General features: G+C 46.1%; 6 protein-coding genes and 2 non-coding genes across 15 annotated transcripts; 1 reads left to right on the forward strand and 7 right to left on the reverse strand.

The window, feature by feature from the left end:
- Positions 1 to 23,073: 23,073 nt before the first annotated feature.
- TEKT3 (tektin 3) lies at positions 23,074 to 277,019 on the reverse strand. Of its 5 annotated transcripts, none has more exons than XM_059732194.1 (10): positions 276,703 to 277,019; positions 274,530 to 274,649; positions 221,732 to 221,822; positions 41,514 to 42,120; positions 40,369 to 40,452; positions 32,863 to 32,933; positions 32,404 to 32,547; positions 29,204 to 29,426; positions 27,834 to 27,988; positions 23,074 to 23,448 (listed from the first exon to the last, which is right to left on the reverse strand). In XM_059732194.1, exons 4-10 carry the CDS (start codon positions 42,090 to 42,092, stop codon positions 23,232 to 23,234), a joined length of 1,473 nt encoding a protein of 490 aa, XP_059588177.1. In that variant the 5' UTR covers positions 42,093 to 42,120; positions 221,732 to 221,822; positions 274,530 to 274,649; positions 276,703 to 277,019; the 3' UTR covers positions 23,074 to 23,231. The 5 variants fall into 5 exon arrangements, with proteins under 5 accessions (XP_059588177.1, XP_014451249.1, XP_059588178.1 ...); XM_014595763.3 differs by lacking the exon at positions 276,703 to 277,019 and adding an exon at positions 276,287 to 276,495; XM_059732195.1 differs by lacking the exon at positions 276,703 to 277,019 and adding an exon at positions 276,432 to 276,488.
- A 14,888-nt stretch (positions 277,020 to 291,907) lies between these two features.
- TVP23C (trans-golgi network vesicle protein 23 homolog C) lies at positions 291,908 to 309,562 on the reverse strand. Its single transcript, XM_006267287.4, has 7 exons — positions 309,469 to 309,562; positions 306,868 to 306,950; positions 304,889 to 305,033; positions 299,542 to 299,631; positions 295,390 to 295,521; positions 295,158 to 295,286; positions 291,908 to 293,703 (listed from the first exon to the last, which is right to left on the reverse strand). Exons 1-7 carry the CDS (start codon positions 309,478 to 309,480, stop codon positions 293,671 to 293,673), a joined length of 624 nt encoding a protein of 207 aa, XP_006267349.1. The 5' UTR covers positions 309,481 to 309,562; the 3' UTR covers positions 291,908 to 293,670.
- Positions 309,563 to 309,685: 123 nt separating this feature from the next.
- Positions 309,686 to 335,246, forward strand: LOC109282742 (cilia- and flagella-associated protein 52-like). Its single transcript, XM_059732196.1, has 14 exons — positions 309,686 to 309,799; positions 310,077 to 310,273; positions 313,329 to 313,465; positions 314,530 to 314,658; positions 316,382 to 316,481; positions 316,940 to 317,056; positions 323,934 to 324,034; positions 325,672 to 325,842; positions 327,991 to 328,139; positions 328,597 to 328,742; positions 329,868 to 330,019; positions 330,470 to 330,572; positions 332,241 to 332,352; positions 334,726 to 335,246. Exons 1-14 carry the CDS (start codon positions 309,715 to 309,717, stop codon positions 334,899 to 334,901), a joined length of 1,875 nt encoding a protein of 624 aa, XP_059588179.1. The 5' UTR covers positions 309,686 to 309,714; the 3' UTR covers positions 334,902 to 335,246.
- Positions 335,247 to 351,715: 16,469 nt separating this feature from the next.
- Positions 351,716 to 384,732, reverse strand: FBXW10B (F-box and WD repeat domain containing 10B). Its single transcript, XM_019485747.2, has 14 exons — positions 383,897 to 384,732; positions 382,975 to 383,151; positions 380,508 to 380,711; positions 380,279 to 380,406; positions 376,545 to 376,667; positions 375,404 to 375,516; positions 371,925 to 372,128; positions 370,771 to 370,892; positions 365,226 to 365,374; positions 364,163 to 364,305; positions 357,314 to 357,472; positions 355,809 to 356,095; positions 354,723 to 354,830; positions 351,716 to 352,953 (listed from the first exon to the last, which is right to left on the reverse strand). The coding sequence occupies exons 1-14, from the start codon at positions 384,411 to 384,413 to the stop codon at positions 352,082 to 352,084; spliced, it is 3,306 nt and encodes a 1,101-aa protein (XP_019341292.2). The 5' UTR covers positions 384,414 to 384,732; the 3' UTR covers positions 351,716 to 352,081.
- On the reverse strand, positions 379,233 to 379,304 carry TRNAQ-CUG (transfer RNA glutamine (anticodon CUG)). The gene has a single exon. It is a non-coding gene; the product is annotated as a tRNA-Gln (tRNA).
- Positions 384,733 to 393,466: 8,734 nt separating the features above from the next.
- On the reverse strand, positions 393,467 to 393,539 carry TRNAQ-UUG (transfer RNA glutamine (anticodon UUG)). Its single transcript has one exon. It is a non-coding gene; the product is annotated as a tRNA-Gln (tRNA).
- Positions 393,540 to 394,399: 860 nt separating this feature from the next.
- Positions 394,400 to 404,810, reverse strand: LOC102572949 (cytochrome P450 2C5). Its single transcript, XM_006267286.4, has 10 exons — positions 404,704 to 404,810; positions 403,698 to 403,887; positions 402,914 to 403,073; positions 401,296 to 401,445; positions 399,928 to 400,088; positions 399,234 to 399,410; positions 398,550 to 398,691; positions 397,894 to 398,081; positions 395,744 to 395,885; positions 394,400 to 394,923 (listed from the first exon to the last, which is right to left on the reverse strand). Exons 2-10 carry the CDS (start codon positions 403,872 to 403,874, stop codon positions 394,730 to 394,732), a joined length of 1,491 nt encoding a protein of 496 aa, XP_006267348.1. The 5' UTR covers positions 403,875 to 403,887; positions 404,704 to 404,810; the 3' UTR covers positions 394,400 to 394,729.
- Positions 404,811 to 409,108: 4,298 nt separating this feature from the next.
- LOC106737838 (aquaporin-8) lies at positions 409,109 to 459,320 on the reverse strand. Of its 4 annotated transcripts, none has more exons than XM_059732198.1 (8): positions 459,173 to 459,320; positions 457,967 to 458,152; positions 455,484 to 455,606; positions 424,371 to 424,681; positions 423,096 to 423,222; positions 419,113 to 419,324; positions 413,103 to 413,237; positions 409,109 to 410,079 (listed from the first exon to the last, which is right to left on the reverse strand). In XM_059732198.1, exons 4-8 carry the CDS (start codon positions 424,649 to 424,651, stop codon positions 410,037 to 410,039), a joined length of 798 nt encoding a protein of 265 aa, XP_059588181.1. In that variant the 5' UTR covers positions 424,652 to 424,681; positions 455,484 to 455,606; positions 457,967 to 458,152; positions 459,173 to 459,320; the 3' UTR covers positions 409,109 to 410,036. The 4 variants fall into 4 exon arrangements, with proteins under 4 accessions (XP_059588181.1, XP_059588182.1, XP_014451134.1 ...); XM_059732199.1 differs by having other exon boundaries at positions 424,533 to 424,684; positions 459,173 to 459,319; XM_014595648.3 differs by having other exon boundaries at positions 424,371 to 424,684; positions 459,173 to 459,319.
- Between the last annotated feature and the right edge of the window lie 23,293 nt (positions 459,321 to 482,613).

Genomic DNA, 482,613 nt, shown 5'->3' on the forward strand with positions numbered 1-482,613 from the left:
AGGGTTTTTGTTAGTATCCACAGGCAGATTCAGGATTTTGAAAAGAGGGGTGCAGGAGCAGTGAGTGGTGCTGCAAGGGTGCCTGCAACCCCAGCTCCCTCCTTCCTCCCCAGCTGGAGCAGGCAGACCATGCCCCAGGAACAGCAGCTAGGTTTCATAGGTTTCATAGGCATTAGGGCTGGAAGGGACCTCGGAAGATCATCGAGTCCAGCCCCCCGCCCAAAGGGCAGGACATCAGCTCGGGTCATAGGATCCCAGCAAGATAAGCATCCAGTTTCATCTTGAAGGTGTTCAATGAAAGCGCTTGAACAACCTCCGGTGGCAGGCTGTTCCAGACCTTGGGGGCTCGGACAGTAAAGAAATTCTTCCTTATGTCCAGCCTGAAACGATCTTGTAGTAGTTTGTGACCATTCGTCCTCGTCATCCCTTGGGGCGCTCTGGTGAACAAACGTTCCCCTAGATACTGGTGGTCACCCCTGATAAACTTGTAGGTGGCCATCAGATCACCCCTGAGCCTGCGCTTTTCCAGGCTAAAGAGCCCCAGGGCTCTCAGCCTGTCATCGTAGGGTCTGCTTCCCTGACCTCTGATCATGCGCGTGGCTCTTCTCTGGACTCTCTCAAGCTTCTCCACATCCTTTTTGAATTGTGGAGCCCAAAACTGGACACAGTACTCCAGCTGCGGCCTCACTAAGGCCGAGTACAGGGGGAGAATGACGTCCCGGGATTTGCTTGAGAAGCATCTATGGATGCAAGCCAGCGTTTTGGTCGCTTTACTAGCCGCAGCATCGCACTGCAGGCTCATGTTCATCTTGTGGTCAATGATGACCCCCAAGTCTCTTTCTTCCATAGTGCTAACCAACATAGCACTGCCGAGCCTATAAGGATGCTGCGGGTTTTTTTTCCCCAAGGTGGAGAACCTTGCATTTATCGGTGTTGAACACCATCAGATTCTCATCCGCCCACTTGCTGAGCCTGTCCAGGTCAGCCTGGATCATCCGCCTGTCTTCTGGTGTGGATGCTTTGCCCCAAAGTTTGGTGTCATCGGCGAACTTGGCCAGTCCGCTTCTGACTCCAGTGTCTACATCATTAATGAAGATGTTGAACAGTATGGGTCCAAGGACAGAGCCCTGGGGGACCCCACTGGTCACAGGACACCACGATGAGTGACTTCCATCAATTACTACCCTCTGGGTCCGACCCCGGAGCCAATTTTCCAGCCAGTGGATCGTGGGGGACCCAAGGCGACAATTGGCCAGTTTCTCCAAGAGACGATCATGAGACACCAGATTGAAGGCTTTTTTGAAGTCAAGATATATGACATCAATCTCATCTCCCTTGTCCAGGTGATAGGTCACCTGGTCGTAGAAGGAAATGAGATTGGTCAAGCAAGACCTACCCGCAACAAACCCGTGCTGGCTATCCCTTAAGATGTTGGCGTCGGCCAGTCCATTAAGGATGGCCTCCTTAATAAACTTTTCTAAGATCTTCCCCGGGATAGAAGTCAGGCTGATGGGCCTATAGTTAGCCGGATCCACTTTCCTCCCTTTCTTGAAGATAGGCACCACGTTGGCCTTCTTCCAGTCTTCGGGCACTACACCAGAGCGCCAAGAGTTTTCAAAGATCCGCGCTAGAGGCTGGGCTATGATGCTCGCCAGCTCCTTGAGTACCCTGGGGTGAAGATTGTCAGGGCCGGCTGACTTGAAGGTATCCAGCTTCTCAAGATGTTCCTTCACAAAGTCAGCATTAATGGAGGGCAGGGGATCACCCTCACCCGGACTTCCCGGCCCTGTAGCGGGCACGGGCGTCCCATGGGGCTGATGAAAGACCGACGCAAAGTACCAATTTAATAGGTTGGCTTTTTCCTGGGCGTCAGTTGTCAGTTGCCCCATCTGGTTCAGCAGGGGTCCAACATTGCCCCTGCTTTTCCTCCGGCTCCCCACATATCTGAAAAAGGACTTTTTATTGTCCTTGATGCTCAAAGCTAGCTGGAGTTCAGTTGCAGCCTTGGCTTTCCTGGTCTGCTCCCTACAGGACTGGACCAGTGCAGAATAATCCTCCTTGGAGGTGACTCCCATCCTCCATCCTTTGTAGGCCTTTTTAAGGCCCTGAAGCAATAAGAATCCCCCACCCCTTGCTCTCAGCATGCGTTCCTTCCCCTCCATGATCAGTGGCACATGCCCTCCCTTCCCATTCCCCACTTCCTGCAAATGCTGCTGCTGCCCCTGCCTGCCCCAGGGGCTGGGATAGCTCTAGAGCCACTCTTGCCCCTCTCCAGCCATGCTCCGTGGAGGCAGCAGCACTGGTAATAGGCAGGTTCCCCCTCTCTGAGTCTGCCCACATCAGCAGGCAACAGCTGTGGGTGGGCTTGGGCAGGCTCACCACTGTTGATGCCAACCTGAGCCAAGCCCCCGCAACACAGCACAGCTGGAGCAGGGCAGGAGCAGAGTGGCTCTAGAGCTGCCCCTGGGGCTGCCAAAGACAGCAGGCAACTGGGGGAGTTGAGTGGAGGGGACATGCCACTGAGCAGAGAGGGAAATAGAGAAAAGGGAGCTCTGACCTGCTTAGGGGACTTCAAACAAAGTCCCTGGCTGCTGCTCCCCTGGCATGCTCCAAGAGAGGGGTGCAGCTGTGCTGCTGCACCCTCTAGAGGCTCCCCTGCTAATATCTAGAGAAGAAAAGCAGTGCCAGAACAAGAAAAAAAAATCAGTGTTGCCAGGATATACTTCATGTACTCCACTGAAACAAATGGAAGAGTATGTAAGTGTGTGAACTATTGTTTCATTTCAAGGTGCCTGAACATTCAGAAAGTGAAAATGTAACTTCTCATTGACATCATAAACACCTCATTAGGTTTGTGAGTATTCACGTAATGTTAAATATATTCAAAGATTTTTAAGGCTATGATCAGGGTGGGCATCTAATCTGTTCTCCTGCCTATATGGATCATAGAATTTTGCTCACCGATTTGTACTCTATGCCCAATAACTGTGATTGAACTATGGCATATCTGCATATCTTCCAGTGCCACCATAAAAGCATTATTTTGTATATTATTGGTGATCATTACAACCCAACTAAAAATAGTAATGATGGTATTAAAAACCAACCAACCAACCAAACGAAAAACAGCATTGTGCCTTAATTGCATCCTGCATTGTCAGAAGCACTGTAATAGTAAAAACAATTATACCACAGAGGTTTTAAAAGGAATGAGTCAAGAGGAAATGCTTCTAATGTTTAACTTACTCTGCAGAATCATGAACATTTTCACAAATATTAGGTTCAGGTCTCATCAGTAAGATGATATGAGCTTTTAAGGAAAAATTTCACATAACTTTAAACAAAAAACAGAGCAGGGTGGTACCTTAGAGAGAGAACCTGTTTACAGAGGCATAAGCTTTCATAGGTATCTCAACCTACTTGATCAGATACTATGAATGCTCGTAGCATCTGGTAAAGTGAGTTGTCACCTACATAAGTATATGCCTCTCTGAACAGGTAAGTCACTAAGATACAACCCAGCCCTGCCCTCTGCCTGATTTCAGACTAACAGCTAACTACTTTTCTCAACTTCTAAAACTTCAGGGGAATAAGACTTCAATCCCGCTATGAAGTTAAACATATCAGCCAAAATGTTTTTCTGGAATGGGCCTAAACCTGCATCTTAATCATATTTTCAGTTAGTCTTTCTAACGTAGATGTATACAACAATATTCCTAGTTTAGCTCCTACGTCAGAAATTAACTTGAGCACTCCATGTGGGAAGACAAGACTTTCACTATGGATAGAAGTCTATTCTCCTTTGTGCACCTAAATGGCAGTTTCCTAGCCACATAAATCTCCTTTTTAACATTTATGCATAGTCTGATTCTGTAACCCCTATGCTGTGGCTGCCTAAGCATGTGTCTACAGACCAAGTATGCGCAGTAGGCCATGCAGGTACACAGCTATGTATATGCATTCCTGAGAAAAAAGATAGAAGAGAGAGAGAGAGGACCCTCCTATGCTTTAATTCCAACAGCTGAGTGAGTAGGACACTTGCTGAAGAGGCAGGAGACCAGGGATTTAGTGCACCCTCACTCAGAGTGAGTATGAATCTGCAGCTCTTCCCCACACAATGCTCCAGCCATCATGCCACAGGTCAAGCATCATCCAGAGCCCTCTTCTATGTTTTTCTTGAAGCTGGGCCCTGGGGCAGCTCAAAGAGGGGGATGTGTGGGGCCAACAGAAAGAGCACAAACTTGAGGCTGTACCGCTCAGTGAGATGGCTGTTGCTCTGAAAGACACTTGGGACATCTATACACATGCTGGGGGGGACAGGGGACGTGCACTTTAATTAAAGTGCCCAGAGTATCTGGTGTATTCATGTCCCTGAGCTTCAAAATGGCAGCAGGAGCACTTAGATAAAGCTCAAACAAGTGTTAGATAGATTGCCCCTACCACCAGTCTGAAACATGGGGACAACAATACACAAGATGTGGAGGCTGGCTGGACTGCAGTAATTATCAGACTCCAACAGACTCAATCAAGTAATTACAGCACATCAAAGCAGCCTCCATGCTCATTTATAGGCACCCCTAGGTTCTAGCTTGGATCCTTGCCTTCAGTGGTGGGACAAGCTTCTCTATTGTACCCCATGAATCTTATCCAGTGACTAGTAACTCTGGGGAGCTCAGCTTCAAAAAGAGTGCTGGAGAGGGCACAGAGTAATATCCAACCTATGGGCTGAGCTCTGTACTTGGACAGTCAGAGAAACAGAGCTAGGTACAGAGATGTAAAAAGCCCACAGCTGAATTGATCTAAATTATGCAGTTATTTAAGTGGTGTAATTTAAATTGGTATCAAACAGAACACAGATTTGCCCCTTTGCTGGGGGGAGGGGGGGAAGATAGGGGAAGGAGAAGGGGCAAATCTTAGACTGCAATCTGCCATTCTTAGACTAGTCTATATGCACCAAACTTCTGTTCTGTTATGGTGTAGCCACACTCAGGCTCTGGGGGTGACTGATGCCCCTGGTGGCCATGCAATCCTTACTTGCCTCCAGCTCTAAGGTGTCCTCTCCTTCTGACTTGCCTGCCACTCATTGATGTAGTTATTTGATTGGAAGGGAGACTGCCTAATGGGTCTGTCCTAGAGTGCACCCTAGTTCCTTCAGGTGCCAGGTAGTTCTCTCAGGGCACCTGTCAGTTAGCCTTAAGGGCTAATCATGGCCTCTGACCTCCCCTACAGCTGTGCCCATGCCTTGCAGGTATTACCAATTAGTGACCTTGGTGGGAAATTGGGGACAACCTAATAGCAGGCTACCTCAGGCCTCTATATGCTTGTCAGGGTCTTGGCCTTCCCAGCCTCAGCCCCTTCTCTCTCACTGGTTCCCATGGCCTACACCCATTGGGCCAGACCTGGCTTCTGGGTTCCAGCCCTCGACTGCCTAATCCAGCTTGGTTTTTGCCGTGTCCCAGGGCAATACACTTGCTGAGCCTGGTTGGGTTCCTGCCTCCTCCCCAGCCCTTGTCCATGTCCTTTTCATGCACAGGACACCCTGGCCATTGCTCTGCCCTTCCTGAGCACTGGCCCTGTGGTTCTTGCCCAAGCTAGCTTTCAGCCTGCCTTCCTTTCTCTCTCTAGGATTTAAACTCTCCCTTGGGCCCAAACCCTGAATAGGAGCCCCTAGCAAGGCTTGAAACATTAGCAAGTACCTGGCACCCTGCTGTGGGTTAGTCCCCCAGGGACCCCCATCATGGCCCCTGTTCACTCTCACACCACTGGTTGACACTGTAACCAAAGAGTAATTCTTCTGGCAAACAAACTAATCCCCCTCCAAGTCCAAACATAAACCATAGCTATCTGCCTGCATAACAAGCCCCACCCCCCATGCCAGGTAACATTGCCCTGTGGGGCATCAGCACTCTGCTCATCTTCCTCAAGACAGCCCCAGTACCAGTTGGCCCTTGCTAGGATCAAACTGATCATTCTGGCTCAGGGTCTGTATTTATATACCTCTCTGGCCCTGCCCCTTGTTGGTCACATTCCTCCCTGAGCTGCCCAGGTGTTCTCTGATTCAGCTTGCCCGCTCAGCCTCCAGGTAACTTACTGCTGCTGGTCTATGCTGTGCTCCTATCTTGTCTCCTATGCAAGGCTCTAGCCTATGGTGTTGCTGCAACACGGCTAGTTCTGTGGTAACCCCCCAGTACCTATTCCCTGGCCGCTCATAATAAGCAACTTTCCCTGCCTGAGATTGTTTCTGCTGCTCCTTCATACTTAAAATAACAGGAGTCTTTGGCTCTTTGTTACATATAGGTATAGACTGGTTTCTGATCACTTATACCACTAATGTCTGTACCTAATGCAGAGGTTCAAACTCCCTCTGGTTAAGAGGGTAGGTCTAGCACCCAGATCTCCTGCTTTCCAGGTAAGTTCCTTAGTCAGTCAGCTCCTGGGACTCAAACGTAGACATACAGTCTCCCTCTTCCCCTGGCATCTAACACCTGGTAGGTGATGCCTAGGTATGTTTTTCTGACTTATGCACATATGCATCCATACTAGGCACATGTACCAGTGACTACCCTACTATACATACTACACAAACATGCTTCGGTGGTCAGTCTAAGCACGAATGTTTGTGCAAGGGTAATAGAAATGCAACTTGTAAGTGGCCAGAACCACTTACACAGCTAGAAAACTGCGATGTAGACTCACAAAGAGAAATACAATTCTGCCCTCTATGTCCTTCTGTAGATGGACCTCTTTAACCCATGGTCTTGCCATGTCATCAGTTTTTTGGCTTTGTTTCCTTTTTCATCTCCTGATGATTAAAACCATACAAAGCAGGAAGGCTTGTTGGGGGTGAAGGGGCAGAAATCTTAGACTGAGATCAGTAAGCACAGACTTCACAAAGCATTTGAAAAAGTGGAGCGGAGGGTAGAGAGAATGGAGAGGGAACGAGAGGGAGCGAGATTTGGAAGCCTAACCTCTATCTTTTTTAAAAATAGCTATATGTGGAGCTATATATACACAGATGTAGTAACACTTTATATAGAGAATTGTTTATTTGTTCTTGGTAAGCTGCCAAGTACACTGCTAATTACATGCATAGAACGATACACACATGCACCTATACACAGAATTAACTATATAAATAAATATCAACCATTTGTACGTGGGTTCTCAAGTCATGGGATCATGATCTCGGTAATGCTGAGAATAAATCTCAAGGTCTTGTAACTGTCCCACCCTTCACATGTTAAAAATGAGCAGGGGGGGATCATGGCTAGACCCTGGCTAGGGCAATCCCAGGCATTGCAGTAAATAAAGATAGCAGTTGTGAATCTGCAGTGTCTAAGTAAGGAAGCACTTTGAGCAGCTTGGTAGTCTAGTGTGCTGCTTAACTGATGTATTGTTTTGCAGGAAGGTCCAAAAAATGATTAAATGAAAAATTCATCTGATTGTCTAGTGCTTTAAGATTTTATAGTAAACGTGACTGAAAAGTGATTTCAAGTAGTACAAAAGTGAAGTGTTTCAGTTACAAAATGTTAAAAATGACATATTTCCGTTTACTTCATTTTTAAAAAATTTAATTGTGCTTGTGTCCTGGAGCTATTCAGCAAAACCAACATGAATTTGCAAAATGCTTTGATATTGCCAAATATGAATTGTTCACTGAAGAAAGTTTTGTCTAAAACTTTTTCCTAGGTCTGATCAGTGCGACATTATTGGGTGAAGTTGTGGTTCTAATTAAGTCAAATGGGAAACTCCCATTGCCTTAAGTGGGTACAGTATTTCAACCATTGTTTCCAAATAGAAAAGCAATATATTTAGAGCATGGTTACATATATACTCAGATTATTCAAGGCATTCTTACATAAGGAAAGATACAGAAGCAGTTGTTTTTGTTCAGGCCTATTCCTATTTATGTAAATTGATCCATAGCTAAGCCTGACAGACTGATCAAGGCATGTTACAGGTCTGTTTAATCCTCCGACGTGAATTTCTTGCAGCTATGACATAAAGAAGAGAGCTTTGTAGCTCCAGCTGTATACATAGTTTTTGATATCGAAGTCCTTGTTCAGTCTCTATGTTGTTTGCCAAATTGCTGGCCATCACACAGCAATCTTAGGATTGTTGCTTTTAAGCAGTAGTATGTTTTGTATTTGCAGGCTTCTAACTTTTCGTTAGCTGTACTGTAAATGAGTTTCTACTATGAGCCCCAAGATAGTGATGGGTTTTCTTCTGGTAGCTTCTGTTTTCAGAAGCGTATCCTGGAGCATAATAAACTAGTTTTGTGCTACAATATGCCAGTATGTCAAAAGTTTTCTGCAAGCTTCCGTTTTACCATAATGCACCACTCAAGAATCCTTACAGACTTTTTCTACGTCGAGCAAACCTCAAAGCCCTTTTTTTTGCAATAACTCCCTTGATAAAGTGGTTCTTATTCTCTGACTAGGTACTGCATAGACATAGTTTATCTTGAAGTGAGAAGCAAGCTGATTTTAGTTATTTGTTTAATGTATTTAAAGAACTCCTTTACTGCACTACACTAACACTTAATTTTTATAAGCCTAACATATCATGAATACAGAGTTTACTGAAATGATGAGGAGAATTCAGCAGTAGGAAGGATGGGAACAAGGCTGTGGGATGTATGGAATTTACACAAACTAATTTGCTGGAATTTACACAAACTCCTGAGAGGTACGGAAGGACCCATCTGTCGCCAGGACCCCTCAGCACGAGAGGTATACTGCCTCCCTGGAGCAAAGATTCAGGATGTGATGGAGGTAATCCAGGCCAGGATCAAGCCCACCGATTACTACCCCATGGTCCTAGTCCATGTGGGTACTAATGATGCGGCCAGGAGAACCCCCGATCACCTGATGGTGGACTACAGTGCTCTGGGCAGCGTCCTGAAGGAGTTCGGTGCACAGGTGGTTTTCTCTTCCATCCTACCAGTGAAAGGACGCGGAAGACGGCAGGAGAACTGCATCCGAGAAACCAACTGGAGGCTTCGGCAGTGGTGTCTCGAGGCAGGCTTCGGCTTCCTAGACAACAACCCGCACAACACAACGAGGGACATGCTCAGCTGGGATGGGCTTCACCTGTCCCCCAAAGGTAAGCGTGTGTTTTCTTCTAGGTTGGCGGATCTCCTCTGGCGGGCTTTAAACTAGGCTCGTCACGGGGAGGGGAGTACGAAGGCGGGGGAAGCTGTGGACCACCAAACCATGTGGCACCCACAAGGACAGGCCAGCCTGAAGAAAGAGAGCATTGGGAACCTGAAAGCCATGGGGAGACCAGCACTATGGCACAGGTAAGAAATGAGAAGGTAAGAAACAATGGGCCCCATGGGACTGGGAGCGGGGGGGCAGCAAAGGCACCAGTCGCAGGGCTCAAGTGCCTATATACTAATGCTAGGAGCATGGGGAACAAGCAGGATAAACTAGCGCTCCTGCTTGCACTAAACACCTATGGCTTAGTGGGGCTAACAGAAACCTGGTAGGATTCATCCCACGACTGGGCAGTACATATTGAGGGCTATAGATTGTACAGAAAGGACAGGTCGGGGAAGAAAGGAGGGGGGGTTGCACTTTATGTCAGTGAGCAATATACATCAACCCTCATCAAGACAGAATCCAAGGTTGAGGAAGTAGAAGGATTGTGGGTTAGGCTACATGGGGGGCAAGGAGAAAGGGATTTGGTGGTAGCGGTCTGCTACAGACCCCCACATCAAGAGGAAGAAAGATATTCGGGGCTCCTGAGGTAACTCTCGGAGACCATAAAAGCTAAAGAGGTGGTAGTCATGGGGGACCTAAACTACCCGGACATCTGCTGGGAGTCGCAGACAGCAAAGTCCCACCACTCACGAAGGTTTCTAACCTGTGTACAGGACCTCCACCTGACACAGGAGGTACATGGTCCCACTAGGGGGAATGCCATACTGGATCTGGTATTGGCAACGGGGGATGACATGGTAGGGGACCTACAGATCGGTAGCCATCTGGGGGACAGTGATCACCTAATAATAGAATTCAACATAAGACGTCGAGTGGGTAAGGTAACTAGTAGGGTGAAAGTGCTAGACTTTAGGAAAGCTGATCTCAATGAACTCAGGCGATTAGTCAGGGACACACTGCAGTGTAGGAGTTTTGAAGGGATGGGAGCCCAAGAAGGGTGGCTGTACCTTAAGGAAACAATCCTTCGGGCACAAAGCAAGACAATCCCCGAGCGAGGCAAAAGAGGGAAAGGGGCCAGAAGGCTTCCCTGGCTGACCAGAGAAATCCAGAGCAGCCTAAGGGACAAAAGGGGAGCACATAAAAAGTGGAAACTGGGAGAGATCACCAAAGACGACTACACTTCCTCTGCTCGTGCTTGTAGGGAGGCAGTTAGACGGGCCAAAGCTACCATGGAGCTGAGGATGGCAACCCAAGTAAAAGACAACAAGAAATTGTATTTTAGATATATAGGGAGTAAAAGGAAGGCCCAGGGAGGAATAGGACCTCTGCTAAATGGGCAGAAACAATTGGTGACGGACAGGGGGGACAAGGCTGAACTCCTCAACGAGTTCTTTGCCTCAGTGTTCCTAAGCGAGGGGCACGACAAGGCTCTCACTGGGGTTGTAGAGAGGCAGCAGCAAGGCACCAGACTTCCATGCGTAGACCCTGAGATGGTGCAGAGTCACTTGGAAGAACTGGATGCCTTTAAGTCGGCAGGCCCGGATGAGCTCCATCCGAGGGTGCTGAAGGCACTGGCCGACATAATTGCAGAGCCACTGGCGGGAATATTCGAACGCTCGTGGTGCACGGACCAAGTCCTGGAGGACTGGAAAAGGGCCAACGTGGTCCCCATTTTCAAAAAGGGGAGGAAGGAGGACCCGGGCAACTATAGACCAGTCAGTCTCACCTCCATCCTTGGCAAAGTCTTTGAAAAAATTATCAAGGCTCACATTTGTGAGAGCCCGGCAGGACAAATTATGCTGAGGGGAAACCAGCAGGGGTTCGTGGCAGGCAGATCATGCCTGACCGATCTAGTCTCTTTTTATGACCAGGTTACGAAATGCCTGGACACAGGAGGAGGGGTGGATGTCGTATACTTAGACTTCAGGAAGGCCTTCGATACGGTATCCTACCCCATGCTGGTGAACAAGTTAAGAGGCTGTGACATGGATGACTACACAGTCTGGTGGGTGGCGAATTGGCTGGAGGGTCACACCCAGAGAGTCGTGGTGGATGGATCGGTTTCGACCTGGAAGGGTGTGGGCAGTGGGGTCCTGCAGGGCTCGGTCCTGGGACCGATACTCTTCGATGTCTTCATCAGTGACTTGGACAAGGGAGTCAAATGTACTCTGTCCAAGTTTGCAGATGACACAAAGCTATGGGGAGAAGTGGACACGCCGGAGGGCAGGGAACAGCTGCAGGCAGACCTGGATAGGTTGCACAAGTGGGCAGAAAACAACAGGATGCAGTTCAACAAGGAGAAATGCAAAGTGCTGCACTTAGGGAGGAAAAATGTCCAGCACACCTACAGCCTAGGGAATGACCTGCTGGGTGGCACAGAGGTGGAAAGGGATCTTGGAGTCCTAGTGGACTCCAAGATGAACATGAGTCGGCAGTGTGACGAAGCCATCAAAAAAGCCAATGGCACTTTATCGTGCATCAGCAGATGCATGACGAATAGGTCCAAGGAGGTGATACTTCCCCTCTATCGGGCGCTGGTCAGACCGCAGTTGGAGTACTGCGTGCAATTCTGGGCGCCGCAATTCAAGAGGGATGCGGATAAGCTGGAGAGGGTCCAGAGAAGGGCAACTCGTATGGTTAAGGGGCTACAGACCAAGCCCTACGAGGAGAGACTAGAGAAACTGGACCTTTTCAGCCTTTGCAAGAGAAGGTTGAGAGGCGACCTTGTGGCTGCCTATAAGTTCATCACGGGGGCACAGAAGGGAATTGGTGAGGCTTTACTCACCAAGGCACCCCCGGGGGTTACAAGAAACAATGGCCACAAGCTAGCAGAGAGCAGATTTAGACTGGACATAAGGAAGAACTTCTTCACAGTTCGAGTGGCCAAGGTCTGGAACGGGCTCCCAAGGGAGGTGGTGCTCTCCCCTACCCTGGGGGTCTTCAAGAGGAGGTTAGATGAGTATCTAGCTGGGGTCATCTAGACCCAGCACTCTTTCCTGCCTATGCAGGGGGTCGGACTCGATGATCTATTGAGGTCCCTTCCGATCCTAACATCTATGAATCTATGAATTATATCAACATCTTAGCCGATACAGAGATTTGTATGTGTTGTATGGTATTCTAATGGTAGTTCTTGGTAGCCAGGTAGTTCTTGACCCAAGAACCATTTGAAAAAGGACTACAGATCAGGAGACATTTACACAGATAATGGAAGTAGATAAGGATGGAAATTCATGTGAAGGGAAACTGGAAGAATTCAGAGGCTAAATGAGTTACTGTGTAAAAATAAGGTATCTGTCAAGTCAGCAAATACAAGGCAGTTATGAAGCATGTTATTTACACCTCAGACAGAGGGAACAGGGGACTTGAATTTATAAAAGAGAAGATTCAGATAAAGAAACCATACCCACGAAGAACTTGTTCTCTAAGGATGAAATGTATCTACGTGTACAACAACCAGCATGAGACCTATGCACCCTTGATATCCATCCACGTATACTCTGAAAATAAGGACGAACCTCAGATTAATAACTCCTGTGGATCCCCTCTGTAGGAGGCTTGTGGCAGAGTAGGCAGCTCCTGCAATAGGGATCCACACAGTATTGAAAAAACAAATGAAGAGTGTCTTAGATTTGGCCATCAGTGTGTTATGGGATTTTTAGAGAATGGGAATTACCAGAGGAAGTGACAGGAGCATTTTTGATTTACAGAAAGCTGTCTTGGAGGGACTGTAAAATGCTCTGAGGAATTTGAAAATGCTATAATGTCTGGGAAATCTGCTGCAGAAAAGTGGAAAGAGTTTCATAGTTTCATAGTTGGTAGGCTTGGAAGGGACCTGAGCAGATCATCAAGTCTGACCCCCTGCAATGGGCAGGAAAGGATGCTGGGGTCAAACGCCCCGGCAAGGTGATTATCTAGCCTCCTTTTGGAGACCCCCAAGGTAGGAGTGAGCACCACTTCCCCTGGAAGTTGGTTCCAGATCCTAGCTGCCCTGACATTATAGACATTATAGATGTTAGGGTCGGAAAGGACCTCAATAGATCATCGAGTCCGACCCCCTGCATAAGCAGGAAAGAGTGCTGGGTCTAGATGACCCCAGCTAGATACTCGTCTAACCTCCTCTTGAAGACCCCCAGGGTAGGGGAGAGCACCACCTCCCTTGGGAGCCCGTTCCAGACCTTGGCCACTCGAACTGTGAAGAAGTTCTTCCTAATGTCCAGTCTAAATCTGCTCTCTGCTAGCTTGTGGCCATTGTTTCTTGTAACCCCCGGGGGCGCCTTGGTGAATAAATCCTCACCAATTCCCTTCTGTGCCCCCGTGATGAACTTATAGGCAGCCACAAGGTCGCCTCTCAACCTTCTCTTGCGGAGGCTGAAAAGGTCCAGTTTCTCTAGTCTCTCCTCGTAGGGCTTGGTCTGCAGGCCCTTGACCATACGAGTTGCCCTTCTCTGTACCCTCTCCAGGTTATCCACATCCTTCTTGAAGTGTGGCGCCCAGAATTGCACGCAGTACTCCAACTGCGGTCTGACCAACGCCCTATAGAGGGGAAGTATCACCTCCCTGGACCTATTCGTCATGCATCTGCTGATGCACGATGAAGTGCCATTGGCTTTTCTGATGGCTTCGTCACACTGCCGGCTCATGTTCATCTTGGAGTCCACTAGGACTCCAAGATCCCTTTCCACCTCTGTGCCACCCAGCAGGTCATTCCCTAGGCTGTAGGTGTGCTGGACATTTTTCCTCCCTAGGTGCAGCACTTTGTACTTCTCCTTGTTGAACTGCATCCTGTTGTTTTCTGCCCACTTGTGCAACCTATCCAGGTCTGCTTGCAGCTGTTCCCTGCCCTCCGGCATGTCCACTTCTCCCCATAGCTTTGTGTCATCTGCAAAATTGGACAGAGTACATTTGACTCCCTCGTCCAAGTCGCTGATGAAGACATTAAAGAGTATTGGTCCAAGGACCGAACCCTGCGGGACCCCACTGCCCACACCTTTCCAGGTCGAGACCGACCCATCCACTACGACTCTCTGGGTGCGACCCTCTAGCCAATTCGCCACCCACCGGACTGTGCAGTCATCCACATCACAGCCTCTTAACTTGTTCACCAGTATGGGGTGGGATACCGTATCGAAGGCCTTCCTGAAGTCTAAGTATACGACATCCACCCCTCCTCCTGTGTCCTGGCGTTTCATAACCTGGTCATAGAAAGAGACTAGGTTGGTCAGGCACGATCTGCCCGCCACAAACCCATACTGGTTTCCCCTCAGCATAATTTGCCCTGCCGGGCTCTCACAAATGTGAGCCTTGATAATTTTTTCAAAGACTTTACCAAGGATGGAGGTGAGACTGACCGGCCTATAGTTGCCCGGGTCATCCTTCCTCCCCCTTTTGAAAATGGGGACCACGTTAGCCCTTTTCCAGTCTTCTGGGACTTGGCCCGTGAGCCACGAGCGTTCGAATATTCCCGCCAGTGGCTCTGCAATGATGTCGGCCAGTGCCTTCAGCACCCTCGGATGGAGCTCATCCGGGCCTGCCGACTTAAAGGCATCCAGTTCTTCCAAGTGACTCTGCACCGTCTCAGGGTCTATGCATGGTAGTCTGGCGCCTTGCTGCTGCCTCTCTACAACCCCAGTGAGAGACTTGTCGTGCCCCTCACTTAGGAACACTGAGGCAAAGAGCTCGTTGAGGAGTTCAGCCTTGTCCCCCCTATCTGTCACCAATTGTTTCTGCCCATTTAGCAGCGGTCCTATTCCTCCCTGGGCCTTCCTTTTACTCCCAATATATCTAAAAAACAATTTCTTGTTTTCCTTTACTTGGGTTGCCATCCTCAGCTCCATGGTAGCTTTGGCACTTGGGTTGCCATCCTCAGCTCCATGGTAGCTTTGGCACTTGGGTTGCCATCCTCAGCTCCATGGTAGCTTTGGCAGTGAAGTAGTGCCTCCTGATGTCTAGTCTGAATCTGCTTTCCATCAACTGATGGCCGTTATTCCTTGTTACTCCCAGTAGTGCTCAGGGGAACAGGGACTCTCCCATTGCCTGCTGGTCTCCCTTGGCCAGTTTATAGATGGCCACCAGATCCCCTCTCAGCCTTCTCTTGTGGAGGCTGAACAGGTTCAGGTCCCATAGCCTCTCCTTGTAGGGCCTGCCCTGCTGCCCCCTGATCATATGGGTGGCCCTCCTCTGGACCCTCTCCATGCTGTCCACATCCCTCCTGAAGTGCGACGTCCAGAACTGGACTCAGTACCTAGACTGTGGCCTGACCAGTGTCACACAGAGGGGGACGATCACCTCCTTGGACCTGCTCGTGATGCATCTGTGGATATTATATTTGAGGAAGAAGTTAGAGAGGCTGAAACTGCAATTCTTTCATTTAAAGAAAAGAACCACAGTCCAAAATGTATAAAGAGGCATGAGAAGAAAAAGACAACAAGAAGATACTTACAGCAGTATGCAAAAAATCTGAAAGATTAGTAAAGTTTCTGGCTGTGTGCCTGCATATACAATAGTAGGGTAGGTTAAAGTCCATTTGACACATCTCAGAGGATATGAAATCTTGGCTTCACTGAAGTCAATGGAAAAACTCCCAGTGATGTTGGAAGAGCCAGGATTTCAGGGATAAAGGAATTCAGGAATAAAGGCCGAGGTTTTGAAAAAGGGATCCTGGGTGCTCCAAGCTCAGAGGCACTGGAGAGGGGCTTGAGTCACAAAAGGGAGAAACACTCAGCACTGAAAATCTGGGCTCAGGTTGATCACAAAGGATTCAGAGTAGCAGATATCACTAAGAGATTTGAGAGCCTTAGACAAGTAAATGCATGGAGAATAACAGATTTTAAAAATAACCATTGAGGACTATATGGCATGGAAGTGACTATTTAGTAAATTAGCAGAAGCCAAAAGTGTGAATGAATTCAAAATCTCCTTAGATTGATTTCTGGATAAAGAAGAAATCTCCTTAGATTGATTTCTGGACAAAGAAGGTGTCCAATGTCTGATGAAGCAGCAAGAAAGTGGGAGTAAGATAAACAGAGAAAGGGCAGGCATGTTGGGCCAGACGGCCTTTTCCGGTTACTAACGTGTCTTAACTTCTGAAAGGGAAGCTCCTGTCTCCAGTATACTTAGCCCTGGAGCTCCAAGATATATGTAAAGGAGAGGAAGCCTATTTTTAGTCTGCATGAGACCAAAGTGCTGGTGCAAAAGGTCAGCAAAGACAATTGCTTCCTGTTTGGAACTGCTGTCATGGAGATCCTGCCAAGAGGCAGAGGTTGTGGGACCAAATCCTGCCACAGGTCAGCGCTCTGGGACAATGCCAGTGGTACACAGGAGGAATTGCAAGCACCAAATTATCTCAATAGACTGAAGAGCCAAGCACAAGCTGGTGGATTTGTCTGTATTTCTGTGCAGCTGCCACTGAGAAGAGAAACATCTGATGATGTTAACAGAGAAAAATCTATTGATGAAAGGCTTGAAGGCCTGCATTTTCCAAGGATCTTTAAGGCACTTAAACATGCAACTCCCACTGGATTTCAGTGGAACGGGGGCTCCTAAATCCTTTCACCTTTTAAAAATTCCAGCCTCTATGTCTTTTATCAATAGTGCTGATCTCACAGTTAGAGCTGCTGGTTCTGTGGGTCAATGTACAGGGAAAACTGTTTTCAAGTGAGTGAGTTAGCAGATATGTGAACAAGCACAGTAAGTGTCTCACTGTATATAATTTGATTAGGATTATTTGATTTCAGTTATATACAGGAAAACACCAGAATATGCCAGCAAAAGCTCTGCAGTTTGTTGTATATTGTGCTGTATTGAAGTATTAGTCTGAGATACTTTGTTAGGCGACTCAGCTATTAAAGCTTTGCAGCAAAGAAAGAGAATGCTGCTTTACCTGTACAAGCTCTAGGGTGTGCAGATTAACAAGGCTCATGCATATTGGCATTTCATTGCATGTAAAGGTGATGTCATTACCGCTCAGGGACAGGTTCTGTTCTATCTATTAGGCATCTAAGTGAGTCTATTCCATCTTTTTCAAGTCCTGAAAGTCCATCAATGCTTTGACTTTTGTAAGACACCATCATCTTATCCTTCATATTGAGTTATGAAAAAGCAGCAAGGCAGAGGAGGAGCCACTCACCTTTCACATGATCTCTTTTGCAGGTTCTCAAGCAGAGTGGAAGAGAATCACACTTAGGCACTCAAGTCCATTTATGCACCTAATAGATGGAATACAATCTATGCTTAAGGCACTTGCAAAAGCCTACTTTATTCTTTGTCTGCTTCCAACTGGCTGTCCCTAGGAAAAGTGTCCCACCCAGTCTGTCTGTCTAGGAAGATCAACCATTAAAGGCACAGTCCCCAATACCTCATGCAGTGGGTGACTACGCCCCTTATGAAATCATGCGCTTTGGATTAATTCCTATTGCATGTGACATACCTAAATCTGTATGTATTTCTTTTCTTCTTTTTTTTTTTATACTTTAAAATGCCCATGAGAATTGGGCTGAAGGCTGGATCCCGTTTCACTTCACATCACACAATGACACATACACGCTGCCTAACAGCAGGTTTTGGCACTCACACTCAGTTTGAAGTTTAGTTCTGAATGCACAAGTGTGTACACACCCACTGCAGATGCTCAGAGAGACTATACTCTAATTGGGCAGGTACACAGCAAAATGGGATTGCCCAGGTATCTGCCTAATCTTCATTAATGATGTGGACATTGGAGTCATAAGCGGACTGGCCAAGTTTGCCAATGATACCAAACTTTGGGGTAAAGAATCCACACCTGAGGACAGGAGGGCGATCCAGGCTGACCTGGACAGGCTCAGGAAATGGGCGGACAAGAACCTGATGCTGTTTAACACTGAAAAATGCAAGGTTCTCCACTTTGGGAGGAAAAACCTGTGGCATCCTTATAGGCCTGGCAGTGCTATGCTGGCTAGCACTATGGATGTAAGGGACTTGAGGGTCATGATTGAGCACAAGTTGAACATGAGCATTCAATGTGATGCTGTGGCTAGTAAAGCGAGAAAATGCTGGCTTGCTTCCATAGATGCTTCTCAAGCAAATCCCAGGACGTCATTCCCCTGTTGTACTCGGCCTTGGTGAGGCCACAGCTGGAGTACTGCATCCAGTTTTGGGTTCCACAATTCAAAAAGGATGTGGAGAAGCTTGAGAGAGTCCAGAGAAGAGCCATGCACATGATCAGGGGTCAGAAAAACAGACCTTATGACGACAGGCTGAGAGCTATGGGACTCTTCAGCCTGGAAAAGCACAGCCTCAGGGGCCATCTGATAGCCACCTACAAGTTTATCAGGGGTGTTCACCAGGATGTGGGGAATGTTTGTTCACCAGAGCACCCCAAGGGATGACAAAGTCGAATGGTTATAAACTCCTGCAAGACCATTTCAGGCTGGACATAAGGAAAAACTTCTTTACTGTCTGAGCCCCCAAGGTCTGGAACAGCCTGCCATTGGAGGTGGTTCAAGCACCTACTTTGAACTCCTTCAAGAGAAATTTGGATGCTTATCTTGCTGGCATCTTATGACCCAGCTGACTTCCTGTCCCTGGGGCAGAGGGCTGGACTCGATGATCTTCCGAGGTCCCTTCCAGCCCTAATGTCTATGAAATCTAATGTAAACCTCAACATTGTACCTGACCAAAACCCATGGTTAGCAGGTATTAGATGGTGGAGGAGGAGAAGAAAGGGGACTTTGCATGTTTAGTGCCTTGGGCATTTGCCCAGAGAGCAGGAGACTTGTATTCTAGGCCCCTCTTCATCCAGAAGGGCATTACCCAGGCCCTTCTCCAGTCTTTCTCTTGAGCTGGCTTCCTGGGCAGACAAGAACGGGAGATATAAGGGGCCCAAGAGAAAGGAAACAGGCCAGAGGATCTGTGACTCTGTACAGGCCCCATCTACAAATGATGCTATGTTGCCATAGTGACATGCCATTGCGACATAGCTCATTGCTATGGCAATGTAATGTCAGTGGGCACAAACTGTGACGCCAATGCTACGTTGCCACAGCAATGAGCTACCTCACTAGAGCATGTCGCTACCATGACATAGGTGCTAAAAATAACTGTGCGCCTCCAGGATGGTGCAGAAATGGCTGTTAGTCTGCCGTCATTCAGTACTTCATAAAGCAAATACTAAATAACAGTGCAGTAACAACTGTGCTGTGGGGGGCACGCATAGATGCCCCCAGTACAATGGATGTGCTACTCTTGTTGCCCTGCCTAAACCTTTGCTCCCAGGGGGGCAGTAACTTTCCCACTGTTCTCTACCAGTTTTATCCAATGAATAGTGAATGCAAGGGCAGAGGATCAGCTTCAAGAGGAAATCTGGAGAGATGATTTGATAAAGCCTAAGCTATGACTTGGTGGTTAGAGTGCCTATGTTGGGAAGCAGGAGGTACAGCTTCAAGCCCCCTCTGGATTGTGGGAGGCCTGCAGCTTGGGTCTCCTGCTCCTTGGCCAAGTGCCCCAATCACTAGGTTCTTGAGCTGAAGCATTGGAGGAGCTGCCCCCCACCCCAGCCATTTTGCTTCAGTAAGTATACACACAGGGTCAAATCTGTGTTACCGCAGAGCAAACTAGAACGTCTCCATGCCATTTAGGTGCATAAAGTGAAACAGGAATCTGCTCTTTAATTTTGTGTGGACAAGAGATGAAGATTAAAAGTTTTTTGTGGTTTAAAAGTGTCATATCCTCCTTTGTGGCTTAGATCAGTCTGTTTCCCCCCTCTTTCTCTAATGTTCTGTATTCCTCTATCACAGGGGTGCTCAAACCCTGGCCCACAGACCAGATCTAACCCCCAGAGTCTGCCTCACAGGGCTGTCCATGGGCCAGAAAATCTGGTGGTGGGGGAGTAGTGTCATCATAACTGCCTGTCCCCTACTACCAAATTTCTGGACCTGTGGGGAGGCCTGTGGGCTGGATAGCATGGCTCTGCCCACTACATTGGGTGGGCAGAGTGGCACAAGGTCTGATCCCAGTGTGGAGGGCTGGGTAGAGGTAGTGTGGGGTTCAAGCCTTGTACATGTGGCCCAATCAGGCCTGCAGATCAGCCTCGTGCCACTCACCAGGCGGCAGGGTCAAAACTTTGAGCACTACTCAATGGAAAGGTGAGATACTCCGCTGCAAACTACAGCTGTGGATGTAGGCCCATCTCACTTAAATCAGTGGAAAGTTTGATAACCAGTAATATGGATCCCAACATGAACAATGTCACACACTAAAGATAAAAGTGGATTTCCTTTATCTGCCAGGAATTAAAAACACTGTTCCAGTTTAAAACTGGAGTGAGTTCAGTCAGAATCAGATCCAAACTCATGTCCCTTTGGAGAGTCTCAGGAATTCATCTGAGTACCTTAAGACCAAATCCAGCCCTCTGCCATCGGAGTGAACACTTGACTGCATCTGAAGGCTTAGGAAGGTACTGTTGTTGTGGTGCTACAGACTTTGTAGCACTACAAAAAATAAAGTGTTATGGGTGGGCACACACAGACAGCCCCCTGGGTCAAGTTGCCACAAGGCAGCTCTTCACCTAAGGAGCAATAGGGGGGCTGCTGCTTAGCACCTGCTGCCCCTAAGCCAGACAGGCCACAGACATCAGCTGGAGGCCCCTAAAGGGGAGAGGCTCCCTGCCTCTGCCCTCCACCCCCCATGCAGGTGAACTGGGGTTGTGCTTGCCACCACTGCTGCTACCTTGGGACCAGTCCTGTCCAGCACAGCCTGCAGCAGGGAATGGCATACTCCCCACCTCCCACCCCTGTTGCCAAGGGGGCTGTGACTACGGGAAAGACTCCTATGGAGTAGGTGGTAAAAGCAACTTTTCCCGGGGCTCCAGGAGGCAGCTCTGGTAGCTGCTGCCTGCCCCACAAGAGCAAGGGCTTTTCCCAGGTCCCGATGGATGAAACTGTGATTCTTGCCAGTGATCTAGCTGTGAGAGTGGGGTTTCTCCCTGTGGCTGTCAGAGTACAAGCAAGAGCTCTGCCTCCTTCTCTCCTGCTTACAGCAGGGGGAATGAAAGCAAGGGACTTTGGGATGCTCCTATACTTGTCCACATGTTGAATTTGTTGCGGAAAACCTTCCCAAGTCAAAGAAGTTGCTGTTTTAAATAGAAAACTTCTTGTTGTTGCAGATCTGGCATTTTGAGACTAGATTGGCCATTTTTTTAGTGGGACAAATGTGGAAGTGTGGCTGCAGGCTTTTTGTCGTGCAGAAACAGCAGATTAAGTGCAACAAAAGTAACGTCTGTCTGTCTAAGGAACTCTGTCTTAAAGAACAGTAACTATGTTGAATTCTACAGAATGACTTATGATTAACATCCGTGTGGGAACTCACTCAGGTCCATTGACTATAAAGCAAGTCTAATTGTAATTTTGCAGATAGGAGCCTAGGGTTAAATTTTCAAAAAAGTGTGTAAATGACCAAGAGTGATTTAGGCATGTAGGACCATATCTGTAGAGGTACTTAGGTACTCCTACTAGGTGCTTTAAAAATCCCATTAAGCCTCTATACTTTTCAAACTATAGCTCTTAGGAGCTTATGGCTTATTGAAAGGGTCTGGCTCATTGAAAGGGAACTGGCTCCTAAGTCACTTAGGAGCTTTTGAAAATTATAGGCCTTGATCCATAAAGTGCATACCACTGTATTTATGCTAGCAGTGTTCACAGATGCAAAGCCTAGTACCATCCTAATTATAGGTTATTGGAGAAGCCAGCTATTTGAGTGGGATTATACAGAGTTTTAAATATGAAAGATAGATTTATAAATGGAAGCTATTGACTTTCAGCTTGTTCTTTCCAGCTTTATAATACAGTTCTGACTTGTGTCTACAAAGCCATTATAGTTGATGTTCACCGTGTTCTGTTGCTTCTCCCAACAAGCTATCTTTGCACTAGGATCTGAATTTATAATAATTAGATTTACCTCCCAGAATAGTCTCCAGTTAACTGAGTAAGAACACATTCTTGTTACCAGACTATATTTTATTTCTGTCATGTCCTAGCACTGACATAACTATAAATTTCAGGCACAGTACATGACATGACAAGCATTCTTCAAAGGCAAGAAGATTATCATATATAGAAACGGGCTTTACAATCTGGTCACTCAAGCGTATGAATAGAACATATTGGAAGGCTTTGTGGGATTCATCATGTTTTGTGTTTATTCTGCTGCAAACCTAAAAATACTTTATGATCAACACCTAATCACTCTAATTGCTGAGTATTTTTAGCTTCACTTCTGCTTTTTCCCATTAGACAGAAACAAATGGAGAAAGACCCTGCAATTTTAGATTTCTAAAATTCTAAGATGAGGTGGCAGAATAATTCCCACTGTGAGTGGATTTTCTCTCAGTGACAAAGTGGAAGAGTCTACACATGCAACTAATGTCCTGAAAGCTTTCCCCAGCAGGGCGTCTACGCATGCTCCCATCTGCAATTTGTTTCCAGTCAGCAGTCTACACATGCACTACTGCACAGTAGTTACTGTGGGGTTAATCTACTAGTATTTACAGGTAGTAACCAACCCTTCAGTAAAACACTGCATATGTGCAGACAGTGACGCTTTACTGGCCATGTCTACATGAGAGGCTGACTGCGCAGTCATTTAGTACTTGCATACCCAAATACTAAGTAGCATCCCTGCATGGCTTCCTGGTGATGCTGACTATGCGGTAGCTCATTACTACTGCACAGTAGTGTCGTGTCACAGTCCATGCCGCACAATGATACTGTGCAGTAAGCATCTCATGTAGATATGGCCATTGTGTGGTAGATTAGTTTACTGCACAGTAAACTGTCTCATGTAGACACATCCACAGAATGTTTTAATCTGATCTCTATACATATTATGAATGAGTGCATCTCACAAGGGCGAAAAAATCTCTCAAGACATGACATAAAAGAGTAAACGATCTTTTAATTACTTTTTAGAGAGTCCATTAGTAAGTGAAAATATAACCACAGATTTTTAAAATATTTTAGTGCAATAGAGAAAACCTCCCCCACAGCAAGTTTTCATGAACCAGTGAAGAAACATCTCCAGAATTGTATCTGTCTATGTGTAACCCACCAACCTGAGAGTATTAGGGAAGGTCTTACGCATCCCCATACATTTCTCCTGATCAATGAAGAGGGAGTTAGCTTTGACAGCCAGGTCATGCTCCAGGTTAGATTTAGTGTGGACCAACATCTGCAACGTATCCTCTGCATCCCGCAACCTCTGCTGAAGGCTCTGGATTGTGTCATCAATTTCATGGACCTCATTAACAAGTCTAGAAAAGAGCAACAAGCCCACAGTTAGCAGATTCTATTCTGTTCCTATTACTCAACGCTTTGCTGGTGCAGCATTATTTTACAGGCTCCTTGCTGACACAAATGTTTCTGACTTAGAGCTGGAACCTGGCTCCTATGCAATTCAGTGGCAAAACTATTGTTGACTTCAATGAGGAGGCAAGCATGCCGCTCTGAAACTACTAATTCATGGAAACAACTGACACAACTGATCACTGCTTAGAAAAATTATGGAAAGTTGTCGTTTCCTGTTCTCATTTTATCTTTCTGGTTTGCTTGTTCTGGGTTTCTTTTTGTGTGTGTGCACGTGCATGCGCGCACACACACACACACACACACACTTACATAAAGGATAAAACCCAGAATATTTGAAAAATTAAGAGAAGAAAACAAATTAAGGCAGAACAAAAACTTTAGGGTGTTCAGAAAATTGTTGCATGTGAAACACTTTTACAGGATATACAATTAATAAACAGAGCTTAAAATTGTTTTTGAAGAACTTTATGTTGACTCTTGAGCAGCCCTCTCAAGAGAGTGGGGTGAGGTACTGGGCTTTGAGGTACAAGCTGGAGAGCGGTACAAAAGATGTCCCTATGGTTAGTGTAAAAGCCTAAGATCTGAGAGGCACAGAGTCAGATCCCTGGCCTACCACAGACACGGTGTGTGATCTTGAGCAAATTACTTGGGCCCTGATCCTCAAAGACCTAACTTTGAAGGTAACTTCTATTGATTTCAAAGGGAGTTAGGATTCTGGGTACCTTTGTCGGTCTTTGCCTTAATTCCCCATCTTCATAATAGATGATATGGATATTTACCTTACTTGACCTCATATACATAAAATATTATGAGGTGTCCAGATACTACCGTGACAAGGTCTGGGTAAGAACCAAAGACACATAGTCAGGAAACGTGTGGCTGAATCCAACTGGCTGCCTACTTGAATATTATGATTATTATAATTGAATATTATAGTATTTCCTAATGAGAAGGAATGGTGCTCTGCTTATGTTAGCAGAGGGAGAGCCAGGACAGCTGTGATGAGAGGAGAAAGGCTGTTGGGGAGAAAGCAGCTCCAATACAATGGTGAGCTGTGCCTATTCTTGGATGCCATCATCTAACTGTCCTCCTTGAGGCTAAAGAGAACTTCAGATAATTACAATTATTTGCAATGTTTTGTCCATTTAATTTCTGCATGTGTACACAGGACTCTGGCATGTCCACATGGGTATAAACTCAAAGAAATAATTATTCCTGCTTTTTGACAATGTAGGTGGGAAGTTACACCACCAGCCACCAAAACGTATCAGGGCATTTTCCTAGCAGTGTATGTAAAGATTTCTTGGTGGGATCAGCAGTCAAACAGCAGTTTTGAAATGGTGCTCCTTTCAAATCAATCCGCATCAGTCAGAACAACTCGTGTGGAATAACAGGAAAACATCTGCCGGGAGAAACACCAGTATCTAGGTGTGCTGTATCTCGAGCAGTCTTTGCTTCTCCCAGATATCATCCCACTTGTGACTTCTCTTAGGAGGAGAATGTGATTAATGCAACATCTGAAGCTTTAACTGCACTCACATTTTATTTTTTTAAAAGGCAAAGACTGAGGCTTTAAAAGGGTTTCCATTGAAACAACTGAAGCTGTTTTTGAGGCTTATGAGAATGGCCGTAGAATTAGCATTGTGGGGGCTCTTAGGAGAAGTATAAGCACAATTATTACATAAAGAGCCACCGATGGAGAAGGGTCTTACAATAGCAGACCTCTGGATAAACTAAGCAGCGTTGTGATGTGGCAGATTCCCTCCTGAGTCGAGAACCATTAGAGAATTCCTGTGGCCACAATCAGACCAGCCCACTGCGCCTCCAAGACTTGTCATACCTGACACGTGACCTTAGAGCAGAGGATCCCAGGCCAGCCAGGAGAAGTGTATTCAAGAACAAGAAGAGCTAGAAACTGCCCCCCCCCCCCCCCAACCCTGCACAAGGATTTGTACAAGGATACTTATATGAGAAGGAGTTGAGCGTTCCACCCCCCGAGCCCTTGGGGGAAGATCAGCCAGCTCTCTTTTCTCTCTTTTGAAACTTGGGACCCAGCCGGGGATACAGTAAGGTGAAAACCAATTTTTAGATGAGGGGCCAAACCGAAAAAAAAAGGAAAATGTTTTATTTGAGACAGGAAATGCTTTGCTATTCCAGAAAAATAAAAAAAAGCTGGAAAAAAAGGAATGTGCTCTGGTTAACTTGAAATATTTTGTTGAAACAGAAATGAAATAACATGCTTCATTTTGTGGTTATTTGAACATTATGTCTTTTTGTCCTTTTTAATTTACATGATCTTTTAAACAAGAAATGCCATGTTGGAATGTTTCAACATTTTCTATGTTTTTTTCCATTCATTTTTCTTACTAAAACTTTCCTAAATTCAATCTGCATATTTCAGTCTCCCTCTCACTCCTCTCCAAATTTCTGTCCACTGTCATGGGAATTTATGTCATTTTTCCTCCTCAGAGAATAGATGCTGAGACTGCCTCCAATAGCTTGAGGGACTGATTCTCTACCCATGTGCAATCCCTGATTGATCCATCTTGCAGGCCACCGAAGTCTTCCTCTGTTTCCCATTCTTTTGGCTGCAGTACTTGATACTCGGGGCTGTGCGAAAGGGCACCGTTCCATTTCGACTTGAGTTTTGAGGTTTTGATAGAACAGCATTTCATTTCAAATTTCACTTCGATTTGAAGCCGCTGTTCCGCTTCGCTTTGTCAAACCAGCGATGCTGTTTCGACGTTTCTCCCATGCGCTATAATGGGGAAGCTTGAAACAGCCCCTCTCATCCGGCAGGCAGATGGGGGCCCACAACCCCGGGAGAGCTGCGGGGGCTGTGCCAGTGCTCCCAGGGCTGCGGGCCTCCGATCTGCCTGCCAGATGAGGGAGGGAAGCCAGGTGATGCCGCCTGGGACCAGGAAGCTGGGGAAGTGAAATGAGCTCAGTTCCCCTCCCCAGCCCTACGATTGGGCTGGGGAAAGGAATTCAGCATGGGCTCAGTTCCCTTCCCCTGCACTGTGATCGGCTTCCCGCAGCCCAGGAGTGGGAGGCAGGGAGAGCCAGGGCTGCACTCCTGGCTGAGCCAGATGGGGCTGTGGGGCCACTGGGAGCACAGCCCTGGTTCTCCCCTGTCTCCCACCACCTGGCTGCTAGCTGCTTCGTAACTCGAATGTTGGGCTGAGTTCCTTTCCCCAGCCCTAGATGGGCTGAGTTTCTGTCCCGAGCCTGATCTAGCGCTACATGGGGGAACTCAGTTCAGCTAGCGGCTGGCTGCTTCAAAACTTGAAACATTTCAAAACTTTTCAAATTTTTCAACTAGCCTCATTTTGTATTGAGGCCGTTTTGAAGCCCTTCACTTCGATTTGATTTCGCTGTTTGAGCTTGAAATTAGTTAAAACAGTGTCGAAACAAAACAGCAGGCAAAATTTCACGCAGCCCTACCACCCAACTCCAAAAGGCTCATTTGAGGAAGAGCAACTCTTTATCTTCTCCCTTGTACAGAGCTGGCTGGGCCCTCTGAATAACTCCAATGGAGACATTTAGTGGACTTCAGTTACATTGAATATAATATAGTCTGGAGAGCTTCAGTTGCCGATGGCATGGGGGGTGTTGCTTCACTGTCCTGGTCAGCTTTATTAGAAAGCAACAGAAATAAGAGCAAGGGTGATAGTCTGCCTGACTGATGCCAGTGGTAAAACTTCCATTGACTTCATTAGGTTCCCCCACTAGGTTTCTATTAGTTGCAGAGCTGTGGGAGCCAAGAAGCTGCTGAATCTTTGGAGCCAGACTGCAAAGATTAGTGAATGTACATAGCCACCTCAGTTCTATTCTAGACATTTGGCACCTTGGTAACTAGTGTTCCTCTCTCAAAACAGAAACACACAAAACATTTGCCAGACTGGGATAGTAAAGTCTTAGTCTTACAAGGCACTGAGTAAGGATTGTTTTTATCTCATAGAAGAAATTCAGCTGCTTTGCAGGATTGAGCTGTAACCGGTTCACACTGTAAAGATAAAAATTATGGCATGACAGTTTTGAACTCTTTTCTGTATCTCTCCTGTAAGAAAGGAAGCCATTCAGGGCCCCCCTTTGTTGGAGAAAATAATTTGTATACAATTATCACAACACTACCTGAAGCCTGGGATGAATCCATGACTGCATTTAAGATTATTATAAATTGATTCTTATTCACCTATGCTTGTCATGTTGCAAAACTACCATTTTCCATTGGCATGAAACAGCCATGGAATGGGTGGTTGCTTCTAACATCAATCATGCTCACTCACATTTCCTTATATCAGATGGCGCCTCTATGTGCTCGTCTTACCGTAATTGGGCAGAGTCCCGGCACAGCTCCACATTAGGTCTCCGTGTGCGCTCATCCAGCCGTGTGTGGGCTACCTTTAGGGGAGGTCCTTTGTCCCTAATGGCTTTTCTAATGGCTTCTATGGTCATCTCAGTCTGGAAGATTTCCTGTAGAGTCTGACATTTAAAAATATGCACAAATGAATTATGCTATTTAAACGACACACACACACACACACACACACACACACACTCTCTCTCTCCATTCCCCCTCAATCCTCTATCAGTCTGCAGGAAATCCTGAATTCAAGAAGCTGCCAATGTTATATGTTGTAGAACCTTTGACTTTTAGGTGATAGCTGGTTGCCAGGGTTGTGTTTTGCTCTAAGCTAACAAAGGAGAAAGAGAAGTAAACAGCTTGTCTGTACAGTTCATTTTCTAAAGGTAGCATTGATATTGGGCCCACTCCAATGCTTAATGATGTCTATGGCTATCCTGCTAAGACGTGAATGGAAGCAGGACTGCACTCAGATAGAAATCCGGAACTCTTGTGAATTCAGGAGCAGAAACCCTGAGTAAGGGTCTTTTCTCAAACTTATTATTAGAGAAGAAAACAGCTTCCAGTTGTTCAGTCTGTCCTCCTTGGTGTAGCTACCAACTGAAACTAGATTTTGCAGTAAAGAATAGATCTATTGGATTGGTGGCTCCCTTGGATACCAGATTCAGGGATGATTTGTCCAGCAAGATAAACCAGCATGGACCAGTAGAAACCATGAAGCTATAAAAGTTTCTAATAGAATATACCAGAATTTTTACTTTGTATGATTAGAGGATCATTCTGGGGATAAGAATAGCCTTGATTAGAAAAGCATAGTATAAAATACACCTGTCAGCATGGCTTATTTCTTTGCACCTCAAGGGGCAATCACAGTGTGGGGAGGCAGGTGATGGTACTGTCAATGGGGGCAATCATGATATCCAGTAGAGTAAATATGATTAGAGTCCTGTCACCAAAGGATGCAAAGTGGATGAGTTGAATACGTGCTAGATCCCCTAGTTATGGCTACCTCTTTGTCAGCAAGAAAAAAGAAATGTACTACATAAACAACCCAACACGCAAACCAAAATATGGTGTCGGGTAAAAATGATATTGTTGGGTGTGTCTTGTTGAAAATTTCCAAATTTTCATTTTTTCAGTGAGTTTTGTTTTTTTTTTTTTTTGTAAATGTTGAGATTCAGTCAGAAAATGATAATAAATAAATAGTTTCTACTTTTTTGGTGAAATGTTTCTATATACTTTGACCTCCTTCTCCTCTGAAGCCAAAGAACCCACAGGGAAGCTCTAATTTCCAAGCAACAACCTTAAGAAAAAAGGCAGAAAGTTCTGCTTACCTTAGCCAGGTGAGCCTGAATCTTATTTTTGGCATCAGCTGTCTCTGCAATGCGATTAGTGAAGGCAACATTCACTTTGTTAAACTGGTTCCACATCTCATTTGCAGTCACAACCAGCAGGTTTTCAATATCATCCCTCAGTTTGGAGGAGGCAGTCCGTTCACTCTGAGAGCGTAAAATATTATCATCTGTAAACTTGGCCCAGGACTCTGGCACAGAGATCCTAGCAAAACAAAACAAGAAGAATACAATAAACACAATGCTGTCAAGGTCACTACAGGAAATTATATATCCCAATAGGGAGGAAGTTGGATTAAAATGATCCTTGCAAGAAATTCATGACCCTAACTCTACTGCGTAAAAGAGAATATGCCCAGAATGCAGTTTATCAACTAATGCTAATCTTTATCATCCAAAAAATATGAAATATTCCATATTTTAAAGACAGTTCTAAAATTGTATGCAGGCTTAAAAACACATCGTCTCACAGTCCAGCCAGCATTTTAGTCATGTTGAAGATTTTAGTGATACCACATATTTATAAATATATTGATTATTTGCATACTCCAGGTGACAAAGTTTCAAGATGAAGGGTAACGTACAATCAAGTTATTCTGTTCAGTAATAGTGAAAACAACTTTATACAAGTGAGGTGGAATATAGTCTGATATTCAGTTCCCTTTCTTCCTGACCCTTCTTTCACATTTGGAGTGACATTCACACCTATTGTAAGGGCCAGAATAAAGTCAATGTGGGACTTTAATCCTATTTAAAACCCATTTTCCAGCCTCAGCACATTTTACCCTCTAAAAGTTTATCAACTTTGAGCTTCATTCCTTTTGTTCATGATTCCCTTTTTCTTCCAAATTCTCCTGAACCTAAAAGGCAGGTGGGGCAGCAATCCCCACTGCCCCACTATGTGTGGTGGGCTCTATCATGACCCCCCATCCCCCACCCACTCTCCCAGACCCAGCTCCTGGCTCTTTAAAAAAAAAAAAGACCCATTCACCGGCTGCTGCCAGGTGGCATGGGGGGGGGGTGCATCCATGCTGCCCCTGCTCCCCCATGCTGTGTTGGGGGCTCTGCCACAAGCCCTGCAACCCAGCCCACTCTCCCAGACCACACATGGCTGCCCTGCCTGGCCCCAGCTCCTGCACTGGCCCCCACTGCCCTGCACTGTGTGTGGGGGCTCTGCCATGAGCCCCCAGAAGCCCTGACAGCTGCTGCAGCAGCTGGTGAGTAGGGGCTTTTTTTTTTTTTAAACAACTGGGAGCTGGGGCAGGCGGGGCAGCCATCGAGGGAGCTGGGAGAATGGGCAGGGGAGGGGGACTCATGGCAGAGCCCCCCACACAGCATGGGGCAGTGGGGATCACCCATCCCCCACCTGGCAGGAGCCAGTGAGTGGGGTTTTGTTGTTGTTGGGGTTTTTTTAATAGAGCCAGGAGCTGGGGCCAGATGGGGCAGCCATGGGAGGGGCTTGGAGGGTGGGCAGGGGTTGGGCAGCACTCTGGGGGGCTGAGGAAGCAGGCAGGGGATGGAGTCTGGCAGGGGTCCCCCCACGGTACCCTCGTCCAGCTCCTACTCCCCTGCCCCCTACTTACCAACATGGAGTCCGGGTGCAGCTCCCTGCGGCAGTGAGCAGGGACAGCCCAAATCTCCAAAGCTCTCCAAATCTTTTCTGAATTGATTCAGAGAGCTTTGAATTGATTCAGACCTTTTTAGTCGTCTCCTGATTCGACACTGGATTTGGAGATTTGGCCACCAAATTGGGCCGAATCTCCTCTGAATCGAATCAGCACCCAAAGCTTCACACGAGCCACCTGCAGTCTTTGCCAAGCTCCAGCCAGGAAGCAGAGGAGAGGGGCCAGCCCTGCTGTGGAGCAGAGAGCCCTGCCCAGCCCAGAGAGCATGCTGGGATGCTGGGGGAGTCTGGTTTAACTTAAACCAGCAAGGGGTCTGGGACAGACATTGCATAAACCAGTTTAACCCAAATCAGTTAAGTCTGATACTACATTCAACCAGGTTTGTCTTAAACTGGTTTTAACCACTTTCAAACTGGTTTATGTGTGCTAAACATCTGTTCTGTTAGTTTCTGATCGCTTAAACTAGTTTATGTGTAATGTCTGTTCCTAGTCACAGGGTTGAAGAGGTTCTGGTCTCTTATGAGCAAGAGAACTGTATGGCAAGACCACTGCTCCTTCTTTCATTTAATTCCTATTTCATTTATGCTCTGTACAGAGGGCTCTTTACCCATAAGTCCAAGGCCTCCAACATTATATAAATAAATTTAGGTCTCATAGATTTCAGATAAACACCAACTGAGCTGAGAGAATGCCATATTGTTCCACTTATAAATTGACTCTGCATATAAATAACCCCATATTTTCAGGTTCAATATAATGAAAAAGAGCTTTTTCTGAATATAAATCAATAATAACAGGTAAAAACCTTGAATTGCTATTCCCCTTACAAAACCCAACAGGAGAATTAATCAACCAAGGAAAAGACTCAAAAGGCTAACTGTACTAAAAATACTGAAATAAAAATACCACTCAAAAGCCAAAAAAAAAGAAGCACACTTGGCATGTTTATTCCAAGCATAAAAATACTACAGGTATAAAAGTCAAGACTCTAATAGGTCTGATTATAGTTTGACCCCACATAAGTCAGGTGTGATTTTCATAGTTCTTTGGAGAAAGAAGTAGAGTTATGGCCAGAATAACACAGTACACGTGAACTTTAACAACAACATTATACATCTAGAACTACTGAACAGGTGTTGAATTCAGTTTTTTTTCACTTTTAAGTTATGGCTGAGAGTTTCAAAGCTGCCAAAAGGATCTGAACACCGAACCCCATTAATTTTGTTAGGAATGAGGTGTTCATATCAATGTAAGCAGTGTCTCAGTTTAGTTATGCTTGATCTTTGCCTGTCCATTTTTTTTCTCCCTCCCTCCTCTTCATGTGTTTCCTGCTGCTCGCAATCCCAGTTCCCAACCTTGTCAGTCAGATGCACTTAAATCCAGATTACACCAGAAGCCTTTCCTAACAGTGGGTTCAGCAGAGCTTTGCAAACATTCGTGTTGCACAGCCCTGACCAGTGAAAACTCACCCTGAAAGAAGCAGGCCTCTGTCAGACTCCTTGGCTCTGAGAAATTTCTGAACAACTCATATAATACATAGGTTAGACTGGTACTTACGTGGCATCCACTCGCTCAACTCCTCTGTAATAACTGATGCCATCAGAAGTGTTCCTTAAATGATGACATTTATCATCGATCCGGTGAGCTGTTTGCTTATCGGCAAGGTCTTTCTCCAGCTCGTGCTGGGCTGCCCTGTCAGATCTGGGAGACGATGAAAACAATTATTAGAGGATGCATAATATCGAGCATAGCAGGCTGCATCTCTCTCTCTATTTCAAATGCACCTACCACTAAGCTCAGCAATCCTTATGAAAAGCATCACATTTTCCAAGGGGCCTACATCAACTTGTTCAACGACTAGACCATATTTAAACAAAATAGCTGAAACAACTTTTCAATGTGGAAGACATTCCTCTCCCCTGAAGCTACATTTGGAAGAGGGGGTAACTGTGGTGTTTACATCAGAAATTAAAATACAATTCAGCTGTGAGAAGTGGAGACAAATTTCTTCCTTACGCAAGCTGCGCTATCGCCTTATCCAGGTGGCGCCTCATCCTCTCCTGACATGATTTGATGACGTCAACTTCCTGGTCAACGACAAAATCAGAATTCCATCAATGTCTGCACTTATTAATTCTGACATCACTCATTACAATGAGAGCATCCTCACACTCCTGCCCAAGTGCTGGGTCTAGGTGAGCACTGAGCAGCAGTAAGTTGGTGCTGGGTACCTGCTACTCTCTACGTCCCAAGCAAGTGTATAGAGAATGGACACAGAGCAGAAAGAGCTTGGCTTTTCCTCTGCAACACTCAGGCCAGTGCAGAGCCAGCACAATGTGTGTGGGGAGGAAGAGGAGGAGTAGCATGTACTTTGTTACTACAAACTGCAGGTCCTATTCCTGACTCTGGCACTGACTTGTTGTGGGAATGCAGGTGAGTCACACGTTGGAGGTAGCAACACACTTCTACATCCCTGGAGCAAGCTGAGAGTAAGAAGGAACAATTCCACTCTTGGGCTACTTCTTGAGGAGGGAAGCTATGTACTAGGGGTGTACAAAGCAGGCCCTATTCAATTCAGATTCAGATTTGGTCCGAAGCAGGGACAGTGATTCGATTAGTTGATTTGGATCACTGTCCCTGATTCGATTCGGCTGAATCTAAATCTGAATATTTGATGCTGATTTGGAGAATCAGCGATTTGGACATAGACACAGCTTTAAATGTTTTTTCTACATACCTCAAGGTACCAGAGTGGCTTGTGAACACTGCGATGCTGGGGTGAATGGAGCATCCCACGGGGGGGGGGGGGGGGCAGGGGGCCTCCATGTGCTTCCGGTCCACTTCCAGGTCCACCAGGGAGCATGCTGGGGAGCTCCCCAGCACCCTCCCAGCTTGGCGATCAGATGCAGGGGGACCCCAGGTGCCCCCCCAGACCCAAGAGGCACCAGTTGCTGAGGCGGGGGGGGGGGGCAGCACACTCCCCAGTGGACCAGGAAGTGGACGGGAAGTGCTTCTGGCCCACTTCTGGGTCTGCTGCTGAGCATACTGGGGAGCCCCCCACGCTTCTGTGGGATGCTCCATGTGCCACACCACTGCAGTGTTGACGAGTCGCCTGCTACCTAGAGCTATGTAGAAAAAACATTTAAAGCTGTGTTTATGTCCAAATTGCCAAATCTTTCTGAATCTCTCCAAATTGATTCAGAGGGCTCTGATTTGATTCAGAGAGATTCAAGGGTCCTCTGATTAGATTCAGATTCAGAGATTCGGCCACCGAGTCAAATCAGGGACCGAAGCTTCGCACAGTCCTACTATGTACTAACTGCTCCCGCTTCTGGTCAGATTATCAGGGCACAATCTTGCCCCATCTGAAAGGCCTTTGTTCATACTTATACAATGATACAAGCACCATACCATACACACGCATGGGTGCTGCCCATTTGAGCAGCCTATAACACTTTGCAAGCTGTCATATCTCTAGGATGTGGCATATGCCAGCTGCCAATACGTTTGTAGGGTTTGAGGTTCCCAATCCTACTACTGGTATATGCCAGCTGAACTCCTCAAAAGGGGTGTCACAATATTCTCTCCATCATGTAGTTTGAATTCAGTGGTAATTCAGTGGAAAAAAAACTTGTTTGCAGCCACCATGCCCTACTCACTACAATTAATCTCATTTTTACTAGACTACTTTTCTTGGATGTGTGCCATTTATGAAGTGCCACACCCACACATGACAAGGATTGCTAGTGCTATGATGACAGAAGAAGCATTCTCCGATGTTTCTAGCTGAACATACCACAGTGTGACAGGGTTATTCATAGACTGATATCACAAAAGTATTTTCTTTGAAGTCACACATCCATCACTACAACAAGCGTAGTGGCATTAGCATCAACTTTCACTGCCTGAACACAGGATTGTCAAATGTGCTGTTCATGCTGACGGCCATGTGAACGCCAATTCTATTGAAAAGTATGTAAGCAGGTAGATTATGATCCAGTGTAAATGTATGTAGGTCCTATGTTGATCAATGGATCTACATAGATTTACACCAATGAGATATATACTGTAGCCATAGGACTAACCTGGATTATTTTTTCGCTTGGATTGAGAGAAATCTTTCCAGATCTATAATGAAGCCTTTAACTCTTGTGAAAGGAGAACAGTACTGCATTATCAGTTCTCAGGGTTTTATTTGGAGTCCTATGGCATTTTGTGGAAGCCCCAGCTCTCCAAGGTATGTGATTAGATTCTCAAATAGAATATATGTTTTGAGCCATCACAGTTGCAGAGAAAAACTGGAAAATATGACTCAAGTGCACACAACACACTAAAAAAAACCCCCAACAAAACAAAGCAAAACAAAAGGCCAATTAAAAAGGAACACAACATAAAATTTTTAAAATAAAATCTCATGACCTTGAAGCCAGTTTCCTAATTTTCATGGGCCTGACTCAAGAGAAGAAAAATCCGTTACATGATCCATTTGCACAGAGTCCTAAGGGATGCAGTTTCCTTTTCAGTTTCACAAGGCCTCATGTGTAGATTTAAACTGGATATCAGGAAAAACTTCTTCACTGTTAAAGCAGTGAGGCAATAGAACAGACCACCTGGTGAAACTGTGGAATTGTTTTCATTAGAGGGTTTCAAAAAGAGGTTGGATAAGTATTGGTCAGGGATGATCTAGGGGTAGCTGTACCTATGCTCTTCTATAGGTATTGTCCATGCTTCTGGGCTTTGCTAGTTGCTACATGGGGCCAGGAAGGATATTTCCCCCTTTCCTGTTACTACACATGCTGGGAGGGGGTTCATTGTCTTCCTCGGAAGCATGGGCGTTTGCCACAGGTAAGGCTGGGGTTTGCCAATACTCCTGCTGGGACTAAAAACCCAGAGGTTCCTGGTTAGATAGTCTTGCTTCTCTACCCAGGGTCAGACTGATAGCCATATTACAGTTAGGAAGGAATTTACCACATGGCCAGATTGGTCCAGACTGTAGGGGGTTTTGCCTTCCTCTGTAGCAGGTGGTGTGGATCCCTTGAGCATATTTTAACAACCATTGCAGCAGCAGGACATTGGCCACCATTGTTCCTCTGCTTTACCTGTGGCAGGTTAGGGTTTTATGCCCTGCAGTTGTATGTCAATGCTGACTGTGTAGTTTTACTAATAGGTTAGATAAGGATTTGTATAGGATGGTTTGGATAGGATAATCCTACCTCTGGCATGGGATTGCACTAGATGACCTCTGGAGGTCCTTCTGAGCTATACTTTTCTATGATTCTAAGTGGTGACTGTACTGCACTGTACCCCCAGTTTAGGATCCCACCTCCATTGCCAATCATTATGTCATTTGTTCTTGACACACAAATATAATATAAAGTAATTGCTGGTACAATGAGTCCAAAGGGCCATGTTTGTTAAACACACACAACCAGGGATCCTGGGATTTTCTGTTTAAAAATCCCAAATTCTCTGATTAAAAAAATCCCCAAATCTGTGATTAAAAATCCAAAATCAATGTTTTTCCACAATTAAAATGAAATGCCACTATCTATCTATCTATCTATCTATCTATCTATCTATCTATCTATCTATTGAACACAATGTTTTATCAATACCATTTTAAAGTAATTTGGAAGCCTACCAGTGCCTCAATCATTATAATAAAATACATTCTAAATACCTATATAGTTTGGCATTTGATTTTGTTTTGTTTTTTAATCATGAAAAATCAGAGCTCCCCTTGCCCACTTTGCTCAGCAGGTGCGTCCAGCTGCCGCTGTCCTGCCCCTGGTACTTTGTGGCACTGAGCAGCTCTTGTATGTTGGTGTCCTGGTTCTGCCCATGCTGTTGCCTCTCACTCCCAACCCACAGACCCACCCCCCAGGTCCCCCAGCTTTCCTGGTGCCCTTCACTCCCAGCCTGCAGCTCCCCAACCCTGCTGGTGCCCCTCACTCTCAACTCACAGCCCCTAGATGCCGCACACCCCAGCCAGCCCTGTATGGACTTACAGAACTTCAGCACAGGAAGGCGACGGAGGTCCTTGGCAGGTCCAGCTGCTGGGGCTACTTCCACTTCCCTGCCTGACTGTATTGCTGGCCACGTGTGTGCACACGCACAAATGCACATGGTGCTCCCTGCCTTCAACCACCCTCTCACTACTCCCCTGAGCCCCAAGTAGCTCCTCGTAGGCTGGAACGCTTTGAGCCTGCAAGGGGAAACCTGCAGTTTCCTGCTTCAAAGGGGAAAATCTGTGTTTTCCTTCTTTAAAAGGAGAAATTTGCATTTTTCCACATGTTGCCACAGGAAACAGAAAACTTGGATCCCTGCACATAGCACAAAAGGCCTGGCTCTGGCAGGGCTCTGAAACTTAGATGAAATAAGTTCTAATAAGGGGTTCACAAAATATTTTAAAAGATGCTACACAATTTCAATATATTACAAGAAGACACATAAGAACATAAGGATTGCCATCTACTGAACTAGACCACAGGTCCATCTTGCCTAGTCTCCTGTGTCATACAGCGGCAGAAAGTGGATGCTGAAAGAGAGACGCAGCAATTCAGTGATTAACTTTTCAGTAAGACTCTCTGTCAGTTAGGTATATATTGTTTCCTTAGGATGAGAGAATTCCTCAGATTCAATACGTCATTCCACTGAGCTGCATGGTATGTGCCTGTACAAGTTGATAAATATTTAGGAACAAATGACCAATTGGCTTGGCCAACATTTCACTACTGCATGCACTACGGGAACATACTTGGCATTTGTGCTCTCAGTGGCTCAGCAGGGGCTGTGAGCAGCATAGAAATAGCTTCTCAGTCACTGGGCCTGGGCCAACTCACACTGATGTCAATGTGAATCTTAACATTTTTAATAACGGAAGTTGGATTCAGTCCCTAGGGCAAAATGCTTTCTCTGTTAAAATCAATGACAAAACACATTGACTTCCCTGCAATGACTTCCCTGAAATGAAAATTTCATCCTTTCAGAGGGATTTTCAAAACAAATACCATTGGCTTCCCTCTGAAGTCAATAGCAAACCTCCCCTATGTGAGTAAAGTCAGGCCAACTCTTTCTGAAAATCCTATACTTGATGGTCTACTGAGCTGCCCTCAAACAACTGACCAGCAGCAATCATGGAGCAGTGGTATATATGTGTTGCCAAAGACAGATTACCCACATTTCCTGTGACAGATAACTTTTCTCTTCGTGTTATACTACCCTCTTGTGCATTTTCTATTAAACTTACATGTTTCCTAGCCAATGTGGGGAAACTAGCACTCAAGTTTTTTTTTTAATTTGACCTTAAGGTAGGGACAAAACCTGGGAAGATTTCAGTCCCAAAGATGAACGTTTCAGACAGTTGTCAAGCACTGGGAAAAGTGGGGAGTAAGAGGAATTAATATGTGACCAAACCTAGAGCAATGATGGTAAGCAAGGCAGAGCAGCATTTTATTAACACCAGTTGGTGGTACCTGACCAAGCCATTTGGAGAGGCATAAACTATGAACTGAGCACATCTGCCCTTTCCATCGAACTGATGGACTGTCATTCCTTATGGTATAATTGAATGATCTGTTCTTGTATTTGAAGGAAATTGTCTTGAACTACTGCCTAAATGCCTTTATTAAAATCTTAGTGATACTATGAGCAGGCAGGGACCTACGTAAAGAAGCTTCATCAAATGATTCCATCAGATTTTTAGTTAAAACTTCTTTTTATCCAACATTTTTCCTTGGTGACTGATTATTTTTGTGAATATGTGTAATACAGGAAGCACTCAGTGCTAGAAAAAGAGAGGGAAAGATGGCCCAATACAGCACTCGCTGAGTGCAGTGGGAGTTGTTTGATTTCAACAAATCAGGGTTTTTCTTAATTTGTAATTCCTGTGTGTGAGTGTGGGGTGGGGATGGGGGGTTGATCCAGTCACAAACTTGACGGCTCTATTCCTCTAGGCTGGCTCTGTGCTCCAGCTTCCCCTACCTGTAACAGAAGTATTATTGCCAGGGACTACTCCTAGAAGTGGCTGCTCCGAAGAGACCTTTTTACAGTAGCTTTCCATCAGGAAATGGACTTCAGGCTAAGTTTTCTTTCTTCAGGAATGTGTATAGAGTTGATTGTTCTCTGGCCTCATCCCCTTTCACTGGGTAAATCCTGACCAAGGAGCCTGAAGAATGGGAGAACGGTTCTGCAAATATAGCTGAGCCTCCCTATTCCACATGGCATGGGTGACTGATGCCTCTTGAGTCGGGGGGGCATATGCCCCCCCAACATCAGTCAGCGGTCGGGGGGAGATCCCCCAGAGGCTGATTGCACTGACAGAGGAGGGAGTCCCCCAGCAGCCAATCTCACTCACCAAAAAGCAGCCATGCCACTTCCAGAAGTGGCATGGCTGCTTTTGCTGGCAGCCCTGCTCCCTAGCCAGTGCTCACAGGGGAGGCACCAGCACTCCCAACTGCCTCCCTGCCCGTCACCTAAACAGGGAGTGTGGCCTGACAGGGGAGGCACCAGCGCTCTCAAGGGGTGCACGTGCACCCCCATACACCTCCTATGCATTGCCACTGCCACATGGAAAAGCTGGTAACTGCATGGAGGGGGTCTCCTCCATGCCTGGGTCTTGTAGGCACAATCTGGACCTTAGTAATTATAGTAGTGGTGTAGTGATGTACATGTGGTGTTCCAGGGAATGTGTAAGGAGCTAGTATATGTTTGGTAATATATTTTCTTGGACCTACTGCATGGTTGGGAGAGATATTAGACAAGCATTTAGGCACCAGATGCCCTTCTTCAGGTTTGGGAAGGAAGTAAATATAGCCTAAGTCACATACCAGGCAGAACAATTACTTCTGTTTAACCCTGCGCTTAAAAAAGGAAGAGTGCAGTAAACCTATAGAGAAAAAAGAAGTTACAGAACCACCCGATCAGACGTAGGCAAAAATTTCACAGAACAACCAATCTCTCTCTGACCTTGCACTCTTTGTACACAAGGGAAACCACATAATGTTTAGAAGATGGGCTTGGGAACAAAATGTCAAGTACTAAAACAATGAACTAAACACAGGCAATGGTTTTATGACTCCTTACAGTTTACCTGCTCCCTCTGCTAACCTTGCAATACTCTACAGAAAATAACAACCCTCTTCCTTTAGGAATGGTGCGAGAGGCAAGGATTTCTTAGGATGATATATTTTATTGGACCAACTATATAGTTGGGATAAAGTTGACAATACTATGAAGTTAAAGACAACTGTTTAACTTAGGCTGTCTTTGTTTCTTTTCCAGACCTGAGGACAGGCATTTTGCATCTAAAATCTTGTTTAATTTTTCTTCTCAACTATATAGTCTGTTCAGTAAAAGATACTATATAGCAAATCTTTCTTCTCTCTTAGTAATTATAATTAAAAATGATAGTGACCTTGGTTATGGTTGAAAGCTACTACACACTGGTGTATAGGTCAGAAGCACTGACCTGTCTTTGTAGCTAAGTGCCTTTTTTCCCAGATAAACTTTAGCAAAACTTACCGTTAACAGCTGTTTTTCCACATCATCGTGCACTAGATCAATCCCCATCCTCTTCTCTCTGTGAAGTAAGCATTCTTCAGCTACCTGTCAGTATATAAATACAGCTGTTGATTATAGTCTATAGGAAGAACAATAAAGTTACACCAGACAATTAGAAATAATTCTAATAGTTTAACATTTGTGTTTTTCAAAAATGGATGTTCAGCACACAGCAAGTCTTTGTAAGAACCCTAGTAAAAATCCCAGCCCCCAGTCCTGGGAACTGTACAGACACGGAAGTAAAAGACAGTCCCTCCTTCAGATTAAGTATAAAAAAAACATACAGCAGAAGAAGACACACAGAGAGCTGGATCAGCATAAAGAAACAGAGAATGCTTTTGAGGAGGCTTTTGATGGAAAATCATTAGTTTTGCAGATGATTTTGGGGAGCTCTTCCCAAGCAGTGGGGACAGAAGCAGGCTGTTTATTTGAAAGTTAAACAAATGGGCAGTGAAGTCTGGCATCATGGAGTGCTCAGAGACAGAAGCGGACATCTCAACAGCAGTAGTCTTTGCACTTAGAATGGAAACTATCACTCGAATTTTGTTAAAATAGGCCACATCCTGAATTTTTCCTTTGTGATGCATAATTTCCCTTGAGTATAGCTAGAAAATGTCATAGGCGGGAAAACAGCCATCTTCTGAAACACATGAACCATAGCAAAACAGAAGCTACAGGCCAATATTTTGCCCACAGGAAATAATTAGTTTATAACGTCAAAGCAATCAAAACATAAAGGAGCACACACAACCTTGGTGTGACACCAAGTGAATTTGGTGAAGCTATACTGGGCATAAATCTGACCTTATGCAAGCCTAGCAAGAAGATATTGGCAATAGTTTCCTTAACTAGGATTTTGGATTAGCACATGAGAAAATATTTAGTTAAGTAAATACTATTCTGGTGTGCTCAACATGTACTGGATAGGAAACGTATCGTATGGCAAAGGCTTGTTTACTTCCAACTCAGCTAGCAGCTTCTTAATAAAAAACTTTTGAGACACAACGGAGTTGTAGTGAAACTTAATTAGATATCTGAACAGCAGCAGATGGGGAACTGACAGGCTGTAGCATACCACAGCATTTATCCATGAAACTGATACTCACCTGGAGAGGACTTTCTGTTTCAGCCAAAGCTCTTTCCAATCGTTTCTTCATGTCTGTAAGAGCATTAGTTTCTCCAATCATCTCATCTATCTCATGGTTGAGTTCTGATTTCCAAAATATTATATCGTTGACCCGTTCTCCCAGATTCTTGGTAATTTCTGATTGGGTTTTCCTGGTTTGCTGCTCTCTGTCTTGGATCATCCGGGAGGTGTCCACTCTGAGCCTCTCAGCACTGTGCCGGGAAGTCTCGGACTCTTTGTAATTGGTCAGGTTGGACTTGTACCAGTCATCTGGGGTATACCTCGTGAAAAGGGCTGTTCTATTGGAAACAAAAGGAAGCATCTTGCTTTGGGTTAACCCTTGGAAACCTTTGGAGAATGGAGCCAAAGTTGGAGTGATGGCTGCTACTTTATAATATGTGCTCGGTCTCCAAGGCAGGCTCAGGCTATGGGTTAAGGAGTAGTGTGGAAAGTGGTTCTTATAGCTTGATGCCATGGTGCTGATAGCTGGTAGGAAGTTAGTAGGTGTTGGTTTTGGATGGGCATAAGTTGCCATTAAAGTAGAACCTACAAGCTCCATGATGAAAAGTATTATTCAGTTATGTGTCCTGCAGAAACAAAGATAAGAAAACTATAAACAGTCTCTTAGCAAGGCTTGCTTAGAAGTAATAACATATCTTCTAAACTGTATGTTGCACACCATACTTATGCATCAAAAATACAGGCTTAAAACTGTAAAAAGCAATCCCTATTTCATACTATTCCAACTATTTTAATGCAGAAAGATTCAAGCTACCTAGTTATAATCTCTTGGCATGCCTTGAACTGTAGCAATGAGAAGGCTGCCAATGAGAATGACACATTTTATATCTGAATTCTGCTCTATTTTGCCCACTCAATGTTACTTTGTGGATTCTGCATCAACATTTTGTTGTTTTTGGCAATAGTGTAACTACGGGGAGTAAGCAGGGCACCAGCCTTGGGTACCAACTTCAAGGGGCACCAGACTGCCACCTTCTCGGAGTCTTTGCTGTGGCATCTCCAAATCAGATTCAGCTGAATCAAATCAGGACAGTGATTCAAATCACCGAATTGGCCGAATCTGAATCCGATCCGGTCACCTGGTCGTAGAAGGAAATGAGATTGGTCAAGCAAGACCTACCCGCAACAAACCCGTGCTGGCTATCCCTTAAGATGTTGCTGTCGGCCAGTCCATTAAGGATGGCCTCCTTAATAAACTTTTCTAAGATCTTCCCCGGGATAGAAGTCAGGCTGATGTCAGGGTGATCCTTTAATTATTAGCTTGTATTTCCATATTTCTTTTATGATTATGACTAAAAAGTGTTTGTATGAGTTGCTCTTTTGGGTTGTACAAATCTATTCAAAACAAGGGGCAGGCTGTATCATGACTGTTTTAGCAAAACTCCTGACTGAACTGCTTAAAATTGAAGGGACTATGACCTTCCAGTGCTTACTATTACCCACATCGCAAAATTAAGAGAAGTGCAGAAGCAAATGCTTCATGTTATCCTCATAATAGAGATGATATCTTTTATTAGACCAACAAGATTTTTGTAAAAAAAATGTCTTTAATTGCAAGCTTTTGAGCACAAACACTCTTCATCAGGCATTGGAGAAAACACTGTACAAGTTCTTCTGGGTAGAAATGAAAGTTCATATTTCATAAGCTTTCACAGAGGAGTCAATAGATGGAAAACTCCTCTGGGCAGTCAGTTCATAGCTGGTATGGAGTCTCTCCCCTCTTGTGAGGGTCTGTGATGATGCAAAGTACCTTGAAACATTTTATTCTGTTTCACCAGCAGTGAGTGAATCCTTGCTACTACTCTTGTTGTTGTTGCTGGAGTTCTTGGTGTTGTTACTACTACTACTTTGTGTTGCAGTAGCGCTTTGAAGCCCAGGTCATGGTCCACAACCTGATTGTGCTAGATGCTGTCCAAACTCAGAGCAACAAGACAATGCTGGCCCCAGTTGCAATTCAAACACAATTCAAGAGATGGTTAGAGGATACAGTCCCATAGACAGTGAACACAAGCATTAAAAACAACACTTAACCCTCCACCTAAGTGTTTAGAAGACTAAAGCCTAAGAGAAAGTTCTGCCAGAAAGAACACAGCTTAATTTTCAGACCCTAAACATGAAGTTGGCAAGGTGGAACAGAACAAACACCCTGCTTTGACTTGTAACTGGGTAAACAGTCGTATAAAAGTGACTGACAGCGTATATATACTTGAGAAATTATCTCTTAGTGTCAGCCCTTCCACAAAAGTATTTGACTATAATAGCACTTCCAAAGTTATTTGTGTAAAGTTATCCTCATCATCACCCGGGAGCAAATGACCACACAGGAAGAGTTTTGCTTCGAGTAACTGCATACTCTTCTGTGTGGGCTATTATTCTTTTCTGCTTTGAGGTCATTAGCTAATTGTGTGTCAGAAATATAATACTCAGGGCAATCAAATGTAAATATTTGGTTGTGCATAATGTGCATAATCCATTAACAAGCACACAGAAGATTATGCTGCATTGATGGTGTGTTCTCTGTTGTGAGGATAAGAAGTTCTCTTATGGTTCCAAAAATAGATTGCTAGTAAAATGAGGAAATTTAATATGCATTAGAGAAATTGTAACTGCCCTTATAGTCAACTATCAAAGGATATGCAATATCATTTACAAAGCCTACGTTCTCATGGGATCAAGATAGGTAATATGTAGGGCTATGCGAAGCTTCGGGTGGTGATTTGATTTGGAGGAGATTCCCCCCACACAGCATGGGGTGAGGGGGGGCAGCGGGGATCGCCCCCTGCCCAGCAGCACCCGCTGAGTCGGGGCTTTTTTTCCCCCAAGTGCTGGGAGCTGGGGCAGGCAGGGCAGCCATTGCCGGGATGAGAGAGCAGGCAGGGGATGGGCCGGGCCTGGCTTGGCTGATTCGGAGATTCGGCTGCTGCTGCATCTCCAAATCAGATTCAGCTGAATCAAATCAGGACAGTGATTCAAATCGCCGAATCTGAATCCAAAGCGAATACTAGCTGCTTTGCACAGGCCTAGTAATATGTTTTCAAATAAGTGTACCTTTTAATTTAAAAGTAAAGCAACTACATATTACATTGATCCAATATTCATATTTTATAAAAACAGCAATACATTGTCATGTATTATTTTTATTGCCAGAGTGCTTCAGAGCACCAACCACATTTTGGCACTCCTTTCTCCTGGCCACCGTACACACACAAAACAAAAAGGCAGCTACTGCCCTCAAAAGCTAACAATATAATAATGGTAATAAAATAATTATGGCCTCAGTTCTGGAAAAGATGCTTAATTGGGAATGGTACTTGATGACTGTGAAAGCTTGGCTGGGCCTATACATGAAAGACCAGATTAAAATAACAGTGCCTCTTGCACAAAAATGCAAGACAGTGACTGGGGCAAGACTGGGTTGTGCTGACAAGTCTGCCACAAAGAAAATCAAACTCTGCTAATGGCTGCAACCCATTAGGTGCAGAGAAAGTGGAGCTTGCAGTACCCAGTACCAGACCTATGACATAAGAGGATAACAGTCATGATAACAGTCCTTAACCTTCTACCACACCTGAATTTAAAAAATAAAAGTGATGGTTAAAATTATTAGCAGAGGCCTAGCACACTCATTACATGTATATAGCACAACTCAGAGAGCAAGCTAGAAAGTCAAATGGCCTAGGGAGAAAACTACAGACTAGAAAACTACAAACTACATATACATCTCAATTGAGCTAAGTGTCACTAACAGAAACAAAAGAATTAAAATATCCACTTCAAAGCAATCAGGACTCATGGTAGCGGTGATGATATCTTTGATTAAACCAACTAGATCAGGGACGAGCAATTATTTTGGGCAGAGGGCTGCTTACTGAGTTTTGACAAGCCATCGAGGGCCGCATGACAGGCAGCCCAGGGCAGATAAATATTAATTTGCTAAATTTTTTAGGGGCCCCACGGGCCAGACAGAATGGCCTGGCAGGCTGCATCCGACCCCTGCGCTGCATTTTGCCCACCCTGAACTAGATGATTGCTTTTTCCTCTAGACCAGAGGTTCTCAAACTGTGGTCTGTGGACCACCACTGGTTCACGAGCTCCATTCAGGCGGTCCACAGAAAGGTTGTGGAACAATTGAGAATATTGTACTTGTAAGGTAAGACTACTGATATTAAAATATGCGTTGTGCCCTTTGATTTGTAGAACAAAAAAAAAGTTTACTAAGGGGTTTGCTGAGACCCTCAGTAATTTTCAAGTGGTCCGCGAAAAAAGAAGTTTGATAACCACTGCTCTAGACCAATACGTCTACAACCTGGATACCTGACACTTCAGAGCAAAGCCTGTAAGAGCCAAGGAGCCAAAGTGCACTGAAAACATGACCGTAAAATACATCCTGGTTAACACATTCCCCCTTTGACTAACACCTATTTTCCAAAGCAAACGTCTGTCTAAAGTTTTACAAATGTCTAAATGTTTATTATGCTACATCAGTGTATTCTCCTGAAACTCCTACCTATTGTATCCAGTGGCCTCTGATCTTCACTATCTCCATTTACACTTTAATAGACCTGCTTTGGTCTAACAAAAGGCATCGCATGTACCCAAAGAACCTTGTAACATCTTCCCTTAATCAAGGCATATCTCTCAAAGCAAGCATTCAATGTCTGTCAGATATCTCCACAAGCTATTTGATACAGCTAATTATTAAGCTCCATTGTTAAAATGACTACCTAAAGATAGTATTTTGTAATTAACTTCCTAAAAGGTACCTTGTTCAATTGATACTCATCCCATTTGATTCCACGCTGATCAAAGCAAAACAAACACACAAACAGGATACAATTTTAATATGTTGATTCCATCCTTGTCTGCTCTGCTTGGACCTTGATTAACCAACTATCAAGAAGAAATGCTTTGAAGTGATATAATTAAAACAGTATAAAAAGCAGGACAGAACTACCAGCAAGGTGTGCAGTCCAGGGAAGAACAAGAAGCCCTCCTGCACCCAGCTCACAAGTGAAGGACCCACAGTCTGTGAAAGCTGTAAAGACAAGAACCATTTCCTGCCTGCTTCGGCAAAAATCTCTTGCAGCTAAAATAATAAAAGGACTGTAATAGCTCATTTATTGAATATTAAGAAAGGGTCTTTTTCCCCCTGTCATTTAGTTTTATAGCTTGTTGGTAGTTGTTAAAGCCTTGCTGCTATTAATCAACCAAATGTTGTGTCAATTCTTAAAGCACTAGGTTTAAAAATCCAGTTTGTAAGTGCAAGGGTGCTTACCTAGAAGGAGGTGATTAAATCCCATTGACTTCAACTCAAGCATGCACTTACGTATTTTCCTGAAGAGGGATGAACCTCAGCACATATTTAAGTGTTTTCCAAATCAGGACTGAAGAAGGGAAAAGCTACACCATGTATTTTCTTAGTCACTAAAATGATATTGCCTATACATAATGTCTATCATCTAGATGGGTCTTACTCATACAAAACTGTACATACTTCTAAAACCTACTGCACAAACTATACTCTTTCACACACATGTTAAAAATGGACCTATCCCCAGATGAAGTAGGATCATCTCTAGGGCCTAAAGAGTAATTGGTTTCAACAGTGTGCCACAAATGAGGACTTGCCTACACAGTGCGATGGACCAGCACAGATATAATGGAATAAATATTCTGCTATAGCTAAACTAGTATAATTGCTCCATGGACACTGTGCTCCAGAAGAAAAGCAGTTTTACCCCAGAGTAATTACACCTGAATAACATCACTTCTATTCCAGAATAGGTGCCCCATTGCAGCAGTACAAGTGTTCTGCTATAGCCATGCTGATTAGTTTCTCTGTGTAGAAATAACCTGAATGAGACTGATTTAAGTTTTAAACCTCTAGGGAAGGAGGGTTTCTTTGTTTTTAATCACCTTGGCAACAAAGGAAGAAAACCTGTCTCTACACAGGGGCAAAAGCAGTACCCTTGATGATTTCTCACTGAAATACCTAAAAGTGAATAGAGGGGAGACATGCAAAGCACCTGGATGCTTCAGAGCAAGGTAAATAACATGCCATAATAAATGTATCATGTACAAATGCAGACCAGAGTAAAGGAGAGAGGAAAGAGGGAGAAAATGCTTTCTCAGGGGATAATAAACATTTGTAAGAAATCTCAGGTCCTCAAATGAGCTTTGCTTTAGCAGAGAAGGTATTATTGTTTACTACCATTGAGTGCTTCACAATGTAAATGCTATGGAATAAAATGTTGAAAATGATTATTCACACCAGAGGAAGTGAGAGAGAGGTGATGGAAAAGGGTATTCCCTCAGCCAAGAAATGAATAAACGTCAGAGCATGGAACTGAGAGAAGAAGCAAGAAGCCACATGCAGAGGCCTGGAAGCTTTTGTGGACCCAAAATTTAATGTTGTACTTGCTTGCCAATGTCTGGAAGGAGGACTATGTGACTTAATGGGTATTTTCTATTTCCAGCATCTGTGAGAATGCTCAGATGAATAGGGCTTGAGAAGTGCAAAGTATTAATAGCAATAATAAACAGGAGGTAGCTTAGCAAATGCTAATGCAAACCACAGGAAAAAATAGAGGAGTAAAAGGGGGAAAAAAACATTCCTTGGATCTGGAAAAATATTTGAGATACATATTTTCTAAACTGTCAGCTAATTTTGGCTGCCTTGGTGTCTGGGTGCCCAACCTGAGACACATAGGTCCTGATCCCCAGAGGTGCTGAGCACATGCATCTCCATCTACAGTAGCTGCAGGTACTCAGTATCTCTGGAGGATCAGGCTCAAGATGACTCACACTGGGCAGCTGGCAAGTGAAGCACCAAAAATTAGTGAACCCTTTTGAAAATGTGGCACATTAAGCTGGCAGTTTTTGCAATTATGGGATAAAATTTCTGTATTGAACCACTACAAATAAATTCCTGTTTGCACCTATTATAGTTCAGCTGCTGCACTCCTTTTTGTCCTTGCCCCAGATACATTACTGGATTTTCCTGTCCCTACTATACACATATCTGGGAAACAGTTTTGAAGACCAGGAAACAATAATCTATGGACATACACACATGGGGGAAGAACGCTGTTGGGGAGAGGGGAGAGGAAGGTGATTATTAGAGACTCATATACCTGGCTATCCAATTACAAATGTTCCCACACCCTTCACAGCACTGAGGGGGGAGGGTCATCTGATCCAGTCCAGGGTCATAAATGTATGGCTCACACCCTGAATGATTACTCCTCTACAAATGAGTGTCTGCACCCCACAGCCCTCCAGCTGCCTTTAAACCTGGGGTTGGGGCAAATTTACCCTGCATCCACTCCCAGCATTAAGCTACTGTATCGTTTTGTCTCCCTCTTGACACACACATCTTTAGTTCTGGGGAAAGAAAGAGCTTGTGGGGCTGAGAGGAGCCTAATTATCCCTCCTACAGGTGAACCCCTTCTGACCCGTTCTGTTGTCATCGTGATGGGCACTGACACTGAAGCCGGGTTTTTGTCCCCCGTGGTGCCCTGGTGCTTGGTGTATTCATTGAAGTTTGTGGGTCCCTGGCAGCCCCTGCTAGGAGCTCCCTCCCCACAGGTCCCTGTGAGGCTGTGTCTCCCTGGCAGCCACTGGCCGTAGGGGCTCCTGCCTGGCTGCAAAGTGCTGGCACTCACCTGTGTGCAGGCTGGTGCTGAGGAGGGACGGAGCCTCCTGCATCCACAGGCTGCTGTTCACTCTGTTCAGGAGCACCAGCAGCAGCATCTCCACTCCCCACCCCGGCTTCTGTCCCCACCTCCCTCATTGTGACACTCTCCGTTCCAACACCACCCATTGGCTAGGCTGAGATGAACGGGGTGGGAGGGAGCGTTGCTAAGGACTCACAAGATGCTTGGTAACTGAATTCCCTTAGCGAGGTTTGCCTGGCCTGGGGTCTCACTGAGCCTGGGGAGTGGTGGCTAGTGGGCAGCCTCGGAGGGGCACTGGGGAAGTGGGGGAGAGGAGCACAGACATCCCTGCGCAGCCCCAGAAGTACACCGTCCACTACAAATAGCCTGACAAAGGGTATTTATATCCAAAAGCTTGCTAAGACGATTTTTTCCAACTATTCGAGTTGGTTTAATAAAAGATATCAGATTTACCTAAAGAACCTTGTCTGCCTGTGTCCTTAGACCAACACAGCTACAACCTACACCCCTGCACCTTCCACTACCACACTTGTACAGTGCCTCTGGCATCGTGACACCCCTTACAATATAAGCAGACCCGGGCACAGGTATGGGCAAACTGGGCGGCTACCCGGGGTTCGGACAGAAATGGGGGCCAAAAATGGTAATTTTTTTTCCTGTTGTCTGATTATTGTTATCATTATTTCTGGCAAAGGGGGACCCGATACTAAAAGTTTGCTGCCGGGAGTCTAGGTATGGTACTGAGTATAAGGTGAGGAGGTTGTGTGCCCTTCCCTGTGGGACCATCATGTGCCCAGCCTACCCAGGGTCTCGCTTTTCACCACGCCTACCGTGGTGCCAGCATAGCATGGTGCTGTAACAGTGGGTGAGTAACACCAACGTGTAGCATTAGGAATGATTTCCAGGAGCAAAATTGTTTCTCAGTTATTTCAGGACCCATAGCCAGAACTTGGCAGTAGCCTGTAACGTCTAAACAAGGTGGAGAATAGCATTCTGGGCTGCACAGAATATGTGACTGGATTCGATGGTGATGGACAGTTTAGCTGTTAAGGGGAGAAAGAGTCTGCTTGTCTGCTCCATTTTATGTAGCATAGATGCAAGTTCTCTGGCACCTGGTAGGATGCCACTTAGGTTCCTTATCATTTTTTGGTCATTTCTATTCTGCAACTAACTTCATATGATGCGAGTCTTATTCATCATTCTTTGTTTGATACCAGCAGCATGCATTAAAGACAGTCTAGAACAGTGATTCTTAACCTTTTTTGTACCAGGACCCACTGGTAAACATTGATGGCCAGTCCCGACCCAGTGCCTCACACTCCTGACCCACTGTGCCCTACCCCAGCCCTCAGCCCCGCCAGTGTGTGGGGCAGGAGGAGGCATGGGGGGGGGGGGCCCAAGTAGCCCCTTGCAGGCTGGAACTCTGCCAGCCTGCAAGGGAAAAGCCACCATTTCCCACGTTGTTCTCCTTTAAAGGAGAATTTATTTTTAAGTTTGTTGATCCATTTTAAAAGTTTGTTCACAATCCTTTCCTATATTCTTATGACCCACTTTTGGGTTGCGACCCATGGGTTGAGAAATACTGGTCTAGTACAGGCGTGTCAGACTCACCATCTGGCTTGGGCCAGAGCCAGACTGAGGGGCTGCTTGCAGGCTGGATCCAGCCCAGGGCACAGGGTGGCTCCAGCAGTGGTGACTCTGGCTCCTGCCTAGTGCACATGGTGGCTCTAGCAGCTCCAGCTCTGGCTCTCACTCAGTGCACACAGCTCTGACACAGGTGGCTGCTGCTCCTGCCACGTGCCCCATACTAGAGCTGGAGCTGCTGCCACATTATGTGTTTTGTGCTAGGGTGGCAGCTCCAGCTCCAGCACCAAACACAGAGCAAGGACGTGGCACACAGCCGTGGTAGCAGAGTCAGCAGACAGGCTTGGGGGTCAAGGTGGTGGCAATGAGTGAAGTAGCCAGAAGGTGAACGGGGCTGTCAGCCCTCGCTCAACGTCCTGCTGCTGATTGGCCCCCACTTCTGGGCCTTGGTGGTAGCCCAGCAGGCTGGATACAGCGGCTTCACTGACGCCTGCTCTAAGGTAAGTGCTGCCCATTGAAATGAATGGGAGATCTGTGTGTCCCGGAAGGAGAAGTAAAATTTACCTCCAGGCATTCATGAGCCACCCACTGACAGTACAGGAGACTACGGGTAACCCTACTTACTTTATGCATGTTAACCAATGGTTATATTCTATTATGGTAACTTTTTGTATTCCTTCCCTGCATACTGTCATTTAGCATGCATGTTCAGAGGTCTGGGGGCTAATCAGGCCTGTTCTTACTGACTGTCAACCTTTCTGTTGATAACATGAGTAATTGTAAAGGGCAGGGGGATTGGATCTTTGTGTCCCCTGGCCTTCCCTTTCCAAATCATGAAATTTGTAAGTTCACAAACGCTGCAAATAAAAATGACACAAAGATCACTGGGGAGTCAGCACTGACCAAGCTGCATGAAAATCTGCACTGGAGTGGTCCTCGGTCCTGGAACAGGTACAGTATGCATGAGAAACAAGGCTGTGGATAGAAGTTTGTCCCTCAGTGACCTTGGGGTCTTGTGCTAGGAAGTTCCACAGCGAAGCCTGTTGTATCTGTTCTCTGTGTATTATACCTCAAAATGGATGTAATATTGTCACTTTCCTGCAGTGCTAGGCATTAGGACTTCAGGTACTGATTCAATTTGGAGGAGATTCAGCCCGATTCGCTGGTCGAATCTCCGAATCTGAATCGAATCAGGGGACCAATTAAAAGGTCTGGATCAATTTGAAGCTCTCCAAATCAATTCAGAAAAGAGTCAGAGAGCTTCAGTGATTTGGGCAGTCCCCACTCGCTGCAGCAGGGAGCTGGACCCAGACTCTGAGCTGGTAAGTAGGGGGCAGGGGAGGGGAGGCTGAAGGAGATGGGAGAGGATCATGGGGGGACCCCCGCCAGGCCCCATCCCCTGCCTGCTCCCCCAGCCCCCCCGACCCCTGCCCACTCCCCCAACCCCCCGCCCCCATGGCTGCCCCACCCGCCCCAGTTCCCAGTGCTTTAAAAAATAGCCCAGACTTACTGGCTGCTGCCCGGCAGGGGGGCAATCGCGCTGCCCCCCCACTATCCCATGCTGCAGGGGGGGTGGCTCTGCCACGAGCCACCCAACTTCCCCCACTCTCCCAGCCCCCACCCCGCATGGCTGCCCCACCCACCCCAGCTCCAGCCCTTTAAGAAAAAAACACAAAAAAACCTGCACTCACCAGCTCCTGCAGTGGCCTTGGGGCTTCTGGGGGCTCATGCAGACCTCCCCACATGGCATGGGGCAGTGGGGGCAGCGTGGATCACCCCCTGCTGGATAGCACCCAGTGAGTGGGGGCTTTTTTTGTTTCTTTAAAGAGCTGGGAGCTGGGGCAGGCGGAGCAGCCAAGAGTGGGGGGGCCTGGGAGAGCAGGGGGGGCCAGGGGGCTCGTGACAGAGCCCCCCTCATGTGGCGTGGGGCAGTGGGGGGCAGTGGGGATCACCCCCCCCACCAGCTGCTGAGTGGGGCTTTTTATTTTTAAAGAGCCGGGAGCTGGGGCGGGTAGGGCAGCCATTGCAAGGGCTGGGAGAGTGGGTGGGGGATAGGGCCTGTGTGATTCAGAGATTTGGTTGATTTAGCAGCAGCCGAATCTCTGAATCAGATTCGGCTGAATTGATTCAGGACAGAGATTCGAATCACCGAATCAAATCACTGTCCCCCGAATCAGCCGAATCCAAAGCAAATACTAGCCACTTCACACAGGACTACTAGGCACCAGTCAGTTTGCTGCCTCAAGGGTGGTTATTGATACATGACCAGCTCTGCACTGAGACAGCTATATTACATCTGTCTGTCGGATGTAGCTTGCAAGGAGCTTCACTGTGGGGCCTCCCAGTATGCTCCTTTGATGGTATAGACATGCCTTTACAGTTCCTGTTCCTGGTTGATACGATTTTTAGATGCAGGAAAAGAGCACTCTATGGACACAACCCATTCAGATTTGTTGTAAATCAGGTCAGATAAGTACCATAAATCAGCTATAAAAACATGGCTGTTCTTGCATTGTGGACAGAGCATTTGGAGTGGAGACCCAACCTGTCATACATGCTGCCAAACAGGCTGGAGTTCATTTCTGTTGTTAATTTTTGTTGCTAAGGTCTTATTAAATCATGCACAGATAGAGGACATGGAAACTGCTACAAGACACTGTACATGACTCTTATATAGGGATTTCCCATTAGTAAGCACAGGAAACATGGCATGAGATGCAGGCAATATTCCTACTGCAAACTTCCAGTTAAGAAATAAGACTGGTTGAGTTCTGTAGACAGCACAGCTCTCCTACCTTCATGCAGCCACAGCAGTGGGATCAGATAAGTGAACGGCAGCAGACAAGCTTCCAGGCATAAATAAAAAGTAACTAACATCAGACTCAACTTTGTGGTTACATCCAATTAATTTATTCCCCTGCCTGGGTTTCCTAACCAGGTACTAAAGAACAACACATCAGCAGGTTACCATTACAGGGTCTAGTTCTTCTCAACCTTAATCTGGTGTCACCAGATTTAACTCGACTGAAGTCAGTGGAACTGCACAAATGTAAAAATGGTGTAAATGATAATTATCCGTTACTTTATAATTTCTATGGAAAATAAACCCAGACATGAACGCATGTTATTGGCTGTCTGACCATGCTATCAGCAGCCCACTGCTGGAAGGGAAGCCCACCTGTGTAGTCTAGTGGTCAAGGTTTAGGTTGTAGCCGTGTTGGTCTAAGGACATAGGCAGACAAGGTTCCTTGGGTGAATTTGATACCTTTTATTAAACCAACCCAAATAGTTGGAGAATAGTTATTAAGCAAGCTTTCAGGTTCAAAAACCCTTCGTCAGGCTAAGGAAGTTTCAGCAGTTGGTGTGTGCTCTTCCTCGATGGAATGAAAAGCTTGCTTGCTTAATAACTATTCTCCAACCATTTGGGTTGGTCTAATAAAAGATATCAAATTCACCCAAAGAACCTTGTCTGTCTAGTGGTCAAGGCACTTTCCTAGGGGAGAAAAGTCCTGGATACCAGCCTCCACTCCAAGCACTGCTTCTGCATTTACATGAGACAGTCACTGATTTAAAAGAACCCAAGCCTGGGAATACTGACTGGAACCCAGGCATTCCCCTTTACAGCTGAAGGCTGTGAACACTGAGCTATACATTCTCCATCTTTTTTATTCTCCTTGACTCTTGGGTGCCCAGTGACTCAGCTTCAACACAAGGAGCGGGGGGGCAGAGGGACAGAGGCCCTACCTAGTCTATTCTAGAGCCCAGCCATCCTCTAGGAAATGAAAGATGTAGGTTCAAATCTCTTTAGGGCAGTAAGGGTCCAGAGCTCAAGTTTACCATATCCTGGATGAGTGCCCTACTTCTAGGCTACAGGGCAAAAGGTGAGCAGCAGCAGCAGCAGCTTTGATCTGGATTCAGTGGTGTTGAAATAAGTTTAACATGCCTTTTTCCACTTCACAGCAGAGGCTTGGGATGCAGGGGGGTGTCACTGAGTCATTGTCACCTTCCCAATGTAGCTAAGTCCACGTCAGTGACACAGCTAGCTGTGACCAAAACAGGGACGGCTCTATTGCATCCCTGCATCCAGATTAGTGTGCTCCTGTCCTCATTCGATCTTGCCTGCCATGACTTTGATAGAAAACTATAGGAGGGGTTATTCTGCCTAGGAGCAGTCCTCATCCACAAATGGAAGAGCAACAAACACCACCAGTCCCTTCTCCAATTAAAGCACTTTAGATCAGTTATGGGGCCTTAGGGGCCTGAAATGGGAGTTCCTCCAGCCCCTACATCCCCACCTCAAACCTTCATTTGGTATACACTCTTCACAATCTCAGACACTTGGAACAGATCTGTACTCCTTTAATGTTGATACACAAAGTCTTATCCATGCCCAGCCTCTTAGCTGAAGGCGACAGGCTTTGCCCCAGGGATACCTATTAGTCCATTTGGGATGAGTACAAAAAAAGGCGAGCAGCTCAGCTGCTCCTCACCCATCTGACACTCCACTTTTTCTGCTTTCTACTCCTCACCCCATGCCTCAGTCCTGGGTGCTTTTTATGGTCTCCTGCTGGCTCTCACTTCCAATTGGGATCCATCTCTGCTGCACAGCTGGGACTTGTTGTCCCTGCCAAGACAATAACTGGCCCCTGAATAGCTGATCAGCTGCTTGGCATCAGGGACAGTGTGGTTTTCCAGCCCTGCCCCCAACCCGACTGCCCTAGTGAGTGTCTCTGCTGCCAGCACCTGTCCTACGCAGCTTCTTCGGCATGGCAGGAAATGGAAGACAGCCTCTGCCCACCTCACTCAGCTCCAGGAGGGAACCACAGTCTGGGTGAATCAAGTGGTGGGTATGAGCAGGGCTCTCCTTCCCTTCTCCCTAGCTGCTCTATTACAGGAGGAATTTAGCTGTCTCACAGCAACACTTTGACAATAGAGTTTAGGAGTGAGTTGGGTGCCATGGAGTGCCTACAGGCTCCTCCTGAATCCCTTCTGACCCCGTTCAGAAGCCCAAGTGCAGCTGCTTAGGGAACTCTGCAGCTCAAAATGAAGGAACCTACTGAGTGTTGTAGCTGCTGGCACAGGACCATTTTGAATCACTTAGTGGATCTTAAACTCAGCCTCCCACCTAAACTCGGTCTACATCCCATTTAGCACCTAAGGAGTTATTTTGATTGTGATCCATCCACTCAGCAGCAACAATGGGACCAAAAGAAGTCTTGCTGCTTATTCAGTTTCTATGATGTAGAGCTCACAAAGCATTCAGTCATGACTGTTTGGCTTGGCTCTATGGCGCCTAGAATCCAGGGTGGTCTCCTGTTCAAGTACTACCCAGGCCCATGACTGCATAGCTGCCAATGTCAGATGCTTTCAGTGTTGCATGACGGCAAGGACACGAGAAGTATTCTTGAAAAATAATTTGTGCAAGCCTTGGTGCTAATTATCTAAGTTATTCTCTTTCTATTCATCTCTGTGTACTTGAAACTTTGTTTTGCCGGAGTGATTGATTTTCCAGAAACCAGGGTTCCTTGCCAAAGTTTTCATTTAAGTGGCTTGCTTTGTGGCCTAGAATATAATCACCTCAAATATACATTTTACTCCCCACTCAGCCATCTGCTTTCCTGCATGGACAGGCATGACTTTCAGCTTTAGCAAAATCCTGTCTGAACCTCAGTAAAGATGGAGGAGTTGCCCTTGCAAAGCCAAATACTGGTATTCTTTTTATTCAGGCAAACTTCACTTTTATTTCAGAGGGGATTTCATGGGATTAAAACTGAAGGGCCAGACTGTACTCTTGTCTTACATCAGGGGTGAGCAAAATGGAAGATCCAGCCAGGGGCTGGACTCCATTTCCCAGCAGTCCCTGCCCACATTGCTGCAGCCAGTTTCCATGGAGACCCGGGAGCAGTGGTCCTGTGACAGCTCAGAGCCAGGGTTTCCATGGAGACCGGCCCCAGCAGGGCTGGCAGGGCACACAGCTGGGCAGAGAGCTGCTCTGAGGCCGGGGGTGGGAACCTTTAATGGTGACAGTGCAGGCCGGAGCTGAGGCGGAGCTGCAATGGATCTCAGCTCTGTCCCAGCTCTGGACCACAATGTCACCGCCACAAGATCCCAGCCCCAGAGCAGCTCCCCACCCAGCCTTGTGCAGCCTTGTGCCCCACCAACGCTGCTGGGGCCAGTCTCCATGGAAACCCTGGCTCTGTGCTGTTATGGTGCCACCACTCCTGGGGTTTCCATGGAAATTGGCCACAGCGACACGGGCTGGGGCTTCTGGGAAATGGAATCTGATTTGGCCTGCAAGCCTGCTTTGCCCACCCCGTCTTACATGGTAGAGCTGTGGAGTACAAGGAAATAACTTCTGTGCTGAGCCTATCCAGACCTAGGGGCCATGTACTTGTTGAACCATGGTTTGTGGGGCATAGGTATAATAGCTTGGGCCCTGACTTATCACTTCAGTCACTGGGACTAAGACAAAGGAGAAGTAGACTGTAACCTTCCCTGCTACAACCTCTTTGGTCTCCAAAACTGCTCCTGGTAGAGCAAGTCCATCTTTTCCCTTGTTTAGCCCTCAGAAGGGTTGGCTCAGCCTGTCTCCATGAGACAGCTGTACCAATTCAATCAAATGCATTAAGAATTAGATGTAGATGGATGGCTGATTTGATCCTAAGAGTTCAGTAGCACATTATTGAGCTTGTTACCACTAAATGTGACATGAATAAATCATTTGAAATCCTGGCAGAGCTTTCACAATTGAACCATCATCCACTAAACTATAGGCTCCCATTTCTGGCACCAAAGGAAACCGTGTTACATTTTTACATGGTTAAGATGCAGTTAAACTTGTGTGACTGCAGCACATATGTTAGCATCTGTAATAATTTTAGTGTCAATGGGGGCATTTTTAGGAGTGCTTATGTGAAATTTAGCAAAAACTCCACTGCAAGTCAAAGGGACTTTTACTTCTAAAACCTTTAGGCACTTTTTGAAACTCTCCTCCAAGAGGTGTTTATTTTAGTAGCCTCCTAATAAATTATTGAGTAAGAAAAATGAAAAAATCCTACCCATTGTGACAAATGTAATCACAGTCTATTACTGAGAAGGTTATGAGAAGATTCTTTAGTTGATGCTTTTCACATATTTCTTTACCATAAGCCAATTTTGGCATCAGTAAGCTATACTTTAGTAGAGAATAAATACATTATTTGAATTAAAGCCTCCTTATAGATTCTTTAAGCCACAGCAGGCTTCAGGCAATGGGTTCTGGCTCCTGTTCTGTAAATTAGTTTCCTAATTGCTGTGTCCAGTGCTACAAGAAAAATATGCTTTAAAATGTGTCAGACAAGGTCACTCACATAAAGCTATTACAATGTAAAGCTGCTATAATTACATAAGTGATACACGAATAATCAGCAAATGGAGTCACATACACTCACTGTTTTACAGCCCTCTAAACATTTAGACATTGGCAAGAAAAGAGACAAGGACAATGGAAGAAGAGGCAACAGTTCTTGTGAGTGATATCTTTTATTGGACCAACTGCATGGTTGGGATACCCAAAAGCTTGCCTATGTTTATCTCAGTGCCCATCCTCAGGCTTCTGGGAGAGACAGCAGAAGTAGAAGAGGGAACAAAATCTTGTGTAAATTCGATATGGTATATCTGGCCTCTTAGGCACCTGACCACTGAAAAGGACCATGACATAATTTATGTTCAGGCTTTATAAAACCTGGAATCATTTCAGGTATCAATTGGCTTATATGCCAGGCCATGAATACTAAACTACATCCTGTTTATGAACTGGTCCAAATCCCATTTAAATTCATAAAAAGTTACTTACTGAATTCACTGGCAACTGCATCATCCCGTAGGGATGTGCCATTTACAAAGGGTGTGCAGATCTAAGGTTTCTAATGTCCTGGAGTGTGCCACATGACTGCGGATTGCACATCAGAGATCATATACCTAGGAACCCTTTTCACATTTAGAGCATTTTAAGAGTTTTTGATAGCGACTTCACATTTAAGTCTACAATTCCCTGTCCCTTGTTAATGCTTTCCCCTTTCTATTAAAAGAGAAATATTCTAATTGTAATGAGTTGGAAGAAGGTGTATGTGTGTGTGGGGGGGGAGATGTAGCTTTCTGTCAAGCAGGGTTTTGGGTGAATTTTTGCTAGTTATATATATTGTTAAGACCTGAGAACCAGAAAAGTAATCAGTTTCCTGGTGTTCTCTTTGAAATATCATACTCAATAATTGATTAAGCACGGGCCTCACTTTAAGAATGTGAGGAGCACCATTTATTCAATGAAACTTACTCATGAACTTGAAGTGAAGCATGTGCTTAAATTTTTGGCTAAATAGAAATGGGATGATTCATCTCTTATGTACTTGCTTGAGTGCCTAACTCAAATAAGGCCTTAGTGGCTGATTTCATGTTGCATGTATTTATCATCCTTTTTTAATCAAATGTGAAAATAATTAGTACACTAGAAAGGCCATCTTTAAACTTGTATGTCTTTTGTTTTCTTGTGAGTCATTGGATTCCTTTTCTTTGAGTGCATGAAGGAACTCTTTTATGACAGGTTATTCTTCATTTTGTACCATCTCAGTAAGGATTTCATTTTTCGAGACAGATGTATATTTTACTCCTCTCACATTCAGGCTGCCTGATGGACAGCAAAGGATTGTTCTTTCTACATTGCCAATAAGAACTGCATCAGTTTTTGTCTCCCTTACATAAAGGAAGAAGTGAGTGGAGTTTTGTCATAGCAAGTACCCACAGACTGCGCCAGAAAATAAATAAACCCTGTGGAAATTGTTTTTAAAAAGAAAAGAAAATATCCCTCTTTGGCTCCTCTCTCACTGAGTAGCACTGTCAAGGTGATCTTTCCATGGCAACATAAACAGTCTTGTCAATGGTATTAAACATTAATGAAAGAGCGATTCATCTCTCCATCCACACATATGCACAAAACCCCACTTGTCTTTTCATTGTTGTCCTGGAAGAATGTGACAGGGCTGGAAAAAGTCCTCCTTCAACTGAGATGTAATGGGAAGACATGTGATGGCTTTGTCTTAGGGCTTGTTCACATAAAGAAATTTACAGACGGAACCATGCTAGTATTGTATCTCACCAGTTGTGTGTTTCCACGAGTGTCCACATACGTTGTTAGAGTAGATCTATAATGATATACTGGCATAGTTAAGTTGGTAATTTTCCCTGTGTAGACATGTCCTTAATCAAACGGACGTGCCAGTTCAGAGTGAAGACATGTTATTGTGAACAAACACCACAGGAAATACACTAAATGTTTTTTTTAAGGTTTTTTGTTTGTTTGTTTTGGTTTTGGTTGTTTTTTGCAAACGTTATTTTCTATTGCAACAGATTTGGAGGAAGTTACATAAATATATTATTGTGAACTGCCAGACATTCAATTTCCTCAGTGCCATTACTACTGCTACTGCTGCTATTACTACTATTAATTCTACAACAGTACCTGGAGGCCTGAATTGTGACTAGGTCCCCATTATGCCAGGCAGGCACTATAGGAACATTTGGCAAGGAACAGCCCACTGCCTAAAAATGCCTTCTAACTCCCCAGCCCAGCCTCTGGCTTCTTTACTTTTCATTCCATGAAAGAAGAGCACACACCAACTGCTGAAACTTCCTTAGCCTGACGAAGGGTTTTTGAACCCGAAAGCTTGCTTAATAACTATTCTCCAACTATTTGGGTTGGTCTAATAAAAGATATCAGATTCACCCAAGGAACCTTGTCTGCCTATGTCCTTAGACTAACACGGCTACAGCCTACACCCCTACAATCTAACTAAACAGACAGACAGAGGGTGGGAGCTGTACCGACTTGCCCATGATCACAGAGTGGGACAGTGGCAGAGCTAGAAACAGAATGCAGCTATCACTTACTTTGAGACTGCTGCCCTATCTACTAAGCCATGCTGTCTCCCCTTGCATACCTCAGTGATCAGTCTTGTGCCTAGTTTTGCTTAATGGTTAGAGACAGACATTATACATAAACCGGTTAAGTGATCAGAAATTGGTTTAAATCTATAACAGAACAGATGTTCAGTGCACATAAACCAGTTTCAAAATGGCGGAAATTGATTTGAGATAAACCTGGTTAAATGTAGTATCAAACTGGTTTATGCAATGTCTGTCCTAGACCCCTCCCTGGTTTAACTTAAACCAGAGACACCCAGCATCCTAGATGCTTTTCAGCCCTGGGTAGGGCTCTCAACTCCACAGCAGAGCTGGCTCCACCCCTCTGCTCCCTGGGTGGAGCTCAGCAGAGACTTTCAGGCACAGCAGCATCTGCCTGGCTTCCCCTGGGCCCAACCCCCACCTCGCCACTCACTGATCAAGCAGAGATCCCTCCCTCCTCTCTCCCACAGTACAGACCATAGCAGTATGTGGTATGCTAGCTAATGCTGAGAGGTGTCTGTGTAAGGTGGACAGGACAGTGTCCATTTAGGGCTTTTTGGAGCTAATCAGCAGGTAGCTGGTAATGTCCCTCTGTTCCTTCCTTGGAAAAAGTTCTTTAAGAAGAGCTTGAACTAATGAGAGAGGCTTTTGTTTTGCTGATGAGCTAATACATGCTGTGTAACTCCCTGCTGTGTAAGTAAATGCTGTGTAACTCCCTGCTGGCTCCATCACTGGTCAGAAGAGCAACAAGTGGGGGGGGGACCCCCCTCCCTAATCACAGTGTCCTGTGGGGGCCTGGCTATGCCCCACCTCAGCTCAGCACAGTGAAAGGGAAGGGAGGGCTGATCTAGTGCCCCCCGGCTTCTAGCCTGAGTCACTGCAGGCATGTGCCTGCATTTCTTCAGTCTAGAGGGGATGCCTGTACACTTGCAAACTGTTTCAGCCTAGCCAGGTTAGTTTAACCTGAAAGACTGAATCAATTCAGGCTCAGGCTTTTTTAATGTCTGTCCCTAACCAATATGCTGAGTAGTAACCTTGGTAAAAGAAGTAAAAGTGTGTGGCTATGATATGCTAATGACACAAAGTTGGGGGCATTGTAAAGTCCTTCTACAAATACATAGCGAGCAAAAGGAAGGTGCAGTGTAACATAGGGGCCCTGCAGGACAAATCAGGACAGTTGGTGGTTGATGGAAGGAAAAAGACAGAGCTCTTCAGTGAGTTCTTTGCTTCAGTATTCCTAAGTACTGACCAAGATAGTTCCCCCACCTTGAACATAGACAGATGTCCAAAAGGCACCAGACTGCCAAAGGTTAGTGCTGACTTAGTTAAGGAGCACTTGGAAGGGCTGGATGGGTACAAGTCAGCTGGCCCGGATGACCTCCATCCACAGGTGCTGAAGGAATTGGCCAGTGTCATAGCTGAGCCACTGGCACAGCTGTTTGAGCACTCATGGTGCTCCAGCCAGGTCCCTGAGGACTGGAAAAGGGCCAATGTGGTGCCCATTTTTAAGAAAGGGAGAAGGGATGAGCCAGGTAACTTTAGGACAGTCAGTCTTACTTCTATCCCTGGGAAAATACTGGAAAAAATCATCAAAGAGCGCATTTTTGAAGGCCCAGCAGGGGAAATGATGCTGAAAGGAAACCAGCATGGATTCATCACAGGTAGATCCTGCCTGACAAACCTGATAGCCTTTTATGGCCAGGTCACACACTGCCTTCACACAGGAGCTGAGGCTGATGTCATCTACCTGGATTATAAGAAGGCCTTCGACACAGTTTCGCAGCCTATTCTCATAGGGAAGCTAGAAGGCTGTGGCATGGATACTTATACAGTCAGGTGGGTGGCCAACTGGCTTAGGGACTGCACCTAGAGAGTGGTGGTGGTCAGGTTGTTCTCAGCCTGGAAGGAGGTGGGCAGTGGGGTCCCGCAGGGTTCAGTCCTTGGACCGGTGTTATTTAATATCTTCATCAGCAATTTGGATGAGGGTGTGGACAGGACCCTCTCCAAGTTCACAGATGATACCAAGTTATGGGACAAAGTTAACACACCGGAGGGCAGGGAGCAGATACAGGCTGATCTGGACAGGTTGGATCAATGGGCAGAACAAAATAGGATGCAATTCAACAAAGATAAATGTAAGGCATTCCACCTAGGGAGGAGGAATCCCCAGCACACCTACAGGTTGGGGGATGACCTCCTCAGCAGCTCAGCGGCTGAGAGGAATCTTGGAGTCATAGCTGACTCCAAGATGAACATGAGATGGCAGTGTAATGAGGCCATCAACAAGGCCAATCGCACCTTGTTGTGTATTAGCAGATGCATGACCAACAGATCAAGGGAGGTGATGCTCCTCCTCTATGCAGCATTGGTCAGGCCGCAGTTCGAGTACTGTGTCCAGTTTTGGGTGCCGCACTTCAAGAGGGACACAGAGGATCTGGAGAGGGTTCAGAGGAGGGCCACCCACATGATTAGTAGCCTCCGTGAAAGACCGTATGAGGAGAGGTTGAGAGATCTGGATCTCTTCAGCCTTCATAAGAGACGTCTGAGGGGAGACCTTGAGGTCTTCAAGAGGAGGCTTGATAGTCTTCTGGCTGGGGTCATCTGACCTCGGTCCTCTTTCCTGCCAGGGGCAGGGGGTTGGACACAATGATCCTTTGTGGTTCCTTCTGACTCTACAATCTATGAATCTATGAATAAATATAGGGCAAGATTGGGATATCGTATAAAAAGAACTGAATGACCAAGAAGGGTGAAATAATAGAAATAGGATGAAAACAACAGGACCAGAATGCTAGTTTATGTACTTCAGGACTAATAACAAAAACTTTCTGCTGTAAGCTGTTGGCTCATTAGTTGGAAAGAACTGAGTAGAAGAACGTGGGAATACTTGCTGATGCCAAGGGGTGATACTCTATTTTCTCCTGGTCACCTAAATAGTAATTTTTGGTTGCTTACAGGGCATTTTTGGCTTTTAAGTGCCTAGAAGAATTCTGTTCCTGGTTGCACAGTCTTGCACACATGGAAAACTACTTGTGACCATATAATAGCACAGACTGGCAAGCAGGAGAGTTATATCTTCCACCCCTCCCCACAACCAACTGGGGTGCTCACCTGAGAAACCAAAGGAACTGGATTCTAGGCCACTCCTCACCCAAACAAAGCCTGAACTTGTATCTCTCAAGTTTGCCAGCACACCAGTAATCCCTGCACTACAGATTAGCCCTTCTCTAATACCTTTTCTGAAAATGGTCACCTAGGTAGCTGTGAGCAAGAGGTATGTCAGAGATATGTGAAGCCAGAAGGATGATCACAAGACCAAGTGTGTGAGGCTCAGTGACATGGATGCTGTTCTGGGATTGAAAGGGTCCTGGTTCCAACTGGGGCCCTTGCTCCAGTGAAGCAGAAGGAGTACTTCTTTTGCACTGCCCTCCATCTATTTTTTCCAATGACAATGACAGTGGCTCAGCTTAAAGGGTGTACTGGAAAAGAGCCTAATTAAAGGCTGACCAGTGATGTGGTGTTTAGAGTACTGTTCTGGGAGGTCAGAGATACCCATGTTCAGACCCTTCTGGCTGAGGAAGGCCTAAAACACAGATCTCTAGATTCCCAAGTGCATACCCTAACCCCTAAGCTCTGGGGCAAAAGAAGAAGAACCACCCCTTTCTGTTCCCCAGTCTGAGTACAGGAGTCATGGGTTTTGGCTGGCTCCAGTATCAGGTGTCTCAGGCCCCTGACAGATATTATTTCCCTCAAACAACAGATACTGTTGCTGGATGGAAACTGTTGCTTTTGTTGCCTGCTTCACGTTCACAGGTCAAGCTATCCAGAAGGGAAAATGGCCTGAGAACTTGCTCTGCCAGAACTTGCCAGCAAGACCATGCTGCTGCACACGCTGCTTCCAAATGAGAAATTGTCCATGGCTAGCCAGCTGTGAGGGGTCAATGGAGCAGTCACAGGTTATTGCTCCACCTCTCTACTGCAGCTGCTGTTTTTTTGCTGCAGGCAAAAGAAAAAAAGTTTTCTGCCTTTTGAAAAAAAAAGTGTGTTTTATGGGGGGAGCAGGGGGAGGAAGAAGAGGGGAGTTGTTGAAATGTCGTATTCCAGTAAATATAGTAGCTAGCCAGGATGGAATAGAATGTCAGCCTGGATGACTATGCAGTAGAGTTGTAAAAAAGCTATATTACACCTTAAATGCATCAAAGTATTTCCAAAACAGCCAAGGAAGTATAATAAACACATCTGCTTATACATGCACTATATGTATGTAGGGGGAGGGGGAGGGTAAACACCATTAAAGAAGAGGAGTTATTAAGTTTAAAGACAATGATGGTACAAGAATAAGTAGGTATAACTCTAGCCAAGTTACGTTCTGATTTTCCTATTAAATCTGCCTATAAATTAGGGGAAACTTTACAGCCACTAATGAGTGTACTCAGGGGGCCGGGAGTGGTTAGGGAGGAATCACTGGGACACAGTCAAGACTCCCAAAGGAAGTATCCACTGCTGATTAAGTTTTGCTATAGTTAGGCACTGCTCCACTCCAAGGGCCTCTGGGTGTAACCAAAACCTTAGGCACTTGGGATCTATTTATCTGAACCTCCTAGAATGTATAAGGTCTTGGATCAATGGTTCCAGTATCAGCCTATCACTAATACACATTCCAAACACAAGTACTGCTTATATCTATGTATTATTTATTTTAAACTATAATCTAGTTTGTGCTTAGCACTGGGTATATGAGAGATATTGTCCCTGGTGAAATAAGATTACTTTTTAAATGGTTATACACATGGAAAAGGAGCCACTATTGCCTGTATTCCTTTGATACTATACCTCAGGTTTTGTCATCTACCTCCAGGTGCCACTTCATGTTATCAAATTTAGGAGCTGTTTGTTCAATGGGGGGTTATCAAGATAAAACATGTATATTTTAAAGCACTGCAGCCTGTAATACTGATGGCAACTCTGCTTATCAAATAAAACCACCATATATATCTTTGTTGACTTTTTGCATTTCATTGAAACTGCATGAAGAAAAAAAAAAGCCAATCTTACATCTTGCTTGTAGCAGAAGTGGGTCACATCTGATATTCTAGTGCTGAACAGTCTTGACCTTTGAGAAAGTTTGGATGTATTCCCCAAATGTCTCAGTAGCCATTTTTGCTATAATCAGCTGAACCAAACTCCCACAGAAGAGCACATCAACAAACCTTGTGGGGAAAGCTGTGTACAGGTCAAGGTCCAATCTGGACAGTCTAGTAAAGTCCCAGTAGGGTTTTGGTGTACCAGTTGTTGGACTCTGAAGATTACAAAGGGATGGTTACAATTTTTTGAAAAGCACAATTATTTTCATTTAAACTTTAAAAATTCAAATAGTTCTAACAGTATTAGCTTTGGTAAAATGTCCTGATTTTATTTTTAAAATTTAAATCGCAAAGCTTAAATGTAGCAGACCAAATCTGCTACTTAAAATCTCTTCAACGACCGTGACCCACCAAACAAAGGTAACATTTCTTTCCAGCATTGCTCTGTAACAGATTGTAGAACCATCGTTAAGATGTCATCACATAAATGTTTTGCTTAGTACTTAATCTCACATTACATGTGATTTTTATCCTCAGCACACTGCGGTCCACTTAGCCAGATGGAGTATGTGATGCGTATTTAAAAAACAACAGAATAGAGGTGACTGTTAGATTTATTCCTCCATATGTGACAAGTATTTCCAAACAGTTTAGATAAAAGGTGTGTCCTGACAGGTTCCTGAACGTTCACCAGAGTAAGGTTTATCATGGCAGGCACTGGAGAGATGAAAGATTCTCAAATTAATTTGGCGGGGTGACCTATTTGAAGATGGTGTTTAGAGCATGCAGCTTTGTAAAGTGGGATCCTTTGCCTTGGAGCCCTGGACACAAAACAAGGTTCTGCTCCAAAAGGGGCCAAAGGGCCAGCTTTTGGCTGGAGTGTGAGGCTATGGTTTTTATTTTCAAACTAGCTTCATCAAGCAGGATGACATTTAAGTTCAATGATGCATGGTGCCTTATTCCCTGAGGCTCCTTGGCACATTCCAGCCTACGGCATGCCAGGAAAGGTATAATTACAATACTTCACTTCAGTTTGGCACAAGGAGAGGTTGCTGTGCTGAGGCCCAAAAAGAGATCAAGAAGTTTGGGCCACGTGCTTTTTAAGATAGGTCACATGCACATTTATCCTACAAAGATGCCTACAGGAGCAACGTGCAGAGGGGAAGAATGGACGGAGGAGACTATGGCTGTTATGAGTTGACAATTAATTCTGCTTTGTCAAGAACCTTATGTCAGAGTCCATGGGCTGAATGCTGGAAGCTCCTCATTAGTACACTTTTCAAATGCTTTCATTTGCCTCCTGTCATGCTGGAGGCCAAATCTAGGGCCTACCTCAGGATTGGGAGACACAGCTGAGGTCCAAAGGGAGCATGCCAAGTCAGAGTGTAGGGAAGCCAGAAGATCGACCTAGGGAACCAAGTCCGAGATCCAGAGGGTCAGACAGAGTGCAGGGTCAGGAAGTGGCCAGATCAGGTATCCAGGAAATCAGACCAAAATAGGGTCAGGTATCCAAAGGGTCAGGCGAAACTCAGGATCCATGGGCAAGCTGGGTCAGATATCCAGAGAGTCTGCCAGCAAGCCAGTAGCAGCACAAGCCAAGGATGCAGCAGTCTAGGAGCAAGGTTGAATCTTGTTGCTCAGACGCTTCCTCTTCCTGGTCAGGAGTTAATATTGGAAGGGATGAGGGGTCAACTGACCCTTGCTGGCCACTTTTGTGGTAGGGAGTGGGCATATAGCTAGGCCCAGCTGGAGGGCTTTGGCCACCTGTGTCCACCCGTATGCTTTGCTGGGGAGGTGGCAGACCAGGATGAGTAGCTATGCCAGGCAAGATGAGGCCACAGCCTGAGATGTCAGCAGTTCTTTCCAGCTAAACTCAGTGGAGGACTGTGCTTTTCCTACCCCTTTCTTTAAACCTGGGGGTGTAGAACAAGCTGGGATATAATACTCTTTGTTCATTCTCTGGGGCAAATGCTCAGGCCTCTGCTTACAGACCTCAGAGAGGCTCAGCATGTCCATGCTATAGTCAAAAGGTGTTGAAGTAGCTCATGGAGACATACCTAACTTTCAACTAATTGGCTCCGACAGTGCAAGGAGTGTGGACAGGCACCGAGCTCGGCATGGGCTGCAGAACCCATCTGAGAAACAGTAAAGACCTGAGTGGGCAACCCATGCTGAGTGCCACGCTGCCACGCCTTCTCTGCTGGATGTACCTGACAGTTTGTTGAAAGCTAGCTCGAGTATGTCCACACAAACTGGAGTGGTGTAGGCACATTTCCCCAGACATCTGAATTTTCTTGGTACGCAAGTAGAATGTGCTGCATTATGACACTGAAGCAGCACAAGTAAAGAGATAAAGCAGGTTCCTCTAGGAGGATATATTGCCAGGAATGTAAATACCACCTTGCACTGACCACACACTCAAGTCTAGATGCTGTATGATGAGTCAGCTGCAACAGCTCATTGTCACAGTGCCAAAGGGTACAGCTTGCCTACCCTGTGAAAGGCTAATTCACAGTACAATTGGTTTATGTCCAGAGCCTCCTGTTCCCTAGCACAGAGCAGGGGCAAGAGAGAGAACACCAGATCCGTCTCTCTATGTCCTTGCTAGCCAATACTACACGCAGTGCAGCTTTGGGTACGCAGAGCCAGGCATGGAGGTCTGCTATTGCTGAGGAAATAACTTCCCCCTTCCTTAAACCTTATAGGGCCACCACCTGCATGCAGCAGTTAGAATTTATATGGTCCCCAAATTTCCCATAGCATGGCTATTCATATTCCTCATGCACACTGATAGGGTAGAGCTCATGGGCCCTGAATAGCACTGAGAAGCTGACAGTTAAATGCCACAAAAGGTATTTTGTTGATGAGCCCTTAATTGCTGAGCTCACTGTTAGTAGGGTGCTCTAATTGTCTGTGTTCCCACTATGACACAAAAGGTCAGCAGTAATCCAGCAACTGAATGCACAGCTCACAAGCTGAGACACATTCCCTCGTCAAAAGTTAACTAACTGTACACAGCAGTGCATGGCTCATGGGGAGAGCTCAGTTCCATGGAACTATATACCTGAGTACACACATGCCAGACAAAAGTAGGAGCCACTACATATGGTTTGATATTAAAAATCCAGTAATGCCCTGCTTGCCTATGTTTGCTACCTGTGAAACCATGTCTAATACCACCAGCCTAAGCAGAAATTCTGTGATCTTGCCCTGCAACTGAAAACTGATTATAAAAATGGCAACATAGGACTTCCTGCTTGTTGCCTCTCTAGCTCTAGGGCAAACATACTCAATTTACCAGTAAAACAGCTGTTGTTTGCTAAACTCCCTCTGGGATTTTAGTCAAAGTAGGTTCTTTCTGTCCATGTGCAACAGTCAGTGATAATAGTACAGAGGAGATAACCTGCTGCCATTTACTCCTGCAAACTGGTATAAATAGGTGTAGACTTTGTCTCTTCAATAGGAAATCAATTAAAAATTCAAGTGATGATGTCCAAGCCAGAACACAACCCAGCTCCCTCTTACTTAGCATGTCAGCAGGAATCCTTGATTTTACATTCATAAAGATAAAGTTAGTAGGTGTTTGTGAATCTGTAGAGATCTCAAGTCTTCTCAATCAATTAAAAGAGTAGAGAAATATGCCAGGAAAAATTTGCTTTTTTCACTGTTTGTTTAGAGATCTGATTCCATTATGTACCGCAAGTGATAGGAAATCATCACTAATAGCTTTATATCCAGCTAAGTGGAGGTGGAGCAGACATTAGAAATACCAAAGCATGAGCACAGTAGACAGGTAACAGGCAGCACCGTACCTAGACTCCTGGCAGCCCCAGGTGAACTTTTAGTATCAGGCCCCCCTTCACCAGAGATAATGATAATAATAATAAAAATAATTACCATTTTCGGTCCCCCTTTCTGTCTGGGCCCCGGGCAGCTGCCCGGTTCGCCCATGCCTGTGTCCAGCCCTCGAAACAGGAAATAAAGCCTTAAACTAGTTTGCAACCTGTCCTGGTCAATAGCAACCAAAAATAGAGGCAAACTCTGTATGTTGATCTACTGCACAGATACCCACCCCACAGTTGGTATCTTTTGAGAAAAACCGAGCACTGAATGTACTGACACATGAGGACAGATGATCTGGGCTCTGCAAAAACTGCATACTTGACAGACAAGGCACAGGATGGGAATGAAGAATTGAGGGGAGAGAAAGTCAAGGAGCAAATCACTGGCACAATCAGAACTAGAACCCAGATCAAGTTGGTCTACTATAGCTCCAAATTCATCTTCTTACCCCTGTGGTTGGGTCCTCCAAAAGATGAGTGGGACCAGTTTGCAAGGCAGACCTAGCAGGCCTGGGCACTGTGGAGTAATGGGTAATGATCATGACCCAGCTCTTACCCCCTCAATTCTCACAGAGATTTTCTGCACACAGATCTTGACTTCCTAAATAAAAGAAGTAGCTAGCTGGGTTAGTCTGAATCAGGCAGAAGGCAGATCAGGGTGACACCTTAGAGTCTAACTTGTTCAGAAAGGAATACGTTTTCACCATAGCATCTGATGAAGTAGGCTCTTGCCTACAAAAACTTAAGCTAGTTTGGACCAGTTAGACTCTAAGGGCACCTATACACATGTACGGCAGATTAATTGAGTCTGCTGGAGTGTGCTAATTAGGTGTTCTAAACCACCCCCTGTTGCTGCAGGAGCCTGGGCTGGGAAGGGATTGGAGACTACAAGAGCCAGGACTGGCACAGGCAACAAAGGATGCACATGATATCCCCTTTGTCCTACAGTCCCCAAGAACTGCGCTGTAAGTTGAGGGCCTGCCAAGAACAGAGCCACAGCTAAAGCATAACCCTGTTTCTGATGACCTTGGGCTTTGTGGATTGCTGTGATCTTCCAGGCTTGGAATCAAAACCCTGTTTCCCTGAGAAGCGCCACTGAAGTTAATGGGTCCCTGCCCATAGGATCTGTGGAGAATTGAACTCAGAAGAGGTTCTCACAAAAGTCACTTGAAACTAGCTGTTATGTTGTGTCAAGAATCTTGCTGCACAGTGCAGACTTGCCCATGCCTGGGTCCTGGTAACAGGAGATAAAGCCTTAAACTAGTTTGCAACCAGTCCTGGTCAGTAGCAACCAAAAATAGAGGCAAACGCTGTATGTTGATCTACTGCACAAATACCCACCCCACAGTTGGTATCTTTGGAGAAAAAATGAATCAGGCCTCTGTCAGACTCCTAGGCTCTGAGTGATTCCTGAACAGCCCAGGACTGTACTTTGCAGCATCAGCACTTCCAACATCCATCCTACAAACCATTACTCACTTATGTATCCTACAACTACTCATGTGAGATAGGGACACTTGCAAGTAAATGCTGGCTGTATCAAGTTCAAAATCCAACACATAGGAGTCACAGGTCTGAAGAATATTACAGCCTTGTATAGTAAAGCCTCAAATGCATATCTTGGCAGCCGTCTCTCAAAGAAAGCCAACATCAATGGGGAGATCCAGTATAGGATCTGATTTGCCAGCTCTGCCTTTGGAAGACTGAATCATCCTGCATTCAATGATCACGATATCAGGGCTTAAACAAAGCTCCTACTATATAAGGCTGTGATAATCCCAACTTTTCTCTATGGCTGTGAAGCCTGAGTGACCTACAAAGACCTTCTGAAAAGTCTGGAATGCCATCACCAGTGCTACCTCTGGAAAATCCTCGGCATTAAGTGGGAGGATCATTGCACAAATGCCAGTGTCCTCATTGATGCTAACACCACTAGTATGGAAACAATGATTATTCAACATCAGTTGCAGTGGACAGGGTAGTGCGTGTGCATGCCTGTTGTATGCTTACTGAAACAACTGCTATATTCCCAACTCAGGCAAGGACAAAGGACACGCAGGGGCCAGAGGAAACCCTTCCAGGACACCATCAAGAAGAACATTATGAAGTGTGGCATTGACACCACAAATTGGGAAAAACTAGCCCAGGACAGTACTACATGGCAACGCCTTATGACAGAAGGTACATCTTACTTTGAGAGAAACTCTCATGCTGGAGGTAGAAAAATGACAGAAACAGAAAGAAAGGGAACAAGACTGAGAAATCCGTGGTCCAACCCTCCCTTTAACCACCACCTGTAGTGTTTGCCAGAAAGTCTGTGGCTCTAGGATTGGCCTTCTTGGCCATCAACGGACTCATCTGCAACCCTTTACTTGACCCGTGGGAGTGATCCTCCTTGACCATGAAGGACTGCTGCCACCACTGCCAACAACGAAAACTCCAAATGCTATTTCAATCTATACTGGCAATGCTCGAACAGTTACAAAAGTGTGCAACGTACGCAGTTGTACTTTTTAAGTAGGTCCATGTAACTTCCTATCTTGCACTCCCACAGAGGAGAGGAACCGAGAAAAATACCATATTTACTAGTGCATGAGATGCATCCCCCAGGCACAAAAAAATCAAAGGAAAAAAAAAGATTTAAACATAAATTTGATTGCATTTTGGTCACCATTTATTACAGTGATTTCTTTTATTCTTTGTTATCTAGCTTCAGTGTAAAAGACCCACTTTCAATTTTTTCAGAAAAAAAAGTTATACACTGGAACACATGCTACATTTCAGAGTTTGTTTGGGGTTTTTTTAGTCCTGCTCATCTCCAATGTTATTTGGTTGATTGGTTTAAACATATAAGGAAAGTATCATTGAAAAAAAAAAAAGTCTTTCAGCAGAGTGCAACCTCTTGTCTGTTTGGCCCGGGAAGGTGAAGTAGGGTATGCAGTCAAGAATCGACCCCTTGCAGACAAGGTTTTTCACTGACATTATTTTAGCAGGAACATCTGTGAGGATATAACAGCTCCCAGCAATCAGCAGCAATTCCTTAAAAAGAGACTTTCAAGCTGGAGCACAGAACATGTTTATTTAAAGCCAAGTGTGTATAAAATTGCTCCACACATTCTTCAGTCATGTGCTAATCCTATTGTTGTGTCACTGGTTTCTTTTAAGTACTTAATGTCACTTTTCAGGAGTCTGAATGCCAACTGAGGCACTGTGAATATTAGTTTATTGTTGTTGTTATTATCTACAGTTCATAATACTCATTAGCAATACAGGATTGACCATCTCAACTCTTTCCACAGACAAAACTGCCTGCTGACTTTAACAGTAGTGAGTCATGCCCTTTCCTATTCTAGACAGGGGCTCAAACCTAAACCACACACCCACACACTGCTAAAATTTGGGTCAGGACTAAGCGGTGTAGCCAGGCTCTTTTGGAGCTTTCCAAAGTGTAACTGGTATTCCTTCTGTTTTCTTAGCACTATGTTTTTTACTTCTCTGCAGTCAGAAGAGAAAAGAGTCATTTTGAGTTCAGTTCAGTGCAATCTGTCAACAAAGGCACATACTACACCTTGTCTCAAAAATACTTAAGTTTTGTTCTTTTTTGTTGTATTATTCTCTTCATCTGAAGAAAAGATTCATTAGTGTCTCTCTGACAACATTTGCTTTTTGTGTATAGGGAAAACACAGGGAGCATATGTAACTGGAACACAAGTAACTATATTATACTCTACTAAGGCAAGAGAATAGACTTGCCAGGATGGCACAGGCATAGGTATCTGTGTACCTTGTGAGACAATAGAATTGCACCAAGTGAGGCATCAACTCATTGAAAATCTAAAAATGGCTGTAAAGCTCAATTCTTGAATGACAGTCCTTTCCACACTTATCACATGTGAAGTTCATATCTAACAATCCTGAAAGTAGTGCAGGGTTCTTCCTGAGGTTTTGTCTTTCTTCTGCATGTTGAGCTCTTCTTTCCTCAAAAAGCTTCATTCCATGCTTATAGGATGGCAGAAGAACATATCAATTATAAAACATTGACTATATAAGTACCTGGCTGTATATCAAAAGGGAGACCCAAGAAAAGATGACAAGATCACATATAAATTCAGATCCTGTAACAGATCCTGATCCATGATAGAGCAGTTCGAAAAAAGTGGTTTAAGCTGCCAGTGACCCTGTATAAGGATAAGGGTGTGGAAGAAGAAGAGACTATACTGGGTGGATTATGTTATAGCACCTTATGCGAGCAGATACGTACTACGTGGGCATGTCCTACACATTCATTAATGAGCCTTAGATACTGTGCATTTAGTTTAGTACTTCCTTAATGAAGTACTAACTGAATGTGCAGTAACTAGAGTTGCTGCATGGTAGTGCCAGCAGTTTTTTAGTGATGCTTACTGCACATTAACTTAATGCACTGCACAGGCTATTAGTATGGTTTTTAATTGCCACGCTACTGCGCAGTATTATTAGGCCAATGTGCAGTAAGCGTCTCATGTAGAAGCACCCAGTAAAATATAGGCATCAGGTCATCAGTGAACAAAAGCCTACATTCAGACCAGGAAGAAAATAAAATGGATTTATTAGTTATCAGGTCAGGCCCTCTGAGTTATCATGTGACATTTCAAGAGTTAGTCTTAGGCAGCCACAACAGTTTCCTCACTGCATTACCCGATTTCTACTCCTGTTTCCTCTGAATGAACACTCTGTATTTGGAGTTTTACTATACCTTCTGGGTGGTCTGAAAGCAAAAAATATATAGGTAAAATTGCCTTATCTCCTGGGGATTACTCCAAGAAAGAAAAAATACACCCTAGTGTTTTCATGTTGTTTTTCTAATGTGTGTTTTGGCAGCTGGCTAGGAATATAATAGAGGGTAAAATTTATGGATGAAAGCCCTCTGGTTCACTGAAGAATTTCCCATGCTGGCTAAAAGCTAGTACAATCTCTTGGCGCTGCCAGTTTCTGGAATGGCAGAAGAATCACTTGTCTTTGTGAAAATTAGACCTTAATGTGCCTGTACCAGAGAAAGCAGAAGCTGCAGCACAAGGTTCTTGGCTTCACTGCTGGTCTTTATCTGTTGATAAAACCAAAGAGAGGTAGCTAGCCATGTTAGCCTGAAGTCAGTCAGAAGGCACCTTTATAGACTAACTAAATAAGATATATATATAAATTCACTTCATTAGATATTCTGTGCAAGGACCTGCAGGAAGCAGAGTTTAAGGAGAAAAGAGAAATTAGAATACAAAAGACAAGGGAGAGGGGAGAAAGAGAGAGATAGGGGGGAGGAAGCAATGGTAGGAGAAAAGGAGCAATAAACCCATAGAAAAAAGGGGGTCACAAAAGCTGATCCAGGTACAGTAAAAGCTGTGTTATCCAGCACTTTACCATCTGGCACGCTCCGTTAACCAGCATGCTGATCAACGCAGCAAAAGTGAAACCGGAAGTCCACCGTGGCACTTCCAGTTTCACTGAGTCCCACTTCGCCGACTTTGCCATGGTCTGAGGCAAAGCAGCTTGCACAAGGTCCCTTTCCTTGTCCCCCGGCACACTGATGCCAGTGAGAGAAAGTCCTGGTGCACCGGACGCAGTGGAAGGGACGGTGACCCAAACAGGCAAAGACGCCTCTCAAATAACTGGTATATTTGATTAACCGGCACTTCCCGTTCCCCACGGATGCTGGATAACACAGCTTTTACTGTAATTATATAGGAATCCATAGTTCCTATTTAAACTATAAAAACAAGTAATTAATTCTTGTGTGAGCATATGAAGCCATGTATCAGAGGAACTGCCTTTTCCCCTGATCCTTCAAAACTGTTTGTTTTTATACAATTGAAAAATAATCTGTGAAAACAATGGACCAGTTCATTGTTTCAGTAGTGTGAACACACCTTAGCAGGGGATAAAGTGTTGGTTCAACTTTTCATCGTTTCTTGCAAACTATCTTTTCTTTTTTGGTTTGTGTGGTTTTGCTACACCCACCCTGAGTTTTGGTTGACTAAATACAAAGTGAAACAAGGCCAAAACCAGCAAGTTTTGCCTGGTTTTAGGCCAGAATTCTGCAAACCCACCCAAACACATAAACTGTCTCACTTGTCAAGTCATACTATAAAAGGAGGAAACAGGTCACTGGCTTTCTTCTCACAAGCATTTAACACTTGCTGTTGCAGCAGGGTGCATAGTTCTGCCCTGTTCAACAGTTGACAGTCCTCTGAAGAGTTTTCACCAGCAGGAAGTTGCCCCCCTGGGGCCTCTTTCTGTAGTCTACTTTGCCTGAAAGGACCCTTACAAATTTACTTCTGAGTTCCAGATTTCAGTATTAATATCTTGCCCAATGCTCATTGAAATCATAGAAAAGTAGGACTGAGTGCCTCCTAGTTTCACAATAAAAAATTCCCTTCAGTTTTACTGTGTAAAGGCTTAACCCACTGACTGTAATGAGAGCCCTGAACTACCGTTAACCTCAAACATCACACTGAAAAGAGCAGCTGCAATCTGTGCTCTTTGCAGAGTTAATGTGCACCAATCACTCATGGTCTGCCTGAGTCTATAATGCCCTTTAGGGTAATAGAGATGAGGTATGTGAACATCCAGTCTAGCATGCTTCATAGTGGATAGGGTGGAAAGGAGTGGAGGTAGTGACCTGTGGCTGGGGATGTTTTCACTTTTCTTCGTTCTCTTCTCTCCTAAACCCGAGTTCAGTAAAGTTCAGTGGCTTACAGTTGATCAAACTCTGCAGTGTGCTTGTCTGACTTCAGGGTGGGGTAGAGGAATGTGTAGGTCCACACTTTAGGTTTCCCAGTGGTTGGGGGGACATGATGAGGGGTTGCATTTGAGTAGGAAGTGAGGACACAGATGGCTGTTATAAAGATAGCTTTTATTGAACAAGCAATGCATGGAAACTCACTGATAAAAAATGCCAATGAAAGAAAAAAAGAGGGCAGTAGAGTTCTGGCCATGCACCAGAGCAGCAGGTTGCAGCAGTGGGTGGCAAGTCATGGGCTTACACAAGAATCTCAGCTTTCTTTGCAAGACATCTGTTTAGACCTCACAGGTCCAGAGAAATATTTGGAAAAATGAGACATCAGAAGGAAGAGTGAGGTCCAAAGAAATATTTCTAAAAATCATGATGTTTAAACTGAGGTCACTATGGGTTCATGTACACACCACAATTTTTGCCCTTTCATGCACTACAATTGTGCGTTTGTTTGCAAGAGCAGGATTTTTCAATGCTTTAAAGGTCTTTCTTGCGCATTAAACTAATACTCCTCAGACGTAGTTTAGTTTGGCTCACCGGGAATTAAAGCATCGCATCCATGGATTCGTTGCATGCAAACACAAAGGCATTCAAAGGTATATAATGAGCCTCTTTGTCCAATGAATGGTGCTGTGATTGTTTTGTAGTTCACCACTTCAAATTTCGTTCACTTTTGAATTGCTTCCACTTTTTTTTTCTCTCTCTTTTTTTTCCTTGTGCGGTTTGCCAGCTCCCTGCTTCCACAGCTGTGTGACAGGGCACAGGCACGGGCACAGGCATGGGGTGGGGGGGGGGGCCCGAGGATGAGGGGGCAGTGTTGGACTGTCCCGCTCTCCTGCAGTGCTGGCTAGAGACCCAGCTTAATTCATTTGAAAACCTAGTGCATGTAAACACAGATGCAATGCTCCAAAATAAACAAGTTAAAATTTTATAAACCTATTTAATGGTTTAATGAAGATGAAAACTTGTTGTTTGTATAGGCACCCTATAAGGTCTGATTCATGATTTTTTAATATCTGATCTAGGCAATATTGTGCAGAGACCCTCAATTCTTAACAAGTCAGCCTAGAGGCTAGCAAAAGGGTAGGGTTCAGGCACTGCCATATGATCCACATTTCCATGAATACCATGATCCTCCTACATCAGGCAAGGGATGCTGAGGGGTTGCAGCCATGAAGGGCTTGTACTGTGGCCAGCACCCTGCCTTCTGTGGGGGGTGTGAAATACTTCTTGCTTAAGTGGTTAGAACAAGAACTGCTATGAATTCAGTCCTGTGATCCAGACACCTGATTAGGATTACCAGAGCTCATTAAACATTAAAAATGTGTGTCCACTTCCTGGCCACCCCCAGTTGTGTTGACAGAAGTTTCTATGGAAACTGAATCAATTGCCTTTGACACAAGTGGTGCTCCCAGACCCTTTCTGGAATACAATGCTACAAACCTTTATCTTTCAATGGCGGAGGAGCTGAATCTGCATTTCTGGTATGGCTTAATGTCCCATTGAATTCCACATGAGTGTGGGGTATTAGAGAAATGTACTTCATAAACAAGAGGAGTAAAGGATAAGACTTGTTCATTGCTACTGGAACAGACACACTCTAGAATCAAACATCTGTACCTAAAATAACAAAACACTATGCATAAAACAACATTCTTTCTAATCGATTAACCACACTTCACTAATACATCTAGCACATGGTATACAGCATCAAATATATAGTGGCTTCTGCCTTGTATGGTGTTTACATTTTTCCAGCTGGTCCCCTTTTTTTATGTCTTAGGACAGGGATACAGGTCAATCTACAGAGGGCTTGGTCTTCAGAAGGGCTGATAAAGTCCTGCAAAGTGCTGAGGTCCCTGTTCAGAAAAGTAATTAAGCACATGCTTATCATTTAAGCACTTGAGTTGTTCCTTGAAAAGCAATAGAATGATGCACATGATGGAAGTTAAGCATGTGCTTTATCATCCACCTGATTGGTGCATGGGCGACCTGATCGCCTACTGAAACCACCCACATACACTCAGGAAGCCTGAGCATCTTAGTTAAAAACCACAAAGGTGTAGCAAAGACTAATTGCAGATGTTAAAAGAAATGTTTGTGGTTCAGAGATGTGATACTACCATGATACTGTGAAATCCAAGAAACTGCAGTCCTTCATCTAGGGCATTGGCCTTTCTTTTGGGTGCAATCCGGCAACTCTGCATCCATTTGGTATGGAACAGGCCTTTTGTGTTTGCTAGTACAAAGGTAAAAACATAAGAACATAACTAAAAATGACTAAAGGGTGCCACATGGAGATGCAGAAGGGGAGAATGCAGGATTGCCCCACCTTTAATTGTGTTCATTCTTGGACAGAGGTGGCCAGGACCTATATTCTCCTTGCACTGCCTGTATATAGCAAAGATGGAATAATTGAAATATGCTATAAATGAAGACCATGCATGCAGCTTATGGGACCCTGACAAGTAACCAGCAAAGGAAATTCTAGGATTCCTAGTAGAAGTGCATTTCTAAGATAGATCCAAATGGACGTGTGTCCTATGGTCCTCCCCTTCTCAGCAAGGGTACATTTATATTTGCGGGCTGGCAGTGCATTGCAGCAGTAGATTAATTTATACAAACACAGTCAGTTTCACACTTAGATGGGCATGGAAATATTGCTCTCATTTGTCCATGTCAATTAATCTTAAGAACAAACAGCAGGAGCCTTATCTGGCAATCACTTCCGTTGCCTACAAAAAGTGTCCAGCCATCAGGTTACAAGCTGGTCGCCTGCAGGGCTAGGGACAGACATTACACATAAACTGGTTAAAGTGATCAGAAACTGGTTTAAACCTGTAACAGAACAGATGTTCAGTGCACATAAACCAGTTTCAAAATGGCTGAAACTGGTTTGAGATAAACCTGGTTGAATATAGTATCAGATTTAACTGACTTGGCTCAAACCAGTTTATGCAATGTCTGTCCCAGACCCCTTGCTGGTTTAAGTTAAACCAGACTCCCCCAGCATCCCAGCATGCTCTCTGGGCTGGGCAGGGCTCTCTGCTCCACTGCAGAGCTGGCCCCGCCCCCTCTGCTCCTTGGCCAGAGCTCTGGCAGAGACTGCAGACACCACAGGGTCTGTCTGGCTTCTCCCTGCCCCACCCCAGTTGCTGCTCACTGCTTAAGCAGGGGTCCCCCCTCCCGCCCTCCCATCTCCCACAGCACAGACCCCAGTTCCACAGACCCTAGGCATGTGGTATGCTAGCTAATGCTAAGAGGTATCTGTGTGTGTGTCTCCAGTTTCACTGGGATAGGCAGACAGGAGTGTCTGATTAGGGCTTTTTGGAGCTAATCAACAGGACAGCTGGTAAGGTTCCTCTTTCCTTCCTTGGAAAAAGCTGTTTAAGAAGAGCTTGAACTAATGAGAGAAGCTGTTGTTTTGATGATGGGATGATAAACACTGTTATCAGCCCCCTGCTGGCTTGCTCATCTGTCAGTTTGCTGCAGACAGTATAAAGAAGCAGGGTAAGGGAGATTGAAAAGCTCCATATCATCAGCAGATGCATGCACTGCATACCCCCACTTGATTCAGAGTGCTAGCTGGGGGCTGGGGGCTGGCAACACTCCCACCCACTGAGCAGCAAGCTGGGAAAAGCCTGGGACCATGCAGGCAGACCTCCCTAACCAGGCATTCTGCCGGGACCTGGTCAGCACTGTGGAAATGAAGGGAGGTCTGCTCTAGCACCCCCTGGTTTCTAGCTTGAGCCAATGCAGGCATATTCCTGCATTTCTTCAGTCCAGAGGGGATGTCTGTTTGGTTACAAACCAGTTCAGCCTAGCCAGGTTATACTAACCTGCAAAGTTTGAATCAATTTAGGCTCAGGCTTTTTTAATGTCTGTCCCTAGCCCAGGAGTTCAGTGTGATGTGTGTTCCAAGATCAGGGAGGGGTCCACACAGCAGTGAACTAGGATGGGACTTGGTTCAGAGAGGAGCTCTGATTCATCCCAGCTTTCCACAGCAAGAAATCCTCTCACTTCCTCGACTAACAAAATTAGTCACAAAACCTGTCAAAGCCACCTCTGTCTGGGTATCTTCCACGTGGCATCTATCCATTTTCTGATGGGCTCACACACCTCTTCCTACTTGGCAGCAAAGACAGTTTCCCTTTGATGTCCACAGATGAATTTCAGGCTGCAGTTCTGAGCAGGATTTATGCTTTTACTTATGTGCTACCCCAACCCCTTTGGATAACTGGATTAAAAAGACGCAAGCCTCAAATAGGAGGTTGAGGGGCTATCTAACATCTTCACAAGGACCTAACAGACTTTTGCAGCTGATTTTAATGAACAACTTTCCAGGTCTTAAAATCCAGGAAGGAGCTCTGGTTATAAGCCAAACTCAGGCAATTTGGCAGCTCTGAGCATGCAAAGGCCTAGATGAAAAAGCAACCACACCCATGGCAGTATAGTACTGTACCAGTGAGAAACTGGAATTGATGATTATGTGCAGGGCAAGGGCAGCTGAGTTCAGAGTTCAAACCCAATTATTAACAATGAAACATGAGCTATTTCTAGAAAACAGTTGTGGTTGTCCCAACTCTTTTTCCTTATGGCAATATGCTGAGCTGGGCCATGGAAGTGCTATGTTTAGGATGTATATTTAGGGATTTGGGATGGAATGCTGGAACCTTTCCTTCTTTTAAAGAAAATATGCCAGAAGATACTTTAAAAACTTCATCTTGGCTGCCCCAGCTTGAAGGGCTTTTATCCTAGTCATTGGTAACCCAAATTAATTTGTTAGCTCAAACTTTATGGATGGCTATGGCATGCCTGGCACATTCTGCGACACAACAGCAAGAACCTAAGAAGGTTATTAAACTCCTCTCCTAGGATTTATTTGAGTCACATGATATTTATTTTAATTTGAGTAGTTTGCACTAGAGTTTATTCATTCCTGCCTTTTGGCAGTGTCTTTTGACTTTGAATCAATTTATTCAACAACATTTCTATCAAAACCTTTTGTAGAGGACAAAAAACTGACAAATTGATTTGGAAGGGCGATGAAAATTTTTGAAAAAAAATCAAGATTTTTTTATATATTTTGTCAAAAGAATTCACTTGAAGAGCAGGTAATTTCTAGGTCAGTCCCAGTTTTGAATTGCTTGTATCTTTCAAGAGCCTCCAAGACATAACTAACAACATACCCTACTTTTCATGCTCCCATTTTTGGTTCCCCTCACTACTGTCCTATTAGGATTAGTCCAGCATTTTCCTTTTGCATTATGATGCCAGAACCTAACAGGCATCTTTTAAAATGTCTTTATCATCACTTTTTGCTTACTATCATAAGCACTACAATTTAGAGCCCCAGAGCTACAAGTAACCAATGGGCTGCAGGTCAGGCTTGCTGATTTCTAAAAACAAAATAATTTGTCACAAATAAAGATGCCTAGTTAATTTTATTCATGGGTCCATGTTAACCAAATCATTTAGACAGGTGTTGGGGATCACAAAAATGATGGTAAAATCTGGTGGGAATAAAAGAAGGGAAAGAGCTTTGAAAGTTCTATTGTTTCACTATTTCCCAATAAAATTTAAAATGTTGATAAAATTTCCTCAAAATTTCAAAATTTCAAAAATGTCAAGAAGTTCCTTTGTGAATCATGAGAATGACACAGCTTTACAATAAAAAACTTATTTTAAAAATTGCAATGGCATCGTCTACTAGTGTCTGCTTTTAAAATGTTTCTGTCATCTAGTCACGGAATAGAAAAATAAACACGTGGGTCATTTAATGGATCACCATGAAATACAGACCCTGAAAAGATGTTAAAATAATGGTGTGGTGGGATTTGATCTCCTGTCCCAACAATCATGTGTCCTGCCATGCCACACACATGTATGGCAGGATGCACAATTTTGGGAACTGGGGACCAATCCTAATCAGACTATTATTTTAACGAGAACCTTGCAGCCAAATTGGGATTAGCAAGGTTCCCATCTTGGGGAGCCTAATGGTTCCCCCTGCTGGGGAATTTAACCCAACCCTGTACCCAGCAGTCCAACAAGGCACAGACAAGCCTGGCTGATTGACTGCCTGGCCCCGCAGCTCCCTTGGGAGCTACAGGACATGGATTTTTAAAGCATCAGGTCACTATGAGCCTCACAAGGCTCACTGATCTGGCTCTTGGCCCAGCTGGTGGGATCCCAGCACCAGCACTTAAAGCCACCAGTATGCAACTGCATGCAGGGCTGCATGAATGGCTGTCAACCAAGCCTGCTGTGCAGCCAGCAGCATTTGTGGCTGGAAACTGGTTTCTTGTTCTGTCACATCATTCACTCCCTAAATATGTGCTGGGGTTACTATTTATTAGGGCTGTGTGAAACAGCACCGTTTTGTTTCGACTTCCATTTTACCATTTCGAAGGAACAGTGTTTTATTTTGTTGTTTCATTTCATTTTGTTTTGAAGCACTGTTCTGTTTCATTTTGTCAAAACTGTTTTGCTATTTCAACGCGTTTCGATGTTTCGCCCATAGGCTATAACAAGGAAATCATGAAAATGCCTATAACTTTGTCATTTCTTGCCTGATTCAGATGAAAATTGCAGAGATGGTAGCCCCCTCTGAGGGCATGAAGTCTGCTAAGTTTCAAGGAGATAGGCACAGGAGTTTCTGGAAAACTGTACCTCAAACTTTTCAAAACAAAACTCATATCATTTGCCAACAGCAGCAGCCTGCTGTCATCCCATGTGCAGATGTGGGGGTCCACACCCCATGGGAGGGCTGTGGGGCTGTGCTAAACTCCTCCCAGGGGGTGTGGGACCCCGGATCTGTGCACGGGATGACAGCAGGCTGCTCCTGTCAGCTGGGACTGGTGCTGGGGGGTATCCCATGCTGAGTGCCGGGAAGCCTGGTGCTGCTGCCAGCCTCAGCCATCAGCAGAAGCCTGCTGTGACCCTGCATACAGATCTGGGGGTCAGCACCCCGCAGGAGGAGCCTGGCACAGCCTGAGAGGAGTCTAGCACAGCCCCCTGGGAAGAGTTGAGGGAAGTGATCAGAGAGCTGGGGAATCCAACCGAAAACTAGATGTCAATACCAGAGCAGTCCTTCCCCGCTCTTCCCCCTCCCTCTCCCTAGTTTCTGTTTAGCTGCAACAAGCCTGGCTTCGAAACTTGAAACGTTTTGAAACTTTCAAAACGTTTCGAGTGTCCTCATTTTGTTTCAAAGCCTTTTGTTTCATTTTGATTTTGCTGTTTTGAGTTCAAAACACATTGCAACAGCTTCAAAATGAAACACATGTCGAAATTTCCCACAGTCCTACTATTTATGGTGTGATTAATAGGTAACTGATATCATAAGTAATATCGAAGAGGGCTGTAGGTCATTAAAGCAAAACACTTTACAGGCACAATATTGCAGACTTCCAATATTAGAAAGTTAATTTTCTTAAAAGTCATATAAAACCAGAAGGGGTTATTTGCTTTTTACTTGCATGTTGGCTATTTTTGTTTGTTTGCTTGTTTGTTTTTGAGTCTTCAGAACATATGTCGATCCTGTTGTCAACCTTTCCTCTACCACCTTAAGAGCACGGAAATGTCATTACTTTTAAATGAAGGCTAAGATTCTCTCACAATCACAAGACTCAAGGACCTGGGACTTTTAGAAAAACATCAAGTATACCAAGATTCATAATACAAATAATAACAATTGATAAACAGCCAATAAGTTTTAAAAAATTACAAAACGTACAGCCGAAACATATGAATAATGAATATATTTAAAGACGACCAAGACTAGTTAATAATAAGACTTCACTAATCCAGAAATGAGGTCTGTTTCCAAAAAGCGTTATTTATTCCAGGAGTTCTATCAGCTCCATCTCTCACCATCACGATCAATGGACTCCCCACTCCACGTGCTGATGTGCACACATCTGGATTTAAAGCCTGGAAGTCCATCAGCACTAAATAACACAGCAGCCGCATATAGTACTCAAGGCAAACTTCTGTCAGTGCACTGTTCCTGAAGGGAACTGGATAGTAAGTAATTATTTTCTCTATTCTTTCCCTCTTTCATCAGTGCTTAACACAGTATTTCTACTGGAACCCCAAAGATAAGATGAGGAGGAGGTATTCACAATGAGGGTTCTTCATACCCTCTGCTTATCCAGTATCAAAAGAAGGTTCAGCAAAGCAGAGTAACCAAAGACGCTCACACACACATACACTGATAGGAGTTTAATTATTTTTATAAACAGCTTAAATAAATTAGCTCACAGGAGTAATTCTTAGAATGGACTCTAAGCTTGGCTCTGGCTTTAGCAGCAGCAGTTTTAAGTCTCTGTAAGAGACAGAGAAAACACTCAATGAATGAATGCTCTTTGCTTTTTCAACCAGGTTAACATGTTAGCTCCTGCATCACCCTGGTTTTAAAATCCACTCAACAGTAGGCCTTTACGAAGGGGCTGGTATTTGCTTCGGATTCAGCCGCTTTGGGGGACAGTGATTCAATTTGTCGATTCAAATCACTGTCCCGAATTGATTCAACCAAATCTGATTCAGAGATTTAGCTGCTCCTGAATCTCCAAATTTCTGAATCAGCCAGGCACATCCCCAACCGCTCCCTCAACCCCAGCAATGGCTGCCCTGCCTGTCCCAGCTCCTGGCACTTTGAAAAAAAACAACCCGAACTCACCAGGTGCTGCTGGGCGGGGGACAATCCCCACTGCTTCCCACTGTCCCATGCTCCATGGGGGGCTCTGCCACGAACCCCTCGACCCCTCATCCCAGCCCCCCCCCCCATGGTTGCCCTGCCTGCCCCAGCTCCGGCTCTTTAAGGAAAATAAACCCCCAAAACCCCAGTCCCACTGGATCCTGCCTAGCAGGGGGGTGACCCCCGCTGCTCCCGTTGCCCCATGCCATGTGGGGGGCTCTGCACGAGCCCCTCGAAGCCCCAAGGCCACTGCAAGAGCAGGTGAGGCCAAGGGTTTTTTTCATTTTTTTTCTTAAAGGGCCGGAGCTGGGGTGGGCGGGGCAGCCATTTGGGGGCTGGGACAACAGGGGCAGAGGCCAGAGGGCTCATGCAGAGCCCCCCATGCAGCATGGGGCACTGGGGATCACCCTTCCACCCAGCCATACCCGGTGAGTATGGCTTTTTTTTAAAGCACCAGGAGCTGGGGCCAGGCAGGTCAGCCATGCGGGAGGTGGGCTGGGGGAGCAGGCAGGGGATAGGGTCTGGCAGGGCCCCCCCCCCATGGTCCTCTCCCCCCTTTTCCAGCTCCCCCACTCCCCCACCCCCTACTTATTAGCTCCAAGTCTGGCTCCAGCTCCCTACTGCAGCCACCGGGGACTGCCCAAATCAGCAAAGCTCTCTGAATCTTTTCTGAAGATTTGGAGAGCTTCAAGTCGATTTGGACCTTTTAATTGGTCCCCTGATTCAATTTGGATTTGGAGATTCGGCCACCAAATTGGGCTAAATCTCCTCCAAATCAAATCAGTACCCGAAGCTTTGCACAGCCCTACTAAACAGTATTTTATCTCTAACCTTAAAGGTCTGAATATTCTAATCGCCCCAGGCATCACTCGGGGATTTCCACAACTTATTTTGTTAGCAATCCAATAAAAGCTTGTGCAAAAAACCATATTACTGCTTCCTCCAGGGCCCTCTGAGTTGTTTTTCTTTCTTGCTTTGCTTCATGCTTCTGGCCAGACTGGTGAAGGGACAGTACTTGTATGTAATGTTCACTCTGAGCTTTTCAGTTTAGGGTTTTACATGTTGCGCTTTAGCAAACAATTCCTGTGAAATTTCTTCCCAGTTGAATGAATCAGGAACTAGAATTTTCCTTTCACTAGAAATTCAGACTGTTTGAGATTTTTTTTTTCAAATTCCAGAATAAAAAGCTGAATTTTTAAGAATTTCATTGAACTCAAAATTCCAATTTGGGATAATCAAAATGTTTGTAACTATAATGTTTCATTTCCCCCCCGCTTCAAAATATTTAATATGTCAATATGTTTTTTTAGAATATATTAAATATAGGTAAATATAATATTAAAATTGCTGGTAGAATCTAAGCCAATTCAGTCTTGCCTTTCCATTCAAGATTAAGCCAATTGCCACATTTGGATCAGGAAAGAATTTTATCCCATGGCCAGACTGGTAAGAACTGAGGAGTTTTTACCTTCTTCTGTAGTGCGTGGCGCAGCCCACTTCCTTGGCTCTCTCGAGTGCATTCAACAGCAGGACACTGATCACATGTGTCCCCCCTAATTGATTTGTGGCAGGTTAGGGTGTTATGCCTTGTATTTATGCAACAGGATTTATTTGTGCAGTTTTAGCAAGAGGTTAGACAAAGGTCTATATGGGATGGTTTGAATAGAGATGCCTCAGGCAGGGGGTTGTACTAGATGACCTCCAGAAGTCCACTCCAGCTCTACTTTCCTAGGATACTATGAACTGAAATGATACTCAAAACACAGCATTTAATCTTTATTGAAATAAAGTGTTCTGGCAATGTCAAAATGAATGTATAAACTGTTTCCTGTTGGAACATTTTGTGGGAATCACTGTGTTCCTGTGAAATGTTTTGATTTCAATGAAACTACATTCCCTGAAGAAAAATGTTCCACTGACCATTTTTCTACCAGCTTGATATCTAAGACTGCCATCTATTCATGTCAAAAAACTCTTCAGGCTCCCGTCTACATTGAGGTGAAAAGGTTCTGCACCAGGTCATACTGTAAATAAGTAACAGAGCTAGAAATTGAACCTGAGTCCTCCTAGTGCCCAAAACACTAGACTACACTGCCACTGCTGCTTGTAAGGCTTAATTAGGTTGTGTTTGCAAATTGTACTGAAAAGCTTGCAAGAAAGATGATTCAAAAAAGTGCAAAAGAATATCATTTTCCATTCAGTTCTATGGACACTACTGTGGCAAGAAAGTTTGGTGCCCAGAGCAAAGCCCGCAACAGCAGCCCACCCTCACCCCACACACAGATATGGGGGGGCACCCTCCCACCATGCTTGCCCAGGAGTGCACACAGCAGTGGGAGCCGCCCTCCCCCTGTCCCCATGCTCCCGAAAACAAGCCACTCATGGCTTTGTCCTGCACCCCTCCCTGGCTGGGCAGTGCTTGTTGGCACCTGGGGTGATTGCCCTGCACCCCCCCCCACCCCCCCTTTACAGCACTAGACACTACTATAGATCAAGTAACTAACCTTTGCTTGGCATAATGGGTACATTTTTCATTTCCTTATGCTGGCAAAACCTGAAATGTTCCTTCTCCCATCTTTTGTTAGATACAAGAATTATGAGATGGTCTCCAACCTGCAATAACCATTTCAAGGAGTTTCTATGCATCAGCATGGCAACTTTGTATACATTAAAGATCCTATGTGGTATATGATGGTGACAAAGAGGGTCTATGACAGGGACAGGGACCAGACTATGAACTCTTTAGTCACAAGGATCCAGGGTGCTCCTGTAAATTTGATCTGTTCTTCGCAAAATAGAGATTAGCCTGTATATGTTCAAAGGTTCTTCACTTGATTGCTTGACTAAAAATACCCCTGAGATAAAAGAGAAGGTTTGAGGATGGCATTTAAGCTTTTTGTGAAAACACCAGGCACTGATGTTGGAAATCTTCCTTGGAGGAGGAGTTTTTCATTGGAATTTGTAGATCTGGCAAATATCTCACTGTAACTTTATGTTCAGTCTGTGGCTTTGCACTGTTTGTTAAAGGGTGGTGGAGTTACTTGCAACTTAACTGCACCAGTGCAAGAGTACCTCTGTAATATGGTTTGTGGTAATGCTGTCCTTAGCATAGCCAGGTATGGGGATGATATGTTATTTGTATTACCATTCTGTGACTACATAGTTTAGACATTCAGGCCAGTTCTGCAGCTGGAGAAAATCAGAGTAGCCATAGAAAGATGAATTGAGCTAGGCAGGCTAACTGACATAAGTTGAGGATACAGTTGGATAAAACTTTTGGATAAAACTTCGGAGCCAATTTGAATGAAACTTCTATTAAGTTACTAAAAAAATGGATGATACTTATTCTCTATCTTTTCTTCAATTTGATCCTGGGTATTACATAGCCTTATAAGCACTTCTCAGACTTTACTGTATTTACCATGACAAAACCCCTGCAAAGTAGGACAGCGCAAAAGCCTTTTTTACATATGGGGGATCTAGATCTAAGGGACTCCTATACACATGCAGGGAGGCTGCTCCAATGCACTATAATTATAGCATGTCAGAGCAGACTTGATTAATCGAGTCTGCTGGAGCAAGGTAATTACTGCACTCCAGCAGACTCCAGCGCTATATACATCAGTGCCCTTGCACTAAAAAATGGTGGTGGGGCACTTTGAACTAAAGATCATCGAACGAGCTTTAGGTTAAAGTGCTCTGCTGCTATTTTTCAGTGCAGGGACACTGATACATGTGATTCTTCAGCTTCTTTTAATTAGCATGGCTCTCCGAGCTGCACTAATTAAAGTGCTCCCCCCACCTGCCTTGCAGAGCATATCTATAAATGCCCACGGAGACTAAATGGCATGTCCATGGGCACACAGAGAAAGTCTGTGGCAGACAAGAGACTTCCACTGATATCTCCAAAATGATAGATAAGTTTCAGAATCACTAGACCATTTTTGCTCTCTTCTGCCTTTGTTCTGTGTTGTCTCTACACATCCAGAAAGAAGTAACAGTGTCCCAAAACAGCCAGGAAATGCTGCATTTGTGATAGTTTCAGCCCTACTTATGACAGGAAGTGCTGGGAATCTCAAGAGAATGCAGGTTCTTAAGGGGTCCCCAGCACAAGGCTGTTACCTCTCAGCTCCATGTTCTTGGGGAACCCTGGCACAGGATGCAGCCTGTCTGGCTCACAAAGAATTCCTCCCCCCCACCCTACACCTGAACAAGAACTGATTATGAAAGACAATGAAGAAGCAGTGGGAGACGCACCTAAAACCCTCCAGATAAGTGTGACAAGAGTGAAACAACTGCCCTAGGTCTCATTTGTAACCAATATGGAACCAGATGACCATTCATTTACATGGGAGACGGAGAACAGAAAGCCTGAAGCAAAGACTGCAGTGAATTCTGGGATCAGAGAAGCAGGGGAACACTGCATGATGGGGAATCTGTGCTCTAAATGCTAATCAGCCAACATTTACACACACCCAGCTCAGCATTTATCAGACCAGTTTTAATCTGGATTTACAAACGACTTTCCCCGCCCCCCCCCCCCCCCCCCCACACACACACCTCTAAGCAGAAGTAAAGTTTAATAGGCATCTCAGGCTGTACATTCCCTGGTCCCACTATGGGAGGCCTATTTAAACCTGATTGACTAAAACTCAGTTGCCTGGTTAGGGAGGGCTAAGGCAAAAAGATCGAGTCAGAGGGGGTATGGGCAACATTTGAACAATGGTAAAGGGTTCATCACAGCGTCCAGCCCATTGAAGCCCTGACCACAAGTGTTGTCATACTTTTCCCAGGACAACTGGTGGAAGTTCTCCCCCACCCCAAAGGTTATGAACACTCCAATAATTGTCTTAAGTTTGTTAAAAGACTATAGTAAGATCTGGAAAAGTCATGCTAAGCTGTGGCTTGTTCACAACGAGTAAAAATCCAAAACCCTGATGCTGCAAGCTATCTATTGTTTCCGAAGAAACCGTAAGATATTCCATCAGTATATCTACTATCCATAGGAATTTCAAGCTGGCTCCTAAGTGTCTGGTTGCTCCTTAACCTTATGTTTTTCCTGATTATCAATCAGTTTCTTGAGATGTTCCAAACCAGATAACCCCTTGCCAATAGAAAAGACAGTTATTTACACTATTAAGATTGCTTGGAAGAAGCTGAACTGAGGGTATAAAAATCTGTAAAAGAAAAGCAGCAAAGTGTGCGTGCGTGCTTCAAGAGAAGTCTCTCTCACACCATCTGTTGTTGTTCTCGAGAAGCTGGAAGAAACAGATTATCTCCCTTCAAGGACTGTGCTAAGAACTTTACCTGTCAGCATTGCAACCCGAGTGCCTTAGACTGGTGAGATCCCAGCGCTCTCTCTCTCTCTCTCTCTCTCTCTCTCTCTAGGCATAGATTTCTGAACCTGAACTGTATTAGTTAAACTTGAGCTAAGTTTCCCCAAATACTTAGTGAAACCAGGGTAATACTGTAATTGTTTGTGTTTGTTTTTCCTTTGCATGTCTATTACTACTAGTACCATTATATATTTCATATACTTAGCAAAAAATAACTTTTATAGTCAAACTGGTAGTAACTGGGTATATTTTTCCTTCTCTACTTCTCCTTCCCCACTTGCTCTGCAGCAACACTTCTTTTACCTAAGCTAAAGATCCCTGTGAACCCCAAAAATACTGTGGGGTCTGCTCATCAAGAGGCTAAAGATTGGGACGTGCTGAGTTTGAAACACATAAGGGGATCAGCTTGTACTGGCTGATTGACCCAGTTTGGCTCAGACGTGTCCTAATGAACTGAATGCTGGCCCATGAGGGTGTCAGCTGGACACCCAGCCGGATTTAGAGGTCTTCTGTTCACCTGTGTGCTTGTGTCTGATTGCAGTGTATTGTTGCTCTGATGAACTGATTCTTGGCATATGAGGGTGTCAGCCTGTCCGTGCTGATCAACCCGGCCGGGTCAGGTGTGTCACGTTAGTGTTTGTGTGTGTGTGTGTGTGTGTATGACTGATTTGGTGACTGGAGGAACCCAGCCCCATTTAAACTAAGTCCTACAGGATAGCTCCATTGGGGGTGAGGACTTGCAGAAGGGAGATATACAGCTCCGTATAGAAACACAAGTAACACAAGCAGCACATTGACAGAATTACAAAAACCCTAGAAATGTATCCCTAATAGATGAGCACACCCCAAGGTGATGGGCAAATCTGGTAACAAGGCTGCAAACCAAATTGGTTTAGAAGGCTTGAAAAAGAAGTAGAGAAGCAGAGATGATGGGCACAGTGCTACCCAAAGGACTGGGCACCTCTTCATTTGAGTGTGGAAAGCTGGGTGATTCCAAGGAACTGCTCTTATCAGTGTCAGTGGGAATTCTCATGACATTAACTGGAAACGCCTGTGCACAGGAAACCAGGCAGAAGAGATAAGTGACAAATTGACCAGAGACAAATAAACTGGCATGTATATAAATATGGTTTTGGTTTGAGTACCAGACAACTGCATGCCCCCTTCCTCCCCCATTTGGATTATTAAGCACTCCTTATACTATTAAGGATCATTACACAGCAGAACAGGCGTGCGTGACCCATTACAGCAAATAAGACGACAATTACTATTGCCTAGAGGCCCCGTGTTAGGTCTTGTTCAAACCCTTAATAAGACAGGCACAGACAGGAAAAGCAATTTGTTGAGGTTCCTTAATCGGTCAGCACCACAGCCAGGACTGGGCTGTTGCTCTTTTGGTTCTCAGAATGGTGCCCCATCCAGTAGACGGCACTTCCTTACTAGCCATGCTTGCCAACAAGGCATATTCTAGATCTATCCCGCAGTGTGCAAGTAATTCCCATTGGCTTCAGGCCCCACCAGGATGGAGGAAGACATAGAGAAAGGAAGATCACTGATGGCAAGAGAATAAAGACAACGGGTGTAGGGAGAAAGCAGTACAGGCTGAGGCTTGAGACGATACACTTTGTTTGATTATTAATAAAGAGGTGCCCAAGCTGTGCAGACATGATCAAACATTCCCAAAGGCAGGAGCTATTTGGAACTAGAATCTAAGTTTACCAGTGGTGAAGCAGGCAGTGATGAAAGGCTGGTGACCTTTGTGGCTTGCATCTTGGAAATCATAAGAACAAAGCAATTAACTCCAAGGGTGTTTCTTATTTAAATGATAGGTGCATGGTGTAAAAGGAAGCCAGGGGCTCCTGTTACTTTAAGAAGAGAAAGGCAGCAGGGCAAAACTTGCAATCAGGGGCAGGCAGCTGAGCAAGGGCCAGCTGCCAACAAGGAAGCAAGGAAAAAAGCATAAAGGCAGCATAAAGAAGTTACAAGTAGCAGCCTATCACGCTGGTGTTAGACAAACTTAGTAAGAGGTAGTGCTTCCAGGCTTACCCATAAAGCAGTTCAAGGAGCTGAGGGGAGTCCCCTGCTGTCTCTGTCTATTTAGTGTGCCTTTTAGAAACAAAGCATAAAACAGTTTTGAATGGTGATTCAATTCGAAGGAGATTTGGCCCAATTCAGTGACCGAATCAAATCAGGGGACCAATTAAAAGGTCTGAATCAATTCAAAGCTCCCCGAATCTTTTCCAAAGATTCGGAGAGCTTCCATGATTCGGACAGTCCCCAGTGGCTGCAGCAGAGAGCTGGAGCCGGACTCAGAGCTGGTAAGTAGGGGGCAGGGGAGGGGACCATGGGAAGACCTCTGCCAGCTGCATCCCCTGCCTGCTCCCTCAGCCCCCCCTGACCCCCATCTGCTTCCCCCCCATGGCTGCCCCACCCGCTCCAGCTCCTGGCGCTTTAAAAAAAAGCCCTGTCTCACCAGGTGCTGTTGGGTGGGGGGGTGATCCCTGCTGCCCCCCACTGCCCCATGCTGCATGGAGGGCTCTTCTACGAGGCACCCAGCCCTTCCACCATGGCTGCCCTGCCCGCCCCAGCTCCAGCCCTTTAAGAAAAAAAAGCTGAAAAAACCCCGGGTCTCACCGACCCTCCAGTGGCCTTGGGGGGCTCGTGCAGAGACCCCCATGCAGCATGGGGCAGTGGGAATCACCCCCCGCTGGCAGGAACAGTGAGTCCAGGGGGGTTTCTCAGTTTCTTTTTCTTAAAGGACCGGAGCAGGGGCGGACAGGCAGCCAAGGGGGGACTGGTGGAGCAGGGGGGTGTTGAGGGGCTCGTGCAGAGCCCCCTGTGCAGTGTAGAGCACTGAGGGGCAGTGGGGATCACCCCCCGCCCAGCAGTACCCGGTGAGTCGGGGCTTTTTTTTTTCCATGTGCCAGGAGCTGTGGCGGGCGGGCAGCCATTGCGGGGCTGGGAGAACAGGCAGGACGGGATGGGCCTGGCTGATCCAGAGATTTGGCAGCAACCGAATCTCTGAATCAGATTTGGCTGAATTGAATCAGGACACTGATTTGAATCACCGAATAGAATCACTGTCCCCCGAATCAGCTGAATCCGAAGCAAATACTAGTCATTTTGCACAGGCCTAGTTCTCAACTATTTTGGACTCAGGCATCCCTCATTAGGATCAAGGAACCTTTACATAACTTCTGTGAATTGAGCAGCACCCCATTTCAAAAGCTAATGAATTTATTACAGGGTTTCCCTACTTGCAGAATGGGGCACAGGAGCTGCCAAACAGGGAAAGTATGAGCCTGCCCTTATTTCTTTCTCTCCTCACAATTTGCTTATCTTTTCATATTTCCAGCTACACCCTTCAGAGGATCTCATAGTACCCTAGGGTACCTTGGCAACCTGGTTGAGTACAAATGCTCCCAGCCAGTACATTTCAAATAGGCTTTGTTTGTCTAGCTGTATTGTCGCTTGCTGAGCTATATTTTCTTTCTAACATGGAGGCAAATGAATAGATCATCTAGTTCCTCCCTCCTCCGATCCTAGGGAACACACATCCTGAACGATGGGGAGCCCCTTTGTAAAATAGTAGCAGTACATCTCTGGAAGACATTATTGTTAAGTATTATTTGTATTGTGCTAGTATTTAGGAGACATACATAGACCAGGACCCCACTGGGCTAAGCTTAGTACAAACACAGGACAAATGGCTGGAATCTGCCCCAGATGGCTTACGATGTAAGGAAGCTATAAGAAAGCAATTTCCTGCCAGTATATGCAAAGGAGTTTTGTTCCTCCACTTCAGGAAAATTTCCAGACCAACACGAACTTCCAGATGCAATTTAAACTCGAGTACAGTTTCTAGGGAGGCTTTTCTTCACCACACTATAGGCATAACATGAACACAGTGAGTTTCCTGTTGTCTTTCCAGGTACCGCTGTATTGTAATGTCCTCATCTGCCCTTCTTCCTACAGAATGCCGCATAAGTAATAGGTAATATATTTTCTACTGAGCATCTGGAATAAGTCTTAGAGAAACTAGTACCCAATGATGAAGTGCTCTGTGGCCTTAGATGCAGCCTTGTCTTCCATGAGTGAAAAGGATACAAAGAGCAACTATAACATGCAGACCTACAATTCCACTGTTTACAAACAGTAAATCAGAAATCAGCAAGCAACATCCAGCAGCACATCACCAATCACTGAAGCAGAGATAGAGATGCAGAGAAAAATGTTTAAGCTTTCAGGGTGGAGAGAGAAAATAACAAAAATAATACTGCCTGTGCTTCCGTGGCACGCAAGCCATGGAAGCACAGGGAGTAATCAACCAGGTTTGATCAAAAAACTCAAGGCAGTTTTGAAAACACTTGATGACACAGGCTTGTTAGATAGATAGCTAGGCACTGTAGCTGCATAATATGGAAATGTAAATAGCTTATTGTTAAAATAGGTAAGATATATCAGGCTAGCAGCAGTTGAAACTGAACCTTGCTTCCCATTGTCTCAGTCCTACTTTCCTATGATCCTCTTAGAAATCCTGGTTTCAGCCCACTTTCTAAATTTTCCCAAAAAGAAATCAGCACACTTGAGATTGCACAAGCCATGCTTCAAGCCAGAAGAGAATGGAATTCCCTTAAAAGGAAAAGGGAAATCCCCACAGGTTCAGATTTTGATAGAATATTGAAAACTAGGGCTGTGCAAAGCTTTGAATGGTGATTCAATTCAGAGGAGATTCAGCCCGATTCGGGGGCTGAATCTCCAAATCCGAATTGAATCAGGGGACCAATTAAAAGGTCCAAATCAATTCAAAGCTCTCCGAATCAATTCGTAAAAGATTCAGAGAGCTTCAGCAATTTGGGCAGTCCCTGCTCGCTGCAGCAGGGAGCTGGACCCGGACTCCATGCTGGTAAGTAAGGGATGAGGGAGGGAACCATGGGGGGACCCCTTTCAGGCCCCATCCCCTGCCTGCTTTCCTAGCACCCCCAGAACTCCGCCTACTCTCCCAGCCCCCCCATGGCTGCCCTGCCCACCCCAGCTCCTGGCCCTTTAAAAAAATTAAGACAAAACCCTGGACTCACTGGCTGCTGCAGTGGCTTCAGGACATCTGGGGGCTCATGGAGCAAGGGGCAGTTGTGGGCACCGGGGATCGCCTCCCCCACTCGGCAGAAGCCGGTGAGTTTGGGGTTTTTTGTTTTTCTGTTTTTTGTTCTTTACAGGGCTGGGAGCTGGGGCAGCCGGGGGCAGACAGGGCAGCCATGGGGGGGCTGGGAGAATGGGCGAGGGTCAGGGGGCTCGTGACAGAGCCCCTGCACATGGCATGGGGCAATGGGAGGCAGCAGGGATCATCCCCCACTGGGCAGGAGCCGGATTTTTTTTTTCTTCAAAGAGCCAAGAGCTGGGGCCTGGTGGGGCAGCCATTGAGAGCGGGCAGGGAATGGGGCCTGTGTGATTTGGAGATTTGGCTGATTCTGCAGCAGCCGAATCTCCTAACCAGACCTGGCCGAATCAATTTGGGGCAGTGATTTGAATCGCTGAATCGAATCACTATTCCCTAAATTGGCTGAAGCGAATACTAGCTGCTTCGCACAGGCCTATGGCAAACCCCCTACAGAAGCAGATCCACCCCAGAGCCTTACTCAAATAAATTGTACTCAACATTTGAAAAATTGTCTATACTCCAAGACAGGAAAATTGCCTCACATGATAGATTCATGGGCATATGAAGAAGATCTCTTTGCATGCCAAAGAATAGGCCTTATAAACAGAACAAGCACAAAAAAGATAAGACTAAATCTTTTGCAAGTACACTACTAGTGTGTGCAGAGCATACGGAGGGAAACACTGGGGTTTTCATACAGGATTCCTTTGAAGGATCAGCACAGAGCCATGTGGTCCGAAAGGAACATAAGTAGCTTTTGTTCCAAGAGCAATTAGTGCATTCCAGCAGAGCCATTGGGCTGAGCTCTGAAGAGAAGAGGCTCCCTTATAATAGCCTCTGTCAAAATGCTCCAGCAGAGAATTCCAACCTAGTGGGAGTTACTATAGACAGAGTCTAGAAAGCAGGCTGCTAGGATGAGATGTTCTGGATATTTTCTCTTCTGGCAAAACTATGCTGAGAATGCATTAAAGACTCAAAGACAGAGCCCTCGCAAAAAAGGGGAAAAAGTTCAAAAATAGACAATGAAAAGAAAGAACTAGGCATATAGAATATTAAAGAGGGAATGTTGCCCAGCAGATACTGTTTAAGCTAGGCACAAATCCACAGACATTTGAAACAATTACTGTGGCCCCTGGTCTCCCAAAACTGCGAGCAGCTGCTACTACAGGCAAGGATCTTACCATAAGCTTGGTCCTGCAGGACTGAATTCTGTTTTCAGTAACAGCTCCTAGGTCACTGTTTAAAACCCTAATCCAGTTAAGCATCTAAACAACTACTAAACTTTAAACATGGCGGGAGCCATGTTGAATTCAGGGGAAAAAAAGATCTGTGCAGGTCTTCTCCAGGCCATACACAGGTAGAATGGGATTAGATGATGTCCTCCCCAAAGAGGGGTGGGATGGGAGAAGGAATGCTTGCAGAGCACTTTTTGATTTTTGGTAGAAAGCACAAGAGAAATGCATGGGGTTATTTACATCAAAGTCAAAGATATGACAAAGCCTGATTGACAGAGATAAGTGAGCTGGCTCTAGTTAGAAGGCATGCATTCAGTTTCCATTGTAGGTGGAACATATTGGAGAAAACACTTTTTCTTTCCCAGTGAATTGCACACACTATCCTCCCATCCATTCTGACACCCCATCTACTCCCATTATAGGAGCTGAGATTTTTAAAAGTGCCCAGGATTGGCCTAAGTCATCTTCCACTGCTATGAATAAATGATGAATTAAAATAGTAATAGCATCTATATCTTAGCTGGAGTCTTACATCAGCAAATCTCAATGTACTTTACAAAAGAGATTAGTAGGATTATTCCCATTTTATACACTGAGAAACTGAGGCAGAGAGGAACAGAGACTTTGTATTCACAACAAAAATGTGTGTTTCACATCAAGATAGCTCAAATGAGACAGCCATCGCTATGGGAAATCCAAGGGGAGACAAGGCCCAGAGAGCTTTATCAAGTTTAAGACTAAGATAAATCATTAGATCATTTACTCTGATCTCCCATATATCACAGGCCATTATACTGCACTCAGTTGCCCCAGTATTGAAACCAGTAACATGAGCTAAACTAAAGCATTTTAGTCCACAGGAAAATAAGCTGTTGTGTGTCAGGGGCCAAAAACAGAAAAAAAAACGATGTTTCACCAATGCCTAAGGTCCTGGCAACGATTAGGTGAAATATGTCCAGATTATCTCCGCAGAAGATACAAGCTCCAGGCTGCAGAGGAAAATTAAAATTCTCCCAGATCTCTGACAATCTGAAGTGAAGGAAAATTATTTCCTGAAATAAATGTGTCCATCAGTTTGGCTCTGAGTATGTGATTCAACCAGACCACCATCCAAGTAAGAAAATTATCCATACCACCTCACAACGCTGGCTCAACAACACTTGACATCTTTTCTCTAGCACTGGCCAATCTCCAATGCCTCAAAGAAAAGGGGAAAAAAATCACAGAATATACTGGGCCAATACTGCATGGGGAAATAAAAAGTCTTTCTGATCCTACAGCAGACTGGCCAGATTCTTGAAGTATGAGACTAAATGGTCACTGTCTTAATCCAGAGATACAAGTAGGTTGTGGGCACTGTAGACCTTCCTTTTTTCTCCATGACAAATGATGGAAGAGAATGTACTAAGAGATCCAAGACCAGAAGAAGCCATCATGGCCCAGCTCTACCCCTTGCACACGCAAAACACAGAATTTATATTCAATATTTAATTAAAGAGTGTCTATGAAAAAGATTTCTAGTTTGGCCTGAAACTTTCTAGGAATGGTGAGTTCATCACTTCTCCAAGTGCTGCTCCAATGCTTATTTAACCTCACTACAAGGAAATCACATCTACGGTTAAATGTTTCAGCAACAGCTATTGGCTAAATTCAACTCAATTTCAGAAAGCTGCAGTTCTTCCAAAACTCCATATTTTGGTGAATTTAGTATTAATATAAACAAATTTCACCAGGCTGTCTCATGGCTCCCCTTGCTAATTTCTGCCTCAGTGCAACTAATCCAGGTAATTCACAAACAGGGGATAGAGAGTTGACCTTGGTTAGTTATAGTGAGGTCATAGTGCATACATACAACTCAAAGCAATGCACTCTGGAGCAGTTTGAGCCAGAGTAAACTACTCCTGGGCACAGCATCTACACATGCACCCAGAACAGCAGCAATTTGAGCTGAGGCGGAGAAGTTTACACCTGGGCCACTTCTGCCCTGCTCTGCCCCAGGTGGTGGTATCAGGTAGTGGAGGCGCTGGCTGGGGCACTGAAAGTGCTAAAAGTGTGGAGCCATGTAGCTAGACGGCAGACAGGATTCTGGCCTCCTGCTGGCTAGACTGACTGGGAGCAATTTGTAGCTGCAGTCGGCGTCTACACATGTGTTTAATCACAGTTAATTACTCTGCTATAAGATAGTACTGTCCCTGACAGTGCTATCTTACTGTGGTGTAAATTAGTTTACTTCAGCCTAATATTACCTCATGTGAAGACAGTGACACTTTACTCTGCAGCTAATTAGTCTACTCCGCAGTAAAGTGCATGTGTAAATGTGGCCAGTTACCCCTATCTTGCTTCCATTAGGGTTTAATTTCAAGATGGTTCATTTTCATTTCATTTTCATGACTTCATACCTCAGCTACATGAAGGCTCCAAAGTAGAGCTATAACTGGACTCTTCCTTTGTCTCTTGATGTTTGTGGGTCAGTGCTTAGCAGCCACTCCACCCCAGTTTATCTTATCTCATCTTTGTTTTCACAGTGCATTTAATGTTTACCTACAATAGCACGAATGTAATTCCTGGGGAAACAGAGGCGATGCCATCATATTTGGATGACCTCTATGTAGTCAAACAAACAATGGAAACTTTGCTGCCAAGACACTTGCGTTTGAGTCTATGTACATATCAGTTAAGGATGATTCGCTTTGATAATCCAGTAATGATGACCAAAATTGTGTATGGAAATAATGAGCTTTTTGTTTCACAGACATTTTATTCTAGGCAATTGGCTAATCTCAGGTTCTGTGTAGTCATACACTTGCCTTCCCCTTGGCCAAATTAAGTTGGGATACTAAAGCACAATTATTTAATACCTTAATTTAATAACACTGTAACCTTACACCTAAATTGGTATCTTCCTTCTAAGAACTGCAAAGCAAGTTACAGGTGTGAGAAATAAATACAGCCTTGTGCACTGGGCCCACTTGGAGCTTATCCTTGGTTTCACACTCATTTAAACCCACAGGTTGAAATCCTAGATCTACTGACTCCCACAGGCTTCAGTTAGGCCTGAATTTGACCCACAAGGCATTAATGGTGCCTAGGCCATTAAATGGTGCTCTGCATGGAGTAAAGATTGCTTAATACTGAACCATAAAGCTTCCAACACCCTGTGAAGCAGGGAAGTGTCAATATCCCAGTTAGCAATTTTAATGTGGAAAAAATTAATATATCATCCACACCCCACATTTGCAGGGCTAGATTAGGTGACTTCTACAAGTAGATAACTTACATGTAGAAATGCAAGTTTGGATAATCAAATATGGAACTACCTCCTAGGGCTGTATGACATTTTGCGAGGTGTTTCGTTTTGATGCTGTTTTGACTCGTTTCGAGCTTGAAACAGCAAAATTGAAATGAAACGAAGGGCTTTGAAACAGCCTCAAAACTACACAAGGGCACTTGAAATGTTTCAAAAGTACATTACATAAATACACATACATACAATTATCTTATCTGCATATATTACACAAATCAGATAGATAACATTACAGAAGAAGAGACAGATTTTCCAGCACACCAAGGCATAGACAAGACACGATGAAACACACCATGAAGCGTGCTGGAAAGGCAGCTGTCAAGCCTTCAGGGAGGGGTGGAAGAGTGGGTAGAGGGAGAGCTGTAAGCCCCCCCCCCCCCAAAAAAAAACCAAACAAACCCGAGACGCAGCCTCTTTGCTACAACAAGCAGGCATAAGGCTTCTACTACTTCTACAGGCAGCAAAGAGTGGGGAGCAGTGCCACTGCCTGTGTCTGAGTCTGCACCCCTCCAAGAGAACCAGCCATAAATCCCACCACCACCACCATGACAACAAGCAGCAGCACCAGCATGACAGTCTCCTTCACCCCCATTTCGCTTCCCATGCTGAGCCTTCCAGTGCCAGAGGAAGAGCTGGAGCTGGAGCTGGATTTGAGTGCCATAGCAAAGGAAATTCTGGGGGAGGAGGGGGAATCAACTGAGTTTGTACTGCACACTTCTCAAGTTTCCCCTAGAGCCCCTAGACTTCTGGGGAAGTCTCCTTCCCCAGGAGGCACTTCGGAGGAGGGTGAGGTAGAAGCTGTGGAGCAAACTGGCTCAGCTGAGTCCACTCCTCCTGTTGCTGTGCCTCTGCCAGCTGAGGAAGGGGAAATTGCAGCATCCACACATGCACCCACACCCCAGAAGCAAGCGGGTAGTATGATCTGGGATCATTTTGAGCTGGCAGATGATTCCACATATGCTATCTGCCTGCACTGCTGGGCCAAAACCAGCTGGGGCAAGGGAACAAAACACATGAACATCACAGGGATGCTGATGCATCTCCACAGGTACCACCCTGCTTGGTGCAGGGGTGGCTTGTTGGGCAGGGTGAGCTCACCCGCAAGTTCATGGTCACCGACAAGGAGGCCAATATGGTCAAGGTGGTCCGTGATGCCAAGTTTGTTGGCATCTGCTGTGTTGCACACAATTTCCACCTCATTGTCAGAGAAACCTTAGAGGGGGACAGGGCTGCTGGTGACAGCACCGGCACCACCAGCAAGCTCATTCTGAAATTCAGGAGGGTGGCGGGCTACTTCCACCGGAGAATCAAGGGGGGCAAGATGCTATGGGACAAACAGGAAGAGCTGAACATCCTGCAGCACAAAATCATGAAGGATGTGAAGACTCAGTGGAACTTCACATACCTGATGCTCAAGAAATTGGTGGAGCAACAGAAGGCCATCCATGAGATAGCCTTGCTTAGGGAGATTGGGATCAGCTGGCCCCTTAACAGAGCTGAGTGGGATACCATCTCCTAGACCTTGGTGGTCCTCAAGCCCTTCGTCGAGGCCACTGAGACCCTCAGCGCTGGCGATGCCCTCCTTATCCAGGTGATCCCTGTAGTGAGGGAACTTCAGAGGCAAAAGGAGATCTTCCAGGGGATCAATGTGTTATTACTAAGTTATTACCTGCTGTTAAAGTGGTGGGCTGTACTGAGGCTGTAGGGAAGCAGAAGACCTCATTGGGGCACACTACCGTGTCATATAGAGGCCCCAGAACCAGTAAGGGCATGCTTTAACACGCACACACAGTCACACGTCACGAGTTTTGCTTGTCAGCAGCTTGAGGTGAAGTTTCCCAGAAACCCCTACACCTATCTCCTTGAAACTTTGCAGACTTGGTGGCCTCAGCAGGAGCTACCATCCTTCCTGTTTTCATCCAAACATGCCAAAAAATGACAAAGTTATAGCAGTTTTGTTCTCCCCCATTATAGCCTATGGGTGAAACGTCAAAACAGCATCAAAACAGCAAAACAGTTTCAACAGAACGAAACGGAACAGTGCTTCAAAACGAAATGAAATGTCAAAACTGTCCCGTTGAAATGGCAAAACAGAAGTCGAAATGAAACGGTGCTGTTTTGCATAGCTCTACTGCCCCCCGCCCCCCTCCTCCGACCACCCTAATTAAGACATTTGAAAACAGAGCTTCCCTGCTTAAAAGTATGGGAGAAATATTAAAATTAAACCATCCTTATAGAAAAGTCCTACAGAATATCATTTTAAAACATCACCCTTCTATAGGTTAGGTAGAAGGCATGACCTTTCACAGGCAACAACCTATTTTGGCACAGCTTCTGATGAAAAACTGGTTGCCCACGAATGCTCATGCTTCTCTGAACCAGTTAGTCTCCATGATTCCACCCTGCCCTCTCTTTTGACTAACTTCAGACTAACACAGCTAACCATCTCCCTTCTATAAGGTTTTTTAATTAATAAAAAGTAATAGAGAAATATGTTCTCTATGGGCTTCTCTAGGATACTTCCAAAAACTTATAGGAAGATGTCAATCTATGAAATTTTGTAGATTTGTACAATAAATTCTCGAGAACACTATTAAAAGTCTGTAGTCTTCTTTTTTCTATGGGCTTTTTCAATATAAATAGAGATCAAGTCCAGAAAAAAAACCATAACTCCAAGTACCAAGTATTCTTAAATGGAGGACATTCACATTTTACCTTAGTGTCTTCAACCTGTCTCTAAAAAGGACCATCTCAATTGTATGGCACAGTATAATACATGGGAAACAAAAAATAATACTACATATCTAATCCAATGATGAGGCAAATCAGTGGGAATATTTCCATTCACATTCATTGGTAGTTTGATCAGTAGTCAACATCCCACATTTATCCATGTATACTCTGTTATTTATGAGCTAGGCCATTCCATAACCACTGCCCCAGGGCTGTAGCTTGTGTCCAAAACAGCATTCATGCAAAGTAGATCTAATTGTACCACCTATTTTATTTAATTATGTGACTACATTTCCTAATTCACTTAAATTTCACTCTGCAATCCATCATGTGCCTGCAACTGCAATGGGCATTGTCCAGGCAAGCAGTAACTTGAGTACAATTAGTGTTTGAACTGATGCTATTTAAGGATAGCTATGGATGAAAGGAAGTGGATTTGGGCATATAGTTAACAGATTTGTATTCACCAAATTGAAAGCTTTTTCCAGCTGCCTCCACCTAAAACACAAGCTGGGACAGAGATAAGTTCAGGAGTCAGAGCATAAGTATTTCATTGATTAACATGAGGCAAGAAACAGTCCTTTTGCTTGATGCCTTCCAGGCATCCCAGATCTGAGAACTGCTTAGCAACTCCACTGTCCCCACAAAGAACAGGGGAGATTGTTTTATAGTCTGATGATGTTTGCACAGTGATCTTGGTGTGTCCAGCACGGGGCACTTCCAAGTCCACCCCATGTACCTGCTCCTGCTCACACATGCTGAGCCTGGAAATAAAGCAGTGAAACTGGTCTGGGGGCATTCCTCACCAGACATTCTCAAGCACACTGGCAACAGAGGTCACAAAAGCAGCCTCAAAGGACACCCCATTAGAATGGCTTCACCGCCATATTTCCAGGTTTGGCTCATGCACAAGCATTTGGGGTGTACTCAGAAGCATCTGTATCTGAGAACACCAGTGGCACTGAATAGACAAACCCACAGACCCTGATCCAAAGACCACTGATGTGAACATGAGCTTTTTCACTGTCTTGAGCCTTTAGATCAAACTGTACAGTCCAAACAATTTCTTGCCACCTTGCATTTTGGCAGTGAAACACCATTCTAAAGGGCACTGCAAGTCAGCAGAACGTTCTCCATCAGGGACCCATTTCCACAGTGACAGATAAAATGTTCCAGAAGAAGGGCCCTTATTCTGGTGAAGATGTGAAGTAGAGGACATGTGGATTATGCAGGTTAAAGCATGTCAAAAAACAAGTAGAGATGGCTGCACGTTGATGTGTATATTATATGTCCTGTTCTGTGCCAAACCACAGAGGACATTAAGGGTGCACGTAAAAAGGCTAAACCTTCAGAAGGCTGATTGAAACTTATCTTTTAGGTGGGGGGTATTTCTAAAAGTAATTGTTTGTAGATAGCGCTGGCTTTCCTCAGCACAAAAGGTTTAAAAACTGAAAACAAAACCATGAATGTAACAGGCAACCCAAACCCTGTTACTCAGACACAATGGCAGGGGAAGAGAGGAGACTGTAACAGAGAGCCAGGGGAGACCTATCACCATAAGAGAGGGCAGCAGGCTAAGCCAGCTGTGTGGAGTGGCAGTGGGGCCAGGGAGGGGGGTTAAACACCCCTTCCCCCACTCAAACTTACTGCTGGAGGCAACTGTGGACTACAAAACCCAGAGGCAACTGGAAACAGGAAGAAGTGATGAGCAACCCTGCTGAGTCCTGCTGCTGTAATTCTGGACTCCAAATCCCAGAGACTTCAGAGGCAACAGGAAAAAGAAGTGAACACACAGCCAGAGAGCCCTGCTCTAGCGCCCTTGGCTTCTGGCCAGAGCCACTGCAGACAAGTAGCTGCATTTCCTGAATCAAAGGCAAATGGCTGTTCACTTCTGTTTCAATTTAATCTGTGCATCTTAGACTAACCTGCAAAGGCTGAATCGATTCAGCCTAGGGCTTTCTGACTATACCTAGCCCAAAGGTATGGCAGGAAAGACATTAAGGGAAGACCCTGAGAGATGGGACCAAAGAGCTGGGCAGAATCAAGGTGGCCCCTAGGGGGCATCATGACAGCCCCAGGTCACTATCCTGTTATAGTGACTGTGGGAAGCAGCTGCAGGAAGCAGATAACAGCACAGGGGTAGGGAACTGAGCCTGGGCTTAGTTCCCCTCCCCAGTGCTGCAGTTGGGCTGGGGAAAAGAACTGAGCCCAATCGCTCAGTTCCCCTCCCCAGCCTTATGATTGAGCTGACTTCCTTTCCCCAGCCCGACGTAGCGAAATGCTGAAACAGCATTGAAACAGCCTCACTGTTTCGACAAAGCAAACCAGAACAGCTGTTTCAAATCGAAATGAAACGGAACTCTGTTCTGTTGAAACCTCGAAACTCAAGGCGAAATGGAACGGTGCCGTTTCACACAGCCCTAGAAGGTACATCTGCCTGGGCCCGCACTTAAGAACGCTCCTAAACTAACTCTCACCAGGTATTACATTTGGTGGTTGTTATTCTGATGGGAACTGGCAACTTGCCTGCTTTGTTGAGTTAAAGATCCAGGCACTGCTGACATTTGGACTGAGGAATTCAGGTTTTAGTACATCTCTAAAAAGTTCTGACTAACAAATGAGAGCTTATGCCCATGTGCTGCTGCCAAACAAATGATCGGGTTAGTTAAAGATTCCCTCCCAGGAGACCCAATTCATGAAAGAAAAGCAAAGCCCAGAAACTTCAGACATGGAACACTAATCCTACAGTAAAAAGGAATTGCATATAGTAGACCTTCAAGAAGGGAAATGAGCACTTTTGGTCATTTTTATTGGTGTGTATATATTTAAAAAGGCAAACACTCCCCAGCAGAAGATTCCTCATGGTTTCCACAAAGAGAACAGGAATTTTATTAGGATATTCATAATAGTTTTGATTTTACAAATGTCTCTAGCACCCACTGTCATATGTGGTGTAGATTAAAATGCATGAAATCTGCCAGCAGACAGTGTTTAATGGAAGATCTTTCACTGACTTTAATGGGAGTTGGATAGGTCATGTCATGCAAGTCATGGATAACGTGTTTTTAAAACAAATTGGTTTGTTGATATATGTGCTGTTGGGTCACATCATGGCCTGTGTGAGAGCAAAGACTCTGTTACGCTACATTATGCTACACAAGTGTGTACCCAGCAAATTTTCAAAGACTGTTTATTGTAGTTGCATGTTTGCTTTATACATATGATTCTTTCTTGAATAACTCTTTACACTGACTTTCTGCACAGGTCATGAAGGAGAGATAAAAACTATGTAATCTTGAGGGAGCATATCATAATTAGGAATCCCAGTGGAGAATCTTGCAGGATACCATGTATTTTCTTGTAATTACCTTCCATGTTTGGTAATATTCCTTGGTTATTTATCTATATAATTTACATTTTCAGGCTGTCACTCTTGATATTGCAACATATAGCCAGCCATTTCCAAACACAGACTGTGATAGGTAAACACCTATTAAGTGTTTGACCTTGGCTTTTGCTAATAATCACTAAAAAATCTGCTCTAATAGGAAGTTGCCTCTTGTGTATCTTAAAAGGTAGAGCTATCTCTAATGAGCATAATGTGACTCTTGGCACACTTTCCAGTAACCTCTCCTGTTATCACCTCTAAATCTATAACGCTGTCCGAAAGTCTTCTTACAGTAAGTCTTGTGCCATTGATTGTGAACTCAAGGATGAGTTCACACTGATGAATACTCTTTGCCTCTATGCTTTGAACTTCAATACTTGAAGTGGAAATTTCAGTTACGTTCAATGGAATTGAAGCCCAACACTGCCCGGCACCTTCCTGTTCTAACTGGGACCGATTAAGGGCAGTGGGAGCAAGACCTCCCTCTGCCGTGTCCTGCTCTTTCCATGGTCTGTCCCCTCCTCACCCTGGCCTGTACCTCAGGGGACAAGGGCAGCTCCTGCTGCTGAGCTTGCTCCTGCTGGAAATACCATGGCCACTAAGGTAGGGATAACCGCTTTTCTGGCAAGGGGTAGTACCCATGGAGGTAATGTATAGTTAACCTCCCACTTGCTGTTCAAGTGGGAAGATTTTGGCTTTTTGCCCACTTTATGGAAATGGGAGACTCCTCCCTAGTGTGCCCCTGCGCCCATACGGCTGAGGGCAAGTGAAACTCAGGGGCATCCAAACCCTAAGCCTCTGGGCTTGGGGATGCCTGCCAAACGATTTGGAAACATCTGAAGCCCCAGGTTGGGGTGGAGGATGTTTGCCAGTAGTAGGGCCACTTATGGTTCTTGACTGACTTACAGATTTGGAATTGATTTGGCTGATTTTGCTTGGAAGATGAAACATTTTCATTAAAAAAAAATGCTCCTGCTGTTTCTCAGACACTGGTGACCAACCGCATGGCACTACCCTCCATCCCCAGCAGCATGGGAGGTGTAGAGGGAACAATCCAGTCTGCAAAACATGGCCTTGTCCATGTGTCCACCTGCCCACCCACTCACAGCAGAGCGTGTTCCTGGGAGCGTGGACAGGGGCTGGCACAGAGGCTACTTGGGAGTGGAGAAGGGTAGAGGAAGGCAGGAGCAGCAGTCCCCAGAGAAGCAGCTGCAAGCATGGCTGGAGTAGATGCGGGAGGAGAGCATTTACCTCCTCACACAGGGGCTGGGTGGCATGGCACCCCTAATGGGATCTCGTGGTACCCAGCTGGGAAACACTGCTCTATAAGCTTTAAAATGATATAGAATATGTGGGCATATAGTAAGCGCAAATACCTTAAAATGTTCTTTGACCATCTGCTCCTTAGTGGATTAATATATAGGTTAGGCAAAATGATAAAGTCAAAATGAAATATTTTGATGAAATCAATGCTTTCCAACAAAATGTTTCAATTCTGTCCAATCAGCATTTGCTTTGAACTTTCAATGAGGCTTTCTACACCTCAAGGTGGGACAAGGTTTCCACATTTGCCACTTTTAAAATGTTTCTCTCTGCTACCCCAGCAAGAAGCTGAAAAAACTTCAGAGACTGCAGCAGGGCCTTACAGTGCAGCCTTACAGTGCCTTATAATTGCAGCCTTTCCAAATCTTCACTACTGATGTATCAAAATATGGAAAACAGCCTTGATTTGGGAAGGAACTGCACAAGTGCTCAGCTTTGCTCCCACTAGCAAAGGGCAATGTTCAAACTCCCATTGACTCCACTGGAACCAGAGTTACATGAGGAGTGAGCGCTTTTGACAAGTCCAGCCTCAGGGGCACAAAGCTATGCCGATGACAAGAAAACTTGGAAATGAAATCTTTATGACCTTTGACTTCTTTCCCATTCACCCCTGCACTGCCATGGATTTTGTGAGCGAATTCCTCAGGATAAAAAAACCTGGCTAATAAGCCCTGCTGCAGTTTTCCCTCAGAAGACCTTGGGTTTTGATCCTTTGCTTTAAACAAATGCTACCTTGGCCCTTAGGAGGAAATTCATGCTGCCCACTTTCCAGTAACACTGGTATGGTACACTGTGTACGTCAGACGCAAACCTCTGCAAGCTGAAACTAGCCTTCTGCAAGGGCTGGATGTCTGGACTGGCTGCAGTTCAAAGGGAACATTAGAGCAGCCAGCTGTAAAGCTCCAGTTAAGACATTTTAATTTTCAACAGCATGAGGAGCTGTCTTTGTTTCCCATTAAATGCTGGTTATTTTATATTTCATACTGACATTTTCTAAACAGTTTGTGTTAATTTTTATCCTCTTGCCCTCTTTTCCTTACAGAGCCTGTTGATGCAGCACAGCATCGAAGGGAAAGGAACAGATTGGACATTTTTAGAGGGAACTACAAATTCACAGAGTGAGGATCGGTGCTGTGCCCTGGACTTCATCCCCCAGTGGCTTAAGGCCACCCATGTGCCATTCTGATCTTGGACACCTCTGGGGCCCAGGACTGACTCCTAGGGAGTTTAGCCTGCACAGGAAGTGCTATCCAAAGCCTCTGACATGTGACATTTAAGACTCTATTAACAGGTTAATTGCATCTTAAATATTAACCCAGTTACCTGTGCAAGTGAATTTAAGGCATGATAATAGATTAAATGTACCACAAAGTTATTCCACATCAGCTCTGTAGCTCATTTGTATTGCACCACCTGTGCCCGGGAACCTGTCAAAACTCTGTGTGCTGCCCAGCTAGGCAGCATATGTGGTTTTATAGGTCCTGGTACATGGGGACTCCAGCACCAGGCTTCTGCAAACCAATACTGGGCTCCACCTGTGCCAGGAGCTGTAAAACTATGTGTGCCATCCAAGTACATGGGACATGGGTTTTCATTCATCCCTGGCACACAGGAACCCTGGGATCAGGTGGCAGCCAGTGCCATAGCAAGGAAGTTTGGCACCCAGGGCAAAGCCTGCAGCAGCAGCCCACCCTCGCCCTGTGTTTAGATCTAGGGGGCACATGCCCTCCTCCCCCATTCTGGCCTGGGAGTGCACGCAGTGACGGAAGCCGCCCTCCCCCTGTCCCCGTGCCCCCCCAAATGAGCTGCTTCTGGCTCCGTCTCATCCCAGCTGGGCAGCGCCTGTTGGTGCCCCTCCACGTCAGCACCTGGGGTGGTTGCCCCACTTGTCCCCCCCTTACTACAGCACTGGCTGCAGCATCCTGATCCTGGGGTCCCTGTGCCCCCCAGATGGGGTTTTGACATTAGTTGATTGTTGGCTGGGGCTGGGGACCAGTTTGATTCCCAACTGACAGTCAGTTGGTTGTAGGCACACCAGTTACATCTTCCTGTTGTAGGTATAGCCCAGGCTCATCATGATTGATGTATATGAAAACTGTGAAAGCTTGGACAGTGTCTATTGCACAAAAATGCAAGACAGTGGCTAGGGCAAGACTGGATTGTGGTAACAAGGCTGCCACAAGAAAATCAATCTCCCCTAATGGCTTGCAACCCATTAGGCGTAAGAGAGTGGAGTGCTTGTGGTACCCAATACCAGACCCAGGCCATAAGATAATAACAGTCATAATAACAGTCCTCAACCTGCTACCACGCCTAAGAAGTGATGGTTAAAAGTATTGGCAGAGACCTAACACACTCATTGCATAAATGTAACAAGACTCAGAGCAAGCTAGAAAGAGAATCCTGTAAACATCATCTACGTATCAGTTGAGCTAAGTGTCACTAAAGAAAACAGAAGAACTAAAATATCTACTTCAATGAAAAGCCTGTAAGGGACAAGAATAAGCCAAGGTGCATTGAAAACATAACTGTAAATATATCCTGGTTAACACCTTCCCCCTTTGATTAAGACCTATTTCCAAAGCAAACCACCCAATATCTCTCTAAAGTTTTATGCACATCAGTCTACTAACTTCATTTAACCCAAAACTAACTCACCCTTATTGTCCCCAATGGCCTTTGATCCTCACCTCACATTTGCAGAATAGGTGAGCAGTCTCTAAATGCTTATTGTGCTAAACCAGTGTGTATTTTCCTGAAACTCACATTTATTGTATCCAATAGTCTCTGATCTTCACTATTTCTGTGAGCCATTTGATGCACCTATTATTAGGCTTCATTGTTAAAATAACTACTGAAAAATAGTATTCTGTGATCAGCATCATAAAGGTATCTCATTCAGTCAATACCCATCCTATTTGATTCCAAACTGATCAAAAGTTTGCAAACTTTACAAACACACAAACAGGGTACAATTGTAATGTTCTGGCCTTGCCTGCTTTTTTCGGACTTCGATTAACCAACTGTTTTGAAGCTATACAATTAAACCAATATAAAACGCAAGACAGAACTGCCAGCAAGGTGTGTGCAGTCCAGGAAAGACCCAAGAAGTCATCCTGCACCACCCAGCCAAAAGTGAAGGATCCACACTGTGAGGCTGTACAAGAACTGCTTCCTGCCTGCATGAGGACAGAGGCTCCTGCAGCTAGTACAAGGACTGAGTGGTAATATAGCTCACTTTATATTGGGAAAGAGTCTTCTTCTGTCATTTAGTTTTTTTAACTTATTAGTAGTTATTAAAGCAAACCTTTCTGCTATTCAACAACTGAGTGTTGTGTCAATTCATAAAGCGCTGGGTTAAAAATTTGGTTTCAAAGTGCAACAATGATCCCAGCCTCCCCCTGCACCAGCAAGTACGGTGCAGTTGGGATCAAATCACCAATCTCAGATTTACACATCCTGCAATGCATGTGTGGCATTGCAGGAAGAAGGATTGTTGGGATCATGGCTTAGATCCCATCATGTCTTAGAGTGAACATCTGACAGGCGCCCAAGGTAGAGCAGTCTGTCCTCACTGTGAGCATTAGTGCTGCAGGGATCTCCAGGGTGGTGGGTGTTGGAGACCCCCCACAGACACACTCCCAGCCATACTTCCTCAGGCACTACTGGGGGAATTCTCTCCCAGCCAGATTTTAGAATCCCTTGAGGTCGCATTGGCCTTTATCCTCACCATAAAAGAGCCAGAGCAGGACAGAGTTTCTCACATTTAGAATATATAGATCCCTATAAATTGTCCACCCTATTTCCATGCATATGTAGACCTGTTATCAATAGTTAATTTTCCACAGTCAGAATCCTTTATCTTAAATGTTCCTAGAGGACCTGAAAGATATTGCAAATTGCATCTATGCACACATCCCTGAAATAAAATGCAGACACCTCTGGGGTGGAATGCAGCATCTGTTTAGCCATGTATAATAACCCTAGTCTGGGCACAAAAGAGAGGAAGAGAGAAAATTCATCAGTACCGGCAAGAAGACAGTTACCCAGATTGGAATGAGGCCAGAAAGCTGAGCTTAACATAACTAATTGTGCAAAACAATTCCTGGAATCTTTAATAGTCACAAAGAGCTGCATTTTTTTCATCTCAGCTGAAAGACAGAACCTCCCTACCTCCATGCTGAGCAACTGGTTCAGTGATGACTCAGAAAAAAATGACATCATCTGAGCTCACATCTCAAGGCCTTTGTTTTTAAATAGCTAAGGGGCACTGTAAAACTTCACTCCACTGACGCAGGCAAAATATGGAAATTAAAAAAAAGTCTAAGTTCAGACAGCCTGGTTAGGAAAATGCCAATGCCGAGTAGCATGAGTATAAAGGTGTATTTGCATTTCTTTTCATAGTTCTTTGGCATTTCTTTTACAAACATGCCATAAAGTATACAAGCCTCTTCATCAGTCACTGTTTAAATGGGGAGTGAGACCTAAAAGGATGGACAGGATAAAAATGCAGAAGACTGGGGGGAAAATGACATGGGGTTTCTTTAGTACTAGGGATGTTTCCAAGTTCTCAAAACTGCAAGTTCTCATTTTGGCTTCATTAACTGGCAGTTATCCAAGTGGCACAATGCTAGGGATTGATTCTCACCCTAGCCCACACCTTAAGTCACCACTTGCATCAATTCAAAGCAAGAGCTCCATGTGCAATATAGCCATACCAGAGACTTCTAGGCTTTCCCCTGGGCAGTAACCACTTTTACATCCACTTTTAACAGGCGTGAGTGGCTAAGCCAGGTGCAAGGCTTTGGAAATGCAGATCTTCTACTGCATAGCACGTAGTCCTACCTTATCAGATATACACAGTAAAGAAACTGACTTTCCAAGGTACAAGGAGTCACTTACCAAAAGGGATACCTGAGACTAATATATTCCAAGGTTTTGGAAAGACTACAATATTTCATACAGCAAATTCTGCAACAAAGGGAAGGAGAACATTTCTCACATTAAGAGTACTGAAGTGTAGATCTTATTTCTTAAACTTACAGTGCATATAAAGCATGTTAACTGAAGCCTTGGTTTCACCTAGTAACCAGTAATTTATCATGTTTTATTTGAATTCTAGGCACTACCATAATTACTAGGGTTTCCAGATGTTATGAGAGTATTTGATACGCTACCAATGTTCTCCAAATGGCCATCATGACAGTCTGTTGCCTTTGTTACCGAGGAATTTAAGTGCTCCCAAAGCATCCAAGATGTTTCCATCATTATAAGAGAATTCCAGTTTTTATGGTTATTACTGAGTTACTCCAGATGTTGCCACTCTTTCCAAGTATATTCCCTGTATAACTAGAAATGTCAAGATATTCCAGATATTACCGCTGCCCCCTGAATATTTCTTCTGCTATCCCAGTGCTCTAGATGTTATCAGTGTCATCAGTGTGTGTTATTTAGGATGTTATTCGGGTGTACCAGCTGTTACCACTGCTTCCAACATATTCCAGATATTGTCACCACTATCGACATAGTCTAAGTTACTGTTGCTGCCATGGTATTTCAGATGCTACCAAGGTACTCAAGGTAATATCACTATTACCATTATCCTCCAGGTGCTACCAGTATTTCCTGATTATAAAAGGTTTTGTCTGTGAAGACTAAACACATTTTAATTGCCTGAATATTACATTCCATCTGTTTTGCAGACCCTCGCTAAACACAGGCAGCTGTGCCGATTCTTTTAGTTGAAAGACAGGAGTCAAATGATGCTGAATTCTTAGGTCAAGGGTTGTTGTGTCACAAGAAACCTGAGTAAATGTGAGTATTTTCACAAGACAGTGAAACCCTTTTGTACTGGCAGTGGGAGATGGAAGGATCTTACAGTAACAAGGGCCAGACCTATGGGTAAATTATGGGGCAAACTATTTACTGGGCATTCTGTACTTTATTACTCTTACCACTGAAAATGTGTGGGAGGGACCACAGAGATACAGTGAGGCTGGAGGAGGGGACTTCTGTTTGTGTCAATAGCCTTTAGAAAAATGTCCAGATACACACTGCCCTGGATTTCCCAGATGACCATTTGTATTGTAACCCTTTGCCCCAATTTGCACATGTCTTACTCATGATAGACAAACAAATGCAAGGACCTAATTAATCATGTAGTTTTGCTCCACGATACTGGGATGATATAAACAGATGCTGCATGCGGAAGGAGTTGCGAGGTGCCGGTAGCCACACTATGCATCAAATGGGCCTTTGTCCCCAGTTGCTCCCTGCTCATTGCTCTCCATCTTTGAGAACTCCCAGACCTCTGCAGAGCTCCTCACCCCATCTCTAAAGCCTTCCTACAGACCGTGGCTCCTGTGTCACAGCAGAGCATGGTTAATTCAAACTGTGCACCGAGCAGGCTGGTCTGATCTAGGGCTCTTGGCTAGCAGGAAACAGTGACAACAGCTCCTAGCAAAGCCCAGTGTGCTCTGGAGAATTGCAGTGATACTGCAAAGCACTGCTACCACCAATAGGTCAGAGAGGGGCAAGAGAAGTAACTGAGAGGGTTTGCAATGGGGAAGTGAGAAAATCTGCCACCACAGCAGTTCCATTTCCTGCCAGCCCAGGAAGAAAAAAAGGGACAGGACCTCGGCATGGTGCCAAAGGTCTCCTTATAGAAGGGCTCTAGCCACAGGGCCACTAGGTAAGGTCAAGTTCAGAAAATCCCTCTCAACTCTAGCTCGGTGGGTAGCTGATTCTTAACCCCTTTTATCAAATGTTCCCAGCTCTCTGCACCAGTGTGCCAGCCTTTCCTGACAGGGAGACTCCATGCCTTGGACTTTGTTTCCTTTATTTGCCACAAGACAACTTTATTTTGCAGTAAAAAGAGAGGGGTAGGAAACGGGTCTGTGCACATGGGTGTGTTAGCAGAAGCCAAGGAAAAGCACTGATTGCAAGGCCTCCTCCTGAACCTGGGGCACAAACTAAATGCTCTTGGAGGGATGTCAGAGTGCCACAGCCCGAGCACTAGATTGGGGCTCAAGAGATTTCGGTTTTACTCCTAGCTCTTTCGCTGACCTGCACCTTGCCCTCTGTGCCTGTTTCCCTTCTGACCCTTGGTCCACTTAACTTCTAAGTTCTTTTGAGGCAGGGGCTGCTTCTCATGATGTGCATGTATAGCATTTAGTACAGAGGGCTCCCACTTAGAACAGGCTGGGAAAGAATAATTCCATGTTAAAAAAAAGAATGAGGTTTCTGAAGCTGTTTATGGCCTGAGACTGGACAAAACAAGGTCTTTTTTTTTACTACAGAAATCACTTGCCCACTGGTTAGGGCATTAGCCCAGGATATGAAAAGCCACAATTCAAGCTGCTGCTCTGCCTTGTTGACAGAGCAGGAATTTGAACCTGTGCTTCTCATATCCCAACTCACTGACACCTTAGCTTCTTTGCTGCAGTACGTGTCTCTGTTTGTCTCTCTCTGATATTCATCCTGGCCTTCAAAAATCTTTCCAATAGATAATTCATCAAACCCTACACTTTTTAACTAAACAGCATTTTCCAATAGAAAAAAAATAGCATCAAAACTGTCTATCCAATCCAAGCCCAGCCTCAGTCTTGGCTGGGGCTGCTAGCTGCTCTCGTAATGATCCAGCAACTCATTACAATCAAGCATGGCTTCTCATTTCACTGATCTTTGGAAGATGAGATTAATGTTTCTATATTCTTCTCTCACAACACAGGTGTGATGCACAGAGAGACCTTCCCCAACATGGTCATTCTTCTCTCTTATGTGCTACCCCGACCTTTGCCTTATAAGTAGCATAGTCCTTCTCCCTAATCACATTCACTCTAAAGACAAGGATTGCTGGTTGCTATCAGAAGCAATGGGTTCCCACAGGCTGAAAACACTGAGGATCTTCACATTGCCTTAGCCACAGCTAGTCTGATGTTTCCTTGCTTTAAATCCACCTTGTATTCCCAAGCTAAGTAAATATCAGCAGATGGAAAGAAACAGAGGCATTAAAGGTTGAAGGGAAGCTTGCAAAGTGTTCCATAAGTGGGAGAAAAAACTCATGTGGGAACCAGCTTATTTTGTATCAGGCCAGGCACCAAACACAGACAGCATGTGGGTACAATGGACTCTGGACCCTCTGACCTATGAGTGAGAAATAACCATGGAAGAAAATGCTTGAGAACTCCTACATACATTGTGCTTGAAATTTAGGGTTTAAACTGTCACAGGCTCACTCCTATATACACACAACTTCACACTCACACCCCTTGCCAGGCACATTCCCTGTGACATCCACACACTCATACACTGGCGTATACCCATACCCCAGACCCATAAGTGCCATGTAGATGTATACACACTCCTACTTCACTTCTATGTATTTATGAATGAAGTGAAACTCCCTTTTGACGAACTCAAAGAACTTGTTTGTGGTTTGAAGTCATTTCAGGCTCTTTATAGTTTCCACTGAAAATGAATCATCGTGTAAGAATACCAGGGTGATGTAACCACAGCATGACTTGTTCAGTTCTGCCTGGGTCAGTAGGACAGAAAAATTCTCTCTCTCTATAAAAATGCAAATCTGCCTCACATAGTGTTTAGGCTAGCACAAAGGTACACCAGCATGACAGAACCCACAACTAACCGCTGTAACTGGGCGTTGTAGTAGAACACTTCATTTTCTGTGTTGTTTTATTTTACGGACATTTGATCCAATCTGCAAATGTTTAATCACACTGAGTGCGTCTACCCATGCAATTAATTTGGAGCAATAAGCTTCAGAGCTGTTTGAGTCAGAGTAAACTACTCCTGAGCACAACATCTACATGCGCACTTGGGACAGCAGCAATTTGAGCTGGGACAGAGCAGTTTACTCCAGCCTGGAGCCGGTCTACAGCCCAGCTTGGACCCATAGATGACCCTCCCACCCATGCTGGATCCAGCTCCTGTGGCACCTGATCCATGGTCTGCAATACGTGCAGCGCCCACCCCAGCTGGTCTGGGATCCACGCCACAAACAGTACCTCCATCTTCCCCCACTGGTCTGGAATCCACACTGCACATGGTGCCTGCTCCAGTGACCTACACTGTGTGGTGCCCGTGCTGCTGGTCTGGGACTGTGCCATACACAGCGCCCACTCCAGCTGATCTGGGACCTATGGGCACCACCTGCAGCATGGGTCACGGATTGGCTGGAGCAGGCACTATATGCAGCATACATTTGGGATGGGTGGAGAGAGGGGTGAGGGAGCACCACATGCATTGTGGACCCCAGGCTGACCCGAGTGGGTGGACCAGCCAGGGCAGGCATCACATGTAGCATGAATCCTGGAGCAGGCACCATGTGACACACATCCTGGGCCCTGCGCATGAGGGTGGTCTGGTACTTCAAATGGGCCAACTTAGACCCAGGGGCAGCACCGGGAGTGAGTAATGGGGCTCCACAGCCCAGATTCAGCCCATGAGCTGTATTTTTGACACCCCTGATTTAAGTTGGCACAAGGTCAAATGGTTACAGATTTGGTTACGACCAAATTTAGGTTGGAAATTAACATACTTCTAACTACTGGAAGAGTAACATTTTGGAATGGTCTTTCTGTCAAAGTGACAGGAGTAAAACCTGAATCACTTCAAGGTGGAGCTAAACAGATTGTACAGAAGCACTAGAAATAAAATAGATGCTTTTGGACCAATAATCAGTGCATGTATTATATGGATTCAAGTATTTGCAGTCACTGTGTTAGTGATGAGAGATAACTCTTCTGAGCTCTTAGCTTTCACTCAGTTTTTCACTATGGAAAAGTAATAGGGCAATTCTTCTGTTGCAAAGAATGCAGAAAGACCACAACAGGGCAGAATGTTTTTGACAATGTGGATTCCTATTTGAAATCCCAGGACTTATCTCATAAATCATATATACGTGTTTGTACATCTAATAGTGCTAATACTGTATAGCATCTTTAAAAGGCTCTTAAAGGTAATACTGGCACAAGATAAATGGCAAAAAAATTGGTTATGAATAAATTTCACTGGGAGAAATGGCTGTCTGTAAACACAGGGGACTAGACCCAGTGGCCCAGGAGACTGCTTCCCTTCTTCCTAATTCTTTCCATTTGCCATGGAAAAACATAGTAAAACCTGGATTGTCTCATTTTAAGGAGAAAAATGTGGGAAACAGTGGTTTCCCCTTGCAGGCTACCAGAGTGAGAATGGGAGGAGGGCGTTCAGGCAGGGGGCACCATCTGCATGTCCACACTCACACATGCACATGGCTGCCAGGCAGCCTGGAGAGCAGCTCCTGCAGTTATGTCTGGGGGGGCGGGGAGGGGCAGATTGAGGCCCCCACAGTGAGGGAGGGAGTTGGGCAGGGCTGGGGCTGATGCCCAGCCTGGGTGGTACATGGGCCTTGGGGGCTGTGGCTGTGCGCACTCCCAGGGAGGGGGGGGGGGCACATTCCCCCCCAGATCTGTGCACGGAGGGGTGAGTGTGGGCTGCCAGCTGCAGCCTCAGGTGTCCCCACCCTGCTGCCCTCTACCTGGGGCCTCTGCAACCCAGTGGGCAGGACCCGACTTGGCAGGGCAGAGTGTGGCATGGAAACTTTGTGCTGCTGCCACAAGCCCCATGCTACCATGACGAGGTGCCCCCTGCCTGCCCAGCAGCAGTGTGGTGGGGGGTGCAGAGTTGTGCTGCCTGCTGATGCTAGGTGGGCATGGGGCACTTTGCCATAGTGACGCAGGGCTTGCAGAGGTGGCACGAGCCTCCCCATCCAGTCCTGCCACAGCAGGTCTCGCCAGCTGGGCCATGGAGTTCCTGGGGGGAGGGCAGCAGGGCAGGGAGCCTGGAGCCCACACCTGCCCTTCCTCATGGGCTCTGCTCCTGCTGTGCTGCCTGTGAGGGAGGAGCTGGACTCCGTGCTCCACTCCAGCCACAGCAGCCATTGCCTCCCATGGGTGGCAGCTGGGATGAGGCGCTGTTATAGGCAGCAGAAGTGGAGGGGCTAATGAGGCTTAGCCCCTCCCCAAATGCGGGGCAGCAGTAGGGCCACAAGGCAGCCTGGCTGTGCGCTTCTGGTGACTGCAGCGGGGATGGGGAGGGGTATGCGCTCAGCAGTGAGGGTGGGAGGGGGGCTGAGGTTGGGGCAGGCACTACACAGCCAGGCAGGGGTCTGGGACTGAGTCGCAATGGGCTCATCCAGGAGGCACAGCTCCTGGTGCTACACACACCCCAGGAGGCATGGGGGGGTGTGCCCCAGGATCTGCTCAGGGCGGGGTGGTGCAGGGTGGGGAAAGGCAGGCTGCCACTGTGGGCTGTGTCCTGGGCTGCGCTGGGCTCTTCCCAGAAGAGGCGGGGAGCTAGGCTGCACTGCACTCTGGGCAGGTGGCAGCAGTGCTGGGAGGGGAGCACTAGGATTGCTCATAAAAGTAATTGCTCACTGGAGTCAGTAAAATCTCACAGCATAGCCCTTCATGATAACATTGGATAGTATTTTAGAGAAGTTATTCATCACTTGCTTCTTTACATCATATTACATAGAGCAAATGTATGCTTGCTAAGTCAATAAGAATTGATTTTTAAGAAAAGGTTAACTCAATCCAGACCATAAGATCCAAATACTGTTCTTCCTATATTTGAGAAACTTTAGATCTGGAACAAAACTTCAGCTTTTGGGGCCATCTTCACTTTACTGCAATTTTCAACAGACGTCTTGGGGACACCCAGTCCAATCCTGCCTGTGTGAAAATGATGTTGGTGTGTCCTTATTTGTGCCTGTCATAAAAACTAGTGCACAGCTGGTACTCTGTGTATGAGCAAAGCAGGACAGAAATATCAGGAGACAGTATAGGTCAGGCCTGCAGTGAGTTGGCAGAGCTGCCATAAAGGACACTTGCATAGCACGTGCTTGCATTATGTCTGTCTTATGCCAGCAGTCTCAGTCTCGTGCTTTCATAACCAGTCCATTCATTCACAAACTTCCCAAACAAAATCACTTAGTTCTTGCGGTGATAGACACTGCAGAGAAAGCCTAAAGCAATTAGGGTAAAATAGTGAAACACTGGATAAGGCAGCATTCAGCAACTATATATTGCAGCTGTCTCTTTTACGGCTGTTAATATGTCCATTTGCTTGTTTATATAAGATCCCATAGTCCTTACACAGTGGACACTTCAGGATTAGAATGTGTCCCACTACCGCTTATGCTATTTCCTGATACTTTCATGTTGTCATGGAACCTTATTAATCATCAGACACGTTGCTGTACATTCTGCAGAGCAAAAACAAGGACTTCCCCAGGTGGGCCCCTTGAGCTAGAAAACTGAGGATTTTGATTTGCCCAAAAGATTAAATTGAGTTTATTTATTTCAGCTAAGATTAGAAGCTTGAGGCCCATGTTCAAAAATAATATAGACTCTGTGGACCCTAAATCCTATTGACTTTCAACAAGACATAGACCTCTAAGTGTCTATGTTAGAAAATAGAACTTTTCACAACAGAAGTTAGTCTCCTAAATCACTGTAGATGAAATGAGGGGCATGTTTGCACAACACTTTAAAGCGGGTTAAATGCTTTTGCACTGCTTTAATGGCGTTGGCGTTTGCACGTGTTGGTGGCATATTGCGCAGTAATTCTAGCTCCTGTAGCAAAATTGGCAGCATAATGTGTCTTATATGACTTGGGGTACAGCAAACTAAAACTCCTCTGAAGAGTTTTAGTTTGCTGCCCTACAGCTGCGGAGCGAAGCACCAGGCTCCGTGCAGCTCAGGGACTCTGTAGGAAGCCCATGCAGGCAGCCTGGCAGCAGCCCGGGAAGGCAAGCTCTGCCCAAGCAGCAAGCCTGATCTTTTTTTTTTCCCCCTGCAGCCTTCCTGCTTGCCTGAGCTGCGTGGGGGCCGGTGCTTCCCCCCATGGCTGTGGTACCCCCTGGGACCACCTGAGCTGGGTGCCTGCAGGCGGGTGCCACCTAAGGGGGGGCCGCTGCTGCTGTGGAGGGAAGCACCAGCCCCTGCCCTGCAGCCCAGGGACCACTCCACCTGCCAGCAGCTCACCCTCCCCTCCCTGCCACTAGAGAGGCAGGTAAATTCAGGTGTGTGCATGACACGGGGTTTTAAAGGGCCTTAAATTGAAACTGTTTTTAAAAACCCACCGCTTCAATTTAGGGGCCCCATTTCATCTACACATGCTCTACGGTGCTATTGCAAGTTGTACTCTTAAACTCCTTCACTTTGCTGTTTTGCATCTTTCTTCTGCCACACTCCCTCAAGTGCTCCCTGGTATGAACAAAAAGTACAGATGGTTATAATCTGAGATTTTCAAAACTACCTAAGTGATTTTGGACACAGTACATCCAGCACTGAGTGAAATGGGACAGACCCATTAATAAAAGTGAGGTGGACACACAAGGCACAGCTTTACACTACACAAGGTGAATTTCCCCATCAAAGAGGGATGTACACCAGGGTAAGTTACCCCGTTGGGCCAGCTGTGTGTCTACTCTCCCATTGAATTTCATTGTGGGGTAGCACTTTGGTCAATACAAATGGGTTCTCATGCCACCTAGTGGTCAGGTTATAATTGCACCCCTGACAGACGGGTACCTTGGGGGAGAGAGCTCCTTGCTCCTTGCTATGAAGTAAATTCACTAGAGTGTAAAATCCAGGGTAAGTTAGTTTGCAGGAATCCTGTTGTAGGGCCACACTCTTGACACCCACCTCTTAGTCATGTACATGGAAACTGAGTATCAAAAGTCTTTAGGTCCTTAGACAGCTATGGAATTAGCATCTCTAATGGAGACAGGGTCATGCTGATTTAACAGAAGCTTTGCCAATGAAATTTAGTAAGAAGTTAAGCACTGGGCCCTCCTCCTCCTTTCTTTGTTATCTGTTCCAAAGTTCAATCATAGCATAAAAAGCCCTGCCATTTGGCAGCAGGGGGGAATCATCTGCCAATAAGCCGTGGCAGAACCCCCACTGTATAAAATACATTCCAAGGAAGGACTGAGTTTCACGGAGAAAGTCTGCAGTATTTGGCTCAGTGACTCAGTAATGAGTGAAGTATGTGGGCTAGTTTTCCCTAGCTGTGAGGCACATCAGAATGGAATATGTCCACTTAAGATGGCCCAGAAATCTCCCATGTTTCTCTGTTGCAAATATGGCAATAGGGAGCTTACAAAGTGAAGAAATTGCCTGCAGCATTGTCCCTGAGTGCTGCATGACTCTGGGACTTAGTCCCCAGCCCTTGGTCCAAAATATCATTTAGCTGTTGTTGAAATTCACTTACTTGATAGGGATCTGGGCAGGGCTTGTCTCTCTAGGAGAGTGAGGAAGTGTTTTTCTCCTGTTGTTGGTCAATTTGCTGCCTAAAGATTGCAGTTATGCTGCTTAGTGGGCAGTCTATTCAATTTAGTTCTTTTAATATTGTGCCCATCACCATGGCTTCTGAGCATCTTCCACTCCTGGCAAAAACTGTGTGTGAATCTTTTAATTACTATTTGCCTAACATTCTGTTCATATAGCTGCAACTTAATTTTTCCATTAGAGCACCTAAAGCTCTGGATGGCCTTTTTCTTGTTCTTAAGTCTGAAGAAAGGTGACTTGAGTTGTTGACATTGTTCCTTATATACTGAAACCAATCCTGACACAAAATCCTGCATATATTAGTCTATTTCAATGGTTATTGTATTATTATAGTATTATCACCATTATTTATTACTTAAATTGTGGTAGTATCTAGTCACTCCAGCCAAAGTTCAGGACCTGACTGTGCAAGGCACTGTACAAATATGGAACAAAGCCATAGTTCTGTCCAAGAATTTATAAAATGAGACAATACAAGGGTAGGAGTAGCTGCAGGTGATTTCAATCCTGTGTTCTCTGTTTTAGGATCCCAACTCATTCTTTTGAATCACTCTGCTTTTGTGGCTAATACCTGGGAATTGTCTAAAAGAAACTAGAGGTTTTCTGACAATGGTGACAGTGGCTTTAGAGTCACCAGTGTGTTCAGATATTAGAATAATAGAAAATTAGGATTGAAAGGAACCTCAGGAGGTCACATCTAGTCCAACCCCCTGCTCAAAGCAGGACCACCTCCAGCTATATCATCCCAGCCAAGGCTTTGTCTAGCCGGGTTTTAAAAACCACCAAGGTTGGAGATTCCACCACGTCTCTGGGTAACCTGACCCAGTGTCTTATTACCCTCCTACTGAGAAAATTCTTCCTAATATCTAACTTAAACTTCTCTTGCTGCAACTTGAGACCATTGCTCCTTGTTCTGTCATTGGCCACCACTGAGAACAGCCTAGCTTCATCCTCTTTTGAAACGCTATTCAGGTAGTTGAAGGCTGCTACTAAATCCCCCTCAGTCTTTTCTTCTCCAGACTAAGTAAACCCCAGTTCCCTCAGCCTCTCCTTATAAATCATGTCCCCCGCTCCCTCCCCCCTCCTCCCCCCCGGACTCTATCGAATTTGTCCACATCCTTTCTGTAGTGAGGAACCCAAAACTGGATGCAATACTCCAAATGTGGCCTCACCAGTGCTGAATACAAAGGAATAATCACTTCTCTCAATCTGTTGGCATCGCTCTTACTAATGCAGCCCAATATGCCATTAGTCTTTGCTATAAGGGTACACTGTTGGCTCATATTCAGCTTATCATCCACTGTAACGCCTAGGTCCTTTTTTGCAGAGCTGCTGCCCAGCCAGTCAGCCTCTAGTCTGTATTAGTGTGTGGGTTTGTTCAGTCCTAAGTGAAGGACTTTGCACTTCTCCTTATTGAACCTAATGAGATTTATTTTTGTCCAATCCTCCAGTTTATCTAATTTCTCTAATTTGTTTAGACAAATTTGGCTTTGAGGCCTTTCTTACTTACGCTGTTCTTGCTCCCTTGAATTCCCACTGACTTTATTGAAGCCACCCGTGATTTACTCTGCTGTGAAAGATGACTCATGATACAGACAATTAGGGGAGTTCAACATTGAGTGTTGGTTTCGTTCTGTGTGCGCTGCATATCGGTGCAGTACAGAGCCTATTGGAGCTAGTAGGAGCTGAGTTAAGCTTTCCTTAGCTGGGAGTTACCCTTTTATACAGTGCAATGACCTCAAGGAAAAAAAGCAGGTTGAGGGTGTGAATATAGAAATTGTAGGGAAAAGCAGATGGAGGAAATAAAACCATACTCCTGAGAAAGCCTGGGGAATATATATCATTTAAAGCCAAACAGCTCCAGGGACAAGCTTTCCATAAGTTAAGCACAACGCCTGCAACAGGGACATAATGGGGTAAGGAGGATGACAGATGAGCCCCTCTGAAATACTCAAGGGCCTGATCCTGCAAGAAGCTGAAAGTATACATCACCTTGTAGGATCAAGCTGTATAATGGCTGTGTCTATGTTTACTGAGCAACAGACAATAGATCTGATTCTGATGTTGCCTAGAAAAGGGAATACCTAAGTGAAAGGAGAACCAAGTGCAACAGCTGCAAGAAAATTTCTTACTCAAGCTAAAAATGTAACTCACATACACTATATGACCTGTTCTTTGCTTTTCTATTGCCAATTCTTGCCTCAGCTTCATCCATGAGGCCACAAAGCTACTTATAAGTGTGACTCCAGGAAGGGAAACATTAAATAAAGCATTTGGCTTTTAGGATAAAGCTTCCTTAGGGCCATTGCAGTCAGTAATCATCCTAAGAATTTTTCCCCAAGTGAGCTATTTCATAAGGAGAGGCTGCTCCCAGCTGGGGTAGATGTCATTGAGTCAAGTCAAGTCAGTCCTGAGGTCATTGCAATGGTTGGGGCACGTTTGATATCATGATCCAAGTTAATAAGGAAGCCAAGGAGAGCAATGAGTTCTGCTGAGTGCAAGACACGTGCAATAAAATTAAAATGGGAGCTGCAGGTGTTCGGCAATTGTCAGCCTGGGAAAAGACAACAAATCCCAAATCCTATCACACATTTCAGTGAATTTAGATTGTTCTTAGACTGAATCTCCATTCTGCCTATACAAATATATACATAAATATAAACAGAGCCATTATACAGCTTGATCTTACAAGATGCTGTGTGTGTCTGTATATATATATATATATATATATGTATCTCTATCAGATAAATAACAACAGTGCACACTGGAAATACGCAAATGCTGGCAGATAAATTAGATAAATGAAAAACAGAGAGAGGTGTACCTAATAAACCTGAATTTGGCCAGAGGAAGGGCCAAATCCAGAGGAGTGACCCTGAGGCAATACCGCCCTCCTCCTGCCCCCACCCCGCTTCAAATCTCAAGCTGGGAAGCATCTGAAGTAAATTTTCCCCATCTGCTCTTTCCCTTGGCCAGCGCTGAGCCAAACCAGGATGGGTGAATCAGAGTTAGGAGGTGAAGAGAATCTGAGAATGGGGTTGTCAGTTAAGACAGGAAGATAAAGTCAAAAAGAGATTAACAACTCCTGCACTTTTCTTCTCTTCAAAGTCTTGCAGCATTAAAAGGCAACATGAATTAATACTTCTCTGGCTTTTGTTGGAAAACATGCTCCTTGTATCATTTCATTCCATTCAAACCTGAGGAAAATAAGAAGGTTTTTTAGGAGAAGCAATGACATTGAGGGAGGGACAGACAACATGGTAACTGAATGAAAATGAAGTTATACACACTGCCTCAGTACTGCGGTGCTGGAGGTCCCATGCAACAATAGATGGACAGACAGACAGAAAGAAAATCCTGTAGAGAACTAACATGAGAGGCAGTCCTCAAAGACACAGCTGACTTCCATCTGCCAACATCTGGATTGCTCATATTGCAACACCTGCCCCAAAAGCTTCCAGTCCCGCTAAAGTCACTGCAGTTCATTCTGTCTCTAATTTCAGTGTTTGTGCATTTCTGTCACAGAAATGCCTGTACCATGAGAGCAGGAAACTTACCCCTTATCTCACGGCTGTCCAACTTATGACCCATGAAGGGTTAATTTGTGGTCTATGGATGCCCACCCACATGCCATTTCACCCATTGCTTCCATTGCTGCTGCTGTCAGAGTCTCTGGGATGCCTCTTCTTCCTCTTGGCTCCTGCTTTCTGCCCCTGTCCCTGGGGGAAGGGTGGGTGGCGCAGCTCATAGGGCCTCTCAGAGAGCCTGTGGCTTGGGAGGGGCTGCCTGCGGCACAGCAGAAGACCCATACAGGCTGTGGCCCCAGTTGCTCTGAAGTTGAACACCCCTGCCTTAACCATGCAATCCTAATCCCATACAGAGGGAATCCAATTCTTCCAGGTCAAGCAAGGGATTGCTGTTGCTGAGCCATCACTCTTTCAAAGCTGTCAAATTCCTTTGGAGTTGCTGTGGGTTGTTAGCAACATTTTCTCTCTAATTTAGGTTTAACCTATATGTTGCCTTTCCATGAGATTTGTCCTTACTCCACCTTATTCAGCAAGGTTAAATCCATCACAATCTGAGAGCAAGCAGCAAATGAGCCACCTTTCTGACAACGGGATGAAAAAAAGGTTAATAACAACTACACTTGCATCTTCTATCATGTCCTTTAACATCACATTACCCCTCCACCGACTCCAGTTCTAGCCCAAATTTCCTGTCCATTTCCTTCTATTCTCATCTTTGTGCATTTAAGATATAGGTGGAGCAGCATGCTATTTTCATTGGCATGGACACTAAGAGTTGTTTCAGTGCTGGTGCCTCAAACAGTCGCAGAGCAGTAAGATGGATGTTGCCAGTGATGGGCTCAGAGATATCCACTGTAATTGAGATGTGGGGACCAATTCTGCAGTTTGGTCCATGGAGCAGATTCCTGCTAAGGCTGCCTGACATCAGTGGCAGTCTATGCAGTCACAAAAATCAGTCTTCAGGATCACGGTCTTAGTTTTCAAATATGCTTCTTAGGACTTATCAGACCACTGAGCTAAGGGGATAGCCAAATGTATACAAATATCACATAGCCCCCCACATACATGCGCACGCATGCACACAGACGCATACAAACACACATATATGGCCACTGTTTTTTTGATGCCAAAGAATTACCCCGGGAACAGTGAGAAAGGATCATGCCCATAATCTTTACATTCTGTTCCAGAATAATTTAATCTCCTGTCTTATTTTGTGCATTGGAAGCAAAGGAAACAGAAGTTTTAAAGTTATGGCTAAGTAATTTCTTCCTAGCTAAGTTTAAATCCTCCTAACAGGCCCTGACTAGAGATATGGCTTCTTGTCTGCTCCAGTGAAGGCTGGTTAATCTATACCATTTATCCAAATAGTCTTTTGCACCCATCTGCTTGCTCTATTCAGCTAATCCAAATGCCCAGTACATTCGAATCAGGCCAAATCTCCTCCGAATGTCTATATCTGGGGCTGGTGGGCTGATACACAAGGAGAACTGGGAAGTCTGACTTCTAAATGGGGGAAAATATTATATAAAGATGGTGAATTGGTGGCAACAGTGGGCAGTGCTGGTACATTTATGTATTAGATTCTGTATGAAAGGAAATGAAATAAGGAGTATAGCTACTGTGTGTGACTATCTAGGCAAAGTCCATGAACGCAGTGCAAAGGATGCTGGCCATGACGGTAACCTAAGAGTAGACCATCAAGGCCCATCTGCATCAGATATCACTTAACTTAGCTTGATCTGTATGTTGAAATGGCCACTAGGCCTGTGCAAAGTGGCTAGTATTCACTTCGGATTCGGATTCAGCCAATTTGGGGGACAGCGATTTGATTTGTTAATTTGAATCACTGTCCCGAATCAATTTGGTCGAATCTGATTCAGAGATTTAGCGGCCGCCGAATCTCTGAATCACCCGGGCCAGACCCATCCCTTGCCCACTCTCCCAGCCCAACAATGGCTGCCCGTCCACCCCAGCTCCTGGCACTTGGGGGAAAAAAGCCCCACTCAGCGGGTGCTGCCAGGCAGGGGGTGATCCCCACTGCCCCCCACTGCCCCACGCTGCATGGGGGGGCTCTGCACAAGCCCCCCAACCCCCTCCCTGCTGTCCCAGCCCCCCCATGGCTGCCCCACCTACCCTTTAAGAAAAAAAAATTAGAAAAACCCCGCACTCACCATTCCTGCCAGGCAGGGGACGATCCCCGCTGCCCCGCGCTGCATGAGGACTCTGTACGAGCCCCTGGAAGCCCCGAGGCCACTGCAGGATCGGTGAGTCCCAGGGTTTTTCTCGTGTTTTTTTCTTAAAGGGATGGAGCTGGGGTGGGCAGGGCAGCCATGGTGGTGTTGGGGGGGGGTTGGGGGACTCATGCAGAGCCCCCCATGTAGTGTGGGGCAATGGGGGGCAGCAGGGATCACCCCCCCTGCCCAGCAGCACCCAGTAAGTGGGGGCTATTTTTTAAAGCACTGCGAGCTGGGGTGGGCAAGGCAGTCATGGGGGGGCTGGGGGAGGGGGCAGAGGTCGGGGGGTGCTCAGGAGGCCTGGGGGAGCAGACAGGGGATGCAGCCTTGCAGGGGTCCCCCCATGGTCCCCTCTCCTCTCCTTCAGCCACCCCCCCACCTCCCCCAGCCCCCTACTTACCAGCTCCGAGTCCAGCTTCAGCTCCCTGCTGCAGCCACTGAGGACTGCCCAAATCATCAACGGTTGCCGAATCTTTTCTGAAGATTCAGGGAGTTTTGAATTGATACAGACCTCTTAATTGGTCCCCTGATTCAATTTGGATTTGGAGATTTGGCCACCGAATAGGGCCAAATCTCCTCCAAATCGAATCACCACCCGAAGCTTTGCACAGCCCTAATGGTCATCACTGTTTTTTTTAACAAAAGAATGTGAGCTACAAATGGGTTATGTTTAAAATGAATATTTTTGTAGGAAAAATCATTTTCAGTGAAAATATTTTGACTCTCTAAAAACCCCAATATTGAAGCATTTTGGTTGCTGCAAACAAAATAAACAAAAAGCCCACTATACAATGAGTTTTGTATTTTCAAAAGAACTTGAGCTATTTTACAGGAAAAAAAATAATTTCTGGACCATTTTAAGTGCACTTTTATGGTTTTCCTGAGGGAGAGAGAGTGAAGGTAAAGGAGTAGAACCAGTAGAGATGGGTCATGTTTCTAATTTTAACTTCTCTGTGGTCATGACCAAGTCAACAAGCATCTCTACACCTATTCCCCTGTGGAATAATGGTACAGTACTTGCCTACTGCATTCGAGGGTACCAAAGACACTTTATAAATATCTGCAAAGGACTCTCAGGTTCTCATCCCTGATAAAGGCAGTAAGAGACTGAAGGGATGAGATACCACTGGGTCAAATTAAATGTGAAGAGTCAGTTCAAATTAGCATATAAGATAAGGGCGGATCCTACAAACATTTATGTGCATGCTTAGCATTATCTAGTCAGGTAATCACCTTGATTTAAGTGGAAGAGCTGATATGCAGAACTAAAGCCATGGGGTGAAGTTGCACATTACACGCAGACCATACTAAAGTTGGCGTGTGCTATGACCAGTCACACGTTAAGGGTAAATACTGTTTCTTGTCTGCACAGCTCTGACTTGTTACTATAGGGCAGGCAAACAGGGGCATGGGTAGGAGCCAGGACACCTAGGCCACATCCAGATGAATGCAGCTGTGTAGTATGTGGTGCAGCAGACCCATCTGCTGCACCACATACCGCGTGTTCAGTTATTCACCGTGCTGCAAGGGAGCAGCACTAGGGGGGGAATTGGCCCCTGGATATCCAGGGGTCAAAAAAACCTATGGAGAAAAAAAGCGGAGTGGCACACACACAAGCAGTGCACGCCACTCGAAGTGGAGCCGGGCTGGCTGCAGCTGTGCTGCAGCTGCTGGCCAGGCTTCCTGTGGCTGAATCGCCATTGCTGCAGCCCCAGGAGGCCCCCAGGACCCTAGGTAAGACTTCTGGGGCCAGCCCAGTGCTGACCCCAGCCTCCCCTACCGCCCCTGGGGTAACTTGCCATGCGCCAGAGGGCACATGGCACAGGCGTTCCCTGGGGCAGAGCAAGGTGCACTGTCACTAGTTGTCTCTGGGGAACCAAATGTCCACACCATGTGTGGATGTGGCCCTAGGGTTTATCCTTGTTCTTGTGGGAGGGAGGCTAGGAGCAGTGCATCCTGAGTTGCTGGAGGACTGAAAATTGCTCATTTATTTGTGTGGAGTAGACTGAAGTTACCCTAACACGAGGTAAGTAGCACAGCCCCGAGTTAATCCTCGCCTGAAGTGGCATAACTTTGAGACAAGTAGAGGGCACTTAGCATGAGGTAACATGTGGATTCTTGCATTTGAAATGTCCTTGGTGAGGTTTAAGTGTAACATGTAACTTCACCTTTAGTTCCTTTTAAAGGAGATTAGTTGCAATGTCGAACCAACTGCAAGCATTAAATTACTGTGAAGGGGATTGTTACAGGCCAGAAACCAAAGGCTCCATTTTTTTTTTTTAAACAAGGGAAATCAAATCAAATTCCTCCTTTTAAGGTTTTCTTAAAACTTCTTTTAAAATGTCTGATGTGGCTGAGTTTCGTAAAAAACCTGCAAGATGATATGGCATGATTTGCCACTGACACTTTCCTACTTTTAAGCAAAAAGACAAAAATAAACACTGTTATTCAGATTTATTTCTGGCTGTACGTTAATTGGTACTGAAAACCTCAGACATTTGAGATTTTTTACCTTTTGGACATGAAAATGGATGTCTAATGAAACACCACATTTTTGCATCCAGGCATTGGCCAGAACAAAGTGATGGTGACTTTTCAAATGAAACATGTGGCACTGGTTTCCAGTCCCATTGCACAGCTCAGCTGCAGTCTTCCTTAGGAGCCAGAACATGGCATGAAGCTGTAGCATTCTTTGCAGGGAGTGTCAGTCACTGATTCCTAAGCTAAAAAAAAAATTGTTTCACTTGTTATTTTTTCCCCCTCTCTGGTAGCACTAATATGGGTAGATCATATGTAATACTTAGATTCTCAAGAAACCTGATTCAGTAATGCACATAAGTACGTGTTCATACCTATGCCCTGCACCCTTTCAGAACTACACACACACCTAATGGAAAACCCACACCCAGGCGCTTTGCTGATTGGGTCCTATGGACAGTTCTAGTCATCAGCAATCTCCGTGCCCATCATACAGTATCTGAGATTAGTGATAAACCTAAACCATAGCCCTCAATCTAGTCTTTCACAAATTCACATCAGGTTCAATATCCAAGCTTTCTGGGTTTGGCCTGATGTTGTAAAGTGCTGCCTGCCCATTGCTTCCTGGGTGTGAAGATCACTCTAACATATCCCAGAAAGTCCTCAACACCACGGGAGGGTCAAACCATTAGCCTGTAGAAAATCCTTTCAAACTACTGCAACCAGAATTGAATAGTGAATAAGAACCTCTGTGGGGGCCGCTGGGGCCACATGTTGCAATTCCATAGATGGGATATATTTTGCTACTTTATAGCATCATTCAAACAACATACAGAAGTCTGGCTATTTTATACCAATCTAAGGACTTTTTCCTTAAGGGCCAGGCATGTTCATAATTCTCCAATCCCAAGGGAGGCTGGAGGACTTTGATCACTAATATCTTTGGGCATCAGTCACTCCAGGGAGGCAAAGCAGTGTTATGATTGTTACTCACAGAGTCAATTTTAAGGCCAGAAATGACAATTATGATCTGCTAGTCTGACCCATTACATTAGCCAATGCATATCGTTCAATGCTTTCTGCATCATGATATAATAAAAACCTCAAGGGAGGAAACATTCTTTTGGACATGCTGAGAAACCTTCACACTGCCTGTGTTTTCAGTGACACCTTTTCCTGCACACTCTCCTCCATCTAGACAGTTGAGTTTGTGGAGACCCTATGTATTTATCCATTAGAGAATGACTCAGCCCTTTATAGCTGTTTTCATTACAGAGTAGCTCTCCAATGGAAATGATAGCTCTCATTATGCTTGTTGTACTTTATCATTAATCCATCCTAAGGAGGTTGGCTGGCAGCCCAGAACAGCTGGTGAGGTCACAGAGAGAGTTTATGTTCTAGGAGAGTATTTCAGCTCAGCCACCCTGCGTTTCCAGTGGCCACTGATAAAAGCATCAGCTATGAAGAAGAGAAACTGCTTCCATCTGTGAGAGATCAATGGCAATTTAATGCACCACGACAGCTAGAGCTTTTGCCAGGAAAAATCCCTACAGAATCCTTTAAAGTTTAGAAGGAAAATAGACAGGAGTGACCTGAAGAAGTTAGCATTAGAGCATGGATGAGGCTCCACAGCTCAATCCCACAGCCCCATCAAAATTACCTCAAGTTCGGGGCATAGAGCTGACCAATGAGAAAGGCTCAGCCTCCAAACTAGCAGTACCCCAAGATTCAGAGGCTTAGGTTTGCAAAGGGCCCATCTGTACGTAAAAAAGTATCCAGCCTTCACCGAGCCAGCCAGGACACAGATCTTCAGGCATTGCAGCCTCTGACTACATGCAACATAACTGACAGCAATCCTGTGCCCAGCCTGTTTTTCACTTTCTAACCCATCTGCACAGTGATGCAGAGAAGCCCCTGTGGAGCTAGGCCCTGCAACGGCCAGGAGCTCTGGAATCACATCTGTGCATAGGGAACTTAGATGGATGAATTCCCCTACACAGTCCTTGTCTTGCTGCAGCTTACTGGAGTAACATAGCTACCCTCTTCTTTTAATTAGTTTATTAAGCTGATGTATGCCATATACTAGGGAGGCCAACACATGTACTGGTGGCCTGGGCAGTCTGTGCATGTGGCCTGTGGCAGATTATGGAGGGAGCAGGGAGAACAATGGTAGATGGGACAGGGAGCAGAAAGCAGGGCAGCAAATGGAGTGGAAGGGGATTGGAGTCACACTTGTGGAAGATGCAGGGCTTAGGCTGTGGTACACCTGCCATAGAGTTTACCCTCCCCTCTCACTTCCACTGCCATACACAACAATGGGAGAAAAGGGGCACAGGTTCAGTGCTATCAGGTGCTCGGTGTCTGCCCCTATCCTTTCTTCAGGCACAGGTTGCCCAGAAGCTACTTTGATATGCAAAGTACCTCTTGGGATTGCATCAGGATCCTCTCAGTATTGTGGTATAGGTTGTAGCCAAGTTGGTCAAAGGACATAGGCAGAAAAGGTTCTTTGGGTAAATCTGATATCTTCTCATTTATTTTGTTATAATAATAGACATTCATTCAATTAATAAACACTCATTTTGGTGTGAGCTGAAAGAGCATGGAATAAGAAGAAAAATAAAACAAGAAAAAGAAAGGAAGAAAGCAAGTAAAGCTTAGCTGCCAGCCTACTTTATTGTGATGAAACAGAGCATCTAACACAAATGTAACGTACCATGATCCTTTTTCTTCTTTGCAGCAGAAAGTGTAGGATGCAGCAGCAGTCAGACACAGAACTTATTTATACACTCCTCAGCCTTCTGGCTGTTTTTAGCTGACGGATTATTCCTGTGGGTGGCTGGTATGCCATCTATCTCCTGAAGTTGCTAAAAACCAGCCTGGGGTGCCAACACAGAGGGTGGAATTCTTTTGACAGCGGCAGAAGCCGCAGCAGGGTGGCATGCCATTGACTCTGCTACAGGGTCAGCGTGTGCCGATGTCAGGTCTGGGTGACAAACCCCCTATGGAGTCAGAACCCTCTGGAACAGGAGAAGTGTGATTGCAAAGCAAAGATTTCTCCCTATAGCTTTTCAGTGTCATCACTGGTCACTAAATACCTGCTTGATGTTTGTGGGTTGCTGATGGATCTGATCCTCTAGCTGTTAGGTATGCGAATAATCCTTCCCCATCTGAATAGGACCACTGACACAGATGATCAGTCTCTTTCTCCTGCCTCTGGTCAGGCCATTCCCTACCCTCAGGTCTTGTCTGTATGGTCTAGGAAGGGTCCCTATGTATAAGGGAACCTAAATGGATTCCCAGAGACTCTCTTACAGAGATACCTGCAGGATCCCAACCAGATGCTAGAAAGCCAGGAAAGCACTAGGGAAAGCAGATTTACATCATGCTGCTGAAGAGTAACACGTCTTCCTTCACTATTAATAAGTGATGGAGAGGTTTGCTGACACATGTCTTCTCTCACCTGATCCTTTATACTCCAAACCCCGTTGGCACTCACAGGAAACAACACCAGCCCTTAATTTTTGATTCCTGGGGAGCATAAGATTTTGTATGCTCTTGGTCACATTCATGCCTCTAGGCGTGTGTAAATGAAATGGGGGCCCTAAATTGAAGTGGTGGGTTTTTAAAAACAGCGCTTCACTTTAGGGCCCTTTAAACCCCCATGTCATGCACACACCTGAACTTACCTGCCTCTCCGGTGGTAGGGAGAGGAGGGCAAGCTGCTGGCAGGTGGAGTGGTCCCTGGTCTACGGGGGGGGGGCACTGCAGCTGTGGAGGAAAGCACCGGGCTGCCGGGATGCTCAGGCAGGCAGGCAGGCTCCAGGGGGAAAAGCAACAAAAAAAAAAATTCAGGCTTGCTGCTTTTCTTGGGCGGAGCCTGCCTTCCTGGGCTGCTGCCAGGCTGCCTGCACAGGCTTCCTGCAGAGCCCCTGAGCTGCATGGAGCCTGGTGCTTTGCTCCATGGCAATAAGACAGCAAACTAAAATTCCTCAGAAGAGATCTGTCATAGCGGGGGTAGATTCTCCTCAGAGGAATTTTAGTTTGCTGTGCCCCAAGTCATTTAAGGCGCATTACACTGCCGAATTTGCTACAGCTGCTGGAATTACTGCACAATACACTGGCAACGCAGGCAAACACCAACACCATTAAAGCGTGCAAAAGCATTTAAACCCGCTTTAAAGTCTCATACATATATGCCCCGCGTTTTGTCTACACACAGCCTCTGATTTCAGTAGGCGCTGGCTGGAGATCTACCCCCCAATGATTGATCTCAGTTCCTTTGCTCAAGCGACAACCTCTCCCAGATTCCAGCCGTGAGGGTTGGGGGAGGGAGCAGAGCCTGGATTCAGAACAGAACAGCACGTGCATCCCCGCTCTACAACCTCCTCTGTTCAGGAGGCCAAAAAATGCTGAGCATCTGACAGACTGTTCCCCTCCGTGCTGCTGTGCCCGCTATAATAGGAACCCTGACATTAGGGCTGTAATCTGTTTCCCTGAAGAATGCCAGTACTAGCTATGGAGATGCAGCTTACTTTATTTGGTTGTACGGGACTGCACATGTTAGTGGTTTGACCTCGCAGTAACACCCTGTGGATATACTTCTTTTTACCAAATCGGTCTCGTCATCCCTAGCTCTGCTACTACAGCAGACTCTCCTTCCCCTCTCGCCAGCAGATCAGATGTTACAACTGTAGTAAACAGAAGGGAACCATGGGCAGGCAAGTCCTTTTTTAGCTCTGCCCTAAAGCAGCATTGTATGTGCTCCTCCGAACAAGGAAAGGCTTGCCTCCCAATCTTCAGTCGGACCTCCTCCTGCATTGCACACTGCTTCCTTAAAATGCTAGTATTCTCTCTACCTTGAGCTTTCCCTCCATGATACAGAGGTTACATCTGTTTTTGCTGTGTGTTGTCATACTGTGTTTTTCAGCTGTGCGAAGAAGTTAGGTTGCAGATTGTGCTAACAGACACGCTGGAGCTGGCTTGGAATTTTCCATCAGAATGATTTGCCAACTGAACATCCACTTTCTGCAAAACTGAAAGGTTCTGCAGGAAAAATCCCATGTGTTAGAGTCTGGATGTCCCACTGGACAGTCATTTGTAGCCCTGTGGGTTGCCTGCTGCTCAGCAGTCTGGCTGGTGGGTTACAAGGGAGCACAGTCCATCCTCAGGAAGACCAAGCACACTTTCCCAGACCTGGGCTCCCAGAGTTTCAAGGCTGCTGGCTCCTCAAAAGTCTGGGGGGAAAGAGTCCTATGTTCCTGGACTCTCTGAGCTGCTCATCTCCTGGATTCCCTGAGCTACTGGTGCCCCACTGGGTGGGCTGCTGGGATTCTGGGCAGCTCAGGAAGCCCTGGAAATTTTTCTGAAAAGGCAAGATGAAGTTTCCAAATCCTTCTGCCATGGACAAACTTGTTATTTGGTTTTGTTCCATTCCACAATTACTCCTCCCACCCCACCACAATTTCACAATTTCCCCGAGGGCAGAAATTTGAAAACTGACCATCTCTAATACTCACCCAGTTCTGCAGAATTCATCTTAGTCCACTAAAATGGAAAAGAAAACACCTTCTCCTAGGTCTACGCAGCTGATCTCCATCTCATATGTGCAAGGGGTAGAAGTGAATGAACAGGTGAAGGACGCTTTTGTACTCCCGCCTGATTCCTCCCTGCCCTGCTCCTTGTACCCTCATTCCCACATGTGCAAACTGGATGTAAAACACAGCATTTCACGTGTACTTTGAACAACACTCACTGATGTGGCAGGGATCCAAACTGAAATGCAGCAGGGAGGCAGGGATAACAGATAGGAGGGAGAAAGAAACACCAGGGAACTGGTCATTGTGGAAAGGTAGTGACAGAAGATGTTATAAAGGATAAGATTCACCTGCCACATTCACTCCCATGCCAGACTACACAGAAGTCCAGAGTCAATTTAATGCAGGTAGGTAAATACCAAAGTACCTGTAAAACAGCTGGCTTCCTTCCTGAAGACAAATGCATCAGGTTGAATGATTTTATGGAGCTGCCCCATTAGCAGTTACACTTTACAAGTAGTGTATATAGCATGCACTTGCAGTTTTCATGCACCCAGCACCTATAGCCCAGTCAGGGCTGAGCCCTGGGCATTTGAGGAAATTCAAGTTGTGTTGGTTTCCTCTGACCCCTTAATGACTTCATTTTTGCATCTGCAGAAAAGGAACTAAAATGCAAAGAATGTGATGGAGGCATGCAGAGGGCAGGATGGTGCTCCAGCCCCCCCAATTCCTGTTTCAGCTGAAGCACTGATTGTTTGAGCAGGAGGAGGAGGATGGAACGCAGAAGGTAGCGCTCACCATGGCAGAGACAAATCTGGAGCCAGCAGCAACCTCCCTACCCAATACAGGAATATAATGAGTCTGCACATAAAATCAAGTTGCATGAGACAAGTCATAGGAATGTAATTTATTGTACCATTAGTACAGGCCAAAGGTCAAACTGAGAACTGATGTCAGTCTGATGGCAAGATCTTTCCTTTGGCTGCCTATATGAGACTCACCCTTGGAACCACATGTTGTGAAAAGCTTCATCTGACATAGCATCCCATGATCTCTGTATGGATGTTCATCAGGTCTGTTTTTCTGAGTGGAGGGACAGTTGGATGAAAGAGGCAGTTCTTTCTATCTATTACAGACTGAGTATAGATTTACACTGGTTGTAGCCACATAAAAGTGAATAGGAATGATCTTGGGACACAGTGCTGCTCAATAGGGGCATCAGAATGTGGCACTCAGAAAGTGTGTGTGTGCATGTGCACATGTACTTATATATGTGTGTGAGTGTGTGCATGATTTATCGGGTAGGACATTCACTCTAGGACCAAGTCCCTCAAGGCAGTATTCTAGGTTCTGATCTATTTTATGTAAGGAAGAGTATTATTAGTGGAAACAGTTGCTGACTTTTTCAGAGAACCACACCCACACACTGCTTAGACACAACAGTTCACCCAGTCTTCAATACCAATACTTAGCCAAGCAGCAGTGGCAATGCGTAGGGGGTGCACTGGAGTGCACGTTCACCCCCTGAAAGTGCTGGTGCTCCCCTGACCGACCATGCTCCCTGCTTAGGCAATGGGCAGGGGGAGCAGGCGGGAGCGCCAGTGCCCCCCCGTGGGTGCCAGCTGGGGTGTGGGAGTGCCAGATGTAGTGCCGTGGCCATTTCTGGGAGTGCCACGGCTGCTTCCTAGTCGGTGAGTTTTACTGTGGGGGAACCCCGCCGGTTGGCAAGATTGGCCATGCAGCTGACTGGCCTCTGGCGGGCACATGCCCCCCTGACTAAGGTGGCACCAGTCACCCATGCCAAGCAGCATAGTACCAGAGATGATTAGGTCAGGCCAGAGTCTGACCAGCTTTAGAAAATGCTACAACTCTTTCCCTTTTGTGAAAGGACACCTACTTACCCCAAAGCCACCACTTACCTCAAAAAGAATTCTGACTGGATCAAGGGAAAAGTACCAGAGGCTGTATTAATTACGCTAAGCAGGGGTGGATCTGGGGACCCTTCCCCCCTTCCCCCTCTTCCCCCCCTCCCCCCACACACATTGATTCCTGCTCTACCCAAAATTTAAAACCAACTGCCTGGAAGTGTCAGCAGCATTTCTATTCATGCAGCAGTGAGGAAATCACTTGACTTCATGGCTCGTTATAATCTACTTGATTCCTTCTAAACTCTACATTTAGAGCAGAGGCAGGCAAAATACAGCCTGCAAGCCAGATCTGGCCCACCAGGCCATTCTATCCAGCCCACAGGGCCCATAAAATATTTAGAAAACTTATATTTATCTTCCCCTGGCTGCCTGTCAAAAATGACAGGAGCTAGGGGCAATAGGACCCAAGGGGAGCCAGTGGCAGAACTAAACAGCCGCAGCAGCGAGTCTAGCCCGAACTCGCTCCTTCTCCTTCAGCCCCCCACCCCCAACCCTGAGCCCCTGCCAGAAGCCTCTGCCTAGCAGCGGCTTCTGGCCTGGGACTGTTCCTGCCTCCCTGCACCGAGGGAAATACGGATAAGAAGGAGGGAAGGAAGGAGGCAGGGGAGGACTGTGGGTGATTGCCCTAGTCCTCAGGGCCAGCTGGGCTGGCTCCTGCAGTCCCAGCACTGCAGCTGGGAACCACGTGATGACTGAGTGCAGTGGGCAGGGGGCGAGCAGGGAAATGGCTGCAGCAGGTAGAGGGAAGGAGCAGCAAGCGGGTGCGCAGAGTGCAGTGACAGCTGGGTGGGAGCATGGGACCCACACTGGTGCACTGGGGCCAGTGCCAATGGGGCCCAGAGTGAGGCAGCAGGAGCATAGGGTCTGAGCTGCCAGGAACTCAATGGAGCCGGGCTGCGCTGCTCAAGCAGGGAGAGGAAGGAGCCAGCCCAGCTCCAAAGAGCCCCTGGTAGCCCAGGCCCCATGCTCCTGCTGCTCCACTCTGGGCCCTGCCAGTGCTCTGGCTTCACATGGTTCCCAGCTGCAGCGCTGGGACCGCAGGAGCAACTGGGACATGGTAACAGTGCAGCCAGGGTTGGCACAGAGAAGGGCAGCAGTGGCAGACAGGGACAAGTGGCAGCAAGCAGAAGCACGGGGCCTGTGCCAGTGCCCTGGGGCCAGGAGTCTCAGGAGCACAGGCCGCAGGCTTGCAACAGCGCTATGGGGACTCTGCCTGTGTTGGGGGAGAGCAGGCTGTGGGCAAACCCTCCCCCTCCATGCAAACCACAACTATCCCCAGCCACTCTTCCCCATGCACTCACAGCCCCCCACAAAACCCATACCCACCCACACACCTACACCCCCACACTATCCACCTGCTCACAAATCCCACACACCCTTCCCCACACCCCACATACCCACAAACCTATATCCCCCACACACACTCACAATATACAAGAATAACACTTCATTTTAAGTTATTGTACTATCACCTCTATGTACACTACACAAACACATGTAAATCAGGACAAAAAAAAATGTTAAATGAAATTATTGAATGTTGTAGTATGTTTGATTTTTAGAATATAATTTGTTATTTTTCTGGTTCAGAGATGGCAAAACCCCTTGCTGAAAGGAATACTTCTGGGGGGCAAGGGGAGGCACTTCTGGTGGCAAAGGTCAGGGGTTAGGGGGCAGGGCTTCCTGGTCACCATCTTGGTACCAGAGGTGGGCCACCTGTCAATGGGTGGGGCTACCCACATGGCCCTTGTTGGCTTGCCAAAACTTGGCAAGTGGCCCTCCACCTGAAATAACTGCCCACCCCTGATTTAGAGTGTTAATAACCTGCTCTCCTTTTTAATAGTCTTGATGTTCCCACTAATCAAGCTATCCTTTCTCGTGCAATTTTGCTGTCTGTTAGCGGCTCCTCTTAATAAAGCTCCTATTTCACAGCTTTGCACACACAGCTAACTCTAGCTAAAAATGTTAACTCAGATGTGGAAACATTAACTCAAGTGAACATCAACTCAGGTGCGGAGATAACTTTCAGTGAAGCACTGGATGCACTGTCAAGATGTTCAAGAAGGATAGATTTTTTTTATAAATCCGAAAGAGATGTACATTTTATCCTAATGACACCAGAACTAAAGAAACAATATTTTGATTATTTTTGCCTAGTTTGTTGCATTTTTATACATAATATATGATATAGTAAGTTAACAGCCATTCCAGTAAAGTTATATTTGTTTTTATTTCAATTTTAAACTGAATAGTATAGCCCTAGGCCCCTAGCATATTAGTTAAGATTCTAGTTTCTTTTTACCTGGAGAAAAATGTGTGTTGTGTTATATGTGTTTGCAAAATTCTAGATTCCCCCATGGCACGAGGTACTTTACTACTGCTATTGATTTGACATGGTAAAACTCTGGATAGATAGACAATTTACAGTACTAGATTACTGTCCCTCACTTACAGTTTAGTATAAAACACTTCACCTTGGATTACACTCTAGTTTCTACCTGATGAGAATCTGGCCCCATATATACATGAAGCATTGCCAGCAGCATAATGGGCCACAATGCAATTGTTTGTGATGCTCAGAGTTAGGACGCTGATTTGATGACAGGAGGAGAAATCTTTCACCACCAAAGTCTCTGCTGTCCCCACTCTGTGGATGCAAAGAGATTTTTAGTCTTTCTAATTACCAATCTATCACATTTCACCAGCACGGCATCATCTTTGATGTTCGCTGTCGCTGTGAGACTAACGCAGCATAGAGCTGCAGCAAGGCTGCTTCTTTAAGGACAGGACAGTCAGCACAGACTCACAAGTAATGTCCTGTGGTTACAACTGAAATGAAATCAAAACCTGAAGTATGTTGTTTTCAGTTGGTTGTTCCTGATCAGGCAGGGCTGCATCTCCCGGTTTAGTACCACATACATGCCCATGTGCTGTAGGGATGTCAAGATTTTCACGAGTGCCTGGTACCTTTGAGCACCTTCACATTTGGGTGCTTAGCTGGAGACGTGTGAAAACGCTGAGCTGTTGTTCAGCATCTCACAGTGTCTGGACCAGACGTGATGAATAACATCTTGTATTTGAAAGCTTGTCTGACTTTTTCCCAACTACATAGTTGCTCCAATGAAAGATATCACTCTAAAAATCCTTGAGACTCGCATAATTTCTTGACCATCCTATGACGGCCCAACATCACTTTTATACTACTGTGATTTTTTTAAAACAAGTTTTGTGAGTGTGCAGAAAAAGAACTGGAAGGCTCTCCCTTAAGAAAATTGTGCTGCCCTGCGTGCTGCACGGAGAGATGGAGATATCTCCCAAGACTTGTGGTGACTGGCTCAGATTAGGCCTCAGAAATAGGAAACAAGTGTACGATGGGCTAACATGCTGTCTGAGCGCTGCATTGGAAAGAAACGCACAACCCCATTGGCAGTGGACTCACAAAGAAGGCTTGTGTTTATGCAGAGGACTATAAATATTCTCTTTCAAAGAGAACTGGAAAAATGTCTAAAAGTCTATTTTTGCCTCCTCTGCTTCACCCACTCGAAACATTGACATCATACCAAGCTCCTACTGCGGCAGAGTCATTCCTGAGAGTGGAATGGCTCAACTGTGCTCTGGCACAGACTCTGGGAAGGGAAAGAAAGCAGCTTTGTAGCCTGCTACAGGCAGAGTGACCATCTCTCTGGCAGGAAGAACCCACATGTGAAAATGGCAATTTCAACACCTATCTTTTGTCCTGGTGAAAAATGCCAGGAAGACCTAGGCATAATTTATTGTAGTGTTTCCCACAATCCCCTAACATCTCTGTCTGATTCTTCACCAGCTTGGCCTGCTCTGAAAGACTTTCTAGGAAGCACCTGGACTTCCTAATTACAACTGAGCAACATTTCACCTTTGATTCCCAGTCTGTATTAAATCAGGCCTGTATTAACCTTTCCCTCCATTTCACGCTGCTCGGGGCCAGCTACAGCTTTGTCCTTAAGGAAAAAAAAACCTAATTCAGCTACAGACTAATTCAAAATCTCATGGTCTGCTGGGCTGGTGGAATTAGTGATTTTTGGCCTTCACTGGGCCCATCATTTTTATAGGAATTCCTCTGCTTTTTTACTCTTCTGGAGATCTCTCATCCTGTTTGGCTCTGTTGAGTATTTCTCTACTTCACCACATGCTGAACTCACCCCTTTGGTGACTCATAATTCTTGGAGCGTATACTGTATGCAGGGACGCACACCGGATACAACAGCACTCGCCTAGCTTTCTCTCTCCTCTTTTATCAATCAATGTGTAGCAGATTCTGAGAGATGAGCCCTGCTTAACCACAACTCATCTGGCTTCACTCCAGATTGCTTAAATGGTTTAGAGTTACACTGCCTGGTTTCAGCTAAGTGGAAGCCCAAGTTCCAGTCTCATCTCTCTTTCTGCACTGGACAGCTCTTATTTCACGTCAGACAGTAAGCGAGCTTCTTACCACTTTTCTGCCTTCTCTAGTGAACCCTGCTTTAAAGCTAAAACCAGGAATGTGACCACACATAGTTAGTTCAACTTCACCTCATTTATCTACATTGTGAATTGTGAAATTTTCCTCCCTTCACTGCACTTCAAGCTGACACCATAGGGCATGCCTACATGGGGATGTTATAGCACAGGGTATGAATTTACAGTGTATCACCTTCTCCACCTCAATTGTGTGTGAACTCCAGAGGCTAAACTGCTCATACATAGCCATGTGAATGCTGTTTTTTGGCACTTGTGCACAGTTTGGGATTCCATTCTGCCTTTTGGCAAAGCAGTATCACCTTGCACATGTGCTTGCTGAAAGTCAAATGGCAGAGGAGAAGAGGGGGAACCTATTCCACATTCGCATCCAACAGCATTGTGGTTAGGGAGCTTGCCCAGGATGCAGGCTACCTGCTCTAACTAGCAGGACAAAGGTTAGGCAATGCCCAAGCACTATTGTAGCCATCCTCTTATAGCTGACAGGCGCTTGTACGTGTGACGCCATTAACATGTACACGTAATGAAAATGTCACTTTGCATGGCTTAATGGTGTCAGAGTGTACATGTGAAAGACTTTGGGGAGTTTTAAATGACTTTGCATCATTGTAACTGCAAATTACAATGATGCTGCTGTCAGCTCACCCACTGGTGATGCACAGGGGGTGCATGCAGGTGCACGTGCGCTGCCTGAGCATGGAGGTGCTCCCCCTGTGAAAAGGCGCTGCTGACACTGCTGGTGGTACCTGCAGGCAGTCGCCGCTTGCCACACTCCCCCCACCCAACCTTGCTGTGAACATCATGGGCGGTGTCTGCAGGTGGTTCGCAATTGCAGGTGGCCACTGCTGATAGTGTCTGCGGGTGGTCACTGACCACTGGTCAGCACTCGCCACCCCCACTACTGACAGTGCCGCGGCTAGCATCACCATGCTTTTGCCAGCAACAGCACCACCACCGCCTGCGGGAGTTCACTGTGCCCCACCAGCCTCCGGGGACACAAGGCGTTCATGAGCTCACCCCCTGGCTGTGAGAGAGGTGGGCAGGCTCTGTGAAAAAAAGATTCAGGCCCTTCAGTGCTTCTGCCTTCAGCAGGCACCTGCTGAAGGCAGACGTGGTGAGGGGCCTGATACTTTTTTTATTTTTTGAGCAGAGACTGCCTGCCTCCCCCACAGCCAGGGGACAAGCTGCCAATAGGCCAAGTGTCCTCTGAGCTTCAGGAGTCCCCAGTCCTTCCCTCCACGGTGCTGGCACCCCAGCTCGGGGTCGGGGTACAGTTAGATCAGGCTGGGTGCTACCTCTGAACTGAGGCAGCACCTGGCCTGCTAGCAACTCACCTGGGTGACCCCGGGGGGTGCTGCCACTGCAGAGGGAGGGACCAGGGCCCCTGGACCTGCTGGTAGCTTACCATCTTGGGACTGGAAGGGGAGGAAGGAGGATCCAGGTAACAATAGGGCAGTTAGTCTCACCTCTATCCTTGGGAAAATCCTTGAAAAGATTATCAAGGATTGCATTTGTAGGAGTCCAGCAGGTAATATTATGCTGAAGGGCAACCAGCATGGGTTCATAGCAGGTCGGTCTTGCCTTACTAACCTTGTTTCTTTCTATGACCAGGTCACTAAAAGCCTAGATGTAGGAGTTGAGGTAGATGTCATCTACTCGGACTTTAAGAAGGCCTTCGACACAGTATCCCATCCAATTCTTATAAACACATTGAACGGCTGTGCCACAGAGAACTACAGAGCCATGTGGGTGGCAAATTGGCTTAAGGGTCACACCCAGAGAGTGGTGGTGGACGGGTCAGTATCGACCTCGAAAGATGTGGCCAGTGGGGTCCCCCAAGGCTCAGTCCTTGGGCCGGTGCTGTTCAATGTCTTTATCAGCGTCCAAATTCACAGATGACACCAAACTATGGGGCAAAGCAAACGCACCAATGGGAAGAAAATGAATCTAAGCGGACCCGGACAGGTTAGAAAAGTGAGCAGAGAACAATAGGATGCAGTGCAAGGTGCTGCACCTGGGGAGAGGGAATCACCAGCACACCTATAGGCTGGGGGATGACCGTCTCAGCAGCACAGTGGCAGAAAGAGATCTCGGAGTCGTTGTCAACTCCAAGATGAACATGAGTCATCAATGTGATGAAGTAATTAGCAGAGCTAACCACACTTTATCATGCATTAGTAGGTGCATCAAGAACAGGTCCAGGGAGGTGATGTTCCCCCTCTACGCGGCACCTGTCAGGCCACAGCTAAAGTACTGCCCAATTCTGGGCACCACAATTCAAAAAGGATGTGGACAAGCTTGAGAGGGTCCAGAGGAGGGCCACTCGTATGGTTGGAGGCCTGCAGGGAAGGCCCTACAAGGAAAGGAGTCTTGTGGCAGTATGCAAATTCATCTGGGGGTTAGGGAGAGACGAAGGGGTGGGGGGCAGCAGGGAATAGGAGATGCTCTGTTTACCAGAGCACCCCCTGGAATAGCCAGAAACAACGGCCGCAAGCTGATGGAGAGCAGATTTAGGCTGGACATCAGAAAGAACCTTTTCACGGTTAGGGTTGCCAGACTCTGGGATGGGCTTCCAGGGGAGATGGTGCTCTCCCCTACCCTGGGGTCTTCAAGAGGAGACTGGACAAGCACCTGGTTGGGGTCACATGACCCCAGCACTTTTTTCTGCCACTGGCAGAGGGTCAGACTCTATGATCCTTTGAGGTCCCTTCTGACCCTAGCAACTATGAAACCAATATGTGAAGTCAGTAAGCATTTCACTTAAACAAGGCGCACAGCACCTGGCATATATCTGGATAATAACTGAGCATCTGATTTCAATATAGCTGGCTGGGAACAGCCACAATACAATATAGGTAATTTAGAGCTGCAATTAACTTTGGGCTTCCAGCTTTATAATACAATAACCTATTGGTGCTGTTGCTTGTGTTGACAGCTTCAGGGATTTTGATTTTAATTCCTCTAAAGAGTCATCTTTCACACATTCATCCATGAAGTGCAGACAGCAAAGACAGCAGTTGGTATGTATCCTGCTTCTCTTCCTTCATGCCAGCTTTCATGTATATTTTTTGATGAGACACCCCTGGTTTTCATGTCTAGTGCATCTTTCATCCATCAGTCTTAAAGGACTTTGCGCACACACCACAATCTGCCCGGGAATCTGGGTAAATAGCCTGGCTAGCTTGCATGGTACTCCAAGATCAATAACTGAACTAGTTCTTTTCACATTAGTTTGTGTGTCTCTTCATAAGCTATAATCACAATTCTGACAGCAATGCAGACATACCCAAGAGGGCTTGTTTGGTAACCATAAAGGCATCTAGCAAGCTTTACGTCCAAAATGTTAGTTCATATTCAGATTAGGATGACTGTAACTGAAAGCTGTTGCTATTTGGTGGCTGTTCAGTGGCCCATGCAAAATAGACTGAATGAATCTCAGCCTCAAGGGAAAAATGTCAACGGCACAATTCACCAACATAATTGGCTAAATTGATAGCCTGGTTAACAGTCACAGCTGTTCTCTATTCCCTGTTCACAGCAGTTCTTCCATTGACTTCAACTTGTTTTAGATCAGGACCTCAAAGTACCTTCCCCAGAAAAATGGACAGAATGGACTGCAACTCGGAGTTTCTATCTGTGAGAAATTCCAACACTACCAAATCTCCTTTCATCCTGAACTAGAATAAAAATCTGAAATTTCCTGAGACATGACATGTCTAAAAAAACTCCTTTAGGAAATATTGAAACAGCCTTATGAAAGCTTTGTTTCAACAAGGCTGAATCATCTTGTTTTAATTTTCACAATTCAGCCTTACATAATATGTCATTACCTATTATAAGCTAAAATGAAATACTTTGTCATTATTAAAAAGAAAATGTTGACAATGCTGCATCTACAATTCTGACAAAACCAATACGTTTCTGTGAAACTTTTCAATGTTATAAAACTCCCTTTATGAAAAAGAAATCTGTTCTGTCTGAAAATTTTCAAGCAGCTTCAGTAATGAGTTAACAGTCCCTGACAGACTATTAAATAACATACCCCCCATTCTACAGGTGGGAAAGCTGAGGCATAGAGGGGTTAATGTCCCACAAATATAACATAGAACCAACAGCAGCGCTGAAAGTAGATCCCATGTCACTCACTAAACCTAATGGTTGTCTTCTAACCATTAGGGATAATTCTGTTCCACTGAGAATGCAGTCACCATGGATGCCTTCTTGTGTCATCTCTCAAGCATGATATAGCATAATATAGTGCAGACACAACCACATACACATGCAAAAGGAAAAGAGAAGTTCTGTTCAGTCATCTTGGTGGCAATTTCTTGTGACGTAGAAAAAAATTTAAGTCTTTTTCTGTAACTTTTCCTGGCACTGAGCTGATTATAAATAGCTCTGGTTTTTCCACCTGCAGGATTAGCAGGCTGTTCCCTGAGGCAGAGGGCTGATAAAGTAATTCAACTTGGTATTTTTCAATGAGAAACATAGTCCTGATGCATCATGTGCAGTGGGAAGAATGAGGAGCTGGACTAATATTAATCTCATTTCCCCCCAAACCTAGAATATGATTCCACAGAAGAGAATTACTAGAATGCCAGAGCATATCAGACAGGAACATGAGGTGTAGTGACACAAAATAAATGTTTAGAGCCTGACGGGCCATTGCTCTGCATAGTCATTTATGGCTGTGCAGTTATAAAACTCTTTCAGCCTGATTCTCATTTATACTGTTCACTTTACACCGCTCTGGTTCTGCAAGGAAGTGTAAACATAATTTGTTTTCAACATGAAGCTTCTTTACATAGCCAGAAGTGAAACAAAGCTCCTGCAAAGACAATGACACTGGCTGTAATGGAGGCTGACTGTGGCCCCAAAAGTATTATAGGCAGATGGAGGAAAATACCCTAACATTCTAGGTCAGGGCTGCCCAAGTTCCAATGATGTAATGTTGCCTTGGTATAAATGAGGAAAAGTACTTTTTATTCACTTCCTTCAGATATAAATGAAACCACAAGCACAAGGTGCCAGAGGATCTGGCTGTTTTGATTATAATATTCGCACAAATGTATAAACAAGCTGCTGCATTCACACCATATCTTGCCATTTGATGCGTTATGTCCTAATGTCAGTCCTTTAAGAGCCATCTTACTACACTATCAAATTAGTTTAAGTACTCATTTATATTAAAATTGGACCTAGGAGCCCTAGTCACATCTAGGTCTAAGATTCCACTGTGCCAGGTGCAGTACAAACACAGCAAAGAGTTCATTCCTGTCCCAAAGAGCTGACACTTTAAGGTAATAGATGGATACAGAAAGGTTGGGGAATGCAACCAAACAATGAGACAGGTTTGATTATGCTGCTACCTATACCAACACTCAAGACTACCCACTAAAACACAAACTATCTGGCCATCAATATTAAAAAATCCTTAGCCTCCCAATCAGCTTCCAAAAGCTCTGCCGAATTTCAGAGCTCAAGGATGGGCCTCGAATTGGCCTACCCAACCCTGGTATATGTTCAGAACTAACCCAGATATGCCAGCCACAAGTACAGGAAATCTGCAGGCCACAATAGCACAACTTTCTGCACCTACTACTGGCTCTTCTGTATCTCCTGATAACGAAAGTTTAAAGGATATAGTTGAAGGAAGATATCAAGTTAGTTTTGCAGATATTCATGAGGGACATCTCCTAACTATGGGCAGCATGGGAGAAAACACAAGCGTGTTTGAAAACATAGCAGGAGGCCAATGGAGATTGGCACCAGGGATGGATTCACTCAGTACTGGATGAGAGCATAACCAGTGGAGGGATGCACAAAGAGAAGTGATGTGAGGAAAGCTGTGGGCTAGGAAATTATTTTTGCGGTAACATTGTGAATGAATATAAAGAGGGAAAGACTGTGCTTCTCAAAGCCAGATATAAGGATGAGGCTGCACGAGAAGTTAAACACCAGGTCTATAAGACATCAGCAGAGAGGTGCTTGTAATAAAGATGGAATTAGTGTTTGTGGAAGAGGCGTACAACAGGAAGAGATGGAGCCCAAGCGCAAAGCCCCCTTAGAACGTGCTAGTGGCAATGAGGAGGATCCTTCAAAGGAGCATTTAAAGGGTTGAAAAAGAACTAGGATAGCACAGATTCATGGAAACCAGAGGAGGACAAGATTTCAAGAGCATCGCCAATGGTGTCAAGAGTAGGCTGAAAGATCAAAGGAGAAAGAAGGCAGAATATGGGTTCAGGGCTTTGGCAAAGAAGAGGTTGCTAGAAATGTTGGCAGAAGAGGTTTCAGGGGAAAGCAAGGAGCAGAAGCTGGATTATAGAGTCTAGGGCTTCAAAAAGATGTCACCGTTGTGCCAGCATCCCATTTTTTATGGCAGCACAAAGTGAAAGCAAACAGATATCTGTGCCCTTTGTCTCACTACAAATGCCCAATTTTGTGGCCAAGACAAAAGGTGATAGTAATTTGTGCTGCCCTTTTGCAGCAGATATGTGTTGTAAGATGAGAGAGCCTTGCAGCCAAGAGCTGCCTGTGCTCTCCAGCCACCCCGAGCAAAGTGTTTCAGGGCTTCAGGAACCTGATCCTGCATAGCCCCAGAATTGCCCTACAGAGGAATTCCCAGAGTATGCAGAATTGAGCCCCTAAAGCCCCAAGAGTGCCTGCCCAGGGTTCCCCACTTGCAGAGGTGCTGGGGGACTCCAACTTCGGGTATGCCCCTGCAAGCAGGGAAACGCAGAATTTCCCCATTTGTAAAGGTGTGCTCTGAGTGTTGTCCTGCAGGATTGGGCCACTGCTGCCCCCGGAAGTGGCAGAGGCCCACCCCTGTGGGACAACAGGCGGCATCTGTTTCACCCAATGAAGCAGATCAGCTCTGCTGAGACATATCCCAGCACAGCTGATCCACTTCATTTGGCAAGGTCTGTTTATAGCCTAGATTGGACTTGAAGGAGAACCCTGGGCAATGGCTGTAAACAGAACGTTGCTACTGATTTCAATGGGAGCAAGTCAAAGGCATGCTTGCGCAGTTGCGATTAAAGTGCTAGGTCCATATTCTTAGTGATACTGAGTCCTTTAAGTCAACAGCAAGTTCAGACGCTCAGCCCCTCGGGATTTGCTAATCCATCACCTAATGATTTATGTTACCATCCCATTCCCATAGGAGAGGGTTGTTAGGTACCCACTGGAATGATGTCACAGACTTTCTTTTCCAAGATCATTGCCACAAAAAACAGAAACGTATGAGGGAAGAAATAGGAACTAAAGTTTATTTAAACTGTCTCGGCTTTGTGGCTCATGACCAGAGCACAGACACTGCCAAATATGAGACATGTGACATGGCTGCATTGCAATAGTGTTGCCTGTGTGCAGTCAAGTGTCTGCCTGTGGTTGTAAGGGAGTGTGAAAATGAGTGGTTTAGAGTTACAATTAGGGCAAGGGAAAGAGAATTATTAATAGTTACAGTTGTTGGCAAGCTGCATATTATCACTCCAGTTTAATTTATTAATACTTTGCATCTTTCATTTGGAGATCTCCAAGTGTTTTCCAGAGTGTTTGGTCAATCATCATTATTAACCCTGTCTTACTGATGGAGAAATTGAGGCAAGTGTAACTGGCAGGAGAAGCCAGGGATATTATTCTGTGTTGGGGTCAGTGGATGGTACCATTATTGGTACTTTCTGTTACAAAATCCTGTTTGACATTACTTGGATCTTTGCCCACTTTAAATAGTTAGGCTAAAATTTCCACATCAGTTGTTTGCCTCAGGCTGATTTTTTTGTCCAGAAAGTTTCACCAGAAATTGTTCTGCCCTTTCCAAAAATGAGGCTAAGGGGAAAATATACAGTGTTACACACATTTAAAAAAAAATCTCATAGCTGCTTCCTTGAGAATGACTGACACCTCAGTGCTTTGGATCAAGGACCTCAGATTAGAGTGTAGGTGGGGGCACCTTGGTGTGACGGATCTAACTTTTGTTTTCCCCCTGACAAGCTGCCCATACTTGGCCAAGATGTTAGCATCTGGGGAAAAGAGGTTTGCACATGCTCAGTAGAGACTTGTTAAGGTTTTGACAGCTAAATTCTCCCAAAAATCCATCTGTGCTGATGCTCCATCCCAGGACGGCACAGGCTGATCAGGGCCTTCTCACCAATTGCTGCTCCTGGGACAAGGAGTCTCTTCACTGCTCTCAGTGCTCCCTTTGCTGGTACCCAGAGGACGCGTCTACACAGGTGCATTTACTGTGCAGTAACCAAAATTACTGCACAATACGGGTGTGTGTCTACATGTGCATGCCTGTACTGCACAGTAAATATGGCGCCTTATGTCAACTTGAGTGTAAATTTGATACCCGCATCATGCAAGTATAAAATCTATGTCCAATTAATTACTGAGCAGTAATGCATATGTAGACACATTACTGTGCAGTAACAGTGTTTGTGTGGACTGACTTGGGACTAACTTTCATCCTAAATCAGTCTACACATAGCATTAATGTGCTGTAACGTCTGCACATGTAGACGCCGGTCTATTCCTGCTTACTGAGCAGTAATTTACTGCGCAGTAAATTTAAGCTGGTGTAAATGTACATGTGGACATGCCCAGAGAGTGCAAAGAAGCCAGCTCTTTTGTGCAGACTCACAAAGATATATTCTTTAATTAAATGGTCACTTGCTATTTTTATTGCAGGATCATGTCACAATCAGTGTACAGAATAGACCTGCTCTGTGCATGAATCAGGGCTATGTAGCAAAGGGAGCTATTGTCCATTGGATCCTTACCTCATTGTTGCAGAAGCTGGAAAATGCATGCAGTGAATGTGGCAGGGGAGTGAAGGAAGAGAAAGTGTGACTGGATGATTAAGGGAGTTGACTTCTGTCCTGAAAAGCTGGATTCTATTCCTATCTCTGTCACAGAGTTTCTGTATGTCGTTGTGTGTGTTCCTACAGCTGAGCAATCACAGCTGTGACTAAAGTTAGTAAGAAGTATGCTTTCAGTATCTGAAATGCTAGCAGATGTTGAGCACTCTGGGAAGCAAGCTTGCAGGTACCTCAAACTGGATATTTAAGACTTGCAGATGCTTCTGACTGTAATTCTTCTGTGCCTCAGTTTCCCATATGCAACTGCTGTGATTTTGAATGGCCATAGAAGATTCCCCTGAAGTAGCTTCACCCCCCCTATTTCTAGGTTTAGTATATGAGAGCAGGATGCTCAGAAGCATTCCCCTGCCCCCAAGAGAGCCAGGGAAGAGGTTGCAGACATACTCTGTGTGTAATTTCCTCTTCCTTAATCATGATCTTCATCTGGTACAGTCATTTACACCCATGCAAACCCAATGCCCAGTGGTTGTAAAACATTACCAAATTAGGAAGACAGCTTCTTGCACTCACTTTGCACCAATAAAAGCCGGGGCACAAGATTCAAGGCACTAAAGAATTAGGCCCTGTGTGAAAATATTTGTGTGTGGGTGTGCGCGCGCAAGCATTTGTATGCTGGACTTCGATACTATATCCCTTTGCAGGGCATTTCCAAGACACTAGTGAACAAATACAGTGGCATTATTTTTGCTCTGTCCATATAGTTCGATCCTCCATGCACTGTTATACACAAGGCAAAGAGTGGCTTTTAAAGAAATGATAAAAAACTAGAAGTTAGTTGCAGAGGAACTTTAATGCACCCTGGAGTGGTGAGGCAGAATACTTGAGATCTACTTTTCTAACTTAGGGCAGTTGACTTTGCCTTGCTGGAAGACATCTGGGAACGATCTGGTAGCACACGGAAGGGGGGTTTTCTGGAGAAAATAACCCTGTTACCTGTAATTGGAAGGTATGAGGAATTACTGTGGAAAAACAAGCCCTCCGTGTTGGCTGTAGATTCCTTAGCAATCCTAAGGGGGCTGTTATCTTCCCTTGGCCTTGACAGCACTTGTGCTGTCCCGGTGAAATCTGCTTCTTGAGATGCATTGCTTGGTGTGCATACCCATCTTTTCTTGCTGCTGCCTGTTCTTTGTCTGCAGTCCTGAGAAGTTCCTTGGGGACCGGCCTTTCTCAACTTGTCTTGCTCAACTAGCATCTTGACCACTGGAGATGTATGAGTGACGTAGGCTGGCCAGTGGCGGCAGCTGGGGATTGAATGGCTGGGGAGGCCTATGTTCACCGAGTATGAACTCTGTTCTGGAATCCAAGAGATAAAGACAAATTTAGAATGTAGCAACCCCACCCAGCTCCATCCTTGCTTCCTCAGGCAGCTTGAGGGGGAGGAAGAAGAGGCATGAACTCTCAACAGCACACACTGAAGTCCACATATCAAACACTGGTTTTCCAATATGGAAAGAGCTAGAACCCACAGCTGCAATGAAACCAATCAGGGCCTGGACAGAGAGAGGTAGACAAACAATCCCATACCCAACTCCTACTGTGCTTCAGGACTGCCATTACTGGTGCTGCTATCAACACCTGCACTGCAGCAGTGTTTATGCTGGCCAGGTCAGCTCTCATAGAAGACTTTTCCTGGTTTGCAGTTTTACTGAGCTAGATTAGGGAACTAGGCTGCCAGGAGGATATGAAGATGGAACAATATCCCATGCAGCTGCACAGCAGGAGAGGAAGTACCCCTACCTGCATCACCAGGTGTAAGCATCATTCTATGGTTGGCAGTTCTGCCAAGGCCTCATCTTCTCCCCACTATCTTTGGCTATTTACTTACTGACGTATACTTATCCCCCATGTCATGTTTCACCCATTATGTTCTATAAGGAAGCTTTCTATTGACTTACCTAAGACCCAGTGGTATCTAAACAATTAGTATGTACCAGCACGGGCTGCATAATTATTCCTAATAGCAGTATGTCACAGGTAGTATGGAACTGAGGTCAAGCTGGGGCCATCACATATAAATTAACAAAAAGGAAAAGGTAAAAAAAAATTGAAATAACAACACCACCTATGTATTCCTGAAGCCTGAGGTCACAGAGAATAATAAGCACCATCTAAACCAAAAGGAAAGTCTTATTTCCCAGCTTTTTGTTCTAATCTCCAGCCAACATTTTCTTCCCTGATATCGCAAGCCAAAAGGCTGGAAGAAAGTGCTATTGGGATTGATTGATTCATTCTCCATCAACATGCACAAGCAAAGGGGAAATTGCATAGGAGAGAAAATCCAAAGAAGATTGCAAATCAATGAAAAGTAATGAAGACAACATTAAACAGCCCTTGAGAAATACCAGGCTTTTGCTTTGCTTTATACTGTTAAATTTAAGCCTGTCAAAAAAATAGCTTGTTTTTGTTCGGAAACAATTATTCACTTAGGAATTACCCACCTCATGAGTACGCAGAGAGTTTCTTGTGTGTATTTAACTTTTTTTTTAAAGAACGTTGCCTAATAAATTACAATAGCTATGTAATTATGACTAAATTAAATACAGGAGTTGAATATGCTCCTGCTAAAAGCACAAGCAAGGCACTTAGGATGGATAGGGAAAAAACTGCCCTGGTTCCCAGGCCTGTACTTGGCTAAAATACTGGGAGTATAATAAAGACAGTCAAAACTTGATTGGATTAAGTATTGATGAACAGACAGATGGCAAAGAAGTGACAGTGGGCAGGAGGATGGAAGAGATGATCTAGAACAGGGCAATCCGACTGGCAGCCCCCAGGCCACATGCAGCCCACTAGGGTTAAGTTGTAGCCCCCAAACTCTTGCTCAACTGCTTTTCCTGTTGCTGGGCTCCTCCTCCCTCCTCTGGCTTAGACTTCCTGCCCCCACCCCAGGGTGGGGCAGTGTGGCACAGTGCACCATCAGGAGTTGAGGCAAAGGCTGGGGCTGCATGAGTGTATGATGCAGCAGTGGAGGGGGGAGCCTCTGTGGCTCCACAAGGAGGTAGGGGGGCACCACATAATGTGGGGAGGAGGACGCCCATGTAGACATGTGGTACAGGAGGGGGGAACCCGGGCAGGTGTACAGTGCAATGGTTAAGGTGGGCACCCATGTGGTGCACAGCTTCTGCTGGTGCAGCCCGCAGGAAGCGTGGCCCCCGCCACTTTGAACTTGGACAGCCCTGACTTAGAGTGGTAGGGGATTTTCTTCCATCTGCCTATAATACTTTTGGGGCCATATTCAGTCTCCATCACAGCTAGTGTCACTGTTTTCACAGGAGATTAGTTTCACTTCCACAAAACGGGCCTGTTTCCCACCTGTGGAATGGACATCATAATATTTCCCCCCTTCCACTCCTTATCTGTGTGGATTGTGAGCTGTAGGAGCTAAGACTTGTGGTTCCACAATGGCGGGGAGGTTAGACTAGCCCAGGAGGCAGAAAGAGAGCCCAATTCAGCCAACATGGGCTGGTACCTTTATTGTTCTGAGCAGGGACACAGCCAAAAAGCAAACATGGTGCCTTACAAGGCACACAAAGTTACAGCTTTTAACAAATCAGTACCACATATAATAGCTAACAAACAATACAGCACACTAAGTGCTTACCACTTAGTTACACAAAGTCTAACACAAAGGGGCCAGTCTGTCAGAGCTTAGAGCTAATAGTGATTTAAATACTACCCAAGTAAAGTATGGAGATATTATGATCCCCATATGAAAGATGGGGAATCAAAGCCAATGTGAATTTCCCAAGTCCATGCAGGAAGTCACTGCCAGAAACAAATGAACCCAAACATACTGAACCTGGTCACCTGTTCTAAGATCTAAACTTCATGCCTGTGAATGCAATGCTTGCTCTGTTCAGCCTTGTCTTCTGCCCACTTTGCTGATAGAACTGAATTGAGCCAGGATAAAAAAAAGCATTTGTTTTCAGCGCCCCCTCTGCACCTACCCACGTTCTGTGCACTCCCGAGCCCGAAAGTGTCAGAGAAGCCTCTACTGTGCTGAGCTGTGCAATATTCCCATAGCCTCTGGACTGCTTGGCTCTTTCGCTGGGCAGTTCCCAGTGACATAGTGTCTCACACAGGGTGCACGCAGTCTGGAATTTGCTCTTACATAAGCTGTACTTCTGCCCTCCCTGCAAGAGTTTGGAAGGCACTGAGATAATTCCCTGCTATTCTCTTTCATTTTCTGCTTCCCCCTTCTCCTTCCTACTGCCTCCCCCCTGCATCATACTTGTCAGCAAACCTACTCTCACTTGGATAATCCTGATGCTCACTTCACCTATCTGGTTAAAAATAAGAAGAGTCTTTCACAGCACTTATTTTTCACTGATACTAACATCTGGTATGGACCTCAGGAGGTCATCTCATCCAAAATCTGGCTCAAGATAGGATATCATTTTGTTGTACCCCAAGGACATGCACTAAAACTTTTCTTCACTCCTCAGCATAACTGGGTTGTCCAGCAACTACTCTTGGCTTTTCCCTAGTGCTTCTGGTCTTGTATTTTCTTCCTGAAGGACTTGGGTCTGTTACATGCATAGGTAGGTCTCATTAGCACCATTAAGGAGATGTGGTAGAACATTTTCTTATGAAAATATTCCCCATCAGAAAATGCGTTCCCGCCAAAATCAAAATCTTCCACAGGAGTATGTCAAACTAGGTGGACATTTTCTGACCTGGTAAACTAAAATGAAAAACACCACTTTGAATTCAGATTTTGAAATGAAACACCCTTTCCTGGGCTGAAATGAAAACATGGCATTTTGACTTGCCGGGTTGCATTTTGAGACTGACCATTTGAAAACTCTCAGATTATTTTTTCATAGGGTTTTTTTTTTTTCCTGACATTTTGACTTTTTGTTCTGATCCATAGCAGACAGTAATTTCAAACCATTAGAACTGCCTAGGAAAAGACAATTCCATCTTTTTTAACAGCTCTATTTTTCTTAATGAGAGCTTTGGTTTGGCAGGTAATCAGGAGACCAATGACAAACAGCTATATCCAGTCTTCCTTCTGCAGATAAAAAAGATCTACAGGTGAGGAGCCAGACTCCTAAACAGTACTTGCATGTGAAACATTTGTAATAAGGAAAATACATTTAAAGTGTGTGTGTGTGTGTGTGTGTGTGTGTGTGTGTGTGTGTGTGTGTACACACATATGTGCAAATTTAGTGCAGACTAAAAGCCACTGGGAAGCAGCAGGGTTGGCACCAAAGGCAATAATGACATTTTCGAATTAGAAGGCACTAGGTTGATACAAAAACCCTTGGAGTCTTTCCACCAGTTTTAATGGGCTGTAGGTCAGGTCTTTAAAAAAAGAAGCATCAAGACACTTAAGGAAAAGCCAGGCACCCAGCCACCCAGGAGATCTGAGTCGTAAATTAAATAACTTCAGTTACAAAGTCCAGGGAAAAGAACGCTCTGCACCCTAAAGGCACGTCCAAACCTCACAATTTGTTCCCAGAGCTCAGACCCCAAACAGCTCTGCTATGAAACAGCTGTGGGATACATTCCAGAACGTCTTGGAGAGTGATGTGCAAATGCTTGTTACTCTGTAGTTTCAAAGCAAATCAAAACTGAACCGTAGATCTTGTGAGGAGATATTTAGCAGGCCTTCCCGTGGAAGATCTTGGTGCAAAAGTGACATATTTTTGTGTGTAGATTATTATGCTGTAAACTTGCTGAATGTTTTGCAAAGCAAAAAAAAAAAGCAAAACAAAAACCAAAAAAACCCAGACATGGAATAGACCCTGCCCCAGAGAAGAATGTATAATGCAAGAAATAAAAGGGGAGGGGACAGAATAAAGAAGGACAAGAATTATAGTTATGAGACTTGGCTGGACATGTGCACATCTTAATTGTAGTCTTACTGCTTTTAATCTCAGTCCTTATCTGGGATGCACTTAGCCCAAGGCTGTATCCAGACAAATTCACTTTTTATATAAAAGGAGACTGACAGCTTTATGACTGGATGTAAAAGAAAGTTAGGAATAGGAGAATATGAAGGCACGCTCTCTTTGCATCTCATACTATTTGTGACTGCACAGAGCTGCTTTGATCACAGAGGAAAAACTGTGATTTGTATAATGTCCCTGTAGTCTGGGGTTTTCAGAAGAAGCTTGTGCTCAACCATATTCTTGAATTGCTAAATTATCTTTTTTGTGGACTATTTATGCTGGGGATAGAGAGCGAAGGCTTTGCACAGCCTTTGTTTGAATAAAGACGAATAATTTTGTACTTGATCAAAGAAGAAATTTAGGTAATAGTGGATAGTATAGGTTTACATTTTTGGAGGGTTGAGGATATTTGGATATAGAGCAAAGATAAGCCAATTTGGTCAGGAAACATTTTCCCATTCATTTGTGTATATTAGGAATTAAGGAGCAATGAACCTGGGCTGAGGCCCAAAGATCTGATTTTTAAGCCTATCTCTGTTCCCAACCCTCCTGCAGGGTTATGAATCTGCCTTAGGGCAGTGATGATCCAAAGTGTTTTTTCCTGACTCTCACCTTCTGTCTCACTACAATGGTGGTAGCCACCCTACAAAATGTATCACAGGCAAGGAGAACAATGAAATGGTTACACCGACTTCTTGGAACTCCATCCAGATTCAAATCTGACCCATTAAATCATCCCAGCAATTGGTCCCTGTAACCTTCCGTGCCTATCCCCCGAGCGTCGCGCATTTGGGTTCTTCTCGAACTTTCCCGTGGCTTCTTGGGCTGCACGACCAGGCTATTAGGAATGACCTCAGGTCAATTCCCCCCAGGGGTCTCGCCTGCCATGTCTTTGATGGTAAATCGTTTCCTATCGGGAAGACGATGTCTGGTCCTGCCTCCCCTGGTACTTTCCCTCAGTTGTCCTCACAGTATTTCTTCTCAGGGTTCCACCTACCCTCCACCCTGCCTATCGCCAACCATGATGTTGTCCGTCAGGGCCAATGTTCTGGCCTTCCCTGGCGCTCAGTCCCTTAGGGTCTGTGGTCGTTGGCCACCCATGGTATTTGTACCGAGCATCTCCCACAGCCCCTCTTTGCTCCCAGCTTACGTGGTGTCTGACTGTGCCAGGGATTCAACCCCCCTTGCTGTGTCATTTCCTCCCTGGGCCCAGTACCTGCTGTCTGTCATCTACGTCAGAGTTTCATTCCCGTTGCTTCTGCCGGTGTCCCAGTCACTGCTGCTGCCATCCTCCATCCACACCAGCCCCATGAGTGACTCCTTGGGCCCTCATTGGCCCAGTGTCCCCATTGTACTCCCTTCCATGGGAGCCACCACGCCCTCTCAGCAGGAACATCTGGGCATCCTGACTCCTCTGGGCCAGTTGGGGACACTGCTTCCAGTACCCCTGGCTTCCTTCCTGCCGGGTCTTTTATCTTGGTGCCGGTCATTCACCCAGCCAATCGCCCCTGGCATGCTTTTATAAAGCACACCCAGGCAGACGCAGGAGCTGTTCCCAGGTCCTTCCGGCTCCACCACAGGTTTTCCCTTTGATCTTCATATGGCAAGGGTGAAGAAGTGCATGATCGTGGCAAGACTGGGGTTGGCATATGGCAGGGGTTATTATACCAAGGCAAAACTTGATGGGGATGTACCTCAGGAAACAAGAGAGGTGGAGTAATGAGCAGCCACTTCTTGTCCTTGCCTACCAGTCTGGATTTTAGCTTGCACCATGGAGGTGGTTCAAGCGCCTACCTTGAATGCCTTCAAGAGACATTTGGATATTTATCTTGCTGGGATCCTATGATCCCTGCTGACTTCCTGCCCCTGGGGCAGGGGGCTGGATTCGGTGAGATCTTCTGAGGTCCCTTCCAGCCCTAGCATCTATGAATCTATGTTTTTTTTCAATGACATATACAGGAGTCAGAATCTGCCACTGAAGATGGAAGGTGTTTAAGAAACCCAATTTTAAATTTATAAACAGCCATCCAAGATAAAACGTTCATTTACAAACTATCCTCCAGGAATCAAGTGCCTAAGAGAGGTGTCTCCCTTTCCAATGCTGGCACAGACTTCCCACTTGCAAAAGCCCCATGTATGTCCTGAAAGAAGTTCATGTTCCCTGCAGACAGTGGATTCAAGCAGAGCACCCCAGCTCAGCACTACACACCCTGCAAATACAACTAGAGCCTGGTTCAGTGCTGGGGAAATCCCAGCAGCTGGTGCCAGAAAGCTCAGCTGGGTCACCCTCAATATCCTTGCTAAGCCTCTCTGCCCACTCAGTTGGGGCAGGCTGCCCAAAGGCTGGGTTTGGCCTGCTATCTGCTGTACCACACAGCTCAAACAAGGCTCATGTTCTCATACTGTGTTGTCAAAAGCATGTAACTCAGCTGTCTAGCGAGAATCAAACCTCTGAAATGCCTGGCTGTTGGGATAAACTGTAACCACTCAGCCTGACCACTCTTCCACAGCTTATAAAAAGGTCCAAATAGCTGTCCCAGTCCCTTCTTTTCCCCCCACTCTCTTCCAAGCTAGCTGTCTGCTGGAGGGACTACTACAGCGTCTGGCCACTAGGTGGTGGGCACATTGGTTTCCATTAAACAAATGACCTCATGAGATGATGCGATGACTGGGGAAACAAACACGTGACCAATACACCAGTGTAACTTATACCAATGTATAATCACTCTTTGCTTTCCAAGGGGCAACTTTATTTCCTAGTGGGGTGATTTACACTACTGTGAGACTATATGTCAAGGGTCTGTTCCACTTTTACCGCAGAATAAAATCAATTGTTTTGGGAATAAATATGTTGCATGCCCCACTTTAAAAATCCTCATATAAAGTGGGAATTTCTAACCCCTCCACGTTGGCCTAAAAATGTTTCTAACAAAGTAAAACTCCCTTGAGTAAAGTGCTCACTGAGCTCATTGGGAGTCCAACATGGAGTGCTCTGAGAAATCCTACCCATAAAAGTAGTAGCTATCAATTTACTTTTATTATTATTATTATCATCATCATTATTATTATTATTATTATTGAGGACATTTTTCCCCAAATTACATTTAAAGAATATAATTTAGGAAACCAACCTAAACATTATGAAAGCAACCTCAGCAAAAGACAACTCTCCAGCAGTGTGACCCAGCCTGACAGTTGGAGAACGTCTATGACTAATCTGTCAAGAAAGAATATGGCAGTGATGATGATTTCCTCTTCACTTTCCAAAGCAAGTTGCTCTAAATCACTCCTGTTAGCAATAAGGCCTGGGAAGCATTGCCATTCAAGGTAAGCAAAGACCTGCTGAGTTTGTAACTGGGGAAAGGAGGCCAAACTTATCCAGGCTGCAACAAAAATTCAACCTTAGATCAAATAGCTAGTTTCATACCACCTGGGGCTCTCAGTAAAGTCAACGGAGGTGTTGTCCTGAAGCAGGACTTGGTTCTAGATTAGATGCAACGATATGCAGTCACTATGTTGTACACGCATTCAGGTTTTAAACCCGGAAAATGAGCCAGAGATGGTCAAGATTTTTTTGTTCCACTTTAAAAAACAGTTTGCTTGAGTGGGATCCTATTGACCCACTGGGTGCATTTTGTGTAGTCACCCAAATCCTAATCTTCTGATTTTTTATTGTTAAAATGAACCCGAGTTTGAATTTTTATTGGGGAATCAGCCCAAACGTCCCCAGAGCCTGAAGGCACTAGGATCAAGGCTCCAGCCCTTCATGAAGCTCCATAGCAAGCGCACCACATGGAAGATAATCCTGCTCCAGCTACCTATTTCTTCTGTTCAATACAGGGACAAGTATGGCTCAGCTTTCTCCAGACCCTTTTTGGGAAGGTGTGCACCCAGTGGCATAACTAGGGCAGAACAATTGGAGCAGCTGCCCTGGCATCAACTTGGGTGTGGGGGGAATCAGGAAAAAACAGCTGCAGCAGCAACTACAGCCACACAACTATGCCAGTAGCAATAAATTTAGAAGTTGTTGCTGTCCCTGTGTGTGGCAGCTGCCCCGGACACCTAGCCCCATTGTCACATCTCTGCTTATACCCAGACCCGGACACAGGCATGGGCAAACAAGGCAGCTGCCCAGGGCCCAGACAGAACGGGGGCCCAAAAAATGAAAAAAAAAATTACAATTGCAAAAATATGTTTTAATATTGTGCATATATGGGACTGGCAATGTTATCAATTGAGAATGAACTTTTTAAAGACATTGATACCACAGATGTGATAAAGACTTTTGCAACAAAAAAATCATTATCTCTGGTAATGTTATCTCTAGCACTGCTTATACCAAAAAGGGTGAGAGTCAAGAGCAACCTTCGAATATGGGGTGGCCCGATTGCCTCTCGCCTTGAAATGTGTAATGTAAGGTGAGGAAGGTTTCTTGTACCTTTCCCTATTTTAACACTAACAATAGGGTTCACCACAGTTTGGCCCTGTATATCCCCCATACACACAGGCAGAGCAGAAAAGCTTGTTAGAAGCACCTCAACTTGGGAAGGATTACCACACCCAGAATCATATTCAGAACTTTTAAATTTCATATTTATGCTTAGAAAAAATGCTCCTGTTTTCCACATAAGATTTGGATTAAGAGATACAGGGATTGCAATTATTAGACTGGATTAATTGGTAAACTCCAGCTGTTTTGTGCTGCTTTGGTGAGGCAATGCACCAATTGATCAAGTCCAACCAGTCTGTTAAATGAGTATGGTAGCTTTTTCGGGTCAACAAAGTGGCAAAAAAATAGCTAATGCCGACCAAAGAAGCTGACCCATTGTTTCTCTCTCCATAAATATCCCCATAAGGCAGTGATTCTATATGAACCAGCAAGAAAATGGATTGCTCAAGAAGTTTCAAGTCAAAGGTATTGAAAAGAAAGAAGAGAAAGCTTTCCAGCTTGGAATGGAAACACCAGACATGAACAGCCAAATCCAGATCAAACACTGCTCGACTTCAGTGTATTCAGCCCCAAAGATTTTGGTTCAGGTCTCTCTCTCATTTTTACAAAGAGGAAGCAATTGGAAGAACACTGAAAACCCAGAAGCTTTTGCAGGCAAACAGGCAGATCCTGTTCATATGCAGATATAAAAGTTACTTGGGGAAACATCACTCAGCAGATGTTGCTTTCCACTCCTTATATAGTGCAGTTTCCATGCTAGCCAAAATATGCTAATACTTGGTCTAAAGTGAAATTTCACTCAATAAAACCCACTGTTTTCCGAGCATTAGTTTCATGTTAATTCACATCACAGCATTTGGCCGTTTACATGCTCTCCACCATGTTATGTCATATAGCTTTTTAACTGATTTTCTTTACAAGAGACCTTGGGAAACGACTGGATGAGAATAAAACCCAAGCAACAAAACTCTGCAGCTAAAAGTTTTGCTCCATAAACATTTCCAATGGGATTTATGATGCTTTGTTGGGTGGCAGTGTGTAGCACTGGTAGCAGGGAATAGTTGAGGAATACCTCCCTATACCATAGTGTACCAAGATAGTCTTTGAAATAAAGGTGAAAAGAGAAAAAAAATCTCCCCCTCTCCCTGCAAAATATGGGAGCTTTGTTTTTTTAGAAAGAAAGCCACTCTTCTACATGCTATAACTGGGGCAGGTTTCAATTCTAAGAGGAGCTGCTGGCAGAGAGACAATTTTCACACACTTATATTTAGAAAGAGCTTGCATGAAAAATAGCCAGAGCTGTCAGTTATAAATCAGGTTGCCCTGACAGTGCCCAGAACAAATAGTAAAAGCAAATGAGGGGAAAATGAAATAGCATGTTGCAAAGGGGAGCTTTGTGAACTATTAAACTTTTGTTTTAAAAGGAAGGAAAGAGAACTGGGGATAATTAATTGGAAGCAGTTTTTCCATCTCACATTTATTTTTTAAGCTCTCGGTTCTTTGTACTCCCTGCTGACAGACCACTGGCCACCAAACTGTGATCTTGTATTTTTTTACATTTGCCATGTTGTTTCCATATTCGTTTGAGGTGGGCTTGCTAATCAGAGGGAGCTAATATCTCTGGAGACTGGAGCAGAGAAGAGAGGGGGAAAAATAGTTGTTTCACTTCAGAATTGGGAACTATCCTAATGCAAAACATTTGCCTCCCATGGTTTGCACTAGGCGCACACACTTACTCTGCAACAGTGTAAGGGTTCCAGGTCAGTGACATGGGTGGGTTTTGGATTGGGCCTTTGGATGTCTTTCATCATTTACATTTTATTTTAAATCCAACTGGAATCTAGAATTCCTGTGAATAAATCCAGACATGGCAATTGCAAGTACCAATGCACAGCTAAGATAGCTTCTCTCATACTTCTAAAATTGCAACACGCACTACAGAAAGTCTGATTTTCCTTGGTAAATACCAGTTCAACCAGCTTATATAAGCACCTACCCCCTAGGGCTAAATACTAGGGCTGTGCAAAGCTTCAGGTGCTGATTTGATATGGAGGAGATATGGTCCGATTTGGTGGCAGAATCTCCGAATCCGAATCAAATCAAGAGACCGATTAAAAGGTCTGAATCAATTTGAAGCTCTCCGAATCAATTTGGAAAAGATTTGGAGAGCTCCGGCAATTCAGGCAGTCCCCGCTAGCTGCAGCAGGGAGCTGGACCCAGACTCCATGCTGGTAAGTAGAGGGTGGGGGCGGGGGGAGGGTATGATGGGGGGACCCCTGCCATCCTCTGCCTGCTCCCTCAGCCCTGCTGAGCACCCCCGACCCCCATCCACTCTCCCAGCCTCCCCATGGCTGCCCAGCACGGCCCAGCTCCCTGCCCTTTAAAAGAAAAAAAAGCCCCCACTCACCAGCCTTGGGACCTCCAGGGACTCATGGCAGAGAAGCCCCCCTACAGCATGGGGCAGCAGGGACTGCCACCCCCCCTACCCCAGTAGCCAGTGAATGGGGGCTTTTTTTTTTTTTTAAACAGCCGGGAGCTGGGAGAGCAAGCAGAGCAGCCGTTGAGAGCGGGTGGCGGTGTGGCCAATTCAGCGATTTGGCCAAATCAGCGGCGGACGAATCTCCGAATCAGATTCAGCCAAATTGATTCGAGACAGTGATTCAAATCACTGAATCAAATCACCGTCCCCCAAATCGGCCAAATCCAAACCTGAAGCAAATACTAGCCGCTTCGCAGGCCTAGCAAATACCACTTGTATCACAGACCAGATCAAACTTTTTGACACTGGTGTTTTTAGTCCCATTCTTTCCCTTGGCCTCCTACTTTCTCTGCTGTTTCCAACCATGCTGTCTTCATTGATGACGCTAGATGCTCCCTTTCTTCTTCCTTTTGCCCTACAGGTGAGAAACTGGACATAACCTTTATAGCAGCATTCACAAAGAAGCAAAAAACCTGTGGTTTTGTGGTGGGAAGTGGAAATACCTTAAATGCCAATGCCTTAGTCATGGAAATTATAGTAATGAGAAAACCAGCAGCCTTCCCTTGTTAGTGAGAGAACTGCAGATTCAACTACTTGGATGAAGAACAAAGACAGATATTGACTCTTAGCTTTGTAACCCTTTTTCCCCACGTTTCCTTGCTCCCTTCAGTGTTCTCCAAAATATAATGAGTTGAGTGATACATTTCTGCCTCTCTACTTCAGTGATGTATAAAGAAAAGCAAATAATATTTTGCAAGTAAAGCCAACTTAAAACTTTGCCAGCAATATCCTATGCACTGGATCCTGGTCCCTGGTCCCATTGAAATCAATGGCAACATGTGGTTGACTTCAATAGGATTTGGATTTGACCCTTAGTTCTACCCCAGATATAGTAACAACTGTTGCTGTAGAATTGCTGGCAACTGAATAAAGCTGATGAAAGGATAAGAACAACAAAACCTGCTTTATTCATTCATCTGACCTTACTACTTGTAATTCTCCTTATGCCAATTCCAACCCAAACTCCTCTTTGAGTGTGAATTGGGAAGCTGTGCAAGCAAGGCAGAAAGAGAGATTTGCAGAGTCCTAGGAGATGGAGGAAGAGATGGGTAAAAGAAATGAAGAGGGGAGAACCTGTCTCTGGATCCCTGTAACCAGGGCCCAGAAAAGGAGGAAATGCTACTAACACAGAAGGGGGTGGTATCTAATATTACACTGAGACTGCTGGCAGACATTAAGGAAGTTCCATTATTGGGGTCTGAGGAATTTTATGCCCCATCCCCCAAATCACATGATCTGCCATGTCACATGTGCATAGCAAGCCATGAAATTTTGGGGATGGATCATAAAATTCCCTAGATTCCAACTGCACTACTCCCACCTACCCGGCTACTCTATGCCAGTCTCAAATGGGTTGAAAGCAGTAGGGGTGTATGAAGGGGGCTGTATTCAATTCAGATTCAACCCGAATCAGGGACAGTGATTCAATTTGTTGATTCAGATCACTGTCCCCGATTCGATTTGGCTGAATCCAAAGATTCTATGCTGATTCGGAGAATCAGTGATTCGGAGTAGACACAGCTTTATATGTTTTGTCTATTGGCCACAGGGAGACCCTGGGTACCCCCCCCAGACCCAGGAGGCACCAGTCACCGAGCCAGGGAGACACGGGGGGGCTGTTGTTGAGCATGTTGGGGAGTCCCCTGCACTGCTGTGAGATGCTCCATGCGCCCCAGCATCACAGCACTCACGAGTTGCCTGCTACCTAGAGATATATAGAAAAAATGTTTAAAGCTCTATGTCTGAATCACTAAATCTCTCTGAATTGATTCAGAGGGTTCTGATTTGATTCAGAGAGATTAAAGGGTCCCCTGATTCAATTCAGATTCAGAGATTCGGCCACCGAATTGGGCCAAATCTCCGCCAAATCAAATAAGGGACTGAAGCTTCACACAGCCCTAGGAAGCAGGTCTGAGACACAGCTGTACTGTGCCCAAATCCTGAGATCAGGCATGGCATCTCACAACCTGACAGGTTTGTAGAGGGCAAGGCTTTTTAAAGTGCCAAGTCACAGGGCGCCTTGGGCCCTGGCAGATATTTAAGATATAGCTAAGTGCATAGGTGCTTAATTTTCATTTATTTCAGTGGAAGTTATGTGACTAATGGTTCTAGCACAAAAGGCTCCCTGTGACCGAGCACTTTAAATAGCTTTACCCTGTATAACATGTCTTGTTTTATATTTAAGGCATATAAATGCCAGGTACCAGAGGATTAAAAAAGGGCCAATGTGGTCCTGATTGCCAACCTGATTGCCTTTTATGATCAGGTCACAAAAGCATTGGATGCAGGTGTCGCCGTGGATGTAGTCTTTCTGGACTTCAGCAAGGCCTTTGACACTGTCTCCCACTCCATCCTCATTAAAAAAACTAGGTGACTGTGGCATCGATGCCTACATGGTCAGATGGATTGTGAATTGGCTGAAGGGTCATACTCAGAGGGTGGTGGTGGACGGGTCATATTTGACCTGGGGGGAAGTGGACAGCGGAGTCCCCCAGTGCTCGGTCCTTGGGCCCGCACTGTTCAATTTCTTTATCAGTGATTTGGACAACGGGGTGAAAAGCAACCTGTTCAAATTTGCTGATGATACCAAAATTTGGGGTGAGGTGGGCACGTTAGCAGGGAGGGAAAGACTGCAGAAAGACCTGGATAGGTTGCAGGGGTGGGCTAACAAAAACAGGATGCGTTTCAATACGGACAAGTGCAGGGTGCTGCACTTGGGCAGTAGTAACCGGCAACACACTTATAAGATGGGAAACTCCCTTCTTGAGAGCACGGAGGCAGAAAGGGATCTTGGAGTCATCACTGACTCCAAGATGAACATGGGCCAACAATGCGAGGTCACGGTCAGCAGGGCTAACCGGACCTTATCGTGCATCCACAGGTGCATCTCAAGTAGGTCCAAGGAAGTGATCCTCCCCCTCTACATGACACTGGTCAGGCCACAGCTGGAGTACTGTGTCCAGTTCTGGGCACCCCACTTCAAGAGGGATGTGGACAACATTGAGAGGGTCCAAAGGAGGGCCACCCGCATGATCCGGGGACAGCAAGGCAGACCCTACAATGAGAGGCTATGGGACCTGAACCTGTTCAGCCTTCACAAGAGAAGGCCGAGGGGGAACCTGGTGACCATCTATAAACTAACTAGGGGGGACCAGAAAGGTTTGGGGGAGACCTTGTTTCCCCTAGCACCCCCCAGGATAACAAGGAATAACGGCCACAAGTTGTTGGAGAGTAGGTTTAGATTAGACATCCGTAAGAACTACTTCACAGTTAGGGCGGCTAGGATCTGGAACCAACTTCCAAGGCAAGTGGTGCTGGCTCCTACCCTGGGGGTCTTTAAGAAGTGGCTCGATGCCTACCTGGCTGGGGTCATTTGAGCCCAGTTTTCTTCCTGCCCAGGAATGGGGTCAGACCTGAAGATCTACAAGGTCCCTTCCAATCCTACTTCTATGATTCTATGGTCCCCATTTACAGGAAGGGGAGAAAGGAGGACCCTGGCAATTATAGGCCAGTCAATCTTACCTCTCAGCCCTTGGGAAAATTGTGGAAAAGGCTTACCTTGTGAAGCCGGGAGGTGGCAGGATGCCGCCTGGAGGAGTGAAGCTGGCAAAAGTGAAACCTCAGTTGGCAGAGCCACTGTGGATACAGCTCAAAGAGAAAAAAAGTGGACAAGCTGGAGGGAGCTGGGAATGGCTCCCGCATCACCTTGGACGCGCTTTGTACAGGCATGCCAGGGCCGATTGGTCAGCCAGATGCCTGGAGCCAGGCTAAAAGGCCCAGCGGAACACCAACCCAGGGGACCGGAAGTGGAGTCCCCAGCACAGCACAGCAGGGAGGGTGAGAGCCCACAAGAAATCTGCAAGGGAAGCTGTGGTGGGCACCCCAGGAAGGGGTTGCCCCAGAACCCCTTCCTGGGGTGCCCACCACAGCTTCCCTTGCAGATTCTTTGTCTGAAGTTCATAGGCAGCCTAGATAGGAGGTGCCACCCATGTAGCCACTGTGGACAGCCTCGACCGCCGACGGAGACTGGAGTCTGGTGGGACCCAGCAGCATGGCAGGTCAGCCACAGCTGACAGACAACCAAATCCAAGTCCAGAAGAGGGGCAGGGCACCAGAGAACAGGGTGGTGCCAAGCACGGACGCTATACAGACAAAGAGAGAGGGCCACCAGAGATGCCCACAAAGAAAGGCGGCATCACTACAGCCATCAGATCTGGTGGACTCAAGCGTGGCGAAAACCCAGAACACCATCCTCGACGACGAATGGTTCCATCACAGTTGGTGGTAGGCGGGGTGTAGGGGAGGCAGAGCCCCACGAAAGACCCACAAAGGGAGCAACCTGGGTGAAGCATCAGGGGAGGCGGCACCAGAACATCGTCCTCCCGATTGAAACAAACTGATTATCAAAGACGTGGCAGGAGAGGCTCCTGCTGCGTCAACCCAAAGTCACCCGGCGACTGACCCATTCGTCCCGAAGAAGCCATGGCAAGTCTTGAGCAGAAGTCACACGCACGATGTCCGGTAGACAGACACGGGAGATTACAAAGACCTTTGATAAAATTATCAAAGAGCACATCTGCAAGGGCCCAGCAGGGGAGATAATACTCGGGGCAACTAGCATGGGTTCATTGAGGGCAGGTCCTGCCTGACTAACCTGGTTTTTTTTTATGATCAGGTCACAAAGTCCCTGGATGAGGGTGTCTGGGTGGATGTCGTCTTCCTGGACTTTAAAAAGGCCTTTGACATGGTTTCCCACCACATTCTCTTAAAAAAACTTGGTGACTGCAGCACTGCTGCCTACACAGTCAGATGGGTGGCAAATTGGCTAGAAGGTCACACCCAGAGAGTAGGACGGACAGGTCGTTTTTGACCCGGATGGATGTGGGCAGTGGAATCCCACAGGGCTCAGTCCTGGGGCCTGTACTGTTCAACATATTTATCAGCGATCTGGATGTGGGTATGGAAAGCACGCTGTCCAAATTTGCTGATGACACCAAGCTGTGGAGCGAGGTGGGCACGCTGGAGGGGAGGGACAGAATCCAGCTGGAGCTAGATAAATTACAGATGTGGCCAGATGAGAATAGGATGAAATTCAATGCAGACAAGTGCAAGGTACTGCATCTAGGGAGAAGGAACCAGCAACACATCTATAGGCTGGGGAACACCCTTCTTGTGAGCACGGTGGCTGAAAGGTACCTTGGAGTCATTGTTGACTCCAGGATGAACATGAGCCACCAATGCGAGGAAGTGATCAGTAAGGCTAACCGCACCTTGTCATGCATCCACAGATGCATCACAAGCAGGTCCAGGGAGGTGATCCTTCCCCTCTATGTGGCATTGGTCAGGCTGCAGTTGGAGTACTGTGTCCAGTTCTGGGTGCCGCACTTCAAGAGGGATGTGGCTAGCATTGAGGGCCACTCGCATGGTCAATGGGCAGCGAGGCAGGCCCTATGAAGAGAGGCTAAAGGGCCTGAACCTATTCAGCCTCCACAAAAGAAGGCTGAGAGGGGATCTGGTGGCCGTTTACAAACTCACCAGGGGGAACCAGTGGAAATCAGGGGAGGCTCTGTTCCCCCGGGGCACCACCTGGGGTTACTAGGAATAATGGCCACAAATTGTTAGAGAAAAGGTTCAGGCTGGATATCAGGAGACACTACTTCACAGGGCTGCCAGGCTCTGGAATGGGCTCCCAAGGGAGGTTGTGCTCTCTCCTACCTTGGGGGTCTTCAAGAGGAGGCTGGACAGATATTTGGCTGGGGTGATATGACCCCAGCACCCATTCCTGAGGGGCAGGGGGTTGGACCTGATGATCTGTTTAGGTCCCTTCCAACCCTAAGCAAAATGATACTATGAAATACACATATAAATGTAATTTATATATAATATAATGTATAAATATGCACATAAATGTAACTTCTGTCAGGGCCCTTAGATTCTATTATAAGACAGAAAGGCCCAGCAAATTCTTTCTATTCCAGTTCCCTTCTACACAAACCTGATCTAACACAAACTACCTGGTTGAAGCTAGTCACAACCTTAATACAAAAGTGACGGGGGCAATATAAAGGTCAAAATAGACCACGCCAGGACAGAACCTTTCCACAATAGTGCCTCTAATTCCAGCAACTTTAGTGAGCACTGCAGTAACCATGTATTTATTATTAAACTACCATCAAATATCCAATGCAAAAAATTCTATATTCAAGTGGCATTATGTGTGCACGATTAACATCAGAGTGCTATTGCAGTTGTGGTGGTCCGGGACATGTATGAGAGGCAAAGATTGTATGTGATATCTTATTGGACCAACTGTATCATTGGGAGATCTCTTGGACGAACTGTTAGATAAGGGTACTTGATGAAAGTTTGTCCAAAAGCTCTTTCAACTGTATACTTGGTCCAATAGGATATCACATAAAATCCTTAGCTTCCCCATGCCTAACATTAAAACACATTGCAAAATGCAAAAGTTAAGATTCCTGTAGCAGTAGTTTGTTGGATGCATGATATAATAGGAGAGAGCACAGATGGGATTCACAGGATAGACTGGCATGCAGACTGAGTGAGTAGAAATACAGTCCTGTGGTACAGAGGAGGAAACTGAGGCAAAGAGTATGAGTGATATGCCAGAAAGTCTGGAAGAGGTGATGAGAGTATAGGAAATCCTGGCTCTCAGTCTGGCAATGAAACCATAGACAACATCAGTCAGAGACAATATGATAAAATACAAAGGAGGGAACAGTTTCAAAAGCATGGTAGTGGCTTGAAGTTTAAGACTCAATTTTTAAGCTAACTACAAATCCCAAGTCCCACTGGCTTTTGATAAAGCTAAGCTCTTAAGCAAAGGGACTTTGGTTCCTGAATCATGTGAGATCTTTTGAAAATCTTACCATAGAAAAGAGCTATCCAACAGGGCTGTGCGAAGCTTTGGGTGCTGGTTCAATTCGGAGCAGATTTGGCCTGAATCAGTGGCCAAATCTCTGAATTGAATCAGGGGACCAATTAAAAGGTCTGAATTGATTTGAAGCTCTCTGAAATGATTCGGATAGCTTCAGTGGTTCAGGCAGTCCCTGCTGGCTGCAGCAGGGAGCTGGACCCAGACTCCAAGCTGGTAAGTAGGGGGCGGGGGAGGAGGGGGCTGGAGAAGAGGAGAGGAGAGGGAACCATGGGGGGACCCCTGCCAGGCCCCATCCTCTGCCTGATCCCCCAGCCCCATGGCTGCCCCACATACCCCAACTCCTGCCCCTTTAAAAAAAACAACCAAAACCCCGCACTCACCGGATGCTGCAGCAGTCTTGGGGCTTCTGGAGACTCATGAAGGAGACCCCCCATGCAGCACAGGGCACTGGGGGGTAGCAGGGATCAACCCTCGCTGGGCAGAAGCCAGTGAGCCTAGGTTTTTGTTGTTTTATTTTTAAGAGGGCCAGAAGCTGGGGTGGCCAGGACAGCCATGGGCAGGGTGGGAAAGGGTGGCGGGGCTGGGAGAGAGGTTGGAGGTTGGTGGCGGGGAGCAGTGGGGGGCAGTAGGGATCACCTCCCCTGCACCGGGCAGGGGCCAGCAATTGGGGGCTTTTTTTTTCTTCAGAGACCTGGGACCTGGGGTGGCCAGGGCAGCCATTGAGACTGGGCGGTGGATGGGGCCTATGTAATTCAGAGATTCAGCTGATTCAGCAGCAGCTGACTCTCCAAATCAGATTCAGCTGAATCGATTCAGGACAGCGATTCGAATCACCAAATCAAATCACTGTCCCCCGAATCGGCCGAATCCGAAGCGATTACTAGCCGCTTTGCACAGGCCTACTATCCAAGTGACAGCCTGCATATGGCCCCTGAAGAGTTAACCTGTGGCCCCAAGTTCCCAGTCTGGGTGCTGTTTCCCGCATTGCCCTGCTCCTGGGGAGCCTGCAGCCGGAGGCCTGAAGGGAACTGGAGACCTCATGTGACATGGAGGCTCTTGAGACACGACAGGATATGGTGCAGTGTATATATATATGGAGGGGGGATGGATGGGAAAGTGGTACAGTGGGAGGGCACCTGAGATGGGGGAGGCCTACATGGCATAGTGCCATGCAACTCAGGAGAGAGGAGGGGTATGCAGTATGGCCTGGGGCATTGAACAGAAGTTGAACAGCCTTGCCATAGAGCTTTAAAAGAGGCCGGTGTGCCCTATACCGTATATGTTGGAACGGGTGGCTGGGACGACTGGAGCTTCCACAAGTAGTAGGCCTCCCGTGCAACCCAGCTTTTAACCTGTCCACTGCCGCACAAGAGCATACAAACCCCCTCCAAGGTCAGGAGCAGGGTTGGCCCCTAAGTGGTTGCCTCCAGAGCATTTTTTCTCTTCTCTAGGTCTTTCCATTAGCTCAGCTAGCATGCCCCTTTGTATGAGACAATCTGGATTTCCAAGTGTACTGTCAGCTGATGCTGCCAGAAAGCCAATAGATCAAGGCTTCAGCGCAATAATGGCTTAGCTAGAAGGTTGGTGGGGGTGGCGGTGGGGGAAGGGAAAGCAGAGAAGAGAGGCGGATATGGAGTCACATGTGAACATCTTGTCCTTTGCTTCCTACTTTGTCTGTCATTTTGGAGTACGGGCCATTGTGTCTCCAGGAGAAAAAATCCACAGAAATTCCACAGACCTTTCCCTGGCCATCAATATGGTTTCTGTTTGTGGCCTGTTATTTTGCATCTCTTGTACAGTGAGATAAAAAAGGTCTCTTTGTGTGAGGGCTGAAAGAAATAGTCCAGTCCCACAGCCTCCCTGAAATCTTAATGTCAACTATTTGTCTCCTTGTGTTTTCAGATAAACAAACACTTTCCCCTGAATTTCTGTACACTGCCGACAGCTCCCCCAAGTTTTTCTCTTTGCTCAGTCCTAGATTGCCTGGGCCTTCATCCCTGGGGACTGGGAAGACTGCCTGGTATTGTTATCCATGGCTGGAAGCAGTGCCATAGCAACAAAGTTTGGCACCCAGGGCAAAGCCCGCAGCAGCAGCCTGCTGTCACTCCACACACCGATCTGGGGGGCACATGCCTCCCCACCCCCATGCTTGCCTGGGAGTGCATGCAGCGGCGGAAGCTGCCCTTCCGTGTCCCCATTCCTGCACCTCCCCAAACAGGCTGCTCACAGCTCTGTCCCGCGCCCCACCCTGGCAGGGCAATGCCTTTTGGTTCCCCTTTGCTTCTGTGCCCAGGGCAGTCATCCCACTTGGCCCCCTCCCCCCTGCCCCACCTTGCTACAGCACTGGCTGGGAGGGTCCTGTTTTGCAGGACCCATCAACAAATGCTTGATGGTGTGCCTTAGAGTCAGTGGAAGATTTGCTATTGGCTGCCCTGGACTTTAGATCAATGCCTCTTGGGGATATTTGGTTGATGTCAGTGGCAAAAGTCTCACAGGCCTCAGCAGAGCCAGGATTTCAGATAGGAAGATACAGGTCCAAACAAGTAACAGAGAACCAAAAAGAATTTGTAGCAAATAGGGAAAATTGAGAATAAAGCTCCTTCTGGAAGCCCGTGAACTGCTGCCCTTCCTGATTCAAGAACTGACAGCGATTTGATACTTGGAAGGTTCAATTCTCAGCTTGCGTGGTTCGGCATAGCTAAAATAGTCAAGGGAGCAGAACTGATTTACATCGGCTGAGAATCTGCTCCTGTATCTCAGTATCCATTAGGCATCAGATAGTGCACAGCCTAGAGTTACATTTCCGGACAACTTTAGGCCAGATCTTCACCTGGTTTAAATTAGCGTATGACATTAACAGGGCTAGACTGATTTGCATCAGTTGAGGACCTACTATTTTCATTGCAGCTCCTGTTTATACTCCTGTTTAACTTTCCAAGCCTTCCTTATTTAAGGCTAATGAGTTCCAGGCTGGATGTAAGCCCCATTTTTTTTCTCTTTTAAAACAAAGATATTAAATACAACAAAGGCCTACGTAAATATTGTGTTGTGGCTGTGCAGCAGAAATCATGTAGGCTATGGAATACAAAAGCCAAGGTTCCTGTACCACTTACTCATTGCACATATGTACTTCTTAAAGTTCCTGTTTGCCACAAACATGTAACTGAATATATCGTTTGGGTGTATTGTAAAATAGGGCCCAGGAAATGCAAAGGTTGCAGGAATCCTGGCTCCTTTGTGTAATCTCATCACCAGGGATCCTGGTTTTCCCTGATAAAAACCCCCACAAATTCTCTGATAAAAAATTGCAAATTCTCTGATAAAACCCCCAAATCTGTGATTAAAATGAAAGCCCCCTCACAGTGCCCCTGGCCCTGCTGGTGCCCCTCACTCCCCCCCAGGCCCCTGGCCCTGCTGGTGCCCCTTACTCCACACCCACAACCCCGCTGGTGCCCCTCACTCCCCACCACAAACCCCCAGGCCTGGTTGTGCCCCTCACCCCCCACCCACAACTCCTGCTCCCCCAGCCCTGCCAGAGGCAGCTCCCAGCTGCCAGGGCTATGGGGCCAGGGACCTGGATCTAGAGCCCCCTGCCCTTGGCAGGAAGCATCAGCTGCTGCAGCGGAGCAGAGCCCAGTTCCCTCCCTTGCTGCCTGCCCACTGCAGGCTCAGGCGGAGGGGGGAAAGGGGCTGCTCCCCACTGTGGCACACACTTCCAGGAGCCAGGGGGACCCATGCCCTCACATCTGTATGTGAGGGGTGGGGGGCAGGGAATGTGCACTGCCTGCTGTGGGCTTCTGCTGTGCTGCCCTCCCTCGGGGCTTCTGCAGCCGACCTGGCGCTGCAGGGCACAATAGAGCCACACAGGAAGCTGCCTGCCACTGCAAGCTCCATGCTGCCCTGGCAAGGTGTCCCCTGCCTCTGAGGCTGCAGCTGGGGCGGCAGGGGCCAAGGCAGTGCGGAGCTCACAGCAGCAGGCAGTCCTGTGCAGCTCCACTGTTCCCTGTAGCGTCGGGTCACACACACGGGGCTGCGCAGGCCCCAGGGGGAGGGCAACAGGGTGGGAAGCAGGAGCCTGAAGCCAGCAGTGTGCAGCCCCCCGCCCTGTGCCCAGATATGGGGGCCTGGGTCCCCTCTGCCCCTCTGGAAGTGTACGCCTTGGCAGGGAGCTGCGCCCCCCTGCAGACGAGCTGCTCATGACCCTGTCCTGCTCCACACCAGGCTCTGCAGCTGCACATTGCAGCCCTGGGCCCCGAGCCACAGGCACTGGCCGGCTGGGCAGCAGCCTCAGCCCTGCCCAACTCCTTGCCTCCCTATGGGGACCTCAATCCCTGCACCTCCCTTCTCTCCTCCCGCCACTTACTGTGGAAGCTGCTCTCCAGGCTGCCTGGCGGCCGTGTGCCTATACATGCACATGGCGCTCCCTGCCTGACCACCCTCCTCCTGCTCCCTGCTAGCTCCCTGCAGGCTGGAACTCTGCCAACCTACAGAGGGCTTGGCACAAAACTGCAAAATCTGCAGGTTTCTCCGGTGAAGTGAGAAATCCATGTTTGCCTCCAGTAAAAGGTAAAATCTGTGGTTTACTCTATTTTTCCATGGGAAACAGAAAACTCGGTTCCCTGCTCATCAGCTCTTCCAGGTCCTCTGGTACATCACTCACACCCTTTTCCTCAGTTTCTTCTTCTGCACCATAGGACTCTGTTTCTACTCACTCCATCCGCATGCCAGTCTATCCTGTCTGTTATGCGTCAGTCCCGTCTGTGCTCTCTCCTATTATATCATGCAATTTAGCACACACCCAAACCATATCAGCTGTACTTCCTATTGTTCAGTCTTTTTTGTCCTGGAACTGCCAAACTGTACAGTGGAGTATATGTGACCCTAGCACATGGCTCTCATAGTATAACATGAGAAATGGCAGTCTCCCCATTGAGTTGGTCCAGCCAGTTCATTAGAGGGTTGCTCATTGGTAGCATTCCAAGGCATTGGCCCCAACTACCTTGTTTGCCAATCCTGATATGGATGAGAATGCTAATAAAGGCTACCATAAACTACACATTAATCAGCATATCCATTGCTGCTGTCCAGTAGCATGTGCACAAGTGGCCTCGGTCCAGCCCATGCATGAAACAGGATAGATATGTTAAGCATATAGCACCTAAACTTCCATGGTCGGGATCTAGGATTTTGAAAAGCGATGCAGGTGTTGTGCATCATCATATAACACAAAACATATCTTTTTCCAGTAAAAAAGAGATGAGAAGGTTTACTAATATGCTAGGGGCCTAGGCCTATATTATTCAGTTTAGGATCCAAGCAAAAATAAATATAATGGTTTGGAGAAAGCTGACTGCCAGCTCTAAAGTGGGGCAGGCACCTGATGCCAGCTCTACCCCTTAATACTTGACTGGCTTTGGACAGGTAGGCAAAAGGAGCTGGCTGGCTGCACCAGGGCCCTGCCTGCCCAGAACCCTGGCAGGAGCTCCTGGCCCTACTTGTCAGCATATGCCTACCCAGAGCACTGGCCATGCTGCTCGAGATGGAGCGCAGGGGAGGGCATGTGTTGCTACTACAGAGACATATTATCAGGTTAAGAATCTGACTTCAGGGCTGGTGACAGGCCCAGAACAGCCTGCATGCAGAGGTCCCTGTGAATCTGCCCTGCAGTAACAATCAGCCTCTGCCTAAAGAGAGGGAATTCCCTTTCAAGCTTTCTGGATATGTGTTGCACAGTCGTTAACTTCTGCTTGCAAAGGCATTGAGGTTCTGTCCATCTTAACCCAGAGGAATTCCCTCCCCCTCACACACACACACACACACACACACACACACACACACGCGCTCTCTCTCTCTCTCTCTCTCTCTCTCTCTTTCTTGAATTCTCTCAGAGCTCCAGCCACCCACTTTGTAAAATGGGTAAGGAAAATCATTTGACTTTACACTAGCAGCCAAACATCATCAATCCTGGAGGAAGAGGACCAGGGAGACCAGCAGTTGAGGGCAGTTGTCTGCAACAGATCACTTAGTGCAAGGAGGCCCTTTCACACATCAGCTCCAGAGTGTTCACAGCAGTATACAAAGTTTTGTTGCAGATGCTTCAGTTGAGAGAATGTAGAAAAAAGCACCACAAAGAGTAACAGTGCAGGGCAAGGGTCCTGAAGGGCAAGAAGGAAACGTACACTGCCAAATCACATACCTTGTAGAAGGTGGAAGGACACCTTAAGAGCCCATTTAGGTGCTTCTGCTGTTCCCATGCTGGGTGCTTATCACAAGAAAAGCCAGCACAACAAGGTCGTTTGAGGATAGCCTGTGTACAATGGGCTGGAGACACATTGAGAAGAAAAACACCATTCTTGGAGCAAGTGCTCATTGTGACCATAGTGCCAGCAAAAAGCAAGTAATTCAGTCTTAGCTTGACACGAACGGGATTTCAGATACCAGGGACAATGAACTGCATTGTGCTTGCAGCTGAGTGACTCACATAGTGCCAGTTGATTGGCAAGTGGCTACATGAGGGCCTGAAGATTCACTCACTGGGTGAAGTCTGGGGAAAGGCAGAAGTGGCTAATGGAAAAATATTCTCCCAATTAGTTGCAAGTCTAGTTCTCTTTCAAAAAAATTGGTGTCAGTTTGCATTTTTACAGCAGCTTCCATCCAAGGACCAAGAAGCATTTTACTAATGGAAGTGAAGCCAGCCACTCGCAAATATGGTCAGTGTGAGTTCTCTCTTCACTGATGGGACACAAAAGGGTGAAGACACTTGCCCAAGTTCACACAACGACACACTATCAGAGCTATGCAAGAAGTCCAAGGTTCTCTAATCCAGTGCTCTGTGCCCCATAACCATCTTACCCCTGGTTCAAACGCCTGCCTGAATCTAGCATAGTTAAGGCAACCAACAGTATACAAGGAAGTGATGGGGCTAGCATCATCTATAGCTGCCTTTGATTCCCTTGCCTGCATGGCCAGGTGCCCATTTATAACCAGGCCAGCTGAGAGCAGATTTCAGCATAAACCCAGAGTAAGACTTGAATACTCACTTCACTTCTAAGAATTCTGCCTCACACAAGCACTACTCGCCCTGTCCGTTAGGCAATGAGGCCACAAAAAATAAGTAACTGTACAACTTCTAATCAGTCTGAAAGAGGAAGTGGTGTTGCAGTCTGAACAACTGGTGCTTTGTAAGCCTGAGGAACTAGCAGGGAAAACACAACAGAGCATTAAAAATTACATGCAAGACTGGCATGATGGTTCAGATAGATCAGCTTTTTCATTCTTCATTCCCTTGAGGCCCCAGTTAGAAATTCTGGCATCGCCGCTGCAGATCAGAACTTAGTCTGAAGAAACTGGGCTCTAAAACTCTGAGAAAACTCTCCTACTGGCTAGAGAAGGTCCTTCCTACTAATTCCCTGTCTGCCTATCCTTAACAAATCTCAGATGTTCAAACTTTTATAATACAGTTCTTTGAATTGAGACTGTGATTAACCCTATTGGATCTGAAGTGATTGGTGAATATTTTCTTTTCTTGTTCTTTATTTCTTCCTTAACTGCATTCTTGACAGTGGATTGCATACTGGTGATAGACTCTGGACATCCAGAGCTTGGTCCTGTGGTCCAGCACCTCAGGGAGCCATTGCTACCAGTACATACCAGGCATGAAATGCAAATGTTGTGCAATAAAGTACTTCACACATGTTACACTCATGACAGTCATCACATAGAACATGGGAAAATGGAAAATCAGGCTGGGAGTTTGGGGCCCAATCTTTTTAAGTACTATGTAAGGCTACACTGTAGCAGACCAGCTGACAAAACTGGACTTCAAATATTGTTGCAAAATGCCTGGGTGGAGCATCAAACTCTTACTCCCCCGGTTTAGGAACCCCTGCTACCAAGTACTGGACTTTCAAAAACAGGACAGCAAAGCCAGGCAGACTTCTCAGGCAACAAAAAGTCCTTGTCAAAAAATGGACATTTTTCAAGGATGAAACTTTTCGCAAAACTTTTTTTTCAAGATTATCAAGGTTTTCCAAGAAAATGTTATCATAGTTTTTTAATCCAGTTATCAAAATATTTCTCTCACCAAGGAATGGATTTGCTTACCAAATATGAGTTTGTTCAGGAAATTAAAAAAAAAAAGGATCAGTTTCTGTGAAAAGACCTGACAGACATGGCTGCAAAAAATACACAGACAGTGTCAGATCTGAACCTTGCAAAGGAGAATCACCTTTGAAATTTCTGGTGTTATCATCCCTTTGATTCCTCAGTTTTCAGCTCTCCATCTTCCAATGCAATCTGCTGCTTCTTGGAGAGCTTCCAGCAGGGTTTCGGTTGTAGGGACCACAGGGCTCTGTCTTGCCATGCCTCCTGTGTTGTGTTTATGTCAAGTCAGTCACTGGGGGAGAGGGCAGAGCAGTATGCACCACAGCAGCCTCAACATGCTAATGACACTCAGCTCCAATTCCTTTTCATCAGGCGGTTTCTTTGCTTTCCACATGTCTGGCAGATACAGGGACCTGGCTGGAATCCAGCTGGTTTGAATTCAGTACACACAGGACAGAGATGAGGCTGACTGGCAAGGGGAAGCAGGACCTAAGGAACAGCCAGTGCTGAGGTCCATCCCATCAGCTGTAGGCACATGATTGCCCTGTGTTAAAGTACATCAGTTTGGGGCACATCTCTGCTCTTGAGTTCTCAGCCATGAACATATTAGAGACCCTCTATAGAAAGGCAGAAAGCTGCATGCTTTCTTTTCTGATTCAGACTACACCATAGCCATCTGCATCCCGTCTATTTACAGGCTGAACTGTTATGACATACTGTACCTAGAAAAAACACCCAGATATTTCAGCCAATGCAGAACATAACTGCCTTCCTCTTGAGCAAGCTAGGCTGCCATGCTCCAGAATCTGCACAAAAGACCAGGAAACTCCAGCATGAATCCTTCAAGGAGCTGGTTATTATTGAGAAATGCCTTAAAAGTTGCCCTGAGCCTTAGCAACACAAAGAGAGAGCAGCACCAGGAGCCAGTGCACAGGCCAGCTAACATGGGAGTCTGACTGTGAACTCCTGCTTGGGAAGGAACAGGAAGTCTTAATTGGTTTGGGAGAGGGTTTGTGAATTATCATAGAAAAGTAAGGCTTGGAAAGGGCCTCTGGAGGTCATGATAATTCACAAACCCTCTCAAAAACTAACCAAGACTTCCTGCTCCTTCCCAAGCAGGAGTTCATAATCAAACAGGATAACCCCTACCCAAACCAACCCATACAAACCCCTTGTCTAACCTATTCTTAATACTACCCAGTTAACCCCATCACAAAGCTACAAGAAATAGCACCCTAACCTGCCACTAGAGTGGCCATCATAGAGGACATTATGGTTTTCTGCTACTCTGTCCTCTATTGATACAAAGCCCGATGTCTTTATGTCCTCTATTTTTCTCTTTAAGACATAAGAATACATACAATAGAAGACATAAAGGCATCCGGTTTTGTATCAATAGAGGACAGAGGACAAATGGACTGTCCTCTAAGATGGCCACCCTACCTGCCACGGGTAAAACAGGGGGACAGTGTTGGTCAGTGGTTAAATTATGTCCAAAAGACCCAAGGAAGTAGGCTTTGCTACAGAGGACAGCAAAAATTTGCATGGTCCATACCAGTCTAACTAGGAGGTAAAATCCCTCCTTGACCCCAAATGTGGCAATCAATCTGACCCTAAGCAGGTGAGCAAGACTGCTAGCCAGTAACCTCCAGGTTTTAGTCCCAGCAGGAGTATGGGCATACTCCCAGCTCTGGCTGCAGCAAACCCCCAATACTTCTGAAGATGGCAAAACAAAAAACCAAAAAGAAACAAAGAACCTCCACTTTCCCCCTCCCACCACCAACCCCTCTTCCCTGACAGGTGTAGCAATGGCGGGGGCGGAGCGGGTATTCTTTTCTGGGCCCATGTGGCAACCAGCAAAGACAGAAGCATGGGAAATACCCATAATATAGCATAGGCATAGCTGCTCCTAGCTCATCCCTGACCAATGCTAACCCAACTTCTTGAATGCCTCCGAGGGTGGAGATTCCACAGCTTCCCTAGGCAGTCTATTCTGTTGCCTCACTGCTCTAACAATGAAGATGTTTTTTTCCCGATATCCGATCTAAACCTACCTTTCTGCAACTTCAAGCCCTTAGTCTGCATCTTGCTCTAGGCAGCAAAGATGTTCTCCCTCTTCTTTATGGCAGCCTTTCAGATACTTGAAGACTGCTATCATATTCTCTCCTATGCACCTTTTCCGCAAGTTAAACATACCTTATTCTCTCAATTTTTCCTCATATGACTTGGCTTTCAAGCCCTTCATCATTTTACTGCCCACCTCTGGACCCTCTCTAATTCTTCCATGTCCTGCGCTCCATGATGGTGAACCAAGGGCCTGACTGGTTTGGGCTTTGTGCTCTAGTTTCACTTTGGTTGCCAGTTTCAGGGTTGTTTGGGGCAGTGAGCAAAGTTAAGAGCTGCTCTCAGCTTCTGAGCCCAGCACTTGATAACAGTGTATGATCCTGTGTGGCCAGTATCTGCATCTCTTGAGAAGGTTATCCCGGCTGTCCCATGGCAGAGGTTCTTAGGACTAGGCTGTAACCAGTGGAATTTGCTGCCATTAGAGATATACCTAACCATGCAGCAGGCCACATCCTGAGATCATAGTGGTAAATCTCGGTTCAACTCTCCTATGAAATATAAACTTTCATTTCTACCCAGGAGAACTTTTACAGTCTTTTCTCCTATGTCTGAAGAAGGGTGTTTGTGCCTGAAAGCTTTCAACTAAAGAATTTTTTTTTTGCAAACATCTAGTTGGTCTAATAAAAGATCTCACCTCTACCATAAGTCCTGATTGCTTTTGCCTCTAGACCCATACAGCTACAACCTGAATACCTGATAAATCTCTCTCCAAGCACTTTCGTTTGCTGATGTTTCTATTTCCTCTTTGTACTAGCCCTCACCTCTCTTTCTGTTTCCCTATCAGGCAGTAGTGGGCTATGTTTTCCACTAGTCCAAACTGTGTTAAATGCTCTCAGATATGTAGATAGTAGCCTCTGATGCAGAGATTGTTCTCTCGGCTATTTAGCAGCATAGCTCCCAGTACAATAGGTCCTTGGTCCTTGACTTCGGGTCCCAGATACTGTGGCAATAAATATAAATAGCACAATGACAACAGAGACCATCTACCTAGGCTATTAGACCATAGCCAGGAATTAATTCAAGAAAGTTTGATTGTCTATGTTACACAGGACATCAGGTCAGGTTATCACTTTGGTCCCTCCTATATATGGACATTCTCATACATAATGAATACAGAAACCCCATGTACCTTAAGACACATATTCTCTGACTCCTACCACACTTTTTTTTTTTTTTAGCTGGCCTGGGCAGGCTTATCTCTGTGCACTTTCTGTTTTAATTACCCCTTGGGATTATCCCACTTGCAAAAGCAGCATGCAACTTTACACACATGAGTAATCCTACTGAAGTCAAAAGGACTTTGCTTCCACGTATAAAGTAAGACATGTTCTAACATTTTTTTAGGAACAGGGCTGTAATTGTATTAGTGTCCAGATTCCTAAATATCAAGCAGCAATGTCCCTGAAATGAGGCCGCTCCTTCCTGCAAATCTGTTGTGACACGCTGACAAAGGAGCATTCCTGTGGTAGGCTGGCTGGAAACCTAGCAGAAAACATCATTCTTTGTTTCCTCTAGGACCCCTGAGGGATTGTGTTCTCATGGTGTCTCAGAAGAAACACCACAAGAATGTCAGCGTGTCCCTGGGTGCTCTGCCGTGTCCCTCCCGAGTGCTGTGCCAACAGTGGTAACACTGCCAGCCCAAACAATCAGGAAATTTAGGAGAACAGAAGAGGCCTCCAAAAACAGGGACCAGCATTATGACCACAAGGAAGAGGACGATGCTTGGTGATCCTCAATCACTGACATCCTAAAGGTTAAGGTAGCCTAAAAAAGAATATTCTCACAATAGTCAGCTGAAAATTTACAACAATTAATTTCCCATCTCTTCCTTTAAATTTTGCCCTTTCATTGAAATGGTATTTGGCTGATAAAAGCTGCAAATTCATTACAAGCTTCTTAACTTACAGAACACCTTTCTCTTCTGTTGGTCTGATATGTTTTTACCATATGTGTCTGACACAGGCTCCCTGGTAACCAATTAGAGCCTCTAAATGCTACCTGGTAATGAATAATAATACAAATAAAAATCAAGGAATTTCAAATCATTCAAAAGAACATTATTTTGTTCAGAACTTGACTCATTTATCCTTTAAGTTAGGTCTATTTTCCGTTGAAACTTGTCCTATTTTAATACAATATTTTCCACCTCCTCTTTCTTTAAGGGCTAGTTAACATGCCGATTCTCTTGACACATTAGATTTAGCCCAGCTTATCCTCAGTGACTCTAACAGAGTTGCTCCTGGTTTACACCAGCATAAGAACAAGGAAAATCAGGGTACATCTACACTGCATGCACTACTCTCATTGCAATGTGTCCAGACACACGTAAGGCAGCTTTACACTAGCTAGCTAGCTTGGGCACCAGCAGCAATGTAACCACCACAGCATAGAACTCTATGCAGATTGTAAAATCCACTCGAGAAGCTCAATAAAGACTTAAGTGATTAGCCCAGGATGAGCTCCATAGGTCTTGGGGCTGTTAACACTATCTGAGCTTATATACTAGCGATTCCCAACACGGTGCCCGTGGGCACCATGGTGCTCCCCAAGGTTTATTCAGGTGTCATGTGTATTTTCATGATCAGTGAAAACCATTATTCCAATAAAAATGCTGTCACTGCTGACTGAACTCAGAAGAGCAACACTTCAAAAAAAATTTTCACAGGCTATATGCAATGGCTGCCAAAATGCGACTGAGTCACTCTGACTGACGCAGTGATGGAGTGGCGCTTACTCCCTCCCCAAATGAAACTATGTACATGCGCACATCCAGATTCCTAAATTCTAAACTTTAATATTCATATTGGTACCTGCTGCTTTTTCTTTTAAATTCAAATGTGCCCTTGGGAAGTGGGTGGATGGTAATAGGATGGGGTTCAATGTAGATAAATGCAGGGTGCTGCACCTGGGGAGAAGGAATCCACAGCATACATACAAGCTGGGGAGCTTCCCCCTTGTGAGCACAAAGGCAGAAAGGGATCTTGGAGTCATTATTGACTCCAAGATGAACATGAGCCGCCAATGCCAGACCGCAGCCAGCAAGGCCAACTGCACCTTGTCGTGCATCCAAAGATGCATCTCAAACCGGTCCAGAGACGTGATACTCCCCCTCTATGCGACATTAGTCAGGCCACAACTGGAGTACTGCGTCCAGTTCTGGGCACCGCACTTTAAGAAGGATGTGGTCTGCTTCGAGAGGGTTCAGAGGAGGGCCACTCGCTTGGTTGGAGGGCAGCAGGGCAGGCCCTATGAGGAGAGGCTGAGGGACCTGAACCTGTTCAGCTTCAGCAAGCGGAGGCTGAGGTGGGATTTGGTGGCTGCCTACAAACTCATTAGGGGAGATCAGCAGCAAATATGAAGGGCCCTATTGCCCCCAGCAACACCAGGGGTGATGAGGAACAATGGGCAGAAGCTGCTGGAGAATAGGTTCAGGTTAGAGATTAGGAGACACTATTTCACTGTTAGGGTGGCCAAAATCTGGAGCCAACTTCCTAGGGAAGTGGTCCTCGCTCCTACCTTGGGCAAATTCAAAAAGAAGTTGGATAAACACCTGTCTGGGGTCATGTGATCCCAGCGTGTGCTCCTGCCAGTGGTGGTGGGTCAGACTAGATGATCTGTTCAGGTCCCTTCTGACCCCAAACTACTATGAAACTATGACACATAAACGTTGGAAATCCCTGTAATATACTATAAGCCTAGCTTGAACATGTCTATGCAAGCTGCTCTGACTGCTGGGTAAATACATCCTTGGAATTCAACTCTGGAATGGAGCTTCTCTGATGAATGAAAGGGACGTACTTTATTCCCACTGGTACAATTACACTTATAGTGTATGGGTGCTTGTACACATGACGCCATTACCATGTACACATGACAAAAATGTCACTGTGTGGCTTAATGGTGTCACACTGTACACATGCAAGAGTTTTGGGGGTTTTAAATAAGTTTACATCACTGCAAACTAAACTACATCCCAGTGAAGTTTAGTTTGCAATGATGCATTGCAGCTATTAGTCAGCTCAGCTATTAGTCACCTCTGTGGGAAAGGCAGGCAGACTCCGCAGAGAAAAAGGATCAGGCCCCTCACCACTTCTGCCTTTGCCAAGGACCTGATCCTTTTTTTTTTTTTCTGGCGAAGCCTGTCTGCTTCTCCCATGGCCAGGGGTGAGCTGCCAGCAAACCAAGCAGCCCCTGAGCTGTGGGAAGCCCTGGTCCTTCCCTTCTCAGTGGTGGTGCCCCCCAGGGCTTCCTGGGCAGGCTGATAGTCAGCTGGTGATGCCCCAGCTCGAGGTCAGGGAAGAGTTGAATCAGGCCGGGTGCTGTCTCTGAGCTGGGGCAGCACCTAGCCTGCTAGCAGCCTGCCCAGGTGGCCCTGGGGGGCACTGCCCCTGTGGAGGGAAGGACTGGGCCCCCCTCCCGCAGTTCAGGGGCCACTTGGCCCACCAGCAGCTTGCCCCCTGGCCATAGGCAGGCTCTGCCAAAAAACAAAAAAAAAGCATTTGGGCCCCTCACCATAACAAAGACAGAAAAATAAAACCTCATGGTTTCAAATAAAACACACTGTTTCAATTTAGGGGGCAGGGAATGCCAGGCAGGGTTGTCCAACTGGTGACCTATGAAGAATTACTTTGCAGTACTCAGGTTGCCACTGAGCCACTGCTCTTCCTTTTGCTGCAGCTGCAGCAGCACACAGGGGCTTCAGGCTCCCCATCCCTCCAGCATCCCCTACTTGTCCCTGCCCCTGCTCCCAGGGATGGAGCAGGGTCGCACGGCATAGCTTAGCATGCAAGGGGAGCCTGCAGCCTAGGGTGCCTGAATGGTACAGTGCGGAGGGAGCTCATGGCTGGGAAGCTAAAGGTGATTGGGGATCCTGGGCACACAGTGCTGTGGGGAGACATGGGGAACAGCAGCAGGGGTGCACCAGGTGCAGTGGAGGGGAGGGGAGGACAGAGAGCAGCAGTGGAGGGTGCCGGGGAGCACAATGCCAGGGCAAGGGGAAAGGAAGCTCCACAGGGGAGCACATTGCACATGGTGCAGCAGCAGGGGTGCCTGGGTGTTGGGGGCAGGCATGCAGTACAGTACAGTGAGGGGAGGCATAGCAGCTCCTGGAGCCCATGGCCCCTGTTACTGTGGCTTGAGGGATGTGCAATCCCCAGCTACTGAGAAGTTGGATGGTCCTGGTCTGTGGTGATGTAGAGATGTAGAAAAACTTCAGCTAGAAAGCTGAGCAGTTTCAAGAGGCTCCAGCAGCAAATGAAGAAGGAGTAGAGCGGGGCCTTTTTGCATTAGGTTCTTAGCAAATACTTGATGAGAAACATTCCCTACCTACGACTGCTCAGGATCTAAACAGCAGAGCTGTTCTGTCCTTTCTGCAGATAGATTCCAAAGCATGAAAAGACCAAATGAATTGCCTGAGCTCACATCTGGAGCTTTTAGGAAAGCCAGGAACTTGCTTCAGATCTTCTTAGTTCTAGTCTAGATATTCAGGCAGACCAATGATGCCACCTGATACAGTGCTCTGTGCTAGCAGAATAGGAAAGCAGAATGTGAACTGCAGGTGTTGCCACCACAGTCCCTAATTGCTACGACTGGTAAAAGGCACACCGCCTCTCCCAGTCACGTACAGTTACCCGTTCCCCTCTCCCATGCTGCAGATTCCCATCCCCAGTTTAAAGAGCCTAGGAGTAGGTGTCAGAGGCAGCATCCCCCTGGCCACCATACTGCCAGGGGGCTGGAGGGAGGGCAAGGGAAAGTACAAGTGAGCAGAGAAGCACAGGGTGTGCGTACAGACAGCTCACAGTCCCCCAAGCACTGTGGGAAGCAGTAGGACTGTGGACAACTTCAGTTGTAGAGAAGGAAGAAGAGCACATCCCTGAGGGAGTGGGCCCTTGCACTCCTAGGAGAGCACTGACCTAGCTAATAAATGAGTTGCAACTAAGGCACTGTTGGAAGCCTGCTGGTTAAACCATCCCAAAATGACAGTGCCACTGTTTGGCGTTTGTTAAGGACTGCACTCACTATGAAATGAGCTCCTGAAAATGACGGAAAAGACAACCCAAGCTGGCAGTTCAGGCCATGAGGGATGATAGTTTGCATATTAGTCAGAATGAGTCAAAAGTTCACTATATTCCCACAGCAGAAAAACGTTGTAAATGCAGCGCCCAAGTTGAAAACTTAAAAGTGAAAGAGATAATAGTCTCCACTAGGGTTTCCCCACCCCAGTTAACCTCTTGCTAGTCAGCAGTACAACTCAGCATGAGGCACATCCCATTGATAGAGACATTTCCAACCAAAACAGATAAACTAGATACACTCTGATTTCTCTTTGAATCAAACCTTGCTCTTTGTCTGTGGTTTGGTTAACTCCTCTTTATCTTTTGGATGCTAGGATCCTTAGGCAATTGCTGCAGCTGAAGCACTTTGCCAGGCTTTTGACATTCAACATTTTCACATGGGGTCAGATTCCGGTCACACTCTACACCGAGTAGTTATGCTGACTTCAGTAAACACATTTCAGATTTACACCTGTGGATGTAAGTCAAAGTCTAAGCCAGAGGGCAAAGGAAAGCCAAATACTGTACATTCTAAGACTGCTGCATTCTGGAGCTGGGCTGAGGGCCACGGAAAATCCTCTGATGGCTCCACGACCATTAAAGAAGACAGAGAACGTATTCCAAAATGATTCCTACAGAAATCCCAGAGAAAGAGGATCCTATGAAGTGTGCAGCTACACAGAGCAACAGGAGGCGTCTATAATAGATGTAGTCCCCTGGAAGTCCCCAAGGACCATGTAATGTGGGAACCTATCATAACCAGGGATGCTACAAATCCATGTGTCCCAAATTTGAATATGATTGAGGATAATGGAGAGAGACAGCAAGGCTGAGAGAGCAGTGACCACGAAATGGGTGTACTTCTCCACCTCTGCTGGGTGCATTATACCTGCTTCTACCTCAAAGGTTTCTCCCTTGACAGCTGGCACTGTGGCAATGCACAACCTCCATCTCTCACTGCAAATTGTGTCTCAATATCCACTGCACGGCTTGTTGTGGGAATCCTCTGAATCTAAGTCATCACAAAACAAACCACTTCCATGTGTACACATCTGTCTTGAGGGATTTGTAATAAAGAAAAGGGCCTGGATCTAAATCCCATATTGGGACAGGCTGAAATACCAAGAAAGTTCAGATCCAGATGCACATCTGAACACATTAACTCGGCCTGTCTGCAATAAGTGTGATGCACAAGTATCAGTTGTGAGATAAGCGCCAGGAAATATAGAAAATGTTCCTCTGCTCTCACAAAGAGGGAAGATAACCACATTCACCTTCTCAGGGCCTCCACAAAGCTGACTTACTGTTTGATTTTCACCAGCCAGTGAATACTTGAGGAGCAGGATTACAACATGTTACCTGAAAACCCTTAGGCAGTGTAAGCAGGTGACACATTAATGAAGCAACTGATTTTTACACTTTACTTATGAAGCCAGTCACTATCAGGCTAAAAGTGTTGTATTTAGATTCCTGTTTGAGGGACAGTTTGGAGCAATATTTACTGTACTCATTATCATCTTAGTCTGTATTTGCAAGAACCTTTACTTGACAGGCAAAAACCTGTCCCCTCATGTCAATGTAAATCAATAGTAATGTTCAATGAGCTCCGCAGGACTTCTGCAAAGCATACACCTGTGAATGAAATGCAGACTTAGCCCTATCTGTCCAATTAAACAACCAGCATCTTGCCTTTGGAAAGGCTCATGGGTGTGGTGCCTGCTACAGCAGCAGCTATTGACAGTCAAGTTATTTAAAAGGCTGTTAAGTAAAAGGGTGGGGTAGTTGATTTCTTGTTGTGTCACATGTTTACAGAACGGGGAAATCTGACTGCGATTAATTAATAGATTCATAGACATTAGGGCTGGAAGGGACCTTGAAGATCACCGAGTCCAGCCCCCTGCCCAAGGGGCAGGAAGTCAACTGGAGTCACAGGATCCCAGCAAGATAAACATCCAAATGAACTGACCAAAGCTGAGGCTCAAATGTAAAATGCTTATAATTTAGGAAAAATGAAGTGTAGCTAAAACATCCAGGGCCAGATCCACAACTGGTGTCAATCCACATTACTCTGCTAGTTTGGATGGTGTAATGCTTATTTACATCAGCTGGGGAAGTGGCCCTGTGTTTTGTGTTTTTCTAACAGCATTGATCGTTTAGCTCCAACTGAGTCAAGGAGCCAAGTTCTGCCCTCAAATTATGTCATGTAAACTACCAAGCTTGCCCTGCTATTATTTTTTAGAGCCTAGTGTTGTTTTACAGATTCCCAGAAGTTTAGGGCTGGAAGGGACCCCATGAGATTATTGAGTCCAGCCCCCCTGCTCTGGGCAGGAAAGACTGCTGGGTCAAATAACCCCAGGTGCTATCTAGCATAGCACCACCAACCCTGCAAGTTTGTTGTGGATTTTTCCTCCCCAGATGGAGCACTTTACACGTCTCAGTGTTGAACAGCATCTGGTTCTGGTCCATCAATCTAACTAATCTGTCCAGGTCTCCCTGGATCATCAGCCTACCCTGAGGCATGGCTGCACTTCCCCACAGCTTAGTGTCATTGGTGAACTTTGCCAGTGTGCTTTTCACCCCCACATCCAGATCATTGATGAAGATGTTGAAAAACACTGGTCCAAGTACCGAACCCTGGGGCGCCCCAGTGGCTGCCTTCTGCCAGGTTGACACAGATCTATCTATACTCTTTGGGTCTGACCCCACAGCCAGTTTCCCACCCGTCTGACCATTGAACTGTTGAGCCCATACTCCCCTAGTTTCACCTTGAGACCCTCATGGGACACAAGGTCAAAGGCCTTCCTAAAGTCCAAGTAAATGATTTCGACCTCATCTCCCCTATCCAGGTGGTAAGTAACCTGGTCATAGAAGGAGATGAGGTTAGTCAGACACGACCTACCCAAGGCAAAACCGTGCAGGCTGTCATTCAAAATTTTGCCTTCTACTGGCCTGTCGCATATAGACACCTTGGCCTGATATAAGTTATTACTCAACAGTTTTCCAGTTGAAGCTCAGATGAAACTGCCCCAAGATCATTGACTATAAAGGGAGAGAAAATGCCATGTGGGGAAGGACAGACCCTGTTCTTTGCCTCCTCCTGTTCTTACAACAGTCCCAGAGGAACCCTTAATTCCCTAATATCATGTATGACTTTTTTAAAGCTTCTACAGATACAAAATCCTTCCTCTTCAGCATCCACTTCCTTTTTGTTCTCCCCACCAGAGTGGTATGTGTACACTCCAGATATTTAAATTCATGGAGTTTCCTGTTTTACCATGGGCTGAAGGAATACCTTTACCTTAATTAAGAATGATATGGAGCATGCTTATGTGCCCACATGGTTACAAGAGATCTTGGATCTATGGATTTGGTTCAAGTGCAACGCTACTTTACAATTAGCAGGTCCGATTCTTCAGTGTACTATTCCAGTTTTAAAACCATTCCAGCAGAAGCCAGTGGAGTTCCACTGGGCTGAAAGTGGCTTAAGAGTGCGGAGAATCAGATCTAAGCTGAATAGAATAATTAGATAATACCATGAAACACTTTTGTTGGGTGCTGAAAAGGTTTAAGTCATATTTGCCTCTAAAGCACAATCACTGGTTTCAAAATTACTCTAATGTCTTTGGCACTCTATTTATTTGGATTGTATAATTGAACAATAGCACTGTTTTTAGTCCTGGCAGCTTTCTGATATGCTGAGATTCTGTGTAAATGTGTTCTCCTCCCTGGAGAAAACCAGATAAATAAATCCTACTCTTTCTCTTTCTTGCCTAGACTCCCCACAAGAACTAGGAGGATGTTTGGGGGTCTCTCTCTCTTTCCCTATTTTGATAGTTCAGATTGCCAGTAATCACACTACAGCTTCCCACCAAGCAAGCATGTTATTCAGGAAAACAACATTTTTTTCAGATGACGGCTAACTATAACCGAGTCCTTCCAGGCACTAACAAAAAAGACATGAGTGGTGCTAGTGATCTGTGAAAGAGCTTCAGAGATGTTGATGTAGAAGTCCCCATGTTAATATATGGTGGCTCAGACCCAGATTCCAAACTTGGCCTGGTAACACCGTTTAAATGCCCATTCTGGCTGACTTAATTCAAACAGAACTTTATTAGAAGTGCTCAAATCTAGATATGTGCAGAATGGGTCAGTGGTAATCAAGCACTGTGCCAACAGATGAGCTAGCTATCCCCAGTTAGCAGCTGGAGAAACACTTTTCTGCATTTGCTTTGACTGACATCTTTTCTAACCTTGAACTTTTTCTTGTTTGTATGCAAGAGATACACTGCTGAGCACATCCATTTTCTCACCCAGCATGTTTGGTCTGATCCAGGACTGGTTGCAATACCGCAGCGATGGTCACATTTACAGAGTGCTGACAGCACCTCTGTCTTTCCTATCCGCAGTTGACAGGGAAGAAAAAATGAACAGCGGATGTGATTTGCAAGAGCTAATAAGCTCCTGCTACTTAGAGCAGAGCCGCAGCCTGCAAAAGTGTGTGCATCTGTTCTTAACTTGCCATCAGCCACTGACTTAAAGGAAACATACTTGCTAATTTTCTCACTCTATTTGGGAACCTTTACATTTTTAGAGCTCCTGACAGTCCACCGTCCAAGGCTAGGAGACCCATCTAGCATCTGAGTCTAACACAAAGTACCTGGAGTACACACAACGAGCACTTCTTGGCTGGAAGATGTACTCAGTCTCATAGTGGGAGCTGGTTAAGGGAGCTCCCTTACTAAGAAGTATCAGCAATCATGTTAGGGTCAGAGATGCTGCATTTGGAGGTAGTGGCTGCTCTGGACCTGTTGTTGGCCAAATAGGAAATGGCATGTAAAGCACTTCAGAGAGGGAGATTCAAGAGGATGCTATGCAATGGGCAGGCGTTCCCAAGCAAGCAGCTGTATACATGCAGTGTTCTGATTTTGAACAATTGTGTCAATGAGCAATGAGGAAGGAGGAAGAAGAGGCCACGTATGTAGTAGGCATAGCAGTTTGTATTCTTTGCCATTCACAAAAGAGCTCTATGTGGCATTCTCCCCTGGGCAGCAGCAGTGCTTGAAATACTTCCACCTACTTGGTGTCCAAGTTGTCTTAGGTGCCCAAATGCAATTCTATTCCAACCTATTCAAGTACCTGGAAATCCATCAATGCATCTACTTTTGTAACACATCATCATCTTACCTTTGAGTTTGAGTTACAATAAGCCATGAGGAAGAAGATAATCCACCCACCACCTTTTACATGATCTGTTTTTCATGGACTCAAGCAGGGGAGAACAGAATCACAATGAGGTGCCTAAATACACTTACACACCTACTAGTTGGAATATAGTCTCTCTCAATCTCTCTGTGCCCTTGTTACCTAGCTCTAAAAATGAGAGTATCAGTACTTTCCAGTCCCAACTTTTATCTACCATCCCGCTGAGATAGGGTCTGTCTGTATAGCATCTAGTACAAGGGGCCTTGATTGCACTGGGATCCTGCTGTAGTACAATTAAAAAGAAATACTACTGTTTCAGAAGCAGCATGACTTTGCAAGTCACAATCTCAAGCCATAGCCCAGAACATTTTTCACCAAGCAAACATGTCTTATTTTATTTAAACTCCTGTCTTATCTAATATTTCATTTTAAGTTGAATTGTTTTCACACAGTAAACCTTAATCTTAAGAAACTTTCACTTGTCATCAAAAAAGGAAGGAAGCACATTAACCCAGTCATGACAAAACAATTTAATTCATTACTCACCCACTCACCAGCATTTAGTCATGTGCTCTTGCTCAAACGGCAACCCCAGCCTCTAGGTTATCACTCACCCTTCCTTGCTTCATGAAAATATGTTTTCCCATATGTCACAAATTGTTCTTCACTGCTTGCACGTACTGCGAATGTCAGGATGCGGGTGTGACAGTATCAAGCATCTCAATTTCCCTTTAACTGAGATGGCTAGTGAAACACACACAACCAGGAGGTCCTGTCTAGTAGGCCTGTGTGAAGTGCTAGTATTCGATTCAGATTCAGCTGATTCAGGGGACAGTGATTTGAATTGGTGATTCGAATCACTGTCCCAAATCAATTCAGCCAAATCTGATTCAGAGATTCGGCTGCTGCCAAATCTCTGAATCTCCGATTCACACAGGCCCATCCCTCACCCGCTCTCCCAGCCCGGCAATGGCTGCCCCACCTGCCCTAGCTCCCAGCAATTTGAAAAAAAAGCCCTGACTCACCAGGTGCTGCTGAGCAGGGGGCAATCCCCGCTGCCTCCCACTGCCCCGTGCCATGTGGGGGGCTCTGCACAAGCCCCCCCGACACCCCCCCATGCAGCGTGGGGCAGTGGGGGGCAGCAGGGAATGCACCCCCACCAGGCAGCACCCACAGAATAGGGGCTTTTTTTAAAGCACTGGGAGCTGGGGCAGGCAGGGCAGCCATGGTGGGGCTGGGTAAGCGGGTGGGGGCCGGGGGGGCTGGGGGAGCAGGCAGGGGATGGGGCTTGGCAGGGATCCCCCCATGGTCCTCTCCCCCCTCCAGCCCACCTCCTCCTCCGCCCCCTACTTACCAGCATGGAGTCCGGGTCCAGCTCCCTGCTGCAGCAGGTGGGGACTGCCCAGATCATCGAAGCTCTCTGAATCTTTTCCGAAGATTCGGAGAGCTTTGAATCAATTCGGACCTTTTTAATGGTCCTCTGATTCGAATTGGATTTGGAGATTCGGCCACCGAATCAGGCTGAATCTCCTCTGAATCGAATCAGCACCTGAAACTTCGCACAGCCCTACTGTCCTATATTTGTAAAGCAGAATCATAGAACCATAGAAAATAAGGGTTGGAGGGGACCTCAGGAGGTCACATTTAGTCCAACTCCATGCTCAAATGAGGACCATTTCTAACTGTATCATCCCAGTCAAGGCTTTGTGTAGCCAGGCCTTAAAAACCTCTAGGGATGGACCTTCCACAACCTCTCTGGGTAACCTGTTCCAGTGCTTTACTACCTGCCTTGTGAGAAAGTTTTTTCCTAATATCTAACATAAACTGCCCTTGCTACAACTTGAGCCCATTGCTCCTTGCTTTGTCATCTGCCCACACTGAGATCAGTCTTGCTCCATCCTCTCTGGAACAGGCCTTCAGGTAGTTGAAGGCTGCTATTAAATCCCATCTGTCTTCCCTTCTCCAGACTAAATAAACCCAGTTCCCTCAGCCTCTCCTCAAAAGTAATGTGTCCCAGCCCCTCAACCATGCTTGTTTCCCTCTGCTGAACTCTCTCCAATTTGTCCCCATCATTTCTGTAATGGGGAGAATAACAGCTCTGAGTGCAAAATGACCATTTAATCAATGCTTTGTATATCAATACTTATTCACTACTTTGTTGAAAGCTGAGCTGTTTCATAGCACCTCATGAAAACAAGTCAAGATTGGGCCATATTTGCCAGGCAGAAATACTGGTGAGTAGGGCTGTGTGGCAGTACACGGTGTGTGCCTGCCACTTGCAACCAGTGGGTTGTGTAGCCCCAGTGTGAGGGGGCGGTAGTGAGAGGCCCCGGTGGGAAGGGGGCCACCGATGAGGAGCCCGAGAGGGGCGGTACATCGAGCCCGGTAAAAGGCCAGCACAATGATAGGCCTCGAGGGGGCTGGGTCCTGCAGTAGCAGCCCGAAGGGGAGAGTACCCTCGACTGGCCCATGCTGGGGCCAGGACCAGGATGGTCAAAAGGGCCGGGGGTCCACCGCGAGGGATGCCCAAGAGCCAGGGGCCTGGGGTCCTGACTGGCCTTGAGGTAGGCCAGGGCTGGTAGCCGAAGGTTCCGGGGGAACCGCACCCGAGAGGGGAACAAGGCTTCGGGGGAGTGAGGTAGCCCAGTTGACGGCGGAGTGGCCGCCTGAGGAGAGAAGACCATAGTGGGGTCTTGCGTAGAAGATTCTGGGGCCCAGTGCGGGGCCGGTGAGGAAGAACACCATGATGCCATCTGCGAGGCTTGGGCTGCGCTATTAGGGGAGGTCGGAGCTGCAGAGCACCCCTGGGCAACGGGGCAGTTGAAGGGCAGCCTCCCGCTTAATTATCATCTTAATTGAACTAATTATCATCAAAGGCGTGGCGGGCGAGATGAGCGGGCGGTTGCCCAGAGACAGGCGGGCGGGCCGCGAAGAGCTCGGCCCTGAGTAGGCCTGCTGTCACGGTGACAGGCGGGCGGGCCACAGATTTCGGCCCCGGGAGGCCCCCTGTCACAGGCTGGCTGAAAAATTTGTCAAAATGGAATGGGGAGGATTTCTGGGGTTTCAACCCAAGAAAATATTCATGCAAAGTGTCTGGTTTCCACAGAAAATGTTGACATTTCTTCAATATCCCCTAAACATGAAGTAGGCCAAGGCCAGCTTCTCCAGGTCCCCCAGCTGGGACCTGCCTTTCGGGTTTGCTTCCCCCCCAAAAGACTACTCCTGTCTCTTGTGACAAAGTCCTTTTAAACCCTGCTTCAGTTCTTTTGTACTTCTGCATCCTTAAGCCTTATTCTGCCCTGGCATTGGCTCTTAACAGTCCTAAATAACTGCTGGGGAAGAGTGTTGGTTTGTCTGGATCTTTTTTCTTCATAGTTCAGTCTTGTTCACCATGACAATATGCTATAAAACTAAATCAACATATAGCAATTATCCTGATAGGAAAGTGTAATCATAAATTACAACAGAGCATCTCTCAATCTTTCATTCTTCCTTTCTCCCATAGTGCCCATTTTCTCTATTTAACGTCAAACTGTGGTGGATCTGAGCAAGAGTAAGGCCACTACTGCCCACGTAACAGTGTGGATGGGAAGCGGGACAAAGGGAAAAGAGAACTGAAAGAGCCTTGGCTGTCTTCCACCTGCATACCAGCCAGCTCAGTTGTCCTGACATACTGTATCAGACAGGTTTGCCATGGGGTGTCCTACAGCACAAGTAGAAACTGGTGCTGCCTCCTACAGGAGGCCCATTATAAAGTCACAACTAGAGGAGAGCAAAACCTCTGTCAAGCATTTTATTTGCTGAAAAATGCAGACTGAGGTCAAACAAGATTACTCAGGAATTCACGGTGAAAGTGCTAAATTGTTTCAGCCAATGGCGCCCCCCCCCCCAACCGTTGGAAATGTTTTGTTTCAAATTGTAACATTTTGACTTTTCATTTTGAAATGTTTGGGATCGACTTTTTACCTAACCTGAATTTGTTTGACTTAAGAGTCATTTTTTTTCATGTTCAGGTTGGTTGAGAAAACTGAAGAATTGTCATTTACAGTCACACAGAAACATTTTTCTCTCTAAGTTTTTCAGTCAACAACCTGAGCAATCAATTATCTGCACAGCATTAGTCAAAATGGACACCTCAGGCTGCAACCAGGCCTAGGTGCAGGCCAGTTTTCTCTTTGGGCACAGTATATATGTAAGATAATGCATAGCACCTTGATCTTGGTTGGAGCTTCACAGTGTTGCAGAAATATTAACATCATTAATGTCTGTCCCTAAATAGGACCATTTTAGCAAAAATCATGAGTGAAATCCTGACCCATTAAAACCAATGAAAAGGCTCCCTCTGTGGAAACCTGGAGAAATAAAATTCCAGGAAAAAATGATAATCTTCAGCCTGAAATCACCAGCAGTCAATGTGCAAAACACATTCTGTGAATATTTCCCCATGGTTTGAAAGTACAGCAGCTGGTAGAAATCGGTGCCCATGAGGACAGCTATCTATAGAGAGCAGTAGAGACTCCTGCTCCTTTGGGGAAATACACTTGTAAGCCACCTAGTTCATCCTCCCTCTGACCGACTTGTGAAGCATCAACTGCTGGTGCTCCCTCTGCTTCCCAGACTCAAAGGAACGTTCACAGTGACCCACGCTGGCCATTGCACAAGACAGATGTGCACTTACTGCTGAACTTCAAGGGCCAGAAATAGTTTAGCACAGGAAATGAAATGTGCACAGTCTGCATTTTTCTGACTTCTTCATATTGTGAAAAAAAAACTCCTTGGCTACCACATAGTTCAGTTTTGTTTGTTTTCATCACCTTATACAATAGAGCTGCTGTTAGTAATTTTAACAGAGCCCGGGAGACTCCTGGCAATATTATACTGGTTGCGTTTCAGACTATGAGTTACCTTCTGTGGAGATCAAACCCCAGACTTGTGGAGCTAAAAGAGTTACTACTGCCTCCTGTGCAAGCAAAAATCATATGACGCTCATCAATCTCTATATGCTGCCCGTATATCAATAAAATGGAGGGTGAGCCAGCAGTCAGTGACTCACCTGGTAATACTGGGACATGAAGAACCTCTCACTGAAACTGGTTATAAAGCTGCAATTTCTGCTTAATCTCTGGGTCAGAATCTCTTGGACCTTGCTCAGAAGCACTGAGTGCAGGTCAGTGCTGAAGATGGGCTACTGAACTAGATGGCCCTTGCATCTGACCCAGCACGGCTTTTCCTGCGTTCCATGATGCCTGCTTCGTAACCTTACAGCTGTGCATGGCCACCACATGTCTGCTAGGTTGTTGCGCTTTCCCTGGTATTTACAAGCACCTTGTATTTGGCATCACTATTCTAGTTTTCAGTCAACTAGTGAAGAAATTTCCTCTTCTCCTGTCCATCATCATATTTTCAAAAGAGCAAATGTTCTTCTGTATTCCAATGCTGTCTGGTGGTCGTGGTTACAGATGGCTCCATATTCTGGTTCTGTGACTCAAACTGAGTAGTACTTTCTACTGTCTAAGAACTCCCATTAAAATTGATTGGAATAAGACCCAGATCTCCAAGGGTATGTAGGCACCTCGTTTGTGCTGGGGACTTCAATGTGCTTTAGGTGTCTGTGTTGTTCCTTAATTCCCAGATCCAATAAAATCAATGGCAGGTTTGCCTTTGGCTTCATTGCAGTCAGAATTTCACCCAATAAGCGTAACTGTATCAGAAACTGGGCCAATATTAGCAACAGAGTGTTCTTTTGGCTCTTTGAAATGACCCATTGATTGGCAGTGACATCATCCCTTAGCTGTCCTGTTTGCCACCTTTAACATGCATCTTAAGAAAGCTCAGCATAGATTCATAGATTGTAGAGTCAGAAGGGACCACAATGAATCATCGTGTCCGACCCCCTGCCCCTGGCAGGAAAGAGGACCGAGGTCAGATGACCCCAGCCAGGTGACTATCTAGCCTCCTCTTGAAGACGTCACTGGCACATTCCTGGTGCTCCCTAGAGATGCCTTTTTTAAAATGTGTGCGTGCGTGCATGTGCACACACACGCATGCCATGCTGCAGAAGATAGTAGCTTGCAATGTGAGCTGCAGGGCTCATTTCATATCTGTTTTTAATATGACAGGGCTGGAATGCCATGACACTGGCCTGCCATGCTAAAAATGTGAAGCAGGAATGTTTGGTATGTAGCCAAATTAGGCCCAAGAACTGCTATAACAACTTTGTACGGTTAATCTGCTCAGGAGAAAGAAATAATCTCCTAACTCTGCTCCCAGGAAACATAGTACAACTTGAGATGGAGCTCTCTTGGGTCCATTGCTCTTCCTTGACAAACAAGAACACAGAGCAAGGAGAACAGCAAAATGGCAAATCATACATGTGTACGCAATCAAATACATGTCAGGAAGAGGTAAGTGCTCTTTGCATTTCATCCATATCAGTAGTGAGACATCTCTTTCTCAGGCTGAAGGATTCTAGTCAGTTTATTCATATGGACCGTCACACTTCCTGACTCAAAGAGCTTTTTCAAGCGGTTTTAGTTACAACAAATTCTTGCATGCGTTTTCATTTTCCCATACATCTCTTTCCAGTCCCCTCCCTTTTTTTTCCATACATTTCTATGTGGTTCATTGCTTCAATCAAAGAATTAATCTCTACAAGAAGGAGAAAGTTATTTTAAGTGCCTAGGAAATAAAACCTCTAGAGTAGCTGCGGTTGCTGTGTTGTGCTGATTTTGTGTCTCTTCAGGAATCCACTAAATGCCCTGCACGAAGAAGGAGGAGGTTAATTAAGGTAACCTCTTGAGGACCTTATTTTTCATCTCTAGCAGCCACCTGGCCCAAATAGAGAATACAGAAACAGCAGCACTTTAGGGAATACATCTGTAAAGTAGTGAGCAATAAATAGACATATATGTCTACCAGCAATGGAAGAAGAATGTACAATAATGAACCCTCAAAGACTCTCAACTATATTGTTTTAACAGCTGGTCTAAAACTAATCTTTCCTTTGTATTCCAAATGTGGGAGCATGGTTTTGATGTGTGATTGAAATGTATAGGCTGGTGGGCCAAGGGTCAGACTCAAGTTTAACTACTATTTCATCCCCAAATATACACTGTTTCAAGTCATCCTTGGCCAGATGATCATTTTGTTCCAACAAGACATTCTCTCTAAATCTGGGTCAGAGCTTAGCTATGGGTGCTAGTACAGGTTACCTATAAAATATTATCTGTGGAATATTATGCCATCAAAAAGTTGGAATGGTTTCAGAGCAGTCGCAGGTTAAAGCTTTAGCACCATCTCAGACCTTTACAGCTGTGGCTGGAAAGCCTGGCGAGTAGGGGTGTGGATAGGAGCCAGGACTCTATCCCAATCTCCAAGGCGGGAAGAGAAGTGGGGAGGGTGGCGTGTAGCTTAACTTGCTGTGACTTCCCTCCAGGAGCAGTGCTGTGGCTTCCTCAACTTCACAACTAGAAGGAGCCAGCCAGAGCCATAGGTGGGAGGGGGAAAATATTGGGAAACAAAACTGCTTGAAATGAGCAGGCAGCAGGGAGAAGTAAAGAGAAAGGAGTGGGGAAAAAAGAATAAAAATAAAGGACCAAAATCTTTCATGGTTTCACTTAACTGGGATTGAGTCAGGGGATAGTTAGGTTATCACTTGCACCAGGGCAGGGCTGAGACCCAGCAGGCTTGTTGCATGCATTTCCTACTCCCTCGGGGGAGGAGCAGGTCTTAGTTTGAGGCCAGCACCACCCCACTGGGCAGTAGAGCTCAGGAGGGTTGAAAGTTTGCCCGTGAAGCAAAGGAATGGGAAGGCCTTGGAATGGTGCATCCCAAGATGCTGGAAGAATTAAACGGAGCATTTTATCTCCCTGGAGCAGACTAATAATACCCTGGAATGACCTGGGTAAAACGGATAATCCTCACTTGAATTGATATAACTTTAAAATGTTTACAGGGTATGTAGCACCTTTAATGGAGGAGTGCTCCCATTTTAAGTGCCTTTATGATGGTTTAAAAGTAACCTGTACCACCACCTTAAGGATAAAATTGTCTGTGAGTGGAACTAAGGGAGTTGAGGTTTTTTTCACTACTCAAAAAGACAACACTGATAAATTGACTGTAGTTCTTCTCATCCAGTGCTATTTTGTCCCTAGCTGGGTAACTTAGTGCCAATAGCCACAAAAACATTGATGGATTTAACATAAAATAATATAGGAACTGCATGTCATGAGATGGATGCAGAATATTCTTGGATATAAATTATGAAGTACTTTCTCCCTAACAAAAGCTTGGCCCAAACCCACAACTTGCAATTTTGGGAGTGTCTTTCCAGGTTTTTAGATCAACCCCATCTCTATTCAAAGCTATGGTTATTGGAGATAAATTAAATAAAATACTTAAGCACTTAATCCTGTTCCCATTGCAGTCAATAGCAAAACTTGGAGTTCAAGGGTTATTGATTGTAGTCGTGCTGGTCTAACGACATAGGCAGACAAGGTTCTTTGGGTAAATGTGATATCTTTTATTAGACCAACTAAATACAATAGTATTTATGTTCTTTACAAGCTTTCAGGCACAAACACCCTTCTTCAGGCACAGGGAGAGTCTGCTGTTGAATTGTGTGCTCTCAAGGGTAGAATAGAAGCCAATATGCAAAATGTAGGTCTGTGAAAATGCAAATGTATGGCAGTGAGGATCAAAGGGATGGGAGACAAGTGAGAGAGGCAGGTGGTGGGGAAAGGGGGAATGTTGAACTGGTGATAACTGGTAAAATGCAGACGGGTTACCTGGGGTTATCAGATGTTGGGCAGGTTATAATGTGTCATAAATCCAATATGTATATTTAGTCCGTGATTTTTTTTGTACCCAGTAGAGTTATGAAGTGAAGTTCGTAGGCTCATCTATGAAAGGGGTTTTGTAAATTCCCTTTGAGGATTAGAACTGGGAGATTGGAGTTCAATTCATCAAAGTCAAGCCCTTAAAGATGCCTAACTTCTAAGTATGTGAGTAATACCTCTCAATACGCATCATTTAACCCTGAGGTGAACTTTAAGAACATTCCTTACTCATCAAAACACTGCAACACATACAGAGCCACAAGGATGTGCAAAATGCTTTGCTGAATCAGGGCTTTACACACCCAGATACAGATCATCCCAGTGTTTCCCTGGTGATGCTGCCCTCCATGGTGAAGTCACACAGATCTCATGAAAAATTGGATGGCTACATGGAATTTATCAAGGAAAATAGTATTATGTAGAACTTTTCAGCTTTGCTCTTAGCAGTGACCAAACTTGCCAACAAGAGGCAGGGAAGGCATTTTTCACTGAAGATGTTTTTTCCTTCCAGCACTAGATTTTCTTTTTACTGAAAGTTTAAACAGTTAAAACATTTGTATAATGGCACAATGCAGTCTGCAGAGACTTCATTAAACTACTACAGACATTAAAGGCCCAGAGCTGGTTTGTGTGGCTGGTGAGTAGATTGAAGGAACTTGGGACATCCTCATGGCTCTTCAGAATATCATAAAGGAGGGAGACTGGCCTAGAGGGTAAGTCCTCAGTTGAGAGCCAATCTCAGCATTGACACAGATTTGTTGTATAAGCTTGGGGAACAGTTCATGCCTCAGCGCTCCCTAACTGTAGAGTTGAGCTGATACTTCTCTCAGAGACGGGTATTCATAGATTTCATAGACATTAGGGCTGGAAGGGAGACCTCGGAAGATCATCGAGTCCAGCCCCCTGCCTGAGGCGCAGGAAGTCAGCAGGGATCATAAGATCCCAGCAAGATAAGCATCCAGTCTTCTCTTGAAGGTGTTCAATGTAGGTGCTTGAACCACATCTGGTGGCAGGCTATTCCAGACTTTGGGGGCTCGGACAGTAAAGAAATTCTTCTTTATGTCCAGCCTGAAACGGTCTTGTAGTAGTTTATGACCGTTCGACCTTGTCATCCCTTGGGGTGCTCTGGTGAACAAACGTTCCCCCAGATCCTGGTGAACACCCCTGATAAACTTATAGGTGGCCACCAGATCACCCCTGAGCCTGTGCTTTTCCAGGCTAAAGAGCCCCATAGCTCTCAGCCTCTCCTCATAAGGTCTGCTTCCCTGACCTCTGATCATGCGCGGGCTCTTCTCTGCACTCTCTCAAGCTTCTCCACATCCTTTTTGAATTGTGGGACCCAAAACTGGACGCAGTACTCCAGCTGCGGCCTCACCAAGGCCGAGTACAAGGGGAGAATGACATCCCAGGATTTGTTTGAGAAGCATCTATGGATGCAAGCCAGCGTTTTGGTCACTTTACTAGCTGCAGCATCGCATTGAAAGCTCATGTTCATTTTGTGGTCAATGATGACCCCCAAGTCTCTTTCTTCCATGGTGCTAGCCAGTGTAGCACTGCCAAGCCTATAAGGATGCTGCAGGTTTTTCCTCCCAAGGTGGAGAACCTTGCATTTTTCAGTGTTAAACTGGTAATAAGACTCAGGTCACTAATAAATTCTAGACAATTTCAGAAGGAAGCAGTACTGAAGGGAAAGTACAGAGAAAGTTTCTACCTGTGGAAATATAACACTTCTTTGGCTTTTGCTCTAAATCCCTGTGCTGCTGCATGCTTATGACAAAACAATCCTGACTCAAAACAGGAATCATATGGGAGGAAGACAGAAAACAAAAGAATGCAATGTCCAAGGGAAAACAATGCAAGTCACATTTGTACCCTTCACCTGGCCTCCTGACTGACTACATCCTGCCTTTCAGAGGCAGCGGGAAAAGCCCAGGTTTAAATCAGCAAAGCTGCCTTTTCTACCTGCCAGGAGGCTGTCTGTGCCTGCATGCTTGTGCGCTGATGGTTTATTTTTTGGCCTTTAGGTGGCAGCAACTTGAATATATATATAGATCAAACTAAATAAATAAGGCCTATGCCTTTCCCAGTTAAAGAACCCAAAACAACATGTACACCACGGCTGCATCTAGGCATGCAGAAGTGTGTCTGCACATCGCTGCAGCGCAAACCCCTGCACGTGTGCTTGGCTGCAGGACAAATTGTCCTGTCACCGGCAGACTGCACTTGCTCAGCTGCTCCTAGTTTTTCAGCTAGGGCCTGAAGCAGCAGGCGTACAAGTCGGGCAGCCCGGAGGCCTGGCCAACAGCCAGAGCATTGCTCTGGACAGCCTGGCCTCTGTGTGTGCCAGCGCACGCTTGTTGTGCATGTGTTGCACTGTTTTTTGTTCCAGTTTTTTCTGTTGTTTTTTTTGGGGGGGGGTTTGTTACTGGGAAATCCCAGTAGCAAATTTTGGTCCTGTGCTTTCACTGCATGTGGTTTGTGTAGTTACCATATTTCCAGTTTCAAAAAGGAAGACACCTATGTGGGGCGAGGGGGAAGAAAGGGAAGAGGGAGAAGGAGGTTTATGACTGTAATGGGTGCAGTGATATGCCTGTGCCCTATCCCTGCCCCTCACTCCTAATCCACAGCCCCTGCTACCCTGAATGATTGTAGGATGGAGGATCAGCTCCAAATCACACTCTGTAAACTTTCTGGTTCAGGGGAAGCCCAAAACCATGATCCTGGGTTCCTCCTGCACCAGCTGGGTGCCTGCTGTCTGGGGCTCAGGTTGATGCTCAGCTGGCTGCTGGCCCCAGCTCCAGGGCCACACCTGGATCTTGAACTGGCCCCAGGGCCTGGGGCTGACAATCAGTTGATTGTCAGCCTTGGCTCCAGACCTGCTACACATTCAGTTTAAGGCACTACACAAGCCAGCCATAAACATGTTCTATATTATATTTAGAATGATTTTATGGCTACTTTTCCATTTTAGTTTCCTTAAATTAGGTGCACTTTTGCCATTTATACTATGATTAATATATTGTGTTAATTAATCCTCAACACAGAATAGCAGGGTGATTCAGAAAAGAGGTGCATAAAAATGAAAATGCAGGGCGGGGGCTATTTTTCAGAGAGCAAGTAGTCTGAATATCAAGTTTCTTTAAGGCAGGGGTGTCAAACATACTACCCATAGGCCAGATCTGGCCCAAGGAACTGTTTTATCTATGCCACTGGTAGTCCAGTGGCCTATTGGAAGTTGTGGGGCATGGATTGCCGCAGAATGTGGGGTCTCTGGACCCCAATGAACATGGACATCAGCTTGGGGCTGCTGCCTGAACACAGCCGCCTGTTGCCACGCATCTCTGCTACTGCCCAGACACTGCCCTGCACCGCATGCTCCCTCCTCTATGCTGCTGCACCCTTCCCAGATCCATGCTGCTGCCCAGCCAAAGTCCTGCGGTCATGCATGGCCCCAGCTCCACGCCACTGCCTGCCTTGGCTCTGTGCTGCTGCCCCAGGCTGCCACCTGAACTCAGCCTTGTGTCACTGCCTGACCACAGACCTGCACTGCCACATGGCCCAGACCCACTACAGTCACTGCTGGCCCTACAGATCCAGCCTGGGAGGAGCCCCTGTAATCTGGATCTGGCCCAGAGCCTGGAATGAGCTAGACACTCTTGCTTTAAGGGGTTTCAAGCTGGGCTTCCAAAACCATGAGTCACTTTTAGAAATCTTGAGCAGAGACTCTCTCTCTCTCTCTCTCTCAAAGATGCAAATATATTTAAGAGGCGTGTTCAAGTCACAAAATTTGTATCCAATACCCCAAAGTCTGGGCCCTGCATCTGGACCATTTGTTTCAGGGCAGCCTCTTTTCTGGAAAAGTCAGCTGCAGTGAGGCTACAACAGCTGAGGATTTGTCTCCAAATGTAAAATACATGTCTTTAGAAATGGCTCCTGCAAAATTAATTAAAGCTTCTGTCTCCTGCTACAAAAGAAAATAAAAACCATCACAAACACCTTGTGCTTTTGGGGGGGGGGGGGAGGGAAAACCTCACTTTCTTTCTAGGGACTTTTTCATCCTCTTTTCAGCCCTGAACTTCCATTACCCTTTATAAATGTAACAATAAATGGAGTCTCTGAGCAGAACGGAATTAAACAAATCCCTTCTCGAATGTGCAGTGTTCAAAGAAACATCAGGGTGCAGTAAGCCGACTGGCTCACACAGAGACCTCCCTATTCTGCAGCAAAACCGTTTTTTGCCACATCTGAGTTACGGTACAGAGCCAGAAATCTGGAAGAATTTAACACCCAGTGGATTCAGACACAGGGAACAGTGTTCAAAATAAACACTGGACCCCTCACTCATCAGGCAGGAATGCAGAGCCAGCACCGCTCTGAGCTCAGCAACTTTTGCTAAGGGGGATCTGAGCTGTATTGCAGTTGTGCTTGAGCTAGTATAAAGCTAATGGAGGGTCCTGCCTGTTCTGGGGTTGCTCAACATTATTCATATTTTTGAGAGTTCAACTACTTCCTCCTGAATCTTTTTTTTTTTCTATGTGTGCATGCCTCCCATGGCAGCTGACTCCACTTCATCCTGCCTTCTGGTTTGGTATGTTGTTCCTCATGGTACGTTAGCTAGCCTCTGCAGCAGCTCTTGTTCGCCAGAGTCCACTAAGCAGTACCATTTATTTTCATTGGCATGGGCTGGTACAAACAAGTGCCTTGTGAACTTTCAGGGCACCGTGCTGAGTAAAGAGAGGAACCATTTGCCTGTGCACTAAGTGACCTTTAGACTACATCAGTAACACTGGAAAATGTTTTGTTATTACAGCTACTCCTCGCTTAACATCATAGTTACGTTCTTGAAAAAATGTGACTTTAAGCGAATCCAATTATGTCACAGTAGTTACCTACTAGCAGGTGGCGGCCAAACAATGTTATAACCAAACACTGCGCGACTTTAAACGAATATGTTCTCTAATAGATCAGCAACGTAATAACAAAACAACATTAACCAGGATGACATTAAGTGAGGAGTACCTGCATTAACAAACAGGCCAGAAACAACCTTTTCATTCCACTTTCTATATTTCATAGATCTAATAGACATTAGAGTTGGAAGGGACCTCGAAGATCATCAAGTCCAGCCCCCTGCCCGAGGTGCAGGAAGTCAGCTAGGGTCAAAGGATCCCAGCAAGATAAGCATCCAAATGTTTCCTGAATGAGTCTGGAGTAGGCACCTGCACCACTTCTGGAGGGAGTCCATTCCAGGTTTTAGGGGCTCAGACAGTATTCATAGATTTCATAGACACAAGGGCTGGAAGGGACCTCAGAAGATCATCGAGTCCAGCCCCCTGCCCGAGGTGCAGGAAGTCAGCTGGGGTCAAAGGATCCCAGCAAGATAAGCATCCAAATTTCTCTTCAAGGCATTCAATGTAGGTGCTTGAACCACCTCTGATGGCAAGCTATTCCAGACCTTGGGGGCTCAGAAGGTAAAGAAATTCTTCCTTATGTCCAGCTTGAAACGGTCTTGCAGGAGTTTATAACCATTCGACCTTGTCATCCCTTGAGGTGCTCTGGTGAACAGACATTCCCCCAGATCTTGGTGAACATGCCTTGTAAACTTATAGGTGGCCGTCAGATGGCCCCTGAGCCTGTGCTTTTCCAGGCTAAAGAGTCCCATAGCTCTCAGCCTGTCATTGTAAGGTCTGTTTTCCTGACCTCTGATCATGTGTGTGGCTCTCCTCTGGACTCTCTCAAGCCTCTCCACATCCTTTTTGAATTGTGGAGCCCAAAACTGGATGCAGTACTCCAGCTGCAGCCTCACCAAGGCCGAGTACAGTGGGAGAATGATGTCTTGGGATTTGCATTAGAAGCATCTATGGATGCAAGCCAGTGTCTTGCTCACTTTACAAGCTGTGGCATCACATTGAAGGCTCACGTTCATTTTGTGGTCAATCATGACTCCCAAGTTTCTTTCGTAGTACTAGCCAGCGTAGCACTGCTGAGCCTATAAGCATGCTGCAGGCTTTTCCTCCCAAGGTGGAGAACCTTGCATTTTTTGGTGTTTAAACACCATCAGGTTCTCATCCACCTATCAAGGTCAGCCTGGATCACCCTCCTGTCCTCGGGTGTGGATGCTTTATCCCAGGTTTGTCGTTGGCGAACTTGGCCAGTCCACTTCTGACTCCAATGTCCACATCATTAATGAAGATGTTGAACAATATAGGTCCAAGGACAGTGCCTTGAGGGACCCCACTGGTCACAAGGCACTGTGACAATTAACTTCTGTCAAGCACCACCCTCTGGGTCTGACCACGGAGCCAATTCCCCAGCCAGTGGATCATGGTGGTCCCGAGGTCGCAGTAAAGAAATGTTTTCTTATGTCCAGGCTAAAATGGTCTTGGAGGAGTTTATGACTGTTGGTCCTTGTTTTACCTCGGGGCGCTCTGGTGAGCAGATGTTCTCCCAGATCCTGATGCACACTCCTGATGTACTTATAGACTGCCACCTGGTCCCCCCTGAGCCTGCACTTTTCCAGGCTGAAGAGTCCCATGGCTCTCAGTCTCTCTTCATAAGGCCTATTCTCTTGCCCTCTGATCATGTGTGTAGCTCTCCTCTGGACTCTCTCAAGCTTCTCAACATCCTTCTTGAATTGCGGAGCCCAGAATTGGATGCAGTACTCCAGATGTGGCCTCACCAAGGCCGAGTACAGGGGGAGGATGACATCCTGAGATTTACTTGAGAAGCATCTGTAGATGCAAGCCATGGTTTTGTTTGCTTTACCAGCTGCGACATTGCATTGGTGGCTCATGTTCAACTTGTGGTCAATCATGACCCCCAAGTCTCTTTCAGCAGTGGTGCTAGCAAGCATGGCACTGCCTAGCCTATAAATATGCTGCGAGGTTTGTTTGTTTGGTTGGTTTTTTTCCCCCTGAAGTGGAGTACCTTACATTTAGCAGTATTTAATGTCATCAGGTTTGTGTCTGCCCACTTGCTAAACTTATCCAAGTCAGCCTGGATCACTAGCCTGTCCTATGGTGTGGACACTATGCCCCGAAGTTTAGTGGCATCGGCGAACTTAGCCAGTGTGTTTCTGACACCAATGTCCACATCGTTGATAAAGATGTTGAAGAGAACTGGTCCAAGGACAGAGCCTTGAGGGACGCCACTGGTCATGGAGCGCCATAATGATTTGCTGTCATCGACCACTACTCTCTGGGTCCAACCTCGGAGCCAATTTCCCAGCCATCGGATTGTGGTGTAGCCAAGGCCACAGTTGGCCAATTTTTCCATGATGAGGTCATGGGATACCAGATCAAAGGCTTTTTTAAAGTTCAGGTATATGACATCAATGTCTTCTCCCTTGTCCAGGTGATACGTCACTTGGTCATAGAAGGAGATGAGATTGGTCAGGCAAGACCTAACTGTGACAAACTCGTGCTAGCTATCCCTCAGGATGTTGCCCTCAGCCAGCTTGTCCAGAAGGGTCTCCTTGATAATTTTCTCAAGAATCTTACCCAGAATTGAGGTCAGGCTGATTGGTAGATATCTCCTATATGATTTTAATTATGCTCCTGTTGTGCTGTTCTTTCTGACACTGAGGAGTTCCTTACTTTGTGCAGTGTAGTGGGATTACACAAATAGTCAGATACTATGCAGCGCAAGTAAACTGACACAATGGGGCTCTGATAATAATAAGAAAGTACATATAGCTGAGTGAGCACGCATGTACAAGCATGTTTTTATCACCCTCTGTGAAGGAGTCTCCTCTCAATCACACTGATGCCAACTGTTTGAGTCAAGAGCTCCCTGAGAGGACACAGACACTCTAGACCAGGGGTAGGAAAAAGTCTGGCCCACAGGCCGGATTGAGCCTGTGGCCAACTTCATTTCCCAGGAGCTCCTGCCTGCACCACTCCAGCCGGTCTCCAGAGCCAAGCTGCAATCCGCTGCCCACACGGCCCTGCGATGAGCGCAGGTTCAGTGGGCTGGGGCACGCAGGCAGCAGATCACAGCTCTGCCCTGGCTCCAGCTCATGTTGTCACTGCCACAAGATCCCAGCCCCAGAGCAGCTCCCTGCCCAGCTGCGCACCCTGCCAGAGCCACTCGGGCTGGCCAACGTGGAGATCCTGGGAGTGCGAGGCCATCAGGGACCTGCCACTCCTGGGGTCTCCATGGAGACCAGCCACAGCAGTGCAAGCAGGGGCTGTTGGGAAATCGAGTCTGGTCGCCAGCCGGATCTGCTGTTTTACCCACCCCTGCTCTAGACCTTCTGCTGCTAGAGATCAGCATTGCTCTAGGGACTGCAACTCAGGATTGGGCACATTTGAGTTTTACATCAAGCTTTGATTCAAACAAACCCCCAAATTCGGCCAAAATGATGAGCTTGCTTCTGGTTTCATAGTTAAATCAGGGGAAATAGGAATGGATCATGAATAAAACCCCTTTGGTCAGATCAGTAAGATCACAGCATTTTATTTTACAGTTCCAGTTTAGATGTGCCCCACATGAGAATAACAGTTCTCTTCCAGTTTTGCTATTAGATAATGAAGTTTTGTAATAGCAGCTGGGTTTGTGAAGTTTTGGAGGCTCAAGGCCAAAACTGCATGTGAAAGGCTTTCAATGCAGTGTATGAAACCCCTAGCCATTTCTGAAAATCCCAGTAGGCCCATTTGTGCACTTTTTGGTGCATAAAGACCTTTCCCCAGTCCCTGAGTCCTGATTACATGCAGAAGACTACTAACTCACTTTAACAGAAGCCCTAATGGGATTACTAAGAGTTATGAAGATGTTGTAAACAATTTTCTTATTTGATCCAGTTCAAAAAAATCCTGACTTCAGTCTCAACTCAAAAACTTGATGAACTATGCACTCCAGCAGAAGGTTCCATCTCATTGCAGGTCTATACACCACATGTTTCAGAACCTATAGAAAGAAGAGCATTGTAACCCGGCAAATAGAAGAATCCTGAAAGAGAATGACACTGTCATATCTAATTAAACTTAAGTCCTTCACCCACGGATACAGGACATTCTTGCAAATGACAATCATGGAATAATGTCATTTCTCTGGCATCTACACCATTTGCTGAAAAAATGTGAATTCAAAGGCTAGAAAAGATGCTGCTCATCTCACAAGGGACAGATGCAATCTGGACATTCGTTTATGCTATTCCAGATGCAGGCTCATAGCACTGGTCAAAACAGGTAGTTGAAACTGATTTTTCAACTAAAATGGGTTTGATGAGAAAATGAAACTGCATGCACATTTTCTTAGACTGAAGCTAAAAATTAGGAAAATGGAAGTTTGCTGAAAAGCCGACACCTTACAATATTTTTTGCAGCACACCTAGGAAATGTTTCATTTTCTAAACACCCTCACATTTAGACCAAAAAAACCCAACCAAATCTTTCACTGCAGCAGAAAAAAAATATGTACATCCCAACCAGGTCTAAGCTAATGTTCCAGTCAAAACCATCATCAATACAAGACAAGATTTGATGCCCTCGGTTAAAGGAAAAGATTACTCCTCCCAATAGCTGTCCTTCCCAGAAACAATATCCTTTGAGGAGGTCTGAGTTGATAGACCAACCAACTCAATCTCTGGAGATGCAAGCTGAGGATGTGAGCTCAGCAACAGGGAATGCATCTGAGGTAGCCCTCAGTGTAGAGTGGGCAGAAACATGTCAGAGGTGGAAGGCATAGGATTTGACTAGAGGAGTGCACTGCACTTCTGCACACCTCTAACTGCAGTAAGATCCCTATTTGGAAAATCAGAGCAGCCACCAGACTCCTCTAGCCTGCACTGAGGATGGGGGCAGAGGGGAATCAAGGAGCCCTTACCAGTTTCTCTAGAGCAGAGGTTCTCCACCTTTTGCATCTTACATCCCACCAACCATTTTGTTAAAAAATCCTGGGCCCACCATGATAAAAATAAAACCCCACAAAATTGCACTGTTCGGGGTATCTGCTGATTCATTTATTTGAAGTGCAAACAACTGATTTTTTCAATCAGGCAATGAGTTGGAGTCCCACCTACATGACCTTTGACATGAACGACTGGTGCCTCCCGAGACTGGGGGGGGCACCATGGCGGCAAGTGGGGACTGCCCGCAGCAGCCGGCAGTGGTGTCGGCAATGCGGGGGATGGGAGGGGGCGGAGGTGGCGACCGGGGACCGCCTGTAGATGCCAGCAGTGGCCAATCTCAGGGGGGCATGTGCCCACCTCCCCCCTTTCCTACACGTTGCCTATGACTTTCGAGTCCTACTGTTTGAGAAACACTGCTCTAGCATGTCCTGGTTTGGGATGCAGCAGAAGACCTGACTCAACAGTTCTTCTGGATAAGCCATAAAATGGACTACTGCTGCCTTTTAGCTGAACCAGTAAAACCTATGCTAAACTTGCCTCAGCTGGGAATTGTTTCTTGCACAGTTTGCTAGCTATGGCGCTGGGGCCTCTGTAACAGGCAGAGAGCCAGATTGCTGAAGGCCTCGAGTGTGAGAAGGAAGCTAAAGTCAGTGGGCTGGCAAGGAGGGCCTACTGTTTATCCACAAGGTCACGATTCGAACATCTGTTTTCTATGCTCCCGTTGGCAGGACTCCAAGGTCATAATATATACATTTATCTGTCTCCATACAATACAAGTTATTGGTCTTCTTTAGCACTCGGAGCACCAGGAATTGGCAGTGAGACTTAGGAGATATGCTGTCTTGTGTGTCCTGCCAGCAGTGCACACCCTATCTCTAGGGAGACAGATCAGATCAGTTTGTAAGCAGACCAGCCATTGTTTCTGCCCGTAAAATAAGGCTGTAAAGTTTGGCCAAGCTAAGTAAAAGCTAATGGCTTTGCTTGCTTTTAAGAGCATCCTTTCTAAGGCAGTACTTCCGCAGCCAACAGTCGCTGAGTCTGAGGGTTGCAGACAGTATTATTATAACCCCTACCACCTGGGTGGCAACAGAAACATCTGTAGCCTGATGTACACGTACAGTACTAAATGAACTAAGAAAAATAAGTGGTCAAAAGGGAACCCGTCCCACCCACCTCAAGATGTCTGGAACGTGACTGAGCCTCTGCAAGCTGTTTGGATTTGAGACAGCCCGTCTTTTCATGAAGCAAAAGAGCTGGATTAGCCTTCTTCAATCAGCTGGTCACATGGTTGTAAAAACTTATAGTTATTCCCATGCAAAAGTGAAATGCAATAGCCCCAAAACAGCTCTCTTTTGCAGTGGGTGGAGAAGGGGTCCAGCAAAACAGGACCACCCAAATCTGGTGTGCCTGTGTGCACTGAGGAGCAGCATGGATGCAGGAGCGTGCACTGGGATCCATGCCTAGCTTATCAGTGTTCAGCTCTATGCAGCTCCTGGGATGACCTGCACAGGGTTGGAAAAAGACACTCTACATAGCTTCACCTCCTTCCCCATGCCCTGAGGAGCAGATACAAGGGCTGCAGAAGCTGTTCAAGTCTTTTAGCTTGAAGCATTTTTTGCAGTTGTGTAAAGGCCACCATCAAAGCTAACACAGTAGGAATGGAACTGGGGTCCTCACGAGCTGAAATTGTGATCTGCTACAGCTTAAGTTAAGCAGCAAAGACTTTCTGGCTGGGCTGTAACAGGCTCATATCCCTTGCGGTCTGGGCATCAAGAGGGATCAGTGACACACATGCACTAGGGGGTGACTGTAATTCGGCATTGTATAAATAATGCCTTCTTCCCCATGACAGATCCTGGTGTTGCTGACACTTGAGTTAACTGTTGCTCAACGTGGGTGTGCATGCACAGGCTCAGAGAATCCACACGCACTGCTGCAATGTGCATTCACTAAAGAAAACATCCACAGCTGGAGTTGGTTTAAAACATGTCTGGAAATAAATGGGAAAGGAAAATGATTGGGAATGGAAAACTAAGTAGAACTGTTCTGAGCAGCAGCCCCCATAAGCCTAGTGGCTAAGGATCAGGCCTCAAGTCATAAGTGGTCTCCTCACTGGGACTCCTCCTTCCCATTCAGTTGTGCCCTTCCATCCTGTTCCTAGTGACCACAAGGCACTCTGAGCCTCTCTATAAAATGCATTCACATATTTTGGAGGATCTACTACATTCTTTTTTCCCAGCTTTTCTTTCTTTAATTCTTTGTTTTCCTTGCTTTGTGTTTTGTTTAGCAACTCCTCTTGGTGTTTTTATTTCTTCTGATTCTACAGACAGAAACTGGACTTGCTTTCCCTTTTTTAAAACCACCAGAAAATCTAGGCTGGGATTTTCCAAGGTACCTAAGAGAGTGTCTACACTGCATAAAACAGTGCTTTGCAGAAGTACCTGAGTTAGCTCCAAGCAATGGGGCCCAGGCATGGGAAGCAATGGAGACCGTTACAGCAGAGCCCTGCCCAGTCTAATAAGCTCTGCTAAGAATCAGTGTCAAGCGCTGCATTGGCTTGGCTACACAGCTACTCATTCACAGCCCTTTCAGCACTGTGCTCTGCAGACTCACTAACAGAATGAGGTGCATAAATCCCCTTGAAAGTCAATGGAAGTGGGATGCTTCCCTTTCCATCCCCACCCTGGCTCTCCAGGGACCTAGCAGACCTCCTGAGGCTAAAAAGAAAGGCCTACAAAGGATGGAGGATGGGAGTCACCTCCAAGGAGGATTATTCTGCACTGGTCCGGTCCTGTAGGGAGCAGACCAGGAAAGCCAAGGCTGCAACTGAACTCCAGCTAGCTTTGAGCATCAAGGACAATAAAAAGTCTTTTTTCAGATATGTGGGGAGCCGGAGGAAAAGCAGGGGCAACGTTGGACCCCTGCTGAACCAGATGGGGCAACTGACAACTGATGCCCAGGAAAAAGCCAACCTATTAAATAGGTACTTTGCGTCAGTCTTTCATCAGCCCCATGGGACGCCCATGCCCACTACGGGACAGGGAAGTCCGGATGAGGGTGATCCCCTGCCCTCCATTAATGCTGACTTCGTGAAGGAACATCTTGAGAAGCTGGATACCTTCAAGTCAGCCGGCCCTGACAATCTTCACCCCAGGGTACTCAAGGAGCTGGCGAGCATCATAGCCCAGCCTCTAGCGCGGATCTTTGAAAACTCTTGGTGCTCTGGTGTAGTGCCCGAAGACTGGAAGAAGGCCAATGTGGTGCCTATCTTCAAGAAAGGGAGGAAAGTGGATCCAGCTAACTATAGGCCCATCAGCCTGACTTCTATCCCAGGGAAGATCTTAGAAAAGTTTATTAAGGAGGCCATCCTTAATGGACTGGCCGATGCCAACATCTTAAGGGATAGCCAGCACGGGTTTGTTGCGGGTAGGTCTTGCTTGACCAATCTCATTTCCTTCTACGACCAGGTGAAGGGAGATGAGATTGATGTCATATATCTTGACTTCAAAAAAGCCTTCGATCTGGTGTCCCATGATTGTCTCTTGGAGAAACTGGCCAATTGTCGCCTTGGGTCCTCCATGATCCACTGGCTGGAAAATTGGCTCCAGGGTCGGACCCAGAGGGTAGTAATTGATGGAAGTCACTCATCGTGGTGTCCTGTGACCAGTGGGGTCCCCCAGGGCTCTGTCCTTGGACCCATACTGTTCAACATCTTCATTAATGATGTGGACACTGGAGTCCGAAGCGGACTGGCCAAGTTCGCAGATGACACCAAACTTTGGGGCAAAGCATCCACACCAGAAGACAGGCGGATGATCCAGGCTGACCTGGACAGGCTCAGCGCCGATAAATGCAAGGTTTTCCACCTTGGGAAAAAAAAACCCGCAGCATCCTTATAGGCTCGGCAGTGCTATGTTGGCTAGCACTATGGAAGAAAGAGACTTGGGGGTCATCATTGACCACAAGATGAACATGAGCCTGCAATGCGATGCTGCGGCTAGTAAAGCGACCAAAATGCTGGCTTGCATCCATAGATGCTTCTCAAGCAAATCCCGGGACGTCATTCTCCCCCTGTACTTGGCCTTAGTGAGGCCGCAGCTGGAGTACTGCATCCAGTTTTGGGCTCCACAATTCAAAAAGGATGTGGAGAAGCTTGAGAGAGTCCAGAGAAGAGCCACGCACATGATCAGAGGTCAGGGAAGCAGACTCTACGATGACAGGCTGAGAGCCCTGGGGCTCTTTAGCCTGGAAAAGCACAGGCTCAGGGGTGATCTGATGGCCACCTACAAGTTTATCAGGGATGACCACCAGTATCTGGGGGAACGTTTGTTCACCAGAGCGCCCCAAGTGATGACGAGGTCAAATGGTCACAAACTACTACAAGATCGTTTCAGGCTGGACATAAGGAAGAATTTCTTTACTGTCCGAGCCCCCAAGGTCTGGAATAGCCTGCCACCAGAGGTGGTTCAAGCACCTACATTGAACACCTTCAAGAGAAGACTGGATGCTTATCTTGCTGGGATCTTATGATCCCTGCTGACTTCCTGCGCCTCAGGCAGGGGGCTGGACTCGATGATCTTCCGAGGTCCCTTCCAGCCCTAATGTCTATGAAATCTATGAAATGAGCCATGTTGTCTACTCTAAAGGTTTGAGATCCTCTGTCCACCAAACAGGTATCTGCAATCTAAGCTTCTTTCTCCCTGCCCCAACCAGACATCTTGATTCTGGCCTTCATGGACCGTCTCCTTCTGCACTTGGGTTCACCAGTCACCACCAGCTTATTTCTTCTGTGTTAAGCCTACCAGTAAGGTCATTAGTGTCAGTTATGGAAGCAGTTTCTAGAGTGCAGGCACCTACACACCAGGGAGGTCAAATTTAGCCTGCTATAACTCATGCCATTCTAAGTGGCATCTCATGCCTCGCTCCACTACAGTGACTAAGACACATAGACAGAGGTTGGTGAATCTGTGGCAGCCTTGGCTAACAGACAGGCTCAGACAATTGAAGTTCATGCCTTTGGACTGGTGATTCTCAACCAGGGTGCATCAATACTCTTTGCAGGGTAATGTGATGCCAACCCCCATGAGAGGAGACAAGTGCTGGCTCCTCCAGATGCTGGGCACCCTGTATCTGCCCCCGCAACACTCCCCATGGCCCCTCCTACCAGCATCAGGAGCATAGGAGGAGCTGAGGAATGAGGTGAACTGAGAACCACAGCCCCTGGTGCTGACCATCCCTGTGTCCTGAGCAGTGTGTTCTGCAATGCACAAAGCTGCACTTTTTCAGCCCATCTCCTTCCTCCTCTCCTCCTGAAACTAGTGGGAGGGACTGCAAGGAACGGTGGCTCTGGGAGCTGGCATTCAAGTCCTCAGAGGACCAAATGCAGCACCAGGGGCTAAGTTCACCCTCTCAGAGAGACTGGGGTCAGGAAGGAGGCAAACTGTGAAAGGACTGGGGCATACAAGGATCCCATTTCTACCACCCTCACCTGGCATCAGCCTCTGCATTAGTGACCACTGTCATACTCCTTTGCCTCCTGCAGGAGCAACTGTCTCCTTTAGGAGTCTAATGGCCCACTCCCAAGGTCCTCAGTCTGCCCTGCCAACAGCCCCTGACAAGTACTGTGTGCTACCCACCCACTGCCATGCTCTCAGGGGTGCCCTACCCACCCTGCCACTCCATGAGATCCTGTTGGGCTACCACAGGGCATGCACAAGTAAGCACTGCAAGAAATGAACTAGTCTTTGGTTGGGGTGCCACTAAATTCCCAAAACTTATTGAGACGTGCCTGGACTCTTAAAAAGTTAATAACCAGTGATTTGGCCCCACATTCAGTCCTTACAGATGGGTTAGTAACTCTGCAAATCACAACTACTCCATCTATGGCTTAGAGCAGACTCGCACCAATCAGTGAATGGACAGCAAGATCTTTGGGCCCTTTCTGGAATTAATTTAATTCAGTAAGCCATTACTCTGCGCCCAAGTCTCTTTGAACTGCTCATTTGCACCAGCAACTCTAGGATGTCCCAGCACAAGCCAGTTCAACGGGAGGATCTAAAATAGTATTAGACAGCTGGAGCATGAAACACTGCACTCTGGATATCTATGGTACTTCAAAGAACCCTTTTATCATTGCATCTGACTCTACTATGCTATACATTTCAGTTCTGTGACCATACTTTATCTTCACCCCACACACAGGAAAAGACATACTATGGTGTCCATTTTACAGTTGTAAACTGAAAGAGGGAGACTTAATACCTTGTCCAAGGCCCACAGGAAATCTGTAGCAGGGCAGGGAATTGAAACCGGGTCTCAAGGCACAGACCACCAAGCTAACCCCTGGCCCAGCTGCACACCATTATCCTGGCATCTCAAATAGCCTCTTCTCACAGTATACTATTGAAAGATTTTGGAAGTAAACATTGAAGAATACTCTGAAACTGTACAAAGAACAGTAAAAAGTGCAGCTCTAAAGACAATGCCTACCTATTAACCTCCAAACAGTGACAATATTGCTAGGAACTTTATCCGAGAAACACATTCAGCAGGCTTATGAGATTCATTTCTGCTGAAAACTGCAGCAGAAAAAATAAAATACCACCTTCCCTGACTAACATGGAAAGCTTTATTTCTGCGTCCAGTTGCACATGGGACTGTACAAACAGTGAGGGACAGTCCTTGCTCTAAAGAGACTGCTGCTTAACCACGTGGCAGACAGAACCCTGTACAGACGTAACATTTGGAGTACTCCAGATACCTTTGAAGAGCTCCAAACAACAGTCATAGCCAGAGCACCACTTCAAAAATGCCTGAAATGCTTAAAAAAAATGATCCACAGAAAATGAGAAACATCTATGAAGCGCTTCCTTCTGGAGCACTTTGAGAGCACTACATTACATTCCAGTGGAATGTGACAGGGGGTTTCTTGGTCCTCTAGCTTTCCTCCTGGGGTGTGGATGGGAGAGGGCTGAAGGTGGAGAGCCAATGCACACCCTCCAGCATGCCCCACAGGAGGTAAACAAAGAACATGCAGGAATCCCTGCACGTCTCCCTGCTTCCAATCTCCTGGTTCTACCAGGGGAGTGTGGGGTGTCCCAGTCCTAAGGAGGAAGGGGTGGGTGGTCGGCCATTCTCGGCAATCTCCAGAGCCCAATACCCATGCAAGGAATCATTCTGTCCAACTCCAGGATGGGAGAGAATAATTCTTTGCATGGCTCTCAGACTACAGAACCAGGAGTCCAAAGGCCAAGTGCACAGGAGAGCACTCAGCTGTCCACCTCACTCAGCACCCTCGCCTCCCTACATGGGATCAGGGGTGGGGGAGAGAGGAATGGAGCCACATGACCAAGCAGCCCTCTGTCACGCCTCCTGTCTGGAAAGCATGTTGCTGAATGCTACTGCACTGATTTTGAACCATTCCTGTCAGGGGGCTCAACATCTGTCCATGATCTGAAGCATTCCATATTCCACTTCAGTTTGGAGTACTTTAAAGGTGTGTCTGTCCATGGCTAGAGAGAATATCATTATCTCCAGCTTACAGATAGCTACTTGGCAGTCCAGTGGCATGTATTCAGTGGTCTCATTCCTGCACCCTGGGTTCAAGTCCTGGCTACGGTGGTGCTTTTTGTACCCTGCTCTCCCTTTCCCAGATAAACTTCAACAAGGACAAGTGCAAAGTCCGGCACTTGGGACACAATAATTGCATGTAGAAATACATATGGGAATGATTGGCTACATTACAATACTGCAGAGAAGAACCTTGCATTACACTGGACCATAAGCTGAATATGACCCAATATTGTGAACTTGGTGCAAAAAAGTCAACAAACTGGGTTGTATTAACAGGTCTCTTGCAAATCAAAGGAAGTGATTTTTCCATACTCTGGCACTGCCCTGGAGCGCTGTGTCCAGTTCTGGGCGCCACACTTCAAGAAGAATGTGGGCAGATTAGAAAGAGCCCGACAAAAAGTAACACAAATGATTAGAGGCCTGAGAAGCATTACTTATGAGGAAAGGATCAAAGTATGGTTATTTAGTCTGGAGAAGAGAAGATGGAGGAGGATTTGATAAAGTAGAATTATAAAAAGGAGATGGTCTTTTCTCTATGCCTGTAGGGGACAGGACTAGGAGCAATGGCCTCAAGTTTCAGTAGAGCAAATTTAGGTTGGAGATTACTAAGAACTTTCTGACTATAAGGGTGGTCAAGCACTGGAACAGGCTACCTAGAGATGGTTTGCAATCCTCATCCCTGGAAATTTTCAAAAGCAACTTAGACAGACAGTGGGTTGGGATGGTTTAGTCAGGGATGATCCTGCCTTGAGCAGGGGCCTGGATTAGAGGTCCCTTTCGGCCCAATTTTTCTATGATCTCTGACCCAGAGAGGTTAACTAACTTGCCTAATGTCACACAGGAAGTCTGTGGCAGAGTGAAGAATCGACTCAGCTCTCCTGCAGCCTCATCCACTCTGTATTATCTATGTTAAAACATAACACTGTTAACAGTGAAGGCTCTAGTAGGATGCATTGCTGCTACCAATGCAAAATCATTAAAGCAAGTAATTGCTAATAACATCAGACAGATATCTACAGGGATTAGAAAAGATCAAGAGAAACATAAAACTCATTAGCCCAATTATTATCTAAATCCATTCATCCAAACATCATGTAAATTGCATTACTATGTTTCCCTACATTTAAAATAAAGTATGTTATGCTGTCTTGTGTCCCTTCACTTCTGAAATAATGGTGCCCTCAAAAATATCCTCTCTTCAGAATGGACAGCTACCTGGCATTATCCCCTAAACCTACCCAATTTCCCTATCACCTAAAGTCAGAATGATCGCTAATTGATTCCTAAATCCTGCAGCCAGCAGACTCAACAGAGATGCTGCTGCTCTTTCTGTAATGTAAGATAACTTGGCAACTCTCCCGAATAGTTCTGTCCACATTGTCAGAGGTACAGAACCACATCATCACCCTATAAGGCCTTCAGTGGAACCGGGGCCAGGCTACAGCTGTCCTTTCCTGAAATCAACCTCAGTACATGGCAATCACATAGTGGTAACCAGCCAGCACAATCCTCTGCTTTAAGATCTGGCACCCACCCACACTTTCAATTTCATTCAGGTTACACGAGCATAGTCCCCAAAGGCAACAAGGGCACCTCCCCATTCAGCCACAATTCACAGGGGATTTGACAACTGCGTCCAGTCAATTGTCTGAAGAATTATGCATCAAATGAACTTCATTAGGGAAACAGGCTCCCCTACTTGGTGAGAATAAGTGTACCACTACTGGGTTAATGCTCTACTTACCTTCTGCTGTAATACTAAACCTGCCTAGAGAAATGCCTAATCAGTGTTTAACAATGATGGGTTGCAATTTCATTTGATCTATACTGATATACACTGAAAATCACTTCAACTCTAGGTACTGAATAAATAATGTACTTTATGATTCTGCAATAATTCTAACTGCCAGGGCCTTATAGAACTAGTTAATACTAAACTTTCTGGGTGCAAATTTCTGCACGTATTATACTCACTCCGTGGGAATATCATAAGGCAGAATTTTCAGTTGGGGAAACAACTTGTGCTGTAATACTTATCTACATGAATTTCACTTCTTTTTCTGCTGAACGGTGGTACATAAAATAATTCTACCATTTTTGAGTGTATTAGGAACTAATTAAATGGATAATTCTTGACCTGCACAGTTTGCAAACAACTACTTTCAAACATTCAAACTTGACACTGGGTGTGTCTACACATGCAATTAATGCAAAGCAATAAACTCTGGAGCAGTTTGAGCCTGAGTACACTACTCCTGGGCGCAGCATCTACATGTATACCCAGGACAGCAGCAATTTGAACCAGGGCAGAACAGGCCCAGGCTGACAGGGGACACAAGGGCTCAGCGCTGGGCTCCGGGTGGCAGCATCAGACAGCAGAGAGGTTGGCTGGGGCACGAGGATGCTTAAAGTACAGAGCTATGTGGCTAGGCAACAGGCAGGAATCTGCCTCCCAGCCAGCTAGGCTGACTGGGCTCATTTTACACCCATGCTCAACGTCTACACGTGCGTTTAATTGCAATAAAATACTTTGGTGTAAGATAGTACGATCCCTGATGATACTATTTTACTGCAGTGTTAATTAGTTTACTGTGGTCTAATACCATCATAAGTGCAGATGGTGATGCTTTACTCTACAACTAGTCCGCTCTGCAGTTAAGCACGTATATATGCAGCCCCTAAGTCTGTAAAGTTGCATGATTCTGGTTCTGCACCCCAATTACAAACCAAACCAATAAGAGTATTAGTTTCAAACTGCATTCTCAAGCAAAAAATTCAGTTCCCAATTTTCACTGTGCTTGGCCAGCCATATATTTTGAAATCTGGTTTCACTGAATGTTTGAGCACTCAAGCTTAAAGCTCACACCCAGGGAGTATGCAGGCTAGTAAACTGTGAACATTAACACAACCATGGAAAGCAAGCATACAAGGGAAATGAGCACAGTTAAAGTGAATGTTATTTAAAAGCTAGAATACATATTAAAAGTCTTTTTGCCAGAACTACCCCCCACCAGTGTATGAATTTAATCTCTGAACTTGCATGACAACTCCCACTCCCACAGAAGTCAATGGAAGTTTTTTGCCATTGACTTCAATGGGAACAGGATCTAGCCCTTGGTGGAACAGAGCTGTACCAAGAAATGGCATAGTGGTCTTACCTTTCAGTGAGTTCTTAAAGGTGTAAGCAGGAGTCATTTTCATCCGGGTCAGGTGGTTGAATATGTCCCTCTGAGAAGGTTCCAAGATTTCCTTTAAAAAAGTATCCATTTATCTTTCTAAGTATACAGCAGAAATGCATAACGTACATCATATCAGGCTAAGCAACCAAAAACATGCCCTGCGTTTTTTTCCTCTCTCAGAGGCCTGCCAGCTGAAAGCAGAATAAAGGAAGCTGTCAGGCTGCCAGCAAACAATTGGTGTTACTATAGGGATGTTATGTTACAGCCATTCACAGGGAGATGCAATGATGACTTCTTACCCCATCAGGTTCAAAGTCTAATTAGAAGCCTAGCAAATCACTGGGAGTCATTCCACAGAATTGCAAAGGGCTCTGGATCTGGCCCTAAATACATTACATATTGTGCCGTGCAGGCCCCGCCACGGCCGCTGGCTCCATGATCCAGCCGCACACCACCCCCTCCTCCCACCCCTAGCTCTGCGGTCTGGCCACTCACCATCCCTGCCCCCCCAACCCCACACAGGCTGATATGCCCGAGGCTCCACACACCCCTAGGGATGGCGCTGTTCACGTGCAAGTATCACCCACCACCCCCAATGTTAACCACTGTAAAGTCAAGCAGCCAAGAGTCTTGAAATCTCAGAACTAAAGTTTCCTTTGTGACCTTAGGTCACTCTCTTCGTGCATATGCATTATAATACTCTGTATTTACATGATCGCATACTACTTTTCCCAAAGAATTATCATGAGGTCAAGGTATAAGAGAGTGAACGAGCAGCTTTCCAATATTTTTTTCTCCTCTTTGTTCAGTGTGTGTCCCCTGCCTTATTGTCTACATACTATTCAAACCCTGATTTGAAGAATAAATAATTTACTCCAGGGTGTTTCTCTGGTGCTTATCACACAAGTTATCTGACTGCTTCATAAACATTAATGACTTTTTCTTCACTAGATTTTTGGGAGCTGAGGGTATCCCCATTTTTGCAGAGGAGGAACTGAGGCACAAAGATTATAAAAGTATCCTAACTAATTCTTGGGGCTAAGTTTGAAACCCTTTGGATCTGTTTTATCAGAGTACTCAGCATTATATTTCACTTGATTTATTCAGAGCATAGCTCCCTAGGACTTGAGCTGCAGCTATGTTCAGCATTTTTGCAGATCAGATCCTTGGGATGTCATGAAAAACACCTGCAAGAGAAACATTTTGGGCAGAATCCTGTTTCATTTTTCCTAGTAATTCAGCATTTTGTGACCCAACTACACATGCAATGTGGACGCAGTTGTCTGCTTTGGACAAGTGAAAATCACAAAAAATCTACATGGCAAAAAGCCATGTTAGATGTCGGAGGAGGAAGAGGACTATTTAAGATTTTAACCTAACAGCCTATTGGCCAGGACATTTGCCAAACAAGCAGGAGACCAAAGTTAGGCATTACCCAGCCTCCTATCCAGCCATCCTCTTAAATCTAGCTTTCTGGGCAGACAAGAGGCAGATATGAAACAAACTAGAGGGTGTGTGGCTCATTGAGATGGCTGCTGCCCTAGAAGGAAGTAGCTCCTGGCCAAGACACTTGCTTCTCATGCAGACTCTTCCTCACCGTTTGTTATCCATTTATCCAGTGCTCCATTATCTAATGATTATTAAATGGAGGATGCAGTGGGTCAGCTTCAAGAGGAGAGCTGATAACCCCTGCTTGGTGGTTAGAGCAGTATGCTAGTAAGTCAGAGATACAAAACCCTTTGGGGTGAGGGGGGGCTAAAGCCTGGGCCTCTTACTTCCTGGGCAAGTGCTTTAACCACTAGGAGATTAGACCAAAATACAAAAGGATCTTTGTCCTCCTCTTTCATCTAATACCCTTTAGCCACAGGGTTTTACCTGGCTATGATTTGGAGTATTACTCTCACCCAGGTACATAAATCCCTGCGCATGCCACGTAGCCACATGAAAGCTCATGCCTCTGCAGCGTGTGTGGAACGTGACAGCTAACTGCACTTAAGTGCAAAAAATGGGAGTTACATGCCTGAAAAACCGTGCACAAAGTGAAACAGGATTCTGCCCTTAGTGGCCACCTGTGAGAAGTCTACTTTAATAGGGTTACCATATTTCCATTTTCAAAAAAGAGGACACCTGTTTGGGGAGGGTGGGGGGCTATATGATGGGGGGGGGGGAGCAGTGATATACCCGTGCCTGGCCTCTGCCTCTCACTCCTAAACCACAGCTTCCCCTAGCCCCGCTGCTGCCTCTCACTCCTGACCCACAGTACCCTGTGCCCCCCCTCCCAAACCATGCTGGTGCCCCTCACTCCCAACCCATAGCCGCCCCCACCCCCACCCCATCCCTACTGATGCACCTCACTCCTGACCTACATCCCCCTGGCACTGCACTGGACTCCTGCCCCACAGTCCCCCATGCCCTGGTGCCCCTCAGTCCCAAACCACGCACCATCCTCCCCCAGCCCTGCCACTGCCCCTGACTCCTGACCTCCAGCCCTGCAAGCATCTCCAGGCTGCCCTGGCCCTGTGAGCACAGGCACTGGTGCAGCCCGGCCACACAGCTCCCCACTACCCCTCCCTTCCCCCCCGGAGGAACAAGTGCCCCTCTTGCCCTGCTGCAGGCCAGTGCCAGGGAAAACTTTGATGCTGAGTACAGGAAAATCTCAAATCACGGACTTTTTTTGATATTTAAAAAAACCGCCTGGACGAAGATGGGAGGACTCAAAAAGAGGACATGTTCAGGAAAACCCGAACATATGGTAACCCTTGCTTTAACCAATTTGCCTGACATCACATGGGAGCTCTGTGGCAAAAGCAGAGAGAGAATCCAGTCCTCCTGGGCAGCCATCAACTGCCTTAACCATGAGACTGCCCTTTTCTTTTCAGTGATCCCCTGCCTCATTCACTGACCCTGTTCCAGCATCTCCAGCAAATGAGGAAGGGGCTCATCAAAAACAATTTCCTTTATTAACCATCCCTGCTGCTCCCCCACAGCAAACCCATCCCACTGGGGTCCTGCAGGGAACAGCGTGAACATGCAAGTAAAGACTATCATAACACACATGCACAAGGGGACCAAATTCAGGTTGTCCGGGTAGCCTTTATTCTGGGATGCTCCTAATGATTGCAAACCTTAATTATAACAGATCGGTGTACACACACCTTTATTTATTTTGGTTTATGTTGGCTTCTTTCCAATCTCTGGAGGAGAATATATATCTAACCTGTTTCTTCATTCCCTTCAGCCTCTGCCTCCTAGCATTATTCCTACCTTCCACAGGTACCTCATCCACTTCCAGTTTTTGTTCCCAATCTCTCTCTGGCTTCTTATTCCAGTCTGTTTGCCCAGCCGGTCCCAGTCTCCCCTGCTCCATCCCCTGATCTGATCACAAAACTGCCACCTGGGTCAACTGGCCCCTAGTCCCTCTGGAGTCTCTCTCCATCTTCTACTCCCAGACTTCTTGGCTGACTAGTCCAGACCTTCCCTCCCCCAGATCCCAGTCTCAGCCTTTTATCCTTCCCATTCACAATGCTTCCTCTCTAGTCCTCATTTTTCTTTCCTACCAATTTCAAACCCAAACTAAGCAGCCTCCTTTTTCCAATCTATTTCCTTCCCTACCTTGGTCTGGCTTTTGCTCATCTACATTAAAATCAGGCAGCTCCCCGCTTCACATTTTTTGGATGCCAGATTGTTGAGATCACAAGAAAGACAAGACCCCAGCTCCAACTTCTGGTACCCAGCATACCATTGATTTGAGCAGCTATAACAGGAAAAGATTGGATTTGTTCCCTTAACCGGTCACTCCAAAAATGGTTCGCATGCAGTGTCATCACCATGATAGAAGCTGTGAAGGAATGGGGTAGGCTCGTTGCGGGTAGAAACTTTTGGCTGCTAAAATGGATGTCTCACTTGAACATGCACAAACTACAATTTTCAAAGCTTCATAATTTGAATAGATTTGGGTTGATCTTCATGGCGACTGAATAACACATCCCTGACACCCTTAGCATTGTACTGCCAAATGTCAAGTCCTTGTTCCAAAGCATGCTGGCACTAGAGCTGCTCAACTCCCCAGAACCCAAAGAGGCATTATTTTCCTTCTAGCCCACTAAACCATTTTGGCTTAAAATTTCCAGAAACACAAGCTGAGACAGACAACCAGCATGGGAAATTTCAGCCCAAATGGTAAAAGTTTGGTAAGTGATAAGAAACTGAAAACAGGAACTTATAAAGAGATATTTCAGACAGCATTAACAATACGTGGTGCTGAGAGAGGTAGGTAGCCCTGTCTGAAGCCAGGCAAAAGGCAGGGCAGAATGGGACTTCATAGACTAATTCAGAGACTAATTAATAAGTGGTATTATAAGCCATGTCTATGAGCTCCTGACTGGCTCTGTAGTAGCTAATGAATTGCCTATCTACTTGGATATTTTTCCCCCGCCATCTATGAAACCTGGTGCTTTTCCTGTGCCATTGTTCCTAAACCTCTCAGAGTTACAGTATAGGCACTTTTCACAAGCCTTCCTCCACATAGCCAAATTCAATTACAATCCATTGTCACCACAGAAACCAGAAGTAGTTCAGCTGACCTGGAAGTGTTGCATTATTCCTCTCAGCATTACTGCCCCACAAACCAGTCCCTGCAACCCCCAACTGTGTGAGCAGCTCCATTAACATCAGCCCGGCAGGAACACAAACGGAAGGAGCCGACCTTCAGCAACCATCAAATATTCACAAGCTCCATAACTAAGGTTGTGAATCCCTGAGTAACTCAAATAAACCTCCCTGTGGCTGTTTCTCCAACTGTGCTAGTGGCTTATGCAGGGGCAGGATGGTTAGGAAATGAGCACATCTGGGTTCTATCCCGTTTTCATACGACTTTAGGGCCAGATTCCTAAAGGAAATTAGGCACCTAAGTACCTTTAAAATGCCGGTCCTGGACTCCTTGTCTGTCTAGGCCAGTGGTTCTCAATCTTGTTAGGTTCAAGGCTTCATTGGACTCAAGACACCCCTTGGAAAATGCCAGCTTTTATCTTTCACTTATTTTTTTACTACAGAAAAATAATAGAGCAACGGTTCTGTCATAAAGAACTCGGAAAGACCACAATAGGTCAGAAATGGTTTCACACTATGGATTCCTATTTGAAATTTTTGGGTTTATGTTGTGAATCATGTGTAGGCATTTGCATGCCTAACAGTGTTCATTTTGTACAGCACCCTCTAAAGGATACAACAGCCCGCACCCCAGGGTGCTGCGACACTGGCTGAGAATCGCTGATCTAGGCTGTAAGCTCGATCACTGTCTTTTACTATATCCACATACAGCACCCAGAACAGTATTATTGGCTCCAGGGTGCTATTGTAATACAAATTTTAGTTGTTATTATTATTACTATTAATATATCTATATAATGGCAGATTGTGGGGGTTATTTAATTATTATAAAGTTCTGGGAGTCTCTCAGGTCAAAGGGACCAAGTAAATCACATATAGTTATCAATATTTGGGGGGGTAAAAGCAACCCCCCAATGATTTTTAATCAAATGAGCTTTGTACCCAGGACTAATGCTTTGGCTGTTCAGTGGGGTTCCCAGGGCATTTGTTTTGTTGACATGATTAATTCACTTGGCTCGCGCAGAGATGTCACATGCTTTTCTATGGGATTTCCATTATGGTCCAGCATTAATCAGGGTCTGTTTATTAGATACTAGGATAAAAAAGGGTGGGGAAGGCTCAGATATTTCATGAGTTCTAGGACTAGGAGATGTCTGGCAGCAGATTTCATCACCTCTTAAAAACAGAACAGGAGAAAGAAGGTTTGTTTTTATAGAAGAAAGTCATTTTAAAGAATAAATTCTTTTAATTGATCATTTGTCACCAGGATTTAAAGCCTGTTCTTGGCAAGGATGAAGAGTCACTGTTGTTAAATGCTCCTGCAGTAACTAAAGTTCCTCACTTTTCTCCTTGACCGGTTGTGGGTAGTGAAGACATAAAGCTACCATTCCCAGGGCAAAGCCACTACTTGGCCAAATGACTCAAGTTGCCAGCTCCCATTCCCTCTGCAATCACTGCAGAGTATTAAGTTGATTGCTACATCATGGGCCATTTTCTGTGTTATATTGAAACCACATAGCATCACTTAACCAGGGCCAAGTAGCCCTAGGATAACAGTTGCCAAAACAGTATGCTGGTGACACAAGTCATAAGTCATTCAGGTTTAACCTGCTCTTAAAATCTTCCAAGGATGGAGGTAATCTTCCACAACCTCTATGGGCATCCTGTGCCAATGTTCAATTTCTCTCACAGTGAGAAATTCTTCATTTAATCCAACTTAAATTGCTCCTTGCCCTATTCCCTACAACCACAGAGACTTATCTATCTCTAGTCTCTTCATAACCACACTTCAGGTATTTGAAGACCGTCATTAAATCCCCCCTTCGTCTTCTCTTCCCTAGACTAAACAATTCTAGTTCCTTCAGCCTTTTCTCATGACTTGCATTTCCAGACCTCTAATCATTTTTGTCACTCTCCACTGGACTCTTTCCAATTTGTCCACATCCTTCTTGAAGTGCAGGGTCCAAAACTGGACACACTACTCCAGGTGAGGCCTCACCAGTACTGATCAGAGTGGGAGAATCACTTCTCTTGATTTGCAAATAATTCTTCTATTAATACAGCAGAGTATGTTATGATATTCAAGGGACAACATCTACTGGAACCAGTCCATGGTAAATAAAAGGAAGTGCCCTAATAAGCATGCTTTCTATTGTTTTCCTTCATCCCTCTTGGCCATCATTGAGGACCATGTACCAACACCTCCATCTATACAAAAGGCTATATAGTTATGTCAGTCTACAACAGCAAGAAGATCTGACCTTTTTATAACTGATTCATAAACAACATGAGTATATGCATCTTACAAACAAGTGGCACTACATCAAAAAACATCAAGCAGTGGCCTGGGAGGCTGCAACATAGCCTGCAGCAGGCTATACCAGAACATGCATTTTTCATATTTTCTTGCATACAATACACACCCTTTCCCCCTAAAGTTAGCCCTCCAAACTTGGGGTGCATGCACTAAGTGGGGAAGCTAATTATCTAACTAGGATAGAAGAACCCTGCTGTGATTCCTGCTCCACCATGCAGCAGCTGTGGCATTACTATTCAGGCAGCTAAGGCAATTGATTGAAGGAAACATTGTTTTTCACTCCAGGTATGTTAGTGATTATCTCTCCTTAGTAATGGCCTTGATGTTCCACTAATCAAGCTAACTTTTCCTAGGGCAATTTTGCTGTCTGCTAGCTGCTTCTGGTCTCCCTTTTCTCCCATTTCACTGCTCTGGAGATAATTTAGCTCTTTTCAAAATAATAGATCCACCTCTGGATACATGCCTTCGGCAAGGATTTTCAATTTTTAGCTAAGCAGGAAAGGGAGAGTGAATCAGCTGATGATTAGGCTCTGTCCCTGCTCTTTGCAGTTATAACTGTAAAAATCTTCTTTTCTTCATTGTGCCTTCAGGTGTGTATCATATTCTGGGGCTTGTTGTATGCAAGAAAATACTACCTTTATTGAACACTTTCACTTAAAAGGGTGTACATGTTACCTTTGTACTGTTGCAACCTGCTTTTTCTTTTCACTGGCATTGGAAAGATGAGGGCACAGCAGAGATCCTAAATTCCTTCTTAGCAAAAATCTTTCCCATATGTTTACCAACTAGCTGATATTGTATCCTATGCTGGACATAACAGATGGTCTTCTGAAGGAAAGCCCAGTCCAAGTCTATTCCATAGAGCTTCAGTTCCTTGCTTGCTCTTTTCTGCCTTGCTTGTTCACTCCAGGCACTGTCCTGCACTACAGCTCCTCTAGTTTCTATTGCTGTGCATCTTAAGATGGGCAGTAGTTCACTGCTGGGGGCTGGCATTGTGACATAAGAGCTTAGTCTCTTATTACTCATACAGTGCATTAATATTTTTGTATAATGAAGTCTTACAAGCTAAACTACTTTCATAGTTTAAATGGATTATATGTGCTTAGAATAAGCAGCAATGAAATAGCTAACAGTGTTGACATTTAAACTGCTGTCTTTAAGGTTCTGTCTTAACATCTCAATGACATGAATGGGGCTAGTTTACATTGCTATAACTTCAGGATGTCTATGAAGACTTGTCTACATCAGTTCATACTCATTGGCCTTATTCTCCATTAGTTGCGTTACAGTAGCTGTCACAGGCCCCAACCGTAACTACCAGCACATTAAGCTAGGCAGTCAAAAATCACTAACCTAAGCAGTGTGCCCTATTTATATGCCTATCAGACAAGTATGTAATTCACTTCACTGTAAAATGCAATGCCAGTTCCAATTCTATGTCTATTGATTTGCATTATAGCAAACATTGTTTATCTGCATATTGGCTAATGCATAAAATGCTTAAGTGCAGATTTCATAGCATGACCACAATGGTTCAGGAATTGTGAGAAGCAAGGCTTTTTGTTGGGGATATCTTTTATGATTGGGATAAACCTTGCAGTTGATCCATCTATAAACTGGCCAAGGAAGACCAGCAGGCAATGGGAAAGTCCCTGTTCCCCCAAGCACTACCGGGAGTAACAAGGAATAACGGCCATAAGTTGATGGAGAGTAGATTCAGGCTAGATATCAGGAAACACTACGTCACAGTCAGGGCGGCTAGGATCTGGAACCAACTTCCAAGGGAAGTGGTGCTTGCTCCTACCCTGGGGGTCTTTAAAAGGAGGCTAGATAGACACTGTGTTGTTTGACCCCAGCATCCTTTCCTGCCCATGGCAGGCGGTTGGACTTGATGATCTGCTCAGGTCCTTTCTGACCCTACCTACTATGAAACTATGAAACAATAAAAGATATCCCCCACAAAAAATTCCTTACTGCTCACATTAAGTCCACAGCATCGTTCAGCCCCACTCTTTATTTTGTTAGGTAGCTGAATTCCATTTAACTGCATAAGAACTGGCACCAGAAGCTATGAATGGGAAATAGCAATCAAAGGGCTGCTATTGGGAGCTTCGAAAATAACAGGAGCTGGTCAGTTTCAGAACTGCTTTTTCCTTATTTTCAAGGCTGCCAATAGGAACCCTGAAGTTGATTAGGTCGACTCTTTTACAAGGCTTCTAACAGCAGCTTTGAAACAAGATTAGAAGACTTGAGAATGTGGAAAGCTAGCCAGTTTCAGCACTGGTAATAACACAGCATTGAAAGCCCTGTGTAGTTAATGAACACTGCTTTTATTAAAATTGGATAAGTGCATCTGGATATGACATAGCCTTTCTTCAGTTTTTAGGTTATGCACAAAACCAGAAAAAACTGAACACAGGACAGACAAAAATGAGAGGAAGTGAACTATGGCATAGAAATATAAAGGGCTTGGCTACAAATCTGGCAGAACTATGTTGGTATAAGCACGCCATTGCAGATAGGCACAACAGCTATACATTTGGAAACGCTTGTTTCAAAATAAGGACATCTACACAGGGTGTTCCACTGGGATAGTTCTGCAAGTCTGTTTCCCCAAATAGACAGGCAGTTAGCTTACAAAAGGGCTGGGATGCCACAGGGAACTGAATTCAGCCCTTCTGAAATGCAATCATCTGCCTTCTCTTCAGTGGCACCTCCTAACTAGCAGTTTCCAGGTGTTCTTTGCAACCACAAGGTCAGAAACAGGGATTTTATTTTATTATTATTTTTTTTTATTCAAAGCTTGGATTCTAAAGAAAGAGGCAGTGTGGCATAGCATGGCAAATTCTATTCCAGATCTAACTTCTGGTAGCTTGTGTCCTGCTTGAACTACCATGAAGTCACGTATTGAAGCACAACTGGACTCCAAGCAGAGATGAGACATTTGTCAAGATCAACGTCTGCTTGGAAGAAACTTCTGGGCAGGGAGTGAGGGAGGATTCAGTACTGGGATTTAGGTGTGATTCATTATATGTCTACAAGTGGGAAACAGATCCTAATGCATTAAGTAATAAACTTGGCAGGACCCTGCTAGGTCGGAAATGTGTGTGTAATGCAGCAAGTCATGCCACAGGAGCCACAGAGGTCTGACAGTGCATGAGGGGGAGTGACAGGTTACAAAATTGCCATGGCAGAGCTAGGAGCTCAGTTCCCAGCTCCCCCACCCATGCTGGACGAAGTTCCTTTGAAGTCCAAAGCTCTGAGTAAGTTGGATCATCATTGGGGTGGGAACGATCAGTAACCTCCTGCTTCCTTTGCCAGAGTGCACTGATGTTGTCTCACTTCCTGCAAGCCTCCTTCCCTCAGGGAGTGCCTCAACGCCCACACTTCTTGAGGAAATGGGGGTTTCGTCTCCCTTGCTTTGAAGAGGGCTTATCTTTCCTTAAGTTAAGGATGTATGCTCCAGGAAGTGAGGGAAGGGGAAATGCATTTTCTTCTTCCAATCCTCCACCTCATTTGTGGCGGAATTTAAAATAGAGTAAAAACATCTATATAGAGCCCAAAAATACAAATGCTAAGCCATATATTGAATTAGCAATTGTAACTAAAAATCCATCATGTTAGTAATGGAAGTATGTGCAAACACACCAAAGAGGGGACAGGAAAGTGAGATGCTTATAGAGTTGCTATGAAGTAGGGATTCAGCAGCACCCGCTGGGGTCGGAGGTAAAACAAGAAGGGAAGTGTCTGGCTGTGAGGAAGACAGACAGGAGCAAACTGGCAAATTTCCGTATTCCTGGCAGTTCCGTTTGAAAAAGCAGAGACAAATTCAGGCATTTCCCTCCCGCCCGAGTCTCAGGGGTTAGGCTGGCTGTCTCATGATGTCTAGTACTTCCAGTTTCCAGAACAGATAGATTATCCCTCAGGAATGTGCTTGGGAGGAGGACTTTTGGAGTTTCTACTTCTGGTCCTGGCCAGAAACAGGAAATTTAAAAGGTCAGGAGAAATGGAAGTTTATCATCTCCAGAACTCACAATTAATTGAGACTTAAAAAGCACAACACAGAAAAGGCTCGGTCCTCTCCTTCAAATTCATAAAAATGACTCTTGTTCAAGTGTTAGGTAAAGGATGAGGACAGTTCCTATGTCATGCAAACCATGTCTTAGTGGTTCTTATGCCTTTGGAAGAGGAAAACTTGGAAGGATGTGCTGGTGGCTGTGGCTGGAGATGTTGGTTCAGTCCCCTTCAGTACCACCTCCGACTTCCCAGGTGTCCTAACTCAAATAACCTAGCCTCTCTGTGGCTCAGCCCTCAGTATTAAGATAATCTGTCCCCTTCCCTCCCAGGTATGAGAAGAATAAACATGCTAATGATTCAGCGGTTAATATACAAGTATAAGACAAAATCATTTAATGCTTTGGTCACTCTGAGGTGGCTGTTGCTATCACTCATGTGTACTTCTATCTTCTCCCAATGCATTTTGATCTTCCACGAGCTCTGCATGTTCTCACCTTTATCTTGGTCCAAAGGTGACACAGGCTGCTTTCCTTATACAAATTAGTGTCAGGGAGAGAGTCTATCTGAGCTTGCATGCTCTCTGCTGAGCTGCTCACAGGCAGTGTTGGAATCCAAGTAGCTTTGCTGCCCTCAACATATGGCCTTTGCTCTTCAGTGTAATGTAGCTCCTTGTTAACCAGAATCAGGTGACAAATGTTCATGACACTGTCTGGCCTCCTCTGCACGCACAAGTAAAGGTGAGATTAGATCTAATGCATGATCCACACAATCATGCCACAGGTGTAAGGCAGGAGATGCAATTGTGGGATTGCACATTAGATCCAATCACGCCTGATTGCCAGTGCAGGGCTTCCCCTGTACTAGTAAGAAGCAGGCTCCCATGGCTGGGAGCCCCCTTTGCTGAAGGGGCTTCCACCCATGGGGGCCACTGTCAGGGCTCCCTGCACCAGCTGTGCCTCATGCAGAGTTGCGGGGATCTCAGTCCCAGCTGCATGTCAGGTGCACCCCAGACCAAGAGCCCCATTAATTGCAGAGCGCTCAGTCCAGCTGCCCGTGAGGCACAGCCAAGACCAAGCCCCATGTTGGCTTGAGGGTTTCACGCTGGCTGGGAGCCCTGTCAGCTGGCAGGGCTCCCAGCCACAGAGTAGACCCTGCTACACATGCAAATTAAACTCAGCAGCAACCAGCTATAGAGTTAGTACACATTTTTGAGGTCTAACTTTATAGCTGCTTGGAGATTGTTATCATATGATAGCTACTTTGCACATGTACCTGGTGTTAAGGTAACTGCACAATTAACCAGTTAATTGCACAATACCTGTAACATGTAGCAGGGTCTCTGTCTCCACAATAGGGAGGTTAGCAGCACTCATTAAATGGGATCAATGGAAGATGGAAGATGTTAAGACAGCCCATTTGTGCTTAGATGCTTACTAGGAGGGACTATAACAAAGCAGAATTAAAACCTTGCTAAAGTCAGTGATTACCTCTGGATGCTTATACAAGCCCCATGAATTCTCTAAGATGGATTGCTAGTACTCTGATGCCTTGTCATAACCTGGAGCCTAGAGCTACAAAGAGGAACCACCTATTGCAAGAGAAAGACATGCACCTTGGCATGTCCTAGTCCTAAACTGGCAATAGGGCTTCATAATATAAACAGACACAGAAGCAGAGCTGCAACAACAGGGCTGGACTTTTCAAACAAGCCTGTAGGAGTTCGGCACCCATATCTCACTACATTTCCATGGAATTTTGGTATCAAACTATGTAAGCTCCTTTCAGAATCCCAGCACAGATGCCATTTAAGTCATCAGTATTCACTGCTCATTTTCATTTTCCTGAATGGGCTCTACTGTTAGTGAAGAACAATTCCAGCTCCAGCATGGTCAAAATCCTTTTGGTGTGATCCCATAGACTTCTTTGGTGTTACACTGAGGATCAATTTGGCCCAGAGGGTGCCAGTTCACTACAGCACTGAAATCCATCTCCAACACTCAACCATTTCAGTAAAATGGTTTTATCTGCTCCCTTTCAACATGAAAAGTTCCAGTCCTAAGGAAACACATTGTCCCCAAATATGAATGAGCTGCCAAAAGCTCTCTCTAGTTCAAATATTCCTGGAAGTGAATACTCTCTTCCTCCCTAGACTTCCCTGAATCAGAACATACATTTCCTGCTTTGTTTTGGACTGAAAAAAATAAATTACAAGACAACATGACATGTACCAGTTAAGTGCTGGCCTTCAGTTAGGCAGGAAGCCAAGTTTATTTTTAAGTTGGGAGGGAAGCAAGTCATTTGGTAGATTACTGTATTTTTTGAGAATGTGCTATTGAATCATTTGTTCTGGAAACACCCCCTGATAAGTCATATTAACTTTCCAGGCAGAAGTTGAGACTGGGCAGTCTCAGCCTCCCAACCTGGGCAGTGTACTCTTTCCGAATGCCAATGTGATGTGTATGTTAGCAGTGACAGTTTCCTGCATTCATTGTCATCAGTCAGCAACACCAAGTGAGCAGTGTATGGGTCCTGTGCTCTTACAGGAAAATGTCCTAGACCTGAAGCACGGGGGGAAATTAAACTCAATTGTTACTCACACTAATTCTGTGCTCTGAAATGGCTTGCACTTCCCAGAGTGAAAGACTCATGCTCTACCTATCAGCAAAGGGTACCGAGAGCACTGGGGTTGGGGTTGATCAGACAACATGGTCTAAGCTGACCTAATACAGAAGGAATGTGGTAAAATATTTGCCCTTTCAAACTACTTTCCATAAGTAAGTTATAAAAAAATGTTACAGACCCATGACTATTAAGTGGCCAACTGGCAGTCACCCATGCAAGGTGGTTATAGATCACCCATGACAACCACATCCCTTGACTTTACAGCCTCTGTGAGCTGACCTGGGAATTCCAGGTCCAGCTCGTCCCCCTGGTGAGGCAGTCTGTAGTAGACACCCACTATCAAGTCCCTCTCCCCACGCCCCCCTTGCATTCTTACCCAGAGCGCTTCATTTTGCCCCTCCTCTGACCCCATCCTGATCATTGAGGACGTGTATTGCTCTTTGACGTATAGCACTACACCTCCCCTCTTTTCCCTGCTCTGTCTCACCTGTACAGCCTGTATTCCTCAATGTCCACTGCCCAGTCGTGGGTAGAATCCCACCAGGTTTCCATGAGCCCCACTAGGTCTGGGTTTTTGCTAGCTAGTAGGAAGACGAGTTCCTCCTGCTTATTCCCCATGCTTCAAGCATTTGCGTAGAGGCATTTGAGGCCTCCTGTAGGTGCTCGTGCCACCCCCTGGGTCCTAAGCCTGCCTGGCCCCTGGCCCTTACTTGGGTACTACCTGTGTGCATCACCTGGCCTGATGGCAAAGTGTCCTCGAATCGATTCTGGACAGTGATTCAAATCACTGAATCGAATTACTGGAATCGGCCGAATCTGAATCTGAAGAGAATGCTAGCCTCTTCGCACAGGCCTAGTCACTATGATCATCTAGTCTGACCTCCTTGTCTAACACCAGCTAAAGAATCTGCTTCAGGCCCTGGACAGATCAATGTATACTCAGGTAGAATGTATATGGGTTCTGTATGGAGATGTAAAAGGCACTGGGCCTGGAACATCCGAGGTAGCTCACACAGTAAGCAACTTGTGCCTCACTACTAGCAAATGGCAACCCCAGGATAGCGGTAGCCAGACAAAATCCAGTTCAACTTAGGGCATGGACAGGCCACACATTTATTATGCACTATATTAACTTTATTATACAGTAGAATTGAAACAAACACACAATGTACTACCCTTCCACAGAGTAAATCATCCAAATCCACAGTGTATTTACCCCTTGAAAAACATGTAGTTCCCTGGAGTTCATTGGGCTCGTGTACATGCCACAATTTTTGTCCTTTCATGCACTGCAACTGCATGTCTGTTTGCACAAGTGGGATTTCCTGAGTTTTTAAAAGTTTTTCTTGTGCATTAAACTAAAACTCCTCAGACATAGTTTAGCTTGGCTCACTGGGAATTAAGGCATCGTGTCCATGGATTCATTACTTGCAAACACAAAGGCTCTCAAAGATATGTAATGAGCCTCTTTGTCTACCAGATGGCACTGCAACTTTTTTGTAGTTCACCCCTTCAAATTGCTTCCACATTTTTTTTTTTCTTGTGTGGCTTTTTATTTTTATTTTCTTGTTTGCTGGCTCCCTGCTTCCACAGCTGCATGCAGGGCATGGGCAGGGGACAGTGCTGGACCATCCCGCTCTCCAGCAGCACTGGCCAGGGACCCAGCTTAATTTGTTTGAAAACCTAGTGTGTGTAAACACAGATGCAATGCTCCAAAATAAATGTTTAAATTTTATAAACCTATTTAATTTAATGAGGATTAAAACCTGTGGTGTGTACAGGTGACCATTATGTAGAAAAGTCCAAGCAAGTTACTGCACAGATTGTGTCCTGTATCCCCTAGCCAATCTCATCATGGGGTAGCCATTTGCTCAATGCAAACTTACTTCCTACCACTTCATGCCCAAGTATTACAATAGTGCCTACTGTGGAAAGCCAGCTTGGAAGATCAGGTCATGCACCTATTTCTTACTGCAGATTGCATTACCAGGGATTAAAGTCCTGGCTACATTACTACATAGTAATCACAAACTATGTCTGCACCCTTCTATCAGTAGAGTTGTACTCCCAAATGTTTCAGGGTTATTTCTCCACTAGACTGGGTAGAGCTAACCCAATTTAGAACTTTTGTATTTTCTGGCAACTACCTTTTCCATCAGCGTAAAGAATTCAACTGTCCATGGTCTTGGTCCTCTTCCTCCCAGCCCTGCAGGGGTGGCCTGTAACTCCCTGGTCCTTGTTCTCACTGTGGAGCTTGAAGGCAGGGTGGGAGTTAGGGGGATATAGTGCTCCAGATCTGGCTGGCAGGGAAGAAGTGCTCTCGGTAAGTAGGGAGTCCAGGTTATGAAGTGTGGGGGGCCTGCTACAGTCAAGAGCTGCATGAGCCTTTAGATGGTATTTGAAGTGGGAGAGAGGGTAGTTTCATGGGTAGAGTGGATTACTTTGCGTGTCACAGAGGATGAAGTTCTAGCAATTCAGGGGGCAATTTGTGGGGACAGACAGAATATAAAGTGGTGTTTTGCTTGTGAAGGGAGAAGCCATGTACAAATTCTCTCTTCTACACCCACACAGGATGTCATAAAGAGTTAAATTTAATGCATGGTTCAGAAGAATGAGAAAGAAAATGAGAAAGAAAAGCACTGAGTGCTATTCTTGAACAGGAGACAGATCATGGAAAAATCCATGGGCATGCACTTACGGAAGCATAAAAGCACCCCCACAATAACAGGAAAATATGGGTAATGATGATGGATACAGAGTATGAAAGAGAATAAAGAGGACACAAACAAAGGTGAGAGAAAGGTAACAAGAGTTTCGTGAGGAATAAAAGTGTTTGGACTTCAGGAGTGGGAGAGAAGGCACGAAAAATCTCACAGTTCCTGAACGTCCCATAGGAAAGAACCACCTACTGTTTTCACCTCAATACAGCAGTGATGACAAACACTGGCAGAGAAGACCTTTTGTGGGGAAAGACTCATGGGACTGAAGGAGTGGATACCCTCCACATGCTTGGCTATACAGGTTGATGTGCAAATGGCTACTGGACTCCAAAGCTGAAACAGAGAGAAATTAAAAACAACAGTCCCAGAACCAATTCTTGCTGTAAATGTCTCTTTGGCTGCCCTAGATGGGGTGGTGACTTACTTGGTTATTAAAAACTACTGGCACTAACTGCCTTGACCTTTTTCTTTGCTATGCCTTTATGCTTTATCCATGTCATTTAGCCTTACTTCATGATCACAACGGATTACTTGTTTGTTAAGTCACAACAATTTAGGAAACCTCTGTGTACTAAAAGCTAAAAATCCAAAGTTTCCCATATTCACATCCTTGGGTCCACACTTCAGATTTACCAGAATCCCAAGCAGAAGAAGCATTAAAAAAAGAACAGCATGTTAAAACATCTTAGAATGGTTTAAGATGGGCAGCAGGGGTTAATTGATTTCTAAAGAGCTTGGGTCTCACACACGGAGTTTCACCTAGCCCTAGAAGCAGACAGGCTGTCTAACACGGCAAGGACACAAAGTCTGGGAACCAAAGGAGAATGTGCCATACTGCCCATAACATGAGATAAAGTGACACCCACTGCAAAGCCCCAGAGCAGGGGGGCTTGAGTCCTGGTTGTGGGGTAACAAACCAAAGTAGGAGAAGGCCCGGAAGGCTACATGGATGTGTGACCATAGAGAGACAACCAACCAGAGATAGCCATGGGTGAAGAGTCATCAGGAGTCATCAAGAGGGAAGAAGAATCTAAAAGCAGAGACCTGGAAGTAACAAAGGGTCCTTCCCTTTGTCTCGTCCCTCTTCGTCTCTCCTCCTCCTTGGTGAAAGAGGTCCCCGTCTCCATTCCCTGAAAAGGGTCCCCGAGGCCACCATGGAGGGCATACGACCAGCCCATCTCATACACCTCACTATGGGGTGTGAGCCTTGGCATCCCACCTCCAGGCTACTGCTATGCTGACATCTGACACCTAAGAGTCAAGACTGCGTCCTGGCCAGATGTACTTTGACTCTGATGACAGCCCTAGGATTTGGTAGCTATATAGAATTGCTTGATTGTTTGTATTGCTTTTTTTGTTGTTGTCATTGCTGTGTATCAATAGATTTGCCTATTATCGAATGGAAAGGTCATGGTTGGTCTGAGTGGGTCCCCCCACCACGAGTTAAGTGAGGTGTGAAGAGATAAGCAGATAAGCGCAAGCTCAAACTTGTCCCTGCATGGACAATCCCTGCCCCTACTTTCTGCCCCCTCTGTAAGGAGGTAAGCACTGTAACATATAAATTAGTTTGGGGTGTACCTCAAGTCCATAAAGGTTGATAGCCAGTGGTCTAGAAACTCTGCCCTCTGTGCAGTTGCCCAAGGATAATTGTGTTTGGTCCTGCTATTGGAAATTACAGACAAATTATTCCGTATTTGGAAATCTTTAATGAAACAAACTTTGTTCCTGTTTTATACCAACAGCAGAATTTACACCTTGCTCAATTATTCCGGTGGGCCAAAACAGAGACCATCTCTGTCCTTTAGAGCTGCGTTGGCTTTGCAGAGCAACCAGCAGTACAAAGTATAAAAAATTATCTTTATCATAAGGAGGAGCATCTATCATAGATCATACCTGTAGTACCCATGTATGTTAAATTCAAATTACAACAACAGAAGGTTCATTTCTGACAGTCACCTTTCAAAGTAGGACTGGACATTCAGTAGTCTTGGGCATGATAGTGTCCTTTATTATTCTGAAAATCAAACTGGTGATCATGTTTTATAACTAGTGAAACTGAGAAAGACCAAGAGCAATAAAAATCATTCAAAATGTCAAAGAGTTGTTCACAGAAGGTATACACAGCTAGCAGAGGCCGTGAGAAATGATCAACAATTAAAGTCTGATCCTTTCTACTGTATAGTTTCACCATTCTCTATAAAAAAGAAAAGATGCTTCAAGTTTTATGTAACAGAGGCCTTTTAAATACTTGCATCATAGAAGTTACTCACACACATCATACTGAATGGATCAGACTTATTTCTTCAGAGCCAATAGTTCAAACCACATGCAAAGATAATGGGATTGCTTCTAAAGCATAGATAGCATCTTGAATAAACAGTACAGATGTTTTCTTGGGGTTTCTGGCTCATGTTTTGCTACGGGTGGAAAACATCTTCCCTTCTCGGGTGAGGAATGTCCAGTGTTCAAGGAATGAGGCGACTATGACAGGATTCCAATCAGCAGGGAAAGCTGGTAACTGGCTGTACTAATAACCCAAAGGTCACACTGGTCACGTTACAAAACCAGAACAGAAAAGAACAGGCCAGAAATGAGAGCCACAAAGAGGAATGTAAAGTTCTGCCAGCAACCAGAGATTCTGAAATACAGAAAGAGAGAGAGAGAGAGAGAGAGAGAGAGAGAGAGAGAGAGTGTGTGTGTGTGTGTGTGTTATTACCAGGGATCCAGGTTTTCTGTTTCCCATGGAGAGCCTGAGAAAACCATGGATTTCCCCTTTATTGGAGGAAAACATGGATTTCTCATTTTACCAGAGAAACCCGTGGATTTTGCAATTTTGCAAAGAACTCTGCAGGCCAGCAGACTTCCAGCTGGCAGGGGCTGGAGGGAGCGGGAGCGGGAGGAGGGCAGTCAGGGAGGGGGCACCATGTGCATGTACACGCACATGGCCACCAGGCAGCCTGGAGAGCAGCTCTCACAGGTAAGTGGGGGGGAAATTGAGGAGGGCTGGGGGGACCTGTGCCCTCCAGATCTGTGCAAGGGACAGGCTATCCTGCTGCGGGCTGAGGCTCCCACCCTGTTGCTCTCTCCTGGGGTCTCCACAATCCAGCAGGTGTGACCTGGCATTGCAGGGCACAGCAAGGCTGCACGGGGAGGCTCATTGCCACTGTGAGCTCTGCACTGCCTTGGCGATGCATCCCCTGCACACACAGCAGCAGCAGAGGCAGCAGCGTGGGGTTGTGCCCCTTGCTGCTGCTGCACATGTGGGACATGTGTCACCACGGCAGGATGGAGTTCACAGCAGTAAAGAGATCCCCCACATGGCTCTGCTGTTCCCTGCAGCGCTGGGTCGCAGTCACTGGGCTGCTGAGGCCCCGGGGTGGGGCAGCAGGGCAGGAAACTGAGCCCGCAGTGGGCAGCCTGCACCTGTCCCCACCCCACATACAGATCTGGGGGGCACAGGTCTTCTCTGCCTCCCCCTGGGAGTGCACACAGCAGCGGGGAGCTGCCCCCCTCCCCCCCCCCAAACCAAGCCCACAGTAGGCAGCAGCAGGAAGGGGAGCCAGGCTCTGTTCCACTGCAGCAGCCTCCACCTCCAGCCGGGGGCAGGGGCTGTGGACCTGGGTCCCTGGCCCCATAAACCTGGCAGCTGGGGGCGGCAGTGGGCTGTGAGGTGGAGTGTGGAGCCTTTCATTTTAACCATGGATTTTGGGGGTTTTATCAGATACTTTGCAATTTTTTTTTAATCAGGGGAAACCAGGATCCCTGGCTATTACTTTTATTTTTTTTTAGTAAGGTGAGTGAATTTGGTGCACAAGGAAGGTGGGAATAAAAATCGTGACTACAGCCAATGAACTAGTGGCAAGCAGATGCTCTATACACTTCCCACAACCATTCTGTCAGTGCGTCTCTTAGCTGCGGCAGTGCTTTCCAATCATTTGCAGCGGCACCCCAACCTGCACTAATATTTGTGTACTAGCAAACTGCCCATCAAGAACGATTGTGGGGGTGGGCAGAGACAGAGCACTGCCACCCACCACCCCACACTGCTACCGCCTCCCAAGGGCTGGGGGGTGAGGGGGAGTTTGCATGCGCCACTCCTCTCCATACCGCATGCAGTCCTACGCCACCTCCTCCCCTGCTTCATGTCTGGCCCTGTACAAACCCCCTGCCCCCACACTGCCATGGCCTCCTCCCAGGAGCGGAGGAGTGGAGGGGAGGCTTGCATGTGGCTGGATGCAGAGCGGCGGAAGCGCAGGGCAGTGGCAGCAGCGGCTGTGTACAAGCTTCCTTCCCCCTTCCCCCTGGGAGGCAGTGTGGGGTGGTGGGTGGCAGTGCTCTGTCCCCGCCCGCCCACCCTGCCCATCATTCTTGATAGGCATTCTTGATGCAGCACTGACTGAAGCCCCACCCCCACCCCGAGCATTATGGACAGACAGACGCACAAACAGACTAAGCCCTTTACATACATATACTAGCCAATTGCCCATAAAGAATGTCCAGGTGGGGCGAGCGGCAGAGCCCCATATATCCCCCCAGTTTGGGCCCACTCCCCCCTCTGTACCCTGTGTCCCTGCCAACATGGCAGCACTCTGCCGCACCGCCACCTCCGGTCCCAACACTGTATTTGCACTCTGATTGATTGTCTGACTGAAACAACCAGAGTACAAGTAAAGCGTTATGGGCAGACAGATTAAGGCTTTTATAATATTAGAATAATCAGAGTTCTTATAATATTAGAATAATCAAAGGTAGAAACTTGCAACACCTCCTGTTCCACTGATATACCTCATTTTTGGCCACATCAGGTTATACGCCAGTAGCATTCTTTTCTTGTGTTGACAAATTGAGAACCATCTCAAACCCTTAGGAAGAAATACATTTTCTATCATTTTCACTTGGGCCATTTGTAGCATATGTTTGGATACTGCAGCAATGTCATGGTATCACAGTACTTAGGGTCAGAAGGGACCTAAACAGATCGAGTCTGACCCCCTGCATTTTCACTTCTTAAAAGTGAAAACTGACATTTGGGCAAGCAAGTGACCGGTGTTAAGGTTTTCTACAAATAACTTGCAAAATCCAGCCAACTCATGTTGTGGTCATTCCCAAGTCAATAACTAGCAGTGAGGTTGAAAGCTAAATGCCTGGTTAGTCTTTGGGGGCCCTGGCGCAATCATGCCCCCTAGTGACGAGAGATGTTGTTGGAAGCGGAAGAATACAACTTCACAAAAGAGGATTATAAAGGGTTTGAAGAGAAAGTGAGAGCAAGATTAAGTAGCCAAGTTTTGATGAACACTAAATGCATGCAAGAGGTCTAACGTAGGAGGAATACACGAGAGACAGCTGATGTGACAATTCTAGCCCATAGCAACCGAGGAACAAGTGGAGCAGGTTTCATTTAGCTGTTCCGCTCTGTAACCAGCACTTACACACAGCAAGTAGAACAGGAAGTGAAAAAATGTGGGTTTTTTCTGTAAATTGAAAGCAATTTTATTTTGTTGCAACAAAAACCTCAAGAGTGCGCTGCAGATCCAATGCCTACCTCTACCAAAATCTGAGTAAAAAAGTTACAGGCTATTTATTTATCTATCCTTACATTTTAAAATATGATGGTAATGTTGAGCAGATATAAAGTATCAGAGGCAATCTGTTATCCATGTTTACATATAGTCACCACACTGTTAACTTCTAAAGCACAGGTTCTCAAGTATTTTAGACTCCAGGCACCCCTCCCTGGAGTCAAGGCACTGCTCCATAACTTTTGTGAATTTGTTTATGATGCTACTGCCTTGCAGAGGGGTCGGGCAGGGGAGCAGAGAGAGCCTAAGCCTGCCCTTATCTGCTTATCTCTTCACACTTCCTGACATACCCTTCAAAAGATCTCGCAGCACTCCAACATAGGGTAAGGAGCAGAAATTTTTGGACAGGTCACAAAAAACATGGTTGGGTCACTAAGGGAAAGGATGAGGGTAAGGATGCCTGAGTACTGTTCCTGGCCTTTCTGAGGATTCACTCTGTGACCAGGGGCAAGGTACCTATATCCTCTCTGTGACAGTTTCCCCTAAATGAGATAGAGATAATCATTCCTATTATTCAATGGTAAAAGTTTGATTTAGCTCCTTGAGCTTTGAAAACCACAGATGGAAATTGCTGGGAGAAGGAAAGTGTTCTTTACTGAATCATGATAAGAGCACTATAAGCCTGCAGGTCTCCGAATCTAATGATACAAGCCAAGTCCTCAGGAGGGTTGTCAGGCTGACGGCGTTATTAACTAGAGTAGAGATGAGCCAGCAAGTCTACAGCACTTTTGTGTATTAAAATTTTGTGGCTAGAGAGTAAACGTACTTGCTTCACAGTTAATATTGATTGCCCTGCTTTGAAACAAGAGACAGCAAACACTTTAATAGATGCTAAGGAACAGTCTTTGGTTTTACTGTAGCTTCTCTAATTGCCTCTGTAGCCTCCACTAAAGTGCTCTTTGTAACCTCTTCTAGGAGAGAACTAAGCAGCTATCACTTCACTACTGCATGCAAGGGAAATGCGAGTAAGGGTGACACATCCCTGTCACAAAAGGCCATGTTGCAGCTGGACAGTCTATATTCATACCCACCTACCCGCACTTTAAGTGCAGGCCTAAAATTAGGCTCTAGTTCTATAGGTTTCAAAAAGTAGTTGGGAAATGTGGAACATGAGCTAAGCTAAGAGAACCCTGCTGCAACATGCATGCTATGAATTACATCTGTAGGAGAGCCTATCCTCCACAATGCATTAGTGCACCCTCTCTGCACACTAATGAATCTGAGCTGCCAGCAAAATAACTTAAACCCCAGTACAAATGTATAGAGCCTTTCAAAAGCCATAGCATTTATGGCTGTGCCAAATACCAAATTTAGCTAGCTCTAAAGCAAATATGAGCTACCATATGAACAGATATTATTAGTCAAATGTATGTGAATGCCAATGGAATCTATCAAAACCAGGCTGGTGTAAAAGGCAGTCCTGTTGAACCCCACAGGAAAAGGCCTTTGCTTTGGTTGGACCCAAGTCACCAAAGCATAGACTGTGTCTGTTTACTTGATTTATTTTACTGTCCTTCCCCAAAGGAGACTGTTAGAAATTGCCACCCTGGTTAACTTTATTCATGGAGGTGGGGGATTTAGACAGTAACACAACACTCCATAAACAGAGCAGGGAAAACGCCTCGTGCTTGCAAGTCAGATGTGGAGCTGTGCATGTACATCCTCTAAGACAAATTTGTGCTCTGAAAAGTGACTGTGCAAACATGGCACCTTCTTCCTCAATAGAATGGTCCCTTTGTGTTTCTAGTCACATGCACTCATCTTAGCGACAAAAATACTTCAGGTATCCGCAGAGTCAACACAGCTAAGAGTCAGGTAGCTGGATTCTATTCTAAGTCTGGCCCACTTAATCAAAAGAACAGGTTGAGAAGTATATTTTGTGACTGTTTTGCAAGCTCCTTCTTTCTAGCAAGGTCACGTGTTCATTCTCATTACACTGCCATGTGCAGGATTAAAGTCAGCTGACTGTCGAGTACTTCAAAATATTTTGCAAATAATAATGAAAGTTTTCACAGTGCCTCTCTGATGTAGTCTAGGAGAATACTCTGTGGCATGAATTCTTGTGTCCCCAGAATAGACAAAGTGAGTGGATTGATTTTTTAGATATACAGGCCACTGTCCCAGCAGAAGCTTACGGCAACTTATGATAAAAAACTAGATAAATTACAAAGACAGATACAATTATTAAAATTAATTGTTTTATTTTTTAGTCTTTTAACTGAAGGGTACTGGCCTAGACCAGTCTACAGTGAGGTGGGTTGGCAAGTGGCTCAGAGGCCAATCCCAGAGAGTTTTTGCCATTGAAGGCCACTGCCTGCAATCCAGCCACTACAGGCCACATCTACACACACCCCTGGAAATCAGCACGTGCTCTGAAGGGACTAGATGAAAAAGGCAGGTGCTAGGACCCCAGAGGATTCTTCCTCCAATGCAGCAGAGACTAAACTGCAACGTTATAGGACCCTGGTGATGTCTCCTTGGCTGCTGTGGCTGGAGCATGCTGCTGATTTCCAGAGCTGCTGCAGGCCAGGTACAATCTTTTCACAGCCTGAATTTGACCCATGGGCTGTAGATTGCCAACCTCTAGAGCCTAACATGTGAAAACCAGCACTTTGAATAGTATCTGGAAAGCTCCTGGAAGCCAGTGCAGACTCTAGAACTAGGACTAGAAAACACAGCTCCTGAATCCCAGCCCAGTGATTTCACTGCTAATTTGTATTCCCTCTCTGGAGGGAGAGAAACCTCCTAGAATGTTCCAGGCCTCATAGGGCACATATATTTGTGTTCAACATTTAATGCCCTTTTAAACTAATGCAACATTTATATCCATTTCTAATCCTTCTCAGCAATTATTCACGCTCGTATTCATTCAACTGAGGAGATGCACAAACCTTATGAGCCATGAGACAAAGGACAGGAGAGAATGTCCGTTCCCCATTGCCTACAGTTCACATTCTGATTTGAAGCCCCAATCACCTAAACTTTCTGGCAAATCATGCAAGATCTCATGAATGGCAGCATGAAAGTTTCTTTGGCTTATTGCTGGGTTCAGTGCCGTACCAAAGGCATCTAGTTCTAGGAAGTCCCGGTAAAGCATATAACATGCTGCTCTGAATCAACAAGTCAAAGAAGTTGGACTACTGCTAATGTCATAAACCGTGTTGTACCCTAACCCCATATTTGGAGCTGCTATTGCCACAACTGGGATTTCTACGAGTGTATCAAGAACTGCAGGTGACGTTTTTACATGCATCTTATTTTTTGTTTGTTTGTTTGCATATACCTCTAAAGAGAATATGTTTTTCCATACACACAAAATAATGATATACTTTCAGACGGAAAGGTATTTATTGTGCTTAATATCTTACGTTCATGTACAGGGAAACCTCATTAAATACACTGTCTATTAGTAAACTTCTGCTAAAAGCAGCATGGGCTCAGTAATGGAAAACAACTCTGAAGTTGATTAAAGATAGAAAACACTGAGCATAACTAATAACTATAAAACACATAGCTCATATTAGGCAAACATACTGATAGGAACCTACCACAAAGCTGTTTAGTAAAGCCAATCTGAATAAAATATATACTAGTGCTCATTGCACTCAGTCCCCCTCAGCACCGACTCTTTTTGAAGCCATGGTAAGCCAACACATTGACTACATTTTGACTTCCTTTTCATTCACAGCTAAGCTGTGCCTTTCTTTTCCATTTCCAATTATTCCCGTTTCTTCTTCAGCCTTAAATGTTTGGGGCCCCATTTGGTAATGTTTGCCAAACAATTCACTCAGAATCCCTGTTGCCCCCTGCCCCTCCTCAGCCTGTTGCATATGATTAGTGTTGCTCCACTCTCCAAGAGATGGAGCTGGACTAGGTTGCCCTGCACCTCATCTTGTGACAAGAACACCCAATCATGGGTGAGAGGCTAAATAGCACATGGATCCTTGGTGAGGGATGTAATATATGGTATGCACACATACCGAGTCATGGTAAGATATGAACTAGGGACAGAAGGGATTTGGTGGTAGGGGTCTGCTACAGACTCCCACACCAAGGGGAAGAGCTAGATTTGGGGCTCCTGAGGCAGCTCTCGGAGACCATAAAAACTAAGGAGGCGATAGTCATGGGGGACCTAAACTACCCAGACATCTGCTGGGAGACGCAGACAGCAAAGTCCCACTGGTCACGCAGGTTCCTATCCTGTGTACAGGACCTCCACCTGATGCAGGAGGTACATGGTCCCAAGAGGGGGAAGGCCTTACTGGACCTGGTATTGGCAACGGGGGATGACATGGTAGGGGACCTACAGATCGGTGGTCACCTGGGGGACAGTGATCACCAAATAATAGAATTCATCGTAAGACGTTGAGTGGGTAAGGTAACTACTAGGGTGAAAGTGCTAGACTTTAGGAAAGCTGATTTCAATGAACTCAGGTGATTAGTCAAGGACGCACTGCAGAGTAGGAGTTTTGAAGAGATGGGAGCCCAGGAAGGGTGGCTGTGCCTTAAGGAAATGATCCTACGGGCACAGAGGTAGATGATCCCAATGTGAGGAAAAAGAGGGAAAGGGGCCAGAAAGTTTCCCTGGCTGACCAGAGAAATCCAGAGCAGCCTACGGGCTAAAAGGGGAGCATATAAAAAGTGGAAACAGGGAGAGATTACCAAAGAGGAGTATACCTCCTCTGCTCGCACTTGTAGGGAGGCAGTTAGATGGGCCAAAGCTACCATGGAGCTGAGGATGGCATCCCAAGTTAAGGATAACAAGAAATTGTTTTTCAGCTATATAGGGAGTAAAAGGAAGGCCCAGGGAGGAATAGGACCCCTACTAAATGGGCAGAAGCAATTGGTGACGGACAGGGGGGACAAGGCTGAACTCCTCAACAAGTTCTTTGCCTCAGTGTTCCTAAGCAAGGGGAAAAGACAAGGCTCTCACTGGGGTTGTAGAGAGGCAGCAGCAAGGTGCCAGACTGCCATGCGTAGACCCTGAGATGGTGCAGAGTCACTTAGAGGAACTGGATGCGTTTAAGTCGGTAGGCCCGGATGAGCTCCATCGGAGGGTACTGAAGGCACTGGCTGACGTCATTGTGCAGCCACTGGTGGGAATATTTGAACACTCATGGTACACGGGCCAGGTCCCAGAGGACTGGAAAAGGGCCAATGTGGTCCCCATTTTCAAGAAGGGGAGGAAGGAGGACCCAGGCAACTATAGGCCAGTCAGTCTCACTTCCATCCTTGACAAAATCTTTGAAAAAATTATCAAGGCTCACATTTGAGAGAGCCTGGCAGGAAAAATTATGCTGAGGGGAAACCAGCACGGGTTTGTAGCAGGCAGATCGTGCCTGACCAATCTAGTCTCTTTTTATGACCAGGTTACAAAACGCCTGGATGCAGGAGTTGTGGTTGACGTCATATACTTAGACTTCAGGAAGGCCTTCAATACGGTATCCCACCCCATACTGGTGAACAAGTTAAGAGTCTGTGACTTGGATGACTACACAGTCCGGTGGGTGGCGAATTGGCTAGAGGGTCGCACCCAGAGAGTCGTGGTGGATGGGTCGGTATCGACCTGGAAGGGTGTGGGCAGTGGAGTCCCGCAAGGCTCGGTCCTAGGACCGATACTCTTCAACGTCTTCATCAGCGACTTGGACGAGGGAGTAAAGTGTACTTTGTCCAAGTTTGCTGATGACACAAAACTGTGGGGAGAAGTGGACACACCGGAGGGCAGGGAACAGCTGCAGGCAGACCTGGACAGGTTGGACAAATGGGCAGAAAACAGCAGAATGCAATTCAACAAGGAGAAATGCAAAGTGCTGCACCTAGGGAGGAAAAATGTCCAGCACACCTACAGCCTAGGGAATGACCTGCTAGGTGGCACGGAAGCGGAAAGGGATCTTGGAGTTCTAGTGGACTCCAAGATGAACATGAGTCGGCAGTGTGACAAAGCCATCAGAAAAGCTAATGGCACTTTATCGTGCATCAGCAGATGCATGACACACAGATCCAAGGAGGTGATACTTCCCCTCTATCGGGCGCTGGTCAGACCGCAGTTGGAATACTGAGTTCAATTTTGGGCGCCACACTTCAAGAGAGATGTGGATAACCTGGAGAGGGTCCAGAGAAGGGCCACTCGTATGGTTAAGGGCTTGCAGGCCAAGCCCTATGAGGAGGGGCTGGGGCACCTGGACCTCTTCAGCTTCCGCAAGAGAAGGTTGAGAGGCGAGCTTGTGGCTGCCTATAAGTTCATCATGGGGGCACAGAAGGGAATTGGTGAGGCTTTACTCACCAAGGCGCCCCTGGGGGTTACAAGAAATAATGGCCACAAGCTAGCAGAGAGCAGATTTAGACTGGACATTAGGAAGACCTTCTTCACAGTTCGAGTGGCCAATGTCTGGAACGGGCTCCCAAGGGAGGTGGTGCTCTCCCCTACCCTGGGGGTCTTCAAGAGGAGGTTAGATGGGCATCTAGCTGGGGTCATCTAGACCCAGCACTCTTTCCTGCCTATGCAGGGGGTCGGACTCGATGATCTATTGAGGTCCCTTCCGACCCTAGAATCTGTGAATCTAAGTTACGCATAAACTGGTTTAAGTGATCAGAAACTGATTTAAACCTTTAACAGAACAGAAGTTCAATGTGCTTAAATTGTTTTCAAAATGGCCGAAATTGGTTTCAAGATAAATCTGGTTAGCTGTAGTATCAGACTGGACTGATTTAGTTTAAACTGGCTTGTGGAACTTCTGTCCCAGACCCTTTCCTGGTTCAGCCAGTACTGTATGAACTCACAGTTCCCCAGCATCCCAGGATGCTTTGCAGCCTTGGACTGTGCTGTCTGCTACAGTGGAGCAGGGTTGGCCCCACCGCTCTACTTACCAGTCCAGGCTGGGGTCTGCAACACCCCACTCTCCCAAGTGGGGAGCAGGGGAAAGCCTGGCAGGACTGCTTCCCCTGCCCCACCCCCCCACCCCACCACCAGGCACACCCCAGCTGGGGTCTGTGAAGCCTACGGTTGGGGTTTAAACCCCCACCTCCCATCATGCTCAACAGGCCTGTGGGTCCTTGCCATGTGTTCCCCATCAGCTCAAGCAGAGAAGGGGGAAAAGCCTCAGAGGGCTACTCTCTCAGCTTTCCTCCAGCCTTCCAGCCACTGCAGAAGGGAAGGGAAGGGAGGGCTCGCTTTAGTGCACTCAAGTTTCTAGCCTGAGCCACCACAGGCAAGTGGCTGCATTTCCGGAATCAGAAGTGAATGTTTGTTCACTTGGTTCAATCCACACAGCTTAGACTAATCTGCAAAGATTGAATCAATTCAGCCTCAGGCTTTTTGACTTTCTGTACTTAGCCACGGGGTCACCGTTAGGCCTGTGCAAAGTGGCTAGTATCCACTTCAGATTCGGATTCGTCCGATTCAAGGGACAGTGATTCGAGTCCGTGATTCAAATCACTGTCCCAAATAGATTTGGCTGAATCTGATTTGGAGATTTGGCTGCTGACAAATCTCTGAATCACGCAGGCCCATCCCCAGCTCACTCTCCCAGCCCCGGCAATGGCTGCCCGCCCGCCCCAGCTCCTGGGACTTGGAAAAAACAGAAGCCTTCACTCACCAGGTGCTGCCCGGTGGGGGGTGATCCCCACTGTCCCCCACCACCCCACGCCACGTAAGGGGCTCTGCACAAACCCACCCCGCTGTCCCAGCCCGCCCATGGCTGCCCTGCCCACCCCAGCTCTGGCCCTTTAAGAAAAAAAACAAAAAAAAAAAACAAAAAAAAAACCAAAAAACCCTAACTCACTGGTTCCTGCCCAGCAGGGGGCATTCCCTGCTGCCCTCCACTGCGTGATGGGGGGGTTCTTCCATGAGCCCCCCGAAACCCCAAGGCCACTGGAGGAAACTGCGAGCCTGAGGATTCTTTTCGAAGTTCTCCAAATCTACGGAATCGATTTGGATCTTTTTATTGATCCCTTGATTCGATTCGGATTTGGAGATTCAGCATGTTTATTTCAAAGTCAGTGTTCTCAAATTTGTACCTCACTTCCATATGCTCAGGGAGAGCACTGTATGACGGTAAGAGAGATGGGGGAAGGGAGTGCAAGGGAAACAACTGGGGGAGGGGAGGGGAGGGGTGGAGGAGCAGAGGGCAAGGGGAATACCTGACCCCACCTACATTTACTTTTCCTACTGAAGCAGTAGGAGGAATTCAAAGCAAACCTCCAATAATTAGATTCTATATCTGGAAAATTAGAATAAGTTTACAAAATTTCCACATATAAAATCTAATTATGGGGAGTTATCTTATAATCAGAGGCATCTTCTATTAGAGTAAATATGGTATTTTGAATTTCAAGAAAGCGACAAAACAGGAGAGAATGAAAGCAAAACCCACATAAGAGAGCACAGCGTGTATTTCTCTTCCCCGACCTGCCAGCTCATTTCCATTTCACAAAACGACCGCTCTTAGCAGACAGAAGATTTCTACAGAGCAAAATCCTAACAGTCATCTAACTAATCCCAAACACATAGGACAGCTACGATGTGCCCTAAAATGAAACAGGCCTGAGCAGCTTCTCAAATTTTGTACAGACTATCACACCAAGCAAGAGCACAAATTCACAGAATTTCATGAAAAAGGGCCTCTTAGAACAGGAGTTATATTTTGCTTTACTTCACTACACAGGCCCACTCTTTTACATAGTTAGGTATACGCTTTAGTTACCTTGCTGAGTTTGATTAAAGAAATACATTAAAACTAAAACAAATCCCAATTTGAAAACTATCCTTAGACTTTGAGGCTAGATTGAGTCTAAATCCAGATCTGAACTTTATAAGTGTCCCTTGTCTTCGTCCAGTACCAAGCAAATATTCTAATATTAAAGCCCTAAATAATGAGATGGTTAAAAATGGGATTTGAGTTTAACAGAAGAGCCTGCATATGCAACAAAGGTTGAATCAGGTATGTGGCTAATTTTATTGAATAGATCAAAAATTGCATCCATTGTTATGTGTTCAATACCTCCATATAAATGTCCTTAGAAAACTGAAACTTGACACTGAGTAAAACATTGTTTGTGATTGATTTATAGTATGTAAACTCTTTCAGATATCTGGAAGAAAAGTACTAATCGCTTACTGTTATGTCTCCTATAAAAAAAGAAGTCCAATACTTTTATTTACTGTAAAACGTTTACTACCAGATCTGTGGCCACATTTCAATAAGGATATTATAAAGGTGGGAGAGGGAGACAAAAAGACCCATCTCCATTAGGGCCCAGAGTTCCCGAATACTGCAGTAGGCCATACCCCTTAGCCTGCATCCCAACTTCCAATAGCCTACTTTTAGCTCAGCAGGCTGAACTGAACATCCCTGTGAGTCGGATGCAGCCCGCAGGCTGGATGTTTGATGCCACTGCTTTAAGAGAACTAAAATGGCAGGTATTAGAAGGCTCTTTAATGAGTAAAGAAACGTATAACAAAATGTATGACTGGAAGTTCAAATCACACAAATTCAAATTAGGATGAAGGTGCAAATTTTAAAAGGTAAAGAGTGATTCACAATGCTGACAGGCTATGGATGGAATTGGCTGATTCACCAATTTTTGACGTCTTCAAAAACAAGCTGACCAGCTTCCTGGATGTTGTGCCTTAGTTCCTACAGGACAAAGAACTTTGTTCAGTTATCCCTGTATTCAGCCCAGTACCTTGTGTTTTGACCATCTAAACTGGGGACATACAGGTTAGTTTTGCAAGAATGTGCTTGGGAAGAAAAATGCTTCTGTTTCAGGGATCTACATCTATTCTCTTTCTATTAAATAGAACTGATGGAATAGTAATAACCCTTGCTTGTGAAAAATCACTCCCAGCTTTCCCTTCTCAGTGTCAAGAAGTCATGCTGTTTATTATTCCTGAATATATTCATAAACTTATATTGTCCTAAAAATGTTCATAAATGCTAGAAATTTCACAAATTTTCACACACAGGATTTGTTCATCAAAAGTTAAATCATACCTTTGTCAGGCGTTATTTGGTATTCATGTTTCACTTTAAAATGAATCACTCAGGAAGTACTATATGACATGAGTGACCAGTCACACACGGGTAGAGTAAAAATAATAATCTGAAATATGTGGCAAACAGGAGTAAGTTAGAAGATTCAAAGACTATTAAGGTTAGTGAGGAAGTAATTTGCTAAACTGAGAAAGGCTAAATTTATTTGAAACAAGTGAATCAACAAATTATAAAAATAATAATGTACACTTCTGTATAAAACTGGAAAAATAACTGGTCTGCGTGGCTCAGAGAATATTTGTGTAACATACAATTTCTGGCTGTGCTTGCAAAGCTTAGCATAGTGCATCCCTCTTGGCTAAGAGTTTAGATACTCTTTCATTCAACACAGGGATATATTTAGTGTAATAGGCAGAGCAGAGCATGATGTTTTGGACAGATGGAGCTCTGTCTCAACTGACAAGCATGATGTCCATGTTGCTGCATTAACACAGAACCTCTCCCTACTAGAATATCTACATTAAAGGTATGTCAGGGTTCAGTGTTGGTGAACTATGGACTTCACTATATCTGCTGGGATTCCTCTGGCACACAGTCTGCAATCCAATTTGTAGCCTGTACTTTTCTTTCCATTAGCTCACACTGAAAGCCTTCCTCCTTGAACACCCCACTCAAAATAGCAAGCAATCTGTATAGGTATGGGAATGCTGACAGTGAATGATGCCAAAAGACTGGATTGATCAGGCAAAGAGGTAGAGGGGGGTTTTCTGCACAGATAATATGCCCCCCATGCCATGATGCCTAGGAATAAAGGTCATCTGTTAGCAGAGGTTGCTGCTTTACTCTGAATAGGTTCAACTGCAGGTATCAAATTTTTGAGAAAGTTTCCTGCAATCCATGAGGCATTGTGAAAACAACCCCCGAACTGGGAATCAGATTGCCCTAGACACCTGTTGGAAGCAGGGCTTGAACAGTGAGCACAGAAAGGGATGGGAAACTCAAATTAGTATCATTTATTGTATACCAAGAGAATGGAAAAAAGGGGAGGCAACTTTTGCCATCGCCTTTCATTTGAGCCTTGGTTCCCAGTTTTGTTTGGAAAGATCTCTGCATCATTGTCTGGAATAAATGAGCCAAAGGAAAGCAAAGCACAAGGTCATTATTTTTGTTTAATCATGTCACTAAACAATGGTCAAATTTGTTTGCATCAACAATTCTGACTACCAGACTGAGGTCATGAACAGAGCAAGGATTCGCAGCTGAGTTCTCAGCCTCAAGAAAACAGGAGCTTATACAGCAGTCACACCCTTAATTCTTGTAGCTTCAGTGCTTCACTCAAAAAAAAAAAAAGAAAGAAAAAAAATCACGTACAAATGTTTGCACATCATGCTAAACACGTGGTCCTGGAAATCTCAGATTGTTCCAAACAACTCCTCCTCATTCCCTCTGCACCACTCCCAAAGTGACACCAAAGGAACCCAAGTTTAGGGATGCTGCTATTATTTTTCAATTTCTAATTCTAAACATGAATTAGATGCTTATGAACAGTTCCAGGGCAATAACTGTCCCTAAACTAGTCATCTTTTTATCCATAGATCCAGTATGAAAGCAGCAGTAAGGTGCAAGATTTCTCTTTCAGTGCATCTCATCCCTGCTACTCAAATCTATTTGGTGGATGAAGACAACCTATTTCGTCCTTGGTTCTTCTGTAAGATGACCAAGTCCCACTGAAAAAGCTTGTGGGTCTTGTGATCCTAAATTCCATGTGAAAATATCCCCATTCATATTTCTTTGGGGTCCTACACCCTAGGATCTTTGGTACATAACTTCCTGGAGGCACAAGCCTACTTATACAGGAGAATAAGAAGAAAAGACAGGGATGAGGGAAAACAATGGCAGTATGTTCAGCTATATAAATGTTGTGGCTCTCTTTCTGTCTATGAATCTTTATGTTACCTATCTAGAGACTTCTCTTTGCAGAAGCTGGCAGTCATTCTACAATCCATTCATCAGTGCAAACTGCTACAGGGAGACAGACATGCTGGACTTGCTCACATTTACATTTGCTTTTTCTTGTTTTGATTCCTTCTTGATTCAAAACAGATTGTTCAGGCTGAAAGTACATGTTTAGCCAAGGAGCATCCATTATGAAAAATAAAGAAAGCAGGAGTAGAGGACAGAAGAACAGAATCACAGGAGTGGACTGTTCATTCAAATTCTTGCTTGTGAGGATGTGGAGTTTCTAAGTAATGGAATAAAGGACAGGAAGCAATTAGTGGCCAGGGTTCCCAAGGGCATTAGGCCTGGTGCCTAGAGCCAGGAGGACCGGCAGAGTCACAGGGATGAACCATGGGTTGGAAGCAACTGAGGGTAGCCTGAGTTTCAAGCAAGGGATGGGGACCAAAGCCAGACCAGAGGACTAATCAGGGATGAGAGGTCAGGAAGCAAGCCAAAGGCAAACCAAAGCTCAAACACTGAGCCAGAGGGTTAACCCAGAATCAGGGAGCCAGAGGAGTTACCTGGATAGCTGTGCAAGGACTGAGGCCAGTATTTTGTACAGCAGGGCTCAAGTGCTAGAAGAGTTCCTTACAAAAAAAGCACCAGGACCAATCAGAGGGAAGGGGCTTGGCTGGCCCTGCTTACTACATTAATTGCTGCTCCCCTAGGGTGCTTCTACACATGACAATGTCATGATATACATGTGACAAAAATTTCCCTTTGTGTAGCTTAATGGCATCACACATTACACGTATGCAAGTTTTGCGGTTTTAAATGAGCTTGCATCATTGCAAACTAAACTACATCCCAACATAGAGTAGCCTGCAGTGTTGCAACTTAGAACGTTGCAGCCATTTGCCTGTTCACTCCCCAGCCGTGTGAGAAGCAGGTGGGCTCCACAGAAAAAGAGGATCAGGCCCCTTGCTGCTTCTGCCTTCAGCAGGCTCCTGTGGATGGTAGGACTCTTGGGACCACCCAAGAATGGGCTGGCTTGTCCTTGGGGCAGTGCAGGGAGATGTCAGGAGGGCAGCTGGGTGTGCTGGTGGCCAGAGAAGGGGGCAGGGACGGTGTAGGGCTGTCCAGGTGGGCTGCTAGCTTCCCCAAGTTCACCTGGGCTTCCAGCACCCTGTGCACTGTCCCCACTGGCTTCTCTGGCCACTAGCACACCCAGCTGCCCTTGCTGCACATCCTGCCACCTTGCTGCACTGCCTCAGAGGCAAGCTAGCTGTTCCTGGGCAGCCACAGGTGTCCCACCAGCTGCAGGAGCCTGCTGAAGGCAGAAGTAAGGGGCCCGATCCTTTTTTTCCCCGTAGAGCCTGCCTGCCTCTCCTGTGGCCAAGGGGTGAGCTGACAGACTAATGGCAGAGATTAATGGCCTCCCAGCCACAGGAAAGGTGGGCAGTCTCTGCCAAAAAAAAAAAGAGCAGGCCCCTTGCCACTTTTGCCTTCAGCAGGCATCTGCAGCCACCAAGACAATGACATATATACAGTGATGGAAAAATAAAACCTACCATTTAAATTAAAAACCCACTGTTTCAATTTAGGGGCCGTAGAATGCAACCCTAAGGACTAAAACCCCGTCACATGTACAAGTGCCCCTAGTTACACAGGCTACAAGGCAGGAATCTTACACAGGGGCTGCAGGGTAGAAGCCTTCCATTAGCTCTGGGACGTGGACACCTGCCCGCCAAAGACTGGAACAAGATTATCAACTCATTTCAGGTAAGAAGCCACCCACTAACAGTAACATTTTTCAATTGCTGCCCAAGTGTGCAACGAGTTTGAGTCAATAATCAAGCAGTAAGACTATCCATAGCCCAAACAATATAGTTCATTTAAACCATCTAGTCCCCCCACGATAGTCTTGTTAAAAGCCATTAGAATCAAATGGACAAATTCTCATGGACACTGGGAACAAGAAACCAGTAAGAACAAAACCCCTAAGTATTTTGCATAATTTCAAAAAATTAAAAGTATTTTAATGCTTTTTTTAAAAAAAAACAAAAACAAAGAAAAGTGGCAGTCTTCAAAAGGCAAAACATTGGTTTCCAAGCCCAGCCAAGCAAGATACTTGCCTAGTATCAACATTTAAACAGTTCTTGGAAGTGATGGTACGTGAGGCTGAATGGATCAAGAGACTGGGAATAGACTACATACTCAATAAAAAATAAAGTGGAATTAAGACCTGAGAAACTGCATTGCAGATCCAAAGGGAATTTCAGGAGGCAAATTGTCAGCAGTGCACCCTCTGTACCAATGCCCCATGAAGCCAAAATCATCTATACTTGCTATCATCCATCCCCCCAGCCTCCTGCCTGGATGCATTACTTCCCAGGCATGTGTCAGTTCACCAGTTTCTGCCTAAAGCAGAGGCAAATATTCACAGATGAGATGGAGACAAGAATTCCTGACTTTCCAGGTTACACAGAAGTGACGGTGGTTGGAGAGTGGGGCGTCACCAGACTAGGAAACAGCCTGGAACACTAGAAGGGCTGGCGAGTCCTCTCTTTTATTCCCCGTCACCCTGTGAAAGGGCAAAGGCCACGCTTTCCAGGGTCTATTATTTGTTTCTTCTGGTGGGCAAGCTCTGGGCGGGATGAGATAAATTCATCCCCAGGAAGCATGAGTCACCTTTGGCCATTAGGTGGGATGAGAGCACTTTACAAGCATTTATCTCAAACATTTAAATAAAAACAACTCTCCTTAAACAGGATCAAAAACAACCGTGTAGTTTGCCAAGGGACAGAGGAAGTAGTCAAGAGCCTTTTTTTTCCTGTCTGAACCAAATGTCAGATCTGGTAAACAGGCAACCATCCCTGAGCAATTTCCTTCTTGTCTGGTCAGGCCGCACTCCTCCCTGGAGCTCTGCTTCCTGAAGCCTGCAGGGCCAGATGGCCCCCCTTGCTTCAGGGCCTGGGCTTATATGTCTTTCTCTGGGTCATATGACCCACTATGTCCACCCCAGGCCTGTCAATCACTGGCTGCACGGTGCTGGCCACACCTGAGATGGACAGCCATTTTATTCAAGGGCCCTCTGCCACTATCAGTTTGTCCAGGAGATCCCTGGCTCCTTCTCTTTCAGTAATGGAGTAGAGACCCCTTTACAGCCACCAAACCAAAAGACCTTTCCCTCTTCAGAGCAGATGGGACACCAAGCTCAAAGGATAACAAAATACTGGTGACAATAAGTGACAAAACAGGGGTGAGGATGACGATCGCGAACACAAAACAAGGGAACAAGAGGAGGACAGGTAGCACAAAAATCCAAACAACGCCTGCTGCCCCAAAGAGAGATGTGCCAGATTGATGGCCCTGGAGAAGGAATTCCTTTATTCACAGGATGAGACGATAAAGATGTATTCTCATCTTAGTCACAGCACCCCTCCCACTAGTTTGGAGTTATCAACACCAAAGCAAAGGGACAGCATCCTCCCAGACTCGTGAGACCAAAACCAGGATCCTCATGGTTAGAGATAACATTATAGACTTGCCTGTGAAGCAGGCCAGCAGAACCTATGCCAAACTTGTCCCTGGCTGATGCCCCTGTCAGTCCAACCAAATGACAGCTCCCCAGTAGTTGTACCATCACACCAGTTACCAGAGAGACCTACACTTGACAACAGTTAGCGCTGAGAACAATGCACACCAGTACTATTTCATTGTTTCCTTGTGCTCTATTTTAATCTATTGTCTCTTGTCTAAGATTGTCTCTGATTTGCAGAACTGACAATCTTTTTGTTCTGTATTTCTGCAATGCCTGGTAGAGCAGGGTCTGGTGTATGACTGGGATTCCTAGTACAATAAAATAGCAACTTTATTTTTAATGTAATGCATTTTTAAGTTTCCAGAATTTCCCCCAACTATAAAGACAGTGAGCATTTTTCTCTTAGAAGGGTTTTTAGTTTTGTTTTGTGCGTTTTACTCTTTGTTTAGGAAAACAAGACAAACCCTCTGACACAGGGGTTGGCAGGGTCCAAGGACATGGACGCATTTGGAACCACTAAATCTAGTTCGAGATGATTAATAAGCTACGAACATCAGCTAATGTTTATCCCTTTTCATTCAGGATGACTCTGGAAAAACAGCATGGTCTCACATATACCCTTGGAAAGGTTTATGCTGATGACATCCTGTCCAAGTTATGGGTTAGAAGCAAGGATAATTCCCATGCACGTTATCTGCACCGGCTGATTGTGCGCAATTACTAGAACTTCACAGCTGTAAGTCAGAGGTTGAGCGCCCTCAAACCACAGGAGTGGAGCCAGAGAGCTTTTTGAACAGAGTCCGGACTAGGAACTCCCTTAAAATAAATGTTCAGAGAAAGAGACCTGTGGCAGAAAGTTCACATCTGGATCTGAACCGCCTCCAGCCCTGTTCATTCACAAAGAGGCAGCAGTCGGTCAGGATAGAGGGGAGTGCTGTGGTGAGGCATGACCAGCAACCAAGTAAGAGCAGCCCAGATGAATTCCAGCACTGCCACACACCCCAGTCACGTGTGCCCTGAGCCAATATTGCCAACCCCAGTGGTTAGAAAACATTTCTCCTCCCTCACTATTTTATTTTAAGACCAGGCTCACAACCGGAGAGTGCCTTTTACTTACCTCCTGAGCCCTTAGAGTACGCTTGACTCATGTTTTCTCTGCAGCCAAGGTGCTAAAGGTCAGCAGACAGCTTGATGGCATAGGGCGCAAGGCCAGAGGTCAGGGAGTTGGATTCTTATGTTCAACCTTACCACTTCTGCAGCGTATGACTCAGATCGACTATTTAACCTCCCTGTGCTTTATTTTCCCCCCATCCATAAAATGCAGACCAGGATCCCCGGTCTTGGAAACCTCTGGGTGCAAAGTGCCATGAGTAGCAAGTGTTCCCATTCTTCCTCCCTGAGGTCATTGCATAACCCATGTCACTTTTTGAAAGAGCACAAAGGTTAGCACTGTCACCCAGTCCAAAACTCTGCCCCTGTACTTAGAGGCAGTAGTTTGAAAGGCAGACTAAAACAGAGGTTCCCAAACCCCTTATTGCATACCCCTTCCAGATTTACCAGCTGCCCACCAAACCCTACCAGCATATGTTTTATATTTTAACCCCGTAAATGCCAATTACCTTTATAATGAAAACTAAATCCACTATTACACAATTTCTCCCGTGTACCGCCCAGAGATGTCTTGTGTACCCCCAAGGGTATGCATACCACAGTTTAGGAACTCCTGCCCCAAAACATTCCTCTTTTCCCCTCTTACAAACTGCTGCAAGGCATTACCAGGACAGGATTGCTGCCCCAGGCCAGCTGAAGTCAGGTTGCATTTCATTGGTCAGTGAGCAATGCCCATTTGTACAATACAGGAAAATATTTCACAAACTGTACTACAAGGCTCATAAATTGTCCTCTCAGAAAGGGGCTATTGTTCACGTAGGACAATAATGGATTTGGGACCCTGCATTTCTTTGATTTTGCTAGCAGCAGATTCTGGAGCTGGGCTGCTGCAGAAAAACAAAAATTTCTTTCCTCAAAAATCCTTGTAGTGCTGCTGGAAAGTCCAGAGGAAGGGCAGCAGCAGTCAGGGGACAGGTCAATGGGAAGGGCAGGAGCAGAGAATACCTCTCAGGATTAATAGGACTAGTGTAATCAAATGGGCAGCATAACTGGGAGCCCACGAGGGAGTGTATGTGCTTGGGAAAGGTGGTTCTGAAACAGCCGATGACTGCACTTAGCAAGAAGATTTATTCATCTGACTTGCAAGTAGGCAGCAACCCTAACTGCTTACAGAAACATAACCTGGTGCTCATCAAAACAGTCCCTCTGCAAAGAAACATGTTCATCACCTAGATACGCTTAGAAACATAGCACTCACCATGGGTGGATCTAGAATTTTATAAGGGGGGTGTGCAGATCGGGAGGTGCATCACCACAAAGAGCAACACATTTTTCTCCAGTTAAAAAAAAATAAATAAAAAAGCAGAAGCTTTACCAATATGCTATAGATCTAGAGTTATATTATTCAGTTTAAGATTGAAACAAAAGCCAATATAACTTCACTGGCATGAGTTAAATACAATCTGCAGGGATGTAAAATAGGAGCTTCATTAACAGAAACAGCTAACAGAGAGCAGAACAAAGGAGAGCTTGATCCACGGACCATCAAGACCATTGAAAAGAAGACAGTGTCCTTAACACCTGTGGAATGAAGACGTTAGAAGGGATCATGTAGATTATAATGAGCCTGGGAGTCAATCGACTCCTTCAGCACTGCCTGACTAGAAGTGCTGCTGCCACTGCCAGGCAATTGGTTTTAAAATTTGGGTAAAGCAAGACCAGGACGTCCTTTCTGGAATCCAGTCCTCAGCTATCACAACCAACATCAGCCTAAAATCCTGCACACTGACATTTCAGTCTGAAGAATCAAAAAAAAAAAAAATTAAAAAAAAAGAGTATTCACAGCAAAACTAGGCCTGGGGGCTTTAAGGCCATACCCTTCGTCAATGTGATGAAGCGTTCGGTAAAGCTAACTGCACTTTATCCTGCATTAGCAGGTGGATGACGAACAGGTCCAGGGAGGTGATACTTCCCCTCTATGCGGCATCGGTCAAGCTGCAGTTGGAGTACTGCATCCAGTTTTGGGCGACACACTTCAAATGGGATGTGGACAACTTCGAGAGGGTTCAGAGGAGGGCCACTCATATCATTAGAGGCCTGCAGGCAAAGCCCTTCGAGGACAGATTGAGGGACCTGGATCTCTTCAGCCTCTGCAAGAAAAGGGTGAGACGTGATCTTGTGGCTGCCTACAAATTCATCATGTGGGGGCAGCAAGGGATAGGAGATGCTCTGTTTACCAGGGCACCCCTGAGTAATTAGGAACAACGGCCACAAACTGACAGAGCGGATTGAGGTTAGACATCAGGAATAACTTCTTCACAGTAAGGGTGGCCAGAATTTGGAATGGGCTTCCAAGGGAGGTGGTGCTCTCCCCTACCTTAGGGGTCTAAGAGGAGGCTAGTCATCTAACCCCAGAGCTCTTTCCTGCCCATGGCAGGGGGTTGAACTCAATGATCTACTGAGGTCCCTTCCATCCCAAATATCTATCAATCTATTAATCTAACCCAGCCGATAGACAGGCAGGGAATTGAATCAAAGTTACTGGGGGTTTCAAGATTAAAAACAGCCCCTCTAATGGAAAGGGAGTATTAGTATTAAGTCCTCCATGCAGGATTCTAGGTTTGCAAAACTTGGAGGCTCTCAAGCTCTGATGTGTGTCAAGCCCACTGTGTGCAGCTTCAGTCTGCTAAGTCTCCCAGAGGACCTACTGACAGGCCAGAGTCAAGATTCTGCCTTGGTTCAAAAATTCATTGCAGCCATTCCAAAGTCAGGTTGTAGGCAAGCCTAAAATAACAGTGCAGCTGTGGGGAACATCTGTTTATGTGTATGAGCATGTCTGTGCTGCATGTGTGCATACCAATGATGCGCTCTCTGGAGTCACCCATGCAAAGACACAGCTATGGTCATGTTTCTTTACACATTGTGAAATCCACGCGTGCATCTGGGTATCAGTGACCATGCCTTTTTGTATCCACACCTAGTGCTATATACCTGCCTGTAGCACTCAGCTAAGGTATCTGTGTTGATGCTTGTATCTTCAGTTGCATTCATTTCCCAGTCTGTGTTGGTTTCTTTATGTGCCAGGTAGTAGCATAACTGAGGAGGGGCAACCAGGGCAGTGCCTCTGGGTGCTGCCTTTGGAAGGGGTATAAAAAAATAGCCACTACAAGAGCTGGCAAGTGACTACACTACCACTGCCAGCAGCACAACACCCAGCGTTGCCCCACATACACACTGCTGGCTAGAGCATAGCTGCAAACCTGGTGTCAGGGTCTGTGTTTATGTGAGAGAAAGTCTTGTGTCCATGTGCATCCTGGGGTGTGTATGTGATGGGCTTTGTTGGTCAGGAATCACACTTGACTGAAACAGCTTCCTCCACACACCAAGATGCAAGGCATAGCCTGGGAGTTCAATCAACTATTGCAAGCATCCACACAGCACTGACTGGTATCCTGAAGTGCTGTCCCAGCATTCACTGAGCCCAAGCATGAAACCTGGGCTTGAACTTCCTGGGGGAGGAGATGGAGTGTTCTCTGGTTTGTCTGTTCCAGAGTCCGTTCAGGAATCTGCAGATGTCATCAGGACATGACATAGATGGGAAAGCATAAGCCTGACTATCACTCTAGCAACCAAGTAATATAAACAGTAATAAGAGGAAAATTCAGTAACAAGCTGAAGAATTTTTTTTTTTTTTTAAATAAACTGCTTGGGGGTGGCAGAAAGCTATAAGCTTAGAGTGAGCAATGCCATGCTGAGTAATCTGTGGCATGGACCCCTGCCAGAAAGTGAGTAGCAAGTTCCTGGTTGGAATACCTGGAAGACCACAGTTTGGCACAGAGCAGATGAAACGGCCCATATGGCAATCCTGGCTACCGTGTCCAAGCCACCTGATCGGTTGGTATCCATGTGCCACTATCAGAACCCATAAAGCAATTCCCTGCCCAAAGATGAGTCTCACCAATTAGCACATGTCCCAGCTACCAAAAAGCTGGCACATCTTCCATACAACAATTCTGCCAGGGGAGTCAAAGGAAGTCCGTTTGCTGACCTTATCCTAAGGAACGGTGTCAAACATGTGCTTTACACATAACAGCAAATCAAACAGTGCATTGCCACTGTGTTCTGCCTATTGACTGCAGCTCAGGGACTGGCAGAGATATCCAAGATCCCCAGTCCTCAAAGGCAGCAGAGAATGAGAATGCTGTAATGCCCCAGTATCCTGTAGCTAACAAGAAAGCTGAGAGATGGGGCTTACCCTCTAGGATTTGCTCCAAGCAGTCCCTAGTGTAGCCTTCCCTACTGCAAAGAGATTTTTAAAAAAAATTAAATACAGGTCATGTTTTCAATGCGTGTGAAAGAAGTCTAAGCCTCTTCTGACTGCACCCCCCCAATTTACAATCCAAACCAAAAAGCACTCATTTGGTATATCTTGGCACAGTGCTCTCCAACTGGGTGGATGTCTTTTTAAGATCTGCAGGCGGTTCACAGGAAATGGCAGAACTGCTGCTGTTGGCCATGAAACTGTAAGGCAGCTTACAGAGCATTCCCCCCCCATGCGCTCTGCACAGGATTCCAGAGTGCGTGCCAAGCACACTGCATGGCTTTGCTAAAACTGCAACTCACGCGGTTACATATTGTGGAAACAGAGCAGGTCAGTGTTGCTTTGGGGCTTGGAGATATAACTACTCAAGCCTGACGTTCCTATATGGTGAGGAGCCACTGGCAAGCACTGAAGCCTACCTCTCAACTCAAGCCACACTGTGCCAGGCTATCCATCAAAGCAAATACTATAAGATAGTAATCACGAACCTTCTATTCAGTCCTGAACAGCTGCTCATTAGAGTCACAACCATGCTTCTCTTTTTTAATTAGTCACTCACTGCCTAACTTCTTGCACAAGTGTTTGGAGAGCCGCCATTATTCATACAAATACCCAGATTTGTATGCAAACAGGCATATGTCTGTATGATCCTTCTGGTCTTTTTAATGGGCTTGCCATTTTGTTTAGAATTAAAATTGCAGTTAATTGAATGCTAGTGTTATAGGTACACACTTAAACGATGATGATTAATAATAATGAATAATTATTAATTATATATTAATTCATAAGTAGTGGAAGTCTGGCTATTTGTGATTGAAAGAATAGGCATATTCACAAATGTCACGATACTAGTTTTCTATGTTGACTTAAACGCTACTAAAAATGCAACATTTTATGATCCCTCAAGACTTATTTATTGGCTCGGAATGGCCATATGTTACCTCAGGTCTCATTTGAAGAGATACTAGCATATCCAGGCTCTGCATTATTCTCTGCCCATTCCTGGCATATAGCAACTTGCCAAGGAGTGGTCACATCAGCATGGGCAACTGGTGCCTCCCGAGTCTGGGGGTCCTGCAGCAGCCAGCTGGTAGAGCTGTACGAAGCTTCAGGTGGCAATTCAATTTGGAGGAGATTCAGCCCGATTCGGTGGCCAAATCTCCAAATTGAATCAGGGGACCAATTAAAAGGCCCAAATTGATTCAAGGCTCTCTTTTCATAGTAGCTAGGGTCAGGAGGGACCTGAACAGATCATCTAGCCTGACCCCCTGCCACAGGCAGGAATGAATGCTGGGTTCACAAGACCCCAGACAGGTGATCATCCAACCTCCACTTGAATTTGCCCAAGGTAGGGGTGAGGACCGCTTCCCTGGGAAGTTGGTTCCAGATTTTGGCCACCCTAACTGTAAAATATTGCCTTCTGATCTCTAACCTAAACCTGTTCTCCATCAGCTTATGACCATTGTTCCTCATCAATGGGGGTCGGACTCGATGATCTATTGAGGTCCCTTCCGACCCTAACATCTATGAATCACCCCAGGTGGTGTTGGGGAGAAAAGGGCTCTACCTATTTGCTGTTCATTTCCCCTGATGAGCTTGTAGGCAGCCACCAGGTCCCCCCTCAGCCTCCTCTTGCTGAGGCTGAACAGGTTCAGGTCCTTCAGTCTCTCCTCCTAGGGCCTGTCCTGCTGCCCTGTCACCAAGCAGGTGGCCCTCCTCTGAACCCTCTCCAGGCTGGCCACATCCTTTTTGAAGTGCGGCACCCAGTACTGGACACAGTACTCCAACTGTGGCCTGACCAAAGTCAGATAGAGGGGGAGTATCACCTCTCCGGACCGGCTTTAGATGCACCTTTGGATGCATGATAAGGTATGGCTGGCCTTGCTGGCTGTGGTCTGGCATTGGCAGCTCATGTTCATCTTGGAGTCAATAATGACTCCAAGATCCCTTTCCGTCTCTGTGCTTTCAAGAAGGGAACTCCCCAGCCTGTATGTATGCTGTGGATTCCCTCTCCCAAGGTGTAGCACCCTGCATTTGTCTACATTGAACCCCATCCTATTCTCATCTGCCCACTTTTGTAGACTGTCTAAATCTAGTTACAGCCTCTCTCTCCCTTCAAGTGTGTCCACCTCACCCCACATCTTAGTGTCATCAGCAAACTTGGACAACGTGCTTTCCACCCCCTCGTCCAAGTCACTGATGATGTTAAACAGTGCGGGCCCGAGGACCAAGCCCTGGGGTACCCCACTGCTCACATCTCTCCAGGTTGAGTACAACCCGTTCACCACTACTCTCTGGGTGCGCCCCATCAGCCAATTTTTTACCCATCCAACTGTGCAGGCATCAATGCCGCAGTTACTTAATTTATTGATGAGGATGGGGTGAGAGACAGTGTCAAAGGCCTTCTTAAAGTCTAGAAAGACTACGTCCACAGACGTAGTCAGACTACGTCTGAATCTTCAGAAAAGATTCGAGAGATTTGATGATTCAGACAGTCCCCAGTAGCTCCCTGCTGCAGCCAAAGCCAGACTCTGAGCTGGTAAGTACTAGGGGCGGGGGAGGGGACCATGGGGTGACCCCTGCCAGCCCCCAGCCCCTGCCCACTCCCCCAGCCCCGCCCACCCCAGCTCCTGGTGACTCACCAGCTGCTGCTGGGTGGGTGTGGGGGCCATCCCCACTGCCCCATGCTGCATCAGGGGCTCCACCATGAGCTCCCCCCCCCCGCATGGCTGCCCCACCCACCCCAGCTCCCACCCTTTAAAAAAGCAAAAAAAACAAATCCCGAGACACCGCTCCTGCAGTGGCCTTGGGGAGGCTCGTGGAAGAACCACCCCTTGCAGTGCAGGGCACCAGGGAACAGCAGGGATTGCCCCCTGTCAGCAGGAACTGGCAACCCCAAGGTTTTCTTGGGGGTTTTTTTCCCCCCTTTAAAGGGCCGGAGCTGGGGTGGACGGGCTCGTGCAGAGCCCCCCACACAGCGTGGGGCAGTGGAGGGCAGCAGGGGTCACCTCCCCACCCAACAGCACCCACTGAGTCAGGGCTTCTCCCCCCCCCCAAAGTGCCAGAAACTGGGGTGGGTGGGGGACGGGTCTGGCCTGGGCGATTCGGAGATTTGGCTGCTGTCCCAAATCAATTTTGGGCAGTGATTGGAATCACTGTCCCCCAGATTGGCCAAATCCAAAATGAATACTAGCCATTTTGCACAGACCTACCAGCCGGCGACGATGAAACGGGGGGTTCCCCAGCAGCCAGCCTTCGGAGCCAATTTGTGGGGGGGGGGCACAAGTGCTCTCTGTGCCCCCTTACCAGCTGTCAGGGGGGGCAGCAGCACTCTCAGGGGGGGTACGTGCCCCCCCCATGCACACCAGTTACTATGGTAATATTGCAAACTAAGCCATAGGGTTAAAGACTTTACAAAAACCTGGACGTATGATGGAATCATCCATTGACCAGCCATGTGAGGGTCCAGAGGGAGACAAGATCAGAATTTTTTTGTCGACTTGCTTTTAATAGAATATTTAGCAATAAAATCCTTTTAGGGACTCCCTTTTCCATCAGAGAAACAAAGATTGTCAGCTCTTTATAAACAAAGAAAGCAAAAGAGTGTTTGGCACTCTGTGGCAAGGACAAGATGTTGTCCTGGTCCCTGGCTGGGACTCCTAGCTACCACACAACACAAATAAAACAGCAATAGATGTAGGCACAATCCCAATATTTTCTTCTTTCTTTTTTAGGTCGCTTTCTTACCAGGTCTTAATCCTCTTTTGCCAGCTTCTTGCTCTTGTCTCCTGCAAAAGTGATGACAGACACAAAACCCATTTACAGCAAGACCCTGGCAGTCTCAGCTAACTCCATCTCCTTTGCAGGAACCATGGAGGTAGACACCATATAGAAAAATTTTAACTTACTTGGATGTTGTGCTAAAGACACTTCAACAGACTAAAATTAGGGTTGGATCTAAAGTGGAACCCTGGATCAGAATGTCTCTAAAACGTGCCCATTCTGATCTGGATCCAAATTCCTCTATATAATGGATTGTCCAAACTAGAGCCCAAATATGTATTTACACTTTAGGAAAGCTTCAACTCACTTAAATCCTAATTGCACACGTTAGCCCCATCTCTTCAGGATTCTTTCAGACATATGTAGGAGACTGACCCCACACAAAGGAGACTGAATCTACAGCAGCTCAGTTCTCTGGATATTGATTCTTTCTCCCGGTATTAAGATCTTTGGACTCCATAAGTGACCCACACTCAGCTCTATCATTCAAAACCATAACATACATCTTCCAAAATCAGCAGTTGCACTCTCTCACACAGCACCCACTTCATGTACCCTGCTTATATTTCCCACATGGACTCAATTCTTATGCCCACCCCCGCCCTGATCACCATGTTTCTCTGCTGGCAAGATGCTCTATGTCCTCAGCTCAAAACCCCTATAAGAGTCTAAGGCTCCCAGATAAAGACTGTGGTTCACAGAAGTTCCACAGACACTATGACTTTCTCCTGCTCATCAATGCAGGAAACAGAGCTTGTATAGGGATATGGCTGGGGACAAGAGTGCAGAACACTCAGGACTACCCAGTAATTAGAGAACCAGCAAACCTCACCCTTTTTACTCCAAGGGCTAGGCTGCCAAAGAAGATCTTTTATGTGAGCTGAAGGAGGGAAAGCACTCTCAGGGAGGCCAGAAGAAATGCTTTGAGGACTCCTTCAAGTCATCCTTAAAACAATTTAACATTTACCCAAAGTCTTGGGAAGATCTCACTCATGATTGTTCCACCTGGCAAAGCCTCATTCATACTGGAGCTACCAACTATGAGCAGAGAACTACTAAGGCAGAGCAGAACAAATGGCAAATTCTACTTCCTGTCCCAAATGCTACTTACTGAAGGCCAGAGAGCAAGCAGAACTTTGCAGCAGTGGAATATGGCTTTATTCCATGGCCACCAGAGAGACACATGACAACAGCACACTGCACTAGAGCAGTGTTCAGTTTGCAGGATCAAAATCAGGATGGAAGGGTTGGCTACATAACAGCTTTTCCTGCAATCAGTGGAAATCTATATAAATAATGCCAATAACACTAGTACTAAGAGTAGCTAAAGACTATGATTTACTTCACATGATAGAGCACCTACATTCAGCCTGGTAGAGCCCAGATTCAAATCTGAGCCAAGATAGGATTTGTAGGTCTACAAATGTAAGCTACCCAGCTACCTATTTGTACAGCAGCAGAAGGCTGCATTGGGAGGTACTAGGTTCGTTCTTTGATAGAGGCCAAGGAGCTTGATCCTGTGAAGGTTCGTGCATATGCTTATGTGCAGGGCCAGTGTTTGCAAAGGTGATGGCTGCTACCCTAGCCAGCACAGCGGGGACTGCATGAGGGACCTCCAAAGTTGAAAGCAACAGCTGCTCCAGCATGAGCTTAAAACAAACCAACAAAAATAAGAACAATGCTCATTAGCTCCAGCTAAACAGACTAAGTCTCCTCTTTGGTACACAGATGAGTTCCCTGTAATACACTGTAATCAGTGGGTTAAACAAATAGGAAATGAAATATAGCCCACAGAAACTACAAGAGCATGTTATTTGGGGATGCTAGGCTGGAAAAAAGGGCAAGGGAATGAGGTATGGTCTTAGCCCACCGTGGCAATATGGAAGAATCCTAGATTTTTATTTCATACAACAGCAGGTTTCCATCCGCTCCTGCTGACACAGGCTCTTTTCATGGTGTTGCTCCTGGAAAACAACCAGCCAATCCTCTGAAGTGAAAGATTACAGAGGAATTTGGGTGGATGGGGCCTCTGGACTTGCAACTTGATCCATGACAAACAGGGGCAGCGAAGTCCTTTAAGACTGTGCTACGCAGCAGCAATGCAGCACTTGGAATGAAATCACTGAATAAGAAACATTTATACAAATCAAGGCTGCTTCTTGAAATCTGAACGCTCCAGCAACAAGGAAGCTCAGAAAGCCTTTTCCACAGGCCAACGCAGCAAGTTCATCTCTCCCCCTTCCTCCCCCCATACCTACATGGGAGCAAATCTGGCATCCGCCTCATTTGCTTTTTCCAATACCAGTCAGTAACATCAGTGCGGTGAGATCATGCTCCTGTTACAGCCTCCTTTTGATTGCTGAAAGCACAGGGAGGAAGAAGTGGCTAGTTATTGTTTTTTTGTCTGTCATCTCTACTGTTCAGCAGAGAAGAAAAAGGAGGAGATGACACAGCCAAGCATGACACACAGCAAGGGTACGCCCTTCCCTACCACTACCACATTCTTCTTTGCTTCTAGGTCTAGTTATAGTCTCTCTCAAAGAGGCTCCAACTGGCAGGTTGCTTTAAATTCTTTCCACATTTCATAACTGATTCTTAAAGTCATTTCAAAAAGTCTTTCAAGAACACTTTCTTTGTTCCAAAAGTTGCCTTTTTTCAACCTTCTGCTGGTAGGGCAGGTAAAAGAAGTGTAGCAGCTCCCTCTGCTGATGAAATCTTTTCAGGCTGCAAGATGACAAGTCTTGCATGGCAGCCAAAATGTGTGCAAAAACTCTTACCACCAAAACACTCCTAAAGAGTGGATTTAGTCCCCTCATGTTTCCTCACCTGCTGTCCTCAATCTGCCCCAAGTTTGTCTGAGCAGCAGGGGATACCATCTGCTTTCCCAAAGGCAAAATAGAAGTCAGGGAAGGCAGGAAAAAAAGTTACTGATTCATCATTTTGTTTTTGTTCTCCTGTCAGTTTTGCTCCTGTTCCTTAAAGGCCTGTTGTGGGAGAACTACATGGGTATTCCCAACATAGGGTGCCAGCTGTCAGAGCTGAGAGCCATTTGTACATCATCCCAAGCAGAATATGAAGTAGAGCTTTGACCCTCCAGACAGACTGTGCAACCCCACAGATATATGGAATTGTTTGTACAGATAGACTTCTACAACTGGGGCCCAGGAACGGGCCCAAAGCAAAAATTTAGGTTCCTTCACCTTTATGCCTACATCTCAGACCCACTTTAAACTAAAATTCTGAGTATGGCTGTAATGCATCCAGTACCTGCACCCTAATGCTTTAGTGTTCTCATAATACTGGGGGGTGACAAGTATCTTCTGTATCTCTAAAATCATAGTCACTATTTTTTCTCCCCACCCTATCCCTTCCCTCCCAGCCCCTTTGAGATAAAGCTATGCATGTCCAGCCACAAAGGTTGTGAATCTGACTGCAGAAAGCAAATGCTAGAATATGAACAAAAGAATAGTTCTGACCAAGGAAGGATAGCACAGGTACCTAATAGGAGTCCAGATGTGAAGAACTGCAGGCAGGGATCACGACCTTTCAAAAATGCCATTAAGCAAGCCAATTTGTATGTAACCGTGGCTCCAGTTATACACTGTCCCATGCCTGCCTTGTACAGCAGAAAGCAGAGGAGAAAGTACATCCATTTGCCCCACTGACAGAAGATGTCAAATCTCCAGCTACTGGAAATAGGCAAGTAAGTCTCAGAGGCAAGCAGGAATGGCATGAAGACATGCTGTGCAACTCCAGCCATGAGACTCAAACTTTCCTGGCTCAGTTCATACCGAGTGTCCATTTCAGAATCATATTTACACGTAAAGACATTTTCAGGGTACTAGTAATTCCTAAACCTTTTCTAACCAGTCTCTACACTGTTGTTCCCATATCTTGCAGAAGCTTGAAATTGCTTGCTTATTAAACAAAAGTATTGCAACTTTACAGAAACAAGAATGAATGATAAAGAATGATGTGCGCATGGGATACAGACTTGAAATTATTGCCATAACATGAAAGCAAGCACAGAGTTTCTGTGAGGTCACAAATAATCATAGTTTTTTTAGTCACGTGAAAACTAAGCTATGCCTAGTGGTTGGTATTGTAGGGTTATTAGTTCTAACTATTATCTTTAAAAGCTTTTAACTTTGAAGTAAGACTGAAGCACCAAAACACCCAGAGTAAGAATCCTATCAACTTCACAAACCTATGCAGGAACAGGCATCCTGTATTGTCTGGTGAATTTAAATCAATTAATTAAAATAAATAGAGTCCTGAAGATAGTCCCAAGACTTGGGTGAGTCCTCATGCTGCATTGCACATCTAAGTACATTCTTTTTCTACACATCACTCTAATTTGGTCCAGGGTACAGAAGTAACTTTTGAGGTCACTGGTGTTACACCAGGCATATGGAGGGCCCATTCAGCTGCAGAATCATGTTCGATAATTATGAACCTGTGCTTTCCATATTCGTGTTCTGTCCACACTGAACCACATAGAAACTAGTCAGGTGTTTGTTTGCCCTTGAGTTTCAGTCTTAATCCAATGAAAGGTTTCAGGCCACCGTGTTTCCTAGAGCAGCAGCCTAACACTCTAACCTGATGCCTTTCCATTATCCCACAAAATTGTTTACAGTCTCTTATCACAAGTGATTGCTGGATTAGGCAACCTGCATCACATCTCCTTCTACATCTGAGAAGCAGCCAACTTTCATAGTCTGCCCAAGACAACAGAAACAGAACTAAATAATTTTCTGCCAGCCCATCATATTTTTAAATAAAAGAAAAACTACCAATTTGCAATAATGCAACAGCTCTCCATCCATTGATCTCAAGTGCTTTAGAGAGAGATGGATGTACGTTATCTGACTTCTTTTACAGAACAGGCCATTTGTGACTTTTGCTGCCTGTTGCATGGGGCCGGAAGGGAATTCTTTACCCTGGGCTCTACTACTACATGCATCAGTTTTAAAACCTTCCTCAGAGGCATTGGATGCTGGCTGCAGCCCAGGCTAGGAACTCTGACAGGGGTATGACTGAGGTTCCTGGTCTTGCCCCTGTGCTCAGATTGGTATGGCCTATGGGGGGTTTTGCCTTCCTCTGGAGCAGGGGGCATGGCGCTCTTCCTGGGATCTCTCAAGCTCATATTAACAACCTTTCAGCAACAGGATATTGACCACCATGGTCCTGCTGCTTTGCCTATGACAGGTTAAGATGTTACATATTGGGTTGTGTCAGGGTTGACTGCATAGCGCCAACTTTTATTTTTGCTGGTGAGGGGAGGGGGACCCAAAATGATGCTCTCCTCCCCCCATGCCCCCATCCTCACCCACCCCCCAGCAGCACAGCCAGAGCAGAGCTGAGTAGAGGCCATAGGGGGACTGGGTGGATGTGAGCTGCGAGTAAGGAATCTGGTTTCCCCACCCTGCTGCCCTCCCCCTGCCCATGCCACCATGGCCTTCCAGGCAGCCAAGGGGGTCACAATTCCACAATTTCTCTTTCCAACTCATACAGTACATTTGGCAAACTATGCTATGCTACCCCTCATTACATGCCTAGAGTTTCCCAGGCTGATGGTGGCAAGTACTACCTGCACATAGCATTAACACATCCCAGCAGAGACCCCTCTTCCATCCCGTTGATTAAACCATACTGAAGACACAGGGCCTCACAAAAACTATAACTAAAACAGGACTGTTAAAACCAAATTATATGCTTGGTGTTACTCATTTGCATACTGTTACCCTGAAGACCTTTGTAGCTCAGTTGCTTTAGTGCTGTGACTGAGTTTGCATACAGCTATGGTTAAACTGAGCTCTTTTCTGCTTGCTGTCTGAGCCAGAATTGTAAGCACTAGGAACAAGCAGGCCCTGTGCCACTATAAGCTGCTGTGTTTGGAAACCGAGCCTTCCTTTTAGAAATGGTGAGTTCCGATAGGAGCTCCTCTCACTCAAAGAATTAAAGTGAGTAATTTTTCGGAGGCAAGGATTTCTTTGGGCGAGATCTTTTATTGGACAAACCGCATACTTAGGATGGAGCTGGCCAGTTTAAGAATGCAAGACATTCTACCTCAGGCCACTTAAAGACAGGCATTCGAAAGCTTGTCCCAATCATGCAACTAGTCCAATAAGAGATTCATCAAAGGAATCCTTGCCTCTCTTAAAATTCCTAGACCATCACAGCTACAACATCACTCTAATATAATGTTTCAGAAGTGTTCACTTACCATGCACTTCCTGGAATCCTGCTTTCTCTAACACCGACGGCATTTCCAACCACAGGAAGCATTTCCATGGGATGGTGTTCGTAACACTTGCCAGATGATGCAATTCTTCCTCATCCAGGGCTGTGAAACCAAGACAAGCCTTAAGCTTTAGCCTGCCTACTGGCCAGTTCAGGAATCATAGGGATGTATTGTGGCAAGAGACCCCTGCCAATACACTGGGGCTGGGAAGGGGCTTGGTAAGATGCATTATGATTCCTAACAACTTAAAGACCTGCCTGTTCCCTCTGTCAGCTCCATTCGGTTAATGGAATCACCCTGGCTGTCCACTTTTTTTTTTTAATCATTTGTATTGCAGTAATGCCTATAACATGTCACAGACCAGGGCCCTATTGTGACAGGGCCTGTACAAACTCAGAACAAGATCACAGTGAGTTTGTAATGTGTGTGCCTGTAATCCCCATGGTTTCAGGTGGGAGGGCATGGAGCCAGCGTTCAGGAGCAGTCCAGTGTGGGCCCCTGAGTGCCAGACCAGCTCTGCATACTGTATGCGGGGAGAGCCATGGGTCAGATCTGGCTTGTGGGCTGTACGCCCTGGCCTAGACATCCCCCAAAAGCAGCCACTTGGGCAACTCGGCTTCTGTTCCAGTGCAGCTAGTTCCATCTTGCCTCTTATATTGGGGTCTGGACACTTTTACAACAGTTTTGTACACAGATACAAATCACCCTGAGATCCAGAATGAGGAAACATGCAGCTATTTTGAGACATACAGTAAGCAGTTATTACAGTACTTCAGCAGTTAGAAGCCAGGACCAAGTAGAGGTAACAGTGCATTTGCACAGTCTCATGTAACATCCCAGTGTAGCAGTTTGCTGCCTTCAGGACTCCAGTCCAGCCTACTCCTACATAACATCCTAGCTGCTGTTCTCAAAATTTCCAGAACTAGACAATGGAATTTGCTCCAGTCCCCCACTTTGGTATGCCCTTTCCTTAGCAGTCCAGGGAGCTTCATGCCGCATAATTTGGTTTCACTCCTTCCCCAAAGGACACAAACACACACTTGTGATCCTACTAAATGTTCTGGCTTGTGGCTACCAAGGAATAACCTTTTGCTACCCCTTTTCCTCTCATCTCCTTGGATCAGGAACACCAAACCCAATACAGACATTTAAACAAGTTGCAGGATTCCCAGCCACTGATCCACTTCCTCCTGCTAGTATTTCACACTGGTCTTCTAGGATTCTTCTTCCTACTTTAATATATTAATGCTTCATAACATGTTTGTCTAGAATTCCTTCTATTCAAGGATCTCAAAATAGTGTGGTTCCAACAGAGCAAATAAGCACCACTAACCCTTTTCCAGAGATGGTAAACTGAATCAGTTGAATAATCACTAACATCCATCAAATCTGCAGCCGAGCCATTAAAAGTAGCCACACATCCCAGCACATTTTCCCAAGTTTTTTTCAGTTGACAGCCTTTCCTCTAAATAATCGCGTTCAAATTGGGGTCACTGCACAGAAAGAATCACTGGTGAAGTTCCCCGGCCTGCATTACACTAGAGCGCACACTAGATAGTTGTGGCGCTTGTAGAACCACAGCGTAGCAGGTTTAGTGTTATTGCTAGCCTTAGATCAAACAGTCTTTAAACTTCACCCAGTTCTTTATTTCCTAGGCACACTTGCCTTTCAGGAAACATCACAAGTGTACATCAAAACCATAACACAACCTGAACATAGTCCATACAGGGTGCACTCACAGTTTTGAGTCCTCCCAGGCCTGAGAAACTAGTCTTCCTTCTCAGGATGTCTTTGACCCAGGTCCCTGATATAGTTCTGCTGCTTCCCATCTTGGAGCCCTGAGTCTTCTCCCAGACCCCACACCTCTGGTTCAGTGGCACTCACTCTGGATCTCTTTTCCCCAGGAATTTAACTCTGTTCTCTAGCTCCTCTACGAGGAAATCTCTCTCCTAGCTCCCCTTCCTGGGGGGTCTCTTAGCTTCCTGTGGCTTGCTAATTATCTCTCTCAGCTGGCCCAGACCTCCTAGGCAGCCTGCAATCAGTACCTACTGCCTGCAGCTGGGCTGTACACCCTGCAAGCCTGCAGTCTGCTGCAGCCTGCTCCCAGCCCCTACAAGCCAGCAGTCTGCTATGCACAGCAAGACTGCAACTTTACCTTATAGTCTTGTCCTTTGGCTCATGTCCACCAACTCCACGCTTGCATTTTGTTCTTCATTTTGATGGGTTGTGGGATCCCATTTCACATGTGAACACAAACAACTTTGCCGCAAATCAAAGAGCAGAAACATGGTCTAGTCCTGCCCATCAACAAAATAGCAGCAACTGCATTTGACACAGCACTACCCCTCCTGCCTGTGGTGTAAAGCTCATTCTTCAGATGGCTGTGGCTTCTTGTCTCCTGGCTGAAGCTTCACAAATTCTTCTGTGAATAAACAGTGGAGAAGGGGTGGGGAGCCACTACTTCTTCTGGGATTTGCTGGAAGAGCCTGGGTTAGACCAGCCAGTTGCTGTACCACAGTCACAAGCAGCATCTCTTTGTAAGGGCTCTGGGTACCAATGGGCTATTTCATTTGCACTGAATATTCTTTCATGAGCAGTTTCCTGCCTGTTATTTTAAACAGATATTTCTCAAAACTGACCCTTGCTCTAGTAATGCCAGAAAGTCCCGGTAAGCAGGTTACTCATCCAGCTTCTTTGGAAACCCTCAACCCAGAACGGACCGGCATTTATAAACATGTTGTTTTACATGGAGCAACCTTGTCCCACAGCAAACAAAACAAACTTGCAGCCTTCCTTCGGACCTTGAGAAACAACCCAGGCTCTGTGCTTCTCCCTCAGCATCACAGCCTCCTATCTTCTCTCCCCTTCCACTCTGCTCCTGAGCTCTTGGCCCTCCCTGTGGCTCTACCCTCATTTACTAATCATCATTTGCAGCTTGCTCCCAGCCTTCAGACTAGGCAGACTATAAACTATTGCCTACCAGCAGCTGGGTTTCAGCTCCCTGAAGCCTCAACCCCTCCTTCCAGTGCCAATTCAAAATTAAAATCTGCATCCACAAAAAGATGAGCTAATTAGCCCAGCAAGGAAGAATGAGTCTTTGTAACAGCAACCAGAAGCTAATGCAGTACCTGCGGTCCAGGAATGCCAGGAGTAGGAGTACTTTGTTTTGCAATAGCAATTCGCTGACTTTTACAAGGAAAGTCTGATTCTTGGCGAGCTGACTGAGGCAAGATACAAACAGCACTGAGTGATTCTTAAGGACATTTTAAAAAAAACATCTCCTATATCAAGTCAAGCTCCTTTTGAAATAGCAAACATAACATGTGCCGACTCTGAAACGAGTCAAAATGAGGAAAGGCTTTCTCTGTGAAAGCATGAAAAGCTACCCAGAAAAACCAGACTGAAAGTCACCCAACTGATCACTCCATTATGTGATCCAGCTGGTGGCACAGACAAGACTAATATATCACCAAGTATACCAGGAACTAAAGGAATCAGGACAATGTTGATATTTAAAGGCCAGACAAGTTAGAAACAAGGGAGCTGAAAATTCACATTGCAAATCAACATACAGAAGACAAAAATCAAAGTAACTGGCAAGCAAGAGAAGGACATAAAGATCAAACTTAGAAGTAAAGAACTAGAACAAGGAGGAAAAATGCATCTACCTTGGAGGATCAATACTGAGAAACAGGCAAGATGAAGAGCAGTTGGATCAGCTTCTGCTGAATTCAGAAAACATGGAAAGATTTGCAAAACTAAAATCTCTAAGAAAAAATGAAAATCGTAGTATAATGGAGACTACTGTTGTCCCTATATTAACTACCCAGACTGGGATCCTGGAGTGTGAGAAAAGTAAATTAAAGATCTTAAATGCAGAAATTTGCTGGCTGAGTCTCAAGATTACAAAAATAAAAAATGAAGCAATAAGAAAATGCCTAAAGCAAGAAATTAAGCCTTTACAGAAAAGCAAAAAAAATGACCTTGATGTGTCAAGAGTCATCCCAGAAGGGAAACCATCTATGGCTGTGTGTAGATGAAATGAGGGCGTGTGCACATGACACTGTAAAGTGGGTTAAATGCTTTTACACCACTTTAATGGTCTTGGTGTTCACACGTGTCAGTGGCGTATTGCACAGTAATTCTGGCCACTATAGCAAATTTGGTGGCATAAGGTGCCTTAAATGACTTGGGGTGCAGCAAACTAAAACTCTGAAGAGTTTTAATTTGCAGCCCTACAGCCATGGAGCAAAGCACCAGGCTCCATGCAGCTCAGCGGCTCTGTGGGAAACCCGTGCAGGCAGCCTGGCAGCAGCCCAGGAAGGCAGGCTCCTCCCAAGAAAAAAAGCGGTGAGCCCAATCATTTTTTTCCCCCTGGAACCTGCCTGCCTGAGCTGTGTGGGGGCCCAGTGCTTTCCTCTGCAGCTATGGTGCCTCCTGGGACTGCCCAAGCCACGAGTCTGAGGGCAGGTACCGCCTGGGCAGGGAGGCTGCTGGTTCTGTGGAAGAAAGCACCAGGTTCCCCCCCACCACAGCCCAGGGACCGCTCCACCTGCTGGCAGCTTGCCCTCCCCTCCCCGCCGCCGGTGAGGCAGGTAAGTGCACGGGTGTGTATACGACACAGAGGTTTACTTGGCCCTAAATTGAAGCAGTGTTTTTAAAAACCCACCCCTTCAATTTAGGGCCCCCATTTCATCTACACACACCCTATGGCAATACATGGGTGAACTAGAATGCCTGGTATTAAATGGTGACAACATAATAGGAATCTCAGAGACTTGGTGGAAGGACAATAATCAATCTATCAAGTTACAAACTATATAGGAATGACAGAGTAGGATGTGTAGGTGGATGAGTGGCACTGTATTTTAAGGTTAGTATAGACAGAAACAGCATAACAATCTTACCTGAAAGGTAAAATAACATTAAGTTTCCTTTGGGTAGAAAATCTTTACTTGAATAAGAAGTAGGATTGCACTACCAACCATGTGATCAAGAAGATGAAGGTGATTACTGCAACTTCAGGGAGATTACAGAAGCTACTAAAATGGGACAAGTAATAATAATGAGAGACTTCAGCTATCCTCAGACAGACTCATCAGGTCAAGATGTGGAGATAAAATTTCTGTGTGAGATAAATGACTGCTTTCTAAATCAACTCATCTTGGACCCAACAAGAGGAGAAACAATTCTAGACCTAATCCTGAGTAACATACAGGACCTGGTTCAAGAGATATCTGTTGGTGAGCCACTGTAATACCGACCATAACAATCACATGAAACGTTCTGATGGGACGGAGCAAACCAAAAAAGTCAATATGCAACATTAGGAATGAAAATCACACAAAAATGAGGAAGTTAGAAAGATGTTTAAACGAGTCATCAAATATGTAAAAAGCAGCTTGAAAGCTGTTTAAAAATACAATATTAGAGGCTCAAGAAAAGCATATACAAGAAATCAAAAACGGTACCAAAAACAGGTTGGGGAGCATCTAGCAAAAGGTGCTAATGTTAATAATAAAAGCTTTAAAACTATATCAGAAGCAGAAAGCCAGCTACAGAATTGGTGGAACTACTGGACCATCAACACATAAAAGATGCACTCCGGGATAAGGCTATAAGAGAGGAGTTAAGCGAATACTTTGCCTCAGCGTTTACTGCAGAAGATACTGGGAAAATTCCTATGCCTGATCAATTCATTCTAGTAGATGGGTCTGAAGAGTTGGACCCCACTGAAGGGACAACACAGGAAGTTTTAGAACAAATCAATAAACCAGACATTGATAAGTCATAAAGACTGGATGGAACTCAAACATGAAATTGCAGAACTTCTGGCAATAGTACGTAACCCAGGGGCGGGCAATTATTTTGGGCAGAGGGCTACTTACTGAGTCTTGGCAAACCATCAAAGGCTGCATAAATATTAATTTTCTAAATTTTTTAAGGGCCCCGCAGGCCGGATAGAATGGCCTGGTGGGCTGCATCCAGCCTGCGGGCCGCATTTTGCCCACCGCTGATGTAACCTATCGTTACAAGAGGCTTTTGTGCCAGAGGACTGGCAGGCTGCCAGCATAACACCCATCTTAAGCTCCCTCCAGAGGTGGTCAATCACCTACCATGGAAATCTTCAAGAGGACACTGGACAGTCACCTTGCTGGGGTCACCTAACCCCCAGCTATCTTTCTTGCTTGGTGCAGGGGCTGGACCTGATGATCTTCCGAGGTCCCTTCTAGCCTTACAGTCCATGAATCTATGAAGAAGGGACTGGATAAATGCATGGATCTACTCATTCCATCCAGGAAGAGCATACACCAACTGCTGAAACTTCCTTAGCCTGACGAAGGGTTTTTGAACCCGAAAGCTTGCTTAATAACTATTCTCCAACTATTTGGGTTGGTCTAATAAAAGATATCAAATTCACCCAAGGAACCTTGTCTGCCTATATCCTTAGACCAACACAGCTATGACCTACACCCCTGGATCTACTCATGGCTATTGAGCAGAATGATTGGAGGTGTTTCCTTTGGCATGCCTAAAGCAGTAATGGTGGATGCCAGGAAGAATATCGAATAGGAGACGAATCACTCTAGAGATATCTGGTTCAATGCTTTCCCCTTTATAGCATCTATTTCTGCCACTGTTCGAGACAGACTAGGCGAGATGGACCATTGGTCTGACCCAGAATAGCACTTAAGTTGTTATTCCAGAATACAGGGAGTGAGAAACAAGGAAGAATTAAGGATGTGTTGAATATACACATTCAAAACTGATATAGAGCAAAAAAAAAAAAAAAAAGACTTGGATAAAAGCAGAGCCATGAAGCTGATGCAGCTCAAAAACTTGTGATGAAACTTCATTCAACCAAATTATCCCAATTTACATTATAGGGCTTCTCTTACCACAGAGGGGTAGACATGGTGGGCCTTTGTTCCGCTCTTCTCTATTACTAGGTGGACATAAAGTGGGTATGTTCCATATGCCACTGATGTAGCTGGTAAGCTATTTAGGAAAGAGGCTGTCTGTCATGATACACAAGTACCATTCCCAGCACCGCAGACCAATCTCATTGGGCACTATCATGCTGTATCATTAATGTGTGGAGTGAAGCTAGTCTTATTCCTTGCTAGCAGATGGGGCAACTTCCCAGAGCAAGAAAGAAGGTTTGGGCTTACACCATCCTCACTACTCTTTTTAAAGGGGCCAGTGGCAGATCCGTCCAACTCCTCAGTGGTCATTAATGGTGAGTTTAATGGGACAGTCACAGCTGGGGTTGCTACCAGCAGGAAAGCTGTACCACTGCTGCTGCTGCAGTCAAGACCTTTGCACGAAAGGAAGGAGAGGGTGATCCCCTTCTACCTGGAATCTTGAAGCAATGCTGGGACACAGCCAGCAACCAGGATGCTCTCCCATTTCCCTACACATTTTGGTCTCACCAAAGGTCATTCTTCCAGTTAGTCACTCTGGATTTTTGTTTAGGTAATACCAGCTAGGATATCCTGTCCTGTGTAAGTTCAGGCGACAGAAGCCTCTGCCAAGACAGCATAATAGACCCTTCCCTGTAGTGCTCTTAGGTCAGGAAGTCTGCATCAGGGCTAAGAAGCTAGGGAAGAGAAATACATGCTGTGATGAGGAATGCGTTGCTTACAGTGTCCAGAGCAATGAGACACCAGCGCAGGTGAGAGGGGCCTACAGGGCTGCCAGACTTGAAGCAGAAGAACCAGCCTGCAGAGCCAGGCACATCCCCAGAAAGGGGCCCTTTCCAGGACCAGCTGGTTGCTCACATAAGGGTACAGAGTCTGGATACTGGCAACAAGTTGCTTAGAGCCTGTGTACCTAAAGGCTCTCACACCCGAGGGAGTAGAGCTACCACACAGCAGGTTACAGACCTGCCAAAGTGCAGGCAGCATATTTAGTAGTCAGAACTGGTCTTAGAATCAGTTCCCAGCTCGAATCATGGTCTTGGGCTGAGTTGATGATTGCACTGTGCCTCAGTTTCCCAAACTGTAAAAGTGAAGATACTTCTGACCTCCTCCTCTTATACACTGAATTGAGAATTGAAGGCGAAATGTGCTCTTTTAAGTGCCACATAGTATTCTTATCCCAGCTTAGGAATTATTATTGTTATAGCCTGATTATTTCCTTTACCTTTATGGAATAACCACCACCAGCCCCTTCAGGTCTTTGGTTTAGTCACCATTTCTCAGTAACAGCTATTTAAGCCAATTTATTCTTGGTTTATCTGGAAGGCATGGAAAGCATTCTGACAGCTTCCCTGGGCTGCTACAAGTCCAATTCCACAGGAAGCTTGCAGGTTCCAAAAGTCAAATCAAACAGACATCACACCCAAGTGGAAGAGAGATAAGAAACTTGGTTCTCGCCCACACTGGAATCAACGTTATCAAGTGCTAACTTCTGAAAATCCAGTATCCTGGGCTTGTCTAGCATTTAAAAATAACCCAGAGAGGGCTATAGTTAAAGACGGTTATTAATAAATATTCCTGACCTTGATGAAGTTAAGTGCACTTTCCAAAATGCCTGGATGTCGCTTGTTTTCCAGAGAAGCATCATGGAAAAAGCATGGAGGACATAAGAATGAGAGTGAAATCTGAAGTTCTGGCAATAAAGAATAAATCAAGTCTTATAATCTCAGTTCTAACCGAAGCAGCACTGGCCATTTGCCTTCATAGGAATAATGCTGATTCCCACCAGCTGAGGATAGAGCCTCCTGCATTCATTTTACACCACAAATGACAGATTCTGTGCTAATCCCAGCTCTAGCTCTTTTGGAGTCCTTTATTTCAATTATTTTCTGCAGTTTAGCAGTTACCTTTCTTATTGTTAATTCCGTAGTATCTAGGGTTGTTAACCAGGATCAGGGTCGATTCTGCCAGAGATTGTACTTATGTACAGTAGGATTTCTTGGCATACAGAATCTACAGCGGTGATTTTCAGTGTGCCATGAGATCCTGTTATGCATGCTATGTTGCCTCTGCTCCCAAGCTGAATTTCCCTGCCACCATGCAGTGCTTGACCAGGAAGAACCAAAAGGAGGCATTTGTCTCTGTAGCAGGGCACTAAGGTGCCTGCTACTGAGAGAGCAGGGAAGACTCCTCAGGTGCTGGTTGCTGAGGCAACTAGTGGGATAATGACCTGCACCTGCCTAGCCAGCTGAAGAAAGGGGCAGGGCCTGGCTCCTATATAAAGCACAGGCAGGAGACCAGAGTCAGTTCCCTACCAGCAGCTAAGGAAGAAGGAGCTCCCTGCCAGAAAAGAGAAGCTAAGCCTGAATGCCAGAGCAGCGTTGGTCACCGCGGTAGGATAGAGAACCTGGTAGGCCTGAGCATAGTTATAGCTAGTGGCTTGTGTTTATGTTGTAGCCAAGAGGCTTGTGTTTATGTTACTATTTGTTACACTGGTGGTTTGGGAGAGGCTATTAGGGGATGGAGGAGGCCTCATAGGGGACTCACAATAGTGTGGGGACCCCAGCATCAGTGAGGGTGCTGCATATGGGGTACAAAGACCTCAGCCCCTGAGAGGGGCAGTTGAGAAGCCCCAGAAAAGGGGGCATTGTTGAGAAGCCCCAGTGCGGGCGTGGTGAGCCTCGGAAAAGGGGGCAGCATTGTGGTGAGCCCCAGAAAAGGGGGCAACTATTGAGAAGGCCCTGGAGAGACGGGGCGGCACTATTGAGAAGGCCCTGGAGAGGGCGTGAACAGAGAGGCCTAACAACGTCTATTACATCTGCGAGGCTTGGGGCGTGGTTTTGGGGTGGTAGGAGCCACGCATAGCCCATAAGGCTGAGGAGTACGGAAAACACTACCATAGAAGAACTAGAAGTAACCGGACAACCGTGGCCAAGAAGAAGGAAGGCAGCATCCCTATAAAAAACATATACAATCAAAGTCGTGGCAGGCGAGAATAGGAGGGTGCGAGCCAACAGCTTGGCACGGTAAAGGAGGCGGCAGGGGAGAGCACAGCAACCCTGACGTCCCTCCTGTTACAGTCACTTTCTTTTCTAGTAACAGGCTAAAACTGACTGTGAAGGCAGAACCCTTTGGCTACAAGAGGTCCTGCTCAAAGGGAATCCATGACCAGGGCTTGAGCAAGTCAGTGGAGGCCTTGCTAAGCTGTGCTGCACTCTACCACATGGGCTAGACCCTTCCCACAACAGGGTTTTCCCTTTCCAAGACATATCTGTCCCATAAAGAGATCCTCCCTTCCCCCTATTTTATAGGGCTTCCCCTTCATTTTTTTTCTCCCTCCCCACCCTTCCTCTCCCCTAACTTTTAAAGAAATATGCTGAATATGAGCAGTTTCCACTAAACTGGAAGATTTAAGATTTTATTGCAAATCTTAAAATATATGATGCTTTGCACAAAGCCCTCACTCCTAAAAGGAATAATATTTTGTATTTCAAAAATCCTATTTCTAGGCCTCAAACTTAAACTGCTAAGTGCTATAAGACACCTTCAGAGCGATCTGGAATCTGACCCATAGTCTCTGTGCCTTATAATACTGCTCCAGGGATAAATACATTAAAGACGTGGGGTGTTGTGACTCCTTGGTGACAGGAGCCATAATAGTATCTTTCTAGAGCAGTGATTCTCAACTGACCCTTTGTATATGATTACCTGTGCTTTTTTTCCAGTTTGTATAAAACAAATGTATTTCCAGGCATGGTTTTGTGTTTGTTTGTGTTTATTTTTAACACACTGTAATAAACTAATAAATATTTGAAACTTTTTTTTTAAATGGAATGCCACTAAATTCAGAAAAGTTATGGCGGTGTACCTGGAGTCTAAATAAAGGTTGAGAACCACTGGTCTACACTTCACAAGATCTATAAGATTTATCATTCCTGTTTTACAGCATAGCAACTGAGGTCTGGATTCTCAAACAGTATTTAGATGCCAAACTCCCACTAACGTCAAAGGGAGTTAAGTGCCTAAATACCATTGAGGACCTGGGCCAAAGATATTAAGGGGATATTTTCAAAAGCAAGATTGGAAGTGGGTTGTCCTAACAGCTAGCAGAAATTACCTGAAGTCACGCAGGAGAATCTGTAACAAAGTCTGGAACTGAACACAGACATCTTGGGTCCAGAAGACAACACCTTTAACCCAAAAGCATCTTTCCTCCAGTAACATCCTGAACACTAACATCACAATCCATATATAATGATTAGAAGGCTTTTTTTTTTTTTTAACCCAACATGCATTTTTAGGGTACCATGACCTGGGAATCCCTTAACCAGTTCACATCAATAGGCAGACTAGACATAAATCTATCAAACTGTAGGAGGCATAAGCATCTCCCATCCCCAATCAACTGCCTCCCCCCTCAGCCTCTTTCTTAAGACACTAAATTCAAACCTTAACTACAAAGCAATTGATACCTGCTGCCACCACTGAAGTGCCCCAACCAGGTTAATGTCACAAAATGTCAGTGAACTTAAACCTTCAAGAATCAGGAAATGCAAACAGTACCTATTTAGCAAGCCAACTTGCTAAATGGGTACTTTGCGTCAGTTTTTCACCAGTCCCATGGGGCCCCCCTGCCCACTACAGGACAGGGCGGCCCAGGTGAGGGAGATCCCTTACCCTCCATAAATGCTGACCTCGTGAAGGAACACCTTGAGAGGCTGGACACCTTCAAGTCAGCTGACTCTGACAGTTTACACCCCAGGGTACTCAAGGAGCTGACAGGTATCATAGCCTAGCCCCTGGCATGGATCTGCAAGAACTCCTGGTGCTCTGGTGAAGTGCCTGAAGATTGGAAGAAAGCCAATGTGGTGCCTATCTTCAAGAAAGGGAAGAAAGTGGATCTGGCAAACTACAGGCCCATCAGCCTGACCTCTGTCCTGGGGAAGGTCTTGGAAAAAATTATCAAAGAGGCCATCCTTAACAGACTGGCTGATGGCAACCTCCTGTGGGATAGCCAACACAGGTTTGTTGCGGGTAGGTCTTGCCTGACCAATCTTATTTCCTTTTATAACCAGGTGACCTATCACCTGGACAAGGGAGGAGAGGTTAATGTCATATATCTTGACTTTAAAAACTCCTTCGATCTGGTATCCCGTGGTCACCTCTTGGCAAATTGGCCAACTGCGGCCTTGGGTCCACCACAATCCGCTGGCTGGGGAATTGGCTCTGCAGTAGGACCCAGAGGGTGGTGGTTGACGGAAGTCAATCATCATGGTGCGCTGTGACCAGTGGGGTCCGTCAAGGCTCTGTCCTAGGGCCTATACTATTTAACATCTTCATTAATGTTGTGGACATTGGTATCAGAAGCGGACTGGCCAAGTTCACCGATGACACCAAACTCTGGGGTAAAGCATCCACGTCTGAGGACAGAAGGGTGATTCAGGCAGATCTCAACAGGCTCAGGAAATGGGCGGATGAGAACCTGATGGTGTTTAACACTGAAAAATGTAAGGTTCTCCACCGTGGGAGTAAAAACCTGCAGCATGCTTATAGGCTTGGCAGTGCTACACTGGTTAGCACTACAGATGAAAGGGACTTGGGGGTCGTGATTGACCACAAGATGAACATGAGCCTTTAATGTGATGCTGCGGCCAGTAAAGCAACCAAAATGCTGGCCTGCATCCATAGATGCTTCTCAAGTAAATCCCAGGGTTTCATTCTCCAGTTGTACTCGGCCTTGGTGAGGCCACAGCTGGAGTACTGCATCCAGTTTTGGGCTCCACAATTCAAAAAGGATGTGGAGAAGCTTGAGAGAGTCCAGAGGAGAGCCACGCACATGATCAGAGGTCAAGAATACAGACCTTATGATGAGAGGCTGAGAGCCATGAGACTCTTCAGCCTGGAAAAACACAGTCTCAGGCATGATTTGGTGGCCACCTATAAGTTTATCAGGGGTGCTCACCAGGATCTGGGGGAATGTCTGTTCACCAGAGCTCCCCAAGGGATGACAAGATCGAATGGTCACAAACTCCACTGTGACTGATTCAGGCTGGGCATAAGGAAGAACTTCTTTACTGTCCGAGCCCCCAAGGTTTGGAATAGACTGCTGCCAGAGGTGGTTCAAGCACCCACTTTGAATGCCTTCAAGAGACATTTAGATGCTTATCTTGGTAGGATCCTATGACCCCTGCTGACTTCCTGCCCCTGGGGCAGGGGGCTGGACTCAATGATCTTCCGAGGACCCCTTCCAGCCCTAGTGTCTATCAATCTATGAAACATTCAAGATCTCCCATTAACCTAGTCCCAATGCACGTTTTGTATATTCCAGTGTGGTCATTCAGCTATATTAACACTACAGGCTAGCGCATCTTCAAGAAGCAAAGGTACAAAAAGGAAATAAACACACTTGCAACATGCTACTGTGAGAATTTCAAGGTTTCCCCATGTCCCTTTCCGAAGGCTCATCCTATTAGGATTTGTTACTGTAACACCGAGACATGTGGTATGTCACCGTTTACAATACCCACCTATCTGGTGTCTTCCACTGCCTCCTGAACCAGAGAGCAGAAATGGTACATTTTGGAGACTAAAGGGTTCACATCATCCAAACCCAAACAATTCTGACTTGGAACATAACTAAGTTGCAGAAAGAGGACCCTCATACACAACAGAAGAAGAAAGTTTTTTCAGCTGTGTGCAACTCAGCTGTATTCCAAGGAAACATCGTATGATAAGGAAAGAGCACTCTCCTGCCTTCAGCGCATTTCTCCTGCTGAGCTTCAGAGACCTGCAAACAGTGTTAAAAGCTCCTTCCAAAACGGCGTAAGAATCTTTTTTTACGAAAGTGCTCAGCTGTCTCATTTGAGCAAGTGGTACTAGATCTCAGGTCAGCAGCAAGTTTTGGGGAATTCTAGCTTTCTTCTCACTGGATTTCCACTTACCACTTGTATGAGGCCCCATTTATTGACGCCTGCTCCAACACCTCTCTCCATCTAGAGAGAAAATTATTTATAGAGAAAAATAGCTGTCAGAATGGACTGCATTTCCCATAAGGCCTTGTAACACAGCACCTGGCAAAGATGCCTTCTGTACGCCAGTCTTTTTAACCCTTAAGTCACTTAAGGCAGATGAAAACTGAAGCCTTTGCAGTCTAAAGGCAGGGATGGTAAAACAGGCTTCTCTCCTTGTTCCATACTATACTGCTTCCTGCTAAGTAGGACGCACTGTAACAGCTTCAGCACCATAAGAACTTGTATTTTTCTCCTTTTTTTGAGGAAAGGGAAAAAGAAAAATCCAGAACCAGTCTTGACCAATTTACAAGCCCTACAAGTTGCCTCTGTTTGTTCTTGCTCTTCAGTTACGCGTATTGTAATAGAAAGCGTCTCTGTAGTGCAGGTGATGAGTTCTGCCCCAGCATAAAGATTTTAAGTCAGAATTAGAAAATCTTTCTATGGACTATGTTTTCTTTGCTGCAGACTTTCTTCAGAGCATTATCTATTGCAAAGAAAAGCTTGAAATCCTGAAGTAACTGTGATCTTATGGCTTAGAAAACATAAGGCAAAGAAAAGGAATCCCCCCTTTTTTTACTTTCACGATTTCTCATTGTAATCTCATAATTTTGAATACTGGGGGGTGGTAATAGTGGGCTGGCTTTAGCCTCAGATGAATCTAGTAATGCTTTATTTTACCCAGGATTTTGTTTTGTGTTAGCTCCATGTTAACTCCATGTTAACTCAAGGAAAAAGCATTCCTTCCCTCCTAGTAATGACACAACTTTAAAGAGTTGTGATCCTATAAACATATGCTTAATTTTCAGCATTAACAAGGGGACTCTGCTGGTATGTAGGTCATAGGCACAGAATCCTACAGCTTCTTGGCTTTAAAAATCAGCACATAATCAAGTGATATTATCTCCTATTACACCGCTGTATTCAATCACACATACAGTATCATATTGCCACCTAGTGGAGACTGGGTAAGGAACACTTACAAGGAACAGGGAGAGGAAGACCCAAAAGTAGGCCTTCCTTGTGAAGATATCAGCTATTTGGTAAGGAAAATCAATTGAGGAGCAGTACCAGCATGTGAGCATGGAATAAATGAGCTCTTTAACAGTAAGCTAGCCACCCCATTTTTGTGAAAAGTATTTACTTGGGTCCTCAGCAGCCTTGTGTTTGAGAGCTAAACAGTCCAAACAATGTTAGACCGTATATTCAGGAAGTATCTAGCCAGACTCATTTCTCATGGGCACACCAGATTTCACAGGCCAAGTTGCTGATATTTTTTATTTCTTTATCATCTGCCAGTTCTTTAACTGTGTGGAAGTTGTACAAAAATGCAAATCTATGAGGTCACAGTGGCAACACTGGAGCATGTTGACCTTTCATATGCATGCCATGGTAAAAACTGGGGAGATGACTTTAAGCAAAAGAGAATTAGCACTGAAGGTGAACCAGTCTCAGGGCACCCCAGAAAGGTCACCACATCAAGATGAACTGATTAAGTCCACAAGCTGATCATGAATGTCAGGAAATAAGAAGAATGTAACTGAAACAGCACATGCCATCCCCAAATGATTAGGGAATCAGAAAGTTTTCAAGATGGGACCCCAAATGGGTCAATACTCAGTGCCAATTAGAAGAGGCTGCCTTGACATGTCTAAGGAATTTTGGGGGCTGCTTCAAACCAACTTCGAAACATTCAGGAGAAAGACTATAACTCAAAATGAGATTTTGATCCTGACACCAGAGCACACAGTGGAAACATGCATAGTCTTTGCCTCCCAGGAAAAGTCAAGCAAGTGGCACCAGCAAGTCATGGCTACAGATTCTTGGGACAGTGACAGGGTGATCATGAATACTTCTCAAAACTATCAGTGAGGAGTACTATGCTAGTGAACAGTTGTAATTTAGAAAGATCATTAGGAAGAAGGGCTATGGGAAGTTTAGTTGAGAAGTGTTGATTATCTAAGACAATGCATCACCTACATCACCCAGGTTGCAGTGACCACAGAAACCAAACATGGCTTTGAACAACTTTATCAAGATTTGGCTCCCTCAGACTTAAACCTACTGCCCAAGTTGAAAGAAGGACCTTCATGGGAAGAGTTTCAGTAATGATAATGAGGCAATTTCAGCAATCAAAAGTTTCTGAACATGCAGGACAAGGACTTCTCCGAGGCGAGCATAGTTAGCTGAAACTGACTTGGACCAACCGCATTGACATCCAGGGAGAATTACACTCGTATAAGATTGGAGTAACACAGTGGAAAAGTCAAGTGCTGTTCTCTGCGGCTGCCATTCAAGCCAATAGACTTAACAGTAATACTGGCAGAGAATTTTTCAACAAATTTTTTCCCATTGAAAAATCCCAATGAACTGAAACTAAAGCTTATGGCAGAAACACACTGATTATGACTAGGAATATTTCTCAGGTCCATTTTCTTTCAATAGTAATGTGCTTATGAATTAATAGCTTACTTGTACAGTTCATATGACCAGCGTCAGAATGCTATGTGTCCAGAGGAAGATGAAATCTCAGTTCCATCAGGCAGAATGGCTAAATTTGGCATTTCTGCTTGATGATACTTATTCCCTCCACTCGGCATGGCTTATGGCTGGTTGACTGTGCTAAGAGGGGTACTCTACAGGCAAAGCGGCTTCTCTCCAACTTGACTTCCCTTTCTCTCTTGCAATTACACACCCTATTGCAGGATTTCTCTCTCATTGGGTTACTTGCTGCTTTCCAGAAATTTTTTGTTACAATTACCCTTTCACATGTTGAGTCATCTGCTTCTTTCCCCTTATACAAATGTGCTTTAGAACAGAGGCATGTTGTGGTGAATTAAGCATAAAGTCAGGGGCACCCAAACAATAAACCCTGCTCTGACAATGCCACAGGAGCCTTTAAAGGCAGATACCTCAAAAAGGGATTAGACAAATTTCTAGAGGACAGGTCCATTAGGAGTTATTAAGACAGAACAATTAAGAGATGGACATACCCTTTGAAAACGCTAAACCAAGTATGACTGATAGCAAGGAGGGTATGACACGGAATAAATCACTCTAGACGTGATGTATTCATATATGCTTCTTCTAAAGCATCTACTATTTGCCACTATCAGAGACAGGATACTGGGACAAATAGACCACCATACTGATCCAGCACTTCTTATGTTCTTATTGTGCAATGATTTGGTGAGATGGCATGAATTTCTTCATCTGAAATGGCATGAGTTTCTTCATCTGTAAAATGGCCACACTAATTATCTGCTCCACCTGGGGGTAATGGGTGTGTTTATGGATGCAAAACAATTTGAAATCCTTGGGTGGTAAGAGCCAAGTACTCATTAACACATTTATTATTAACAAACAACCCCTGTTAATTAGCATAGTATTTGTTAACAACACTGAAGACCTCAATTTTAGTAAGAACGCTTGATCTGGTTAGACAAAGTATCATTTAATTTCAAGGTTTTATAAATACGTATTTACAAAAAAGAAGGTATCAATCCAAAGAGTTAAACAAATGTAAAAACTCTTCAAAGTTGGGCCTTTTACAATTTCAAGATATTGCTTCAGTATAGGAAAAAAATATCATTAACACAATCCCACAATTTATAATACTCGTTATCCAGGAGACTGGTTTAAATTAAAAATACACCATCAAGGCTTTGATCTCCCTTAAACAAGGTTATGTAAGAAAAAAGGACCAATCCCTTTTCAGCTATAGTCTTTCACACATAATCAGTTTTATCTATTAAATGGAACAATGTAGCCCACAATTCCATGATCACAGGAACAAGACTGATTCTTTCCCATTCAAATGAATGTTGGGCACATATGGTATGAACTAGTGTAACATTAACATCTCTGCAAATTTAGCATCCAGCATAGTTTTTCAACAGCTCCTGAACATGAATTATTCAGAGAATCTACCTTACAGGCCACATAGCAAATGAAAGGTGAGTAGCAGGATAACAGTTCAGAATCAAACTCTGAGTTTTCAACAAGCTCTATAACAATGATTCAATTGTGCTTTACTAGACAATGAGCCTAAGTGTATAAATATATCTGTATGAGTAGTACATAGCCCCATACTGTACCAAAGGAGGAATACAAGTCAGTCATTTCCACTTGGCAGCAACACTACTCTGTGCTGAGGGGCTAGTAGAGAACACAGCAAATGTAAACACCAATATTTTCTGCAGGGGCAAACTTACAAAAGCACTTTTGAGGCTTCAGCAGCCAGTCTACCCTAAAGAGAGCAAAATACATCTGCACTGTGCCACAGAAAGCAACATAAGATGGCAAGGCAGACTGATGTGCACTTTAACAACCGCCAAGTGTCAATTGCTCACTCATAAATCTGCCTCTATTATTTTATGCAGCTTTTCTTGTAATAGAGTGCCTGTTCTTTCCATGCTCTCCATTCAGACTCACACTGAAGGACAAGCAGGCACAGTATACAACAAAAGGTTTAGTTCCACTCTGAGTCAGGTGTAATTCAGACAGCTCAGAATATCAGAAAGTATCTGCACTGCTCAGATGTCAGTTTACATGGAGTCTACAAGAGGTTTAACAATGCTGCAGAACTGATGGCAAAATTCACTCTGAATTCACCTGAGGCAAATTCAGGACCCACTTTGGGGAAAAAAAATGACTATCTAGCTTAAATCAACACTCAGAATGAGAGAACCAGGGAATGAGATGAAACAGGGACCAAGCTGCATAGTGCAAATGGCAATTGGCTCCAAAGGCAGAATCACTTCTGCAGGCAGTAATTCCACTGGGTGACTTATGCAGGAAGAGAAGAAAAGGAGGCAGTTTCTTAGACAATGTAAGGCCTGGCTTGTTCACATTTTTCAGACTGAGAAAGGATCCACGGTATTTTCAGCTCTTACTTCTCTCCATGCCCTTTTATGGAGCCTGTATAAGGGGTTAAATCTTTTCTTAATTAAAAGATTAAGAAAATTAACTTAATCACCCAACCTACTGGAGGAAATTTGAAATGCAAACAATTACAGAAAAACAAAGTAATTTTGGTGAGCGTTAACCCGAAGTCTTAAAAGATTTATTGGGAAAAAAAAAAAACTGTCCACAGTTTTTGTAGGTCCAAAACTCATGGTCATGGGAATATTTTCTGTTATACAGCGGTATAAATCCAATCTGACTTGCGGGGTTGGTTTGTTTTTTTTTAAATCTTCAAGATGCTGTTTGGTCATCTTTAGCCACAGTCTGCAGAAGAAAGGAAGACAACATTAGAACTAAAGTTCATCAGAACTAACAGCTGTGCTCCTGGGGCAGCACTTCAGATAGATGGATAGTACATTCTTGGAGAAGCAACCCATGCATTTTTTAAATAACAGGGCAACAAAATGCTAGGGGGTAACTGAAGAGGCTGCCTGAGCCAAAAAAATTAGTTTTCATTGGATAAAAAAAAAAAAAAAAAGTATGCTTCTATACAGAGATAGCCACCTTGATGTAAAATCTTAAAGGAGATAAGGTATAGGTAGTTTTTACCTCGAGGTAGCCAGTCAAGAGCAACTGAATGTAGAAGGTAGTGTTACTGGTGGGGTCAACTAGCTAGAGAGAGGAAAAAGAAGCCATGCCTTGGATTCACTAGGAATTTGCACTGAGGCTGCTATCCTGATGCAACAGCATTCCAATTTTAGGCTTCAAGGCTGTAGCTTTGCTCCCAAGAACTTCAATTAGAACAAGAGATGAGTCCTTTTAGAGTCATGGAATGCACAAAGAACCATTTGGGCTTCTGCGTCCTCCACGTTTGCACGCACAATAAGCAAGATTACAAGCTCTGTTTAAAACAATCACCAGATGCAATAAACATCCCTCTTATGACTGCAGTTCAATTTGTGCCCATATTCAACAGCTGAAAGAGTGAGGTGGTAGAAGTAGTAACTGAAGAGGAATACACAGACATTCAGCAAAGAGCCTAGCACTCCGCAATGGTGCATTTAAACCAAAGGGCTAACACAACAGGATCGAGCTGGGTGCCCACTGATGTAGGCTGTATAATTTAGAAGAGGAAACAAGAGGTATTTAGTTACGAGAGTTAAGAATTTTAGCAACTGCCATCATCCTGATATTGTGTTCATTGCTTTCAACACTAAAATCTTATTTCACTAAGGTCCATGGAATCTGCAAGTAACACTAGTAGCTATGGGAACCATGGTATGCTGCAGATGGAACTTAATTACAAGGAGACATAGAGCATCAAATTAATCCATCAGAGAATCAGGATTCTAAGAAGATAAAATATGAACAACCACCCTGGGATACTTGCAATAAGTAGCTTTTCCACCTTCTGTCTTTAGGCCCAGACAGGAGAGAATGCTTGGACAGAAATAAAGATAGAATTTGTAAGAAAACAGCCTTCCTCCACTACTGCAGCAAGAAATTTGGAATGAAACCACCAGTTTGCCTTGTTTCTGAGTACAGCAAACATATGATTTTTATTTTGGTCTTGCTAACAGTGCAAGCTTTCCCTTATGCTGCTGAAAAGGCAATTAAGCACAGTTCAGCTAGCTTGGCCTTACTTTGGCAGTACCAGCTGAAAGCTACTGGTCTGGAGGAGACTGGTCTAAAATAATCTGTCTGATGTTGCATCGTATTTAAATACACACTGAGGGGGTACATTTAAATTTCATTTGGCAACTCCTGGAAACCCTTACCTGCCGCAAGAACTGTTTTCCAAGATAGGTGGTAGCCACACTGGTTAAATTCTTCCTGCTGCCTACTTTACATCTGATATAACCATACAGGTTGGCCCCCTGCAGAATTACGCCCATTGTGACCACTGCCTGTAAGGAGAAGAAAAAGCAAGAATCAGAGGTTTACAGTTCACTATTCTAACAACAGGCATATTTACACATAGTCATTGTAGGACTGAAGTAACAAACTCACCAGCCATTTCACTTTGAAGGAAAACAGGGCACTGAATGCAAATATCACCCAGATCATAGGGCAAGTAATTAGTCCCAACCAGAAGATTCGGGATTCTGCTTCAGAAGACGCCTTATTCCCGTGAGCCGATGCCTGGAAATGGAATGGAGCTGAAACTGAGTCGTCTGTTTCTTTGTACAGATAATTTTTATTATTAAAAGCAATCTAGGCCCCACATTCCACAAGACCTCATCTCCACATGACAGCAGGGGGATCTTTTTGGTAGACAAGGTACACATCAACTTTAAGGATCTTTTTATTAGTTTTCATAATAATGTGTTGTTCTGAGACATATGGGGGTTGGGAGGGTTCCCAGCTGGCCTCCTGCCTGCTGCCACTCTTGGTATTCAGGCTGCTTGGGTCCATATGCTCTCAGAAGCCACTGCCTGAAGCCACCCTCCAGGAGCCCAGGTGCAACACAGAAAGAGCAACTTGAATTAGTGTTCAGTGGTGAAAGCTCCGATAGGTTTATTGTCTCAGGGTAGTACAATAATGGATCTTTATAGCAATCAGTCCAGCTCAGTCAAAACGCCCAGGACAATAGTAAGCAATGCGTTACATGCAACTCTCACCCCTAAGTTGCCACAAAAGAGTGAAGCTGAGAACCCCTGTATTTTTAGCCTAGGTGCCTCTGTACCAATCTTTATTTCTCTCTGTCAAGTTGACCCTCTTTACTCATCTCTGCCAAGGACAGACACCTGTGGCTCATCCCATGCCAGCTACAACTCCCTCTGCTGATTTCAGGTTCTCCAGCTCACTTGCTGCTTAGTACAGCTCACCTCGTTACTACTTTACTAGTGAGTTCTAACTTTTACTCCTTAATTTGTTCAGCTACTGTTGCATACTTTGAATCAGCATATCTGCTCATCATCTTTTACCAGATCACCCAGAAGTCAGTAAAGCCTGCTACTCCCATGGCCCTGAGGTGCCACAGCTTAACTATAGCTTAGCATAATTACAACCTAATATCTGGTTATATCTGAAACTCCTACACTACAAAGGTGAAAAAAGAAACCCTCTACTATTTCAGGACTAGATAAAGACTGCTTCTGCATTATTCATTATTAGTTCCTGATGGCATATAGGGTTCATCATCACATGCTTCACCATACAGCACTACTATTAAAAATAAGGGGGGGGGGGGGGGGAGAATCGTTGCGATACCTCTTATTACTTTTAAAAAAAACTGGTTTGTTTAGGTTTTTTCCTCAGATAACCTGTGTCACTGAGTGGAAACATTAGATTACCCCTGTAGCCCCCCACTCCAGATAACCCTACACCAACTGGCTAACTGAATTGCTGCATCCAAAATGTTAACAACGGTCTGCACTTAGAAAAAAAGTATCTGCTACAGCACTGTGCACTAGGCCTGTGTGAATAGGGAAGTATTCGATTTGGATTCGGTCAATTCAGAGGACAGTGATTCAATTTGGAGATTCGGATCACTGTCCCGAATCAATTCGGCCAAATCGGCTTTGGAAGATTCAGCACTGATTTAGAGAGATTCGGGTCAGCCAGGGAGAGGCAGGCACAGCTGGGCTCCTGCAGGTTCTACTGCAGCTCCCCCCACCCAGGGAAAGGCAGGCACAGCCAGAGGAGCCACAAGAGAAGCCCTGCCCAGCCCCAGCCTAGTCTTGGCACTTAAAAAAAAAAGAAGAAGCAAGCCCTGCATTCACCGGCTGCAGCAGCAGCAACTGGGGCCTCTGGGTGCTTGTGGCAGAGCGCCCCCAATGCAGCACGGGGCAGTGGGAATCGGCAGGGTGCTGTGAGCTGTCTGGAAGCTGGGGTGGCTCCACCTGTCAGCCGGAGCCCAGCACTGCTCAGCCCCAGTGGCCCCAGCTCCCGGACAGCATGCAGCACTGCTGCAGCAGACGGTGAGTGCAGGGCTTTTTTCTTTTTAAGTCAGCTGCAGCAGCGGTGATTGGAGTCTCTGGGCACTTGTAGCAGAGCCACCACCCCTCCTGCACAGCATGGGGAGCAGTGTGGATCACCCCCCCCCTCGGCACTGGCGCGGCAGCCATTGCATCACGCGGGTGCAGCACAGCTCAGCAGGACGCTGTGCACTGTCTGGGACCTAGGGCTGAGCAGTGCCGGGATCCAGCTGACAAGTGGAGCCACTCCAGCTCCCAGACAGCGCGCGGCACCCTGCTGAGCCGCGCTGCACCCACGCCATGGGGCAGCTGCTGCGCAGGTGCCAAGCAGGGTGCAGGGCAATCCCTGCTGCCCCCCACTGAGCAGGGAGGCTTTACCATGAGCACCCAGAGGCCCCAATCACTGCTGCCAGAGTGCAGGGCTTTTTTTTTTTTTTTATTAAGTGCCCAGAGACTGGGACCAGGCAGGGGATAGGGCCAGGATGGGCAGCCATGAGGGCTTCTCCCATGACTACTCTGGCTGTGCCTGCCTCTACCCCAGTGAGGGGGAGCCACAGGGGTTATGCCCTGCTGCTGCTTGCCCATCAGGTGCTTGGGGGCGGGGGGGGCGCACAATGCAGGCACGGCTCACTCCAGGCAGCAGCAGGGCAAAGCCCCCACTCCCAGTGCTGTTGAGTCTGCATCAGCACTGGGAGCAGGGGCTCTGCCCTGCCGCCATTTACCAGCCAGCATTCGGGGGTGGGGGGAGGAGGCAGAATGCAGGGCAGAGTCCCTGCTCCCAGTGCTGCCACGCCTGCATCCCATGCCTCTGCCCATCCCCCTCCCCAACTGGGCAGCTTGTCCCAGCCCCAATCCCTCCCTCCCCTCACCCCTTCCCTCCCCCAACCCCAACAGACTTACCAGCTGGAGGCAGCTGTGTCAGCTGCCTGTTTGCTCTATGACCAAATCTCCGAAGTGGCCAAATCTTTTCCAAAACTTTCCAAATTGAATTGGAGCTTTTAATTGGTCTCCTGATTCTATTCAGATTTGGAGATTTGGTTCCCAAATCAGGCCAAATCTCCTCTGAATCGAATCAGCTACTGAAGCTTTGCACAGCCCTACTGTGCACATGCACAGGGCATGGGCCTGGCAAAATATACAATTAACAATTAGTATTTTCTAAGCACAGTACAGGCAAATATGCATGTAGCTGCTCCCCGGAGGTGCTGTTACATTTTATACCCTTGGAACATAGAGGAATGCAAGGTATCATATATAAAGCACGTAGTTGGCACTCATCTACTGCTTTTATAGTGTTTCACGTTAGTTCTAGTATTACAGAGCTTGTAGGGAGGGCCATAGGTATGAAGAGAGTATAGATTCCACAAGTATAATCTCTCTAGAAATATAAATTCCCCATTTATATTTCTTTCTCAAGCCATTAACACTTGAACTATTAACCCAATACAGCATTACAAGATATGGACAGCTTTGCTGATGCACTGCTATTCTATTTCTTCCTTTTAATCTGTATTAATTTTTAAACTGGTAAAACTTGGAGAAAAGACAGCCCAGTAACTACAGCAGTAGCCTGGGACATGAACTGCTGTAAATTCAAGTCCCTGCTCTTCCAAAGACTTCCAGTGTGACACTGGGATATTCACTCTGTGCCTCAGTTCCAAATCAGTAACTATGACAATAACAGTACTTCTCTGTGTACTATTAGGAAGAAGGCAAATATTAACGCTCATAGAAGTACAGGGATATATTATAATGGTAATAAAGTAAATGCAGAAAATGAACAGATATAGGTTCTCTCTAGTTCAGAGAAACCTTTTTAAGTTTAAAAAAAAACGTAACACTAAAGTTAGTTAATACAGTGAAACTGTCACTGTTATGTGATCAGGGAAATTAGAAGTTGGATGTGCCTGGACCTGAGGCCTTCAGCACACCATCAAAGCTTGCTTTTAGTTTATACCAGAGGAGGTACGATTCTTTTAGGTCACTAGTTTAAAACTAAATCAGGACAGTGTAATAACTTAAGAAACATTCAGAGGCAAAGAATGGCTTGAAGTGCTTACCATCTGATAGCCATTCATTAACCTGAGCAGAACAAGGTGGCAGTCACAGTGCCATTACTATGGCACTGGAAGAAGGGAAGTCACAAAATATCACAGTGTACTGTGTCAAGATTAACCCCTGCTGGGATAGAAATTTTTACCAAATGGTAGCAGTTGAAACAAGTGTAAAGAAAACCATTTACCTTCCTGGCTTCAAATACCCAGTGACTCTTGCCATCATCATCCACCTGGTTCCACCAGCGAAGCCCAACCATCAACCGGCCCGTAACATTCTGGAAGAGGTTAAATACAAATAAAAGTGGGATCAGAGAGGTTTTAACCCTAAAGCTCAGACACCAAAAACAAACCTCCCTGGACATGAATCATGAAATGCCAAACTAAACCTGCCAAACCAATAATTCCTGTATCTTGTCAAATAAGTTTCTAATTGTCTGTACATCAGTAGTTGCTCCCAGACTGCATTCTGCTAGTTGCATTGTGGGTGGAATTAGTACTTACAAATGCTAAAGATCCTTTATTTGGTTGGGTATGCCAAACGTTAGATGTCTGGCCTGAAATTTTCTATGCCAGTCACCTGCCTCAGGGCATATGTAGATGAAACGGGGTCCCTAAATTGAAGTGGTGGGTTTTTAAAAACACCACTTCAATTTAGGGCCTTTTAAACCCCTGTGTCATGCACACACCCGAATTTACCTGCCTCTAGCGACAGGGAGAGGAGGGTGAGCTGCCAGTGGGCGGAGTGGTCCCTGGGCTACGGAGGTGGGGGCTGGTGCTTCCCTCCACAGCAATGGTGGCCCCCTGCCAAGGTGGCACCCACCTGCAGGCACCCAGCTTGGCTGGTCCTGGGTGGCACCACAGCTGTGAAGGAAAACACTAGGCCCCTGCACAGCTCAGGCAAGCAGGCAGGTTCCAGGGGGAAAAAAAAGAAAAAAGATCAGGCTTGCTGCTTTTCTTGGGCGGAGCCTGCCTTCCTGAGCTGTTGCCAGGCTGCCTGCATGGGCTTCCTGCAGATTCCCTGAGCTGCACAGAGCCTGGTGCTTTGCTGCCCTACAGCCACAGAGCAAACTAAAACTCCTGGGAAGAGTTTTAGTTTGCTGCGCCCCAAGTCATTTAAGGCGCATTACACTGCCAAATTTGCTACAGTGGCTGGAATTACTGCACAATACACTGCCGAGGCATGCAAACACCAACACCATTAAAGCAGTGCAAAAGCTTTTAACCCACTTTAAAGTGTTGTGCACACATGCCCCTCGTTTCATCTACACATGGCCTCAGAATGGAGAGGAAGGACTGGCAAGCCAAGGATACTAGGACTGGGGAGCCAATGGAAGACGAGAACAAACAACTGGAACAGGCTGAGGGAGAGTGGGGAGCCTGGAATGAGGATTAAGGATCAGGTAAGATCATGTAAAGGCTCTGCAATAATACATATGCAGATAGAGGCACACTAAGGGGGCATAAGCCCTTTCAATTCAGGCATTTCATGAATTCCAAATACTTAACTTTACAATATCAACATTCTTTAAATGTAGTGTTTGCACATAACAGAGCATGCAGATCAAGCCTATAGCTTGAATATGGATATTGAATTACTAGTCTGAAACTACTAATTCAATATCCATATTCAATCTAAAGCATAGCTGACCTTGACCTGTGAGCTGCCCTTGGGAAATGTCCTGCTGTTTCACTATTAACACTCCTAGTGACAATGTAATTCATCAACAGAAGGCTAGGATGTGAGGTGTCACTAAGTCACCCTATACCTTGATCAAGGAAGAGCAGAAGTAGCTTTAAAAAAAATCAGTTTAAAAGCACTACTGAGCAACAAAATTGTATACTCTCGCTTTGTGGTGCAAGAAAGCGGTATTACAATCACAAGAAGTTGGGGTCAACCAAAGCAATAGCCTGTTAAACCCCCTGCAGGCAGCTAGTGAGGGCCCTGGCAGGATGTTAATTCAATCACATAATGGAATCTAAGGAATTTTATCCCCAATCACCAAAATTGTGCATCTTGCCATTGTAGATGTGCATGGCAGGATACATGATTTTTGGAACCAGGGATTAAATTCCTCAGATCCCACCATACATCTGCGGGCACACTGAGAGCCCCAGATCAGGGATCTGGTCTCTAATCCATGGCTCCCCTCATGCCTGGACCTTTAAACACTTGCCAGTAGAGGTGCACTGATATGCTGGTCCTATATTGGATCACACCAATATAGGGAAAATTGAGAGCATCAGCAATCAGCTTTTTTTGCCTGATGTGGCCGATAAATGCCCTGTGCACGCTCACAGCCACAGCATGCACATGGTCAAGAGGGCAGACCTGCAGCTTGGAGAAAAGCATTAACTGGTAAGTCTGTTGTGGAGGAAGGGGTGGAGGGAGGGAAGGGGCGTCAGAGGGAGTGGGCAGATCAAGGCCCCCATGCTGAGGGAGGGAGTGAGGCTGGGACAGACCCTACTCAGCCAGGGTGGGGCACAGGATGCAGCTGCAAGCAGCTCATCCAGGGGGTGGCTCCCGCCACTTCAGGCACCCCAGGTGGGCATGTGGGGGGGTGTGTCCCCAGATCTGTATGGGACAGGGGTGGCTGCCGCTGCGAGCTAGGGCCAGCACCAGGCTCTTTCCAGCATGGGGGCTTAGCCAGGCTGCATTTAGGGCAGATGGCAGTGGCGCTGGGACCAGGGCAGGGGGGGCAACGCTATGGCAAATTTTGGGGAGGCTGCACCCCACCCTCCACCCAGCACTGATGCCACCTGTCCTGAGCACAACCCAGCCCCCACACTGTGAAGAGCCTGGCACCGCCCCCAGCCCCAGCCCACAGCAGCAGCCTGCCCTGCTCCATGCATATCTGGGGGCACAAGTCCCCCACGGCCTCTCAGGGTGCCTGGAGCAGCGGGAGCTGCCAACCCCTCCCCACACCCCCTGAACGAGCCGCTCGTGGCTATCCCATGCCCCACTTCACCCTGGCTGAACAGTGCCTGCCCCACTCCCTCCCTCCCTCACCACTGGGGCCTCGATCTGTTCCCTACCCGCTCCATTCCCCTTCCCTCTCCACACAACAGACTTACCAGCCCAACGCTGGTCTCCAAGCTGCCCAGCTGCATATCAGAATCAGACTGATATTGGCTGATATGGCTCCTTAAAAATCGGCCATCAGTATCAGCCCTAAAAATCTCTATCAGTGCACCCCTACTTGCCAGGCAGCCCAGCAAAAGGGAACTGGTGCCTCAATGATAGGCAGCACAGCACACCTTTCAACTTGCCTAAACAGGGCATCCTACCCATCAGAGCAACCTGTCATCAGGGAACAGGATTCCCCAATACCAGATACACTGTGTACTTTTCAAAGGACAGGGACAATTGGTTCCAGACACAGGGGCTGCTGTCTACGCAAGCCCATCAATCAGCCAGAGGGCAGTGGGCAGCTGTGTTCCAGTTCCCTGCTCGATCCCCCTAATCAGCAAATTGACAGGACTGGGCAGAGGACAGTCACTGGGTCTGGGACAAATGATGCCATTGAAAAGTGCGCCTGTGTCCTAGCATCAGCTTGCACAGAGGGGCTTTACATGTCCTGGGACACAGGGAGCCCAAGATTGTAAGTGGCTCTCTGATCCTGAACTTCCCACATGCATGCATGTTCCAAGTTCACATGTGCAGCCTAGCTGCACACAAGCTCTTTGAACATGCTAAGGTTCATAGGGTGGGGGGGGGGGGGTGAAGAGAAGAGCCTCTCCCCAGTTTTGGGTTCCCTGCATGTCAGCACATTTCAAGGATGAGCAGGGAGCCCAAGATAGGAAGCAGCTCCCCATTCCTGGAATCCCTGCACACTCTGCAGCTGGGCTGCATTCATGCCCCTGCAAGTAGGGAGCTCCATATTAGAGAGCTGCTCCCTGATCTTGGGCTCTTCCCCTGGCCCCACCAGTATGTTCAAAGGGCATGCAAGCAGCTGGGCTGCAGGTTGGCACAGAGTAGCTCCCTTACCTCAGGCTCCTGCACCACATGTTCATGTCACACATTCAAATTCAAGCACAACATAAACCAGGTACAACGATGTACCACATTTAACCATAAAGATCATACACCAAAAAAGACCTTGGGCATGAATCAAGAGTGTGCCATGCACTATGAAACAGCTAAACTGAACTATATATACCATACAGTTCTTCCCATACTTTGTAAAATGTACTTATAATTGCTACAGCAACTTTAACTATGAATACTACAGTGTTAGAGCTTTGGGGTTAAATGTGGAACATCTCTGTGGCTGGTCTGCCACTTTACCTGCTCATAAATTACTTGCACATGTGGCATATAACAGTTTATAAATGTAACATCTGCCAGGAGCCTGAGATTTTTTGTGCCAAATATATGCACAATAAAACTAAGAGTTTTCACTAAGGGTTAAATGCAGTGGAAAGCCAAACTCCCAGTGAGCACTGAGGTAGCTTATTTTATTACTGAATTTGCTTTTCACAATAGATTCATAGATGTTAGGGTCGGAAGGGACCTCAATAGATCATCGAGTCCGACCCCCTGCACAAGCAGGAAAGAGTGCTGGGTCTAGATGACCCCAGCTAGATACTCATCTAACCTCCTCTTGAAGGCCCCCAGGGCAGGGGAGAGCACCACCTCCCTCGGGAGCCCGTTCCAGACCCTGGCCACTCGAACTGTGAAGAAGTTCTTCCTAATGTCCAATCTAAATCTGCTCTCTGCTAGCTTGTGGCCATTGTTTCTTGTAACCCCTGGGGGCACCTTGGTGAATAAATCCTCACCAATTCCCTTCTGTGCCCCCGTGATGAACTTATAGGCAGCCACAAGGTCGCCTCTCAACCTTCTCTTGCGGAGGCTGAAAAGGTCCAGTTTCTCTAGTCTCTCCTCGTAGGGCTTGGTCTGCAGGCCCTTAACCATACGAGTGGCCCTTCTCTGGACCCTCTCCAGGTTATCCGCATCCCTCTTGAAGTGTGGCGCCCAGAATTGCACACAGTACTCCAACTGCGGTTTGACCAGCGCCCGATAGATGGGAAGTATCACCTCCTTGGACCTATTTGTCATGCATCTGCTGATGCACAATAAAGTGCCATTGGCTTTTTTGATGGCTTCGTCACACTGCCGACTCATGTTCATCTTGGAGTAAAGTAAGTAAAGTAAAATTGCTGGTAGATCTAGTTCAGGCTCAATCAGGACTACATCTGTATTTTCCAGCATCTTCACTGCAATAATAAATAATTGCAAAACACGGAAAAATGTTCCCTACAATTTTGGAGGCCACTTTACTTCTACTTAAAAATTATATTATGTCTGAGAAAAATTTTCCCCAACTACACCTCAAAAATAAGTGATACGCAAAATGTGAGAATTAAGAGCTTTCCATTACTTTTAAAGTTCTTGTCAGATAATACAATACCACTTCCTGCAAAATGAAAAAAGGAGCTAACCTTAATTTTTAACACACACATGCATGTCCAGACAGTATTTAACTTAGTCTGTTTCTACCTTTTAAGAATTGCAAAGCAACATGGTAGACTTACCTTCACTGCCCAAAAATCACATGATAACAGCAAGATAATTGTGACCATGCAGGCAATAAAGCTGCTGGTCAACAGTTCACAGAGAAGATAAACAACTATTGCACTGACTCTGAAGAATAAGTGGAAAAACGATGCCACCGGATGCCTGTAAATGAAACATCAAGAGCAGAACACAGTCACAGACCTCTCAAATGATACTACAGCAACTTAGTTTAAAAAAAAAAAAAAAAAGCATGCACGGTTACAGGAAAATTGTTCTTTTGTCCAGTTTAGGAGGACACCTCTTTAAATGAGGCCAGTTTGCAAATACTGACAATGACAAAAATAAGCTCCACACTGCTCATTTGTGTTGTTTCACATGAGCAAAGTCAACCAGATATAATCAGAAGTAGGAGGTCCACCAATACACTGGCCCATATTGTATCGGCACCAATAAAAGGAAAACTGACATTATTGGCAATCAGATCTTTTTGACTGATGTAGTCGATAAAGTCACTGATAAATGCCGCGTGCAGGTGAGCATGCACGAGGCCAGCCTGGCAGCTTGGACAGCTGGTAAGTCTGTTGGGGGGGGGCCAGAGCAAGGCGCCTGAGATGAGGGAGGGAGGGAATGGGGCTAGGGCTGGGAGGAGAACGGAGCCACGAGCAGCTTGTCCAGGGAGCACAGGGCTACTCCTGCTGCTGCATACACCCTGGGGGAGCCATGGGGGGCATGTGCTCCCCAGATCTATGCACGGGGTGAGGGCAGGCTGCTGCAGACTGGGGCCGGGGGCAGTACCAGGCTCTTCCCAGCACTTGGGCCGGGTGGCCAGGAAAAGCCCAGCACCACCCCCAGTCCCAGTCTGCAGCCTGCCCTTGCCCTGCACACAGATCTGGGGGACATACACCCTCCATGCCTCCCCCAGGGGTGCATGCAACGGCGGAAGCAGCTCCCACTCTGAGTATGAGCCGGAGCAGCTCTGTCCCACACCAGCCCCATTCCCCACCTCACCGCAGGGGCCTCAATCTGCCCGCCCCCCACCCCCCTCAACAGACTTACCAGCCAGACACTGCTCTCCAAGCTGCCAAGGTCCAAATCAGCAATCGGATCGGTATTGGCCAATATGGCTCATCTGGGCAGCTGTCTAATTGGACATCTGTATCGGCTCAAAAATTTTTATCGGTGCACCCCTGATCAGAAGACTTCTCCCACGTGCAAAAATTGTTCAAAGTCCACACAATGAGTGGGAGTATAGGGGGAAATGTGATGCCAGAAGTTTTTAAGAGCTAGTAGCTTAAAGGAAGTCAATTAGGACAGAGCGAGAAGAGACACCCTTTGAAATGAAAGGAAGCAGATTCTCTCTCTTCCTGGAGAAACCCAGTCCATTTTTCTGTCTTCTTCTATGTTTCCAGTTCAGAGAGATGCAGTATAGGCTTTATTACTGCACAGCTGAGCTCTAGAAGAACTGCCTGTAAACTGCCCTACAAGTTGTTTGGAAGTAAAGCAGGAGTGAGGCTGTTGTATCAGCTGTATGACAGGACACGAGGTGGCTAATGCTGAAATGGCAGAGAAACTATTCGAGACCTGAAACTGAAGATACGGTCATGAAAGGACAACTCCTCCCTTCAAACCACTGAAAATCTTCCTATCACACAAAATGATTAATTTGGAATAAAGCAACAGTTTGGGTTATTTCACACAGTTTCATACAGACAGTCCCATGGAGTCTGAAGACAAACAAATATCATGACTATAAAATCAACAAAACGCCACAGATTTTTAAACAGAAGATAAAGTTATCAACGTTTGATAAGTAATCCCCAATTCATAGGAATAAAAACTCTTACAAATGAAAATCACTTCTAAGCAAAGAGAACACAATTACACCAATGCTCTGTTATTGCCTACTGGTACAATATGACCTAACAGATGTCTTGCCTCCACCACATTTTTGATAGAAGACCCTCAAAAATAAAACCTCTTTCTATTGGTCACACACCTTATTTTTGACTTTTTTGATCTCCTAGGTGCATCATCATCTGCATCAAACAGTGACACATCTTCAGTGTCATCATTACTGTCCTAGAAAGGCAAATGGATACAAAGAGTTACAAAAGAGAAAAGCTAACATTTATTTTCAAGTTCCAAAAACCAGCAAGATTTTGCTTAGAAATATTTTAGTGATGCCTTAAGGACAAAGAAATTCAGCAATACTTGGGTACTTAGGAAACAGCAACATAAAAAAGTAGTAATCTGACTTTAAAACTGTCTCCTTTATCTTGAGTGAACCTCACACCTCAAACCCATCTGCAAGTAGCAGTGTAACGCCAGGTATTAACACAAGTACTTTACCCACCCTATTTCACACATGCTAAAGTTTTCCTAGCTTTCTACAAAACAGTTATTATGATAGCAAACAAAATCAAGTTTATTCAAGTTGCTATCTCGAGGCTTCCCAGAGAACACTTGGTGAAGGAACAAGAGTCTGCATTCTCCTCAGAAGTCAGGAATTGTTTGTCTACAATACCTTCAAAAAGGCATATTTGCCTCCCAAAAGACATATTAATATGAATAAGAATCATTTATCTGTGAAAGGCAATGGAGCAGATAAATTAAATAGGCACATCTTTATATTTATCAAGGGCTTTACAACATTTGTCAGGTATGAGGTGGATTTTTGTTTGCCTGTATTAAGGCATCATTGTTCTCTAAACCTGGAGAAGTTACAGATATCTAAATCCAAGTAATATGCATAGAATGCTGCAGCCTGATTTACTATGGGAGATCACATTTTGTCATCACCCTTCCTGGCAATTAAAATAAGACATACCCAGCTAACTGGCAAATTGAACAGCCTTGGCTAGTACAGATCCACTAACCGTGTATGTTGTTCACGAGACTGTCGTAGATACTGCATCAAGTAGGTCTCCACATCACTATCCAATGCTATATGAGGGGCTGGGGCGGTGCAACCACTAATCAGTTGATAGCCTACAGGTCACAAGTTCGAAGCCACAGCATAAGCCCTCACAGCACTGCCTGTCAGATTCCAATGAATCTGCAAATTCAGCTAAATACCTTGCAATCCTTCCCTCTTTCATGTCTTTGCAGCAAAAAGCATTCTTTTTCAGACCAGCAGAACTGTACCCCAAGCTTTTATCTCATTTTGTAACCAAACACTAAGAGTAGTGTGCAGCATGTCAAATTCTTTCAACGTGTTAGCTTCTAGGTTGCCTTTAGCTACTTCTTGTATATGTATAGCACCAGCCTTCTTAACCAAGGTAGTATTTTGATTCATCTTCCTGTTCAATTAATGCTGAATGCTGAGCTGACAGTGGGTTCACCAACTCCAGCCAAAAAGAGCTTCACTTAAACCCACAACAAATTCTCAAGCTGCCAGACACCTCAATCAGTGAGCGGGGCGGCACCTTTTAGACCAATGAACTGTCAGGAACAAATTCCAAGGGCAACTGGTGCCTCCTGAGTCAGGGGAGCACTTACCCCCCCCTCAGGACAGTCAGCAACTGGAGGAGGGTCCCCCTTGCAGCTGATGCCGCAGACTGGAGGGTGAGGCGGGTGGAAGGGGGATCCCCCCATGGCCAATCCCGCCAACCCGCAAGTGGCAGCAGTGTGCTGCTGGCACTTCCAGGCACACTGTTGGCACTTCCAGGGGAGCACGATCAGCCACGGGCAGGGACTGCTTCTCCTTGTGCCCCCACTTGCCAGCCAGCACTCTTGGGTGGGCACCAGCGCTCTCGCCTGCCCCCCTGCCAGGGAGCGCTGGCTGTCAGGGGTTGCACATGCACCCTCTATGCATCGCCACTGACAAATTCCCCCGCGATTTAGGCAGCAAGAATATTTTGGAAATAACGACTGGCACGCTGTACAAGCTGCAAGTGCCACGGCAGAGCTCCAGTGCCCCAAGGACCGGGACCACAGTGGTGAGTTATCCCACAGACAGATTCACCGCATCTCACTATAGTTATATTTGAAAGTTATTTTCTGTAAGGCCCGGTCTCTGTGGGTCGAACCATGAGAACGGCAGCGATGAGCCTGAGCCCCGATCTGGCACATTTTTCAGTCCCTGGGACAACGCACCTCCAGAAGGATCGGCGGGCGCTCAGACAGGCGCGCGCCTGCACGGACCTGCTGCTGGTCCTACGAAAATTGCACGTCTGCACGCAGTCTGACTAAACGGTTTGGTGTCGAGCTCCTGTCACCGGGGATCTGCGATATGTCAGGGGCTGCAGGGCTGCTACCAAGCACCTAATACCAGGCACGGGCCCTTCTTGCCATGACCACGACAACACATGTGGGGCCCCAGAACACACGTCCTATCGGGGCTGTAGGGCCCGGGTCCACGCACTCGAGGTCGTTTCGTTTCGTTTCGTTTCGTTTCGACTGTAGATCCACGCCACGCCACGCCACGCCACGCCACGCCACGCCACGCCCTGCCCTGCCCGCGGGGCTCAGGCCGCCGCCGCCGCTCCCGCCTCGCCCCTCCCTTATAGAGCGCTGACCCCTGACCCCGCCCCCTCGAGCCAAACCGCCACCAGGGGGGACCGCGAGGAAAGGGGAGCGGCGCCCCCCACGCGCTCACCTGCCGTAACATCGTTAGGACACGTTACTTCCGCTCCGCTCACGTCACACCCGGGACCAACCCCCCCCCAGCCCCGCCCCCTGTGTGAAGTCGCGGCAGAGCCAACGGCCTCCTGGCCTGCTCGGTGGGGCGCATGCGCACTGAGCAGCAGCGGCCGCTAGACCCCACCTCCAAGCGTGGGACACGCCCCGCCGCTCGAGACCTGAGGCGCAGGCGCGGTTGCCATAGCGACCGCTGTACACAGCCATGGCGGCGCCCCAGCAGGTTGCGGAGCCTGAGGCGCAGGAGCTGGAGCTGGAGCTGGAGCTGCAGGCAGTCATCGGCTTCAATGGTGCGGGCCCGCCTCCGCCTCCTGGCCCCCTCCCGCTCCCCGCTGCGTTTCGCGGGCGGTGAGGGTGCATCTCTCCCCTGCCTCCCAGCCGCTGAGGCAGGCATCCCTGCTGCTGCCGTGCTCGAAACCGTCTCCCCGCGCCCTGCCCGCCCCCTGCCCTGCGGATCCCTGCAGTCAGAGCCACGGAGCCCTGGGGCCGCAGCCCCGGGCAGGTGCGTGCTGAAGAGTCCGCGGAGCTGTTAAGCAGCCGCGTCCCTTTGATCCCTTTCCTTTCCAGGGTATATCTACGCAGGTCTGACCTGCCACCCCGATCGAGAGCACCTCATCTATCCGCTGGGCTGCACTGTGGTTATTGAAAGCTTGAACAACAGCCAGAGCTTCCTGCACGGTCACACGAACAATGTGTCCTGTGTTGCCGTGTCTCCGAGCGGACGTTACATTGCTTCTGGCCAGGTCACCTTCATGGGGTTTAAGGTGGGTAACAATTTAAAAACACGGCAGCTCTTACAAACCACGAGTAGGAAATCTGCCTCTTCCTTGCAGGGTTGATTTTTCCCTTCGTTTTTGTGTGTTTTGCCCCATTGGATTTAGTGGGACTAGCCCTGTTACTTGTAACTACATCAGTGTACACTGTCTGTCTGGAGCTGTTGGTTGTTTAAACCAGGGGCACTCAACCTCTGGCCCGTGAGCCACAGCCACCTTACGGGGCCCTGTCATCTAGCCAGTGGGTCTCGCCACGTGTCTGGAAATTTGGTGGTGGGAGAGCAGTGGCACCACTCCCCTGCTGCCAAACCTCCAGACCCGTGGGGAGCCCCAGGCCCTGTAGGCTGGATCCAGCACCAGATCCCAGGGTGCAGAGGCAGCACCAGGCCCCAGGACCACCCAGTCCCTGCATGTGGGGCAGGGAGCAGCTGGTGCCAGGCCTCAGGCTCAGATCTGGCCCACGGACGGCCAAGTCTGGCCTGCAGCCTGGCTCTGAGGCACTCATCTGGCTCACAGGGCCAAAAGGCCAAACACTACTGGTTTAAACAATAGCTGAAGTTTTTGTTTTTGAGGGGAAAACAAATGCTAAGGTAGGAAAGCTATTGCAGGAGACTGGGATTCATGACGAATGCATGCTTGGATCTGCTTCTGATTCTCTCTATGTGATGTTAAACAAGTCTCATGTTTTCAAAAATGCCTGTGACTTTGGAGCTCAAGTCTCACTTTCAGAAGTGACCTGGGCATTTAATAATGGACTTTAGACTGCTACATGACTGAGTGATTCTTAAAAATGGGACTGTGACTCGAAAGTCACTTAAGGCAAGGCAACGGTATCTTAATGGCAAGCCACCCCTTGCAAGCTCCATGGACCACCCATCCCCTGCTGCACCCCAGTTTCTGCTTTGGGCAGAGGGGTGATCTCTTGCCCTCCTTCCTGAAAGATCTGGTGAGAGACAATTTAGAGTGGCTAATTTAGTGAGCAGAGCCTGCAGCTGGTGGGGGAGAAAGCAGCTTTCTGTGTGGAGCTGGAGCTGGAATTGTGTGGAGCCCTCTGCAGGAGCTGGCAGCAAGCAGATTAGCTGGCTGTTCAAGAAATGCAGAATGGAAAATTTGACTGTGATCTGACTGCTAGGCTGCAACAGGGGATCAGTGCACTATTCATAAAACATGAATTGGATCGCAGATTGCATTTGGCCTACAGCCTGTAGGTTGCCAACTCCTGCATTAAGGTAGGGGTGGACCAATAAAGATTTTTTGGACTAATACAGATGGCCAATTATTAACCAGCCATGTTGGCCAATACCGATCCAATTGCCGATTTGCAGCCCGGCAGCATGGAGAGCAGTGTCTGGCTGGTAAGGCTGTGCTGTGGAAGGGAAGGTGCGTTGGGGAGGGGGCAGATCAAGGCCCCTATAGTGAGGGAAGGAGTGGGGCGGGGCAGGAGCAGGCTCAGATGCTGCACAACTGGAGCGGGGCATGGGACAGAGCTGTGGCTCATCTGGGGGCGCGGCTCAGATCTAGCCTCTCTATTAGGAAGAGGCTGGTGCAGCCTCTGGCTCCGAGGACACAGCAGCAGCCCACCCTTGCCCTGTACACAGATCTGGGAGGGCACGTGCCCCGCATGCCTCCCCTGGGGGTGCATGCAGTGGCTGGTAGCTGTCCCCCCTCCCCACCTCCCGACAAGCTGCAGCTCTGTTCCATACCCTGCTCCATCCCAGCTGGACAGTGCCTGCCCCTGCTCCAGCCCAGCTCCCTCTCTCACTGCAGGGGCCCTGATCTGCACCCACCCCCACTCCTTCTCTCCTCCATGCCCCTCCCCCCAGACTTACTGGCCAGACACTGCTCTCCAAGCTGCCAGGCTGCATTCCTGGCTGCATGCATGCTGTGGCTACATACATGCATGTAGCATTTATTGGTAACATTATTGATCACATCAGCCAAAAAAAAGCCAATTGCCAAGAATGTCAATTTTCCTTTTATCAGTGCTGATACAATATGAACTAATGTATCAGTGTACCTCTACATTAAGGAATTTTGAAATCCCACTAGGCAACTATTTGCATCTTCAGATGTCTAATACTTTTGAAAATCTCACCTTTGTGCCTCACTTTTGCCTATTCACAGGCTTTCAGTGAAGTTTAATACGTTTGCTCTTTGAAAAGGGCAAGGAAGAAACTGTAGCATTATATACGACCAGCCAATTGCCTGTCGTGAATGACAGCGTTTCAGGGAGTGTTTACATGCCCCCCCACCCTTCACCCTTTGAGGCTGGCCATGTAAACAGTCCCTCCACCACCGCCTCGTCTAGCCTCTGGCACAGCAGCTCCCTCTCCGTCCCCCCACCCGCCTCCGCCTCTTCCCACAGAGCAGCAGGTCTTCCCTCCACCCGAGGAACTGGTGATGGCAGCAATGGCAGCTCCCTTTCCCCAGCCTGTCCTCCGCCACTGGCTCCTCCCACAGGGCAGCGGGGCTTCCCTCTGCCTGAGGTGGCAGCAGCAGTGGCAGCAGCTCCCTCCTCACTGCCTACCCTCCTGCCTTCTCCAGCAGAGCAGCGGGGCTTCCCTCCATTTGAGGAGGTGGCAGCAGCTCCTCCTTCCCCGCCGCCCGTTTCCGCCTCCTCCCACAAAACAGCAAGGCTCCCACCTCCCTGCCTGAGGAGGCAGAGCCCCTGCAGCCAATTGCTGCCAGCCCTCTTGGCGGCACATGCACAGTTGCCCAAAAGCATTGCAAGCAGACAGACGCACAGACAGACTAAGCCCTTTATTATATTAGAATTTTAAAATATAATTCAAATGTTCTTTTAGTACTTGTTGGCCCTGTCATTACATTGATTTCAAAATGAAACACATTCATTAAAGTGACAAATCTGGTGTCTGAATGGGGCTAATCTGAACAGTATGTAAACCTCTGGAGCCCTGGGCTGGAAAGAAGGCTGCTTTTATGTTCTTTAGACTGACATCGTTGAATCATGGTGCTTAGCTACAAAAGCAACAAAGTACATTCTGAATACTACTCTTGTTCTGACCCCTTGTTCTTTGGATCTCAGGCAGATATAATTTTGTGGGACTACGAGAAGAAAGAGCTGCTTGCCCGGCTGTCACTTCACAAGGGAAAAGTAGAAAAACTGGCCTTCTCTCCAAATGACCTTTATTTGGTGTCACTGGGAGGCCAGGATGATGGCAAGTAAGAAGCTTTAAATATTGACTCTCCCTCCTTCCTGATTTGACTGGCCTTGTAAGCTATGGGCCAGGTGAGAGAGAGACAGCTTCCATATTTGAGGTTGAAACAAGCTACTGGGCTCCAGTGCTTCGCCCCCTCATCCTGTTGTGAGTCTTGTTTCTAGTAAACACCAAAAAGCAGGAGACTAAGCTGGTGTCATTTACACCTTCTCCCAGCTTACACAGCATACATCATATTTTCTCACATATGCATGCCCTGGAATATTATATACACCATGTTTTTCAAAGTCAGAATAAATGCAAAAAGATTTGTCCTTGTTTTAAGTAACTAAGTAGGTAATGAATTAAGCCTGCTCATTGTTCTGCTGCCTGTGGATCTGTACAGATTTTGCTTTTGGTTTCACCCTTAAATGGCAGAACTTGCTCTTACCATATTTCTCACATATACTGTCCACTTCAATTTCCATCAGCTGGCTTCTGGGAAAAGGGGGTGTGTTCTATGCAATAAAATATGGTATTTCACAGTAAATTAGTCCTGAAAGCCTGACATATCACTGCTGTCTGCACAGCCCTTCCTTACCCCCTGCTGCTGCTGGCCATGTTCATCCGTGTCCAGGCACCCCAAACTCTGCAGCTGGCCACACCCCACTAGCCCCATCCCCAATGTCCAGTACCCTGCCGGAGTACTGGCAGGCTGGGTGGAACTGTTCCATTTGGGCCATATGTTAAGACACCCTTGGGGTAGTGTCTTTATGGTGAGAACAGGATTAGACCCATCAAATCAATTTCTACTGATAACAGAAGACATGATTTGAATCATGGTCATTAGATGCTGAGACAAGTGCCCAAAATCATTAAACTACTGTATGAACAGGGAAGTGAATTGTAAGTCCATATATCTCTGTAGATAATTCATAGCTGAAAGTTTCCCTTGGTTAAACTATCTGCAAAGTGACCCCAGTCTTTTATTTGTCTAGGCTGGAAAGATGGCCTTGCTCATTTTGATCTGTGATGTTTTCAAGCCACTCAAATAAGCTGACGCCAAATCTCCTCCTCTGTTTTTTGCAGTGTGGTCGTATGGAGCATAGCTAAGAGAGATGCCATCTGTGGCAGTCCTGCTTCTGCCCAAAGTGCTGGAAATGCTGCTGTCCTGGCTTTTTCCAGATGCAGAGATGAGATGTTCGTTAGTGCTGGAAAGTAAGGTTTTGTCTACAGGAGGAGAAAGAAGTGCTTCTGAGGGACAAAAGTTCACAAACATATTTCCTTTTACAAAAACTGTTTATTTAGGTGGCAGGAAACTTAAGGAACAGTGTTAATGTTTTTTCCTATTGCTTTGTTAGGGGCCTTTGACTATCTCAGCTTATCCCCAGGAGGCATTTCTGCTTGTTCTACGCATAGGCGTAAGCTTTTAAATCAGTATATGCAAGAAGCAGTGTGCGACTTTTGTGATTGTTGGCAGCAGTTTGTACTCATTCCCCATATGTTCTTCCTAGTGCTTACATGAGAAAAGCAGTCAGCAAATGACTCTGAAGAACAGCTTATTAATGTAAGAATAGTAACACCTTGCAGGTCATCAGTTTATTTCTTACCTACACCAGCAGCATCCTCTAGCCACTGGCTTGCAACAGTGTGAGAGAGCCCTTCAGTGCAAAACTGTCATTGCAGCAGGATGAATGCATTATTACTTGTATCTGACCTGGTTTTCAAAGATACTGAAATCCTGTAGCTTCCATTAAAATAAGTGGGATTTTTGGGTGCTCTTTAAAATCATGGCCATGACACCCAGAATTGCAAGATGTTTTACACAACATATTAAAAAAAGAGACAAAAACATATTGAGAGTAAGATCTGTGGCCTAAATGTTCTTGCTTGTCAGTCCATCCATGTATCTTGTTGGTTCTGGTAGGTTTTTTTTTCCATTAGAAATTGGAACTGAATTTTTTGAATGATTGCTAAATGGGTCAAAGAAAAAATGGACATGACATGAGGTAGGGATGGGCCATGAATGGAATGAAATAAAGGACACAGTGGAGCTGGGGAGAGTGTGGGGTAAAGGAAGAGGAAAGAGAAAGCAGCAGTCGTGTTTTAGTGGCACTCTTTTTTTGTTTTATCACTGTAAACACCTCACAACCCCACCCAAGCTCTTCAGTTATGCTCTCTGCTAGCAGGTAGAAACAGAGAATGAAACTGCATTTATGCCCTCTGTTACAATGTCTCTATTGTTCAGCAATAGAACAATTCTAATTGATATCTTGTCTTACGTACTGGTACTGTGAAATAATTATAATAGTCGTACAATGTATGAGGCAGCAGCCTGTGACAAAAACCCATAGCTGCTTATATACTTTAAGCCTGCATCATAACACATGCTGATAAGGAGACTGAATTAAGATCATAAATGCTGTCTAAATTCTGGCATTTCTTAAATTTTGAGTGCTTGACTTTTCAGCATTGATTTTCTTTTAATACAATATTTTTGTGTAATAGATATGGTGATGTCTGGTTGCAGTGAAGTTGCAGTACTGAGAAGTTATTTGAATTGCCCTGGATAGTTTATTTTCCAATCTATTCAGAACTAAGAGAATCCACAAGGTCCCACCTGTGTATGTGTAACCGGGGAAGGGAGGATACTGAGGTGGTTTGTCCCCATGACTACAGTATATACTTCTGCACTTTTGGGCTGTTGTTGGCTAACCTGATGAAAGTCATCAGAAACTTACCTTACAGATGCAATGGATTATTTTTTTGTTTTCTTTTGTTTGTTTCTCTGGAATTGTATCTTTTTTCCTTTTATATTAACAAGATGACAGACCCCAGGCAGAACATACTGAAGGTCTTTTTCAACAGTGCATTATTCCGAGGTCTCAAAGATTTGTGCATGTATGAATTCAATTGTGATGTGTGTGTCCTTTGGCTACAGTGGGACCATTCGAGTATGGGAACTGGATTTACCAAACAGAAAAATCAGGTCAACTGAATGCCAAACAGGGCAGCTCAAGAGAGTGATCACATGTATTATGGTAAGTTTCAGCAAAAGATGTGTAGTTAGGCTGAGTATGTCTCAATAGACCTGTAGGTTATCCTAACCATTTGTAGTGATGGTATATTTATCAGTTGTAACATCATGATAAGTGTAAAAATATTAAACCTTGGAGACTGTACCCCATAATATTTTTCTCCAGACAAGCAATTGTTTTTAGTGTTTTTGAAAGGAATCAGGCCAACTTTTAGCCAGAGGTTCTGGCATGAAAAAAATCATTTTTCTGCTCATGAACATTGTCAAGTTTTAGTTAGAAAAATGTCTTACCTTCAACAGAGATCTGGATCTGTTTGTGGTGTTGGACACACACTTCATATACACCAGTCCAAATGAAATCCTGGCAATACACCACAGTGTAGCCACTAATACATTGCAAAGTTTCCCATGGTATAAATCTAGATAGCTGATCCTGCTTTCCTTATTTACACCTTCCCCCAGATGGCAGATGATGATAGTTACTTCTATGTTGGGACTACAAGCGGTGACATCCTGAAACTGAATACAAAAAGCAAACTTATGAGTGACTACGGACCTATGAAAGACAAGTTCAGCCTGGTGAGTGGCAACCATGGGGTTTTGTTTTAACTTTTATTAACTCCAACAGATTCTCATGCAATTTATTCCCCTGCCTCCCTTTCCCCTTCACTTCTTGTTAGTAAGTGGAAGCAGTACATTATTCCTTCCTCTAGGAGAGCCTCCACGGAACTGACTCAGAAAACTAATCCCAGCTCTGTGCTATTGGTTCCTTATGAAGGGTATAGTTAGCACTGAGTTCAAAGACCTGGTTCAGACTCTGTTCTTTCTCAGTGTATTCCCAGAGATGGGTTTTGCCCACAGCTCTTGTGCTATCACAGAGTCTCTCTTATCAAATTCAATATGAGATAAAGATACAGGGAGACCAGGGTAAAAACAAATGCAAACACTCCTGATTTTGACCACGCAGAATTAAAGCCCCAAGGGGATCCCTTTTCACAAACAAAAAGGAACTTCCTCATGCAGATATTTCCTCCTCTTTGTTTAGCTCACTTGTTGCTTACTTTACCTGACGTGTATAGTTATACTGAATAGAACCTAAAAAGTAGGGAAAACAAACTGGAAGACAACAGTTGTGGAACTGACTGAATATTGGGCAGTATTTGGCTATTTGAATTTCTCCAAGTGACATTCAGTGGCATTGGGTAGTTGATGTACCTCTCCTGGCAGCCACCACTCTACCTCTCTTGCTGGCTTGACCTTTCTCTTTCCCTTTCTCTGCTACACAGCTGGGAAAAGAGGAAAATAACCTTCCCTTAGGCATGGTGCCTATCACTTCCCCTGTGCCTGATCAGGGAGGAGGAGAGCTGTTATTTCTTGAGACAACAGAATGCACTCTTTACTTGTCCAGTTTCTAGTAACCTCCAAGGCCTTTGGGAGTGGAGAAATAAGGCCATCCTTGTCCACCCCAGAAACTAGCTCCAAATCAGTATGTATTAGAAGGAGAGTACAGCACAAGGGGAAGAAGTATTATAGGTATTTCTACCAAATATTTGTCTGGGATGGGTTAAATAAGGATGATTCAGCCTTTAGCTGGGGGAGGAACTAGATGACCTTTTGAAGTTCCTTCCTTCTCTGTTTTTCTAGGATTTCATGATTAGTAGCCACAAGTCTCAGTGTCCCCACTAAAGGACAGAGCTGTGTTAGTGCTGAGCTTTGTGGCCACAACCAGAGTTCAGATACCACTTCAGAATTCCCCTCGGATCTCCTCAAGCACTTACCCCATTACTTTATGAGGTACGTCATAGTCCCCATGCACGTCAGTCCCACCCTTCAGTCTGTACTGGGGAGGAGTACAAACCATAATTCCTGCAGCACAGCAGGAAAGGTCTGCACCTCAAAGACATGCCACACTTTATGGAAGAACAAAGACAGTAATGTTGCCCCTCTTGCTTACACAAGAAATAAATTTAGGCCTTTTCTATCCTAGGTGTGACATTAAACCTTTCCTCAGTTCACATTTACCACCCACTGAAAAAAAAATCTCCTGGAGAGCTCAGCTTAGATTGTGGTCTACACTCTAAAAAGTCTTTTGAATTCTCATCCTGCATGCTTTCTCCAAGCAGAGAAATCCCATTTGCTTAGTAGCATCTGTAAAGCAGGTAAGAAGTGAGGTGTGTGACTGGCAAGGACAGTCTAAGAACTATCAGGAGTGTCTGCATTGGAGAAGTGTCTTTAAAAGAACTTGAAGGGGAAGACCTTAGTGTAGCAAAGAAGTCTGGAAGAGACTGCAATGGTACAGAAAGGAGAGGATCTCACTGGGGAGATGGATCGGCTTGATTTGGTTTGTGATTTTTCTTTGTAATCAACATACTTCAAAGCAGTGGTTTTCTTTTTGTAAAAAGTAAATAATAAAAGATAATATTTAAACCCCTCCACCATGCTTTGCATTTCATCTGCAAAAGGATATAAAACAGTATTTATTGCATTATTAATATGAGCTGCTTGGCTTCATGAACAACAAACGTAGATTATAAAGCTATCTACTCATGATTCAAAGAAAAGCCTTGACAGGAAAGGAGCCCACTTACAAAGGCAGTGTTGAAATCAAATGCCAATATTGGCATGTCTAATAATGTGTTCTGACTATTTAAGGATGCTTAATTTTCACTGTTTGTGGTATCAACTTCAATCTCAAATAGGGAAATTAAAACATGACACCCAGGAAACTTGAAGTAGTGCAGAGAGGGCCATAAAAGTGCAAATTTGTTAGCAGATAGTCAAGAGCTGTAATTGTGTATGTTCTCCACAGTCACAGGTTTAATTTGTAGTGCCTCCACCTGCTATAACTCTAAACCCAAAGGGTATTTGAAACTGAGCTTTTTTATATAAAGAGCTGTGCAGTAGTAGATCAAAACCATAGTTGATGAGTTAACAAGGGACTCAAAAAACGGCTGATGCTTCATAGAAAACTTTGAAAAACATTCTGTTTAGAAACAGTTCTGCTTCTGGATCATATTTTTTGATTTTCCTTCTTTGTTCTTGTTCTTTTGCTGAAAACATTTGCATGAAAACAGGCTTTCTTTCTGCTGTTGTTCTCTAGGTGATGGTATAAAATCCGGTGTGTAAGACATTCCACGATTAGGCATCATGTCCATGGTGTCAAAGAGCTGTGACATCAAGTGAGAGAAGCTACTGAAACCAATCAACACATTAGAAATAAACAAGTTTGTTTAGGCTAGATTGGGTTAGGTTAGAAATGTGTTTCCATGCAGATGTTTGCTAGTGCTTACAGCTATGCTAGATTGAATACATCCAATTTTGCCTGATTTTGGAGGCTAACCAGTCCATGTCCTGGCTGGTACTGGGATGGTAGAATGCTTGGGAATCCTGGGTGCTAGAGGTACAAGCCACCCAGTTGGGACCTTGGCAAATATTGGACCATGAAAACTGAATGGGTGGAGAGACTTCAGCAGCCCCAGTGTTGCTACTGAGCTGATGCACAGGACGACAACATAAAACAGCTTAATAGTACTTTTTTAACAAAAAGAAGCACAAATAATGTGACATAGATGGTTGTCTCTTTGGAAAGAATTTTAAAATGTTTTCCACGAAACATAAGCAGGATTAATATTAATACAAGTGATTCCATTCATCTGGGTAACTGGACAAAAGCAGTGTGTCCAAATTCAAACTACTTGCACTATAATTTGTATTGTCTGGATTCTTCTCTTACAGCTTCCCACTTGGTTGTGAAAAATTAAAGTGCCCTTGCTATTTCTGTCTCTGGCTGGGCTTCTCCTCACATCCATAACTAAGCCTCAGTCCTCGCCAGGCTAAGGTCTTGTGGGCTTGCTGTTTGGAAGTTGTGTTTACTCCTAAAAACAAGTGTGGTTGATGTGCGGGCTGGGAGCGATCCGGGGCCCTTTTGTGCGCGCAGGCTGTGGCCAGCAGCCCGGGCACGCGGGGTCGGAGAAAACAGGCGGCGCGCTAGAATTAGTCACAGACATGTAGTGGTCTATTCAAGATTGTTTACTTACACCGAAGATGGTCGCGGCGTAGGCTGGACAGTTTTCCAGGCACAGCTCCGATTAAATCCTCGTTTGAGGACTACGACAAGCTCGGGTCTCTCCCACGGAGTTGTTGAAGCTCCGTGGATCCTTTTGCACGCAGGAAAAGGGATACGTCGAGGATTGCGAACGGCGACGGGGAGAGGCTAGAGGTTGATCAGACCTCTGTTGCCTGCTTGAAATGCGCTGGGTCCGATAGGCTCCGCAGCGCTTAGAGATCTTCACACAGCGTGAAGATCCCTCCTCCTGGTGTTCGTGGAGTCCTCCAACTTGGGCGGAAACCACTCAAGCTTTTTATACAGCTAGCAAGCCAATCACTAGCCGCCACGTGTGCATAATTTAGAACTAGCCAATAATGTGGCTCGAATTCTAATACAAATGGCGGGAACTCTTTGCAACGAGCATTTCTCAGATGCAAAAGAAATGCACACTGCAAAGAAAGCTACAAATTTGGCGGGAAAATAATTTAGCAGTGCCAAAGCACGCACAAAACAAAAATCACAACTTTGGGTTGTGACGGTTGAGTCAAGCCAATATTTGCGTCAGAGATGCATTGGGAATACCAGGAGTTGTAGATAGACAGTGCACTGTATTGCCAACACCATTTGTTCAAGAGTCATGAACTGTGGTTCCCAAAAGTCAGGAGACTGACTACAAAAAATTTCCTTTTAACCAGTAAATGTTGTGTTCTTTAAATTCCTTCTGGTTTTTGACCTTTAAAAAGTCATGTTTCCTTGCTTTCCATCACAGTGGGCACACCCACAATATGTTTAATGAACAGTAGATTAATTCTACTGCACAGTAGCGCACATGGCAAAAACCATGCAAATATGCTAATGCAGAGTAGTATTAGTCTACTGTGCATTATGCATCACAAAAAGCATGCAATTGTGCTAAATGTGCAGTAGGCTGCTGTACTGCACATTATTTCATACTTGATTATACAAGTACTAAAAGTACAGTAGGCACTGTGCATTTGTGGACATGTAGACACACCCAGTGTGAAGGCTAGAAACATTTTTTATTTAAACAAAACCTGAGTTTCTCATAGAGAACTATTCTGACTTTCCAAAATACATGAAGTAAGATCTGATGCACACCTTGGGACACAGTTGATTTCCTGTCTCCAGTCTGGTGCTTTAGCCAATTCTTCCCATTCTCTGCCAGGGTAGTAGGGACCCTTGGTGGACTAATCTGTCATCTCATATTGAAACCCTTTGCTGAGCAATTCCTGAGGGCCATGTGACAGGACCTGTGCCCAGAGGTGCTGTGGCACCCCCTGATAGACATGTGGCTGCTGCTCAGTCCAATCACTCGGGGGGGGGGGCTTTCCCTGTTATTTTGTCTGCCCTACCTTGATGTTGCTCAAACAGTTTGGGAGACTGCCCCAAAGGCCCAGAGTGGGTCCAGTCCACTGCCTACTTGCCCTTCAAACAATCTGTTGTGGCTCTTCTGGCCCAATTGGTGCCCTGGGACACCAGGCATCTTATGCACTGTGTTTGTGGTCTCCGTCTACCCCCTTAGCCATGCCCAGGCCTCTCAGATGGTATGTAGTATCAGGCCACCTGGCTCCACCACAACACTTAGCCCTCTCAGGCCTGAATGCCTCTGTTGGGGCTTCAGCCTCCCAACAGAGTCCTTACCCTCCCAGGGGCTGAGCCCCTGGGGTCCCTGACCCAGGCAAAGCTGTAGTCCCCCCACCTGCCCCCAAGTCCATGATCCAGACAAAGCTCTAAGGTGGGTGCTCCTCAGGCACCCCTGTGGCCTCCATACCTCCCCCACAGCCACAACTCAGTCCTCCAGTATAAAACTAAGACAAAATGCAAACCACTACCACTGCTTTCAGACAAAACCTCTCCCACTCCAGGTAAAAAGGTCTTGCCAGCCCTCCTTCCCTTGAGCTCTTGCCTCTCTGCTCTCAGGGTGTTTTGATGCTTGCCAGGATGTCTCCTGGAGCTGTTCCCTGCAATGCACCAGACCTGATTGAGTGCCTTCCTCCAGGTGCTGGGTTTATTTGCCCTGGAGCCGTGTCCTCTTTGGTCAGGTGACACCCCAGTCCCACACAGGGGTTTCTCCTTCCATCTAACGGGCAGCTTGGCCCTCATGCTGCAGTTTAGCCTGTCTGCATGCAACCTTTATCCTCTGGTTGCCTGGAAATCTGCACTACTCCCCCAGGTAATTCCTGTGCCACTAGCCTTGGCCCAGCTGCCTGCCTACGTAGGCAGCTAGGCTAGCCTGCTGTGCCTTCCCCTTTTCAGTAACAGGCCTTGGGCTCCTGCTACAGGCCCACTGAGACTGGCTCGTTCACCCCACCCTCCACACAAGGAAGAAGAAAATGGTTCTCTGGCACCGTGGGAACTGGGGTCCTACAGAAAAAAACTAATAGTTTTGGGGAAGAAAGTTTAGGCTGAATTCTACACTGTATTGTTCCAGTAGGGCAACAAGGATGGTCAGGGGTATGGAGGAGTTGTCATACGAGAAGAAACTAAATAGACTAGGACTTTTCATCTTAGAAAAAAGAGACTTGAGGGGGAACATGATAGAGGTTTACAAAATATTAAATGGTGCAGATGAAGTAAATAGAGATGTATTATTTACTGTCTCTTGCAATGCTAGAATAAGGGGACAGAGGTGAAAGTACTGGATAGTAGGCTTAAAAGTAACAACGATATGCTTTTTCACGCAGTGAGTGATTAACCTGTGGAATTCATTGCCTCAAGAAGTTGTGGGGGCTGGTAGCTTCACCTAGTTCAAAGGGGACTAAGCCAGTTCTTGGAGGAAAGGACCATTAATAGATATGGAGCGTGGTAGACTGGGGTGCAGCCTCCAAATTAGAACTTCCTAAACCTGTGGCTGCTGAACGCTGCAATGGGGGAGAAGCAGGGGGTGGGAAATTCTGGTCATGCTGTTTCCTCCCTCCCATCTCTGCTGCTGTGTGAGATGGGATACTGCGCTTGATGGAACTATAATCTGACCCAGTAAATGTCAGTTCTTACGTACTTTTGTAATATCTAAAAGGGGGTAGAAAAGCTATGAAAGAATGAATTTAGGCAATAACAGAGAATGATACAATAAGGTAAAGTTGTGTATGCATACTTTGTTCCACTACCTCTGTAGGTGCAATGCTATTGCTTCCTTTTTTATACGTTAACATTTTTACACTGACTTTTAATATACCTATATCTAATAAAGGCTTTCTCCATTTTCATTTTGAAGAGACTACTTTTTACCTGGTACAGTGGAGGGAAGCTAATAGAGCAATATTTGAATGATGTGTAAGGGCTGCCCCAGGGAGCATGGCAAAGACTCTGTTGTGCTATTCAACACAGCTGCATCAATAAAGAGATGCCGCTTCAATACAATTGTGTGTTAATCCTGTTTTCTCCTAGGGAGTCACAGCTTTGCTTTTGCTGAAGACAGGAGATTTAGTAGTCGGCACCGGAGGAGGGATTATAGCTCTCTTTAAAGGCTCAAACTACAAATCAATCAAGTGAGTCTGTAGACTGAAGTACCATAAGGATGTAGTGGTACAGAGTGGCAATGTGATGGGGCAGTAATGTACACACTCCAGAGCACAGTCCAGATACCAGTTTCGATACTTTTTAAGTAATAGAGAAATCTCATGTTTTTTTCCATTTTCTCAGCAAAAGTAGACACTGTTGAAATGGGCAATAAAATAAAGTGGACACTGGTTGAAATATAGAATCATAGAAATTAATGACTGAAGGGGACCTCGAAAGATCATTGAGTCCAACTCCTCTGCTCTGGGCAGGAATACAGTTGAAATCAAATGATCCCAGCAGGGTGTCTGTCCAGTCTCCTCTTGAAGACTGTCCTGCATAGAGTTGTTCTATTCCTTTGCAAATGTTAATTTAAATACTCCTAGTTCATTTAAAATAATTTATATAGATGTCAATTTGTGTAGCTTCTCTGAAGTCAATGAAATTACACCATTTTACAACAGCTGAGGCTATGACCCTTGAAGTTAACAAGTAGTTGTAAGAGGACACTGGATTAAAAAAGGGCTTTGTCAATAGCTTTATAAACGAATGTATACAAATGTGTGCCTAATTACTTATGACCCTTCTACTGTGATTACAAAACAGAGTTGCTGGCATCATTCCCCACTATGTGATTTGTAGATTCATAGATGTTAGGGTCTTCAAGGGCCCTTACAAGATCACTGGGTCCAGTGCCCCTGCACTCGAGCAGGAAAGACTTCTGGGGTCAGATGACCCCAGCAAAGTGGGCATTAAGACACTTTTTGAAGATCCCCAGGGTGGATGACTGTACCAACAGTGTGTTCCAGACCCTCAGCACTCAGCTTGTAAAGAAGTTTTTCCTTATGTCCAATCTGAAGTGATCTTCAGTCAGTTTATGCCCATTGTTTCTTGTCTTCCCCAGGGGTGCCTTGTTGAACAGATACTCCCCCAGTATGCCCCTAATATGCTTCTAGGCTGCCACCATGTCCCCTCTGAGTCTTCTCTTCTCCAGGCTGAACAGTCCCATGCCCTTCAGCCTCTCCTCATATGACTTGCTCTTCAGACATCTAATCATGTGCATGGCCCTCCTTTGGACTCTCGAACTTCTCCACATCCTTCCTGAAGTGCAGCACCCAGAACTGGACACACTACTCCAGCTGCGGTCTCACCAAGGCCAAGTAGAGCGGGAGGATGACATCCTTAGTTTTGCAAGGAATGTGCACGCAGTTACTCATTTTGCATTGTTGGCATAGGCAACTTAGGTAGGCACTTCTGAAAGCTTAGCAATATATGGCTTAAACTTCCCAAAGCATCTAAACTGCCTGGTATACTCTTGAGTAAATGCTACTGAAGTGCGCTTTATTTAAAAAAAATAGGCAAAGGTGTGTTGTTATCTACAACCTGCTCCAAAGAAATGTGTGTATGTGCTTGTGCTTTTAGTCTGTGCTGTACTACAGATAACATGAAGTGCTAATGAATTTGACAGGAAATGGAGTGTTGGTCTTGACAAGACTCTTGCCTTTTGTTATGGAGCATGGTAGGGGATGAAGGCAAAGTAGAAGCCAAATACAAGAGGAGGGGAGGGAGAAGAATATAAGAAAAATCAGTATCAAGATCAGGTCAAACTTCTGTTTTATTTTAACAGGAAAATTCAGGTCCAAGGTGGTGTCACTTCCTTGACACGCAGAGGTCAAGGTCACCAGTTCTTTGCAGGAACAGAAGAGTCCCAGATTTACCGAATTAACTTCGCTGAGTTTAAAGAGGAATGCATTGCCACCTGTCATAATGAAGCAATTAATGACATCATTTTTCCCCTGTAAGGATAAGTAGAGGAGAGTCTTTTTACCCTTGAAAAAGGAGGTGTGGAGGGAGAGTGGGAGGAGGTGGAGATACCTGTACAACACTTTTTAGCCAGGTGACTCCCAAAGTCTCATAGAATTTAGATTCTGATTTGCATGTAGGAGTCACTTCATCCAGCATTTCAGTGCAGCCAGGTTAGTTGCTGAATTAGAAAGCTGTTCAGGAAGTGACAAATAAGTAATGGATCAAACCTCCAGGAAGAATTTTAAACTGAAGCACTGCAATTACACAAATTTGTGTAACAGCAGTGTTAACACCCTACACCAGGGGTAGACAAGTTTTTCCAGATGCAGTTCAGAATTACTTACCCTGTGTCAGAAAGAAGGGCAAGTACTAGGACCCAGCTGCTGCTAACGCTTGTCTCTATGGCAGCATGGAAACATTGCCCACAGCCAAAGCCCCTTGCCACTGAGTTCTCACATCTGCAAGCTGGGTCCAAAGATTTTGCAGGTTTGTAGTTTAACAACCCTTGCCCTATACCATACTCTTGGGGAAAATGCCATGAAGCCTAAGCCAGGAGGCCCTTCACTAATCCATATCTTAGCATGCAATGCATCTTTCTATGTTTCTTGTATTTATTGTCTTAAGTGGTGCTGATACTTGCAGATATGGCAGACAAGGTTCTTTAGGTAAATATGATATCTTTTATTAGACCAACTAGATAGTTGGAAAAATTATTCTTTCTGGTACAAACACCCTTCTTCAGGCACAGGGAGAGTTTGTTTCTTTGTGTTCTCTCCTGGGTAGAATGGAAGCCAGTATGCAAAATACTGGTTTGAAAATGCAAATGCATGGCAGGGGCGATCAGAGGCCCTGTGAGACAATAGGCAAGAGAAAGGTAGGGTTGGGGAGGAAAGGGGGAAGAATATAGCAGACAGGTTACCTGGGGTTATCAGATGGTAGGCAGGTTATAATGTGCCATAAAGCCAATGTCTGTCATACTTAGTCCATGGTTTTTTTGTATCCAGTAGATTTATGAAGTTAAGTTTGTAGGCTCATCTACAAAAGGTATTTTGTAAATTCCCTGAGAGATTGGAGATTCACCAGCCTCCTCACCAGAAGCAAAATTCCTATGGGCCAAAGCTCACTGAATGGATCCAGACCATACCGGGGGAAAAAATATAAAATCTTCCAACACATTTCCATCATCTCCACAGTAACTATACCCACAACAGAACGATCACCATTCCTGGATCTTATACCTGCACTCCAGAAATGTAATATATCTCATCCAGTGCACCAAATGCCCTGATGGAAAGTATGTAGGAGAAACCAAACAACAACTGCGCACCACAATGAATGCACAATGAAAATCTATCAAAGACAAAAATACACAACTACTTGTGGGTGCACACTTCTCACAAGACAACCACTCTCTCTCCAATTTCTCAATTCTAATCCTCAAAGAGAATTTATAAAACACCTTTTGTAGACAAGTCTAGAAACTTCACTTCATCAACCTACTGGATACAAAAATCTTGGACTATATATACATACGATGTATATAAATATATATGAATACATAAATGGGCATTCATTCCATCCAGGAAGAGCACACACCAGCTGCAGATACTTTCAGCCTCACAAAGGGTATTTATACCCGAAAGCTTGCTAAGAAGAATTTTTCCAACTATTTGAGTTGGTCTAATAAAAGACATCACATTTACCTAAAGAACCTCATCTACCTATGTCAGCTACAACCAGCAACCCTTGCAGATGTGGCTGCATTCATGATCTCTAATCCAAAACTTTGAACATCATCTAATATCCAAATAACACAGCTGTCGAAAGTGATTTTTTTGGGTCCGTGGGCATTGCTTACAATTTCGTGTTTGACAATGTGACACATTATATTACATTGTTGTAATGTCTTAAGTTAAACTTTCCCATAAATTGTTCCATCCCAAAAGGTGAACTTGTTACAAAGTTAAGAGTACAGAATGAAAATTGTCTTTCATAATTAACTATGGTATCTTCTACAGAGAAGACTACAGTTAAACATCAGAAACAAAGAACACCTAGCTGTGATGGGGAAATTAAGATCTAATAAGGATGCATCTAACTCTGATTAGTCCTCACTCACTTGCCCCTCTGCCTTACATAGGGGAACTTCTGACTTATTTGCTACCTGCTCCAAGAGTGACATCCGCGTGTGGCACACCCCAGAAAACAGGGAGCTTTTACGAATCACTATCCCCAATATGACTTGCCATGCCATTGAATTCATGAGGGATGGCAAAAGCATTATTTCAGGTAACGGTCAGAGACCTCTGTATTTAGCTTCAGTCCAAAACTGTTCTCGGATGTTAATAAACATAGCTAGAATAGAATGGGGGAGGGCCAAAGACTCAACTTGTTTGATTCATCCCAGTGACCAAAAGGCATTTCAGCTGGAGAGATCCTCAGGCGCAGCAGAAGTGATGTGTGAGGAAGACAAGATCTGGGGAACCAGAAGAGGATGTGAACTCTAGCATGTCATAGAGCCCAGCTTCACAGTAATTCACACCAAAGTCAGCTGAGGGATGTTGAGGCCATGTGGGTGGAGAACCATTTATACAGATCCACTAGCATTGCCTTCTGCAGAGTAAGAGGACGGGATCTACTGCAATTCAGTTCTTGAGAGTGGCAGTGTAGAGGAGGACCCTAGGGAGGGTACAGTAATATGAAGGATGTTATTCTGCCATGATTAATTATTTTTTTATTGCATCAGCTTGGAATGATGGGAAAATCCGTGCCTTCACACCAGAGACTGGTAGATTGATGTATGTGATTGACAATGCGCATAGTTTGGGAGTCACAGCCATCGCTGCTACAAGTGACTGTAAAAGGATCATCAGTGGAGGAGGTGAAGGGCAGGTAATGCAGTGAAACAGCTGTGCTTTCATAACTATAGCTGGTAACACCTTCAACCAGCCAGTCAGAATTTGAACAGGTGGGTTGGGCATGTTTAGCACCATCCCTCCCTGGGAACACAGGGACGGCTATATTGACATGTGCAGAGGGTTAGACTTTTAACGGCGTCCCAGTGTTTTCAAAGGGCTAATCTTCACCTTTATAGTTACATTGATTTTAGTGGGTCTTAAACATCTCAATACCATTGAAAATATGGCCCCTAGTCTTTCTGTGCCTCAGTTTCCCATCAGCACATTAGGAACAATAAAAGTGTGAAGAGGGTAAAGATGGCAAAGTCTGTGAGATGTTCGGGTACTGTGGTGATAGAGATCAGGTTAGGTAGATGGATTGTACCTGGAGGATTCAGTCAGCCCTGGCCCCATTGTGCTAGCTGCTGTATGCCTACATGCAGGAGGGCATGGTACCTGCCAGAAGATCTTCCAATCTAAGACCAGTACTAGAAAAAATTAAAGCTAGAAGGAAAGTCCAATAACAGCAGGGAGTATATACGTCACTCAAGCAAAAAGGCAATCTGAAATGTTAATACTTCCATCAAAATCAATAATCCAAATGCTAAGGCTGCAAATTTCAGAGAGATCTGGAAGTTCATTTTCCATTACTTAAGGGGAATTTGGCAGCTCTCCAAAACACAACTTCAGAGCACAAAAGGACAAAATCCTGCTCCTTTGAACTCAGTAGCTAAGCTGAGGTCTACTTCATTTTCAAAATGATTTGATTTCACAATGCTCTTATGAAGCATCATAGGTACTGTATCAGTCTCTCCTGATTTGTCGAAGATAAGCTGAGGCACAGTTAAATAACTTGCTGAAAGTCAAGCCCATGGTGCCCTGGGATTAAAGCTCAAGAATTGCTTTCCTGAATTCAGTTGACTACACTGCTGAGACCTGAATTCAGGATTTTGGGTCAGATCCACCAGTAACTTTAAAGGAAGTGGAAAAAATGCAGCATTTCATTCAGCTTCAGCAAATCTTACAAGAGATGCACAGAACCCAGGGATCAAAAGTGTCTTTTGAGCTAGTTGTAGCTCAGTAAGAAGGCCTTACAATGTTGTTTGCTGGTGGCTTTCAGGTGAGGGTGTGGGAAATTGGCCAGAACACACGCAAGCTAGAAGGAGTTTTGAAGGAACACATCTCTGCTGTGTCTTGCATTAAGATTAAGAAGAACAACCTGGAGTGTATCACAGCCAGCCTTGATGGAACATGCATCATCTGGGATCTCGTGTAAGGAAATGACCCTTATTCAGCAGTTTAGCCCTTCTCAACTATGGCATGCCTAGAAAAGAAGAGGGTGTTCTTGTGAAGGTCTTGGTAGAAGACACCACCCAGCTAGTATATCCTAAAGATACAAGCTCTCCCCTAGGCATGCTGTCCTGAAAGAAAGCTTTTTCCCACTATGATACCCATCCCTGCTTTATACATCAATTTCTTATGAAGCAGTCACAGTAGGGAATAGGACAGACAGGAGGAATAGCTTAGGGAGAGTAGGTATGTTGTTCAGTTAATTTGTGTCCCAAAATGAAACAGACTTCAGAGAACTCCAATCTCAGACTAACGTATGTCAGTGTCTGAGCAAAGGAGATGTCTGCTGTGCACAGTAGATGAAGTTAGCTCAGGCAGAGTGAGCAGTTTGGATAAATCTCTGACTCAAGCTGCTTTGGGGGTATTTTCTAGACGTCTTATAAGGAATCAGATGATCCTGGCCAACACTTTGTTCCAGTGTGTTTGTTACCATCCTGAAGAATTCCAGATAATCACAAGTGGAACAGACAGAAATGTAAGTAAAACCACAGGAAGTCAGCTTGAAGCAACTCAGAGACCCAAGGGCATGGCAGCAAGTTTTGTCATTGACTGGGGGTTCGGCTTCCAAACAGAATCAAGCCAGACCAGGAGCATAAAGATAGGTAAATAGGCAGGGCAGAGCCTTGAGTACTGCCTAAGGGGAGAGGGGTGCTCCTCCCACCCTGCTCACTGCACCCAACCAAATGCCAAGCCTCGGGTGCCTCCCCTGGGGTGCCTCTGTCTGATCGACTCCCTTCCTGGAGCACACCCGCAAGCCTGGGGTAACTGCTGCCACCACCCAGGGTCTGGTCTTTTTTCAGGTTCTGTGCCCCCCAGGGTACACAGGCCTCGTAGATCTTGAGGGTGCTTAACCCACCGTGAGATCTTGGGGTGCTTCCTTTAGCTTGAAGCACAGAAAGTAGCCTCGTTTAGTCAGCCAAGCAAAGGGAGCAAAAAGGCTTGCCCAATCCCTCTCAAACATTTACTGCCTGGCTTGCTATGATAGACAGCTTTATTGATTGGAGGGGGAGGTCTTAAGGAAGGAATACAAGTTAAAAGGAACCTTGAAGAAAAACTGCCTTGAGTTAAACAGTATAAGAGACTCTTTGACCTCTTTAGCATGCGTCTAGAACATTTAGGTCTAAGTTACTGGCTACCACTTAAGTTACTCACAGCAACATTCAGAGGATTTTGGAGTTACACAGCTTCAGCCTGATTCAGTGACCAGAAGATGCATCTATGTCCCTGTACCCCAAGATGGAGGGACCCTGTTTATAACCTTTCTGACCTCACCACCTGGACCCAGTCAGGGACAAGTGTTATTTGATGCCAGCCAATCAATTTGAAAAGCATCAGCATTACCTGTCAGAGGTACATTAGGTTAAGCCTAGCCCCCATGTCATGAGGTCAGAACTCAGAACAATAGAGAGCCTAGATCCACCCTCTCTTACCTGAGCCAGGTCATGTACTCAGTAACCTGGGGCAACCAGGTTGACAGACATGTGAGAGGACAAAGGAAAAGGAAAAGGGAAAAAAAAAAACCTAAGAGGGGCCAGAGCCACTGGCCCTAGAGGGTTTTTGTCACAAGAGGTGCTATGTATGTGTGTGCATGTGTGCGTGAGTGCATGCATGTATGTGTGAGAGTGGGCATTCTGGGAAGTATAGCTCCTGCTGCTGAGGAAATATGTCATCTCTTCTTTTTTGCTAAAAAATAGCATCTTTTTGGCTGCTCAACATACATGTTGGTGGCAAAAAAATGAGGTGACATCTCCCCTCAGCAGCAGCAGCAAACTCCAGGTGCTGCTCCTGTGCCACTGCCGCTGCTCTGTCCGCCCAGCTGCTAGAGCCTCCAGAGTCAGAGCCAGAGGAACTGCAAGGATGCTGCAGGGGAAGGGTGAAGTCCGGGTGGAGGGGAGGGAGGATTGGCTAGCGTGCAATACTAGCTGGTTACACCTCTGAGCCAGGCTGTGATCACGGCAGGCCTTGCCAACCAACATAGCCTTCCCTTAGGAAAATAGGACCCATTAGGTAAAACAGACACCGGATCCCACACTTTACTTATGATTTATGTAACATGGACAGTGCTAAACACATCTTCCAGAAGCAATGGAAATCATCACGCTAATTCTGTATAACTGAACTTCCTTGCTGGTCTGGTTTCTAGATTGGATGGTGGGAGGTATTTGATGGTTCTGTGATCAGAGAACTGGAAGGCTCTGTGAAAGGCTCCATTAATGGGATGGACATTACATCTGATGGGACTCACTTTGTTACAGGTATGTGGATGAGAAGAATCTTAATAAAAAACTAGCAAATTGCCCGTCATAAATGATGGGGCTGGGTGGCAGGCAGCAATGGAGTGCCGCCACACAGCATCCCATGATGCTGCTGCTCCACTTCCAGTCTCATGCGCCCCCCTCGCCCCCCACATCTGGCCCTGTGGGCCCCCCCTGCCGATCCCAGTGTGCCCCTGTATGCTCTCCCCACCCCTTGCTGCTTCACCCCATACTGCCACTGTCTCCCAGGAAAAGCGGGGGGAGGGGAGCTTGCATATAGTGGTGGCCATTGCCACGCAGTGCTCCATGCGGCTGCTTGTCCATGTCCAGCTGCACGCAACATCCCCCTCTCCCTGCCTCCCTGCCCCCTCTCCCCGTCACCTCCCCCTCTGCCAGTTGTTGTTGGAGCTGGCTGGTGGCAGTGGTGGCAGCGGAGGAGGGGAGCATGACAGCTGGGGTGTGCTGCCACAGGAACCCCCACCCCATCCCTCTCCCATCTCTCCCTGCTGGGAGGGAGGGCAGGGACAGAGTGCTGCTACCCACCATCCTGCATCGCCTGCCAGAAGTGGGACAGGGGGGAAGATTGCCCCACCATCCGGGCCCACTGCCAGCACCCTGTGCCACCGCCTCATCCAAGGGGTGGCCTGGCCCTCTCCCCTGCCACCCCCAGCTCTGCTCTTTGGAGGCGGCAGCGGCGTGAGGTGCTGGAAGTGCAGCACTAGCCTCGCCCCCACTTCCACCCCGCTCCATCCCCTCTGTCATGGCAATGCTGTGCTGTGCCAGTCCATCCCCGTTGGCCTCTCTGCCAGAAATGGAGTGCTGCCATGACGGCAGGGATGAAGCTGGCCAGCATCACCACCGCCTCTTTCAAGGAGCAGGGGAGTGGGGGGCAAGGCCACCCCTTGGATGCAGAAGGAAGGCCAGAGTGCGGGGGCAAGGCCAGTGCTGTGCCACCAGCACCCCATACCACCACCGCCTCCAAAGAGCAGGGCTTGGGGGCAGGGGCGCAAGGCCACCCCTTGGATGCGACGGCAAGGCCAGAGTGGGGGTTGAAGCCAGCACCGCACTGCCAGCACCCCATGCTGCCACTGCCTCCAGGGAACAGGGCCCAGGGGGAGTGGGGGCAAACCAGCAGGGCTCCGGCCCCTCAGTCCCTACTGTCGTGGTGCCACTTTGCTGTGTGTGTCTGTCTCTGCAGAGCGCTCAGGTTGTTTCAGTGAACATTGTGATTGGCTGCCAAGACAACCAATCAGAGTGCTCATAAAGCTACGGACAGACAGACAGACTAAGGTTTTTATTATATTAGAACTAGCAAAATACCCATCATGAATGACGCGGGGAGGAGAGAAGCAGTCGTGGAGACCTGCATCCGACCCTGCGCCCACCCCACACCACTGTGGGTCCAGCCCTGCCCTCCCCTCCCCTCCCACCACCGCACCAGGTCCTGCCCCACTCTCCACCCCCTGCTGCCACTCCAGGTCCTGTCCCACTCCCCACCCTGCTACTGTTCCAGGTCCTGCCCAGCTCCCCCCCGCCATTCCTGCTGCCCTTCTGGGTTGTGTCCTGCTACCCCTGCTACTCTGGGTCCAGCCCTGCTCCATCTCCCCTCCCCGCTGCTCTGCGTGAGGAGGGTCATGGTGCGTGGCTGCATGGGGGTGGGGCACACAGCCACAGAGCCTGGTGCAGGGATCAGCCCCAGGGTGGGGAGTGGGGCTCACAGCAGGGCTGGTGTGATGTGGCGCATGCGATGCAGGCGTGCAGACAGTGTGGTGTGGGGAGTGGCCATGGCACAGGAAGCACCTGCCGACTGCAGCCATGTGGCATGGGGAGTGGACCTGGGGTGGGGCAAGAGCTGGCATGCGTCTGATGGACGCAGCGAAGGGGAGTGGCAGGGGGAGCACCTACTGGCTGCATGGCACGGGGTGCAGTGCAGGATGCATGCAGGGCACGTGGCACCCACCCCATAGCCATGTGCTGCAGCCAGCTGACACTTTTGCTCCCACTTCCCCCTGCAGCCACCACCCCCCACCCCACCAGCATTCCCCATGGCCACATGCTGCAGCTGGTGGGCACTGCCCATGAGCCCCTATGCCAGCTCCCCACACACCTGTGCACCACGCCTCCTGCCCTGCACGCCCTGCAACCGCAGCCAGCGGGCACGCCCCACACTGAGGGGCGTGGCTTGTGGCCATGCAGTGGGGGGCATGGCTTGCAGCTGTGGGGTGCCTCATGGGACAGAAAGTGCATTGCCACTGCAGGGCTCAGGGCAGTGTATCCCACCCTTTTCCCTTCATAAAGCCAGGACAGAATTATCCCAAAAAAGAAAGGAAGGAAGCACTGTAACCACCTGTTCTTCCTTTGTGCATAATGCAGGCGGTGATGACCATCTGGTGAAAGTGTGGGATTACAATACAGGTGAGGTGACTCATGTTGGTGTGGGTCACAGTGGCAGCATCAGACGACTCAAGATCTGCCCTGGGAACAAGTACATCGTGAGTGTGAGTGCAGATGGTGCTATCCTGCGATGGAAATACCCACACTCGCACTAACAGTTGGCACAGAAACTATAATACCAGTTTTTAGAAAGGTTGACACTATTTAGAAATGTGCAAAAAATCCTACTACTAGGGAAGGGTTATTTTGATCCTGTCTAGTATGAGTTAGCCAGGCTCTTTTCCTTTTTAGTACCTGGTAAAACTGATAGTTTCAGAATACAAAGCACTCCTGTTGATTCAATTGCAGTTGGAGGCGCTCTCCTCTTCTGAAAATCAGGCTCAGGAAGTTATATTACTGGTGGTGCCCTGCTACTATATTCTGGACAATTCCAAGTCTCTCTCTCCCCCTCCTTCTTCACAATGAATAACTTGTTGTATAAATACAATGTTCTATGTTCATTTTTGTTTGTCTGGTTCTAATTATGCAAAAAGGTCTTTCTGCTTCAAGCCAGAAATGTAATTGTGAAACCCTTTAGATTTAAGTTTTTAATGAAGAGGTTCAAAAGTACATAAAGGGACCTGTTTCTCAGAGGGTTGGAGCTTATAGTTTTTGAAAATGAGGCTTTTCTACATTGTCTCCAGTTGAGCATCCATAATTACCAGTCATTTGAATAAATTTTGCCCACATTTTTCTAGGATAAACCAATTTTATTCGCATAGGTTTTCCTATTCAAAATACATCCCTGAAATACTTTATTCTCTCGCATGCCACCTGCCCCTAAATAAGACATGTCTTGCAGAAGGAAAAATGTAGAAAAAGAGATTTTTCCAGGGTCATGGATGACTGTGTGACATAGAGTAAGCCCTCTTGGAAATACTGAATGTCCAGGAAGTGTGGTATCCCGGGAAACAGTCTGGGTGAGGCAGCCGTAGGGTTATCGTATTTCCAAGTCCAAAAAATAGGGCACCTGTCACAGGGTGTGGGGGGAGAGGTGGGAGGGGGAATATGACATGCCAATGCCCTGCCCCTACCCATTCTGTTGCCCCTCACTGACAAGCCACCCCCTGCCCCAGCCCTGCTGCTGCCCCCCACTCCAGACCCACTGACCCCAGTCCTGCCAGTGCTCCTTGCTCCCAAACAGCAGTACCCTGCTCCCCACCCCTTGTTGGTGCCCCTCACTTCCAGCCCACAGCCTCCTGGCGCTGCCAGTGCCCTGCACACCCAATCCAGTCACCCATCCCATCCCCTGTGCACCTCACTCCAGATCCACATCTCCCTGCACCCCTCCCAGCCCTGCCGGTGCCCCTCACTCCTGACCTGCAGACCCCTGCCCCCCCAGCCCTGCTGGTGCCCCTCAATCCCAACCCACAGACCCCTGCCCCCCACCAGCATGCATGCACACACAGACACTCTCTCTCTCTCTGTTTACCTGGCTTGACAGAGCCTGCACAGGGATCACATGACCCCCAACAGCCAATCACCTTGCCCGCTGCTCCGAGCCCCAAGCAGCCGGCCCCAGAGAGCAGAAAACCCGGACATTTAGTCTTATTTTAAAAACCCGCCCGGACGCAACACAGGGGGCCAAAAAAGAGAATATGTCCAGGAAAGCCCGGATGTATGGTAGCCCTAGGCAGCAGGAACCGCCTGATATGACTGTGCAGCAATAAGACCCCAGACCCTTGCAAGGGCAGTACCATGCCTGTTACTTCTTTATTGTAAATGGTTCTTTATATAAGTTCCCTTAAGTAATGAAGTGCTGTTTCCACACCACAAACCTCACCAATGTACTACAGACTGCATGCAGCTGCTCACTTGCCCTGAGCCAGCTCAGTTGCTCTTTCAGGCACAAGCTACAATACTCAGCCAATAGCTGGGGTTCTGAGAGGGTTAACGAGGGATCCCACGGTGGGATTTCCACCCCTTCTGTGTACTGGAACCAGAGACAAGAGGCAGCTGTTTTGGCAGCCAAAAGCAAGCAGATGCTGTGCTTTAATATTCTTCTATTTCTGTTCTAGTGAAGAAGAATCATTGTCCCTGCTTAAGAGACAAACCCCAATTTGGGAGGACTGATTTGAGGGAGGTGATTGCATGTGGAATGCAAGTAAATATGGGTACCAACTGTGTCTGATACCAAGTGCACTGCATCATATCTGGTATTACACTGTCACCTCTTTCAAAAACTACCTGTTTGAAAATCCAGTTAGTTCAAATAGAACAGTTTTGAAGGCTGAAGGCATTAAATGCCTGAGAGACTGTAATAAATTATCATTTTAGCAGTGTTGCACTCTTTAACATGAACACTTACAGGCAATTTAGTTGGATCAGAAAGTGTTTTAGAGGAAGTGCCAGCCAGAAATCGTTATGCCCAGAATCTTAGTATTTGCAGTACAAGGTGTGTAGTGAGAGGAGAGGGAACTGGAGGATTACGGAGCCATAGAGGTCATGTGAGGTGTTTTATATGCCATCCAGGATGTTTATCATTCGTATTGCGATTAGGGTGGTGTGTTTGGGCTGGTTGTGTATGTGCTTGTGGGCTGGGGCTCAGGGGTGACAGAACACAAGCTTCCTTTGGCACAGAAGCTCACCTGTTTAAATATCTCCTGTGTGAGCAGTGCAATGCTGTGGGATGGGATTAAATAGCCCTGGCCTTTTGTCTTTCTGCAGACACACAGCTCGATGCTATGCGGTGATAAGCAGTCTAGCAGGTTTTACAAGCTACGCAGCAGTGTTCACCATGGCTTGTAAAATAGGATCAAACCCTTAGAGTGTAAAAAGCTGAGCAGGAAGGAGTCTAAATGTGTGTGTCTGAATAGGAATGAAACAAAGCAAAGCTAAAGGAATACAGTGCTGATCTGGCAGCCCTGGAGTCTGAAGTCCTGTATCCCCAGCTGCCCTCCTCTATGACAGCAACTGCAAGTCCAGTCTCCCACACTAATGCCCTGTTCACATGTATCAACCCTGAGGAGGGGATGGGAGTCTACCTCCTGATGCAGTGTTCAGCCTTCTTGTAAGGGCCTTGTTACACATTACGCTGTGAGCCACACAAATGTCGATCAGTGTTAGTGCTATCTCCAGTTTGGAGCAGTCACACTTCAGGACAGGAGAGGCCTGGAGGAGAAAGGTAAGAATCCCCCCCTCCACCCCATTCCAGGCTTCTTCCCTGTCCCCCAGGGCTCCTCTGGTTCCTCCATGCCCCTCTAAATACCCCCCCACATGCACACCTCCTGCCTCTCCCTGACCTCAGGGCTTACTTGTGGCTGCCTGTGCTGTCTGTCCCAGGGGAGCAGGCAGGGAAGGGTTAACTCTTCCCTACCTGTTTCCACAGGACAAACAGGGGTGCAACATACCATACATTCAGGGGTTCTCTGAGCTGCAAGGGGGTATTTTTTGGCCCTGGGATATCCAGGGGTCAAAAAAATGAGCAACAAAGCACAGCGGTGCATGTGGGGGCAGCGTGTGCTGCTCAAAACCAGAGCCAGGTCAGCCAGAACCACACTGGCTGTTGGCCAGGCTCCAAGCAGCAGGATCGCTGCTGCTGCAGCCCCAGGAGGCCCCCAGGACACCAGGTAAGTCCGCTGGGGCCAGCCCAGTGCTGGACCCAGCCTCTCCTACCCCACCTGGGGTAACCTGCCGCACTCCAAAAGACACGTGGCACAAGCATTCCCCAAGGACAACCAGCAGTGGCACAAGGTCCTGGGGAACCAAATGTCCATGCTCATGTGGACACAGCCTTAGGGGGCAACCTGCTACAGAGAGCCATTCAGTGCTGTCTGTAGTGAAACTTGTTATTTGGATACAGGTCCAGTAGAAAGTCCTGCGAGACCCCTTAACCTAATATTACAGACACCATCTAATAACTGTCATAAACTGCCTACCACGTCATTGCAGCTGGGTAAAATTAGACTAACAAATTGGGAGTTCAAGTTCTATCTCCCTATAGCCATGAATGTGTGTCCTCTGTGAAAGAACAGTCAGTCTGATTGTTACAACACCTGGCACTCAGGAATCTCAGACCACCTGCACTGCACTGCGCAAATAGTAGGTATTTCTCAACATGCCTATGATTTAGCCCCATTTTACTGATGTGGAGGCTGAGGTATAACATGTGAAAGTAAATGCTGCAGGATTATGCAGTGACTCAGTGCAATACTAGAACCTAGGAGGCTCTGGGACTGGAAGAGCCCTGGACTTCATTTCCTTTAATTACAGATGCAAGTAAAAGAAGGGGGATACATGCCTGTGTCTTAAATCAACAAATCAGATGAAAGCTGTGAGCACAGAGCACACTTTGTGTAGATCTGATCCACACCCAGTTTGCAATGTGAAGTTGTATCTTTATTTCCTAGGAGATGTCCACATTTCAGCTGTATAGACTGTGATAGTGCTTGTAGTAGTATCATCTCTGAGTCTGCTGCTTAGCTTGGAAAGGACAGACTCAGGTGGCTGAGCCAGGCATCAGTCAGCTTGTCTTTTTTTAGCAATTTTCCAGTGCCCCTGAACTTCAGCAACTGAAGTTCCTCTAACATTGGCTTGCTTCTCACAGCATATTTCACTGATGTGCTAGAATGGCACATGTCACACACTGATGTGGCCAGTGGCCCTGGAAGAGAGAGCTGTGTTTTACAAATGCATACAACCTACATGAATAAGCAAGAGAAGTAAAGTCAATATGCAGAGCAAACCCCACAGTTATTCCACCAGAAGTGGAGTTGTGTTTGGGAAACTTGAGCTGCAGCCATAACTTCCCCCATTATGCATTTGCCTGGCAGCAAGCAGATTGTATTTTATCATCTGAATGTATTCATTATACTATCATTAGTCACGAAGAACATTGCTGCTAATAATGGAGATCTTTAACACTCTTACATAAGATCCCATTGTAATTCAGCCATAATGAATGTACTATTACCACAGAGTGCTATGAATTTCTGTGCCCCTCTATTCACAGCGGGAAAGAGATTTAATGTTTCTGTAGTCGCATCAACAAAACAAAAAGGATGTCACTGAAAAGAACCACTGCTCTCTATATATTCCGTTTGCCTCAACTGAAACCTTTCCTATCTTCCAGGTTAACACATGTTCTCTGACTAGGAGGATAATCTCTATTGGTGCTACAAGCACAGTTGCACAACTGCCTCAGTTACACGGCTGCCTCATTATGTAGCTCTAGCAGGACTGAGTGGCCTGAAGGTGGATATAAATTTTGCCCCTCCTATACTCCAGGATAGATGTGAAGGGGCATAATATGAACAAGTATCATGCCTTTTTATGTTTAAGGAAATACTTCATATTAACTACTACTAGGAAAGCCAAGGGTAGCATTCAGACAGGCCCCAGCCGTGTATGTCTTACTCCATCATCCAGTATTTTCTCTAGTGGGAGAAGGGATGTCTAGCTATTAAAGCACTCGACCAAGAGGCAGGAGATGTGGGTTCCCAACTCTACCAGTGGCTCAAAGGTGCATATGAGGTGACAGCCTGGTCCTTAATCTCTCTGTGCTTCTCTTTTCCCATCTGTGAAATGGAATCAGTCACTCACTCATAGATGCACAGGCCTTGCATTGCTTTGAAAGGGAGTACAGAATGGCAGCTTATTTTCACTCTGTTATCCCATCCCCAATATGTATGCTTCTAAAACGGCCTTGTAATATATTTGAGCCAGCCTCCCAAAGCTGCTGTCCAGTTCTCACTGTTAATATTGGATCACTCAGAGACTCGGGACACCTGTTTGTACAGAATGATAAATGCATCTTATTCAACCCAAAGACTGGGGTACAAACACCTCAACTTCTCTGCAAGGCAGCCAAGCCTGGCCTGGAGGAGGCAATAGGAAGGGGAAGTTCCTGTTTTGATCCACAGGGCCAAGGTATGGCCAGGTCCACCCTGCAGTCAGTGGGGAACAGGTTACTCATGAACAAGATTTACGCAGGTCTTGCTGGAAAGGTAGTGACATATTTCTCCTAGGCAACATGTATGAAGATACAAGAGCCAACATGCTTTCCATTCTTACCCAGCAACCTCATCCACCTGTCTAAGAGAGTGGCAGCACTGCAAGCTGCAGGACTGCCGGGATGGCAGCCCATGGGGTGCAAGAGCAGTTACCACTTGCCAAACCTAGAGTCAAGGTGGGGGCGGTCTATAAAAAGCACGACCTGAACATTTGAAAGCCAATCTGCTCAGCCCTGCCAGGGCACTCAGCCCAGCACCTCATGTCATGACCAACAGGACTGTGAGTCTGGTGAATGACCTGGAGCATCAGTAGTGGTATCTGGCCTCTGCTTTTGGCTTTCATGAGATCATTTAACATAAATGTTGGTATCATGAGAGATGTAGTTAGCTATACTAGTCTGAAGACAAGCAGGAGGCAGGACAGATTTGCATCTTATAGACTAAATATGTATCTCTAATTTCGTTAGTCAATAAGGTAAGGTTAGTGTCGCAGAGCACTGAGGTGCCCTGCTCCTAAAGAGGAGAAACTGCTAGAGAAAAAGCCCTAGCAGTGAATAAGGAGCCCAGCTGTTGGTTGCCAGGGCAACTGGAGTCAGCAAACAACCCACACCTGCCAGTGGTCAGCTGGCTGTTAGGGGCAGGGCCTGGCTCTTATAAAGCCCAGGAGCTGAGGCCAGGGTGGTTTCCTGCTAGCAGTTAGATAGGTAGGAGTTCCTAAGCCAGGATGTGAGAAGATGCCTGATTGCAGGTACAGCTTAAGCTGAGTAAAGGATGGCAGCTCTAAGATGTCTGAGCAACATGGTTGTAGCCAGGTGGCTTTAAGTTATGTTACAGCCTAGGGGCTTGTGTTTTGCTTTGTTGTTGTTGTTACACTGGTGGTTTGGGTGAGGCTATCAGGGGATGGAGGAGGCCTTGTAGGGAACCCACAGCAGTGTGGGGACCCCAGTGAGGGTGTGGTGTACGGGGAGCATAGACCCCAGCCCCAGGGAGGGGGCACTATTGAGATGCCCCAGCGTGGGCATGGTGAGCCCCAGGGAGGGGGCCCTATTGAGATGCCCCAGCGTGGGCGTGGTGAGCCCCAGGGAGGGGGCCCTATTGAGATGCCCCAGGAGAGGGGTGGCATTCCTGTGGAGTCCCAGAGAAAGGGGCAGTATTATTGAAAGGGGCAGCATTGTGGAGAAGGCCCTGGAGAGAAGGGTGGCATTATTGCGAAGGCCCCTGAGAGAGGGTGGTGCTGCAGAGGATCCCTGAGAGGGCAGTGCTACGGAGAGGACCCCAGAGAGGGCAAGTGTATATTTGACAGACCAATATCTATTTCAGCTGCGAGGCTTGGGGCATGGTATAAGAGGTGGTTGAAACCATGCATAGCCCTTAAGGCTAGGGTGCCCCTGAAGCACCCATCATAGTGAGACCCACGAAGAGTCCGGGAAACCACGGCATCTGAATCAACACAGAGAAATGACCAAGAGGGTGTAAGGCAGCCTCCCAACCTTATCTAAACCACAAAGATGTGGCAGGTGAGAATCGGAGGGTGCCCTTGGGCTGACTTGGCATGGAGGAAGAGGCCTTAAGGAGATCACGGCCCTCCTGTAGGACTCCGCCCATGACACTTAAGTATTTGACCAGTCAAATATAGGTAAAAAAATTGGGGGGGGGGGGGGAAGCCAAATCTTAAACATGGATTTGCTGCTGTAGCCCCATAGGCAAGACCCAATGCAGCTGCGAACAGTGGGGCCACACTGGGATCTCTTTGCCCCCCACTGCGCCTCCTGCACCTGCCGCTGCTCTGGGTGGCAGAGTCCTGCGTTACTTCCCTCAGTGCAGCCCCGCGTGCAGGAGGCGCATCGCTGGGGCAGTGTGGAGCGAGCAGCCACTACGAGATCCCTGAGCAGCTCCTCTGTCTCCAGCTGCACCAGGTTGCAGGGCAGCAGGGATCTGCTCTGTCTTTCCCACTCTGTCTCCCCCTCCCCCTCTGGGCAAAGTTGGGGCTCTTGCGCCCTTTGTGCAAACAGCTCTTGCAGGCTGGTACTCAGCCAGCCTGCAGAGCTCTTTGCAAAAGGGGGAAAACTGCGTTTTTTCTGATAAAACCAGGAAATCCATGGTTTTCTCTGTTTTTTCCCTGGGAAACAGAACCTGGATCCCTGGTTATCAGACCAGTATTGGCTGATATGGCTAATTAATAATCAGCTATCGGTATTGGCCAAGAAAATCTTTATTGGTGTACCCCTAATAAATCTTGGTATCATGAGAGATGTAGTTAGCTGTGCTTGCTTGTCTGAAGGCATGCAGAAGATGATAGATTTGCATCTTATAGAATAACTAAATATACATCTCTAATTTAGCTAGTCTATAATGTAGGGTTAGGTATTTAACCTGTCAAATAAAGTTTGGTCAATTGACTAGTCAAATATCAGTAAAAAATTGTTTTAAAAATGCCAATAGGTCTAAATAATACACAGAAAAAGTACAAATTTTCCATTAAAATGATTTTGTTTTTGAAACACTTTTTTTGGTCAAACTACAAAAAATGTAGGGTTTTTTGTAAAGTTGCTATAACCTTTGGCATAGTTAAAAATATGCAGTCAACTTACAATATTTGACTGGTCAATTGACCAGCTTGCCATCCCTACTATAAGGTGCCAAACTACCCTGCCTTACATGAGTGAGTGGTGCCTCCTGAATCTGGGGGACACCTGCAGAAGCCACTGACCCTATCAGGGGGGCACCAACCCAACTGACAGCATCAGCCATTGGCCATCAGGGGGAGCACTGGCCCCATCGGGGGGGCACATGCACCCCCTACTAGTCATCTATCCTGCCTTATGATTGGTATCATGGCCAAGACTGCTGTCCAATAAGCTCAGGTTTCCTGTTTGAGAAAAGCTCTGCAGCCCAGGAGAGAGAAAATCCTTCAGTCTTTCTTATGGCCTGGAACACCCTTCCACCTCACTGCTGGCTTTCTCCATGAATCTCCTACCACAGCCCCCTGGCTCAGGCAGAGGCAGGCCTTCCCTGTTCTCCATGAATAGTCATCCTTGTCAGCTGGAAGAGGTCATTGGCAAGTGTCCTGGGTAACTTGTACCCTGAGCATGCTCCTAGCTCCTGCTAGCTCAGGATCAAACTGAAATCCCTCTTTATTCTGAGCCATTTGTTCCTAAACTTCCCCTTTTGGATGATGCTTATAACATTAAAAGGGAAAAGAAGCAGCATGAGCACATCCCAGAACACAAATCAGCACCTAATAAGGCCTACAGCCCCTCACTCCCCTCCTGGAACAGCTGCAGTGAAGTTGATTTAAAAGCACTGTAACAAACCCCTGCAGTGTCAGGCACAATCACCTCAGACAGTGAGGGATTTATTTTATATCGAGTATCCTGGTGGTTAGGGTCACAGGCCAACAGAAAGAGACAAATACAGGTAAATAGGCATTCACACTATAACAATTTACACTTAGGGCACATCCACACATGCAAGCACATGTGCTTGCAGCAGCTCAAATAGAAGCAATGCAAATTTGAGCCAGGGCTTTTTGCCTCAGTGCACGTGATTGGACATGCACTTTGTTGTGGAGCAAATTGTGCCACTTGGGGCAAAAAAACCCTGCCTGGCTCCTCCCAGATCTGCAGCCAAGGGGAGCTAGAGCCAGGGGCCAGCACCTGTGCTGTCCCTAGCAATATAAAAAGCTGCCCTGTCCTGGCCCCCAGAAGTACAAAAAGCTGCCCTGGCAAATAGCTCAGGGCTACTCGCTCTCAGGAGCTTCTGCAGCCCAGCCAATTGGTACCTGGGGGCACTACCCCTTGTGCCAACTGGACTGCTGAAGCAGCCCTGCGAGTTCCCTGCACCCTCTACCCACTGCAGCAGTCTGGCAGTGGGGGCTGCTGCCTGGCTATGACCTGCTGCGTACCTGCCAGACCCAGATGGGGACTGCACAGCCAGTAGAGGCATCTGCCCCTCTGGGCCAGCTGCCAGTGGGCTGTGGCTGCAGAGTTGGCTTCTGTGTGGCACTACTGCCATGTATGCCCCCTGCCCAACCAACTGGGCAGCTATCACCCAGAAGATGTTCTAGGTGTGATGGCCTGATTTGAACTGTCAAAGCATGTTCTTCTGGCCTCACTTGGCCAGGAGGTCTACCATAGCCAGCTGGGTCCAAGGTGACATCTCTGAGCAGGCAGGGTCCTGCCACTGGCCTTCCTAGCAGGAATTCTGGTGTTCTCTATTGGAAAACTGAAAAATCCCTGATAAAAAAATCCCGAAGTCACTATAAAATACCCCCAAATCCATGTTCCTCCAGAAGTAAAATAAAAGACCACTATAAAGAGAGAGACAGAGACAGAGACAGCGATCATTTGGGCAATGTTTTATTGATATATCTACAGTGTTAAAGCAATGTAGAAGCCTACCAATGTCTCTATTATAATAATAAAGTGAACTCGAAATACATATATTCATGAAACATGAATATATATTTTGCTGCCCTCCCAAAGGGGCTACCCCCCCCAGGGACTACAGCCCCTGCAGGGGCTACCAACCCCCTGCAAGGCCCATATGCCCCACCCGCCAGTGAGCTGCCAATGCGTGGAAGCAGTCAGTAAGGCTAACCGCACCTTGTCGTGCATCTACAGATGCATCACAAGCAGGTCCAGGGAGGTGATCCTCCCTCTCTATGTGGCATTGGTCAGGCCATAGTTGGAGTACTGCATCCAGTTCTGGGCACCGCACTTCAAGAGGGATGTGGCTAGCATTGAGAGGGTCCAGAGGAGGACCACTCGCATGGTCAAGGGGAAACAGGGCAGGCCATACGAAGAGAGGCCAAAGAGCCTGAACCTATTCAGCCTCCTCAAGAGAAGGCTGAGAGGGGATCTGGTGGCCATTTACAAACTCACCAGGCACCCTGACAGCAGCTGGACTGCCGGTAAGTACTGGGGATTTTTTATTTGGTTTGTTTTCAACTGTTGGGATGCTGGGGTGGGGGGGGGCAGGGATTGGGGGCCTCAGGGGTCTAGGGGGGATGGAGCTGGGCAGGGCAGGGCTGGGGGAGTGGGTGGGGCCAGCAAGGGTCCCCCCCCATAGTCCCCTCCCCCCTCCTCCAGCCCCCCCCCGACCCCATACTTACTGGCACTGGAGCCCTGGTGCTGCAGCATGCTGCCTGTGCTTCAGCACCAGGGCGAGGGGCCAACCACGGAGATGCTCTAGCAGCCAGAGCACCTCTGTGGAGGACCCAACCCCAGTTCCCTCAGCATGGTCCGGGATTGTGCCCTGCCCCACTTTTTTTTAATTCCAGAGGTCTTATTTTCTTTCCACGCTGCAAACGTGCAGTGTGGGGAACATTTTTCATTCCTGCATGTGCCTCTTGCCCCATCTCAAAGGGGTTTGAGGCAGGGCAAGAGACATGTGCATGCTCATCTGGACGCACCCTTAGAGAGCAAGCAAACAGCTAGTGGTCAGTACTGCTGGGGCAGTTGGTCTCTGGTTCACTTGTGCTGTGCAGAGGCTCCTCTCTTATTCAGTCCAGCTCACCACAGCCCACTGTTGTCCCCAGGAAATCTGGTAGGTAACCAGCCAGGTATCAGAGGTTGCCACCTCTTTCTGCTGCCCCCAAGGTTTTCTGGGATTTGCAGTCCAGCAGCAGGGCTCTGCAGGGTTTCTCATCACTTCCTCTTCCTGCTTCCAGGTGCCTCTGGGGTTTGTAGTCCATGGTCAGTCAACAGGCCTCCAGGAGACAAGGTTGCTCCCCTTCTTTCACACACTCATACCACATTTTCAGTGCACACAATACATTACATTGCACAATGCATACATTACAGCACTCTCTGCATTGAAGAGTAATTAGACGTCTACAGCTCTAAAAGGTCTTTTGTATGTAGCCCAGTTGTACTCGGGTGTATACTCCCCTTCTCCAGTAGAAGGGAATTTATTAGTGGGCAGGTGTGCTGTGGAGGAACTGCAGACCGCTCAGTTTCCCTCCATCCTTATAGAACCAGGCCAGGGCAGTCAGGGGACTTAACTATTTACAAATGTATTTACATTAACTTATCACAAGGAAACACTGAGCTGCCAGCTTTGTGCCAGGGGTTGGGGACCTGAGCCACCCAAGCGCTCCAGCAATCCTGCTTTGTGCACCATGGCCGCACACCAGAGGTTGCAGACCCGAGCTGCCTCGCACAGCTCCCAGGGGCTGAACGCCGCGCGCCATGCTGCGCACCAAGAGCCTAACCACTGGAGCTGCCCCCCGTTCCCTGCCAAAGGAAGTCTTCAGGGGCACTTCTGGGCTACTGCTTTGCCCTGCTGAGCGGCTCTCAGCTCTTCTAAGCCCTGCTCCTCTCTCTTCTGTCCTGGATGCGTCTCCCTCGTGCTGGGCACACAGCTCCTGTTATACTGTCTAGGGCTCTCCCCCCTGCAGTCTTCGGGACCTGACAGTGTTGCAGTCTGCAATCAGGTCTGGGGGGAGCGCCTCTCCCCCTCCCAGCAAGAAAAGGGGTGTGACTTAACTCCATTTGCTGTCTCCTGATTGGCGGATGGGCTCCACCAATCAAAACAGTGCTTACTCTTGTCCCTGTATCACAAGTTGATGACAGACATAAATCAAATGTGGCTGGTCTGTCAGACCAATGCAAGTGATAGACCGGGGTGGCCAATCCGCAGCACAGGGACCAGACATGGCAGGGTACCCTGTGCGTGTGGCACGCAGCAGATTGGGGAGGGGACAGGGAGCACAGTGGCAGGGCAGGAAGCACAAACCAAAGCAGCGAATTGGGCATGGAGCACATGGAGAGAGACAGAAAGCAAAGCAGATCAAGTGGGGGAAGGGGGTTGGACTGACACTTGGGGAGAGCTCAGGGCTAATGTGTTGCACATCGGCCAAAAAGTTTGGCCCCTGGTGAAATGGACCATCAGCTCCGACCAGTGTTCTCCACTCTGTCCACTAGAGGGCAGTCCAGTGCTTTCCTAATCACCCTCTAAAACGGGGCTGGGCAAAATAGGGCTTTGTCCTGCCCACAGCGGGTCCCTCCGTCCTGCCTGGCTCAGGCACTGTCCAGCTGTGATGCGTCCTGCCACCCCCTGGCTGTGCAGCAGGGCTGGGGCAGCTCCATGGCTGACCTGCCTTTAGGCAGACCAGACAGCAGCAGCAGCTTCTTTCATTTGCCACTGCTTCCACTGGCCCCAGGCCTGTGGTACCCACGGGGACCCACGCCACAGCCCCAACCCAGTGTCCTGCACCTGCTCCAGACTCTCCTGCTCTCACTAAACAGCAGCAGCACCACCCAGGCAGAAATTTGCTCAGCACAGGGGAAAAGCACCCACTCCCCCTTGCCATTGCCCAGAGGTCCCTGCTACAGCTACCCGGAGCCCACGCTGGGCTGCTCTGCAGCTGCGTCACCATCACCACCACCTCTGGGCTGCCATGTGGGGCAGTGGTGGCAGCACAGAGGAGCCACAGGGCAGCCCAGCACGGGCTTCAGGTGGCTGTAGCAAGGAGCACTGGGCAGCGCTGAGGGTGAGGGCTCACTTTTGCCCTGCGCTGAGCAACAGTTTCTGCCCAGTCAGCTCTGCTGCTGCTGTTTAGCATAAGCAGGTGAATCCAGAGCAGGCAGGGTGGGCCAGGTAAGGGCTGTGCCCAGGTTCTGGTTGACCCATTCCTGCTGGGGTGAGTCCAGAAGAGGCGCGGGGTGGGACTGGGGCTGCGCGCTGTTGGTGATGGGGAGGCACCACAGGGTGCATGGGCTCTGGGCTGTTGATAGGGAGAGCTGCCTCACTCACTGCTATGCAAACAAACCCCACCACACACATGCATCCACACCTCCCACAAACACCCATACTCACACACCCATATTCATACATACCACCACACCCCACACACACACACATCCACCCACCCATGCCCCCAACACCTACCCACACCCCCACAATATATAAGAGTAAGACTTCATTTTGAGTTGTTCTGCAATCACCTCTATATACATGACACAAACACACACACACACAAATATATATATATTTTTTTTTAAATACAATTAAATTATGTTATTGTGGATGTTTGATTTTTGTATATAATTTGTGGGTTTTTTTCCCGTTCCAAGATGGCAACCCCCCTTCCCAAATGGAGTACTTCCAGGGTGAAGGGATGGACTTCTGGTGGCAAAGGTCGGGGTTAGAGGGGAGAACAGGACTTCTGGTCCCAAGATGGCAACCAGGGGGCGGGGCACTTGTCAAGGGTTGGGGCTAACCTTGCAGCCCTCAACAGCTTGCCAAAACTCATTAAGTGGCCCTCTAGCCAAAATAATTGCCCAGCCCTGATGTAGATTATAAGATTCAAGGTGTGCCGCAAGCATGCTTTGCAGTTTTTCAGTGAATATAGCTTGTTTCACGGCACCTCTGCCACGACATTTACCAAAATTAGGTTTGCATTCCCACAATGACTGCTATGAAAATTGAATATGACCCTGTTTTGCCTAATACAAATTAACATTTGTTCCTCATTATCTGAGTATATCTATGGGTAAGATTAGGTTTGTAGAGGTCTTATAATGTATAACAATGGTTATTATATTTAAGAAAACTATTTTAAATCACTGAAAGAATACGGAGGGATTTTCATTTTGCTAAATTCGACACTTAATTTTTCCCAAAAGAGGTGGCTTTCTAATAATGTATACTTGTCTATGAATGAGCAAAGCTGCTGGGGATGCATCTGAATTCTGTGCATTACATAAAGCTCTTAAAAATATTTTGTAAAATGTCTAAAACAAACACTTAAATCCTTTAACTAATCCAGAAATCAAAGTATTAGTGAAAATGCAGACTGTGAATGGCCTCAAATCAAGGGATTACAGGTTTTCAGTATCTGAGTTGCAATTGTGGGTGGCTGGCACCTGCTGGGATCCAACCCAAAGAAAAACCAGTTTAGGTGGTGGACTCACCTACACAGCCTGGCTCGAATGGGCTTGGAAAATCTTCTTTTCGATTGGTGAAGCCCGTCCACCAATCAGGTAAGGGCTGAGCAGGTCCAGCCCTGCCCTTCACACAGAGGGGAGGGGCAAAAAGCCTCCCGGACCTGATTGAAGCCTGTGTTCTGCAGGTCCGGCAAGCCTTTGGAAGCTGAGCCTCTGGAGTGACTAAAAGGAGCTGCGTGCCTGGCACGCAGGAGATGCGTTGAGGGATAAAGAGGCGGGGCTAGGAAGAGATAGGGAGAGCTGCCTAGTGGGTGGAAGCAGTAGCCCAGAAGAGCCCTGGAAGACCCCCTTGGTGGGACCAGAGCAGGAAGCAGCTTTGGCTACAGCCCCAACGGTGCACAGAGCGGTGCATGGGGCAGACCATGGGAGCTGTGGGAGGCAGCTCAGGTTCCTGAACACGTAGTGCATGCGGCGGTGCATGGAGCCACCAGCTCGGGTCTGCTACCCTCAGTGTGTGGCTGAGGACTCAGTGCTCGCAGTGGTGTATGGCATCCCAAGCCCTGGGAGTGGCGTCAGGCCGCTCAGGTTTGCAACCCGTCCCCAGCTTCAGGCTGGGCACCTGGGAGGCACCAGTGGGGTGCACTGGAGGTCCGATGGACCAGGTTTCAGGGCCTGCATGAGGCAGCCCAAGCCCCAACAGAAGGCAGAAGGCAAAGCCTGGTTGTTGGGACCTGTACGAGGTGGCCCGAGCCCCAGTGAAGGACAGAAGGCAGGGCCCTTGGCACCCCTGACACGGCACTCATGGCTGTGGGAGCCCTCCCAGCCTGCTCCCCAGATCTGTGAGTACTTAAGGAATGGGTCCCCAGGGAAGCACTGAAAGGGGGTCCCAAGGGATTGGAGACCAGGTGGACCCATCTGGGGCTGAGAAGGTACTGGGACCCTCCTCCCCCTAGGAGGGTGCCAGGGTTTGGCACCCTAGGGGAATGCCCAATAGTCTCAGCCACGTGGGTACCTGGAGTGGGGGGAAGACTTGTGCTTCCCATTCTGTAAATAGTTATATAGATATAAATAGATACATCTATTGTTATCTTCCAATGTGGCCTGGGTTATGTAAGCAAGTTGAGGTTTATTTGTATCTAATTGTTGTTATTGATCTTGCCTGAACTTTCCTGTTGATACCTGTGTTTATCTGCCTAGCTATATTTACCTGATGTTGTTGCACATATTTACCAATACTTTCTTATGAATCTGTAAATATCTGTATCAGTTGTATATTAATAGCTATATGTTTAAGGTTCCCTATAAACATTAATAAATTTGTATATAGTTAAACTATTCCTGGTCCTGGCCTGACTCTATGGAATAGAGGGAACTGGCCAGTGTTTTACAGATCACTCTCACAGCACTTCTGCCTAGCTCTTTTATTTGGAGGGGGAAGCACATAGTTGGATGTACCCAGGTTACACACAAAAAAATAATGACCTTGATCTTGCAAGTGCGTACACCAGTGAGTATACTTTTGTACTATACACATTCATATGTGCTATGAACATTGATCCAATGCTAGTAAAACATGTTTATCTGGATAACTGTAGAATTTCCTCTAGACATTTTTCAATGGCAAGGTATTTTTTATAACTTTTAGACTAACATTTTCTTTTTGTACCATGGCAGACTTATTGTAGTGGGACTAAATTCCAGAGCGCTGCACTGTTTAGTTTCATTAAAGGAAAATGAGGATTAAAGGATTTATTTCCCTGTGAGGGGGGAGAAAAAAAAGCATGATAGATTTTATCCAAAGTCAAACAGACCTGATTCAGTAAGGCACTGATATTTAAACTTTGCTGAATACAAATACTTTCCTAAATCAGGGACTAACTGAATGACTTACATGACAGTAAAAAAAACAAACCAAGGGCTGAGTGTATTCAATTATTTTTGAGTCAGAGAGAACAAAGTAACTTGCATAATCTTGCCAATGTATAAGGGATGGGAGGAATAGTCCAAGTACAAAGCTAGCAACTAAACAGTTCTGTAATTTAGAATTAAAATTTAGGTTTGTTAATAAATATTATACAAAACCCAATATTAATAGAAATGTTTTTATTAATTTAAATGCAATTAAACCATTCTACAGCTATAGAGACTCAAACAGCAATACTATGCTAGTGTTTGCAGTAACAATAGTCTCAGCAAAATAATAAATCCTAGTGAAATAATATGCTTTTGGCCATTGTGGGGAATACTTAATTATGTCAATAATATTTCCTAAAGAATCATGTAGAATTTTTCCTTATATAATCTCCAGACACTGAAGGTCACAAGAAGAATATCCTCAAATGGAGACTGTAATTGAATCAAAGGATTTGAGAAACCCAAGATTCCCCAAATTCCAATGATTTATTTGTATTTATTGTTCTAAATGGTCAAGCAGGGTTCTTTAAGGATCTTAGTTCAGACATACACATTAGGCCCAAGTTCAGGTGCAGCTATTTTTCCTTCCTTGGTGAAATAGTCTATGGGGAGGCCTTTGATTTTCTTTACCCAGGCTTTCTTACGTTCTTTTTGTTGGTCTGCTATAACTTTTGTCTGATTTGCCTTATACTCAGCCACTGTAGCTTCCTCATATGCTTTCATCTGCTTCGCTGTCAAAAGCCTGAATCCACTGTTAATCCGGTAAGGGTTTTCAAATCGTGTGAAAACAGGCTTTGCTCCAACAGAACCTACTTTGGGTTTAGCTTGTGCAATCATCATGCGCATCGATTTAATTGATTCAGATGCACTAGTTAAGTGGCCAGTCACCAGAGCCTCACCCTCAGGTAGAGAAGTGTCTTTATCAGAGCCAGTGTGCGCTTTCTCTTCTGACAAGTTGCAGCATGACTTGGAGCGTACAATTGTGGGAGCAGGAATGCAGGAGCGCACACTAGACATGTGCAAAGAGTTTCTCAAATTGAGTTGTAGCTTTTTAGTTTCAAAGGGTGTGGAAACTCTCTTCATAGTCAGAGAACCACTGGCGGATTTTGTGTGTTTAAGTTTGATTGACTGAACTTGTTTCTGTTGCTTAGGGATTTTGGATGCCAGCACCTTTTTAGCACATTCCTTCTGATGCAGTGGAGATCCCCAGGCATCCCTAACTTTTGCTTTGTACCTCATATTGGACCTGATTTGGTGTGACTTATAAGTATCCTGCAAGGTGCTGACTGTCAGGAGGATCCGGTCAGGAGACATGACACAATGTGGGCTTCTCTTCTTTATACTCTGTAAAGTAGCCTGTGCTTCAGCGAGTGAAGTTGCATGGACCAGGGATTCATGTGTAAATTCTCCAACTATAAAAAAGGAAAAAAAATTACCATTTGAATATGACTGTGAAACAGAAGTGAGTATACAGTGAGTCCAGTGCTGGTGATAATGTATTTCAGGGGGGCCAACCTTTTTGGCAGGCATGCCACAAATTAGCCCTGCACCCTCTCCAAGCACCAGTCCAATCCCTTCCCCTTACTCAATCTGCTGCTCTGCTTTCTATTCCCTGACCAATCTGCTGCTTTGGTTTCTTCTTCTTTCCATCCCTGTGCTCCCTAAAAGAGGCTTCATAACCATCAGAGCTCCAGTTTCCTGAAACAACCTTAATAGCAGCCTTCAACTACCTGAAGGGGGGTTTGAAAGAGGCTGGACCTAAACTGTTCTGAATGATGGCAGATGACAGAACAAGAAGCAATGGGTTCCAGTTGCAGCAAGGGAACTTTACGTTGGATATTAGGAAGAATTTTCTCACTAGGAGGGTAGTAAAACATTGGAACAGGTTACCCACAGAGGTGATGGAAGCTCCATCCTTGGTGGTTTTCAAAACCTGGCTAGACAAAGCTTTGCCTGGGATGATCTAGTTGGGGCTGGTCCTGCTTTGAGCAGAGGGTTGGACTAGATGACCTCCTGAGGTCCTTTCTAACCCTAACTTTCTATGATTCTAACCTTTCATATAGCCCAGGCCTCTTGCCCAGTGAATGTTACCCTTTACCATACAGTCTACTTATTTTAGGTATTCTAATGCAAGCATCACTGTAATTCGGTCATTTCTAGCCCCAGAAACATCTTACCAGACTCTAGCAAGGCTTTTGTTGTTATTGAAAAGTGGGATTCTGTTTCTTCTTCATTGTCTACATGGCATTTTGACCCATATGCACAGGTATCCATTCTATTCCTGGATGTATAACCCTGTATGTATAGACTGGGCATGTGCAATAAGCTATGTACTGGCAATGTATGTGTCCCTTGGTAACCCACAGTGTCCTCAATGGCCTGGAATCATAGTTGGTGTAAAACCCAGGATTAGTGGGTTTTAGACAGTGGAGAAATAGGGCTTGCATATATTTTAGCCCCAGTAGTTGAGTAGCTCAGGCACTTGCCTGAAAAGCACGAGACCTGGTTTCCAGATTCACTCACCTAGAGGAAATTTGAACCTGAATCACTCTGATTTTCCAGCAGAGTGTTCTGGACACTGCCCTCCAAGTCAGACCTGAAAGGGGAATTATGTAAGGCCAGGGAGGGAGTAAGCCTGAGAGTAAGTGGCTCAATGAAGTGGCTCCTGCCCTAGAAGGGAAGGGACCCTGTGTTCTGGCCTGGAGCCTTCCTCTCAATGAGGCAGAAGCTTCCCCTGTGCACTGCCTTCTTTCCATTTTTTTCAGTGATTATATTAAAAAGAGGCAGAGACTCAGCTTCAGAAGGAGCCCCAAAGAAGGGTTTGAGTGATGCCTGGCTTACAGCATGGTGGTTAGAGCACTATACTGGGAAATCAGAGTACTGCAGCTCCAAACCCTCTCTGGATGAGAGGGACCTAAGATCCATGTTTCCAGCTTCCCAAGTGACTGCCTGAAGCACTCAGCATTTATTTTTTTTTTGCTGATGCACATGCCCCTTTATGCACATATACAGGTTGTCTACATGTACAGAGTTATGTGCAGAGGGAAAGAATGGTTACCTGCATATGCATGCCAAAAATTCCAATAACTAAAAAAATGCTATTAGACAATCCAAAAATAGAGCTCCATTTTAAGTGTTTGTAATGAAGCTTGTGCAGCATTGCTTTGGCACTGATTTTTACCTGTACGAGAGAGTTTTCTTTCCTGTTCTGGTTGGATATAAAATGATGCCACACTTTTCTTTGAACTCTGTTGAAGGGTGCATGTATTCACTAATTCATGATGAAGAGCTGCAAGACAGAGGGTTGGGTTAATCCTACAGAATTAAAGGTAATGTTAAATGAATTTCCATTTACCGATGTCTTCAATATCAATTGTTTACCAATTTCCTCCATTCCCAGCTTCTGAAGTTAGTAAGCCCTAATGGACTGATATACACTTATCCAACATTTTCTGACAAGGGAAAAAAGGAACAGAAAAGATTCTGAAATAAATGATAGTTTCATAGTAGTTAGGGGTCAGAAGGGACCTAAATAGATCATCTAGTCTGACCCCCCGCCGCTGGCCGGAGCACACACTGGGATCACACGACCCCAGACAGGTGTTCATCCAACCTCATGATAAGCCAGTGACTCTTTAGCAGACCAGATTCTGATCTCCATTCTCACTAGGAGAAATCCAGAGATTTGCTAGTTGCTTATTTGGATTTACTTTGAATTTACAATCTTTTTAACTGAGATTAAAATCTGGTTCAGTCCCTGCCCCTTGCAATACTTGCAAAGCATTCATATGAGGAAACTGCTTAAATGGCATTCTAGTAATGAAGTTAACATTTATTAGAGTTGCACTGAAGGACTGAGTTGGAATCATTTCCATGAATGTCTTCACAATAGTTCAAATGCGTAAAAGGCTCAAGGCCACAAGCTTCTCAGACTTGCAGTATTAAACTATATATAGCTCAAACACATTACATATTGGAATAAAAGGCCATCTAAAACATCAAACTGCAGGGATGCTACCATTTGAAGTATGAAAATTTGTGTGCACTTGCATTTCAGCTTTACACATTATAAATAGCATCATTAAAAGATGCACTATAATGAATTTTATACATCCATCATTCTGCCCAATGGGGGAATCATGGATTGATTTGGATGAAAACAGTGGATGCTTCAACCTATTTCAAACTCATTCTTTGTTAAATTAATGCCATTTTAGGGGTATGCTGCCCCTTTAACACACTGCACTGCAGGAAATATGTACAGTACTTTGAAATGTTTCTGAGCCCTTTGGCGATTGGCGACGAATCACGTAAGACAATTGTATCTGGTCTTTGTCGTGTTTTTGTGGAGAAAGATGATATATCCTCTGGGTGGCTACATCCTTTCTCATTCGCTGAACATGAGCATGTTGATTAGGCTGTGTTTCATCTGGGGTTTCTTTATGCTTTCTCTTATCTTTAGTTTCAGCTTCTCGGTCAGCTGGTAATGTATAGTCCCACTCTGCCTCCTCAAAGTTAAACAGCAGAATATTGCTCAAAGCATTGATCACCATCCTGGGAAGGGAAGAAGAATCCAGTTAAAAAGCTCAGATTGTAATAATCATGTAGCAGTTTCCAATTGTGTCAAATTGCTTGTGTGCACTCTATTACAAAGACTGGGATACAGACTAAGAATTAGTAGCTAGCTTGGGGGAAAGAAAAACTGCAAAAAGTCAGTTTGTTGTAACCCTTGCGATCTCATCAGGTAAACTCCAATTCATGTTACTTGTTTGAACTCAACAGGAGTCTTTCATTCAGTTCACAGTACTACTAGGAATCATATAATGTCATTTTTCAAAGTAATATTTAGAATAAAATTCCCCCTGAGTGCATTCTGTTAGACTATGCAATAATTCTCAGAGGAATTGGTAGATACTAAATTACTACAGGCATTTACTACTAAATGGGAAAAACACTGGGGGAACATACTGTAGGAAACTGCTGCTGTTGTCTGCAGGGAAGAATGTGATGAGACCTAATAGGTGTTTTCTACTTCTTATTTGCAGCAGAGCACTGGCTAGTTAAAGGTAGAGGTGGCCTCAGATCCACGCAGTGAAAAAATTCACACCAGATCCAGTTCCAACATAATGTTCTGGGTCTACTGTCAGAGTGTGCCCAAATCCAGACACTAAATATAAACATTTAGTGATTTGGGGAAGTTTGGATTGTAATAGAGACCTAATCTTCAGCATAAATTTAATACATTTAATTAATTAATTAATTAATTAGATTTATATCATTCCCTATCCAAAAGGCCCAGGATAGCTTACAAGAAACCCACCAACAGAATTCCCTAAACAACACCCCAAAACCCAGCAACTCCAATTGCCCCCCGCCCATTGCATCCCTACCCAAACCCCCATACAACTAAACCCGCTTGCCAATCCCAACCACATCTCCCAACAACCACTCACATACAGGTACAAGGAATCTTTTCCCACTCCTTGCCACCCTTCTCCACCACCCCACTTCATTTCCAAAGGAGATGTCTCCTCCAAGCCTTCACTCCCTCTCAGAAGGGCTGCAAAAGTCAGCCTATCCCCCAAAAACACCTAACCCTCCCAACAAGCACAAGGCTAAATTCAGAAGAAAATGTTTGAGATGAACTATGTTCAATCACACAGTAGATGTCTCTAAAAAACACTTACTAAAGGGACAGTGCTATGAAAAACATTGCTTGAGCAATGATGTAATCTAACAGGTTTAGATTCGAGTTCAACTGTCCCCACCCACCTATTTTCTATGATGTAGAAGGACACCCCAGGTTCACCTCTGCTATTGGCCCTCATCACCTTCAGACATGTACCAGTCAGGAAGTTAAATATACGGATTTTTCCATCTGCACAGCTACTGATGACTCTAAGGTAAAGAAACTCCAGGTACAGCACATCCCTGAAAACAAGACATGAGAGTATAAGCACATTCCTCATTTTTGCAGGAGGAGACTACAATACTGAGTTTTCTTGCATACAACACACCTCCAGATAAAACACACATCTTAAATTTTGGAAGGCAGAATATAGGGGGGAAAAAAAGATTTTTCCAGAGTCATGGCTAACTGTGACACAGAGTAAGTCCTTGTGAACACACAGTGTCCAGGAAGCATGGCATCAGGAACTCCCTGGTGTGGCAGACTGGCTCGTGCAATGCCACACTTCGCCAACACTCTGGGCTCCTATAGACTGGGGAGGGGCTGGGCAGGAGCCTGCTCTGATGCACTGGCAATCCAACACGTTAGAGCAGACTCAATGAATCAAGTCTGCTGGAGCACAGGATACGATGCGCTGTGACAGCCTTCCGCATCATGTATATCAGCATCCTCGTGCTGAAAAAATGGCAGTGGGGTGCTTTGTCCCCTCGGGGTCTGTGGCCCCTGCCTCTGGCGCCTCAGAGGCCTCCACCCACATGGAGCCCATGGTTCCAGGCTCCATGCAGACGGAGCCTCTGGCTCTCAGCTGCAGGGGCTGCCTAGTGCACTTCCAGGATCATGGGACCGGGAGCATGGCCACCTCCCCTTCCAAGGTTTGCTCCACTTTGGAGTCTCTGGGGCACCAGATAGAGGAGCTCCAGGCCTCAGTCTAGAGACTGCATGCCATCAGGGATGGCAAGCAGGAGACATATTCCTACTGCCAGGCCCTTCTCCCCCGGGAGGTGGAGGATAGACCACGGTCACCTTCCAGGACAGGGGAGGACTCGGACCTCCCATGCTGTCCAACCCAAGGGTTGGACCAAGGTGGTCAAGGGCCCCAAGGCCCGCTGCACCAAGGTCCCCACCCCGCTGGAGCTCTGCAACAGGTATGAATCTCTTGCAGCCCCAGTAGAGCCTGCTAAGCTGCCAGCTCCGGTAGACAGCACAGGCTCAACCCCCGCTCTCCCTAAGACAAAACACGAAGTGTTTATCGTGGGAGACTTCATTCTGAGGGGGACTGAGGGGGCAATCTGCTGCCCTGACCCCTTAGCCTGGGAAGTCTGTTGCTTCCTGGGAGCCCAAAACTGAGACACTGCAGAAAAGATCCCTGGACTCCTCCAGCCCACTGACCGCTACCCTATGCTCATTATCCATGTGGGCACAAATGACATGGCTTGGAGCGCTCCCAGCCAGGTCATGAAGTGCTACAGGGATTTGGGAGCAGGGCTAAAGGGTTTGGAGGCACAGGTGGTGTTTTCTTCCATCCTCCCACTCTCTGGCTACAGGTGAAGGAGGGAGAGGAGGATCGAGGTAGTGAACCAAAGACTGAGGCACTGATGTCATCGGGAAGGCTTTGGCTTCCATGACCACAGTCCTCTCTTTGGTGAGAGAGGCAGCAAGCTGCTGGGAAGGGACGGCCTCCACCTCTCTCCACTGGGGAGGAGGCTCTTCTCAGCCAGGCTGGCTGACCTGTTCCACCAGGCTTTAAACTGAGCCCACCATGGGATGGGGTGACTACTGCCACTGCTGGCCCGCTGAGCAATCCTTGCAAAGCCAGCAGGTCAAGGCACTTAAGGGAGCCCACTCCTGCCCCAGCCCTGGAATGAGCAGTGGGCAAGGCAAGGGCCCCCAAGGGAACACTTGCCTGCCTGTACACAAATGCCAGGAGCTTGGGGAATAAACAAGGAGGAACTTGTCCTCCTGCTTAACACAAATAATGATGATGTCACAGGAATAACGGAGACTTGGTGGGACTCTACCTATCACTGGGCCACAGGTATAGATGGCTATACCCTGTCCAGGAGAGACTGAGTGGACAAAAGGGACGGGGGTGTAGCTCTCTACGTCAAGAAAAGCTATGCATCCCTGCAAGCCAACACTGGCGCACAGGGTGGACAACTGGAGACCCTCTGGGTTAAAATCCATGGGGAACATGGCACAGGGGATACAACGGTGGGAGTGTACTACAGATCCCCTACCCAAAATCAAGAGCGTGACCAGGAGTTCACCTGGGAATTGGCTGAGGCTGCATGCTCCCAGTCCATGGTTGTCATGGGGATTTCAACTACCCAGACATCTCGTGGGAAGAACGTTCAGCCAAATCCGAGCAGTCGCAAAGCTTCCTCACGTGTGTGGATGACCTCTATCTGACACAAGAAGTCTATGGGCTAATGAGAGGTAAAGCACTGCTTGACCTGGTACTGGCAACCAGGGATGACCTAATCAGTGACCTAATGATCGAAGGGAAGCTGGGTGACAGCGACCATGAGCTGATCACCTTCACCATCTGCCATAAAGCTGGCAAGTCAGTCAGTAATACAGAAGTCCTCGACTTCAGGAAAGCTGACTTTGACAAGCTAAGGAGGCTTGTTAGAGAGGCCCTAAAGGGCCACAACCCAAAGGAGAGGGGAGTTCAGGAAAAGGGTTTCTCCTCAAGGGAGCGATCCTAGATGCACAAGCAAAGGCTATCCCATCTCAGAGGAAAGGCAGCAAAAGGGCACAGCAGCCCCCTTGGCTCTGCAGGGAACTAGTGGACCTCCTGCATCTAAAAAGAAAGGCCTACAAAGGATGGAAGATGGGACCCACCTCCAAGGAGGAATATTCTGCACTGCTCCGGACCTGCAGGGACCGAACCAGGAAAGCCAAGGCTGCGATGGAACTCCAACTGGCTACTAGGATCAAGGACAATAAAAAGTCCTTTTTTAGATATGTGCGGAGCTGGAGAAAAAGCAAGGGCAACATTGGACCCCTGCTAAACCAGATGGGACAACTGATGACCGACGCCCAGGAAAAAGCCAACCTACTAAGTGGGTACTTTGCGTTGGTCTTTCACCGGTCCCATGGGACGCCCCTGCCCATTATGGGACAGGGAGGCCCGGGTGAGGGAGATTCCCTGCTCTCCATCAATGCTGACCTCGTGAAGGAACACCTTGAGAGGCTGGACACCTTCAAGTCAGCCGGGCCTGATAGTCTTCACCCCAGGGTACTCAAGGAGCCAGCTAGCATCATAACCCAGCCCCTGGCATGGATCTTCGAGAACTCCTGGTGCTCTGGTGAAGTGCCTGATGATTGGAAGAAGGCTAATGTGGTACCTATCTTCAAGAAAGGGAGGAAAGTAGATCCGGCAAACTACAGGCCCATCAGCCTGACTTCTATCCCGGGGAAGATCTTAGAAAAGAGTATCAAAAAGGCTATTTTTAATGGACTGGCTGATGGCAACATCCTGAGGGATAGCCAGCACGGGTTTGTTGTGGGTAGGTCTTGCTTGACCAATCTTATTTCCTTTTACAACCAGGTGACCTATCACCTGGACAAGGGGGAAAAGATTGATGTTGTATATTTGACTTTAAAAAAAGCCTTCAGTCTGGTATCCCTCTTCATGCTGGACATAAGGAAGAACTTCTTTACTATCCGAGCCCCCAAGGTCTGGAACAGACTGCCGCTGGAGGTGGTTCAAGCACCTACTTTGAACGCCTTCAAGAGAAATTTGGATGTTTATCTTGCTGGGATCCTGTGACCCCAGCTGACATCCTGCCTCTGGGACAGGGGGCTGGACTCAGTGATCTTCTCAGGTCCCTTCCAGCCCTAATGTCTATGAAAGTCTATGAAAGTCTATGAAAACACAGTGCCCCACTGCCATTTTTCAGTGCAGGGACCCTGATACACGTGACACATAGGTGCTTTCAAATAGTGTGGATCACTAATTAAAGTGCCCAGCACCGCAGCGTGTAAAAATGCCCTCTGTTTCCAGGAGGATTTACTCTGTCACACAAAGTTAGGCTCCAGACCCTTGCAAAGGGCAGTAGCAAGACTATTAATGTTTTATTGTAAGTAGTTATTTCTATATGCTTTTATAAATACAGTGTTGTTTCCACATCACAACCCTAATCAAGATAATATTAAGAGCTTACTTGCTGCTTCAGGCACAAGCTACAGTATTCAGCCAATAGCTATGGCTGTGAGAAGGTTAACACAAAACTCTGCCCCTTCAGTTGGCTGAGCAGACACAAATGGTAATCATCTTGACAGCTGCATGGCATATCATGTCTCCAGGAGTGCTCCTTTTTCAGCAAAGAAAAAGGTTTCCCTGCTTATAACACACACCCCAATTTTAGGGGGATAACTATAGGAGGTGGTGGGGAAAGGTGTGTGTGGTATGTAAGAAAATATTATAATAAGGGTGATGAGTGATGGTCCATTTCTGCCAGAAGACATATGAGGGAGCAAGTCAAGGTGTTTAAAAAAGCTGGATAGTGAATTCCCCAAAATTATGAAATTTGTTATATCTATGAAAAAAGCAGTCACTCAAAGTATCTAGTATATTTAAGATGACCTCATGGTTATTAGCTTTGCCAGTGGGCATTTTAAATAACACCTTTTCTTCTAAAAAGTCTTGGAAGGTAAATGCAAACATGAGCAAGATTCTTTCATGTAATGTGCCTGATCTCTTTGACTGACTAGATCATATGTTTCTACACTGGGATAAGAACAGGATGACTTTTTTGGAATGAGTTCTGAGCGTTATTCTTTGTTGTAATTATGAGCGTCTGGGAACTGCTGCTCATGTTTTTCTGGACATGTCTGCACTGTACTGTCAGCACATCCCAGCCATGCTGTTCCCTAGCACGCTCCACATTTCAAACCCTGAAATCCCAGTGAAGACAATCTACAGTGTCCCTTTTTTAAGTTACTCTGTTAGCTTCAAAGGCACAGGTCTGTACTTATTGATGAATTATGTGAATGTCAATATAAGGCCACATGATGGATGTCACGGCGGGGTCCTCGCGGAGGGCTGTGATCTCCTTGAGGCCCTCTCACCGCGCTACTCCGGCCCGAGGGCACCCTCCATTCTCGCCCGCCACGTCTTGATGGAATATATGTAATAGGGAGGCTGCCTTGTGTTTCCTCGGGCCTGTCAGCTCCTGGACCCCTCGTGGGTCTCCCCGTATAATGGACGCTACCCAAGCGCCCTAGCCTTAGCCTTAGCCTAGCCCGCTTCCCGGGCCTCCTCTCTCATGTGGCCCACTCTGGGCTCCCTCTCTCGTGCCCAGCCTCTTGCTGGGACTCCCGTCTAGCCCACTCTGGGCCTCCCCTGCCGGTGTGGTTCCGCTCCGGGACTCTCCAGCAGGCCTCTGGTCCTATGGGCCAACCGCACGGACACCCTCCCTGACTCTGGCTCCCTGCGCTGCTACTCCCTGTCTTCTCAGGGGCAACCGCAGCGCCCTGCCTTGGTCTGAGGGGGATTGCCGCACTAGCCTGCGGCCGAGCTCGCTATGCCCGTGCGCCCACACTGGGCTACTCAACAAAGCACAATGGCGTTCCCCCTTTCTGGGGCTCGCCGCGCCCACACTGGGCTACTCAATAACGTACAAGGGCGTTCCCCCTCTCTGGGGGGCTCGCCGCGCCCACACTGGGCTACTCAACAAAACACAATGGCGCTCCCCCTCTCTGGGGCTCGCCGCGCCCACACTGGGCTACTCAATAACGTACAAGGGCGTTCCCCCTCTCTGGGGGCTCGCCGTGCCCACACTGGGCTACTCAGTATGGCCCCGCTCTCTAGGGCTGCTCAGTATGGCCCTGCTCTCTAGGGCTGCTCAGTATGGTGCTCCCCCCTTCTCTGGGGCTCGCCGTGCCCACACTGGGCTACTCAGTAATACCGCCCCTTTCCTGGGGCCGGGGGCTGTGTTCCCCCCACATGCAATCCGGGGTCTCGGTCCCCGTCCGCAACCTACGGGTTGCGCCCGCGACCCACTGGCCGTGCTTCTCGCCGCCAGCTGCTCGCGCAATGGCGTGCGAGCTGCGCCTTCGGGGTCTATGTTCCCCCCCACACGCAATCCGGGGTCTAGGTCCCCATCTGCAACCTACGAGTTGCACCCGCGACCCACTGGCCGCGCTCCTCGCCGCCAGCTGCTCGCGCAGTGGCGTGCGAGTAAATTGAGGCCTCCTCCCACCCCTACAGCCTCGCCCAAGCCTCCGGGTGTAATAATACAAACACAAAGCAAAACCACAAGCCCCTAGGCTGTAACACAAATGCAAGCCGCATGGCCATAACTCCTCATCATAGCTCAAGCCTCCAGGGCTATCATGAGCTGTACTTGAGACTTAGGCTCCTTCCCATATCTCGGCCGAGGGAGCTCCTGCCTCTCCGACTGCTGGCAGAGAACTGCCGCAGCTGTGCTCACTTGGTTCTGCCAGGGCTCTCTCCCTGGCAGTTTCTCCTCTCTTAGGAGCAGGCACTAAGGTGCCCTGCGACAATGGAATTTCTGGGAGGGTTGCTTTCAAATTTCTTTCTTTAAAAAGTGAAGGAATTGCCTACAACATGACTATGTTAGAAGAATCATTGAATCATAGAAAATTAGGGTTGCAAGGGGCCTCAGGAGGTCTTCTAGTCCAACCCCTCCTCAAAGCAGGACCATCCCCAACTAGATCACATCGAACAGCACTGGAGCGTATTGCTGTGTGCTAACTGTATGTGTAGACGTGCCCAGTGGGTGTCTGTAGGAGAAAAGGAAACAACAGAAACCTTCCATGGGGGAGAGGAAGGGGGTGTTTAGGGGGGAACTCCAAGACTCTAAATTAGCACATTCTATCGAGTTACCCCCAAACAGGTGACTGACAGGGGAAAGATACAGACAATTGTTATCTACAGTTTCAGACATGTACCTGATACCTACTTGGGGTGTCTGAAAGCCATTAGGCAACTTTTATGTTTTCCCACCATGCTCCATCCCAGGGCATATCCATCAGCACTTCCTGTTACGAGATGCCACTGATCAAAAGACAGGCATTTAATTGAGCCTTGGTGCCCCTCTAAAGTCTGGAATATGAAAGAGCCAAATGTTAGTTGGTGTAATATGGTATCAGAATTCAAGGATTACAATATGCTCATTGATAGTCATTTTGATTCAGTAGTCATTATAAGAAAAACATAACAAGATCATGATTGGTAGCCAAAAAATAATCCATCTCTTAGCCTGAATTATTGTGTGTAATATTTGCATGTTGTTGACGCTGAGAATTGAACTCAGACCTTTGCCTGTTAAGCAAATAGTTCATTCAGGAAAAATGAAAAGAAATTGCCCCTTGCAGAAGCAATGTGTAAATTTATAGTTGAAATTCTTCTATATGTACAGTTCTGGCTGACTTTTTCTGCCAAAGAAAACTGATTTTGCCTCTCAAAGAACTGGAGTAATGCTCATTTTGCACACGTACTGATATAACTGAAATCAGACTTTGGCTTTAATCTTTAACTTTCATATTTTATTGTAAGTTCTACCTCAGATCTGAAAGCTTCTTGCCACATAATCCTTTTTTTAATGAATATTCATGCAAACAAAAATACTAATATCTGTAAAGTTCAAATAATCAAGAAGATATGAACAGGCCACATAAAGGCACAATTTTTAATTAAGTGAATCATTTGCAAATAGGTTCTTTAATTGTTCAATCATTATAGTTCTTAGTGTAACACACGGTTAGAATTCTGGATATGAGCATAGTCCCAATCACTCTTATTAGTTATCACAATGCTGCCTGCTCAGGTTGTATAGTGAATTCCAATTTGATCAAGGATTAAAATATATTCAAGGATTACAAAACCTAGTTGCTCCCAGGTAGTTTACTTACTGCCTTCTTTAAACAAAAAAATGGCCTTGGCATAAACAGGAAGCCATGAATAAATCACAAGGGGTGGTTTTAAAAAACCTTATCAGAGCACTAGCTGCTAAAGAAACTTACTTTGACCAATGTGCATGTATCGACATGCCATACTTTCACCAACCCTCTCTCACAACCACTAACTATGTGGGTGCTGTTGATTTTGGCCGTCCAAATCGCATCTTTGTGTTTCAGAGTCTTGATGCATCGCCCTGTGTCTAAATCCCACACTGTTAGGAATGGAAAGGAAAATCTTAAGTAAGTAATACTCTTATCAGAATGCTAAATTCCATATTGTATGCATCTGCATCACTTTGTAAAATGTGAATAAATGTTACTACTTAAAGCACATTTGCGCCTGGAGGACCCATCTGAGCTTGGAAACCTTTGGTGCCAGGTGCATTGTGAAGACAATCCCTGCCCAGAAGAGCTTCCAATTTAAACAGAAAGATCCAGATATGCCCCCCCCACCACCTCCCACCTCTCACTATACGCCCCCCAAACACACACACACTTTTTTCAGTCTTTCCAGTTAGGAGAGGCAGTCTCTGCTGGGACATAGCAGGTATAACTTAATGACAGGAAGAGTACTTTCTACAGACATTGGGCTTGCCACCCAGAAAGTCCAGTAAGCTGGGAGGAAAGAAAAGGTCAGGGGAAACAGCAAGGGAGTGGTTCTACGCTGATGGGTACCCATGCCCCATTCCCAAGTGAGGCCCAACAACAAAAAGAAAGCATCACAAGGATGTTTCTTCCCTCAACACACACACACACTTCCTGGGTGGTGTTGCCTCTCCCTCCTGGCCTCTGAGCGGCTCCTTTTCAAATCATTTTGTTTCTCACAGAACTGTGGGAAACTTGACAACATTGACAGCACAGTGAACAATTGGTTAGCAAAGATGAATGTCTTTTATTTAGGCAAGTTAGCAGCAGAGGGCTGGAGGAAATGGCAGATGGGTTGTGGGGGAAGCAACTCAGACAGCGGTTCCTCACTAACAGTGCAGGAAAACCCCCACCTCCATGTTTTCCACCTCCTTCTCCTCTATGTATATCACTGCTTGTAGCAGTAGAGAAACAGTGCTAAGAGACAGTGTGGGGGAGAAGTGATGTTAGAAGGAAGCAAGTCCAAGCTGGTAGGTCTCTGGGGAGTATCATCTGATCTAGCCACCAGACAGCTGCCTATCACAATCCCAAATCCCTGGTGCCCATCAGTGTTGAGGGATTGGGAGGGATGCAGATGAAATACTGAATCCCAGTCTGGTTCCATAGACGTAATCGAGTCCCAGGCCAATTTCCATAAGCTGCCCTGGGCTGACAAGAAGTTGGGAAAGGAGAGAAAGTGGCCAGGAAAATATTCAATTTCCTCGTTCCCCTTCTTGGGGAACCACAGTCCTCTTGCAGGGCTTGCTTCACCCCTCCTCCGGAGATGTGGTTTTCACTCATCAGGGATGGCACGATTTGAAGGGAATGTCCAGTTCGAGCACGAGCTGAGTTGGAAACGTTGTGTTGTCCCCTAAGTAACATAGCATGGGGGTGCAGGAAGGCAAGGTCATGGCATTCTCTGGCTCTACAGGATGAGTTGTAAAGCATACATTCAGCTAGTAGGTCACAGCATCTGTAGAGCAGTGTCTCTCCCCAGGGCAGAAGGATGACTGCTTCCTAGGCAAGTGCCACATTGATGGTTACTTTGATTGCTTGTAAATCAGGCAGAATGAAGAGCTGGTAATGTGTTCTTAATCAGCTTGTGAACTTGGACCTCATGTTTTCTCCATGGACCCATCATAGCTTGCTAGTCCCTTCTATGATTTCAAATCATCTGGGAGGACACATCAGGCAGGCACATTAGGGAGAATTCTGTAGCCGTGCAATACCAAAGCACAAGTTCTAGGGATTCCCGGCTGTGTAGCGAGATGCCTGCTCCCACACCACCCAACCCTCCATACGCCCTAGCAAGACATACTGGGCCAGAATTGATACATGCCAGTCAATACATTTCCAGGGGGAAAATCATTTCCCCCCTCCACCCCAGCAAGTTTCAAAGTGTGCTGCTCAGGAACCCAAGGACCCCGCTGTGACAGACCCAAGGAATAATACGGGAGAAGAGTTAACAGGGAAAGAACCTGGGACCCAGTCCAGACAGGGAGCTGAGGGAATCATGAATTTAGCACCCAGAGTGCCTGCTTGTGCAATGAAATGGCCCATGGAGTAGGTGTGCAACACTTGCAGGGCTGTTCTTCATCTTATCAGAAGACTTTGATACACACCAAAGAATATTTGTTGCTTTGCTTTATCTTCAGCCATGACTTTTGCAACTGGTGGGTTGGTGGGCTTCAGAACTGGTGGCTTCCCAAATGGAGAAACTGTGGCACAGCAAATAACCCAGTATGGAAGACAGAGGAAATATCAAGCAGGAGATGCTGGCAGCCCTCTTGTCTTCCTTTGCAGCTGCAAAAGCATGGAGAGCTCCGAGAGAGGGCTGCTGTGCTAACCTTGTGAAGAGAAGAATTAAACAGGACAAGAACGTGGCTGCGGATCCAGCCCGACACAGTCACGAGGGCTTAATTGAGAGATGCTGATGACCCAGCCACCAAAGGGTTAATCAGACCCAACCTCCAACGAATTGATTGGGTGCAGGCAGCCACCTCACCACCAAGAGTTTAATTGATCTGAGTTAGGCCAGTCTGGCCACCAAAAGCCATGTACAGCCAACCCAGCCCAGCCACCCAGGATGAATTGGGCTGTGTTGCGACCCCCAGCTACTGGATTTGACAAGAGCAGTTGAAGACCCCCCACCAAGGTTGGTAGTTTAGGCAGCAGTTCAACTAAACCTGAAACCTCCCCAGGACACAACTTTGCTGAAGAGTTTCATACAACCATACCCCGCCTTCCTTTCAGACAGTGGCAGGCAAAGTCCTTATCCCCAGCTGGGCTTCAGTGCCAAGTTCTGACCTTCAGAGTCGGGAGTTGGGGCATATAGCACCTCTCCACATCTTTGAGGTTCTGACCAAGTCAATGAACAAGGGAGCATTAGGGTCTGTTGTCTCCAGTGCGTTCAACCCACTGGATGAACATTAGGGGCATACTGCCACAGCACGCCATGCCAAAGGATCCTTACCTCCCTAGGATACCTTGTAAGCATGTCCTGATGGCCATGGGTGCTATGATTTTCTGAGGTGCCTCAGCCCATCAATCCAACCACCCCCAGATGCATGGCCATCCAAAGTTTCCTGCTATCCCTTCCACCCCACCCAAATCATTGAGCACTTTAATAGAATTTAGGTAGGGAAATGGAGAGTCCATTGTCTATTTGCACTATTTGACAAAAGTTTGGGGTAATGTTTACAAAGAATAAAATCATGTCCCAAGACTTCCTGGATCCCTTGCCTGATACCACCCCAGCCCCTGTTCGTTACAAACATCAGGCAAGTTCATAGAGAAACACAGAGTCTGCTAACTGTATGCATTGTTTAATAAATATTTTTCATTATATTTACAAAAAAAAACTTTGTCCTGAGACTTCTTTCCTTCCTACTTGCCCATGACTCCCTCCTGCCCCACATCTCAGAGTCCCAAGAAGTCATCTGCCAGGGCTTCCCTCACAAGAGCACCCTGTTGGTTGTGCCTGGGCACTCAGGCACCAGTGCACTGTAGTGGCCTTTGAGGCACCTTGCCTCTTCTGTCCAGACATTGTGGTAGGGTTCCTCTTTGGCCTTGCAGTTAATATAAAGGACACAGATAAAGATGACAAAGTCAGGTAGATAGTGCTTGGGAATATCCATGCATACCCCCAGTGCCTTCCAGTGTGCCTTGAAGCATCCAAAGGTGCACTCCACAGTCATGTAGCAGCCACTGAGGCAGGAACTGAAGAGTTTCTTCCTTGCATCCAGCCATCCTGCATATGACTTCATACAGGGGAGGATCAGGTATGCCAAATTACCAATTACTATAGAGAGGATGGTCATTCCCCCACCTGAATACTGGCAACTCTGTGGGCAAACTCTCCCACTCCATCAGGGCAAGGAGACCAGAACTGCAGAACACCCTAGCATTGTGGACCTTGCCCAATCAGCTAGCACTGATATATGGGAACTGTCACAGGTGACTGATTATGTGCTGCAGCCAGTGGAGAACCCCTTGCAGTTGATGTACTCAGAGCTGTAGTGGAGAGAGGGGGGCACAGGACGGTGATGTGGGTCTCATCAATGGCCTCAATGCAGTTGGGATCCTCCCTTTGGTTAAATCTGGTGACAAACTCCTGTGGGTTGGTGAAGTAGATGATCTGTGATGCCTGGCCCTCATGGATTTCCCAGTGTACCTCCCACACAGCCAGTCCTACCGTGGACTTGTCCATGTTGAACTAGTTGGCAACAGACTGGAGGTCTGTTGAGTGTTATGAACTCCCAGGTGGTGATGCTCACATACTTCTCCACAGAGAACAGTACACTTACGCTGATGTTTTGCTGCTCGATGGTGGGGGCCAGCTTGGCACAGATCTCCATGAAGGTGGCCTGGCACATTTGAAAGCTCTGGCACCACTGTTCATCATCCTAGTCCCCAGGATGGTTCTTTCCTATCAGTTAGTGTTTGCGTCTCATGCCCAGAAGTGCCAGTACACATTTTGGAAGTGGTCCTACAGTGGCCCAGCCTCCATGGTGTGCTGTATGGAATTGTCCTTGTTGGACATGTATGTGATGGCAGACAGAACCAAGGAACAGAGCTCAAGGACTTGCCTTTCCAGGGCTTTGGTCATGTCAGTATGAACTGGCATGCTGATGAACACCATCTCCCACATGAGCTGAAAGAGCAGGATGAGCAAGCAGTGAAGGGCTTTGACTCTCCATCTGGAGCAGTGCAGTAGGAACATGATGTCATGGTGCTCATCAAACGAGGGCCATGGAATGAGCAAGTAGGAAGGCTTCATTCCAGGCTTAGAGCATAATTGATCAGCTTTCTGGAAAGGAAGCTGACCAGGTTCATGGATGCTCCGTACTCTCAGCATAAAGCGGGGAAGGGAATGATCCTTGGACAGGCAGCCAGCCAGTTGGGTTTCCTCTCTGCTCATCAGTTCTCAAGAACATATGGAGAATGGGCCTCTGCAAGGGGTGTCTGAACATTGACCTCAGCTGTGTAGCATCACCAGCACATGCACCTACTCTGCTTTTTAGTATTCCAAATGGTTGGTTGCTGTAACATCTGTCAGTCCATTTACACTACATTTTCATAATGTTACAAATGTGCATCTGGTCCATGACCAGAAAAAGAAAGTATTGTTGTCATCATTTTACAGATAAGCATCTGAGAAACTTTGTGTTAGAGCTGAGAACTGATCCCAGCCTGCCTGTCTCAGTCCAGAGGCATAATCATAAAACCATTCAAAGTTCATGAAATCAGTGCTAATGAAAGTTCATGCAGTGAGGGGATCACAGATCCTTTCATGTATCCATTGCTTACAGAGAAATGTAAGCTGTGTTGTGAGAATCTAACATCTACATGATGGCTTACATGCTCATGTTTAGGTTTGTACATTGTGCAGGGCATAAATACACGTTGGGCTACATTCATCCCAGGGTAAGCAAATCTAGCAGAAGGGGTCCCATGGGAGTTATTTTAGGTGCTGTTCACTCACCTTTGATTGTACAGTCTTTTGATCCAGACACAAACTTATTTTTATACAAATCCAGGCAGGTGATAGTCCCTGTATGACCATTAAAGATTCTTACACAAACCCCAGTGTATATATTCCAGCATCTGCAGAGTAAGGACCAAGAGGGAGAGAATCCTGTGGTTAATTAGGCACTACTGACTAATTTGTTCTCACACAGGCTGGTACAAATCAGGGGTAACTTCAAATCCACTGGATTAACAGTGGGGTAAAGCCAGTGTAAGAGACACTAGAATAAGACCCAACTATTGAGATAGCTGATCATATATCTTGCTCTGCAGGCACCAATGCAGCCTTAGAAACATGCATCAAGATTCACTTTCTACCTGCCTGGTAGTCCTATTTCCTACTCCCAGCTGCCAAGATAGCACAGGTACCACCCCTTAGTGACAAAAAGGTGGGATGTGGGGGTAGGGGAGGGGATATAGTCTTCACTAGTGTAATCTCTTCTCCTTTCCTGCCTCGTCAACTCAGACCTGTGAAAACCTTCCAACTTGGCATTTTACTTGTTATAGGTAATTAGAATTGCAGTATTTACTGATAGGGAGGACAAAATAAATCACTCTCAACTTTAATGTGTGGTACTTGCAATTAAGCACCTATATATACCTTCTCAAGGCCTAGCTGCCTCTCCCTTTTCTTCCTAGTATATGGGAAAGTGGCCAGATACCATGGTGATTCATTGGTATAAGGATATATAGAAACAAAAGGGAAATCCTGGTTCTACCACAGTGCATGAAATGGCAGTTTTAACATGGACTTCAATAAGACTAAATCTCACTCCAGATACTTGTCAAAAATGCATTTCATTGCTTGCATTGCAGAATATCTTGGCAACAGGTTTTACTGGAGGATATTTTCTTACTGTACTATCCAGTATTGGATGAAGCAGGTAATCACAAAAAGAAATGTCCTATACAAACTGGGAATACACTTGGATATTTATGATGTATTTTCTCTCTCTCATTACTATAATCAGTAAAAACAGAAAAAAAAAACAGATGGGGAAAAGTTCTTTTAATTTGGAAGAGGGGTTTGTTAGAATTTCACTTCAATAGAAATTTTCAAACTGGCTTCCCCAATTCATCTCCCTGCACCTTAGTACCAGTACTGCTCACCTGATGCTGAGATCAAAGCTAGCACTCAAAATGAACCCTTTCTTCTCATTGAGGAACAGTGCCTTGATGCTCCCAGCATGGCCAGAGATCACGGGTGGCACTTCCTTCATTTGCACTATATCAAGGAACTTCACTTTCCGGTCTGCAGAACCAATGGCCAACAAGTTCCCACCGCTGTAGTGGATTACCCTATTTGGATCTGGCCTGGGTAAGCAAGCAGAAATTTAAAAGAGCTTTAGCCCGAGGTGTGGAGCCCACTGCTAAACAGGAAAGTGCAGTAAGCTGTTTTTGCCAAGCATTTTATTGTGGTCATTGGCACAGTACCTCTGCTCCGTGTGAAAACGGCTCAAGATACCAAAGGCCAGATTCTATTCCATACATTAGACGTAGATCTATAACAGAGAACCCTACCCCTGTTAACTCGGGGGCGGGGGGGGGGGTAGGAAGAACGAGTGGGGTACCCAGGGGAATAAGACTTTCAGGGCCCACAGGGGCAGAACTCTGCAGCAGCCAGCAACTGAAACCTAAACCTTGAAGCCTGGGACTGCTAAGAAGCTGAGGAGGACCACAGGCCAGGGGAATTAGGCTGAGCAGACACCCCTAGGCCCACCTGCAAAGGCAGCAGTCAGGTGACTGGAAGGAGATGGACTTGGCTGTATATAAGCCTGGTCTCTGAGCTGGAGTTTGCAATCTGACTACAGGCTGAGGAGCTGATGACAGAGCTGGCTGCCAAGAAATAAGAGGTACCCTGAAAACCTGGGCTGTGGGGATCAGCCAAAGAAGCGCCAGGAAGGCTGCAGCTCAAGTAAACGATTTGAAGCCTGAGGGGCCAAGTGTTAGTTTGGGGCCAGGGGGCCTCCTCCAAGTGGTGACTGACTAATATTTGCAAGGAAAAAGAGGGGCTACGGGGGTGGATAGAGGCCACAGGTATACCTCCTAAGGCATGATTAGGGCCAGGAGTCCATATCTGAGTTCCATGCAACCCCAATTATGCAAGAAAGTGGAGAAGCCCTTGGGCTGTCTTAAAAGAAGAAGCACAACTTGTAGTGCTTGGGGAATGGAAGAGCTCCAGGGACTGGACAAAGAAAGAAGGCACCAAGGAAGAGGTTACTCAGCCCTCTGGAGGCAGCCTCTCCTGGTAAACATGTTAAGATCAAGGCATGGCAGGTGGGAGAGGGGAGATGAGAGAGGCTGGGGAGCATGGACAGGCAATTCCCACCCCCAGAGGGCATCAGGTGCTGAAGGTAGGCTCCCCCCCTCACCGCTACACACTGAAGTGGACTTTGGTAGCTAAGTGCCTTCCATCCTGTTCAAGTCTCTGAAAAAACCCCATTAATTCATTTACTTTTACAATATGCCATCATCTAACCCTTAAGACTGAGAGATGGTAGTTAACCATGTTAGTCTGATGTCCAGTAGAAGGCAGAATAGATCTGCACCTTAAGACTGAGTCACAGAGAAGCAGGGAGGAAGAGGAGGCCCTACCCACTTTCTGCACTAAGTTTTTCAAGAACTCAAACAGGGTGGATTAGAATCACACTTAGGCACCTAAGTCCACCTACACATTTAATCACTGCAATATTGTCCTGTCCCATAAGAATCTTCCTCTCCCAATATTGATGACCCTTTCAGTCTTACATTCTCTGTTCCTTATGTTTCCTTTGAGACTATTGACCGCATTATCCCTAAAAAGTATTCACTTCAGAGTTTTAATAACAAAAGAGCCTTCATCCCCTGATGTGGTTTTTACACATCAGTCCTCACAAGGTATGAAAATATGCAAGGTTTCCTCATATTTCCCTTGTACACACGCACATTGCTGAAACAGTTCCACATGCTGAAACAGCATCACACAAGCACCCTGCAGAGTCTCACATATACATACGTGTTACTCAGACATAGCGTCATACTCATATACTGGAACAGACCAAACTGGCTCAGGGCTTTCCCCTTGTCAAGCTGCTGTGCACCCACAAAATAACAACCTCCCCCCAGATTCCCTTAGTTCAAGTGGTGGGGCATGGCTACTGGAGCAAAAGGTTCTGCCTTGTTCTAAGCAGTCATGATGAACAGCAAAGTGTATGGGCACACATACTTTTAAAGCGGTTTCAAAAGGGGGTCTCTGATCAGTACAGAAGTTATTACATTTTACGTTACACATAGACAAGCTGAGAGCTATACAGTACAAATGTAGCAAAGTTGCTCCAACTTTAAACATAGATGACGCAATGTTAAAACTGTTTTGCAACATCATTATTGTTCCCTGCTTGTCAGTGTTAGAATGAAAGGGATCTTGCCTGGTTTTGGAGCAAGAGTCCTTCCTACCCATTTGAAATGCCTCCAAATGTATGTGTGTCCATACCCAGTTGGAGCAATTTTGCCACATTTGCATAGCTCCCAGCTTGTCCACATTGCTGTAACTGTTGCTGTAGGCTCCTCATCAGCAGCCTCCCTTTTGAACTAGCTCCAAATATACCTGTGTCCAAAACTAGCGACAACTGGGAAATCCTAGATTGCTGTAGGATAAACTTGGCTGGCACATCTCTACAGAAGGCCCAGTTCTGTTCACAGTTGTTCATGGGGGGAACAATGCAAATGTGAAATGGGGCAGAATGCATTGATTTAAAGCTTAGGCATTGCTACCTTTGATCACATTAGATCAGTGGTGCCCCAACTTTATTCAGTGGAATACTACACTAGTTCTATTAAAGCTTTTAGTGAATAACTGCAACATATAACCCCATAAAAATAAATGTGCATAAGAAAAATGCATATTGGTCAGTGCTTAGTGGGCCTAGTTCTCCTCTGCTTCATAGCTTGCATGCGGCAGCATACAAAGTGCATGGTGCACAGAGGATATAACACACCACCAATCCTTTTTAATGGTGTTTTACATGTCACATCCATGTTGTATATGTGAAAATAACTTTGAGGCAGGCTAGAATTTGGCAAAGCACTTCACAAACATTAAGTAAGCACTCTTGTGAAGTGTTACTTTCATTTTCTAGGTGGGGAAAGTTGAAGTGACTCACTTTTGAGGGACTCTTACCAGAGTTCAAAAACAAAAACAGGAGTTCGTTGTCCCTAGTCTTGTACCCAAACTTACTAGGCAACACTGTCTCAAAGCTGAAGGTATTTTTGAAAACTAGATAACAAATAGCATTTCCAAGTGAGCTTACAGTGTGATAAAAGAGGTATATTCAAGGCTATGTCCTTTTTTAGCAGGACCTAGTTCTGCAAAACAGCTGTAGCCCACAATTAGAAATACTGTAGTATGGGTGCAAACTGTGCTTCCCACTGGTAGAAAATAAGCTTGAAGAGGTGCAAGAGAACCCTGAGGGAATTGTAAGATGACACTATTGGCTTTGTATAGCTGCTATTTGATCCAAAAGATTTATAAAACACTTTGAGATTTCCAGAGGTGGCAAGGGCTGTTGGTGCCAAATATTACATAGTAAGGTTCCCTGTAGTATACATACTGGTCTATGAGGACACGAACATTGTAGGAGCTGCACAAGATGTTTCTCTCTTCCATCCGGATGACTTCAGTTTGCTGGCCATGATAAGCAGCCTGCAGACTGTTCTCTTCCTCCTAGGGCCAGAGATAAAGGAAGCAGGAATAAATAACGGTGATGGAAGAAAGATAGGAATAACACGTTATAACGGATAACCTCTTATACAGCTCATTTCTCAGATACCCTAAAAGGACTTAACAAAGATGCCTTGTGCAGTGTGTTCCCAGCCAGAAGAGCGTATTGGACATAGGGCAAAGGTGTATCTGGAGAATACTGCACCAGGGCTCTTCATTACTTCCTGCAGCATGAGAAATTGGAGCAACCTTGAGGCTTTCCTAACTTATGCTGGAAACTAGCTGTGCTGGCCTCAGGCAACCCTGAAATGTGGGAAGTGCAAAGTCAGTTCCTCCACCCTGTTCCTACCCTAAGTGCACGGATGGAATAGCTGAGAATCAGGCCTGTTATACTTTTATTTTATCCATTGCCCAGCCTTAGCAGCTCCTTCTGGCACTGGGAAGCTAAGTTTCTACTATGGCTGCTTATCAAATTCACAAAAAAAAGAGTCAAAGCAAGGAGTGCCCGACAGAGCTTCATTATCTTGGGCTCTGTTCTCCTATACGGGTTAGGAATCCAGCCTGTTCTCAGAAGCCAGGAAAGGGATTTCCTCGAGTAAAGCCCATCTCCAAGGAAGATGTCCTCTCCATCAATAAATGCAGGCTCTCCTCCAAGCAAGGCGGTAAAGGAAGAAGAATGGCATAGCATAACGAAGGGGTGTGGGGGACAACAACAGACAACACAGAGGAAGCAGTCTCAGGTCTTGCCTTTGAGGGGGTTTCAAAAATAGCCCCCACTGCAGTGGCTGCTGATCACATTGCCACAAGCAGCACTGCAGCAGCCACTGCTGCCCTGTGTGTCACAGCTGGCTTGGGTATGGCGCTGCCCTCCTATGCCTCTGGAAGAATGGGGCCTTTTAGTGGCTCACTGAAGGGGTTGTACCCATGGTAAAGGGATGATTAGAACATAGAAACTCCTGACTTCCAATCCTGTGTCTCCCCCCTCACTCAGACATAGGAAAATTCTGGGAGACGAAATATGTGCAACACACCTTATATTTCCATTTCCATTTTCGGCTTTTCACTGGGATGATATCCCCATCTTCGGTTATCCTTGGAATTGTAACATCGACAGTTTTCGCATAATTGGGAATTACTCCCTTAGGGCATGACCCCTGGAATTGATAACAAACACTGGTACCATTACTGTACAGGGCAAATGCACTGCAAAAAGAACACAGAAAGCAGCACTTGTGGGTTTTAAGCGCAGAACTTACTTCAATTTCTATGGGATGCAGTGGAGAAGGATAAGAAGAATTTACTACTTCTACTGGTTGTTATTGGTGTGTTGCTTAAGAGACCTGGACCACACACACAAGCTTGTTGTTATTGTATTGCTCCTGGGAGCAAATCAGCTTGACAGTTGATCAAACTGATTTTTTTTCTAAACTAATACTAAGGAAATTTCATTACTAAATAATATTTAATGCTTCTTGATCAGAGCAGTTGTCTCACAGCTCTCGTATAACTCTGCCTCCTAGCAGATAGCTCCCATCTTAAAGTGACATTGTCTAAAAATAAAATAACAAGTATATACCACATGATATACAAGAACATGGAGGGGGAAGCCTTGCAAAACAGCTGAATTGTTTGATATACTACTAACTCAGCCTGTAATTAATTATTACCATGAAGGGAGAAAAATGCAATTTTTCATGCATTATAATAGAACCAAAACATCAAGGGCCAAATCTTCTTTCATCTTGACTCATCTGCTCCTTATGTATCCAAATGCAGCTTCTTAAGTGCTATGCTTGATGCTTACATAGACTTTAGACTCTATTTCCACCTGTGCAGTTGTGCTTGCCCTTCTGAGCATGCTCAGTAAGGGTCTGCTACAGCCACAAGGGCTTTGTGGCATAACAGGATCACCCAGGGAAGTCCCTGATTATACAGTTGTAGAAGAATTACATCTAGCAACTATATGATGAAGGTGAAGGGCCTTTCCACCTATCACTCATATAGTTTAATAGTTAGGGTGCTTGCCTAACATATAGGAGACCCCTAATGTCAATCTTAACTTTTATACAGAGCTGCAAGGTATGTTCAGAACTTCTCCAAGGTGTGGGGATTGTCAGCACTGAGAATTTGGTTCGGATTCATCAATATCTTTTAACCAGAAATGGGTGAGTATTGACACAGCAGCCAGGACACAGGAACTAACAAGACTGAGAAGATTCCAAGGGATGAATCATAGAAAATAAGGATGGGAGGAGGACTTCCAAGGCAACATCAACTACTTCTAAGCTATCTCGGATATGTATCTGTCTAGCCTGTTCTTAAAAACCACCAGCAATGGAGATTTACTCATTATCTTGGCTGTTTAAAGATGTGCTCCAACACAGCTAATCAGAACAAGTCAGAGCAGAGCATTAATCAAGTCTGCTTCATGTTCTAATTAGAACACGCTAGCATCACTGCTGTGTCACTTGTAGCAAGCCCCCATATATTTCAAAGCAGCTGCAGGGGTGCTTTAACTAAAGCTCATCGAATAAACTTCAGTTAAAGCATCCTGCAGCCATTTTTAAATACGTGGAGGCTTAATATACATGACACTGCACTGCAATTAAAGCAACTCTCTGGGAACCATCTCTAATTAAAATTTGCCCCCACCCACCCTCAGGCATGTGTATAGACAGCCCCAGTTATCTTCTAAGTTTTTACAAATATATTGTTTTGTTTCTTTGTGGTTTTCTTTTTTTGTTCAAGTGTCTATCTATGAATTGGAGTCCAGCTGATCAGTCTATAATTCTCTGGGTTCTTTTCCCCACTTTTTTAAAGAGAGACACTCTTTTCCCCTTTCCATTTCTCTGGAACTTTACCCATCCTCCAAAATTTCTCAAAAACAACTGTTAACAGCTCTAAGAATACAATAGTCCATTTCCAACTTCATCACACCCAGCTGAATTGAAAACATTTAACTTCCTCCATTGTTTCTCCTTCCCTATTTTAGCATGAATTCTTACCCCCTCATCACTGGTGGTTATTGTGTTAGCCATCTTATCAAAGTTAAATTTTTCAGTGAAGACTAAAGCAAAGAAAAGGCAATAAAAGCTTGGAACAGAATTTTGTTCCGTTTACTGGGTGACCAAAGTGCAGCTTGGGTCTAACTCTTGGGCTATTTGATTATTGTGTAGGAGTGATTCTGTTAACCCTACTAGGTGCATATATGCCCCCCATTATAGGGGCAGGATCACTCTCCAGAGATGTGTAGATGACTTCCTATTCTTATGGAGGCACTCACACAGAGTGGGCAAAACAATCCCTCTACACCTCAACTGGGTAATTTAGAATTAGCCTCAAGATGCCCTTTGGGCATTCAGTAGGTGACACAGATTTCTGCTTTCTTGGAATTTGGGCTTTCTTAGAAGGAATTTAAAATAGAGCAACTCACCACACACTGGCAGCCTGGCCAGGTCCCTTGCTGTGTGCTGGGTTGCTCCAGCACCCACTGCTTGAGCAGCAGCTTGGAGTAACTCAGCATAGTTTCATAACTGGCAGGGTCAGAAGGGACCTAAGCAGATCATTAAGTCTGATCCCCTGCCATGGCAGGAAAGAGTACTGGGGTCAAACGACACCAGCAAGGTGTTCGTCTAGCCTCCTCTTAAAGGCCCCCAGGGTAGGAGCCAGAATCACTTCTCTTGGAAGTTGGTTCCAGATCCTAGCCGCCCAAAATCTTTAGGTTCCACCGAGATTTGAACTCGGATCGCTGGATTCAGAGTCCAAAGTGCTAACCATTACACCATGGAACCCTGTGCTGGTCAAAAACCCCTCATGCTGTATCCACCCTGTTCAGCAGAAGTTAGAGTCAACTGAAACCTTTTCAGCACAAGTTTACCTAAAATTCATGTCAAATTTGCTGCATAATCAAGCTTATCATAAGTGTGAACATGAAGGGATGGCTTTCCAAATTTATCCTAAACACAGCTTGCACCATATGATATAATTTAAAGTCCTATTCTTTTCTAACATTTGCCTCTATATTAAGTCCTGTGGCAGAACTTTGCATAACCAAGGTACCAGGACACCCTGGGGTATCCTGAGCTCTTCTGAAGGGTGTTACAAGGTGTGAAAAGATAAGCAGATGAAAAGAGATAAATGCAGGCTCACCCCTGCCTGGCTACAGCCCCAAACTAATAAATACATTAGGCTTTTAAATAATGTTGCTCAAATCACAAAAGTTATGGAAAAGTGCCTTCAGTCAAACAAGGGGTGCCTGAAGTTTAAAAAGTTTGAGAACCATTGGTGTAAACTGAAGTTCTTGTTCCTGCAGTTTTCTCCTGTGGGACATTCACACTCTGACCTTGCCTCGCAGAAGCTCTCAGGATTTTTATGTTATGAAGTAAAGCTAAATAAGACTCAACTGTTCTGGATGCCAAAGTGACTCATTAAAACATCTCTGCAACCTGATATAGGGCCCTAAAGGTCAGCTCATGTAGACATTCTTGTTTGGAATCAAGATTTTGTTTTTGTTTTATGCCATTCTTGTTTATAAGCCCTTATGCACAATTAGCAGAGAATCAATAAAGGCTTTTCTAATATGTTTATAACTGTGAGTATGACTTACTCTAACCTAACCCAGCACTGAGAATGAGGAAGGAAAAAAAACTGGAAGAAGTTGGTGAAGCATCTCTGGAAAAGCCCTCCTATCTAATGGTTATAGGAATTAGAATCAAAGAGCTCTATGGGCACAAGGGAAAAATGAGAGGCAAAAAAGGACAGTTACCTGCAAGTACACAAGTTCTTCCTGGACCACTCGTTGTGACAGGTGTTCCCTCTTGACCTCTTTGGCCACAAAAGCCCAGTACGGAGTCACATCAGTGCACCTGCTCAGGGACTTTGGATCCAGAAACCCTGAGAAATTGCAAGGACAAGCTGATTAACTCCAAGCCATGGTGGGATGGCATCAGGAAACCTCAGGATTAATTGTGTTTAGGAAGTAAGAGGAGCCCTACCCAGGATGTACTTTGACAGGTGGATTGGCAGGCAGCGGATGAAGTCTTTATACTTGTTGACACCAGAAGCTGACTGTAAAGATGCAGGGATAAAGGTGAGTGCTGGGTTGATTGAAGAAGCAGTAGACAGTTCATCCTCCTGTGTTTCATTTTTTGCTGTGAAGAAGTGTGCCATGCCTCTGGGCCAGAAGCAGAGTGATTTGCCTGTGGATCAACAGAATTAGTTTACAGTTTCTAAGCAGTACCCAAGCACTGAAATATATTCACGATATCTGCCCCTTGCTGCACTACACAAGAACAGGGTTAAATAAAACCTATTTCCCTGGCTCCTTTCTTTAAAATATACTTCAAAAGTTGTTGGTGAACATACACACTTCTGTGGGAGCTGAAGGTCATCAGTGCCTTGAAAAACATCCTGTGCTGTCAACACCTGAGCCTTGGAGATGTGGTTCTGTAACATGATGAACACTCTTGTTTCCCATTGACTTGAATGGGATTTAAGGGCTCTCAGTAGCTAGCAGGATTATGCCATTAGAAGACCTTTAAAACCATTCCATGGAGTTTTAGCAGGGATGCAATTTGATAGTTTTTTAAAAAGTAAAAGATGATGCACTCCAACTACCACTTCTGTGCCTCCTCTACTCCCATCTTTTTGCACCAAGGAAGTACAGAAGACCCTTTGCCAAAAAACTTAATACATCCATTATGGAGGGATTCCTTCTGCTTAAAAGAAAAAGGTGACCCCTCTCCCTTCACCTCAGTTAAAACAAAAATGATACCATGGTACTGCTAGGAAGGGAATGGAAGGGATGGGCTATACCTGGGATAATAGGGAAAGGAAGAATGGAGAACATTCTATATTCACATTTTTCCCTCAGTAACTATAATCCCTTTTAGCTTCCTTGCTGTACTGTAAACCCTAATCTAGCAGTAATTTCTTCTGGATTTCTTCTCTCTAAATCTAGTGTTATCCATGTTGGCTTGAGACCCTTTGGGAATCCACATAGTTCTGGTAGAATTAGCATCATTGCTTTTTTCGAAAGGGCACTATGCAACCTTTAATGGACACGTGCCATGTCTAGACATGTGAGGACATTTGGTTCCCCGGGGACAACTAGCAGTCGGGTGACTCATGAATGCTACGTCACCACATGCCCCCAGAAGCTGTGGGAGCACGGTAAGCTCCCATGGCCAGTGGCGGCACTGTTGGCAACAGAAGTGTGGAGGTGGCAAATGGGAGTTCCCACAGGCAGCCACGGCGCTGTCAGTGGCAGGGAAGCATGGCGAGCACCGACCAGCAGTTGGCAACCACCCACAGACGCCATCAGCAGTGTTGGCAGCGCCTTTTTGCAGGGGGTGCACCACCACGCTCAGGGGGTGTACATGCACCTGCATGCACATCCTACACATCACTGATGGTGAAATTTGTGCTGCTGCTAGTTGTCCTTGGGGAAAGCGTGTGCCACATGCGCTCTGGCACACAGCAAGTTACCCCAGGTGGGGTAGAGGTGGCCCCAGAATCCTCACTGGGGTCCTGGGGGCCTCCCAGGGTGGCAGCCACATCACTCTTGCCGCGTGGAGCCTGGCTGGCAGCGGAGTGTGGCTCTGGCCAGCCTTGATCCAGGTTTGGGAAGCACACACTGCCACTGTATGTGCTGCTCTGCTCTTTTTTTTTTTCAGTGGGTTTTTTTGACTCCTGAATATCCCTCTACACTGCTCCCTTGCAGCGTGGAGAACAACTGAACCTGCAGTAGATGGTGCTGCACACATGTCTGCGGCACCACATACCACATGTCTACACTCATCTGGATGAGGCCAGGGGCCTGGCCAGATGTGCAAGATCGTGTGCTGTAGCACACACCCCTGCACGTGTGCTTTGGTGAGGGACAAATTGTCCTGCTTTGAGCAAACTGCCCTTTCCCTGCTCCTCCCGGCTCCTGTTGTGCTGGAGCAGCTGGGGCACAAATTGAATAGTAAAGACGCTTTGGCTGGCAGTCAGAGCATCTCCCTGGAGGATCAAGCCTCCGTTTGTTCCAGCACACACTATTGTAGTGTGCACCATGCTGCTTTTTTCCCCTGAGCGTACATATCCCACATACCCCAGATCTACAGCATGGGGTATATTTTAGCATTCTGGGTGTGCAGTTTGTGGTGCCACAAACCCCATGTACCTGCATGTCTGGATGCAGCCAGGAAGGCTGGACTTTGAATTTACACTTCTCTTAAAACATGTTACTACTAGAAGCACAGCAGCCCTTGGAGCTAACCCAGCAAGAGAAGTTCCACTTATGGAACTGCAACATTTTCTGCTGCATCTTGCACACCTTGGCTTGGCCTTGCTTATCTTGTGCAAATGAGAAGATCACACACCAAGACAGCATGGTTGCCAGATGGCATCAGTGCTTACTTCTAGGTACATTAGAAATGTCTTAGATAGCATCCATATTAAATGCATTTGCTATGGTACCTATTTCACTATACTGGCTGATCTTTGCAGATGAGACTCCACTTTCAGGGACTGTGGAAGCAGTGCTGAAGACTTGAGATGGGGGTTGCAAATGAATCTGAGAGATGGATGTAGCGTGTTCTTCTAGCTTGAAGCTGCTTTTGGACTCAAGCACTGACACAGAGACTTTTTCTTCATCTGAAACAAAGATGCAAATATAGAAGCAATCAAAACATGCAAAGCTAAAACACAGGGTTACAGAAGTCCCCTATTAACCGCACCTCTAAGAAGGAAATAACTCAAAGCAGATGCCCTTCCTAGATCATGAATGCTAGCTCAGGAGTAAACGTGACCTAGAAGCAACATTTTGACTGATGGAGCTCCTAGTATAGCAAACATACGTTTCTTTGGCCAAATTCAGCTGATGGAGAATGTCACAGTGTTTGTGCACATACAGTATTGTTTTTCTAGTTCTTGTATCTTTTCCTGTGTTTCCCTTTAATTACGTGCGTTTAAAAAATACAAGCTAAATTGAAAATCTGTCCTATTATCTATTCATATTTCTAAAGCTATTTTAACTCCAGCAAGAGTATTTGTACCGATAGGTACTTTCTATAACTGGTATTTAAAAAACAAATGAACAAAAAAAGCCACACGCACATACACACAAAAGTCAATAGCAGATTAGGGCCACATTTTGTCATGATGATGCATTAAGTTAGTATCTTATTCTGCAGTGGTCTTGTTGACTTTGGGCCAGATCCTCAGCCAGTGTACATGCTGATTTACTCAGGCTGAAGAGATGGTCCAACAGGACTGCTTGCACTAGGGTATCTGCATTTGGGTCCTTGATTTTTTTTAATTTTTTCTTGCCCATCAGTGAATTAAGGTGCTGGATGGAAGAGTTGACTCTTTTAGCTACCCAGCATTTTACAGGCTTTACCTGCTTCCCTTGTTGAGCTGAAACTCTCTTCTTCGTTGAGGAGGGCTTGGACCAGGTTAGCAGCTATGAGCAGTAACTTAGGATCACACATCTGAAGCAAGAACAGAGTGTAGTTTGCTTTAGTCCAGTAGGTACTGTTTGTGAACCACCACCACGTGTCCAGCATCACTCGCTCTAGCATTTCTGTATCCAAGGCCCGGTCAGAACTGGATGTCATCAGGCTCTCTTTAACGTTGCTGGTGATCTGAGACCGGGCATAAACAGCATCCTTCCCATGGGTGGCCTGAAGGACTTTCTCAGTATAGCTTAGTAAATCCAGGCTGTTCAATCGCTTCACAATCCCCGTCAGGAACTTCTTTTGGGAGATGTTGCTGGCTCGCAGGAACCATTCCTTAGTGGAAAAGACCTTCCAACCCAAGACGCATGTTTCACAAGTCTGGCAAACAGGAACTAAATCTGTTTTCTTCTCACACCGCAGATCAGGAGCATAGTGCAGACTGTATTCCTGCCTTTCCATGTCCTTTGTGGGAGCTTTCTCGAGCTCAGTTCCAATTCAGCGAATGAGACAGTGAGCTGGAAAACGGGGAAAGCAGAGCACGCAAGCCCCTGTGCAGTCGCCAGCTTCCCTTCCCTGCCATTCCAACCCTAACGCTAGGAAAGGAGCTGCGGCAGATGAAGGAGCCACATCACAAAGCTGCTGTTTGTGGAACTCTTGTCCTTTATTGTGTGGAACTCCTAGGAGACACCCCGGCTACCGTAAACCTCCTAGAATATCCTACTGCAGCAATTCCCATACCTTATTGATCATAATATACGCGATTCCTCAGTGTTACCACATTAACTGTATGAAATGAAAAATTAAGCGCTATCTTTGGCGTGGAGCTTTTAACACAAGTTTTTGCTTCACTGCATTTTTATTGGTATTATTATTGTCAGTATTTATATACAAGGAAGCTGTGTGTCATTTGAAAAGTTTTATAGTTTCATAGTTATCAGGGGCTGGAAGGGACCTTACAGATCATCGGGTCCAGCCCCCTGCACTTGGGCAGAAAAGATGGCTGGGATAAGGTGAGTGCAGCAAGATGGGCAGCAAGACACTTTTTGAAGATCGCCAGGGTGGGTGACTGTACCACCTCTGGGGGAGCCTGTTCCAAAACCTCGGCACTTGTAAAGAAGTTTTTCCTGTCTAGCCTGCAAGTGATCCTCAATCAGTTTGTGCCCATTATTTCTTGTCCTCCCCTGGGGGGCCTTGGTGAACAGATGCTCCCCCAGGTCCTGATGTACACCTTTGATATACTTATAGGCTGCCACCAGGCCCCTCAGAGTTTTCTCTTCTCAAGGCTGAACAGTCCCAAGTCTTTCAGCCTCTTCACGTATGACCTGGCCTCCAGGCCTTGAATCATGTGCGTGGCCCTCCTTTGGACTCTCTCGAGCTTCTCCACTGAAGTGCGTTGCCCAGAACCGGATGCACAACTCCAGCTGCAGCCTCACCAAGGTTGATTAAGAGTCCTGTGCACCTAGGCATTAAATCCAAAAAAGAAGAAGTGAATATTTTAACTGGACAAACAGCTTTAATTACTGCAAAAATGTAAGGAGAAAATAATTTTGGCATGTATATATTTTCATGGAACTGTATTTATGGTGTTTTATATTGAAAGTAAAGGCTTAAACTTAAAACTGAACACTGCATACAGGTGTCTCTTGTGCATAGAATTTATAAAGCAAACAAATGAAAAATTATTCAAAATAAATTATTATAATGTGAACACTGTAAACGTTGAAATACGAAAGGGGTGATATTTTGGGTGATAGGTAACTTAGTGTTTTGATTGCAACTACCAACAAAATTGTTTAGCCCACTTCTTGATCTTCCTTCTTCAAGAACACATGACTCCATGCTGCCCAATATCAAGAAAACACATGGAAGGCACCAGATCAGCAAAGTACTTAAACACATGTGCTTAACTCTAAATGACACAAGGAACCCAGTTGAAGTGCTATTATCTTGTGTTAATAGCAAATTGTCTCTCTCCAACAATCACCATACACCTCACAGTCACTTTTACAGTATCAGTCACTTCCATGTGGTTCAGGGAGTCATGTCAAGCTACCGCTGGTAACTCATATTATAACACAACCTCTACTGAAAAATCTTTAAAACATTTTATTGAAGGCAAAAAAGGAAATGAAACATTTGGAACACATGCCACATATTTTGTAGGCTGTAAGGAAGGAGGACCCGGGAAACTATAGGCCCATAAGCCTCACATTGGTCAGCCATTGTGGCTGTAAGGAATGCATTACCTTTGGCATAAGTGCCTCCATCTTGTATATATCCTCTATTATAAAAAGATTGGAACTGTGTGCTGTTGCTGTATATGTGTAACTAATAAAAATTCTGGGCTAAGCTGCAGAAGTGTGGCTAAAGCAGAAGGCCCCAAAAGCCTTCATCTGAGTTATCACAGAATGAACTTTTGCAGATGTAACACCTACTAGCAAAGGAAAGAAAGCAATTAATACATCCAGCTGAACTAGATCATATTCAAACAAAGCGCAAGGTCTTAAATTAGATAATCCAAACATACTATATCAATTATTCCTACTAATATGTATAAGCTATGATGAAATCAAATGTATTAACTGTAGTTTAGTTTTAATAGATGCATTTGTGTCAGGTTTCTTAAATAGATTGTCAAAACAAAGCATCTTTCTCCATGAAGACTAGAAATACGTTAACAAAAGCAGAGTGTTGGTATATAACAGTCCATCTTGGTAAAGGTACAAGGTCAAGAGTTCTCCCTTCCAGAAGAGTAACTTTCACAAAAACATAAATCCCAACTAACTGCTTCCTGCCAAGAGAACTGGCTCAGACTAGTTCCAGAAGTTTTAGTGAAACAAAGAAATTGAAATATATCCAATCAAAGTGTAAATAAATGCATATTATTAATGACTGTATATTGGTGGTTAGAAACCTGTAGAGTGTGAGGAATGAAAGATCTAAGGCAGGGGTGTCAAACTTATCTGGCCTGGGCCGGATGAGTGGTGTAAGGCCAGTCCATGGGCTGGATTTCGCCCATGTATTCCCTCCCTTGCCCCCTGCATACTGGATCCAGTGCACATGGTGCCCACCCCATCACATTCCTCAGATGCCAACTGCAGAATTATATTAACATCAGTCAAGGGCCTACAAGAAATATTCCCAGTCCCACCCTGGCTTTCTGACAAATAACACTCTAACCTCTCTGTGAGCGAATGCCTTCTTGGCATCAACTGCTCTAATCACTGTTTCCCCCCCTCACTCTCCTGCCATGCCTTGTTGAGAGAAAAGGAATAGAAGGGGGTTGACAGCGAATCATGTGACAACAGACATTTGGTGTTCCAGTTTCTGGCTCAGGGCTCCATCACCCCTTATACCTTGCCCATGCCCAACCCATGTCCCATTGACCAAGTGGCTTCCTCTTTGGGTACAGGGGTCTTTGCCCAGCTTATTTCTTCAGCAGGCTGGTTCCCCTTCTCAATACTTCCTCGAAGTGGGGTCTTTTTCCCTCCACTTTCTTATGTTTGGTCCCTCAAGTCCCATTATAGAGCCTCCTCTACTTGGGCTCTATTTGTAACAGTCTTTACTCACTTGCACGCTTCCACTCAACTTTTACCTGGGATCTTCTGCTTGAGCCTCCCTGTCACTCCTCCCAGGGGTTTGATGTCTTCCCCAGAGGACTCACCATAGGTGTCTGCTTGACATCATCCATCACAATTCTCTCCACACCACTGGGTTCTCTCTCTGGTAACGGTCCCCTGTTACACTCTCCCAGCTCATTATCAGAAGCAAGCTCCCCACTAATCAAAAGACATCGAATAGGACCCAGCCCTGCCTTAACAACAGATGCAAAACCTATCAGCTCATCTCCGCTGCCACAATAATCAACACTCTTCACAACAAAACCATCAGAATCGATGACTCCTACAACTGTCTATCCCAGAATGTGTTACATCTTATCTAGGACACCAAGTACTTTCATGGAAACTATATGGGTGAAATGAGACTAAAATTACACAAAAAGAATGATCACAGAAAAAAGATTAAAGACAGAGACACATGAACATGGGTGGGAGAACTTTATAAACAACCACTCCTTCTCTGACCTCACAATCCTTGTGCTCAAGGGAAATTTACAGAACACCATCAAAAGATAGGCCTGGGAACAACAGTTCATAAAATGACTGGACACTAGAAGCCAAGGACTAAATCCAGACTTTATGGCTCTTTATAAACTACTCAATCCCTACTAATCTCTCTGCCACCGGTATTAACAACCCTCTTCCCCCTCAAATGGTCTTGCTCTTCCACTTCACGCTATTCTTTTTTCACAGCATGTGAAGTAAACCCCCTGCTTACAAAAGCTTATGCTATACATCTCTGATTTAGTCTATAAAGGTGCAAATCTACCCTGCCTTCTGTCTTTCTTCTGCATTCTTCTTGTCTATTCATTACTTCAGCAATGTCTTTTCTCCTACTTCACAGAAGAGCAGACTGCTTTTATTTATATATGGAGTTTTACACAGACCATTTTTCCATCTGCTGCTTCATTCAAGATGTGCCTCCTTTTCTCTCAGACCTGAAGAAGGGTGCCTTGTACCTAAAAGCTTGTCTGAATCTCTTCCAGCTGGGCAGTTGGTCCAATACAATTTATAACCCACAAAAATCCTTGCCTCTCACATTCTTCTTCTTCTTATTGTTTACTTTCTGGCAGTACGTACACTTTGTCCTTTAGATAGGAGGCCGGATAGAGATACACCTTATAGGCTAATTAAATCAGAAATGCAGAAGCTGAACTGAGCCCTAAATTGGTTAATAAATAATCAGGAGACTTGTGAGAAGTTTCTCCTTTCTTAATAATTAAACTTAAGCACTACATAGTGTAACAGGGCATCAGGGCAGCTCCCCAGTCCCTGGGCAACAAGTTACCCAGACATCCATACTAACAGAAATCTGCGTAGCTTGGGTGTCTGACCAGGAGCCAGGGCGCATCAACACTGAGAGTCCTCCCCACTCTGAGCCTGATACCTGTAGGCTTGGCATTGGCTGCAAGAATACCCAGGCATGGTCAACCCAGCCCAACAACCCTTTAACCCTTTCCTCACCACAGGCTAGCCTGTCCACATGACCACACACCCTCCCCCTTGAAGCCCCTTTTGGGATGCTTCCCTCCCTGGGTACCTCTGTAGCAGGACCTGGCTGCAGGGGTGTCTGTGATGTCCCCTGGTGGCCACACAACTTCTGACCCAATCTGGCTCTCATAGTTTCATAGTTTCATAGTTGTTAGGGGCTGGAAGGGACCTTACAGATCATTGGGTCCAGCCCTCTGCACTTGGGCAGCAAAGACAGCTGGGGTCAGATGACTCCAGCAAGATGGGCAGCAAGACACGTTTTGAAGATCTCCAGGATGGATGATTTTACCACCTCTGGGGGGAGCCTGTTCCAAACCCTCGGTATGCGATTTGTAAAGAGGTTTTTCCTTATGTCTAGCCTGAAGGGATTCTATATCAGCTTGTGCCCATTATTTCTTGTCCTCCCCTGGGGGGCCTTGGTAAACAGATGCTCCCCCAGGTCCTGATGTACGCCTTGATATACTTATAGGCTGCCACCAAGCCCCTCAGAGTCTTCTCTTCTCCAGGCTGAACAGTCCCAAGTCTTTCAGCCTCTCCTCGTATGACCTGGTCTCTAGGACTCTAATCACATGCATGGACTCTCTCAAGCTTCTCCACATTGTTCCTGAAGTGCAGCGCCCAGAACTGGAGGCAGAATTCCAGCTGCGCTCTCACTAAGGCCAAGTAGAGAGGGTGGATGACATCCTTAGCCTTGCTCGAGATGCCTTGATAGATGCATGCCACTGTTTGATTAGCTCTGTCAGCTACAGCATTGCATTGGTGGCTTATGTTCATTTTATTGTCTATCACAGTACCTGGCTCTCATTCAGATGTGGTGCTAGCAAGTGTAGCACTTCAGAACTGCTAAGTGTGTTGTAGATAATTTCTCCCCAGATGGAGCACTTTACATTTCTCCATATTAAACAACATCTGGTTGAGGTCTGCTCACCTCGTGAGCCTGTCCAGGTTGGCATGCATTGCCAGCCTTTCTTCGAGTGTGACCACACTCCCGCATAGTTTGGTGTCATTGGTGAATTTTGCTAGTTTGCTTTAATACCCAAAACCAAATTGTTGATGAACAGTACTTGTGCAGGTATTGAACCCTGAGAGATGCCACAGGTCACCCTCCACCATGATGTCTCAATTCCATCTACCCATACTTTCTGGGTCTTATCATGGAACCAGTTACCTAGCCACTGGACCATAAAGGAGTCGAGGCCACATTTGCCCAACTTTTTCATGACTTTGTGGGAGACCAGGTCAATGGCCTTTTTGAAGTCCAGGTTTATAACATCAACCTCATTTCCCTCATCCAGGTGGCGAGTAACCTGATCAGTAACCTAATCAACCTAAATGAGTTTGGTCTGGCTTGCCCTGCCCATAATGAAGCCATGTTGGCTATCCTTCAGAATACTGCCTTTTGCTAGCCTGTCTGTAATGGATTCTTTTATAATTTTCTCCAGGATTTTATCAAAGATTGAGGTCAAACTGACTGGCCTGTAATTTCCTGGGTCCTCCTTTCTCCCTTTCTTAATGATAGGTGCCACATTGGCCTTCTTCCAATCATCTGGGACCTCTCCTGAGTGCCACGAGTCTTCAAATAACTTTACCATCAGTTGCGTGATTACATAGTCCAGTTCTTATAGCACCCTCGGGTGCAGTTCATTTGGTCCTTCTGACTTGTAGATATTTAGCCTTTGTAGGTGCTCCCTCACAAGATCTACACCAGCTGTGGGAAGGTGGTCACCCCCACCATGACCATCCTGTATCCTGTCAAGTAGGCTAACACTGTTGGACTGGTGGAATACTGATGTGAAGTATTAATTCAGGAGTTCGGTTTTGTCCTAGGTGTTGGTTATCAGCCATCCAGTTTCATTCTTTAGGGGCCTTATGCTTCCCTTCTTTTTTTCTCTGACTTCCTACTTATCTAACGAAGGACTTTTTGTTGTCCTTGATTCCAGTTGCCAATCTGTATTCAGGGCCAAAGAGGTCTCCCAGGCCTTTTGCTGCCTTTCTTATGTAAGGGAATGGACTTCCTTTGAGCTTTTAGGATTGCTTCCTTGAGGAATGACCACTCTTCTTGTACATCCTTCCTCATTGGACCATGGTTCTGCAGGGCCTTGCCAACCAATCCCCTACACTTGTGGAAGTCAGCTTTTCTACAATCAAAGATTTCTACTTTACTGGCCAATTTCCCTGGCTTACGGTCAATGGAGAAAGTGATCATCTGCCACAGGCCGGCTGGGCACTGTGAGTGTATCAATTTTATCACAGGCCAACTGGGCTGTTTGATTCAGTTTCGGATCGAGGAGGCAAAGCTGGGAGTGGAATAAAGGCAAATTTATTACAGCTTACACACACGCACAACAGTTAACAGAAAGATAAATGCGATAAGCAGATAAGGCAGTATAAAAGAGCTAATAGTAAATAATAACAACAGATAATAATAACAGATAGATAGATAGATCAATCTGTCACAGGCCAACTGGGCACTGCGAGGGTATTAGCCACACTGGGCTGTTCAAAACAACAAATAAACAGACATGGGTTGGCAACTTACTGATAGTCCCTCGATGCCAGGTGCGTGCTAAGTGATTCCAGTGAAGTCAGGCTTCCCTGACGATCGACGCTGTCAGAGGGATTACCGGGGAATGTCCCTTGCTCAGGATCCGATCCTCACTCACACCGGGAGTCTGGGGTCCAGGCGTGGGACAGAAATGACCGTTCTGTTCTCGCCTTCCTGCTGGTTACCTGATGCATGTGTTTTTTATACCTAGCTTTATGTTAATCTGTTGGCCTCAAGGCCACTTACAATATTGCCCTATAGCTGTTTCCCTATGGGATTGAAAGGTGTTAAAATTATCATAAAAGGTTACTACCCAGACTCAGGTTTTTCCATAATTATGATGCAGCACCTTTAGGTTTGAAACTGACATCGCTCCGCCTAAAGCCCAACCCCTTTTAGGCTTCAATTGAATATGCTTTCTTGGGATGTGCTTTCCTGGAATGTGTTGGGTGTGCCTAGCAGTTAGATCCAGTTTTTATCGCTAAGGCTGAACCCTGAGCAAAAAACCGTTACGCCAGCTAATCTCACAGCTACAGCTTTGCCTCCGGGGCCCAGTCAGTTCCATGAACAGTTAACTTATCATTTTGGTTAAACTTATGACAGACAAGTTACATTTGCAGTTTACAAATTTATAAGCTAATATTAACTAATATTACCTGTTTATGCAAAATACCAAATGCCTCCAAGAAGCACATATTATTGCTTACTAATCCCTCTGGTTCTGGCTGTCACAATCAGCTCATGGTCACTGTCACCCAGTTGCCCTTTGATCCTCAGTTCGTTCCCTTTGGCCAGAACCAAGTCTAGGAGTGTCTTGTCCCTTGTCAGCTGATAGGCTTCTTGTGTTAGATAGAGCTCCTCAATGCAAGTAAGGAAGCATGGGCAACTGGTGCCACCTTAATCAGCGGGGGTATGTGCCAACCCTGTGACCAGTCCCACCAACCGAGGGGGGTCCGCTGCAAATGGTCCTGCAGTCCGGAAGGAGGGGTCCCCCTGGGTGATCCCAGGATGGCTGATCGCTGTGCTCACTGAAGCTGCTTTCAGGTGGTGGCTGCGGCCGCTTCTGGGAGCAGCCACAACCACTCCTGAAAGCCGCTGCAGCGAGCACAGCAATTGGCTGGTGCTTGCAGGGGGGGGCACCGGCATTCCCGCCTGCTCTCCCTGTCCTTCACCTAAGCAGTGAGCGTGGCCATCAGGGCATGCACCAGCACTCTCAGGGGGTGCACATGCACCCCTGTGCACCCACTATGTATCGCCACTATGAGGAAACTTTGTGAGTGATCAGATCTAGCTGAGTGCTCATCCCACAACGTGCCTTGGTAGTTGAAATCCCCCGTGATGACCATGCTCTGAGTGTGCAGCCTCTGCCAGCTCTCCAGAGAATTTCTGGTTGAGCTGTTCCTCTTGGTTTGGAGGTCTGTAATAAAATCTTAACGTCAAATCCTCTTCCCCGTGCTCTCCCCATATCTTGGCCCAGATGGTCTCAAGTTGCCCTTCTTTGTTTCCAAGGAGGTGTAATGTTCCTTCACATAGGGATCAACTCCACCACCCTTCTTCCCATCATAATCCCTCCTATACAAGATGTATTCCACTATGCCTGTGGTGCAGTCACAGGTGGAATCCCACCAAGTCTCTGTGATCCCTATGAGATCATATTGATTGTTGGTTCGTAGGAGGGCCACTTCCTCCTGATTGTTTTCCACATTTGTGGCATTACTGTACAGACAACTAAGCCTGCCTGGGCTTTCAGGTGAGCTGTGGAATAACCTGTCCATTGACTGGTGTCAGAGAAAACTTTGTATTGTACCCTGGGATGCTAGTTTTGAGGTTGCCATTTTTCAGGCTTGAAAATGATCTGACCGTGAAGGGACTCAAACCCTCAATCATCTGAGCCAAAGTCAGATGCCTTATCCATTAGGCCACATGGTCTCAGGGCATGCACCTCTTTTTCCTTTCCTGTCATGCCTTGATGCATCTTATATTGACTAGAGAGGCTATCCCCCAGGGTCCTAGGGTCAGCCTTCATCCCCTGGCCAGCTCCCTCTTCTTGTACCCAGCTGGTCCCAGTCTTACTCCTGAAGCACTAAATTGTGGTCTTTTGGGCCCTATTAGTGCTTCGGAACACGAGTTGCCTTTTGGGCTGTATTTGTAGTCTCATTATTCCCCTATAGCATACCATGCATTACAGATGTCACTCCCTCAGCATTTATTTTCCTGAATAGGCTTTGGCCCTCTCTTCTTGGGGCTGTCTCCTCAGCGGGGTCCTGGGGTCATCCCCTTGAACTCTTAGCTTCTCCTACCCCTATGAAGACTGCCTGCTGCTAGACTGGGGGTTGGGGCCTGGATTGGTCAAGGGAAGCTGCAGCCTACTTTAGACTTCCTCGAAACTTTCCCAATCACAGCTGAGGACAACAGGATAGACCAAGGAGTCCACCAGGACTACCAACATGAGCTTTGTGTGCCCTCGCACTGACAACAGTACCTGGGCCCAGAAGTAGAGTTTCACATCCTCATAAATGCACTGGATGTACATCATATCCAGAGGTTCCCCAGGATCTGGGAATAGGGATTTTCTAATAATTGTTTGGGCGCACCCTGAATCCACCAGGGCCATCACTTTAATGCCATTTACCATGATCAGGACCATCAGTTTTGCAGGCTGGGCAGCCCAAGACCAAGGCTGTACTATCCAGATTTGAACACAGTCACACTCCATATGCAGGCAGTCTCAAGCCCAATGTCCAGGCTGGCCACAAGTCAAACAAGCAAATACACTTGGGAGGAGCCAGTGATCAGAAGTATTTTTATTGCAGGAATATTTACAGACCATCACCCAAGTCAGTCTCCATTGTGCCAGGTGCTGTGCAAGCACATAGAAAGATACAGGCCTGCCAAATACAGCTTACAGTCTAAAAAGAAATAACAGATGTGGCATGGGAAAAAAATGGCATTGTCCTCCCCATTTTGCAGAAATTAAAACATAGACAGATTAATGTCACAGAGGGAGAGCCCTGGCAGATTTCAGAGCTAAGCATTTTCATCACTTTGCTGCATTTCTTTGCATATTTTGCATTTTCTTTATGAACCTGGCTTGCTCTTGCTTCCTGCTCCCTACCCTCTTAGGAAGATACTGAGCGCCTGGTAGCATGGAATTTGTAGTGCAACTTCTTGTCCTCCAAAGCCATCCACAGAGACACCACGTCCATGTCTTTGTCCTCTGCGGCTGCCTTGAAGGTGAAGTTCTGAAGCAGGATGGTGAGGAAGAGAAACAGCTCCATCTGGGCTAGCCCTTCCCCTGGGCATGCCCGCTTTCCTAAGAAAGCATAGGAAATAAGACAGACAACCGAGCATGAAGCAGTCCCTGCTCTCATCCAAAACTCACCAAAATTGATGGGAGTCAGATAGTTTAGATTGCAAGAAACACCAAACACAGGTGACAGGGTTTTTTTGTGATGGGGTGAATGGGATTAGGGACAACACTGAAAAAAAAGACTCCAGTTGATTCTGTAGTGTAATATACCCTTCAACACTATAGGAGTTTAGCTTTTGTCATCAGTGGGTGCATCTACACATGCAATTAATTTGAAGCAATAAATGCCAGAGCAGTTTGAGCTGGAATAAACTACTCCCAGGCTCAGCATCTACATATGCTCCTGGGACAGCAGCAATTTGAGCCAGGGTGGAGCAGTTGATGCCAGGGCCACTCCTGCTCTGCTCCATCTTGGGCTCTGAGTGGCAGCATCAGGACTGGCTGGGGCACAAGGATGCTGAAAGTATGAAGCTGTTTAACTAGGTGGCAGGCAGGAGTCTGGCCCCCTACTGGCTGACCTGACTGGACACAATGTACGCCCACAGTCAGCATCTACACACATTTAATCGCAGTTAATTACTCTGCCATAAAATAGTACTGTCCTGGGTAATACTATCTAACAGCAGTGTTAATTAGTTTACTGCAGCCTAATAGCATCCCATGTGTAGACAGTGACACTTTACTCTGCAGATAACTGGTCTACTTCGCAGTAAAGTGCATGTGTAGACATGGCCAGTGAGAGCAGGATTAGACCCGCTGATGGATTTGCTGTACAACCATAAGCAGGTGACATTTCAAATAGGACAGTTGTAAATCTGTTTACCTGCAGAGAAAGGTATGAAGGCCTCCCTTCTCCTGAAGTGTCCATTCTCATCCAAGAAATGACCCGGGTTAAACTGTTTTGGAGTCTCCCACTGGACTGGATCAGTGTGCGCAGAATCTATCAATGGAATAGCAGGTGTGCCCTGTGAAATTGAGAAGAAAACATCTTAAAAATCCACTTTAAATATGGTATTGCTAATATGATTATTTACCTGATGAATAGCCTGAAGAAAGGACAGCTGGAACATTTTGTCTTCAATAAAGAGCATGACCATTTCATCCTTCTGCAGATCGGCCAGTGCAACCCACTCAAGAGAGAGGCTTAAATGGACCTTAACTGTTGCATAGCCTTTGTATTACCCCTCTGCATGAGCATGACTCTCAGTCAGAGATGTGTCACATGAAATCCAAAATATATCCTGATCTATTTATTTAGCATTGTAAAAACTGCTAGAGGCACCCATACTAAGCCCTGGGTGCCTGTCCCACAGACTGTAATAGAGAGGGTTCTCCTCCCACCTTGACATAATAAAACACTGGTCAGGAAAGTCAACCAAGAAGCAGAGCCCACCTCTATCCCTCAGGTTGTGGAATAGATGGGTTTAGCTGAATGCCCTCTTTTGGCAGACAAAGGGAAAGCAGAGAATGTCCTGCTAGCTCAGGGGTGTGCAATTATTTTGGGCAGAGGGCCACTTACTGAGGTTTGGCAAGGCATTGCGGGCCACATGACAGGCAGCCAGGGGCAGGTAAATGTTAACTTTAATTTTTTAGGGGCCCCGCAGGTCACATAGAATAGCTACAGTTTGCCCACCCCTGTCTAGCTGCTTCCTGCCATAGATAGCCAGGCAGTAGGCCTGTGAAAAGCAGCTACTATTCACTTCGGATTCAGATTCGGATGATTCGGGGGACAGTGATTCAATTCAGGGATTCAAATTACTGTCTCGATTTGATTTGGCAGAATCTCTGAATCAGCCAGGCCCATCCCCCGCCCCTCTCCCAGCCCCGCCATGTCTGCCCTGCCCTTCCCAGTTCCCAGCACTTGGGGGGGAAAAAAGCCCCAGCTCAGCAGGTGCTGCCGGGCAGGGGGCGATCCCCACTGCCCCATGCTGCATGGGAGGCTCTGCATAAGCCCCTGAGCCACCCCTCCCCTCCTGCTCCCCCAGCCCCCTCATGAGTGCCCTGCACAAGCCAGCTCCGGCCCTTTAAGAAAAAAAAAAAACCTGAAGAAACCCTGGGGCTCACTGCTGCTGCTGAGGCTGTGAGCCTGCTGAGGCTGCTGCCCCAAGGCTGCACCAGGAGCAGTGAGTCCTGGGGCTTTTCTTGGCTTTTTTTTTCTTAAAGAGCCAGAGCCCTGGCAGGCAGGGCAGCCGTGGGGGGGCCAGGGGAGCAGGAGCGGGTCAAGGGGGTTCATGAAGAGCCCCTTGTGCAGTGTGGGGCAGTGGGGAGCAGCAGGGATCGCCCCCCCCCCCAACCACCTGGCAGCACCTGGTGAGCACCAGGGCTTTTTTTTAAAGTACAGAGCGGGGCGGGCAGGGGCAGTGGGCAGGGGTCGGGAGGGGGCTGGGAGTGGGTGGGGGCCAGGGGGGGCTGGCAGAGGTCCCCCCATGGTCCCCTCCCTAATCCACCCTCCCACTCCCCTAGTACTTACCAGCTCCAAATGGCTGAAGCTCCCTGCTGCAGCCACCAGGGACTGCCCAAATCATCAAAGCTCTCTGAATCTTGTCAAAGATTTGGAGAACTTTTAATTGATTCAGACCTTTAAATTGGTCCCCTGATTTGATTCGGATTTGGAGATTTGGGCACTAAATCAGGCCAAATCTCCTCCGAATCGAATCACCACCCGAAGCTTCACACAGCCCTACCAGGCAGGTCCAGCTAGGCACTTGTGCCCATCTCAGCTACAGTGGGGAGGCTGTGAGGGACAGACTCCAAACCAGGGGAAGCAAACATGTGCCAAAATCAGCAGTTAGTCATCTTGTTTACACTGCCCTGTGTGCTGTAGAGGTCACTCACCCAGCATTGCCTCGGACTTTGAACTAGCCAGGGCATTTATAATGCAAAATCAATTCAAGAGACAACAGGACTCCCATACAAGACTTTTCTGCCATATCCCCCCACTGAACCCTCAGAGAATCCAGTAAGACACTGCACCTTTGGGATTGTGTGGCCCCGAAACACTGTGTCCCGAGTCACTTCTCGGGGGAAGTTTTCATTGTGTACAGGCTTGTAGCGCTGCACCTCATGGATTACTGCGTTGGTATAGGGCAGCCTCACCCTGTCCTTCATGCTGGGGACATGGTTTGCACTGAGCACCTCATCGATCTCTTGATGGATCTTAGCTGAAAAGAATAAGACTGAGAGTTGTTACACTTTATAGAGCAAGGGGCTCCACTCATCTCCCCTTGGCACTGTGTGAATTGTCATACCACAAAATATCTAAAAGGGACTGAGGGGTCTGACTTTAACTCCTTGCAGACACCACTGAATCCAGAGCTCTGGCTCAGTGTTTATCCATACAGCCCATAACATAGTATTGATGGAGTGAAGGACACGCCATCTGCTTCTATAACTTTGTCCAATTGCGTTTATCTTTACAGGACCTGATCCTGCAACAATTTACATATAATATACTCCAGGTTATATCTCATAGCTAAAAGAGGTGTGAGCAATGTCTATTAGGACCCCTTTCTTCTTAAGTAATTTCAGGCTGCATTTAGCACAGCAAAGTGAGAAAATCTGACTTTTTCCCCCTTGCCATATCATAATTTAAGGTTACTAAAAGAGAATACTTCCTCTGTTCTTTATACCTTGAATGTGTGGGAACTTTACCAACACCAAGAGGCAGAAGAGAAGGCTACCGCTGGTGGACGTTGTCCCAGCAGCAAAGAGGCTGAACACCAACCCCAACAAGTTGTGATCAGTGTATATGTTCCAGGGAGTGCTCTTTTCCTGTAAGGATACAAAAGGTACGAGGAGAGACTGGGGCACCTGGACCTTTTCAGCCTCCGCAAGAGAAGGTTGAGAGGCGACCTTGTGGCTGCCTATAAGTTCATCACGGGGGCACAGAAGGGAATTGGTGAGTATTTATTCACCAAGGCTCCCCTGGGGGTTACAAGAAATAATGGCCACAAGCTAGCAGAGAGCAGATTTAGACTGGACATTAGGAAGAACTTCTTCACAGTTCGAGTGGCCAAGGTCTGGAACGGGCTCCCAAGGGAGGTGGTGCTCTCCCCTACCCTGGGGGGTCTTCAAGAGGAGGTTAGATAGGCATCTACCTGGGGCCATCTGAACCCAGCACTCTTTCCTGCCTATGCAGGGGGTCGGACTCGATGATCTATTGAGGTCCCTTCCAAACCTAGCATCTATGAATCTATGAATCAACAAGGATCTAAGTGTGGGCACAACATTTACAAGTCAGACAAATGCCCATTCCTCGTGGCTGCTGTCATTGGAGTCAGAAATGACCCTGTGATTTTTATTCCTCATTTTACCTTCTCTGACTTCATGAGGAAACAATCAATGAAGTCACGAGGTGAGGCTGGATCCAGAGTACGCTTATGAAATTCCACCATTTCTTGGATAAATTTCTTCAGTTTCTCACACTCAGCGAGGACTCTACTGTGTACTCCAGGCAAATAACACATAATGCCAGGAAAGATACTGTACAGCTGTGAAGAGAAGAAGCCTGAAATTTGCCATATAATCAGAGCATATCTCCAGTTCTACCCCCAAAGTGTTGAGGTTGCTCTTGATTATTGTCCTCTCATTCAGAATTATGCTTGCTTCCACCCCTGATCCATAAACTCAAACAGCCATTAAAAGTGCAGGCTCTTCATCTCAACAACCACTTGCAAACTTCCTAGCCCTGTATTCTACAGCAGCAACTGATTCACAACTGATTCACAGATTCAGGGGGGAAAAATCCCAACTCAGGACAGAACATGAAAATGCTCAGTTCTTAGCAGCTGGTCAAGTCCCACCAACTGCTGTCTGGATTAAGAAGACTTCTCAGGATGTCCGTTAGGCTCTCACTTGATGGAAGGACTGTTTGGATCAGTCCCTAATATGCAACCAGACTTTCACTAAGATAAGGAAAGTTTGCACTGACTTCCCTACATGCTGAATAGAGAGACAGATTCAGAATGCAGAGATGTCCCCATGAGTTGAGAGTGGTGTGGCACATACCCTTGCAATAGGAGAGTTAAAATAATTGATGTAATTTGTTACAGTGTCCAAAAGCTCCAGGAAGGCTTTGTCTTTGTAGTTGAAACGGCTCCCAAATACAACAGAACATATCACATTGGATACAGCATGTATGAGGGTCATCGTTGGCTCAAAAAGCTCCCCTGCAGCATCCAAGGAGACAAGGAAAAATATAATGGTGTCAAACATATCATGCATCTCTGCTTCATGTATAGCCATGTTCCTCCCAGTCCCCTTTAAACAAATATAAGGCCTTCCTATACCCTTCCCCTTTTTAACTCATCTCTGTGGTAACCCATAGTTTAAAAAAATGCCATGACAAAAACCCCCGTCCAGTAGCTTTCAATGAACTGAGTTTTACTTCCTACTATAATTAAATGTTCCCTGCCCTGGCAGGCTTTATAATGGGCACAAAGATATCCTTTCTCTTCCACCACCAGGATCCTTAGGCCTACTATCCTATACTGTCATGAGCTGGTATCCAGGCAGCCTCCCTCTTGCGGGCATCCACGAGGCCCATTTCTTATGTCTGGATCTTCAAAGCAAACCTGCTCCTCTCCTCCCAGGGAGGAAAGAAGGAACCCATCAACCATCCCAGTACTGATCAATGTGTGGTATATGTAGGTGTTTAACTCCTGCCTCTGCACTTAGTGTACATTTCTAAGCACTCTCACTGTGAAGGGCTGGGACACCATTTTTATTGTCAGAATGCATATAAATTGTGCTGTTTCTCTCATAAAGACTTCAGTCTTATATCACATGAAAGGAACAACCAAAAGGGACTAATCTGAGAGAAAATATTGGTCCACTCTTTAGATATGGGGAATGTGCATGTTACCTGTGCCACCTCCCAAAAGCTCCTTACAGGGTCCTGAGTGCTCCCAGAGTTTTGAAGACAAAAGCCTTCAGCAATTGGTACTATTGGGCAATATGTTTTTTCTTCCCTTTTTCCTGTGGATGTTAGCTTCAGCTTTCTTTTCCATTGATCCTTCTGTAAGAGTTCCCCAAGTCCGTTGATATTTAGCTGAGAGCTTTGGTATCTAACCCCAGTCCTTCCAGCTGCACCTAGCCTCTCTCTGTCCAAAATCAGTGACACTGCAACTAGTCTATGTAAGCAATTTAAAGTATGGAATAGTAGCTAAAAGCCTGACTCAAAGCACTGTAGTCTTTCTATCAGGTTTTCAAGTCAGCCTACAGCAGTCTACAACTGCAGCAGAAGTAAGTCACTGTTCCTGTGAAGGTCTATCACATCAACCTTTATTAGGTATTTTTTGCAACAATTGTTGGACCATGATGCTACTCTGTATCTTATTTGCACCACTGTATTGAAATAAATATGATTCAAATGACCTTTCGTGTCTGCCACAGCCTCCACCAGGAAATGAGCCTCTTTCTGTATTCGCTCTGACATTGTTCTCTTGCCCATCCCAAAATCCCGCAACGTAGTGAGTGTGAACCTGCGGAGTTCTCGCCATGTCAAATCGCTGTTGGGGTCAATCTCTGTAAAGACACAGCCAGGAAGCTCACACTGTACCAAAACTCATATTGGATTATTGGAAAGAGAGAGGTCTACACTTCTGCTTCCAGAAATGTTTACTTGTAGAAGATCATTTGGGTGCAAAACATTTTGTCTGTGTTGGACCAGGTAGAACGTGGTCCCTGGTAAACCAGGACAAAAGAGCTGGAACTCAACCTGTGTGGAAGTCTGTTTGGGTCTGTAGTTTGTAGTTGTTTCATTTCCTCGGTGCCTCCAGTTTTAGGTGGCCTGTGCTTTTATGTAATAGCTGAGAAAGTAGAGCATCCCTGTACAGTCAAACAATGTTTTTGTTGGGTTTTTTTTTTTTTTTTTTTAAAGAGTATTTACAGTACAGACAGGTTTTTAAAATTCACTTCTCAAAAACTTGGGGAATAGACTGTAAAGAATCTAAGCTGCCCCTGGCTGCAGACTGCTGCTGCTCCCTCATGGGCTGCTAATATTTATAGCCATCCTACTCCAGGGGCTGAGCACAGGACACAGAACACCAGGCATACCACATGTCCAGCCAAGCTGGAAGAGTTGGGTGTAGCCAACTCAGGGCCCATTAAAAAGACTGCAAGCTGCCCTGCGACAGGCACCTAGGTGAGGTGCTGCTGAAGCTTGATGCCACTCATGAGTGCTCTTTGGCAGAGTCAGAGAGGTGGATGTTGGGAATACTGTGTTGCTTATTATTCAAAGTCTAAACAATAACAATGTGTTTCATTGGCTGGGGTGGGGAGGGATGACTGGATTTGGGGGCAGCCATGACCCCCCTATAGGGGGGAGGTACAACTTGGGAGGGAGGCAACCCTTCAGTGTGTAAAGCAGGGGAGTGGGAGCAAGTAGGAGGAAGATAAATATTTGGAGGATGGGAGAGAGAGAGAAAAAGAAATGTTACTTCCTTTTATGGATGAAGTGTACTAGAGGGGACCCCCAGGTGCAACTAGCCTGAGTTGCACCTGGCTGCCTGCTCCAGCTCCCTGAGCTTCAGGGATCAGGGTTTTCTGTTTCTTATGGAAAAGAAAACCATGGATATTTCCATTTCCCATGGGGGGGGGGGGGGGGGGGGGGGGGGGAAAAAAAAAACCAGTAAAAACCCCACAAAGGTGAATGGATTTGAAATGACAGAGTGTGGGGTGAGGAGTTTGGTTGTATCTTTGTGTTTTAATATTTTATTCCATTTCTAGAACTTTTATCATATATTGTAAGCTGCCTTGAGTCCGTGTGGGGTGTAGAAATCTGATAAATAAATACAATAAGTAAAACATTGGCTCATTTTATCTCCTGTGAAATGAAATCATTTCCTAGGGCTAGTGTCCTAACCATTGAGCCATACCATCAAGCCATCGTTTTTTGTCCTCAGCTTTCAGGAACTATCAGATCTTAGCACCTCTTAATCTTAATGTGTGATACGTTAAGTAATAACATGATCAGGAAGACAGACACAAATACCTTCTTCCATCAATCTCCGTGGAAAGGGTAGGTCAGGGCGCCCACCAAATTCTTCAGCATGACCCACCAGAGCATCTTTCATCACTTCATACCCACAGAGCACCACAGCTGGCTTTGATCCCAGCCACACAGTGAATACTGGTCCATATTTCTTGATAAGCTGGGGGTAAATCACAGAGATGATGAGATTTGCTTGCTAAAAATAATCTGCTCTTAGAACACAGATCTCCCCCTGAGCCATGAACCTGAGCTTAAGAGGGTAGGCTGCTGAGGAAGAGCTAAGAGAGCATAAAGATTGTAACAAGTAAAACTTTAATGGAGGGGTATCCACTAAGGGTTAATCTCTGCGTTATTTACGTACTGGGGTTAATGGTTTGGCACAGAAATAAGTGCTGAGGTGACCCCTATGCATTTGAACTGACCAAATCACCAAATTGAAATGCCTCAACTGTTGAAATAAAGCCACTTTTACATATCAGTCTGGAATATTCATTGCATATATTCATAAAGATATCCTGAATAAGGGAGGGCCAAATCATCAGCTAAAGGAGACCTGCCTTACTATTTCCTCTGCTGCCCAGAAGAGTTCTCTCACTACTCTTGGGAGTGTGTGTTTGGGGGAAACTAAATCAGGCCTGCTTTCCAGAGGCATTTTGATGCATGGAGCCCAAGTGCATTTTGATACACTGAGCCTTATACGATTCCCCTTCTGCTCTAAACTAAGAACATTCCTGGTCTCTCCCAACAACAGGAACTTCAGACAACCCTTCAAGAGGCCCCTTACCTTTGGATAATGCTTACACAGGGGGAAAACATCTGTCTGCCATAGGTTCCCCAAAATGGGCCACGGTGCTGGTCCTGCAGGGAGTTGGGCTCTTTTCCTGTTAATTTCCAAGACCAAGTAGCACAGGACAAAAATAAGGAGAAGAAGAATCAGGATCCCTGTTGTCCCAGCATCCATTCTTGTCTGTCACCTTGGGGGAAGGATGGCAAAAGAGCTTTATTACAATAGTTAGGAAGCCCAGAATGAAATCTGTAGCTAACTGCCTCTTGTTCTCTCCTTCCATTAATCTCCTTCTGCAAAGGGCTGAGAGGTCAAAGTCCTGGGGTTAATGATTTCTTATTTAAGGTCAATGACATCAGAATGTGGCATTTTATTTCCACCCACCCTACCCGTCTGACCTGGGAGATCTAGGATTTTAAGAAGGGGCTGCAGACGGTGTGCTGCATTATCACATATAGCATAATAGATAATACAATAAAAGCAGAGGGTGTTCAATTGTCTATTGTGGTCTTATTTGGCCCTCTACCCTAGGGTGACCTTTGGTCTTGATTAGGTACACCCTTCCAGGGCTGATCTTGGCCTGTGCTCAAATATCAAAAGGCAAAAAAAAAAAACCCAACCCAAAGAAAACCCAGGCTGCTCTCAGCCTCTTTGTCGGGCTCAGTCCACGTCCCCTTTTACCCAGGATCAGGTTCTCAAAATCCCAATCACAAAGATCGAGAAAATCCCTTAGTCTAGTCTTTGTTATGTGCTGGCCTGCCCTGCACCCCTTGAATATTCACAGTCTCCTTGGGGTCTCCCCCAGGCACAGGACGGCTCTACCTGTGACTGTAATTTCCCTCAGGCCCCTCCTCCAGATCCTCTGTTGAAAACTCTGTTCCAGAGATTATCGCAGGCCTTGTGGACCCCCTCTCTCCGGATCCTCAGCTGCAGCTCCCCTCTGGAGATGATCACCAGCCCCATGTGTGCAGGCGTCTGCCTACCTCCCGCCCAGGATCCTTCTTACCGTGTTCCTCTGGCAGGTTCCGCAGCCCTTGCCTGCGGGACACTCAGCTGCTCCCCTCTCCCTGCAGACTGCAGAGGACTGACGCCCTCTGTCCCTCTCCACGGCCGGAAATACCTCTGGGCAGCCTCCTTCCTCCAATCCTGAGTGAGATGCTGCTCTGGAAGTGTGATGGGTATTTTCCTTCCCTTCCGGTCTCCAGTTGTAGTCCTGCTGGCCCTCCATGCTGTGAGTTTTGTCTCACTCCTTCACAGTGCCCTTTCTATTTAATCTTCTCTGTCAAATCTCATGTATTGTTTGCCAGACTCTGATCCTGGAACAGGATCCTTGAAGGCAGTGCCCGCTGGGTTGCTAGTGCTTACCTCATTTAAGATCAAGGCCTGCAAGGAACTTTTTTCACAGGAAAATTTCAATTTTGCTGACATTTTTTGATTTTGAAGCAAAATATTTTCTTTACGGGCAGTGTCAACTTCGAATCAAAACTGTTGCAATGATCACATTTCCATAGTTAGCTACACCTGTGATCCCACCATGGCTGCTTCAAGGGTACCTACTCAGATCTCAGGGCTTTTACCATCACCCTTCTCAGGTGGAGGCAGATAGCCCTCTCCCTCCTGACCAGGAATTGGGGCTCTGGTTCCATGCAATTCATTACAATCAACCTGGCAAGTAACTTTTGCTCAGCACCTGCTATTCTGACTTCTCTCTCACAGGGATATTGCCTGACTTAACCAGTGAGCAATGATTCATGGATTTACACAAACCTCAGGACATTTTTTTTCCATGTCAGAAAAGCATATTATAGAACAATAAATGGTCTACATTTTGAATTGGCAATCTTTCCCCAGCAGCAGCCTGAATTAACACAGCTCAGTCTTGAACTGGGCCAGGGGCAGAAGTTGGTAAATATTCTGTCACTAGATGGTGCATTCTCACCCAAACTTAGTTAGCAAAACTTACTAATGGAAGCCCTAGGTTGCCAACCCCAGTCATAATATACTAGTCAGGATACTAGTTATTAAAGATTACTGCTACCAGCCTTACGAAACAAGAGTTTACTGTCAAAAGTTGGTGGAAGGGCTGAGGAAACAGGCAAAACCCCTTGCCGGGGCATTCTCTTGTGCTGGGACAGAAATGAGCCATTAGTCCATCCCCCCGAGAGCGCTGGGGCAAGCTTGCCTGGAGTAAACTGAAACACTCCCTTCCTCGCCCCTCAACACCCTGTGCTTTATGACAACTTAACAGGGAAAGTCATCAACCCAGTACATGTGGCCTGGCAGGACTTCACCTACCTCCACAATGGCTTTGGGATGGGCTCTGTCTAATAGATGTATGTTGCCTCCTAGAGGTAACAGAGCAGGATCCCAAGAGCAGATCTTACCTCTCCTTGAGCAGCAACAAGATGTGTTGCACTGCCTGGCACAACCCTGACTTCAAGTCCTTTCATGTGCTGGCTTCTCACACTATAAACAAGAGCAGTCCAGTTTCCAGGGCCCTACCAATCTGCTGCAGATAAAGGGACCCAACCTTTTAAGTCAGGATTTTATGTCTGACCCAAATGTATTGTGGTAGATGGTTTCTTCCAGTGCTACAGGAGATTTTTCTGTCTAATCTCTGCAGCCAGAGTATCGCTTTCCATAGAAGAGTCAAATAGAGAAACGAGATTTGTAGAGCTCTCAAGCAATTGCTTGGTTGCCTTGTGAACTGCTTTGTCTCGGTTGCCAATTGTGAAGAGTTACAATCCAACCAATTTCCCCCTGCCAAGATAGAGCTGAAACGACAGCTGAGAACACTTGTTTCTCAGAGGAAAACCGACAGTGAACCACTCATCATACTGCAGAACAAAAGGCGAAAAGACATGACCTTTAGGACATTGGCATCTGCTGTTCTGTTCCAGTCTCCCAGTCGTCCCCCTGGGTGGGTCATGAACACACATTACAGCTTGTCTTCTTTGCTGTGCTTGAGGGGGTCCTTCAGCCATGGCATTTTTAAAGCAAAATAAGCACACTGAATACTTAGCCTTCTGCAGCTTGCAGGTCCCTCTGGGAGGGAAGATCTGGAGTAGGCTTTCCAAAATGACACTAAATCTCTTAGGAAAACAAGCTTTATTTTCAGGTTTAAGTACCTGAAAATCACCTAAAAGAAAGTGTGTTGGTCCAGCCTGTTACCTTAACACCAAGGTGACTCAACCAGAACCGCATATAGCAAGAGACACTGTACCCTGGAGAGACTGTGGTGTAAATACACCACACAGGCTCAGTGAGGAGTAGCAAATCTCACTGTCCCCATGGTTCAGGTAGGGAATTGAGTATTAATGGTAGGTGAGATGACTTGTCCAGGGTCACACAGGGAGTATGTAGCAGAGCCAGAACTAGACCCCAGCTTCCAAAATCTCTGGCACTGCTTTCTCTTCTAGAGCATCTATTCTCTAAAATTCACGTGGAAAGGATCTGGTTTTCTTTTCCATAATTAAAAGGCAAATTCCAGACTTTGGTCCTGAATCAGTCTAGTTAATGCCTGAAGGAAACAGTGTAAGGACGGGAGGGAAATGCTGTGTTTCCTGTAGCAGCATTCATACTGTTGCTGTGCAGTACGAGATGTGTATAATGGAGAGCACATTGTGTGTTGTTTCACTTCTAGGCTTGGTGTTGAAATCAATGGTGATACTCCACTCTAAGGAAGAAGAAGATAGCACCAAGGATCTTGTTAGTCCTGGACTAGACTAGGCTATAATGGATGGGCTGGAATCATACCTGAGGTTCTGCTACTTATGCTGCAGATATTATTTCAGCTCACCACCACAGGCTTATTTTTCTTAATCTCTAACCTAAATTTCCCCTGCTGAAGCTTAAGGCCATTGCTCCTAATCCTGTTCCCTACAGACACAGAGAAAAGCCCATCTCCTTCTTCTTTGTAATCACCCTTCAAGTATTTGAAGACTGTTATCAAATCCCCCTGCCCCAGTCTTCTCTTCTCCTGACTAAATAACCCTAGCTCTTTCAGTGTCTCCTCACAAATCTTGTTTCCTAAGCCCTTAATCATTTTTGTCGCTCTTTGCTGGACTCTTTCTAATCTGTCTGCATCCTTCTTTAAGTGTGGGGCCCAAAACTGGCCACAGGACGCTGGGTGAGGCCTCACCAGTGCTGAATAGAGTGGGAGAACCATTTCCCTTGATTTACAAGTGACACTGATCACTTCCAAAGCCCTCCCTGCTCTTTCCCTCTCCCTTTCCCTAAGGTAGTCACAGCTTACTCTCTCCCACCCTTTCTCTTTCCTCCCTCCTCTATGGCAAATGCTGTTTTTACCTTCTCTTTGCCCCATCCCACCCCACATTGGCAACACAGTCCCTCCCCTCTTTTTTCCCCCCTCTCCTCTTGGATGGCAGTGGTGGCCCGTAGTCTATGGCCCCTGGCAAGCACCCAGCACACCATTCTAATACACTAGCTCCATAGGGGTGACTTGGTGGCAGCCTATAACCACATCGGGGTGTGCTTCAGGAACTGGGAGAACGTCTGTTCACCAGGGCACCCCAAGGGAAGACAAGGTCTAACAGTCACAAACTGCTGGAAGACCATTTTTGACTGGACATAAGGAAAAACTTATTTACCGTCCAAGTCTTCAGAGTCTGGAATAGACTCCCCCCAGAAGTGGTGCAAGCACCTGCTCTGGATATCTTTAAGAAACACTTGGATGCTTATCTTGCTGGGATGACCTGACCCCAGCTGACTTCCTGCCCCTGGGGCAGGGGGCTGGACCCAATGATCTCGTGAGGTCCCTTCCAGCCCTAATGTCTATGGAATCTATGAAATCACTAGAGAGAGCAGCAATTTAGCTCAGGGACTTTGGTAAGGGCCTCCTTGCCAGCATAAAAGCTGTGGTCAATTGAGTTAGGATAAATGGTGGGGTTCCTAGGGCAACATAATCCTGAGGGTGGGAGATGGATCTGTCTGACCTTTGGACTCTACCTACCCAGGTCAAGATGCTGCATGAGGTGCAGTGGAGGAGGGAAGGGGCCAGTGCTAGAATGCATTGCCCCACAAATCACACACATCTGTGAGAGAGGGACAGAGATAATGACAAGACCCAGTGGGGATATGAGTCTACCTAGTGATTCTTTTTGATTTGCTGGTATTAGTTGCTGGCTTTCTCAAATGTACAAATGTCCCTCCCAAGATGCATTTGTTTTTTTTAAACCCTGTGACTCAGTGCTTTCAAGTGGGAAGTGTTATCCATCAAAGGAACCAAGCTGAAGTAATGCAGTTTCCCAGTTTCTGGTGAGGGCACTAGCTGGTATGATTTACTGCCATTTTGGTGATAACTGCATTTTGAAGAACATTAACTCCATTGTGAAACTGCTTCTTTGATAGGCAGAGTTCAGATAGATCCAGAACTAACTAACAAACCCAAAATTCATCAGATCCCACTTTTATTGGCACATACACTTGACTCCGCTAACATGTCAGGATCATGCTTTTTCATTATTATAACAGTTTTGAATGATAGATAGTCTGAATGTCAAAATTAAACACAATGCTTTTTAAAATATTATCAAGGGTTATAATTAACATACTAGGATAAACAAAAAGTATTTTGAATTTTAAGAGCTCAAAAAAATAGACAGCAAATGGAGCAAAAAAATCTTTACACTTACAATGATTGTAAAGTTTTGGATTTGACCTCTGAAATTACAGTTTGCTATAAGTAACTCCCCTTCATCTTTAATCTGTAAAATAGACCCAGTTAAAGGAATTGTCCAGCATGCAAAGGAGAAAAATTTTTTTTTTTTAAATTTCATCAGAAAACTTGGGGCCAGAAATCTGCCTTTATACTCTGGTATAAACAGATGAAGAGCAGCTCTATTAGTATCATTAGATTTATACCAGTCTAAGAGGTCAGAACAAAACCCAATTTGCTTTTAGGAAAAAGATAATTCATTCTATTAGAGCATCCAGAAAAGAAATTAAATGAATGTCTAATTTCAGGCACTCAAAAGAAGATTTTCAAAAGCAGAAATGACTGTTAGGCATCTCAATTCCCATTGATTTTCACTGGGAGTTAGGCGCCTCTATGCCATTCATGCCTTGGAATATTTGACTAATGAATAGTCCAAACTGTTGTTTATGGATTCAGTTTAGAAATCACAAGGTATAGTATGTGGCCCAAATTATATCATAAATGCTGAATACTCTGTATATATTGTACCACTGAAACTTTGTGAAGTGATCTGGTAATGGTCTTCTTAGTGCAGATTTTCCTGTGATGGCTATTGGAGAGGGTTGTTTTTTCCCCACAGCTTCACAGAGAACCCGGAGCATATACCCAGGTAATCTCTTATTTCATTTCAGGAACAGCCTGCGAGATCTTCCTGCCAATACAATCCTAGAAAGGTATAAAAGAGACTTCCACAGACATCAGGAAAACAAGGACACATCACATCAACATCATTAATAGAGATGGATAAAATTTTCCAGTTGAATATATTCTTTAGCCAAAAAAGTTTCTCTTGACCAAAAACTATAGTTTTGAATTCAGGTCAATTTCATTGAATTGTTTATGAAAGAAAATGTTTGATTTCATAACAAAAGATTATGAATTATCTGCACTTAATTTTAAATTCAATCAAAATCAATGTTTTATTTAATTCAGATTGAATAGAACACTTTAATCTAAACCAATTATATTCAGGGGTTCATCTCAACAAGAAAAGCAAAACATTTTCATTTCATGTCTACCAAGAATTTTTTCCCCCCAATTCAACCACCAAACCAGAGAATCAGTTATTTGCACAGCTCATTTACTGGATCCTCCTAAAAATGCAGATTTTCTAGATAACTCTGCAGTCCTAGGAGTAAAGATTTTGCCATCAGAGATTAGCTGTCAATTTTGATGGTGGAAGTAGTTAATTGTACTAGTCTGAAGTCAGGCAGAACGTATGGTAGAGATGCAACTTATAGACTAGTGATTCTCAATCTTTTTAGACTCAAGGCACCCCTTGTTATGCTCAAGACACCCTTCAATAGACTTAAAGTACCCCTTGGAAAACACGAGCTCTTAGCTTTCACTAGTTTTTTGGTTATGGAAAATTTATAGAGCAAATGTTTCTGTTGCAAAGAAATCAGAAAGACCACAGCAGGGCAGAAAGTTTTTGGCTCTCTGGGTTCCTATTTGAAATCTCTGGGTTTATCTTGTGAAACATGCTTTCACGCTTGTAAGATGGAGCACGGACTCCTGTTACCTTAAGAGAAAAAGAGCAGCTTAGCAGAGCCAAGCAGCACAGAGGGTAAAGGGCGGCTGTTGATATAGAGTAACAGCACCTGAGCTGGTTGCCAGGAAGTCAGATCAGGTATCCAGAACCGGAAGGAGGAAGGAGCTATATAAGCTTGAGCAGGGGTTTAATTTGATCTTGATCTCAGGGAGGAAAGGAGTTCCTGTTTGCCCAAGCTGTTACGTGGAAGAGGCTGCAGGCCAAAGGAAGTACTTTGGAAGCTGGGAGGGAGCCAGGGGATGGGGACAGGACTTTGAGGTGGTATGGAAACTGAAGGTGGGGTTTAAGTTTTAATTTAGAAACTGGTAAGCTTATGTTTATGTCTGTTTAACTGGAGGCTTGAGCTGTGGCTACAGGAGTGGTGGTGGTTACAGGGTGTGACTGAGAGGCACTCCATGATATAAGGACAGATGCCAGGACAAAACCCTGCAAGTACCAGGGCCTCAGCGGGTTGTGTGGCTAGAAGCCCAGCAGTTGACAGACTGGAGCAGCCCTGCAAGGGTCTGGGACCCCAGGGGCTAAAGGCAGTGAGTAAGTATCCTAGAAAGGAGTCAGGGACCTAGTGGGCTATAAATTAGGAGGCCAGAAAGCCCAGTGCAGGAAAGGCAGGGCCAAGGAAGCCCAGTGAATGAAAATAGGGTAATACCTATGGGCTATGGCAGGGGCTGGAGATCATGATTAGGGCCTGTAGGGCGATAGTTCTTGCACAGAGGGCAGGCTTAGTGCCATCAGGGCATAAGTGGTGCCATCTAGACACGAGTAGTGCCAAGAGCTTTGTGTAATGGACTGTGCCTTCAGTGACAAGATGACCAAGGGCCTGGCTAAAGTGAAGTCAGACTATGGGCAGCACCTACCAGGGTCACACAAAGACTCTGGGGCAGCCTCCCAATGTGCCATATAACCCTTACATCAAGGTGTGGCAGGAAAGATAGCAAAAGGGGTGTGCTAAGGAGCTGGAGGGGAGGCAGGGTTGGTTTTGCCACCAGGGGGCATCACAGATGCCCTTGTGGCTGGTCCTGCTACAACAGCAGAGGGAGCTAGCATTGCTCATTGCATGGCACTCCACAACACCCTGAAAAGGATCTTAAAACATCCCTGGCTGAGAATCACTAATTGAGATGTATAAGCTTTTGTGAGCAAGAGTTCACTTCATCAGATGCTATGCATTTTTAGGTGTGCATTTTCTACCCTACTTTCAATTCTGTTCCTATTCTATAAACCGGGAGAGAACATAGCCTTTCTTTCTGGGTGCAGACAGACGTGCAGCTCCCAGCTGTAATTCAGAACAATTCTTGCAAAGCATTCCCTGTTACAACATTAACCCCGGACCAAACAGAAGTTCAGGGCTGGTTCCAGGGGAGAGGGGAATCTCACTCTGGGCTGGGAGCCTACAGCCAGGTTCCCACAGCAATGGCCAGGCTCTCTGCCTGCGCTTGCTTGTTTCAGAATGGGAGAGGGGGAAGGCAGTGGAGGAGCTCATTCTTGGGGCTCCCCAGCTGGTGCTGAAGAGTGGGGTGGGTAATTTGGAGCCCCCCCCCCCCAAATTGGGGGGGCTGCAACACACCCATCCTACCCTCCAGGGGGGCTGAAAACCCCCCAGACTGAACTCCCTCTGCTCCCTTTCCCCCGCTCCCATTCTGAAAATGGAGACCGGGTGGGAGCTCTGCCAGATAAAAGTTACAAAAGACTGCATTTTATAACCTCTTTATCTGATACCACCTGCAGTGAGGGGTCAGACTTGCACACAATCGGCCATTTTTGAAGCTGTTTGCAGCTGTGCACTGGTGTTTGGTCATGAGTATTATTTGCTTTCTGTGGCTAGATCAGGTGAAAATTGTCACTTGTGTCTGCACTCTCTTTTTCCATCACTTTGCTAGCTCGAGTGGGTAGCATGATTATAAAGGAAGTTGCAGTTTATTTAGTAAAGTAGTCACATCTTATTGTCACTACATATGGGAGCCGATCTGAAGGAGAAGCCACTTTTTGCAGTTACCTTTTAGAGTAGCCCTATAACTTTAGGAAGGTGGGAAACAGGGATAGGCTACAGAGAAACTTTTCACGTACATAATCTCTATTTGCGCAGCTCACTAAGCATGGCCTTATTCAAAGGGCTAAGCATGATGGATCCTTTACACACCTGTACAGCACAGAGGCCAGGACAGCACTTGTGAGTGGTCCAATCCAGTATACCCAGTGGTTGTCCCAGTGAGTGGATATTAAAGCAGGACCAAAGGCCCGAGCTGGATTAAGGCAAGATCCAGAGATGGAGCCACTGAAAGTAGAAAGCAGAGACATGCATAAGGTCCACAGGATAAAAAAAAATCTGTTTAAACCAGGGTTGGAGGACCCATTCCTCTCTGTTTAAACCCTTGTCTTGCAGATAGTTGAGTGAAATCAATATTGCTGTCCCCTAGTGCTCAAATTTGAAGTCAGGTCTGGGGTTTTGGTAATATCTTTTACCGGGCCAATTTAAAGCTTGTCTAACATCTCTTCCAACTATTTAGTTGATCCCATAAAAGATGTTACCAAAAAACAAAACCCTTATTTGCATACTCACTGGACAATCACAGCTACAACAATACTTCAACCCTTCTTAAAAAATCATGATGTTTTTGTTTCCTGGAATTCAGCTTTTCAAAGTCACATTTTTCAAGCTCTATTTCAAAAGCAAAATGTAAGAGTCTCTCTTCATAGTTTCATAGTAGGTAGAGTCGGAAGGGACCTGAGCAGATCATCAAGTCTGACCCCTTGCCATGGCAGGAAAGAGTACTGGGGTCAAACGACCCCAGCAAGGTGTTCATCTAGCCTCCTCTTAAAGACCCCCAGGGTAGGAGCCAGCACCACTTCTCTTGGAAGTTGGTTCCAGATCCTAGCCGCCCTGACTGTGAAGTAGCGCCTCCTAATTTCTAGCTTGAATCTACCCTCTGCCAGCTTGTGACTGTTATTTCTTGTCACTCCTGGTAGTGCTCGGGGGAACGGGGACTCCCCCAATGCCTGCTGGTGCCCCCTGACTAGTTTGTAAACAGCCACTAGCTCCCCCCTCAGCCTTCTCTTGTGGAGGATGAACAGGTTCAGGTCCCGTAGCCTCTCCTCGTAGGGCCTGCCCTGCTGCCCCCTGATCATGCAGGTGGCCCTCCTCTGGACCCTCTCAATGCTATCCGCATTCCACCTGAAGTGCGGCGCCCAGAACTGGACGCAGTACTCCAACTGTGGCCTGACCAGTGTCGCATACAGGGGGAGGATCACCTCCTTGGACCTGCTTGAGATGCATCTGTGGATGCATGACAAGGTGCGGTTGGCCTTCCTGACCGCGTCCCCACACTGTCGGCTCATGTTAATTTTGACCTCAATAATAAATCCTAGATCCTTCTCTGCCTCTGCGCTGATGAGAAGGGAGTTCCCCAGCCTGTAGGTCTGCTGCTGGCTCTTCCTCCCCAGGTGCAGCACCCTCTTCCTTCTTTTTTGTAAGCAAGTGAGTAAATAAATGAAAACTGGAAGGTTCTGTTATCATGTGGCTCAAAAAAAGTAGCCCAATATTATGAAACAAAATAAGCTTGTGAGTGGTGGTAATACTGTGAAATCACCCAGCATACAGGGCGCCTATACATGAGCACAGAGGCTGCTCCGGTGTGCTGGAATTCCTGTACATCAGAGCAGATTCGGTCGAGTCTGCTGGAGCATGGCAACCGCCGCACTCCAGCAGCTTTCTGCATCTCGTGTATCAGTGTCCCTACAGTTAAAAATGGGATGCTTGAACTAAAACTCATTGAACAAGCTTTAGTTCAAGGGCCCCCACTTCCATTTTTAAGTGTGGGGATGCTGATACAGGGAGCATGTGGTGCTTTAATTTAAGTGGCACCCCCCCCACACACACACCCCCCCAGAGCATGTGTATAAGTGCCCATTATAGTGGGCGCCGCGCTAGCTGCGGCTTGGCTTGCGTGCAGCTTGCCGGCTTGAGCAGGATGCTGAGCCATTGGTGGAATTTCTTCCACCAATCAGAAGAGGGTGCCCTCCCCCCTCTTCTCCTGAATGGTGCGTTTACGATCCCAGCAGAGCTCCCAGGAGAAGGGGTCCCTGGGAGGTTTTTGCCATCCCTTTCTCTGATTGGACCTTTTGCAATCCCGGGCAGAGCCCTGGATGGATATAAAAGAACAGCATGTTCAGCTGCGAGACCAGACTGTTAGCTAATAAAAACCTAGTCTGTGAGATCTTCCTGAGAAAGCCTAGGATTCTGGACTAGCCTAGAGATTGACACGACACCTCGTTCGACAAGTGACAGAAGTCAAGTCTCTTGTCACTCATGAGTTACCTTCTTCGGCAACAAGAGGTTATCCAGTTTGGAACATATCAAGAAACTGATTAACAGCCAGGAAAAAAATACTAAATCAGGAGGAGACATCTATCACATATGAAGAATGTCTCTTCCTGCATATAAACACGAGTTAGTCGCAAAAGAAATATTTACCATACTAATTAATCAAGGACAAACATTTCATATGGTTACACACCAGACAACTAAGAGTCTGCCTGAAACCAGCCTGAATATAGCATGATAAACTGGAAGAGATACTTCATTATTCCTTCTCAGATGTCCTAGCCTTGAACTCGCATCCTCTTGCATGATGCAGTTAGCATCAGTATTCTGTACTTTAATTTTTGTGAGTAGGCCCGAGCTTAGCATGAGTTTCAGAGTCATCAAGACCAGTGAGGGATGAGAAGAAGAGCGGAGCTGAGAAAACCTCGGGAGACCTGCCCCAGCAGGCGATAGCTCTAGGCTCCTGAAGACGCCGCTGGAGAAGCCACTGCCAGAGCCTCAGACCTGGAAGCAGGGACAGCCTGCTCAAGCCCCACATGGTGTACACCCTGGCGCACAAAGCCTTGGCCCTGGGAGCGGTGAGAGACTGCTTGGGCCTCGTCAAAGGGCATCTGCCCTAAGGCGCTCTTGAAGCATCGCTAGTCCCTTTCCTCCCAAAGGGACACTGGGCCTGGGCCTAGAAAAGGTGGGCAGAGCCCCATCCCTCACCTCAACAGAAGGTGGGGCCTTGGAGGTGCCCCGGGCTGGACCCCGGCCTGTGAAGAAGGAACCCCCTACGGCACACCAGAGCAGCAGCCAGGTCCACAAGGGGGGAAAACAAGCCTACCTCATCCCTGCTCAGGACAACTGTGAGTTCAGGGAATAGGGGCTTCACAGGGCAGGGGCCGGATAAAAGGGACCTCCCAACCCCCCTCCTTTCAGAGAACTGGGTGGGAGGTGCACCTAATATTTTGTAAACTGGTTGTACTGTGTGAGTTATGTTATATTTTAGCTGGTAAATAATTTTAAGGTTGTTATTTTCATTGGAGTCTATTTTTCTTGTTGCTTAATTTGTGGAGCGTTATATTGGGAATCTGATACTTACCTACCGGAGGCCTGCATGGGAACACCCTGTGGGCCTAGTGGCTTACCTTAAGGATCTCGGGGTCCTGGGTAAGGGGGCCACTCTCAAAGCATACTCCGCGCATCCCCATTCCCGACTACAATTATAAATATGTGTATGTATACGAGTGTATAGAGGGAGGGCTGTGGGGCTGTGCAGACGTCTCCCAGGGGACACGGGCCCCCAGATCTGCACGCGGGATGACAGCATGCTGCTACTGCTGGCTGAGGTCGGCACCAGCACTGGGTTCTTCCCGGTGCAACACGTGCCGAGGGCTGGGAAGAACCTGGCACAGCCCTCCCAGGGGGCGCAGGCCCTCAGATCTGCATGTGGCATAACAGCAGGCTGCTGCTGCCAGCTGGGGTCAGTGGCAGCACCAGTTTTCTCGGCGCAGGCTGCGCCGAGCACTGATCCTAGCCAGCAGCAGCAGCAGCCTGCTGTCATCCCATGCGCAGATCTGGGGGCCTGTGTCCCCTGGGAAGAGTCTGGCCCATCCCTGCAGCCCTCCCGGGGGGCACAGGCCCCTGGATCTGTGTACGGGATGACAGCATGCTGCCACTGCTGGCAAGTGATAAGAGTTTTGCTTTGAACAGTTTGAGGTGCAGTTTCCCAGAAACCCCTGCACCTATCTTCTTGAAACGTAGCAAGCTTCATGCCCTCAGAGGGGGCTGTTATCCCTGCAGCTTTTATCCAAATCAGGCAAAAAAAGACAAAGTTATAGGCATTTTCATGATTCCCCATTATAGACTATGGGCAAAATGTCGAAACACGTTGAAACAGTTTTGACAAAATTAAATGGAACAGTGCTTCGAAACAGCAAAACAAAACCACTGTCCATTTGAAATGGTGAAATGGAAGTCGAAACCAAACAGTGCTGTTTTGCCCTGTTATATTGGCAGTAGGTGGCCAGTGGTGTCCCATAGGGTTCGGTTCCTGGTTCTGTGCATCTTTATCGACGATTTAGATGAGGATGTAGAAAGCACGCTGGCCAAACTTGCGGATGATACTAAGTTATGGAGAAAAGTGGTTATGCTAGGGGATTGGATGCAAATCCAAGAGGACCTAGATAAGCTGGAAAGGTGGACAAAACGGAACCAGATGCAGTTCAATAAGGATAAATGCAGAGTGCTTTATCTGGGGAGAAGTAACCAGAGACATGAATATAGGTTTGAAGGAGATATCCTGGCCATGGTGGCTAAAAGGAACCTCGGGGTTATGGTTGATCACAAGATGAACATGAGCCACAAATGCAATGCTGTTGTCAACTGAGGTAATAGCATTCTGGGATGCATTAGCCAGTGTCACAGGCAGGGCTAAGGGAGTGATACTTCCTCTCTACTTGGCACTGGTGAGACCCCAGCTGCAGTACTGTGTCCAGCTCTGGGTACTGCACTTCAAAAAAAGATGTGGAGAATCTTGAAAGGGTCCAGAGAAAGGCCACAAGAATAATTAGGGGCCTAGAGGACAAGCCTTATGAGGAAAGACTGTGGGATCTGGGACTGGTCAGCCTGGGGAAGAGAAGACTAAGGGGGGACTTGGTGGCCATCTATAAGTATGTAAGGGGCGAATATTGGGAGCTGGGAGACAAACTGCTCACTAGGGCACCCCAGAAAAGGAAAAGGAGCAATGGCCATAAACTGTTAGAGGATGGTTTCAGGTTGGATGTAAGGAAGAACTTCATTACAGTAAAGGTGACCAGAATCTGGAATAGACTTCCCAAGAAGACGGTGCAGTCCCCAACCTTGCAAGTCTTCAAGAGGAGACTGGACAAACACCTTGCTGGGATCACTTGATCTCAGCAGTATTCCTGCCCAGAGCAGGGGGGTTGGACTCAGTGATCTTTCGGGTCCCTTCCAGCCCTTAATTTCTATGATATGATTCACTCCCCACAGATGAGCCACCCAAATTGCAATCCTCCAGAATCCCTGGATGCACTGCCAACCATTGCCAGTTCTGGCACCAAACCAACTCCTTCTTCTGCCTCTGGGGGTGCGTCCTTCCCACTCCCAGGGGTGCAAACCCGTGCAACCTGCCTGCAGAGTATATGCCAGGTAGCCATGTCACAGGGTACAGAGGGATCCAGGAGTGGACTCTAGGGAGGATGGGGGGAGAACAAGCTCTTCCCAGGGAGAACAAGGTGCATTGGGTGCCCATCAGCTGGGACTTCCTTCCCAGATCAAGGCCAGTGGCTTCCCCCAAAAGTGCCTTCCATCACTGCTCCCAGCTCCCACCTACCTTGGGAAGCATGACCAGCACCTCCGCACCTCAAAATCCCAGTTTATTAAAATATGAAACTTTCTTTAATTCCTTCCCCTTAAATTCTTTTTATTGCTTTTTATTTTATCCTTCAGTGTCTGGCTTCCTTCATTTCACTATCCTTCCCCCACTCCCTATTTCTTTTCCACCTCATATTTCATTACCCACTCCCATCCCATTTACTCTTCACCTCCCAGCTTAAAGTTCTTTACCCCGCTTCCCCAATTGCTTGCATACCCCCACCTCGAACAGGGATAGAAGTCTGTCCTGGCTCATCAGCCATGTAACAGCAACGCACACCTAGTCAGGCCCCTGCTTGCCAGCCCTCTAGTGGCAAGTCTTAGCTGTGCAGGTGGGGGAACAGTCAGAGAAGGTTTTTAGCCTTAAGGTCCAACTTCTCCAAACTTGAGCTAGCACCAATACTGATTGTATTTAAACAGCTCAAAGTACAATATATAGCAAGGCCCTTACCTGACTAGGATACCTGTGGCAAGGGCAAAGCCAATGCAGAATGGAGCCAGTGGAGTCTTGCTGTGCTCAGCCAGGCTTCCCATCAGGACAGCAATGAGGAGGAGAAAAGAGAGTGTCAGCTCTGCACAGACAGCCATCCCCACTGTGCTGCCGTCTTGCACCATGCAGCCCCCTCCAGTCCGGTTGAAGAAAATTGCTTCTGGCACCATGCTCTGTTCTCCACACCACATCCCAGAAAGGAGAGAAGGAAATACAAATAACAACAAAGGATACAACCAGACAAGGTTCTTTAGGTAAATCTAATATCTTTTATTAGACCAGCTCAAATAGTTGAAAAAATTCTTCTTTGCAAGCTTTCAGGTACAAATACCTTTTATCAGGCTGACAAAGGCTTTATCTTTAGATGCTTTCTCAGTCTGACAAGGGTATTTGTACCCAAAAGCTTGCAAAGAAGAATTTCCCAACTATTTGAGTTGGTCTAAGAAGTGATATTGGATTTACCCAAAGAACCTTGTCTGCCTCTGTCCTTAGGCCAACACAGCTATGACCTATACCCCTGAAACAAAGGATACAAGGCACACTCTCCCAGGTGCTGTTCTGTTTGAATGGCTACTGTAGCCCTTTGCTTTTCAGGTTTGTAGGAGGGGGTGAAATCTAAACTTTAATAGTTAGGGCACTGGAAAGAACCAAGTACCCCATGCAGGCTGACTGGAGGGGTGTGCATTCCCCAAAACAAGGCTGGCTGCTGTTGTGTATGAATGAGAGCACACAGGAAAGGCAAGCATTAGCATGCTGGTGACAGTGTTGTGCCCTGCTATGAACAGCTGATAGTTAATGCCGTGTTAATACCAAGTGCATCTGCATGTGGAGGGGAGTGGAACAAGGAGGCCTGTGAGCTGGGAAGCTGTCTCCCTGTGATATGTTCTTGACCCTGTTCTGCTTTTTTCTAGAGCCATGTTGAACACGGAAAATAAAGCAGACACATCACAGTGAATTATTGGGTTCATTCACCAGCAGTTTTGAGGTACTTGGGTTACTCTGCCCTCTGGTGTCCACATTGTGAACATGCTTTTGACCAAATGCCTCAGTGGACCAAAAGAAATGCAAAAATTTCGAACTTTTGGTTCAGAGATGATACCTTTTATTAGACCAACTAAGAAATCACAAAAAAAAATTGTCTTCTTCTGCAAGATTTTGGGCTCTCATGCCCTTCATCAGGCTCAGAGAAAATTAAAGATGGTAAAAAATCCCCATAGGTAGGAAATAAACTTCATTTTTGCACAGAGGAAGCTGAAGATGGAGCTCTGTCCCAAAGGTTTTACTCTTGTTGTCTGTATCATTTAACAAAACAGAGAGCAAGATCCTCTGTTACCAGGGCAAAGGGGAGAGTCATTCTCAAGGCATCTGTAGCAAACCCAAGCTCTGAACCAGCACTCCTAAGTCTCAAGTACTTACCAGAGTGCCTCCAGGCTGCCTGACTTCTAGTGTGATGTTCTTCCCTAGGTAATATTGTGTGCGCATTGTGGCACCTTGGATACTGACCTTTGCTAAGGCAAATAAGATTGGGCACCACAGTGGAACTTGCATGGGGTGACATTGGAAGGTGCTTTTGAATAACCTTTCCTTCATAGCTCTTCTCTAAAGTCAGGAGCCAGCCCTGGATACCTCCATATCCTGCCCAATGCTTCCAGGGTCTGAGACCAGGGCTTGATGTGGGCGTTGTTCTCAGGACATTCTGTCCCTGTGTGGATCCCAAGATGGTTCAGCGTGGTCTCAGCATATCGCAGATAGGAATGCTCCGCTGGCATTCAGAGAGGCTCAGAGGATGCACTTCCATTCCACATTGCACCCACTCTATTACGTGTAAGCTGGGTGGCTCAGTTAAACTTACTCTGCACAAGGCAGTGGAAGATGTAACATGGCTTATGCAATGTTTGCTGTGTTGGCCTTCTACACACAGCCTCACTGCCATAATAGGCTTTTTCAATCCTAGTTGCTGACCTACCTATCAAATCCAGTCACTCCCATTCCAAACCAGTTTTCAGTTGCTGAGCTCAGGATGGGGATAATGTATTCTGAGCCAGCTGTCCTGGATGGGTGGTGATGTGAAATTGGTTTTGCACTGGACCAAGCACCTATGAGAAAGCCCACAAACTGAAACTGAAAACTAGTTTTCCAAAGTGTTGGAAGTGGAACAAGTTTGCAATAGATAGGCATGGCCTGTATGTTTTATACATAAGACAATATGAGGTAATTCTATGGTGAATTCAGGCCTTCTTTGCTGGGACTGTGTGAAATTTTTTCTGGGACTGTGAGAAATTTTAAGACCCCCGATTTTGAGGATGACCAATTAAACTATTTTCATAATAGGTGCTACTAAAGAGTCCATCCTGAGTCTCTCTTGCCTTGTACTTTGGTCCTGATTCTGGCTGCAGTTGAGCAGAGGAGGGGAAGAGAGAGCAAGGCAGTGGTGGCTGTTGAGCGTTGCAGTGGACCCTGGATGTGTCCAGGGATCACGGGCTGTTCAAATTGATGTTGCTTTGTAGCAGCAACCACGGAGCTGTCCAGCAGCCTGGAAATTCAGACCAGTGTACTCAGGCCACAGCTCTGATCTTCCCTAAAAACCTTTCCTGTCCCCTGCCACACCTCCACCATCTTCCCTATTTCCTAGGTAGGAAGCAGGAGAGAATAAGACCATCCTGCTGTCCTTTTATCACTGAAGGATCCCCTTTCTGCTGGGTATAATCCTCAGGAGAGAAATCCACTATTTTTACAACTGTTGTACATACCTGGAGTCAGCTTAAACCAGGCTCTATGTAACCCAAATCAAAGCCTTTGTATTGTCATTTTTGCCTATACAAAGCAGGAGTATGTGAGTGGGGACTATAGCTCTCACTTTGTAAGACTGAAACCAGGACATAGGGGTGATCCATCCCTCCCATGGGTTATGCAGCTGGTGTTTTGATTTGTGTAGATATTGTGGCTGGGGGGAGGGAGGGGACACAACACGCTCTATAGATGTTTGCTTGCCATGCTTTGTGACTTCTGTCTGCCAGCATTCATCTGTCTCACACACTTGATCTCCAGGAAATCTCTAGAGAACAAGTCACTTGGCAGGGAAGGTTGTGGCTACATTTTGAAGTGAATGCTGGAACACACCAGGAAAGCAATTTTTAATTTCTGATTGCAATCAGCATTAGACTGGACACCTGTTTTCCAGAATTACATTACTTCAGCCCCAGAACAGAAATGTCATGTGACCCAGGCATCTCCTCAAAACATTTCTTGTTTCAAAGGCTGCTCACAAACTAGCTACAGGTGAAGGATCTTGGAGAATCATTTCAAATGAGGATTAAATTACCCACTGTCATGGGGTGGCCTGCAGAAGACAACACCTCCTACCCTGTCACTAATCATCAGGCATCTCCTAAGTGATGGGCCTGTTTTCTTTTCTTAGAATTGGGAAGACTGTGACAGCACAAACACACAGGGTTTTCTACTGCTATGCTGAAGAGGACAGCTCTCCAGGCCACACGTTTAACAGATTATCAGCAAGGCATAAATAGGATGGAACATAACCTTCACAAGTACGGAGGTGAAGAGCAGATTGGCGATTCTGCATTGCTGCTGCCAATGCTACACCTGCATGCAGGAGATACCAGGGCAGGGGACTGGACCTGGTTTACCAGTTTGATTTATGTTGCCTTCTTTACTGAGAAATGAAACCCAAGGAGCTGAGGTTCTGCAGGTCTTGGTTGCTTTAGTAGTGACATGGGTGGCACATTTCCCTGGTACTTACCTGGTCTCAAAACCATACCACTGGAGAGTTTGGGATTTCTCTCAAGTACCAAAGCACCTCAAACAGCTTTGTTAAAGTATTTTCTGTGCTTTCCCTTCTCAAGCACTGGGATCTCCTTTCCGCGACACATCTGATCTTCCAGCTAGCAGCTATGCCAGTGTCTGCTTTTGTGCTTTCCACTTACCTTGGCCAAAAGAGCTCCTAGCATTCCTCCTGATAGCTGACACAGCCAATATGGGAGAAGGAGAAGTGGGGAAAGGCCTCCTGCAGCCAGAGCGGCCAGGGTAACAGCTGGGTTGAAATGGCCACCACTGCAAAAGGAAAGGGGTCAATTGTGCCCACACCAACCACAAGGCAGGATACTGAGTGACTGGGACACCTCCAGTAGGTTAGGCTGCAGTGCCCTGAGCATGCAGAGCCTACACATGGAGGTCTATGCCACTCTCAACATCCTGGTGATAGAAAACGGGTCCCTGACAGATACTTTTTGCCAGATCCTCAGACTAATTCATTCTGGATTTATGAATAAATCCCCTCCCTTCCTTTCCCCTCTGAGAGCTTTTATCTCTTGGTCTCATGAGGTGAAAGGTACTGGTTTGCAATCCATTATGGGTGAGGGGTACATCTAACAGTGAGTGACAAATTATAGTGAAGAGCTCCTAGTGGTAGCACTTGAAGCACTGATTTGTAATCTCCACTGAGGCTGCGGAGAATCGTCCTCCTAAGAGACGCGTATATAACTTGCAGGCAGATGGAACCAGGATGCCGACTGATGCAGAACCTAGTCTCAGAGTAAGTCCTGAAAACACACCGGCATCTTCCAGTTCTCCACAGCCTACCCAAGCTTCAGCCCTTGACTTAGTCAGGGCCAAGAGCACCTTCCATGATTCCTGTTTAAGCTCCCTTCACCTAAAACTAGGAAGGCTTCCTGCTTTCTCTGGGATCAAAAGGTGGCTAACTATAATTTTCAGACTAACATTTCTAGGATTTAATGTGGAGTTATGCATCTTTCTGGGTGGGATAGGTTCACAATAGTGTACCACCTCCTTGTGGAGCAGTGAGTAGGTGCTAAGTGGACTCCGGTGTTGGACTGCAATCCTCTTTCTACCCTGATTAAGAGCCTGAAAAGACGTGAGTACAGAAGGTGAGTGGGTCTTCCTCCTGCTCGTTGATTATTGTGATCTGGTGCTCAGGCTGAGACAAAGACACATTACAAAAGTAGGTGCATTAACTGTTTTTTGCAGGCTGGACTATGATTGCATGAAGCCCCCCTGAGTTTACGTACGTGCTTCATAAGTGGAATAAGATCTGGCTCTAGGTCACTGCAGGATCATGGTCTAATAGAGCACAGACCGTTAAGTAGTGGTTCAGGTTTGATTACATAGCCTGATTTGACTTGATTATGGACTATGCCTATGTACCCATCCTACCTGCAGAAGAGGAGACAACTGCCCCATACCTTATTTTCCCCAAAACTGCTACCATGATCCCCAGCGAAAATCCATGAGCAAGAGCTGGCCCCATGGGCCCTGCCCCCTCAGGGTTGGTGATCACAGAAAGACATGCGGCTGCCACAAACAAGGTGCTGCCCATCAGCTCAGCCAGGCAGGGCTGGGCGTACTTCTCAAAGATGGTCCGATCCTCTGGCTCTTTCCCAGGCTCTGCTTGGGCAAGGATGGAGGTTGCTCCTACATTCTCCATTTCTGTCTCCAATGAATATTCTTTGGTGAGAAGAACCATCCTTGGGACGTCTGGCACCTGAGATGATGCCTACTGGGGGAGAAGGAAAAAAGGTGTTATTTCCCCCCACTGACCAGCAGCATAGAGGTCCTTACATTGGGAATGAACCCATCCATTGTAATCTATGTGTTTTTCCTGTTCTCCCCAGAGGGCCTTAGGAGGGGCCATGCCTCCCTTCTGCCCACAGTAGCAGAAAGGAGATGAAACAAAGACTGAAACAAAATGTGCTGAAGTGCTGAGCTTTCCTTTCCAATCACCTGTAACATGGAGTGATTTCGAGAAACACAGAACTGACTCATCGGGCACTTTTATAGATGCTATGGGCGGTGTGGGGAGGGAGGGGGGTGCTTTTATTAGCAAGTCATGCTAACTAAAAATGCCCAAGCAGCATATGTATCAGCATCCCCACGCTGAAAAATGGCAGTGGGGCACTTTGAACTAAAGCTCATCAAACGATTATTCGAGTCTGCTCCAACGTACTAGATTCCCAGTACATCGGAGCAGGCTCCCTGCACGTGTATAGGAGCCCATCAAGTCTTTCACAGGCATCCATGCCAAAGAGTTTCCTTTATTAAACTGATCAAGCTCCATCCTAAAAGTAGTTAATTTTTGTGCTTGCCACTACTGTGATTAGGAATCTGTTCTAGAACCTCACAAAAACCATCTTCTAAATTGCAACTGAATTTACTCATGGCTGGTTTGTTCCTGTTTAATTTGGTTTTGTAGGTTAAATAGATCTTTCATCTGTTCTGCCATAACGAGGTTTCAGCTGGGATTGCAGTAGAAAACAAAGAAATATAGGGGCCTGATTTTTTTTGTTGCACTAAACTCAATCTAAGCTGTTTGGCAGTGGAAAAAAAGCCTTACTGCCATGGAAACAGACTCCTGAGCTCTCCACACAGGGGCTTTAGGGCTCTGTACTAGTCTTGCTCTCAGTCATTGGTGTCAGAGGCAGATAAGGGTGGCTGCAGAGCATTGTGGTTGTCCTCTGTTTTTAGAGGCTCATGGCAAATAGAGGGTGAGGTCTTGTCGACAAGCAAAAGCTGCATCAGAATGCCCTAAACCAGTTTAAACCAATGACATAGGGGGCCAGACAGGCTTCTTGTTGTTTCAGCATACAGAGGGCAAAGGTAGCTTCAAATCAACTTTAGCTTTCCTCCTTTTCCTTCCCCAAGTGCAGCAAGGATGTAGCCAAATACAGCACCCACTAGTTACACAATTTTGTCCAGTGAGGACAGAATTTTCACTGTTTGTGGCCAGATGTCAATTTTTCAGCCACAGAAGTGTTTACTCTTGACAGTTATGATCCGTTTGTAGTTTGGTACCCATACAATAGGGCTGTGTGAAGCTTTGGGTGGCGATTATATTCAGAAGAGATTTGGCCCGATTTGGTGGCCGAACCTCTGAATCCAAATCAAATCAGGGGACCAATTTAAAGGTCCGAATTGATTCAAAGTTCTCCGAATCTTCAGAAAAGATTCGGAGAGCTTTGATGATTCGGGCAGTCCCTGGTGGCTGTAGCAGGGAGCTGCAGTTGACTCAGAGCTGGTAAGTACTAGGGGTGGGGGAGGAGGGGTGTGGGGAGGGGACCATGGGAGGGCCCCTGCCAGCCCCCCTGGACCCCTGCCTGCTCCTCCACCCAGCTCGGTACTTAAAAAAAAATAGCCTTGGTGCTCACCCAGTGCTGCCAGGTGGGGGGCGGGGGCAATCCCTGCTGCCCCCCACTGCCCCATGCTGCATGGGGGGCTCTTCCATGAGCCCCCCGACCCCCCCCAATCCTCCAGCCCCACCACAGGTGCCCCACCCAAACCAGCTCCAGCCCTTTAAGAAAAAAAACCCAAGTAAATATTGGGGACTCACCGCTCCTGCAGCAGCCTCGGGGCTTCAGGGGCTTGTGCAGAGCCCCCCACGTGGCATGGGGCAGTGTGGGGCAGCAGGGATCCCCCGTGCTGGCAGGAGCGGTGAGTGTGGGGGGGGGCGTTTCTTAAAGGGCTGGAGCTGGCCTGGGTAGGGCACCCATGGGGGATTGAGGGGGGGGTCAGGGGGCTCATGCAGAGCCCCCCACACAGCATGGGGCAGTGGGGGACAGTAGGGATCGCCCCCCACCCGGCAGCACCTGGTGAACACCATGGCTTTTTTTTTAAACAAGTGCCGCGAGCTGGGGTAGCCATTGCTGGGCTGGGAGAGAGGCGGGAGATGGGCCTGGCTGATCCAGAGATTTGGCAGCAGCTGAATCTCTGAATTAGATTCGACCAAATCAAATCGGGACAGTGATTCAAATCACCAAATCAAATCACTGTCCCCCAAATTGGCCAAATCTGACATGAATACTAGTCGCTTTGCACAGGCCTACCATACAACACAGATGCATAGATATTTATGTGGCTACTGAGTATCTGCACTGGGCTATGCACTGGCCAAGCAGGGAAGAAATGGAGTACTGTATTTGTAACTTCTAGAGTAGCTAAGACTATCCAGCAATGTAGCACAAACTTAGAAGTTCAAAAAGCTCTAGCATCTATATGTTCACTAATAGAGCCATAGAAAAAGACTCCATCAAGGTAGGTATCTTTTTTAATCTACCAGGACAGGAAGCTGTGTTTACAACAGTTTGCAACTATCAGTAACAGAAAAGAATAACTATGAGACAGTACTAAAAAAGGTTGAGGAGTACAGCATACCAAAACAAAATGAAAGCTTAGAAAAGTGTAACTTTCATAGGACAAAGGAGAGAGCATGAGACAGTTGAGGAGTGTGTTACTGACTGCTGAGTCAGACTTGCAATTTTGGAGAGTTAACAGTCCTTTATAAAAGACCAAATACAAAGCTTAAGAAAAGCTTGTTAGAAAATAGTTTTCCATCTATTGAATCCTCTGTGAAATCTTATGAAATATGAACTTTCATTTCTACCCAGTCAGGCAGATCATGCCTGACTAATCTAGTCTCTTTTTATGACCAGGTTACGAAACGCCTGGACACAGGAGTAGGGGTGGATGTCGTATACTTAGACTTCAGGAAGGCCTTCAATACGGTATCCCACCCCATACTGGTGAACAAGTTAAGAGGCTGTGATGTGGATAACTACACAGTCCGGTGGGTGGCGAATTGGCTAGAGGGTCACACCCAGAGAGTCGTGGTGGATGGGTCGGTATCGACCTGGAAGGGTGTGGGCAGTAGGGTCCCGCAGGGCTCGGTCCTTAGACCAATACTCTTCAATATCTTCATCAGCGACTTGGACAAGGGAGTGAAGTGTACTCTGTCCAAGTTTGTGGATGACACAAAACTGTGGGGAGAAGTGGACATGCCGGAGGGCAGGGAATAGCTACAAGCAGACCTGTACAGGTTGGACAAATTGGCAGAAAACAACAGAATGCAATTCAACAAGGAGAAGTGCAAAGTGCTGCACCTAGGGAGGAAAAATGTCCAGCATACCTACTGCCTAGGAAATGACCTGCTTGGTGGCATGGAAGTGGAAAAGGATCTTGGAGTCCTAGTGGACTCCAAGATGAACATGAGTCGGCAGTGCGACGAAGCCATCAGAAAAGCTAATGGCACTTTATCGTGCATCAGCAGATGCATGACGAATAGATCCAAAGAGGTGATACTTCCCGTCTGTCAGGCGCTGGTCAGACCACAGTTGGAGTACTGAGTGCAATTCTGGGCGCCGCACTTCAAGAGGGATGCAGATAACCTGGAGAGGGTCCAGAGAAGGGCCACTCGTATGGTTAAGGGCTTGCAGGCCAAGCCCTATGAGGAGAGACTGGGGCACCTGGACCTTTTCAGCCTCCGCAAGAGAAGGTTGAGAGGCGACCTTGTGGCTGCCTATAAGTTCATCACGGGGGCACAGAAGGGAATTGGTGAGGTTTTATTCACCAAGGCGCCCCCGGGGGTTACAAGGAATAATGGCCACAAGCTAGCAGAGAGCAGATTTAGATTGGACATTAGGAAGAACTTCTTCACAGTTCGAGTGGCCAGGGTCTGGAACGGGCTCCCAAGGGTGGTGGTGCTCTCCCCTACCCTGGGGGTCTTCAAGAGGAGGTTAGATAGACATCTAGCTGGGGTCATCTAAACCCAGCACTCTTTCCTGCCTATGCAGGGGGTCGGACTCGATGATCTATTGAGGTCCCTTCCAACCCTAACATCTATGAATCTATGAATCTACCCAGGAGAACTTTTACAACCTTTTCTCCAATGCCTGATGAAGGGGTTTGTCCCTGAAAGCTTGCAATTAAAGAATTTATTTTGCAAAAATCTTGTCGGTCTAATAAAATATATCATCTCTACTATGATTCCTGATTGCTAGAAAATACCGTACTCACTTTGGAGTGACCAATTATACTTTGCCAAACTTCTAAAATTACAAATGCCAGACTGCACAAATGGCACATACAGCCTTTGTGTGTCAGATCAGGGAGGGGGCAAACAGCACAGCAGCAGATAGGGCATGGAGCAGAAAGCAGAGCATCCGATCAGGCAGGGGGCATAAAGGAGAGCAGCAGATGGGGCAGGGAAATGGGATTGAAGTGGCAGTCGGGAGAGCATGGGGCTTAAGTTGTGGCATGGTTGCCAAAAAGGTTGGCCCCCACTGTACCAAAAGGTCAGTTGGAAAGTAATGCCTCCTAATTTCTATCTTCTAAGTATGCCACCAACATGGAGGGTCTTCCTCTTGATTTCTTGCCTGGGGGCCATAGTAAACTCAAAGGTTTATGCCAAGACCCTGAAGGAACTGAAACGTTCCTTGCAAAGAGTTTGAGGTGACACGGCATGACAAAGACATGCCTGAGGTGCTGCTTCCAGCTTGCACCCCACAGAAGCAATCTGATTGTCTGGATGGACTGTGCTGCCCCATCCTCTGTACATCCTAGGAGATAAATGATGGACTATAAGGGTGACGTTTTTGGGGTGAAAGCAAAGTGACGGAGTCTGTGACAGCAGCTATGCAGCAAGGACAAAACCTGGTACAATGTCAGGATACATGTCTTTGCTTACCGGTGGAAAAAAGATCAGTGATGGAGAAGGAGACTAAAATATAGCTGTATGTTCAGCAGTGAGGTACAATTTTTTGGTACAAGTTTAATAATTTTACAATAATATTCGACTGAGGGAAAAAATAGGAGGCATTATGTTCTGACTGACCCTCATATATTTCAAATATAGAATATACACCAGGAAAACATTTAGTCACAGCAGATACAGTATCCAGAACCTATGACAATATAGAATGACCAGGTTCCAGAGTTCAGCATAGTTTATGCTAATGTGGTCAGAAGAATGATTTTCATGGCAGATAAAATGTGGTCAGTCGTTGCATAAACTACTGCTCAGGATGACACTACAAAAAGCGATTGTGGCAGTGCACCTTTGGGTGCCTGCCAATTTAAGGGCTTGAGCTGGCTACAGACCAGCCAGCAGGTGGGAGCAGACCCCATCAGGTGGTCATGTGGCACCCAGGAGGCTGCCTGATTGGTGGAGGGCTGGGCAGCCTGGGTATAAGGCAAGCCCCTAACAGGAAAGCTGGCAGTTGCTGCAGGGATGCTGCTGATGTAACATCACCTAGCTGGAGATCTGCTGCTCCTGGAACATCCTGGGTTAGGGAGGAGCTAGGGGGAAGGAGGAGGTTCCTAGAGACACTGGGGGTCCAGAGCCCTTAGGAGGAGGCTGAAAGCCTGTGGCTGTGGGAAGGCCAGCCTAGAGCGAGGGGCCAAGATGACCTATCAAGAGAAGCCAGCTAGGCAAGAGCCTAGTGAAGGCACAGGCCAGCCTGAACAGAAGGGGCTTAGAATAAGGGGGCCTACAGAGGGGCTAGGTAAGCCCTGATTAGAACTGATGAGAGCATGGGCTACCGACAAAAGGCCTGGGGAAATCCAGGGAGTGCAGCTGACCTTGGAGGGGTCTCTGCAAAGACTCAAATGAGCCCAGTGAAGTAAAGGGCTGCTTTGCCTAAAATCTGTGGGGCTCTAAGCAAGCCTGGTGTGAGAGGACCAATTTATGGAGGGACCCAGGGAAGACCCCTGTAGAGTGAGAGAGTCAGCTGCTTATAGACTGATCCCAGGGCTCTCCACTGGCCCAAGTTCTACTTTCCTTGGGCCCAGAAGTGGCCAAAGGCCCAGGAATGGCCAAAGGGCATATGTGCCCACCATGAGGGGTCAGCTAGTGCTGCAGAGGCCCTGGCACCCCGACTGGCTGGAGAGTGGGGCCAGGCTCAAAGAAGCAAAGGTGTCTCATGGGAGAGACTACCTACAAGACAGTAAGGGGTCAGTTCACTGGCATTCTGATATGACAGTGGCTGGAATTAGCCACCTGATAGGAAGTATCCTGTAAGGGGCCTGAGAGAGAGTTGGGGCCAGTGACTGGTGGCTATGTTATAAGGTGGAGGCTGGAATAGAGTGCCCAGGAGCGAACAGCCTATGAAGAACAACAAGGAGCCCAGAGTGGGAAGAGAAAGACCAGGGCAGATGGGCCTGCAGTGGTCCTGGAGAATGACCTAAAACTACACCCTGCTGGGGTTGGATGGTGTGGCAGGAGTTCCAGTGGTGGGGCACTCTCCAGGAAATGTCATATTTGTGCTTTCCTAGTGAAAGGCGAGTATGGGGCCCCCCATAGGTGACTGGTGTCCCCCAAGTCTGGAGGGGCACCAGATTGCTGATGGCGGGGTCCCGTCAGCAGCTAATCAACTACCTGGGGTGGGGGGGATGTCCCCCAGCAGCCAATCACTGAGCCAGCAGTGAAACCAGAAGTGCACTTCCACTGGCACTTCTGGTTTCGCAGCTGGGTTTCCAGGGGGTGCAAGGGGCGCAAGGCCCAGAAGCCCCAGTGAGGGGGTGGAGTAGTTACCCCAGTGAGGGGGCACAGTGTGAGGGTCAAGGAACCTAATTAGAGGGAAGGAGCCCAGAGTAGAGGCCCCAGAGAGAGGCAGAGTAGAGGCCTTAGAGAGGGGGCATGAGGCCACATTTGGGCTGGAAGCCTAATGAACTACATGATCCACAAGCTGAGAGAGTGAGAACAGCATTTGGAGTGGCCCGAGAGGGTGGACCCATATGTAAGAGAGGGCTGGCTGCTCAAGAAGCTACCCAGAGAACCTCGACTGGCTCAAGCTGGGGTCAGGACCATGAGGGTCAAAGGGCAAGAGCACCCACCATGAGGGACAGCCAGAGCCAGTGGCCTGCAAGGCCAAAGGTCCTGGAGTGGGCCACTGCCAAGAAGGAAAGGGAACTGGGGGGGTGGGGCCTGTGTCCCAGGATGATGGTGGAGATTAGACTGCCTGAGTAAGAGGGATCCAGGTTGGGGCCCAAATGTCAGTTGGGAATATAGTGGAGCTGGAGCCATATAGTGATATGATCTGTGAGGCATGGGACATGGTAAAGGAGAGGTTGGAGCCATGTGTTATGCCCTTGGCATCAGGGCATTAAATGGGCAGCCTCCTACCTAGAAACAAGTTTCCAGTCCCAACAAAGGCGTGGCAGAAGAGTCAGGTGGTCAGGCTTGCTATCTGTGCTGGGTGGCTTGGGAAACATGTATTGAGTCCCTTTTATCAAGGGAAAGCTTTCAGTGTGGACAGCATTTTGTTCAACGCAGCATTTATTGTTCCAAACGTATTGCAGACAGATTCAGTAAGTGAAGTTGTGAGGGACATTCGGGCATTGAAAAATGTAAAAGAATCCTACAAGGGAGACTGCAGATGGAAGGTCCAAAATGAAAACATGTTTTCAATTTGGCAGGCAATTCTTTCAGGTGGAGGGCCGCTTACCAAGTTTTGGTAAACTGTCAAGAGCCACATGGGTAGCCCTGCCCCTTGACAAGTGCCCTACCCTGTGGTTGCCATCTTGGGACTGAAGTCCCACCCCCTAACCCCTGACCTTTGTCACCAGAAGTCCCTCCCCTTGCCTCTGAAAGTACTCCTTTCAGCAAGGGGTTTTGCCATCTCGGAACCAGAAAAATACCAAATTATATTCTAAAAAGCGAACATCTAAAACATTCTTTAATTTGATTTAAAAAAAATATTTTTGCCCTGGTTTACATGTGTTAGTGTAGTGTACACAGAGGTGATTGCACAGTAGCTTAAAATAAAGTCTTATTCTTGTATGTGGGAGGGTGGGTCATGGGAAACTGGTGCCACCTTAGTTAGGGGGGACATATGCCCCACCCCATGACCAGTCCCACCGACAGGGGGGGGGTGTCCCCCACCACTGATCCTGCTGACTAGGGAAGGGGGGTCCCCCACAGCCAATCACTGCAGCCAATCACTGAAGCCACTTCTAGGAGTGTCTGCAGTGATCAGCCGGCACTTGCAGGGGGGCCATCAGTGCTCCCACCTGCCCGCCCCCCACCCGTCCATCACCTAAGCAGCGAGTGCAGCGGTAAGGGAATAAACCAGCACTCTTGGGGGGGGTGCGTGCGTGTGTGGATACATAGGGTGTGAGGGGCTTGAGGGGGGCTGTGTGGGGGAAGGGTGGCTGGGGTGTTTGAGGAGGTGTGGGTGGGGGTCTGTATGTATGGCAGTGTGAGGGGAGGTGTGGGTGCATGTGTATGGTGGGGTGTTCATGTGAGACTCATCCTATGAGCACACACACACTCTGCCCCTGCCTGTGCGAACGCATGCACCCTTGTACTGGTGCAGCCCCGTGCTCCCCGGTCCGGCCATGTAGGCAGGAGCTATGTGGTCCTGGAGCAGAGCAGGGGCAGGAAGCGGAGAAATAGATGGGGTGGGTGGGGCTGGGCCCCTGCCTTCTGCTGCTGGCTCCCCCTAGATCCTATTGACCCTGGCTCCTGTCATTTTTGACAGGCAGCCAGGAGCAGATAAATCTTTTCTAAATTTTTAGGGGTCCTGCAGGCCAGATAGAATGGCCTGGTGGGCCGGATCCAGCCCTTGGGCCATATTTTGCCTGCCCCTGATCTATGGGATGCAAGGGTATCTGAGCCAATGGGAGCAACATGGAGATGCTATGCAGATCTAACACTTATAAAGCATTCACAAAGACAAATTGAAACCTTTTAGAACTGCAACACGTCTTTATGCTTCATGTGTTTGAACTCCGTTTGTGGTGCCTGGATGTGTTTGGGAGGAAGGTGTGTGTTGAAGCTCTGCAAATTGTTATCTTTACCTATTCTGGAAGGTGTTTGGGGAAGGGTCTTGTTCCTTGCAGGATCTGCCCCTGTTGGAGCAATCTGCAGCAGCTCTCCCTAATAGAAGCTTGTTTGTCTCTCTTACTTTCAATAACAGCTATTATAGTTTCTGGGCTCAGGATGTCTTTGACTTGTTGATTGAGCTAGCAAACAACACAGTCACAGATCTGCAGAGCCAACTGCACATGCTCAGTATCCAGCACGTGGGTAATTAAATTGCAAATGTAAGTGCCCAACTGCCATTTAGACAACTGGAAAACTGTTTTCTGCCCTTAGTGTCTTGTCTGCAAGTATTGTGAGTTGGTTGTTGCAGTGCAATGACAGTTGTTGCACTGCAGGTACAGTGCAATCACACTGCAGCTGTACATCTGAATGCCTGTAATTTCCACTAACCTTCATGTTAACCACATGATTGAATTTTGGATTCTACCTGTTCTCATACTGCACAGTAATTGTGTACTTTCTGATACATACATCTAGTACAGATTCAAATAAATAGAAAGACGTCACTGCACTGTCATCGCAGTACAACTGCAGTGCAATTACAGCTACTATTTGCAAATGGAACTGTAATTTCTAATGTTCACAATAATTAAATAATTTGAGAAAAGCTACTCATTGCACATCTGCTTCTTTGGAGGTAATGCTATTGATTTCAGTGGACCTATTCTTGATTTGTCCTGGTGTAAGCAAGAAGAGAGGCAGGCCTCAGAGTTTTGTGGCAAAAATGCATCTGGGACTGTTTTGTACATTTAGGGCCAGATCCCCAGCTGGCATTAATCAGCATAGCTCTGGGGAAGATAATTTATACCAGCTGGGGTTCTGACACTTTCATCTGAAAACAACAGAATACATAGATTTATAAATTATTTGCAGGAGGAGCTGTACTGTCTATGCAAACTGTCTGCCCATGTACCTAGCAGGGCTGAAGCCCTTGGACAGCACTGCAGCAGAGTTTCCAAATAATAATATTAACATAATCTTTCAATTGGGGCCAGAGAGAATATTTAGCCTGTAAATATACCAGTCCTTGCACTGCAGGCTGGTGTATCATGCATATGCTAATACAAAAAAACTTACAAAAAGCTAACCTAAGATTAATATTAATGAAAATTCTTGAACATATACTGTTGGTTAGGTCATAAATAATTCACTCAATTGAGTGCTTGATCCTCATTTAGAACTTCTATACTGTCAAAGTTGTTGTATCAGAAAGACGGGTGTAGTGTCTGGGCATCTCCTAGCAGTGCATTGTATAACGTGCCCAACATCTGCCACATGTGGTTCTTTCCCATTTCTCTGAGGGAAAAGATTGCATCTAGAACAAGTAGATCAAAGCACCAATTATTTTTCATGGGAATTTTTTTTTCTAAACTTCCCATGAAAATATCACTTTTTTGACAAAAATTTATTGTTTCGTTAGAGAAAGGTAGAAATGTTTAATTTGCAAAGTCTGGAAATGTATTGAAAATTAGTAATTTTAATGATCTGCTTACTGCTTTTTCTTTAAAAAGTGGAAAATTGCAAGCAAAAAGAAAATGTTTGTTGTGGTTGTAACTTTTTTTTTCTTGAAAAAATTTTTAGGTACAAATGTCTCATCCCAGGCTAGAATACATATCTACCTGCACCTGAACTTGACACAAGTTTGCGTGGAAACTCTGAGGGGATGAACTGTATAATGCCACCACCTATCTCAGAGGTTTTCCAAAGAGAGCATAGATATAAGATTATTATGGACAGCGGGGTTTAACTACTGGAGATAGAAGTGCCTTATTGGTGTGGTGGTAATCTTGTTGATCCAGGTGTGAGAAAAGCAGAGTTCAAACATTTGTAGTAACTGGACATATTATTTGGTCCAATATAGCAGCATATGGGCCTTTATCTTCATTGCAGAGTTGCCATGAGTGATTAGCCTGGCCTGGGTGTGAGTAGCTTCAGCAGAAGCCTTATATGAGTTACTGTGTTCCTGTACTCACTAGTGTGTATTGCTGAGACTTCTTAGAGGACATTTTATAGTTCTTTGTGCTGCAGTGAATTAAACTACTCTTTGCTTCTATCCCAGTAAACTGTTGGAGAATTTGGAGAAAACAGTGAGAAGACTTTAAAGGGCTATTGGCACTCAGAGGATTTAGCCTGTGTCATCACTGGCACATGAGCAGAATACCAGCAGAACTCAGACTACTACCTACATCCCATGATGGGCCAGTCCGCATGGGTTGGAAATAACCCAAACATTGATGAAAGGTGTTTCTGTACAAATGAAAGGAAGGCTAGGGGCAAAACCTGAATACAAGCCCACTTCCAGTAAAGATGTTCCCTAGTAATTAGGGCTGTGCAAAGCTTCGGTCCCTGATTCGATTTGGTGGAGATTTGGCCCGATTTGGTGGCTGAATCTCCAAATCTGAATTGAATCAGGGGACCCTTTAATCTCTCCAAATTGAATTGGAACCCTCCAAATCAACTTGGAGATTTGGACATAGAGACAGCTTTAAATGTTTTTTTCTATATACCTCTGGGTAGCAGGCAGCTCCTGAGTGCTGTGATGCTGGGGCGCATGAAGTGTCCCACAGAAGCTGTGCCGGGGAGCACACTGGGGGCCCCATAGTGCCCCTCTGACTTGGTTACTGGTGCCTCCTGGGTCTGGGGGGGACCTGGAGGACCCCTTTGGCTGATTGCCAAACCGGGGGGAGGTGCGGAAGGACTCCCTGTACACTCCCCAGCAGACCCGGAAGTGGACCGGAAGTACTTCTGGTCCACTTGCAGGTTCACCGCCGAGCATGTGGAGGGCCCCCCATACCCCTGTGGGACGCTTCATGCACCCCAGCATCACAGCGTTCACAAACCTTGCTGGTACCTCAGGTTATGTAGAAAAAAACTTTTAAAGCTGTGTCTGTGTCCAAATCGCTGATTCTCTGAATCAGCATTGAATCTTCAGATTCAGATTCAGCTGAATAGAATCAGGGACAGTGATCCGAATCAACAAATCGAATCACTGCCCCTGATTCAGGCTGAGTCTGAATTGAATAGGGCCCACTTCACATGTTCCTACTAGTAATATAAAATGATCTTATGGTCCTTCTTATCCTTAATCTTTGAACTGACTTGTCTTCATTTCTTGGCTAGGGACAGAAATTACACATAAACTGGTTTAAGTGATCAGACACTGGTTTAAACCTGTAACAGAACAGAAGTTCAGTGCACATAAACCTTTTTCAAAATGGATTAAACTGGTTTAAAATAAACCTGGTTGAATTTCATATCAGACTTAACTGATTTGGGTTAAGCCAGTTTATGAAATTTCTGTCCCAGACCCCTTCCTGGTTCAAGTTAAATCCAATCCCCCAGCATGCTTTGCAGCCCTGAGCTGGGCTGGGCTGTACTGACTGCTTCAGCAGAGAATGGTTGTTGGGGGGTGGGGGGGAGAAGGAAAAGGCGGGAACTGCCCCCCCGACAAACCCTGGTAGGGGTCTGGGGCTGGGGAGGGGGGTTAAACTCCCCTTCCCCTGAGTACAGAGCTGCCCCGCCCTACTAAACATACTGTTGGCTGCTACTATGGACTAGAAATCCCAGAGACACCTGGAAGCAGGAAGAAGAAGTGATAAGCACCCCGACAGAGTCCTGCTGCTGTGATTCAGGACTGCAAATCCCAGAGACCTTGGGGGCAGCAGAAAGCAGAAGCGAACACACAGCCCATGCTGGCTATGTACCAGAGAGTCGTGCTCTAGTGCCCCCGGCTTCTGGCCTGAGCCACTGCAGGCATGTGGCTGCATTTCCTGAATCAAAAGTAAATGTCCAGTTGTTTCTCAGTTTAATGTCTGCAGTTTAGACTAACCTGCAAAGACTGAATCGATTCAGCCTTGGGCTTTTTGACTCTCTGTATTTAGCACTACACAGCAAGAAGCTCTCTGTTAATCTCAGAGTCATAGTTTCTTTGGCCCACTAGCTGGCAGTAGTGCTCTGTTCATTAACTCCTGTATGTGGATCTTTCTAGCTTTAATTTCATTATGTACTACTTCAGGTCTTTTTCATCCCACAGGCTGAAAGCACAGTTCTTTGCTTGCTGCTTGGCTGCTCCACTGACAGGTCCTCAGATGAATCATCCAGCTCGACAGCTGGCTGTGATTGTAGCCAGTATTATCATTTTGTGATCTTAATTCATGTTAATATTTTGCCTGGGAATCAGTCCATCTGTGTTCAGCCCCCAGCTGTATTTTGTTGAGAAAGAATAGGGCAACTGTGTACAGCATGTTTCTACACATGAAAAGCAACCATGTGCCTTCAGTGGCTTTTAATTTACAGTACAGAAAAACAACAGCATGAGCCAGTAAAAGTCAGAGGGCACAGCATGAACGTCTCTGTCTGACAAACTGCAGCAGCTCTGAAGCCAGCTTGGCTGCACCTGTGTACATAGGGAAAGCACTTAGAAACCCCCTGCCCCCGTCATACCTCAAAGCAAAGACAATCAAAATGAGTCCCTTTTAAAAATCTGCTGACAAATTTTCCACAAAAATGTGTGTGTCATTTTTCCCTTGGTCAGCCATGATTTTACTCTCTACAAAAGTGGTTTTCAACCTTTTTTCATTTGCAGACCCCTTTTGAAATTTCAAATGGAGGTGCAGACCCCTTTGAATTGTAAGTGTGGGTATTCACATGCTTTTGATTATAGTTATCTTTCACAGACCCCTTAAGTATAGTCTGTGGACACCCAGGAGTCTACAGACCAAAGGTTGAAAACCATTGCTCTACATAATCACTTAGGCTGCTTACAGATGTTTAAAAAAATGGCACTTTAAACTTGGCACACCTGGATCAAGCCCAGCACATGCACAGCAGAGGTATCGGGTTATTTTGACCTGGCTTGCCCAATGTCTGTATAAATCAGGCACTTCACTGGGACTTTTGGTGCTTTTCTCTATTGGTTGATTGAATCAGGTTTAGATAAAAGTGCCAAAAAGCCCCACCAAAGTGCATCATCTATACAGGCACTGTGGAGCTGGGTCAAACTAATGTGCTGTGGTTTTTGTTTTGTTTTTTCATACCTATGAGCAGCCTAAGAAATAGGCTATCTCTAGAGAGCACCCCATAGTAGTGGGTAGGGTATAACTATCCACCCAAGACTTCTTCCTTTCTTTAAGAGGGAAGTCATTTACTACTGGCTACAGCAGCAGAAAGCTGCCTGCCTGCCTGTTGGTGGTAGTTTGGACAGATCGGGCTGCAATAATACCAGTAATGGTTCCTTTATTGCCTTTGCTGAAGCTGTTCAGTGAGGAGGGGATTCTGTTGTTCAAATAATAAAAATAAAGGTGTTGTGCCAAAAGGTATATGTACTTTGGTAGCTGAGAAGTGAGGTGATCCCCACAGCATTTCTGAAGCCACAGCTCCTTGGGGTCCTACTGGTCTACAGAGATTGTTCCAGTTGTCATTCTGGGCCAGGCCAGGTGCAAATCAGCCCAGCTAATCAGATCTTTTCCCTGTCCCTTCCCCCAGCCCCTCCCCAGAGCTACTAAATGAATACAGGACTTTACATTTTGTCACAGGACCCCCATGACAGGAACATGGAATTTGAAGCAAAGTAATAGGCTCTGGCATGACTCCGGGCCCAATCCTCCTCTGACTAAGGTCAATGGGAGTATTTGACATTGACTTTGGGGCAATATTGGACACAAGATTTTACCCATTCTACCTTGTTTTCATGTGGAGAAAAATAGCTTTATACAGGTCTAAATGCATTTGTCCTGAAGTTAATTTTGATAAAACAAGGGAAGCCTCACCAGGAGGCTGTAGTGGTGCACTTAACTGCCTCACTTTATCACTGCAGGAGAGCAAGAGACTGATCTTGTTGTCAGTCTTATCAGTGCAAATGGCAGCAATTCCACAGAAGTCAATTTATCCCCAGTTAGATGAGTGTAAATGGAATTAAACAGGCCAATGGATTTAAGTCCTGCTGTAAATAATCAGCAAAAATAGTGTGTGGGAGGGAGGAAGTAGATACAGCTTGACTTAATGAATATTCCTCTCTCACAAAATTCAACATGGTCATTATCTTTGCAAGCCCAGAAATTTTTTCTGTCCTGTCTCCTGTAGTCCCTTCCTTAACTGCACTTTCTTTTGTACTTGAATCCCTTTCCATCCCTATACATCTTATTGAATTGGTTCGAATAACATCCCAGGTGAAGGTCAAAAGAGAGGTTTATTAGCAAAGCAGTTGCAGGTGAAGTGGGGACAGGACTTGGAATAGCAAGGGTGCTGCAAGAGAAGTCTAAGGTGCATTAACAGAGCTGTAGAGTGGGGGAAAAGGGAGTGGAATAGCAGAAGATGTTGTTAACAACAATTAGGCTGTGTTATCAGTGCTGAGGAGCACACAGAAGGAGTGGAATAGCAGGGGTCCTGAAGGTTGGAGTTGAGATGCATTGGAAATCTATGTGAAGGAACCATGTTTGGTGGCTACCTGCATTACGTTCCAGTTATATTCCCATTTACAGCCAAATAAATCAGGAGTGACTGCAGTGTAGCCGATGGATTACTCCAGATGTAACTGAAATCAGAATCTGGGCTTTCTTCTGTAGGAGCTACTGCTCTCAATCTCCCTCTCACAAGCACCAAATCGATATGTGACTTCTAAAACTATGTTGCAGAATGAAAGTGCCCTGTATAGGATCTGCTACAGGTTTTTTCTGTCTTTCCAGATACCTGTTTAGTTCTAGAAGATTGAATCAAAGGAGGAAAGCGGAAGGGGATTTGATTTCTCTTGGTATAGAATTAATGACATATCCTTGGGTTGATTTTTTTTTTTAATGCTCTTTTTAATTTTAGCAGAATTCTAATAGCAGGGGATTTGTATAGTTATGGAAAACAGTCAGAGATGCAGACAATAGTCCAGGGGTTATAAACAGCCTTTGAAGAAGTAGTTTTTAATCATGGAAGGTCAGGATGCATCTGTTTTCCTCAGTGGTCAACAGAATTCCCCTATTTAATCATAGTTTGCAGAGAAGGAAAATTAGAATAGGTTTTTTTAAATCTCTTGAAGGGATACCACCCCCTCAGAATGACGCATGTTTAACCTCTTGCACCCTGAGAATTTGGAATATAATGAACATCCACTGGACATTGATTCATAGCTGTAGGCCCAAACCTGCTACTGGTCCACACACCTGCACACCCTTCATATGGATAGAAGCCTATCGAAGCCAGTGTAACACTTAAACCACTTCCTTTGTAACAGTAATCCCTAAGTGGAGATCACAGGAGGACAGAAATTACACATAAACTGGTATAAATGACCATAAACAGTTCAAATCTAGAATACAGCAGAAGTTCAGTGCGCATAAATCACTTTCAGAATAGCCAATACAGGTTTAAGATAAACCTGGATTGGATGTAGTATCAGATTTAACTGACTTAGGCTAACCTGGTTTATTGAACTTCTGTCCCATAGCCCCTCCAGATTCAAGTTAACTCACTGTCCTCCAACATCCCAGCATGCTTTGCACCTCTCCCGCAATGCCCCACCCCCTGCAGGATGGGCAAGCTAGCTTTGGCCCAAGCTGTCTGTTCCAGCAAATCAGAGAGGTGTTCTCTGTCATCCCCCGGCCTCTGGCCTGGAGCATTGCAGGCGTGTAGCTGCATTTTTGGAATCAAAAGTGAATGTCTGCTCACTTGTTTATTCGTTCAATCTATGCAGTTTAGACTAACCAGTGAAGACTGAATTGATTCAGCCTCTGGCTTTTTGACTCTCTGTACTTAATCAGAATGTTGACACTCCAAACACTCATTACTCATTACATATGATGCTGTGCCCTTACCTCTCTAAGGAGGTGTAGATGCTATAAATACCATACATGGCTGACACAGATAAATAAGAGGTACATAAACTTTAGGCCCAGTCCTGCTAATTGCTAAGCAGTCTCTGGGCAGGAAAGATACTCAGTGCCTCACGAGAGACACTTAGCATCATGCAGGACTGGGCTCTCTCTGTTTATGAACAAATAAAACCCTGGGTGCTACATTTTGGTGGTTATTTTTTACTGAAAATTGTGCACATCATGACTAATCACATTTTTCAGCAATAGTACAGCTAAGAACACAGGCCCTGACCCTAGCTTAGACTATGGGAGAATACCTTTGTACATTAATAGTTCTCCTAAGTCAGGGTGGCCAACCTGCAGCATAAGAGGCACAAGCAGCAGGGTCAAGCTCTTGTGGCAGATCAGGGAGAGGACAGGAAGCCCAGCAACAGACAGGACAAGAAGCAAATTGGACAGGAAGCACAGGGCTTGGAGCAGAAAGCAGCACAGCAGATCAGGCAGAGGAAGGTGATTAGGGCAGCACTTGGGTAGGCATGCCTGCAAAAAATGTTAGTCCTCACTGTCCAAAAACATTCAAGTTAAAAAAAATCTGGTCCCAAACAGAAGGGGGCAGTGGTGGTCCAGCCAGTTCTTGGTAACAGTCAAAATCAGGCACAAATAGAAATAGTCCTAAAAAGCTTAGGTTAGCTAAGCAGCAGCTGAAATGTATAGTCCTATATAGGAACTACAATCAAATCAGCCCTTAATTGAAGTTTAAAATTCAATTAAATCTTTTATTGCTTTTTAATTTTAATCTTACTGCCTCTCCAGAAAGTCAGTCTGATATGCCTATAGGCAGACAGCTTTATTTCAGCTAGATGCTAAAGAGTTATACTTCTTCAAACTAGGAGCTGGAAGATTTATAATCTCACTAGGCTCACCCCCTTCACTGTCACTACTTATTTAATTAGGCAGCATGAATCCCTCACCACAACATGCCAGGGAGCAAGGTGTACCTGCAGACAAAGGCTGCTTTTAGGTTTCAGGTACTGCATTTGGATTCAGGTGATCTGGGCCCAGCTCCTAGCTGAGAGATCTTAGACAGGTCATTTTGTTTTTCTGTGCCCTGCTGCAGTGCATCTCATCTTCAGAAGCAAGACAGGACTCCTTCCATTCCCCCACCAATTAGCTGTCTTGTTTATACAGTGACCCCAACAAGGAGGCCGTTCTCTACTGTGAACTGCAGGAAGTGCCACAGCTTAAATAAGAAGTTGTATTCTAGCTCCCTAGGCTGAATCATTATACTACCCACCAGGAAGAAAGATAACCCCAAAATTGCCTCTTCCAACCCAATTTCAACTCCCAAATAGGGTGGAGGGGATAGGTCTTGTACTGTAGTTCTGGACAATTCTCGTACTCTTTTCTTGTTTGTTTCCCCATTTTTAAAGATGGGGGAGAATGGCCCTGACCTCAGAGGTGTGCTCTGAGGCTCAATTCATGGGCGTAAGATACCTAGAGCCCTTTGAAAAGAGTATACTATTGAAAGACATGATAACTTTTTCTGTTCACTGTTCCTGAGATAATTATTCATTAAAGGTTCTGCAAGGGAAAAAGCTCTCTCACTGCTGCTTTGTGTGAATACAGCTGCACGGGGTGTAAACACACCCAATTCTTATTGAGTGCCTGCATAGCGACTCTGTTAATTTTTCTTTCTGCATATGTGTAATTATCACATCTACAAAACTCATTAAAATATGTTAATTTCAGGAAGGGAGAAAAAATAGAACTTGTGCTCATGCTGCTGAGTAGAATGAACGGTGCAGCGCAGCCTGCTTAGACCCTCCAAGCACAGCCAGCAAACAGCAAGAATGTCTCTTTGATTATAATAATACATCGATACAAGTGAGAACTGGGTAGAGAAGGGGATTTTGGAGATCCTGGGCTCCATTTCCAGCTCTGCCGTGGCATCTCAGGAAGCGTAGGGGAGTCACACCAGCTCTCTGAGCCTCATTTCCCCTCAGGTGTACAATGGCAATGACAGCGCTCTGCCTTCCTCAGGAAAGGCCTGTGACATTCTGCTCAGTGGTGTTTATCAAACACTTTGTGCTTCTTGAATGAAAGGTGCTAAAGAAGAATCCAGCATCATCATTACCTGCCTTCATCAGTGCTTCACAGCTGAGGAGATGAAAAGACTTTACCAGCGTTAATGAGCTGAATCTCTGAGCATGCTGTGAGGAAGATGAGCATTGCCTTCCTCCATCCCGAGAGAGTGCCTGGATTAGCTGACTCTACCCCACTGTTGCTGTGCTAGGGGTTAAACCAAGCAATTCTGACTTGCAGGCCCTTTCTCTAATAGCTAGGCTCTTCTGCCATGTGTATTTCTCTCCATTTAAAACATGTGTAAGAACTGGGCCAAATACTATTTCACTTTATGCACAAATGGCACACACACAGAGCCACATAACTGCTGGTTTGGGCACTTATGCACCCTTTGTGATTCAGTTGCATGGAAAATAGGATCATCTAGGTATGTGTGTAAGGCCAGGTAAGTTTTGAAATTTGAGTTGAGGGCAGGACCTCCTATGCTATAGCCCAATAGGCAAGTGTCTAGTGCCCTGAGCTACAAAGTAGGGTTCTAGCCCCTCTTTACCCAGAAGAGATTTGAACTGTATCTCAGCAAGGCGCTCTAGCCACAAGGCCACAGGCCTGTCACCCAGGGCCCTTTCCAGTCTATTTCTTGAAGCTGTCCTATTGCCTCCTGAACTTAATGTTCATTGGATAAAACAGCTAACCAACACTGGGAAATTATCTGTCCCACTGAGAGCTGAGGTTTGAAACTGGAATCCAGGGTGCCCTCCCAGCAAGGGCAGCAGCCACTGAATTCACATCCTCTGACTTGTTTTATAGATTTCATACATTTCATAGATGTTAGGGCTGGAAGGGACCTCGAAGATCATCGAGTCCAGCCCCCAGCACCAGGGACAGGAAGTCAGCTAGGGTCAAATGACCCCAGCAAGATAAGCATCCAAGCATTTCTTGAATGAGTCCAGAGTAGGTGCCTGCACCACTTCTGGAGGGAATCTATTCCAGGTCTTGGGGGCTCAGACAGTAAAGACATTTTTTCTTATGTCCAGCCTAAAATGGTCTTGGAGGACTTTATGACCGTTGGTCCTTGTTTTTCCGTGGGGCGCTCTGGTGAACAGACATTCTCCCAGATCCTGATGCACACCCCCAATGTACTTATAGGCTGCCACCACGTCTCCCCTGAGCCTGCATTTTCCAGACTGAAGAGTCCCATGGCTCTCAGCCTCTCTTCATAAGGCCGGTTTTCCTGCTCTCTGATCATACGCGTGGCTCTCCTCTGGACTCTCTCAAGCTTCTCCATATCCTTCTTGAATTGCAGAGCCCAGAATTAGATGCAGTACTCCAGCTGCGGCCTCACCAAGGCCAAGTGCAGCGGGAGGATGACATCCTGAGATTTACCTTCACAAATAACAATACCAATATACACATTGAGGCACTAAAACACATAAACCATATAAACCCCCTTAAAGAATACCCCTAGCTATATAGCCCTTAACATAACAACAACCTCAGAATAGGGAGTGCACTCAGCACCTCCCCGAGGGGTTTCCCCGAAGCCCCTCCCCTTTAGGGCCCTGGGACATGTTCTTCTCTTCTTGGCTACACTCTGTTGCCCAGTGGGCCAGCTTCAAGAGGAGGAGTGGAGTAGGCTCTAGGCAATATTTAACCTGCAGCCTGGTGGTTCAAGCACTTTGCTGGGAAGCAGAAGATTGCAGGTTCCACATCCCCCTCTGGCAGAGCAGGGCCTATAATCTGGTCTTCAATGCTGGAGCCAAGTCTCCTGTCCCTTAGGGTTAACCTCTTCTTCCTCCTGCATTTGGGAGCTGTGCACACTAGGTAACTCTTTTTTGTCACAGGGTATATAACAGGATTGCAAACCATGTGCAAGTGCCAAAAACTGCAGTAATGCAGCAGGATACATGCCACTTAGGTGCATATAATGAAATAGGATTTAGCCCTCAGTTTCTCTACCACTCAGGCTCTAGTGCTGCATTTGCAGGCATCGTACGTGTGCCTGGCCACAGCATAGCCTGTTCCACATGCTCAGTACATGCCTGTACACGTAGGTGTCCACACTGGAGGAGTAACACAGAATCACTACCTGTGTATAAGTGCCCAAAATGGCACTTACACAGCTGAAAAAGCTGCCATTTAGAAGCATGAAGGGAAATAGAATTCAGTCCTAAAACCAGCTCAGGGTGAGGCTTCGAGAAGAGAGAGTGACCAGCCCAACTGAGAACGAGGGAAGGATCTCATGCTGCTGTCGGGAAACCCTGTTGGTTTTCATTTAAAGAAGCGTTAATAATCACTTTAACCACAGATGTGGCCCTTTGGATGCAGAGAGGTCCTACCTTACCCTTCTTCCCATCCAAAAATATTTTAACAGGGTCAGGGATCTATGAATTGACTTGATCACCAAACCCTGTGGGGACCCTCTTCTCCTACAGCAGAATACAGGTTTGTCCATTTGTTCACCTGGACTGGATCAGCTCTCCTGGAGGGAGTAGTGGGGAATGAATCAAGCCGCAGAGTCTGAAATAGAAATTGGAACCTTTTCTTCCCCCTTTTACTTCTGCAGTAAGTGTGTGCATGTGTGTGTTAATAGGGGAGAGTGGGGAGGAAGTGGGAAGCCTACTTGCAAAATTCTTTAAAAACTCCTATTAAATAGACTTACAAAATATTATCTTTTAAGGCATCTGGTTCTACAGGACTAATTCCTGTACAGGTGCAGCATGTGCTGAATGTTTAACTCTCATTCATAACCAATTGGGGCTTGCATCTGAGGCCCAGTAATTACAAAACCGGGATTATCCCACAGTGCTCAAGTCATGTGGCAATTAGAGCTTGGACTTGGACCACAAAGCCTTCTCTGCTTGGTACTGGAGAAAGCCAACTTACTCGGCATGGGGACAGCCCAACATGGGCACTTATCAGCAAGCAAATTGTTGTGACTATGTCTGAAAATGCATGCATCTTCCCTTTTCAACACCAACTGCTCCCTCATGTGGGATCACCGTAAGATTGGATTTGGCACCTGGAAAATCACTTTGTTTTATGAACTGCATTCAAGGCTATGGCAAAGCTGCTCCATGACACCAGTGGCAAACACTACTTGACAAGGTCACACGGTAAGTAATTCAGCACCAGCACACACACATCTCTGAACTCTCAGGCCAATTCACCAATATCAGGCCAGGGTACAATGCATTGCTCTATGCCAGAGCATATCCTGAGTGAACCTAACATGCTTCATATAAGGGACCAAAGAGTCATCCTGTGCTAGCAACCAGTGAGCATGAGCGTAGAAGTAATGAGCTGTAGGCATGCATCTTGATAGCCAGCAGAGTGAAATTAATGGTTTTGGGGAGCAATGACTCTTGTTTTTTTTGTCTGGATTATTCAGTGTCTCATTCTAGGTGGTACCACCTTAAGATCTGGTGGCAGGTATCTACTCCCTGGCACTGCTTTGGAAATACACCCCACCCCTTAGCAAACCCTCTGTAAACTCAAAGTGAATCCAGATGCAGTTTATATAAAATAATAAAGCTACAGGGCTCCCCAGGATAATTTGCTCTTTAATGGGTGAATCTACATGTAACTAATTAGCTACTCAGTAAAGCATCACAGTCTACACATGCACCTATATTAGGCCACAGTAAATAATTAACTCCACCATAAGATAATATTATTGAGGACAGTACTATCTTATGGTGGATTAAGTGCAATGAAATGCATGTGAAGACACTAGGTGCTAAAGTGCAAGGGGGTGGTTCTGCACCCTCTTGCCCCAGCCAGCCCCTCCATTGCTGCTGCCTAGGGCTGACTCCTGAGCCTGCTGCCAGCCCAGGGCTGCTCTGCCTCGGCTCAAAGTGCTGCTGTCCCAGGTGCATGTGTAGATGCTGCTCCTGGAAGCAGTTGACTCTGCTGAAACAGCTCTGGAATTTACTGAGTCACCTTAATTTCATGTGCAGATGCACCCAAGGACACCTTTCAGATGAGAATTTCTAGGCATTTTCCAAGTGAAGCTTCCCCATGCCTTTACAATTGGGAAGGTGGCGGAAAGGACTAGAGAGAGTCAAGGTAAGAGCTTCAGTTGGCTCAAAGCAAACTCACTCTGTTTATTCAAGTGAATAAAGAGAAGATCCAGGCCTCAGTGAATTTCCCAGAGTCACATGGTGACAGCACGAGGAAAAAGAAGCCAAGAGGCCTGGTTCCCAATGTCCTGCTCTAACCACTGCCCAGTTCTTTCTTTGATTTGCCAAGTGCTGTGTAATGAATGTCATTCTTCCAGCCAAGAAGGATACTTTCTGGACTCCAATTGATCTCTTTCATCAACTGAAAGGGTCACAGCACAGTGACTCCATGTACTTTCTCCCTGATCCCTGTGGGGCTTCAATACTGGCACCAGGCTGCCAAGGAAACATGAAACTAGAATACAAGCCAGCTGTCAATCTGGGTGTGCCAGAACACTGATCCCCATGCTCCGTAACTTAGCCTATCTTCAACTTTCAGGTAGCATAGCCCTTTGGAAAATCTGCACACCCCTTGGAGAAGATGCAGCTGCGTCCACTAGAGCTGCGACTGTGTAGTACTGCTGTTCTAACCCCTTGTTTTCAATTGCTCAGTTTCTAGTCTTTGACCTAGATTAAACTCCCCTTGTGTCAATGGTAAGGCTTCCTTTGACTTCAGAGAGTGCTAAATAGGCCCTTGCTCTGCACCTGAAGGTGAATTTTATTTACATGTGTGTTGTTAGGTGGGGGAGTTCTGCACCGGGTTTCTTCAAGGTCTGCATTTATGGAAAGCTCCTGACTGCAGGAGAGCTGTGCTTTGTGACCCATGAGAGCCCCATGGCTGGGGAAGATGCAGTAATACACATACAGCCTGCAGAGTGCTATATACAGTATTTGGTTTTTCCCAGGTAGTTTTCCTGTGTGTCATCTAAGAAAGAGGAATATGATTTAGAGTCTGATTCTCATTCACACACTGAGGATCCTTTCATCTGCTCTGTCTTTAAAATGAGTAAAATAGCCCCTGAGAGCATGAGGTCTTGGCTCAGTGAATATCTCTCATGAGTATCTAGACCATCCCTGATATAAGCATGGCTGGAGTGAACTCCACTGGAGCTAGCCTCTGTTTTCCACAGTTGACAGGAAGGAGAGCACACACGACAGCAGCTGTGAGACTGCTTTAACTTGTGGGACTGGGCAGACTCCCACAAAGCACCAGAACAAGGTGCACAGTTGTTTCTTAAAAGCCATGTGTTTCTCATCCTTCATCCAACCTGCAAACAAGGGAGGGAGTAACTGAGAACTGGACCATTGTAACTGGAGTGCTGCCCTGTATACGATGTACAAAGCCAAGCCAGTTGCACCTGGCACTCAGTCAATGGCATGAAACTACATTAAAAGGAAAGTGATTAAATTGCTACTGTTTCAAAGGCAGCTGGTTCTGTGCCATGCCTTAATGCAAGAGGTCCTTTTTGTATATGTCCTGCACAGCCAGGTAAAGAGATGGCATGCCTATTGGGGCTCTGTTTGAACTGCACCCTCTTCAGTTGTGTGGATTTTGTGTTATTGCAGTCTGCCTGGCATGAGGAGCTAAATTTGAGTGGGCAAATCAGACGTGCACTACTAACTAGGGGTGGAGAATAACACAGTTGTCTGGGTCTGGCAGCATCATTAGAAGCCCTGTGGTTTTGAAATTTGTTCCTTTATTGCTTCCTTATTGCCCAGAGAGTCAAAATAATTATTTATGCTTACATAGGAATAAATCAGGGAGCCGGAAGATGTCTGCTTTCTGATTAATATAGGAACTGAGTCCGCTGGCAGGCAAAGCTGGCTTTTGTTTCTAACAATGCCCAGGCTGCATTAGCTCAGAGTTGGTACACAGGAAAGATTTTTCTGGGGTCATGGAGGGTGAATGTGTACATTATTTACACACATGATATCTCCATATCACACTCCTTTTTAACTCATTGACAGCCCTAGAGCAGAGTGAATACATTTGGGAGCCTTAAAGCAGGTATCCTGAAGGGAGCATGGACTCTGCCACAGGAGGCTAACCTGCCTATTCAGCAAAGGGACGGGAAGGTGAAATGAAGGGCAATGAAGAACAGAAGCCCTGAAAAAGCAGGTCACTGTGCCTGGGTGAGATCACTCTTCCTTGGGCTGGTGCTCAGGTCTACCCCTGGGCACTGGCATGCAGGGCCAGGGCTTTAGCCAGGCACAGCAGTACATAGTTAAACAACAACTGCTACTGCTGCAAGCTGCCATCAGCTGGGTGATGATGCAGAGATTGGAGCTAGCACCCAGACAAGTTGATCAGGGCTCTTGTTCTCCTTGCACACTCCCTGCTGTGCTCCAAAGGCTGTTATGTTATCATGGGATGGACACATCCTTGACAGAGAGTTTAAAATGAATTTAGTCTTGGTGAAAGGTGCTGTATTAGGTACATCCCTAAAGACTGGGGGCCTCTGGACATCGCAAGAAGGGACACAGAGCAACACAGCTAGGAGCAGCAGAGGAAGCCCTGCTTAGGGACCTTAAGGAAACAAGCCAGTGCATGAAGGGACTGCCACCTTGTCAGCTTTGTACTCCGGGCACCAGTATGCCAGGATCTGGTTTGCTTGCCTGTCAGTCTCTGAGTGAAGTTGGTTTGGAAGGGACACTACTTTTCCTGTACTGTGCTGCTGCAGCTGTGGATGCATTCAAGTTGATGGGCACTGTAGGCCTGACATTCCCGCTTGATTTCAAGTGCCATGCTGGTGTGAGTCTGAAGAAATACCATGGAAATGTAGGCCTTGTGGGTGGCAAAAGGGCTCTTGTAAAACTTAGCTCCCTCCTTCCCCTTATTCCCTTTCTGAACTTGTTCCTCACTCTTCTCCACCTTGGGCACTTAATGGCCTCCGTTACAACATTATCCAAGCAGCTCCCAATTCTTACAAAGTTTTGCCTCAGAGACCCCTGTGAAATGGGGCAAAGCAGTTTCCCCCCATTGAACAGCTGGAAACTGAGGTGAAGAGGTTGAGTGAACTGCCCAACATAACACAGGAAATCTGTGATGAGCAGGGACTTAAACACAGGTGGTCCTAGGCTAGGCCTTAACCACTGGACTGCCCATCCTCTGTGTCATGCTGCTGATAAAGGGAGTCGTGACAAGGCTCTGAGCACCTCCTCCATTCCCAGGTAGATTGTTTGGATGCTTGGCTTTGGCTTTTTGCCTTTTCTCCACCACCCAGATACAGGCAGGGATCTTAAGTTGTGTTTTGTGATCAGGCAAAGGGATACAAAAGGGAGATGAGCCTAGGGGAGGGTGCTCAGTGAAGCACACATACACACATACATACAGACACATAAATCTAGCAAGGCTGATTCTTGCTGAGATGTGTTCCAGGGCTGTTAAAGTTTAGGGTGAAGTTACACATTATACTTAGACCATACAGGGGCACTTAAAATGTGAGTGTCCACATGTTACACCTTATTAATTTGTGCTAAGTGCTCTTGGAGCATCTCAAAGTTACACCACTTCAAGCAAGAGTTAACTCTGGGCTGTGCTACGGAGCTCATGTTAGGGTAACTTCAGTCTTCTCCACAAAGATACAATGAGCAATTTGCAGCCCTCCAGCACACAGGATACACCAATCCCAGCCCACCACCCTCTTCCTCCAAAAGCAGGGATACAGCCCAAGTGCCTTGGCTTCTAGCTACACCCTCTAGCGTCAAGTCAGAGCTGTGCAGGCAAGAAACAGTACTAACCCTTAATGCGGGGGAGGGGAGCAAATTACGGCCCACAGGTCAGATCCTGCCTGTGAGGCCAATCTATCCAGCCCGCGGGGCCCCTAAAAAATTTAGAACATTAATACTTATCTGCCCTTGGTTCCTGTCAAAAATGACAGGAACTAAGGGCAGTAGGACCCAGGGGAAGCCCAGTGAGCTCCCACAACAGCAGGGCCCACCTGGCCCTGCCCCCCAGCCCACAGCCCCAGCCAGGGCTTCTATCCTGTGTTTGCCACCGCTGCCTCTGGACTGCCCAGCGCACAAGCTCCAGGTGGGCAGCAGCAGCAAACAGTACCTGGGGTGGCAAGCAGGGGGGCCACAGTGGCTGTTGCTGCATGCAGCCCCGACAGGAGAGCTCAGAGCCGGCATGGGGACCAGGCTGGCAGTGTGGGTGGGTTACAAGCTGGTGCTGAGTACAGGGGAAAAGTGGCCCCTTGCCCATCCCATGGCCGGCGCCCCACACTGTAGCCACTTGCAGCCTGCATAGGGCTGCCTGTGCCTGCTCAAGACAGCCTCATGTGGGCTGTGAGCAACTGCAACAGGGAGCATGGACCATGGGGCAGGTGAAGGGCTGCTTTTCCCTGCTCTCAGCACCAGCTTCTTCCCTGCCAGTGAGCAGGGGGTCAGGGCTGTGCACTGCCCCCTGCCTGTACCACAGGGCTGGGGGGCACTGGGAGTGAGCAGGTGTGGGAGCCGGTGGGAGCACAGGGCTTGCACTGGTGTCCCAGGGCCAGTGCCGGTGGGGCCCAGAGCAGGGTAGCAGGAGCGCGGGGTCCCGGCTGGCAGGGGCTCTATGGAGCTTGGCCAGCTCCTTCCTCTCCCTGCTGGTGCAACCCAGCCCGGCTCCACAGACCCCTACCAGCCTGCGCCCTGCTCTGGACCTCACCAGTGCTGGCCCTGGACATTGTTCCCAAGATGGTGACCAAGGGGAGGGCACCTGTCAAGGGGCAGAGCTACCCATGCAGCTCTCAACAGCCTGCCAAAACTGGGTAAGTGGCCCTCTGCCTGAAATAATTGCCCGCCCCTGCCTTAATGAGCGACTGCTCACAGCACATTCTAACTTAACACCTCATGATGTTCCACAGATCGAGTATGGCTTAAGTGAAACATGGTCTTAGACAACGGGGAGCACAATTGCTGCGCTGCACCAGGGTGGACCCAACTCTCCAGGCTCACCTGACTGGCATGCCTAGCATGCGTGTACCTTTGATTGGGGTAGGATGCTACTAACTGTCAACCCCAGGTGCTGTCTGTGTTGTTTACATGCAGGATGGCCTTACGTTAACAGAGCTGAGTTTGTTGCAAGTCTGTGAAAGCTGCCTTCCCTTTCTCCTGCAGGGGATTACACATACCACAGTGCCTCTACTCCTTTTACATAACAGGCTTTATCTCTGTCGCCTGTAATAGAAAACAAGGAAATATGATTAAAGCCCTTACACAAGGGACCTTTGTTCTCTCTGTTTATTAGCCTTCAGAAAAGCCATTAGTTTAATGTCTGTGTGGAGAGATCCCATTGCTGCCTTCACACCTTTTAACCTTCCCTGGAGAACTTGGATAAAAGACCCAGGCTCCCATCTCTTATCACATCACCATCATTTGGGACAAACACAATAGGGACTGCAGAGAGATGTTGTTTGAATGAGGACAGGCATGAAGACAGTTTAGTTGTGCAAACAGTAGCAGTGAGATGCCCAATAGAGAGCCTTGGCAATAGAGGCAGTGTGTTGGAAGATGACAGGCAGCTTTATAATGAAAGGGGACCCCTGCAAGGGACTAGGGGGAACTTGCACTGTATTTTCCAAGGTTTTCAATCCTTCTTTGAGGAAGGAACATTCTTCTGAGAAGCAGCCAGATTGCAGGAGCCAATTCCAGATCAACAGAGATCAGCAAGCCTTGTACCTATACGCAGTGATAGGTCCTGTTCTGAACCTAAAGAGCACCAATAGAGCTGGTGATACAGAGAATGAAAATAATTTGTCTAGAGACCCATAGAAATGAGACAGAATGAGAACACAAAACTCCTGGTTCCTCACTCCAACCACTACCAAATAGCACATGCCATCTCCCAACAGGCAGGAGTTTTCAAAAATAAGACATTTCTTATAGATGTGTAAGTGTTCACACAGCCAGGGGCAGACCGGGGGGGGGGGGGGGGGGGGTGCAGTGGTGCAGTTGCACCCCACTTTGATTCCTGCTTCATTCAAACATTAAAACCATCTGCCTGGGAAAGGCAGCAGCATTTCTATTCAGGAAGTGTTGAAAGAGTCGACGGACTTCTTGATTCATTATTCTCTCCCCGATTCCTGCTAATCTCTCTCCATTCCATCAGTGTTAAAGACCTTTTTAATGGTTTTAACCCACGATTCAAACTATACTTTCTTCTGTAATTTTGCTGTCTGTTAGCCATCCTGGTAATGTCTCTCTCCTGTTTCAAAGCCCTGCAGACTACTTTTAGCTCTAGCTAAAAACCTGAATTTAGGATATTGTAATATTAACTTGGGTGTAGAAATGACTGACACTGAAGCATGGTACTATCAAGAAAGACACTCAAGAAGGCTAGGTTTTTGTTTTGTGAATCTGAATAAGAGATGCATATTTAACTATAATGACTACAGGACTAATGACACAATATCTTGTGACTGTTTTAACTATTTTTGCCATGTTTCTTGTGTTTTTTTAAAGCTTTAGACAAAATCCAGAAAATAAGAACACATTAGCAGTGACTGAAGGCAATGCTTTTGATGGCCTGTGTCAAATGAACTAGTGATCATGGATTGTTTCCTAAAAGAAACCACTAATTATATTGATTTTTGCTTTAATCCAAAGTGGAATTATATGCTGCTAGCCTCCTAGCATATCACTAAAGCTTCTAGTTTCTCTTTAACTAGAGAAAAACATGTGTTGTGTTATAAGTGATGATGCAGCATACCAGCTGCACCCCCTTTTTTAAATATCTTGGATCCACCCATGCACACCGCTAGTGAGTATGCACACAGCTAGTGAATAAGCCACACTTTGGCCAAGCGGGTATGTGGCTCCAGTGTCTAACACCCAGGTCAAGGTGGTATTTCTAGGTATAATTTCAGGATTTATACTCACCCCAGGGCAGGCACACACAAAGCCATGATTCTACCCCTGTCTTTTAGGAAACAATCCATGATCACTAGTGCATTTGATATAGGCCATCAAATAGCATTGTCTTAAATCACTGCTAATCTGAGCTAGATTCAGACTAACTGAATGAAAAGCTCCACATTGCCTTCCCAGTGCTCTTAACGAACCCTCTGCTTCATTCTCATTACTGAGTCACCTAATTACTTTCTCAGAGCAGCATTCACTTGAGCAGCACTGATTTTGTCCTTGCTTTCCAAGTGGAAACTAGTAAAACAATAACTCTACCTAGTAATCCATCAAAGAGTAACATAGCCAGAACTGCAAGCCGGAATTGTCAAGCCTCCTAGTTCCTGTTGCTAAAAAAACTCAAAGGCCCCTGCAATGACATGTATCACAGAATGGTCCTGAATACACATAAAATATTATCCCTTAGCTAGAGAATACTAAACATAAAGTTAAGTGCATTCCTGGGAACACCAGGGAAAAGCAGTGAGAAGAATTCAGGCACATACTGCAATCTAAGCTGATGTCAGGCACTATTCTAAATTTTCCCTTGCTGCAAAAACAGAGTATCCTAAGACAGAACATCCATTTTGTTGAACCAAAATCAGCAGTAGCATTGTTCTCTCTAAATCTTCACAGTGAATTTAATTTAAAAAAAATCAAGGAAAGGAAGGAGGGGGATTCAAGAAAAGTTACAATAGAAATACATTGTGAGCTAGAGAAACGGACAAGAGAGTAGGAATTATTTGTGCCTACTAGCAGCCAATTAGATCTACACTATTTTGCTAAGGTTTTCTAAGGCATCTGAAGGAGGTAAACATCCAATTTCTCAATATTTTTAACAGGAACGGGGTCCTTAAATCCTTTAGCATGCTTTTAGTATATATGCATCAGTGGATTGTAACCTCAGATATAGGAAAGTTGTAAGAAGGAACAACAATCACCTACCTCCAAGTGGCACAGCCCAGAGGTAAAGGTATGGAAAGAGATCAGGCATTGAACTCCTTCCCCAGCTGCGGCTGTCAGCAAAGCAGTGACTGAAGGGAGTCTCCACCAACTTTTTATGCTTCACTGTAGGGAAAAAGAGAATTACATTGAAACCTACCTCCCACTTCCTTGCGCTCTAGATTAAAGCTACTCATCCAACCAAAACCACATGTGGTGCCGTTCAGCCTGCCCTCCTTCCATTGTGCAGAGTCAGAGGGGTATGATGCCCTCTCTGGAGCTGTCTCAAAGACCCACATTTGCTTGGGTGGAGCAGACTCAGCAAAATCATGGTCACTTATGATGCCATGTTGCTAAACCTGAAGGTCAACAGTATGTATAACTTGGGGTCAGGCTACTATGCAAGATTTATTGTGTTACTCCCCAGCCTTTCTCTGAATGTCCACATTCTCCAAATACATAGTGGGCAAGTGTAGTGATCACAGGACCTGAGACAAAGCCCTCTGAAGTCAACAGGAGTCTTTCATTGGCTTCAATACACTTCAGACCAACACATGCTCTTCTTCCCAGCTTTCTCCCCTTCCCCCAGACATTCCCCCTGCTCTTATAGCTGTGGCCTCTACATTGTTCTGCCACGTCACCTCACTCATGAAATGTAACTGCATGGTGCAAAAAAGCTGTTCAGTCTTTGAGATATGTTCAGTTATTGGCCTGGTGCTGGCAACAAAAAAGCTGGTCAATGCTAGCTGCGATGCAGAAAATGATATGCTAGGAACAGGAGGGAAAACCCACTATCTCCTTTGCCAAATGTCCCTGTAAAAATGTGGGTGCAAAAGGTTGTGGGGACAGGATTTGCCAAGTAAGGATTTTCTACTCTGATGGAAAAGAATTTGCCTAGGCTCTAGGAAAACACAGGAGTAGGAGACAGGACCTGTGATCTGGGTACTAGAGTCGTCTACACTCTCAGGAGAGGGGGAGATAGCTCTGTGAAAGCCAATGGAGCTGTGCAGGTTCATACCTGTTGAGGTTTGGGATTCCTCTTCTGGAAAACTAGAACAGTTGGAGCTGATTGGAGAATGGCAAGAATACAGTGTGGAGAAGTTTGACATTTTCAGATGTATTCAAAGGAGAAAAACAAAAAGAAAACAATCTGCTCTTTCTTTCCCTTTTTTTGTTGTTGTTCCTTTCCTCCTCTTTTTTCCCTTTTTCTATTTTAAAATGGAGAGAAAAAGAGATAAAAATAATAACGGGAAACCATACAAATGTTTGCTTTTTAGTGGGGTGGGGTTCTTGTATCACAAGATTGAAAAATCAAAAAGGAATTGACTGTGCCCCTAGAAAATGTTTGTTTTCATAAAAGACTCTTTCAAGTTTTGAATGCCGGCTCTTACGACAGTATGTGCTGATCTCACTGGCAGGGAGTCTTTGAGGTTGACTTCACTAATGCTAGTAAAGTGTTCTGCGATCCTCATTAGTTTCCTGAACATATATAGCATAGAGCAGACCAAAGCCATGCCCCATAGTAGACACTGACTCAGGTTTGCCCAAAGAGTCTCCAGCATGGCACAGTGCCAGCAACTAATTAGCTTCCTACCAAGAAAGCTGACTGAGGCTTTTAACCAGGCTAGAGTTCCTGGGATACTACATCAGTAGACAGCTTCCTCAAGGCCCATTTCTGGTGATAACATACCTCCTCCAGAAAGGGGAGAAGAACAGTTTTCATGTGCATTCATCCCCTATCTGAACAAAGGGTGTATTAGCGCTACTCTAAGCCACAAGTCTGTGGTGAGGATAAATACTGCAACGTGCAAAGCTGGAACTGTGATGGGTGGTAATGTAAGCACTTCATCTGCTAGGATGTGCATTTCCTGCCCAGGCAGTCATAATATGGGCTGTCATATAGAAAAAAATCCATCCGTTTACTTGAGGTAAATATTTCTTTGCCCCTACCTCTAGCCTCTCATAGATACTGTGGACATCCCATTTCCAGAGCTGGTAACAGATGCCAGCTGATTTTGAGCTCAGCAGAGCATTCCGATCAAAGGAGGAGTATAATCTCTTCAGTTTATCATGTCTCTTCCAGTGACCACCTAGCTGCATTCAGAAACCTGCTGACAACTTATATGAAACTAGAGACTTTACAGTGTTACTCTGTTGACATTTATCTTTTTACAAGCAGCAAGAAATCATATGAAGCAAGTCCAGATCCAGTTAAGCTGCAGACATTTTCGGCAGTTCCTCTGTCCCTGCACTCAGCACTATTTTGGGCTGTACGGAGCACGACTCACCCTTGGAATTCCCTCGGAGGGAACAGACAGCTGCTGCACAACACTTTCTTGCCCAAGCATCCTCTTTCCTCATTGTCCTTATTTTTTTTTTATTTGCATGAATCTTGCCTAGAGCAAGAGATGCAGGATGGAAGCCCCATTGTGCTAGCTGGTGTACATACATGTAAATAAAGACTGGTCTTGCCCCAAAAAACTTACATTTATTACTAGGGACGTTGTCTGCTTTTCACCCAGGCTGCTCCTGCTGCATATTCCTGTGCTCTGTCTGGGATGCCAAGACTGCCCTGGGATTGAAAATGCCTTCCCTGGGCTTTCCAGTAGGAAATAAACAGTAGATGAGCCCTCAGTGGCAGATATTCTTTTTTCCCTATGTTGGTCTCTGACCTGGGGAGTTAGTGAGAAAGAAATACACATGGTTGTTACAAGGGGCAGCATTAGGGGCACATACAGACATTACACTTAGAACGATCTAAGTGAACACAGATCAATCTAAACCCATAACCATATAGAAATTTGCACCTAGACCAGTTTAAAATTGGTGCAAGCAGTTTAAGATAGATTTGGTTTGCGAGTTACACCCAGTTCAGATCAATACAGGTTAGACCAATGCACTGAACTTCTGTACTGTTTCTAGGGCCCTGGATTCTGCTCATCAGAATAAAGGTTTTTCAAGGCAGGAGCTATGTAGGGAGTGCTGAGTACAAAGGGGCTTGAGGCTTAAAGCATACAGGAATACTGCCAGCAATACAAGGACTAAATTATTTCTCAACAGATGGTTTTCAGTGGGGCTCTGGCACCTCTCTCAAGTATAACAGTGCTTTGTTCTGCAACTTCAAAACCCTACAACTTCTGAACAGGTGCAGAGGTAAGCAGATTGGTTGGAATATATGACCTCATGAGCATAACACATCTAGCTTATTGGACAGAAAGGAAGAGGTTAATTCAGGGCAGAGTTGTTTGCGTACAGTGAAGGAGATCCTAGATTTCTGCCTCTGCTGTCATACGCTCTACTTGCCATGTCCATAATCTCACAGCCTGATCTCAGCCCTCGCTCCTCTTTTGTGAGTACTATATTTAGCATCAAATGTGTCTGCTAGCATAATTGTGGCTATGAAGTGTGCAGCCTCCTTATCTGCCCACACCAGGCATAGAAGAGCAGCTGGGAGGACTGCAGGCTGCCTTGCTGGCACCAGTTCTCTTAGTGATAGAAGAAGAAAGGGAAAGAGGAGGCAAATCAGAAATCATCTGAGAAGATGCAGCACATACACAGAGCCACACAACGTTTTAGAATTCCTCCTGATGCCTCTGTGTATTCCTTGCATACCACATGCCCACCCAGCCCCTTCAAGTGAGTTTGGACAGCCAGTTACACACTCCCCCCCACAAACAGGTGCAGTTCCTTACCTACATGCTTAGCTGAGTGTGCAGAACAGAAGGGAGTGGATTCAGATGCATTGCACAGAGGTGGGTAGGACAGCTGGGAGAGAGGACAGAGAGGTGGGTGCCTCAGAGGGGAGTGGGAGAATGGGCACAGTGTGGTGGGTGTTCCACGAGAGGGAGATATAGCAAAGAAGAGTGGGAGCATGGCTGAGTGAAGCCAAAGGACATGAGCATAGTAAATGAACAGTGCAAAGAGATACTGACTCAGCAGAACAGGCTTGTAGAGTAGGAAAGCAAAGCTCGGTTCTTCCAGTGTCATGTTTTGCCTTAGGTCTTTATTTCCCAGAGCCAATAATCATTAGCCTATTAAAGATACTCATTTAAACAGCCCTCACATAATCCATAACACCCAGTTGTATGGGAAAAAGCCTCCCCCACTCTTCCTTGTCTTAGTGGAATCAAAGGCAGTGACACAAACAAATAAGATTTAGCCAGGCCAGGAAAGACTGGCTGGCTCTACTGTGCCCAGACTAGACTCAGTGGTCATATTCTCTGCTTTGATGACACAACTACATCCCAGAAGCAGCTGCAGGTATCTGGAGAGAGCTGATTCTGCTTTCCTCTCACAGATGGCCTAATTGCAATATGGTAAGTGTGGGGAGAAAGCAACGGGAACCTGGAAGCAATTCTAGCTTCACAAGTGCTGATTTTAAAACTGGTTTCTCAGGCATAGGTAGAGAATGCCATCAGAAAAATGCATGATTTTTTGCACAGGGCTGCATTGCCACAGGACCTGAGAGTCATTGTCTGATTTTGCCCTGCTTAAAGGAATATGCATTGCATTGCATTACACCACTGGGATGCAGTGGAATCCCTGATCTGGAAGGATAGGATCACCAGGTGCATGTTATCCCTGTTCACCATATCGAGCAAACACCTTGGCTTCCTCTGGACTGAGCCCAGTATGTTCATAAATTTGGTCTTCTCTTCCTCCCCTTTCAAAAGAATATTGCAGTACAAAGTCCCATAGCAATGGTTCACAATACTGTAGCTCAGGGCAGAGCAAAGGCATGAACAGTTCTAGGATTTTGAAAAGGGGTTGCAGATAGTATGGTGCATCCTCACTTAAGCTGCAACATATATTTTTCTCCAGAGTGGGCCACCCGGGCCATGGCCCAACCAACTTTTAGCACATTAATTTATATTACCCACAAATGTGCAATTATCATTCCGGTTAAAACTGTATAGCTATTATTTTAACTGCATAGCTAGCTAAATTAACGTGCTAAAAGTTGGCCGGGCCATGGCCCGGGTGGCCCACCCCGTTCCAGTTACAAATAAATTAGAAACTTTACTAATATGCTAGGGGCCTGGGGCTGTATTATTGAGTTTAAGATCCAAGCCAAAACAAATATAACTTTATTGGAATGTGCATTAATTTGCTATATCATATATTATGTATAAAAACAAAAACAAACTACACAATAATTATCAAAAGATGGCTCATTAGTCCGGAAGTTATTAGAATTAAATGTACATCTCTTTTAGAGTCATAAAATCTAGCTTTCTTCAGCATTTAGGCAGGGCATCCAGTGCTTCACTGAAAGTTAAGTCTACACCTGAGTTAATATTTCTAGCCAGAGTTAAACGCAATCTTCATGGATATGAAACAGGAGCTACATTACCAAGAGCGACTAACAGACAACAGAATTGCAAAAGAAAGAATAGCTTAATTAGTGGCACATTAAATACCATTGTCATTAATGGAGGAGAGAGGGTCATTAACACCTGTGGAATGGAGAGTTTAGAAGGAATCAGGTAGATTATAATGAGCCACAGAGTCCATTGACTCCCTCAATGCTGCATGGATAGAAATGGCACTGCCCTTCCCAGGCAGTTGGTTTTAAATTTTGGTCAAGGGGGGTGTAACTGTACCTCTGCACTCCTGCTGGATCCACCACTGGGCAAGGAATAATTCAGGCCATTGCTGTATGAACAGAACTATATGAACTCTCTCCAAATTCAAGACATGCTCCATTAACTGCATTCACCCTTTTCTGAAATGGAGCCTGGAAATGCCTTTGAATTCAACTCTGCACTATTTTGCCCTTTCCTCTGCCCATCCTGTATAGATGTTCAGGCAGAGATGCAGGAGACACTGACATGACACCAGATGTATAGTATATTAGGCAAAAGAATCTGTCAGCTGTATGATATGTAATATGATATGTAATTACACAGTCTAAATGAAAAGTGATTGAAGAGCAGAGAGGTAAGGGAACTGAGGGATTTGGGATAACAGTGAGTATGGTGCTGGGCCTAGCCTAAAGTCCTAAGGAACTGTGCATATTCAGTAGGCATGTTCCCAGCAAGCAATGCAATGCAAAAAGATGTCTTTATTTTGGAGTTGTTGTTCTGGTTTTTTTGGTGGGGAGGGGTTGAATTATCTGCAGAGGAGAGAGCAAATCACATTAGTATTTTTTGGTGTGAAGGAAGAGAAATAAAGCATGAACCCACTCTCCCCCACCCACTTCTTTCTTCTGTCCCTAGAATATCTTTGCTTTGGTGTCATATGCCAGCTGGCATTACTCAGCTGGTATGTGCCAGACGTGTCCTGGAGGATATCTGCACAAAGGTGGCTCTGCACAGCAGGACTTTTAGCCACAAATCTAAAAGGAACCCTGCTCCTCCCTGCAGTGTGATGTGAAATTACCTAGGTATTTATCTTCCCCCACCATATCTTCAAAAAGAAGTAACGGTGCTAAAAAAATCATACACATAACCCCACCCCTGCAGTGGGCATCTGTTTGCTGCATGACAAAGTGTCTCCCTCCCCTGCCATTCACTGAGGTCCAGTTCGCCTAGACGCCTAGCTCTTTTGGGGCAGCGTTCTGTGTTTTCCTTTGTATGCAGTGTCTCAGATGCCTTGTACTCTGTAGGGAAGACCAATGCCTGTGCCATCTGCCTGAGACATTATTATAGGTGCAGTGGGTTACATTGTGTCCATCACTGCCAGTTTTGTGACTAAAGGGATTGGAAATGGATTACTCAGCTTTGCAGCACTAAAATGGAGTGCAAGTCACCAAGGACAGAAATTTCTTCCTTTCCAAGAGTTGCTCTGTGCCCTGAACAAGATGATATTGTGGTTTCAGTGTAGTTCCACTAGTAGGGGTGCACTGATGAAGATTTTCTTGGCCAATACCAATGGCTGATTATTAACCAGCCATATCGGCCAATACTGATCCAATAGCTGATTTACAGGAATGCAGCCCAGCAGCTTGGAGAGTAGTGCCAGGCCAGTAAGTCTGTGGGAGGGAAGGGGAAAGGAAAGGGTGTGGGGGGCACAGACCAAGGCTGTCATGGTGAGGGAGGGAGTGGAGCAGGGGAAGGAGCAGGAACAGGTGATGCCCAGTCAGGGTAGTGAATGCAACCTTGGGAGTGGGACAGTGCTGCAGGTGTCTTATTCAGTGGGCATGGGGGATGGGGAGTGCAGGCAACTCCTCACCACTGCTTGCACCCACAGGGGAGGCATGGGGAGCATGTGCCCCCCAAATTTGTGTGTGGGGCAAGTTCGGGCTGCCCACTGCAGACTCAGGGCCAGAGGGTCTGCAAGCCTATTGCTGCTGAGGGGGCTGGGCCGGGGCTGCACTTAGGGTGGGCAGGGGTGGGGTATGCAGTGGCAGCGCTGGAAGGGGTGACTACAGGGTGAGGTATAGACACCCCAGAATTCCCTGAAGCCATCCAGTAGCCACCTCTCCCAACACCACTGCCACCTGCCCCACCTCCACCTGCCCCAAGTGCAGTGCCCCCTGCCCCCCACTGGGAAGAGGCTGGCACAGCCCCTGGCCCCAAGTCTGCAGCAGGCAGCCCACCCTCACCCCATGCACAAATCCAAGGGGGCACATGCCCCCCATGCCTCTCTGAGAATGCACGAAGAAATGGGAAGTCGCCCGCCCTCCCCACCCCCCCACACCTCCTGAACAAGTTGCCCATGGCCCCATTCCTGGCTGCATGCATAGCAGCTGTGCATATGCATGCAGCACTTATCAGTGACATTATCATTTATTGGGTACACCGGCCAAAAATAAAACCAAATTGCTGACAACGTTAATTTCCTTTTTATTGGTGCCAATCCACTATGTGACCAATATATCAGTGCACCTCTAGTTCCTAGTGGATAGGGGCTTGGAAACCAGTACAGGTGAAACTAATTAGTCCCCATGTTGGGTTTATGGCTTCCACCAAGTCTGTAATATTTGTGTAGCCTTTCTAATAACAAGGTGTGTTACAAGAACACCAAGAGGCCCTGGACAGGAATAAAGCCCTTCTGTGATAGATGTATGAATGTGTTCTGGAAAGTAATGGTAATTTCAAAATAAAACCATTTTGTGTGCCATGAGTGGGAAACTACACAGCAGCAGGGAACACTGGGCGGGGTTATTGAATGCACCCATTGTTTACAACAATGTAGAGAAGTGCTATGATCCAGTAAATCAGGGGATGAGAATAGGATGGGGTTCAACGTAGACAAATTCAGGGTGCTGCACCTTGGGAGAAGGAATCCACAGCCTACAAACTGGCTAGGGAGTTCCCTTCTTGAAAGCACAGAGACGGAAAGGGATCTTGGAGTCATTATTGACTCCAAGATGAACATGAGCCGCCAATGCCAGACCACAGCCAGCAAGGCCAGCCATACCTTGTCATGCATCCAAAGGTGCATTTCAAGCCAGTCCAGAGAGGTGATACTCCCCCTCTATGCGACTTTAGTCAGGCTGCAGTTGGAGTACTGCGTCCAGTACTGGGTACCACACTTCAAAAGGGATGTGGCCAGCCTGGAGAGGGTTCAGAGGAGGGCCACCCGCTTGGTGAGAGGGCAGCAGGACAGGCCCTAGAAGGAGAGACTGAAGGACCTGAACCTGTTCAGCCTCAGCAAGAGGAGGCTGAGGGGGGACCTGGTGGCTGCCTACAAACTCATCGGGGGAGATCAACAGCAAATAGGCAGAGCCCTTTTCTCCCCAGCACCACCTGGGGTGACGAGGAACAATGGTCATAAGCTGATGGAGAATAGGTTTAGGTTAGAGATCAGAAGGCAATATTTTACAGTTAGGGTGGCCAAAATCTGGAAACCAACTTCCCAGGGAAGTGGTCCTCACTCCTACCCTGGGCAAATTCAAGAGGAGGTTGGATGATCACCTGTCCTGGGTCTTGTGAACCCAGCAATCATTCCTGCCTGTGGCAGGGGGTCAGGCTAGATGATCTGTTCAGGTCCCTCCTGACCCTAGCTACTATGATACTATGAAATTATGAAGGGGTGCTCAACCTTCAACATGCAGGCCAAACGTGCCCTGCAGAGCCTTGGAATCCAGCCCACCACAGGTCTGGAAATTTGGCAGCAGGGGAACAGTAGCAGTTAATACCGCCACCCTTCCTGCTCCCAAAATCCCAAGCACTTCACGGTGGGTCAGAGCTGGACCACAGTCCTTCACCTGCATGACTGATTTGGCTGGACCATGCCCCTTTTCCCCCAGGGTCTGGGCCTCACCCCCTTCCCTCAAGGTCCTGGATCCAGACTTGTCATATACCCCGCTCTCCACGGGGCCAAATAGGGGCCAGGCCAAGCCCCCTTTCCCAGTACAGTTGGATCAGGGCCAAGTTGCCGCCTCCACATGGCCAATGGAAGCCCTGCTGTACCTGCCCCAGATTTGGCCAGGAGAGAAACTGGGCACTGCCCACCCAGCCCCATAGACAAAAATATTGAGTGCCGCTGTCTTAAACCAAAGCCTCAGGAAAATAACCTAAAATAGCTCCGTCCTGGCTGTGTGTCAGGTGGTTGCATCTGACAACGCAACTCTCACTCACTCTTGTTGTTCCATTGACAGTCAGCTCATGTGAGTAAGAGCATTAGGCCCACACTGTTAGTCTCAATATAAAAAAATGTAAGTGAAGTGCCAGGATGGCTTGAAGCTGTTCCACTGTTTGATGTTTGCTTATGGTAAAAGCTTGAGTACTCAACCAGCAGCAGACCTCAGAAAAGAAAATCCACTGATTCTGAGAACAGGAGTATAGGCGGGGCCATGGATTCATCTCAATACAGAGTTGCTTCTGGGGGCTTTCTGCATGGCATTCATGGATATTCTCCCAAATTGAGTTTATCTTGTGGTGTTTACTCTCTAATTGTAGCTAGTGCAAAGCTATGTTCAGTTTTATAGTTCTCATATCTGTACATGTTATAATATTTGATATAAATGTCATTTTGATGTATCTTTATATTATAGTGAAGATTGTGTCCCTAAGACAGCAATTATTACACTTAGAAGAGTCAACGGCTGAGAATTAGCATTGACTTGGGTTGTTTACTGATCCCCATGCAGACTTGCTCTGAGGCACAGGAAGCCAGGGTCTCATGAGACAACAATAAATTTACATTTTAAAGGAAGAGCCAGCCGGAAGCTTAACACCTGGCTAGTAAAACTATCTTGGAGGAAAAACACACATTGGATTAGTGACTCTGTGGGCATGTCTACACATGCATTTATGTCAGCTTAAATTTACTGCATAGTAAGTTACTGCGCAGTAAGTGGGAATAGGCTGGTGTCTACATGTGCAGGCGTTAAAGCGCATTAACGCTGTGTGTGGACTGACTTGGGACTAAAGTTAGTCCTGAGTTTGTCCACACACACAGTGTTACTGTGCAGTAAGGCATCTTCATGTGCGTTACTGCATAGTAACTAATGGGGTGTAAATTTGATACCTGCATGATGCAGGTATCAAACGTAGGCTTGAATAGGTGTAAGATGCCATATTTACTGCACAGTACAGGCATGCACATGCAGATGCGTGCCCGTACTGCACAGTAATTTTGGTTACTGTGCAATAAATGCACATGTGTAGAGGTGCCCTGTGTGTCTGAAGAGGATGAAAGTTTGTAGTCTGGTAAACATATGCCTTCCCGTGACAAGAAGTTACTGGCGTAGTGTGAGCCACCTAGAAATGAGGTATGTTAATGGCCAGATAGACAACTGTACTTAGGCCTGTCTAGAGAGCATGACTTTGTCTTCAGTCTTCCTGTGGCCAAGGCTGGCTGAGAAAAGCAAGCTGACAAGAGAATTTGAAGGCAGATCTGACAGGAAGGTTGGAGCTGGGGTCTACATTTAGAACGGTGAAGCTGGCTGAGGACTGCAACCCAGGATTCAAGGTGTAGGGGAGGAACCAGTCAATGTTCTGGTATTTTCTTTTGTTTGTTTGTTCTTATATCTCTGCCTGTATCTCCACATAGGGTTACTGATTCCTTGTGTTTGCTCTTGTTCCTATAATCCTTTTGTTGCTTGTCTCCATACTGATCGCCTGTGGAAGGAGTGATTTCTGGGCTAGTGATATTCCAGGCTTGCTCTCTCTATGGAAAGGAGGACCTATATTTTCTTCCTTAACACAAAGTGGGGACCACCTGAGGCTGGCAGGGATTCCCGCACTGCAAGTGCAAAGTCCAGGAAAAGGGAAGTAGAACCGAGGCTTGCTGGGACAGAGAGCTATCCCAGACCAACCTCAGTCTGTCCCTTGGGACATGTGGCAGCACAGTGGGGAGAAACTTGGGCTCCCGGGGTCCCCTGCACATGAGTTTGTGACAGTCTGTTACAAGTCCATTATGCCAAGTATGTGCAGTGAACTTGGACTCCAGAGCTGGTCTAAACCAGCATTGATCTGTTTACTTCAAGTGACACCACAATGCTTCATCCAGCTGAGGCCACTGTGGGCACGTCTACGCAAGACATTTCCTGTGCAGTTGACTAATTAATTGTGCAATAAATATCTCAGCATCTACATGTGCACCCCTATTAGAGTGCGTGAAACTAATAAACTCCGCAGCAGGTTAGTCCTTGCAAAATACAAGGACTACCCTGCTGCAGAGTTTTTTCATGAGCTGCCCTGGCTGACTGGGACACAGAGTGCTTCAGTGCATGGCTAGCCACTCTGCAGCATGTGGAGCCCCAGTGGAGCAGCCAGCCCAGGGCTGCTCTGACAGGGCTCCACATGCTACAAAGAGGCTGGCTAGGGCATGAGGCTGGCTAGGTCATGCAGGGACTTCCTGCTGGCTGGACCCACATTGAAGCACCCTCATGCCTCAGCCAGTCCTCCCCTAGAACATGGAGCCCTGTCAGAGCAGCCCTGGGCGGGCAGGCTGACCCTCCAGGTTCCCTGCCAACTCAGGGCAGCTCCAACCAGGCTCCATGTGCTATGCACAAATATGATCCAGAGTTTTTGCTCCTGGGGGCATGTTCAAATGATGTGCCTGGGAGCAAAAAACTCCAGAGCAATAAGCTCTGCATTAATCACACATGGAAATGTGCCCCATGTGTACTATTTCAAACATGCTACGGAGCACCTGAAAATACCAGACACAGTGAAAATAGGAAGTGTGAATAAGACTTCAGAAGAAATGCCAACAGCTTTATAAAATCTGTCTTAATCCACCTGCAGCACTGGAAGCTGTTTTCTGGTCCATGCACAATGTTGATGTGTATCTTGTGAAATCATCTGCTGTTTTCATTTGCAAATGATAATGCAATTGGCCCTGATCCAGGTGAGGGTGATTTGGGACCCAAAGCAAATTAGTTGCCCTCTGCTGGACAACTCCGTCTTCTATGCATATAGTATTATTGGGACTGTAGGGCTCTTCAGTGCCTTACCAGACTCATTCCAGTTCTCAGTGAGCAGGTCTTCACATTACAGCTGGCACCTTCACTGACAGTCTCAGCTAAGTGAATGTCCATGAAGTCCCAGTTGATCTGTACTTTACCCTTCACTGCTGTTCCTGCAGCCCCAGAGGCCAGATCCTCTACTGGTTCCACAGACCCTTTTTCTTTTCTCCCACTGTTATCTCACTAACTTAGACTCTGAGCTTGCCAAGACTTCTTCACATGCTTGACCTCAGAGGGGAGGGCTATTAATAGTGCAGAAAGTAATGCTTTTGAACAAATTTTTGTAAGGCCAGGGCCTTAAACTGTAAGCTCCTTGGGGCAGGGCTTGTCTTGTACTCCGCATATACAGCATCAAGTGCAATGGGGTCCTGGCTGGGGCCGGTCTCTGCTTCTGTGAGACAAATAAATAAGAATTGCAGTGGAAAAACAGGGAAAAGATGTTTATTCCCCCTCCTTGCGTAGTTCCTGAATGGCTTTCATACAAATCTGACACATACACAGTCACTTTGGGTTGAGACCAAGCACACAAGTGTTTCATCCCAAAAAGGAAATTGTTTAAAAGGCTCCCAGGAAGTGGAATAAAGGTGCTAATGTGGCAGTTGACTTGCATCTTTAGACTCAGATCCTCTGTCTCGATTTATTAACGATGCCGTCTGGGTCCAGGCAGAGACTCTGTGAATCCAGTGAATCTCTGCAGGTCTCCATGGGTGCAGATTCCAATGCATGATTCTAGCTTTGTTTTCCTGTGTAAGCTGAACCTGGTGCTAACAACTTTCATGAAATGCTTCAGGGTACAAGGTACTAGACAGAAATCAGCTGCTGGGCCAACCTCATTAATGGTATGAGCCAGAACCACTCCATCAAAATTACTTGAGCCCTCTACTTTGGGGCTAAATTAGGCCTCTTATTTTATTAATAACAGTATCCATTGTTATTACTAACTACTCTCTAAGCTGTCAGCCTGGTAGTTTTCATGAGCACTAAATTCATTTAAAATGTTCAGCTTTGATTTTTGATGCTGTGCCTAATAAATAACTAATAACATCTTTTTCCTCTCCCAGTCAACGCCAGGTTGCTATTGTAGGGCTGACTATGAAAGGCCTGATCCAGGAAACACTCTCTTTACACAGCTTATTTTACACATCTGTAACCCATTTGTTAAGTACCAGATGGCAGTAAGCAAGGGCTGGGCTCAAATGTAGCAGCTTAACACCAACTTTCTGAATCTGGATCAAGGCCCCACCCAGAACCCTGGGAAAGTAAATTTTAACCGGGTGTCGTAAATTGAACAAAATTCCCCACTCACAAGCAACTTTCAACTAAAACAGGGTTTATTGCAGAGGGAAAAGGAACCAGCATACAACCCTGACTATTAAACATCAGCTGAATCCTGAACAGTTTACTGTCAGTGGCAAACCAACCCAGAGGAGCTACCACCTAGCTCACATCTGTCCTGCTGTCCAAGTCCACACCGTGTGGGAGGAGTTAAGTTGTGGCTTCCAGGCTGATACTTGGCCTCTACACTTGTCCTATCACTCTGGCTACAACAGCAACTGAAGTGTCTGGGCTCCTTCCCTCCTCTGGCTTTTGCTGCCTGCCCATGCTCCAGGGGGTAGAGCAGTGCAGAATGGTGTGCCTGAGGTTGCTGAGGGCAAGCCTGGGGCTGCACAGGCATGTGTTCGAGTGTGTGTCTGTGGGGGGGAGGTGAGCGAGGGGGACTGCATGCATGGTGCAGCAGGAATGGGGGGAAGGCCCATGCCAGCATGCAGGCATGGGGTGCAGCTTTGAGGGGTGCCTGCATGGTATAGCGGGAGGTCATTTGTGTTGAGTGCCTCTGGCTTGCCCTGGCGTGGCTTGCGGGCTTGCGGCCCTTGCTGATATGGCCCATGGGGCATTTGGGCCTGGCCACTCACCTGGGGTAGCTGTTGAGGGGCTCTACCACCTATACCAGCCAATAAGGGCAGGTGCTGGGTAGACAGGCCCACCTCAGAGGACACCATTCCTCTTCATTACTAGGGTTGCTGCTCTGCTCCAGGGGCCCTCCCATCTACCCCAGCCACAGTGGTAAGTACTGGGTACAGCGGCCCTCATGGGAGCTGGTGCCCCTGCTACTGGACAGTGCTGCTCCAGCTGCCACCTCCAGGGGTCACTGTTGCTCCTTCATGCCAGGGGGCTCATTGCCCTCCTTTGCTTATGCAATCCCAGCTCTTTCAGACACTGACCTACTTCAAAAGCAAGATTTTTAGTTCCTTTAGCTATATAGTGAAGACAGGCTTTTTTCTGAACCTTTCTGAGCCCTTGTATTTGATAGCACTTTCCTTTGAAAAGTAAATGAGCTACAAGACCATACAGAGAGTAACTCCCCTCCAGTATCTCTCCTACTCTTTGCCCATGCTAACTGCACTAAAACCTGGGCCACGCACAAGTGCAGCTCTCTGCACAGGTCTTAATGAGTGTTGAACTTTCAGTGACCTTTGTGTAATTGTGCATTAGCAACACTTACGTGTTTATCAACTTTGCAGTTTTGGAAAGGAGGGCCAGTGAATGCAAAATCTGATCCACCGCCATTCAGAACTGTATGCTTTAACCCTAAACAGTAAGACTGGTCCACTCCCACAAACGGTAAAACACATGTGAATACTTCTCTCCATATTAATGAAGGTGAACAGAAAAAGAATACACAACGTTTCCATTATAGAACATAACCATAGCTGAAAAGCAGGTTATACACAAAAAAGAAGAAGAGACATAGAAATGTAATGGAAATGTATTTGTGAAGGACTCTCAGGACTGGAGATATCATGGGTACTAAGAGGTGTGCAATAGTTTACTACTGTGGGATTGCTTGTACAGGAGCAGACCCAGCAGGGGTGCAGTGGTGCAGTTGTACCCCGAACCTTGATTCCTTTTCCATTCAAAGTTCAAAACAAACTACCTGGCAGCAGCAGCAGAGTTTTTATTCAGGCAGCAGTGAGGGAGTCACTTGGCTCATTATAATTGCGTGATTCCTTCTAAAATCTTTGTTCCAGCAGTGTTAACCACCCTCTTTCCTGTTTAATGGTTTTGATGTTCTACTAATCAAGCTATTGTTTCTTTTGTAATTCTGCTAGCTGTTAGTGGCTCCTGGTAAAGTAGCTCCTATTTCACAGCCCTGCAGACTGTTTTTAACTCTAGCTAAAAACATTAATTCAGATATGGAGATGTTAACTCAGGTGAACATTAATTCATGTGTGGAAATAATTTTCAGTGAAGCATTGGTTGTATTGTCAAGATGCTCAGAAAGGCTAGATCTTATTTTATGTGTGTAAAAGACATGGGAATTTAATTCTAACTCCTACAGGACTAATGAAACAACATTGTTTGGTTATTTTTGCCTAGTTCATTTTAGGGTTTTTTATATATAATATATGATATGGCAAATTAATGCACATTCCAATAAAGTTATTTTTGGTTTTGCTGCAATCTTAAAACAGATTAAGTTAGCCCTAAATCCCTATTTTATTAGAAAACCTTCTAGTTTTTCTTTAACTGAATAAATATATGCACTGTTTATGTTTGATGAAGCACCACCCTATCTGCATTCAAAATCTGACCACGCTGGGTGGCAAATTGGTTTGTTGTCACACAGTTGCTTGTGGAAGGAGCTGTACACATGGATTTTCCACCTGGCAACTGGACTTGATTCTTCAACTGGAAAAATACTTGTTTTAGAAATGTATAAACATGGTAAAGAATCATATGAATTTAGGAATAAATTTCAGGAAAAATAAATCCAAGCTTTGCAAATCCTCTGCCCCACAAGCCTGGTGATGTCCCCAAACTATATCTGAGAGGAAGAACAAACCAGTTAAACAAGCTGCTGCATCCTTAATTCTCCATACTACACTCCAGAGACTGCAGGATTTGCTGGGCCTAACATATCTTATGAGTTGCAAAAGCTTAACTCAGCAAGGTTTGTTCAGGACAAAGTGTTGCTCTTAACTCTGAATTTCCTGACTTTTTCCATTAGGCAAACATTGATTTTCTCCTGGGTTTCTAAAGAGCTGAGATGAATATGACTGGGGTTTCATTCATTTTTTAAAAATTAAGCAACAAGGGCTTTGAGTTAGTCAGTTTGTTATTGGTCCTAGGGCCCCTTTGGTTTTGCCTTTGTATCTTTTTTGTGTTAATTTGGGTCTGACAGAAGAAGCATTCATTGCACCATGCTTTCTAACTTTTTCACGTATGACCTGGATATATGACAATGAAAAGAACAAAAAAGTGTAAAGAAAAAGCAAAGCAGGATACATCTTTATGTGCTTCACATAACAAGGGTATTTATTCATTGGTCTGGCATTGCTGCTAGTCAGTAAAATAACTGCACATAATATGCCAGGTAGCGCTGTCCAACTTCCAGGCAGCAATGAGCCATGTGGGCCACAGACCCAGACATGCCAAAAGCTTCCTCTGGGCTCCCCTCTGCCCCCACTGTGCAGGTAGCCCAGTGCCCCCCACCCTCCACAGTGTGCGCAGTGTGAGCAACCTGGCACCTTTGCTGCACAAGGAGCCTGGCCCTCTTCATCCCCGCATGGGTACCCTGGCCCCACAACCATGCATGCAGCTTGGGTGCACCAGCCCCCTCACACTGCATGGCCATGTCCCCAGGAGTGGGGGCAGGAAGCAGAAGCTAGAAGAGGGCTGGAAAGCCCAAAGAACCCAGCCACCAGGGCAGAAGCAATGTGGAAGAGGGGAAATGGTGGCCAGGCAGTAGCCCACAGAATGCATGCTAACCCCCCAGGTGCTGCATGCAGCTGTGGGCTTCCACTTGGCCAGCGCTGGGCTAAAACATCAGAAGAGCTGAATGGAAGGCGCAGGTGCTGGATTCACAGGATGATAACCATAGAGCACCTTTCATCCACAGAGGCCCCAAGTTGAGCAGGCATTTCACACAGTTGCGTAACTGGAGGAAGGGTGAGCAGGGCACCAGCCCCAGGTGCCCATTACGAGGGGCACCAGAACCTTCCCCTGGGGAGCTTTGTCTGGCAGGGTCAGCCCTGCACGGCACGGCCCCAGGCACTGGGCAGTGCACCCCTGCACCCAGCAGTGTATCTGAGAGGCAGGGGGTGAGTGGAATGGTGCTTCCCCCCAGGGAGTTTCTGTCACAGCAGGCTCATCTCTGCATCAAATCGCATTCGGTGTGGAGGGGGGGGTAGCAAATGGGCAACCAGGGGCAGCCCCCAGAGAGCCCATGCCAAGGGACTGCTCTCACTCAAGCATCAGTGTCAGTTCCCTTCAGTGTGTAGAGAGTCTGGATAGGTAGGACGTCCCTTCCGTATCACCCTCCAGCACACAGTGGCCAGCATATCCCTCCCATGCCCTGAGCACTGAAGCTGCTCGTTGTGTCTCTGATTTTACAAATGGGGAAACCGAGGCAAAAAGAGTGAGCAGAGAGGGAGTTGCTGTGAGGAGCAGCTCAGTAGTGAGACTGCCTTGAGGAGGCTGTTCTGGAGGTGGTGACTCTGGGTGTCTGACTGAAGCCTGACAGTCTGATGAGTACCTGGTGTGTGGGGCTTGGTGTGTGTGTTTTTTTCTTTGGAGTGACTGGTTGACAGGCTGGCTCTGTGTGGGGCTGGTTTAGCTAATAACTGAAGGGTAGAGATAGGCTAGGCAGCTGTGTAAAAGGCAGCCCCTAGTGAATAGAGTACTGATCAGAGGGCAGCAAACAGAGAGGGGGGTTGGCCTAAGAAGTTTGCCCTAGGACAGCATCAGGGAGTAGGAGACTGGATGTGTGAGCAGGTGTGAGGGGAAAGGTATGGATGTTCGGTGTGTAGGTTCGGGGGGGGGGGTTGTTTTCTTTATAGCCTAAGGGTCCTCCAGGGAGCAAAGGAAGCACAAATGCAGGGGAGGTCAGCAGTTCTGACCTGCGTGGGATGTGCCATGTTCACCCGGAGGGTTGAGACCATTTCACCCATACCAGGTGTAAGCTGGTGTCTGCCCTGGAGGAAAAGATTCAAAGGTTGGCAGCCTGGGTATCCATGCTGCATTACAGCAAGGGAAAGGAAGATTACATGGACAAGAGTTATGAGAGGGTGACTCTGCAGAGGTCAAAAGGAAAAGAAGAGAAGTGGCAGCATATGAATACTGGAAAAAGGAGGGCCCCCAACACAGAAGAGTAGACTGAAGTCAGCAGCTACTTGCAAGCACTCTGTGGTGGAATAGCTGAGAAAAAAGCAAAGGAGAGGACAGCAGCAGGCATGATGCAAAGGATTTGGCAGTCTAGAGAGAAGGTAGTACAAGGCTCCAGGAAGGGACTCTAGGACCACTGCCCCAAAAAGGAAGAGAAGAGTGGTGATGGTTGGTCACTGCCTTCTGCAGGGGCCAGACACATCAATTTATCATCTGGATTTGGGGTCCCAGGAGGCATGCTGTCTGCCTGGAGCCCAAATGCAAGATGTCACAGAAAGGCTGCCAAAACTCATCCACCCCTCAGACCTGCTTGTCCTGCTTCTCCATGTAGATACCAACAATATTGCCAGGAATGACACTGAGAGGATCAGAGGCAACTATGAGGCTCTTGGCAAGAGAGTTAACAAGCTTGGAGCATAAGTAGTCTTCTTATTGATCTCTCCTGTGGAAGGAAAGGGCCGAAGCAGGGACTATCATAACATGGAAATAAATGCATGGCTGGGATGGTGGTGTCAGTGTGAAGATTTTGGATTCATCTACAATGGGTGGATGTTCTGGGGAGGAGGACAGGTATCAAGAGATGAGATCCACCTGACCAGTTTTGGAAAGAGCATCTTTGGGCATCTTTGTGCCAGCATACTAGTAAGGGCTTCAAACTAGGTTCCATGGGGGATGGTGAACAAAACCCTCCAACAGCAGAGAGAACAATCCAGAAGCAAAAGGACCGGAAAAGTGGCTCAACTCTGAGAAAGGGTCAGAGAGCCACAGGACAGCAACAAGTGATATAAAAGGGAAGCAAATAGGTCAACATGCAAGGTAAGTCTGATGCACATATACAAATGCAAGAAGTATGAATGATGTACAAGATGAGCTATAAAGCACAGCATGTGAAAGGAACTATGATTTCTTTGGTAATGTAGAGACTTGATGGGACAGCTCTTATGACTGAAATGTCAACATTGAGAGTTATGCTCTGTTTTGGAAGGACAGGACTGGGAGAAAAGGTGACGATGTTGCCCCCTATGTCAAAAAAGCATACACTTGTTCCCTGGGTCAGGAGGAAGAAGATAGCTGAACAAAATGCATTTGGGGGAAGATAAGAAGTGAAAGATTCAGCAGCAAGATAATGGTGGGGATTATAGGCCATCAGGTCAGGAAGAGCAGGTGGATGAGGTACTCTTCAAGCAGGTGACAAAATTATCCAAAAGATAGGAGATGGTACTGATGGGAGACTTCAGTTTTCCAGACATCTGCAGGAAGAACAATACAGCCAAAGGTAAAATATCAAGCCAGTTCCTAACTAGTATGGAGGACAACATCCTTTTCCAGGAGATTGAGGACACAGCCAGGGAATCCTCTATCTTGGATCTTGTCCTGACAAATAGGGAAGCACTGGTGGAAGATGTGAAGGTTATGGGCCATTTGCAGGGAAGTAATCATGACATGGTAGAATTCCAAATCCTGAGATGGGGAAAGCAAAACTAGGATGAAGTCAGCAAAACTAGGATGCTAGATTTCAAAAAGGCAGATTTCAGCCAACAGAAGGAGTTAATAGGCATGGTGTCATAGGAAGATAGCCTGAAGGCACCCAGGAGGGCTGGAAGCTTCTAAGGGATGCAGTATTGGAAGATGAACAAGAAACTGTTCCAACATGATGGAAACAGAAGAAGAATGGCAAAAGACCAATGTGGCTGCACAAGGAGCTTCTAGGATGCATCAAATGCAAAAGGAAAACATACAGGTAATGAAAAAATGGGCAGATCATCAAGGAAGATTACCAAGAAATAGCAAGACCCAGCAGGGACAAAATCAGGAAAGCAAAGATAGAGGATGAGCTGAATCTCTTGAAGGAGGTTAAGAACAACAAAAAGAGCTTTTATAAGTATGTTGGGCAGAACAGAAAGACAGGGCTAGCCATGTTACTCTGAAGACTAGTAGAAGGCAGAGTAGATTTGCACCTTACAGATTAAATGCCCCTCTCCCTGCTATCTGTCTCCCTCTCCCCCGTATCTTGTCTTTTGCATGCTAATTTCTCTCTTTTTATTTTCTGGTTTCTGCAAGTCCTTTCATTGCATCTGATGAAGTGAACTTCAGCCCATGAAAGCTTGTGATTTTATATATATATATATATATATATATATAGGGTTGTGCGAAGCTTCGGGTGCTGATTTGATTCAGAGGAGATTCGGCCTGATTCGGTGGCTGAATCTCTGAATCTGAATTGAATCAGGGGACCAATTAAAAGGTCCAAATCAATTCAGAAAAGATTCAAAGAGCTTCAGCGATTCGGGCAGTCCTCGCTGGCTGCAGCAGGGAGCTGGACATGGACTCCATGCTGGTAAGTAGGGGCTGGTGGAGGGGGGGCTGGAGAAGGGGGGAGGGGACCATGGACGGACCCCTGCTAGGCCCCATCCCTTGACCTCCCCCTCCCCACTCTCCCAGCCCCCTCCCCATGGCTGTCTTACCCACCCCAGATCTCAGGTATTCAAAAAAAAGCCCCCATTCACTGGGTGCTGACAGGCAAGGGGGGGATTCCCTGCTGCCCTCCATTGCCCTGTGCTGCATGGGGGCTTTGCCATGAGCGCCCTCCTGGCTCCCCTGCCCACCCCAGCTCCTGGCCCTTTAAATAAAACCAAAAAACCAAAACACCCAAGCTCACTGACTGCTGCAGTGGCCTCAGGGCTTCTGAGAGCTCATGGAAGAGCCCCCCATGCAGCGTGGGGCAGTGGGGGGCAGCAGGGATCGCCCCCCTGCCAGGCAGGAGCTGGTGAGTTCAGGGTTTTTGGTTGTTGTTTTATTTGTTAAAGGGCCGAGAGCTGGGATGGGCGGGGTAGTCATGGGCAACTGGGAGAGTGGGCGAGGTTGGGGGGGCTTGTGACAGAGCCCCCCACATGGCATGGGGCAGTGGGGATCACCCCCAACCTGGCAGGAGTTGGTGAGTGCTGGCTTTTTTTATTTTTCAAAGAGCCAGGAGCTGGGGCGGGCAGAGCAGCCATTGAGAGCAGGTGGTGGATGGGACCTGTGTGATTCGGAGATTCAGCCAGATCAAATTGGGACAGGGATTTGAATCACTTTATAGAATCCCTGTCCCTTGAATCATCCAAATCCGAATCCAAAGTGAATACTAGCCACTTCGCACAGGCCTTATATATATATATAATGTGTTTTTGGTTGGTCTATAAGGTGCAAATCTCCCCTACTTCTACAGAAAAGAAAGACCAAGGAAGCTGTGGGTGCACTGTTAATAGCTACAGGGAACTCTTAACAGAAGATGGAAAGAAGGTGGAGGTACTCAACAGCTACTTTGCCTCAGTGATCGCAAAAGAAAAAAATTAAGTTGGAGCCAGACACCTAATAAGGATTATTTGCTGAGGAACAAGATAACAAAAGAGACCACCAGAAAACTTTTGATGGATGTGAATGAATTTAAGTCAGCAGGGCTGGATGAACTTCATCCCATGGTAATGAAGAAACTGGCGGAGGAGATCTTGGAGGCCTTGGCAATGATATTCATGAAGTTATGGAAGACTGGTGATGTCCTAGAGGACTGGAAAAGGGCCAACATAATGCCTCTCTTTTAAAAAGGCAAAAAGGAGGACCCAGAGAACTACAGACCAGTTAGCCTCACCTCAGTCCCCAGAAAGCTACTGGAACACATCACAAGGATATCTATTTGCAAGCATCTGGAGGAGGAAAATCTGATCACAAGCAGCCAGCATGGATTTACTAAGAACAAATTGTGTCAAAAAAAACTTGATCTCCTTTCACAAAGTAACTACTTTTGTGGATGAGGGGAATGCTGTGCATATAGTATATGTGGACTTCAGCAAGACTTTTGACAAGGTCCCCCATGACCTTTTCATAAACAAATTGGATACATGTGGGCTTGACAAAACTACTATTACGTGAATAGACAATTGGCTTAATAGCCTCAAGCAAAGGTAATTATAAATGGATCCACATCAGAATGGCAGGAGGTTTCAAGTGGAGTCCCACAGGAGTCTATCTTGGGGCTGGTACTGTTTAACATGTTTATTAATTATCTGGATGCTGGCACAGAATGCTTCCTGAGCAAGATGGCAGATGACATGAAACTGGGAAGGACTGTGTACACATTGGAGAATGGGAGCATAGTTCAGAAGGATCTCAACAAATCGGAAAGCTGGGCTGGATCTAACAAGATGAAATTCAATGCCAACAAATGCAAGGTGCTACAATTTGGGAGGAATAATCAAAATACAAATACAAAATGGAGAACACCTGACTGGATTGCAGCACTATAGCAAATAATTTAAAATTGGTGGTAATACAGCCACCCAAAAGGTGAATGCAATTTTGGGATGTATCAATGGAAGCATTAGGCGCAAAACACAAGTGGAGATAGCGCCTCTCTATTCAGCACTGGATAGGCTTCACCTAGGGTATTGTGTATAGTTTTGAGCTCCCCATTTTTAAAAGGATATGAAGTTAGAGAAAGTCCAGAGATGGGCAACACAAATGATCAAGGGCTTGGAAGGCAAGTCATGCAGGGAGATGTTGAAGGAGCTAGGCAATTGTTCAGCTTATAGAAAAGACACTTAAGAGGGACATGATAGCAGTTTTAAAATACCTTAAGGGCTACCAGAGAGGAGAAGGAAAGCACCTTTTCTCTTTTGCTACAGAAAGGAGGACATGGACCAATGGCTTGAAATTGTAGCAAAGAGGTTTAGACTGGATTTCAGAAAAAAACTTCTTCACTGTTAGAAGTGAGGCGGTGGAATAAACTGCCTAGGGAAGCTGTGTCTAATCTCCATCATTGGAGGTGTTCAGTAGGAAGTTGGACAGAAACTGGTCAGAAATGATTTAGGTATAGCTATGCCTATGTTCCATGTTTCTGGGCTTTGCTGATTGCTGCCTGGGGCTCCAGCCCCTCCAGCTGCTACATGTGTCAAGGGTTTTGTTTTAAGCCTTCCTCAGAGGCATTGGATGTCAGCTGCAGCCAGGGCTGGGGATTTTGACTGGGGTGTACCTATGCTTCTGCTGGGACTTTAACCCAGAGGTTCCTGGCTACAGAGTATTGCCCCTCTGCTCAGGGCCAGACAGATCACCATATATGGGGTCAGAAAGGAATTTTACTCTGTGGTCCGATTGGTATGGACTGGGGGGGATTTTTGCCTCCCTCTGTAGTAGGGGGCACGGTCCTCTTGGGATCTCTTGGGCATATTCTTAAAAACCTCTGCAACGGTAGGACATTGACCACTGTGGTCTCTCTGCTTTACCTGTGGCAGACTAGGGTGTTATGTCTTGTGCCAGGGTTTACAGTGTGGTTTTGTTACGAGGTTAGGCAGTGGATTTGTATGGGATGGTTTGATAGGGATGACCCTGTTTCAGGCAGGGAGTTGGACTAGATGACCTCTCAAGGTCCCTTCAAGCCCTACTTCTCTATGGGCGTGTCAACGTGCTACAGTGACGTAACATTCGCGGGGGTCTACACATGACCAGCAGCTACTTTACCATAGGGATACACTCCCCCATTATAGCGCACTGCTACGGTGAAGTAGGTACTAAAAATAACCATGCACCACACATATGGTGCAGTATGGGCTGCTACTGCACCCTGATTTAGTACTTCCAAAAAGAAGTACTAAATCACAGCGCAGTAACAACACTGTCATAGAGACATGTGTAGACGATTCTTTGAGATAACACTACATGCCTAATGTCAAACAGAGGAAGATTAGGGAATAGAGCCCAGATACCTCAGCTCTTGGCTCATTGTTAGTTAGAGCTGTACAATGGTTTCAGTACCAATTTCAGGGTAAGGCTTTCACCAATGTGCTTACATTTAATCACAGTTACATAGCACCATTGCTGTTTATAGAAATGTTAGGCCTTTGCACAGCTTCACTGTCCTGGGTAGAGATTTCTGTAACTTGCCCGAGATAAGTTCTATTGCTGCTGTCTATCAGCTCTGACCACCTGCCTCAGAGTGTAATTATACACACGACTGGATGTACAAAGGGGAATGCAGAAGGTGCTGGGGCCTTTCTAGGAGCCCACTGGGACTTCTTTTGGTTCAAAAGCAAGCGAATTCATTGAAGATCTGGAAATAGGGTTGTTCTTGTACATAGAAAGTACGCAAAATATTTACAGTAGTACATATTCATTTTCATCAGAATATAATGCCTAAGAGCTGTATATTATACAAGGAACCCTGTATGTGAAGAATCCGATCAAACTTCTTCCTGTAGTATTGCCCACAGTAACCAGAAAACAAACCTTTTGCACCTGCTAAAATATGTATTGCTTGGATGACTCTTATCTTTTTCAAGGTGATAAGAACATACCTGTAATCGTCACGCATGACTATTATTTATTGCTTACATTACAGTAGTGTCTATATGCGGCAATCGGATCCCTGTACTTGGTGCGATAGATAGACAGGGATGGGGTGGGTAGATAGACAAAGTTAATTCTGCAATTTCTAAAAATGACAGACAGCAAAAAAGTATGAATGGCTTTTCTTTGAATGTGATGCCCAGTGCCCTAGCATTGCTACCCCACAGCATTAAAAAATCATGAACTTCAATAAATGGCAATTTGGAGAGCCTTGTAATTTGCCTGCTGCCAGTACAGCCTGGAGGTTGCATGTTTTCAAGCTTTTCTTGCCAGCCAGGAGGCCGAGAACCTCTCTGTGCTTCCCACTTAAGTGCCCCCATGCAGGAGGTGGGACTCAAATCAATGCAAAACCCACTGCTAAGGGCCTTGTTACACATTACACTATGAGCCACACAAATGTTGATCAGTTTAGTGCTATTTTGCAGTCACACCTTCAATCTGAATGGCACATCTGTGGGGAGTGTCCACAGCCTAATGGAACAGGAGCTGGGTTATGCAGATCAAGAGATAATCCTGCCCTGGAGTGACATAACTATAACTGCATAACAAGTGCTTTACATCACTTCAAGATATTAACATCCAGGGGTTAAGAGCTCCAGGAGCTGCCCAAAATTAACATGCAACCAGGCCCTAAATAACATGAAACCAGGCCCTAAATAAAAAAAAGTTGCCAGTCATGCTCTTCAGTAAAACAAGTGCCAGCATCGCTGACTGCATTGTGCCACTGTTCCCTGGTGAGCAACCTCCTGCATCCCCTGGATTTCTATACATTGTACCTCCTTGTCACTTGGAAGGGCCTGGCCAGGATCTTGCCAGCAGAAAAAGTCCATTCATTGGAGGAGGAGACCATCTGTGTTCGGCAGGGACCTTTCTGCCCCTGAATGGGGCACATGCTTGGCTTTGACACTGGCTGGTGGCTCATGGTTTGCCTACTTGCTGGGCAAGGCAGGACAAATTTGCACCTTAGAAACTAATCACAGCAGATAGAATCATAGAAAATTAGGGTTGGAAGAGACCTCAGGGGGTCATCTAGTCCAACCCCCTGCTCAAAGCGGGACCAGCCCCAACTATATCATCCCAGCCAAAGCTTTGTCTAGTTGGGTTTGAAAACCTCCAAGAATGGAGCTTCCCCCACCTCTCTGGGTAACCTGTCCCAGTGTTTTACTACCCTGCTAGTGAGAAAATCCTTCCTAATATCTAACTTAAACTTGCCTTGCTGCAACTTGAGACCACTGCTCCTTGTTCTGTCATCAGCCACCACTGAGAACAGTACAGTTCCATCCTCTTTCAAAACCCCCTTCAGGTAGTTGAAGGCTGCTATTAAATCCCCGCTAAGTCTTCTGTTCTCTAGACTAAATAGGCCCAATGCCCTCAGTCTTTCCTCATAAGTCATGTCCCCCCAGGCCCCGAACCATTTTTATTGCCCTCCTCTGCACTCCCTCCAATTTGTCCACAGATATAGATGTAGAGGCAGAGACAGATGCAGATGTAGAGCCTTCAATGGTAGCGGAAGGCTGCCATGAATGACACCTGCCCCCGCAGCTGGGGGCGGCGCATGGCAGCAGTGGGAGCATGGTGGTGGGACACAGGAGCTCCTGCACACAGCGCTGACAGTGTTGGTGGTGCCTTTTTGCAGGGGGTGCACGTGCAACCCCTATGTGTCACCCCTGAAGGCTGCTATCAAATCCCCTCTCACTCTCCTCTTCTCTAGACTAATAAGCCCAGTTCCCTCTGCCTGCCTTTCCCCATCCCCTGGTGAGTTCCCTCTGCCTGTTCCTCATAAACAAATGGATTGAGAGCAGGTTCAGGCTTGACATCAGGAGGCATTACTTTAGGCTTAGGGCTGCCAGGCTCCCAAGGGAGGCGGTGCTCTCCCCTGCCTTGGGGGTCTTCAAGAGGAGGTTGGACAGATATCTGGCTGGGGGGAGATGACCCCGGCACCTGTTCCTGCCCGGGGCAGGGGGTCGGACTTGATCTGTTCAGGTCCCTTCTGACTCTGGAAACTTTGCCAGTGTAACTCATGCCCCCCAGCCCCTGAACCACTTCTGGTGCCCTCGGCTGGGCTCTCCCCAACGTGTCCGCAGACACAGGCAGAGGCAGAGACGAGCGGTGGTTTTCCACCTGGCCGGGAGGTCGGTGCGCAGCCCCGCGCGAGGGCAGCGGCCGGGGCCGGGGCCGGGGGCGGCCAAGCAGCGCCCGCAGCCGGCCGGGGCGCAGACACGCAGC

This window comes from Alligator mississippiensis, chromosome 8 (assembly GCF_030867095.1).
Source record: "Alligator mississippiensis isolate rAllMis1 chromosome 8, rAllMis1, whole genome shotgun sequence".
NCBI lineage: Eukaryota > Metazoa > Chordata > Crocodylia > Alligatoridae > Alligator > Alligator mississippiensis.

Bases quoted from the DNA above. Each gene is read 5' to 3' on its own strand.
- LOC109282742 (XM_059732196.1), top strand. From the start codon at position 309,715: ATGGCGGCGCCCCAGCAGGTTGCGGAGCCTGAGGCGCAGGAGCTGGAG. The intron at 314,659-316,381 runs GTAAGGTTTTGT...CTTTGGCTACAG, and splicing joins ATGTTCGTTAGTGCTGGAAA to TGGGACCATTCGAGTATGGG. The intron at 324,035-325,671 runs GTGAGTCTGTAG...TTATTTTAACAG, and splicing joins TCAAACTACAAATCAATCAA to GAAAATTCAGGTCCAAGGTG.
- TEKT3 (XM_059732194.1), bottom strand. From the start codon at position 42,092: ATGGAGCTTGTAGGTTCTACTTTAATGGCAACTTATGCCCATCCAAAA. The intron at 32,934-40,368 runs GTAAGTTTTGCT...GTCGTTGACCAG, and splicing joins TGGAAAAACAGCTGTTAACG to GAAGTTGACGTCATCAAATC. The intron at 27,989-29,203 runs GTAAGCAGAACT...TTTAAATGTCAG, and splicing joins TTCAGGCTCACCTGGCTAAG to ACTCTACAGGAAATCTTCCA.
- FBXW10B (XM_019485747.2), bottom strand. From the start codon at position 384,413: ATGGAAAGGCAGGAATACAGTCTGCACTATGCTCCTGATCTGCGGTGT. The intron at 376,668-380,278 runs GTAACTGTCCTT...TATCAATTCCAG, and splicing joins AAGAACTTGTGTACTTGCAG to GGGTCATGCCCTAAGGGAGT. The intron at 352,954-354,722 runs GTAAAAATCAGT...CCTTTTTTATAG, and splicing joins AAGAAAACTCTCTCGTACAG to TTGGAGAATTTACACATGAA.
- LOC102572949 (XM_006267286.4), bottom strand. From the start codon at position 403,874: ATGGATGCTGGGACAACAGGGATCCTGATTCTTCTTCTCCTTATTTTT. The intron at 403,074-403,697 runs GTAAGGGGCCTC...ATTTACCCCCAG, and splicing joins TGTGTAAGCATTATCCAAAG to CTTATCAAGAAATATGGACC. The intron at 395,886-397,893 runs GTGCAGTGTCTT...TCAATTTCACAG, and splicing joins GGGGCCACACAATCCCAAAG to GGCACACCTGCTATTCCATT.
- TVP23C (XM_006267287.4), bottom strand. The intron at 299,632-304,888 runs GTAAGTCTACCA...AACCTCTTCCAG, and splicing joins GTGATTTTTGGGCAGTGAAG to AATGTTACGGGCCGGTTGAT. The intron at 295,287-295,389 runs GTGAGTTTGTTA...TTCTCCTTACAG, and splicing joins CCTTCAAAGTGAAATGGCTG to GCAGTGGTCACAATGGGCGT.
- LOC106737838 (XM_059732198.1), bottom strand. From the start codon at position 424,651: ATGGTTCTTCTCACCAAAGAATATTCATTGGAGACAGAAATGGAGAAT. The intron at 413,238-419,112 runs GTAAGGGCCTTG...TTCTACTTTCAG, and splicing joins GCCACAGGTATCCTAGTCAG to TGGCTCCATCTCTGGATCTT. The intron at 410,080-413,102 runs GTGTGTAAAGGA...ATACCTTTCTAG, and splicing joins CTGGCCTCTGTGCTGTACAG to GATTGTATTGGCAGGAAGAT.